We start from the raw sequence: 489,925 nt of genomic DNA, 5'->3' as shown, positions 1-489,925 counted from the left end.
GAGAAATTGGCGCCCAACGTGGGGCTCAGACTAAATTAGAAATATATCTTGAGGAGAAACATACTATTGACCTTGAATCATGATCTCAACCCTGAAATAAATGGAAGTAAACAATAAACATCAAATTTAAATTGAATAACATGAATTCAGGAAAGTTGACTGGCTGAAATTCTTCAAATTATCTACTTTGAAATGAATAAATCTAAACGATTTTTACAACTATCATTCAATTTGGAGGAAGGTGTTTCAGACTGATTTGATAACTTTGAACCATATTTGACCAGAATACTGAAAAAATACATCATAAGAAAGCAATTCTTTTTCATTTAATACTTCATTAAATTTTAAATAGAAGGTCATGTTATTTCAATTTGGTACAACTTTCAATATCAAACAACTTTGCTGAAATACATTTTGATAAAATGATAAAATTATCCAATATGCACTATATGTTGACGGTATTCAAATTGCAATTATTGTGCAACAAAAAATAATTACACTTGTTGTACACTTGTTATTATATACTTGTTGTTATAGAATCGTTAGTAACTAATTGCGTGACAGCTAGTTCCTCTTTGTATGTGAAATATTTGATAGCAGACCTTCTTGGAGTTTCCAAAATCCAGTATCATGGAGAATGAGAAATGAAACTATCTGTGTTTTTCTACCACTCTTGTTTGTAACTAACACTGCAGTGACTTTACTGCAATAACGTTAGTTATGATCTCCTACCACGTGGTAACGGCTGAATCCATCAAATCATTGAAATTCAGTATAATTTTTGTTACGTTAATACATATTCATAGTATTATTGGTATACGTAGTAACCTTCCAAATTGTTAGTATTTCTGTAAACAGTCGACGTTGTGAAACCTGAGGAAAGTAACATTATCAATCACGAGCGAATTATAAAATATTCAGGTGATTTGGTGGCGCTGACTGAGAATCAAATTGTCAATCGATACGGCTCATTTGTCCTACCGTTGTTGTGACCCTTATTCGGGTTTTGAGTTTACAGGAATTATTCATTTTTCACGATTCCATGTGCCATTTTGCAGTAGGTTTTCAATGAACCAGCACATCCAGACTTTTTGATTTCATTCATGACATCACAAGCAAAAAGGATTTAACTTCTATTCAAAGTAATCGCAATATCATAGAGAATGAGATGCTCCATAGGTGAAACTGCAGTTATTTACAAATCGGAAACATGCTGAAAAGTTGAAAAAAATTTCAAAGCTATAATTCAATGGTTGAAAGTAAACTACTGAGTATTGATATGAACAAAACATTTTATACAACTTTCACATCATATGCTAGCCATTTAACAAGTTTCAAATCATCATTTATAAAATATGATAATTGAATCTCATTATTTCTCCAGTAAATATGCATATGAGTTGCTCATAAGCAAATCCTGTCAATGGAAATGCCTAGATATTCTATTACATTGGAGGACTTCAACTGTATCTTCCTTTGGAATGATAATCACAGAGTAGTTAGAAAGACTATTATCACAGTTGAATAATGGCACAAAATGATGCACATTTTCAAGGTTAATGTGATTACTACTGAATTATTTCAAGATATTAGATAACGCATCTACAATTTTTTTGTTTCAGGATATCCCAGTTATTGTCTTTGAAGGAAATAGTAAGTTGAATAGCGACTTGATATACAGAATAAACAAAATTGGTCCTAGACCCGTTCTTTGTGGAAGATCATAGCTAATTGTCTTCTCATTATTGTATTCCCCTAGATCAGAGGTTCTCAAACTTATTTTGTCTACCGCTCACTTCGAGAATTAATTATTTTCTAGCGCCCCCCAATTTTTTTTACTTTACTACATCTTAAGAATAACAATCGCAGTCATTATTTCAATAATTAAATTATATGTGTAAAACGCCATTTTGAGACCAAAATACCAAAACTTTTATTCATGTTATTGAAACAAACATTTCAATTTGAATTTTAAAACTAATTTAAAGTGAAGGATGAATTTGATGATTTTTAACAAGTTTGTTTATATCAAGCTCGAATTGACTCAAAAACAGTCGTAAGTCACCGCGTTCGGTAATGTGCAACTAGCAATTAGCAACGTTGCTACAACACTAAATTCACGTTCATACAAATACGATGACGGGAATGCTATCGAAAATCGTTGAACGATGAACCACAATCCAGGGTACAATTGCGGGATTGGCTGTTGTAGCCAAAATTCTTGGTATCCGTTTTTGGATTTTATTTTTATTTCCTTGTTCGTTATTAGTTCTATGAGTTCTTCTTCCAGCTGGGGTGATCCTGCTGTGCTGACATTTGAAAAGGGATTCACTACCCTGTCCGGTATTTCAAACTTTGAAATGTCACTGTAGAGGTTCTCCAAATGTTGGCAGTAAACAAGCAAGTCGTCGTTGTTGAAGGATACTGCTGACAAATTAAGGAAATGGCAAAACTCACGTCTGCCGATATTGCCGTGCAATTCTTCGTCTTTGTTTTCCAAGAACTCTATTGCTCTATTGAACTCTATTGAAAAATTTAATATTTTCCATTTATTATTTAATGTATGAGCAAAAGTCATGATTATGACAAGTTACTGGTTGATTGGACTCTACATTGACTTTTATTACGCAGTAACTTTTTGGGGTGAACTTATCAGTTTGCCCTTTATTGCACTTCAGCAGACTCTCTAATGATTTGACTCTGTTATTTTTCCGATTAGTAGAGGCTATGGAATTGAAGAGCAATAAAAATAATAGTATTCCGTAGGAATTTTGATATTATACTGTTCTAGTATTTGTAGGAAACGTAGGTTGTTTGGTTGAAATTTGCTTTGGAATATTATGTACTCACTGAAATATTCTATTGTACAAGTATATCTCGTATTGGCCCACCTTCGTGCATCAAAAACAATCCCTACAGTTCAGCGGGAGGCCATTAGAGTATCAAACATTCATGCCGAACGCAATATCCAACCGTTCCCCTCGTAGCCAATAAATATTCAGCGAGCGTATACACGAAAAGTAAAATAAAACAAACACTTGCCACACACATAACTTTTCTTTTATTGTATGATTTCAGTTGGGAAATTTGGCGAGAAGTATTACTCACGTAATACAAAATCAATATAGGAAGGCCTCAGTGGCACAAAACTCTTTCGAGAAAATTCAATGAGGCCCCGAAATTGGCTGCCACATCCAATTCCTATTTGCAAAATGAGCTCTAAAAGCGTCGACAAAGTTAATGGGATAGATAAAAGTGTCGAAGTGCCTCGATCTTCCACGTCTCGTATCATTTCCAGTGTCCCGTCCATCACACAAGAGAGCTTTGAACAAATCAGATTTTTTCGAAGCGATGTATGATGGTGGGCTGAAAAACCACCAAAAGGGATCAGTTGCATTTCCTGGGTAACTTACTGTAGTTTCGGAAGTGAGCTACATTCAGAATTGACTAAATTTATTTATTTGTCGGTCAAGTGCACTACAGAATGGTTATAAAATTCTAAATGGTACATTAAGAAAATTTCAATAGTAGAAACCAGTCAAGCATTAGAGTTCATTTATAAACCCAATAAGTAGGATCTTCAAGATGAACTATTGTAAAAATCTATTTATTTTTATTAGTCCAGTACACCACAAACTATTGATAAAATACCAAATGGAACATAAAGAAAAAAAATATTAAGAAGACAAGAATAAGGATATAGACATTCAACACTAATGATCAATTGAATTATAAAACAAAACGTAACTATGTCAAGTACATTACAGAATTGTGACAAAGTCCTAAATGTTACATCAATGTGCAAACAAACCCTAGAGTCAAGTTATTACTCCATAATAAATGAAGGTATGCATTTTCATTTGTCAAGTAGTGCATTATATAATTGTAAAAATATCCAAATGGCAAGCCAGGGAAGTTCAAATTCAGAATGAAAAAAAAAGACATGTACAAACACTAGAATAAGTTATGATAATCAAAAAGAATAATAAACGACTATTCAGAAGTTTAATGAAAAATCTCTGGATGAACTCGTCTGATTACCATTTTTTTTTTTAATTTCAAATGTGACAAATGAAAAAGATCGAGTTCTGAAAAGTATGTATTGAAATTTTTCTGAAGTCTACAACTTATTGCCATCGAGCCATAGTTGTTCTTGTAGAATCGCAACCCAAATGAAAAAATGTGATAACTTCTTAAGGATCTTGAGTTAACAGAAAGGCAAAAATCATCTAAAATAGCTGAAAAATTGTAGTGGAAGTTTATTATTCAATGAAGGAATAGAACCATTGCAAGTTTAAGTCTGTCTCCAAGTGATGATAAATCTAATATAGACAGCCTCATTAGTGAGTTGAATCCAAAGTAGGGTAGGCCAAGTTTCCAAATCATAATATATTTACTGAAGCGATTTTGCACTTTTGCAAGTCTCTCTTCATGACAAGCATAAAGAGGATACCAAATAAAACTGTTATATTCCAAAATACTTCGAACCAGTGAAAAGTATAATGATTTTATAGCATCATATTCTGTAATATGGCGGGTACTCCTTTTGATGAATCCGAACATTCTGAATACTTTATTACAGATATCATTGACATGATCAATAAAGCTCAGATCTTTATCGAAAGTAATTCCCAAATCGCATAAGCTTTTGACAATTTGAAGAGTTACATCATTTATAATAATAATTTTTATTTACATTACATTAAAAGAAAAGTTACAATAAAAGAAGACATTCAATGCTAAATAAATACATACTACCCAACAAGGCAAGCCTTGGTAGTTTGAGTAAAACTTTACAAAAGTAATATCTATACATTCAATTAGCCTGATAGGGGATCTAGTCAAAGTAGACAAAATACCAAAAGGCGGACCTTGACTACAGTTAAATTGTCTACGTAGATCCAAAATCTCGAAATCATATCAGGAAAATTAAAAAAAAAAGTTGAAATATGAATTATAAAGTGTCTAAAATATAAAATTTCGTTGTAAAAATAAAATTCAAAATAGTGTTGTGAATATAAAATTTTAAAAATAGTGCTGTAAATATAAAATTAAGGATAATGTTGTATATATAAAATATCATGGAAAGAGTATCGGAAGAGTAGTAAATAGTGCTGTTGATATGAAATTCAAATATAAAGTCTAATGTATATAAAATATGGAAAAAATAGTGTTTTATATATAAAATGTAAAAATGGTGTTGCAAATATAAAATTAAAAGTAATGTATATATAAAATATCATGGAAGAAGTTTTGAATGAAGAGAGAATAATGTTTTATTTATTATGTATGAATACCAAAGAAATAGTAACGAAAGAATACTTATAATGAAAAAATACTTATATTATAGAGTAATAATTTTTATGTGATTTTTTTTATAACAAATTGTAATATATGTTTTTTATATCAATATATGGATGAATGGAAAGGCGTGACTGGGTGCTTATCTATTCCTTAATTTTTGCTTTAAATAAATGATGGGAATTATATTCTTTCATTTCATGAGGGATCAAGCTATATAATTTGGGTCCCAAGTAGACATAACTGCTTTGTAGAGTGTTTTTTTCTGGTCTTGGTATAACAGAAGAATTGATTTTGTGACGTGTACTGTAGTTATGGTTTATAGCTATCAGTGTATTTCTGTGAGTATGCTGTCGCATTACTGCTGATAGAAAATATAGTTGTCGAAGACCAAATAACTTCGTTTCGCGGTATAAATCATTAGCGGGGTAAGTGTGTGGTTTCTTAAATATTATTTTGATGATCCACATTTGTATTTTTTCCAGTTGTTTGGTATAATTATTTGTTGCCGCTCTCCAGGCTAATATTCCATAATTCAAGTGTGGTTCAACTAGGCCATAATATAATATCCGAAGCTGAACAATTTTCAAAATATTCGATAGATATCTGAACTTTGACAATGTACTTCGTAGTTTTTTCAAGACGAAGGCGATATGGATGTCCCATTTCAAATTACAGTCTATGAATACTCCCAAATATTTAATATGTTGGACCATCGATATTGTTTGGTTGCCATCTATTTGAAGGGTGTCATATTCTGGTGAGTTCTTCACGTATGAGGTGAAAGGTATGAAATGTGTTTTCTCGATGTTCATTGTTAAAAGCCGATTTTTAAACCACTCTTGGATTATTTTTAAGTCTCTTTCAGCTTTTTTTTTAAAGATTGCCAATGGAACAATTTACAAGGACAGGCTGCCTTATTCTATAAAATCTCATTTCATTTCTCAACGTTACCTTTCAAACAATTAGTATCACAGTAGGTACAAAAGCTATCCAGGTCATTTTGAATACATTCATTGGTAAATTGCACTGTTTTGAAAAACTTACGGTCGTCTGCATACAGATATATATCACAGTATTTAAACATTGATTTATCGTCATTAATAAAGAGTAGGGATAATATAGGCCCAATGTGCGAACCTTGCGGAACCTCTGAAGTCACACAATTGTTTCTGACACACTGTCAGCTATCCTCACATCTACTGGAAAGGTAGGATTCGATAAATTTCAATTGCCTGCCCGTTATTCCAAGATTATTAACTTTTGAAATATCAGTTCATGACAAACTGAATTGAAAGCTTTAGCAAGGTCCGTGTAGATAACATCAGCTTGGAGCCTTTGCTCAAGCTTATTTGTGATGAAGTTTTGGTGGAAGTACCTATACCTTCCTTCGTAGAATCCATGTCGTTCGTCTATTATGACGTGTTTGAAATTATTAAATATTTCATCCGTAATTAAAGATTCAAATACTTTGGGAATTCAAGAAATTTTTGATATACCCCTGTAATTCTGAATATCATTTCCCACTTTTGAATTCTGGAGAAAGGAAAGATTTTTTCCAAACACCTGGAAAAATCCCTGTATCAAATGACATTTGAAACAGTACTTTAAGGGGATGTGATAAATTGTGACAGCAATTTCTTAACAATACTCCATAATGAATATTTTTTTGAAAAGTAGGACTACAAAACAATTACTGCCACAAACAGAACTGCAGTACTTTTCTCAATGAGTATTTCACTCAACAAGTTAGAGGTATCAGGTGTAAAGTTCAACTCCTGGTAACACCAAGTTTGAGCGTGGTAAAAATACAACATTTGTGCTGTGTCATCTATCTGGAGCCATCTACCGAAATTTTTTTCACGGTCTTCTCAGAAAACTGTATTTTTATGTTGCGAGATGAATACCTTTCATTGATCTAATCATTCTCAGTCAACATAACCTTCCATAGTTGTGGAATTGGTCGCGGTGGTAGTGGGCCCGACTCACGATCGGAAGACCGTGGGTTCGATTCCTGCCTCGACCAGATATTTTTCTCGAGAGAATTTATCTGGTTGAAGCTGGGATGATTCTGCAACCGTGTTAGGAATCAAACGTTAAAAGGTAAAACCTCGTTAGTCTTTAGCTCGCACAAGTTTCTCAACTTCTGAGAGTTGTCGTTCGTATGGGGGCGACAGCTGATTAACGGAAAAACAGATTTTAAACAGATTTGTATGATCAAGAAGATTTCTACTTTGTCCCACCATTTCATAGCAAAACTATTGTTGTAATTCATGCCCTGAAGGTAATAACGCCGGCCACCATGGACTTATTGTGACGTGGCCAAGAGCGCGCTATTCCGGCCGACGTTTCGCGGTTGTTCGATGTTCGCGGCCGTTCTAGAGGTGGCGAGAATAATGCTACCGGCTTCGATGGAATTCCAGCGAATATTCTACCATCATCGATGCTCTTCGATTGTCGTATATAAACGCTACCTATGAACCTATCGAGATAAGTTAAGTTCCGCGGACAGTGCGGTGCAGAGCGATCTAATAAGGCTATAGACATTTGAATAATAGTTGAAGTGTTTTGTTGTACTAATAGTGGAATAAAACTAGGTTTGATTATTATTTAGTTCAGTCAATTATTGGTAAACCCACGGAGAAAAGCCTAACACTATTTTATCTATTTGAAAGTGATCAATCAGTGTCAAATAATGGTGAACTCATTACAGAACCAAAAAAAATCTCTATGATTATCGAAAAATCAATGGGAAAATTAAATGAAGGAATATATTACCGTTCTGATAGAAAATGTCAATGGAGAGCAGCACACAAATCTACAGAGAAAACTAGCCACTTGCAACTCCACAAACCTGTTCCTTAGTGGAATGAAAGCTGTGTTATGGCCGCAGGAGCCAGTAAAATGCCTTCAATCGCCATGAGAGATATAGTTTCTGAAAAGACATATAACAAAACTTGATAAAAAATCATGGAATCTTCACGTTGAAATCGTCAAAAGTTTCGGGTGATGGATCTCACCACTGAATTGATACATTCGACGATAACAGCGATATCACCATGTCAATCGAAATAATAACAACACACTCACAAATGACAACAAATGCAGAGCATTTCTATCATACTAAGAAATTGGAAATTTATTGTTTATGATGAAGGAGAATTACTTATTCTACGCTCCAATCATAATTGCCGATTCAGAGAAACACCTTTGATCACTCAAATACCCTGGTCCCAATGGCAATCCAGCAGTATTTTTGGATATCTCTCTTATGGAAGAGAGATATCTTTTCCCTCAGATATTCGAAATGATTTGGGTCAAGAAGGGATATTCAGATATTTTGAAAGAAGCCATGATGATTCTTCTCATCGAACAAAGTGAAAACAAGTTCGATGCAGGTTCATATAAATAAGAGTGTGTAAAGGACCTTGAATATATTCTGTCTTTTATTTCATTACCCTTGTTATAGTATGACGAATAACGTCAAATCTGTTTTTCGGGTTCGTCAGTTGAGGGTTTGACATTTCGTGTATCCCCTAGTTTATAAAAACGCAAGGTAACCAGGTAAGGTAAGGTAAGAAAGTTGAAGCATTGAGAAAACACACTTGCGTTCTAGATAAAAAGTAAGGTCAGGTAACGTCGGTAAGGCAAAGTAACGCAAGGTAACAAGTCGGCTATTTTCAACTTTCTGCGTTGCGTTCTTACCTCCAACCAATCAGAAAGCGCCATACTACGAACTTAGACGGATATATCCGAATGGTGTAAAGGTAATGTCACTAGATAAACTTAAACGTCACATTGTGAAATTTGATTTTTCTTTTGATGGATATAAATACAAAAATTGCCGCGATCGTGTCGATGGTGTGTATCTTTTACTCAAGAGAAAGAAACGAAAAAGGAGGAGGTTAATTGTTGGCTCCATTCTGAGAAGCAGAAAGACTCAGGTGTACACAAGAATGAACAAAACATTTTTTGAACATTTAGTGAAATTGTTACCACCTACATTGTTGAAAAAATATATGGACCGATATCTCCAGAAAAGAAATTGGCTATAAAACTCCAGTAAAGTGAATTGTTGAAATTGTAAATGTGTATATAACAAAATTGATCAATTATTTATCGCAAGAAACTTCGCAACAGTCGGAGGCGTGGGCATACCATTTGGGAAAGACCACAATCCATAAAATCATCAAGGAAATTTACGGTGTTCTGTGGAAAATTTTAGCCTCGATATATCTTTGACATTGCTCCTCTGGTAGCCCTATTATTTTTGCAATCACCTGCCATGCCTTCTTCTTCATTAATTTGTTTTAATTTACTACTTCTTGTGATTTCAATGTAGACTAATCCACAGGTCCTCTGGAGTCCTTAGCTGATCTAAGACTCCCTTTGATGGTTGTAGGTTACCTGAATATAGATTTCTCGTTGTGTTTCTCCAGAATATTTTCAATTCAGTCCTGCACTAGCCTACCCTTTCCTTAGTCGTATTGCCAGCTCAAATTTAGCCACAATATACCCATTCCCTGTGAAGAGTTTACATATGCAATGACTCTCTAATAAACATATGCATATGATTCTCCCAATTGCAGTTTTGATAACACCTTTCTCAACTGAACTCAACCTAGGCAATCTCTTTTCTGGGTCGTACTGACCACTCGAAGTTGGCCTCGTCAGACTCATTTCCTGTACATAGTTCACATGAGCATGTGTCTCTCATATACATATGGCCTCTCAATTACATATGCATATGAATCTCTCAATTAAAGTTTTGATAACCCCTCTCTCAACTGAAGTTTCAACGACTTGTTTTCGAAGCTACCTAGGTAATTTCTTTCCTGGGTCGTATTGACTACTCGAAGTTGGCTCATTTCCTGCATAAAGTTTATATATGCATATGACTCTGTCATATACATATGACCTCTCAATTACATATGAATATGATTCTCTCAATTGAAGTTTCATTAATTCCTCTCTTAACTAAAGTTTCAATGACTCGTTTTCGGAACTACCTTGGCATTTTCTTTCCTGGGTCATATTGACCACTCGAATTGGGCTCCATCAGACCCATTCCCTGTATATAGTTTACATATGCATATGCCTATCTCATATATATATATATATATATATATATATATATATATATATATATATATATATATATATATATATATATGGGTCGTATTGACCACTCGAATTTGGCTTCGTCAAATTTATTCCCTGTATAGAGTTTACATATGCATATGACTCTCTCACAAACATAAGAACTCTCAATTACATATGCATAGGGTTCTCCTGATTGAAGTTAAAATGGTACTCCTATCAATTGAAGTTCCAATAACTCGAATTTGAAGCTACCCTGGCATTCTCTTTCCTGTATCGTATGGCCCGCTCGAATTTGCCTTCGTTACAATCATTTTCTTTGAAGGATTCACATATGTATATGCCTCTCTCGATTACATATGTAAATGATTCTCTCAATCAAAGTTTCAATGACACCTCTCTCTATCGAAGTTTCGACGACCTGTATTTTGAGTTACTCTGGCATTCTCGTTCCTAGGACACACTACCCTCTCGAATTCAGCTTCATCTTATCCATTCCATTTGGAGGGTTCACATATTTATATGGCACATTAGAATCAATTTTTAATGACTTCTCCATTCTGTTGTGACTCGTGGTTGGATACGTATCTACGTGCGTTGGTTTACTTTACACTCTATTGCCTAATATATCATCTTCACGACTATTCACTATTACATCCAAGAAGACGTTTATTCCTTGTGTTTCCCGTTCCATCGTGAATTGGATTTTTGAATCGAGGGAGACTTCAGACATGAAAGAAAATCATTTAGTTGCTCTTGACAGACCACGAACGTATCATCAACATAACGGAGCCAACACTATGGGTTCAGAAACGCTCGCTCTAAAGCACGTTTTTCAAATTTTTCCACCACAGGACTTAATGGGCCGCTCTTTTTGTCACCCGTTCGTTCAGAGAAAATAGCGTCCCACTGGAAATTCGTCGATAAAAAACAATGAGCCAACATATCGGTTATGTCTGCCGGAAATACTCTGATTAGCTGTATAGTTTCTGACCGGAACCATCGTGTACGAGGAGATCACGTTGAAGCTTACTCTCCAGGACCTAATCTGATATCCTGAGCTTTTTATGAATCGATTGAAATAAATCGAAAACTAAATGTTAGGTGAAGCTTACTAAAATACATAAGTGAAAACCGCACCCCAAATGGTTGAGCCATTTTTGCACAAATGCACATACATCATCAGGTACACTGCAACTATAGAGGACGTAGGAGAGCATTGTGCAGTTTTTTACATAGATGATAATAAAACACTTTATCATAATCAAAATGATATTCCAAATATATCTAACATGCAGTCGAGCTGCTGGAAAATAATTCCATAAAAATCAGAAGATGAATAGATAAGTACTCTTTGATCACTCCCATATTGATTTCAATTTAAGAGTCATCGGTAGACAGCTGTTTCAGCCTATTGGGCATCGTCAGTATCGGGCAGGCAGACCTCGATTGAAGACAAAATGAGAAAAACCAACAAAGTACTTGATAAAAATAGCTGCGTAAACGCAAGCGAAACATAAGTGGAACCAGCTATTGGTGTGACACCCAAGTCAACTTCCAAGTTTTTATGTCAGTGTTGGTGGTTTGACCAATCAACCGACAAATGCCGTAGCAGAAATTTGGGAAGCTAACGAAAAACGAATCCACATGTTTCTAGAAATGATATGAAATCTAGAAAGGTTAATGCAGTCAAGCTGCTGGAAAATAATTCCATAAAAATCAAAAGATGAATAGTGTTGGTGATTTGACCAATCAACCCAAATTTCTGCTACCGTTAATAGCCTGGAATCTCGAAGAAATGTTGGAGATTTGTCTCTCTTCTATAGATACTCTCACGGGAGGTTCAGCCTGTACATGCATGTTAATTCATATACTCGCATTTCTCAATATTCGTCGTCTTGTATCGATTATATTTTGAGTAATTTTCACTTGGGAAATATCAAGTGCACAGTTAGTTCCTCAGGACTTTCAGATCATGAAGCTATCAAAAGTACCATAGATCTCGATGTTATGAAAAGTAAGAGATATAAATATGGAAGACTATACAGCAGTGCGAATTATAATAGGTTCTACCGAAACTGTCTTGAACTTGACTGGAAAAACACATTATCCCAAAATGATCCTCTCCTTGTTTTCCATAAGTAACTCACCGAAGTATTCAACTTTTAGTTTCCTATTCAAAATATCAAAACAAAGAATAAAAAGCCTTGGATGACGCAAGGAATTGAAATTCCGTCAAGAAATCTTCGCTCTTTACATCATCTGCGGAAATTCACTGATAATCCTTACTTTCATTTATATTTCAATAATTTTCGGATAATTTATAGGAATACCATTAGACTCGCTAAAGAAATTTACTTCAAAAATAGAATTGATAACTCACACAATAATATGAAAGAGCAGAGATATTGAAATACCAATCAGTGTGGACGATATAAATGATTCTACTGTTCGATTGGACATAAGCTCAGTCAGAATATTGTACCATATGACCCACTGATTAGTTTAGAAAATGTTGCAATCCATGAATCTCTTCCTTTGGATGATACGAATATTGATGAACTGTTTGAAGTTTTTGGTATTATACGGAGTCAACATCTGGTTATGATGTTTCAATCAAAATTATTGAAACTCTTCCGATAAAAGCGCTCAGAACTCTTGTATCACTAATCAATCTTTCATTCAGAAATGGCAGGTTTCCATCCTTTCTGAAATTATCGATGGTGATTCTTTTATATAAAGGTAATTCTGTAGATGATCCTTTAAATTATCGACCAATATCTCTTATTCCTACTATTGCAAAAATAATTGAAAAACTAGTTAAGAAAAGACTCAATGAATTTCTCCTTCGCCATAACATTATAAGGAAAAATCAATTAGGATTCCAGAGCAACAAGAGCACACATGATGCAATATTATCTATCCTGTTTGAGGTGTATTCCAATATGGATGATGGAGATGCTGCTGCAGCAGTAATTTGTGACCTTACAAAAGCGTTTGACTGCGTTTATCATAAAATACTGCTACGAAAGCTGAATATCTATTGATGTAGAGGGATAACACTACGGTGGTTTGAGTCGTATCTCAATGGTCGCAGTTAGATAGTGAAAACAATTGAATGTTCAAACAGTATTGAAATAAATACTGGTGTACAACAGGGATCGGTTCTCGGTCCCATATTGTTCCTGTTGTATATCAATGATTTGATGAACATAAGTATATCTGGAACTTTCACTCTTTTCGCTGACGACACCACTATATTGTGGCATAGTAAAAGTATAGATATACTCAATGAAACAATAGCTCATGATATATGAAAAATCAAGTCTTGGTGTGATTCCAATCTACTTTCCCTTGATATTTCAAAAACAAATATTCTGACTTTCAAATGTTCACTTCAGAATTTATCTGTAGCGTGCGGTATCATTGAGAAAAGAGAGTGTACTAAATTTCTGGGACTGTATATAGACGATGGACTGACATCAGAAAGATGAAAAGTAAAATTTCCACCGGATGTTATGCAGTGAGAGTTATTGCTAGAGAACTGGGAGTTTATATTGCGAAAACAGCATATCATGCTTTGGTAGAGTCTCACTTAAGGTACCGTATACCTTTTCGGGGTGTGTGTAGCCTAAATTTGCTGGAGTCTGTATTTTTATTACAGAAGGGGGTTATACGATACTTGTGCAAAGCTAAACCTCGTGACTCATGCAGGCAACTGTTTATACTTAGATAAAAAAATGTTGACGGTTGTAGCTTTTTTTATTCTGGATACAGTGTGTTTAATTAAGAAACATCTTGTGAAACTTGAGGTTACCACCCATCACTATACAACTCGTCAGAGCGTGCAAAAAATTTAAAATTACCTATCCCTTGCAACTCTCTGGTCAAGGACTCCTTATTTTACAATGGTGCGAAGATGTATAATCATCTGCCGAGTTACACTAAAGAGATAAATATTGATATTGAGAAATTTTGAGTAGTAGACCCTATTACAGTTTGACTGAGTTCTATACCGATAATTTTTAACTTAGTATGTATGTATGCACTTATGTGTATGTATGTTTCAACCATTGTTTGTGGTTTTTTATTCAGTGTTTTTATACTTAACTTTACATTATATTTTATCTATACTTTTATATTCATCTGAAGAACTGCGTTCATGTTTTTCCTTAAGGATGTTCCTGTAGTGATTGTGTTTTGCCCTAAAATAATTATATAAACGATATGCTAAATTTACCCCCATTCGCATTTTTTTTATCGCACCATTAAGAATCGAAAAATAGCGAATATATTTCCTTTGGTGAATTCCAGTATTGAAACTGCAAAAAAAATGTGTATAGTGGTAGATAGTTGTTCATAAATTTTACAGGGGCACATTTCTATGTGAAAAATTACTCATTGCAAGCCACCCCTGTAGTATCTTTGACATTTCAACGATAAGTACAGTCAGAAAATATAAAATACTTTTTTAGTTTGCATTTGATGTCGAACTAGAATTCGAAATTGATAAGAAAAACTGACATCATCTAATATTTGAACTGAGCACCATTCACTTGCACACAATGATGTAAACGAACTTCTGTTTCCTTCCTTACATTATGAAGAATATCAGGTGTGAGGAGCCTACAACAACTAGAAAATTCTTCCCGTAAATCAACCATTCCTATATAAGGAATTCCAGATGAGTCAGATCGGGAAATCTGGGTGGACGTTTTGTAGAACCTCTTCTTCCAATCCATCAAGACGGAAAGTCATTATCGAGAAACTGAGGCCCTGGTACGCCATGAGTAGGGGCCTCATATTGTTGAAAACCTACCCCATTTCGCAATAGATTTACTTGAATTTTCAGAAGATTGCAATATCCTATCAAGCTGGTTACCCAAATTTCTTGCATAAACATTGAGTTTTTGGGAATGTTATGAATTTGGCGTACCATATTGGGACTTGAATTACCTCAAAATCGAAAATAATGACGATTCACTTGTCCATTCATGAATCATTTCGATTCTGAAAGGGTGGATTCTATGCCGATGAAGAATTCTGTGAACATTTCTGCGACATTTCAACCGGCTGAACTTGGTAGAACAGGAATATTAAATCACGATAATTATTTGTTGGAACTGTATTTGCATAAAAGTTTGGCGATGTGCACGGAAACAGAAAACCGAAATTATCGGAATACTCGTTGGGCATCTACAGTGGAAAAGTAGTCATATCAGTTGATTCTATTGTCCCTGAAATTGGAACGTGGTTAGCATACTCGGAATATTCCGGATAGATGAACCGAATCCTGGGAGTTTGGTTTAATGTTATCGTTCTAGGATATAATCCACATATAACTGAAAATGAAAATCCCATTGTAACGTTTTGTGAATGGAGACAATTTGGAACAGACGGTAAGATTTCTGTTTGAATTTTGTTATTTCACTCAGATCAGGACCAGAAGTTGATTGTGATCACTATCTAGTTGTGACCAAACGATACACAAAAAATAGAACACAAAGAACATGGACATGAAGAGAAACTAACAAAAAGAATAGAGTATAACACTAATATCAAATACATTACTGAATGAAGAGCTATCAAAGAAATATGAAGCACTAACGAAGACATTTAATTGTAAAATAGACACAATAGAAACCAGTAAAACATTTGAGTAATGGAAATAGCACAATTGAAATTTTCTAGATGTGAGTTGAAGAATTGTAATGCTGACTCTAGAACACACTTCATATAGGAGTAATATACCTTCGAACAGAAGTTTCTGTGAATTCTGTGCACAAATCAGGAATAGCAGAGCATCTTTGGACTCATCAACATAACATCAAATGGTCTCAAGCTGAAATTATTCACAAGGAAAAACATTGGCTTAGGAGAAAATTCAAAAAAGCCGCATACGTGTTGTCCAATGATGCATTTAGTCAAGCTAGCGTAGAGATACGTAATATATGGAAACACATAACCAAGCGGAACAGGAACAACTCCCGCCAAACAGTCAGCTTCCGCTAAAACCGATGTAGCGGAAGCGGAAAGAGGATATAGGTGAAAGCACTCGAATGACCTATAAATAGTCAGATCTCGGAGGAATAAGTCTTTCTGACAAAAGCCAGCCGCAAGGGTAAGGAAGCTAGGCTCTAACTATATGAACTTAAGAAGAATATCAGAATAAGTCTAGTTATAACCCGAAGACGATTGTAGATACTAACAATCGAAACGTCGTTAAGTAACTTGACTTGGAATCTTATGTTTTAGTTTTCATTTTTTGTTGATAATTTTTAATTTTCGTCTTGTGATAATAGTTCAATTTTTGATTTTTTGATTGTTGCTTGTATTTTATTTTATTGTAATTTCAGTTTTTTTGTGTAATATAATTGTTGTTTTTCAGATAATATTTTCAATACTTTTGTAGATTTATTCAGGGATTTCAAATCGGAAGTCTGAAATAATGAAATCCACCACGAAACATTGTCAACCACCTTCAAACAAACATAGATGAATTATTTCAGTCGCTTACTATACCTATGTAGTGGAATTATTATTGACGTTTTCAAACAAGAAGCAAACCGTCATCCCTTTTTAACTTGCCTCTGTAAGGAATCACACGTTAAAAGGTAAGACCTCGTTAGTCCTCAGCTGACACAAGTTTTGACTTCTGAAGTCATGAATATACAAATTTTTCGGAAGTGCAATGTAGTTTTAGACTGTAGATTGGATGTACGGTTTGGTCCTACAGAATAGTAATAAATATAGTTTAAAAAACTAAAAAACACGTTTCAAAGAACGTCGAACTAAAAAGTTAAAAATTGTAAAAAAGCGACGGGCGCTTGATATACAAAAAAATATGTCACAAAGCGCCCACGCTTTTTTAACAATAATACTAGTATTTTCGTTCGTTATTGTTTTAAGCTTATTTAAAAAAAAACACTTTTTAGTTCGACGTTCTCTGAAAGCGTGCTTTTTAGTTTTTTAAACTAAATTTATTTTTCATTTTCCAGTTTCGTATGCCATAAAACCGTGTTTTTTAGTCTTTTTTTTTGTTTGTCCCTCTAACAAACATCAATTGAAAGGGTAAGGGAGCCAGGCTCCAACCTGAACGAAATGAGGATGACTTTCCACTTTAGTTTTTCTAAACTATATTTATTTTATCTCAACTTTGGGATCAATCAGCCGTATATTGTTTAGAACAATGACCTCTGATAATTTCGTACAGCGCCATCTGCCCGCGAATAGATCAAGCAATAATGTCGATATATCAAGGAGGTTCCGTAGAGCGCCATCTGCTCGCGAATAGATTAAGCAATAATGTCCATAATTCAGTCAAATACAGATCCCGAATTTGAGAGTTGCAAACATACATACATACAGGTGAAGCTAATATAAAGCGTGAAAATATCATTGAATTTCTGTCTGAACTGGAAGGGCACAAGTTTTCAAGTATCGTCAGCTTTGTTTTTTGAACAATTGATTTTGTGATTAAAAAATTACTCTAGCTTTTTTATTACTTTCTGGTATACTCTATTGTAATTTCCAAAGTACTTAGGAAAGTATTGGGAATCACTGTATTTCATTCGGATCCTAAAATTTTCGCAGAAATTTTGATAGAAGCTTTTGTTTTTTCATTTTCTGTAAGAAAGACACATTGAATTTTTCATTTGGAATCTTGCGAGAGAGCCTAATGGTTCAGGTGTAAATAATACTGTTGACCAATCTGTAGAATCACAATGTTCATGGAATAGAATATGTGTCGTACTGAGCTCAGAAAAATTAAACCTGTCAGTAGCAACTGAAGGTTTCTTTTAACATTATCACGTCGAGGACAAATCCGTCATAAATCGCCTGAGAATTGGAAACACACTGTGATATCAATGTTCATCCTAAGAGGAGACAAATAGTCAATTTTGAATATAGCCAGGATTCTAAGATCATTCAGTATCCGTAATTCAATCAACTCTGTATATCTCTACAAATTTTCATAAGATCAAAATATGCCTTGGCATATTATTTAAATTCCGGAACTAAGTGAACTAATTGAGAAATCATTAAAGATAATACAGGACGATGCTGTCAAAAAATCACTCGATATTTACTCATTTCTATCCAGTATCAAAACATTATCAGCAATGAAATATTCAACCCGGTAGTTACATTGCTAACTAGTGGTTCCAACTGAAATGTTGTTTAGTTAGTGAATAAATTATTGGAATTTCCACAAATCAGCAAACTTTGAGCTTCTTTCACTTCGTCTTTGATTATCGAGGTTGTTTGGCTGATGATATTTTGAAGGTGAGATGATGGAAATAAGTGTATTTCCGAATAGCTATGGACGAAAAACAAACAGAAATCAAATCAATATAAATAAGTTACAGGGCAACTTCTCACATATGTAAATATACGATCGAGGACGACCAGATACGGTGATGCGACACAAGTATTTTACCAACGATGTTGCATTTTCCAGTTTTATTTCGTAGCATTCTTCAACTTTGAGTTTTAATGAGAGGTCAAGTTTGAGCTTAAAAATCGCGTCCCAAGAAGTTTCCTTATCATAATGACTCATGATATCGAATACCTTCACTATTCTAATAATAATTATAATACGTCTTCATTCACCATAAAAGTACAATAGAAACAGACAAAAAAAGGAAAAAGAAAACAACTTTCAGTATAGACGGAGTATCAGCCAAGGCTATTTTTCAACTCATCCTGGAAATAACGATAATTGAACACTAAAAAAATTGAGTTAACAGTGATATCTGTCATGATAAGATCAGAAAATTTGTGCAACCGCTGTAAAAAATTCCTTTTCGTAATGCCAGGGTCGGGAACGGACAAGAGACTAAATAGTTGATTCAAACTTCAGTTTTTCTAAAAGTATTTTATTGTATAAGATCTAAAGTCACGAGGTAGTTAATTGTAATATTTAGGTGTATTATACGAGAAGCAGCGGGTGAAGATGGAAGATTTGTGATTGGGGTTGACTTAAACTGAACTGTTCCGTGAGGTAAAACTATTTATTGAGAATGTTCTTAGCCTCTCCAGTAAACAATCAGGTTGACAAGATATCAAAAATTTACGTGTGTTTGTGAGTGGAAGTTTCCCAATTTTTATTCATTCTGATTCTAGCATGGCTGAAGACGTGCTCATATTTCCGGATACTAAACGAAAAACACTACCAATTTAACAGGCAAACCACGAGAGAACAAAATCGTTTCTTTGAAAAATTCGCTTTGAATTCAGAGACAAATTTTTACCAAGAAATCTGAACAAAACGAGGAAGCCGTAGAAGCCAGTTTCAAAATCAGCTCCAGCTATGTTCTGGCTGGAGCTGGTAAACCTTTTACCGACGACCAATTGATGAAAAATCGTATCTTGGTGAGTGTGGAAAAATCTGCCCTGATAAACTAGCACTTTTCAATGCTAATGCGTCGTACGGAAGATCTTGGAAATAACGTTGTTAGTCAGCTGAAAGACGCATGCAAGGACTTTGAATGGTTCTCAATTGCTTTTGATGAGTCAACTGATGTCGCCGACTCAGCCCAAGTCCTTTTATTTGTTCGTGGTGTAAACAGTGATTTTACAATCACAAAAGAGTTGGCTGATGTTCACTCTATAAATAGTAATGTAACTGAAGACAAAATTTTCGCGAACATAAGTGAAACCATTTGTAATCTTGGGCTCGACTTCAAACCCATGAGAGGAGTTACCACTGATGGTGGGAAAAATATGTCTGGCACAAAAACTGGAGTAGTTGGAAACATTTGCAATTCTGTAAAGAGAACTAGTGGCGTTCAACCCGTGATTTTTCACTGCTTTATCCATCAACAAGCGTTGTGTGGCAAACACATAGATGTTGCTGAAGTGATGAATGTAGTTGTGCAAACATTCAACTTCATTAGATCAAGTGCCCTTGAACACCGCCAGTTCAAAGCGTTTCTTGCTGAAATTGTATGTTACCTACCAGATGTTACCTACCACTATGAAGTTCGATGGTTGAGCAGAGGTTGAGAGTATTACGGTGGTTTTTTCGTGAAATTTTTGACATTTTCATGACTGAACAGCGTCGTCCTGTATCGTTCAAGGTGAAAACTCTTCTGTTTGTGACTTATCCTGGAATGTGAAAGCTTTTAGAACTAAATGCATACGTTTTGAGAAGCATCTAGGATACATGAACTTTGACCACTTTGCCAGAATTTATGTTCATTAGCAATTGCTCCCTTCCCTAGAGATTAATAATAATAATAATAATAATAAATCGGCTTTATTGATAATACAAAAAAAACAATACAAAGATATATTTGAAGATGAAAATAGTTTACAGGAGATTCTGGTACTCCTTGGCGAAGTCTAGCTCAAAGCTACTCTAACTCAACCAACAAGCACCACTCCATAATGCACGCAAACATACAAAAATGAAAGCAATTAACAGTGATGGTACCACGAAATGAGAACCGTAAATAAAATAATAATTTGTGATTACCTTCTAAAGATAGTTGATAAATAATTTAATTGAATTGATCTGTTGTCTAAAAAGTAAAAGTTGACATTACTGACTATCATAGATATAATTTTTATATTTGTATTTGAATTTCCTGATATTGAATCTCTTCAATTGCTCAGGCAATGAATTATAGAGTTTTACAGCACCAAAAAGAAATGATCTCTGAAACTGTGCAGTGCGATGTTGTGGCATAGTTAATTTGTTTTTATGTCTGATGTTTCTTGAGTGAATATTTTCACGTAGAATTAGTTTTTGTATTAAAAGAGGAGAATGGCGAAGGGTGATCAATTTATGGACAAAACAACCCAAATGATGAATCATACGGTTTTTCATATTGAGCCAGCGGGAGTTTTTAAAGGCTTCAGAAATTGAATCATACTTACGAAGTCCATGAATTAGGCGGCAACAAGAATTTTTCACTTTTTGTATTCTTTTTTTATCTGAATCATATAAGTATGGCCCATATATGAAGTCACAGTAGTTGAAATGGCTTAGCACCAAACTATCACAGAGCATTCTTTTTAGAGGTTGGCTCAAAATAAAACGATTACAGTATAACAGTTTCAATGACATATAAGCTTTTTTCATTAAATTTTTAACATGACTAGTAAATCTAAGATCAGTGTCAAGCATGACCCCTAAGTTTTTAGCTGTATTGACAGGAGTCAACATAGTATAACCTAGTTCTAAACGGAAATTGTTTTCTGCAAATTTACGATTCTTCTGCGATCCAAAGTGCATCATCATTGTTTTATTAGGATTAATTTTCAAATCATGTTCACTTGATAGCCCATTGATCAAATCAAGATCAGTGTTGAAGAGATTTTGTGCCTCAGCACACTCATCTATTTTAAAGTGCATGTATAATTGTATGTCATCAGCATACGCCTGTATTTTACATTTCTTGATGGACGAGATAATGTCAGTAGTATAAATGATGAACAATAAAGGTCCCAAAATGGAACCTTGTGGTACTCCTGATAGAATATCAAGAGGTAAGGAGTGATGACCATCAACAACAACTTTTTGAGATCGACCAAGTAAATAAGACCAGATGAGAAATAAGGCAGCACTATCAAAACCATAATATTTGAGTTTCATGCTTAGTTACTGCTTAGGAATCGTGCGTAAGCTACGACAACAGTTTGATGACCATTTTGAAGATTTTGACCGTGCGTCAGAAGACATTCAGTTGTTTCAAAACCTTTTTAAGTGTGACATAGACAAAGTGCCTGCAGAAGTTCAATTCGAAGTCATCGAGTTAACGTCTAATGACTCTCTCAAGACCAATTTCCAGGAGTGCTACAAAGAAGGTAACCTACTTTCATTTTACAGTTCTCTTCCAGAAAAAATGCTCGTGCTATGTTTTCTCATTTGAATCTACCTACAAGTGTGAGCAGGCTTTTTCAAAAATGAACTTTGTTAAATCTAAATACAGATTGTCCTTGTCAGATGAACACTTGAAATCAATCCTAATGATCGGAAGTACAAAGTTTGACCTTGAATGGGCTGAAATATTAAGTGGCAAACAAATGCAATCCTCTCACTAAAAAGTATATTTTTTGCTTCACACACTTCCTTATTGTGAACACATGTATTGTAAAGTTGTCTTTAAAATTCAATAAAGTAGATTTTATAGTAAACTAGTACTATGTTGCTGTATCGCTGCTGTTCCAATGTTTCGACAGAATCAGAATCAACTAACTTAGGCGTATGCAGCGTTATAGAACAGTGCTTTCAAAAAAGTTTTCTACAGCACCATCTAGTGGCGAGTTACAGAAAAATCGATAGTCTGAAAACCTTCTCTATGAAAAATTACTTATACATGTCAAGTTTCATCACAATCGGTTAAGCGATGTAGAAGTTTATCACTTACCAACCAACCAACAAACATCCATTTTTTGGCGAGTTACAGAAAAATGTATAGCCTAAAAACCTGCTCTATGAAAAATTACTTATACATGTCAAGTTTCATCACACTCGGTTAGGCGATGTAGAAGTTTATCACTTACCAACCAACCAACCAACAAACATCAATTTTTTGGCGAGTTACAGAAAAATTGATAGCCTAAAAACCTGCTCTATAAAAAATTACTCATACATGTCAACTTTCATCACACTCGGTTAGGCGATGTAGAAGTTTATCACTTACCAAACAACCAACCAACCAACATCCATTTTTTGGCGAGTTAAAGAAAAATGTATAGCCTAAAAACCTGCTCTATGAAAAATTACTTATACATGTCAAGTTTCATCACGAACGGTTGAGCGATGTAGAAGTTTATCACTTACCAACCAACCAACAAACATCCATTTTTTGGCGAGTTACAGAAAAATGTATAGCCTAAAAACCTGCTCTATGAAAAATTACTTATACATGTCAAGTTTCATCACGAACGGTTGAGCGATGTAGAAGTTTATTACTTACCAACCAACTAACCAACCAACAAACATCCATTTTTATATATTAGATTGGAAAGATTTGGTTTTTTATCATCCTGTGTTTTTATTAGGTCTACTTGAAATAACCCTCCTTTTACAGAACAAATATTATTTTATAGCAAATATAATTGTTTGTTCAGTAACAGATTTTTTATCGCAGTGAATTTTTTTAGACAACAACAAATTTATATAAGGAAACAAAGAAACTTAAAAAACTAACGCAAGAAACTCTCGAAAACCACCACTGAGCTCTCGATTATAAAAAATTTTGGGGCGGGCGGCTCGACTTTCAGCCCTGAAATATTGCTGGCCCGCCTATTCCCAAAAAGATTCAATGTGGCCCTTGAGTAAAAAAGGTTGGAGCACCTGCTGCAGACGAACAGCATCCGTTTGTCTTTAAGCAGGTCCATAAATACTGTCGCAATAAGAAACTTTTCACAAGATCAGTGACTTGCATAGTCTCAGTTTCAAGTTTTTGTTGAGCAAATCACGATTTGGAAACAGCTCCCCGAGGACGTTATAAGAAGTTTGGTTCAGATAGCTGACTTTTCTTCTGTAGTGCCAGGTGAAATGCAAGTTCATTACCTTGAAATGATATTAAAACAGAAAATATTCGAAAAACTTACATTTGGAACAAATGCACCAGGTAAAACAATTTCACTCATACTGTCATTTTTTCGTTGTCCATCACACATTGCATAAGCGCACAACTTTCCTTTCCTGGGCAAAGCTGGATCATCAAGTCCGTCCCTGTACGACTCCTGCTGCTGAAATATCCTTGTAGGTTGCGCGGTTGCCTACAAAAGCTCGAGCTCTGAAAAGCAGCCGTGTCGTCGGGAATCGTAGAGTGGGAGAATCGGTCCCGTTTAATATTGCTAGTCAGTACCGAGCTGGGGCGATTACGCTAGACTTGTGAAAACGCAGCGGGAAATTCACTGCAGACTGAAACGAAAGAAGTGATCAATATGTGCGATTAACCGAGAAACCTACTCGGATTCGAACATGGACCTCTCGCTGTCTTTTGTTTTGACCCCGCCGCCTGCGACTCATGCTGGAAAGGAGGTGTGCCCAGAGCTCTTCTCCAGACTTTTTATTTGATTCTCGTAGATTCGAGAGTGTTTTTTTTCGGGTGACATGGACGCATACTTTCGGGCGAAGACAATTTTTCAGTTAGATCTCACCTGTTCGTCGAAGGAAAAGTGGCGAAATATGACATAATGGTGAGTTTTGAATAATTAATGAACTTTCGTCTGTGTCGAGAAACTTGTCAGAAATATGTCGCACCGGAAGGTGAAGGTGACAGGCAACTTCAGAATGCTCAAAACTTTTAACACATTGGGAAAATACGGTTGACGTGCCTACTGGGAATTGTTTCGAAATATTAGAAGACTGAAATTCTCAAGTAATGCTCTAACTTTCACGAAACTTTTTGAAGCCTCATTATTGACAAGAGACTGAAACAACTCTTGTTCCAGAATATGTGTTGACATGCTTAATTCTCAGTAAGATTTTTTGAACAAATTAGAAATGCAGATACTTTTTTTATTAAAAACTCATTATTCAGAATTTGACACATTCCACTTATTGAAAACTCCTTGAATATCTTATTCAGTATTTTTGCCTATAAACTCTTGAAACCTACCTAGAAGACCGAGATCAGTGTGAAGAAATAGAAAATATGTCAGGTGACACAATTAATACGGATTGTGGATTCAGAAACTTTCTTTTCTAACAACTGACTGAGGCCAGTTCCCTTACAGCCCCCTACGAGTTTGAGGAATAATTCACCACAGCTCCCTTCGACTGTCTCTCTGTTTTAAAATCTGTTTTTCCTTTACCCAGCTGTCGCAGCCCTACGAACGACAACTCAAAAGTCGGAACTTGTGCAAGCTGAGGACTAACGAGGTCTTACCTTTTGACGTGTGATTCCAAGCACGGATTGGACGATAGGAAGTGAAAATCAATCGTTTGGTCTTGCGGTTTGAAACACCGGTTCACATAGCGGTCGATTGAGTAAATGGATCAAACCATACACTTCAAACCATCCGGCTACCGTTCCACCGTTCCACTCTGAGGAATGATTCTCCGCAGCTCTCTACGACTATGAGGAATATATCTGATGGAACGGAGCTTCGGAAAGGAAACACCAAAATATGTTCAGTGGGGTTCAAAAACCAATAACTAATACGGAGTTTTACAAGTTTGTAATTTCTATCATCCCATTGTTCAACTTTTCTGTATATTCAAATAAATAAGCAGTTTTTTGAATGATCATCATCGGAAATAAAAAGTGTACAATTCTGCCACGAGAAGTCAAACCTAGAAATCCAGTGAGGGGACCAAGACTTATGGGTAGGATTGAAAAATAGGTCAGGTGGGACAATTAATATGGATTCTTTGAAAAAAAGGCAAAACTTTCACTTATATATTATATATATTATATATATATACATACATATATATATATATATATATATATATATATATATATATACGTATATATATATACATATATATATATATATACATATATATACAAAAAAATTGTCAAAAACTCCGAAAGAAAGAAAGGAAGCATTCAATTTCGAAATGAACTCTTCACTAAGATGTTTAGAGCATGCGTAGAAGAAACTTTCAGATACAAGCTGGAAGAAGAAACAACTACTTTCACATGAATATTGAATCAAACGAATGAAAAAACCTTCAAAACAATTACTTTCATATGAACATCAAAAATCACTTTTTCTTATTCAGTTTTTACTCCACACACCAGCTATTTGAATTGAATCAGATATCATCTATAGAAACGTTACACAATATAATATTGGAAAACTTTTTTTTCGAAAAGTTTTAATGAAGTTTAACTTCGGCACTTGTTTGTGCTTTATATTTAACTTAAAATGATGCGGCCAACTGCGACCCACTGACGTTCAGTGTTTGTCAAATTCAACTTTTTTTTTGGAAAAAAATTGAAAAAGTGAATTTCTAGATCGAATTTAACAAAAAATTACCTGAAAAAGTTGTGTTTACGGCAATTTCATATCCATATGCCAAATTCTATGCAACTAGGATAAAATTAACGTTTTGCTTATTTTTGACATATATCCCCTTTATTTTAAAAAACAAGTTCAGTTAATTGTCATCAATTCATGTATACATAACAAACCCATCATGGAGTTTAACTTTTCTGATAAATTTTTACTCATACGGACATTTTTAAAGAGAAATTAAAAATTTGCTATAAAAATTTTAACATGACTGGTGCAAAGTTTCAATCACTTGGCTATTTTCTTAAACAAACGTCAGTACCTTCAATTTTGAAAAAGCAGACACAACTCAAAAACTGCAATAAGTATTAATAAAATTACTAGAGTTGAAATTCCATGAAATTTCAATATTCAGTATTTACAGATTATTTATAAACACTAACTAGGGCGGTAAGGATGCTTAATCACGTTGAATAACATTTTTAAGTAGGTCTTGACAAACAAAATGCATGCTATGGTAGTGTCAAGTTGTTGATTTACTTGTCAAGTTTTTAACAGTTATTGTTGCAATAATGTTGTTTCTTCAGGAAAGAATAGAAATAGTTTCAATATGTGGTGAGAATACACCATACCGGCAAGTAGGTTCAACATACTACTGTGTCAATGATAATGTCGAAATTCAGAGAAATAGGATCCGTAGCAAATCAATGAAACAAAAAGTGTACCGAAGTAGACCATTTACTGACATACAACATCTGGAAAATACCATTCGCGAGTGCTGTGCAAATGAAAATTCCCGATTTATTAAAAATGCAGTTACAGATGTCAGTAGAAGGACCATAATTTGTATTGAACGACATACTGAAATGTAGGCTATAATTGTTTGACAACCTCATTTAGATCAATAAGTAATTTTTTGTACACATTGGTATTTTATATGATTTTATTGTTGTTCAAAATTTATAATAATAATAACAGTTCTATCGAAATTATTTGCATTTTTTTTAGTTGCCTCTGCTTTTTCGAAATCAAAGGTTTGTTTAAGAAAATAGCCAAGTGATTGAAACTTTGCACCAGTCATGTTAAAATTTTTATAGCAAATTTTCAATTTCTCTCTAAAAATGTCCGTATACGTAAAAATGTATCAGAAAAGTTAAACTCCATGATGAGTTTGTTATGTATACATGAATTGATGACAATTAACCGAACTTGTTTTTTAAAATAAAGGGAATATCTGTCAAAAATAAGCAAAACGTTAACTTTATCCTAGTTACATGAAATTTGGCATATGGATATAAAATTGCCGTAGACACAACTTTTTCAAGTAACTTTTTGTTAAATTCGATCTAGAAATGCACTTTTTCAATTTTTTTCAAAAATAAAGTTGATTTTGACAAACACTGAACGTCAGTGGGTCGCAGTTGGCCGCATCATTTAAAGTTGAATTCAAAGCACAAACAAGTGCCGAAGTTGAACTTAATTGAAACTTTTCGAAAAAAAAGTTTCTCATATGGTTCGCACTTTAATGGTGACACTGTATATGATATATTGTTGTCCGGGTTTTGAACCGCGTCTGTAATTTTCATCGTTTGGATGTTTCGGCTCCTGCTTTGAAGCTATTTCAAGAATCACCTAGATTTGTACTTACATGACTCGTGGACGAGGTCGTAATCCTCCTTGTCCCCAAGTCTCGTTACTAGCTCTATGTTTGCTGTGTTCGTTCGTTAATATATGTGAGTGGGAAAGTATGTATATACAATCAATTGCCTCAAAAACACTTCACTAACTTTCTTCGAAAGCTTCTGATATCCTCTTCCATATTCTCTGTTTCACTATCACTGTCATCATTTGAATCAATAATGAATTTATTTCCACCATTAATATGGAAGTGTCCAATCTTCATATAGTCTTTTTCAACTAAAATTATTTTCTAATTCTTTTCTGTCAGTCTTCTTCGGTAATATTAAAAACTTTTTCTTTGATTACCTCTATTACCTTCTTATCAAATTTTGGAAAATAATGTTTACACCTGATGCTTTGTTTCAATTTTCTCCAAATCAACTCGATGCGACTGAAAATACGAAAATATGGGGGAAATCTCAATATGTTGTATCCATACTTTTTAGCAATACTCTCAAGGGCATACACTTTTTCAAGTGTTTTTGTCTGTAAAACTTCAAGTAGTGGGTTTTTGGTATAGTTATCTTCAAAATACAAATTGTTATCCATTAAAAAACTTTGTATTTCATCTTTCCTCGAATTTTTATTCGATACTTTGATGAGCTGTCGCGAATGTTGGGAAGCGTTGTCAAGAACTATTACACTATTCTCATCCAAATTTAGGATCAATGTGTTTTCAAACCATTCCTCGAAAATATTATCTTTTATGTTTTTATGATAGTCAACATTGCAGTATTCAAGATTTTTCCACATAATTTCAAAGAATTCGGAACCCACGATGATTAGTCGCAATCCTGTGTTTGCAGGCATGTTAGGCGTACACATTCTCGAACCATCAGTCCACCTTTTCGTAGTAACTGTGTCGTGAGTGTCATACCATATACATGTCCCCTTGTTGCATTACCTGAAGCTATCTTCTCCATTGTACAGCACCATTTTGTTCAGGTGTACTCTAAATGGATAATGTCCAATGAAAAGCCTACCAGTGGTTCTGAACCGTTTCTTGCTCTTTGCAAGCAGTTCTTCAGTTGACTTCGCAGGTGGTCCTTTTGAAAGGTTTTTGAGTGTATCTTCGAAAATGTTCACCAACGTGGAGTCTAGGCCCCATATATGAAGGCGATGGTTCGTGTCATCAGCTTATCAATCACTTGTGATCTATGAGTGTCCACATAATCAGTATAGTAAACACAATTTGAAGTCATGACAATGCATGAGTGAAATTTTACTCTTGAAGACGGCTTTAAAACACGCATAGTTGAAAAAAATTTAAATATTATGTTCTGTACCATTCAAATGATTCCATAAAGAGGCAGGCTACTATAAAAAGCGAAAATATCAATTTTGAAACGTCAAAATTTGAGGTTGTCGTATTGTCAAAATATCTATATAATATTTTCTAAAAACTCCAGCATACTGTAATTCAAATAACAAAACCTTTAGAGGAGTTTCAGCACAAAAGGGAACTGGAACTAACATCTTCAATACTATTGAGGCCAACTGTACATTATCTCCTGTATTTTCTACCATTCTATTATCTGTAGTACCATTGTTATTTTCTTCATTGGACGTACTGAAACATAAATATATTTCGAAAATAATAGGATTCGCGAACTAACAAATGGAAGAGTCTTTTCCTTTTTGTTGTTCACCTGGAAACAGGGTACTCGAACTGTCCTAGTGCTTACGTGAGACAAGAAAATCGTACAGACGGGATGTCAAGATCATTGAAATAATGAGATTCTTAAATGAGGCAGGGTTTGCAGCCCCGTACTTTATGTAGTATGCTCTACTTTCGGCATGCATGCTTTATTAAAGTTGACTCACAACGGAAAAGATTTATATAACAGCGGAGACGAACAGAACTTCATTCTATAACAAATTCACTGACTCAACAACACTTTGTTACAAAACAAAGTATGACTGTGATTTTAATGGTTTCAAGCGAAATATCGTGAATTTGTTAAAAATAAAGAGAAAATATTTGAAAGAAAACTTTTATTTCCAATTAAATTTCCATTCATCAGGCCTGTGCTTTTACTTTGAAAGAAAATCTTGATTCACAATATACAAGCTCATGCTGATTTTTCGGTGGATCATATCCAACCGTTCAAAAATGTATAATTTTTTGTAGTTTCGACGTAAAAAGTGGGTTCCAGTTTGATGCCGTGGTAAGTGAAACAAAGAGATTTCTTGGAAAATGAAAACAATAACCCAAGTCAGTGAAGTTCTTTGGATCATTGACCTTTGTCAGAGGAATTATTACATTTCCATATAGATAGAAATATATTTTGTTCAATCTATCCACCTCTGCATGAAAATGAAATGTTTTAATTCCACTAACAAAGGTCATTGATCTAAATAACTCCACTGATCTTCAATCAGTACTTTTAGGGAAATGATTTACTAACTGTGTCTTGATTTAGATTCAGCTATTCAACAGCATTGTTGAAAGTAGTCGACGATATACACACAACTATTGACAGTTATGAATCGAGTATCTTATTTCTTATCGATTACTATATGGTGTTTGACAGAATTACCTTTTGATGCTGATAGCCCACTTGAATTACATTGTATTCTTCTCAGATTCGGCGGAACTTCTTCAAAAGTTATTTATCAGGTAGTATTCAAAGTGTGATAATGAGTCAAAAATTTTCAGATTGTGTTGGAATCTTTGCCGGGATTCACCTCAGGAATCTGTTTGTTATTCACAGTTTCCATACAAACCAATATCTACAGCTATGATGATGATACCCAAATCTTCAAATAATTTTCACTTGCAGTGTCGTGTCAACAAATTGATCAATATTAGAGCTTCCTCCTCACGAACTCAAAGAAATATTGTCTTATGATGAAATCATGGATAGGCTCACCTATTACTTGTTAAAAATTAATAACACCGTCAATGATAATAATCTAATAATTTGCACAAACATTTTTTCAATTCTAGACGCGTTTCGCTAACACCATAACCAACATGACATGTATAGTTATAATGGCATAATAAAAATAATAAATATGCTTTATTATCACAAGAAAAACTTGTTGGCGAAGTGAATTACAAAATTTAAAAAAATATAAATCAGTAATGAAATGAAAAACTATAAATTATCAAATCTTACACTAACTCAACTTAGTAGATCAAATGTACAATATTCAATATAGGTGAATGAACCCTTCACTTTGAAAATAACACAAAAAATCCACTAAGTAGAACCATTGAAGTATTCTTGTAGACTATGATGACCCTTCCAACTTCCGGCCTATAGCACTTACTCCCATCCTTGCTAAACTCATAGAAAAACTAGTGAAAAGCAGAATTTTATGTTTTTGTAATGATAATAACATCCTTACTTCTCGTCAATTTGGATTCCAAGCAAATAAGGATACTAATGATGCTATGTTCTCTCTGTTAGAAACGATATACTCCGAATATAACGCTAAAGAAGCAGTCGCTGCTATTTTCTGTGATCTATCGAAAGCTTTCGGCTGCGTCAACTTTGAGATCCTTCTTAATAAGTTGCAACAGTATGGCTTCAGAGGCAACACTCTCCACTGGTTTCATTCGTACTTATCAGGTCGCAAACAGGTGGTTAAAACAACTCAAACTATCAAATGTGGTGTACCACAAGGATCGATCCTTGGCCCAATTTTGTTTCTTATCTACATAAATGACTTAGCTTTTATAGATATAACGGCCACAATTACTCTCTTTGCTGATGACACCACTTTATTATGGCACAACAAGGACATTCCTACCCTTCAAGATGCCATCTCAGCTGACATCAACAAAATCAAAGAATGGTGCGACTGCTATAAGTTATCATTTATTATCAATAAAACTAGCATACTTACTTTCCACTGCAACTTACCTGAGATCTGCCTTGGTGACAAAATCTTAGACAGAATACATAATTATAAATTTCTAGGGTTGAACATTAATGATAAACTGAAATTTAAAAATCACACAATAAACTTAAGCAAGAAGCCTATGCACTAAGAGTAATTTCTAGAGAACTAGGCTACTCCCATTCAAGAACAGCTTATTTCGCTCTAATAGATCCCCATATTAAATATGGAATTGCCTTCTGGGGAGTCTGTTCTAGAAATTTATTTCAAATGATTTTTGTGCTCCAAAAAGGGGCTGTCCGATATATGTGCAAAGCAGCTCCCAGGGATCCATGCAAGCCTCTTTTCATAGCTCACGGTATTCTAACAGTAGCTGCCCTGTTTATCTTGGAATCAATTTGCTTGATAAAAAAAATATTCTTGTGCATCTCCCCCTTCCTCATATAATACTCGTAGCCACAATAGTAACATAGATCTGCCTATTCCTGCGAGCTCCCTTGTTAGGGATTCAATTATATTCAACGGAATCAAACTGTTTAACCACTTACCAGCCCGAATTAAAGAAATTATAGTGCTTAACAAATTCAAAAAGCAGTTAAAATGCTACTTGTTGATAGGGCCTATCATTCAGTTCAGGAGTATCTTGACGATTCACTTGAATCTCAACTTTTATTTCTATGTCTTGTTATTTCCAGCTGAATATCTCAGTGTATTTCACATTTTTAGCTTATGTTTATTGTATTTTGTTTGAATTGTGTATGTTTTTTTATGTAGATTTTTGTATCTTACATATCATTTATGACTTTGTCTACAAGATGTAGTTCTTTAGACAATAAAGTATATTTGATTGATTGATTGATTGATATAATAGGGAATATTCAAAAGATTTTTACGGTCCTTCTAGAATACTTGTGAAAAAAGTTATTCGATTTTATGCTTACTGGCAGATGATTATGATTTGGCTTGATTATGAAAAAATGAATCCTCAACTAGACTTGAGGTGAGGAGTCTTAGACTAAAGTCACTACTTCGAGTCGAATATGGAGTGGTAATTTAGTCAATTTCTGTTCTATTTACGTTGAGTAAGCGAATCGTCTGTAAGATGAACAGTGCTATGAATATTCCTCTGCATGAATCCCTGGGTTTGATATAGTTCTTTTTCGTATTACAAGTACGGAAGATAAAAAAGTTGGAATACATACTCTTCAAAACGGTATTTCATATCGAAGTTGGAAATCAATTGAAGCGTGGTAGCCAATTTTTGCATTTTTAAAATCCAGCTCCTTAGAGACCACTATCAGTGCAAAACATCTGGAGGATAACTGATTCCTGAGCTGTCTAACGTGTTCATCAAAGATTAGCCTATTATTATCAATGAATACACCCAAGAATTTTGTGTTAAACTTATTTTGCAAGATACCATTGTCCCTGGGAAGTTTCTCAAGCAAACATTTGAATAAAATTACACATTTCTTGGCATTCGGGGACAGCAGATTAGCACCACACAACTTTTTTGTTTTATCCTAGTCGGATAACATAATTCAACCCAATTGTGTTTTTCTCTTTCCATAAAATGCTGGTTCCTTCCGCAAAAAGCGCGAAGCTGCCAGATGTATCAATCGTTGTTCAATCATCAACATATAAATTATAAAATGGGACCCAACACAGAACCCTGTGGTACACCTGTTTTGATTGGCTTCATTCCTGAGACTTCCGTTGTTTAAACCATTTATTCATGCCCTGCGATATCATATTGGTGGAGTTTTCTCAGCAGTATATCATAATTGACGCAATGAAAGGTCTTGGAAAGACGAAAAAATGTGTCTGCAGCATTTATTTCCAAATGAAGTTCACATAAAAATGGAAAAATTGCATGATAGTGGCTTTTTCAGCCTGGAATCCGAGATGGTTGCTTCCTATTGAATTTTTGTCTCCTTAAAAATTTTCTCAATGTTTTTCGCTATGGTTGGGATTGGATAAATAGGGCGCAGATTGGTGGAATCGTCCAAATCCCTTAATCTTCGTACGGGGATCACTATAGAAGTTTTTGGGGAAGGCCGAGATAGAGCATAATTTCCGTTCTGTTTTGGAGACTAACCAGTGTTTATATGAAGTGTGCAATATTTTGAAAACAAATCATGAGTCGTTCTAATACACTGAGTGAAATTATTAGTCAACAGGGTAAAATATCACTAGTATTGAACCAGTTTGAATTCAAAGAGCACAACTGGAACGAGTGTTAACATGAACCAGAGCTAGAAAACATTATAAAGAGGCATATATTAACTACATAGACCAAAAAAGAGCAGAGAGCCATCTAATAGAGAAACCAAGCAAAAAATTAGGTCAGTATAAGCGAAAAACATTATGGCGTTGATGATCTCACTGTAGAAGTCCTGGGCTGTGCGAGAAAAAATATTTATTATGCCCGGCAAAAGACACATTGCCTTAAATACAATGGTATAAAAAAAGTAAATGTTAATGACAAAATAATTAACACACTCATATTCTCCTGCAACGGTTATTCAGATTACTTGGGTAAATCAGAAATTGCTGAGGTTTTTAGCGTCACTATTTTCCAGGTTTGAAGGCCATGTATTCTTAGAGTTTCTTCCCAACGTTTCTTGGGCACAAGTGGCTAGCTTCCTCAGAGTTAATATATCCGATATATCTGTGTCTGGCTCAGGTAAATTAGGTAAAGCGTGTTTATATCGATTCAGGTAGTCTGGTGTGATAATACCTGTACCTGCATTTGGTAAATTGCCAATAATGTTCGTTGACCCTTTTCTACCTGCCGTGATGATGTTTGCTATTCTTGAACTTCTAAGAATGGGACACCATATTCGATTGAAGTTCACAGCTTTTTTTTCTGTTAAAATTACCTGTTTGTGGATTTCTATTGCCTCCCGTTGCCGATCCTGTGGTTTTCATCACCAAGTGCGTGTTCGGTTACAGCTGACTCGTCTATTTGGTTTAGTGTGCAGTTTCTTTCATGTTCCTTCAGTCTTGTTTCCATGGATCTTTTGGTGGTTTCGATGTATACCTTTCCACAAATGGTATGCGATAAATCCCTGCTGCTGATAGTGGATCCCTTTTTTCTTTAGCCGACCTGAGGCTTTGTTGAATCTTCTTGGTTGGGTTTGAAAACTGTTTGTTTTGATGTTGTTTCCCCAATATAATTCTTCAGTTATGTTTCCTGTTCACCATGGAGACTGAACAAGAGCTAGATGTACTAATGGAAGGATATGGTTTTTCACTAGTTCGGACTTCCATTGTCTACTATATAAAATGATTTGAAATCCCTGAAACAAGTAAAAGAGAATAATTAAAAAAGAATAGTTGAAAATAACAATTATATTAAGCAACAATAAACCTGAAATGAAATGGTAGTGAAATAACCTACAAGTAAAAATATAATAATTGAATAAATAAATATTAAAGGAATGAAAAAAGAAAATAATAAAAAAATAAAAAGTGTAGAGATTCCAAGTCACGTTAGTGACTTGGAATCCACTTTTTATTTTTATTTTCTTTTTTGCATTCCTTTAATATTTATTTATTCAATTATTATATTTTTACTTGTAGGTTATTTCACTACCATTTCATTTCAGGTTTATTGTTGCTTAATATAATTGTTATTTTCAACTATTCTTTTTTAATTATTCTCTTTTACTTGTTTCAGGGATTTCAAATCATTTTATATAGTAGACAATGGAAGTCCGAACTAGTGAAATTCATCACGAAACATTGTCAATCACCTTCAAACAAAGGAAGGATATGGTGCTAGACCGAAAATTCACGCACAAGGATAGTTATCAACATCCTAGTCAAAAAAGAAGAGTATTTTTTTAATTCTTTCTTTCTTTATTTGAATAGAACTGGCCGATACTTGATGAAAATCCATATTAAAAAACTAATCGATACAGTTTATTGTATGACTTTCACTATAAATTCACTATAAATATATTTATAGTGAAAATCTTACAATGAACCGTATTGATTAGTTCTTTCTTTCTTCATTCAGCTTCAGAAAAACTACATTGGAATCGTACGATGTGTACAAAACGGAATTGAAATAAGTTTAATTAAAGGTACATTCCTATCATTTCTCCTGATACAGTCTAAAATAATGTATTCATATACAATACGATACAATATATACATCTTTATACAATAATACTCTGGTTTTTCCCAGAGTGGGGTAGAATACACCTGGGCGTATGTCCCCTGTTTTGTTGTGCTTTTTCCACCACACTTGAAGAAGTATTCAACTTCTGTAATAACATTATTATATGCTTATAACAGCAGTCGTAGAGAGTAAAAAATGTAAGCGTAAATAAAAAGTACAAGGAAATAATATAAATTTAGAAAATATAAATTATAATAAAAAATTGCTAATCATAATGATGATGATAATGCAGCGAAAGGGGTCATCAGGTACTCTTGAATGTATTGCTTGAGGGTCAGTTCAAATTTACTTAATTTTTTCATTTCTTTCAGGTGTGTTGGAAGGAGGCTGTATGGTTTGGGTTCGAAAAAGAAAAAAATCCTTTGTATATGACTTTTTTAAACAGTGGAATTTTGATACACAAGTTTTCGACTAATCTTCTCGTTTTGTGAGCGATAAAACTAAATTTCTGAATATTAAAGAATATCCATATGAAACAGTGGTAGCTGCATAAGTATCTAATATTGAATATTTTAGTTTTCTCGTATAGCTGTTCCGTCTAGCTCTTTTAAATGTGATTTTCATCAACAAGTTTTGGGTTGTTTGTAGGCAATTGATGTCATTATTGAATGCTCTTCCCCACACAACAATACAATACTTGAGAATAGATTCTGCCAAGGAATTATATAAAATTAATACATTCCTTTGAGAGGGTATTCCCCTAAAGGTATAGAATTTGAACATAAGAAGTCACATCCTTTTTATAACTTGGGAAATGTGTTCTTCCCAGCTCAGATGTTGGTCAATAACTACGCCCAGATATTTTATGGACGTTGCTTTTTCTATTTCTGGGCAGTTGCATGACATATTCTTAGTGCAGGAGGGCATGTGTATTCTGAGTTTGTTGATAGGGGGTTAGTCGTCAGAGTTTAATGAAAAGCATATACATTTTGTATTTTTTATATTAATATTCAGTAGGTTATTGTTGAACCAGATTGATTTCTAATTTCTGTAGGTCTTTCTCAGCTCGATTGAAGATATTGTGCCGACTGTAATCTCTGAATATTAGTGCTGTGCCATCAGCTCAACAAATGATATGGCTATTGAAATTTTGTATTTGGGATTAGCGTTACTGTATACAAGGAACAGAATTGGGCCCAAAACTGGTTCCTGGGGAACACCAATACATATAATTAATGGCCCACTGAGTTGGTCCCCGATTTCCACTTTTTGTGCAAGTTGTGACAAATAGTCCTGCAACAAGTCTAATGCATGGCCTCGAATTCCGTATGTTGAGAGTTTGTTCAATAGAATCTCATGTGAGACTGTATCAAAAGCCTTAGCTAAATCAATCAATACCGCTAGGCACTTTGATGATTTATTCAAGGCTTCAACTGTCTGACCTATACAATCTATTATGGCATTTTTTGTGTTGGAATTGTTGATGAAACCGAATTGTCGTTCAGTGAGTGCATGATATCTATTAAAAAATTCAATACTTAAGTCGTTTTGTGAGGGATTTTTCAAAAACCTTTGATAAAGTATTGATGACAGAGATGGAACGATAATTATTCATTTTATTTCGGTTTCCAAATTTCAAGACTTGGGTGACTCTAGATTCTTTCCATTGGTGCGGTAGTTAATTATGTGTACTGATGGTTTCAATATGTAGGAGTGAATATTTTTAATGAGGGTTGTTATTCCGTCTGGACCTGAAGAACAATTATTTTTGAGTCCTGAAATTTATATTATTATCTCTATTCTAACGGAAAGGGCTCGAAAAATATATGGACCAGAGTATCTAGAAGAAGAACTGGAATATCTTGAAGTGACCTTGAGATCGAATGTATACAGTGCATCCGAGGTCAACAAAGCCATGAAACTGAAGAGTCGAATGGCTCTAAATAGAGAGAAGGCTCAGATATTTGCACGCGCGTATCTACCTTATATCCCTAGGGTCACAGACAGAATTGGAGAACTCTTGGGGAAGCACAACATTAAAACGGTTTTTGAACCCACCAAGAAGATTCAAGAAACCCCCAGGTCAGGTAAAGACAAAAGGGATATACTATCAGCAGCAGGGGTTTATCATATACCGTGCATTTGTGGAAAATTATACATCGGAACTATCAAAATTCCATAGGAACAAGACTGTGCAAAGTTTTACAAATATTGTTTTACCAAGCATGACTGGTTTATTGGATATCATATTATTTCAGTTTTCTGTTCGTCGGAACAGAAATGTAATAATTATGCAAAATAATTTTCTCAATGGAACACATATAACCAAATCATCATCCATAATACTATAGGATTATGTAGTGATTTCCTATAGGATCATGGAACTCTCAAATTGCCCGCCCTCAGTTTACGGTCTCTTTAATTTTGTAAGCTCATTTCATCCTCGTCCTTTACAGATTACGGTTGAGTTGGTATCAATTATGTTATTTGCGATCGCTCCCAGGTTTCTGTTTCATGAATGTGAAATGAATACAAAATGAACTATTCTGAACTGTATTCATTAGGAATATTTTCAAATTGACAAATATTAAATTTTTTGAGTTTCTACTTCCTCAGTGTATATTCGTAGTTTGGTTAACAAATTGACCAATACAAGTTCCACGACAATCACTGAATATTCAACAAAAATTGATATAATTGTGGTAAGCTTCATTCAAGATTAAGGAGTATTTCATGCATTATAATCGGTTCATGCATAAAAAAGTTGAGTTTGAAAAATTTGGTCAAATATTTCTTGGAGTAAATAATATAAAATTACTGTTCAGTTGATTTTACTGAAACTTTATAGCGATGATTATAGTTTCTCAAACGATTCTTTGCTCAAATAGAGACAATCCCGCGGATATAACACTCGCAAACAGCGGCACGTGTTTCTGATTATTGGCCTCATCAGCGCGGTGCAGCCAAGTGCGAAGATGGGATATATCTGGTTCTCAGAAATGAAATGAATACATATGCATAGAGTCGCCGACAGAAACCAACGGCACATTCGTGGTTTCAATTAGAAACCTAGCACTCCTAGGTAACATCTAAAATGACCATAACTGATGACCAGGTGTTGCTCATCTTTGCATTGGTTGCAACTGATGGTCACTGAGCAAATTGAATTTGCTTCATCAGTTACTGGGGAGTTATTGATCGTAAATTCATCTCTGACTACTTGGGGATCGTCTGACTTGTCTGTTTCTCCAAAGTCTCCGGAAAACAATGAAGTCTGATGACTTCGTCTCCCATTTGCCTCACATTTGCATAAGACTTAGCGAGCTGTCTCCGCCCTTTGTTGCATATTCTGCATATAACGTCTTCGTTATACAGATTTATTTTCTCCAGGTATTCTTTTAATGAACAGTTTCTATTGAGAAGCCTTGTAATTGCTCTGATCCCATCCCTACTTCGTTGGAGCAGTTCTTCAGTTCTCTTCTCGGATGGTCCCTGGCATGTTTTCCCAGTACTCTCTATATTTCTTATAGACCAACTTTGCACTCTGGTTCCGTAACAAAGACTTCGGTACCCCCCACAGCTGGTTCGGGACCTATATATGATGATTCGTGTCTGGTATACTCATCGGCTCATTCGTTGCCTGGGATGCCTGAGTTTCCTGGCATCCAGTATATAGTCAATTTATTCCTGCTCACCAGTTTCCTTAGTTCTTCACGGCATTCCCAGACTAGTATTGATATCACTGATGTTACTGGTTGGATGGAAGAGCAATTTCTGCCTTGATTCGTCATGCGCAGACGTTGAATTCTGCCATTTGTTAGGTTAGATTAGTATCCCTTGTACTGAGTAACCTTTCAATAAAAGCATTTATTATTATTATTATTATGTATTCATTAGTGACTCCAAGTGCGGTCTGGCTGTCTGTGATAATATTGATCTGCTCATTTCGTTCAGACCTGAAATTGATGTTCCTTGCGCATTGCAAAATTGCATACATTTCAGCCTGAAAGACTGATGTGACACTAGTACGTGATCAATGTTATTGCTGCTATATTCCCATTGTGGAACGATCGAAAGTATTTCTGAATTCTTTATTTATCATCATCAAATGATAGTTTCAGTTAAGCCCGTGCTGTATGACTTTAGAGATCAAGACTTTTCTTGCTCACGCAGAAAAAATCAAAATAATCAACTCGATATTTTTCAAACTTTCAATTAATGCATAAAATTGCCAATGTATTTCTGATTTTTAATTATTACTGAATGGTTTTATTGAACTTGCCCTGTTTGTTTGGGCCAAATTTTTTTATTGAAGTTTGACTCTCTTCCTGTTGACAGATTGATCTGGAATTTGGTACACACATTCAGTTTTGATGACAATACAATTTAATGAATTCTGTATCATTGCGAATCCAAGATCGCCGCAGCTACAGATTGCCGGATTACATATTGTTTCACAACTACCTCAATATGGGTATCAAATGACAGGGTTTGACTAGAAGAATAGTAGTACACTTTGGAAAAGATGGATATTCAAGATGGCCGCATCTACAAAATGGTGGATTTCATATCACCCTGTGATATGAAATCACTGAATAAACTGAACGAAATGACAATAATAGAGTAACATAATTAAAAACTAAAAATTTGAAAATAAAATGAGTAAAGAAATGTTAAACGATTTTATAAAAAAAATAATAATGATGAAGATAATGTACTAAGAACTAAAAAATAATTTGAAAGGTCCTAGGTGGCAGTCGTCACACTACTCTCCTCAGCAATCTACGATATTGATCAGATAAACAAATAATAAAATCGTTGATCGTAGTACTTACATATTTACTCAGGTTACGCTATGCTCAACGATTTCATTATTTTTGTATCTGAACAATACCGTAGATTGCTGAGAACAGTGGTGTGATGAGTGCTACCTAGGACCTTTCGGATTAGTCCTGATGAAATCCATTTTGTAGTTGACTTTTAGTAACTATTCAGTGTCAGGGCCAGTTCATACTTATGAATGTTATGGATACTTGAAGTAACAGTATTAACATTAAGTTATTGTATAGCTAAATACGTGTTGTAGCTATTAGTCTAGTAACTTTATACATCACAGCATGCAACAAATCTGGTAGTTCTGATTTTTTGCAGACTTGTTTATGATGTGACAAAAATTGGGGGTTTTCGAATGTTGGCGATTAAAATCCTGAAGGACTAGTTTCTAAAAAAACTTGCTGTGTGAGTTTTCACAGTAGACTAAATTTGCTACAATATGATACCAGAACTGTCTCTGTAGACCCAATGGTTTCCGAGATTAAGCCTTTCAAAGTTTACCATTTTTTTCGAACTTTCTGATTAATTCAATTTTGACCTTGATTACACCATCGAAGCTTTTTATGATGGGATGTTGAAAAAGAAAATGATAAGTATGAAAGTTGTTGTTTAAGGAAGAATGAACTAGGAAGACATTGAAATAAACAACTCAAAGAGGAAGGAGAGAAATGTAGAGGAATTGATACATTCTTATTTATGTAATGAAACACATGTTTCAAAAATAAAAGTCAGTTTTGAAACAAAACAATCTTATCTTTGATTTCATCTGTTATTTATTAAGCTACGAATAATTAAGTGAAAAAGATCAGTACCACAAAAGTTAATGAGTTTATTTGTAGGAAATTGCGACCGTATATCCTCTCGTATGACTTCAGCAGCTGCTTTCACCACGCGTAGTCTTTTTGCTCGAGGATCTGAGCTTCTACTGTCATACCATGTACTAGTGGGAATTTTGTAATCCTGTTTTTAAAAAAATAGTACTGTATTTGAAGGGTCTCTCAACGATCAAAATGTCCTCCCCATACTTTGCAAACAAGCGAGTTTTGACTGTTCGTAGTTAAGATCGTTCTCCTTCTATCTGGTCTATGAATTCATCTACAGGGAATTGACACTCCTCAACGATCTCTTTCAGAAATGAATAAATCTTTTTCATGGCCTTATATCAACTGTGGGATGCTGACGATTTACCCTGGACTTTTCTGTTGGTGGTTCCTGGTAGAGCTTTGTTTGACAAAACCGATGATATCTGGCATCAAGGGCTACCAAATCTGTATTCTCAGATATACGCTCTTTTATTTCAAGGGCACATTTATTACTACGTTTCTCAGCTGCTTTTGAGATTGTTGCATTGAGAAACAACTTTTCCGTAGTAATGACATCGTACCGTTTTTCTGGCTTCTACTTCCTTTCTGCCACAAGGAACTTCTTCAGTTATTTTGTCTCCACATAGACAACAGTGTTCTCTAAAATTGAACTGCTCAGAGACTGATCTCGTGGCCCTTGATGGCGTAATATTTTAATTTTTCACTACTAACAGCTGCTTTGATCAACTTCGGATTGTTGTATTTTATCTGACAAGCACTGTGCCCTCTCATTTACGCCTTTCAATTTCATCATTTATTTATTTGAATGAAATAAAAACAATAAACGCTGATTTTCTATGTTTTCAAGGGAAATACTCGACGCAGAAAGGATTTTTACACCTCTTCCCTTCACTAGGCGCACTTGACCTTCACTTAAAGTCGCCTTACATATAAAACACAAACCTAGGCTGGGACTGGGATCAGACATTCTGTAGATTTTGAGTTCAAACGGCACTTACGTTATGGGCAGCCGGCCAGTAACAACTGAAACAAAAAAAATGGATTAATCATTAGGCAACATCAGAACTACCGGGTTTCAAAAACTAGTCCTTCAGGGTTATTATCGCCAAAATTGGAGAAAAACCACGATTTTTCGCGGTGTTTTGGATTTTTGACATAGTTGCGTTCGGCGCCCGAGGTCACAAACTTCGATCATTCATTAGGCCAACATCACAAATAAGTCTTCAAAAAATCAGAACTACCGGATTTGACACATACTCCCCCATACTTTCAGGCGCAAAATTACTGGATTACATGTGAATTCAATGTTATTCTCTAGAGAAATTATCATGATATAACAAAATTGGTAGATTTCCAATATATAAAGATGAATTCAAACAATAATCAGGTCTTGTTGAAGTGAACCAAGTGGTGGATATTATTCTCGAATTAATAGAAATTTCAGTTGAGAATGAAACTCTTTGAGAGACTGTTTCCCACGTAATGATTCGCCATTGAAAGTCGTGTTTGCACAATTTAGAGCAAAATTGAATTATAATTACTTTGAGTTGCCTTTCCTGTTCGAAAATAATTACACCTAAATACGGTTTAAACGCGATAGGAATGGGAAAATACATTAAAACATGATTATGAAACAAAATTCACTCAATAGCCCTTGGTTGTTTGTATCTGATAAGATTGAAAAGGTGTATAAAAGAAACAAACATGTGGACATTGGAATAGGTTAGCGTAGGTGTTTTGGAAGGTGCGGACGAAACATTGGAACATAAAACTTCCAGAAGTCAAATAATAAAAATCAAGTAAGTGACCAGAGAGGTAGAAATGAGGTAAACGTATATTCGTTCGAACATACAAATTATCGAATAGTCAATTGTTCAAACATACATTTGATTTTTATCTATATAGATCTTTGACTGCTGTCTCATCGCTTTCGATAATGTTCACCGTAGTAGTAGACGAAACGTCAGGCATAATGTTTTAACTACTAGAGATATATTCTAATTGTGGAGTCAATCTCAATATTTCATATGAATATTGACTTCACTCGAGAAGTTTTTCACGATCAGTTCTCCGTGAATAGCACGCTGTTCATAAAATCGAATTGATTACGTCATTTCACGAACAAAGGCTTCATCTCTCAGTCATTGATTTTTATGCTTTAATTGATAACCTGGAACATCATTTGGATAAATATGAAAATTTTACTTATTAGGGAATAGAAACTTGCTCTTTCCCGCATCTTACGTGTCTTAGCCTTGCTATCGCTTCGCATTCACAGAGCACATGCAGTGCGGTTTCTTCCTCTTCTTGACAGAATCTTCATTGGGTTTCTTCCGTCAGACCCATGCTGCTCATATGTTCACTCAGTCGGCTATGCTCCGTTAGTAGACCCACCACTACCCTTACAACCTTACGGTTGTGATTTAGCAGGTCTTCCATGAATCTGGGCGATAATTTCTTTGTGAATTTCGTCTGCCTCATTCCTGGGAGCTTATTCCACCAATATATCGATTTGGCTTGCATCCATGAGTTTACGGATGTCTTTATACATGCTTTCGCTACCCCGCTGAAGGGTTCTGGTCCGATCATAGCCGTGGATGCGCCTTCACGGACTAGAACATCGGCCTCTTCATTGCCCTTGTGACCGTCATGTCCGGGTACTCAAGCTAGAGTGACCTTATTTTGGGTACTTAGTTCCTTGACTGCGCTCAGACAGCTTCCTACCAGTATTGAGAATACTTGAAATGAGCTGAGCGCCTTAATTGCCGCCTGGCTGTCGGTAAACTGGAAGTGTGCGCTCTCCGATAGTCTAGAAAAGTGCTGCGGTACAATTGTTTACTTGTCATTGTTTTATATATCCTCTTTCAATCTAGTGATATAGTGCAATGTCGTCTGTCTGAAAATGTGTGGTTTCGAAAGATTTATGCAAAAAAACACTATACAGCTCTCAATATTTTTTTGCACACTTGTAATCAATATTGGTAAGTCGTAATAAGTTCTGAAAATTATGAAATTTCATCGATATTCGTTATTAGTTCTCATGTTATTATTTATCGTCTATAATACCAAAACTATATTTATTTTGGACCAAAAACTGACATGATCAGTTACTCACAACTTAGACAACTTACTCACAAAGTCTTGTAATCATCAGTGGTCAGTCATTATTACTTTTCATTTTTTCATTTATTGTTTGGGATGCCATTTGGATAAATATCCCCGTGCCGAAATTTCCATATCCGGTGACTTCAATGTCCACAATATCGAACGGCTGAAATTTTCAAATATCGACGATGAAAAAGGTCGCGAAGCTGAGGTTTGTGCAATAAGCAGCGGACTTACTCAGATTATAAATGAGCCAACCAGGATTCCTGACCGTGATGGAGAGTATGCTAGTCTTGTGTATCTATATCTAACAACCAATCCAGAAATTTACACATGTACCGTAGGGTATCCATTGGGATCTTCTGAACACAAACTCATTTCAGTATTGAGTAAATTACCGATGAATGTTGGAGAACGATCTAAGCCGCGCAAAGTTTGGCGTTACAGATCAGCTGAATGGGAGGATCTTCGAAACCAATTCCGAAACTTCCCCTGACTGGATGTTTGTGCTCCTGGAGTCACGGAAGTTATTTTATAATTCATTGATGCATATATTCCCTTTTTAATGAAACGACCTTCTAACGATAAACCTTGGTTCAACAACCGGCAGTAACGCAGAGCTAAACTGCTTGCCAATCCCAATGGATCTAGATCCTTCTAGTCGGTAGCTGAAGCTGTTGATCAGAACTTCACAGAATCAACAATTCCACCACTAACACAAGCGGATGGTTCAATTGCAACAACAGCCATGGAAAAAGCAAAGCTAATAGCTGAACAATTTGCGTCCCACTACACAGTCGATATTCTGGGAGGAAGATCAGAACTCATTTTTGATCTTCCTCTTGAAGATGATCACTTGGTAATCGAAACACGTGTCAAGGTGATGAAATAACGATTTGATGTTGGGAAAAAACTCCAGTAATATTCATTACTACACCAAAGGTTAAAAACAATGCATTATAAGTAGTCAATGGAGAACATCGAGATTTCGAAATAAGACACTTGCCTCCTCAGCACCAATTTGGATTACATTACAAAATGAGTTGGATATACTCATGTCATCGATGGAAGTATATAATGACGTTCATTCGCTAATTTGATTCATTCCTAGTCATAGGAATCTCGTTCACAAACATTTCTTATAATATCTTCACCTGAATAGTGCTTCACATAACATTCAGCATTTATAGTTTGCATTTATATATACAAATATTTCTATTGAAAACACTTTCTCAACACCAGAACAAAATACTGTCTCTCGACGCACGTTTCGCTTACCAAGTTAGCATCCTCAGGAGTGTTTCTATATGCTAGTGGCCTAACTACTACCTGTTAGTAGTACCTAACTAGTGTCTGTTATTGTTCCTATCTGTTTTTAATACCTTTGATTTGTTATGCATTTTTTCTATGTTAGTGAAAATCCCCTACATTTTTTCTCCAATACTTGTTAGATTTTTTATTTAGAATTCTGACTTAAAAGACAAAACAAAGGTGGGTTCGAAATAGGACCTTTGTCGCTATTCATAGAACTCATCCCACACTTTTTGATTTCCAAGCTTTCAAAGACATCCAGAAACTTGTTTTCATGTATCGGCGTCAACAATTTTATTCATTTATCACCTATTCTGTGGTTGTTCTCTATGACATGCTGAGTGACATTAGACTCATCCGGTCTATGAAACCGAACATGCGAAATATGTTCCTTGTAGCAAGCTAATATAGTCCGTTTGGTTTGACCAACATACTTCTTATCACAATCCTCGCAGCTTATTACGTAATTCCCAGACTCCATTTGCTCGCTACAAGGAACATTTTTCGCATATTCGCAGAATAAGAATAAGTAATGAATTGTTGAGACCAGTACATCACAACAGGTTTCTGGATGCCTTCGAATGCTGGGAAATCGAAAAGTGCGGAACGAGTTCTTTGAATAGCGATAAAGGTCCTATTTCGAACATCCTGTAATGAATCTGAAGCCATCCCTGACCGATATCTCAGTCAGCAAACGCATGACTCATCGCGAAACACCGCGAAAGATGTAGATGAGTCCCGAAATCCCCAGAGAGATCCGGAGCGATCGTTGCCGATATAAAAAGGCGCCGCTTCTAGTCAGTCAGTCAGTCGGAGTCTGTACGTTTACAGAAAGAATTCGAACACTGTGAAGATAAATTAAGCGTTAGTGTTGTATATAAATTAGTTGTGATAGTGAAATATTGTTAAAAATAAATTTGTTTAAGACAGTTAATTCTTTAATTCGTTACAATCCCTTTGTTTGGTCTTATACATAATAATTCTAAATAAAAACAGAAAAATATTGGAGAAAAAAAAGTAGGGGATAGTCACTAACATAGACTTTATCCATTCTATAGATGGCTGCTGCTGTTGCAATTATGAATAAATAAATTTGAATTTGAATTAGAGGAAATACATAACAATTTAGAGATATTGAAAACAGGTAGTTTAACATAGGATCAATAACAGGTAGTAGTTAGGTACTACTAACCGGTAGAAGTCAGGCCACTGGCATATAAAAACACTAACATTATAGTAAAATTTTGTCAAACTGATCTCCTGAGGATACCAACTAGCTAAGCGAAACGCGCGTCGAGATTTTTTCGGAGACAGATTTCAGCATGCGAAAAGTTTAGATAGTTATTTTGTTGTTAGGAAAATTAGTGAATACGACAAGTTACTGATGATTAGATATTTTTTTTGTGGAAGATACTTGGAGTTTACGCAGTTACTTATGAATATTTACCCCATTCACACACCATACAATATACAACAGAATATTATCATTTGTAACTTCATTTGAGTGTAGAGAGGGTACACTAACAGTATTTTTTACAAAAAAAGTTTTATTTATCAACAACATTGACATATTTCACACATTTCGAAAGTAAAACAAACGAACTGAAAAGTTCGCTCTCTCTACATCTGCATAAAGTTCCCAATTACAATTCTGATTTTTTTCAGATTGTCAAAGATGATGAAACCCAAAAAATTCGATGGAAACAATGGATAAATAACTTATTATCACATGAACATCCACGCACAATTTTGAAAAATCTGTTGAGTCCAAGACTGTATACTCATTTGAAAATTTTATACTTTCATTGAATTATATACTGAAATAATAAACATCATCATTGTTATTTTGCCAGTGAAAATTAACTAGACGTAATTTTTTCATATAATTCATCATGTACGCAAAACTGATTTCTTGACGTCAAGGACTTCTGAATCATTCCATATATTCTAGAAACTCTTACAAGAATCCCGGAGCACTCATCTGTAGTTTATTCGGATTGACTCAATCCTTCCAGTCGATAAACCATCCCCCATGTCTCTAGTCAACCTTTATCTCCTGGAAGAGTAAAGCCATATCCTTTACGTACAAGGTGGTGAATATTCATCTGATATTGTATTTAGTGAGTGCCTTGATTATGTGTTCTTCCTTGATACTTTTTTCTAAATATTCCACTCGAAAAAATCTGTGAAGAAGTGTAATTACCTTGAAAGTATAACCAGAAGAATAAATTATTATATTATTATAACTTAAAGAATATACAGAGCAAGTCACATATTCGGTTGTATCAGCAGATCTTTCTGATCATGAGAAATTTAGATATGGTAGGCTATATACTTCATCCAAGTATAATATGTTCTATTTAAATGTCAGCAAACAAATTGGGATTCAACTACAACAGTAAAAGAAGGATTTCAAGTCTTCCACAATAAACTCCTTGAAATTTTCAAAGTAATTTTTCCCATTCGAAAGATCAAAAACAAACAAAAGAAGCAATGGCTTACAAAAGAATTGAAAAAGTCTGAAATATTAGATCAGAGATATACGAATGCAAACTTTTTCATAATTACTACAATAAGTACAGATCAGTATATCGACAGATTATAAAGTTAGCGAAGGAAAATTATTATAAAAATCGCATAGATGGTGCTACCAACTAATCAAAGGAGAGTTGGATGATAGTAAATGTTCTTTCAGGAAAGAATTCCAAAAAAAAAGTAGATTTGGAGTTGAATTCAGACACATTAAATGAGTGCTATTCTTCAGTCGCAGATTAATTGATAAAAAATATTACCGTAGCCTATGATCGACTAATAAATCTAGCAAACGTGAGTGTTAATGAAAACTCAATCTTGTATTTCACTAATATTGATGAATTGGAAGAAACGTTACATCATATTGAAAATAAAACCGCAACTGAATTTTATGACATTTGTGTTAGTATTTTTGAAAATCTTTCAGATAGTGCCCTGAACCAACTAGTATCTCTGACAAATGAATCCTTCAAAGAAGGCATATTTCCACATTTTCTTAAAACATCAATTGTTATACCGATCTATAAAGATGGTTACCGTTTGGCGGGAGTTGGCCGTTTTCCGCTTGATTATGGTTTCCATATGTTGCGTATCTTTACGCTAGCTTGGCTAAATGCGTTGTTGGACAACATATATGCGGCTTCTTTGGATTTTCTCCTCAACCAGAGTTCCTGGATTAGATGACTATTTATGGGTCATTCGAGTGCTTTCATCTATCCTCTCTTCCCTCTCTCCTCTTCACCGGTTTAGCAGAAGCTGACCGTTTGGCGGCCGCCAAACGCCAATTGTTACTGGTATTTTATTTTATTTATTTTATTGTTGAAACATTTAAGGGTTTTTTGCTTAATATAATTGTTATTTGTGGCTATTCTTTCAATTTTTTGATTGTTTCAGGGATTTCAAATCATTGTATATCATTATCATTAGACAATGAAAGTCCGAACTGATGAAATTGACCATGAAACATTATCAACCACCTTTAAACAAACAGGATCACTTTTAGTGAGTCAGCGTTAATAAGCAATAATAAACAAGCGATAAAAGTGGGTGAAGTGATATTAACTTATGGTGTTTCTAGTTTCATTTTGAGTACCTGAACAAAGTTACTAGTTTAATAACCTGAGTGTAGAAACGTCGAAGAGTTAACACTATTTTGATTTCACCGAATTTTGAACCATTTTCAGGAATTTTTATTCAGTTCTATTTAATTTTCTTCAATTTTCTAGATATCAAAATACTGGCATAACTTTTCAATTCAACTTACGTTATGACATCGTCAATTCCTGATTATTTATCTCATCTTGATAAATATTTCTTCCACTGAATTAGTTGTGGTATATCTCTATTCAAGCGACGATATCTGAAACGCAATATGGTGTTGAAATTTCAATTCGAACTGAGTAAACCTTCTTGAAACAATGATGCGATTATATGGAATTATTCAAGCTGAAACACAGGTATCTCGTAGCGTGAAGTTATTTTAGTGCATCAGCATAAATTCGAATACACCGCTGGCAAGCAACACACGTGTTATTTCAACTTTGTATGAAAGTTCGTCTGGAAAAGTTTCTACAGAAGTTGGACTAGTGCAGTAAAACTCTTTCAAATTCGAACGAATACATATATCCATACAAAATACGGCAATACGTGAAGTACATTAACCGCAGTTGGAATAATCATAAGTGAATGACGGAATTTTGCTGCAGTAAACCTCTGCTTTGTTCGAGATCGCACCTTGAAGGTTAAAGTCTTCCCTATGCTTTCACCACTGTCCTAAAGACTACCAAAGTGGCTTGTGAGGAGCTAGTTCGGTAAGAAGATTTCAATATAGGTCTGCTATGGAACATCCGTTTACGACGATGAGAAGAAATGTTGACACAGTAAAAAAATAATGAACCTCTAACAAGGCAGGCGACCAAACGACCTGCCTCGTTTGCAATAACTCAGCTTGACGCGCTGGGAATTCTAAGGAGCTAACATGAAAATACTAGAATGAGACGGCGAACATGTGGAATATGGTATATACCGAAGACTTCTAGCAGAATCTTCCAGGACTTCACTACAAGGCGTTTATTCTCCCTTCGAAGCTTGATACCAAACAGCTACAGGGATGAACTCTTCAAAATAAAATCTGTTTTTCTGTTGACCAGCTGTCGCACCCCTACAAATGACAACCCTCACAAGTCGAAACTTGTGCGAGCTAAGGACTAACGAGGTTTAACCTTTCAACGTGTGATTCCTAACACTGGTTGGACGATAGCAAGTGAAAATCGATCGTTCAGCCTGGGGCTTGAATCACCGACCAACACGGCGGTCGATTTGGGTGAGTGAACAAAGCACCCACGTCGAACCGACCGGTTACCGACCAACATACGATGTCTAACTACGATGTCTAACAGGCCTTCTCACAGGTCACTGTCATTTGAATCATCATATGCAGAGACTTGGACTGTCGGAAGACAGTGTGTGTCGCCTCTGTTTGGGAAATGAAGAAACAGCAGAGCACATACTTTGTGCCTGCCCCACTGAGGACCTAATCAGGTTTCCAGAGTTTGGCAGTGCCGTACTGTTACCATCTGACACTTGTGGGTTGCAGTGGAGGTTTGAATAAACCCACTCATTTTTGACCTAACCTAACCTAACCATTCACCTCTGTCAAGTATGCCATGGTGCATAATATTTTAGACTTATTTCCATCACATCTTCTTTGAAGAACAAAACACTAACTTGGGTTATGGCAGTTGCATAAGCGTCATGAGCAGAAGGTCAAAGTTTTCCAATTTTTGTTTAATTTTCTGTGAAAATAAAGTATATTCTAAGTGAAAAAGTGAATATGGAGTTTTTGTTTGAAGGATGCCACAGAAATTCAAGGAATGCTGCTGAGTTGTATGCTCAGAGATATTCTAATCGGTAACATCCATCCTATCAGTATTTCCGTATGTCGAGAATCGTTTTAGGCAAGAGAAAAATCGAGAGGCAGAACATAGGTTTATCATAAATGAGACCAAGATTAATTTTTTTGCTATTGTTGAGGTTGACAAAACGGTTTCTTTCAGAGAAATCAGTTGAGTAATGCAGATAAGTCACGAAGCAGCAAGAAAAATACTAAAAAAGCACGAATATCGAGCATTTAAATATCAGATATACCAACATTTGTATGCTCACGATGGCGATAGACGAGTAGTGTTTCGTGATTGGTTACTTCAAAATCATAGAGTTAACTCAAATTTTATCAACTTCATTCTATTTTTCGATGAATCACGGTTTACAAATAATGGCTTGTTGAATAAGCAAAATTTCCGGTACTAGGCCCATTAAAATCAACATGCAATGAGAGAGGATAATTTTCAAGAAAGGTTTGGCGTCAATGATTGGGCTGTTATCGTTGAAAATAGAATAATTGGGACAATATTGTTTCAAGCTCAGTTAACAGGGGCTAGATACTTGCGTTTTCTTCAAAATGAAATCGAGGATCATCTTAATAATCTACTTTCAGCAGTTTTACGGCAAATCCTTCATTTGCCGTAAAACTTCTGAACACGTAACAGCACACCTAGATAATGACAAATGAGATTTTGTCGAAACGTCGGTGAAATTAGAGATAATATCACATACACGGATCAAATACCCGGAAAAACCAGTTTAGCATATTCCTATCCGTGAAAACTTCAGATTTAATATATATATATATACAGGGTCCTGCAACAGTGGCGCGGTGTTCCATATCTCTATATAGGTAGCAGACAGGAATCTAATTTTCTATAATATTACCTTATTGATCGAGCTCGACAAAATAAAAACATTGGCGGTCACACAGGGTGTTCGATTTTTTCTGGGCGGATCCCAACTGTGTCTTTTTAAATGGCAACCTATATTTTTTATCGCTTTTTCGGTTTCTTCATAGAAAATAAAATAAACTTTATGTATATCTGCACTTCGAAAATATTGATGGTTTTCGAGATATCTAGCATGACAGGTTTTTTTTTCCAATATTCGTCACTCAGAATATTTGAAATTATAAAGTGGTGCCAAGTCCAGTTGAAATTTTTTTTTGGTCGAATATTCTACATTGGTAACTCTCTCAAACGATATATCTGAAATCGACCTGTGATATACAGGGTATGAAAAACCGCTTGCCAAATATTGTAAATGAAAATTTGCAAAATCTTCCTTATATTAAATGGAACACCCTGTATATTATTGATCCATAAGAAGCGCCAACGAAACCTCTACAAATTTCATTAAGTATTCCCTATGGCTAAGTTCAATAGTTTTTCTTAAATGAGCATTTCTTTCGAAAAATGGTCATTTTTTCAAAGCGAAATCCATTTGACGACTGATAAAAATATACGAAAGATATCTTGTTTCAATTTTGTACATTAGAAGGTGTCCAAACAAATATTTTTCAACGAAATAAATGTATGTACCTATCACTTTTTGCTAAATGGAAAATTATTTTTTCATTGGATGCAGAATTTCACTCATAAATCGTGCAATATCATACCAAACAAGTTAAAAGAAAGAAACATTATAAATAACTATTTTTTTCATGTTATTATATTCATTCAGAGCTTGAGTTCTAGATATTCAAATTTGTCAACTGGCAAATTACAAAACTACAAAAGGGAGAGTTTAATTAAGGTTGATAATGAAACTTTTATAAAATATGTTCAACATGTCTTCCATTTTCTTGAATGCAGAGCTGAAGTCTATGTTTGAAAGACTGTTCTACCCTGCGCAAGACAGCTGGTGTAATGCTGCGAAAAGCATTCGTTATTCTAAGTCGCATATTTTCGGGAGAAGTTGGTGGCTCAACGTAAACCATATTTTTTATGTATCCCCGTAAGAAAAAATCTAGTTTCGTCAAATCTGGTGATCTAGCGGGCCACCGTACAGGCCCATTCCGTCCTATCCATTTATTGGGAAATACTTCATTTAGATGATCTCTCACTTCTGCCGAATAGTGAGCAGGTGCACCATCATGTTGTAACCACATTCTATTGCGGAGGTCAAGAGGAATATCATCTAACAAACCTGGTAAATCATTTCGTAAGAAATTGAGATACATTGCACCATTCATATGTCCCTCAAAAAAGTATGGACCAATTACATATTCTCCAATGATGCCTCCCCAGACATTTATCGACCACCTATGTTGATAATCCACCTGTCTCAATAAGTGAGGATTTTCTGTCGCATAATAATGGTAATTATGTCGATTTACAAATCCATTTTTATGGAATGTCGATTCATCCGACCATAAAATATTATTGAAAAAATATTCGTTTCGACGAATTTTGTTCATGGCCCAATTGCAAAATCTCACTCTTTTCTCGAAATCAGCATACAGTAGTTCTTGATGTAACTGAACGTGGTATGGATGCAAGCGATGTTTCTTCAATACTCGTTGCACTGATCTCTCACTTATATCCACTATTTCCCCAATTTGTCGGTGACTCCTACTAGGATCTTCTTCAACAGCAAGAAGAACTTGCAATTCATTATCTTCATTAGTAGCTGGCTTGATGCGCTCATGTTTGGAATAATTAATAGATCCAGTTTCAACGAATCGTCCCAAGACCTTTCGGAAAGATCTTTCATCTGGATGCCTTCTATCTGGATACCGTTGAGAATAAATTCTACTTGCCAATAAACAATTCCTGTCTGATTCACCTAATATGAAAATCATATCAATCAAATCACTTTTTGATAACAACATTCTGATGAAATTATACCGACAGTTCAACTTCACGATTGACTAAAAATTTCAATATTCATTTGCAGCCAAATATTTTGTTCTGTCATTTGCCAGACTACTTGATTTCCAATAAATATTTCATTCGCTGAAAGGTTGTTTTAGACCGAAAGAATATGGCACAAATTCCGAGATTTTTGAAATTATTGTAACTATTCAAGAACGTCCATTTTGTGGTGTAATTCGCAACTTGTTTATCTAGCAAGAGGTAATTTTAGGAATAGGCGATATTTTAAGGAAAGGGTATTTTTTGTATATTCTTATCAGTCGTCAAATGGATTTCGCTTTGAAAAAATGACCATTTTTCGAAAGAAACGCTCATTTAAGAAAAACTATTGAACTTAGCCATAGGGAGTACTCAATGAAATTTGTAGAGGTTTCGTTGGCGCTTCTTATGGATCAATAATATACAGGGTGTTCCATTTAATATAAGGAAGATTTTGCAAATTTTCATTTACAATATTTGGCAAGCGGTTTTTCATACCCTGTATATCACAGGTCGATTTCAGATATATCGTTTGAGAGAGTTACTAATGTAGAATATTCGACCAAAAAAAAATTTCAACTGGACTTGGCACCACTTTATAATTTCAAATATTCTGAGTGACGAATATTGGAAAAAAAACCTGTCATGCTAGATATCTCGAAAACCATCAATATTTTCGAAGTGCAGATATACATAAAGTTTATTTTATTTTCTATGAAGAAACCGAAAAAGCGATAAAAAATATAGGTTGCCATTTAAAAAGACACAGTTGGGATCCGCCCAGAAAAAATCGAACACCCTGTGTGACCGCCAATATTTTTATTTTGTCGAGCTCGAGCAATAAGGTAATATTATAGAAAATTAGATTCCTATCTGCTTCCTATATAGAGATATGGAACACCGCGCCACTGTTGCAGGACCCTGTATATATATATATATATATATATATATATATATATATATATATATATATATATCATGGCCACGTAGATGCAATTTCAAAAGAGACTTTGAAAAAATTAAATAGGCGCGAAAACTTCCGAAGCTATTATGCTTATGAATTTCCAAATAATTGAGTTTGCAACCCTTCCTTGAATAGTGTAATATTTCTGTATCGTTTAGATTCGTGAACTTGTGGTTGCATCCCAAGGAATGGTTTGAAAATGTCAAATAATTTCTACCTAGTCTGAAAGACCTTTCATGTTCATCATACCGTTTTGAGAAATTTTGACCACATTGTACCACATAAACACTATTACACTCCGGACACTTAGCTTATAAACTCCAGATTACTCCAAGTTTTCCACTTTATCTCTGGCATTGAAAAGGAAATCAGATAACCTGGCATGTGGTCTGATTGCCACTTTTGCATTGTTTTTTCTGAAGAAACCCGCAATTATCTCTATTATTTTACCAAAATATGTTAGAGTTACCCATTTCCTGATTGTTTGATCTGTGGGTATATCATTCTATAAGTGAATTTACGTCTTCGTTTTCTAACTAACTTCTGATGGTGTGTAATGGTGTCTAAGAAGTTTATCTGTTTCTCCATCTCTGATTCGAGTGTGAACTGAATGTTGCTGATGAGATTATTCATGAATGTCATAAATTGGATCAGCTATCGTGACTCTTAGCTCCAAGATTGACCCCTCATTCGACAGGGTGATTCTATCTAACCTCTACTGCTGCAGAAGGAAACTTAGATGCATTTTATTTGCATTTATTGTATTATAGATATTCAATTCTTATTGCAGGTATTACACTAATAACTTCCATTCTTACTACTTGAAAAAATTTCGAACTACCCCTTTTTCATAGGTACAATCCAAGATTTTGACGATTTGTCTATTGAAAGACCTTTTCCTTCACCAGAAAAAAAAATACTTCTTTTATACTTTCGTTTCAGTGTGTGTGGACTGTTTTCAGTTGAAATTCAAGTTAACGTTTTGTACTGAATCTGTCAGTTTCACCCAGAGATAATCATATGGAAGACAAAAGGTGAAAAACATCAATAAAAAAACTGACCAGTTTTACCAAGATGATTTTTGGTAATATTGGTGCAATATTTTTTCTACAGCTATTCGCCATCCCCATGGAAAGATATAAAGTTCGCATTATGTCACTCTTATTGAGAATGATGGTGAGATCACTGAGAGAACGTCAAGTTTTTATCCGCACGAGCTCAGGAAAATATGTAATCTCCTTGACAAAGCATTCAATAATTCAGGAACCACCTTAGATATAACGTCCAATTTTGAAGAGCTTTCAGACGATTATTATTGTTCGTTTTGTTCGCTCTCTGCTTTATTATAAATACACCACTTATATCATGATATGTTATATTCGTTCATCCTTGCTCTCATATTTACAGAGCTTTCATATTGTGACCCTGTGTTCATTCAATCGAGAAGTTTGAAAAGAAGCTGGGCACCGGAAAAGCTTATACTGATTCAATGCGTAGACGGAATATATTTTTGGATGGGGGCAGATTTTGGAGTATTTCATCAATATACTGAGTGAAAAACACCAGTTGTCAGAATCACAATACGGTTCCAGAAAGAATATACCCAATAAAAAAACTAAACCAGCAAATTTATTCATGTTTGAGTGAATCGAAATCCTCTATTGTTGTTTTCATAGACCTTAGCAAAGCTTTTCAGAGCTATTAGAGAATTAGAGGTATAGTGAATAATTTTTTCAAAAGTTATTTTTCCCACAGAGAGCGAAGGGTAGAAGTGGGAAATCATATAAGTGGAGAGGAAATTATTACATGTGGTGTGCCCAAGGGGACGGTGTTAGAACCAATCCTATTCAATATTAACTTGAACAACCTTTTTCTCCAGGACATCAACTCCAACATTTTGAGTTTTGCTGATGATACTGTGTTGTTTTGCGAAGACAAAAACTGGTTCAACTCGAAACAGAAATTAGAGCATGACCTTCATCAAATCAAATTGTGGTTCGACCACTGGCTCTTATCTGTTAACTTTGAGAAAACCTATCACTCATCATTCCAGAGTACGACATCAAAATCTCCAATACAAAACTCATCAAAACCACGAAGAAAATAAAATATTTTGGAATAATTTCAGACAGCAACCTCAGATGGGACGAGCACATAGACCACATAGTTGAAAAATTACGTTGCATACTTCACAAACTCAAATGGATAGCAAACATACTCAATCAAAAACAGAAAATTATGTTATATGAGAGTTTAGTAGACCCCCCTCTGAGATATGGTATAATTGGCTGGGGTGGAGTGTCGAAAACCCATCTACATTTTCTTGAGGTTGTGCAGAAGAGATTTATTAGATGTATCCTACAGAAAGTTTACAACTACCCTAGCGATCTACTTTATTCAGACAGCTGTCTCTTATAAATAATACTGTTGTACAGCATAAAAACAAAAAAGAATCAACTTCTTTTTTCCCATAAATATTCTACATATATATATATATGATTGTGATTTAAATCACCTTTATTTTATACTTCAACTTCATTTCACAACGGTTAACTTCTGTCATGGATCCCTATATCCATTGATTGTTTTCATTTATTTTTATATTCTGTTCAAAAGTGTCCAGTTCAAACTTATGTTTTTATCCATACTTAGTATCCATTAAATACATTGGATTATTTTTAGTTATTCATATTGTGTTCAAATATGTTCAGTTTAAACTTATATTTTATCTATATCTAGTACTTATTCCAATATATTGATTGGTTTAATTTATTTATAATCTGTTCAAATGTAGCTATTTCGAATTTATATCTTAGTACTTAATTTAAGGCATGAATCTCATCTAATGTCAGATTCAGTATTCCTATTTCTTGAATGAATACATATTTTTATTATCATTATAGTAATATGCTTTACCAAATCTACTCATTCGGTGCAATCGAGTTGAAATAAGCCATCCTGAATAATTCAACTCAGTTCTCAAGGAAACGCATTTTGACCTAAAAATCAACCACTTTTCAGCCATCCCCCCTCCCACAACAAATCACATGTGAAAAATTTCCAATAAAAATTATAGTCCAGTGATAGCTCACTTGAAGGGTCTTTCAATTCTATATTCAACTCTGTAACATTTCCGACTCAAATTTTTTGAAATATTCGAACTGAGCACTATTCAAATGAATTTAATAGAAATAACAACTTCTTGAAGTGAAGAATATGGTCCTGAATTCCATCACGTGAAGTTTTTTATGTTTGACCTGTTTCAACTCGATTTTTTATTTTGTTGATTCATACACTTCAAGAATAGATTGAAGTAGAGGGTGTATAGTACATACATAAAAAATCTACAAGAACTACCGCTCGTGTTTGCAACGGGAACCATTCGAGCATACAATGTGATGTTTGAGTTTGAGGAAAACCCACATACATGGAGTAGACAGGCAACCATTAGATTCAATGTTAGATATACATCGATAGTAAACATATTAAAAGAAAATAAAATGCATCCCCAAAAATAATACCCCCTCAGGAGCTCATGGATAACAATATCATCCATTTAGAAGACGTTATGTTTTTTGATGAGTGTACTTTTTCTCTTAACGGTCATGCTAATCGGCAAAATTGCCGCTATTGGTCAACGGAAAATTCTCACTGAGTGAGGGAAAAACACACGCAATACCCTCAAGAGGTTAATGTTGGCAGGTATTGTAGGAAACCATATCATTGGTCCGTTTTTCATTGAGGGCAACTTGAATGGCGATCATTATTTGACACTACTTCAAAATGATGTTATTCCAAATTTGGCAAATTTATATCCTGATCCAGGAACTCCTCAAGTTCCAGTGAATATGATATGGTTTCATCAGGATGGAGCACCACCATGTTACCAAGTTGATATACGTCAACACATCCATACAACAATTTCCAATTGGTGGATAGGGAGGCGAGGATCGATTGAATGGCCAGCACGATCACCTGATCTTTCATCATCAGTTTCACAAAAAATGCAACACGTGTTGCGCTATACAATAGCTTATTCAGGCGTTTCTATACCAATGCTAGTATAGGGTCTTTCATTAAGCACTTCGTATATTTTAATTTGAATGAAACAAAGTGTGTATGAGATATCATCATAACTTTTTATTCGTTTGAAAGACCTATTGATGTTGTTATGTGTGGAATATGACATCGTTCAAATGTCTGAGAACCGCTGGGTTTGTGGTTCATTAGCATACACCTGCAACTCAAGAAAACCCCTCAAGAAAAAGTCTAACGGGATTAAATCGCATGATCTCGGTGGCCAAATCACCTTCACGGGAGATGATCTTGCCCTCAAAACAGTGATTTTTTCAGGATGCATTGGATGCTCTTGGATCACATATGGATTGAAGTCGTTCCAAATGTGACAATTTTGTTTGTTCACGTATTCAGAGCCCATTCAGCGAACACACGTCGTTGTCTATGGTTGTTTACCTTCAGTTCCTGGCTCAGTTGAATTTTGTATGGGTGCAGGCAAGTCACGATGCAAAATCCACTAAGGCGAAAGGCCAAGTCCTTGGGTGCGACGTGAAATCGACTGCCTCGGTTACTACTGCACACTTTCACAGACAGTGGCGATATATTCTCCAGATCTTGCGTCACGCCAACGTACGGGTATTGGTCGATCGTTCACTGAATCAGTGGACTCAATCATCAAATTGCAAATAGTCTTCTTGGTGGAACGATTATGGAGAACGTAAAATGGGCGGAGTAAGGTAGATCTAGAAGTATCTTCATGGCCGCTAACGATGTGGTACTGATGGCACCACTGATGGCCAGACAAGCCTCTCTCTGAAAGCCAGAGAGCTTTGCCTGTGCCGTTTTCTGTAAAGCCTTCGGCCACCAGGCAATTGCATCGTAAGTGATCATTGGTCTGACCTAAACTCCAAGTTTTACCCCAAATCCTTCGACATGTCCATAGGGACAGTCTGGTTTTGTGTAAAACTTTTTCAAAAACACAGGGATGATTTCAATAAAATCTTGCCACCTTTTCTTAAACGTACACATACAAAGTCACGTAATCCAATGAAGTGTAACCAAGCCACGCCCACTATTGATAATATAAATCAAATAGAATAATGGAAACAACAACTCGAGCACTAACTCGGACACTGCAACCATTACCACATCACCTTCGATACTGTCTAAACCCCAAATTTTACCTCGACATGTCCCTATGGACAGTCTGGCTTCATGTAAAACTTTTTCCAAGTGAGTGTTTTAGGTGAATTTTTTATCAAGGACAATGCCAAGATATTTTACGTTCGTTCCGAATGCAATGACCTCACAATTGCCGGAAAGTGGCGTCGTCCCATTTATCACAGTTTTGCTAGGGTCGACAGACATCTGCTCCCTCAGATATCAACTGTGAACAACGTCCATCGTGCTTTGGAGGATATTACAAGCTTCCCTTCACAACGTGGTTCTTACCAAGATGACAAGGTCATCTGCTAAAGCTTGCAGATCTAATTTTCTTCTGTCGAGGGCATCAAGCAGACTATCCATTAGGAGCGACCACAGAAGGGTAGATAGTATACCACCTTGAGGTCAGCCTCTGATGACCCTGAACCTAATGGCCTCGCCTTGAAGAGTCGAAGTTGCAGTTCTATTTACCAGCATGGCATGGATCTAGTAAGTTATGGTCGATTTTATACCTTTTCCAGCCAGAAATTATTCTATAGATTCACATAGTGCATTGTCAAATCCTCCTTCAATTTCGAGAAATACAGCAACGGGGTGCGCGGTACGTTGCCCGAACAGAACACCCATTCTGATAAAACAATGTTATTATCTGCACGTGTTGCTGAATGTTATATCCGTTCATAGGAATTTGGCAAAACAGAATGAATAAATGATAACTAATTTGACGGATGTACCTTCGAAAAGATGGCCGTTATCAACTGTCAAAGGTTAGAAGTCCCTTTTGGAAGACTCTATACTAACCTCAGTATAGCTATTGTATAGCGAAACCTTGTTGCATTTTTGAAAAAATGTTTAGTGGAATAAGAAAATGAAGTGGTTCTTGAATATACGAATTTTCATCAGGTATCGGCCGATTTCAACACATAACATACAAATCTGTAACTTGCTGGTGTCAATATATGTTGATTCTGCAAACCTGCCTTTAGTTAGCATTCCTTTTGAATTGTATACCTGAGATTAGTTTCAGTTGTCAGTGGGCGACACTTGATATCTGACAGATTATAAATGGGTGGTGTTTCCGTTTTCCCTTTTTAAAAATGTATGTAAAAATTGTATTTTAGTTCCTGACCTTTTTCAGCATGTATGTCTTAATAAAATAATTAAGTAGTAAAATCATTTTACTTCCTAACAGCTGGACTGTTTGTGTTAATCGTATTATATCTCAGGTAGACTGATGAATTCTATTTCATGGATTTTCACTCCTTATGAAACGAGTGAAAATCAAATTGATGTGTTCTTGCTAGACAAGTAGCTTTTAAATATCTTAAACTATTTCTGAATGAATTATTTTTTATACATTTTTAATTTTTTTTTTCCTTTTTAGTTGTAATCACATTTATAACAGTTCAATTTCACGAAAGTTCTCAAATTTGCAAGTTACGTTCTGAGTATATACAAATCTGTTAGATATATTCAGGATGAATTCAAGAAAAACGAATAGAAACCAACTGTGCCCCGGTTCTGGCAAATGTCTACCAATAATCATAAATCTAAACAACAAATCTGTCGTCGGGATCGTAAACTAGCCATCTCGACTGGAACAGATCGGAAAAACAATCTTCAAAGTAATGGGAAATTCTTTACGGTTTGGCAACTCGGGCCCTTCGGTCGAAAAAGTGAGATGACCTAATGAAAAGTCGTCTGTTATAATGGGAGTCTTTGATGTTGGTCGGAGTTCAAAGTGAAATCGTTCGCTTTCAAAAATAATTCGGGGATTTGTCTTATGTAGGATTTTTACAATTCTTACATTCGCTTTGTTGTTCTCAGTTCAGGACGGAGCAAGAGGATTAGGAATAAATTACCGGTGAAACAAAGAGGAAAAGGTTTTCATGGCTTCGTAAACGAATGTTGAAATTGATTGAATCTGGAGAAAAACTCACATTTTATCGTTTACAAAAATATAGTGTGAAAACCTGAGTGAAAGGAAAAACAAAGTCATAACGAAGTGAACAAAGTGATAATGCCTGAAGGTGATGAAGTTGATTGATTATTGTTTTGTTCGTGATTGTAAATCACTACATGATATATAGTCTGATAATTTTCAATTGAAGGTAACTCATATACAAATTGAACTAAGAGCTAATGGCAACAATGTTAAATGTTAGAACTAAATTCTTATCGCGGTCATTTTTATTGTCTATGCATCGCCATTGTAAATAATTGAAAAGTAAGATGATTCCATAAAATTTTCCCCCGTAACAAGATAGCTTCTGCATATTGATACGATGTACGAGCGAATAGGTGAACCAATGAGTTATATACTTTGAAACATCGGTAAACTGATCAACACTTTGCAGGTCTATTATATTTGCATCTTCAAAATGCCATTACTAGTCATTCGGTTTCTTTATTATCAAGCGTCCTTATCTGCATAGGCGTAGTGTGTTCTGTTTCTTGTGAAGGTAACTTTGTTTTGTATTTATCAAATATATTTTATTATATTTATTAAACAGAGTGTTATATGATTAACTTTAAAATATAAGATACAGTTGGCCAATACTTGTTTTTCAAAATACATTATCACAGATTTTCATCACATTCACACTTTATTGTGAGATAATTAGTTGACCTAGTCATCAAACTGATGTATGAATGTTCGTTAAACTCAGGTATAACTGTCATTTATCACTTCCCAGAATATTATTTATTTCTAGTTGGATAGTAAAGTTTCAAAAAATATATATAAATCACAATGTATGTAGAATTCAACTTCAAAATAGTTTTTGAGGTAAGTGAACAACTGACAAATAGCTGAATAATATCATTGAATTTTATCATTTTCAAAGTATTAAGATTGATGTCGTAGCAGGTCCAAGTAATGTACAAAGAAAGCGAAAGTTTATGTCGTTAGAAGAAAAACAGATTGTCTGTAGAGTGTACGAATATTTAAAAAATACACTCCGTACAGTGAAAGCTGTTGCCCAGTGTTCATTTTTAACGGGAATATCCGTGTCGACAATTGAACGCATTGTACGTGAAAAAAAGGTGACTGGGATTGTGCAAGCTCCAAAAGTACATTATCGTGATAGAAAAAAAATTGAATTGGACGAGTACCAGAAATATTTTGTACGCTATACCATTCATTCTTTCTATTTTGAGAATAAAGCGCCAACCCTCGAATCCATTAGGACAAAGGTAATGGATAATGTTCTCATTCCGAAAATGAGCAAAGAGAAGTTAAGCAAAATAATAAAAGAGATTGAAAATTTATATAAGCCAAACGATCCCGTAAATCTGTCTTGATAGAAAGAGAAGATATAGTCTCATGGCGACGGAGATATCTTCGCTCTATTAGAGAAATGCGTTCTGCTCACAAAAAGATTTATTATCTGGACGAAAAGTGGGTGAATGCTGGTCACACAGTATCTAATATCTGGCAAGATACTACTGTAACTAGTTATCGTCAAGTATTTGTGGACGGTTTATCAACAGGGTTACGCGGACCAACGGGTAAAGGGCAACGCCTAGAAAAGCTACAAGAACTAGGTACTCAAAACAAACTGTCATTAGCCTGGGTACCAGGCCACACAGGATACAAGGGCAACGAAGAGGCTGATTCATTAGCACGAGAAGGAGCACGACGCTTCCCCATTGGCCCAGAACCCTTTTGTGGTACAGCAAAAGCGCTGCGAAAAACAGCAACTGGAAGGAACAACAATCTCAAAATGGTGAAATAAGGCGCCGGATATGAGACAGGCCAAAGACTTCATTACAGAGCCATCGCCAAAATTCACGGAGTACCTACTAAGTCTGAATAGGCGATCAACTAGAGTTCTGGTCGAGCTATTGACGGGACATTGTAGACTCAACAGACACATGAACAACATCGGACTGGCAGACACAGTCCTATGCAGGCTTTGCCAAGAGGATGAGGAAACCTCCGTACACATACTATGCTATTGCGAAAGTCTGTCAAGGATAAGATTTGCAACATTAGGGTAGGAAAAAACACAACCCTCTCAATATATGGGGAACTTGAGGTCTGGCCTATGGAGTCTAGTTACAAGGAAGAGCCTAGACAAGGAACTCCAGCATATATGAGCATACAATAGATCTGCAAAGGTCGCAGTGTAGTAGCTGTTCAGCACAGAAGCCCCATATTGATCTAATCTAATTAATCTAAAGGGCAACGACTAATTGTCGTTGCCCTTTAGATTATCACGAAGACATGGACGCCCAACGCTTTGAAGGATGGTTTGAATCCCTTCTTTCACGAGTCAAGCCAAATTCGGTAATGGATAACGCTTCTTATCACAGCCAACTATGACCACCAGAAAAGCAGACATGCAGAGTTGGTTAGGACAAAAAGTGATTCCATTTTCCGAGGACATGGTTAAGGCCGAGCTTATGAGTGTCATTAAACATCAGTGTGGCAGATATCGCCAGCATGTGGTGGATACAATAGCTCGTGCTGAAGGCATCACCATTTTGAGACTTCCTCCTCACCATTGCGAGTTGAACCCGATAGAATTAATCTGAGCTCAAATTAATGGTTACGTAGCTCGTGAGAACGTAAAATTTCTGATGTCCAACGTTGATTAGAATTCGCAATGGAACGGATACGGAAAGAAGATTGGGCTGATGTTGTAGCCTATGTGATCGAGGAAGAAGAGAAAATGTGGAAATTGGACAGGATGGTAGACACTGTTTCCGAACAAATAATAATAGATTTAAGTATGACTCGGGATTCTTGTTCGGACGAGTCAATGGATTCTGAAACTTCATAAGCATAACACAGGTGATTATTTTTTTGCTTTGTAGTTCTCTTTCTATATAAAAGGAACATAATAATCATTTTGTAAATTTTTCTGTTTTTTTGAAGTACTATATTAGGCATAATAAGAAAATGTAAACAGTTTTACCATTAACACCAGGTAGCGCCACCTACTATTACAATTTTTACGTAATTATCTATGTGTTTAAATGAATGAAAATATTATTTTGGTACATCTCTGCACAGTTGGTAGGATGATTATCCGTTGGTCACTTCAAGTGCGACGTTGCTGATGAATCGCCTTCAATTGAAAATTGTTATAGAATAGAATATTCATTCATATGCTAAGAAACTAGGGTAGGAAGGGGTGATGGGGATTAGTCAAGCAATAATTGAAATAAGTAAATGAAATTAAACTAAATTTTTATTGCAACCGCCTCATTTATCTAATTCACCTTATTGGCTATCATTTGAGATCAGCAATCATCACTTTAATAATCAACTTTGAGAAATATACTGTTGTCCGGGTTGAACCGCACTTAGAGCTGAGACGTTTGTTTATTATTTTAAATCTAAATCCTAGTTTCTCAATCCGTTTCTTAAGAGTTTTGTCACAGCAGCTCACGTTATGACTGGAAGTATTCAATTTCTTCCTTATGATTTCAGTTGTAGGAATGTCATTGCTTTGGTAATTGTCGTATATTGCTTTTTTCAAAGATTTTATCAGATGAACATCTAAATGTTTTGGTAATCCCGTATCACATCGTGTCTAGCGTTCAAAAGTTTTGTTTTTGACTATTTTACATACAGTAGTGAAATGAATTTCAGTCAAATCTGATGTTGCTTGTAATAGTTTGTTTCCCTCGAAATCGAAGTCGAGATGTAGATTCTTATATACATTGAAACATACTCTCAGTGTTTCAATATTCAAATGCATCCGAATCTTAAACACTGGTATCTCTTTTTCGTATTGTTCACCAGCGCTATTGGAATCACTACACAGGAAAAAGTCTGCGTTGTTATCATACTCGTTATTACTTTTAGTACCTGTCCAAGGACGCCACATTTTGAACAGATAACAAAAATTTCAAGTAATTATAACTGCACCAATATCGAATTTCAACACTCAAATCGCGATCAGTTCCTGAACTGAACATTGACAACACGACACCTCTCATTCTATTTGTCACCGTAATATGACTTCAAATTTAATTTTATGACTCTTCAGCCAATCATAAAACTCGTTTAGTAAAAATTATCCAATACAAACCGCCAATTCTTCAGTCCCCGGTTTTATTTCTCTGTATTGGTTTTTTTGGCCTTTGAGGGAGCCGGCACCTTTAACTATGCACAATACAGGTTACATCGACTATACACCTGTACCAAACCTCATTATTTCGGCCGAATTCGTTGCAGATTACCCACGTATCCCCTGCATCGTCAGCATCATCTAGCTCACCGTCTTGGTATACATCATTAGTAGCCACGTCTGAAACAGGAGTATCATTTGATTCTTGGAGAAAATTCCGCTTTACTCTTTCGGTTGCCTTCTTCGGCACTTCAGTCTTCTTTCTTTGACCCTTGCCCTTATTTATATTTTTTCCTTTTCCCTTATCCTTGGCTGGGCAGATGGTTTTACTTTTCTTTTTCTATCAAGTTTTCTTATTGATGTGGACGTTAAAATGTTGGCATACTGCGTTTGGCGACTGTGTAGTATTGTGGGTATTACTTTTCTCTGGCAACTTATTTAATTTCGACACAACATCAAGACTAGTGACTGCTGGAGAAACTTGTTCTGATGTGCAAGGGACTGGTGAATATACTGGACCAGGTGCTAGTGGAACACATTCCACTGATGGGCCGGGGGCGTCGGTGGTAGCGTCGAATTAACTTGCATTGATGTGCCAGGTACTGAAGAGCTTTGTTGGCCTGGCCTGCAATTGATTCATCAAAGTTTTGAATGGCAGCAGCTTCTGATCGGAGCAATTCGGATGGTAGAAAATCTTCATCACAAAATACGTTTGTAGGCTTCAAAGATATAAAGACTGTTAAAATTCAATGAGTGTTTCATTATTTAACAAATAACCAGACTATGTAAGAAAGAGTTGAATCTGAACATGTTTTGAAAATGTCTTGAACAATTTTTAATTGAAATATGCTATTATAAAGTCAATCAGACACTATAATAATTATTCATAAATCCCTTTTGATTCGTCTGTTACGAATGCCTACTCCTATACAAAACTTGTTCTTCCGAAAAATAGATTATTATTATTATTATTACTAGATGATAACGTCTGGACCAATCGGATGCACCGATGCTCAAGCGGCGTAAAAGGCAAAAAGTTTCTACTGCCGTATGAAGTATCGGTGGTTGTTGAGGTCGATACTGACAGTCGAGTTCGTCTGATTCTTTTCACAAAGTTTTGTTGATGGTGTTTTCGTGTTTCTGCATAGAGTAAAATGCATGAGTAACCAACTGTACGTAACCTGAAACAGCGGAATGCCAATTTGCTTCACAACTATAATCGTAACAACAGCTCTGAATGGGGGAATATTTGAAAGTGAATGGAAACGGCACCAGCAAAATAGGAAAACAGGGAAGAAAAACTACTATTACCCTAACTTTAACTTTTATTATATAGCTTTGGTAGTTGCACACATACTTGGGCATGCATATAAGGGACACACATTTTTCCAAAAACAAAATTCAGCAAATTTTGAATTCAAAGGCGGTATTTGATGAAAATTTCGAGTGTTAAGTCGCAATTGGTTTTAATTCTGAATGCAAAGTATAAATTCACCAGTCTTCCGTACGGAGGCGTCGAGCGACCATATATACGAGGGTGGTATAAAAAGTTTCCGACCTCAACATGATGATAGCAGCACTCGTAAATAAAAGCTGGTGAATTTCGTTGTTCATCTGTTGACAGTTACTCACCAAAGTTTCAGCCATTTAGGATACGCAGTTGTTATGTAACAGTCGTTTGAGTGAGTTGATATTAGTGTTTTTATGAAAATGGACGAAATCGAGCTGTCATTAAATATTGGTTTTTGAAAAGCAATACGCCTACTCAAATCAAAGATGAGCTCAATTTGAACGTGGCCGTAAGAGCTTGGGAGACGATAAACGTTCGAGATGTTCAAAAACTGCAACTACCGACGAAAACATCGCCAAAGATCACCAAATATCGCTAGGCGACCGCCAAATTGAGGTGAGAGAGATAACAGAGGTTTTCAACATGTCGGAGGAACGTGTCACATATTAAATCAACATTAAGGCATGAGAATGCAGTCCACGCGTTGGGTTCCGCGTTTGCTCACGTTGGACCTGAAACGTGTTCTAATAAACATTCCCAACGTTTGTTGGCGCAGTTTAGGCGCAATAAATCCGAGTTCTGGCGCCGAATAATTACTGAAGATGAAAGTTGAATACACCATCATACGCTCGAAACAAAAATATATAGTGCAAATTTTGGACTGCGAAGGAGGAAACGGCTACAAAAAAGCGAAAACTGTTTTTTTTGCTGAAAATTTGATGACGACTATTTTTTGGGATAGTCATGGGGTTATTTCAAACGATGATTCAAAAAGAAAAACTATTACTGGAGTATACTACCCATCATCATTTGACAGGCTGAAGGCAGAACTCCCAGAAAAATGGCCACATTCGCAGAAAAAAATATCCTGTTTCACCAAGAGAACGCAGCATCTCACACTTCAGCTGTTGCCATGACGAAAATCCAAGAAGTACGGTTCGAAATGCTTGGTCATCCTCCCTACTTACCAGATTTTTTCCCAAGCGACTCCTTTCTGTTTTTATCAAATGAAAAGGCCGAGTACTATTTGGACGGGTTATAGAGATGGGAGCATCACTGGAAGAAGTGTGTAGAGTTAGAAGGAAACTATATTGAAAAATAACTTTTCAGTCCACCCTCGTATGAAAAAAATAAATTCTCAGTTTGGAATCAAAATTCAATAAAATTCCAAGTTTTGAGTGATGATTCAACAATAATCCAAAATTGAAATCAAAATTTGATGATGACAATGTTGTTAATATCCAACTTCATCTCGGAATTCTTCCATTTTGATTTTTTTTATTTTGACTTCGAACTCAAAATATAGTAGTTTTTTCCAAATAATCAATGGCTCATTATACGGTGGTTTTCAGAAATGGAGGAAACATTGATAGAATCGACATTCGTAAGATAAACTTCAGTACCGAAAAAATATTCCTTTCAATTTCAAGGAACTCAAGAACGAAAATTCACATACTCCTATCTATTGAAACGATGAATATTTGGTTTCTACAAATTACTTTCGGATATTTTTGGCGAATATTTTTTTGTTGAGGTTTTTTATTTGGAAATAAGACCAGAAGTGAAAACAACTATTTCTTTCGTTCTTTATTATTCAGAGATTTCAAGTGTCAAGAGAGAACAGCTCATGATTACAGCTATGAAATACTCAGAAAATAATTCGTTGCATACAGGGCTACTCCAGTGAGTAACGGCTTGTTAAAACATTTCTTTAGTTTTCTTCTCAGATTGTTCCTTTCTTCATCTTTGCGGTTCAACATTTTAACAGCGAAGTTTTTATGTTATGTGAATGTACTTTGTAGTCATGTGGACCTCGTTTCTCCTTATTCTCTGAAATTTATATTTCCATTGGGTCCGGGTATTCATGATTTTTGTTTTGCTTGTCGCTTTCCTACTAGATGAATTCAAAAGTTTGAATTGGGCCATTTGTGCTTCCCTATTATTACCCGATGTGAATGGTGTAGATCTAAGAGTGATGTTCTTGCACCCGTAGGTGTGGTTTTCAGTGCACTCGATTTTCTCAAACGAGCATAGCTTGGTACTCGACACGGTTTCAGCTTTTATGTCATGCCTCAGGCACGTTAGGCTAGCATATAGCATTTGAGAAAGTTCCGGGGTAAGCTGGAATGACCTCTATGGGACCTCAACCATTTGGTATACCTCAAAATGATCAATCCATCGATGAACTGAAGATAACTTCACTGTAGGGAAGTTTGTTGAGAAAAAAGCCATCACTTCGTCAGTGAAGATAAAAATGTCAAGGAACTTCTAATCAGAGATAGAATGACTTGGAGAAGAAGAAAGAATTAGGAAGTTTAACACTTGTGTTCCGTGTGAGGTTATGGATCATAATTATAGCTGACAGTAGATATATCTCTGAACTTCTTCAACTCTTCACACCTATAGATTTTTAGAAACTTTTTAAATACTAATAAGTACCAAATCAGTTCATACATGGGGTTTCTAGAAGAGGTTTTGACATACTTTCCATGTTGAATAATTGATGCCAATAACAAAAGTTTCATTATTTCTCCAAATTTCATTCAACTCGATCTGTTAGTGTGTCAGTTACATAGTGTGGGACATTTCTTGAAACTGCATTTTGAACCAGTCAACTTCGAAGATTGCACTGAAATCATTCACTCGCGTTCGGTTGTCGCAATGAGAAATTACCAACTGAATGAATGCCTCCATTTTTTATCCAATATGGCGGTCGCCACAAATTGGTAATTTATTATTTTCATAGTAACTCATATTATATGGGCATCAAATGGGAGGAATTGAGGAGTGGGGTACTTTGGGTAAAGTGACATCATTCTGAATCCAATATGGTGGTCAGCCCCACGAAATTTATGAGAAAAAACTTCGTAATAATGATGCATCAGTAAAACGTTGTTGTACCATCTGACGCAAAAAATGTTTTTAAAGCTTTCATTGAAGCATACTGAGTTCATGTACTGAAAATGATAAAAAAAAGTTTACTCATAGTGAATAATTGATTCCAGTGGAAATAAATTATTCCAATTAACCTACTGAATACCTTCATCATTGATTGAATTGATATTGTATTGAAAGTTTGTCGCGCAAATTACTTACAAAGAAATTACTAACAACATAAAGTTTGGAAAGTTCGTTGAAATTAACCAGTGTCTAAATCTATAAAAAACGTTACATTATACTCAACTAGCAACTCACTTCGACTTAGTATGGGTGGCAGAGCATTAGTCGCAAGTAATAACGTCCTATGATGAAGTTGGTTTCTCTTTTGTGAATCTCTAAAAAAATATTTTCAAAATTTCAAATTTTTCTTTGACCCCCGGAACTTGTCAATTGGCATCTTAGTTCTCAAGGGTGCCAACACTTATACAACGTCAACAAACACAAACCCCACCCCACGAATTATCTGAGGAACAGACCAAACAGACAAAAGCTTTTCTCCCCTACATCCATGGAGTTACTGACAAAGTGAGCCGAATTCTGAAGAAACATAACGTGAAGACAGTATTCACAGCCAACAACCTAATCTACTGTCTAAAGAACACGATACGCAATGAAGCACAGGGTATATACGAAATACTATACCCATACCCAAAACTTACATCGGCCAGACCAATAGAAAAATTTCCAATAGAGTTTATGAACATGAACTAGCTGTTTGCAAATCAGATCCAGCATCATCTCTCTTCAAACATCACCAGGAAACAGGCCACACAATAAAGTTCGAAAACACCAAGAGCATTGCTACGGAGAAAAATCTGCAGGCCAGGATAATTCGGGAAGCAATCGAAATTGAAAAACGCCCCAACTGCCTTAACAAGCGAGATGATTCGCAGAGACTACCACAAACATAGAGGACACTGTTGTCGCGCAAGATACCTGAAAATAACTCAGGTACCTGGTCAGGTACACAGGTACAACAGAGCAACCATTGCGGACATAGAGTTGAACACAGCAAGCATAGAGCTAGTAACGAGACTTGGGGACAAGGGAGATTACGACCTCGTCTTCGAGTCATGTAAGTACAAATCGAAGTGATTCTTGAAAATGGCTCCAAAGCAGGAGCCGAAACGATGAAAATTACAGATGTGGTGAAATGTCACCCATCCAACCCATGCTGGGAATCGCACTTTGAATGGTGAAACCTCGTTGATTCTTAGCTCGCACAAGTTTAGACTTTTGAGAGTTATCCTTCGTGGAGAGGCGATAGCTGGATAACGGAAACATATGTTTTATAAAGAAAAAGATGATGATGATGTAGATAATGCACTGAAAACTAAACAATTATTCGGAATGTCCTAGGTAGCAGTCATCACACTAATCGCCTCAGCAATCTACCGTATTGGGCAGATGAAAAAATAATAAAATCGTTGGGTGTAGCGTAACCTGAGTGGGTATGTAAATACTATTAGTCAAGCCCTGTCATTCGATACCAATATTGAGGTTGTTGTGAAAAAATATGTAATCCGCTATTTTGTAGCTGCGGCCATCTTTAATCTGCATTTTTCCAAAGTGTACTACTATTCTACTAGGCACGCCCTGTCATTGGATACCCATATTGAGGAAGTTGTGGATCAATATGTAACCGCCATTCTGTAGCTGCGGTCATATTGGATTTACAATGATACAGAATTCATTAAATTGTATTGTCATCAAAACTAAATGTGTGAACCAAATTCCAGATCAATCTTCCAACAGGAAAGAGATTAAATTACTAAATTTGACGCTAACAAACATACAAACAGGGCAAGCTGAATAAAACCGTTTAATGAAAACAGATGTTAATCGACAAAAGTGAGGTATTCATTTTCAATCTCAGAAACATAACAATGAAGAGAGATCAATAAAGATATATCGTCTATTATAAGTGTGATCATGATTATGTTTCTATATCATCTATTGTCCGCGAACAGGAAATCTGTTTATCGAAATCACCTTCTTTCGCGTTCTAGTCTGCTTTTGGCAAGTCCTCTCCGAATTCTCAGATATAAGTGATTAATCAAGCTGCTATGACGCCAAAGAGTTCGGACGGCAATGGCAAACTTACTAATCGTTATAACTTCTTCATTCCGTGTCAGATTCAAATGATGTTTTTATTAGATAATTCAGAAGTTTTGTCAGTTAATGAATTCATTCGGGAAAGAATTCAAGGATATTAATGAACCAGCGCACTTCTGTTAGGATGAATTAGGGATGTTTTTCAGAAAGGATTTTCATCACTGGCGAGGTCTAGATTTACTTCATTTAAATAGCAGAAGTTTGCTTTTGAAGAATGTCCAAGTTAATTTTTCGGTGTCGGCAGGGGCGGATTAAGATTCTGATTTGGGGGGGGGGCGGAAATAATTTCTGAACTTTGAGGGGATAATATATACAGTGTGTGAAAGCCAAATACCAAAAGCCTTTTCTAAGTCATTCAAATTTGGAGGTTTACTTTTGTACACATTGCTCTGTACATATCCCCATAAAAAAATCTAATGATGAAAGATCAGGTCATCACGCTGGCCATTCAATCGCTCCTCGCCACCTATCCACCGATTGAGAAATGGATATTGCCGGACGTTAACTTGGTAATGTGGTGGTGCTCCTGCTGAAACCATATCGTATTTACTGGAACCTGACGGTTTCATGGATCAGGATATAAATTCGCTAAACCTGAAATGTCATAATTTTGAAATAGTGCCAAATAATTATCGCCATTCAAGTTGCCCTCAATTGAAAAGAAACCCATAATATTGTTTCCTACAATCCCTGCCCAAACAATAACCTTTTGAGGGTATTGCGTGTGTTCATCTATCATCCAGTGAGGATTTTCCATTGACCAGTAGTGTCAATTTTGCCGATTAGCATGACCGTTAAGATACACATAAAAAACATGACGTCTTCTAATTGGATGATACTGTTATCCAAGATGTCCATCATTTGCTCACAAAAATAAGTTCTTCTATCAAAATCGTCTTCCATAAGATCCTGAATAGTATCATTTTATAGGGATGCATTTTATTATCTTTAAATATGTTTACTATCGATGTATGGCTAATACTGAATGTAGTGAATGCCTGTCCACTCGATGTATGTGGGTTTTTCTCAAAACTTAAGCGTTACATATAATTTGAGTTCATCACTCATTGCAGTGGCAGCTGCATTTTCTATCTGCCCCGCATGACCAAATTCGTAAAACTGCTTCTCTACTTTACTTATTGACCTTGAGATATGGGCGGTAAATTAGTAAATTTCTCATGAAATAGGCGAGCTACTTTCTGTTGTGATCGGGTTTTATCTCCGTAACTAATCACTCGTAAAACTGTTATTTCATGCATTACCGTTAATCTAACCATTTGTCAGACTTGATGTTAACGAACTATAAATTCGAATTGAAATCTGACAACTGATGTTGTAACATACAAAACAAGTTGACAAGGCGTTTTAAACTAACGTTGCCACGGAAATTATTTACAGTTTTTTAAAGGATACCATCCAAAAAACATTGCTATGGTTTATGCTTCTTACTTCTTACAGTGTGTGTGCGGCACTGTATTGAGTACATTTATATTTCGGGTGTTTATCTAGTTGTGTGAATTTCGTGGGAATTATCATTGGATACTTCTATCTATAAGCATTTGATTACTTACTGAGCGTATTTGCATTAGCAAATATTGAATATTTAGTGGAATATCGACCACATAAACGTACCTCGTCTCTAATACATTCCTCTTATCATCCACCAAATAAATTAACATAGGCGGAACATCAAGGGAATATTTAAAAATCTCGAAGTCATAATGCCTGTAAATAAAGCAACTTGCAAATGCTGTAATCCCACTTTCGAGGCACATTTAATGCTTACTTGTAATATTTGTCGGGGAAAATTCAAAAATACATGCATTGATATTACCTCACATGAAGTTAGAACTCTTAATAGCAATAAGGGTTACTACTGGACATGCGTTAATTGCAGAGAGATTGGCAACGATATCAAGAGTCTTCAGCAACTCATAGTCAATCTGCAAAATGATATTAAAGAGTTAAAGGCAAACAAACTGAACTCAGTAAACGAACCGGCCTTCGATTTTGAAGAAGTGGTTTCTGAGATAGCTGACCGACAGAAACGGGTAAACAATGTTATAATTTTCAATATAGGAGAACCCAATCAGGAAAAAACTCTTACTGAACGAGTTGAAGATGATAAAAAGGCAGTGTTAGATATTCTAACTATAACTTCTCCCGAGATAACTCGAGCCTTGAATAATCTTAAACCTATCAGATTGGGTGTATTTTCTACTACTAAAACTCGACCTGTTAAGATTACATTAGAAAATGAATTTGCTGTTCGAAAAGTCTTAACTAATGCAAAAAAATTGAAAGAACACCAAAACTTCAGGAATATTGATTTGTCTGTAGACAGAACTGAAAGACAATTAGAGTAATTCAGAAAAATTAAACAGAAATTGACAGAAAGGACTAATGCCGGAGAACGCGATCTAAAAATAAAGTATATCAACCAGATTCCAAGAATTATCTCGGTAAACTAGAAAAGCCCAATAGCAATAACAGAATGTTAGATAACTGAATTCGAAAATTGATACCTTTTTTTCCAATGTTAGTGACAACGAATACAATATTATAGCAGTCACAGAGACTTGGTTGAAATCGGAGGTAGATTCTAGTGAACTGTTTCCCGAATATTACGATGTGTTTCGTAATGATCGCCAATTTGATAATATCGGACTTACTTGTGGTGGTGGTGTTCTACTGGCTGTTGATGTTGCACTGAAATCTGAAATGGTTGATGTTTCTTATTTTCATGAATATTTTCCGGACATAGATATAGTGGTTTGTAGATGTAAATTAGATTTGGTTTTATATGTAGCAGTTATTTATCTACCAGCCTTGACATATATGATGCGTTCTTTGAAGCCCTGGAAAGTTGGGACGTATTCAATTTTAACAATAAAATAGTAATTTCGGGGGACTTCAATTGTCCTCAGTTTTGTGAAATAAATGCAGATGATAGACTATCTTATATAATTCGTAATTTCCTAGCATTCCTGGGTTTCAAGCAATATAACAATATATTAAATGGTCAGAATAAATTATTAGGTTCAGTGATAGGAAACATTGATTCTATTGTGAGAGGAATATATTCCATTAGTTAAGGAGGATACCTATCACCCAGCTCTCATATTTGATATTAATAATGTGCATAAGCAAAAAAACAAAATGGACATAAATCACAACCAAAGAGCTTATAGCTTCAGAAAGGCAGATTTTCCATCACTGTATAACGCCATCTTGTTAACTGATTGGAGTTTCTTAGATGATATTCCTGAAATCAATTTTGCTGTCGAAAGTTTCTATGATAAACTTCATACACTGGTTGATGACCATGTTCCTACACTTAAACACTTCAGACACACATACCCTGTATGGTATACGAGTGATATCATACAAATTGTCAAAGAAAAGGCCAAAGTACACAATAAGTACAAAAAAACTAGAAGTAATATATTTTTTGAGGAATTTAAACGTTTGAGACTTAATTTTAAACAAAAAAGTAGAGAAACATATCAAAATTATTTAGAAAATGCTCAAAATCAGTTGAGAGTTGACCCAAACTTTTTTTGGACATTTGTTCAACGGAAAAATAATACATCTAGAATTCCAAGTATCATGAAATATGGGGAAGAAGTTTATGATAATCCTGAAACTATAGTAAATGCGTTCAGTAACTTTTTCAAAACTGCATACCAATCTAATAAAATCAACGAAGAGATTGTGGATCTTAGTCCCAGTCACAATATATCTGTAGATATAACTTCTGAACCTATAAGTGAACGTGAAATCTTTGAGGCAGCAAAAAAATTAAAAAATAAATTTAGAACTGAACCAGATAACATTCCATCATTTCTATTCAAAGACTGTATAGGGGTCTTGGTGCGTCCCCTGAAAACTTTAATCAACTCTATACTAAGATCTTCCATATTTCCCGATATTTGGAAAGTGGCTAAGGTGTGTCCTGTACACAAATCAGATGCCAAGAATCTGATTGATAATTGTAGGCCAATATCTCTCCTGAATATTGGAGCCAAATTATTCGAGACAATTTTGTACAACCGCATCTACTTGTCAACGAGACATAATTTCTGTTTATCAACATGGATTTATGAATTCTCGTTCGACAATTAGTAATCTATCGATATTCAGTCAATTTCTGTGCGGAACACTAGATAATATGGGTCAGGTGGATGTGGTGTAGGTATACAGATTTCTCGAAAGCTTTCGACAGAATAAATCACACACTTCTATTACACAAGCTCTCGAACGTAGGTTTTTCCAAAATGTATATAGCACTTTTGGAATCATATTTAGTCAACCCTAAACAGTTTGTTCAATACAATGGTTACAATTCGGAAGTGTATACGGCAATCAGCGGTGTACCACAGGGATCTAATTTAGGCCCACTGTTGTTATTGCTGTACATAAATGACCTGTGAACATCTCTCGAATGCAAGAGGCTTATGTTCGCCGAAAATTTAAAATTATATACGTCCGTTACTTCTTTGAATGATTGCAGTTATTTGCAGATCCAGTTGAATATTTTTCATAGGTGGTGTATCAAAAATAAACTCCCAGTGAATATATCCAAATATAAAGCAATGACATTTACTAGGAAAAGTAATAGTCTTCACTATGCATACTCGATAGATAATGTAGAACTGCCGCGTACTGACGAGATAAAAGATTTGGGAATTCATTTTGATGCGCAGCTCACCTTTAACATACACGTTAGTCGTACAGTAAATGCAGCATATCGTGCATACGGGCTTTATTGTAAGTAATTGTAGAAATTTCACAAATTTGTCTGCTCCAACAAAAATGTTTTTCTGTTTTCTCCGATCAAAACCAGAATATGGATCTCTAATATGGAACCCCATATATGGACAATATATTTCTGTCGTGGAGAAGGCACAAAAAAAAATTTTGAAATTTTTGAGTTTTAAAATTGATGGAGTATACCCACCTAGAGGCCAAAACTATATTTCTTTATTACAAAGATTTGACTTTATATCCTCAGAAAAACGCAGGGCGCAGACTTCCTTAATATTTCTGTACAATCTTTTGAACAATAAAATTGATTCCTGTGAATTATTTTCTTACATCAACATATTTGTACCCCGGAAAACATCTCGAAAAAGCTGCAATTTTATGTGTAAACGGGCGCAAACTAACCTTATGCTTAAGGCACCAATCTATGTAATGTGCACGAACTATTACAAAATTTGTGAATATTGTGATATTTTTTCCTGTTCTTTAATCGAATTAAAAAATAAGTCTAGAGCGTATATCTTATGATAACGCTGAGATCTCTATGTATTAGTGCTAGGAGTATACTTAATATATATTGTCATCTTAAATTGCTCTGTAAATGGTTGTACCTGTTGGGCAATAAATGCTTTATTATTATTACTTATGGAATTGGCCGCGGTGGTAGTGCGCCCGACTCACGAAATAGCAAATTTATTCCATTTCGCTTTAACACACTCTATATGAAAGTGTCTGTGTTTATATATCAAAATTCTCATTTGAAATTTAATGGATGTTGATATCGGCAGGGGAGTAATTATTATACCTATTATCCCCCATAAATCTGCCCTTGAGGGGAAGAAAACTGTCAAATCTTGCATTGCTGTGGCTTTGTGAACTGTGACATCTTTTTCATTTTTCCACTTTTTATTTTATACTGTTTGTGAGACAATCTGAACAAAAGAAACCTTTTTTGTCAATTTCAACTTGTAGATTATAACACACCAATAATTTAAATTTCTATTTCATATTTTCGCAGATCTAAAATTCCTCTAAACAGTCTGTACGTAGATGTTTGAAGGGATTGATGAAACAGGTGGTAAAATTGCCTGGGTTTTGAACTGAAATCAATTCTACGTGTGACTAATTTGGACATAAAGAGGACATAGTTCTGATCCAATAAAAAACTTTGATAATCACCAAGCAAGAAATATTCCAACTTAGAAGGTACAATATAGATGTTAATATAAAAGTAAAGTACATAGAGCCATTTTCTGTATTAGTTAATTTTTAATATCAATTGAGTCGTCAGGATTTTACAATAGTTTTTTTTCTATGCTATAGTTCTACCAGACAAAAAGACATCACTGGAACTACACCAGAAAACATAATAATAATGAAATTTGTATCAATCAACCCTCTCTTTAGAGTCAAAGATTATTTATCAAATCATCATGTCCATTGAAAAATGACATTGATGTAAAGGTATGACATTTGTCAAAACCAAAAAAATCCTATACATTTTCAACTTTCTTTCGCAGATTTATATAATCAGTTAATTGTTTTTCCACTTATTTTTACTGTAAGTATAATTTATTATGTTATTCAATGGCGAAAAAATCCACAACTCAATGGAGTACAGGCCCTGAAGAAGCTTCCCATCGTTAGCGAAAGCGTGGCAAAGTAGAGCATAGTTTTGATTTTTTGACTGAAAAACCCAAAAAATTTCATATAAATATATATAGCAGGGTGGCTCTCAATATATATATATATATATATATATATATATATATATATATATATATATATATATATATATATATATATGTATATATATATATATATATATATATATATTTATATATATATATATATATATATATATATATTTATACATATGTATATATATATTTATACATATGTATATATATATATATATATATATATATATATATATATATATATATATATATATATATATATATAAATATATATAAATATAAATACGAAGGTTATTGAGTGTCTTGATATAGATGAAGGAGTTTTTTAATCGGACATAGCACTCAAGGAAGTGGCAAACCATAGACACGTGTTTCGGGCATATATATATAGGCTTATATATATATTGACTTGGGTGTCACACCAATAGGTGGTTCAACTTATGTCTCGCTTGCGTTTACGCAGTTATTTCCATTAAGTACTTTTCTTGGCCTTTCACATTTTGTCTTCAATCCAGGACCGCCTGCCCGGTACTGACGATGCCCAATAGGCTAAACAGCTGTCTATCGGTGGCTTTTAAATTAAAATCAATATGGGAATGATCAGAATGGTACACTTATTCATTTATCTTTTGATTCTCATGGAATTATTTTCCAGCAGCTTGACTGCATAAACCTTTCTCGATATATATATATATATATATATATATATATATATATATATATATATATATATATATATATATATATATATATATATATATATATGTTTATTCATTTTTTTTTTGATTGATGCAACTAGTTTTCCTTGAATTGAAGGGGTTATATTTTTAGGAGTGATTAATTTTTGGGAAAGAAAGTTTTTGGCTTTCTACTACTCCATCTGATACAAAAAAAAAGAGATGTCAGATGAAAATGTAAGATGAAATAGTTCCTGTTTATTACGAACATTTTCTCTCTAAAATTATTTTCGAAAAAGAAACAAATATGTCAGGCAGATACGTAGGAATGCGACTCGAACTTTATTATCTATAACATTCTTGCAAGAATTCGAAAAATTCAGCTATAAAGGTATTAAATAACTCGAAAATATTGTTCCGTCGACATTAGGACTTGCAAGACGTCGTGAGCTGCAGAATAAAATCAATCGAAACGTATATCATTCCTTCTCCTCTCCAGTGGATGATGTATTGAATTTCATATGTAATATGTATCAATGACGAAAAGCGACGACGAGGTGTTGCATACTCAGAAGTCGGGAATGTGTATTTTACTTCAGCATGCACGTATTGTGGAAATTGGTATTTCTATTGAATTCTGTACTATTACGGAATGGCATAGCAAATAATCCTAACTGTTCTCCTTGAATGCACAAGGCTTTGTTTGAACTATGAATGAGTATTAGTCAATATCAAACTTAATCACTTTCAGGCGTAGAGGAGTTCTAATAACTTATATAACATGACACAAACAATTGAAAAACGATTATTTGTTGACAGGAAAATATTGAGGGTAAACAGTTTCCATTGTCATTTTATATAGTTGTGAATCTTCAGATACGAGACAATCGCATGTTTCACTTTATTTTCACCGATGTTGAATTTTCACTTGAACCAGGTATAATATACGTTTCTCAGTAAAATAAAATCAGAGTATTGTAAACTTCAGAAATGCATTTCGAGGTTGTGGTTTGTTTCAAATGCGACCCATCATCATTATGGTGCAGCCAAGTGCAAGGACATGTTGGGCATAGCACTCAAAAAAGTGGAAAACCATAGACATGTGTTTCGGGCTTTTGGCCTATCATCAGTATCGTGCAGCCAAGTGCAAGAATAGGTAACACTGGATTGTCATCAGCACGGAGTCATCAGCAAAAGCCAGCCGCACATTTGTGATTTCAGTTAATATATCTTGTGTTTACAAGTTGACTTGGTGTCACACCAATAGGTGGTTCCATTCATGTTTTGCTTGCGTTTACGCAGTTATTTTTATCAAGTACTTTTCTTGCTCATTCACATTTTGTCTTCAATAGAGGACCGCCTGCCCTTTACTGACGATGCCGAACATGCTGAAACAGAAAAAAATATTATTTCTATTTGACTATTATAATGATTATTGTTTTTATATCTGTTTTTTATTCAATGAAATAATAATTTGGATTCCGTTAGACTCAATATATAGATGTTTTTCTCAACATCCCAGGTGGTTTCAGGCTCTAACACAACTATTACATACTCAAAACGATCTGGACAGCAGGTGTTCCTGTAAATAAATTTGGAAAAGACACAACTGAATATAAGTAAATGTAGAACAGTTTAATAAAATGTAAAAATTTATATTCTAAATAAAAGTTATCTAAAGAGAACATCAACTAATTCTAAGAATGTTCTATGGCTACAACGAACTGATTTTCGTGAATAACGGAACTCATTAATAGTCTGTGGAATGTCAGTTACTAATATTTCAGGGACGCTGTGATTTTCTGCTTGTAATCAATGGAAATTCTTGTATTTATTCATGTTATTCAATTGTCCAGTTTTTGTTCTTAGACCATTTATTTTGTTATATATGCATATATTTTATATTTGATGTGGAATAGGTAAATACCTGGTTTTCCTCCAATGTATTGTGTAGTGTAAATTTTCTAACCTCTGGATTCCTCTTCACTATAGCTGGGAATGCTTCAAGCACTGAACTTGGATTGGATTCAACTTCTACAGATTGATTTTTATTATTCTTGTATTTAATTACTATTATTCAATATACTTGTGTATTATTTTCTAACTTTTCTATTAAATTTTATTTGATTTCCGGAGACAAAATTTTTGCGTGGCGTTCACCTTCGTCGCCTTGACAAGAATCCTTTTGTTGATAAAAAAATTGAAAATATTCCACCTTCCTTAGTTACTAACTATAAATTTTCATAACTTCAAATTTTCAACTTTGATATCATAAAAACTATCTGTTCTACTATTTTGCTGCTTGTTCATGAATTTGAATACATCTTTACTCAACAATTATGTGAATATCTGGTTAACCCCACTTATGTCTAAATATAAAAATTTTTCATAAGCATCATCTGATGTCCGTAACTAGGGAAATGGTTTACAACAATAATATTCAAACTTTTCATCATTTCTAAAGAATGTTAAGGATACCACTCAGCAATGAAGCCCGAAACAAAGAACGGAAAGTCATATACCAAATAGCGAACGAAAACGGATACACCCAAAAGACAATAGATAAACTAGAAAACAGGATCAAATAAAAAATACAGAGCAAGGATCAAGTCAACCCAACAGACAAAACAACACAACGATGGACATCATTTACGTATGTAGGACACCAAACCAAAAAACTAACAAACGTCTTCAAACCACTGAACATCAACATCACATACAAGCCAAGCAAAACAAATCCAACAGTATATAAATCAAACCTTGCAACACACGCCATACAAAACAAACATAATTTCCCCCCACTAGAGAACATAAAACTCATAAAACAAGTCAACAAGTGAAACCGCATGGACGTTTGGGAAAACTCAAACATCCATAAATTTAACAGTCATAAATCACTCATCAAGGAACAAGTACAAATCACAACACAACAAGACCTCACATTCAATATATTAAACAAAACCATACACATTCCTAGAGAAGATCTAACACTTGATGCAGTTCAAATAGAGGCAAATTCACCTAAAGTACCTGAAATACCTGAGTTGAGACGTTCGGACCGTATAAAGAGGCCGACGACAGGATGACAAGTTCAGTTTGAGGAGTGCCTAGAAGATGACGACAGTACGACCAGCTGTCGAAAGCGCTCGCAGATAATTAATAGAAGATATAAAGCTTCAAATCCTTTTTGTAGAATTCAATATTGAAATACTCAAAATAAAGGAAAATTGGTTGCATCATTCAAATATTTATATAAAAATAAATAGATAAGTACTTTTTTGATCATTCCCATATTTATTTCAGTTTAAGAGCCACCGGTAGACAGCTGTTTCAGTCTATTGGGCATCGTCAGTACCGGGCAGGCGGTCCTCGATTGAAGACAAAATGAGAAAAACCAAGAAAGTACTTGATAAAAATAGCTGCGTAAACGCAAGCGAAACATAAGTGGAACCACCATATATATATGGAAGAAAAGAATTCCATGAAAATCAAAGATAAAGAGATAAGTACTTTTCTGATCATTCCCATATATAATTCAATTTAAGAGCCACCGGTAGATAGCTGTTTCTATATATATATATATATATATATATATATATATATATATATATATATATAAATAATAAAATAATATATATATATATATATATATATATATATACATATATATATATATATATATATATATATATATATATATATATATATATATATATATAATAAAATCCCGTTCCAAAATGCCGTTCTGATTGTAATTGAAAATCTCTGCTTGAAAGTCTGTATCGGATAATAATAAAAGAACGAGCAATCAAATAGATTGGCAATAAAAAAAATCATCGCCCGTCGATGAACCGTAATATTTTCCAATCGTCGTGCAATGATTTGAATTCATAAATTTTGACGATGAACGCTTCTATTCATTACGATCAATCTTCATGAAAAACGTTCCACGATCTCACCGTTTCGTTGGGCTTTTATAGAAACGTCTCGGGAAAAGAAGTGTCGCTGTTAATTTAAATTTTCATTGTTTGTGAAGAATTCTGTCATACACCGGAATGAAAAATGGAGCTGACTGAATATTCGCACGAAAGTTTTTGCTATTCATGCATATTTCTTTTTCTGAAAATCCGCTGACAGAGAATGGAGGAACTGCGAGAAAAAAAAAACACCACGGTCTGATAAAACCAACACACATGTACACCCTGAATATAGATAAGTTATTGAATATGTCACAGCCTGCCATGAATCTGCTGCATGAGAAAACACAAAGAGAAATCTTGGTTACTTCGTGACAACGTCTGGATATTTTTTGTGACAGTATAAGTATATCGGAATAAGGATTTTTGGTTTTTATAATAATAATATGGATTTCATGATATCGATTTATAGAAACGATGGAATTCTGTTCAGAAAAAATTTGGTTTTCGTTAACCAGGTGCCGCTTCTCTACAAACGACACCCTCAGAAGTCGAGCGAGCTGAGGATTAACGGGGTTCTACCTTTCAACCTGCCAGTTTCAGCACGGTTTGAACGATGCGCAGTAAAAATATATCCATAAACGTACAGACAAACGACATACAAACGACACCCTCAGAAGTCGAGCGAGCTGAGGATTAACGGGGTTCTACCTTTCAACCTGCCAGTTTCAGGACGGGTTGAACAATGCGCAGTAAAAATATATCCATAAACATACAGAAAACTACAACAAAAAAGAGGAGGCGATAACGCTTAACCGAATTTGGAATATCATACTAAAAGATGCTAAGGTGGCAGCAGTGCAACGCAATGTACGGGCTACCTATGTCAATATAAATACGGCTTACGAACTAGAAATCACTAGTCGAGTACTGTTTTTACCCGCGATAGGTATCATCAGTAATGATAAGATGAATCACAAAATTGCTGGACGCAAGTATCTCCAAAGGATGAGCCTGAGTGACAAACGCGGTAGCATCCCTCCCCTACTTGGAATCGACAGAAGACTCAGTCCTAGAATAGAATATTACTTTTCCAGATTTGTGGATAGGATGAAGAGGCAAATCGAAATGGCCCACTAGATCTTCTGATCTTAGCTCATTAGAATCATTCAAAAACCTAGGTGTATACTTACAGACCTGACCTAATAGACAAAAATAAGGCAATAATTGAGAATAGATTGTCCGCTGTACTAGAAAATGTCTGATACTAATGAGTTAATAGAGAACATTCAAAGTTTCAATGTCAATTTTTGGTAGTGTATCCAGTAACTGCGAAACGCCATTAATTCACTGTTATTACGTTCGTTCTTCATATAGAGTCAAACTTTCTATCAAGCCAATATTGAAACTGTTAAAAAAATATGTTGGAATCTGTTTTTCTGTGTGCGAGTTTAGGACTAATGAGGTCTTACTTTTTAACGTGTGATTCCCAGAACGGATTGGATGATAGAACGTGAAATTGATCGGCTCACACATCGGTCGATTGACTAAGCGAAGCAAACCACTTACTTCATGTATCAACTATACAGGGTGTTTCAAATTCGATTTTCACCATTGGTATCTCGGAAACTATGAGAGATAGGAAGATGGTTAAATTGGGCAAAGTTGCGCATTTACCTGACTGATAATATGCCGTTGAGAAAGTTCCAGAGATATCCGGAAAAAACAGAAATTTCGGAAAATGGTTTTTATTTTTTCTGGCTGTATTTTTCGAAGGATTCGAAAATAAATTGCACTTCAACGTTTACACTTTTTTCCTGCTACATAATGGTGTTTTCAGATTTGCTATCTGACGTTTCGTCTTCCAGCCACCATCATCAACTTTATTTTTTCCGTCTTTCTGTTTTGAATAGAACCAGATTTTACCTTTTCAATAATGTATCATAAGTTATAATTTTTTATTTGAGAAATTGAAGATATTGAAAAAAATTGATTCTTATTATAATAGGCTTTGACTTTGATGTTTCTAAATTTGAATTTCAATTTGTTACACTCAATGACATTTTGTTATTGTACAGGTCATTGAATTATTGGTGAAAAATGGCTTTCACAAATGAAAAAAAAAATATGATACAAGTTTATCACGAATACGATAGAAACTGTGTAATGACATCGGAAATGTATTTAAACTTGTATCCCGAATGACGACAACCACATCGAACTATGTTCAAGTTATTGGATTGAAATCTCACCGACTTTGGTTCGTTTGAAAAGCCCATAAGGAAAAATAAAGTTGATGATGGTGGTCGGAAGACGAAACGTCGGATAGCAAATTTGAAAACACCATTATGTAGCAGGAAAAAAGTGGCAATGTGGAAGTGCAATTTATTTTCGAATCCTTCGAAAAATAAAGCCAGAAAAAAATTAAAACCATTTTCCGAAATTTCTGTTTTTTCCGGATATCTCCGGATATACTCAGAATTTCAGAACTTTCTCAACGGTATATTGCTAGTCAAGTTAAAGCACAACTTTGCCCCAATTTAACAATTTTCGTATCTCTCATAGTTTCCGAGATCCGAATGGTAAGGATCGAATTTGAAACACCCTGTATATATGTTTTGAAATTCCAAAAGTTTCATAGTTTCATATCAACGTATCGAAAAAAGAAACAGCGTAGTTTCATATTAACGTATTGAAAATGGAAACGGCAGGATTCTAGGTAATCAGTGTTGTATAGTTGCTCAGAGATTTTTCAAGAAAACACACGAGCGTGACCGGAATGTGATATAAGGACTATAAAATTCAGGTTACGACGTTCGTATAGCTGCACAGTTTCAGAATATTAACGAAGTTGGAGAATCTAGGTGTTACATTAGGGAACGTTATACAGGGGGGTCAAGTGATTAGAGTGAAAACTGAATTACAAACTGGTTGAGTAGTATTCAAGAATTTTTTTTCAAATAAGACGTTAGATCTGGAGTCCGATCCGAAGACAGGGGTGACAAAATACCTCTAATGTATGAGGTGCCGAAAGGATGTATAACTCTAAGCCCACTTAGACCAAATGTGGCATATAAGTACTGTATGAATTGCATTCACGATTTCTTCTCTCAATTTTTTTACTTGAATCAGATCTTCATATATCTAAGTAATTCTTGATGATATGGTATCAAACAGGATGCTGCCAACATCGATATTCAATTAGGAATGACTTTTGTTGACTAATTAACAATATAACAAGCTTATACCAGATTTTTGTTGAAATTTTCTGAGCTTTGTTTCAAGAGTTCCCATAAAAGTGTCTATCGCGAACTCGAACCGACAATAAACTCCACGATAGAGATTGAAGGAGGTGGTCAACTCCCTTTCCATGATGTGATATTGTAGAAGTTGTCAGATCAATTGATTCAAATGCTCATCGGAAGAAAACACATACTAATAGATATCTCCACTAGACATCAAATCATCATGCGGGTGTTGAAAAAGGTATAATGAATTGTTCTCATAACAGAGCAAATATGATATGCAATTCAATTGATAATTTCACTAGAGGAGTATCACTAATAAAATATGTTCTGAAAGAGAAAGCTTATCTAGATACGTTTATGAATTCAACGATAAATGTAATAGAAAATCGATAGTCAATCAACATCCATATTACCATACGAACAGCATCACAAAAAATGAAATAACTGCATCTCAACAATTACCGACTCGATACATCCCCAACCCCACTCCATGGATTACCCCAAAAATTCCCAATAAAACTCCAGCATAGTTCATGCTTGAGAAAGCTATTATATAACGAAACACATGTCGCGGTTTTTGTAAAATCCTTAATAGTGAAAATCGTACAATAAATTGTATTAATTAGTTTCAACTAAAATTACTTGTTTAATCTTTTTCTGCCAATCTTCTTCGGTAATATTAAATACTCCTTCTATAATTAGCTCTATTACCTACTTATCGAATTTTGGAAAATTATTTTCACGCCTGATGCTTTGTTTCAATTCTCTCCAAATCAACTCGATGGAATTAAAAACACAAAAATAAACGGTAAGTCTCATTATGACGTGTTCATACTTTTCAGCAATACTCTCAAAGACATACACTTTTTCAAATGTTTTTGTCTGTAAAACTCCAAGTAGCTGATTTTTAGTTTAGTAATCTTCAAAATACAAATTGTTATCTATTGAAAAACTTTGTACATTATCTTTCTTCGAATTTCTATTCGGTACTTTGATGAGCAGTCGCAAATGATAGCAATCGTTGTCAAGAACTATCACACTATTCACTATTGCAGTCCTCAAGTTTTTTCCACATAATTTCAAAGAATTCGAAAACCATTCTTTATTTTAACCGGAATGCAAAATGATTAGTTGCGATCCTTTGTTTGCAGGCATGTTCGGCGTACATATTCTCGAACCATCAGTCCACCATTTCCAAACTATTTCTTGAGTGTCATACATTTCGTCCGAATAGAAAAGTTACCGTTGTTCTGGTTTATATTTAGTTATTTATTCTTGGTATTTGTTAGGCAATTCCACTATTCTTCTGCTTTCCATAACTGATTGACGTTTGTTCATTATTTTAAATCTAAATACTAGCTCCTCTATCCAATTCTGGAGAGTTTTGTCACAGCAGCTCACGTTATGGCAGGAAGTATTCAATTTCTCCCCTATGATTTCACTTGTAGAAATTTCATTGCTTTTGTGACAGTCGTATATTGTTTTTTCAATGATTTTATTGGATAAACATCTGAAGGTTTTGGTAATTCTGTATCACATCGCGTCTTAAGTTCATATGGTTTGTTTTTGACTATTTTACGTACAATAAAATCTGATTGCTTGCTTGTAATAATTTGTTTTCCTAGGAACCAAACTTGAGATGTAGATTCTTATATACATTGAAACATACTCTTTATGTTTCAATATCTAATTGCATCCGAATCTCATTCACTGGTATTATTTATTCGCATTGTTCATCATCGCTATTGGAATCACTCCACTGGAAAAAGTCTGCTGTTTTGTCACACTCTTTATTACTTTAAGTAATTGCTCAAGAACGCCATATTTTAATCAGACAACATAAATTTTAAGTAATTATAACTGCATTAATATCGAATGTACACACTCAAATCGTAATCATGTCCTGAACTGAACACGGCGGCGATAACCATCCCCGCATTTCCGATTTCTATTCGTCACCGTGACATGACTGTCAACGTGGACTAGTTCGCTGCCGGTTCATTTCTATGTATTGGTTTTTTGGCCTTCGAGAGTGCCGCCAACTTTAAGAGTGCGTAATATCGTTTACTTCGACTTCACTTTGATAAATTGCAACTTTTATGGTGACGGCCATTCAAAATGGTGGCATTCATTTGATTGTTCATTGTGATAGGAATCCAATGTGTGCGTTCAATTTCAGCCGAATCGGTGAAAGCTGAGTGCGGCTCAAAATTCAGGTACGTGATTTATCCTACACTAATTACAATTCGAATAAAAGCTTGTAATGATAAAAATTGCAATAAATTTCGTCCACAAAACAGATGTAATCATGCATTCGAAATAATTGTTTACAAAATATCAAATTTAAAAAAGTTGCTTCTACTCCATGAAAAAGTTTCAGTCGTAATATCCCAGATTTATGAGTACGTTACAGGAGATTTTTGGATTCCGACAGCAGGCATAGTTTGCCGATATTTTCAGTTGGTTATGAGATTGTTTTTGTTGGAATGTTTTCGTCGAACCGACTGATTAGAAATTGTTGGGAACTTTTGTGGTTTATGATGAAACTTCCTGGGTAGATTCGTTTCCATATTTTTGAAAGGAAGTTCACAAAGTTTGAACGTTTTTAGGAGTGTTTACATCGGATTAGGAAGTTTGTCATTATATAAAGTTGCGAAATAACTCAAGCTTGTATTGAATATATAAAGTATGTCAAATTTAGAAGTCCAAATGAATCAAATTTTGACATAATATTATTGACAATTTTACTGTCGATATGAATTCTGTATTCATCGTCGAGAGCTTTATATTAAAATTGAAGAATTTTTCCATTTGATATGAGATCGCTAATAATCCCAATAAGACATTTCATGATTGTATAATAAAATGAATGAACTGCAGTCATCGTTGACCCTTCATTTACGGAACAATTCTGATTTTTTCGCCTTAAGTACCGTATAAAATAAGAATATATCTGATTGTTTAAGCGATTCAAATCCAATGTGAATCACTACTTTAACACAGACAGATCGCCTTAAGGATTTTCGTGTAGTGCTTGTGTTCTGTCATTAAAAAAAATATTGGTGAAGTTCAACATTTTCAGTTTACTTAGCCTGGTTTCAGAATCGTTAATTAGGAAAACTTCTTGAAATTGCTCCCGAGATAATCGGCTCGTGAAAGGACGTCGAGACTTTTTATTTGAAGGGGCGTTGAATGAAGTGGCACTTAATGAAAAATAAGTGGTTACCTTTCCAACGATCGCTTCTTCTCGGGATAATATTTATCCAATATTCAAGCCCTTTTCAAAATTTTAATTCGTGGTTGATAAACTTTGAATTGAATCCATCCTAACAGTTTGTTACATTACACAATTTACAGTGTCGTCATTGAAGTCGGTAACATATGGAGGTCTATTTAATTGATAAACCAACATGGAAACAGACCGTTGTCGTTGATTTATGCTTCAAATTTGAACCTTGCATAACACTTGAAAACACAAGTACTGCAGGAAAATCCTTAAGGCGCTCTTAGAGCGGTACCTATGCGAAAGAAGTGATTCACATTGAATCTGAATCGCTGAATATCAAATCCATTTGGAAACATTTTTTCAGGAAGTTCGAGGTGTACTGAGATGATCCTCAAAACGATGAGCAGCCACAGTCCGTCGAGTATTTCTGATATGTACCGCTCTTGGCGGAATCGGATGTGACAAAGCTCCAACCTTTCTTTCATGTTATTATTAGCTGCCAGTCTAGATTTGTCAAAATTGACATTATTCTTGAGAAACATTCATAAACTTCATTTTTCTACACCAGTACTCTAACAATACACTTATATGACCATAATCCGTTTCATAATGATATCCATTATGATACAGATTTTTCATAACGATACAGATTATCAACCAATAGAAACCCATAATTTTTCAATCAAGAATCCTGTTCCTTTGTTTGTCCTAGATTCTAATCTAAGTAACTAATTGCTTCATTTGTCAAAATTAGTTTTCATTACCTACCTATATTATCAAAATGTCTGAAAACAGCGATATAGAAGGAATACCATCGACTCCAATATTTTTAAAAGATCAGATTAATTACAGTTGTTATATTCAATATAAATATAATTAGAATCTTTATAGTTTTCATATATCCATGATAATACCATTAAGTTTGTGTTTTTTTAAAAAAATATGAGTTAATTACTGTAAATATGTTCAATACAAATATAATATTTATAGTTTTTCATTATTTATCGGGTTTAGAAAAAATAGCGTATGCAACTCTCATGTAATGGTTATTAATACACTCGCATATACCATACAAAACTCGCCTTCGGCTCGTTTCGTATCCCGGTTAATGCTCGTGTCTTACTAACCATCATTACATGATCGTTGCATAATATACTATTTTACACTGAATTTCGAGAAAACTCATCCATAAAGTTTATTACTTTTACTATTTTATTATCGTATTCTGAATTTAATCGATCTGAGACAATAATTCTGCCATTTTTTTCATAAATAATGCCTTCATTCATGAACGGAATCAAAATATTCAGTGCAATTTTCGTGAGCAACATGTTTTTATGCTGATGGGTTACTATGTCAATATTCAATATTTGGAAGTTTATTCAAGAGAATTTGAATGGAAATATTGAAACTTACACAAAATTGTTGCAAAGTAGATTTTTGGAAAATTAGTGAGAACTTGATTTTTCATATCGTCAGTGGAAAGCGTCAATCTGTAAACTCCATTTAACACGTTTGTTTGAAGGTGGTTGACAATGTTTCGTGGTGCATTTCATTAGTTCGGACTTCCACTGTCTTATATGATATGAATTGATTTGAAATCCCAGAAAAAAATCTGTGAAAAATAAAAAAAGATTAGCTGACAAATAACAATTATATTAAACAAGAAAAAACTGAAATTACAATGAAAAAGCAATAACCAAAAAATATTCCAAACCAAGTTACTACACGACGTTCCAATTGTCAGTATCCACAATCGATTTTAGGTGATAACTGGAAGTAATCCTCCGAGATCTGACTATTTATAGGTTGTTTCGATTATTGGTATCAACAGACGTCTTCGGGTGCATGATGACTGGACTCAATACTCCAGAAGATGACTATTTTAGGTCATTCCAGTGCTTTCACCTATCCCCTCTTCCCCCTCTCCGCTTCATCGGTTTTAGCAGAAGCTGACCGTTTGGTGGGAGTTGGTCGTGTTCCGCTTGATAATAGATTTCCATATGATGCGTATCTCTACACTAGCTTGGCTAAATGCTTTCTTGAACAGCATATGTGCGGCTTATTTGAATTTTCTCGCAAACAAATGTTCCTCTTTGCTTGAGCCCACTTGATGTTATGCTGATAAATACAAACATGCTCTGCTATTGCTGTATTGCTGATTTCTCTTCGCTGTGTGTGTTTTTTGTGCTCGGCAATGCGGACTTTCAATGGCCTCTCAGTTTCACCGATGTATGATTGTCCGCCCTCGCAGGGTATCCGGTTAATGCAATTCTTGGAATCGCAGTCCGCGTTTGGTGGCCTGATTTTCGTGAGGCTGCTACGGATAGTGTTCCCAGATCTGAAGCAGGTTCTGATGTTATACTTGGACCTAATCCTTTTCTTAATTTCCGACAATCCTCTGATGTAACGAAGTACAAGAACTGGTTGTGTCGGCTTCTCTTCCTTGTGGAACTCATATTTTCTTCTAGCTGAAGCCTGTTTCACCATCACTTTGAGGTAGCCATTTCGTTGAAGGGCATTTTTGATGATTCCTACTTCCTTTTTGAGACCTTCGTTTGTATTACAGAGCCTGAAAGCACGGTTTTTGATATACAGATTTTTCCCATTTAGTGTTGGTCCTCTTCACCAATACATCTAAGAATGGCAATTCGTTGTGGACTTCCTTCTCCATTATGGAAGTGATGGAAGGATTACGTTGTTGATGTGCTTCAGGAAGGTTTCTAGTTCTGCATTCCCATGGTTCCATATTATGAAGGTGTCGTCCACGAATCTCAGCCATACTCGGGGCTTCTTGTGAGCTTCTTCAATGCCAAGAGTTTCAAACCACTCCATGTTGTTCAATTTTGCAGGTTCCCCATCTTCGGATAGCTTCCTCTGTATGATTTGAAGTGCTTCACCGACAGGGATGTTGGTGTAGAGACTTTTCACGTCGGAACTGATCAGTTGATCTTCTTCTTTGACTAGATTCCATTTCACACAATTTCAGAGTAGGGCATTTCAACATCGTAGAAATTCAAATCACTAAGTGTTTACAAAAAAAATGGTATGGAAATGACAAGAAGGTATTTTTTTATTTTGTTTTTACTGTAAATGAATACAACATAACTTGTATTAGCATTTTAACACCGAAAATCATGAGTTATCAGGTTTTTGCTTAAAAAAAAGTGTCAGAGCCCTCCGAATTTAAGGTGTTAGCAGCTTTTCATCAAAACCAAATTTCCAGCTGTATCATTTAATGAAAATAAATGTTTACAAAATTACCTTGCTCACGTAGAAATATCAGAGCTGAAAAATAGGAAGCCTATTTCGTTCGTTTTCCTCTGAGGCTGTGTATTTCGAAGCGCAAAAATCTGTTTAAACTTTCTTTTTCAAAGTGCATACTCCATTTGGGTGTCCCCTTCATCTGAATATGATTGCTCAATTGTGATTCACTCTAGAACGGCCACATATGATAATGCGTTTGCCATTGAAACATTATGGTTTTGGTAGAAGCAAACGTCAGTGTAAATAATTTTCGTTGTGTTTTGATTAAATAAATGAGTAGATCACGATGAACAAAATATTGCAAATTTTTTTTATTAAGGAGTGAATATTTTAAGTAGAGATTAGTTTCTTAGGGTGAAAGTTTTTAGATTCCTACTCCTCTATCATCAAACAATAAATTGTTGGAAACTTCCAGAGAAAGAAAGAAATTAAATAACTACAAAAAACTCAGATATGTGGAGTAAACAAAAACGTTTTTTTTTGGATACAAACTAGAAAAAACCCCTTTCAAACCACTACTCTCATAATAACATTGAATTACACAAGAGTCTCTTTTTTTCTATTCAATTATTTTAAGAAACACTTTATTGTTAGATTTTCACTAAACAGTTTCGCTCTACAATAGTTTTTTCAGGCAGGTCCATACTCCAGATGTAAAAAGAAATGACGAAATTTATTATTACCCCAAAGGAAAATACAATAATTAGAAATAGTACTGAAGAAATCAATGACAATCTTGATCTTGGGGAGATCGACCTAGTTTATTGGCTTCCAAAATTATTGATTGAATATCGATCAAATTATGAAGCAAGACGATGAAGTAGGTTCTGATGTTCTGAGTGACTTGATTTTGAGAAATCATATGACTGGATTCGGAATGAGATGTTATTATTTGACACAATAAAGATATTCCACTTCGATTTATGAGCTTGTCGTAACACGAATATCGTAAGAATAGGGAAGCAAAATGAACGAAATGGTTAAACTTAGGTTAGGTTATGTTAGGTCAAAAGTGAGTGGGTCTATTTGACCTTCCACCACAACCCGCAAGGGTTTATTCTGGCTCATACCTATTCACACTCGACCTACTAAATCTAGCTCCTTAACGAAACCTGATTTGGTCCCCATCGGAGCAGGCACAAAGTACATGCTCTGCTGTTTCATCATTTTCCATACTGTCTTTCGAAAGTCCGAGTCTCTGCATATGATGATTCAAATAGCAGTGACCTATGAGAAGGCCCGTTAGACATCGTAGTTCATCTCTACTATCGTCCAACAACTGTTTGGTATCAAGCTACGAAGGGTGAATAAACGACTCGAAGTGAGTCAAACCTGGAAGACTCTGACAGAAGTCCATAAATATTCTTGCCATCCAGGTGTTCAATGTTTGCGATGCCAATAACAGGTTCTGGTCTGATGCAGCTGCTTGCAGCACTCTCCTTTGCAAGGGAGTCAGCAGCCTTATTGCTTTCCAGCCAGAAATGGCCAGAAATCCAGACCAGAGACAATCTGTGAGTCTTCCTACCGAGGAGAGTCGTTGTTGGCAATTTGCTACCAATTTAGACGTTGCTCAGTAGGAGCCAAGAGCTTTCAACGCCGCTTGACTGTCCGAGAATATTTTTATTGACTTGTGTATGAGGTTGCATTCTTCCAATCTCTCCGCACACAATTCAATTACGTAAATTTATGCTTGAAATATAGTCGCATTGGTCCCTAGGCAAGTTGATATCTCTGTCCTGGGTCTACGACTGAAAACACCTGCACCTGTTTTTGATTCATCTGTGAACCAACAACTATCTGCTCTAAATATTTCCTTCTTTCGGAGGATCCAGTGCTCTCTACGCGGGAACGGTACTTTATAAGGCAGTTCGTAATTGACAGTTGGAGACATGAAGTAAAAGGTCATTTCCAGAATGCCGTGACTTCCAGTGTCAACCAACATTTTGTGGCATTCTGTATTAAATTGATTTGTGAAATTGGCAGTGTGCACAAGTCTATATACAGTACATCTATCCTCTCTTTTCAGAAAAATGTGGAGAGGCTGAACTTACTCCATGAACGCTACTCATATAATTGATTTGGGCATGGCATGACATATATCTATGTTAAACGGTTGTCATAGTGATCATTTACTTCTTGTGTGTGAGGGATAGTCTTTAGAATAATAACACTTACTATATGTGTATATAAATCCTTTATTGATGAAAAAATTCTGACGTAATTAATTTTACATTTGTGATTGATGTTATTTTCATTTTCAGGTAAGCTCAACCTTCAAAAGTAGTTTCAATCCTGGTTTTTGGTGAGTAGAGAGTTTTTCAATGTTTTCACAATAGTGGTTACAGATTCAATTATAGAAAACACTCGCCTTTCAGCTACATTGATATCAGGTTATATCAACCAGTGTTCTTGAAAATGCTACCTATTGCAAATTTACTTTTGATCAATGATGATTCTCAAATCATCTAAAAGAACAATTCGTTCAGGTCAGTCTCAACACGCTACACAGTAGGTTAATGGACTGACACCTATCAGTAATCAACTACTCCCCTGGCTAATACCACGAAGGGCTTTGGATTATATCCGACAGGTGTCAGTGCAGGATTCTTCACTGAAGTTATTCCTGCATATGCTGTTGGCGATACAACTGCCGCAATATATTTTCAATTATTGGAACACACTTGCAGACCGGTTTCGGGCTGTTTGGCCACTCGTCAGTGCAAGGTAGTGTATATCATCAACATGAAGTCGATGATTTTCGATAATTGAAAATCGAATTCCGTCAGAGTATCATTCTTCGAACTAAGCTAAAGACTACAACATGATTCTATTGCACGATAATGAATGGTAGTCATAATATCACGTCAAGGTTATGATTCTATACATTTCTCCATAATTTTGCTTGGCATAATTTTCGTACGCCACTGCAAGAGACGAATTGGGGCAAACACCTCTTCACCTTCTAATATAATCGGATATTCTGTCTGCCATTCTTTGACATTTATAAAAATACATTTACAATCAGCTTCAGTGAAAATTGTCATCGACTGACATATACCACAGTTGCGGATATGGGAACAGAATCAATCGATTATGGCTCTGCTGCCGTGAACTCGATTATAGTATCAGCTTTCGATGTCGGTTTGTTTACTCACAGTTGCATAATGCCCACATTACTACCCTACGGCTACAATCGATTCGTTCGCGTGTCTACAAAATTGCGAATTGATTTTTCAGAAGAATGATCAATGAACAGAGTCTATTCGGAATCAACAGTAATATATTTTATGTTGAAAAATCTCATTGTTTCATCCCATTTGGATTCCAGGACATTTGCTACGGAGGCATATCTTCACGGGTAGCAGGAAGTTGCATATCTTAATGAGGATCTAGAAGTGATTTCGAATTGGGTTGAAAGCAACCAGGTTCGATGCAAAGCCACAAAAATCCAGGCAACGGTTTTCTCCAAGAAGATAAATGGTTCCGAACCGGATATAGTAATGTCAGGTCAGACAATTCCGCTTTCTGCGGAGGTTAAAATGACCATCAATATGTTTCGGCACAATTATGTCGCTGGAATTGCACAGGCTGCCTCTCAAAAGCTTGGAACATTGTTCCGAACCAGAAAACTGTACACAACTCAGCAACTTTTGATGCTTCATAAAGCTCAGATCAGACATTCTTTGGAATATTGTTCTCATGTATGGAGCTCTGCCCCCTAACATACCCTGAAGCTGCTGGATTCCATCCAGAAAGGAGCTATCCACTTCATTGGAGATGCGAACATCATGTGCAACCTTGATACCCTGGAACATCGAAGAAATGTTGGAGATTTGTCTCTCTTCTATAGATACTTTCACGGAAAATGTTCAAGTGAGTTGGCACATTTGATTCCACCATGAGCGGTACACACCGGAAAAACGCGACGGACTGTGGCTGCTCATCATTTTGAGGTTCAACCCACTACACCTTGAAATTCACTGTTTGAGAGCTCTTTCACCTAAAGAACTGCGCTTATGTGAAATAAACTTCCTAAGAACGTTTTTCCAAATGGATTTAATCTCCAGCGATACAAATCAAATGTGAATCACTACTTTCAAACAGGATTTTCCTGCAGTGCTTGTGTTTTGTTTTTGAAAGTAGGTCGGTTAGTTATAATTCAAAGAATAATTGGTGACCCTGCTTGGATTACTTCAAGGCGGTTTTTTGAGATGCCTTGATTATGTTTGGTAAAAAGTAGTTGACTTTGTGTGCCACTTCTAGTCGGAATTTGTCTTTCAACAATTAGAAATTGGTTTTTTGTAGTTAAAGTGCAAGGAACTGGACAAAACAATTCTCACTTGTGATACCACTAGCGCTTGAATTATTTCAGGAAATTCGTTAAAGGTCACGATCAACAAATTTCAAGAATGATTCAAGCACACGCAGTATTCGTAAAGACAAATTCGCACTATTTTGAATTACAAGGCTACTATCCAAGATTGTGTAGAGAAGGGATGAAAATTTAGGACACAGTGACAATTTTAATAAAAAAGGATGAGGAAATTAGCATACAGCGGAGATTCAAACATCGAAAATGTAGTATATGTGCGATCTTTGACACATCCCCTCTGATAATATCTGCCGCAATTGTGAATGTTATAAAAACCTAGACATCACGGTCAACAATCCGGAACACTTTATTTGTGAAGATCAACTCGTGAGTTGAAGTTTATGAAATACTCTGGATCTTCATGAAGTAACGGCCGAATCAATCAGAATTTGTTGTATGATTTTCACGGTTTTACAAAAACTGCAACATGTGTTTTGCTATACAATAGCTTTCTCAAGCAATAATAATCAACGCTGATTAAGCGTTATTATCAAGCGTTAATTATTAACGCTAATTGAAGATTTTGTAAAGCGGAACATGTGTAGCGGTTTTAGTGAAACTCTTTTTAGTAAAAATCATACAATGAACTGTATTAACGAGTTTCGGTGAAAATAAGTTCAGTTATCGAACAATTTAGAAATTTGTGTCTTCCATGAAAATCTCTGCCAGAATAGGACTAAGTGGGTTTCCCATTATGAGATCTTTGCAGGATTTGGAGACAAAAATACACAGTAACCCACTGGTAAGAAGTTTTGTGTATTGATATAGATATGTGGACAGTTGACAAACTTTTTGAATTTCATCAATTCTCTCCACCCTTTTATCACATTAACAATGGAGATGGAAAAGGACGACTCTATAAATTTTTTGGACTCGACAATAACAAAAGTTAAAAATAAAAATGATTTTTGCAATTTATCGTAAACTGGCACATACAGATATTATCATTCATAATTCGTCCATCCACCCATATTAGCACAAGGTAGCAGGTTTCAACAGTATGATCCACAGACTATCAAGTGTGCCCTTGTCAGAGGCGAATTTCAATGAAGAACTGAATATAATAAAGCAAATAACCGACAACAATGATAACAATAGCAGTCTAATACCTTTTTCACTATCAAAAAAGACATACAGTCAAGCTTTGAAAAAAGTTTAGCCAATTCGAAAAGAAGAGAATAAAAGTTATAGATCCTTAACCTACTTAAGCTTCCCACTACAAATATTTCAGATTTTCTGCACAGCAAAGGTGTAGGTGAATATTGCTTCCAAAACCAACAACAACTCAGGCATGCATATTAAAAATAACAAAGATAAAAGTTCAGTTTCAGAAAAATTAGGAGTGTATAACTTATCGTATGGATCATGTCCAATGTTTTATTTAGGTCAAACTGGAAGAACGTTCAAAGCCCGCATAAAGGAACACAAATAAAGTTTCCAGAATGGAAAAATACATTCCACATATGCCCCTCATTCAATCACAGAGGGACATGAGTTCAACCATGAATACAAGCCCCTCCATTTCCAGAAGAAAGGTTTGAAACTCAACCTATTGAGAGTATGGAGACAAACAAATTCAAAAACTCTCAATATCTTGAGAACGATCAAACAGAATTGAATAATTCGCCATTATTGAATCTGTTCATTTCGAGAAAAAAATAGTTAGGTATATTTACGGTACTTTCGAAAATTCATTGATATACTTAATGAATGCATACCTGATCTTTTCAGGTAGATTCATTCATTTGGCAGACGAGTAGGTAATAGGTTAGAGTATGAAATAGTTGTAATTTAGAAGTAACTTTTAGTTTATGCTTGAGCTATTGTATAGCTTTTGTATACTGAAACACGTGTCTCAGATTTTGTAAAACCTCTTATAGTGAAAATCATACAATAAACTGTATTTATTAATTTTTAATATATATAGATTTTCGTCAAGTATCGGTTACTTCTATTCAATTAACCTTTAAAATATTATCCTTATCTCTTGGATTCAACAAACATGTTCCCAATCCTTGGCGTATTTCTACAGTTTTATCTACATTGGTTTGAATTTCTCGAACGAATGCCCAACATTTTTTAGTCTGTGAAAGTTTTCCACATTACCCTTGACATTATTGGTTGAATTTCAAGGATTTCGAAGCTGTTGCAGAAACCTCATTACAGCAGAAAACCAATACACTAATGAAGTTCGCCCCTACGTATTTATTGAGTTATCATTCTCATTCCTCTTTTACTTCTACCTTATACCAAATTGCAAATGGAACTCGTTCAGAAACCTTACAATTCTTCGCATTCTCTAATCAGTGTCAACTTTTGCAATATAACTCTTTTTATCTTCGGCTGACTAGTGATTTATCGTTACGGTAGTTCGGAATTGATTTTCAGGAACGACCAAATACTAACAAAGTTAGTTGCTCCGTGCATTATAGATCCTGTGTCTTCACAGTATCTGATCGTGTTAACTCCTGGAATTGGGACTCTAATCAAAGTATGGAGTAGAACATCCTCTGGGGGATTTACCCAATTTATGCTCTTCTGACTTCAGCGTTTCTGTTCAAGATACCTAAGATTTTTTAGGAAAATACCAAGTCTAATTCAATTGACTAATGTCAATAAACTTTCGCAAAAGTAAATTGCAAACAGTATATAAATATATTCCATTATTTTTGTATCCCAGAAATACGAGTGAATCATTATGAATTGTTTCCAATATGCTTTCCTACCTATTGAGGGCACCAAATCATAGTTACAGAATTCAGGTTAGTATAATCGATTATACCCGATTACAATTTATCAGTTGAAACCGCCAAGAACATACTTCATCTTATACCTTGTCGGAATTGAAAGCGATTCAACTGTTTGTGCAACTGAATTACTGCAACTCCGACACATTCATCTCCAACTGTCCAGCAAATAAATTGAACTATTGATTTACTGGTGTAATAGAAATACATTATATAATAGATCGAAGTTTTCACGGCTCGAAGTAATTACGGAAAAGCTTTCTGAGAGCCACATGGTGGGACTGAACTGAAGTAATTTCATTAATATTTCGTTCGAATGGAAGAGTAAATTTCTTTGTGGAAATGGATTCGCAGGTATGGTGTTTCCAAATCCTGGTAGAACAATAAAAACTTCACCAGACACAGGATGAGCCGAGAGGTTTCTATTGATAATAGCGATGACATCGTCTATAGTATTACCAAAAAATTGAAACTATACTCTATCAAAGATAAGTAAGGATCTCAAGAAGTTCGTTGTAAAGTCTCGAATAGACCGCTGAAGAAAATCGCCCTTACCTTCCATGTTACTTAATCCAGCACCAATCGGAAAAATCTTTAGAAAAGGAACAACTTAATTTTTTAAAACGATACTATGTATGAAAGATGGATATATAGATACATAAATATACAAAGTGTGATGAAAAATGTAATATATCTATATATCTATATATATATATATATATATATATATATATATATATATATATATATATATATATATATATATATATAAATATATATATATATATATATATATATATATATATATATATATATGATATTGTTATGATAGGTTTTTGTTAAAAGTTTTGATTTTTCTTAGTTCAATGTGGGGAGTTTTGGGAAGTCAAAGTTTCATTCTTCGATGTTCATTATTATTAAAAGGGGTAAATTTTCGTTATGTGGACACCCGGCAATTTTGAAAAAATTTTTGACTGTAATTACGTATTTTGATGCATAGATTACGAATCCGAAAGAAAAAAGCGGCGCTCTCCCTTATTTAAAAAGTTACGGCCATTCAAAGTTCAGAAAAGGGCAACTTTTCAGCCTTCTTTTTCACTAAATAAACTATTTAAAAAAACACATGCATTTATTCACTAGGTCACCTTTACACCTTATTCCTCCTTCTTTAACACTTTTCACTTCAATAATCAACAACAAGGATTTTTTTTTAAAAATCACAAAATATATATATATATATATATATATATATATATATATATATATATATATATATATATATATATATATATGAAACAATTAGTGGATACAACACTCCAAAAGTGGGGCAAACCGCGGACACGTATTTCTGGCTATTGGCCTCATCAGCGCGGTGCAGCCAAGTGTAAAGATGGGCAACACTTGTTTGCCGAAAGCAGGAAACAACACATATGCACGGAGTCAACAACAGAAGCCAACCGCACATTTTAGGTTCCAATTAGAAGACCTAGAATTCCTAGGCTACATCTAACATGACCACGTAGGCAGATATAGCTACCTGCGTGACATCCGGGTCCAGAATATAAATACAAAGAGAGATTTTATCGAGTGGGTATGATATAAAAATAAAAAATGAAACAATTAGTGGATACAACACTCCAAAAGTGGGGCAAACCGCGGACACGTGTTTCTGGCTATTGGCCTCATCAGCGCGGTGCAGCCAAGTGTAAAGATGGGCAACACGTGTTTGCCAAAAGCAGGAAACAACACATATGCACGGAGTCAACAACAGAAGCCAACCGCACATTTGAGGCACATTTGATTTGTACAAATCAAAACACAACAAGATCTCTCATTCAATATATTAAACAAAACCATACACATTCCTAGAGAAGATCTAACACGAAGAAGAGTACCTAATGCAGAACAAATACAGGCAAATTTACCTAAAGTACCTGTAATACCTGAGTTAAGACGCTCTGCCGGTGAAAAGAGACAGACAACAGGATGACCAGTTCAGTTTGAGGAGTGCCAGATGATGACAGTACTACCAACTGTCGAGAGCGCTCGCAGATAATTAATAGAAGATATAAAGCTTCAAATCCTTTTTGTAGAATAAAAAGGATTTGAAGCTTTATATCTTCTATTAATTATCTGCGAGCGCTTTCGAAAGTTGGTAGTACTGTCTTCTTCTGGCACTCCTCAAACTGATCAGTTTGAGGAGTCTCAAAACGTTGTCTGACGTTTTGGAGCATGTCTGGGGTTATTTGACGGCATTCGGTAATAATACGTTGACGTAACTCGAACCTGGCTGAGTGGCTTATATTTTACTCTTCAAATGGCCCCACAAAAAGTAATCTGGGGGGGATAACTCTGGAGATCGGGTAGGCCATTGAATGCATCCTCTTTTTCCAATCCAGTGTCTGTGAAATCTTTCATCCAGGTACTGACGAACCGCTACAGCAAAATGTGGAGGAGCTCCGTTCTGTTGGAATATTAGGCGATCCTCAAGGTATCGGTTATCGTTTTCTATTATGTCCGTTAACGTTGGATCAACGGTATCTTCGAGTAATTCCAAATACATATCCCCAGTCAAATTACTTGGTAGAAAAAAATGGACCAATAATACGATCGCCAAATATTCCAGCCCAAACATTAAATTTTTGTGGGGATTGCGTATGTACTTGGTGAAACACTCTTGGATTGAAATCTGACCAGTACCGACAATTATGTCGATTGACAATCCCGTTGGGATAAAAACTGCATTCATCCTAAAAACAAATATTGAAAACGAAATTTGGATCTTGTATAGCACGTTCACTTATGATTTCACAAAATTTTATTCAACGATCAAAGTCGTCTTCGTTGAGTTCTTGAACCAGTTTAATTTTGTATGGATGTAATTTGTAAGCTTTCAAAATTCGCCCGACGGTACGTCGACTTACTCCAGATAATTCGGCAAGCTTTCGTGTACCAAGAGTTGGATCCGCAGCAACCTGTCCTAAAACTGCTACCGCCTTCTGCTAGCTTTCTGTGAAAGGGGTTATAGTGTCGTATCCATGTAAATGCTCACTCCCGATTGGTTCACCCTTTCGCTGAGTTGTTCTGATTGTTTCTTATGGTCACCAGGTTGTTCTGATTGATCAGAACAGGTGTGTTGTTGGTGGTATGACAATCAGAGTTGTATTCCTGGCCTCTTTGAATACGGGATACCACGTTTTGGTAACTCCTACATTTCTGTTGAAATTGTTGGAATATTCACTGATCTCAATAGCCACCCTTTGAAGTCGATCCTGCTATACATTGAATCAGACAGGACAGAAGTTTCTTCATATTTTATTACCTTATCTGTTTCTACTAGGTCATGTTCTGCTATTGCGGATTTTCCCAAATACATGAGGCGACAGCTACGCTTGTGTTCTTGAATCCTGATGTTGATGCTACGTGTCACAGTTCCGATGTTAACTGGGCCATAGGAACAGAGAATCCTTCAAACACCGTTGGATGTCCTTGGTCGATTTGATAGTGTTTCGTAGTTAATTAGTTGGTTTTTGAATGTTCTAATATTGTGACGTCAAAAAAATTTCCAACGCGGTTCATAAATTTATTATGTGAGGCAAATCATAGCACGTTTTTTTGCCTCCGATGATGGTTTGAGTTCTTGTTGTTAACTGTATCAGTAGGTTTGCGATGAATTCTGTGACCTAGTTTCTCTTCGGTTTTTCCGTTGACCAGTACATTCAAAAATGAAATTTTTCCTTCGTTTCATTTCTACATGGTAAACTGAATAACTGGTAAACTGGTAAACTTTCACGGGAAGTGTTCAAGTGACTTGGCACATTTGATTCCACCAAGAGCGATACATATCAGAAATACGCGACGGACTGCGGCTGCTCATCGTTTTGAAGTTCAACTCAGTACATCTCAAACTTCACTGTTTGAGAACTCCTTCATTTGGAGAACTACGTTTGTGTGGAATAAACTTCTTGAGAACGTTGTTCCAAATGGATTTAACCCTGCGTCACATACGTGGATATTTTTTTCATTGGTACATACGTTTTTTTTTTGAAAATTGTAAATTTTTTCTAATGAAATTTTTTCATTTTTTTTATTTCTTATTCTCAAGTGATCATTTAGAAAAGTAGGTATTTCTCTACGAACGAAAAAACATATTTCATCTGAAAAATCCTTCCAAAAAAATTAAAGATATTATAAATCTAAAATAGAGTCACAAACGAAAGTTTAATAATTAGATAAAGGAAAAATTTACAGGTTGTACACTGAAGGCAAAAAAATTAGTCGCAGTCTGAATTTAAGCAATTTTGACAACTTATAACTGCATGTTCCAGGCATACTAATGATTTACAATTTACACAAGAATATTTAGTCTTTCGTTTTCGGCTCCTTGGACAAACCGAACACCTTCCAATAAGTTTTGAAACCTTGGCAGGTGGCACTGCAGAAGTATTTGGTCTAAGATGTTCAAGATTTTGGCGAATACTTCTTGGTATTCTTGGATTGTTCTTTCTTTTAGAAATATGGTCCTGGATAAGTTCCATGCCTAGCATTTTGAAAATCTTCTGGCACGGCACCAAGGCATTTATGGCTGCAGTATTCAATAGGGAAAAGAAGATCACTCACTGCCTACGAAATACTGTAATAACATTTGAAATCAATGGTGGGGATATAGATCAGCTACTAGCTACTAGGATGGGCGTGCGCATAAATCTGACATTTATTTCATTTTGAAAGTAATATTTTCCATCTGGGGTTTATGAAACCCCACATATGTACTGCCGGGTTAATCTCCAGCGATTTCTATTGACTCGAAATAACAAAAATGTCATCAACATAGCGAAAGCAACAGGTATATTTCTATGGAGTGATGCTAACCGATTTCTTCTCGTCCACAGAGCTAAGGAAACACGTATTTGTATAAATTACGCATCTCTCGAAGCGAAATATCATATCACGGCAATTCATTTTAGTCATGTTACTGAAAATAAGAATGACCCGTGTATGCAGAAGATTGAATTATTTCACACTTACTTGTGAACTAAGTGCCCCACTTTGATTTTTTCAATACCGAATCAGGAAACGAGATTCAGTCCGAAGCTACCAGTTGTAGGTGGGATACTAGAAAATTTTGGAAAAATGAAAATAATAAACCAAATGCTTTTCTCCAGAGCGGAACAAAAATGGGCCTCAAGAATCAATTGAAGCTGTTGAAATGTGAAATAACAATGTTACTTTCAAATTATTTGTTATAAGTTCAAGTTCATATATAACCACCTCAGTAACTCAGCCAGATGTCAGATTGGTAACCATATCACATAGAATTCTATCGGACACTGTCTTTCGCTTGATGTTGAAAATGTATAAATGAGGTGCTATCCGGCCTTCAAAGCTTTAGTAGGATTTTTTTGAGGACAAAACATAAGCACTACAAAAATCCCTGATGATTTTTGTAGTGCGTATGTAGCGATACTAATTTTGATTTGAATCGCTAGAATTAATTTGGGAAAACGAAAGTTTATTCCACATCAACGCAGTTCTCTAAATGTATATGTACCGCTGATATGTACCGCTCTTGGTGGATTCAAATGTGCTAAGTCACTTGAAGACCTCCCGTGGAAGTATCTATAAAAGAGAGACAAATATCCAAACTTTGTTCGATGTTCCGTGTTAGGAATCACACGTAAAGAGATAAGACCTCGTTAGTCCTTAGCTCGCACAAGTTTCGACTTCTGAGGGTTGTCGTTCGTAGGAGTGCGATAGCTGGTTAATGGAAAAAACAACAACATATAACATATATCAAGTGATGTTGCAAGTGATGTTCGTGTCTTCAATCAGGCTAATGACTCTTTTCTGGATGGAAATCTGAAAGCTTCAGGGTATGCTTAGGGGCGGAGCTCCGTACATGTGAAAAATATTCCAAAGAAGGTCTGATCTAAGCTTTATGAAGAATCAAAAGTTGCTGAGGTGTGTACAGTTTTCTAATTCGGAAAGAAGGTCTCGTCTGAACTTTATGAAGCATCAAAATTTCCTGAGGTGTGTACAGTTTTGTGATTCTGAATGGTGTTTCCGTACTTTTGAGAAGTAGCTTTTGCAATTCCAGCGACATGATTGTGTCAAGACATATTGTTGTCCATTTCAACCCCCAACAAACTTGTCGAAGTAGAAAGAGGAATTGTTTGCCCTCATATTATTATATCCGGTTCGGAGACATTTCACTTTCCGGAGAAAAGCGTGTCTGGGGTTTTGTATTATTGAATTGAACCTGGTTACTCTCACCCCAATTCGAAATCACTTCTAGATACTCATTGAGATATGCAACCTCCTGCTGCTGGTGAAGATGTGCAGCCGATGTCCTGGAATCCAAATGAAATGATGAGACAATTGTGCTGTCGTCAGTAAAGCAATATATTGGATTCTTGGTTTTTCCCAATGAGTAGTCGTTAGTATACAATGAAAAGTGGATTGGAGATAATATGGATTCCTGGGGAAAACCAGCATTGATGGTAGTATTCGAAAGATATCTATCGACGACCAGTTGCAGGGAAGCTGGAAGCTGGAGGGCCATACCTCATACTGGAGGGTCATACCGCTAGCAAACCCTCATGCCACACACGGTAAAAGGTTTTTGAAATATCAGGCGCAATAGCTTTTGACTCTCCATGTTTCTCGTTTGCGTTATTCCAAATATGGGTGACGTACGACAGAAGATCGTCTGTTGGTTTTTGTTTCCGAAAGTCATATTGATGATCGCTCAAAATGTTGAAGCCTTCCAAATATTCAACAATGTGGTGGTTTACGGCTTTCTCTATGATTTTTGATATCACTGATGGCAAAGCGACTGGTCTATAGTCGCCATTTCTGGAAATACGCTGAACGATTCGTGTTCATCTATGTTGGGCATCTTCAGCAACAAAGTAGTCTTGGCAACCGGTGTGAGTCAGGTGGAGGCTGAGAGCTGAAAACAAAATTTCCAGAAGAAATCCAACATCAGGAAATTTACAAAAATGTATTCACTACTGATGTGAAAAAATCAAACTCCAGAAGAAGGAAGAAAGAAAGTATGGCATGACATACCCATGGCAATACCATTGGACGCATAGGATTCAGAACCTCTGGTGTGAAATAAATCTATTGAGAACACTTTCTTCTCATCAGAAGAAAAATGTTGTCCCACGACGCATAATTCGCTAACCAAGTTAGTATCATCTGGAGATGACTAAGACAGAATGTTAGTCTAGGAATTGGTTTTAGCCTAGGACTCAATATTAGAGTCATCTCCAAACAAACATCGAAAGACAGTATTTTTGTTCTGGTGAAAATAAGTGTTTTCGATAGGTCCATTTCATACCAGAGGTTTCGAATTCTGCTCATCAAGGTCCGATGATATTGCCAGGATTAAGAAATATTTTTTTCAAAAGGATGTCATTCCATGCTTTTCTCCTTCCTCCTTCTGAAGATTGTTTTTACTACATTAGTGGTGAATAATTTTTGTAATTACCCTGGCGTTAGATTACCACTGGAAAATGTGTTTCGAAATTGCAACCTAGTTGATTGATGAGTTAATAACGAAAATTGAATCATAAACCTACATCCTTTCAGAAAGTATCATCCAAAATATTTTATCAAATTTATGAGCACCTTCCGATAATTGAGGCAATGTACGTCGAAAATTCAGTTTCTGTTGTTCTGGTGTGGAAATAGGCCTAGTTTTGCTACACCAGGATTTTCAGTTCTGCAATTTTCACAAATGTTCGAACTGAATGGAAATAAGTCAGATCTACTGAATATGGTATTATCTCGACCACTCACTACAACAATAGCAAGCGATTAAAACAGAATAACGAATATTTATTGCCGATTCGGGTCCTAAGAGATTTAAACTGTAAATCCAGGGAATAATCGACTGAACTCGCATTTACGAAGATTGTGCTGTATAGGTTATAGAATTCAAAAAGTATGTTGATTTGAGTTCTCAGTGAAAAAACCAAATATTTCCTCTCCATTGAATTGTAGACCGAGTATGGCACGAAGGCCTTCTACACAAACTAGACGCGTTCGACCTGCTTCGGAGACTGATCCGGTAAATCGGGTCATTCCTGAAAGACAGAACATTTCAGGTTAAAGTAGAGGGCTCCCTATCTGACAACAGAGAGATTCTCCCTGGGGTGCCACAGGGAGCTGTGCTCTCCCACGTTTTACTCGCTCCACACCAGTGACCTACGCCGATGACACGGCTCTCATCTTCCATGTGTCGGGAGCTCGGGATAGTCTACATGCAACTTGCATTGGACGACCTCGAGCGCTGGTACTCGAGTGGAAGATCCGAGTGAACCCATAAAAAACTTAGACGATAAACATGGAAAGAACGATATCTTCTTCGACCAGGAAAGTGGGGGTCTCTGGAAGGGAGATCAACTGGCAAGCGCGGGTAAAGTACATTGGCCTTCTAATAGACCGCAAGCTCACCTGGAACCCGCACATTATCTCAGTTAAAACAAGGATCGACGGCCGGATAGCTAGTCTGTACTCTCTGATCAACAGAAAATCTAAGATGAGTCTTAAAAATGAAATTACCATCTTCAAGCCTGTCATCATGAATGCTTCAGGCGTCGGGTGACAAGCGGCTCCGTTCAATAACTTCATTCTCGAGAGATTGCAAAACAAACTATTACGGATGATTGTGGTTCGTGCGGAATGAAGCCATCAGCAGAGATTTGCAGCTGCCTTCCATTCAGTAGTCCATTCAGTCGAGGAATCAGCGAGTTAGTTAGGGAAGCTATAGATAATGCTGTAGACAACCCCTCCGGATGTAGAAGGCCCCTACTGAGGCCCTCATGCCCCCCCTTAACAGATGAACAATTTTGTCAGCCTACCTGGCTAGGGTGAGAGGGACATTCATTTCGCCATCCCACTATCCTTGTCCTTCTGACAAACGCCGACATGAAGATGGTTGGTTTTTGAATAAGTCTAGTTATCACCCGAAGACGGTTGTGGATACTATCAATCGAAACGTCGTGAAGTAACTTGGCTTGGAATCTTTATTTTTTAATTTTCATTTTTTGTTGATACTTTTTAATTTTCTTCTTGTATTGATAATTCAATTTTTTGATTTTTTGATTGTTGCTTGTATTTTCTTTCATTGTAATTTCAGTTGTTTTTTTTGTTTATTACAATTGTTTTTTTCAACTAATCTTTATAATTTTTTATAGATTTTTCCGAACTAATGAAATACACCAAAACATTGTCAAACACCTTCAAGCAAATTAATTGTTTGATTGAAGATTTTTCTAACTTTTCATGTTAACGAGAGATTTGGCTAAATTCAAACTCTCATGATTGTGCTAATCTGCTAATAGATCCTTGAAGTGAATGCAAAAGTGATAGTTCACGTGGGGTATATTTACAGTCTTGGCATAGTTCATTTTTTATGGGGAAAATGAAGATTCCTCATTTTCGATTTTCAGATAATATCAATTAATATTCCTAGATGGAGTGTTGCTGTGTGTATTTCCCTTCTTATATATCTTTGACAGAATATTCAGAGTTTCGTTTGTTATCAAGTTATACTTCTGCAATCGTTTTGACAATCCACTTATCGAGATTTTCCTCTCTCGAAGTCTTCCAAATTTCCCCTAGCAAAAGTTATGTTCAATTTATGTAAAGAGTAACAAAGAACAAGAGAGGTTTCGAGTTTGTTACACTTCGTGAAGGAAATCCGATATAAGATGTTTTCCTCTGTTTCAGACTTAATGCCGACGAGGTAAATTGAGATACTTGCTTGAACGAATTTTCGTGAAAGCCCCGGTTTCTTGGGACTCAACTTGCGTCTGCCTGGACGTAATCAAATTTTCTCGCTTTTGCGGCTCGAATTTCTAACTCCGTTTGTTTGAACAATTCAAATGAAGAGTCATTTTTGGCTTTCGAATTAACGGAGTGATATGGTTGTATGGGTCTGGGACCAAAGCTGAATGTTGTCGAAATCTTTTCGGACATTTGTGATGATCGAGTATTCAAAAGTTCGAAGTATTACGAAAATATTAGTTTTACGTCGATGAGAATGCTTCAAGAACAATTTGGTTTCAGAGAAAAATCATTCAATCACATCGGTTATTGGTAGACTGACACAAATAGTGAACAAATGTTTCAAAAACAATGATGATGAAAAACAATGATGAAAATTACCTGGACCTGACAAAGGCGTTTGGCTGCGTTTCACGTGATATTATACTCAAAAAACTTCAATATTACAATATTCACGAAGGAAGTATCTACTTGATAAAATCTTACCTAGGGAACCGAGTCCAGTACGTTCTTTTGCAAAATAATAAATCTTCTCTATACTCAGTATATAATATGGTGTCCGCCGAGGGTCCGTTTCAAGACTACTGCCTTTTATTGTGTTCATAAATGACCTGCCCTATTTATCTCCACTACTTGCTGATGAAAGCACGTTCATACATTCAGGAAAAAAATTAAGTAAACTGATTTCCACAATAGTAACTGAAAAAGAACAAATAGAACGATAGATCCTATCAAATAAACTGAAAGTTAATAGATGTTCATATGAACATATGCTTTTCGGTATGAGAAATACTGGCGAAATTGGACTCACATCCAAGTGCATCAAATTTTTAGAAGTTCACATTGACGAAAAACTGACCTGGCAAAAACACTACTACATAGTCTTTCGAAAATCATGAACTTGAGTACCTTACTCACATGCTATATATATATATATATATATATATATATATATATATATATATATATATATATATATATATATATATATATATATATATATATATATATAGGGTGGGGCACCGAAAACGAAACAGATCGAATATCTTCACACACATGAACACATGTGTTCTGAAAAAAATGCAAAAACACGTCAATTTTCAATCCAATGGGGACATCTTCCTATCATAACCTCAACAGTCATACCTCTTTGAAACAATTTGAACAAACAATTTGAATAGGGAAAGTAGTAAGTGTGGCACATCGTTAAAAAGGTAATTTCATAAGGAATTCAGCCATGTCAAGTTTAGCTACCTAACTTTCGATTTTGGCGCCTTCTTGCGGGAAAAAAACTGTTCCGTATTCCAAATTATGATACTTCATTTGCAAGCTAATTCGACATGAATTCGGTGACAATGCATTATGGAGTTTTTCTTAGGGAGAAAACAAGATGGCGGCTTCACAATGGTGGACAATATTTGCAATTATGGTCCGAATTGATTCAAAATTGATAAGTGGTGGTTTTTTGAGGGTCGGAAATTATGAATTGTTTTTTAATGCAAAAAATCAAGATGGTGGCTCCAAAATGGCGGACGAAATTTGTAATTATGGTTCAATTTAACACCGAAAACCAATTCTTCAAAACACATGTGTTGTAAACATAATGCAAAAACACGTCAATTTCAAATCCAAATAGGAAAAATCCTATCCTTACCTTAACTGTCATACTTCTCTCCCCACCCCTTGGTCACTCATACAATTTATTAGGGAGAGTACTAAGGGTGACACAGCATTGAAACGGTAATTCCATAAGGAATTCAGATATGTGAGTGTTCGCTACTTAACTTTTCATTTTGGCGCTCTATTGCAGAAAAAACAAGTGTTTCGTTTTTCAATTTACATTTTATTTGAAAGATAATGTGAACAATTCACGAAAAAAAAACTACAATTGAAAAAATTACGTAATCCAATCATCGCAAACTACTTTAATTCACAGTAGATGCTCAAAGTGTTCGCCATGAACTGCCATAAATGTGTATAAGTTATTTTCGAAACGCCGTCATTTCTGAAGTTGGTTGATGACATTCGTACCTTTGGAATAACAATTGACTTACTACGCCTATGTATTGGTATAATATTAAACCTTTTGTTTCAGTGCTTATTTGTGTCAGTTTCTTGTCAGTAGTACGTCAGGTACATTAACGAGTGAAATGAAAAATGGTTCATTTTATTCAGGATAGGGTAGAAATAATTCAATATAATTTCAAAAATAATGAATGTGCCAACAAAGCCAGGAGAATTTTCAATGAGCAACACCCAAACAAAAACGTGCATCGTAAATACGTTTTGGAATTAATTTCAAAATTTCGATAAACGGGATCTGTGGCAAATAGAACACGTCGAATTGAAAACCCAGTAAGAAACGAATCAGTGGCGAGCTACGTATTCACTCGAATACGTAGTCAGCTGTTGTATCACCTCCACTTCGGTTCTCGTGGTATTATCCAAATTTCAGACGTTAAGATTTCACCTCATCTGAAATTTATAAAAGTTTTCGATATAAATAACAGTCTAAAATTTTTCTGGAATACGTAATCTCTTCGAATTGTGACAATGTATTCCTCTAAAATACTAAGGTAAACCGTTGATTATCCTCGAATAGAGAAATAGTTTGGTGTTGCTGTTCGGAAGACAAATAAATATTTTTGCGTAAAGTTGGTCAGCTTTCGAATTGTCTTTTTGTAGTCAACTTGAAGACATCTAAAATTGAAAAATCATTATTTGTCGATAACATGAAATTAGAAATCCTGATATATTTTTATACTACAGGGTGTTTCAGAATTCGACGGACAAACTTATACCACGTCATTCCTCTTGCAAAATGATGAAAAATGAGGTAGGACATGTGTGTCCGGAAATGACCGTTTCAGAAATACAGGGCGTTGAAGTTGCAAAATAAAAAGACCCTTTTCGTCGTAGCTCCCGGACTAAAAGGAATAAATTAATGAAACTCAGCAAATCGATTACGAGCTAGAATGTGCTTCCTCCAGTAGTATGTTTGCTTCAGTATCAGTAGCCAGTGGCGTTCCAGCGGGGTAATAGCTTATATTTCCCCCCTTATTTTTTACGCCACTGACTTTATATCCACAACCGTCTTTTTTTTGAATTCCTTGATCAATTTTACGTAAAAACCAAATGAACATTCACTATGAAAAAACCAGTAGTTTTCGAGAAAAATTGAGTTAAACTAATAGGTGCATTCTCATATGGGAATATTAATAATCGAGTAAAATAATCGAAATTCCAAAACCGAAATTATTTGAACTCTTTCATCATTCTACCATTCATTGTGTGCTTGAAAAATTATTCACTTCGGCAACATATTGCGGATTTTCTACCATTTTACCAACTTTTTTTGCAGATATGTTGTGAGCCCGCAGACCTATTGAATGGCTTTACCTCGAGATTTATTTTTTAATAAAATGTTCCATCCAAACGATTTTCAAAGACAATTACAAATAGTTGGCAAAACTGAACTTAGAATGTTTTATCGAATTATCTTCTCTCACTGGGTAAAAATCCAAGTTTTATCGATTAACCAAAATACCATTACTTGTTTCAACCTTAGCCATCTACAATGTTTTCTGGGCATATCTATTATAGTTTTGTTAGATAACTGTACCGATATTCTCGAGTTCTTCAGCCACTGGTTGAATAGTTTCAGAATACATTCACGTGACTTATAACAATCTTTGATCCACCTAAGCAATGAGGATTACTTTATTCATTGACAACAATAAATTTGTTAGGGGGCTGTGGAAATGAAATGAGATTCGTATGACACTTCCAAGTTAACGTAGCTGTCAGAAAGTGTTTGATTGTGTATTTCGTATAATAAAAATGAATTAGCGGACATGCACCTTATTTATGGAAAATCGGGACGAAATGGAAGGTTGGCACAAAGAATGTATCGTGAAAATTTTCCTGGAAGAAATAGAATTCCTAATTTGAAAACGTTCGAAAACATGGACAGAAGACTCAGGGAAACAGGAAGTTTTTTAATTACCAGAAGGAATGCAGGTATACAGAGAACTGTAAGAAATTATATCACAGAAGAGGAGATATTGAACTATGCTGCTGAACATCCGTCTGAAAGTAGTAGATCTATAGCTAGAGTGCTGCATGTGTCTTTATCATCTGTTTGGAGGACTTTGTATGAACAGCAGTTATACCCATATCGACTGAGAAAAGTTCAGGCACTGAAACCAGAGGACTATCCAGATCGAATTGAATTTTCTCGATGGTTTTTAAGTATGTGGAGAAATAATCCGGAATTTATCAAGCAAGTGTTATACACTGATGAGGCAAAATTCACAAGGGAAGGTATTTTCAATTCTCGCAATAGCCATATTTGGGCCGAGGAAAATCCTTTTGCTATTCATCCTCATGACCATCAAACAAAATTTTCATTGAATGTTTGGGCAGGAATAGTAGAAAACCGTTTAGTTGGTCCTTATCTTTTATCAGATAATTTGAATTGGGACAATTATAGCACTTTCTTGGGAGAAGTATTGCCTGAATTGTTAGAAGATGTTCCTCTGAATATCCGGAATGGAATGTGGTTTCACCACGACGGTGCTTCTGTTCATTTTTCGTTAGCTGCTAGAGAGTACCTAAATCGGAAATTCGGTGACAATTGGATTGGTCGAGGTGGACCCCACAAATGGCCTGCCAGATCACCAGATTTGAATCCTGTTGACTATTTTCTTTGGGGTCATATGAAGTCACTGGTTTATGAAACAGAACCAAAAAGCCAAGAAGAATTAGTCGCCCGCATTCAAGCTGCATCGATAACGATTGCCGAAAATTTAGAATCATTTGAAAAAGTGCGATTTTCTATGTTGCGCCGTTGCAGATCGTGTATAAGTGTAGACGGAAAAAATTTCGAACAATTACCCTATTGATTATTCATCAGATGTTCTCATTATTATTCAAAAGCACATTTGAATTTTCAATGTAAATTTCAAAAAGAAATTCGTGTTTATGACGCACTGTTCTAGAATTTCAACAGTATTGTTTCTTATCACATTATCTAAAATATGTGTAGAGAAGGTATATTTTGAACATGATATTTCTACTCAAAGATGAATTATGAGTACCGACATCCAACTAAGAGTTATGTAATTAGCTGTAAATAGACAACTTCCATTTCTTCATTTATTTAAAAAACTTCATTTACTGACTAGAGTTAGCGAAGATCTTATCAGATGGTTATTCAAATAAATTGACTTCTTCCAAATACATTTCTTTTTTTCAGGCGTATAATTAGAGTCTACTGGTAAAATTTTGTTTTTCGGCTTCATCTGTGAAAATTTGAAAACACTGTATACTTTGAGAATGTTTTTCATTTTCTTATTAATGAATATTCTTCAACATATTTACGATTCTACAAAGAGAAGTGTGATTTCACGAATGGGAAAGACAGGATAATTGTGAACAAAAAATAATTTTCCCAAAATCCAGAATAATGGTGTTATTTTAGGATTATTGGAGCCTAACTCAGTCGAGATTCCGAATGATCGCAAATTTTATTTGGGGTCACTTTTTTTCAGATCACAAAGTCACTCGAAGATCTGAGAACAATGAAATCTATTGACAAGCACGAAAATAAGCCTCAAGAGTTATGATTTGTCATTACAATATGCTAAACATAACAAAAATTGGTACGATGATAGAAAACCCACAATAATTACCATCACTTGCAAGCGCTAAATTAATGGTAAAATCATAAAAGAGTTCAAATAATTTTGGTTTTGGAATTTCGATTATTTTAATCGATTATTCCCATATAAGAATGCACGTATCAGTTCAACTCAATTTTTCTCGAAAACTACTGGTTTTTTCATAGTGAATGTATTTGGTTTGTGTATATAAAGTCAGTGGCGTAAAAAATAAGGGGAGAAATATAAGCTATTACCCCGCTGGAACGCCACTGGCTACTGATACTGAAGCAAACATACCACTGGAGGAAGCACATTCTAGCTCGTAATCGATTTGCTGAGTTTCATTAATTTATTCCTTTTAGTCCGGGAGCTACGACGAAAAGGGTCTTTTTATTTTGCAACTTTAACGCCCTGTATTTCTGAAACGGCTCATTTCCGGACACACATGTCCTACCTCATTTTTCATCATTTTGCAAGAGGAATGACGTGGTATAAGTTTGTCCGTCGAATTCTGAAACACCTTGTATACCAACATATATTCCATTGGCAGTATATAGTTTATGGTATAAGAGATCCTGAGCTTTCTTTATTCGTTCATATACGACCGGTAGGGGAAACAATATGTATCTTCAAAGGGCAGCAAATCGGAAATACAGAAAAGGCCACATGGTGCCCCACATAAGCGTAATGGTCTAATAAACTCTATGGACGCTGCCTATTCTCAGACAGTTCCGTTGTTTTGTGTAGAATATCACCAATTTCAAATAATAAAAGGCATCTAGTTACAACTGGGTCATTGTGAAACAAAGTGAAGTAGCAAGAAACAAAAATATTTAATAGAAATATGACTTTTCACCCTGTATTTCAGCACATCCGTTATAACTAGCAAATGCGCCCGGTGGGAGCGAATTTACTCCTCTAATTATACCTCCTTGGGGATGAGTGAGAGGGTAACCTCAAACTACTAATGTGCGTTTTCATTCGGTATTTACATTATTCATGACTATACCTCTAATAGGGTGGAATACTTGGAGCAGAAACGTATTTATTACTCCAAACTGACATTATGAACGGCAAACAATGAAATATCTAAGAGAAAACTTATTTATGATAATCTGAAACTATTGAGAATCACATGCATTTGATTGTTTCAAATTGATACAGGAAACTTATGAATTCAGGCATGAGGTAAGTAGAAAGCGGAACCCAAAAACAAAATATTTATCATACTACATCAGATAGCATTGTTTCGACTTGTCAAAGGTCTCATCAGTGCTACCATGAACAACAAATGCATTTTTAGACTATCTTTGATAGCCTGAATCTGTGTAGGCATGAACAAGTAACTCTTTTTTTTATCATCACAAAAATCTATATGAAATGAATTAACTTCAGTGTAAAACCTATCTAAAGAAAAAAACGCCTTGTAGGTACAGCTCTCAAAGGTAGTCTGCTGCAAAGTTGAGCTTCGACATCGACCTCAAACGAGATTTATCTTCTGTATTACTATGCAGATTCCATCTGTTTATTTACAATATATAGCAAAAAGTTAGTCATTGTTCCATACAATCATACTCGTTGAAGCCCTATCGATGCGATTTTGGCGAAATGAAAACTGAAAATTTTCACCATTTTGAATTTCCAGTTGCTCAGATTCAGTTTTATCACACTGCAAAATGACTGTTACTGTTCTGAAAATTCTGAAGTTGAGGCTATTTACAAAGGGACCGAAACAGCATTGAACAAGCGAAAATGGTTTCATGAGTTTCTTATCGAGTTTTCTTGTATTTTTCCACCACAACTTGACGTTTTCCTTTTCTTCACTTGTATAAAGTTATCCACTACGATTTTTATATTTTTCAGAACGTGAAAATGAACAACCCTGGAAAAAGGCGACAAATAAGTTCGATTTCACACACAAAAACACGAACCCCATATGCTTTTATTAATTATGCTTGAAATCGGACCTAATTTGGTCAAGTCGTCTGGATTATGTCTACTTCTCATATTCATACTTCCAGATACCTTCGAGTTGAGCTATTGAGCCACTAGCCGTTTACTCAACTTATCTCAATTGAAAGATCATAAAGAGATACAGATCTCTGAGAAAAACCAGCATTAATGGTGGAGATTGAAAGAGAACCATTGAAAAAAGGTAGTGTCAAGCAAGTTACTAGAATTCTACAACGCTATGTCGGTCCATCTATAGAATATCAACATTTGCAAATCGTAATTTTTCAAAGTATGAGCTCGCACGACTCCACAAAAGTAAAACGCTGTAATCCCTTTAATATTGCTCCTTTGACACATAATACTGACACTTTATACGTATTAATGCACATAATATCCTCACTGGGATTACAACGTCGTCGCGGCCGTTTATTGGGATATATAATTGCGTTGGGCTTTGCCCTGGAACAATTTCGAATGCGATGCGTCTGTCTGCTTTGAAATATCTGCTTTTTGCCGTCATCGTTGTGGATTTAATCGCTTAGTTTCCATGACATTAATTCTGGAGGAAAGGGTTCAAGTTTTGAATATAAATCTGTATAGTTCTTCCGTAACTGCGTTAAACCATCAAGGAATATTAGGTTTGAACGATGCCGTTAACTTTTCCGCACAATGGAATTTCCAAGCGAAGTAAAAGTAATGTTACTTACTTTTGCTAACTATCTTCATTTATAGTTGCGGAGCTGTTTACTCGAGGTAAAGATACCATTTCTCAATTAATAACAGAAGAAGATGTTACAATTCACTTATCAAGAGTTCGAGTTTGTAGTGTTGATGAGGAAAGGTTCTGACCAACAGCAAACACTTTTTTTGGTACTTGGAAGATGTTTTTTCCAGTTCTCCAAGAAACACTACAGTCTCATTCCATTCCAACACAGGTTCTTTTTTGGACTTTTGTCATGTTCTTTTATATAAAATTGTTTGCCTGCTATGATCCAATGTCTCTGGTTAACAACCCTATTTTGTTGTCCATTATTCTGTGATGATCCCTGCTCAATAGAAGTAGTTTCTGCCGAAAGGATGTATGACTTTAAATCCAATGGATTGATTGATATAGCCGTTATTACGTGGTAGGAGATGGTTTCAGTTCTCATTTTTCACTCTAAATCCACTTGACAGTACCTACCAACAGAATCTTCGAAAATTGGGTACCCTCTCTGGATACTCGTAGGAATCCTTATGAACTGTGGAGTAACCAAAGAACCTGACCCTGAGTTGATAGAGGAGAAGGACGTCAACTGAACGTCTCCAACGTCCTTACTGTAATATCTCCGGCATGGTGTGTTCCGTTTTTACTCTGCAGCCATGGGAGATTACGTTATCCGATACCTAACTCCTAAGTTACATATTTGTGTTCACCTATTTGACGAGAGTAGTCGCAGGCTGACCATCAATCGGGTTCTTAGTAGAGTAGGGAAACTGCATCATGGTCTGTCAACCTCGTAGTAAATCATTTTTTCCGAAATATCCCAAGCCCTGTGCCTGCCTGCTTCGCCAAGAACCGAATGAACTCTCTTTGAAAAGTTAAATTGGGTTCATTTGGTGAAATTTCAACTTTTACTCGCTCTGAACCTATCGTATCTACCATCAGATGTATTTTCCCAGTAATCTTCATATTTGTTTTTGATTCATTTGCTGAACTGGTTCCACATCTAGATTCTAGTACCTTCACATCTGGTTCAGGGCCAATATATGGAGCTGATGATCCTTCTCTAGCACAATCATCAGCTTCTTCATTGCCTGTGACTCCTGGGTATTTGGTCGCAAAGTCAGTTCCGGTTCAGCAGTTTCTTCAGTTAATCACGACATATTCGGAACAGTTTCGAAATGACTTTTAGGTTCATCAATACCTCTGGAGCAGTATGGCTATTTGCAAAAATATTAATTATTTTATTAGGTTGAGACCTTCAATTATTGTTCCTTGTACAGCGTGAATAACATCGAGAGGACTAATGACAGCAACGACAGTTTGTCGTTGCTGAGACTTCTCAGTTAACACACATACCACTGATGATATCTGGCAGTAGTAGACAAATTGTTTGGAACTACAAGTTCCATTCGAAGTCCAACCAGTCTGGATGTTCTTCTCTTAATTTGGGACACCTACCATGATTTTATATGAAAGAGTATTGATATTATGTTAAATATTATAATTAATATTATAATTTTCATTGGTGTGCTTCAAATGTTCTGGAAAAATCACTCATTTCTTTCATAACATTACACCTTAATGTTACCGAAGGAGACAAGTCTATTTTGAAAATGATGAGAGTGAGTTTACACATTCATATAGCAAATTAATTCAACTACAGCTACAATAGTTCCATTCGCATCGAAAAGTGAACATTTTAGGGAGATATTTGTTACTAAGGATGAAATCATAATATCAAATTGAATAAGTGCATTTCTGTAGAAGCATTTATCCAAAGTTTCAATATTCAGTCACAGTCGTATTTGATTCCATTGGTTCAATTCGATTAAGACAGTGATAGTGATTGAAATTGGGATGTTCATGGATAACTAGACCCTTTATGTCATGTGTGATTCGAGAATAATGGCACCTATATGTTAATTTGATGATTTTCAGTATCATTGTGTTCAGAGAAAGCGTTTTATTGCTGTTGAACTTTGTTTTAGTGGCTCAACCTTCAATTTTTTCATTATTTTATCGGTTAAAGGAAAATCATCCTAATCGTCAGTTGAGTTATCACCTGAACTGAATTCTTTCGATAATTCTCAATGAAAATGATACAAGTAAGTACTAGCACCATGTTTCAATAATTAAAAAATGGTGTATCAAATATAAATGCCATTTGAATTTTCACAATAGAAATTCGAGGAGCTCATTTGGATTTCATTATATATGATGGAATAGGCTGATACTTGATGAAAATCCATAACTGACGTATAAACAAACCCTTTTTTTCAAGAAAAAACACAAGCTTTACAGAAAAATCCTTGAAGCGCTCTTAGAGCAGTGCCTGTGCGAAGAGTAGCAGTTCAGATTGGATTTGAATTGGTGGATATTGGATCCTTTCGGGAAAACGTTCTCAGGAAGTTCATTCCACATATACGCAGTTCTCCAGATGAAAGAGTTCTCGAACAGTGAAGTTTGAGGTATACCGAGTTGAACCTCAAAACTATGCGTATTTTTTATGTGCATCGCTCTTGGTGGAATCGAATGTGCCAAGTCACTTGAACACCTCCAGTGAAAATATCTATAGAAGAGAGATAAATCTCCAACCTTTCTTTCTTCGATTTTCCAGGCTATCAAGGTTGCACGTGATGTTCGCGTTTCCAATCAGGCGAATGGCTCTTTTCTGGATGGAATCTAGCAGTTTCAGGGTGTGTTTGTGGGCGGAGCTCCATACATGAGAACAATACTCCAAAGAAGGTGTGATCTGAGTTTTATGAAGAATCAAAAGTTGCTGAGGCGTGTACAGTTTTCTTGTTCGGAACAGTTTTTCAAATTTTGAGAAGCAGCCTTTGCAATTGCAGCGACATGATTGTGCCAAGACATATTGGTGTCCATTTCAACCCCCAACAAACTTAACGAAGCAGAAAGCGAAATTGTCGTACCTGATATTATAATATTCGGTTCGGAGACATTTATCTTCTTAGAGAAAACCGATGCCTGGGTTTTTGTGGATTTGAATTGAACCTGGCAGAGTTGGGTCGGATACAGAAAAAAAGGATCCGAATACCGGATACGGATACTTCCAATGTATCCGGATACTTTTTAAAAAATTACGGATACTTTCACCTAAAAATGTACTCGGATACAAGTATTCGGATACTTTTTTCGGATACTTTTACGGATACTTTCAGAGTTAGTTAAAATAGTGGTTTAATATTTACAAGTAAAAATACTAGGGATGAATATCAAATACATGAAGTGATGAAAAACGATAGGAAAAAAAAGAAACTCAAATAACTGTTTATACTCATTTTATAAACAAAGAACATTTCAGTGAAAAAAATATATTTTTAGCTTTTACCACATTGTTCGCTAGATGTGACATTTATATCTATAATAGTACCTTTGAGTTTGAATTTGCCTTCGTCAGTACCAATATTTCAAAGTGTTCATCACTTAATTTTTTTCTCTTTGGCGTATCAATCATAGTTGCATTAGAGAAAATTTTTTCTACTGGTGCTGACGAAGGTAAGCATGTATTATACTTGAGTGACACTTTTTTCAATATTGGGTATTCATGTAATACTTGTAAATTCGTTCTTTTGTTTTCCAGGTATCTTAATAATTCCAGCTTAATTTTTGTAGTTTTATTGCTACTTTCACTGGTACCCTCAGTACCCTGTTCGTTCATAGTACTACTACTGCCTTCATTGCCTACTTCTTGGTTATCTTGGGAATCTGTGAAATCAAAAAAGTCGTCCACATTTTGGTTCCCACTTTCATCTGATTCGTTGTAAAATTCATATTCCATCTGTTTTTTTGCAAAATTCATTATACATTTTTCAATATCCTCCAAAGATTTTTTTGGATTTTTCACAATGTTATAGGTACCACTTTAGTTCAAATATGGGAAGCAGAACTGCTGCTATAATTGGATCTTCCCATTCCAAATTTGAAATTTTATCACACGTTTTTACTGAATGTTCTCCTCCATATTTCAATTCATTTTGGGTTTGGGCAGTGAGTTTTTCATACTTGTTAATTGAAGAAATTAGACTGGGCAACAAGTATCCAAAATATGCATTGTCTTCACCTGGTAACAAATCTAACGTTAAAGCCAAAGGTTTCATAACTAAGCAGTATTCTTCCAGATACAATAGTTCAGTTCCCTCAATAGGTTCTGAAGATAAACTTTGTAGCAGAATTGGAAGTTTCTCTTTTACTTGCAAAATCTGCGCAACTGTATCATAAACAGAGTTCCATCTGGTTGCCCCTGGAGAACTCAGTGTATGCCCTGAATTTTCAATTAATATTTCATTGCTTTTTGGTATTGGATTTTTTCCATAACTGAGCACATTTACTAAATGCATTCTCTTCTCTTGTACGTATGGCTGGAATTGATCTGACAGTATTTTTATAATCAGTAGTGGCTATTAAATTCAAAGTACGTGTGGCACATCGGAAGTGTTTCGGTAGTTCTATATCGTCTTCCGACTCTTCGTTGTATTTTTCTTCATTAATGTCTAAATGTGAAATTTGAAATTCATCTTCTTCTTCGTCAATTTCTTCATCGTCTTACTCCTAATTTATTTCACCGAAAGCTTCAACGAAGTTACTACCGTTTTATGTTATTGTTGGATGAGTCATCGCATTCATCGTTCGATATGTAGTTCAAGTTCACACATAGCAATATTGAATTTCTTCAAGGAAATTATTGAATAAATTACCTATTGCAATTGACTCATGAATACAGTAATATTGGAAAACTGAAAAACAACTGAAGTTAAAACGAATATTTTATTTTCAATTATACAAAGTTATTAAAAAATGGATACAAAAAATTTTCACAAATGAAATGAATTTTATCAGGGATGGAATGGATGATTGACATGGGAATTATGAAATGGCCACGCACATACGACATATATTCTGATTCAACGAGATTGATTGGTACTTGGTATCTTTTAGTAGGGTAAGGCGGTAAAAGATTTTACCGCATTACCTCACCCCGTTTTCGAGGATGTTGAACTTCGAGTTTGGGTGTCCCAACCCCGTGAACGGAAGAAAACAAGCCCCAAGTGGGGTCTACTGCACATTTTTGATATATAAGGCACTCTAATAAATCATTTTTTCGAGTGCTAAAATTGTATTTCACCGTTTTCGAAGATGCCCGACAAAATGCGACAAGATACGCCTGCATAAAATGGGGCTGTTTGGTCTGGTTTCCATTCATCGAATAATTTAAAAGTATCCGAAGATCGAAAAAAGTATTCGGTATTCGGATACTTACAAATTTGGCCACGGATACGGATACTGAATACAAAATTTGAAAAATATCCTAATAAAGCTTTCGAATACAGAAGTATTCGGATACTACCCAACTCTGGAACCTGGTTACCTTCACATTATTAAGAGATTGTCAACAAACAGTTTTACAAGAACGCAACACGTGTTTCGCTATACATATGTTTACATATGTAAACACGTGTACTGAAAATCTTGCTCGACTCCAAGTTGCTCTTCAAAATGAAAATTATGAAAGTGTTTATGAGAGTTTCAACGATATAAATTCGGCCTATGACTCATTCGTAAATATAATATTATTTTATATTGACTCAACGTGTCCAACTGTGAGAAAATCAGAAATTTCCGAGTTATGGCGACGAAAACAATGGGTGACCGCCGATATCATTCACATGGGAAATAGTCTCAAAACTTTATTTTGGCTTGTTAGCAGTAGTGATGATATGAATATTCGGACATATTACAATTATTTGAAGGGTATATACAAGCGTAAATTACATGATGCAAAGTATTCATTCTACCAACTGAATCTTGATAACAAGAATCAGCGACAAAAGCAAAAAGAAATATGGAATTTAGTTAGAAACAAAACAGGCAGGTCAAAAAAAAGTTGAACTGGGAGATTGAATTGAACGGTGAATATATAAATGACAAAAATAAAATTGTGAATGTATTTGGAAAATACTTCTCAACAGTAGCAAAATGTGAGATTGAAAAACATTTCGGTCTATCTTCGTTCACAGATTTTACAACCATGTCCGTGCATCATACATTTTTCTTTTCACCCGTTCAACCAAGTGACATTTGTGAAATTATTCTGTCACTCAAAAATACGAACTCGGTAGGTATTGACTGTATATCAACAAAACTTGTGAAAAATATGAGAATTTCTGTGAGTCAACCTCTTTCTTTTATAATAAACCGATCAATTGAAGTTGGAGAATTTCCTGATAAGATGAAAATTGGTTTAGTTACTCCTCTACACAAAAATAATGAAATGTATATAATTGAAAACTACAGACCAATAACAGTACAAACAGCACTGTGTAAAGTTTTTGAGAAATGTGTTCATTCTAAAATGCTGTCATTTATAGAAAAAATTTATATTATTTCCAAACATCAGCATGGGTTTTGCCCAGGTAGGTCAACTGAAAGTGCTGCATATATTTTTTTCAAGTACGTTTATGATGCACTAGACCAGAGAAAATATGTTGGGGCACTTTTTTTTTGATCTATCGAAAGCATTTGATGTCATTGATTTGAATATAATTCTAAGCAAGTTGCATTCACTTGGCTTCAGGGGTAATTTTCTCCTGTGGTTAAAATCGTATTTAACATTCAGAAGAATACATGTGAAAGTAGAAGAAAAGCAGTCTTTGTCATATAATATCGATTTAGGTGTTCCGCAAGGATCCATTTTGGGCCCACTAATTTTTTTATTGTATGTAAATGATATGCCAAACCATATTAGTACAGATTCTGTAGTCTTATTTGCTGACGACTCGACACTTGCCACTGATGCAAATAGTCCTGAGGAACTCCAGGACAAACTCAACAAATTATCTGTAGAATTCACAAGCTGGTGTCGCAGGAATTCTTTAATTGTAAATTCGAAGAAAACTGTTTTGTTGCAGTTCCATTACAGAAACCAGAGAAAAATAAAAAATTTACAGGTCAAAGTCAATAATGATCTCATCAACTCATCAGAAAAAACTAAATTTCTTGGCATGTGCATAGATAGTGATATGTCATTTCAATCTAGCATTAATCAAGTGAATAATAAACTTAACAGCGCATACTATGGCCCTAAGACAGTTAACTTCAATTTTTAATAAATCTCAGCTGTTAAATGTTCATTATGCCATATTCTATCCTCATATTTCCAACAATATAGCAGTGTGGGGCTGTTCTTCTGATATAAACAGAATTTTTGTCTCCCAAAAAAAAGTTATTCGTTTGATATTCAATCTTGCCTATAGAGATTCGTGCAAACAAATTTTTATTGAAAATAGAATCATGTGTTTACCTTGTATATATATTCATAAATGCGTTTGTTTGTTTATGAAGAAGTATGACACGCACCTTCAAAACTCAGATTTTCATACCTATCCTACTAGACAAAAGAATAAAATCAGATTAAAAAAGCACTCGACTGCATTTTTCGAAAATTGCCCTTCCTATGCAGGGACAAAATTTTATAACAAACTTCCGGTTGAGGTACGGACGGAAGAAACCCCAGGTATTTTCAATGCAAAACTGAAAGAGTTTTTGATTTCCAGATGTTTCTACAGTGTCGTCGAATATGTGAACAGAAGTGATTGAAATGCTCATATGTGTATTGCTTATGTGTATTGTTTAAGCATTTTAAAAGTTTTAAAAGTTTGTTCAAAATTTTAAATCAAAAATTTCTATGTTCATTGTTTCGTCATATCTGTATTTTGAAGTTTATTTATCTATATTTTTCACTGACTTGTCCTATATCACATTGTGATCCTAAAGGAATTAATAAAGTTATTATTATTATTATTATTATTAATTACTTTTTCGGGCATGTCTTTACTAACAGTTAGTGAAAAGAAGCCGAAGAAGCCATTGTATGGCGAAACACGTGTTGCGTTTTCTGTAAAACTGCGCCCGAAGTAGGCATTGTATGGCGAAACACGTGTTGCGATTTTGGAAACTGTTCCGTGAAAGTCACACAATAAAGTGTTTTTTGAACGTTTGGATTTTATTATTTCAATTCCAAGATATTTTTATTGTCAATTTTTTACTTTCACACAGTGTATACCACGAATGTTCATCTCCTGCTACAGTTAATCGCTATACATGCTGTATTTCAGTGTCATGGGCATATAACAAACTTTTTTTTATACGAAATCGCGAATCAATGACTTTGATATTCCGTGCAGACCCTTCAACGCCCTGAGGGACTCTCACTACCCACACCGTACAGGAGGGTTGGCTCAATAATTAATTATTCTGGGCTCCTAATCATCGTTATATTTGTTACGTTCACTGTTCTGAAGTGAGTTGGCTTTCAAGGAGCCAAAACAGAACATTACCGTATATAATAGAGAATTGTTAGTAACCAAATCCCGGACAAGTTTGAGACTGTAACATGACTAATGATTTGTTCCTCGAAAATTATTTCCGAAAGTTGAGCTCTAGGGACGGTTCGAGCTCAAAAAGACCTGAGAAATGTTCGAGTATTTCAGACAAACTTTAGGTAATTTACAGTAGAATTTCATGCGCCACTTCTCTTGCAGGTGTACGCCCTAGGCAGTGCTAATTCAGATTTCGGTATAATGATTCGTTCCGTGAAGTTGTTTCCCTCTCATTAGGTTAATTTGAGAGGTGTGCAGGCTTATAATCTTTTTCCATAATTAGGGATTACATTAATAGAGCTCTTTCTCTACTGGTGGGTGCCTCTAGAAGAAGTGAAAAGCAAGAGCTTCTGTTACTAAAAAATAATGAATTCGGATATTGTGGATGACAATATAATCCGAGACATTTCTGTGGCGAGAAATTGATATACAATAAATTTTGCAACAGGTTGTTCTACAGTATCAGAAATTTCGATGAATTTTCATTCAATCTGAAAACAAACAACTGTTTTTTAAGGGCAAAACACAAGCACTATAGGAAAATCCTCAAGGCACTCTTAGAGCGGTGCTTGTGCGAAAGTAGTCATTCACATTAGATTTGAATCGTTGGAGATTAAATCCATTTTCCGTTCCCAAGAAGTTTATTCCACACAACGCCGTTCTCCAAATGAAAGAGTTTTCAAATAGTGAAGTTGGAGGTGTACTGAGTTGAACCTCAAAACGATGAGCAGCCACAGTCCGTCGCGTATTTCTGATATGTACCGCTCTTGGTGGGATCAAATGTGCCAAGTCACTTGAACATCCCCCGTGGAAGTATTTATAGAAGAGAGACAAATCTCCAACCTTTTTTCGATGTTCCAGGCTATCAAGGTTGTACGTGATGCTCGCGTCTTCAATCAGGCGGATGGCTCTTTTCTGGATGAAATCCAGCAACTTCAGGGTATGTTTGGTGGCAGAGCTCCATACATGAGAACAATACTCTGGCCCTCCTGGAGGAGGGCCAGAAGATGACAGTACTACCAACTGTCGAAAGCGCTCGCAGATAATTAATAGAAGATATAAAGCTTCAAATCCTTTTTGTAGAATTTGATATTGAAATACTCAAACAATCAATATATATATATATATATATATATATATATATATATATATATATGTATATATATATATATATATATATATATATATATATATATATATATATATATATATATATATATATATATATATATTTCAAATACTCGGAATATTTGAATTTATTTGATTACTCAACATCATCTACATATATTTCAAGTATTTCAGTACTCAAAGCTCAAATTTCATGAGTATATACTCAAAACTGAATATTCATGATTGATTATTCAAATTAAAAATACCAGCAACTTTTTTTTTCAAATTTCCATTACCAGTATTTCATACAAGAAGAATTGGAGTAACTGAAGTACTACGATATTTATTTTGTTTCCGGAGATACACAGAATACTGTATTTGGGGTATCCAAAAAACTTTGTATTTTTATTGAACTTTCATGGGATTATTTACCTCTCACAATCTGAAAAAGATATTAATTTGTAATAGAGAACTTTGTACAGGTTTGAAAGTAATACACTCGATAAGTTATTGGGTAAACTCGATATATTTTATCAAGAAATGTTATTTTGGCTATTAAGGTTATTAACGATCATTTTAGTTTTGTTCTATTCTAGTTGATGGTCACCACTGGATTTTGAAACGTATTTGGAACATTGAACTAAGGTTTCAATGGAGAAACAAATGAATACATAAATAAGAAATATATGAATGAATAAATGAATAAATGATTTCGAATCTGAATGCTTTTTAAGTTGTGTAAACAGACAGGAACTGAGAATAAGATTCACGATGGCGATTTGAACAAGCTGGTCAACTTCTTTGACGTTGAGGTAATGATGAAGAAGACGTCAAATCATTCTAATACAGTCACATTATTATTATAACAGAGCAGAAACGATACAGTTGAAAATTTCAATAAGGAAGTATTTTAATCTGTTCTGAAAGAGAACGCCTATCCAGATTCGTTCGTAGATTCAACAATAGATGTGATAGAAAATAAATATTCAAATAAAAATAAAACGACCCGAAAAAAACATCACAAATCAACCAACATCCAACTCAAAAATTATTAGCTCAAGAACCAAGACTACCTGAGGAGTGGAGAAGATTTGGAAATACATATGATGACAGTACTTCCAACAACAACAAATACACTGAGATCTATAGGTACATACTCAAACAAAACCCAACAATAATAAAAATAAGTGGAAACAATTTTTTATACCAAAGATGTAGATAATGTAATAGAAACTATAATAACTCAGCAATCTACGGTAATGATTAGATGAAAAAATAATAAAATATTTGGGCGTGGTATTTAAATATTTATTCAGGTTACACTACGCCCAACGATTTTATTATTTTTTCATCTGTTCAATACCGTATATTGCTGAGGAGGATGGTGTAATAACTGCTACCTAGAAACTTCCGAATTATTTTTCAGTTTTCTGTGCATTATCTACATATTTTTTCAAACGTTTAATATATTTTTTTAATTATTCAATTTTCAAGTTTCTAATTTTTATTCGCCCTAATGCTACACAGTTCTCGGCACGTTTCAAACTTTCACCTTAACTTGGATGGTGTATCGCCATCATTTTTAGCAACCCTAACGCCACACAGCCTTGACACGACTCAACATATTGACTTGGTGTGAGATCCATGCTTGTATCTCGATCGTGAGTTGACAAAGTTCTTTGTATAGATTACCTTTATTGAATATTTTTCATAGTTTCATATGTTTGAAATATATATTTTTTCCGTTAACAACTATCGCATCCTTCGAACGACAGCCCTCAGAAGTCGAAACTCATGCGAGCTAAGGACTTACTTTTCAACGGGTTGACGATAGCAAGTGAAAATCGAGCGTTCGGCCTGGGGTTTGAACTATCAACTCACACATCGGCTGACTGACTGAGAGAACAAAGCACCCACGTAGAACCGTCCGGCTACCGATCGGCTACTATAATACTAGTCCAGCCCTGTCATTTGATACCCATATGGAGGTAGTTGTGAAATAATATGTAATCCGCCATTTTGTATCTGCGGCCATCTTGAATTTGCATTGTTTTCATGAAGTATTACTATTCTACCAGTCAAACCTTGAGAATCCAGTCAGCTGAACAATTTTTGTTATATCTTCTAATAATTATTTGCGAGCGCTTTCGACAGTTGGTAGTACTGTCATCTTCTAGGCACTCCTCAAACTGAACTTGTCATCCTGTCGTCTGCCTCTTCATACGGTCAGAGCATCTCAACCCAGGTATTTCAGGTACTTTAGCTAAATTTGTCTGTATTTGTACTGCATCAGGTACTCTTCTTTGTGTTAGATCTTCTCTCGGAATGTGTATGGTTTTGTTTAATATATTGAATGTGAGGTCTTGTTGTGTTTTGATTTGTACTTGTTCGTCGATAAGTGATTTATGACCGTTAAATTTATGGATGTTCAAGTTTTCCCAAATGTCCATGCGGTTTTCCTTGTTGACTGGTTTTATTAGTTTTATGTTCTCTGGTGGGGGGAAATTATGTTTGTTTTGTATGGCGTGTGTTGCGAGGTTTGATTTATATACTATTGGATTTATGTGTGTAGCTTCAAATCCTTTTTGTAAAATTCAAAATTGAAATACTGAAAATAAAGGAAAATTAGTTGCAACATTCAAATATATATATATATATATATATATATATATATATATATATATTCGAGGTGCCAGGTAATTGTCATTTCACTGTCTGATCGTTTTGTATTTTCATCAGTCTTATACCGATGTTATTTAAACAAAAATATGTATAAGCCAATTGTATAAGATTTTCAATAATAAGAAACGCTTTGGAAAGTAGACTGTATGAAACTAGATGGAGGTCATTTTGAACACATTACTCGTTGATTGTGTTGTCATTGATATCACTTTTGTTAATTTCCTTTGGTTTTTTCTCAAATGAAACGTTTAACATTTAATTTACAGAAGTAATTTACATAGTAATGATGTATCACTCGACCTCTCATGCCATTGAACAAAATAGGGGAGTTAGTTGCTGACCGCAGTGGGGTGAAGTTCCCGGTATGATTTCCATATCGAAATTAGTTTCCCTAGAAATAAAAATTGACTCGTCCTTTGAAACTTTCGATTACACGTCCGTTTCTGACTTACAGGGGGGGGGGCGGGCAAGTCTTCATTGGAACGCCCTGTATACTGAAATTGTATCCTGAATATCAGTATACACTTTTATAACGACAAAATAACAAAGTTCGAACCTACTTCAGGTTTAGTCGGAAGTGTTTGTTGTAGCGAACGTCATCCCCCATACTATTAAATTTTTCTACCTATACGTTCCGGAATATCTATCGACGCAATTCCCCTATATAAACAATTGAAACACTCAACCATCAATTCTATTTGAAAAATTTTGAGTATCAAGGAGTGTCATTTCATCAATGAGATTTGTAAGTGGAAAAAATTTCATCTCCACCTTTGGACAGTACTCCTTATAATTATCAAACCTTTCAAAGAATTGAGATGAACATGTTATGACTTAAAGTCTTTCAAGTGTTTCATCTTCCGTGAAGATATCTGTTTTTTTTGAAGAGTTCACTTTGAACATTTGCAATTATTATTGATCCATTACTCTCACCACTTTGGTCCTGATATTCCAACTATATCGATATCTCTTGATTACTATAGTCGTTAGGCTACTCCGGAATTTAATTAAGTTGCGGATATTTCAATGGATCATTGCGATAGATATGGAAGTTTGAAGTTTTAATGGAGGCAAACTAACGGAACGACCATTCAAACCCATCTGATGACATTTTGAATTTAATTGGAAATCATATTTTCATCACTTTCCTTTGAAAGTTCACGACATCAAAATATAATTCGTTTGGGCAGGAGATTTCTCTCATCAATGCCATAATCTGAAACTGACACGATTTTTACTTTTTGAATTTTAAAATTCCATAAAACTTCTCGATTCTGTTTGGGTTTAGAAAATAACTGAAGCCTGTTGCGTGATTGAATGGATGATGAATCGGTTCACAATATTGCTATTGTCTTGGTTATGTATCGGATATCGAAAGTACAGTAAGAAAAGGTATAGTCGAAGTAAACGATATTGTGCATATTTAAAGGCACTCTCCAAGGCCAAAAAAACCAATACATAGAAATGAACTGGCAGGGAACTGTAGACTTGGCGGTTCGTATTGGATAATTTTTACTGACCGAGTTTTATGTTTGACTGAATAGTCATAAAATTACATTTGAAGTCATGTTACCAGGACCTGATAGCGATTTGAGTGTTGAAATTCGATATTGGTGCAGTTATGATTACCTGAAATTTTCGTTATCTGTTTAAAATGTAGCGTCTTTGGACAAGTATCTACTGATAGTAATAACGAGTGTGACAATAACGCAGACTTTTTTCAGTGTAGTGATTCCAATAGCGATGGTGAACAATGCGAAAAAGGGATACCAGTGAATAAGATTCGGATGCATTTGAATTGTGAAACACAGAGAGTATGTTTCAATGTCTTCTTTGATTGCCGACTTGTTTATTTTGTTCAAATTTATTTTCACTGAGGATGCACTATAAAAACACATTTTTGTCTATTAACCACAATAGTTCTATATTTGTTGACTAGTTTCGGTCATTACACCATTTTCAAAACACAACAAAATGGTGTAATAACCGAAACAAATATAGAACTATCGTGGAAAATAGAATTTAAGTGTGTTTTTATAGTGTATCCTCAGTGATGTTTCAATGTCTATAAGAATCTACATCTCAAGTTTGGTTTCGAGGGAAACAAACTATTACAGGCAACATCAGATTTGACCGAAATTTATTTCTCAACTGTACGTAAAATAGTCAAAAACAAACCTTATGAAAACAAGACGCGATGTGATACACGATTACCAAAACCTTCAGATGTTCAGCTGATAAAATCATTGAAAAAAACAATATACGACTGTTACAAAAGCAATGAGATTCCCACAACTGAAATCATAAGAAAGAAATTGAATACTTTCGGCCATAATGTGAGATGCTGTGACAAAACTCTTCAGAATTGGATAGAAAAATTAGGATTTGGATTTTGAATAATGTACAAACGTCAAGCAGTTATTGAGAGCAGAAGAAAAGTGGAATTACGTAACAAATACTTAGAATAAATAACCAAATACCGAATAACAATTCGGTACTCTGATGAAATACAAAGTTTTTTAATGGACACCAATTTGTAATTTAAAAATTACTATACCAAAAACCAACTACTTGAAATTTTACAGACAAGAACATTTGAAAAAGTGTATGTCATTGAGAGTATTGCTGATAAGTATAGATACACTTCCCCCCTATTTTTCTGTTTTCAATCCCTTTGAGTTGATTTGGAGAAAATTGAAACAAAGCAATATATATATATATATATATATATATATATATATATATATATATATATATATATATATATATATGCCTGTTACCTCATTCAAATACTTTCGAAACTATGGGTACTGTTGGAATATGAATTGAATTGTAACTTGTATTCATCCTGTATAGATTTATTTGATTGCAAAATGTTGTTTTCAGAAAATTCAGTTAGTCAATTCTTTCATTTTCTAAGTCGGACTCTAACGTATAATTTTCTATTTCTCAAGTTCATTAAAGTTCCACTTCAACTTCGCTATTTCACTACGATGCACAATTTCATGTATAATCTACAACAGCTTATGGGCCCTTAAACACATTAGTGAAATATCAGTAAATTGAGTTGAGATGAAAAATAAACTTGTTAAAGATGGAGATTCCGAAAGAGTTGATCCAGAAAATTGGAACGGCAATTCAATTGGCTTGATTGGAAATTTCAAATCAAAATCCGGCAGGACGCACACAATACATGGGATGCTGTTTTGGGCCCAGTTGAATCTTCAGTTAAACCAGTAGAGACAGGCGATGATGATGTGGAAGGAACATACAAGTGTTTGCTGCAGTTTGAAAAGAATTTATTACACCGACCAGAATCTTTGAGCAAAGATCCGATCAAGGACAAGATAAACTATTCAACAAAGTCTTTGGAATCACAGCCAATGTTCTCCTAGAAAGCATAGCTGAACACATGGATAGAACTTCGAAAAGAAACCTGGAAAGAGGACAAAGTGAAGTGGTCAGAGTCGGTATTCATCAACAGGGCACTCAATACTTTGATTCAAGATTTTTTTGAATTCCTAAATGCATAGGGGTATGTCTCTAAGGAGCAAATAACCATTCAGTTACTTCGTGAAAGATTATGGACCGTTGAAATTCGACTCCAAGAACGAGAAGAAACAAACGATAGTTCCACTGAAACAGCATTAGTAGCATCGGAGAGTCAAGATCGATTCCCACCAATAACATCAACCCTACCCAAGAAAGATAAGTTGAAGAAAAAGTTTACTCCGAAATGTTATCGATGTGGTTATCAAGGAAGTTCAGACGAACGTCTCTGTCATCAAAATAAGAGATATGTTCAGGATTTTCCGAAAAGAAGGAAAGTTGATGGAGAATTCTGTGATGTCTGTATGTAATGTCAACATTATCGACTACCTTTTGGTCAGAGGATTAATTAGAGCCAGTAAACCTAGAGAACTCATTCATGCTGATTTTTTTAGACCAATGATTATGAAATCAATTGATAGTGCAGGATCATTCATCGTTTTCGAATATGAATGAATTGAATTTTGCTATGTTCATTTCCTCAAAGAGAAGTCTCAGGTGGAAAACAAACTGGAAGAATTTCTGTCAAAAATATCTGGACATACAGTATAGTGATAAAGAATTCGATAAAAAAGATATGAAGAGGATAAATAAAAAAGTATGGTTTACATCATCGAATCACTATGTCTTACACACTTGAACAGAATAAGGCTGCAGAACGAAAAACCGAACTCTTATTGAAACTGCACGGACCATGTTAAATGCAAAAAATCTTCCAGAATACCTTTTGGATACAAACACCTTGTGTTCAGACTTTCCGATTTATGTTTCAAATTGCAGAATTCAGAATTTCCAGGCGTCACTTGCAAATAGTTGTGTCACAGTGACGTGGTTGAAGTATTATTCATCACAACAATCGGTTACTTCATCATTATACAAAATACCCCCAGCATTTGAATTTTTGGAAACGTGACCCTGACTATTTGATTTATGTGTCGCGTATTCTTCCAGACCTCCCATCTGCCAGCTTGACGCTGGCAGCGTACCATCCGACGCGATTTCCATACTTTTTATAGTCGGCCTCAAAAAGTTTGCCCCAATGTGAACAGTAGTTGGCCTGACCCAGAACTTCGTCATAAACAATATTGATTTGTTTTCTCCTTCATGCATGTCTACCCGAAAGGGTTTTATTTTCGCAGTGAGATTGGATTTTATTCGGAACTAGTTTTACGCTGATGGATTGGATGGTCGTACAATGTAAAATCCGCATTTTGTGAATACTTGCAGAAAATTCTGATTCGACGGTGAGAAAATTGATACTTTGTATTCACCACAATTTATGTGTTGCCAAAACTATCACATATACTCAAACTCACATAGAAAATATGTACATTTTTCGAATAATATCGAAATTTTCAAAGACGATTCGGAAAAGAATCATAAATATCTATATTCCACTCTATTTCATAAAATGCAATTGTAACGTTAAGTTATTCAAAAGTGTGTTTCCTATAGCAGGTGAACACACAAACTAGCAGCAGAGACTCTCTTCAGGTGGGTTAGACTGGAATCTATTCACTATTGGTGGACATTGCATTGCCGTTGTTGAGACCTCACAATGTTTACTTTTAAGGGTGCCACCACCAGTAATGAATAGTTATGAGAAAATAACACGTACTATAAAACAAAATATAACATTTATTTCATATCATAAGAAAAATATGAATGAATGATATAATGAATATGATGAACACTGAGAGTACACAGTTTAGTGTACTTATCTTATTAGTCATTGGTGATTGCTTGATGTCCAAAAGGTCTGTATCTGTAGAGTAGGGAGGGTGAGTGTAAGCCCACGCACTTAGGCCACATGTGACCCATTGTACATCCTCCTGAGGAGTTGTCCTCCTAGGTCATTGTCCATCCTGTCCTTTCCAGGAAGGTGGACAGGTCGCTGGGAGACATCTCCTTCATATCGGCAGGTGTAGGCCAAGACTCGCCGAACACACACTCTCTTATTGACGATAACTCCGGGCACTCGCACAGAACATGCCTGACAGTCTCATCTTTCTGTTCACACATCCTACATAGAGGTGTGTCCACTAGCCCCATATTATGTAGGTGTTTCCTTAGCTGACAGTGGCCAGTCAGAAATCCTACTGTGAGGAGTAGATTTTTCCTGGTCATCGCCAGATATTTCTTCGGCGCCAGCTTCCCAGGGTCGCCCAAGGTGATCCTGGCAAGATTATATCCTTTGATTCCATTCCATCTCTTTAGGGATTAAGCATGGGTGTAACATTTGACTAGTTCCGCAATTGTCGAAGTCATCAGGCCGTGGGTGCCACTGGGTCCTGAAATTATTAGTCCAGCCGCTTCCTTGGCTAAAGAGTCGGCGAAGCGATTACCTTTACTCCTGTCGTGCCCTTTAACCCACCTCAGGATAATGTTATTATCTACCGAGGCTTTGGCTAAATCTTGGTGGCACTCTAGTACTAGCCCTGAGGTAACATGCTGTCTGTTCAAGGCTAATAGTGCTTGTCTGCTATCAGTGCAGATTATTATGTTTTTGCCAGAAATTCTTTTCTTGGTTATTTCTTTTGTGGCGATTGAGATACCAGCCAGTTCTGTTTGGACCACGCTGGTATTTCTTCCCATTCCCCACTTAATCCTTAGGCTTAGTGATCTGGAGTACACTCCACATTCTGAACCTTCTTTGGTTTTTGAGCCGTCTGTATGAATCCGTATTGCATTTGTAGCATCTGACTCTGTGTTCTGCTTGATTTGTATTTTGTAGGGTTTATTAAACACAAACCTGGGTTCAATTGCATCACTTGTTGCCTGCAGCAGAGGTTGCGCAGTAAGCGCTTTCCGCCATAGGCCCAGCCTCAATTTACCCATCCCTACTCAAGGTTTACACCAGTCGTGTGCAATCGTACCATGGTCATTAACACAACCTCCTTAACGTACAGAGGGGTCACACCCGAGATTAATTCCATTGCCGCGGTTGGTGTTGTTCTCATGGCTCCTGTGATGTTTAAACAAGCCAGTCGCTGTATTTGATATAATTTTTGGATGGCCGTTGCTTGTAGAACTTTCGGTCCCCATGCAATGGCTCCATACGTTAACATAGGTCTTATTATTGCAGTGTAGATCCAGGTGACCACATGGGGTGAAAGACCTCATGTGCGTCCCACTGTCCTCCGACATTGCTCATAAGCCACGTATGCTCTTTTTGCTTTACTCTGTAGATGAGAGTTCCTTGTTAGCTTCTTGTCGAGGATAGTACCAAAGTATCTCACCTCTCCAGAGAAGTTTAGTTTGCTTTTGAGGATTTCGGGAGGTTTTAAGCCCGTTAAACTTCTTTTCCTGGTGAAAAGGACCATCTCAGTCTTCTTGGAATTGATCGACATGTCACCTCACAAACCACAAGAGGAGACTAAATCATCTGTCGGTAACAAATAAGACAGATGGGTATCCGCGGCTAAGCTAAACAGTGGAGACGGGAGTGGTAAACAACTTAGCAAATTTCAAATAGATCTTAATGGGCGCCAGGTAAATTTAATCCTCCAGATACCCTAAGTAACTCACAATATCAATAACTTACCAATTAATATTGGAAATAAGAGATAAAGGTCCCCAATATGATTTATTCAGTAATCCTAACTTACATGGATTAACCAACAACGCTTCTAAGACAACAATGCAATATTCACACTACTACGCGATGTTCAAATGTCCATACAAGAGCGCGGTGTATATACCACGAATTCAATCAGCCATAAATTACGGTAGTAACGACGCTCAAAAAAACTACAATACGTCGAGTAAAACTACCACGAAAATTGAGTAGGTGAAATCGTAAATACTAGTATCGGATGGTAAGACAAACTCGTTTGCGTCGCGTGAGCTCAGGCGTAGGCGCATCGGTGTCAATCAGCAATCGTGAAAGGAAGAATATACCTCAATTTCCGTTTCACAAATATCTATGTCAATCAGGTATCAATAACAAACTCTTAATCAATAAACGATAAACAAACACTATATCAACAGGTATCAATAAACATAAGGGCAACAATTATTCAAATATCTCAGTATATCACAAATATTCAATTAAATCAATTATAACTTGCGTGCTCCTTTTGGGCCACCCGGTATATGGTGTTAGGCTACCCCGTAGTTCGACGGAAGTGGATCACCCTGTAGTACTGCTGAGATGGATCACCCTGTAGTACGGCGGAGATGGATCACCCTGTAGCACCACCAAGATAGATCACCCTGTAGGGCACGACAAGCTGGACCAGTAATGGATCATCAAATAAGACCCAAGAAGAAAAAAAAGGAAAACAGGAACCCTTAACGAAGACAAAAAAAAAGCAGGAAGAAAAACCCTACGGAAGAAAATTCTCAATCAGAATCAGATAAAAACAAGGTGAGATTCAACCCCCATTCAATAGGACTATTTGACTAATCAATACCCCTGGTATATTTTCATTTAAGCAAAGTAGCAAGATAACAAGAGTATATTTTTGGGTGCCCTGTATAACCATATGACCCGTAAAAATCAAGAAAATTGAATGAGTGTTGAAACCTCTCTTCAATACTAATATTCAGTTGAGATATAACGATGGAACCAGAAATTACTAAAATCATTTAAAACACATTTAATGGTAAAATTCTTACCCTGGCCAAGGGGTTTTCTATACGATTCTTCGTGTGCGGTGTTCTGCACGGAAGTCCTGCTGGGACTTGATGAGTGACTGAGGGCCTTCTGTTTCTTATGAATCTAGAGACGAGAAACGAAGGTTGTAGAATTGAAGAAGTGATATCATAGCTAAGATCACATGAGAGATGCGACAGTGATTCAGACATACCTAATTTCGGAAATCCTTCCACCTGGCACGAGTTCGGTAACCACCACAAATCCTCAAAAGAGCTTAAGTTTCAGACTGCAAATATCCACACCAAAATGACCAATCAGTCTTCCACTATACAATCCTGACTTGTAGAAATAATCCCCGTGAAGGATGGCACAAATACAACCAAATATATCCTACAATCAGTCTGATGGTACCCTTTTGAACTCCGAACCAAGCTCACCGAAGGCTAACTTCCAAATACTAAGAGACTGCCCCGTCTGACAGCTAACCAGTTGTTGCCACAGTGCATCCAATCTACACTACAAGCACCAAGGGGGCGCTGTGCACAACATCATAAATCTAACAATTCCTCCACAGCCACTTGATACATCATCAACAAGTCCATGACCCATCAAAACTCCTTCTCAAAGCAATGCAACCCTAAAACAACCCTTGACAACTTGAGTAACCGATAAATCCTCCACCCGTGAACAACTGTAGAACTAGTTCGGTGTAAGTCGACGGGACGACACTACGAAAGTTCGGCAGATGTCAACCAACAGCTGTCTCTTAACCTTGTTTACGAATGTATACAAAAATATTGTTCCAACCTATTTTCAACTATTTACCAATCCTTATTCATGCGATGGAATAGAAACATATAAGGTAAGTCACCATAACCTTCCCTTTCAGTACAAATATTAGAGCATTCGTATTATTCAGATTATTTACCGAAAATATCAAACAGTATTCAGAAACCAGAGCTAACTAATATTGTTTTTCAGGCGATATGGCTCTAATATGTAGTAATCCTTCTGGAAGTGATGAATAACAATCTATGCAAGAAATATTCTCGGAAAGGTATAGAGAATAAGGCAGGCAGCGGCTGAAAAATGATAGGCGAAGTAAACTGAGAAACAAACAATAACAACTATTTCAACCTAGCGAGGAATTTCGGATCTCCAACGTCGATTGGCAAAAGGAGAATGCGTAAGTACTGGTCAAAGCAGTTAGTCAGGGAGCATACATTTATTCTTGTACATTTCAGGTATGGTTTTCTATGGAACGGAAGATTCCCATTACTATGATGTTAAATGAATAAAATGAACTTGTAACTGAATTACATTGTTAATATCCTCTGAATAAAGATCTTAAAAGGTAAGGTAGTGTTTTTGAAAGGTCACATAAGAGCAGTTTGATCTAGTGCTAAATTGAAACGTAACAACTTCTTTGAAAATGTAGGTTGGGTACACTGACAAACCAGATGTGTCCCTAGCTGTGACGAAAAGTTCGTCATCAATAAATGACAATTCTGTCGATTCCATAGTAAATAAACGAACAATATCTACAATATTTACAAGTAAATTTAGACCGTTACAGACAGTGAGAGTTCCTTACACCATATTTCTATCAATTTGAGCCCATCCTGCGCTCTATCGCACAGTGTGTTTACAAATTCGCCGGTCTGCTTCGATAAGTATGTCATCTGCATATGCAATTGTGTAGAATCCATTTTTGTTAAGGTGATTAATTAGGGTATCCAGAACTATGTTCCAGAGAAGGGGTGACAAGACCCCTGCTAGAGAGCATCTGGAGTATCCATTCTCCTACTACCAGGGGTACATTTCTGGAGTGTAGTTGCTGGGTAATTGTTGGAAAGGTTATCAAACGCTCCAAAAGGTACTTTGGGGTGTGGTGCTTCGCATGGTCAGGATAAATGCCCCAGTTTTGAAAGGTGTTTCCACAATCAGAAAATTCTCCAGCTTGAAGTATGATTCCGGGATCATGAAATGCTCCCAGCTTGAATGTAATTCCAGAATTAGGATATGCTTGAAAGGGTGTTTCAAGAAATGCCCCAGTTAATAAAAAGGGGCCCGTGAATTCCCTAAGCTTATAAAAACTGTACCACTTCTGCACACCTCCATTCGACTCGAGCTTTGTGCCCCATTATTATAAATTTAATAGTTATATTTGAATAGGATGGCGACCGTTGAATATGATTTTGATTGTCAAGTTGGCGGGAATTCGGTTAAAATGTTGAAGAAAACCAATTTCTAAATTGTCGACATTTCGAAACTTTATTGTTTCATCTTCAGTACTCTGACGTATAAGGACAAGACATATATATTAAAATGGAAATTCACAAAGCAGTTCTGTTAGAAACAGGCCGGTATCTCAAACAAAAAATTACTGAACATAGCAGGGATTGTAAAAATATACACAACCCACTAAAAACAATGAAGAATCCTACTAGCCTTGCAGAACATTTCAGATCGTGCCTTCATACTTTTGATTTTGAGTCAGTCAGTATTATAGGACAATAGACGATACTAAAAAAAATCCTGAGCGAAATGATTGAAATAACAAAACATGGAACAAAATGCGTTAACAAAAGGTCGGATATTGAAAACTTACACACCTCATATTTCAATCTAATAGAAAAAATCAAACGATAACTAACTTTGGAATCATTAACCGACAGATTTTTCCAAATACAATTCTCATTTCTTTCATGGGTTTTTTTGAATTATAAGGAACGATTTACAGACAGTTCAGATTGTTAATCCCTTCGTGTCTGTGTCAACGTCTTTCAGGAACCTGTGTACGTATTTATATTTTATGTCGAAATTATCCACTTCACCCTTCAACTCGGAAAGCCGCCCTAAATGTAAGTACTCATCAACGTTGTTTTTTGTTAAGTGTTCGAAACGTTTATAATTTTTTAACGATTGTTATATTACATAATTCATTTTGTTTCTAACAGAGCTGCTTTGTGAATTTCCATTTGAATATGTATGTCTTGTTCTTATACTTCAGAGTCCTGAAGATGAAACAATAAAGTTTTGAAACGTCGACAATTTAGAAATTGGTTTTCTTCAACATTTTGACCGAATTCCCGCCAACTTGACAATCAAAATTGATAGTTATACTTATTACAACATGATCATAGATGTACATAAGAAAGCTTACAAAATCTGAATATTATATCTACGGAATGTAAAAATAGAAGCTCTGGGATAGACTGAAAGCATGTTTTGATTTTGAAAGCATGTGAAAATAACCACAAATATGCATGAAGCGTTAAAATTCATCTTAAATAATCTCAATGAAATCAAACCACATCAAATAAGCAAGGGATTTGGTAAGGTAAAATTAAAGAAAGTTGTAGGATGCTATCTCAAATACACAATTTGTTCAACAATAAAACTAACCTTATTTAGTTTCTGGAAGGAATTCTAAATACCGGCGATTAAAATAAAATATGGATTATTATTCAAACTAACCTTTATTAGTCCCTTTAGGAATGTGAAGAATCAAATAGAGAAAATCTTCAGATATTTATTCATCAAAATGGCGTTTCAGTACACAGCAATTATACCTCTAATCGGGAAGCAAACTGTCAATTTGTTGTATATAGAGGGCGCTAAGTGTTTGTCATCAAAAGATACATTGGTTATATGAGAACATTGGTGATTTTTCGTGTTTATTCAGAGAAATGGGTCATTGTGCTTCTTTCGGGTGCAAGAAATGGGAGTTTATAAGTTTCCTTGGGATACTGTTATGATAAGAAAATGGGAAAAATCTTTGAGGATAGTAAAGTTCAAATGTACTGATCATTCTAGGTTATGTAGTGAACATTTGAAAGATTTTGATTTTGAGACTACTTCAAAGACAACTGGTAAGTAGCATTCGTTCTACTTACTTATATGTGATATAATTTTATAAAATTTCATAGGATTTTCACTCCAAAGAATTTTTTTTGAAAAATCAGCTGTACCTTTCATATTTCGCTGTACTTCGAATTCTATCAGTCTACGGATGTTGAGATCAGAAAAAAGGAATGCTAACCGTGATTTGAAACCAGCTAGTAGTGAATCATCTGAAATTTTCGAAGATGAAGATAACCAGCTTACTCTCAATGGTAAGTATCCAATAAATACATTTATGATATTGACTGCCCAACCACCACTATATTCCATTTGATTTTCAGATATAAATTATCTAGACCTCCAACAAGAAATTGCCTCAGAAGTTACTTTCCACCCCGAGAAAAATAATCCTGATAAGGAAAGCCACCTAATCAGCTAGTTCACACAAACACCAACTTTATTCAGATTATTTTCCAATGATGAATTTCTAATGAACAAAAAATCTGTTCTTTACTATACAGGTCTCTCTTGAGGGATATTCTCGAAATTAAAATGTCTATGAGCCTCTAATCTGAAAACAAAATTGAACCTTAAAACTTGCATGTTTCTGAGGTTAGAATAATGTTCATTGATTATTAGTGAAAAAAATACAAAATATGTATTTTTTTCCATTAATATATTTCTTGGGAGCAAAGTAGATGCAGAAAACTGTCTTTATAATGAGAGAGTTGTTCAAATATGCAAAATTATGAACCTTTCCACTAGATCAGCTTTCTTCCCTCCTAGGGTTGCACCTCTTCTTTGCAACTCCTCCTTCAACTGAGCGATATGCCATGTAGAATACATCTTGAATTGCAAGCAATTTAAATGAGAACTTTCAAATAAATCAATAAATAACGGTGGAAACTTTGACAGCTAATGACCAATGTGACAAACACTCAGCGCACTCTGCCGGATGAGTTTCCCGTAATCATCCCCATTCTTTGCACTTGGAGTTCTCCAGCAAAAAAAAAGGCTGAAGCAAGGTGCTCACCAGTTTTATTAATTCACTCTGCCCCAAAAAAAATTTCCAGTCGAAAACATAATATATCGACTTCCATTTTTAACGCAGAAATTCTGACAGAAGTCACAGAACTCCGATCAATAGCCGTTTATTGACGAGTATCGAAATAGTTGTTTATTTGCGTTGAGGTAGGCTGAATATTTCACATGTTTCAAAATATGTGAAACATTTTTTACGTAATTGCGATTGAAATAGTATTATTTTCTGCCTGCAGGATTTGATATTGGTGTATAAATCAGGGAGAAGCTGATTTTCTCCTTGCAATCTCTGCTTCTCATTTAAAAAAATTCTGACCTCTGCTCGAAGTTCAAAAAAGCGCTCAATGACTTTTCCGCAACTAAGCCAGCGTACGGCAGTATGATATGGTAGATCATTTTCTTCAATCTGTTGAATAAACTCGCGGAATTGTCGGTGATTCGGACCAGTGGATCTGATGAAGTTAACAACTGATATGACTGGTTTTAGAACTTCAGACATATCCAAACATTTTCAGCACAAGGACTGTTGATGAATGATAAAATGTAAGACTAATGGTTTTGAACCACCATCATTTTCTACAGCCTTTGACACAAGTGCAACCACTCCTTTATTTCTACCATACATATTTTTGCCTCCATCAGTTGTTATAGATTTCAAATTTCTCCATCGAAGGTTCTTTTTATTAATGGTATTTTCAACTCCCTTAAAAATATCTGCCCCAGTTGTCGTGCCATGAATACTATCAATATCAAGAAGTTCTTCATACACTTCATAGCTTTTATCTACTCCGTGAATAAAAATCAACACCTGAGCAATATCTGACACATCCGTTTGATTCATCCAATGCTAGAGAAAACCACTTATGATGTCCATTTTTGTCAGACATATGAGATGATATACTTTCTGCGATGTCTTGCACCCTCCGAGCCACGGTGTTTGCTGACAAACTGACACTTTTAAATAAATTTACCTTTTCGGGGCATATTTCTTCGGCTACTGCAATCAAGCATTCTTTTATCATTTCTCCATCGGTGAATGGTTTGCCACGTTTTCAGATTTCAAGAGCCACACGAAAGCTGGCGCGAGTTGCAGACTCTTGTTCAGTATTCGCTTTGGTAAACAAAGATTGCTGCGATTTGAGTCCGCGTTTCAAAGCTTCAAATTTTTCCTTCCGCAAACTTCCTGTATACTTGGAGTAACTTTGAAGATGTTTCGATTCATAGTGTCGTTTAATGTTATAGTCTTTGAGAACAGCTGTGGTTTCATTACAAATCAAACATAGCGCCTTATTACTGGACTCAATCACAAAGTACTGAAAATTCCATTTTTTATTGGAACGTTCTGCATTCACTGTCGATTTTTCGCTTCTTTTCCATACTAACAAATCACACATAAAAACAATAAGTCAAATCAAAATACTTTTATTGACGGGTGTTACTTTATTTCACAATAGACAGTTTCGCTTCTTTCGCCTTTCCTACGCAGACTAACTCGCAGTTGCGCCGCTAGCCTTTTTATATGCAATCATTACTGCCATCTCGAGGTGATCGGAATACACTAGCTAGAACCAGAACTTTTTAGAACCAACGCGGTAATTCCAAATATTTAATTACGCCTAATGCCACTTAGCGGTTAGCTGAAGAAGATAGTACATAGTACCACTACTCGCCACTAGATGTCGTTAAGTGTCACAATACACAATAATAGTTGAAATGCAAAAAAGCGTAGGTTTGCTTAGGTCTTGCACTTTGCGACTATCCTAGTCTAGAAATATAGTTGAGGACAGAAATTGGCCCTTGGAACAAACTGAAAAAATCAGTATGGCCCGAAGGCTTCAAAGTTTGGAGACCCCTGCTCTAACCTATTACCTACTCGTCTGCCTAATGAATGAATCTACTTGTAAAGGTCAGGTATGATTTCATTAACTATATCAATTCTATTCAATTCTTCTATTCAATTATTGAAGAAAGCCAATATCGGCTTTTGGGCCTTGTGGTCTTTCAAGTTACTTCTGGAGTGTTCCACAAAACGTTTGGTTTTTCAACCAATGTTTGAAAGAAGAAGTGTCCCCGAGATGCATCCAATTGAAAACCAATAATATGAGCTGCGCTGCATCTGAATGAAGTAGACATGGAAAAATAAAATGGATAAAAATAGAAATAAACATACAGTACAGCAAAAGAGACGTTGCCAACATCTATCTCAAAGTAATACATACACAACTGTTGTGTAAACTCCACTAAATTGAATTTCAAGTCCTGGACTCGGATATTCGTGATAAAATTAATGGTATTGTATATAAAAAGTTTTTATCACAAAGAAAGAAATTAGATGTTTTGATTCGGAGCAAGCCACCGAAGACAAAGACCAAAGACAATGAACTATTTCCACAACATAAGTTCCTTGACAAATTGGTCAATCTCACGAACACCAGTTTCACAGAACATGAAACTCGTCTATTAGAAAGAGGTCTCAGTTACGATATTAAATCCAACATAAATTCAACAAATTTACAAGTTTTGGGAATTGATACAGATATTGCGTTGATGGGGACATGTTACGCCAATAAACATATTGCTGCAGAAAATTTAAAATCTGAAAAGATGCATGAAGGTAGGTTCAATCTGAAATTGAAACTAGTGAAATCCATAAAAAAAAAATCAGAAGATAACATTGTTTTTACGTCATTGTTATGGATGAAACGGAAAAATTCCGATCGTTAGTCATGAACCCACAACCACCTAAATTGTATTCGTTGATTAAATTACAGAAAGATAACTACCCGATAAAATCGGTAGTTTTTTTTATTTCAGTTAAAACATCCGACAAACTCATTGCAATTATTCAAAACCACACCAATGAAACGATTTCTCTGGTAAAGAGTCTATTGGACGAAAACTCTATCAATCCGGTAGTGAAAAATGACAAACGGCGTGTTTGTCACAGAATTACTTCCAATTCAACAAAACTTCTTACTCATCCTGCAAAGGTCTCATAATGGGAAACCCACTTAGTCCTATTCTGGCAGAGATTTCCATGGACGATTTGGAGAGAAGAATACACAGTAACCCACTCGTAAGATGTTTCGTGTATTGTTATAGATATGTGGATGATAACCTGGTATGTTTCACAGGAACGAAGAGACAGTTCATCAATTCTCTCCACCCTTCTGTCACTTTCACAATGAAGATGGTACAGGACGACGACTCTATACATGTTTTGGACTTGACAATAACAAAAGTTAACATCAAACATGATTTATCAATTTATCGTAAACTGACACATACAGATAGAATCATTCATAATTCGTCCACTCACCCATATCAGCATAAGATAGCAGCTTTCAACAGTATGACCCACAGACTAATAAATGTGCCCTTGTCAGATGCGAATTTCAATAAAGAACTGAATACAATAAAGCAAATAGCCGTCAACAATGATTACGATAGCGGTCTAATACATTATTTATAATCAAAAATGTTATACAGTCAATCTTTAGAAGAAATTTACTCAATTCGAAGAGAGGTTATAGAACCTTAACCTACTTAGGCCAACCCACTACAAATATTTCAGATTTTCTGCACAGCAAAGGTGTAAATATGCTTTCAAAACCAACAACAACTTAGGCATGCATATTAAGAATAACAAAGATAAAAGTTCAGTTACAGAAAAATCAGGAATGTATAAATTATAGTGTTGATCATGTCCGATGTTTATATAGGTCAAACTGGAAGAACGATCAGAGCCCTCAAAAAGGAACACAAATTTAGTTTCCAGAATGAAAAAATAAATTCCACATATGCCACTCATTTATTCTCAGAGGGACATGAGTTCAACCATGAATACAAGTTTCTAGTTATGATCAATTATGTTTCATCTAACGAAATAACTGATTTTCTCATCTAATATCTACAAGGAAATTATTAGTAACCAACGAACAGAAAATAATATATTTTTTACTATGAATTTTCTTTAAATTTTTGAAATCGTAGTTTTCAACAGTTTTTCACAAATTTGTCACTTCAAGATTCAATATCGATAATATACGGTATTCAACTTTTTCACTTCTGAATCGTTCAAATGTACGCTGATAACGTTTGTTGATGAATTACAACACACATACAGATGTAATTAATCATACTGAATACTCATTACTCATGAAATTAGGTACAGTTATCTGTCAAATCTATCATCTGTCGAATGTTGCAAACGTGGCAATCCTGATAGACACCTCTCAGTGTTGGAACTCACAGGTGTCATTTCATCAAATAACACGTGTCATAACACCATTCACACCACAGCGCCATTACATCAGGTAATAAAAGAAACCATCGTGAATCATTGCTGAAATGTTATTTTCATGGTTGGGCGATATAGCACGATGTGCATTTAATTAAAAGTTTAATTAAAAGAGAGCGGTTCACATGAAAGATAAATTGAATTCACAGCACTCCCAGAAATTGGGATTTCAAAAGAGTAAAACCCGCTGCTACTAACGGGTGAAACGCTTATATTGTCAGTCTTACTTTCAGTGGTGCGAAAAAGTTTCGTTTTCGATTCGACGATCCTTTGAGCGGAGTTTCCATTGTTTAGTGTCTTCGAAGTCACTTTTTATCAAGAGAATTTGTTAATGAATCTTCGAGCGGAGAGGTAAAACGATTTTTTGCTTTTTCATTAGCATCTTTGCGATTCCTATGAAATTTTTTGTGTTTGTATAAAAACCGTCACCTTCAGCGTTAACGAGCTCGTCTTATTTCAACGCGAACCCAATTATTATTGATTTTCTCTCATTATTGTTTAGGAGAAAAAATGACAATGACATATGTGAACGTTGATAACAATTTTCAAAACAGTTTATCGATATTCTGGATTCTGAAATATTCAGATCAATAAAGTGGATGTTGAAACTTTGGACTTCCATTGTCCAAATATGTTTCAACAGATTTGTAATCAATGAAAGAATAAAGAGAGTGAAAAATGAAACCTTAAATTTATTGGAAGTAAAAACAACCAGAACGAAATATTGGAATGAGTTAGTTCAAACAGTAATAATAAACAAAAAATGGGATCTGAAATCAAAATAAATTATTGAACGGATTGAATAATGAATTGAATGTCAATTATATACAAATAATTGAAATACAATCACTTAAACATTAGAAATGAATGGTGGAAAATGTAAAAAATATCGAAAAAAAAATATAGAAACAGATTTCAAATCAAGTTACTTCACGAAGTTACGACTGTTAGTATTTACAATCGCCATCGGTTCGTAAGGGAGCTTCTCCAAATACTTGAGACTAATTAAAAGTCACTAGGACGACTTCATCTCTCCTTTTTCTCCTCTCTGTTTCTGGTTCAGCACATTATAAACCGTTTTCTCATTTCAATTAGAGGTTTACAAATATTTTCCACACTAGTCACAACGACAGTCAAAATATTGAAATTTCTGTATTCGAAACTGAAATTGCAAAATGTAAGAAACATAGAAAGTTTTAATTGTCTTTTCTTCATATACAGTGTCACCATTAAAGTGCGCACCATATGGGAAACTTTTTTTCGAAAAGTTTCAATGAAGTTTAACTTCGGCACTTGTTTGTGCTTTAAATTTAACTCAAAATGATGCGGCCAACTGCGACCCACTGACGTTCAGTGTATGTCAAATTCAACTTTTTTTTGAAAAAAATTGAAAAAGTGCCTTTCTAGATCGAATTTAACAAAAAGTTACTTGAAGAAGTTTGTGTCTACAGCAATTTTATATTCATATGCCAAATTTTATGCAACTAGGATAAAGTAAACGTTTTGCTTATTTTTGACAGATATTGTTTGACAGTTAATTGTCATCCATTCATGTATACATAACAAACTCATCATGGAGTTTAACTTTTCTGATACATTTTTACTTACCTATACGGACATTTTTAGAGAGAAATTAAAAATGTGCTACAAAAATTTTAACATGACTGGTGCAAAGTTTCGATCACTTGGCTATTTTCTTAAACAAACGTCAGTACCTTCAATTTTGAAAAAGCAGACACAACTCAAAAACTGCAATAAGTATTAATAAAATTACTAGAGTTGAAATTACATTAAAATTTCAATATTCAGTATTTACAGATTATTTATAAACACTAACTAGGGCGGTAAGAATGCTCAATCACGTTCAATAAAATTTTTAAGTAGGTCTTGACAAACAAAATGCATGCTATGGTAGTGTCAAGTTGTTGATTTACTTGTCAAATTTTTAAAAGTTATTGTTGCAATAATGTTGTCTCTTTTTAATATGTGGTGAGAATACACCATACCGGCAAGTAGCTAACATTTTTAATGAACGGCATCCAGGAAAAAATGTTCAACATACTACTGTGTCAAGGATAATGTCGAAATTCAGACGAAATTCAGAAAAACAGGATCCGTGGCAAATCAATTTAAGAAAAAGCACACTCCAAGTAAATATGATGAGGAGGCCCAACTCAACATTTGTTTAAAAGTTATTGAAAAACGAGTATAACCGATATTATAAAAAATACCGATTACAAGAGAGAAAATGTTAGAAAAATTTCATTTAAGAATAAATTTTGGCCTTAAATGCCAAAGTTTATTAACATATTGAAAGAACGAGATTTTGATGTCCGTTTGGGGTTTTCATTCTGGTCTCAAGGAAAGAGAGAAGGAAATGTAAAGTTTCCGTATAAAATTTTATGGACAGATGAGACAACGTTCTCAAAATTGCCGATGGTGGGCCCAAGAAAATCCCAATTTCACTGTTGAATGTGGTGATCAGTATTCCTTTAAAACTAATGTATGGTGTGGGATACTTAACGATACTTAAAGGGCCATTTTTCTTTACGGAAAATTTATCATCCGTCGGTTATCTCAACCTTTTAAATAATGAGGTTAGTGACGTTTTAGATAATATGCCTTCAAATATTAAATATGACCTATGGTATGAGCTTGATGGCGCACCAATACATCACACGGTGGCTGTAAAACAGTTCCTCCAACAAATGTTCAGAGGCAAAGTTATTGGACGTAACTGGGAACATTATTGGCCACCTAGATCACCCGACTTGACGCCTTTAGACTTTTTCTTGTGGGGTTACCTGAAACAAAAAGTGTACCGAAGTAGACCATTTACTGACATACAACATCTGGAAAATACCATTCGCGAGTGCAATGCAAATATAAATCCTCGATTTATTGAAAATGCAGTTACAGATGTCAGTAGGAGGACCATAATTTGTATTGAAGGTGGAGGACGACATACTGAAATGTAGGCTATAAGTGTTTGACAACCTCATTTAGATCAATGAGTATTTTTTTGTACCCATTTGTATTTTTTATAATATTATTGTTGTTTGAAATTTATAATAATAATAATAGTTCTATCGAAATTATTTGCAATTTTTTTCAGTTGCCTCTGCTTTTTGGGAATCAAAGGTTGATGATATATATATATATATATATATATATATATATATATATATATATATATATATATATATATATATATATATATACATATATATATATATATATAAACTGTTGGATAGTGGGGTATTGCAACAAGTGAATGAGTACTCTTTTAAGTTAGTCCAAGATTTCGGAAAATTTTATTTCCATCATCAGGGAGTGACGAGACAATTGTGCTGTCGTTAGCAAAGCAATATATTGGATACTTCGTTTTTTCCAAAAAGTCGTTTATATACCTAGATTAAAAAGAGGATCTCTGGGAAACACCATCATTGATGGTTCGTATTCTTCACAGCAAACTAGTTCGCCATCTTGGATGGTCCGTTATTGTGGCTTTGGAGTGATGTCATGGTAATTTCGAATATTTGTCATCTCATCTTTTCATTTTATATCCATATAATGGGGGTGCATAAATAACTAGTCGGCTATTTTTGACGGCCGGCCATGTTGGGTGTGAAATGAATTCTCTAAGCTATCCATGCATTGTCATCCAAATTAATTGTGTATGTGAAATTTCAGACCAATCGGTTGAGGACAAATGCTTCAAAATTCAGTTGCAAGATTTGAATGAGAGCTTTCAAAAATAGTACATGTATGATTGTTTCCTTTATTTCATGCATATGTATTGGAGTTCTGAATTTTATTTTGTGATTATTTGGACCATTCATAAACAAATCATTGAGGAGGTGTGTAATAACATCCGGATTCTCTTGTTTATCGTCTTCATGAATAATGTAAATAGTTTCACGTATCACTTTTCAGGCATCTGCAAAGAGGAGGGATCCAATTACTGTAGTCGAATATTTTTCAGTGTTAATTTTTTGCAATATATCTGCATTCCCAATTGCAGATAGATCTACATGAGATATATCTATAATGTTCTGGAGATTTCTAAATTGGAGATAGATGTAGGTAGGTACATGAGATATGTTTATAATGTTCTGGAGAACCTAAAACTCGAATGGTATTCAAAATTGAAAATTTGTTATTGGTCACTATCAATTCCACACCCTACATGAAAACTTCTCATTGAAAAATATACGCAACCAAAAGTACCAATCAACTTGTGTGAATACACGTATGTTCATTCATTATCGAGTTATTTGCATTTGGCTGATTCAAACCGTATAAATATCTGATACGGTTCAGAAAATTCTTTCAAATTGAAGTCAGCACTCGAGTATATGCACGTGTGTATTCAATACTCTATATATATGAGGCATCCATGACACCCATGAGACGTCTCCACTATGCAATTTCATCTTATGATGATAATGTGGAAATTAATATTAAACTTCAATCCCAACTCCCCCTCATTTCTCAAGCAACAATTTGGAATTAATTGAAACGTCTACCAATCAGCGATAATTGAATGGGGTTTTGGGAAAATAGCAAAGGGGTCCTGTAAAGGTTATTTACACTAACATCGAACCAAACCAAATTTATAACAAACATTAACACAAATTAAATGTTTCCCACAGGTGAGATACTTGCTTCAAAATAATTATATATAGTTATGGAATAATTATATGACGAACTTCCACTTAGAGATAAATAGAGAATTCATTTTGATAATTTATTGTGTCACTTTTTATAGGGATCCTGGAGGATTATTGTAAGTTTTTCATTCGTAACATTTTTATGAATTATCAACTTGATACAAAACATTGAAATGTTGTTACCTCTTCAGCTCTCTGTAGGCAAGTTTTTCATATGCATATATGAAAAGCATATACATAATTTTTATATTGTCTCCAAGCCTCCATTTATTATACAACAACTTATGGAAAAGAAGAAGAATCCAATATATTGCTTTGCTGACGATAGCATACTTGTATCGTCATTCCATTTAGATTCCAGTACAAAAACGAAGGCAACGGTTTTTTTTCCAAAAAAAATAGATATCCCAGAACCAGATATAATAATTTTAGGACAGACAATTCCGTTTTCTGCTTCGAAAAGTTTGTTGGGGGTTAAAATGGACACCAATATGTCTTGGCACAATCATGTCGCTGGAATTGCAAAGGCTGCTTCTCAAAAGGTTGGAATAATGTTCCAAACCAAAAAACTGTACACCTCAGAAACGTTTGATAGTTTATAAAGCTTAGATCATACCTTCTTTGGATTATTGCACTCATGTATGAAGCTCCGCCCCTAAACATACCCTGAAGCTACTGGATTCCATCGAGAAAAGGGCCATCCACCTGATTAAAGAAAAGAACATCACTTGCAACCTTGATAGTCTCTCTTCTATATATACTTCCAGGGGAAATTTTCAGGTGACTTGGCACATTTAATTCCACCAAGAGCGGTTCATATCAGAAACACGCGACGGACTGTGGCTACTCATCATTCAATTCAGTACAAACTTCGCTGTTTAAGAACTTTTTTATTTGGAGAACTGCGTTCATGTGGAATGAACTTCCAGAGAAAGTTTTCCCAAATCGCTCTTGAAGCGCCTCAAAGATTTTCCTGTAGTGCTTGTGTTTTGTCTTTAAAGGAATCTTTCGAACGGATAAAGATATACACAGATTTATCCAAAATTTGGCTCTGCTGAACTCTTTATCAGTGCCAAACTCAAATGTCAGTGACTTGTAAGAAGGCCTGTTAGACATCGTAGTTGATCCCTACTGTAGTCCAACAACTGTTTGGTATCAAGCTTCGATGGGTGAATAAGCGCCTTGGAGTGAGCCAATCCTGGAAGATTCTGCCAGAAGTCCATACATCTTCTTGCCATCCAGGCGTTCAATCTTTATTTGACAAAGCCTAAGGCAATGCCAATGACAGGTTCCGGTCCGATGAAACCTATCGAGGAGAGTCGTTTTTGTCAATTTGCTACCAATTTATAATAGGGGAGCCCAAGACGGGATTTCGGGATTCACTAATGCGCGAAAGATTAATATACAGGGGGGTACCTTGTACCCGGTTAAGTACCTCCACCAAATATGAGCCCCATATATAAGGCCGTAAAAAAATGATCATCAGAAATTCTCGAGGGCGTCAGATTAAGGTAGGGTGAGTTAATTACCTGCTAAAAAGTGTAAATTTCAGTAATCAGTAAATTATATACGCTCGAGCGTAGCTAATTTTTTTCTTTCGAAGGGAATAATTCGAAGATGATGAAAAATATATAATCTGACGATTTCCGCAAGTCGAAATAACAAAAATTCGTCGATAAAGTTTAATGCGTGCAGCTGAGTGATACCTATATTTCCTTCTCCGAGTTTTATTCCTCTATTCTCTATTCACTTTTTCTCTATCTATTACTCTCTCACTCCGTCTCCACTCTGAATTCTGTTGCCATGACGCAATGAGATGAAGATTATAATTAATTAATCAATTAATTGATGGCTGTAGCCGTTACTACGTGGTAGGAAATCATAATGGAGAAAAGGGAAATTGAACTTTCTATGTTTTTACCACTCATCCTTATAGGACGAAACTGCAGTAACGTTAGTTACAAATGAAAGTGGTAAAAAATATAGAAAGTTCCATTTCTCTTTTCTTCATTAATTAATCAATTGATTATACATTTTTTGAGAATTTTTAAAAATTATTTTCTTATAAATACAATTATTCTACTTAAAAAACATATACTTATTCATTTGCATGCTATTTCCTGAGCTTTTCAATCAATTGAGTTCATTGGATTAATTTTTTTTTTAAATATTGTTTTTGTCTGATTAAGCAAATCCCTCTAGATAATCGTCAGATTATGAGAAGCACATCTAAAACATGAAGATGAACCATATATATCTTAATCTGACGCGCTTGAGAATTTCAAAATGGCGAATTTTTTTTGCACATTATAATAATGGCCGCGAGTTTGCGTCAGATCGAAATCGTCAGATTATTGAATGAGAGTTTTTTTTTGTTGCACTTAACACCCCCTTAAAAAATCTGACGCGCTCGATTAGATTTCATTTCTTTTCACTTTCAACCCTTACGTACAACCACCCACATCATGCAAACGATCAGATTAACATACCAACATTATTGACACACGTAGAACACTGATGCTATCAACATCTGACGCCCTTGAGTATGTCCATGCAACAGTATATTTTACATATTTAAAAATCTATAGCCGCTTCCCCTACCGATGAAAAGGTAAAGCTTTGTAACCTAATAAGTCTCAATGACGCTCGAGTAAATCCCCATTTTGCATCGTGGGCTCACCTGATATTAGACGTAGCTCGGTAGGAGCCAAGAGCTTCCAACGCCCCTTGGCGTATGAGGTTGGATTCTTTCAATCTCTCCGCACACAATTCAATAGCGTAAATTTTCGCTTGAAATACAGTTGCATGAATTCCTAGGTAGGTTGATCTCTATCCTGGCTCTGCGACTGAAAACACCTGCACCTGCTCTTTATATTTCCTTCTCCCTATGAAAACTGAATCAGTTGCCAGAATATGTGCATATAATTTTCATTCAGGGTACCGTACGAGTTGATTCACCTTCACTTTCGTAATTTTCAATAATATAAAAGCCGTATTGATCAATATCCAAATTGAGTTGAATGCTTGAAGCTAGTAGGATTCTTGTTACATTTCTATTATTGTTCGGTTTCTAAAACCCAGCATCTATACTCCAATGTTGTATGACTTTCCAGAAGGTCAACCACATTCCATGTACTATTTCCTCCGGAAGTGAGCAATTTAGTTTACCACCGCTTTTTGTTAGTATCAACGGTTGGGACTTGAAAATAGCCCCTTTCACAGAAGCTGTATCTTTCACTGCAACTAATATCTCTAGCAATTCAGAAAAGAATATCGGAACAAAGTCATCAAATGTTTTCGTTTTCTCTCCGCTAAAACTTCTGAGGGTTTTCTGGGATATTGACATCAAAGTTGACGTTATTATCGTCCGTTTTATCATTCTGAAGATCACTTGAATGAAGAGTAAAATCAGGCTCATCTTTATTGTGTTCAGTCATTAAGAATCACACATCAAAAGGTAAGACCTCGTTAGTACTTAGCATGCACAAGTTTCGCCTTCTGAGGGTTTTCGTTCGTAGGGGTGCGATAATTGATTGAGGGAAGAAACATATTTTAAACATAATCATAAAGCTATTTTTCGTTTCTTAATTACTTAATAAATGCCCCAATCTCCTTTGTTAGACCTCTCCTGCATATTTTCGTTCGATAAACATATCATCTTTCAAAGTGTCCAATTTGTACATACCGTTGATCAAGAGAGCTACTTACACTTCATGGAAGTGTCATACCAAGAATTATTCAAAAACTTGATATGAAACTTTTTATTTCTTGCTTTGCAGATTATTTCCATTCCACCAAAACTGTGCACAGGAAACTTCGTTTTATTTGCCACTAACCACCTCTTCCAAATCGTGTATTCTAGAAAACTTTTTCAGTTTCTAGCTTATTATGGGCATTTTGACATGAAATGACCAGTAAATTATTTCACTTATATCTCTATTTGCGACTGAATAATCGTTTCATTGACTAGATAACTTTTTAATGTTATTGATGTTTTTGATTTCCTGTTTTATCGACGAAAGCATCAACTGTCGAATTTTGCTAAGTGCAAAAGTGATGAAAAATCCAGTGCCATAACCATCGAAGAAAATCGTCATATAAATACTCGTATTTTGTTTCGTTTCGATTACTTGATTGACATGGTCTGCCATTGATGAACAGTTTTCCTGCTCGATACTTTTGTTTTCTCTGGTTTGAAGTTAGTTGCTAACTATCAAGGCAGAGTTGACGAAGCTTTCGTGTCAGATAACACGACATTTGTACCAACTGTTGTGTACTTATTCAACTCCGTAGTTGTGTACTATTATATGAAGTTGTTATGTTACTGTTAAAATTAACATTACGTTGATAATAGGTCATTGAACGAAAATTAGTTATTTGTGAGTGTATTCATTCAAATCCTAACTCTTACATCAAATTTTAATCCTTGAAATACACTTCTTTCATTATCCCTTACTGTAATTAAGGCACAACTCATGCGCTCACAATAAATTTTTAGATCGAGGGTAGATTAAGTACCACAATCAATTTTAATGGCGATGATTTATGAATTATTCAAGTGGTTTCAAATGCAAAAAATGTGGTTGCTTTCATGTTGAAAAAACACATTTGTTTCCATGAACAGTATGAAAAGAAAGTATTTCTACTTTATGATAAGACTACTTACGTCAGAATTGTTTCATTTCTTGAAAGAAATGTGAACATATAAAGTAATTATGGAATGAATAATATCTGAATGAATGAGGTATGGAATATACTAGACTTAATTGCTGACCTAATTATACTTCCAAGTATTGTGGAAACGGTGCAACCTGCTAAACACCTTTTTCCGTTTGAATTGAAACTGGGATATTTTTAGTGGAGAATAATTTTTGCTAAAGAGAGGTTCTGGTTTCTTATTCCTACAGCTTGATAAAAAAATGTGAGAAATTTCCGAATAAAGGAAGATATCAATTAATTTCGAACACAAAAGTGTGTAGATTATGCACAAACGGGAAAAAAAGTGCTCTCGAAACAACTATTTTCATATAAACGTTGAATTTTACCAAAGACAGAACACTTTAAAAATATCTACTCTATGAACAGTGAAATATACAAAAGCACTTTTTTCTATTTAGTTTGTTCTCCAAATAATCGTTATGAAATTGAGTCAGATAGCATTCACAGGATTACTACACAATATCGTAAATGAAAGGTAATCTTTCACTCATATGGAAAACTGTCATTTTCAATGGCGGACATGCGATGTTTCGGAATAAGACACTTGCCTTAGTGCCTCTTCAGCACCAATCTAAATGATCAAATTGATCTGATTTACTCACCGGTTTTCAAATCAGCGAAACTACAGTGACCTTAATAACAAATAGACCAAAAGAAACAGTATAAAAAGTTTTATTTCTCATTTGTCAAGAAGTAAAAAGCTTTTTACGATAACCCGATCTTTTCAACATCGACCTTCATAATGAACGCCTGCACTTCAATTGAAAAAAAAATTGCAGTGAACATGACCTCAACGTCGATCGATATAAAAAATTCATTATTTATCTCAAATAGGAATTTGAAAACAAATTCACTGATTTTAAAGAAATTGAGAGTATCGTCTATATACTCCGTAACATTTACTCCTGGTGATGAATGGAGCAACGAAGCTGAATATGTTTTTGGAATTGATGAAGCTGCTCTTTAGATGGAAACGATCGATTTACAAGAAAATACACTTTCAAAACACCTAAACCAGAACATTTTTTTGTCAAGAGTTTTGATTATTACTGGAGTTTTTTCCCAATACCAAACCGTTATTTGAACACCTCGACAGTTGTTTCGATCACCAATTGATCATCTTCAAGAGGAAGACCAAACAGATCTTCCTCTTGAAGATGATCTTCCTTCTGAAGATGTTCACTTGATGATCGAAACACCTATCGAGGTGTTAAAATAACGGTTTGGTGTTGGGAACAAAACTCCAGTGATATTCATTACTGCAACATAGGTTCCAAACAGTGCATCACAAGAGCTTTGAATTGGATTTGTTTGTGCTAATAAATTTCCAGTATTGAAACAATTTCTTTGGGTCACTTTATTTCGGTCAACATATGTTTCGTGGCAGAGTCACCGATGAACATCTCCGATATTTAATGAAAATAGCCTGTACAAACCTTGGACCATATTTCGAACGAATTGTTCAAGGCAAAATATATCATTTTCGTCATTAATATTGAATAAAATAAAATGAATAAAAAAAGAACCATTGGTTCTTTTTTTATTCATTTCAGTAAATCGTTATTTGATAAAATTTTGTTCCAGAACTTGTTCGTTTCATTTATTTATTACCCGATTGCGGACAAAAATAGCGTAAGTTTTTTGATATTATATCCACACATATTTGAAGCTCAGCTGGAGTCCGGTGCTTGTTGACTTTTTCTTTGTGGACCGTGACCGTCACGTTGTTTAAAAAAATTACCCCTAGGTATTTGAAATAATTGGTGACCCCTGGTATAAAACTATTCCGTAGTAATAAAACTGTTCTGAGGTCAAAATTTGTTCGGACATATATGAAAATATGGTTTCCAAAAAGCAATTCATATAGTTATCAAGTCTGAAGCGATCAGTTGTACAAACCTTAATATTATTATCATAATCAGAGATCTTCAGAATATAAGATTTGGATCATATCTTAGCTCTTCATTTTATCAATTCAAGACACGAAACTCAGTTTGAGAATTATTTGGTGGAAGACGATTGGGAAATATCATGAACGTCTGTATATTTCATTTGCAAGCGATTCTCATGTTCTGATAATCCAATAGTACTCGTATAGTGTGAGTTATGCAGTATTATTTTTGATAATATTTATTGATATCAACAATATCTAGAGAAATAACTTGCGAAACGTAATCCAGTAGAACGTGCATCCCGCTTTGTAGATCTCTTTATGGACGACTACATGGCACCCATTCGTGCATATATTTACATATGTTACATGTAAATATATTCATTACTTCTGATCTGGAACCAATTTGTTTTCATTGATGTCAGTTTCATTTTGATACTGGAAAGACAATAGTAAATGGAAGATCAGCGTACAGCCAAAATTTATTGAATGTCTAGCCGTTTTTGTGTTGAAATCGATAGAATATTTTATACCCTTGGAGTACAGTGAAGAACAAAAACGTTGCAATTTGAGGAATAGGTTGACTTTTGTGACACAGTTTTCTTCAAGTTTTATCTACCGGAACTGCTGGAAAACTCTGATAACGTAAATTGCAATGAAAACTTGATGAACATTCTAAGCCGGAAGAATGTTCACTGAAGTCTAAGAGAAATATAAATAACTGACAATTGATTTTCATCATTCCAATGATGATTGCCTATTCTTTTTAATTGAAATCATCCCTGTGTTTTTGAAAGTTTCACACAAAGCCAAACTGTCCCATTGGACATGTCGAAGGATTTGTGAAGTTTAGGTGCCAAACAAATCCATTGTATTTATGAGATGATTGTCAGACCAATGATCACTTATGATGCAATCGCCTGGTGGCCGAAGGCTTTACAGAAAACGGCATAGGCAAAGCTCTCTGGCTTACAGAGACAGGCTTGTCAGGCCAACAGTGGTGCCATCAGTACCACATCGTCAGCGGCCATCGAGATCCTTCTAGATCTACCTCTTCTCCAACATTTTTCTGAAGAGAGAGGCTAGATGAACTGCATACAGACTTGTGCACATTGCCAATTGCACAAATCAATTCAATACAGAGTGTGTTGGTTAATCCTCGAAGTCACAGCATTCTGGAAATGCCTTCAACTGTCAACTACGAACTGTACTGTTCCCGAGTAGAGAGGACTGGATTCTTCGGAAGAAGGAAATATAAAGAGCAGACAGTTTTTGATTCACAGCTAGATCAAAAACACCTACCGGTTCTCATGCAGGTGTTTTCAGTCGCCAGACCCAGGATAGAGATATCCAACTGCCTAGAAACCTATGCGACTCTATTTCAAGAGGAAATTTACGCTTTTGTATTGTGTGCGGAGAGAGTGGAAGAATCCAACCTCATACAAAAGTCAATATCGGACAGTCAAGCGGCGTTGGAAGCTCGTGACTCCTACCGAGCAACGTCTGAATTGGTAGCAAACTGACAAAAACGACTCTCCTCGAAAGGAAGACATGACAGATTGTCTCTGGTTTGGATTCCTGGCCATACTGGCTCGAAAGGAAATGAGGCTGCTGACTCCCTTGCAAAGGAAAATGCTGCAAGCAGCTTCATTGGACCAGAACCTGTCATTGGCATCACTTCAGGCTTTGCCAAACACTGGTAGTCAGATTTCATCAATGTTTATTGCCTTTTCTTTTCTATTGAAATTTGAATTTCTTTGATCTCTTTATATACACTTGGATGGTAATTTTGAGTTTTATTGATAATGTTGATGCCTTTTTTGTTGAGAGCATGTTTGTCTACAGTTGATTTGGTGGTTTTTCCGGGTCGACAATTTCTCTTGTGTTCAGTGAGACGAGTACCTACACTCCTCTTCGTTGTTCCAATGTAGACATACTCACAGTTATAAAGAATCCAGCATACCACGGGTGTTACTTATGGTTCTCTGGGGTCCTTAGCTGACCTTAGACTTTGGCTGATAGTTATCTTGGCCTAAATATTGGTTTCACGTCGTGTTTCTCCACGATTTTCCCAATCTGATCTGTAACATTTTCAACATAGTAAAGGAAAGCTTTTTCTCTAACCAGCTCAACTGAGGTAACTTTGGGGTTCAATGTCCTGGGTTCTACAAATATTACTGTAGTTTTTTCCCAATACCAAATCGTTATTTTTAACACCTCAACACGTGTTTCGATCACCAAGTGATCATCTTCAAAGAGGAAGATTAAAACTGGGTTGTACGGCCGGATCAATTTCTTCTTTGCTGTACATATTTCATTTGAAGGCATTTTTTAGGTGTTTAAGTTCCTCAGGAAGACCTTCAAGTTCACAGATACGTCGTGCTCTCTCAACTAACGTTAGTCAAATTAGTATCGTAGTTGCAGGGTTCGGAACGGAAACAACAACTCGAGCATCAACTTGGGCACTGCAACCGTTACCAACTCACCTTTGATAATTTTTACCGCAGTAGTAGATGAAACGTCAGACATAATAGCCTGCAGATTGCTGCCAAACAACCCTGAAAATAGCTCGCACATAGAAAATATTCAAAAAATACAGGCAAAACAACAGCAATGATAATTTCTCAAACATCAGTTTCATCAATTTTCCAAGACCTGAGTTTTTTTACTACAAATAGTTTCTATAAATATTTGATTCATGCTCCAAAAACTTTCCTCAATAAAGATCAAGAAAAATATGTGATATTCAAAGAATGATATCAAACGAACTGGATCGTGGAATTCTCCATATCCTAGATATGCAGTCTGATCACTTTTTACGTTCACCTGGTAAATGAAATGAGCATATCGCTCCTTTCATCTGAAGACGATATTTGATGAAAAGCAAGTTTGGTTTTTCGATATTTACTTTAGATCATATCGAAATGAATGTACGATGTTATTTCAAAGTTCTTTCCACCAAACGAAGTTTTCGTTTATTGAATTAAGTTTGAGATGGAGAAACGAAATTAAAAAGAGCCTAAAAACTTTCTGAAATATTGACTCGAATGTACGGCAATTCTATTAGAGTCGCTGCCAACCGAAGCATGGTGTATATCATGCTGATATCATTTTGTATACCTACGTTTCCTTCATAGCAGATCTGGCGTATATAAAATGTTCATGGAAAGTTGTCCAATGTATCGTGTTTGTAAGATATATGAGACTTCACAAACATTGTGAAAAAGTGTGAAGAGAATAACATAGAAATAAAACCAGAGACCGTAATAGTATTTAGTGTGGTAAGATAAATATATTTCATTCTTGAAATACTTTCTGAACATTGTAGGTAAATACAATAAAAAAATAATTCATTCGTTTGTTTCGGGTACATCTATCTTTCGATTATTCAATCGGTATTGGAACATGAAAATTAGGAAAAAAATTAGTTTGGTGTTGTTTTTTCACTTGAGTTCTGAAAATACCCTAACGAACATTTGTTTATTTATATATTCGGGATACAAACAGAAAAATCCACTTCAGTATCCACATAATTGAATTAATATCAAATTAAAAATAACCTATCATAGTGTCTGAAATAAAGAATAAATTAGAATTAAATACTATAACAAAAAAATAACTGATCAACAGTTATTCACTGTTGGTTTAAGTTTCACGATAGTCGTGTCATGAAGTGTTCTGACGATGTATTGAATCTATTGGAGCCTCTGGAGACACCCTACATTTTGTTTCATGAGAGAGAGGACATTGGCAGATCAAAATCTTCAGAAGATGTGGTGCTGCAGGTTTTTCCGGGTTTTCCTGTAGCTGAAATAGCAAATGCGCCACTGGAATCAATGAAGTCGCCCGGAGCGTCAATGAATGTTTATTGTTGTTTGGATATTGTTTGATGAATAAATATATTATATTGTGGACTCCGAATGGATGATGCAAACATTAACTTACTCAAAACAAATGCATTATAAAGAGATCACGGAAAAGAAAATTTGTTACTTCAAAGAAATTTATTTAGTCTAATTTATTTCATCGCTTCGATTAAATATCATTCATTCCAAACGACGTGTGTATTGTATCGATCAGATGATAATTTTGCGGAGACAAAATGAAATTCTCATTTTAATTTCTCTAATATTTGACAAAATATTACTTGAATTCAATTCTTCTTTGAATTGAAATAACTAATGGATGTGATTGTTTCAATCGAATATTTGTTTGATACAATGAACATATGCTTGAAGAAATAGTTGGGAATCAAGAATTTTTTTTACTTACATCAACAAAATATTTTGTCGTGCAGATATGACACTTTAATTTCTTTGATTTAATTGAATTTTCTTTCATTCAAGAAATCTTTTTTTTCCGTGATGTTATTGATTTTATTTGATTGAAGAATTAACATTTTCTCGTGACATACCTCAGAGCACTACTACTCTTATTAATTACATAATCTATATGTTCATTGAAAATAAGTTTGGAGTCGAAAATAACTTCTGAATATTTTAATGAATCAACTCGTGAAAGCAAGATATGATATTTATGTGATATGGAAATGTGTGGATATTTTTGTTACGGGTGAATGTAATGCAAGTAAATTTGAAAAAATTGAGATATACATCGTTTTTTTCACAAAATTAAAGTAAATTTTGTATGTCTCTCTGAATTTCAAGCAATCTGACAAGGACTTTATTCGAAGAAGAATTTTAATCAGCGTACATTAAAGACTTGGCATCCTCAAAACATTGTTTATTGTTACTGATATGAATGATAAAAAATAAGGACCTAGATGGGACCCTTGTAGTACTCCAGAAGGTGTTGGATGAGGTTCAGATGAATAATCGTCTGTAAAGATATATTAGGTTCTGTTTTTTGAATATGATCCAATCCACACCGACTTCAGCAAGAGAAGTTTAGGTATTGTTGATATTTTGCTTATAGGACGACAATTTTCTACCTTATTTTTCCGTCCGTTTTTTAAAATGGGTATCACTCCATAACAATATACATAACAAAGAGACATATCAAAAAGAATTGTTATAAGTGTACATATAAGCACAGTTTTTGCATAAAATTGCAGGTATTTGATCGGGTGCTGAGCCTTTATTAATATCTAATTCTAATATATCTCGACTTCCTTTTTGCCTAAAATAATTTGTGATTAATCAGATATATTATCAGTTTCAGTAAATTGCTCCCGAGAAAACGTATTTTGTTCGTCAACAGAAACACTTTTGAAAAATATTGAAAATAAATTTGCTGTCTCATGACCATTTTTTGCTTCATGATTATTCAACTGCATTCTGTGGAGAATCTTGCAGACCGAGTGCTTTTTAATTGATGAAAAGTTCCAAAAACATTTGAGATTATTTTCTACGTCTGCATTGACATTAAAAATGTACTTGCTGAAATTTTTCTTTATCATTGCTTTTGATCAAGTGCGGAGGAGCTTGAATGAATTCAAATCCTTCAAGTTTTTATACATTTTCCATTTTTTGTGAAACTTACTGTTTTCTTTCATTACTTTAATAGTTGAGGTAGAATTGAAGGAAACTGTCTACTTTTAAAACATGATGGGAAACGGAACTGAGAAATAACTATTTACATATCTATGAGTAGTTTCTATAACCACGAAGAGTTTTTTATGATATCCATTAGACAGAAATCTATTAATGATATGTTGAATAATATGCAATAACTAATTTATTCAACATGAAACACAAATAAAAATAAGAAGGCAATATGAAAGCAGAAGTAGATAAGAATGGACAGTTGATTTATAAAAGTAACTGAAAGCTTGTGCGTGACTATTGAATATATAAGACGATTTTTAGATATTATTATTTAATTACAACATTTCATATTAGGGCAATGGAAAAAAAACTTTGGGCACATTTGTTGATTGAACGAATCAGAGAATCTCGAAAATACGGTGTTACATTTTTGAAAAGTTCTGATATTATCAAAACAATGAGTTTATTGCATAAGTTTGAAAATGTCCGTTTAGGACGAAACTGCAGAAACGTTAGTTACAAATAAAAGTGGTAAAAAACATAGGAAGTTTCATTTCTCTTTCCTTCAATACTTTCATTTTTTCCCGAAAACTGCGAACAATAAGAAAACCCAAAGAATAAAAAAGTTGCTACATTTAGTTGTTAACTCTGATGATAATATCAATGTAGCCAAGTACAAAAATTTTCCTCAAGATTATCAACCAGGTTGGTCTCTTCAAAGTTATTGTGAATTCCATTCAAAATATGTATGAACTAGAACCACCTTCAATTAAAGCAGTTTCATCATGATTGGTGGAAATACTTTTCAAAAAGTAATGTAGAATTGATTTCTTATAGAAATTTCGAAACTTTGTAACAGACAGTGTTTACATAAATATTTTTCAAAAACTATTCAGTAACAACCCCCTGATATTGAACTGACAACTCAGATGATGGCAAATATGGCTTGCGAATTCCGGCAATCCAACTTTTGATGAGCTGAGACTCAAAAAGTTCTCCAAATTCTCTGAAAATGAAAGATCTCCATTCCACACAGAATGATATAATTCAAACCTCTCCCTTGGAAATGAAATTCTTCGAAGTGAACACCTCGAATAAGCTTCTCATTTATTTTTCACAATCGGCTGGAATCGTGAAATGAACATGATGAATTATCTCTGCCGAGGATTCAATCATGGAAGGTAAACATTTCCAAAGCACATTTGAATAATTTCCATCTTATATTTATCTTCAACTTCACTGCCCTCTGTTCATTTCTGTTCTATTCACTGTTCAATGATGATGTTTGTTTCCATTATTTTTCTAACTCAAATTTGCTCACTAACAAATTTCTGATTTCCGTTGCCTCGTGATTCTTGTTATGGAAATGAGGAGACATTACTAGGATAGGAATTTACTAGAATATGGTAGGAGATATTATATTGTTCCGTAATACCATGCTCCATTGTCAGATTATTATTGAACAGTTTACAAAATCGCAAAACGTGTTTCACTATAGAATAGCTGAGGAGCTACTGTATAGCAAACACGTGTTGCGGTTTTGTAAACTGTTCAGTGAAAATACCACAATTCAGTGTTATTTGAATACATTATGGATTTTCATCAAGCACTCATCGTTTAATTCCATTATATATTACTTTTCTTTTAGATTCCCCTGACAGTTCTCAATACTCATCGAAAATGAGTCAAAAATACTCCAAAATTTGTAGGACAATAATTGTGTTTTGTGTTCTTACGAATGTTGGAACTAGAAATAACATTCTGTTCAATATCTTTATACGTGCTTGAGATTACATGCAAAAGTTAGCAAAAACCTTCCGAAGACTTCAGAAAAATGATTTGAAATCAATGATGGAATATCGATCGAAGTTGTAATCTAGTCAATTTCTGGTCTTTTTAAGTACTGGATACCATATTCTGTTGACCAGAATACCTTCTTTTTTCTGTTGGTATAGCTATGTGTCTATAGAAAAAACTTATTTCCAACAGTATTTCACTAATCACAAACTGATTCAGTTACAACACTTAGCAATTAACACTTATTTTATTTTCACTATTTGAATTTCTTGCCGCTCGATTCACTTTCTGAACTGCCCTCTTGGGTCGGGAAGCCGTGCTTATATAATGTAACGGTTCTTTGTAGAAATCTGTGGTTGGTTCGGTACTCGACTAGAGTTTTACCGGCGGTTGCCGACTGCATTCTTTCGCGGTCATGTGTTTTTTACATGATTTGGCCAGCGTACTGGCCAGGGGCGGCTTCAGATTAGTTACAATATTCACAGTAGGGTGGTTTCGTTGTTATCCCGGCGGGACCCCCTAATATTTGTTATTCTTCTAGATTTGGAAAGTTTGAGCTCATTTGGATCCGTACCTCATCGAGATTAAATTTGAAAAAAAAACAATTCTTGTGCTAAAAATAGCCGTTTTTTTCATAAAAACAAAAACTATTTGCCCTAGAAATTTGATTTTTGTTTCATTTTATAGAAAATGTTGCTATCTTCAAGTTTCAATTTGACACATTAGTGGTACACATTTCTATCCCTTGAAAGGTTGGATTTGTTACAGAAGAGCAATTGTCAAGGACCTTTTCTTCAAAGTATCCTTACCTGTAATATCATAAACCACATTTTTCCTTTTTTTATTTTTCTGTTTCTTCCTCTTTCGAAAGTATTAGGAAGGAAGTCAGAGGGCTTTAGTTAGTTTTTTTTTTCAAACAGAGAACATTAACTATGAAAAACGTTCTTCTGGTGAGTTTTTTCTTGTGAGTTTCGAGGAACTATGTCTTCTTCTCGTTCGGGTTCGATTTTAAGGCAGAATGAAATGGTGTATAGAAATGGCCACATGTCTAAACAAATCACTGGCAGTAAATCACCATCTAATTGTCAAGTTTTACGGCAAGTGGATTTGAACACAAGAAAAGCTGCAAGACTAATTATACAAGAAATTATAATTTTTTGGAAAAAAGCTGAAACATCAACCATACACTTTGAAAATTGTGTTGTAAATCTTGAAAAACTGTACGAAAAGTGGAAAATACTACAAATAAACGCTAACAGATCTAAAGGCGCAGCTTAAAATAAAAATGTAGAAGCTTTCAAGTCAGACCTTCATGAATTAAAAAAAAAATGACGCCCTGGCTGTATAGGAGGCATTGACTGGAATTTTGTGAATGCAGAACAACGAAGAGAAGAGAGACAAGCAGCTGAGATGGCAAGATTGAAAAAATCACGAAGCAAAGTGGGTTGGTAGAGTTTTTCTCTCTTTTCTTGACGTTAACCCTATTATTTTTTCCTTTCGAGATTGTCTTGAAGCCTTTTCCGTGAGTGCTTTGCTTATTATTTGTTAGCACTTGATGAGTTTTTCTTTTCTTTCCTTTTGGAATATGTAAACTTAATTGTACAACTGGAATCTTCAACAAGCAGCACATCAGAAGGAGAGGAACAAGAAGAGATGGTGGTGAATTTTCTTGCCACAGAGGATGGAGGACCAGAAATAATGAGAGAAGAGTACGCTAGAGAAAGTGAAGAGATTATAACCAAAAAATTGTCTTTATTGTTGGAAAGATGTAGTATTTCAGATAGAGATGCAGTTCGAATAATATCAGCTACTGCAGAAGCGTTAGAATTTGACTTGCATAATTTAATTGTGAGTGTAATACGACTTCGCAGACAGCTATTTCGAAAACAAAGGACTGAGCTTGTCAAACAGAATCAAAAATTCCGATTTAGAATGGAATGGAATGGAATATTACTTTGAGATATTCTGAGTGAAGGAAATGTAGAAATGGTAGCGGTTATAGGGATGAAGAATATTTGATAGGAGTTCCTCTACTTGGAAATGGTACGGTAATTACTCAGGCAAAAGCTGTATTTTCAGCAGTTGAACAGTGAGGGGCAGTTCTGCAGTAAATACTAGTTGTTTCAAAGGAACCTGCATTTTATTGGAGCTAATTATTAGAGAAATATCTTCATTATTTAGCATGTCGCTACCATATTCCAGGAGTAATTCCTAAATCAGTTTTTGATTTAAAAATAGGCTCAACTACTAGCAACCACACGAATATTTTCGAAAAGTTTTATACTGGATGGTCAAAGCTAGACAAGACAAAAACAAAACTGTTATTGAAGATGAGAATATTAGACGTAAAATTGAGAATTCAGATGAAATATCAATTTTTCTTATAAAACAAATGAAAATGCACTGATGAAAGACGAAGAACAGTTTCTTTTTTTTCCTATCTCTTCAAAAGCCACATTATCTAAGTCGTTACTACCTCAATCTGACAATACATTGTAAATGTGAATGATAATAATAAGTTTACCGTTTTATAATGATTTTTTTTATAATAATAACTTTTCCTTTTTATAATGCCGTTTTTATCCGATGAAAAATATGTTTTTCCTTTAACCAGCTGTCACCCCCCTGCGAATGACAACTCTCAAAAATCGAAACTTGTGCGAGCTGAGGACTAACGAAGCCTTACCTTCCAATGTGTGATTTCCAATAATAAAATTCTGATCATCATTTCTTCTTGTTTTTTATACTTTTTTGCTATTATTTCCTCTTGAATCCATGATTTTCAATTTGGGTTGTGCTATATTCACATTGAAAACAGTTTTAACTACAGTCTTTCTCATGGATCAATTGAGAAAATAAATAAAGCAAAATCTGGAGAGCGGATGTAATTTGAGCTTGTAATATCGTAAGTTATTTTATGAAACACCTCATTTTAATAAAAAGATAAATCGTCAACCTTGATGGGACACGGATTAACCGTATTCATTTGAGCTAAAACTTAACAAACCTCATTTATTGGCCAATTGGCAGCTTTCAGGTTTTGATGACTACCCTAATAAACAGGCTCCACATCCTAGAAGAAGAAATACTACAACTTTCGGCACGATATAGCCGCCAGAGGTTAGCAAAGTCTTATTGCTTTGAATAAACGAAGTCAAGGACCGCATCGTTATGACATGAGGATCATCTACAAGCCAATTTATTAACTACGCTTCAGATCAGCCGAGGATGAAAGAGGGCCTTTAATATTCGCCGGTGTTTACAGAATTCCATTTTTCTGTGGCTTAGTTTACATCGGGACTACCAAACTCAACATCAACAGCATACAATATAACAAGCTACCTTGCCGCCTTATGCGACTAGAGAAATCAGAACATGTGCTAGTAGAAATAGACCACGTAACAAAATACAAAGAATATATCTAGTTCATAGTGTTACCACGCACGACTTCATAGGAAGGCCATTGGGATCTATAAGCATTACACAATTTCAACAAAAGAAGAAATTATATGGGGCAACAGAACCTGGTATCCAGTACTGGAGAAGATCAAAAATAGGCTAGAATACAACTCCGGTGGACATCTCACCATCAGCATACCTATCAACAACGTGGATAAACCAAAACAACTAAGTAACCGTGGGGGCCAACCAGCGTTTGCATAAACACACCCCCGCAATAGAATTCATCACCATCACCCCCACCATCATCCCAACCATTATCGCCATCACCCCAACCATCATCTCCATCACCCTATGAATATATACGAGTGAACACGTAGCTTGCCAGTCAGTTGTTGCTGAGACTACGAAATAGAAACTTCTTCTTCGGAGTCAACACACATTCCTCTGATGGAATGTGATTAACTTTTGATATAGACTCGAAGTAAGCGGTATTGTGCATACTTAAAGATGTCGGCGCTCTCAAAGACCAGAAAACCAATACAGAGAAATGAAGCCGCTGCCAACTAGTCCAGTGGCGATTCGTATTGGATAATTTTTACTAACCGAGTTTTATGATTGGTTGGAGTCAAGTTACGGTGACGAATAAATATCCGTCGTGTTCAGTTCAGGAACTGATCGTGATTTGAGTGTTGAAATTCGATATTGGTAAGGTTATAATTACTTAAATTTTTGTTTCCTGTTCAAAATGTGGCGTCCTTGGATAAGTATCAATAGTAATAACGAGTGTGATAACACCGCAGAATTTTTTCTGTGTAGTGATTCCAATAGCGATGGTAAACAATGCGAAAAAGAGGTGCCAGTGAATAAAATCCGGATGCATTTGAATATTGAAACACAGAGAGTATGTTTGAATGTAAATGAGAATCTACATCCCAAGTTTGGTTTCGAGGGAAACAAACTATTACAAGCAACAACAAATTTGACCCAAATTCCATTCTCAACTGTACGTAAAATAGTCAAAAACAAATCTTATAAACGATGTGATACGGGATTACCAAAACCTTTAGATGTTCATCTAATAACATCATTGAAAAAAACATAACACGACTGTTACGAAAGCAATGAAATTCCTGCAACTGAAATCATAAGGAAGAAATTGAATACTTCCGGTCATAAGGTGACCTGCTGTGACAAAAATCTTCAGAATTGGATAAAGAAATTAGGATTTAGGTTTAAAATAATAAACAAACGTCAAGCAGTTATGGAAAGCAGAATAGTGGAATTGCGTAACAAATACTTAAAACAAATAACTTAATATAGAAAAGAACAACGGCAAATTTTCTATTTGGACGAAAATTGGTATGACACTTACGACACAGTTACGAAAGGATGGATTGATGTTCGAGAATGTGTACGCCTAACATGCATGCAAACAAAGGATCGCGAATGATCACTATGCATTGTGGAGACAGTAGAGGATGGGTTTCGAATTCTTTGAAGTTATGTGGAAAAAAACAACATGGAAGCTAATATTTTTGAAAACACATTGACCCCAAATTTGGATGCGAATAGTGTAATAGTTCTTGGAAACGCTTCCTATCATTCGCGACAACTCAAAGTACCGAATAGAAATTCGAAGAAAGATGAAGTTTTTTAATGGGTAACAATTTGTATTCTGAATATAGCAATACCAAAAACCAACTACTTGAAGTTTTACAGACAAAAACATTTGAAGAAGTGTATGCCCTCAAGAGTATTGCTGAAATGTGTGGACACACCATACTGAGACTTTCCCCCTATTTTTGTGTTTTCAATTCCATCGAGTTGATTTGGGGAAAATTGAAACAAAGCATCAGGCGTTAAAATAATTTTCCAAAATTTGATAAAAAGGTAATAGAGCTAGTTAAATAAGAAGTATGTAATATTACTGAAAAGACTGGCAGAAAAGGATTAGAGAAGTAATTTTAATTGAAAAAGATCATCATTTAAATGATGATATATATAAACGAAATGTTCATTATATATACTATTATATATTTTTATTATGTATATGTGTCTGTAATTTTTATCTTTCAGACGTTTCGTTTCTTACTTAATCAGAAATGATTATTGAATAACGAAATTAGTTAGCTTCCTAACTATATTATTAAAGGGGAGCCGTTGGAAGGTAGGTTGCACTATATCGTTTACTTGAACTATACTTCAGGTAATTCACCGAGATATTCAGAGATGTGTGCTTGTTTTTAAAATGTTTTATAAGTTGGATGAAAAAAAAAGATTCCCGCGTGAATGTTTTTTTCTTTGTCAGGTGATCTTGCAGGTCACCTGACATCATCCGAACTGTTATTCAAATATAAACTATAAGGTATCATTGTAATGAGGAAACTATATGAATTTCAACGATGCAATAACATACAAGGTGTTTTATTTGGAAATCAAACGTTGATGTCATTTCCGAAAAAAAAAAAACGATAGTGGAAAAAATCTCCCATTACGTCAACTGTCTCTTTGTGAGCATATTTGAAATTTCTCATTACTCAAGAATAGCTGAAAGAAATAATGAAGAAAGAAGAGGGTGGAATAGAAAGCTACAAAGCTTTTCTTTGATAGTTACTTCATAATAGTGAGAATGGTGACAGTGAACAAAATATGGAGAAAAAAAAACACCTATATTTCCCATTTTTGCTCTACACGAACAATTTTTTTCCATCTAACACTTCCTATTGAGTGAGTTTTCTAAGTATATAAATTGAAATTTCGATTTAACGCTCACCGTCGACTCATAACTCAATCCAAATGAGTTATTGTTACGCTAGAAAGCTTTTTCAATTAAAGTCACTTCCAGATCGTTGTACCGACAAACTAATTACATGTCTACCACCTGTTATTCCAAATGTAACTTTTCGATGTACGAAGCTGGTTGGTTTCGAAGGGAGTGGCCATGACAAATGATATCATTTTGGTTCACTTCATCGTTACACGCTTCAGTTTGAATTCATGTTTACCTAAAGTAATATAATTCGGAAATAGTGGGGACTTTGTTTGAACACCCTTAATATATTCTGAATAGCGGTGATGTTGATATAATACTTGTTGATCGACTTTCCTGGAACTACTTCTGTCATGTCAGAGATCATTCAAGTTCTTTTTTCTTTATGGCAAAATGAAACACTTGAGCAATTGTTCTGCTGTTTCAACGGTATTACCATATAAAAGACATATTCCACCAGCAACAGTTTTGGATAAATATTTTTGACTCTTCACCAGCAGCTAGTTGCTGTGTTGGCACTACTGAAAACTACTATTTCTGACAGTCACCAGAGTTTGTTTTCCAACATTTTTCAAAAAAATAACATGAGAACTGAAGATGATAATGAAACCAATGACGGTTTCCAAATCGATTTCTGCGACATTAGAGAACCTATGGGTTCTCTAGTAGTTTTATTTTTCGTATCCAAGGCTACTTCTTTTATTGGAGACCTAAAATACTGGAATCTAAATACTTCACATCACATAAAATCTCTAAATTTTTCTGATTCTGATTTCATTCATCGACCTAAAAGTACACATTATTTTCATCACATACAAACACAATCGTTTTTGTTTGTAAATTGAAGTTTTCTTCCCTATTTGGCAAAAGTAATTGTTTCTCAAGTATTTTTTCATGTAACGGGGAATGTTCCTCAATTTGAGTTATTACAGCAAATGCAAGTATGAACAAAATTAAGTTGAGTTTAATTTATGAGTTTTTCAAATTCACTTCGAAAATTATTCAAATTGATGTTTCAGATGTTGGGTTTTAATTTGTGAAGGGATTTGTTTCTGATTCACATATTTGCAACAGTGCCTATATCGAGTTGAAGTAATTTATAGGTACCTGGATATTCTACTTTAAAAAAGGAAAATTATCTTTATGAATCAACAATTTAGGCAGAATATAAATTATAGTTCAATACCGCCTCCACAAGCCACATAAACAACAGTTGTTTTGTTATTCATTTATATAGAGGAAGATAGGTTAGGTTTAAAATGCGTTGTTTTAGATATGAAAACTACTTGATTTTCGTCAGAGGGAACATTCCCTATTCAATATTTATATCGAAGTATTTGTTTCGAGAGGGACCTTCAACCGCTCTTAGGATGAGATTCTCATCCAACGCGTTCAGTGCTGTAGTATCGAAGGATTTGACGGTACCACGGACATCGAATTAGTTATAGTAAACGGTCGGAAATTGATGTTGTATTTAGTTCATTCGCTTTTGTTATTATTGTTTTCAGTTTTTGTAGTTTTAAGTAATTTACCAACAAATATCCTATAATAACCTTGAATTTCGTTTCATACGAGCGCACGCTTCTGGTAAAAGAACGAAACTGGTTCCACACTTCGTTTCGAGGTCACCGAAAACTCGCCAGATTAGACACCTTTGGACTTTTTTTCATGAGGACATTTGAAGCAAAAGGTAAACGAACCTGAACCTGTTTCAATATGGGATATACGGCAGATAATAATTAATATTTATAGAAACATTGACGTTACTGTATTCGGAAATGAAATATCGGCTAGGCTGTTGATATGTCAAGTTCAAGGCAACCATTTCGAGCATCTTCTGAACTAACCTCAAGCTTATTACCTCATATTATGTAGTTAAATGTCAATATATTCAGGCAATTATTAAATGTTCCTCCATTTTCTAGTAGGTGAAGATATTGACTTCATATTCCAGGGTTGTATAGTATTCGTCAGAAGCTTCAAAATGATGTATTACAAGACCCCCCTTCCATTTAATTTTTTCCCAGATAGCGCCCAGTTGCCATCTTAGAAGCTTCATCTGTCAATTTCACTTCAAAATTAATTATTCATGCATTATTTTCACTATCCCAAATTCCAATTTTTTTAGTTGACCCGTTCAAAAAATGAAAGGGGGTGAACAATAAAGAAATTCCAATAAATTCCATAATGAATGTTTGGAGAACAAACACGATAAGAATTAGTGAGTTTTTCATAACTCATTATTCATATGAAAGTATTATTCAATGTCCATATGGAAGTAGTTGTTTCGAGGGGCTTCCTCTTACAGTTTGTATCTGAAAGTAACTTTTATGAATGACTTAGACATCTTTGTGAAGAGTTCATTTGAACTTGATTGCTCTTTCTTTTTCGTAGGTTTTCCATATTTTTTGTATGTAGATGAAGAAATAGGAAGTCAAAAAGGTTTTCTCACTAAAATTATTGTCCATAAACCATATAAAACCATATCTTTTTCAATTTGAATATACTATTTGTTCCTGAAATTTCGTTTTGGGCTCACTGTCATCGAAGTCTCGAATACATTTCTTGATCTTTGGAAAACATTATAGTCATTATATAACATTCTAAAGGCACCTGAACAAGGTCAAAATGAAGTGAACATCTGGTAGTGTCAAACAATCCTATTATTATGTGCACATAACTAAAATTTCCAGACCGACAAAAACATGCCACTATTGTATAGCACATTAATTTCCCGTTAGAATTGAAAGAGACCTGAACGTCAGAATATGTAATAGAACTGATTTATCATCATAATTTCTATCTGAATTTATTTGCCAGAATATCAATTTAAGTTAAAGCTTATGAGATATGTGGGAGTTTAGCCGAACGCGGAGAGTCGGAAATTTATGTGAACGAGTTCTTGTGAAAAATAAGGATGCTCTAGAGAAATCCTGTGGGAAATTGTTTTGATATATTTCGGGTGATGAGGACTGACTCAGGTGGAAAATTATCACTCCAGGAAGTTTCGCAGTAATGTTCTTTTGCATCTTTTAGAACGTTGAGAGTTGACAAATTGTAACCCATATAGAATAAAATATTATTGTTGTGATATATTTTTGAAAAATATTGACAGTTGTAGTGTAGTGTCATTCGAATGGTAAACCCTGGTGTGACGAATTGAAATCATGATTCAGCACAGTTATAACTCAGTTTGTTTAATCTCCAGCGATTCAAATCCAACGTGAATCGCTACTTTTGCACAGTCACCGATCTCAGAGCGCCTTAAGGATTTTCCTGTAGTGCTTGTGTTTGGTCTTGAAAAAAATTAACGAACATGTAAAAAACTGAAGTGGATTTCACCCAGTCGCGTTATCTATAGGGTAAAACCGGGATGGATGCCCAACCTTATTTGAAGAATACTAATTTTATATGAATAATTTCAATAATGTATCCAGCTCAATCCTTCATGTTGAATTATCATTATCATTTTTCAACCCATCAGATTTTGAGGATATATGCCTGCCTGTATGGATAGTTGCCCCACCATGAAAATAGTCAGAAGGATAGATGCCTGCAGTGCAGAATAGATGTCATTAATACCGTGTAAGTAAACAAAAACCCAAACCAAATGTTAGGTATTTTCACTCCTGAAACAGCTGTCTCCAAAAACATGAGTCATAATTATAAAAAACATTTTGTATTTTTTCAAATCTTTCAATTGTTATGATCACAATCAAATATTCCAAGAGTTTGCTCAACTAAAATATAAATTCTTAAGTTTCAACTTGCATATACCGGGTGTCCCAGAGCTTTTAGGCCAGCAGATATCTCAGTCACCTGCAGAAAAAAATTGAAAAAAAATATGTATATCATAGAAGACCACCAGCACTTTCATGTGGCAGAGCAAAATCCACCCCCTCGCGAGCAACCCCTGCGAAACCACCCCTAACTTTTGTTTTTCAAATGGCAACCCCATGTTGTTTGTCGTTCAACTGACAGCTCTTGTTATTTCTCAACCAACGATATATCATATTCGTTCGAGAAAATTGAATACGTTAGTGGGTACTATTAACTGGACTGATCGAATTGTTCTGCATTGTAGACACCAGAAAAAGTGGACGCTACGCAGAAAAAGAGGCGATAAAATGTTAGAACTTTTTGTGTTTCCTTTCATTCCTCTGATATCTGGATGACACATTGCCATCAGTCGTGATATTGTTGTTGTATATCAAAATGCCTTTTACCTTCACTCCCAACGAATACGTTGATATGCTTTTAATTTTTGGTGAATGCCGAAAGAATAAACGTGCTGCGGAGAGGCTGTATGGGCAGCGCTTTCCTGATCGTCGACAACCAGGTCGTAATACGTTTTCGTATGTAGAAAATACCATGCGAACGGGATCATTTCCAGGAAAAACAGATCAAGTACATCCTACTCCCGTGCGAACTGAGGAAAATTGCATAAATGTGTTGGCCTACGCCGAAGCACATCCTCATATTTCGGTTCGTGCATTGGCGGTAGAGATTGGGATCAGTAAGTCATCTGTGCAAAGAATTTTCAAACAGTACAAGTATTATCCCTTCAAAATTCATTTACACCAAGGACTCAGACCTACCGATTTCAAAAGACGAACGGCATTCATTGCTCACATTCAAGTTTTAGTCCATGACAATCCAAACATCCTCAATCAAATCTTGTGGAGTGACGAATCCCGCTTCCATAATAATGGTACTGTTAATCGACATAACATGCACTATTGGTCACAGGACAACCCTCACTGGATTAGAGAAACCAATTTCCAAACAATGTGGGGTGTAAACGTGTGGTGTGGTTTACATAATGGACGACTCATCGGGCCCCATTTTTTCCAAGACACTTTGACGGGCCACCGATATTTACATTTCTTGGAAAATTGTTTACCTGCCCTCCTGGAAGATATTCCACTTGAAGAACGACAACAAATGTGGTGGCAACAAGATGGTGCTCCTGCACATAACCATAATGTAGTCACTACATTCCTCAATGATACTTTTCGAGACCGTTGGATTGGAAATAGTGGACCTGTGCGATGGCCTGCACATTCTCCAGATCTCACGCCACTGGACTTTTTCCTGTGGGGATATCTGAAACGAGTTGCCTTCGAAACACAACCAATGAATATTGACGATTTAACCCAAAAAATTTTAGAGGCTTGTCATACCGTTACTCCGGAAATGATTAGGGCTTCCTGTACTCGCGCGCTGATTCGGCGACTTGAAGCATGTGTGGCAAGTGCTGGCCAACATTTTGAACATTTTCTGTAGTATCATGTATCAAAATACAGATGACCTTAAACATTAATATTTCATTTGTGTTTTTATTTTCTATGATTCTGCATGTCATTTTACCTACCATGATACATCATTGACCGAGAAATGAAAAAGACTGTAAGTTGAACCAAAACAAACATGGGCGTGCCATTTGAAAAACAAAAGTTAGGGGTGGTTTCTTGGGGGTTGTTTACCAGGGGGTGGATTTTGCTATGCTGCATGAAAGTGCTTGTGTTCTCCTATGATACATATTTTTGTTTTAATTTTTGTTCTGCAGGTAACTGAGATATCTGCTGGCCTAAAAGCTCTGGGACACCCGGTATAGGTAATCATATTTTTTAAAATTTAATTTTACAAGATTTTATTCAACAAAAATATAAATTCCTAATTGTTGTTATGGAACATTCACATTGAGTTTCAACATATCACACAATCATTCTTTTTTATATTGAAATATCACATTAAAGATATCTTCATTATTTTATCCATTTGCATTTTGGGTCAGAACTTTGATCAAAAGAAGTTATTGACTTTTTCTCTACTAAGACCTTTAACTCTAGCCAAGGATTAACCTTCAGCTTGTCTGATAGACAGCTCCGGATTTCGTTCAATACAGCTTCTGAACCATGCACCTTCAGCATATGGCTTGTCTATTTGGGAGAAATCAAGCATCACCAAGCTTGAGAATGTGCTTCACTAGCGTTTTCTCGTTGTCAGAATCCAAAATAGGATATTTCCCTAAAAAAATGCTCACGTTAATGGATATATTGGAAACTAGAGACAGCAATTAGTTACTTGTGATACACTGTTTGGGACGTTTGCTCTAGTAATGAATATTACTGGAGTTTTGTACCAACACCTTGGTACAACCTCAATACTTCTTGAAGATAATCACTTGGTAATCGAAACACGTGTCGAGGTGATAAAATAACGATTTGGTTTTGTGATAAAACTCCAGTAATGAAGCGAAAGCTTCTCAACTCCCTAACTCCTGATAAAACAAGTGAACCTTAAAAAAAGATTTGGTGGTGCAGCCAGGAAACGACAGAGTCGTCTCCTCGAAAGCGGGGTAACCTATGAAACCGCCTTGCATAAAATTCTTGAGCAGCGTACGCAGAATCTGTCTCAGGTGGGGGAACAAACCCCCCATGAGAAGGTTAGCAAACGTTTGCGCTCAAGTGACGATTCACCAAAACCAGTGGCGAAAAAGCCCTGCACGGCTGAATCTAAGGCAAGGTCAGGTATAGCTGACGTGCAAAAACCCTCATATGGGTATCAATGTTGCAACTTGACTACCTCATCAACAGAGCATATACTTTGTGCCTGCCCCGCTGGGGACAGAATTAGGTCTTTAGAGTTCGGCAGAGCCGTACTCTTACCATCTGACATGAAAGACCACTTACCAGACAAATTAATCAGCTTCGTTGAGAAGTTGGGTTTATTTGGCCGAGTGTGAATAGGTGTGAGCCACAATAAACCATTGCGGGGTGAGGTAGAGAGTCGAATAGACCCACTCACTTTGGACCCAACCTAACCCAACCCAATAGTCAACAATTAGTTAATTGAAAGTTTGTAATGACCTGTAGTACATGATCTTTGATACATACCCAGGGTCAACTTTGTTGTATTTCTAGCAGCATATCGTCTTCGCAATGTCGTCGATGGAATCCCATGGTTTTCTTGTCCATTTCATCGAAAGCTGACTGAAGTAGGTTTTCTGTGGTCCACGAACATACTCTAGCTCGAACTCCTTCTTTTCGTTTATAATTTCGCTGTAATCATAAATGACAGTGTATGGAGGGATAGATGCCCCTAAGGGCACCTATACCTTAAAAAATCAGGGTAAATATCCTTTCTGATAGGTGAAGATTCCCAAGTATTTTTATAAATAAATTTAAAAAAAAAAAGAATCTATTCGCACCTAGATGTAGACTCAATGAACCAGTATATTGACGTAATAAAAAATATACCGGAATTTATTACTAATTATAAAGTTATACAACGCAAAATACTAACCTTTGAATCTTTGACGTGTTCCTGAATGTCGTCGCGGATATATATACTTTGCACGAGCCAAACGTTTCTCCATCGCACGACTGTCCTTGGGAAACTGAGGTACGGGGTGACTGCGGCTCCTACTTATAGAGTTAATTCTTAGTCGCGAGTTCGGGAAGTTAGCTTTTTAGGATATGAGGCATCTATTCCGCTGGGGCATCTATCCCTGTTCTACCCTATTTACTCACCCATATATACAGGACTTTGTTCTTACTGATACCACTTCCGATATCTGGGAAACGGTAGGTCCTACAAGGACAAAAGTTTACCTATTTATAGGAATGCAGCATAATGGTATTCCCAGATCAATAAAATCACCAACCGTTTCTGAGATATCTGCAAAAATCCGACTTCATTTTTCAATGCGACGTTTCGTTCATTGAAATCCATCCTCAATTATTTTTTTAATACGGACCTGTATTTTTATAACTTTTGGTAGCCATTTTAATTGAAAGTTCATGGCATATGACAACATATGTATTTCTTGACATTTTTCCCGAAAACACATCATCAATAATCTATACATTTTTTCATTTAGAGCTCGAATTTCCGAATGTTACTGAAATCCAGAGTTCTCCCGTCAGTGATGTTGTTCATTGAGATCCTGAATATTTATACGTATATTCACTGAAATCTAAATAGATTTCTGTCAGGGTTGTCTTGAATAAGAAAGACCAATAATCTTCGTATCAATACCAACCCATTCATAATTTCCAAATGTCTCTTGAAAACTTGTAGCTGCTCAAATGTTTCGGTTCAGGAAATGAGTGTATCAACAAGATTTCAATAATGAAAATACTGTATTAAAAAAGTCATAGATGATATTCAGGAGAAACTTGATAAGCGATCATTTTTTTAAGTAAACCATGAAATACATGAATGTAAATGTCAAGTTAATTGTCAAACACAAAATGAAACAGTTATTCAATTTGGTGAGCAATTTTAAGGGAGAAACATGAATTTTCCTAATAACGAAAAAATGAATATGCTTTTTGTTTATTCAAGATGTTTGAGAAATGCTATCAAATCTCTGGCAATGTATCAGGAATCGTATCCTGAACGATGATAATCTAATCACAGATATTTTCAACGTATCGAAAATAATTTACGAAATTATAGATCCTTTGAAAAACCCCTCCAAAGAAAATGTACTGTTGCTGAATGTGGTGGCGCTAATGAAATTGGTGTTTTGGGTGAGTTAAAAAAAAATTCACAATGAAGATAAAATGACATTCATTTGATTTACAATTTGTGGAAAATAAAAAAATTGAGGACATCAAAGAAAAATGAATTCAAGCCTTATCGAGTCAGGAAAGTCCGTCATTTGCATTTGACGGACTTCAACATGGGAAAAGTTTTTTGTGGATGGCTCATTAGAAAATTTCGCCAAAATAATGAAATTTGCTAAACAAAATGTGCTGGGATGAATGTAGATTCACCAATAATGGATGGTTCAACAGAAATATACATTTCCACTGGCGACAAGAAAATTAATATTTACATAGACTTGCCAATTTTCAAGAGAGATATGGTGTTAACGTATGGCTTGGTGTTCTTGATAATGGAATTATTATCCTTCAATTTTTTTTTATACATCTCTGACCCAAGAATTATACTTGGACTTCTTATCAGGGACTGAGTTTCTAAAACATTCGCCACTTAGCCTAATAAGAAAATATGGGTATTTCCAAGACGACTCATCCACCACAATATAACTATGTCAGGAAGGTGGATAGAAAATAATGGTTCGATTGAATTTTCACTACATTCACCGAACCTTTTCCTCCTAGATTTTTTGTTGTGGACCTCCATGACAAAGAGAATATTCAGAAAAAATTTTGAAAATATTGAGGAATTGAAAGATTATATATCCAGGTTCAGCCTGGATATATAACCTAACCTCTTACCTCTCATGTAGACCTACGATTTTGTAGGTACGTGTGGCAGATACTCAACGGAAAAAACAACTAACCCAGCTAATGCTGCGCAGAGAGTTGAAGTAAAACCATCAGGTACCTGTCCAACGTCTCGCAAGTTATTTCCCACAATGAAAAGCAGAAATTAAGTTCATTTGGTCGATACAACCAAACGATAGTCCGGTTTCGGTGTACATGCCCCATCATCAGTAAAGGGCATGGTGTGAACCGGGACGGTGTGAACCGTCTGAGTATCACGACCAAACTAACTAATCAAGCGTCTTTAGTTCAGTCAGGTTGGATCCTAGCTTCCTCACCCTTGTAGCTGATTTTTGTGAGACGGGCAAATGGGTTCATGTCTAAACGGATGAACAATTTTCTCATCCATCCCACCCCAGCCAGGTAGGGGTACACCGTAAAGGGCGATACTGATGTCTGAGGACTTTCACGACCAAACAAATATAATTCCAGCAAGTCATCACGTCTTTCTGCAGTTGATTCAATTAGATGTCCACTGCGCCACCTGCAGGTAACGAGTTCAAGTTTGAGCACCAGAGGCTGACTTCAATCTCGCAAAGTGCCAAGCAGCAAGTTGATGATTTGTCGAAGGCAAGCGAGGGTAGATGTATGGAGTTTGTACATACATCAACCTTGTGGAACAAATTCTTTCTCGAGCATTCAATCCCGCTGGAGGCATAGTGTGGTTGCCTCATGGGTGAGAGGAAGGTAATTGTACGCATCTAGACAATATTTGTCATAAATCAAATGTTTTTATTGGTAAAAACTACAGATTTGCTATAGTCGTTCATTCATATGTTTTCATCAACAGAGTCATCTTGAATTTTCTACAAAATGAAGGTGGTTGGTATAAAACAGATGGTTTGCGTACCATTACCCTTCACGGCGGTTAATGATACGCAATTCGTCAGGCAATGATTCGCAAGTAAAAACTTTCTGAAAAAATCGTTGTTTATTGAAAATTTTCAGAAAATATCATTAATTTAGAAAAAGTAAACTTATTCGTGATTAAAACGTAATAAAAACAAACATTTAAAACATATTTTAGATATTTAACGAAAACATTATACTCATTTCAGATACTAAATTAAAATTTGCCAATAAGGTCTATTTTTGCAAAGGAATTTTCACGCCAAAAGTTGCATTCATAGTCAGTGGCAGAGCATGTAGGTACCCACTTCCCGCAGGTAACACAACTATACAAAATTTCCATAATCTTCACATAACAAGCATTGATCCTTCTCGTTTGAATCCACATACATGTCATTCAGTTCATCATCATCAACAAGATTTTTCTCGTCAATTTCGTTGTCCTCGGAAATATCAGAATCTAGTTCCATATTTCTTTTATTCATTGTTTTTTTTGCGTAATGGCACTTTTTTTTTGATATTTTCACCCTTTCCTTATCGAGCAAAATTTATTTTATTACTTCTTTGTTGCTTCTCCTCGAGAATTAATTTAACTGGTGTAGCTGTTAATATTTCTGACTTTCCTTTGGTACAATTTCTAGTTTTTTCTTCTCCAGAATATGACGGCAATGGTGAGAGTTTTGCAATGTTGACTTCGTCTTTTGCTGAAGCATTTATCATTTTTGAATTTCGTTTAGAACAGGATTGGGGTATAATTGGAATTTGTGTAGTCCAAATCATTAGATACAGTAGGCAAGTATTGACAAGCAGCTTCAAAATCCACTTTGGTAAATTTATATGGATTGAATGGGTGGATTCCAGATGGGTGGAAACCTGATATAGCTTTTTCTATTGTCGCAATTTCAACGTAGGCATTTTAAAATATTTCTGCCAAATCTGGGAAAGTTCTTTTCTCTTGCTGACCAAAAAATATCGCACTCCTCATTGAAAGCGCATTTGAATGGGCTGAAAAAAGATGTATCGAGTGTTTGTAGACGGTGGGAGGTATGTGGTGGTATTGACAAAATGTCAGTTCCATTATATTTGCAATATTTATAAATCGAAATGGATATATAGCTATAATGATTGTCGAGCACCAGGAGAACACGGTTTGCTTTACTTGAATTTACATGCGATTCAAAATGCTGAAACCACTGAAGAAAACATTTTTTGTCGCTCCAGCCATTATCGGTAACTGCTTAAATTCCCTCTAGTGGTCCATTTTTCGTCAATATAGGAGACATTCGTTTCCGAGGAAATATTAGGAGGGGTGGAATAATGGTCCCAGAAGCACTCATTGCGCATATGGCTGTTACATTATTTCCACGTTCCCAAGATATTTTAGATTCAAATTGTTTTACGCTTTTTGTTCCCAGTTGCTTAGTTAGCTTTTGAACAGTTGAAATCCCAGTCTCGTCAATATTGAAGATTCTGCTTGGGCCAAATTTAAATTTTTCTAATATATGATGGAATCGGCCGATAATTGATGAAAATCCATAATTAACGTATTCCAAAAACACTTTATTGTGAGATTTTCACTAAATTGTTTTACAAAAACGCAACACGTGTTTCGCCATACAATGGCTTAATCTGGCGTGTCTTTCAACTAATTCTACACATTCAATACTGAATATATATATAGTTTATGGAGTACCTGAAATCAAAGTACCTGTAAACGAAGTACCCGAATTTTAAGTAGCTGATATTTTACCTGAGTTTCTAACGAATTAAATTACCTGCACTTATGTTCCATTTTCACATTTGAAAAAATATATTCAGTAACGGAGAGTTATTGAGTTCTAATTGATCATTCAGTAAATTACCCGAATTCCTGAATCTATTGATTTCTAAACATTCTAGAAGATTAAGTTTCAAACTCTTCTCATCTAAATGTAACACCTCGTACTCATGATTGAACTCATGTCCTTCTGCTAAAAGAAGGACATCAGCCTAAGTTTTCTTAGGCTGATTTGGGAGCTTCTCTCAAGGAATAATCGCAGCCAATCCTTGGCTGCTTCTTGGCGAGTTTTATTAAAATCGTGTCGTATGCCACTGGCTTCTGCATATTGAAACGCGAGTTTTCGTAAGTCTACCGGAGTCTATCCATGAAACAATTTAGCTAGTTCAAGAATGTGATCTGCCATTTGAGTTTCAACTTCAGCTGAGAAGATAGAGGGTCTTCAGCAGCCAGAATACAGATTAATTTCACACATATGGCATAAGTAAAATCCTCACGGAATGCATATACCTACTTCTGATTGAACTTTAATCTTCGCTTCCAGTGCTATGCATTATCGGAACATTCGAAACCGCTCCTTACAGTCAGAGAATAAAAACCGGAAATTGTTTGGGATAAGTCCCTCCAGAGTAGAAGCCCCCGAGAAGGCGATCTATTGATCCAGAATTTATATGATAATATATACTATGGAATACTTCACAGAAGAATTCGAAAAACGGGCATTCTTATAAAATCCTATTTCACCATATTATGTTCTTTCCACATCCGTTCTGAATATTGAATTTCTAACCATTTCTCCCTCGCGCGACAAAGAGACATTTCGCTGAGAATTTGTCCCATGTGAATTCGGTTGTACAATTTGTTTGAGAAATACTTTTCCTCATGAAGAATTATTCACACGCCAAGGTTTGTTATTCAAAATTTAGTGAGGATCTTAGGTCCTCACTGCATATTGCTGATGGACGAACAAGAGGCATTTACAAGAACTTTCTTTATGAGGAAATTTGTAAAATCTGTCGGACAAAAATCAGTGTCCATTGTGGCAAGAGCTTGGAAAGTACCTATCTTTAACAGGCTTCAAGTACATTCTACGCAGAAAATATTTCGAATTTATTTAAAAGTTATTAGTTTTTTAGTACATTTTTATTTCTTCTCTCTACCTTCTTCACACTTATTTTATTTCTGTTGAAGTGTTATAGAGGATGCTTTGTTTCCGTTTGGAGATTTTTTCACGACATAGAGCCATCACCAGTTAACAGTGTTTGTCTTGGACAAAGGTTTTGTGTATACGGTGGGTATACGATAGGAGCATTCGAATTCCGGATACTCTGCTATCCTGGTTACATTTATCTTGCACTAACGACAAGTGATACTTCAAAATTAGCCTGCTCATGATCACGCCGATGTTCTGCTGTAGGACTAACGAAACACATCTGTGAGGAAACTTTTTACAAATATAGAGTGATTTTCTTTAATTTCCCCCCCCCCTTTTATTTTTTGAACGGGTCAACTCAAAAAATTGAAATTTGGGATGATGAAATCAATGCATGAAGTAAAATTGACAGATGGAACTTTCAAGATGGCGACTGGGCGTAATCTGGGGAAAAAAAATAAAAGGAGAGGGGGATCTTGTGACACATTTTTTACGACGCTCCTGACAAATGTTTCACAACCCTAGAATATAATGTCAATATCTTCAACTACTACAAAATGGAGGAACTTTTAATAATTGCCCGAATACATTGACATTTGTATAACTACATAATAATATGAGGTAATAAACTTGAGGTTAGTTCAGAAGATGCTCGAAATGGTTGCCTTGAACTCGATATATGAACAGCCTATTCGATATTTGACGCCGAACATTTTCGAACACAGTAACGTCAATACCTCTACAAATATTTATTATTCTCTGCCGTATATCCAATATTGAAGCAGGTTCAGTTTCGTACACTTTTTGCTTCAAAAAGCCCAATAAAAAAAGGTCATAGGTGTCAAATCTGGCGAGCGGGCTGGCCATTCTGTAATGGGAGGGTCAACGGTAGTTTTCAGTATATCCAAGTACAGTTCCACTGTTGAATTTTCATCAATAAATAAAGGTCCTACAATATGGTTTCCCAGTATTCCTGCCCAAACGTTATTTTTTTTCTGGGTATTGGGTAAGTGTTTCCCAGAAAACGTTAGGATTGGTGTCACTCCAATAACGGCAATTTTGTCCGTGAACATTGTCGTTTGAAAAAATGTACATTCGTCACTAAAACAAATATTGTAGAGGTAGATAAGATATCTTGCAATGGTTTCCGTCATGGTTTCGCAGAATTCTGTTCTTCGATCAGGGTCATCTTCAGTTGATTGGTGTACCATACCATTTTGTATGGTTAATACCTATTCCTTTTCGAAAGTCTTCATACAGTAGAAGGAGACACCTTACAAAAATTCGCGACTGGATAAGTAGACTGTTCAGGATTTACTACCATCTCACCAATTATTTGCACTTGCTGTTTTTCCGGAATGGACGGATGACCTAGTGGCTTTTTGTTATGTACACTACCAGTAGTTGTTAATTTGGATACAAGTTCCCTCAAATATTTTCTACAGATAGGACGATTCGGAAAACATTCATTAAAAATCCTTTCGGTCTCGTGAAAGTTACGCGTCGCACCGTACATAAGAATTGCTTAAATTTTTTCTTCTAATGGACGAGAATTGACCATTTTAGAGATCGTTGACGTGGTACCTTTCTACTAGTAAAACTGAAAACTAAATACAAAAAAAAGTGATTTATATCTAACAGAAGTACCCGGTTACAGGAAATGCTATTATTACAGAGTATATATGGAATAAATATTGAAAATAATGGAATATAGGAATGTATAAAAGTAAATGCCGAAACAAAGTATATATAAAATATTCGTATGAGTAAAATTTCCAAGAGAAATGAAAAATTGAGTATATAACACAAAAAGTTACAAATCATGCAATGTAGCAGTACTGACACAAAAGTTATTTATAGTATTATTAAACGTGATTGTGGATACATGATACCAAGTCATTCAGAGAGTCGAAATGAATATCGCAATGTTCACAGATTTTATTGAAGCTACTACACATATTCTGACTGAACAATGATGATCATTGTCGTACTGAAATTTTTGTCTTTTTTATAAACAAAAAGTAACTTAATAAACCTTATTGGGATGTTGAAATTGCCATATGGCAGATAAAAAATAATATTTCTAGAAATATCGATATTAATGTGTTTGTCTTCAGGAAACTATTAAATATTCCGCCATTTTGTACTAGGTGAAAATATCAACTTCATATTCTAGGGTTGTAAAGTATTTGTCAGAAGCTTCAAGATGATGTGTCATGAGACCCCACTTTCCATTTAATTTTTTTTCCCAGATGGTGTCCAGTCGCCATCATCTGTCAATTCCTCTTCAGAATGAAGTATTCAGGCATTCATTTCATTATTCCAAATTTAAATTTTTTGAGTTGACTCGTTCAAAAAATAAAAGGGGGGGACATTAGAGAAATGCACTTTATGTCAGATATAATTCAATGTTCATCATATTATTATATGGAGAAGTACCTAGTATTTTTCGACAGGTAATTACCAGACCCTACTGAGTAGGGAGTTAGGAGACGTAAATATTTCGAATTTATTTCGAATTATTCATGTTTTTAGTACCTACAATTAGCACAATCAACTGCATTTCTTACACGAACATTTTTGAGAGCTGTAATAAGTAACCCTATTTGTATTTTGTCCTGATTAGAAATGAATTAATGAAGAAGTAATACAGCACTTGACATAAAAAAATCATTTGATGTGATTGAAAAATGTATATTTTCTGCAAATGAATAAGTTATCCACAGTACACGCCACGGCTGATGGCGAGCGATCGCACAGATATAGACTCTCACAACTAACTTACTATTGGATTACGATAAGCCCTTTGGCGGCCAGTGTCGTACCTATAATTAGTTTTGATCAGGGTTGTAAATGGAACATGACTTCTTTGTGATTTCTTTTTATATTTCATTTAGTGTTATACGTAGTGATACAGTTCACTAAAATGTTATTTATTTATTCACTCATCCAAAAATGAACTTCAATCAGTCACTACCTGAATACAAATTTTCTTCTCCATCACTTCTGCTTGTGCTGCTTTCGTCATTTGATTTATAATTACTGGATTCACCTCTGATTGAACGTCAGTGAATGTTTAATTTTCTCAATATTTCCGCCCCATCTCTACTACATGTCGGCTACGCTTTTGCCATTCCTCGAAAGTGATTTGATCAAACTAGTGCTCCGCCAGTTTCCTCACATTTTCCAACTTGAAAGTTACATTCTTTTGGGACACGTTGTTTTTGACAGTAGCCCATATAAGTTCAATGGAATTCAAATCCGGATGGTAGGGTGGAAGTCGCAAAACGTTATATCCGTGTTCAAGCAAAACCTCATCAAATCTGTATCCAATATGATGCTTTTCATTTACCTTAATCAACTCTTATAATGCGGGTTTGAGCATGGTGGGAGTAAACATAATGTTTTTATCGTGCAGCCACTTCACCATGTCAGCCTTCCTAGAATATGTGTTGGGGGCTGGATTAATTTGAATATTATGGTACGGAGCATTATCGGTCACGACTACCGAATTCACAGGTAGATTTAAAATTAACTTTTCATGAAACCATTTACCATAATTTTCAGAGTTGAGCCAGATTAAAATATAAGCCAACAATTAGGTATAAAGCCCATGTGACCTCCTGCATGGACAGTAATGAGTCTTGGTCCTTTCGTAATATTTTCAAATAAACTTTTGGTTGATTCATACATCCAGTTCTTGGAAGATGTCCACTATGAAGGTGTGTTCCATCAAGAAACACAATTCAATCAATATAAATCAATATAATTGATTTTTTGTAAATAATTGATCCTCAATGCTCTAATGTCCAATTCCACTATCGAAATGTGTCTTTTATTTTTAAGTCCTTCTTCATTTGAAACCCATTTCCTTTACAATACTAAGAAGAGATGTCTCGGAAGCCACAATTCCCGAAACGTCATTAATTTTATGTTGGAACTTTTTAAAGTAATACGACACGCTTCTTTCTTGGGAAGGAAAATTTTGCTTCTTCGTTATTTGCAGAAATCAATTGCTAGCCTTCTCTAACCACTTTTTTAATGGTTCGTATTGAAATACCTGATACAAAATAAAGATTTCTGTTGAAATAGTTATTTTTTGAATTTATTTGATATTATCTGCAAGAGATGTTTTATTTATCACATTTGATAACGTATCCAACTCGCACGTGCCTGACTCCTGATGACTGGTTTTTTGTTAGGCCATGACATTTTTTCAGGAACAAATTATTCAGACAATGTGAAACGCCAACAACGTTGGAGGGCAAGTGTTGATACGTCTCTGTACAGAGCATTCGTATGTCTTAGTGGGGGTTATATTGAAAATGAGTTTGTGCACATTGGTCCAGGCTCGCCATCTGGTTTGGCGTTTGCTGTACCTTCTTCTATACTGTGTTTATTCGCTACAAATAGTGTGCGTCAAGAAATTCGCATTGAAGGAAATATAAGCCCATCCTCTATTCCAGCATACTTTTCATGTAAAGAACATAATAAGTTATCTGCGAGCAATGATTGTTTATTTCTGTAAACTATCATTTTCTTGTTAGTGACAAATCAGCGCTGACTGAGAACAAGTGATTTTTACGACCAAAAATTTTTACGATGAAGGTTTTTCTTAGTGCGTTATGAAATGCATGATCGTGATCCACTCTGGAACCCCCACTGGAAAAATGAATCACTCAATAAAAACCCTTTTTATCATTTCGGATTCTGGAATATTAACTGTCGCGCCATTGGAAGTCAGCTATTCCTGACTTCAAAAGTATCGTGTCTGTCCGTTTTGTCGATGGAGCGACGTCATTCCAGTTCGACGCGTCGAAATGCGATCTATTTCCGTTCCAAACGTGACAAAGGCTTCAAACCCATGACGGTATACAGCATGTAAATTTGTTTGATGACCAGGAAAGTGAATTAATCGAACATTATTCGCCACTTCCTGTTACTACCGTCGACTCTGTGAAATGTGTATTTATATAGGTAATGGAAACTCGACACAGAAATTTGCATTACAAAGTAGCAGAAAACTTGCACTGAAAATAAACGTGGCCTTCAATAGAACGGTATATCGTTTTTCTGCCGACTCACTGAAATTGCGATTTCAGGGAAAATACAGGGTTAGGACATCGTTTATAAAGCTATTGACAAATTTTGAATTAATCAAAAATTACAAAGTTGAATGTAAAAAAAAGTAATGGGTAATCCGCAGGTAGACGTTCATAAACTGTTGGATCTGGAGTCTATATTTCTGCATACTGACCCCAAGCAGTGGAGGCATACAGAATTATGGGAAGTAGAGTTGTCTTGATCAGCAGGAGTCTCACGTAAACATCCAAGTTGTTTCTGCTTTTTTGTGTCAAGTTTGTGTCAAGCGGCTTTCGCCAGCCCCAACTTTCGTGTGATATGGAACGTGGATGTCAGTTGTTTCTCAAAGGTCGAATCAAACCAAATTCTTTATTTTCCTGCTTGACAATTTTATCAGTAATTGTATTGAGACTAGTCAATGGAACTTAAAAACTGAATTACAAAATGCATTACGAATTGTTTGTTTCTATCTAGGGATCTAGGGTGACCCCTAGATAGAAAATTTGGATCACTTGGATCTCCACCATTTCTCCTCTATTGTTTTGATTCGTGGTGGTGTAGTGTAAGGTAATTAAATGAATAAATAAATGAATAAAATATTTATTAATCCTTTCAACTGTTGTTAACAATAGATAGGATAAGACAAAAACAGTGTCATTAAGTTTTAATTGACAAACAGGACGAAACAAGCACAATGATGACTAACATAGACTATGTAAAATACACTTCGATATCATCTCAAAATTGAAAAGTATAATTCAAATTCCTCAACAGTTTAGAAACATTCTCTGATAAGGAGTTCCCTAAGTCTATACTTAAAAACCGCCGGGGATCCCGCGTATTTTATTTCGTTCGGAAGACAGTTAAAAAAACGGCAGCCTGCATTGATGGGAGATTTTTTGTAATAGGAGTGTTTGGGCTTGTTCAATTTGATATCATTTTTATTTCTGGTGTTGTAAGAATGTGAATCACTATTAATGAGAAATGAATATTTGTTATTGAAAATATATGTTAATAGTTTCATTAAATAAATTGTTGTAACCGTGAGGATCCGTTTAGTTTTGAAAACCTGTCTTCATGATTGGCGACTACTAATGTTAAAGATAAGCCCTATGATTCTTTTCTGAGCAACAAAAATTCTTGTTATGTCTGATGCCTGACCCCATACTATAATAATGTAGGAAATTGTGGAATACACAAATGCATAGTAAACCTGTAATAATGAATCTGTGTTCAGAATATTTCTTAGTGTTGCCAAAATATAAAAGCTTTTGTTGATTTTTTTACATACTATTTGTATTTGATCCTCCCATGTTAGGTTACAATCTATGAGCGTTCCTAGGAATTTAGATGAAGTGGAGGTTTCAACAATATTATTATTGACTTCGAAGGTGAAATTAGAAGGTATTCCATGTTTTGTGTGAAACTCAATTATTACTGTCTTACTTTGATTCATTATTAGTGTATTCTGCATACAGTAATCCGCAAAATCTTTCAAAACTGAGTCAGTTTTTTGCTGTAGTCTTTGGCGATCAGTGTCAGATGCCACAATAAAGGTGTCATCAGCATACATAAAAACTCTACCGTCCTTTATGTTATGAGGCATGTCATTGACATAGGTAAGGAAGATCAAGGGACCCATGACACTTCCTTGCGGTGTTCCAAGATCTAAATCGTATTCCTTCGATTTGGTTTCACCGATTCTCACGATGATCTTCCGATCTTCAAGAAAGGACGTTATCCAGTCGTTCACTGAGCCACGTAGACCTAGGTTGTTGATTTTTTCGGAGACGAAATTACGATTAACCGTGTCGAATGCCCGCGTTAGGTCAAACGATATGACAACTACATACTCGTTTTTGTCCATCAGATCATTAATGTGTTGGACAAGTTCTGTTATGGCTGTTTCGGTAGATAGGCCAGGGCGGAAACCATGCTGGCAATCAGTAAGTATTTTATGCTTTGTGAAGAAATCTGTAATTCTTTTGCAAATGATTTTTTCAATGATTTTGGAAAATATGCTCAGGAGAGCAATTGGGCGGTAGTTCTCTATGTTGCTCGTATCACATTTTTTGAATATGGGAATGATGGCAGCCGATTTCAGAACACTAGGAAAAGTGCCTGAATTCACTGATAGGTTTATAATGTCAATGATTGAAAATCTACTCAGCTTTTTAAAACTTTCTCTCAAACCAGAGTACTTTACTGTGGATAATTTTAGTTTCGGATCAGCTGATGTCATGTTGGACTTACGTGCGTCAATGTTATATGTAGGACTTTTCGCTGTCCATGTTTGGTAACTACCAAGACCCATCACTCTTAATCTATTTCGATAGTCCTCTGCCGCAAGGAAGGAACACTGATAGTAGGGTTTTTTCTCGACTGCGGACTGGTCTTTCCTACCAATATCCTGAAGTAATCAATATTTCCAAGATCTTTTCTGATGTGCTATAGTTCCTTACTTCGAAAATACATATCTGTATTCGAAACAACAGAACAAAGATAGTGCCTCTTGATATGCGTTTGGCTGATCAAACCATCATTAGAAGAGGACTGAGGTAGTCCTGAAATTAAAATAGTCAGATAGTTCATTCGAATTTTCTATGGCGAAGTAAAGATGGATTTTCGAAATCTCTGCGGACAAAAAGTCAGCTTGAGATAAATTTTCATAATTATTATTGTTTTTCGTTTTTCTCTGGAACCAAAAAGGCTTATGTCGATTTTTCATTCCATTCATGATATAAATTGATTTGAAATCCCTGAAAGAATCTGTAAAAACTTAAAAAGGATCAGCTGGAAAATAACCTTTATATTAAGCAAAAAAAACTGAAATTACAATGAAATGAAATTCAAGCAACAACCAAAAAATAAAAATATTGAACTATTAACACCAGATGAAAAATAAAAATCATCAACAAGGAATGAAAATTAAAAATTAAAGGATTCCAAACCAAGTTATTTCCCGACGATTTGATTGTTAGTATTCACAATCGTCTTCGGGTGATAAATGGACTTATTTTTTCGATATTCATACGCCATTCGAATGCTTCCACCTATCCCCTGTTCCCTCCCGCTTCATCGGTTTTAGCGGAAGTTGGTCGTGTTCCGCTTGATTAGAGGTTACCATATGTTGCGTATCTCAATGCTAGCTTGGTTAAATGCGTTGTTGGACAACATATATGCGGCTTCTTTGAATTTTCTGCCAAACCAATGTTCCTCCTTGTGGATGATTTCAGCTTGAACCCATTTGATGTTATGTGGATGAGTCCAAATATGCCCTGCTATTCCTGAGTTGCTGGTTTCTCCTCTCTGTGTGTGTTTCTTGTGCTCGGCAATGCGAACTTTCAATGGCCTCTCAGTTTCACCGATGTGTGATTCTTCGCACTCGCAGGATATCCGGTAAATGGAATTCTTGGAATTGCAGTCCGCGTTTAGTGGCCTGTTTTTCGTGAGGCTGCTAAGTGTTCCCAGATCTGAAGCAGGTTCTGATGTTATACTTGGACCCAATCCTTCTTATCCTTTTCGACAATCCTCTGGTGTAGAAAAGTATATTACCTCCACAAATGCCCCACCAGCTTTTCAACAATGGAGACGGGAGTGGGTATAAAGAAAGATGAAAGGAGTAAATTAATTTGCGAATATTTTATTGATGAACGTTCAAAAATAAAGAAAGACAATATTTTTTTTTCAACAATAATAAAAGGTAAAGGAAAATTGTAACGAAGATTGTCAGTTCTAACTTCCGTGACCAATTTACAAAATTTGATTCATTCACACGGAAAAATAAATGATTTCGAAATGAAGGATTTTGTCACAATGATTTCTTCGTTGTCTAATTCAACTGATGAATTATCTACCCTCTAGTATCCATACCGTCGGTTCACAGTTGCTCAAAGGTAGCCAAGTTTTTAAAATTTCAACACAATACACTGAACTAATATAATTGATAATAAGTAAAAGTAAATACTTTTCAGTGAAGTGAAGTGGGTTACGCAGTAATGCTGACAGTTTTGGTAGTGTGACTTCTGTGATGCCAATACGTCCCGTTCAGACCAAAGTGAACGATATAAAGGAACAATATTACCTTCTTTGCGAGTGAGTCATCTGGGAGTCCAAGAAGTGGAAATTCGTCAACCGTTATTCTCAAAGTTGGGGAGATTTTGAGGGCGTTATCAGTTAGCAACCAATGAACAAGCAAATGGAAAATGAAGGCCTAAAAATTCATACATGTCTGAACATAATTTTTTTGCAAGCAAGAAGGTCGTATAAATAAAAAAAACAAAATGTTTGCTCATACCTGAGATGGAGTGTGGCCTTTTGAGATGTCCGAGTTCTTCGACAAGGTAAACTTCAATTTGAAAGTTTTGAGTAATTCCTACATAAATCCTACGACAGTAGATAATTGATTATCTCCCTTGAGATAAATCAATTGTCGATTCAGGAATACTTTGAAACCTTCTTTCAAATCCTCAAAATTGCGATGTTCTTCCCATGTCTGGTCCAAAACAGAGAATAGAAGGATGAGACGTTTTCTTTCTGAAGTTTCCAAATGTCGAAATGACATGAACTGTCATAAAAGACAGATGAATTATTTGTAGAAAAAAAAGATATCTTATAAATAAACTTTGTGAATCTGCCGATTCCAGCAAAGATACGAAGACTCGTTTCATATTCCTGGCATATACAGGGTCATAATAAATCGTAATACGAAATGAAATATTTTTGTTATATTTTAAGAAAACTATGAACTATGTGGAAATTTATAGACTTTCCCTTTCTAGATCTACTAGGGGTTTATTAAACATTGAGGTAGTGATTTTGAAACCGTAACAAGTACAAGTACTGGTTGTGGCGGCTTCTCTTCCTTGTGGAGCTGTTGCTGTCTTCTAGCTAAAGCCTGTACCACCATCACTTTGGAGTAACCATTCCGCTGAAGGTAATTTTTCATGATGCCTAGTTTCTTTTCTGGACTTTCCATTGTGAAAGTGATATGAATCAGGAAGGTGTCTAGTTCTGCATTCCAATAGTTAATATTATGAAGGTGTCGTCCACCAGACTCGGGGCTACTTCAATGGCCAGAGTTTCATACCACTTCATATACATATTGGTTATAACCGGTGGAAGTGACAATCCCATTGGCAGTCTCCCATCTTGCGTAAAGAATTCGTCCTTCAGTTGGAAGTAGCAGATTCGTACACATCGTCCTAGTAATTCCATGATTACTTGTATCGGTGAACTTGTTCTATCTTTCAGGTCCCCATCTTCGGATAGCTTCCTCTATATGATTTGAAGTGCTTCTTCGACAGAGACATTGTAGAGACTTTCCACGTAGGAACTGATCAGTTGATTCTGCTCTTTGACTTTGATTGCCCCTAGTAGTTCAACAAAATGCCGTGATGTTTTTCTTGCAGTGGTTTAATTATTGGTAGTAAAAATCTAGACAAGTTCTGAGTGGCTGAATCTCTGGAGCTAATGATCGATCTGAGCGGAACATCTTTCTTGTGGATTTTGGGTAGTCCATACAAGTGAAGGGGCTCACTGTGGTGCGATGATCTCTCTTTTTTCGAAAAATAGACTTGGTGTTTTTTCAACGTATGGTACAACTTCTTTTCAATTGATGCAGTAGGGTCCCTTACGATCTTCGTGTATTTTCTTTTCTGGAGCACCTCTACGATCTTCTGTTCGTAGAGATCAGTATCCATCACAACAGGAGCGTTTCCCTTATCTGCAGGTAAGGTACTACAGATACATTTTTAGGTACTTTTTCAGACAAAGAAAGTCCGAATTAATGAAATGCACCACAAAATATTGTCAACCACCTTCAAACAATCGTTGTGACGATCTGTTATTATTTACGATATTTTCACGCACAAATTTCGAATAGCCGGTATAATTATTATTTGCCTCTAAGAAAATGGTTGAATACAAAGAATTATTTCTATAAATTCCCATTACATACAATTTGGAACTGTAAATCTACCTGTGATGTGCTTTGACGATACATTTGTTGAATGAGCCAATCTTTATTTCTATTTCTCTTTTCTCAAGAGTTCCGACTTGAGAATGTCACGAAAATTTTATATTGCATTCGTAAAAGATGTGTTTGCTTTCTTCAACGTTTTGTAATTTCACGAAATGAGAGGAATTGCGTATTCAACGTACCGAAAAATGCCATCCCGTCCTTGATGGTGGTGTCGTTTTACTTTTCTTTTCTTGTCAGTAGAAGATGAGTTCTTGATGTCGAGTTTCTCGTGTAATAATGAGTTCCAAATTATATTTTAATAACGTTTCAGATCTCGATGAATGTTACCCAAAGAGATAAGTAAGCATTTAGTTATATCATTCTTAAATGATTTAAAATTGTATTTTTGTGATAGACATCTACAGTATTGAGAACTGATTAGAATCCTTCGATTGAGTGTACAATTCTAAGAAAAAATGGCCGCAAACAAGTTATCTCAGGTTGAGAGAGATGAGATTTCAGAGTAAGAATCTCATTATTAGGAATCCCTTCAACAGCCAACCCTAATTATGATAAAATGGACAATAATAACGAAGTAAAATTACACGTTGGTTTGCTGACTTCAAACGTGGTCGTAGAGACATCGATGATGCAGAACGCAGTGGACGTACAAATGAAGTAGTAACACCTAGTGTTTGAAATTTCCGGAAATATATTTTATGGAAATATTTCCTGAAATATTGGAAATATTGAAAACATTGGAAAAAATATAAGGAAATAGAATATTTATTCATAAAAAAACAAAACACAGAATGCTCATACTTAAACCCAAACAAACCAAAATAATGTCAAACTTCCTCAAACAAAAAGGAAAAAACAAAACGAAACACAAACAAAAAACAAATATTGAACTCATTTATATATATTTCCAAAAATAAGATTTTTTAATGAAGAAGTTGAGCCAGATGCATATATCTTTATCGCTATCATCACATTCAACATCTTCATCGTGTACGTCTACTACCTCAAAATCTTCAATAGATTCCAAAATAAAAATTGACTTATCGCCTTTTTCCATTTTCTTTAGCAAATTTTGATTATAGTATATATATATATATATATATATATATATATATATATATATATATATATATATATACTCGTTTGGCAGCTATGTCATTAGTGAGTCTGTTTCTCTTTTTCGAATGAAAGTGACTGTAAACGCTAGAACTACGTTCCGTTGCTGACAAAGATGCTGACATCGTGTCAGACAAATTCGTGTCGCTATTTGTGATAGTAAAGATGAAGAACAAAGTCCTTTCCACCAGGAGAGTGGGTTATCAAAGGTATTTTGTATATGAAGTTATTTCCAAATAATTTGCCACTCTTACAACGGTAATTTGCTATGTCATCTATTATGTCTAGCTCGTTTATACTGAGCTCAGTTTTTGTTATATTAATTATGCACTCTATGGCTAAAATAATTTGTGTTTCATTGAGTTCAGAACCTTGTGATTTTGGATTAGGTAATTCTGCAGCATAATGTATAGGCTTAATAACGAACTGAATACTAATAATTAAATAATTTTAAGCAAATCATTACATAACCAATTAGGACCATGGGAAAGACAACCATATGGAATAATACCATATTTTTCCTTTAGTTTAATTCCAGCAAGTTGCGTATTTTTTTCCTCATCTGATATGTATCCTAAGAATTAGTTTGATCCGTATTTTTCAATTATCTCACCCATTTCTTCAGCTATATACTGTGCAGTATGTCTTTGCAACTTAGTTGCAAACTAATGAATCTTTCATATTTGAAACTTCTTCTATTATAAGTTTATGGCCTAATAAACATTTAATTACTACCTACCTTCCTCTCTTCGAGTTATAGTGTGATCAATATGATAGATTCAATTTTACCACCCTCCTTTCCATCGGATAACAATTTGAGCGAGGCCGAACAACTATGGATCTCACGAACTAATCTAGAAGTACCAAGAACCAGAAAAAATCTTCAACAAACCTGGGATAGTCCTCTTATAAGAAATGCCTTGAATAATTTGTTAGATTTGGCTAAATCTCCTATAGATAAGGCACGTATAAAAGCAGTGTCGTCAAAACATGCAGGTGTTTGGTTGGATGCCTTACCAGTTTCATCTCTTGGTACATTATTAGACAATGAATCTTTTAGAGTTGCTGTAGGCCTTCGACTAGGTTCCAATATTTCTGTTCAACACAAATGCAAGTGTGGAGTGGAAGTAGACACCCGAGGATATCATGGATTGAGTTGTAGATATAGCGCCGGGCGCTTTTCCCGTCATCAAGCTGTAAATGATATCATCAAACGTGCCTTAGGTTCGGCAAATATACCTTCCATCTTAGAACCCCTAGGCACTTGCTGCGATGATGGGAAACGACCAGATGGCATGACTCTCATTCCTTGGCGGAAAGGAAAACCGGTTGTCTGGGATTTCACATGCGTCGATACTTTGGCTCCTTGTCACGTTCTTTCGACTTCTGTATCCAGCGGTGCAGCAGCTTCATCAGCGGAATTGTCAAAAACACGAAAATACAATTATTTGAGAGATAATTTCATTTGTTATGCAACAGGAATCGAAACATTTGGTACCTTAGGCCCCCAAGCATTGGAGTTCATTCGAGTAATCGGCATTAGGATATCCAAAGAAACGAATGACCCAAGAGCTACCTCTTTCTTGATTCAAAAAATTAGCATTCTGATTCAAAGAGGAAATGCAGCTTCATGTTTAGGTACAATACCTCAATCAAAAACCCTAAGTGAATTATCAATGTTTCCCATGAACAAAATGTATCGGCATGTACAGACAGTGCAAGAACTGGAGTTGTGCAGTTTGGTGGAAGACTCGCAGCAAAACCGTCAAGCTTTGACAGAAAAGGAAGTGGGAACTCTAAAAGAGGCTGAGTTTGGTCCTCTGGCTGAGCCCTCAAACGAACTAATATCTAATTCAGCAGTTTTGCTTCGAATTCTTTATCCTACCAATCCAATGAAGGGGTGAATCATCCTATCCGTGTTTACTCAGAAGAAGATAGTAGTGGCAAACGTAGTTGCAACAATAGATCGGTGATACATTCTTCAATCAAAACTCTTGGGTTCAATGGTTTAAAAAATCTTGGAAACACCTGTTTTATGAACAGTATAATTCAATGTTTATCAAACACGGGATGGTTGCTGGAATACCTAAAAAAGGATGCATACATGGAAGATATCAATACTAGTATTTCTTGTATGAAAGGTGTTTCATTCAAATCGTTCGCAGAAGTTATCAAGGAATTATGGACAGAAGATTCATCTGATAGAGTAATTAACACAGTCTACTTCAAAAATCAGATTCAAAGATTTGCCCCTCGATACATGGGTTCTGCCCACAAGACGTCCACGAATTCCTTCGATATCTCTTAGAATGTTTACATGAGGACCTCAACAAAATTACTGAGAAACCTGAACCAATCTTAACTGAGATTGACGAAAAATTGAGCGATAACGGAAAAGCACAAGAGTCCTTGCAGAGATATTTGAATATGAACAACTCCAAGATTGTAGACTATTTCGTCGGTCAATTAAAATCCACTATAAAGTGCACACACTGTGGACACTCATCAGTAATCTTTGATCCTTTCTGGGATTTGTCCCTTCCCATACCACAAAGATCTGGCCAAGTGAGTTTGTCACATTGCTTGGATTCTTTCACAAGAGAGGAAACTCTGGATGGAGATGAAAAACCAATATGTTCGAGGTGCAAGCAAAGGAGAAAATGTCCTTATCAATCTATGAGTTTCCCCGTATTTTAGTAATTCATTTGAAAAGATTCTCTCCGACGGAAAGGTTCAGAGGCAAATTGAATGTTTCCATTGACTTTTCTTCAGATGGATTAGATATGAGCAGTTATGCAGCAGACAATGTGGCTCCTTGTCATTATGATCTATATGCACTTTCAAATCACAGTGGGACTACTTACAACGGACATTACACAGCATATTGCAGACACCCATATAGTGAACATGGCATGAATACAACGATTCAAATGTGTTCCCAATTTCGCAAAAAACAATTGTGAGCAATGAGGTATATGTCCTCTTTTATGAACAGGAGGGAACGAAGCAGCACTTTTGATGTGTTTTTTTTATAATCTCAGTTCTTTGAATTGATTTGTATTTCTAGTTGTGTCACAATTAAACAAATTTTGAGTAAAAAAAAATAAATAAACATCAAATTTGAATTGTTTATGACAAAAATTTAATATTTTATTGAAATTTTTCATTGTTTCCAATATTTCCAAAGTACGTTCATAAATTTCCAACATTTCTGTTTCCATGGAAATATTTCCATTTACAACACTAGTAACACCAGAAAATATAAAAAGAAATCCACAAGATTGTTTTGAATGATCGAAAAGTGAGGCCACGTGAAGTAAATCGGTCGACTGTGTTGATCATTCCATTTTACTTCAGAAGCTTTTCAATTATGGAATCAGAGGAAATGCCTTTAATCTCTTGAGTAACATAAAATATAGTAACAGTCGTAAGTCACAGCCAAAAAAAAATTAAATTTTGTTTGTTCCTGGAAATTACTCTTTTGTATGATCTACACATAAGAGATTTTGATAGAGAACCACTTTCCTGTAAATCTGACTCATGATAACAACAGACGCTGAACAGGGCGCTAAACGCCCAAAAAATAACGATTGAGAGGTCAGGTCGTCAAGAAGGTTAAAAAAACACCAGCAGTTCAATGAGCTATCGTTTCCACCCTTCAAATCTCTTGGAGAGGGTGGTATATTTCCAGCTCTTCTTCAAAACGGACTGAAAATAATTTTACCTATTCTCATAAAATTGTATAGAGCTAGTCTGACGTGGAACTATATACCACCCCGATGGTTAGTAGCAAGGGTACGACCAATCAGCCTTACTTGAGATAATACTGGATGGACACATCAGGAGGGTGGCATTACATCCCCTCTGAATACCCACCAGTATGCTTATCAAATCGGCAAATCGACAGATTTAGCATTAAACAACCTTGTAGGAAAAAATACCCAATTCCTTGACAACAAGAAGAATGCGGTTGCTGTATTTCTCGATATTGAAGGAGCATCGCAGAACTGCAACTACGACTCTTCAAGTCGAGGCCAACAGGTTCAAGGTCACCAGAGACTGCCCTGATAGTGAGGTAATATCTCCCCTTCTGTGGTCGCTCCTGATGGATAGTTTGCTTGATGTCTTTGACAGAAGGCAAGACAAGGTCCGCGTCGGAAAGGATAGCTTGTAATATCCTCCAAAGCACGATGAACGTTGTTCACAGTTGTTACCTGAGGGAGCAGATGTCTGTCAACCCCAGCAAAACTGTGATATTCCCCTTCGCCAGAAGAAGAAAATTAGACGATCTAATGCCACTTTCCCTCAGAGGTGAGGTCATTCCATTTGGAACGGAGGTAGAATATCTTCGCATTGTCTTTGATAAAAAACTCACCAGGAACGCTCAGTTGGAACAAGTTTCACACAAAGCCAGACTGTCCCTATGAACATGTCGAAGGATCTGTGGTAAAATTTGGGGTTTAGGTCCCAAACAAATCCATTGGATTTATTTGATGATTGTCAGACCAATGATCACTTATGGTGATTTCCTGGTGGAAATGACCTCTGACTTTATACCTCCACTTGTCAATTACGAAATGCTTTATAAAGTTTTGTTCCCGAGTAGAGAGGACTGGATCCTCCGGGAGAAGGGAATATTGAAAGCAGATTGTTGTTGGTTGATTCACAGATGGATCAGAAACACCTTCCGGTTCTGGTGCAGATATTTTCAGTCGCAGACCCAGGACAGAGATATCAACCTGCCTAGGAACCTATGCGACTGTATTACAAGTGAAAATGTACCCTATTGAATTATGTACGGAGAGATTGGAAGAATCCAACCTCATACATGAATCAATAAAAATATTCTCGGACAGTCATAGGGCGTTGGAAGCTTTTGGCTCCTACCAAGCAACGTCTAAATCAGTAGCAAATTGCCAAAAACGAGTCTCCTAGATAAGAAGAATCAACCAAAAACTTTCTTTACAAAAGTTTTTGGCTTTTTACTATTCCATCTTGATACAAAAAATGTGAGAATCTTCCAGAGAAAGGAGGGAAGCAATCAATTTTGAAAAAAGTAACCCTATACATAAACGTGTAGGTCATGCAAAGAAGTAACTTTCAGATTCAAACTGGAAGAAAAAGCCGTCTTGAAACAGCTACTTTCATATAAACATTGAATTACACGAAAAAATACTTTCATATAAACACTGGATTATACAAAAACACTTTTCTCTATTCAGTTTGTATCCCAAACATTCGTCATGAATTTCAATCAGATATCATTCACAGTATTTCTTCACAATATACTGAATGAAAAGAAAAAGTTTCACTTACATGGAACACTGGTAGACATCGATGTTTCGCCGTAAGACACTTGTCTTAGGACTCTTCACTACCAGATTGAAAGTTACTTCTTTGTATGATCTACACATCTATATATGGATTTATTTCTTTTCTCATTGATTGCTTCCTTCCTTCATTTGGAAGAGTAGGGAGTAGTAGAGAGGAAAAACTTTTTGTCCCAAAAATTTGTCACTCTTAAAAATGTAACCTTTTCAATATAATTATTTGTTCAGTATTGTAAACTGTTCTTCTGGAAGTATCACCTTTCACAGTGTGTAAAAAATTGAATTAAAACAATAGAGAATCTGCTAAAAAGTTCACCCCATAAAATTACTGTTGTTACAGTTACAGGTGAGAGAAGCATTCATAATTTATCAGCAAAATGACGACGAAAACAATAAATCCTCATTATATCTGTATTCAAAAATCCAAATGATCAAATTACTCGTCATGTGATGGAATGAACTGAAAAAAATTCATTTTGGTCATTTCTCAAATAAATTGTAACAAGTTCAATATAAAGGTTGTATTAAAAATTTCAATACTATCCCAAAAACAACAAGATTGTTGGTTAGACCAGTTCAACTGAAGATACTACAATGTCGTGAAACGCGTAGGTATTGAAAATGGAGTTCATATTGTAAAAATTTGTATTCAATATGATTGAAAGTAACCAAGTAACGTATCCATGTAATTATAATTATTATTTTATTTCAAGGAACACATCATTGCGATAATACTGATTACCCTATAGATATCTTCACGGCATCATGCAAACTCTGTTAGTTTTCCCAGATCGATATTTGCATTATTTATAGAGAGATGACGTGTACTATTCGAAGATAGACAAATAGCATCGAAGTAGTAGGTTACCCATATCTAAAATAGTTCGTCCTTGTATTCACGTGTAAGGCTGAAGCACGAATGATGGTAGAGCCCTGCAACACTATTTGAATTTTTAATTGAGCAACAAATAACTATTCGCTCAAGGAGAAGCAGTTTTCAGTACAGCAATAAGACATGTGACGAATGACGTCTTTTCTAATTAGGAAAATCAGGGAGGCCTTTGAAACTGAACTTCAATGATACCAGAATTACAAATTTGGTATGCATTTTATCTTGACAATTCATTAACAAATATTACAGGAGATTTTTCCCAACATCAAACCGTTATTTTAACACCTCGACACCCGTTTCGATCACCAAGTGATCATCTTCAAGAAGAAGAGTTTATTCTTCCTATTGAAGATGATCACTTGATGATCGAAACACGTGTCGAGTTGTAAAAATAACGGTTTGGTGTTGGGAAAAAACTTCAGTAATATTCATTACTACACCAAAGGTTCCAAACAGTGCATCACTAGAACTCATCAACAGTTTATTGTATAATTTTCACTATGATTATATAACCTATGTATGATTTTTTAAATTAAAAATCATACAATGAACTGTATTAATGAGTTTCAATATAGATTTTCATCAAGTATCAGCCAGTTCTATTCAATTATCTTGACAAGTCACACGAATTGTTTTTGGAACGACAAAGATAATATTTTACGTTATATTTCATCAACACCCGGGCCTCAGTTTCAGCAATAACCTCTTTATTCAAGTGGAACTTTTCACCGGTGAGTACTTTTTTGAAGTCTGCGAACGGCCAGAAGTCGCTGGGAGCCAAATCTGGCAAATATGGTATACGGGAGCAATTCGAAGTCCATTTCATGCAATTTTGCCATAGTTTGTGACACGGAGAAGAGACTATTAGAGAACTTTTACGGGTCAGAAATTACAAATCTAACCCAGGTGTCCTGGGCAAATTCAGAACTGGAGACCCCGAGAAGGGCATCCAGGAAGGACAAGCAAATGACAAAGAAGGTGATAGATCTGGAGAAGATTAAATGGGCCTCATTTCAACCCCATAAGTCGCCGGGACCTGATGGCATATACCCAGTAATGCTTCAAAAGGGACCGGAAGTACTTTTTAAAAATTGTTTATAATTATCCGGGCAAGTTTAGCACTGGGACACATACCAAAAATTTGGAGACTGATCAGGGCCACCTTCATTCCGAAACCTGGAAAAATCGGACAGGACTCGGCAAAGGCCTTGAGACCAATTAGTCTCATGTCATTTGCGTTTGAAACGCTAGAAGAACTACTTGACAGGCATATCAGGGACGTATCACTGGCTATCAGATCATTACATCGAGACCAATATGCATACAGGCATACAATATGTCAACAGAAACGGCTTCATGTCGGGTAACAGAAGAAGTAGAATGTACTTACAAAAACAAGGAAGTATGGGGGAAACAGTCGTGGTACGGGTAGCAAGGGGCTGTCCTCAGGAGGGGGTTCTATTTCCTCTGTTATGGAACCTTGTAATGGACGAGCTATTATGTCTCTTGGACCACAATGGGTATAAAGCACTGTGTTATGCAGACGACTTAGTCATCTTAGTCCAGGGTAAACATAATAATGTAGTGAAGGGATGCATGCAGCAGGCTCTGGATATTTTAACAAGATGGACCGAAGAAGAAGAGCTTAACATAAGTCCATCCAAATCGACCATAGTAGCATTCACCAAGAGGACTAAAACGGAGGGTCTCGGACCTCTAAAACTTCGAGGTGAAGAAATACAAGAGTAATGTTCATCACAGAGGGTGAACTGACCAACTATCTTATGAAATATAGTAACCGTTGTCTTCGAAAATCGTATGATGTCCTTTTTTATACTCACTTGAATAGAAAGAATTTTAAAGAATGCGAAGGAAGATTGTATACTCAGGCAACAACATTTCGAGCTAAATAGGATGCTGAATATGTTGTCAAAAATTGTCAATATTGTTTCGTGGTATTCCAACAGTGCTCTCCCTCAATCTACGGAGACAAATTCTGAAAGAATTTTTGTTCAATCTGAAAATTGGAGAATTTTTCATTTTTGATCAATTTTGATATGATTGTAGCATAGGTGAATGTGATTTGGAAGTGATGTTCAGATCAACTATGATATTCAGATACTACCAAGAGATGACCCATTTATACACTTCATGAAAAAGTCATCATAGAGGTGTCAGTTTCCATTCCATGTGGAGACTTTTCTCACTATTTGTACTTTACATGTTTTTGTAGATGCTGAAAAAAATTATCATTATATCTTAAAAAAAATGAAAATCATTCAATTCGATATGAGTATATGTCTATTATAATATTTTCACTCAAGTTTATTAGCATTTTATCAAATCTCTCACTTTCGTTTTATCATTCACCATTCATTTCGAAAATTTTGGTCCCACATTTCATTTTCACTTTTTGATTTTCAATCTGCCCATTCAGTCAGACAATATAATTCCAAACCATTACCATAGAACAGGAAATACTGTCAACCGTATTCAAACAAGTCGACAATGTTCGTGCTCCGCAAAACATCGATCTGAAATTATTGCGTGCATTCAACATATGAAATGTTATACATTAATTAATGAACCATAGAGGGTTCACTAGATGATCCACTCATAATATAAAGTAGGACATGAAACTAATGTCGCGATGGGTTTGATTTTGGTGATAAAAGTTTCATGTTCTGGATTGAATATATTTGGTTCGACTTATAACTGTTGAATTAAAATCCATAACTGTTAACTATATTTTTATGATGTACTGTTTGGAACCTTTGGTGTAGTAATGAATATTACTGGAGTTTTTTTCCCAACTCCAAATTGTTATTTTTACACCTCGACACGTGTTTCGATCACCAAGTGATCATCTTCAAGAGGAAGATAAAACTCTTTTATCTTCCTCTTGATCATTAGGTGATCGAAACACGTGTCGAGATGTAAAAATAACGATTTGGTGTTGGGAAAAAACTCCAGTAATATTCTTTAACTATATTTTTGATTTTCCATGGATTTTTGGAGTCATACTTTTTTGACGCGTTAGGAAGAAAATATGAGAGTGAATTTTAACGATGCGCGCGCATACCGTCATGAAAACCCTGAAGTAAGCTTCGTCCCCTTCTTTGATTTATATGGCTTCTGCTTCTCAGGCGAGAGCATTTGGCCATACTTCTCCTGTTTATAGCGAACAGAAGCTTCGTCTGGGGGCACAGCTGTCTTTTTAGGTAATTACCTAACGAAATAATTTCACTAGGCAAAACTTCAGTTAGGAACTAACTATTGAATTGGTTTCCGTCAAAACTTTCGTTTGGTTTTTATATCGCAATTATCATAGGCAGGTTAGAAATTGGAAAAGGATTACCAAAGTTATATGAAAATGGTCACATAATTGGAAAAATATATTGATTGATCTAATTGTATATCGGAAATATAAAAACAAAATTTTGAAACGATTGAAAAAGTTGAACAGTAGATGAATATCTTAACGTACTTTCATCGTGACATGAGATAAAGTGAGATAAAGTCTAAAGGGTGAATGAGTGTCATGTTATTGAAAAAGAGGCTCATGACACAATGGGACAGGTGTGTCATTCCCAAACTTCGAAGTACGCCATTGAGGACGATAGTGTTTTATGTAAGTGAAATTTTATATCGTGACTCTTTCATATAATTATAATGAATAACATTGCTATGAATGATTTCTGCCTGAATTCCATAACGAATGTTTAGAGTTCAAACTGGAAAGAAAAAAATTATTTTTACATAATTCAATGTTCATATGACAGTTATTGTTTTGAAAGTACTGTTTTCTCAGTGTTTATATGTTTCGCTAGAGATTTTTCCAGCAATTTATATCAGAAAGTAACTTCTATGCATCTTTGTAAAGATGTGTCAATAAAATTCTTGAACCTCAAAACTTTGATGTGATGTGGTTGAATACTGATATCACAGATCACTAAATTCATTTGCTGCATTTATCGACCACCAAGCGACACATTATTCTCTTCACTTGCAAACACCATTGACTTTCTGCCAATCGATCATTCCAGTTCCGAAATTTCCATTTTTGGTGACTTCTTTGTCCACAATATCGAATAGCTCAAATTTTCAAATATCAACGACGAACAAGGTCACGAAGCTGAGGCTTTTGCAATAAGCAGCGGACTTACTCAGATGAGCCAACCACGATTCCTGACCGTGATGGAGAATATGCAAGTCTTCTGGATCTTCTTGACACAACAACCAGAAATTTACACAATCACCGTTACGTATTCATTGGGATATTCTGATCATAAACTCATTTCAGTGTTGAGTGGATTACCGATGAATGTTGGGGAATGATCTAACCCGCTCAAAGTTTGGCATTACAGATCTAATGCAGTGGGGGATCTTCAAGACTGTTTCCGGAATTTCACCTGGCTTGATGTTTGTTTCAGCTATAATGATCCATCAAGTTGTTCTTCTGAAGTCACGACAGTTATTCCATCATTCATGGATGCATACATTTCTTTTTCAATGAAACGGACTTCAAACAGCAGAACTTGGTTCAACAAATATTGCTGTCGCCTTCAAAAATCTCGCCTACCATCAGTGGTGCAAAAAACTCAGTGCCGGAAACCGAACTAGGTTTGTTAATGCTCGCAACAGCTGCAAACTAAAAATAAATGGAAGCAATAGGAGAATTATGGTTGAACTGCTTGCCAATCCCAACGGGTCTGGATCCTTCTAGTCGGTAGCGAACGCTATTAATCAAAACTTCACAGAATTCACAATTCCACCATTAACACAAGCGGATAGTTCAATTGCAACAAAAGCCATAGAAAAAGCAAATCTACTAGCTAAACGATTTGTGTTACACTCCACAATCGATTTTCTGGGAAAAGCACCACCCACTATTTACATACTAGAATCCACAATGCAGGAAATTACTTTTCGACGACTAGTCAGACCAATTTTGAAATAGCTCAATATCAACAAGGCGTCTGGTCCTGATGAAGTGCCCCTCATCGTACTTAAAAAGTTCGCAAATGAACTCACACCAGTATTTTGCACACTTTTTTCTCTTCTTCTCGTTGGAAGATTGCTTACGTTCAGCCCATTCCCTAAAAAGGCAAAAAAAATCTTCCTAATAACTATGGACCAGTCGCTTTGCTATCAGTGATATCAAAAATCATTGAGTAAGCCGTTAACCACCATATACTTGAATATTTGAAAGGTTTTAATATCTTGAGGGGTCAATATTACTGGAGTTTTTTCCCTACACCAAATCGTTATTTTTAACACCTCGACACGTGTTTCGATCACCAAGTGAAGATTAAAACTGTTTTAATCTTCCTCTTTGAAGATGATCACTTGGTGATCGAAACACTTGTCGAGGTGTCAAAAATAACAATTTAGTGTTGGGAAAAAACTTCAGTAATATTCATTACTACACCAAAGGTTCCAAACAGTGCATCATAAGTATCTTGAGGGGTCATCAATATGGCTTTCGTGTCCGATAGAAGTTCAAAAGGCGACCTTCTATCGGATGTCACTCATGTATGGAATAACGCAATTGGAAAATATGGAGAGTCAAGTGCTGTTGCGCTCGATATTTTTAAAACCTTCGACCGTATTTGGCATGAGGGTTTGCTGACCGAACTTCAATGCTATGGCTTGCCGGATCATTTTTGTGTATGGCTCTCCAGCTTCCTGAAAAAACATTTCCTGCAAGTGGCTGTCGATGGATATATCTCGAATACTTTTACCATCAATGCTGGTGTTTTCCAAGGATCCATATTGTCTCCAACCCCTTTTTTTATTATATATCAACGACTTTGGGAAAAAACCAAGAATTCATAATATTACTTTGCTAACGACAGCACACGTGTCTCGTCATTCCATTTGGATTCTAGGACATCAGCTGCGAATGCACATCTTCACCGTCAGTAGGAGGTTTGGATATCTCAATGAGGATCTAGAAGTGGTTAAGAATTGGAGTGAAAGTAAACAGGTTCAATTCAATGCCATGAATACCCAGGTACCGGTTTTCTCCAAAAAGACTAATATCTACAAACAGGATATAATAATGTCAGGTCAGACAATTCCGCTTACTGCTTCGATGAATTTGTTGTAGGTTGATATGGACACCAATACTAGGCACAATCATGTCGCTGGAATCAAGAGTTTCTCACATTTTTTATACAAAGATGGAGGGAAAGACAGTCGAAAGGCCCTTTCCCCAAAAAGCTAATATCTTCTAAAAAATATAACCCTTTCAATTCAAACGACTGTGAAGTTTCAAATTTGCTCATCATGCAGTTGTAGTGAATCTGTTCAACAGGAGCACTCAAAAAAATTAAGTGTGCCAAAACGTAAAACGGGCTTGTGAGTATATACGTCATTTTTTCGTTATATAGTACCTCTAACCCAAACCGTATAAGTATATCCTTTTTCGAGAACACAATCCACGTCACACTGCATTCTGAATGTCAGCGAAAATATGAATATATTCCTGGAATATATGATTTCGAGGGAGCCTGCTCCTCGGAAATTGGACAGTCTGCATACCATTCGTGGGCGCTCATAGGTCGAAAGTTCCATTTAAAGGATTGCTTCCAGTCGGGTCATCTCGATGAATCTTTGTAGCAATCGCAGTTCCCTCTGCGCGGCGATTTTTTTTCTCTTTCCAGAATATGCAGGCGATATTTTATACGAGAATCTCGTAAATATCGGGGTGTCAGTTGAGAAATACGGTATTTCAATGCTTGAATAAATGGGAGGCTGCGACAAACAGTCTGATATTTATCAACGTGGTGGGATGTTTTAGGATGAGGCAAATTTTGTGTTCGCTAGTGAAATTTTGAATATTTCTATCCAAATTCACGATAACTAAAGGACAATCATGAAAAAACATATGAAGGCAATGCTGGTGTGAATTACTATGAATATAGCTTTCTGTGGATAATAATAATGATGATGATGAAGAGGAGAAAAACCGGATAAAATATCAAGATTTTCTCTTCGAACTCTGCAGACTCTATCCAGGCCACTCTGTCAAGATGGTTGTTCTGATTATTGGAGTCCTTGGTGGAATGATGCCCTCTTTTCTTTCGAATCTTAAAATCATAGCGACTTGTCGCGCTAAGGCAGAAATTTTAGCCGGACAGATGCAGAAGGCTGCCACTCTTGGCTCAGTGCGCTTCTTCAGGGCACATGATTCTCGGACCAATGATCACTTATTCTATGGTGTGGAGAGTGGTCGTTGGTTGATAATGCTGGCGCGCCCTCCAGAATGTATTGGGGCTTTGGAGGATAGGGCCTGACCAGCGCGTACTTCGGTAACAAAATGATAATATAAACACGATAGTCCTTCTATCTTATTTCAAGAGCCTTCACGTGTTGTGGATAATCTGCCGACCGCTGATCAAGTGGGGTCCTTCAGGAAGGACATCTTTGAATACCTGCAGACACTCAACCCAGACACTGCAGCCCTAGAGCAGTTCGAAGCTTTCAGCAGAGAGTTTTGACAGCCTGAGCTCGATGAATTGCCCAACCCAATAACCCAGTATGACGACCGAAGAACCCTTGTAGGTTTCAAGAACTTTGCTGCTCCAGGCCCAGATGGAGTGAACATGGTAGACTGGTGGTAAAAACTACCAAGCACTTATCGCCATCTGGTCAGAGTTTTCAACCCATGACTGGATGAAGAGCAGCCGATTCCGGATTTGTCAAGGGGCGATTCTGTGCATGATATGATATTTTTTTTATCTCTCAGGAAGTTTCACAATATCTATATGATTAAAGAAGTAGATAGTGAAGAAGTTCTACAATTAGATAGTGTCTATACTTATGAATGCGAAAGTCACTCACTAACACCCATTGATCTCTGTTTCTTCGTACTGGTGAGTCCTAGGAAGTTGAAATTTGGTATATAGGTGCTTCTCAGGTCCAAGATGCGCAATAAAGTAAGCTTTTCAAATATTCCAACTGGAGCGCCCCCGTGGGGGTAATAGGGACACGTTTACATATGGAAATCACATAATTTTTTCTCCGTACTACTGTATTTTCGGAGGCTGAAATTTTGTATGTAGGTTTGTTTTATGTTGTAGATGTGCAATAGGGGAGGATTTCTGAATATTCTAACAGGGGCGCCAGTCGCGGAAAAAAAGCCCACCTTAGAGGTGCAAAATGGAGGGGGTCACATATGAAAATTACCTTTTCATCACTGTTTCATCATGCTTTTGAATTTCCAGCGGGTGAATTTGTATTTAGTATCAACATTGCACATTGCCAGGGCCAGTCACTAGAATCAACCATATAGATCACGGAAAATCTCAAAACTTTTATTTTTGTTGGAGTGTGTGAATTATATTGAGGAAAGTATCACCACAACATACATGTGACTGTCGTGTTAACATGACGACTCGTATATGTTGAAACTCCAGACGTTCCCGAGAGATTGCGGGCGTCGACTCGTTTTCACTCCATTTTGAAATGTTTCCAACGCGCCCTGAAGGCCTGGCTCACACTTTAGAGAACAGCTATATGCTAACTAATGTGTCAGCATTTTCCACAACGGTTTTATTAAATTGAGAATGTGTATGTAGCCTTGGAAAAGCCGGTCTGCCGGAAAAAATTGGGAAATAGTTTTCTAGTTGGATACACAACGAGTATGAAATGAAAATTCCTCACGCGAGAGAACTGGCATCGTCAACTAAAACTTCGGCTTTTGGAAAATGTTTGTTGAAATTCCACATGAATTGGTCAAATACGCGTTAAAAATTCAAAACGTCATTGAGCTCAATTAGTCGTAGCAGTCTATTTGAGCTCATTTTGTGTGAACATACGTACTTTTTTTTTAATGAATGAGTATTTTTTCTTTATTTTATTATCGTGTCATGACAGCAAAAATTAATGACGCATGAACAATAAGTTCATTCACACATCATACATCATTCCGAACAGATTCTGCTGTGAAGAGTGACTTTTTCCTCAAAAATATCTGATATTCATGAGTTACCAGAGTATGTCCAATGGAAAGTATTTCCTGTGATTTTGAGAATTGAAGTATTGATATTTCATACAATAATAATTGTACTATTCACATTCATTGAAAAATAAGATTTATTTTCAGTATTTTACTGTTAATGTGAATTACAAAAAGGATTTGAAGCTTATCTGCGAGCGCTTTCGACAGCTGGTCGTGCTGTCATCTTCTAGGCACTCTTCTATCTGAACGTGTTGTTCTGTTGTGTTTCTTTTTATACGGTCCGAACGCCTCAATACAGGTACTTCTGTTGCTTCAGGTGAATTTGGCTGTATTTGGATTACATCAGGTACTATTCTTTGTGTTAAATTTTCTCCAGGTTCATTGCCTAACACTAAACTATTCTCATTCGACATAAAAAAACGTGTACTCTAACATACCAGTCTACGAAAATATAAACATCTTATCTGATAAACTAAAACACCAAAACATAGGTAAAACCTACATTAACCAAATGGAACACAGTCTAAATACAATACTCAATCAAAATTATTTCGAATCTGAAGGAAAAATTTATAAACAAACAGATGGACTAGCGATGGGATCCCAACTATCTAGCATTATATCCGAAATATACCTGCAAACCATAGACGAGAAAATCTCAACAATAATAAAAACACATGATGAAAGAGGAGAATGGTTCAGATACGTTGACGATGGACTGTACATATCACAAAACAATGGAATGAGAATAGATCAAATAACAAAAGAAATTAACGAAATAAATCAAAAACAATTTTTCAGCATTGAGGAAGAAAACAACTCGAAGCTCAACTACCTGGACATAACCATCGGATATAATCACAACAAAACACAATTTCAAATGGCAATATACAGGAAACCTACACAAACAAGCTCCACCATACCCGCAAGTTCAAACCATCCACCATCACAAAAAATGGCTGCATATAACGCATTCATATATAGAATGTTGAGGATACCACTCAGCAAGGAAGCCCGAAACAAAGAACGGAAAATCATATATCAAATAACGAACGAAAACGGATACACCCAAAAGTCAATAGATGGATTAGAAAACGGAATCAAACAAAAAATACAGAACAAGGACCAAGCCAACCCAACAGACAAAACAACACAACGATGGACAGCATTTACGTACGGACACCAAACCAAAAAACTAACAAACATCTTCAAGCCATTGAACATCAACATCACATACAAGCCAAACTCGAAAATAACGCAAAAAAACAGCTATGAAAAAAAAGAAGACAAAAACCAAAACGGGATATACAGTATACAATGCTCGGACTGCAACAAATTCTATATCGGCAAAACCAAGAGGAAACTGATGCAAAGGTACGATGAACACAAAAAGGCATACATAATGTCGATTGCGATTCTCTCGAAAGGGCACCCACTGAGGTACTGCTTCAACTTTCCTCTTTGCATTGTCTTCGGACCCTTTCCCGAAGAGCACAGGTCACATCGCTCACACTACTCTTACACGTCTCGACGGCAATTGACCCAATAGTACTTTTCGTGCACTTTCGCTAGAGTTCTATTTACTCCAAAATGCTCTCCAGTGCGATCATCGTGAAGCTGTTCGAGGATACTCCGGACACACGTCTTCGGAAGGATCATCTGAAATCTGTGGGTTCTTCAATCCGGGCTTTTCCATTTCCGAGTGAGTAGGTCATCTCGAATGCTCATGTAGTCCCATTGGAGCCAGTAAACCTTTTCCTGCCGGCCGAGCATGGAAATCTCTTGCCACTCCGGTCTCGCTTCTTTGGCAATCCATTCTAATATAGTTTTCAAGAAGGGATTCTCCTTCTGCGCTGGGATAATGTCTTGCCTCGTCAGGAAGGCAGTGTCACCCTCAGAGGCTGTTAACGACCATACCACACCATGGTCAGGTGATTCCTCACATTGGCTGTCCGTATCCCTGAACAAGGGACCCATACAGGTTGCTACCCTCCGGGTCTGTGGAAACCCGAAGCGACAGGAGGTAAGGGAGTTTACAGCTCAGAGCTGTCCATAAAGGAGTATCTGCCTGCTACCTTATCACGTCTGATGGGAAGTTCTTCTGGTATCTGGGTATCCTTGTCCTCCTGGCGCCGGCAAAATTTGCATATGGATGTCAGGCATGATCTTCTTGAGAGGCTATCTGCGTTTCCGTGACTTTTTCCATTACGAAGTTTCGCGGAAAACCCCTTCAATTTTTTTTTCGACTCCTTCAAGCTCCTTTTCAAACTTCCCTCCAACTCCTTCAAGGTCCTTTTCAAATTTCCTTTTAAACCCATGAAACTTCTCATCGTCTATTTGTTCCAATCCCTCTTTTGTTTCTTGAAATACTTCCTCAAATTCTTTCTGAATCAATTCCTTTACCTCCCCTTCACTCACTTGGAAAGATTTCAAATCTTCAAATGAATGACGATACATCTTATTTTCTATTTCTTGTTTATCCTGAAGATTCACCAATAATTTACGATATACCTCTCTGTTTCTTTCCTGTTTTTCCAAAATATTTAGTAGTAACTCGCGGTCTTCATTTCGGCGTTATCGTTATTTCTCTCTCCTTCGTTCTTTTTCTTCTCTTCTGCGTTTATCTTCCTCTCTTCTGCGTCCATCTTCCTCTCTTCTGCGTTCATCTTCCTCTCTTCTGCGTTTCTGTTTTTTCGCCAGGTTCGCTTGCAAAGCCTCGAAGATTTTCTCAAGCTTTTCCATTTCGTCGTTATCGACACTTCTTGTTTTCACTATAAAACAGAAAAATTTCAGTCAATTATTCCACTTCCGACACCCAAGGGTTCAGCAATAATTGACTACACTGAATAATCAAACTCAACTTCATTTCACTTCAAATACAACAAACACCTCAACTAAACTTCAACTATCATGTGAGTGTGTATCTTCCTAGATCGCTTCGCGTAGCCCACTGTTGCTTCCACTTGACTGTTTTGATATCCTCGTGGCTGGCCTTTAAATATCGTGATCGAATGTTATCGAAATTTCTCCGAAGTTCTGTCGAAGTCGGTAGCATTATTCTCGCTGCTTCTCGATTGGCGGAGAATTATCGTACACTCGCGCGCTCTTAGCCACGTCACGTCTGGTTTATTTACTTTCGTGCATGATTTATCGTGCAGTATTTATAAAAGAAAGGCAAATCTTCAACCTCTCTACGCTATCAAGTTTGCACGTAATATTCGCTTCTCCATTCAGGCGAATGGCTCTTTTCTAGATGGAATCCAGCAACTTCAGGGTATGTTTGGAGGCAGAGATTCATACATACATAAGAACAATACTCCAAAGAACGTCTGATCTGAGCTTTACAAAGCATTAAAAATTGTTGAGGTGTGTGAGATTGTGCCACGTGAAATGTACCCGAGAAATAATACAAGGATAATGAAAAATATTGAATATTCCGAAATTGAACGTACCGTTAGCCATATCAATATTTTTGGAGTGACAGTCTCATTGATGTTCACGCAAGCTAAATGTGAAAAATTCACTGAAAATTAAATTGCATTGTGTTTAATTTCGAAATTATTCCATGTCAAAACTCTTCACAAACATTCGCTCGCAATCACTGTGTTTCAATTCATCATCATACGGAGCATTCTCACAGTTTCATTTATTTGTTTCGGTTGAATTTCTCCTCTTTGTCGATATAAATTCACTCGGAAATTCGAATGTTCCCATTGTACTCCCGAGTGCTCTATGAATGTTTATGGATAAGAGTTTTTTCGTGTAAAAGCGTAGCATCAACTCAATTAGGGACATTTACCCTTTTCAGAGGTATTGTCGTGCTACTCTCAACGAGAAAGTGGAATGAATTCTCTTTGGACTCAGTCATGTGAATCAAAAGCCTTTAGGGTTTTCCTGTATTCGATGCATGTTTGAATTAGCTCCATTGAATATGACGGTTTGTGATGTGATGGATATTCTCGAAGGTTCACTGCAAATGGAACTGATCTGAAAAATGATTTTTATGAACAGAAGGAACTTCAACCGAGAGAATTTGATAAGTGTACTGTATTTGAAAATCTGTCATTGCTGAAACAAAAGTAAAAATAAGAGACTTTCCATTCAGAGAAGAAAAAGATAAAATGAATCATGAAAAATGAGAAATAAAACTTTTATTTGTAGCTATCTTTACTTCCACCACATTCTAACGGCTATATCAAATAATGAAATTGATGATTGGTTTGTAACATTTTTGTAAACAAGCGTTCATTAACATGTTCTTGAAAAAATAAAAAAGTTTTGAATAAATTAAACCATAATTGCTCTTTTTTAAGGAACTCAGACGAAGGTTTCTTTGAAATGTTTTATAATAATTCCTCTATGGGAAAAACCATATTAAATATTTACCATATAAAAGTTTTTTATTATCATTTGGAATTTTTTGTTTGTATAAGGTGAAAATGATTAAAGAAAAGAATAAAATGTATATAAGTTTTTCTAGGACATGCAAAAAATATTCTTGCATATCGATTAGCAAGATGTCAATTCCACACCTCTGACGGGAACTTTTTTTTCCGGAGTTTATTAAGATAGAAATCGTGTGGAGTACGACAACATTCCGGGGTATCGATCACATTCAAAAGCTTTTCAATCGTCTGCACAATTCAATTCAAGATGGGGCGTATCTTTTTATCGGCAAACATTTGCTCATGAAAGTGTTCCAGTTCTTTCTGTTTGTTCACTGTTGAATGAAATAAACGAAAGTAAGATCTCTTCTCGTTCGTAAAAAAGGAGTAACAATGTAAATGTTGATGGAACCGTTTCGCGAAATGGTCCCAATTCTTTTGATTCAATGAACGTTATGTGAATCAATATAGTCGTAGAAATCGTTTTGATTGCTTGTATGATCAGAACAAACGGCTTAGCTAACTAAATAGTTACCGAACGTCGGCAGTTCTTTGTATGGCATGGGAGGTGCGGTATAATTTACGAGGTCTAAAAAGCATACAGGGTGTTTTTCAACCACGGTACGAAACTTCAGAGGGTGATTCGTTAGGTTGTTTTGATAGAGAAAGCTCTTAGGAACATATGTCAGGAGTGTTCCTTGAACCACGTTTCTATTAATTTGAGCACATCCTGCGCTCTATCGCACATTGCTTATGAGTAATGTCGGAGGACAGTGGGACGCACATGGGGTATTTCACCCCGTGTGGTCACCTGGATCTACACTGCAATAATAAGACCTATGTTAACGTACGGAGTCATTGTATGGGGACCGAAAGTTCTACAAGCAACAGCCATCCAAAAATTATATAAAATACAGCGACTGGCTTGTTTGAGCATCACAGGATCCATGAGAACAACACCAAGCGCGGCAAAGGAATTAATTACGGGTCTGACCCCTCTGGACCTGTACGTTAGGGAGGTTGCGTTAATGGCCATGTTACGATTGCGCCCGGCTGGTGTAAACCTCGAAGTAGAAATGGGTCAATTGAGGCTGAGCTTATGTCGAAAAGCGCTTACTGCGCAAACTCTGCTGCGGGCAACCAGTGATGCAATTGAACCCAGGTTTGTGTTTAATAAACCCTACAAAATACAAATGAAACAGAATACAGAGTCAGATGTTACAAATGCAATACGCATATATACAGTCGGCTCAAAAACCAAAGAAGGCTCAGGATGTGGAGTGTACTTCAGATCACTAAGCCTAAGGATTGAGTGGGGAATGGGAAAAAATACCAGCGTGGTCCAAACAGAAAATACCCCAAAAGAAATAACCAGGAAAGGAATTTCTGTCAAATTTCTGTCCAAACAGAAAATACCCCAAAAGAAATAACCAGGAAAGGAATTTCTGGCAAAAACATAACAATCTGCACTGACAGCAGACAAGCCCTAGGAGCCTTGAACAGACGACGTGTTACCTCAGGGCTAGTACTAGAGTGCCACCAAGATTTAGCCAAAGCCTTGATAGATAATTATATTATCCTGAGGTGGGTTAGAGGGCATGGATGGAGGTAATCGCATTGCCGACTCTTTAGCCAAGGAAGCGGCTGGACTAAGAATTTTAGGACCCAGTGACACCTACGGCCTGATGACTTCGACAATTGCGAAACTAGCCACATGTTACACCCATGCTCAATTCCTAAAGAGATGGGATGGAATCAAACGATGCAATCTTGCCAGGATCATCTTGACGACCCTGAGAAGCTGGCGCCGAGGAAATATCTGGCGATGACCAGGAAAAATCCATTATTAACAGTAGGATTTATGACTGGTCACTGTCAACTAAGAAAATACCTCCATAATATGGGGCTAGTGGACGCACCTCTACGCAGGATGTGTGAACAGAAAGATGAGAGTGTCAGGCATGTCCTATGCTTGTGCCCGGAGTTATCGTCAATAAGAGAGTGTTCGGCGAGTCTTGACCTACACCTGCCGATATGAAGGAGATGTCTCCTAATGACTTGTCCATCTTCCTGGGAAGGACAGGATGTACGATGACCTAGGAGGACAACTCCTCGGGAGGATGTACATTGGGTCACATGTGGCCCAAGTGCTGTGAGCTTACACTCACCCTCTTCACTCTAAAGATACAGAGATATGTCAGGAGTTGCTTCGTTTTTAAGAAACAGGGTGTTGAAATTTAGAATAAAAACGGTATTTATGAAATATCATAAATATCTTCACACCAATTTGGTTGATTTGGTTTTCTACAGTTATTTAGCCCTAACTAGATTGGGATTATCAGGTCCAGTTTCATCTCAATGGTCACCACAGGCAACAATATTGGAAAAAAAAGTACGCTACTGACTTGTTTCTGTTTTTTTAGATTAATCAGCTAATTATCCAACTTTTTCGTCGCTTGTGTTTTCTTCATATTCGAGGAAACAAAATTGAAATTACTTTGCTTTGGAGACCAGCTGACAGTGATAGTGTTGTCATATCAGTGAAAGTCAGAATTGTCAATTATCAGTGATTCTATCATGAATATTTCAACTAACGCTAAAATGGCTGGAATGCACTTTATTTATGGATTAGTAAATGAAAATGCGGTAGGAGTACGGATAATTTACCAGGACAGATATTGTTAACAGAGTAATTGCATATGCTAAAACATTCAGAACGCCACATACAAAATTATGTGGAACTGAAAGTTTTAATGAAAATGCAGGTGGTGGAAGACCAGAAACTGTAACAACGTTTGAACTAGAAGAAGCTATACTTGATGCGAAATGAAAAACATTTGAAATTTCCGCTATTTTGGCAAAGTCTGGTTGGACCTAAAATGTTGTCAGCTACAAAGGGCCTGACAAAGCATTGAGAAATAGTTTAAATAATAATAATAATGATAATATCGTTTATTATGCATGAAAATACATTTATACATAAAAGGAAAAGGGTTAGCCAAAGGCTATCTTCCACCCTTCCCAAAAATTATACAGAAAGTATAAGAAAATAATTATACACATACTTATTTAGTATCATAACAATGATACAGAAGAGAAAAAATAATACATCATCAAGTTGCTAATAACTCTTAATTTTCTTAACATTATTTTGGTCAATTTAACAATTTCATCGTACTACCGTACATTGAATTTTAAATCTTTTGAATCAGCACTGAGCATCTGTTATTTTATTTCTTTCTTAAATTGATGAATATTATGATTTGAAAGGGGTAAAATTTCATTCAGATAGGAAGAGGCTATATAAGAAAAAAATCCTTGAAATTTGGAAGTACGGTGTCTAGGTATGTTGAATGAGTTAATTCTCAAATTGATCATATGTATGTCAGAATGCCTGCTTAGTGAACTATATAAATAACTAGGTGTTTTAGTTTGAAGCAACTTAAACAAAAACATTTTTATTAAATATTGGACTCTGTACCTTATAGTCAGCTCCTTCATTTTTAACAAAAATGGGGTGACATGTTCACCATATGGTATACAGCATACAAATCGCATGCAGGTATTTTGTATACGTTGTAACTTCTGTTTGTTATATTGCGGCAAAAAATTGTAATACACCGAACAACAATACTCGATATGGGGGTAAATAAGAGTTTTAATTAACCTGAGTTTCATTTCTTCTGATAACTGATACTTGAATATATATAGCGATTTGAGTTTGAAGAATGATACTTTGAAAATGTTTGTCACATGTTCGTGGAAAGACAAAGAGCTATCTATGTTTACGCCAAGATTTTTAGCACTGTCTACCCAGTCAATTTCTGCGTTATCGAGAGTGAGCCTAAAGTTACACTTAGTTTTCACTATTTGTCTTTGAGACCCTATGCATAAGGCCAAAGTTTTATTTGGATTGATTTTAAGTCCATGATTCTCCGAGTATAGGAATGTTTTGTGCAAAACTGTGTTTATATTGGCCACGCAACTTTCTGTATCGGTGTTATGAGAAGACAAATATAGCTGTATATCATCTGCGTATAGATGTACTTGACAATGTGATAAGAAAATGGAGTTATCAAAAATAAACACTGAAAACATCAAGGGTCCTAAAATACTTCCCTGCGGTACACCTGATATTGTTTCTTTTAGGGATGACCATGAGTAATCATCCAGTTTGACCCTCTGTGATCGGCCTGTGCATAGCTGGTCATCCATTTAAGAGAAATGTCATCGAATCCTATAAACTTGAGCTTGCTGATGAGTGAATCGAAATTAATTAAATCGAAAGCTTTACTTTGATCAAGCAGTACTAAAATGGTGACTTTTGATTGATCTCTGAATCTCGCAAGATCGTCGATTACTTTCAAGAGGGCAGTCTGTGTTCCATGTTTCTTCAAGAAAAGCTCTTATTTGACGGGAAACATTTTTCTCGAATATTTTAGAGAATGAGGGCAGAATGTTGATAGGGCGTAGACCACTGAACGTGGTAGGTGCATTCTTTTTCGGAATTGGAATTATATTAGCAACCTTCCAAACATCTGGAAAAATACCCTGTCTGAAGGACTCGTTGAAAATATGTTTAACTTAATCAATACAGTGTGGTATCACTAAAGAAATCATCTTGATATTTATATTGTCAATACCTAAAGCATTAGATTTTATTTCTTTGATAGCAGTCAAAATATCATCATCATATATATCGCGGTGAGGGAAAAGTTCATAGGAGCGTTCAATTTATTATTATTGTAGAATGAAACAGTGTCATCATTTACTATTGAATGTCCAGCCATTGGTTTGCGAGCATGATTTTGTAGTAACACCCCAATCTGCAAGATTTCTCCATATCATTTTTGAATTGTTTTTATTTTTGTTCAAAACAAATTGTACATATGCTAATTTTTCACGTTTTATTGCGTTATTGACGTAGTTGCGTAAAGTTACATAGTACTGACTAGCGGCTGCTGTCTTTTCTTCAAGATATTTGGCATGAGCTCTATGACGGTTTTCATCATCATTTTGATATTATAAGTTATATACGGGGATGCTTTATGTTTTCTGTTTACAGTGCGAATTGGATCATGTTTGTCAAAAAGCATAATGATGCAATCGTTGAGAAAATTTACTTTGTATAGTCTTCTATAGTCTTACTTGTATAGTCACAATATCACCCCATGGTAAGTTAGCAGCATTTCGAGAAAAAAATTCATGATTGAAATTCTTGAAAATTCTTAAAAAAATTAAGTTATAAGTATCTTCGCCTTCGAAATCAATATAGCAAAATATCATCAGGTGATCAGTTATACCATTCATATCAAGGGTATTACAATTTCTTACCATTACTTCCTTACTAATGCAAATGATCCGAGTAGAATTTTCTACAATTTGATTCATATCGAAACAAGAAACTAGGGCAGTGAATCGTTGAGTGTCGCGAGAGTCACGGTTTAACAAATTAATATTACTATCACCAACTAACACCACAGTAGATGTTTCCAAATACACTCGTTTCAGTACGTCAGCTAACTCCTGCATACAGTCCTCTACATTTGTTCCTGATGGGCGATAAACAACTCCACAGGCTACTTTATGTTTGTTTATATTGACTATAATCCATAGCTGCTCTAGACCATTTGCCAAAATGAAAGAGTAATATAATTTGTAACAACTAATCAAGCGTAACTCTTGAGAGTTACGCTTGAAGAAGCTATTGTATAGCGAAACACGTGTTGCGGTTTTTGTAAAACCCTTATAGTGAAAATCATACAAATAAACTATATCGATTAGTTGTTTAATATGGATTTTCATCAAGTATCGGCCAGTTCAATTCAATATAATTTATATTCATACAGCGGTTTGATAAAAAAACATACTCCACCATCTCTACCATCACGGACCATACGTATCAAGTTGAAGTTAGGTATAGTAACAAATTTATCTGGATATTCTGGAGCGAGCCATGTTTCCATGATACTAATTATTGAGATTTTGTTATTATTGATAGAGTCTTTGAAATTACCAAAACAATTATTCAAAGAACGAATATTCACGTGACCGAATCTTATATTGAGTTCTTTGATTTACTGATAGAAGGAACGCCATTAACATATTTAATGTATATGTTCAAATATTCAAATATTCACGTTGAAGAATTGTCTTATCGGTACTGATCTGAACGTTGAAATTGAAATTTTTTATTTTATGTTTATTTTTCAATACCATATAGACGTCTTCTCGTCTATTCAGAATTACTTTCAGTGGTGATGGTTGAACACCTCTTCTTCCAATCCTGAAGCCTGTTGTATCCGAACATATTTCTAATTTTTTACCAATGTTTCCAGTATCTAAAACTATTTTAACAAGTTACTTCATAATTTCATTTACCAAACCTTTTAGATTGAATGTCGTTTTTGATTATGGTGAAAATTGGTCTTTTCTAATAATCAGAAGTTACATTATCAACGTTGATAAGAACTATTATCACGGGCTTATTGCGGTTCCAAGTCCCCTTTCCAACAATCTTGTAGCCCCTACTAATTCGTACAGATGATTTGTTGAATATTTGTCAGACAATACAAAAAAAACAAATCATTTTTATATCTATTTACGAAATTTTTTTCGTATGTCGAAAGGATAAATCCCTTCACAAAGCCTCTAACAAGCAGAAACAGCGTTACCCTTTCTTCTCCAAATTTAGCCTTATTCCGATAACAATAAATCTATACACTCGAACTGAATGTAGGTGAAAATAGATATAAAGGCAAAGCTGTGAAAATCAGTTCTTTGTTTCTTTTATGTGTTCATATTCAATAGGAACCCGACAAAAGAATCCGGATCAACAATAGCCGGGGTGGAAAATAGATATAAATGTAATTTCTCCGCATGATAAAGTTTGTTCTCCAATGTTGAAACTCGTAGAGGCATTTTGCTATTATGGTCATAAATGAGGAGTTCTGAATTGTGGAACTATTGCTTGTATTTTGCATATGAAGCGGTCTCATGAAAGTTTCAATAGATTATTTGAGGCTGGAAATACTGAAGTAGTTTTCCATTCATGACTAACGCCATTCGGTCACTTGATGTATGTAGTTAATGATCTCGTTTGTGAACTTATCAATATCTCTTACAGTTCGGAGATAATTTGATTTTTGATTTTTGGCTACAAGGCTAGAACGCTCAACGTCACAGGTATTATACGAAACATATTGAAACTTTTTCAATAAAAACTTTGACATATCATTCGATTATCCCAGGATGGATACACTTTCGTCACGCGAAGAATTCCGAGCAGAAAAAAACATTTTGAAATTAAAATTGCTTCACTTCCTGATGGCTTATAAAAAACCTCAGATTTTCTCTCAACTTCGGAAATTAGAAATCGAAAACTTAGCTCACAAAAAGGGAGATGGAGTTTTTTATGATAACAAAGAGCATCAAGAGCAAGACAAGATGCAACCAACAGTTGCGATAGCTATGGATTTCTCAACAAATCTTTCTATACCGAACATAACTACAAACGATGTATATTATAAAAGATACATGTGCTTGCTGGTTGTTCATCATATTTTTTTTCGCATAAGATGAGAATATTGGACAAAAAGGATCAGATGATCCATTTCATATTTAATGAAATGGAAACAAATGAGACAACTATCATCATTGACTGTGAACACAGTTTGACCATTATCCTTAATTTTTACGGTAGATATACCTCAGATTATTCAATTTTCAATAAATATTACTGCAGTTCAGTTCCAACACCAAATCGTTATTTTCAATACCTCAACACGTGTTTCAATCACCAAGTGATCATCTTCAAGAAAAAGATTGAACTCAATTATATACAATAGGACTCGCATTATCCTAAATATGTCATAGATACCTCTGCTAGATACCTGCGCCTTAATTGTCTAAAATTAATTTTACATGTTGCCTTATCTACTAGTCTTGAATTGATTTTACAATATTGCCTTATCTAAAAGACAGGTAAATATGATAATGGAATATTATTTCTACGAGCTATATATTACATTATTGGTCCACCATTGTTATTCATAATAATATTATATGTTTACTTATTTCTACACTCTCATAGGTATCTAGATGCTAGTTGTTGTTAACTTGTCTAACTAGTCTCACTGAAATAAAGTCTATGGAATGGTTTTGTTGCAAAATTTGATGGGCGACTGCAAATTTTTCATATTATAGGTTTGCTTAGTGTTCCTTATATCTTATTTTAATAGATATTTTAGTCTGCCCATAATATTTTGCATCGAAGTCCTAACATTTGTCCTGTGTGAGGTTAACTGCATAAATATATGATTCAATGTTCATATTATCCATCTTGGTTTTAGCTAGAAAAGTAGTTGTTTTCCAGTAGCCATTTATCATATATTCCTGCGTAGATATGTTGAGGAAGATGAATGTTTGTCGGGATTTCATTTCGGAATACATATTTATTTATATACAGGGCTATTCAAATTAGTTTCTTTACATGGGGATCTCCTAAACGATAAGAGATAGAGTATCGGTTGAATTATGGCAAAGTTGCGTATTTCAGAGACTTAGTCAATGATGAAGAGGAATCGAATATAGCTCTTTTGGTTCTGGAGATGTAAAGGAAAAATAAAAAAATCCCATATATATCTTCTTTATTCACAGACATATTGAAAATCTGTCCATATTTCGCTATTGACACTAGATGTGGGCTCTCAGAATATATCCATGAATCTTTTATACAGGGTGTCATCTGACTTGGGTCACCTCCATCTTTGGATTTTTAAATACGGACCTATATTTTTTGTTGTAGTTTTTGGATCGTAGACGTACACTTCATACTGAGAAATCAATTTAATTTTATATTTCGGGATGTTTCTGTAATATACGATTATAATTGTGTGAATTATTCCCATTTAAATTACGGCCCTGTGAATTGGTTGACTGAGTTGAATAAACACATAATAGCAACTTTCACGGCTCCCTATGTATCGTAGAGTTTTTCGAGAGTTTTTTTTTTCATTTTCACGTACCTATTCATATTTTTTCAATTGCTCTGAGCGTTTTCTACAATGAACTTCGAATAAGAAAACCTTTTATGATTATCTGAAACATATCTACAACATAAATATATCATATGTGTTTTGATGGGCAGCAAAAAAAATGCTAGCAATAATAACATTCGAAACGAACACTATAATTATAATGAGAATTGAAATGAAGTCAGTAATTTATATACACAAAAAAATTAATTGTGCAATATATGTTCGAATTGGAGTCCTTCCATTTCGAAACAAATAATGGGACAATAAGATGGTCTGCAAGATCACCAGATCTCACTATTCTGGACTATTTTATATGGAGAGGACATTGAAAAATAGGATTTACGCTGTCAGAGAGATAGAAAATGTGGAAGACTCGAGAATGAGGATTTTGAATGATTTCGCAACAATGCAGCAAATAAGTGTATTATGGGCAATAAATAATATGAAAAACCAAGTTTAAAAATGCCTCGAAATGGAAGGACTCCAATTCGAACGTTTATTGCGCCAATAATTTCTTTGGGTACCTATATAAATTACTTCATTTCAATTTTCATTAGAATTATAGTGTTCGTTTCGGATGTTATTATTGCTATCATTTCTTTTTCTGCTTATTGAAACACATATAATATATTTTTGATGAAGATATGTTTCAAATAATCATAAAAGGTTTTCTTACTCGAAGTTCATTGTAGAAAACGCTCGGAGCAATAGAAAAAATATGAATAGGTACCTAAAAATGAAAAAAAACTCTCAAAAAACTCTACGATAGATACGGTGACATGGAAGTTGCTATTATGTTTTCATTCATTTCAGTCAATCAATTTCCAGGGCCGTAATTTAAAAGGGAATAATTCACACAATTATAATCGAATATTACCGAAACATCCCGAAATATAAAATTGAATTCAATTTTCGCAATATGAAGTGAACGTTCACGATCCAAAAACTACAACAAAAAATACAGGTCCGTATTTAAAAATTCAAAGATGGGGGTAGCCCAAGTCAGATGACACCCTGTATAAAAGATTCATGGATATATTCTGAGAGCCCACATCAAGTGCCGACAGCAAAATGTGGACAGATTTTCAATATGTCTGCGAATAAAGAAGATATAGGCAAAAAAATTATTTGGGATTTTTTTGTTTTTCCTGTATATCTCCAGAACCAAAAGAGCTATATTCGATTTCTTCACATCATTGAATAGATATCTAAAATATACAACTTTGCCATAATTTAACCAACACTCTATCTATTATCGTTTACGAGATCCCCGTGTACAGAAACGAATTTGAATAGCCCTGTATATACTCGTATATCCCTCCTGGAACATGAGACATATAAATAGAAACCACCTTCATTTCTCCATCGTCCTATCTAACACATCCGTGTTAGGAATCACACGTGGAAAAGTAAGTCCTCGTTAGTACTCAGCTCGCACAAGTTTCTCAACTTCTGAGCGTTGTCGTTCGTATGGGGGCAACAGCTGATTAACGGAAAAACAGATTTTAAAACTTTTTTTTAACAGATTTTCAATAGATTTCATTGTTTCCACACACTTCTACGGTTATCCTTATTCTCTACCTTTCTTTTGAATCTTTCTTATGATTTGATGGTCACGAGTGATTAATATTTTGAAAAAAAAAATTAATAATGAAATTTCTAATTCCTCATTCATCCTTGTGGAAGTCTGAGAACACGTACATCAGAATATAGATATCTTCGACAAAACATAATACAACTTCTCATACGAAATTGTTTTCAAACAGAAAACGTCAAATTCCGGCATCAGTAACCCGACAGGTGATTTTCAGAAGGGGATGTGTCTATAGAGAGGCGGATGACTCTTCACTTGTTACCAAAAATGGTTTCGAGAGAAGTCGATACGTACCGCGCCTATGATAAGGGTTCAACTCCGTCAAAACCATATATTTTCAATTTTTTAACAGTTGAGTGAGGTTTCTTTCAAGTCTGGCGATCCGAAGCAACTTTCGGAGTGTATCTCAGCTTTTCGAATGGAAAAATATTGGTCTTTGACGTGAGTTCAAAGGAAAGAGGTTGCGTCCGTTTGATATCGGAGAGAGAGATTTTAGATGTTATACTTTCTGAAGTGAAGTTTCCATTTTTGCTTTCCCCATAGTGACTTGATTTGATGATTGAAAGCGACAGGAAAGTATTCAGTAATACTGGCATTAAAATGTTCAAAAAAGTATTGGAAGAAGGGATAGCGATTCACTTATGATGCGAGAAAAATGTTATGATATGTTCCATTCTTTCAGAATACGAATTCAAACTGGCATATTTCAAGATTACTTGTCATTAATATATCGCACGAAATCCTTTTCTTGCATGTACAGGAGATTTTTGAGCAGTTAGTTGGAAAGAAGCTGATTTATGGTTTCATTTGTTTTCGAGAAACACTACAGATTTTTGGGTCCATCGAGTTTTATCTTCTGCATTTCCACTCATTTAAACAATATTGATCCCTGAACTAGTTGAAACATGTCCTTTGTTGGATGTTTGTCGTATTTTTCAGGAAATAATTTGGGTTGGCCGTAAATTGCTTCCTTAATCCACTTATAAAACATGACAAGAGAGAAAAACACAGCTCCCTTCATTATTAATGTGGATAAAATTCATTGTTTCCAAATTCTATCACATTTCCTGTAGCCGAGATATCAGTAATTAAGTCCCATACTGGGTATTCAACGTTTTTTTGAAGGTGATTGACAATGTTTCATGACGAATTTCACTAGTTCGGACATTGTCTAACATATAAAATGTGAAACAACTAAAAAAAGAAGATATAAAAATGAAGAGCTGAAGATAACAATTATATTATGCAAAAATAATCTGAAATAAAATAATAGTGAAATAACATACAAGTAAAAATAGAAAGATTGAACAAAAAATAAAGAAATATAAATGAAAATAAAAATAAAAAGTTAAGAGATTTCAAGCCACGTTAGTTCACGACGTTTCGATTGTTATTATCTACAATCGTCTTCAGGTGATGACTGGGGTTATTTTTGCTCAATATAATTGTTATTTTCAGCTATTCATTTTTATTCCTTCTTTTTTTAGTTGTTTCAGGGATTTCAAATCATTTTATATATGAGACAATGAAAGTCCGAACTAGTGAAAGTCCCATACTGTTTATGTTACTTCAAAATAAACAATGTACAGTGGTCCTGTTATCATTCTGAGTCAATTTCTGCTGTGTAAAAGCAGTTTTTCAGCTCTGTATCTCAGAGGTCTATTCTTACTTTTTTCCGGTTATGCGCCCTAGTTCGGTTTCCAATACTCTCCATGTTTCTCATCGAATAATTTCCTGATCTTGTCCTGACCATACATAGACTCTACTACCCCAATATCTGTAGCGGATGCTTCATGTCCAGCACACTCATCGTATAGTTTGTTATTCCTTGAGTCTTGGTACAGAGTATAGAGACGTTTATTTTGGTTTGTCGAATTATACAGTCTCTTATAGTGTTCTGAGACCAGTATTGATGTAATTATTTATGTATCCCAGCTATGTATGAGAATACTGATCCGCTCATTTCGGTGAGGCTTCAAACGTACTTGCGTTCTGCAAGATTGTATATACTTTCCCAAAAACAACGTATGTGATAAATTGATGGATGTAGTCGTGACCACGTGGCAGGAAATCATAATGAAGAGAAGACAAATGGAAGTTTCTATGTTTTTTACCACTTTTATTTGTAACTGACGTTACTGCAGTTTCGTCCTATACGGACATTTTCAAACTTATACAATGAACTTATTGTGGAGAAATTGAACTTTCTATGTTTTTTACCATTATTATTTGTACCTAATGTTACACCCCAATTCGAAATCACTTCTAGATCCTCATTGAAATATGCAACCTCCTGCTGCCGGTGAAGATATGCATCTGCCGAACTCAAACTCAAATTGAAATAAGCATACACTGAAGTAGCTATATTATATCTAGAATTCAGCTAACTATTTTGAGATGCAACTTCACAAGCAACTTCAATGTTCTGCAACATCAGAGGAAGACTAAGAATAAAAAAATTATGAAGGATCCAAAGATCGACGATATTATCTGAGTTTTCAACTTTCCAAACTGAAAAAATCATAAATTCTGAAATGTTTCTTTCAAATGATACAATCTATAGTGATTTGACAAATCACTACCTTGTATCGCTATCAGAGCATTTTAAACTCAATAGTACAGGTATTCCAGAACTGTAAATGAATAATTGTCAAACTCATGACATTTCGTAAAAACCTTGGCTTGTTGAACAAATTTTTTGAAACTGGAAGTGATAATGTACCTAGGCCATTCATTGGTTTATTGTTCTCAATATTCATCCATTATTTTTATATCATCCATGTGATCAGGAATGAGTTGAGTTGACTGTATTTTTGTATCAGCAAATTACTTTATTATGAAGCTAATCTACTCGGTTTGTTTTCCGCACACAGATAAGAATGAATGATTGAATTTGGATTTCTGTTTAATCATGATCAGATATGGTACCAATAGGTACCACTACAGTTACCCAAAATGATCAGATGAAAAAAACTAGTTTCTGTTATAATCAATTTAAGTTGAGTTATTGGAGTTAGTTGACATTTTTGACAGCAGTACTCTTCAAAACTGATGTGTGTTGCTTGTAGTGATTCATCTTAAGTTCCATTCATTATTTTTTTTGTAGAAACACAATTTTCAATGAAATTTGAGTGTATTATTATTTTACTTGAATATGAGTTCTGGAATGAGAATCTGAAATCAGACTGAAAAACATAATTCTCCATTCGGCCGTTACTTGATGAAGATCCATAGTAATTTGAAAAACTACTCCTCACGATTCAATCTCCACAAACTTTATTTTAAAAAATATATCAAAAGAGTTTTTGAAAATGGTGTAATAGCCGAAACTAGTCAACAATAAAGAAATATCGTGGAAAATAGACAAAAGTGTGTTTTTGTAGTGTATCCTCAGTTCTCTAGATTCCCCATGAATCAATTTATGACAAACCGTCCTATACATTACGATTCCACGATTATCAACACAAAGTAGCAGCTTATAATAGCATGATTCACAGATTAGTCAATGTTCCTCTTTCAATAGATAATTTCAATAAAGAACTCAATATCATCAAGCAAATTGTGGTTACCAATGGGTTTGAAGCCGAATCAATAAAGAAAATACTTACCAAGAAAGTCTACGCAAAAGCGATTCGAGACGTTTTTCCTATTGATAAGGTAGATAATCAAAATTATAGAGCTTTAACGTATTTTGGACAACCAAAGGAAAAATAGTGGAGATCAAATCGTGAGGAGTAGTTTTTGAAAACACAAAACAGATATCAGAAAGATTATACAGGGTGTAATGAATAAGTGCATCGAAAAAAAGATAGGATCTTTCATATAAAGAAACTTCATCCCTTCTTAAGATACAGCCCCTTAAAGGGGGTACATAAAAATTTTTATAACAATTTTTTTCACAACCACTGAAAAAGTTATAATATTGAAATCAACCTGGCGTTTTGTACTACCAAAAAGACACCCCCATGGTTGAAAGGGGTGGAAAACGCAACCCCTGAAATTTATTTCCAATGTTACTTTTTGTCTTATTATTTGTTTACCATTTGAAAATTTATTTCCGATAGCCTGTTTCATTCTAAACAAAAAATGTCTCTAGGGTTTTTTGCCCAAAATAAATCAGTTCGCAGCAAAAATTATTTTACGAAAAACTACAGAGATACATCGTCATAAATGCGAACTGAATTTATTGTTATTTTGTAGTTAGTACCTGCATCAAACGATTAAAGCGTAATAAACAAAACTAATTTATTAATAACAAAACACACAACATGTTGAAATCATAGTAAATGTTTAATATGTCTACCTTCAGACATTACGCATGCGTCTAGACGTCGGCGCATTGAGCCACGTATTCGCTCAAATATTCCTGGAGTCTCTCTGATTACCCTGCAGGAATCGATGATGCGGTTTCTTGAGTCCTCTACATCGCTAACAGGAGTACGATAAACCAAATGCTGTAAATGGCCCCAAATAGAGAAATCGAGAGGATTGAGATCCAGTGATCGAGCGGGCCAGTTCTGTCCTCTGTCCTCGACCTATCCACTGATTTGCATATGTTTCAGTTAAATGCTGACGTGCTACTTGACTAAAATGGGCGGTAACACCATCATGCATAAAAAACATATCCCTTCTAACGACCAAAGAAACTTCCTCCAGCAGTACTAGATGCACTTCTCTTGAAAATTGAACGTATGTCTCACCATTCAATAACTCCGAGCCACACGTTGAGAGAAAACTGTTCTTGATGGTTAGTTTCGACAATACCGTGAGGGTTTTCATCAGCCCATATGTGGTAATTACGAAAATTAATAATCTTGTCCCAAGAAAAACTACATTCGTCTGTGAATTCTATCGTCTTCAGAAAGTCACAATTTCTTCTAATCATTTCCAGCATCCAATTGCAAAATTCAAGACGGTTCGGAAAGTCTCAAGGTAACAGTGCCTGTACTCGTTGCAGATGGTAAGGGTATAAGAGTTGTTCCTTCAAAATTCGAAATACCGTCATATGATCAACATTTAGCTGGGAAGCAATCTTTCCAGTACTGGTAGTAGGTTGTTCTTCAATCGAATTAAGCACTGCTTTCTCGAGCTGTGGTGTTCGTACTTCTCGATGGCGACCACAATCCTGCGTTCTTTTGTCGAATGAACCATAAACTTGTAATCGTTGATGAAGTCGAGCAAATATTCTAAGTGAAGGATGCTGCAGTTGAGGATACATTTCACCATATCTTCTAGAATCTAGAATCTTCTAATCCATTCCACTGCGACAGACCGTAAACGTAATGCATATCAGCCATTTCCTCATTCGTGCATGCCATTTTAATAACAAGTGAATTATTAAAGTAACAAATTACGAACAGATCAACAACACACAATTAGTAATAATTCAATTTCGAAAATTCACAAACTGACAGCGTCATACCAATTTAATTTTCACTATCGCTAATAGCAACCTACTAGATAGATTAGTTTCGTATTTTCGCATTCATGACGATGTATCTCTGTAGTTGTTCGTAAAATAGTTTTTTGCTGCGAACTGGTTTATTTTGGGCAAAAAACCCAAGAGACATTTTTTATTTAGAATGAAATAGGCTATCGGAAATAAATGTTTAAATGGTAAACAAATAATAAGACAAAAAGTCACATAGGAAATAAATTTTAGGGGTTGCGTTTTCCACTCCTTACAACCATAAGATGAACCAAATAAATTTTTAGCTAAGTGTCTTTTTAGTAGTACAAAACGTCAGGGTAATTTCAATATTGTAACTTTTTTAGTGCTTATGAAAAAATTTGTTATACAAATTTTATGTACCCCTTTCAAGGGGCTGTATCTTAACAAGGGATGCTCCAATGAAATTTCTTTATATGAAAGATCCTATCTTTTTTTCGATGAGGAATCACCTCCTTAGATGTTTTACACTTATATAGCTACACCCTGTATTTCAACAGAGCACGGCCTGTGTATGGATTTGACTGAATTTCTATTTCAGCAAAATTATATTTAAATAGAGTTTCACAGCCATCTATCTATCCGACAATCGGCAAAACCTATTGTCCTATAGTTTTTTCCTTTCCCGATTCTCATTATTTCATTTGTTCGACCTAATTATTCTGTTTGTGTTTCAGTCGTTGTGTTGTTGTTTACAAATCCAGAATCTATGCAGAAATCTATTCGATGTTGATCAATTAATTACAAAGATTAAATATTTGACATTGAAACGTATATCAAAATTATCCATTGATAGAGGTCGGTGAATAATAAATCCATTTCACTTCCATGATATGGAATTAAAATAGCGAGCATCAGTGTACTGCTGCTCGTCTAATATTTCACCAAGTAGTAATTGATTGTTGCGTGTTTGTTTCTTTGGAAATCGTGATTAATTGTAGCTACATCAATTCTTTGGAATAATCTTTAGCTTCAACAAATCTTTCGTGACTAGCGAACACTTCGCTTTTCATTATGATTCACTTTGTCAGCGTCGGGCAATCAGATCAATTTCTAATCAGTGGCGAATCGTGTAATAGGAAAAACGATGAAGGAAAGGCGTCATTTTAGGTGGTAGTTGAATGCTCATTTTCTCAGTCGATTTACTTTGACTGAGGCCTCAACATATTTGAATTCTAATCTCCTTTTCATGACCGATCATCTCGGGTTTGCCAAGTGGAAATGAAAGCACTCTCTCTTGAAAGTTATGAAAGTCCTTCAAAAAAGAATAAACCAGATAGCTATTCCGTAATATAATTTTGAAACATCAATTAACGAGCTAATGAAAAAACATTTGCAAACAAAAATCTTGAGGAACTTACTCGGAATCGAAGTCATTGTTACAGCTAACACAGGTCTTTAGAACTGCCAAGTTTTTTTATTATCCCCATGACTTTCATCATTAGTTAAAGTGAAATATTGAATATTAACCTCAAGAAGACACAGATCTTCCCAACTTGACACATCAGTAGTTCTGAATCTGATACAAGTATCCTATCAGTGTGAGAGACCATACTTTTTCTCCAATGAAGCGACCTTCAGAACATTTAACAGTGAGGTTCGCATCAGGTTCATTACAGCTAACACTGGTCTTTCGAGCTGCCAGGTTTTTATATTATTCCCATGACTTTCGTCATCAGTTAAAGTAAAATTTTGGATATTAACCTCAAGAAAACACAGATCTTCTCAACTTGACACATCAGTAGTTCTGAATCTGATAAAACTATTCTACCAGTATAAGATACCATACTTTTTCTCCAATGAAGCGACCTTCAGAACATTCAACAGTGAGGTTCGCATCAGGTTCATTGAACCTATTCATTGATAACCTATTTATTTTGTAGAGATTAATATTGAATACCTTCAATATCTTCTATAGTATATCAAGATTACCAACTATTGATCTCAAATACTTACTTGTGTATTTCTTCAGCTACCAATGAATCCCAAACTAGTTGTCAAAATTCACGAAATCACAAAGAGAAAAATCTAAAGAAATGAATTTTGTATGTTCAAGTCAGTTTCGGATATACCTACACAGTAGGTTGAATGGACTGACGCCTATCAGAAAACAACTGCTCCCCTGGCTAATACCACGAACGGCATTGGATTATATCCAACAGGCGTCAGTGCAGGAATCTTCACAGAAAATTTCCTGTATATGCAATTGGCAATACAACTGAACGAGTCGACCTTCAATTTTGGAACGGGTACACTTGCAGACTGGTTTCGGGCTCCTTAGCCACTCGTCAGTGCAAGATAGTGGCCATCGTCAACTTGAAGTAAATGATATTCCATCGAAATTCATTCAGAGTATTTCATTCCTTGTCTTGAGTTGGAGCGAACAACAAAAATGTCACTCCATCTAGTGGACGAGGTACTAACCAACTACATATTCGAAAGTTGCCCGATTCCTCTGAATAAGGAAGAAAAACTTTCTTATAAGTCAGTGGGCTATGCTTGAAGACAGGCAGTAAACAAATCTGAACAAATTACCTTCAAATGTTCAAAGAGAGATCTGCATAGTTCTAGTTGATCATCGAGGGTTTTGAAATTGTTGTTTCTATACAATTTATTCATTTTCAAAGCTTCCAACAAATTCATCTACCTTTCTTCATTGCACGTATGGAGAATTTTCATTTTTCTTTATTTATTGTGTGGTTTGTTTCTTGTATATGTCCATATATATCCTCAATATTGATTATTGTTAATTTTGAATAAAAGATACTGATAATATTGTTAAGTTGCATTATAATTTCTCTCTCTCTCTCTGGTAAGAAAAGTCTCGTTTGGAATATAGGTTCAATTAAACTCCAGGTGTCGAAACTAATGGAGAATTTTCATTTTTCTTTATTTATTGTGTGGTTTGTTTCTTGTAGATGTCCATATATATGCTCAATATTGATTATTGTTAATTTTGAATAAAAAATACTCATAATATTGTTGAGTTGCATTATATTTGCTCTCTCTCTCTCTGGTAAGAAAAGTCTCGTTTAGAATATAGATTCAATTAAACTCCAGGTTTCGAGACTAATGGTGAATTTTCATTTTTCTTTATTTATTGTGTGGTTTGTTTCTTGTAGATGTCCATATATATGCTCAATATTGTTTATTGTTAATTTTGAATAAAAGATACTCATAATATTGTTAAGTTGCATTATAATTGCTCTCTCTTTCTCTGGTAAAAAAAGTCTCGTTTAGAATATAGGTTCAATTAAACTCCAGGCGTCGAGACTAAAATGTTATTGGGGTGAAAAAAAAATAGGGGGCGCTACAAAATAACTACTTTTCAAAGTGAGCGTTATACGAAATAAGTTCTGTTATAACCTCTGTTATAGAAGATAAATATTTAATGTTCCAATATTGGTATTGATAATTCTGGTAACATTTGTTATTAAAGGTACCCATTGTATCCATTGTACATTTTAAGGACCTGTTTTGTCAAAATTATCAGTTCACTTGAAAATGGTTTAACAAATCAAAACCGGTGGAAAGAAATGAATATTTAGTAGAAATCAGGCAAAAGTTATTTTCTTCATCCTATATTCAGGTTTATTGAAGATGAAAATGAGGATTCAGACAGTCAGAGAATAAGGAATTACCCGCTTGTTAGGTTCTTGTAGTCCAGTAAGTAGTATTTTTCCCAATTATGAAACATGAAACTTGATTCATTACAATCAACTGAACCTCAAGCATCATTGAATATCACCGAATTGAATTTCATTACTGCGGCTGATTAACGGAAAAACAGATTTTGAACAGATATTTTTTTGAACTTTTATTGTCTACTATGATATGAAGTGATTTGAAATCACTAAGAAAATCTGTGAAAAATTAAAAAGATCACCTAAAAAATAACAATTATATTGAACAAAAAAGCTGTAATTACAATGAAATGAAATACAAACAATAACCAAAAAATGAAAATGAAAATTGAACTATCGACACGAGATGAAAATTAAAAACAAATATCAACAAGAAATAATCAAAACCAAGTTACTACACGCCATTTCCATTGTAATCGGTGACTTTGTTCTAACTTTCTGTTTGTAACTCTGGCCATTGAAGAAGCCCACAAGGAGCCCCGAGTCTTGTTGAGATACATGGACGACACCTTCATAATATGGAACCATGGGAATGAAAAACTAGACACCTTTCTGAAGCACATCAACAACGTAAGTCCTCCCATCACTTTCACAATGGAGAAGGAAGTCCACAACGAATTGCCATTCTTAGACGTATTGGTGAAGAGGACCGACACTAAATGGGAAACATCTGTATATCGAAAACCCACTCACACAGGACAGTATCTGAACCAGGAATCCAACCACCATCAATCGACTGAGAGAGGAACCATCAAAACTCCACTGGACCTTGCTTTTGGGCTCTGTAATACAAAGGAAGGTCTCGAAAAGGAACTAAGCATCATCAAAAATGACCTTCAACGGAATGGCTACTCCAAAGTGATGCTGGAACAAGCTTTAGCTAGAAGACAGCAAGAGCTGTCGGAAAGGATAAGAAGGATCGGGTCCAAGTATAACATCAGAACCTGCTTCAGATCTGGGAACACTATCCGTACCAGCCTCACGAAAACCAGGCCACCAAACGTGGACTGCGATTCCAAAAGTTGCATTTACGGGATACCCTGTGAGTGCGGAGAATCATACATCGGTGAAACTAAGAGATCATTGAAAGTATGCATTGCCGAGCACAAAAAACACACACATCGAGGAGGAACCAGCAAATCAGGAATAGCAGAGTATGTTTGAACTCATCAACATAACATCAAGTGGACTCAGTCTGAAATGATCCACAAGAAGGAACTCTGGTAAAGGAGAAAATTCAAAGAAGCCGCATATATGTTGTCCAACTACGCATTTAGCCAAGCTAGTGGCAAGTTTCGCATGAAAAACACGACCAAGCTAGTGGCTAGTTTCACCTGAAAAACATGACCAACTCACGCCAAACGGTCAGCTTCCGCTACAACCCATGAAGCGGAGAGAGGGAAGAGGGGATAGATGAAAGCACTCGAATGACCTATAAATAGTAAGATCTTTCCAATCAGTTATCACCCGAAGACGATTGTGTATACTAACAATCGAAACGTCGTGTAATAACTTGGTTTGAAATCTTTCAATTTTTATTTTTCATTTCTTGTTTATATTTTTTTTTCAATTTTCATCTTGTGTTAATAACTCAATTTTTATTTTCTGGTTATTGTTTGTATCTTTCCATTGTAAGTTCATTTTTTTTTGCTCGATATAATTGTTATTTTTCAGCTAATCTTTTTAATTTTTCACAGATTCTTTCAGCGATTTCAAATCAATTAATATCATATTAGACAATGGAAGTCGGAACTGATGAAATGCACCTCGAAACATTGTTAACCACCTTCAAACAAACTGAATTGAAGGCGTCAAGATTCAAGTACCTATACAGCTAAATATATGATAAGAAAATAATGAAATCAAAGACGCATTCTTTCCAAAGTAAAATATATCGATTTTCTTTCAATGGTGACATGTTATCTCAGTGTCTTACGAATCCAAACTCAATGGACAATGAATACTGCAAGAAACAGACATAATTTTTTGATGAAGACTCGTTAATACATGAGTTTATTCATGAAAAACTTATAATTGGCTATGTATACATTTCTCCTAATGTAGATGCAGATATTAACTGAGTTGACTGTTCATCTGTGGATGATCTGTGTTGTGAATATTGTGGAATTCATAATATTTTGGACACCTATTGGAAAAACGACGAGCATGAACTCACGGTGATGTGCCCCACAAATTCGTATTGTACTATTCTGATGAATAGTTTGAGAATTATTCAACTCAATCAAGTGACTTGATGAATTGAAAACCTCTGGAACCTGGAACCCTGGGACCTATTGAAAATACCTTTTCCCTAATAGAACAAAAATGCTGTCTCTCGACTAGCATTACGCAAATCAATTCTAATTGTAATTTTTTTGTTAGATAGTGTAAACATCAATACTTTCCTTCAGGATTTTAAATCCAAATGTGCACTGATCGTGGACACTATTGCGCCAAATGAATCACTAACTATTAGATCAAATAGTGTACCTTTTGGTTCGATACAGAAAGCCATTTCTTCTTCTATTCGATGTTTCAAGGACCTGGTCCAATTTTGCATCCCATTGACAAATTTGTATCTATTCATTAGCGTATAATGTTATAATTCTCAACAAATTCTTTCATTTTCATTATTATTTTGTTATTTGTTTCAGTACTGGTCTTCACCACTATGCAACGACAACGCTGCTATGAAAATCTTCTTGATTCTCTTATTTACCGGCTTCAGATTGGGCGGCGGCAAACGTTCTTTTTCCGATGATGGCAACGTGTTACATATCGGCGGCATTTTCCCCATTGCCGGCGAGGGCGGCTGGCAGGGTGGCCAGGCATGTATGCCGGCTGCCCATCTCGCTCTTGAAGATGTCAACGCCAGAAAAGATCTGCTTCCGGGATACGTCCTCAAATTGCACAGCAACGATAGCGAGGTAAGTTTTGGTTCTAAAGTTCAACTTTGATTGTGAAAGATCTACTCACGAGTCCCTTTCATATAGATAATAATAATAATAATAATGAGTTTATTCACCATAATGATCACAACAAAATATTATAAAATAGGGGTGAACAAACAAAGGCATCACAAAAGAAACATTTTCGAAAAAGATGTTTCTTGTGCGTGATATCGCCTAGTATAACATGAATTAATGAATGAATAATATACAATACATAGATAAATACACGAATATCGTAAAAACATGAATAAATACACAATACATAAATAAATATCATAAATATCATAAAAACATGAATAAATACACAATACATGAATAAATACACAATACATAAATAAATACACAATACATAAATAAATCCACAATATATAGATAAATAAACGAATAAAATGAATAAATAACTTGACAATATATATACATATATACACATACATATATACATATATAGATAGGCATGAATCATATGTTGTTATCGTTGTGAAAAGCTTACGATGTGAGGGTATTAATAACAATCGATTCAAGAGAAATGATTCGTTGATCTTCTGATAAAAAATAACTCCACCTAAAATGGCACGAATGCAATATTCTATAGCTTCGAAGTCAACATGTACATGAAGCGAAAAACTATTTCTTTGTGCTGCTTTTGTGTCATCTGGCTTGTCCATTTATGTCAAATCTTCGAGAAATACTGTTTGTTACATTTTTTGCAATTCTTTTCATGATATTCATTTAAAAAATCTTGTATCTTTCACTGATGTGGACAGGTTTTTTTTGGAATGATAAAGTTCCAAAGATTTTGATACACCCTTCGCTGGTTCAACGTACAAAGTTTTATTTTTATTGTACACACACAGAAATATTGGATTGTATAACTGTGGCACCCCCGGAAACTGGAGGCAAAGGCAAACTTAAAACTCTGTAGGAACGGATCTGCATCCATCCTTGAGAGTGGTACACACATGTTATCGGTGTCAAATTTGGGATAGACAAATATACAACGGTCCATCTCAAAACAGGGCGATAAGGGAATAACGGGGAAGATGTATAGCTCATAGTTGAAAGAATTTGGCACGTTCTTAATGCCATTCAGATGTATACTTACCGCGGGGTGGAACAACGCTTCTCACGAAAGGTGACAGCACTGAAGAACTCTCTCCGCGGTAAATGTCAGCACAAACTTCGATAGATCTGGTTACCAGGAATATCGGGGAAGCTACTAATACGCTTGCCGTTCTCATCTCACTCTACTCATTTGGATTAATGAAGTGGATCTGTGAGAAGCTGTATCAACTCAAAGTTAGGAAGTGAAAATTGATGCATCTACATCAAGGTGGTCATGGACTTTTCAGTTTGTAGTATCTACATGACGAAATGGTACTGGAGGGGGCCCTTCTCTGCATGATTCGCAACTATGAGAGAGCAGAAATAGAAGCAAATTTCTGTAGGGTATTTGCCTGAGCTGTTGATGAACTCAGTTTAGTTTTCGATACTAACTTGGTGATCTCAACTCTGTCACCAAGTTAGACCTGTTCAGCAAAAGGCCCACTTGAAAGCCATTGAGATCACTTCACTCCTGCAGCAATACAAGGATAAGCCCATGTACTGGGCCTCCTTCAAAAATATTTTAGACCTCGACTCATCAAAGCGCCTGACTTTTGCTTTTCTCAGATTGAGTGGGCTAAAGTACTACAGTCTCGTGATACGTATAGAGGTTCCTGAAAAATTACATCCCTCATGCGCTTGCTTCATTACTACCTACGGCACTTCAACGGTGTTGACCGGAATCGATATTGAATGAGAAACGCCGAATTTATTGGAACTATGCATTTCTCACCTCCAGGCTCATACCAGCTGATGAACCTGATTAAGTACATCTTGACCTTCAGAGCAAGACGATATTCGTCGAGTAGTTTTCTATTGGTTGTGAGAGAATATCGTCCAAAAATAGAACAAAAAAGGGATGAAATATACTTAAATTATCTTCGAATTCTACAGACTCTATCCATACCACTCTCTCGAAATGATTGTTTTGATTTTTGAAGTCCTTGGTGGAATTATACCCTCTTTACCTTTGAAACTTGAGCTCATGTCGATTGCCGCACTAAGGCAGAAATCTCAGCCGGACAAATGCGGAAAGCTGTTATTCTTGGCTCACTGCGACTGCTTAGGGCATATGATTCTTGAACCCAATGATGAGTTCCCTAAGGTATGGGTAGTGATTATTGGTTGATAATGCTGGTACGCCCTCTCGAATGTATCGGAGCTTTAAGGATGAGACTTGATCAACGGAACCTTGGGAAAAAAACAATAATGATGATAACAATTCATTTCCAAGAAGAATATAGATAATGTTTATACTACGGAAAAAAGAACAGAATGAAAAAGTACAGATGGAGTTCAACTTGAATGAAATGTATTACTTATATAAAAATTGATAATAATGAAAAATGAGAAATGAAACTCCCTTACACTTTTATGTGTAAGCAACGTTAATGCAGTTTCGTCCTACAAGGATATTTTCAAACGAACACAATGAACTCTTTTCATTGTATTCGTTTGAAAATGTGATATAAACACATAGTTAGTTTTATTTATCATTTTTCCTACCATTTCTTACCATTCTCCCACCACGTAGTAACCGCCACATCTATCAATATATTGATAATAATATAATAGTTTGCAACAGAAGATATTTCTTTCATTTTGCTGACGTTCTTCAATGATGGTTTAATCATCATTCAAACCACTATAGTGAATAGATTGTTTCCAATATCTGATCTAAATGGAAAACCCTACGATTTTTTGAATTCTTTGTTCAATATTTATGTTGACCACTACTTTTTTCTAAAATCAAATTTGAGAGTTTCAACTTGTTATTTGCCAGATCAATATAGGTGCAAAGTTTGAGTTTGTATATCTGTATTGATATGTCTTGAATATTTCTTGGTTTATATAAATCATTAGTCGGTTCCTTATATTCTAATTTGTAATAAAATTTCATAACTTCATTGAACAATATTTTCAGTAGTTTAGGCAGAGCATTTGATGATATCAAATATTGATATCAAATACTGCGGTTTCGAATGAAATAAGGAGAAATAAATACATTTTAAATATTTTACTGACAAAGAATTTCCAATATCGAAATATATTTCAAATATTTTGATTGAATTACAGGAGTTATTAGGATTGGTATCGGAATGAATATCTCGAAACATATACTGGTGAATAATTGAAAAGCGACAATCCAATTACATAAAACAAACGAACAGTATGGATTGTTGTTGAAACCTATATTTACAACTGTGTTTCAGCAGGAGAATGAAACATGTGAAAATTCAATAATGAAAATCAAACGGAATATTTTTTCTCAAAATTCATTAGAAACGAAAACAACGGTTTTATTCGGATACAATCAATGAACAGAATATGACACATTCCATTACAGTCGACCATCTTGAAAGTAGTACACTAAGAAATGTTGGGAAATATGAATACATTATCTGGAAAATCAATAAACGACTGCTGGTGAATTCTCATTGGGAGCGAGTTGGTTGAAAATTAAATCATTATCAATGAAACTTTCATTATATATCATCCATGCGTTATACATTATAATTCAGACTTGCATTGAAATGGTTGTTTACATAGTTTGAATAACCACAATGAGATAAACAGTGTAATTGTTAGTCTCTAATCTAAACATTTGTCTGATTGTGTTGTGTTAACAACACAAAAATGAAATGTTTACCCTGAATTCGTGAATCGAGACTTCTGCTACATTATGGTTGTAACTATAGAACTTCTCTTGCTTTGAAGAGGATTTTATTCTACCTACTAGATACGACTGAAAAAAACCTGAAAATTTCCACCGCTGCAGGCTTATTAAAATTCTGCAATCACAATTTTATTTTCAAAAAACAATTGTTATGTAAATAACTACATATTGAAAGAACATTTTTCCGCCGCAACTATCAAAACGTGATAAACTCCAAAATTAACGAACAGATTTTCTTACAGTTTTCACCAATGAACGGAACCATTCAAAAGGAGGGCCTGCGTGTCCAATTCATTTTTGAAGTTATTTTATCTTTGAGGCATTAGGAAAAAATGATGAGAGTGAATTCATACGATGCCCGCGAATGTCGTCGATAAAACCGAAACCCTGAAGTTAGCTTCTTCTTCAGTTTATTTGGCCGTTGCTTCTCAGTCGAGCGCATTTAGCCAGACTCCTTCTGTTATTAGTGAACAAAAGCTTCGTCCGGGGGCGTAGCTGTCTGGCTTGAGGCAATGTTGCCACCCTACGTTTCCTCATTTACTTTTTCATATATGAAAACACTTCCATTTTTCACAAAGGGTCTGCCAGTCCTCACAATATGACTTCCACAAATAATATATTTATTATCCCACCACTTTGTCAAATCAGTCGACATCTAATCTGATTCGAAATTGACTTCATTTTAAAGACGCCTCACTTTCGGAATCCACTCCGACAACGACATTCACGTGCCATCTTTGAGGACGGTCGTTATCGGCACAACCGTTCTTTGTCGCGATCGGAGAGAAACATTTCAGTTTTTCAAAATAACATCTACATCTACATACTCACGATATTTATTCAAGTATTTTTGAGCCTATGACACGTGTTTTGTGATTTATTGATTTGAAAATAATTTATTGTGATTATGAGTGATGAAAGTGGTTTTTACATATTACTTTGAGTACGTTCGTAGAATTTGAGGTTAACTGAAGGTATGTTTCATTTATTTACGTCATAAAATGAAATAAATGTTTACATTTATTAGGAATCACACATTAAGAGGTAAGACCTCGTTAGTCCTTAGCTCGCACAAGTTTCTCAACTTCTGAGAGTTGTCGTTCGTATGGGGGCGACAGCTGATTAACGGAAGACAGATTTTTTTTTAAACATTAGTATTTATTATGTTACAAGTGTACAAATGAATTGATAAAAGATACAAGTAATAATTATTGAAGTCAGGAAAAATTAATTCCAAATATCGATTCATTCAAATATGTTTTTCTTGAAGTAATCTTGAAATTTAGAATAATAAAATCTATCGTCAGGTTGTCTGATACAATATGACGATATTATGAAAAAGAATTTAGATTTGGAATATATGAATGAACTTAAATGAACGAAGTATCACTTCTTACGTGCATACATAAGCATACAAATACTATTTTTTCCATAAGTAGATTGTCATATGACGAAGTTATATGTTCAACCCTGAAAAGTTTTTATTGAAAGTGCTTTTTCAGCCTTTTGAGATCTAACGAAACAATTCTATACATATTGTTCCAATTCTTTAAGTCTTCAGAAAAGGCCGCAATAGCTTTCAAGGATAGCCTACTGCGTGACATCTGACTATGTGGCGACTATCAGGATATTCAAAATCTGTTTTTTCGTTAACCAGCTGTCGACTTCCTGGAAACGACAACTCTCAAAATTCGAATCTTGTGCGAGCTAAGGATAAACCAGGTCAACGTGTGATTTCTAACACGGGTTGGACGATAAGAAGTGAAAATTGATTGTCCAGCCTCGCGGCTTGAACCACCAGTTCACGCAGAGGTCGATTGAGTGAATGGAGAAAACCACCCATGTTAACCCACCAGGCTAACGTCATACCTAATCCCAATCGAATTGAATACTGCCAGTTACCTCAAGCATTTTATCCACAATTGCACTCCATCAGTATCTTAGGAGTCATTGCGAATTCGAAACTACCGCGCAACAAAATATATTCAAGCGGCCTGATGAACCAATGTGACACGCGTGATAAAAAAGTTTGCAACTGCCTTGATATTGTTTTGTAGATAGGTACCTACATTCTTTCAAAATTGAAATTGATAGTTGTGAACATACTTTTGTTTGAGTTGAGTTTGCAAGCTAATGCGGCACTATGATAAAATATGAAATGTAGGCATTTATACTCCGATGGGGCGAGTCGCTAGACTGAAATGCATATGTTCCCTCAAAGGAGTTTCGAGGAATATGGAGATCACTCTCTTTTCGATCTCCTTCCATTATTTCGTCCATGGGTTCCTTGATTCCAGGAAATTCGTGAATATGGAACGTGGTCCGTGAAACGTCTAAAATTAAGAACAATTCAAGGTGTTTTCAAATTCCATGACCCTCAAAAGGGTAAAATGAATTCGTTGAACCTCCTTGTGTCAAAATTTCTAGCACACCAGGAGGCGTTTCGACACCAATTCGTTATGTCTATCCGAACTTGGATAGACATTTTGGATAGACATTTTGGAATTCAAAATGCACCAAACATTCAATACCCTCAGCAGCCTCCGAACTAAAAATTCATACTTTTACATAAATCAAACAATGATAATTAGGAACATTCTCCAGGCAGATATCTTCATATTTCTCCCTCAAAACTACTTTATAATTTTGTCGTTTCCATTTTCTATCGAGACCCAGAGTTTCTCGTACGTTTATACTATTTTAATGAAGAAAAGAGTTTCGTCCTATAAGGACATTTTCAACCACTTTATATGAATATGAAAATGACCTTATAGGACGAAACTCCAGTAAGGTTAGTTACAAATAAAAGTGGTGAAAAACATAGTTTCAATTTTTTTTCTTCATTATGATTTCCTACCACGTAGTAACGGCTTCATCCATCAATTTATATTCTATTCGTGTTACTCATTTTGCGAACATCATTTTCAATATATTCGTTTGAATGAATCCAGTTTTATGTAAACGTAAAAAGCGGAGATCAGTTCCGGTTGAGGCGAATACTTTCCAAAAAGTTGAGTGGAAACTGATGAAATATGGAGATTTTCTCTTTGAACTCGGCAGAGTCAATCCAAACTACTTTGTTGAAACGGTTGTTCTGATTATTGGAGTTCTTGTTATGGAATGATACCCTCTCTGCTCTCGGAACATAAGATCAAGTCGTGTTGCTTTGTCCGGACAAACGTCGAGGGCTGCCATTCCTAGCTCATTGTATCTGCTTAGCGCACATGATTTTTGGACCTAGTGATCACCTCCATACGGTGTGGAGAGTGGTTATTAGCTGATGATGCCGACCCGCCTTCCCGAAGGCTGAAATATATTCGTATATTTCGTACAGATCTTTATATGGTGTCATGAAATATTTGCAAAAACGTTTCGTTCATCAACGGTAATTTTCAATTTTTTTTTAATACACACCTGTATTCCTCTGTGTGATTTCCAACCATTGTTGCGGTGCATTCAGTCATGTATCACACCCAATATGTATTATCAACCGTTCACGTTCAATATAATATGGACCAGATTTTTACTTTCATGTTCCGAAAGCACGTATCTTTCATTTTGGAACAGAGCTCATGACAAAACCATTGTAATTTTGCATTCTCTACTGAACAATAGAATAAGTAGTTTCAATTGAATGATTAAGTTACATTGGGACCATGATGCAGAAAAGGATGGAAACATGTAACTTTTCATTAATGAGTCCTGTTCATTCATATTTACCACGATATCGATTTTTGGAATAATTTTTAATGAAATATGCCTGAAAAAACATTCCTTATACCTGTCGATGTCAGGCGAAGCAAACTCACTGTGTGACCGAATCTATTTCTGAAGTTGTAGTAGTATCTCATACCGATGTTTTCAATTTCATGTAAGCACTGCTGCTTATGAAGTAAGGGCTTACAACCCTAAAAACAAACTAGTTCTGCCGTTATGACAGTAGATGGTTGAAATATTTTTTTGTGGAACTGTCATTAAAAGTAACATTTTTAATGGTTGTCAAGGATTTGAAAGATGATGTTTACAAAGTAGCGTGTTGATAATATTTTTAACACCAGTGTAAAAATATTTTTAACACCAGTGTTAAAAATATTTTTAACACAATTTTTTCAACCAAATGGCAATAAACAAAACATAACTATTCAATTTTCAAGAAAGTTTCATTATGAACAATAGATATACATACAATTGAATTCTGTTACATATATATTATATACATTAATTACATTATTATTATTATTATTTGTGAACAATAACATGGAAAATATAATTAGAACAACTGCTAATATTTAAACCTTGTGATCTTGAAGATGCTTGTAATATATTTGAACTATCTGAGGTGACAATTTCATGGGCATCAACATCTAATTCTTGAAGAACAGGACGATGCTGTTACGCTGAAGTTAGCTGTTGGGATTATTCTTCCAGCCATAGCCTTTTTATAAGAGATGGATTGATCGATCTAACCCTCAGCTACTGTTGTAGACTTTCATCCTCCGTGCTTCTTAATATCCTTTATATTTGCTCCTGATTCTGCTAGCAAAGAAGCAGAAGATCTTCTGAAACAGTGACCTGCATATTTCATTAGTTCCGAGAGGTAGCAATGGTAGAAGGCATTTTCCCAAACGTGTTTATACCAAATGGGTTGGCACTGCATTTATAATTTGAGTATTTCAGAAAAAAAACATAGGTGATTGATAACAGAAGGGCGTAATGCAACGTATTTATGAAAATAGTCAATGTTTCTGCCAATAAGGAATTTTCGTTTTTGTATTTGGAGTTTCAACAATCAATGATTCATCCATTAATTTGATGCCTTCTATTCTAAATGGCACAGCTCTTCAGGCTGGCAGGCTCCATATATTAGAAAAACAGTAGCAACTTTTATCATCAAATATTTTTCATCTAGCGCCTCATTTATAAACCTCTGGACTAGTTCAAACGTAAGATTTTTTTATCATTCTGGGCCTATAACTTTAATTTTTTTGCTTTGAGAATGCTATTACTTCGAAATATTTACTTGTATCAACACCATTTTTAACGAGCGAACTCGACTTTATCATTGAAAACCTGCTCCACAAAGTTGACGAGTTCCATATTTTTGATTTCTCGTCTAGATAGACTAACAAAAAAATTAGAATATGCGATGTCGTACTGCTGAGCCGATATTTTTGGTAATAATTCAGTTGAAGCTCCTTTTGCAGCCTCTTCAATATCGTCAGGAACACACAATTCCATTTTATCCATTTTATTATGAAAACAGGACAGTTGTACAAAAAACTTTGTATGATATTTGTGTTAAAAGTAAGTTTTATTTTGTTCGTTAAATTTCTCAACTCGCTACGCTCGTTTCGCAAACTTTTTCACTCACAAAATGAAACCTTACTTTTAACACTCATATCACAAATAACTGTTATTCTGAGTAGTCTAGAGAAATGTATATTTGCTGAAGGCAAAGCTCTTGACTGTCATCAATAAAAATATAAACTTTCAAATTTTCAATGCACTGGCCTGTTACTTGGTAGAAATCAATATTAAACATTTTTGCAATAAAGACTTGATTTACAATACGTTCTTCACTATTTTACAATGTAAACTGCACAAATCATCGATCTCAACTACTAATATACCTAACCCTAATATCCACATCAACTAGCAACTTACCACAGCATGATCCGAATACTCATTAGTATCGCTATAAGTCAACAAAAAACTTCAATGAAGAAATAAAATAGATGACAGTAAATAACAACTACAATCAGGACATGATTCATCACATCGCATCGTCGATGCAAACTATTCAAACAAGCCATTAAATAAGTATGTATTCATACCAAAAATAATACTGGCAGTTTCAGCACACTGACATATATAGGGAAAACATCGGAAAAGATTAGTAGACTAATAAAATAATGGAACATCAAGAACATCAATACAAGACTGATAACACCTTAGGTAGACATATAAAAAGACAAATTCAAAATAGACAAGGACAACAAATTGGGTCTCTACAAACTATAATGGAGCTCGTGTCCAGAAGTTCATATTGGAAAAACATCCAGAAGTTTCAAAACCAGAATCTCAGAACACAAAACTGGTTCTGAATTAGAGAAAACCAATCTGTTGGAAAATAAACACGACGTCGACATAAACCATGATGCACTACAAACAGAAAATCAAAGACAAAAATGAAACCTGGGAATTGATGAACGTTAAACCTCAACAACGAGTCAATCTATCACCACTGTTAAATCAATTTTTATGAAAAATTCTCTAGAAATAGTGGAATCATCAGTAACGATAATATACTTGCTTTGTACCTGCTGCATACCTGCTTTTGAAACTACCTGTTCACCAATTAGTAATCTCTAATTATTGTGGTCGATGATTTGTAAAAATAGCATTGTGAAGTAGTGTAGAGTACCAGTTCGACTGAGGACACTACTAGGTAGTGAAACGTGTATTGGAATTATCATGAATAGAAACATTCAGAATAGTTCATATTATTAGTAATCATGTTTTTCTATTATGAATGACTTTCTGTACGAAAAGAAATACTGGATTGATAAAGTTATTTGTTGTTGATTCATGTTGATGAGCGTCATTTATTTCACCGACATAGAAGGATCAAAAATATCAAATCATCAATGATCAGAAAATAAAGGTTTCAAATGAATAGACACGTCGCTCAGAAACAGGACTTTGATATTGATGGTTCTCCTCAAGATAAACGCAACGAAGCAGGGGAAATGTGTCCGTAAGTATATCAATTCTCTCATAAAACGCGACCCGGGATGCAAAGCGGTTTCGCTATTTGGTGGAGTAGTGAATCAACCTTAGCTCAGTAATATTTGTAGGTAAATATATGTCCATGAATATATCCTAGAGTAGATAAATTCTGTTTTGTTTACAGAAGGGAAATTGAAATTTGGTTAGTGTATTAGTAATTTGGGTTCGAACCCAACAACTATTCATAGAAAGGGTCAGTTGGAAGGAAACATATTGTTAACACATTGAAACACATTGTTAACGACAACATAGCTAGTTTGGTAACCTGCATAGAAGTTTTTCATATCGTGAAACAAGGTGATTTCTGTTTCACAAAATGAAATTTCATAAAAGAATTCTACCATTTTTCATGAAAAATGTTCTATGATTTTTTTTGTTTTCAAGTATGTTTGAAGTTATGAGTAGAGTCCTTGGTGTGATTGATTGAACTCTTTTCCAATATGGAATATTTTGTCGAAAATATTGGATGGTCTGCACCCTTGATGGAAAGATCCAGTAAATGTCAGCATTCCATTTACATATGCACTGTTGAGCATACATCAAGTGACAGTGCTGAAATGTAAATTTTGTTTGGTAACAGGATTAGTTATTTTTGGAGAAATAAAACGAAACCAAACCAACCAAGATAAACATAGTTTATTAATTGATCTGTGAAAACTTTCTCAAATGCTATGTTGGTCGAACTGAACATTATCTTCAAATACGAGTTTCAGAATATATGACAGATTCTTATCAAGAATTACGCATCCCTTGTTGAATACATTCTTTCATTTTGAATATCCGACTTTATATGTCCTGTCGAATATTGGCAACACCGAAGAACCGGGCGCTAAACACCCAGCGTCTACCCCTCCATGCACAGCTACCTGCTGAAGGGTTTTTTCCATCCTAACATCCCAAGACAAAGACACTTGCAATAGACACTCTTTACAGTGAACACATTTCATATTTAACATTTTGTTAGTTTTCGCAATAAAGCGTTAGTAGTGAATGTGGTGCCATTTTATTCAAATACAGTCCACAAAAATTCAAAACCACATATAACATTTTGGTCCATTCGAGACGGATTGGATATACTATTTTTGATCTTAGTGCAACGAACGATATTCATCTTCACAGACGAGGAGAAGAAAAAGAAAGTGAGTCCGTTCCATATTATTTCTTTCCTTGACACATTCCTTTGCTTTGACTCGCAAGCAGATTACTTCATTTCATTAGACTGCTTGTCAATTCATTATAGATTCAGCTCGCATTCTGTTGTTATTCTCAAGGTGTTTTGTCGATTTCATATAGTCCAGAATGGCCGAGTCTGAAATTCAACTCGTAGAAAAATTGCGTAAGAAACGTAGTGTTTGTAAATCAAAACTGACAATTTTCAATAAATTCATTATTCACTTAGAAAACAAATATCCAGATAAATGTATTACGGACTCGGATGTTCTCTTTGATCTCCAGGCGAGACTAGAGAGAATTAGTAGATTAATTGAGGACTACGACAAGGTTCAAAGCGAAATCGACTCATTAAATTCGGTCGATACAATAGTCGAAGAAAACGAGCGGGAATCGTTCGAGACAAATTTCTTTGCATGCGTCGGTAAAGCTAAACGATATTTGGCGTCTGTAAGTGCGGGCGGTGAGGAACAAGACGAAACGCACAGTAGGAAATCTTATGCATCGGGTCATGCACCGTTGCCAGATGGCATAAATAAACTAGAGATCAGGGAAACGCGTTTACCTGAAATTACACTTAAGATTTTCGACGGCTCTTTAGATTCGTGGCCCGAATTCAGAGACACTTTCGAATCTATTATTCATTCGCGAACAAACATATCGGATATTGAGAAATTTCATCACCTTAGACGACACCTGACCGAAGAAGTGTACGAGCATATCGGTAGCTTAGACTATAGTAGTGAAAATTATAAATACGCGTGGCAAGCGATATGTAAAAGGTATAACGAATCTACCGATTTGACGCAACATCATTTAGAACGACTTTTTGAGTTAGAAAAAATTGAGATCGCTACCTCAACGGGAATCCGCAAGGTTGTGGATGCCACTAACAACAGATTGAAGGCTTTGAGTACGTTAGGGGAACATACTGAACACTGGGGTACGTTTATCATTTTCATGACTCTATCGAAATTAGACGACGACACGTCCGCGAGATGGCAAGAAGTAAAACAAAAGTATGAGCGCCCAAGTTGGCAAAACTTCTCGGACTTCCTGGAAAAACGTGCAATTTTACTTTCTAATATCGAGAAAGGTAAATCCGCTAAGTCCGTATCAAACTCGACAACCAAAGATTTTCCTTCAGCACATAAAAATGTGAATACAAGACGCGACGACAAACATGGTAGAATTAAATCATTCATTTGTTCAAACGAATCGAATGAAGCTCCTATCATTAGATGCCCTAATTGCAAAAATCCACATTTCATCAGTGAATGTTCAGATTTTAAAAAATTGACGATTAAAGACAGACTAGAACGCGCGAAACAAAGGGGACTTTGTATTAACTGCTTGAAACCTGGTCACTTGGTACGTCAATGCAGGTCTAGTTCTTGTAAAATTTGTAAGTCTAGACACCATACAATGCTCCACATAGACAAGGCTACAAATCTGAATTGCGAAGCCGAACCCTTTCGACAAACTAACGAAACTATCACAGCATTCTCAGCTTATAGCGCCTGTAATAGCCAAGTCATTCTCTCGACAGTCACGGTTCGAGTTCGCGACAGTTCGAACAAGGTGCGCTTTGCCCGTGCACTACTAGATCCAGGGTCTCAAAGTAGCTTCATCACTTCTGAACTCTGTGAACATCTCAAATTGGAAACCGTTCATACTCAGCTCGTGGTAGGTGGTCTCAATGAGACGTATTCTCAAGTGAAACATCGTTGCAACTTGAACATTCAATCAAACACGAATGATTTCTCACTAAACGTTTCGTGTCTAGTAGTTCCACAAATAACGGGGGATTTGCCTAACTTCAAAATTGATTTGGGAAAACTTGATATACCCCAAAACATCCAGTTAGCCGATCCCAATTTCCACATTCCGAACAGAATTGACATCTTAATAGGAGCAGATCATTTTTGGGAAATTATTTGTGTAGGAAAAATCAATTTAGGTTTTCACGGACCTATTTTGCAGAAGAGCAGATTTGGTTGGATAGTCGCGGGTCCTATCCAAGCTAGTAGCTTTCCCGTAGTACAGTGTAATTTCTCGAAAAACATACAGATAGACAAACAATTAGAGCGCTTCTGGTCGATAGAGGAATTTCCGTACACGAAGGCACTATCTCATGAAGAGATTTTAGCTGAAACGCATTTTGTTGAAAACACCAAGCGAGACGAAAAAGGGCGTTTTGTTGTTAGCATTCCACTCAAACTCGACCCCGAACTGCTCGGAGATTATCAGGAAGTCGCGAAAAAACGATTTCTGGGGCTAGAGCGGAAATTGCAAAATTTTCAAACCTTTGGCGATCGGTATAGGAAATTTATTGATGAATATCGTGCACTTGGACATATGGTGAAGGTCACTGAACCTGATAACGCAAAAAATGTCTACTATATGCCACATCACGGAGTCATCAAAGAAGCTAGCCTTTCAACTAAGCTCAGGGTGGTTTTCGATTCATCTTGTTCAACCACAAGCGGGTATTCATTAAATGACCTGCAACTAGTCGGGCCGACTATTCAGTCGGATTTGTTCTCGATTCTACTTCTCTATAGAAAACACAATTTCGTGATTGCGGGTGACATTGAGAAAATGTATCGCATGTGCCCAGTCGACCCTACTCAGAGATCTCTGCAAAGGATTCTTTGGCGTGATAATCCCGAGAATCCAGTAGATACCTACGAATTAACGACAGTCACTTACGGCACTTCCTCTGCTGCCTTCTTAGCCATACGCTGTCTCTATCAGTTAGGGGTTGAATGTGAGGATGCCGCGGCGGCTGAGGTGATTAAGCACCATTTTTATGTTGATGATATGCTAACGGGGGGTGCTACAGTAACAGAAACTGTTGAAACTGTCAACAAAGTTATCAAGGTTCTTGAATCGGGAGGTTTTCATTTACGTAAATTCATTTCAAACAGTTCGGAAATTTTACAACGCTTGGTATCGAAAAATGACACTCAATTAGTAGATCTCGGCGTAAATGAAAACGCGAAAACCCTTGGTATGATATGGAATGCCTTAACAGATCGTTTTTTATACAAAATATCAGTAGGAACTTCCACCAGGGTTACAAAACGTACGGTTCTCTCCGAAACTTCTCAAATCTTTGATCCTTTGGGACTACTGAGCCCGTCGATTCTACTAGCCAAACTCATCATGCGTGACATATGGATGGAAAAAATTGATTGGGATGAATCCTTGCCATCAAACTTACACACTCGTTGGTTGCGGTTTCGGGATGAACTGAAGGATTTCAATGAACTTTCTATACCTAGAAGAGTTATTTGTCCCGAATTCGTATCGCTAGAAATCCACGGATTCTCGGACTCGTCTGCGCATGCGTATGGAGCGTGCGTCTACATAAAATCATGCAACTCTCGCGGTGAGGCTTTCGTGAATTTAGCTTGCGCGAAATCTAAAGTAGCGCCTCTGAAGATTCAAACTATACCACGTCTAGAGCTCATCGCTTCCTTGCTAATGTGTCGAATGGTTGATAAGATTAAAAACTCGCTAAAGTTGAAGGTAGATCTTATCACGTACTGGACAGATTCAACTGTAGTGTTAGGTTGGATAGCAACGCCGGTCAACTTATTGCAAGTTTTCGTAGCCAATCGTGTTGCCGCCATCCAAGAGCTAAGTGACTCAGCGAATTGGCGTCACGTGCCCACTGAGGACAACCCTGCTGACCACGTGTCGCGAGGCATCGTACCCGGTATGCTCGGTTCATTGAAAATTTATTGGTGTGGATCGAGTTGGCTGCAAGAGAGCGAAGGAGCTTGGCCCTTCATGCCAACAAAAACTTCGACACTACCCGAACTCAAGAAAGTTGTGTTTGCTCACAAGGCTACCATTGAGACTCTCGATATATTCGAAAGATATTCAAACTTAGCAAAAATTCGTAGAATAGTAGCCTATTGCTTGAGATTTCGAAAAAACTCTTCGTGTCATAAAGATGATCGAAATTTAGGGCCGCTCACATGTGATGATATCGATAGCGCAAATTCACGTTTAGTTCGTTTAACGCAAAATACGTCCTTTCGTAATGAAATTCGCTCCATTCGCGAAGGGAAAGGTTTAGATCGATCCAGTAAAATACTGAAACTAAATCCTTTTCTTGACGAGCAAGAAATTTTGAGGGTTGGAGGAAGGCTGGCCAATTCGAACTTTCCTTTCAGTCAGAGACACCCGATTTTATTGAATAATAAATGTCAGTTCACTGAGTTGCTGTTCTCATTGGAGCATACACGATTGATGCATGCTGGACCTCAGTTATTATTAGCACATATTCGACAAACATACTGGCCAATTGCTGGTCGCAGCCTAGCTCGACGGATAGTGCATGAATGTGTAACGTGCTTCAGAACGAAACCCACCATAACCAACCCTCTCATGGGAAATCTTCCGGCCACTAGGGTGAATCCTTCTCCTCCGTTTTTCATCTCATCGGTAGATTACGCTGGACCTTTCAAGGTCAAGGATCGACAAGGTCGTGGTTGTAAGATAAGCAAGGCCTACGCTAGCGTTTTCGTCTGTTTCACCACTCGCGCAGTTCATATAGAGTTAGTGCCTGACCTAACTAAAGATTCATTTATCGCAGCCTTTAGGCGTTTCATAGCAAGGCGAGGAAAACCGTCTCGAATATATTCTGATAACGGAACCAACTTTGTTGGAGCTTTTAATGAGCTTCATGATCTCGGCGTTTTCCTCAAAACAAATTCGAAAAACATAGCCGAAACAGTAGAAAATGAAGGCATTTCATGGTCCTTTATTCCAGCGGCTTCTCCGCACTTTGGTGGTCTCTGGGAGGCTAGCGTGAAATCGATGAAACACCATTTGATACGCGTAGCGGGAAATGCATTACTCACCTTCGAGCAGTTCTACACACTGCTAGTGCAAATCGAAGCAATCCTCAACTCGAGACCCATGCACCCACTATCTTCTGACCCATCAGACCTCAATCCCCTCACGCCCTCTCACTTTATCATCGGCCGTCCCATGATCTCCATCGCAGACACTAATCTGCTAGCAGTTCCTGACAACCGGTTGAAACACTACGAGCGAGTTCAGCAGATCCAACAGCATTTCTGGAAACGCTGGTCCTCAGAGTATGTATGCGAGCTCCAAGTGCGTACCAAGTGGAGAACCAACCAAGAGGCACTAAGGAAGGACGACCTAGTCATAATCAAGGATGACGACCTCCCCCCATTCAAATGGGCCCTCGGACGAATCGTATCAGTACATCCTGGAAAAGATGGTATTTCTAGAGTGGCCACGATCCAGACCAAGGCAGGCCTCTTGCGACGAGCCTTCTCCAAAATCTGTGTTCTACCCAAAGCAGATAGTTTTTCATTGAAAGAAGGTGGTTCTTTCAAGGCGGGGGCTATGTCGAATATTGGCAACACCGAAGAACCGGGCGCTAAACACCCAGCGTCTACCCCTCCATGCACAGCTACCTGCTGAAGGGTTTTTTCCATCCTAACATCCCAAGACAAAGACACTTGCAATAGACACTCTTTACAGTGAACACATTTCATATTTAACATTTTGTTAGTTTTCGCAATAAAGCGTTAGTAGTGAATGTGGTGCCATTTTATTCAAATACAGTCCACAAAAATTCAAAACCACATATAACATGTCCAGTCATATCATAATTCTTTCGAAACAAATACTTCTATATGAACACTGAATTATACAGAAGATAATAAACTATTATTATTATCATTATCATTATTTTTTTTCACTGTAGTGTGCGCTGGTCAGGCCCTATCCCCCGAAGCCCCGATACATTCGGGAGGGCGCGCCAGCATTATCAACCAATGACCACTCCCCATACCGTGAGGTAAGTGATCATTGGGTCCGAGAATCATGTGCCCTGAGCAAGCGCAGTGAGCCAAGAATGACAGCCTTCAGCATCTGTGCGGTTAAGATTTCTGCCTTAGTACGACAAGCCGACTGTCATCTTCTAGGCACTTGAGGAGTGCCTAGAAGATGACAGTACTACCAACTGTCGAAAGCGAAAGCGTATCTATATCTATCGTTCATAATAAAACTGCCTCCAATTGTTTTGTTTATTGCTATTTGCTCGAGAAAAATCGTGTTGAAAACACTTTCAACACAAGTTTTGAAAATATTTTTATCACACCACTTCGTTAACTTGACAATCATTAAAACTGTCACTTTCAATGACAATCGTACAAAAAAGTGTTATTTGAATATGTTGATCAACGATTATCATCAAAAGTAACGGCCAATTCCGTCATATATCATAAGAGAAAACCTGATAGATGGTTTGACGAAAGGGATGTTTGTGTGCTTTCCGAAATCAGCTGTCTTCTATGGATCTTCAATCTTGGGGATATTTTGAATCCGTTGTTCATGAAACCTAATCTGCTGATATAATGATGCCTTAAAAGAATCATCGATCAATTTCCCTCACAGAAATGTGATAGAAATTGATCTGTATGCACACTGATCAAAATTTTGAACAGTAACTTGACGCATAAAACTGGAATTTCTCAGATGAAATGAATCTAAGAAGATACTTCTTTCACACACCAGGACAAGGATACTTCAAGAAAAAGTGTTTTAAAAAATCAACAAAAACGAACTACTCTAACACTTTCAAAATTATTTTACGTACATTTGCGACTATACTTCAGTTTCAACTTCAAAGGACAATAATTATCTCTTCAATTTCCATACAAGACGAAAAGACCTTCGCAATTTCTGAATTTCCTGTTCACAAAATAATATTCATGAATTATTGTTGAATTATGTCATATACATTCATGTTGTGTGTGTTCTCACCAGCACTTCGTCTGCCACTGAATTGTCAGGATCAGAACAATCAAAAGTTGTATTCGATTCGTCTGGAACAAAGTTCCACAGAAGTAATGATTTTGGTGTTCCCTTCACCGACGAAAATGAGGACAACTGAGCCATTAAACTGTAGGCAACTCAAGTAAAGAAAACTCATTTTCTCCGGAAAACTTTTCCATCAATAAACGGTTTCCAGTGTTTCTGTAGATTGTGAAACATAATATTCGTTCGCTAGTGGGAAGAAAAATTCTTTCTTGTTTTCTGGATTCGTATTCAGAATTTGTACTTAGGATCAAATAAATTTTCATAGTTCAGTTCATTAGAATTTTTCCACTGTGTCTTCTAGTTCAGAAAGGATCTAGGACATATTTTCTGAAAGTTCGATTGATAATATATTTTCAACATCAGATATACTGGCAGGGCGGACAGAAAAGTTACTGTCTCCAAAAATCTCGTTACCGGCATAGGCGCAAAAATCCTAGTGCCAAAAACCGAACTAGGTTTGTTAATTCTCGTAACAGCTGCAAACTTAGAATGAATGAAAGCGAAGAACTTCAGAAAATTAGAGAATTAAGGATGAATTGCTTGTCGGTAGCTGAAGCTGTTAATCAGAACTTTACAAAATTCACAATTCCACCACTAACACAAGCGGATGATTCAATTGCAATAACAGCAATAGAAAAAGCAAATCTACTAGCTGAACAATTTGCGTTCCACTCCACTTTAGATTTTCTGGGAATGGCACTACTCACTATTTCCACACTAGAATCCACAATGCCGAAAATTACATTTTGACAGCGTCTAGTAAAGCAAATTTTGAAACAGCATAATATCAACAAGGCGTCTGGTCCTGGTGGAGTGTCCGTTATCGTACTCAAAAAGTGCACAAATGAACTCGCACCAGTATTTTGCAGACTTGTCAACCTGTCATAAAGAAAATGGGTTTTTCCTTCTTGTTGGAAGATTGCTCGCGTTAAGCCTATTCCCAAAAAGGGCCAGTCGCTTTGCTATCAGTGATATCAAAAATCATGGAGAAAATCGTAAACCACCATATCCTGAAACATTTGAACGGCTTCAACATCTTGAGCGATAATTCATATGGCTTTCGGAAACAAAGATCAACAAGAAGATAAATGTCTCCGACAATTCCGCTTTCTGCTTAAATAAGTTTATTGAGGTTTGAAATTAACACCAATATGTTTTCGGCACAATCATGTCGCTTGAACTCTGTACTCTGTACCAAACCAGAAAACTGTACACGCCTCAGAAATGTTTGTTATAAAGCTCAAATCAGACCTTCTTTGAAGTATTGTTCTCATGTATTGAGCTCTTCTCTCAAACATATCCTGAAGTTTCTGGATTCCATCCAGGAAAGAGTCACCCGCCTGATTGGAGACGCGAACATCACGTGCAACGTCGAAGAACGGTTGGAGATTTTCCTCTATTCTATAGATACTTTCACTTCACTGTTTGAGAACTCTTTCATCTAGAGAACTGCATTTATGTGGAATGAACTTCCTGCGAACGTTTTTCCAAATGGATTCAATTCATAGCGATGCAAATCCAATATAAAACGCTACTTTCGCACAGGCGCCGCTTTAAGAGCGCCTAAAGGATTTTTCTGTAGTGCTTGTGTTTTGTCCTTGAGAAAAACATGCATCTCGACAGAAGTAGGGAGTCAATTCGAAAATTTTTGGCCCTCAATGACTCTCTTTCAAGAAATAATGTCAGAAATTGTGAAGACATTCAATTTCAGATGGATGGCCATGAAAACAAATAAATTACGAGAGATAAATCCCGACATGCGCTCCCAGAACCACCAATCGGTCCAAAGAAGCCGTCAAATCATTCTTACTCATTTAAAAATCGGACACCATCAACACAACACCTTATGGAGAAAGAATATGCTGCAGAATATGATGCCTGTGGTGTGATCAACAGTATTGGATCAAATGTAATTATATCAAATTGTTTCTCCACTAATAACTCCTCGCGGTTGATGCAGTTATTTTGAAATAAAATTGAAATTCACAAGGGGATGCGTTTTGACAAATATTTCAGCCCCCTTGGTTATCAAAATAAACTTTAATAGGAAAGAAAGGAAGGCAAGTTGCAAATTATTGATTTCTTTCCATGTCACATTTCTTTCCTAATAGTTTCCAAAAAAATATTGTTTTGAAAAGTAGACTTTTTTTTTTGTAGACATTAATGAGTGGTTAAAATTCTATACTGAATCAGTAATTATGTTTGATAATGAACAAATAAATTGCGAAAATGAATAATTTTCAGGAGCAGTCACAGGTATGCTCATATCTAATTTGGTAGTGTTCCAAAACTTGGATATATTTACTGCAGGGCCCACAGAAACTTACCTTTTTTGATCTGGTCGAAGTCTTTGATACTGTCAGCCATCAAGTCATATTGAATGCCTTAAAAACAGTGGATTTAGAAACGATGCTTCTGGAGAGGAAGGGAACAATATGTTAACATCGAGAACAATTTTAGCTCTGGAAGAGAGGTTCAATTTGACGCCCCAAAGAACAGTTTTCGGGACAATCTAATTCCTGTTCATCTAAACACGCATTTTCATTCACCAACTGATGAAGAAATAGGTAGCTTTGTAGACGACATTGCTCAAAGATACTCCAAGGTTGAACCTGAAACGTAAAAATATTGAAATCATTTTCATTAGTATCGACACCAGTAAACCCCTGACAATCAAGCTAGAAGAACTGCATTTTCCCAACTCACAATTCACTCGTCAAACTCACAGGAGTATTTGAAAATCAGCTTTCAACATAATGGTGCAAAAATGTGGAAATTTGAAGAAATTATCGTGACATTAACATGGAATGAGATATGCAATGCAATCATTTCATAAAGAAGTTGAGGTTGGTACTATCTATCAGAATTTAAATATATGAACAGATTCTTGAAATAAAAGCTTTGATTTATTGAATGATTGTGTGAATGATTCTAAAAACACAAAAATGGATTATGAGTAATATTAAGATATATCCCAGTGACACACTTTCTAAACAAATCTCAAATTTTGGGTATCAGACAAATTTCCGTCTCAATTCTCGTAATATTCTAACATGAAAATACATCTGTTATATTGAGAAACCATCAGCAACCGTACAATGTTTCGCATATGTTGAATACGGTATGACAAAAAAGTCTTGAATATTTTGTACCAAAAGTTTGTGATTTCATACCGTCTGAATTGAGTCTTCTATACTCACTTAAAAAAGTGAAGATTCTTGAAAATATCAGGAAATGAAAAACAATATTTATTTGAATTTTTTCATGTACGAATGTTCTTGTTCTTCCACAGTACCCCATCTTATAGATTTTTCTTTTGATCATCCATTCATTCTTAAAATTATTACTGACTTTGATGTAATGTTAACTCGAAATTTTTCAAATATGTCTATACGGAATTGTTGGATCAATACAAAATACCCACACGAAGATTCACTTCTGTGTGTCCCTTGAAAGAATTTTCAATACCTATAGCTTCATTATATTTAATGTTTTCAACCAAATTCACAGCTTTGGCTTTATTCATCAACGTAGTCTTCATCAAGAGGCACACATTCATTCCAGGGCCATTTCAATACCAACTATGTAGAACGATTTATCTTTTGCCTCAAAAATAGGCCTAAGTTTCAGCAATAACCTCTTCATTCGAGCAAAATTTTGCTACCGGTGAGTATTTTTTTTGACGTCTGGAACAGTCTAAGCGCACGGGAGTACGTAAGTTGAAAATAATTTTTTCAAGGTATTTCAAATGAATAGAAAAATTTTAAAAATTTATGATATAATCTAAATACAATAGAGAACTGATTCCCGTTGAAATTTTTTATTAGAGTTATTTTTTCAATGATCTAGACAACTGTTAACAACATTTTCTAAAACTTCCTTTATCGTTCAAAGTAAAATGAATATTTAAATAGTTACCATAAAATTTTTTCGCTTCGTGGAGCCTTTCTTAGATGCATACAAAAGAAGATTGCATGATAAAAGTTCTGAAAATTCCAATAATCTGTTTATAAAATTTTTTTAAAACAAACAAAAAAAGAAAAAACACAATAATATTGTAAAAAGTTTTTGTCTTTATCATTATTTTATCGTTTCAATGTCAATAAAAGACATTTATAAACTAAAAGAAATAATTTATGAAGAACTTTATGAAGAACAACCTGTTGCAACCTGTGTAACCGCAATTGCAGGTTGCAACAGGTGCAACAGGTTGCATATCCGCAATTGCGGGTGCAACCTGTTAAATGACCAAATTGATTTAATTTACTCTCCGGTTTTTAAACTGGCACATGCGCATTGTGAACTGTAAATTCAGGTACTCAATCAAGTACCTAAATGGTATATATTAGCGAATGTAATTAATCATTCTTAGTTTATTGTTTAAGTTTGAAAATGTCCATATAGGACGAAACTGCAGTAACGTTGGTTACAAATAAAAGTGGTAAAAAACATAGAAATTTTCATTTCTCTTTTCATCATGATCTCCTACCACGTAGTAACGGCTACATCCATCAATTTATTAAAAAAAAATTGATAAATGAGTTATGTATGAGAAAAAATAAATAAAGTTGATGATGGTGGCTTGAAGACAAAACTTCTGATATCAAATCTGAAAACACCATTATGTAGCAAGGAGAAAGTTGCAATGTGGAAATGCAATTTGTTTTAGAATCTTTCGAAAAATAAAGCCAGAAAAAGGTAAAAACCATTTTCCGAAATTTTTGTTTTTTCCGGATATAATCGGAATTTCAGAACTTTCTCAACGGCTTATTGTTAGTCAGGTAAATGCGCAACTTTGCCCCAATTTAACCATCTTCGTATCTCTCATAGTTTCCGAGGTCCCAATGGTGAGGATTGAATATGAAAGACCCTGTATGAAATCTGTGACTGAAATATTTTCATGAACTAGTAAAAACGTAAAGTGAAAGCCTGAACCTTTTACAAGCATTGTCAACATTGGAATGAATATTACCCCGTAGCGGAAAAATTTTGACAACTCAATCTCATTCGGTCATTTTGAATTTCTCTCAGTGTACTGACATTTCTCTATAACAATGAGTATCGTGATGTCAAAAACGTTGTCATAATTGACATTTTTATTCAGTTAGAGGATAAGCTTCAAAAAAAAAATGAATTGAAGCCTTACTGCTTGCTCAATATTGTTATAAAAACATGAGATAGGTACCCGACTTCGTTCAAAAGGATATCAACAAATTGTGAAAGCCACCTCTCAATATCCGCTGTATCCTACATTCTGGCATTTCAATTATTGGAAATCTTCTAGTGTGAGCCGCAAGATGGCATATACGACCCTATGAACCTATTCCACCGTTGAATGTGTGTGTTACGGTAGAATAAAATTGAAATTCTGCCGCCTATACACGAGGAGGCGTCTTTCAAGGACGATTGATCCCCATCCTCGCGTTGAAAAGATGATTGATCGATGGCGAAGTTGATGTTCCTTTCAAACAGGAAAGGTCTCAGGAAGGGTCTGAACGGGAATTTATCAGTATTAGTGACTCTCGAAGAATTTCAGTTACTTGGACAGTGAATCGGAAGTGTTCGATGGACGACTGACGAGGAAGCGGAGGAACGAAGTTTGGAACAGAAGAGGAGAGACCTGTGTTAATCTTTGGGTGAATTTGTATAGAAAAACATTTGAACATACTCCTGTGGACTATCTACACTATATGAATTAATGACAACGACAGAGAAGTTTGGTTGGAGTAAATTCGGAGGAGAACATTGGGAAAATTGAGATAGTTATCGATAGAAACCTAAACTGAACAATTGAACAATTTAGATTTACAACAATTCGTAACTCGTGTCAGATGAAATAATTTTGTAGTTCCATATTGACTGTTTCGAAAAAATTACTTCAATATTCTGAGAGTATTTGAAAACTGCTTAATATAATAATTCACATCAGAGAAATCACATATACGACTCAAAAACTTCTCGGTAAAGCATAATTATTCACATGTTGTAGTCATCTATATCTTCAGAGCCTTACTTCAAGCTCGGTAAACAATTTTTAAAAATCGATCACAAATGTTTCCTTACATTGAGGAAGAAATTGTCAAAAATACCTAATGACAATACAATTCGAAATCGAAACTTCCTAATCTTTCTTTATCCCATTATAAAGTGCATCTATTTTTCGGACATGAGAGGTCGCTGCGGAGTGACACTCCGCAATACAATATAAGAGAAATTTTAGCCACAGTATGAAATAAAATTGCAAAAGAATAATGGTTTACTCTTATTTCAATGTTCAATTCAATTTATTCATTAGGAATCACATAAACAAAACACATAACATAAAAATATTTGATGGTGTATACACTGAACATAAAAATATTTGACACAGTAATAATATTCAATTTCCCCAATGAAAAGTTGTATGTAGGAATTCTTCGCTTGTCTCTTGGCTATTTGGATCATCATCCGAGATTTCTTGCTCTGTGTCAATTTCTTAAATTTCAGTATTTTCGACGTCATCTTCGTTTTCATCTCCGTAATTTTCAAATCCATCTGGATTTGATTCTGAATTTGAACATTCTTCCATCAGACGCTGAAGACGTTGCTGTTCTTTTTCGTAATCCATAATACCTAAAACCGTAGACTGCGTTTAATTTTGTAGAGTTGCAGCTGTAACAATTTACACGGATTTCTTAGAAATGCTCATTCGGCAAAATAACCTGAATACCACATGTGGCAAAAAAAAACAAAAATAGTACACATGCCTCTACTCAAGTTTGGATTATATACTTATACACACATCGGAAAAGTCTAGGGATGTTTTTAAAAATGTCAATAATTTTTTTTTAGATCGCTTTAGGGAAAAAAAAGATGACAGGTGATTATTAAACGAATGTAACTTACAACAAAATTTATTAAATGGTTAAAAATACTGAGTGCGCATATAAGCAAAACTGAAAAAATATAGCTCTTCTTTGGCACCCCGAAAAAAAATCATAATACAAAAAAAATTGGAATCAGTACAAAGTATGGCCTCCAGGCTGGTTCATTACGGCCCTACATCTATCGTGCATCGACAAAATGAGATTGTCAATGTCTTGTTGAGGTACATTTGCCCATTCAGCGATTAAAAGCTCTCTCAATTGAAACGTTGTGTGAATGTTCCCCATATGCGGAGTAATTCTTCGTTGAAGCATGTCCCACACATGCTCGATGGGATTCAGGTACGGTGATTGTGCTGGCCATGGCAATACATCAACTCCTTCGTTGGTGAGCCAGTCAGTCACTAGACGCGCGACATGTGGACGAGCATTATCGTGCAATAGGTGGAAGTTTTCACCAACAGCACCAGCAAACGGACGGACGATAGGTAGAAGAATGTTGTCGAGGTACTGTCGAGCTGTGAGGGAGCGATTTGGAAAAACGAGATCGGTTCTGCCGCCGATCATGATTCCGCCCCATAGCATTACTGTACCACCTCTGTATGTGTGGACTTCCTGGACGTGTCTCAAACGTTCATTATTTCCAGGTCGTCTCCACAGTCTTACTCGACGATAATCTGGATGAAATCCAAATCTGGATTCGTCTGTAAACAAAACTGTGGCCCAATCATTTGCATCCCAGTTTTGATGTTCTTGACACCACTCTAATCTTCTAACGCGATTGCCTCTCGACAAAGGTGGACATCTAAGTGGCCTTCTGTTGTGGAGATTTGCTTCATGCAGTCGATTTCTGACAGTATCACGACCAATGGTTACCTGGTGCGTCTGCTGCAACACGTTAACCAACTCAGGTGCTGTAATTGTCGGTTGTCTTCTTGCGGTTAGGACCAAAAATCGGTCTTGAACTGCAGTTGTAGCGCGTCCTCGCCCTGGATGTTGTTCGGCTGGACTGCCAGTTTCACGGAAACGCCGCCACAATCGACTGATAACACTTTGGGAGACCCCCAAACGAAGAGCTACATCATTTTGTCGCATGCCACCTTGAAGAAGCCCTACAGCTCTATTCATCTCAGCCAATGGTAAGTGATGGCGTTCCATGTTAAAGCACAATATTTCCAGTTTAATTGCTGAGCAAGAACTGCATAGAATGTACAAACTCGACACTTTCAGATTATTCATTTTAGCCGAAAACCTACAGTTTGTAAAAAACTTGATACAATATTAGTTACCGTTTTTGCAGGCTTTGTTCAACCCATAGAAATCTACAGGGTGGTCGAGTGTACCAGTTTAATCGAAATTAAACGACCTCATGCATTTATTTTTATGATATTTAGTATGTTATAAAAATATCCCTAGACTTTTCCGATGTGTGTATATAGTATTGATATAATCATTAGATAAACAAATGATGTACTTACAATATAATCTAATGAGTTATTCCACAAAAAAGAAACACGTAAACGCTCGCTGCGGATTGTCACTCCGCATTTCCTAATATCTTGGACTGACCTTAACTCACCAAAAAAATGGTAATTTACTAGTTAATTTACATGCTATTGGCGGAAGGTACTGAAGCGCGGACGGCCGAAGGAATCGTAATGACCGAGTTATCACGATTACCAGTCACCTGCGGAGTGAGACTCCGCGCGCGACCTCTGTAAGGTCAACAATATCTAAAATGTTCAATTCTCGTCCATTGGAAAAAAAATTTAGGCGATTTTCATTTACGGTGCGACGCGTAACTTTCACAAGACCGAGAAGATTTTCAATGAACGTTTTCCGAATCGTCCTATCTGTAAAAAATATTTGAGGGAACTTGTATCCTAATTCACAACTACCGGTAGTGTATATACCTAACAAGAAGCCGCCAGGTCATCTGTCCATTCCAGAAGAACAGCAAGTGCAAATAATTGGTGAGATGGTAGTCAATCTTGAACAGTCTACTTATTACGTCGCGAATGTTTGTGAGGTGTCTCCTTCTACTGTGTGGAGATTTTTGTAGAGGAATATGTATCATCTATGAGATTAAAATGGTACACCAATTAACTGAAGATGACGCTGAATCGAAGAACAGAATTCTGCGAAATCATGACGGAAACAGACAAAATTGCCGTTATTGGAGTGACAGCAACCCTCACGTTTGCCGGAAAACACATATCCCAATATCCAGAAAAAATTAACGATTGGGCAGGAATATTGGGAAACTATATTGTAGGACCTCTAATTATTCATCAAAATTTAACAAGTGAACTGTATTTGAATATGCTGGAAACCTCTGTTGACCCTCTCATCACTGAAATGGTCGAAGCGAATTCTATTGAATTCGATGTGAATATTGTATTCTAATAAGATGGAGCACCACCATATTACTCCAGAGAAGTAAGATACTATTTGGATATTAATTTTATCGGTCGTTGGATTGCCCGTCAAGGTCCTACAGAATGGCTCACCAGATTTGACACCTTTGGACTTTTTTTTATAGGGCTATTTGAAGCCCCAAGCTTATTACCTGATATTATGTAGTTGAATGTCAATGTATTCAGGCAATTAATAAAAGTTCCTCCATTTTGTAGTAGTTGAAGATATTGACATTATATACCAGGGTTGTGAAGCATTTGTCACAATACCCCCCTTTTCATTTCATTTTTCCCCAGATGGCGCCCAGTCGCCATCTTGAAAGTTTCATCTGTCAATTTCGCTTAAGAATGAGGTATTCATGCATTAATTTTATACTCCCAAATTTCAATTTCTTGAGTTGACCCGTTCAATAAATAAAAGGGGGGGGCATTGACGAAATTCACTGTATATGGTAAGATTTCTCTGAAACTTAATATCTACGCAAAGACTGACTTATCATTATCTTTTTCGATAATGTGAAAACATTTCTGATTAGCGGTTAGAAGCAAGATTTGATGATGATGATGTATCACGTGATATCCCCTTTTGAGTAGTCCTTGCTAATGCGTCTCACAAGAAAATGAGAGGATCGAATTCTCTGGCATAAAAGGAATACAACACAAATTTTCACACTTCAGGACTTCGAAAACACACGAAAAACGTTTCATTAACCAAGTTTTGCGTCATCAGAAGATGAGCTTTCTCTGGTGTGTTTAGTTACCCAACGTAGTAATATTTGGTGATCAATACGGTGATGAAATGTGGTTATTCAGATGATTCAGTAATTGAGAAAGTCTGCTATTGCTTCGCGGTAGGTTCAAGCACATTGAAATAACTAAACATATTCGTTTTCTGATCAGGTGGGATCATGCACTGGATTCAAACGAAACTTCGTCTTCCGTATTCGGTCATGAATATGACATTTTCTACAAAACATCAGTGACAAGCTGTGGAATATTTGGACATGACATTTGGAATGTTAAATGGTAATATCAAACGATTATTAAACTTCCGACTATTTCTGCTTCGTAGCTGTAATATACTGAACTCAATAATTTGATGGAACTCAGAATATTCACAACTAATATTAATATAAATATTCGTTCTGGAATAATAAAACAAGATGTTTCACTTTTCATATTCTATTTCCCACTGACTGGAATGTCAATATAAAAAATATATACAAAAAAAGTAGTTTAACATTCCCGTAAAAACAATATACCACCGCTCGATGTACATACAGAGTGTATCTATAATGAATATCTTACATCTCCTCCCTTAAAAAAAATAAAAAGTTGTATTTCATTATTATTAAAAAAAATTTATTGATAAGTTAATCTATCTGGAGGTTTAATTAATCGTCTTGGTCTACTGCTAACTAAATTGTCACTATTTAAAGAAACAGTTGCTTGTCCGTCATTTGAACTATGTTCCTCATTTTTAATATTTTCTGTTATTGAAGACGAACGAAAATGAAATTTTTTTATTTGGTTTAAATGACGTCTCCACTGTACATTACCTAAATCTGGCACTCGTACTACATATATTGTTTTGCCAATTTTCTTTACAATTTCCGCTTTTATCCACTCTTTCGAGTTTTGTTTTCGGTAATCCCGCACTGTCACTTCTTCCCCGGGTTCGAACACCAAAAATCTCTTACCATTATGATACATTTTTTGATTATATTGTGCCACTGACACTCGATTTCTTATCTCTGTTTGATCTTTCGGTAACAAGATATCAAAACGAGTTCGCAAATCACGACCTAATAACATTTTCGCCGGACTCTCTTGGGTAGTGCAATGCGAAGTTGTTCGATAATCGAATAAAAAATTGTTCAATGCCAAGTTGATGCAAATATTCCTATTTTTGCCGAAAGCATTTCTCAGTGCATTTTTCACTGTTTTGACGGCATTTTCCGCCGCTCCGTTAGAGGAAGGGTGAAAAGGAGGACTCGTGGTATGCGTAATTTGATTTTTCGGTAACAAGATATCAAAACGAGTTCGCAAATCACGACCTAATAACATTTTCGCCGGACTCTCTTGGGTAGTGCAATGCGAAGTTGTTCGATAATCGAATAAAAAATTGTTCAATGCCAAGTTGATGCAAATATTCCTATTTTTGCCGAAAGCATTTCTCAGTGCATTTTTCACTGTTTTGACGGCATTTTCCGCCGCTCCGTTAGAGGAAGGGTGAAAAGGAGGACTCGTGGTATGCGTAATTTGATTTTTCGACAGAAAATTTTTAAATTCTACCGAACAAAAAGTAGTACCATTATCAGTTACTATTTGGTTAAGAAGTCCAAAACGGGCAAAAGAAGATCTTAATATTTCAATTGTCAATTTCGAAGTAATCGAAGTCATAGGAAAAACTTCGATCCATTTACTAAAAGCATCTAAAATGATTAAGAATTGTTTACCAAGAAAAGGTCCCATAAAATCTAGATGGATCCTAGACCAAGGTTTGTTAGGAAATGGCCAATGGTGTAATTTTGCTTTATCGGGAGATTTTTTATTTATTAAGCAACTTTCACAAGATTTACAAATTTCTTCAATTTTGTGATCCAGGCCAGGCCACCAAAAATATGAACGAGCGAGGCTCTTCATTTTAATGATGCCCATATGGGATAAATGAAGACTTCTTAAAACATCTGCCTGTAAACTTGCTGGAATGATTACACGATTATTCCACAACAAACAATTTGATTCAATGCTTAAGTCGTTTCGAATTTTGTAATAACTTCGCAAACGTTCATCTGAATTTTGCCAAGGGGTACTTACTGCACCAACCATCCATGAGACACTCTGTCGATTATCTAAACTGTAGCCATCAAGAGCGAAATGTGTGGCCTCTACCTAAGGACCAGGAGTATCATATAAGACAGTCATGATGACAAAATTCCAGTTGATTGGCTGATATTGAGTTTGTCGGTGCAAAATTCTCACATGAATGACCGCGGCAACCTTTTCCTATGAATGGATCTGTTTGTTGATCATACCTGATGATATATCAGATTGGGCCTTGCCTGCATGGTTTGTGTAGATCATAGTCTGAGCATAGGTGTTTGCAAAATCTGCTCGGATGTGGATTGTTTCCTCTCCTGATGGAGATTCTGCTTCTGCTACTCAAACATCCAGCGCCTCCTCCTGTTCAAGTGAAGGCGATGAATCGCTTCCAGGCTGTATCGTAACAGAATCAAAAAATGGAGAACTAAAGAGCTCTTGCTATTGACTCGACGTTAGAGAGAGGGTTCAATTTGCCGACGTTTATCACCTCTGATACTTTAGTTTATAAAAGGACCCACGGGTTGCTAGTTGAAGGAACCGAATATTACTTCGGAAAAGCTTTCGACGGCGAGAGTTCGCCCACTGGTGCTTTATTTATGAGAACTATCATCTCTACTTCACCCGAAAGAGGTATTCTAACTCCTTCGCTGAAGGGCGAACTGAAAAATCTAATAGAGCAAGGGAAAAGGTTGGTTAGAATATCATCAAAAAAAACTGAATAGCTTTTAAGGTTTCACAAAGCATCATAAGATTGATGATGGGATACTGGTCAGTGCAATATAGTGAGAGTTACCGCTACTGCTGAATCTGGAGAATAATTGCTCTGCGAATAATTAGATATCGGCTGCTAAAGGCTCAAGTCCCTTCAAGGAATATTGAGAAATTACCCCCGGAAAAATTGGATGGTCTTGACAAAAATCTCCACCCAGGGTTAGAATAGATTGGGTTTATGTAAAAACATGTCAGAGGACGCAGAACTTGGAAGCTGAAAGACATTGTGACCTAATATAGTCCACAACTGATGGAGTGATTAATTTATTTAGGAAAAGTACATTTTCTGAACGCTAGTATGATGGTTTTCGGCGCAATGTTGGAGCTTGAAGAATGTGCAGGTCAAATGTGAATCAAAGTTTTGCAAAGTTACATGAAGTAGCGATATCACATTAATAATAACATTTACTTTTGATTAGAAACTCAGCTTTTGTTGAACCCCTTGTCTTCAAAACGTCGTACTATAAGACTTCTCTATGCATTTCAAACACGTAATACACTCATGTCAAAATCGATTTCTTAATAGTAGTGTATCGATTCCAATAATTCAATTACGGTGTGGTAAACCAGCTCGGTTGATGTGGTTGTATGGGATTCGTTTCAGGAAACTCGTTAAACATCGATCTGTTATTAGTGTTACGAAAGGCTCGGGTAAGATCGATCGATATTATGGAAACCGAAGAAGGTAATGAATTTTTTAAAATATTCCTACTTGAATAACTCATAGTTAGGTTTATCAATATGAAAAAATACTAATTTCATTACGGAACTAATTACTTTTTTGGTAAAAATTGACAATGTTTGTGTTAAGAAGTTCATTTCACTCAAAAAACTTGTAATGGTGGTACAAAGTCAGATTGACTGGAAAACATTTCCAGAAGAAATGAAAATGTATGGACGGGAGATTTATTTTCGTGGATATGAAGTGTAACTTCTCCATTCCCTGTATAAGTTTCATGAGAGACAAATGAAAATCTGCTGGTATATTGGTGTAACAAAAGTGTGAGATTTTCTCACAGTAAAGTGTTTTTTGAATGCGCTATCGATTTTTATCAAGTAACGGCCAGTTCTATATCGTATATCAATAATTACTGTTGCAGTCAAGATGGACAACAGGGTAGTTCAAAAGTGGATATCATTGACTGTGATACATTGAAAGTAAGTGATTCCGTTTCAACTGTGGGGTGGAGTGTTTTTGGGATATTGCGATCATTTGTAGGTTCGAAAACATCAAGCTACTCAGCAGTATCTGCATATTGTGAAGATGTATTTATGTATTGAGGTATCGTTTATCGACACAAGAACAACGATTTCAGTTCGGAGATGTATACAGACAATTTCTGATGGAGAAGTTTCATTCCTTCGAGCAGCAATACTGAATAATTGAATAAGTGATGAATGTGTCGAAGACAGATACAAATGTGTTATTTGCGGATTTGTCAAAATTGAGTTTGAGCTTATGGGCAGTAGAAATGTCAAAGATGGCTTGGAGATCGTTATTGATATACGACAAAGCAGATGTAGACTCGCCAGGCGAAAAAGAGAAATATAACTGCTTGTCGTCTGCATAGTGATGTATATTGCATTTTTTACGGACAGATATATACAAGTTTAAAAGCAAGGGCCCAAAGATAAATCCTTGTAGCACTCCCTTCAATACCGGTAAAGCATCTGAAATAACTTCATCCACAACAACTCTTTGAGTACGATTCTTCAGATAGTTTTCTAAGAGAGACACTGCTTTCCGACAAAAACCGAAGAATACAAGTTTTTCACACAATATCTCATGATCGAGAGTGTCAAATGCCTTGCTGTAATTTAGAAGTATTGAACAGGTCAAATTTTGTTCATCTGCAGCTTGAAAAATATCGTCTGTAATTGACAGAAGAACCGTGGTAGTACTATACCGAGTTCTGAATCCTGATTGTACAGATGTTATAATATGATTTTCATTGACGTACTCATTAATCTGATTTTTCAGAAGCGATTCCACTACTTTAGAGAGATACGGTAGAATTGTAATTGGTCTCAGGTCAGAAAGGACAGTAGGTGGTTACAATCAGCCAGAGGGATAACCAATCCATCCTTTCAACATTTTGGAAATTGGCAACTGGTAATGATATAGTTCATGAGAAAGGTGAAGTGATTTATCAAAAAAGAGTCAATGATATTGATCATTTTGAGGGATATCCCGTCAGAACCCAAAGCGTTGCTCTTGATGCGTCTTAGGGAACTTCGCACAATCTCACAGGTGATTGAGGTGAAGTGAAAGGAGTTTTCAGTTTCTTCTGAATTGAAATATCGATCTAATAAGGACAATTGGTGAGCAGATCTGAAAGATTGAGGTATGGAATTGAAGTGCTGGTTAATGAGATTGACGTCTTTCAAATCATCAGAAATATCTGATTTTTCGTTGTTCCTCAGGATATCAAGCGTTCTTAAGGTATTTCAAGTTGCTTTGGAATTTTTATTTCTCAAAACAAAGTCCAGATATACTTTTTTCTCATGTCGTATCGCACTACATGTTTAATTTCTGAGGTATAATTGAAAATCGAAATTCTTTCAGAGTATTTCATTCCTCTTCCTAAGTTGGAGCGAACAAAAAAATGTCACTCCATCTAGGGGACGAGGTACTGACCAACTGCATGTCCCGATTCCTCTGAATAAGGAAGAAAAACTTTCTTATTAGTCAGTGGGCTATGCTTGAAGACTGGCGGTAAACAAATCTAAAGAAATAAACCTTAAACGTTCAAGCCAATCTCAAATATATCTACACAGTAGGTTGAATGGACTGACGCCTATCAGAAAACAACTACTTCCCTGGCTAATACCACGAAGGATGTTGGATTATATCGGACAGGCGTCAGTGCAGGAATCTTCACAGAAAATTTCCTGCAAATTATTCAATATTTTTGTCTGTGAGTGTATTATTATGTTCTTCTGAAGAAGTGTTGAAAATCACTCGATTTTCTTTCAACATTTATCACTTTGTTTTTCAAGTTAATTGAAATTGTGTGGAAGCGTTCAATTTATTTCATTTTAATAATGAAAGGGCCTTAAAGGAATTTGGAACAAACAAGATTCTCAATGTTAACCCTTTCTAACGAAGTTTGTGATAATCAAAATATAGCTTCAGGAGTGATGATTTATGCAAAGCAACTGATGGTGTGACTAACTTAATGAAAAGGTATAATGAATTTATTTTAGGGCTTGTTGATTTATCCGTTTTCATAGATCTTCGAAGAGGAAGAAAATAAATTCCTTTGAATTTGTCAGAGTGTTGGAAGTGACTAATTTATTTTTCAAGTCCAAGGACAAAACACAAACACTACAGGAAAACCCTTAAGTCGCTCTATCAGCGCTGCCTGTGCGAAAGTAGCGATTCAAGTTGGATTTCAATCGCTGGATATGAAAGAGTTCTTACGCAATGAAATTAGAGGTGTACTGAGTTGAACCTGAAAACGATGTGCAGCCGCAGTTCCTCGCGTAGTTATGATATGTACCTCTCTTGGTTGAATTAAATGTGCCATGTCACTTGATCACCTCCCGGGAAAATATCTATGAGAGAGAGAAAAATCTCCAACCTTATTTAGATGTTCCAGACCATCAAGGTTGCCAGTGATAATCGTGTCTTCAATCAGGCGAATGGCTCTTTTCTGTATGAAATACAGCAGCTTCAGGGTATGCTTAGAGGTGAAGCTCCAAAGAAGGTCTGATTCGAGCTTTATTGAAGCTTCAAAACTCGCTGAGGTGTGTACAGTATTCTAGTTTGGAGTAGTGTTCCAAGCTTTTGAGGAGCAGCCTTTGCAATTCAAGCAATTTCAACCCCCAAAAACTTATCGAAGCAGAAAGCGCAACATCTTTGAAGATCATGGTTTACCTTACGACGACTTCAAGAAGAGTCACACAGTATCTTGAAGTTGTTGGACTTGGGGCAGTGCAGTGGCCACCAAACAGTCCTGACGCAAATCCCATAGAACATATTTGGGACATCCTGAAAAGATATATACGAGCACGAAATCCGGCTACTAACTCAACTGCAGAATCAAGAACTGCTGCACAGGAAGAATGGAATCGAATTCCACAAGAAACCAGAGTATGCCCAGGAGGATACAGGCTATCGTGCCATAACACTTGATCACTTCCCGGGAAAATATATATGGAAGAGAGACAAATCTCCAACCTTATTTCGATGTTCCAGACCATCAAGATTGCCAGTGATAATCGTGTCTTCAATCAGGCGAATGGCTCTTTTCTGTATGAAATACAGCAGCTTCAGGTTATGCTTAAGGGTGAAGCTCCAAAGAAGGTCTGATTTGAGCTTTATAAAGCATCAGAACTTGCTGAGGTATGTACAGTATTCTAGTTTGGAACAGTGTTCCAAGCTTTTGAGGAGCAGCCTTTGCAATTCAAGCAATTGCAACCCCCAAAAACTTATCGAAGCAGAGAGCGGAGAAAAATGATACCTACGTTTTCGTGGCACCAAATTGAACTTGGTTACTTTCACCCCAATTCGAAATGACCTCTAGATCCTCATTAAGATATGCACCCTCCTGCTGCTGGTGAAGATGTGCCTCCGTAGCCGATGTCCTGGAATCCAAATGGAATGACGAGACAAGTGTTCTATCGTCAGGAAAGCAATATATTGGATTCCAAGTGACTTAAATTCCAGCTTCTTTCTATCATCACTTCGGAAACATCCAAGGGTTTTTGACAAACTCTGCTCCCAAACAACAGAACTGCAACCCTCTTCTTGGCGCGTGTTTAACAACTAAATTGGTCGTCATGAGATGAAGTGGACATCTGTCTATACACGACTCTGTCCACTGATACACTGATACTGTTAGGAACCTGAGCGTTTCGCTCAATATTCTGGTAAAAAAAGATTGAGATTATATAAAAGTTATAAGTCGCATTTCTAATGAATGAAAAGAATATGAATGGCACACTACAATATGTGATGAAGATATATGTAAACGATTCGCCAGTTACTTACCTATCATGTTTTCGTATTTTCCAGAATTTTATCTAATCTATTAGATGGCGAAAACACTGTGTGCATAATCGCTTCTCTTTATTTTATTTTTCTCGTTGATCTCTCCAATCTGTTTTCAATATGCGAATATCATTAAAATCACCTCTTCGCGAATAATCATAACTTTTTTAATTAACTCCATATTCCGAGTACGGCACTCTGAAAATTAGTTGGAACGCCAAACCAAACATTTTCTTTCATTTCGTAATGTGTTTATAAAATTTGATGGATACCGCTTCGGGGATTATAATTTCAATCAGCAGATGGAATGCTTTACATAACGTCCTCATGGTTTTTGCGAGAGAAACGTATATTCGGAGGTTATTAATTTTTATTCCATTTTCTCATTTCGCAAGTTGATCACTCGAGAAAGAAACGGAACCTGAATTCGTGTGCTTGGTAAGAACTGGGCAAGATCTCAAGTAATTAAATTTTAATTTCAGTTACTGCTGGAATGATAGAAAGGCAATTGGGCATAATGACATGTTCATAGTATTTTGGAAGTTAGGAGTAAAACTTCCTTACGCGCGCTTGACTTGGGAGTCAGTTGGTGAATGTGTGACGGGAGCGTTACGAAAAGTGTGATCGGAGGAGGCTAACGGAACTTGAGAGGAAGGTATGAGTTAGTAAAGATGGGAACAGAGAGAGAAAGATAGTAACGTTTTGCATATTACTGTAGAGACAAGAGAGACACATGCGAGCACACATTTACGATCGAGTAGCCTCTGAAGAGTTAGAAAAAAACTATCATACGTTTCCACTAATTTAAGCAATAGATTTCACTGTCAATTTCGCGTCCGAAGATGGAGAACTCTTGATGAACTTTCTACGAGATAAATTACAACTCCAAATGAATGATAACCGAAATGAACCTACCACAAGTAATGGAAAAACAGTTATAATCTGTAAACGCCTCTAAATAATAGGAGCAACGTCTGGAGGCTATAAAGGGGGTTTTACTAGTAAAAAATAATGTGGCTAGCTACTTTCGGTGAGTGAGTCACGGAAAAATTCTCTAATGTGATAAAAAGTAGATGTATTCGTTGTGCAAGCTGCAAGTTGATGAGCTAATTACATTAATCCATTAAAATTTGCATGAAGAGATGGAAATGATCATTTGATACCCTTATGTATATATGCACCAGAGTTTACATACATAGATTAGCAAGTGGTAAGTAAATATAATTTCAATGAATTGTCACGTTGAGTTAATTGTATTCTTCCTTCTAAAATCACTGGTAGATAAGGCTGTTAAGGGAAGTGAATATTTATTAGTTGTATAGCTAATTAAAAGAATGCAATTGAAGTTATAAGTTTTCCTCTACCTTTATAGCCAAAAAACAACATTCAAATATAGCAAATGAGCAGGGCAATCTACAAGCAACAATGGATATTCTCTCCTACGGGACTTCGTTCAAACCTATGTAGAAGTCTGGTGTGTTCATAAATGATCTTTGAGATTCTGTGGTGAATGGTGCAGTTGTAATTATTGATCTTCTAGTTACCAGAGGCTTCTTGTAGAATCGTAACAAGGTAACAATAAAAGCGAATCGTCAAGATGTAACTACAGAAGCCTACAAAGAAGGGGAAGGAACATAAAGAGAAAGCCTGAAACAAAGTAGGGTTATACGAACAATTCCGTGCCGAGTTCTAGCTTTATTGAAAAGAGGCATCTATAATATACCTCTCAATCAATAGATGACAAGCTAGCGAAAGACGTACCTGTAGATGGTGGATGGTCTGAAATCTTTCAATGAACCAAACAGAAGTGACAGATTGCCAATATAACTCAGCAGTGATGTGAAGTTATACCTAGAAGAACTAAATATTAGAATGTTAGGTTATTCATTTCTCGTATTTGTGTTTCACAGGAAACTCAGAGACCACTTGAAGCATCAATAGAATTACAAACAATAACTTATTGATGGTGAGTGATTGAATAATATCTCAATGAAATTGAATATACAGAGATCATTATTTTCAGGGTACACAAAACTGGAATTTAATGGGTCTCATGGAAGCACTATTTCCAATACGGACCTTTTTTTACTTTTTCCCATATTTTGTTATAACGATAAGTAAGCAATAAATCAATAAACAAAGTTGTTTATGAGTTTTCTAGGTACTATAACGAATATCATAAAGAGTAAATTAACACGTAACACAGTCGATCATTCTTTCTAATTTTCATTCGAAAACATATGTATCTTGATTTGAAAGGGTTATATTTTTAGGAGTGATTAATTTTTTGGGAAAGAAAGTTTTTGGTTTTCTACTACTCCATCTGATACAAAAAAAATGGATGAGAGAATCTTCCAAAGAAAGGAAGGATTAATCAATTTGAAAATAAGTAACTCTATACATGGATGTGTAGATCATGCAAAGAACTTTCAGACACAAACTGAAAGAAAGTCCTCCTGAAACACATCCATGTATAGAGTTACTTATTTTCAAATTGATTAATCCTTCCTTTCTTTGGAAGATTCTCTCATCCATTTTTTTTTGTATCAGATGGAGTAGTAGAAAGCCAAAAACTTTCTTTCCCAAAAAAAAAAATATGTATCTTATTTCTCATGCCATAAGCCTATTGTTTTGGTCTTGAAATCAACTACAGTAATTACTGATGTATCCGGTAATAAAAATAATAAAAATAAATGAAAATAAAAAAAATCTATTCAAAAATGTTGACCATTAGTCAATTTCATTTATATGATCGGTTTTGGGTTTAACCCCATTATCAAGTATACTGCCTCATCAACACCCTAGGGGTTATAGCTACCCCTATGCAAATTTCAACTGGATAGTGGTAGTGCATGATACCTCGTTTGAAAGGGTTTTCAACACTCTTTTCAGCAATATGATACCATGGAACGAAATAAACTTCAAGGCTTTCAACAATATTGGAAATGATAATGGTCTAAAGCATATGCTCAAAATGGGAACCTTCTTCTGACGGTGTTGAAATTCTTTGACAACATATCCGTGGTGATTTGATAGATCCCTTGCCGGATGCGATGTTTTAAGTCATCAATATCAGTTGGTTTCCTTTTGTAAATTCTTGATTTTGAATAGCCTCACAGAAAAAAATCAAGTGGAGTCAGATCGCAAAAACGGATTGGCCATTAAATTTCGCCACGACTTCCGATCCATCGACGGGAAAAAACTTGATTCAGATAATCTCGTACTGTTGCTGCATAATGTGGTGTAGCTCCATCGTGTTGAAAACATATGTTTCTATCAATATCTGCGGCGTGAACACACGCCAGCACGAGTGGCTGGCTTCTTCAGAGGTTTATTCATCATGATGATTCATCGAAAACTGGTGATTTCTAGTTCGTAGAGTGTATTTATGTTGACTCAGGTAGTCCGCCTCTCTTGTGGATGTGTTGCTATTGACTGAAGTGTTATCACCTGTGAATGAAGTATCTATTCTTGTCAGCGGGTTGTTATTGGTTACGGTATTAATACTAGAATTATTAATGAGAGATATGTCGTCTCTAAGAGCCGTAACATTGCATTGCGCTGTTGCCACTTCAGCATCTTTCAGTATGGGATTTCAAATCCGGTTAAGCGTTATAGCCTCTTCTTTTCTATTGTAGTTCTCCGTATGTTTGTGAATTTATATGGCTTCTTGTACAAGCCGATTGTGATATCCATGATCGAGGGCAAGTAGTTTCAAATCTTCAAACAGTATCGTGTGATCTCCTTCTCTAAGCGCGTGTTCCGCGGCTGCCAATTTGTCTATTCGACATAACCTACAGTTTCTCTGATGTTCATTCAGCCTTGTTTGTATCCACGGATCTTTTGGTGGCACCGTAGGTGCACGGTATACGATATACCTCCGCAGCTGATAGCGGATCTCTTTTGTCTCTCGCAGATCTGAGGCTTTGTTGTATTTTCCTAGTGGGCTTGAAAATTGCTTTCATTTTATACTTCCCTAGGATTTTTCCTATTCTGTCTGTAACCATAGGGATGTACGGTATAAATGCACATGCAACCGTTTGAGTTTCCTTCCTATTTTGACTTGTGGAAGTCTTCAGTTTCATGGCCTAGTTGATCTTGGTTACATTGTATCCATTCGATCTTGAAGCAACCTGAAGATGATCCAATTCTTCTTGTAGTTTGTTGTGGAGTTGGCCGCGGTGGTAGTGCGCCCGACTCACGATCGGAAGACCGTGGGTTCGATTCCCGCCTCGACCAGACATTTTTTTCAAGAGAATTTATCTGGTTGAAGCTGTAAGGATTCTGCAACCGTATTAGGAATCGCACGTTGAAAGGTAAGACCTCGTTAGTCCTTAGCTCGTACAAGTTTCTCAACTTCTGAGAGTTGTCGTTCGTATGGGGGCGTAAATTATCGCACAGGCACGTTCCGTCATGGTGTTGACACAATTTGGATGGTGGTTCAAAAATGCATGCAGATATCTGTCCATATGTATCGGTTTTCGGTACATTTTATGTGTACCGATAATACCCTAAAACATATGTTCCAATTATTGTGTTGTTAAGTATACCAGCCCAAAGGTTCGTTTGACCTGAGTGTGACCTTCCCTCATCCTGTGTCGCATCAACCTCGAGGGTTATTAGCGATAATTCAAATTTCATAAAAGTATTGATTTCTAACAATAAATTTAATATACGGTACAGTAGCTTTATACGTCTTAGAAAGGCAATTAGTTTTTCATAGTTACAATTTTGTCCTAACGCTGCTTCAATTGAAGAGGGGATGTCGTACTCGCACAGTCATAAACTTTACATGTTGGAGGGTTATTACCGTTGAGGATGTATTCATGAGTGAGGCGAGTATGCCCTAGTCGAAGACGTGACAGGATAACATATTTTCTCGTTTTTGGAAGTGATTTCCAGGGTAAGATCAATAGTTTGATTGCTGATAACTTAGAGTTGGAGCCATTTCATTGTTGTTTCTATCCATCACCGTTTCACAAAATTTTAATCTACGATTAGGATCATCCTCATTCACTTCTTGATTTAGTTGAATTTTATATGGAAGGTATTTATTTGTTTCAAAAATTCTCAGTAGATGTCTGTAAGTTTTCTTCAAAAAACATTCAGTTTCTTGTCATCTCCCAACTTTGGGAAGATCTTTGACTCACCGCAGATTGGGAAATGTTATGATCAGGATACTTCTCATTGAATATTCTGCATACCTCAGATTATGTTCTTGTTTCATCACCCACCCCAAGCAATATCAATATCTCAATAATTGTTTGGGTCTCATATAGGCTCATTTCGAAACAATTCACATGAAAGTTGAGAAATGCCTGATAAATGGATTCATAACAAAATTTAATACAAATAATTGGAGAGGTCTGGCGAACTAATTGAATTTCAAATACGTCTTTCTTTTTGTGACATTCAACACAGACTAGTCGATGGTGACAGGTATTTGTCCCGGAGAAGATATGTTTGTTCTGAATAAAATTAATCTTTTCTTGAGTATCTCATTTGAAAAATCTAAAAATACCATATGGCTGAATAGAGAATTGGAAACCATTCCAAACGAGGTATCACACGCTTCCCCTTTTTATTAAAATGTTTTATAAGAGCTACAGCTTCTAGGGGGTCAATAGGGTAGTTGAATGATTTCAATGAAGAAGTTCATTCTCAAATATAAAAATCAATCCGATTCAGGATTTTTCATTTGCGTTCATAAACACGTAGAAAATGAATTTGTCCGTTACTTTAGGACCGCACTGTATATATACTTATAAATGAAGCTAAATGAGTTTCACTTCAGTTGAGTGGCCTAAATCACACTCGCTTTTTTTATAGTTCTCAAACTTTGGAAGATGGAAAAACCAGGAAAAACGATAAACCTCTGATTTCCTCTACTGAAAATGACTCTCGTTTAATAACTGTTCAAGTGATAGTACAAAATTCAGTGTCAGAAACCAAGGATCGAAAATAATCGAACACAATGAAGTTAGTCCCCGGTCAATATAATTTCGTCACTTTTTGCCACCCCTTAATCAATCACTTCTCGGTTCGATAGACTTGCAAGCGCTCGTAATCAGAGAAATCTATCTTGGAGCAGAAAATACGGAAGAAGAGACTTCCAACAAGAATTATTTCCCGTTTTATTACCAGACAACTTCTGGGTAACAATATCTCCGGTATACCATTTATCAAGGGGATGAATGTTACGACTTCTGCGACGCCTGTTCGATGCAATGTGGCTATTTTTGTCACTGGAAAAACAGACTGGAAATCGTAAAGGGTTTTTCTGCGTTTTTTTGACGCGACGGACCATTCTGTTAATTTCGCGTTTCCACTGTTTCTGCTGTTCATTGTGCTGGAAATGAGCCTACGAGTATTTTCAAATGCGACCTGTACTGAACTCAGTTTGTTAAAGTGTGTACTGTCAGGATGTCAGGGTTGAAAATGATAAAAATGGAAAATTTATGAAAATTCAAACGAGGCCAATATTTTGAAAATACGAAAACTCGAATATTTGTGAAGATATTCTCTGAATTTACGTTTTCTAAAGAAGTAGATATGAAAAATATCCGTTGTTTATTTCATGGCTATGTCCTTGATAACATTCGTCTCATACCGTATTTTTCTCTATCCAAGACGTAAGTAACAAATCTGAGGAAAAGAAGTTAAGACCTGCCACTTTTCTGTTCATAGGTTTGTCATGTTTCCCTTGAATTACTCAGATTATAAATGAGCCAATCAGGATTCCTGACCGTGATGAAGAATATGCTAGTCTTCTCGATCAATACCTAACAACCAATCTAGAAATTCACACAGTCACCGTAAGGTCTCCATTGGGATCTTCTGACCACAAACTCATTTCAGTGTTGAGTGAATCACCGATAAATGTTGAAGAATCTAAGCCTAGCAAAATTTAGCATTACAAATCAGCTGGATGGAAGGGTCTTCAATACCATTTCCGAAATTTCCCCTGGCTAGATGTTCGTTTCAGCACTAAAGAACCATCAACTTGTGTTTTTGAAGTCATGGAAGTTATTCTATCTTCCATGGATGCATATATTCTTTTCTCAATAAATATAACTTCTAACGGCAAACCTTGGTTCAATAAAAATTGCGAACAAACTGTCGCCTCCAAAAATTTCGCCTATCGGCAGTGACGCAATAGTTCCAGTGCCGAAAACCAAACTAGGTTTGTTAATGCTCGCAACAGTTGCGAACTCAGGATAAATGAAGGCAAAAAACTTCACAATCAGAGAATTGGTGATACACTGCTTGCCAATCCCAAGTCAATTAAAATATTCTCGGACAGTCAAGCGTCGTTGAAAGCTCTTGGCTCCTATCGAGCAACGTCTAAATTGGTAGCAAATTGCCAAAAACGACTCTCCTCGATAGGAAGACTTAACAGATTATCTCTGGTCTGGATTCCTGGCCATACTGGCCTAGAAGACAATGAGGCTGCTGACTTCCTTGCAAAGGAGGGTGCTGCAAGCAGCTTTATCGAACCAGAACCTGTTATTGGCATCGCTTTAGGCTTTGCCAAACAAAGATTGAACCCCTGGATGGCAAGAAGATTTATGGACTTCTGGCAGAATCTTTCAAGATTAGCTCACTTCAAGTCGTTTATTCACCCTCCGAAGCTTGTTACCAAACAGTTGTTGGACTACAGTAGGGATGAACTACGATGTCTAACAGGCAGTTTTACAGGTCATTGTCATTTGAATCATCATATGCAGAGAATCGGACTGTCGGAAGACAGTAAGTGTCGCCTCTGTTTGAAAAATGATGAAACAGCAGAGCACATACTTTGTGCCTGTCCCGCTGGGGGCCGAATCAGGTTTTCACAGTTTGGCAGGGTCATATTTTTACCATCTGACCTGAAAGACCACTCACCATACAAACTCATCGGTTTCGTTGAGAAGCTGGGTGTATTTTGTCGAGTGTGAATAGGTGTGAGCCACAATAAACCCTTACGGGTTGCGGGGGAGGGTCAAAGAGACTCACTTAATTTGAACCTAACCTAACCTAACTTTCGAACTAGAAGTATAGATAATTGTTACCTTCCACAATCTGAAAAAATATAAAAATTATAATGGAGAACTTTATACAAGTGTAGAAGGGCAAACTTTTTAGTTTACCCCGATAAGTTACTGCGTAAAAATCAAAGTATTTTTCACAAAGAAAAATCTTCTATTTATCAGTAACTTGTCGTATTTCACAATTTTGCCTATTAAAAAAATTATTAAGAAATTATACTTATCTTTTACGTTTCGGTGGCCAAAATCTGCCTCCGTCTTCAGAAATAGATAAAAATTCGAATATATACGCAGTTATTCCTTTTTTTGAGAGCTTATTTCTTTACTTCTTCGACAGATGTCAAAGAAGTTTTGAAATATGAAATTATGTCAATGTTGTTGATTGACAACTGAAATATTCGATGTAATACAAGGTACTCTCCGATATTAGTTTGTTGCCATTTCGCCACTATCCAAAGTTTTCTTCAAGAGGGGTAGCCAAGTACGTCTATTTCTAAGGAGCTATTCGAGATACAATTCTCTCCAGACATGAGAATATACGCTGATTCTTTTAGCTTACGTTTCTTAGAATGAGGATCATTGGTAATCTTTCTTGTCCTATTCCATTCCACCCGATGTTCACCGTCTGATTTTAAAATGTGTTCTGATAATTTTGATCCTGTCAATTGTCTATTTTTTATATAATCTCGATGTTCATTCTCACGCACTTTCAATGGTCTTGAGGTTTCACCAATGTAACTTTTACCACAAGAACAAGGTATTTTATAAATACAATTTTTTGTTTTTTCTTCAGTGTTGTTGGGTTTTGTATGTGTGAGTATAGATCTCAGTGTATTTTTTGTTCTGAAAGTAGTTCTATCATCATATCTATTTCCAATTCATCATATTTTTTCAGATAGTCTTGGAATGTAAGGTATAACGTTAGTTGTAAAAGGTGTCGTTGGATGTTGAGTCGGTAATTGTTGAGTTGGATGTTGTTGAATTTGTGAAGCTGTTTGTATGTTCGTTTGGTTTTTAATTGACTCTTTATTTTCTATTGAATTTATCGTTGAATTTATGAAAGAATCTGGATAAGCGTTATCTTTCAAAACAGATTTAATTAATGATATTTCTTTATTGAGATTTTCAGTTGAATTGCATATCATTTTAGCTCTTTTGTAAAGGCAATTTATTATACCTTTTTTAACACTCGCATGATGATTTGATGTATAGTGGAGATATCTATTTGTATGTGTTTTCTTCCGATAAACATTTGTATCAAGTTGATCTGATGACTTCTCCAACATTACATCAAGGAAAGGGAGTCGACCATCTTGTTCAATCTCTATTGTGAATTTTATTGTCGGCTCCCGCTCGTTGATATAATTCAAAAAAGTATTCAGGTCATCGTTGTTTCTATTCCAAATAGCAAAAATATCGTCAACGTATCTCCACCAAACTTTGGGACCATTCTTCAAAATACTCCATATATATGTTACTTAAGATGGGAGATAAAGGGGAACCCATAGCCATGCCAAATTCTTATTGATAGAAATCATCTCTATATTGAAAATAGGTTTTGCCTACACATAATTTTAAAAATACTAATATAGAATTAACATCCAACTTCGTTCGATGTTTTGAAGTTGAGTCATTTTCCAACATGGATTTAACAATTTGAAGAGTTTTATCAACAGGAACATTCGTGAAAAGACTTTCAACATCAAAGCTCATCAGAACATCACCATCACTGAGTGTTATGTCTTTAAGTTTATCTATGAAATGGGTTGTATTTTTTAGGAAACTATTAGTGTTTCCTGAAATTGGTTTCAAAATTTTCAAAAGGTATCTTGCTAATTTCTGACAGGGAGATGCAATGGAACTTACAATCGGTCTTAAAGGAACATTAGGTTTATGTATTTTTGGTAAACCATAGAAATGAGGAGGTTTACTAAAATGAGAAATTAGTTGAGTCCGTTCTGTTTTGGTTAGCATGTCTTTATATTTAGCCAATGTTCTATAAATTTTTTGTTCAATTTATTTTGTTGGATCATCCTTTAGTTTTTTGTAAACGTTTTTTGTTATATAATCTCATAATATAACAACTGAAATCAACTGAAATAATTTAATCGAGGGTATCCATTATCACTGTGGCATTACCTTTATCAGCTGGAAGTATTTTGATATTAGTATTATATTTACTTTCGTTGAATAAGTATAGATACTCCTCGTATTCTTTACTGCTTTCATGAAAGTTGATATAATTCGAAGTCATTTCGCGGTTATCGGGAAGTTCACTTTACTCAATTTGATGAATCTTTTCCTGTATTATCCTGCAGGGATTTTCATTATAAATTATTGCTATTCCATTAGACATTTTGTGTCCAAATGATTCAACTATTTCATGCGACATTTCAGCTCAACCCAGCCATGAACAATTACGTTCGAGCATATATCAATAAGTCCTGTTCTATTTTAGAAATCCCTCATGGCACTTAGAGCTTTGATAATGAATCTTTATATCCGGATAGCGTGTTAATTTAGGTCATTATTTTCATTACCACATAGTCTATTTGTATCTAACCGAACTGAAACCTGGCTCAAGTTCAACATTGGAATAGCCAAAAGCTCGATTTAGTCAATGAGGTCATTAAATTAACTTCAATTACCAGTTGGATGTTGGGTTTTCCAAGAATTTATGCCAGACATAAAACATGTTGTTTGCGTAGTATTGGATTGTTGTATACTCATATCATGTGCGTCTGGAATTGTTCCAAAACATAATGAGCAGATAGCAGAACACTTATTGCGAACAAACTTTGTCCACTGTCATAAAAAACAACGTTGAATATCAGAAAATAGTTCCTATTCCTTATATAATTTCAACATTCAACTCATAAACATTTTCAAAAACATTTGATGGAAATATATGTCATTCGTTTCAGCATCATATTTGAGCACATCTAATATATATATATATATATATGAATATATAAAAATGAATGTTTGTTGGTTGGTTGGTTTGTTGGTCGGTTGGTAAGTAACTTCTACATCGCTCAACCGATCGTGATGAAACTTGACAAGTAAAGGTAATTTTTCATAGAGAAGGTTTTTAGCCTATCAATTTTTCTGTAACTTGCCACTAGATGGCGCTGTAAAACAATTTTTTTAAAAGCACTGTTCTATAACGCAGCGCACGCCTAAGTTCGTTGATTCTGATTCTGTCAAAACATTGGAACAGCAACGATGCAGGAACATAGTACTAGTATTATATAGATATAACATGCAGTCAGTTTTGGATACGCATTCTCATAACAAATGAAATTGATTCCTCATTTTTACACTCGGAAAATCACAAAAAATATAAAGCATGGAAACATTTATGGAACTATTCGTTCCTGGTTTGAATTCAATTGAAACAATAAAGACAAAACTTCGGTGTCGGATAAATCAGATGACTTGTGACTTGCCTAAAACTGTATATTGGCCAAACAGGGAGAACTTTTTCCGAAAGAAACAAAGAGCATAGTAGTAGTTTATCGAATAGAAAAACCAATTCCACATTCGGAAACCACCTTTCAGCAGAAGGACATGAGTTCAACCGTATACAATGTGTTACGTTTAGAAGAGAAAAGTTTGAAACTCAATCTTCTAGAATCTCTAGAAATGAATAGATTTGCGAATTCGGGTGATTTCCTGAATTAACAAATAGAATTGAATAACTTCCCCTTACTAATACGGAAACTGGTACATAAGCTCAGGTCTTTTAATTCATCAAAAACTCAGGTATACATAAAATATTGAATATGTTATGGATTTTCATCAACTATCCGGTAATTCCATCACATATTATTCATTATTCATTTATTGTTATTGATCAACAACTTCAGGCAACAACCTAAAAACAACTCATAATCAATTCTGACAATCCGTCTCATCCAGTGTTCTGAATGAGTCTTTCACATATGGACGTATCATCGGTTGACCTTTTGAATATGCGCTTATTTGACTGATGGTCGTTAGTATTGATCAACAGTACTGCTCATCATTTTTTTGTGGGAGGAGTTTCAGAAGAAGCCCCTGTAGAAAATATCTCTTGGCTAACCAACATTGTTCATCTATCGTTATATGCACAACCTATGTTGGAACCATGAAAAGAAGTATAGGTACCCGTTTTTCTGAACACAAGAGAAACTGTTGCTTCGGGCATTGAATGACTAAAAACAGTTGGCTAAGCTGGGAACATATATTTCTGATGGAGAACTTAGCACGGTCAACTGAGCTGGAAACATATTTGTAAAGATAACATTTTCAGACAATTGAGAATATTGAAAAATTATGTGTTTTATTATAAATTCAAATCAGTATACTGAGCTAGAAACACACTTTTGTGATGATTAACTGAAAACAATCGACTGAGCTGAGAACATTTTGTTAATTGAAAATTTGAGACAGTTGGCAGAGCTGGAATTATATTTTCGTGATACGAAATTTGAAATGTTCTTAACTAAAAAAGCAAGTTACATTTTCGAAATTGAAAATTTCAAAACAGTGGGCTAAACAGGAACATGTTATTGTTGTGAAAACCTAGAACAGTTGACTGAGCTGAGAACATTTTTGTTATTGAAAATCAAAGGCACTCGGCCTTGTTTTTGTAATGAAGAACTCAAACAGTCACTTGAGCTGGGAACAATTTCAGATAATTTGGGATGCTGAACAAGTTTTTTTTAACAATTCAAAGCAGAGGACTGAGGTCACGTCTTGTGATGGAAAACCCAGAATAGTCGACTGAGCTTTTTATGATTCTATTATTGAAATTTGGATCAGTTGGCTGAACTAGGAGCATGTATTTGCGATGAAAGGCATAGAATAACTGACTGTGCCGAAAATAGTTTTGTATCTCAAAATTCGAAACAGTTGGCTGAGCTAGAAACATGTTTTGGTGATAAAGAACTTAGAACACTCGAGTGAGCAGGAAATATATTTTTGTAGATGAAACTTTTAGATACTTGAGAATGCTGAAAGAGTATTTTGTATATTTACTATCCAAAACAACATACTGAGTTAGGAACATACGTTTATGATGAACAACTAAAAAACAGTTGACTGAGTTAACATTTTTGTTATTGAAAATTTCAGATAGTTGGGTGAGCTAGGAACATATTTTAATGATGGATAACTTTGAACAGTCTATTCAGCTGAAAATATTTTGGTAATTTATAATTTGAAGAAGTGGGCTGAGCTAGGAACATGTTTTTGTGATTGAAAAATTCATTACAGTCGACTAAGCTGAGAACATATTTCTGTTATTGAAAATTCAAGACAGTTGGCTGAGCTATAGACAGTTTTCTGTTGTACACAAGATGAAACAAACGGCTAAGCTCAGAACTCATTTTCAGGGATTAATATTTACATTTCATGAATAATAGTTCCAGATAATTGAAAAAGCTGAACATGTATTCTTGTGATTGACAAGTCATGACAATCGCTTGAGTTACGAATATGTTTGTTGTTACGAATTCTGAAGTGTCGACTGAACTAATAAATTCAGCACACTGTATTTAGTTGTCTTTCACTATACGAACAACTTAATCATTTAATTTTTCATGCCTAAAAATCTCAATTTATCTCATCACTTGTAGCCGCAACAATCGAAACCATCATATTTTCCCTCGACCTGACGCACGACATTTTCTTTTCGTGAATCCGGATCATTTTCATAACGATGGAACTAATGGAGCTTGTCTACTTCTGATCGATGAATTTCGCATCCTCATATCGAATAAATCAGGAAAGCAAACTCGGAGAAGAAGCGAGGCTCCACTTGGTTGAGAGTATATTTAGTGAGACATGAAAGGTTAATATTTGAAGAGATGAAATCGTATAGTTATGATGCCAATCATGGATAATGCCTCGAAAATTTCTCTGGTGAGCTTCGGTTTCAGATTATTATTTGTTATGCAAATACTGGATGAAGCTCAATTCTCTTCGATACACGATATTATGAATTTGAATACATTCATGTGAATTGCCTAAACTGGCGAGATAAATACTCAGCTGATGTGGCAGGTCTCTTAATGAGTGGAATATCGAAATCAAGCGAGCAGAAAATATTTTGATGACTTTCATGGTGTTACTGAATCTCGTTCTGTCGATAGCTATAGTAGAGATATTTAAAAGGTAATGAATACAGTGACCATGAGAACAAATTGGTTGTAATGACTGGCAATAATGCATACATTTGTATAGCCTCTATTGAAGAATCCATCACAATTCATTTCCAGTCGATCGGTGAAGATAGACGAGTCTGAAATGAATGAATCTATTAGGAGCTCAAGCAGCGAGGGTGGATTAATCAAATTCTCCAACGATTGGCGAATACTCCATTTGGTGAGTGATCTTTCACATCAGCAGAAAATGAAGTGTTGCCTGCTTTGAAACAGATAAAATAAAAAATGACAACAGGTCTCGACAGCATCCCTGCACTGATTTTCAGATATAGTGCCTATGTTTTGGCTCGTCCTTTGACAATATCGATAAATATCTGCATCAAAACTAGTATCATCTCAGATCTATGGAAATTATCTAAAGATCGGCCAATTCATAAAAAGGATACATGTTACATGCCGGTAATTATAGACCCATATCAATAATATGCAACTTTGCCAAAGTGTTCGAAATCCTCATCTATAGAAGGTTACATTCTCATTTGAGCAATCAAATAACACTACTTCAACATGGTTTTATGAAAGGTCTCTCGAAAATCACCAACATTTTCAATGTTACCCAATATATATTTGAAACCATTGATAAGAGATCCCAAACTGATGTCATATATATGGACTTCACTAAGGCGTTTGGCAGACTTGATCACGGATTACTGCTATCGAAATTGTACAGATACGGCTTTTCTCTGACCCTGATCCAACTTTTGATATCATACTTCACTGACAGACGTCAGTATGTTATATTCAGTAGCTTCAAGTCCGTGGAATATGCAGCTACCTCGGATGTTCCACAAGGAAGCAACCTAGGTCCACTCATCTTAAACTCCTTCATAAACGACATAGTTGAGGTCACTGACATCAACTGTTTGATATACGCAGATGTCCTGAAATTATATTGTGAGATCAATGGCATCGAGGACTGTCTTCAGCTCTCCTTCAATCTGAAACGTGTTGAGCAATGGTTTTTTCGCAACAATCTCCCTTTAAACGCGAGTAAATGTAATGTAATGACGTACACACTAAAAAATCATCCATTTTCATATCAATATTTGATAAAAGATATTCCACTTCAACGGCCTCACACATTCACCGATCTAGGTGTTACCTCCGACACCAAACTTTCCGTCGCACCACACATTGAAGCCTTTATGTCTGCTGCAGAATGTATGCTGCAGAATGTATGGATTTATTGCACGAATCTCCAGAGATTTCGCGGATCTATCTACATCGAAAACCTTATACTATGCTTTCGTCAGATCAAAATTAGAATATGCATCCATAATCTGGAATCCACCTCATCAGTTGTATACAGAGAAAGTTGAATCAGTACAACGTCGATTTCTAAAACTTCTCTCCTATAGATCAGACAATATCTATCCCCCAATTGGATTTTCTCATGATGCACTGTTAGCAAGACATGTCATGAATAGCTTGAGTTGCCGTCGTGATTGTCACTCCACAATTTTTCGTTTTGAACTGATTAATAATTTACTCATCGACCCACATATTCTGCAAAAACTGAATTTCAATGTTCCTAGACCAACCTCTAGAGTTGTTAATCCTTTTTATCTGCCAACACCACGTATATACTGAAACGTTCAAATGCAAATCATATGTGTCAAATGCAGTTCCACAAGTTGTCAGCTGACATTTTTTTACTGTTCCATCTCTGATATTGGGTATTTTTACTTCAGCTAATTCTAAATGTATTGTATTATGATTTGACTCATATCCTTGTTCTGTAGTTGGGTGTAACCTGCAGAACAGTGTAGAAAGAAATAAATAAATCAGCAGGCAAGAATGGGTTTCCGCCAAAAACTGAAAACCTCATTCGCTCCACAACTATGGTGGCGCAGATTATATCTCTTCTACCAGTTATTGAACTAGTTGCAGAGATATATAGAGTAGAGGAAAGAATAATCGAATCCTAAGTAGACAGACAAAGGTACATTTTCCTCAATATAGTGAGGACCTGATCGGAGCAACACACATGTACGTTTTGGAAAATACATTTTCTGTGATGAATTTCAGGAACATTCAATGGCTGAAGAGTATTAACTGCACACCAGTCAGAAGATACCCTCTTGATTCTCTCTGATTGCTACTTCGATACCTACCCGTATGAGGGTATATATCGATCATTGGTACGTTGACTATGCCTGACAATATCAGAATCAGCCAAGCAATGCCTTTTCCCATCTAGTTTGGGCGACTCATCTTTTGAGCGTTTGCTGACCTGTTGAGACAGACAATGTTTCCTTTTTTGGTGCAGATTCTGCTACTGCTGCTCAAACATTTGACACAAAGTAATTTCATGAGATGTCATGATCTTGGAGAGGCCACTCAACCGCCTAAGTTTGCATATACTTTTGAAATACCCAGTATCAAAGCAGAATGTGAATGAATACATTTCTTTCTTACATGAAAATTAGCGATCGTATCATATACGATCGGTAAATGAGCAAAATGATTTTACTTCACGAATAAGCATGACGTATCGTTGTTTAATATCTTTGATAAAAACAAATCTACGTTTTACAAAAAAATCCATATGGAGAAACAAGGATTCTTTCCAGGTTTGTTTGAAGGTAATTGACAATGTTTCTTGGTGCATTTCATTAGTTCGCACTTCCATCGTCTAATATTATATAAATTGATTTGAAATACCTGAAAGAATCTGTAAAAAAAATAAAAAAGAGATATGCTGAAAAATAACAATTATATTAAGCATAAACAACTGAAATTACAATAAAATAAACTACAAGCAACAAACAAAAAATAAAAAAAAAATTAAACTACTCGCACGAGATGAACATTAAAAAACTATTAACAAGAAATGAAAATTGAAAATGAAAAGACTCCAAACTAAGTTAATTCACGACGTTTCGATTGTTAATATCCACAATCGTCTTCAAGTGATAAGTGGGTTTATTTCTCCGAGATATGACTATTTATAGGTCATTCGAGTGCTTTCACCTATCCCCTCTTCCCTGTCGCCTTTTCACTGGTTTTAGCGGAAGTCGACCGTTTGGCGGGAGTTGGTCATGTTCCGCTTGATTAGAGGTTTCCATATGTTGGGTATCTCTACACTAGCTTGTCTAGATGTGTTGTTGGACAACATAAAGGCGACTTCTTTGAATTTTCTCCTGAACCAGTGTTCTTCCTTGTGGATGATTTCAGCTTGAGCCCACTTAATGTTATGTTGATGAGTCAAACGTGCTTTGCTATTCCTGATTTGCTGGTTTCTCCTTGCTGTGTGTGTTGTACATGTATTTCAGGTATTTCAAATCAATTTGTATCACATTACACAATGGAAGTCTGAACTGATGAAATTCTTTCTAGGTTGTGTAATTCAAAAATCGAAATTTTCAGGGCTTAAATTATCGAAATGAACCTGAAAATGGATCACCTGAATTTTAGCTAATAAAGCGACAACCTGTATATGAAAAAAGGAAAGAAGAGGAGAAAGCTTTTTCGATCTAACATCTAATCTCTTTTGAAAATAATTTCTTTTCATTAAGAGAATACTAAATCTTTTCTGGGTATCTAAACTCCGAATGACTTTCTGAGTTTATGTTAATGTTAATTTCCTCATCATCTCCCATAAAGCATCATGAATGAGCTAAAGCACTTATCGACGTCTTCTGAATTTCATAGAGAATCACAGAGAAGGCCCAAACTCTCACCTTCATCAACAATTCATGTATTCGTTGAATTCTTGATTGCATTACTCATTCAATCTCCGCTTGGAATAATTATTTCGAAAATTAGGTCTCAGCTGAAATTTGTTCGTGTTGGAGCGTTAATGTTATTAGTTCTTACTCATTCATTGAAACATGATAAATTGATAAAGATGGAATCGAGCTGAGTTTCACTCCGTTTTGGAGCTGAATACGATGATGTCTGAAGAGGAAATTGTTTCGAGTATCACAATGAAATATGAAGACGACAAGAAACAATATACTTCACATACTTTGAAGATTTCCTGAGCTGAAAACTTGATGAAAAATAAACTGAAATAATAATAATTATAATAATAATAATGATGTTCATTTAATAAGATTGAATACATATACATATGAACAAGAAAAAAATGCAGAAATAAACATGACAAGCCACTGAAGCTCGTAGAACTTGTGTATGGCAAAAAAAACCTGAAACAATAAACTAAGTAGAGACGTTTTGTGTGTGATGTCAGTTGAGTTGGAAAAATAAATAAAAATATCATGAACATGAATCAGTGAACAAACAACATTACAAACTAAACTATCGGTCATAACATTCATCATTTATACAGCATGAACGTAGAGTAATTGAGAGTCAAATTTTTTATATTTCATTCAATGTTCTGTTCTTAATATGGTCCTTGATGACTGCACTTTTGAGTGGATGTCTATTCTATAAGGTAAGTCCTTGTTCAGAAAGATTGCAACAGTACAGAATATGGTGAACAATATGACAGGAGCGAATTAAAACATATGTATAAATAAAAGTTCAAATATACGCATAAAGCTGGTGAAGATCATGAATTGTGAAATTATTTCCATTCATACTTATGAATATTCACATTTTTTTTGTGAGAACCTGTGCTTTTTCTTTCTGTATCACTGCTTCTTTCTGTATCACTGCTTCATTTTGTTTCGTTCCAATATTTCAATTATCTCACCTATTGTTATATTACTTAGCCATAATTTCAGTTCTTTTTTGAATCTGTTATCACTTGTAATAAACTTTATTTCAAATGGAACTTACGCATAGGCAATAGGGCACAAGTATGTGAGAAATCTTTGACTTCGAAATATGCTTACTTTAGGAATCCTTGAGGTTTTTTGCTTGAATCTGGTATTGTGCAAGTGATCCAATAATGTTGTTTCATATCTTCTATGATACATTGCAAGACTTAGAAAATATAGATGCCAACGTGTTGAAAATTTATATTCTGTGAAAAGTGTTTCAGACGGATAGGTATAATCTCTATTGAAAATAATGTTAATGAGAAATTTTTGAGTGCCATTGATAACCCTGAGATGATTATCAGTAATACCCCCACACAATTATTCCATAGTTGATACTGAACTGTACAAGACTGAAATATAATGTTCGTAGCTGTGCTATGTCAAAAATCTTTTTGAAAAACTCAAATTTGTTCAGTAGAAACCTCATTTTATTCGAAACATATTCAGCGTGCTTATTATAACAATCAATTAGTCCATCAACATATTATTCGCGATTTCTCTGGAGTACTCACTTCATTGAAACATAACTTCATCAGTACGATTTTAAAGGAGATATTGTCGAAGATAAAATATTATTGTCAAAGTGTTATTATTTCCAAGAATATAAGTTATTCAAATTGAAAGTAATATTTGAACATTTGGTGATTTCAGCATTTTGGGGTGGAAAAGTAGTCAGAAAATGATAATAAATTTGTTACATATTGAAATAAATAATAATAATAATAATAATAATAATGAATATTCTCATGCAACACATAAATGTAAGTATGAGAATATAAAAACTATAAAGCATGAAAATATAAAAGCGAATGGATAGAAAATGACAGTAAGAATCAACTTCGCTTGAGCTATTCGCTGGTAGATGGCGCTATACGTAACCTCCTTGATAGGTTGTTCAAAAGAAAATCAAAATAAAAAACATATTTTAAGAATTATAAGTGTTAGAGAAATTTTGTATTACAGATGAAATATTTGACGATTTTCAATTATCCTTGATTTAGTACGGAAACAAGCTTTAAACGAAACGGAAGATACACTTTAAAATATATGAATATATATGGATTTCAACAATGAAAACTTCATCGTAAATTGTACACCTGAAAAATTCAGTGACTTAAATATTTCAAAAAATCGAAAAATAGAATTAAGGTGCTTGACATACATATCAAATCAAAAGATTGATTTGAAATATAAAATTATTCACTGAAAAAATATTTTTAGTCCATTAATATTTTGAATGAAATTTCAAATCAAAACATCAAGACTGAATTGTTTTTTGAAATTATTACTGTAAATTTTCTCTTTACTTCGAAACAAATTTTACAACTGTCCGCTCTCTGTTGGAGACTCACTGCATCTCATTATTACTATAGAATTTAAGACCTCAAACCAATGCTCAAACTTCATTATGTTGTTTGGGAGGAATTTTACGCCGTGTTCGTGCGCCGTCTGTTGAAGATTTATAATATTAGTGACTAGAACTTAAAAAAAAGTATTTTTGACAATAAATCGGACTAAAAAGTGAAAAATAAATATAGTTTAAAAAAAACTAAAAAACACGCTTTTGAAGAACATCGAACTGAAAAGTTAAAATTTTTAGTTTATTCAAACTATATTTATTGAAATTGAAATTTTACTCTTTGAATTGAATGAAGTCAACGCTTTGTCCTCCTATCAAGTGCAACCCACTGTATAAAACATTCCGCTATCTTCATCATTATATGTCATGCGAGGGATGCTGGAGAAAAAACCTCTCCCTTTGTGTAAACCTGTTAAACTCAAGTGTTATCATTAGAACTATTATTAGACAATAAACCCTAGTTTCATAACAATGTCGTGAGGTATAACCCTCCTGAAAAGGAAGCGGATAAGGCCGAGGAGAACGGACCTTTATATCAACAAGAACGTCGACAGATACCGTGTATGTTGGAAGGAGATTGTTTTAGCGGAATCCTTTTCTGCTCGCGTATCCTTTCTCAAACAAGAGCCTGGCTGGCGGCAGATTTCGTTTGTTTTTGATGTTGAACGGGTATAGTTAGAAGGGTTACTATACTAATTTATGCAAATTTTTGCAGTGCGAGCCGGGACTGGGAGCCAGCGTCATGTATAATCTGCTCTACAACCAACCAACGAAGCTCATGTTGTTAGCGGGTTGCAGCACTGTTTGTACGACGGTAGCTGAGGCAGCGAAGATGTGGAACCTCGTCGTGGTAAGATATTTCTTGTTGAAATAATGCATGCAGTGACGTCAATTTTCTAACACAGTTTTGTAAAGATACTAATTAAATAATCAAAAGACAATTTCATAAGAGTTTCTTAGTAGTTCCAAGTAACCGTCATAAAATATAATGTAGTCTAAAACGATAAGTGACAAAATGTTTTCTTAATTTTGTATCGGATACTAGGAAAATATAATAGATATGTCAACAACTAAAAACTAACAAATAATTTTAAAATGGTATCAATAGCAAACATTTTAACGTATTTTAGCTACTATGTTACCCTTAATAAACTGTTGAGGAATATTTAGTTCTAGGGGTATTGCGGCAGAGTCGAAGTATTTTTATAGCTATAGATTCCTTCAAAAATGCTTGTATGAAGATAAGATTTCATGTATAAATTGGATGAATATTATCTATCGGGATGTTGTCGCTAAGGAGCGTCTTTCATCGATTGTAAATGCAAAATTTCGAAGAAGTTTCGAGCTAATGATTTGAGGGTATATATACATGGCGCTCCACTTAAATCGACGGATTTCAATAATTGATAATCTGTTCGTGTTTTTGGCAAGAAAAGAATTGAAGCACTAGGTTACGTGGGTCTTCGTCTGAACGAATACCAATATTACACGACATTGTTAGATATATAGTTATCGGGACGCTAGTCACATAAAACTGACAAATTATACTTCATTACATGACCTCTGAATTGAATGTCAGCTGGTTCTTCTCAAATGCTGCATTTCATTATTGACAACAGCAAATATATATTCGCGGAATCACTTTGATTTTTCAACAGTTACTTTATTGTTTTGGAATTGTAGTAGATATATCATATCATAAAATAGTTGGGGAATTATCATTGGAGTGACATGATGATAAAAACAAAATTTTGTAAAGTTACAGAAAGCCGTTATAAAATAAGCTAGAAGTAATTTTATAAAGATCATACAAATCTCGCAGAAAATTGCTAGAAAACTGCTACAATACAATTTACTTTTATAGAAAAATATGTTTTATAAGTTAGTTGTAAAAACTTTTCTGTGCTAATTTCGTGACTATTTTATAACGGTCTTAATATAATTTAATTTCTAAGACAAATTTATAAAACACTTTTATTGCCTACAACTGTAGTGTGTTCACGGCTCGACTTATGAAATAATTAAATGACAATTAGCATTTTGGAAGTTATTATAAAATACCAACAGAATAAAACTGTTGTGGCACCATGAAATTATAAAACAAATATGCTGGTTGTTTTATGATTAGATCGGTTACGATTGGGAGGTTACCAAGGCATTTGTAGCAAGCATTCAAATATCTGAAAAAGTGATATTAATGTTCTGTTTGTTTTTTTCACACATGAAGTAAACGGTATTAATCATTAGTTTTTGAGTGTGTTGTAGTGATTTTTGAAAATCAAGATTTTTGGCGATGAATCTGAAAACACCTGAGATTTTAGAAAAATTTTAATATGAGTATATTATACATACAATATGTCTATAATATTTAGAAAAATTAAAAAATTTAAAGTTATGGAGGGATCTGCATTTAAAATAAAAAAGTTTTCGTTGAAAACATTTACCAAATAGTATTGTGACGCCCGAAGATGCTCTTGTATAGTGAAACACGTGTCGCGGTTTTGTTAGCTTCCAAGTATAAATCTTACATTGAAGTGTGTTTTTTGAGAACGTAAAAAAATACAAATGGAAGTGGGCCAGCATTTTGTAACCATGCTTCATTTGTATGTTATCTAATTTGGTTAATTGACACTGATTGTATGAAGGTGATTTAATAGGATATGAAAAATTCTATGAATGTCATTTCGATCAACAACTGGAGGAAAAAAATGAAAACAGGTAACAACCACAATAATGTCTTCATCGAATATAAACCTCGAAAAAATCCATTCATAAGAAATAACTTTCCCCAAGTATATATAAAATATTGTCCAAGGGAAATCTTTGAAATCTTTTACATCCAATCAGCTTTTTTCACTAGCGATTCGTATTATCTTTCACTCAGAGTTTCAACTAACCTATAAAAAATGTTGTATTTTGCAATCGGCTGTTTTTCAATGGAAAATCTCAGAAGTCTTCTAGATATCTGTGCAAGTTAAGAAAAGGTGAGGTTTCAACTTTTATTGTACAATTCCTGAATATACAATTTGATTTTCGTATCCGACAGAATCTTTTTCATGATATATATCTCTATTTCAATCGATGTAATTGGGGTGAAAAATGAAGCAGAATCCCAAATTAGATTAACAGGGGTTATTGCTTATTATTATCTCTACCATTCAGAGTCAAATATATGTGAACATCGTTCATTCATACAATAGAGTATTGGATTCAACGGAATCTCAAGAATTCAATATGTACCTAAATTTGGACTACAATTTCGATCCACAGTAATTGTCTTATCCTCTACTACCGATAATTGAATATGTGTATTCTCCGAGGGTAATCCAGGATTTGTTTCAATCATATCATCTGGAAAATCTGTTCAATCTAAACAACATACTTTTATGATGACTCTTCTTGATATGGAGAATGATCTAAATGTTCAAGGCTAATTCAGAAAAATACACTAAAAATATATTTTCCGGAAATTAATTCACTTCTTTGTTCTTTCGCCAATCCATGAAAATTGGATAGACCGATTATATTCTAGATTTGTTTGGTTAGGCTCGCTTATGGAAGAAAATACTTCAAATACAATTTGAAGTTATGAATTTACTCATATTAGTGGTTGGTCTTCAAATTTGATGATTACCTAGTTGAAGGACAAATTTAGAAAGGAATGTCATGAAACTGATGTTATAGAAAAAATCCTTTCAGAATGGAATGCAGTTGGTCAAAAAAATCAAAATAACATCAGATTGAAAAACAACTTAACAGTATTTTCGTATGTTGAATGTGGAAATGGCTTCGTTCTAGAGAACTTCATTCAACTAAGAACAAATGCCAGTGTGAATATTCTTCGGGTTTTGAGGCCGTGAACCTTGGGAATTTCTTCCTGACGTTTCGCTGCCTCCCCAGTTAGTTTGGTGTGATAATACCTGTATGTGGATTTGATGAATTTCAAATTATATCTGATTATCTTTTTCTACCTATCGACAAGCTGTTTGCTATTATTGAACTCTGTGGAATGGGATTCCATATTCGATTGAGGTTGACAGCTTCTTCTTTTCTTTTAAAATTATCCGTATATTTGTGGATTTCTATTGCATCCCGTACCAATGAGCTATGGTATCCCTGGTCGGGGGTAATGAGTTCCGTGTTTTCAAACAGAATTCTGTGGTTTCCTTCACTGAATTCGTGTTCTGCCACAGCCGACTTCTCCGTTTGGGCTAGTCTGCAGTTTCTCTCATGCTCCTTCAACCTTGTTTCCATAGATCTTTTGGTATCAAAGTGTACATCGAAACCACCATACATCGGATCCCTGGAAACACGGTTGAAGAAACATGAGCGAAATTGCAGACTAGGTCAAACCGACAAGTCGACTGTGGCAGAACACGCACTCATTGAAGGAAACCACAGGATTCCCTTAGAAAACACGGAACCCATAGCCGACTGTTCTTGGAGGCAAGTATGAAAAATGTGATCTGAAGGTTATGGTTTGGTAGTTACAAACTATTTGAGTCGAGAACGAGCCACCCTGAATAACTTTTGGAACAATTATTTTCTGGAAAAATATTAAAACACCTCAACAATAGTATACAGGGGGATACATTGTGACATATTCACATTTGATTTAACTGTCCCTATCGCACCCCCAAAGCATGTCACCATTTTTTTTAAATGAATCAGATGTTCCATGTTCAAGAGAGTAGAATACATTATGGTCTGAAGTTCATAGTTTGGAAGCTGAAATTATTTGAGTTGAAAACGAGCCACCCTGGATGAACTTCTGTACAATCTGTTACCTAGGTTTCATAGATGTATACTCTAAAAAACTCTTATTTTGTCTAGTTAGGTAAGTTCAAATTCGATAGTATCTACATTTTGTATTTGTCTCATTCTACAATAACGATTACTTACCTGGTGAAGTTACAATTGGTGTTTCTGTTTTTGTGTTGAGGAGCAATGGTTATACCCTTCGAGAACGGATTCAAAGAATGAGTTTGTACTACCAGAATGGAAATAGTTCCAGAGCTGATGCCCGTACGTTCAATGATATAATCATCCAAGAAGAAGTGTATGACACAAATAAATTTCGGAATTATTGAACAAATTTATGGAAACTGGATCTGTTAACAATAAAAATCATAACCGTTCAGGATTTGTGAACGATTTGTCAAGGATTTGTACTGCAATTTTAGGGCACGTTGGACCAATGAAAAATTTGCAGTCTCTTACTGAGTTATGTCGAGAATCAGGAATCAGTCACAAATGTTTTCAGGATCCTTCATGAGTACAAATTTCATCCATATAAGATTAGACTAGTAGATGAATTGAACAAAGATGATTTCGATAGACGTATCGAGTTTTGTAAAAGTCTCACTGCATCAGAGTTTCTTGTATAAAATTTGTTTTTCGGGTGAATGGACGTTCAGTTTGAATGGAGAGGTGATTCGGCAATATTGTCGATATTGGAGTGATACGAATCATCATTTATACCGTCAAGTTCATACCCAACGAACTTAAAAATTTAATGTTTAGGCAGGAATTTTGGGTGACCACGTCATAGGACCTTTTTTATCAATGATAATTTGACTAGTGATGAATATTTGGATACATTGGGGAATCGAATAATATCATCAATAGGACAATTGAGGAGAATATAAATTCATTCAAGAAGGTAATAGTTTTTCAGCAGGAAGGTGCACCTTCTCATTATGCAGCTCCAGTGCGACAATTTTTGGATGATCATTTTCTGGTCGCTGGATTGGCAGAAGAGGTCCTACAGAATGGCCACCAAGGTTTCCGGATATCATTCCTGTAGATTTCTTTCTATGGGATTATTCGAAGTCTTGAGTGTACGAGATAAAATCAACCACATTAGAAGATTTGAGAAAGAATATCATGAGGCATTGCCGAGAAATAACTCCCAAAATTCTTAACCATGTGAGGGCGGCAATGGAAGAGGGCGGCAATGGTAGAGACGTTTTTAACATATACTATCGAAACTTTTTCTCTTCTCATTGTACAGTAATCAGATTTTGATTCAAGAATCAATAACTTTTTTTTTTAATTTATTGCTTCCATATTTGTTTCTAGAACGAATATTTCAAAATATGACCTCCTGTATGATTGATGACCTGTTTTTCTATGAATAGTTTTTTGAGAATTGTGGGGTGCATTTGGGATTTTTTGTGGCTGTTCGAAGTAATGAAGGGGGATAATCGATTTCAGAAAAATGAGCGGTTTTGAGTATGGTCAAATTGAGGTTGAAGAAAATTTGATTCAGACGTTCGTAAAACGAAAAATCAGTTTTTCTTCGATGGTTGTAGGTTTCTTGAAATCTTCTGGCAGGAACATTTCTGTGGACTGGATTTTTGGGATAGGCTGAGCTATGAGAATAGCACTGGGAGCATACTGTACAAGCCCAATCGAGAGCATTCTTTGCGAAGTAGGAGAACCACCATTAGCAGAGCGTCGAAAATAATTAGTGATGATGTATGCTTCTAAAATCTCAGCCTGCAAATCATTGTTTCAAAAGTTATTCAGGGTGACTCGTTTTCAACTCAAATAATTTGTATCTCCCAAACTATAAGCTTCAGACCATATGTTTTATATTTTATTGAAATTTGCCCATCATGGAGCGAAACAATATAGGGTAATCCATTTTGAAAAAATTGGTAACAATTTGGTAGCAATTTTTTATTTTATAATAATTGTCAGAACGTGTCAGAGGAACAAATTATAAAACTGTATTTCTCCCAGAAATTTTTTCAATGTGTTTATAAAACAGCTATAAAAAGGAAATTGGCACCGTTTCATAAAATATTATAGTCTTCAATAATATTTTGTAACGCCTTTTTCAAACACTACAAAACAGTTTTATTCGGCAGTAACAATAACATTTTTCTAACACTCTTGAAAAATAGTTTCGTGAAGAATCTTATAAAATATTTGATATACAATTTTACAAAAGATTTTTTTAGTAATTCCAAGTAAGTGTTATAAAATATAATGCAAGCGCAAGAAGTGATTTTGTATTGGACACAAGGAAAATATAATAGATATGTCACCAACTGAAAACTAACAAATAGAAAGAATGAGGCCATTTTAATTACTTCACTTTTGTACGTATAAAACCGGTAAGGACATTGTGCTTCAAAGATTGATATTTTAACTGCGAATGAAATTTTATCGACAATTATATAGCCTATTATCAGTAAAATTCAAGCGTAAAATTTTTGGAAAAAATTATTAATTATACAAAAATTCACTCTATTGACGTATCAATTTTCTAGTTGCAAATTAACTCAGTTTGTTCTGAATAATATAATCCTATAATATATATGTACATTTCATCTGCAAATATTACTATAAGTGCAGTATTTCACAATTTCAACTCATCTAATGTCAGTATTCCGAATCGCTATTATTTTAAAATGGCGTCGTTCTATAAAATAATTTGGTATCAATATAGCAAGAGTTTTAATCGATTTTAGCTTCTATGTTACCCCTATAAAACTATCAACAAACACTTAGTTCTAGAAGTGATGGTATTGCGGTAAAGTCGGACTACTTTTAAAGCTATAGATTTCTATAAAAATGAAGACTCGATTTCTCACGTATTGTTTGGATAAATATATTTGGCTAAGAGGCTCCTTTCATCGATTTTAATGGCTGAATTTTGATAGTGTTGAGCTAGTGATTTGAGTGTATATAAACATGGTCCTTCACTTGAAAAGACGGATTTTCAATCATTAATTTAATAATCCTGTTTTTAGCATGAACAATTTTGAAACACTAAGTTACGTCTTCTTCTGAAATGAACCACTTTTATTAATTCGTTTCCAGTGACCAATATTACACGACGTTATTAAGCATATAGTTATTGGGACGCTAGCCAAATTGAACTTGACAAATTATACTTCATTACACGACCTTTGAAATCAATGTCAGCTGGTTTTTCTAAAGTGATTCATTTTATTCTTGGCGACAGCAAATATATATTAGAGGAAGCAATTTGATTTTATTACAGTTATTTTATTGTTTTGAAATTGTAGTAAATATACCATACTATAAAATACTTGGGAAATTATCATCAAAATGATAATATGATAATGAAAACAAAATTGTGAAGTTACTAGTGAAAAAATTTCTGTGATGATTTCGTGACTATTTTATAACGGATTTATAATTTTATTTTATGAACGTTTCTATGTCAAATTTATAAAACACTTTTATTGCCTACAACTGTATTCTATTCGAGGCTCGTCTAATATAATCAATTAGTATTTTGTAAGTAATTATAGTAGTATTTTGTAAGTAATTATAAAATACCAACAAAATAAAACTGTTGCAGCACCATGAAATTATGAAACAATTCTGCTGGTTGAGATCAATGTGAATACGTCCCCCTGCATACTTTGGTTTACGTATTTTTTTTATTTTTCCTGAAAATAGTTGTACCAAAAGTTATTCAGAGTGGCTCGTTTTAAATGGAATGCACCAAAAATCCACGAAGAATAGTCACACTGAATATTCCTTGGGTTTGAATATTCTCATTTACCTATACTTCCAAGTCGTATAACAAATTCAATGAAGTCATTCAAGTGAATTTCCCAGAAGTTTACAGAGGTTTGGATAATACTATTAGTCGATTCAATATTGACGTTCAACAATCGATGGCTCATATTTGCTTTCTGCACCGTCATTTCATGTAATGATGAAATATGTCGCTTGCCAGTAGAGCTACGAGTATAAATTTGAGACGGCAATTGAGATATCTGAGTGTGCCGGCACATTTGGCTTATGATAGATATTTCAGTTACATCGGACAGTTTTGGAACTTGCCGTAACGTTGATTTTTATAACCGAATATCAAAAAAACTTACATGCATATCCTAAAAACTCTTGAAACAATATAATTCATCTGACAATTGAGAAAAATTTATTAGTTCCATACAGAAACAAGGAAAATCTTGAACACAAACTTATACATTATACGAGGTAACAATACTATTTACAATGAAGGTAATTAGTATCATAAAGATGGGGAAATAATTTATATAAAAAACAGTTATGTGTTCGATTTTTGATATCATTGAAATAGATCACATACCATTTTTCAAAAACAATTATTAAATTTGGAAAATATCTATATTCGTGACAGCATGCTATAGATCAGTGTTTGTCAATCTGTGGGTCGTGACCCCTAGGGGGGTCGCGGAGCCTTACTCGGGGGATCGCCGGCAAAAGAAAAAAAGGGAAGGTTCTACATGATTCAGTACAGTAAAACAAAATTATAGTGTGAAGGATGAGCGTGTTTATTTTTCAAAAAAAATTAAATCGTGGTGCTATTTTTGAAATATTTACAATCGAATCGTTTTCTAATTGAAGCCTATTTCTTTTTTTAGATTTAATTTCTACCATTGAAGAGAACGTCAGTTCACATAAGTATGAAGCGGCGAATGGCACTAATAATTTAAGAGCTTCCTTCGCCAGCTCAGGATATTCTTGTTTCCTTTTCATCCAAAACACGTCAACAGTTTGTGAACAAAATTCCATTTTTAGCATCCCGTCAGCAGCTAAATCTATAAGATTTTCTTTCACATTTGTAGTCAGATCAGCCAGTTCTATTGACTCATCCAAGAAAGGGTTTAGAATCCATCTGAGCCCGTTGTCAGCTTCAGAGTGCAAGTCTGGAAAGTATGTTAATAGTTTCTCTTGCAGATTATGTAAGCTCTGTATCATACAGGGAATGTGAGTCCCGACTACAAGCGATTGATCTGTTGCATTATCTTTGATAGTTTTCTGAAGGCATGGAAATGACTCAAATATACTGTTTTGCAGAGAGGTTAACCATAAATGAAGTTTTACATGAAATGCTTTCACTTTATCTTTAGCTGTTAAAATATTTTCATGTCTACCTTGGAGATTCTTATTCAAATTATTGAGATGATTAAAAAATCTACCAGAAATGATAATTTTGAAAGCCAAACAGGGTCAGAAAAGTAATAAGCATATTCAGATTTGGCATCTTGTGAGAACATTAGCAATTCAGCTGGGAGTTCTAGAACTCTTGTCAACACCTTTCCTTTGGATATCCACCTGACCTCTGTGTGATAAAGAAGATTGTGATGAAGCGCACCCATATCTTCACAAAGGATTCGAAATAGTCGTGTTTGTAAGGCCTTACCCTTGATAGAATTCACAATTCTGATGACCTCTTCAAGCAAGTCATTCAAATCAGAAGTTAAAACCCTAGCAGCTAGAGCTTGTCGATGAAAAAAACAGTGTGTCCATGATACTTTTGGCATTATTGATTTTAATTTTGCAACAAGTCCGCTATTTTTTCCAGACATACTTTTAGCACCATCGCTGCAAATAGCGATATATTTTTTCCAATCAATGTCATAGTCGCAAGTACTTTTTAAAAACATATCGTACAAACACTGTCCAGAAGTGTTTGCTGGAAGCGGTTTGCAAAATAATATTTCTTCCTCGATACTGTCATCTGCTTCATATCTCACAAACATTACAAACTGAGCAGAATCTGAAACATCTGTAGATTCGTCAAACTGTAAAGCAAAATGTGGGCTCGTATTTAATTTTTCAACTACTTGGTCTCGAATGTCATTGGCCATATCTTCAATTCTGTGTGAAATTATATTATTGTCTCCTGCTTGCTGACCATATCTAGAGCTGCTGGCAAAATAAGATTTTCGGCAATTGTATGTGGCTTCCCTGCTTTAGCGATGCGATAGGCAACTTTATAGCTAGCCAATAATGATGATTCGTTGACACTAGATTTCTAAAAACAAACAAATAAAATAAATAAATTTTTGACAAATTGAAAAATTGCATTCCAAAATTAATACAAAAACACTAAAAACTATAAAAATTTAAATAAACTCGGCTTTAGTTCGAACGCTTAAGCGCTGACTTCAATATTACTACAACATTATGTGAAAGCTTTATTATTGCTGAGGTTTGGTAAGTCGAGAATGGTCGAGTCGAGACAAAAGAACGTAATTGCGCAGGCGGTGGCGGCTGGTGCGGGGCGCTCCACCCCCTTCACCCGCAAAAACAACGCGTTGGGCCTTACCTCGCAAGTTACTGTACATTTATTTTTTATTTTAATAAATAAAAAAATAAATTTAGTCTATAATTATTTGACATTTTATTCTATTGCCCAAGGGGGTCGCCGGGATTTTTCAGCCTGGAGAGGGGTCGTATATTTAAAAAGTTTAAAAAACACTGCTATAGATCACCATCTTGCGACATGAGTGATTTCATTCGTATTCTTCGTGTATACTTTGAAAATAATCAAACCGAAACAGAAAGTTACTATATATCCACTTCTTTGATTGACGACTTGTTCATTTTGTGGAAATTCATGTTCACTGAGGACTACAAAAACACACTTTTGTCTATTTTCCACGATATATATTCATCGGCGATATGAATATAAATCTTTTCAAAGATGATGAAAATGAATTTGAATATTTGAATACTGTAAATGAATATGGATATATTTCCACTATCAATGAGCCAACAAGAGTAAACTCATATCTCAGCCATATTTTCATTAAATCAAAATTAAATAAAGCTAACAGATACGATCATACCACTCATAGTGAAAACAAATATAACAGACCACTCAACGACAATACTACAAATAGTTACAAGAAGCACACATCACAATGAATCTTACAGCAAATATATTCCATATATAAATTATAAGAAGAAGTAGAAGACACAAATTGGGAAAACGGATACCTGATCCAAGATCCAAATATAGCAATGAATAACTTCATCACTACAGTCTTCAGCATTTTAAATAATAATTGTACCAATCGTTGTGGAATTGGCCGTGATGTTGTGGAATTGGCCGCGGTGCTAGTGCGCCCGACTCACGATCGGAATACCGTGGGTTCGATTCCTGCCTCTACCAGATATTTTTCTCGTGAGAATTCATCTGATTGAGGCTGGGATGATTCTGCAACCGTATTAGGAATCACAAGTTAAAAGGTAAGACCTCGTTAGTCCTTAGCTCGCACAAGTTTCTCAACTTCTGAGAGTTGTCGTTCGCATGGGGGCGATAGCTCATTAACGGAAAAACATATTTTTAACAGAACAGATCTGAAAAAGGAATTAAGGAAATATACAAAAGTTGCACCATGATTCACAAAGAAAAAAATTGTTAATTCAGAACTAGTCTCAAATACCCTGACAGCATTCTATTGAGAAACCGTTACGAAGGTTTCAAAAACAAAGTCACCAACTTTATGAAAACCACCAAGCGAAACTACTACTATAAGAACAGAATAGAATACAATATGGTGAGTGATCTTTCAGGTCAGATGGTAGAAGTGTGGTTCTACCACACTCTGAAAACCTGATTCATTCCGCAGCGGGGCAGGCACAAAGTATATGCTCTGCTGTTTCATTATTTTCCAAACAGAAGCGACACACACTTCCGACAGTCCGAGTCTCTGCATAATATGATGACCGCAGACCGCAGTGACCTATAAGGAGGCCTGTTAGACATTGTAGTTCATCCCTATTGTAGTCCAAAAATGGTTTGGTTTCAAGCTTCGGAGGGTGAATGAACGCCTTGGAGTGAGCCAATCCTGAAAGATTTTTCAGAAGTCCATAAATCTTCTTGCCATCCAGGTGTTTATTTAGCAAAACCTAAAGCAATGCCAATGCCAATGCCAATTGATTTCTGTAAACTTTTCAAGTTCCAATGGAACAATTTCATTATTTCAAACTTCGATTGTCTGATATTATATAAATTGATTTGAAATCCCCGAAAGAACGAATACGTTGACGACACTATGGAACCATGGGAATACTGAACTAGACGCCTTTCTACCTTCATAATATGGAACCATGGGAATACTGAACTAGACTCCTTCCTGCAACACATCAACAGCTTAAGGCCTTCCATCACTTCCACAATGACGAAGGAAGTCCACAACGAATTGCCATTCTTATACGTATTGGTGAAGAGGACCGACACTGAATGGAAAATATCTGTATACCGAAAACCCACTCACACGAGACAGTATCTGAACCACGAATCTAACCACAATCAATTGACTAAAAGAGAAATCATCAAGACTATTAGACCATAGTTTCGGTCTATGTAATACGAAGGAAGGTTTCGAGAAGAAACTAGACTTCATCAAAAATGATCTTCAACGGAATGGCTACTCCAATTCGATGGCGATGGTGGAACAGACTTTGGCTAAAAGACAGCAGGAGTCTCGCAAGGAAGAAAAGCCGTCACAACAAGTGCTTGCACTTTCCTACATTGTCGGAAAGGATAAGAAGAATTGGGCCAAGTATAACATCAGAACCTGCTTCAAATCTGGTATCACTATCCGTAGCAGCCTCACGAAAACCAGGCCAACAAACGCGGACTGCAATTCCAAGAATTGCATTTACAGGATACCCTGCGGGTGCGGAGAATCATACATCGGTGAAACTAAAAGGCCATTGAAGGTTCGCATTGCCGAGCACAAGAAACACACACAGCGAGGAGAAACCAGAAAATCACGAGTAGCAGAGCATGTTTGGACCCATCAACATAACGTCAAATGATCTCAAGCAGAGATCATACACAAGGAGGAACATTGGTTCTGGGGGAAATTCAAAGAAGCCGCATACATGTTGTCCAACAATGTATCCAGCCAAGCTAGCGTAGAGATACGGTGAAGCGGAAAAAGGAATAAATAGTAATATTTCGAAGGAATTAGTCCAGTCATCACCCAAAGACGATTGTACAATCGAAACATCGTGAAGTGACTTGGCTTGGAATCTCTTAACTTTTTATTTTTTATTTTTATTTGTTGTTCAATTATTCTATTTTTACTCGTATTTTATTTCTCTATTATTCCATTTCAGGTTGTTTTGCCTAATATAATCGTTATTTTCACCTATCCATTTTTAATTTTTTTTTTGTTATTAGTTCTTTCAGGGATTTCAAATCAATTTATATAATATCAGGCAATGGAAATCCGAACTAATGAAATTCATCGTGAAACATTGTCAATCACCTTCAAAGAAACTTGCAATGGAACAGTTTTCACGGCATGGGACTTTTGAATGTTTGACAATTTGTCTCTGCTTTCAAATCGGAATAATCAATTCTTCAAAAAAATGTTTGATGGACAAGATGTTTTTTTTCACTGCTTTTCCTGAATTGAAATTTTACATAATTTGATACACTGATTGCTTCGACACGGGTCACCATTGTCCACCATTGCTCATACTGCTCTTACTTATCCCGAGAAAACAGGCTGGAAAAAGTGAGCATCAAAATACTCATCTGAATATCATTCCACCCCACCGTTTGACATAATATTTGTACGCCCTAAAATGATGTTAAAAGCCAGAAGGAATATTTTGGTTGTGACTGAACGTAGTTCGTGGTACCGTGGTATTTCCCTCAGATTCTCATGAAAATGTAAATATATGTAAAAAGCCGTAATGGGGGTTGACGTAGCTATCAAGGGAACACTATTATTAGGCACACAACCGACTGCATTCTCGATACGCCTGTATGCGATGATCAAACAAGCAGTGCCATGGAAGAGAAAATGTTGATCGAACATCAAATATGATCGGTAGCTGATAAAACAAAATTTCCATAAGTAAACTACTCAAAATGAACATAGAGATACATCAATAAGTAAAAAAATATGTATTATTTCATATTAAAAACTGCTGGTGTGTACTCTATACTAATTCTTATCATGTTCTATTCAGTTGTTGTTTACTTTTTTTACTTCCTTTTGTACTTTTAGCTACAAAATCATCAATATGAAAAATTCTGTATTTAGTTTCACTTTACTTTAGTTCGTGATAGGTATTGAATTTTAAAATTTAAACAATGAATGTTGATGTATTGGGTAGGAGGAGGATACATAGGGTATACCTCAATGAATTTCAAGTTGCTAGAACAGTGGCATTGATCGAAGTAAGATATTCAAGGCGTCGTGTAGTCCAAATGCTTAATGTGAGTTATTTTGCGGTTTCCAGAGCTTGGAATTGCTACCAAATTTACGGCATAGTAAAAAGATCCCCTTATCCCAATCGACAAAGGGCAACAACCCGCAGAGAAGATCGTTTGTTACGACTTCGAGCAATTAGGGATCGATTCTGCTATAACACTGCAAAATCGCCTTGTAGAAGCTACGGGAACGCGAATTTCGAACCAAACGATACGAAACCGACTTCACGAAGTACAACTCCATGCAAGACGACCTGCTAGAGCCCCTAGGAAATCTTAGGAACTTTTGTCAAGAGCAAATGAAATAAAATTCAAATGACGGACGTGTTCGGGTCGACCCATTTGCCCAAAATATGGGGGCTGGGTTCATTTTACAAGAAGATAATGCCAGGCCACACGTAGTCAGGGTCGTGAGAAATTTCCTACAGGAACACAATATTGATGTCATGAGATGGCCAGCTAATAGTCCGGATTTGAATCCTATTGAGCAGCTCTGGGATGAACTGAAAAGACGTTTGAAGGATCATCAACCCTTCCAAAATCTGAACCAAGTTGCAGATGCTCTTTTGACGATTTACGAGCAGTTACCACAACAAATAATTAGAAATTTGGTGGAAAGCATGCCTCGTCGTTGTATCGAACTTCTTAGAGCCAGGGTGGACGTACTCACTTTCAATGTACATTTTTCTTAATTATTTTCTGAAATAAATTTCATTTGTTTTTGACACTCATTTGTATTTCTTTTTAATCGTATTACCAAACAGCATTTTGAAAACAATTAAACTCAATAAATGCACCTATAAACTATTTTATAAATATAAATGTTTGACAAAATAATATATATTTTTAAGGACGTCTCTATATTCATTTTGAGTAGTTTATATCATCGAAAACAAAACTGAATAAATATAGTTTGAAAAACTATAAAACACACTTTTAAAGAACATCGAACTGATAAGTTAAAAATATTTTTTTTAAAATTACCTTAAAACAAAAACGAACGAAAAATAGTACTATTGTGAAAAAAGGGACAGGCTCTTGCCCGCGGATAGATCAGGCAATAATATCGATGTATCAAGAAGGTTATGTACAGCGCCATCTGCCCGAGAATAGATCAATCATTCAAACGGAAAAGAAGAGTTACAAATAAAAAAACATATATACATACAGGTGAAACTAATATAAAAGTGTAATAAAAAATATGACCTTATCAAAGAAGGATGATATAAATTCAAAAAGTAAGGTATCCATGATATTTATTACGATATGCAATGGTATGTACATATTCGTGTCCAAATTATGAATGGACAGACCCGATACTTGTGGCGAAACGCGTCTAAAAATTGAAATGTTCGTGAAAATTGTGTAATTATCATCATAGGTGATATTTGTGTTCATAACCAAAAAACAGAAAATAGAAATCGAGAAGCTCACAGGCCATTGACGATTTTTTCTATCAATTGAATTTCTCTAGGAGTACAGTATACCTTATATAAAATATCTTCGAAATGTCATTCAAAATAATATAAAATCAAGTTTTGATGCAAACAAATTATATATTTCATTATTATTATTATATTTGAATAGGATGGCGACCGTTGAATATGATTTTGATTGTCAATTCGGTCAAAATGCTGAAGAAAACAAATTTCTCAATTTGTCGACGTTTCGAAACTTTAGTTTCATCTTGAGGACTCTGAAGTATAAGAAGTAAGTAATCAGTAAGTAAGTACTCATTAACGTTGTTTTTTTTTTTGTAAAGTGTTCGAAACGTTTACTATTTTTGAACGATTGTTATATTAAATCATTTATTTTGTTTCAAGCAGAACTGCTTTGTAAATTTCCATTTTAATATGTATGTCTTGTTCTTATACTTCAGAGTCCTGATGATGAAACAATAAAGTTTCGAAACGTCGACAATTGAGGATTTTGTTTTTTCAACATTTTGACCGAATTTCCGCCAACTTGACAATCAAAATTATTATTATATTTTGTTCATGAATCAAAATCTATCATTTGCCAAATTTTTGCAAACTATGAAATACAAATCAATTCACAGAATTTAGTCTATGAAGAAGAAAGAAAACAAAATCACCTCAAACATGCGCCTTCATTTCCTCTTGTTCAAGAAAGAGGACATATGCCTCTTTACTCATGAGCAATTTTGTTGAAATTGGGGACACGTGTGGATCGTTATATTCATGCCACGTGCCACTTTATGAGTGTCTGATATATGCTGTGTAATGCCCGTTGTAAGTAGTCCCACTGTGATACGAAAATGCATATAGATTAAAACGACACGGATCCACATTGTCTGCTGCATAATTTCCCATATCTAATCTTTCTATAGAAAAGTCAATGGCAATATTCAATTTGCCTCTAAATGGATTACTAAACTACGGGAAAACTTATGGATTGATAGGGATTTGTGCATTGTCTTCTTTCCTTGGGACCTCGATCAAGTTGGTTTTTCATCTGTATCCAGAATTATCTTTCTTGTGAAGGAATGCAAGCATTGAGACATAATCATTTGGCCAGTTCTTTGAAGATGATCACTTGGTAATTGAAATACGTAGCGAGGTGTTGAAAATAACGGTTTGGTGTAGGGGAAAAACTCCAGTAATATTCATTACTACACCAAAGCTTCCAAACAGTGTATTAGATGACACTGTTCATGAAATAGTTGTTGCCAATATTTTTCAACCCATTAAACCCAAGAGTTTTGACTGAAGAATGAGTAATCACGGGTATGATGATTCACCCCTTCATTGCATCGGTGGGATGAGGAATTCGAAGCTCAACTGCTTGAAACCGAATCGAACATGGCAGACGTTTTTGAATTTGGGAGGAGAAAATAATTCCAGAACTTGTTCATATTTCTCTGTATATTCTGGTGGCAACTTATGGAAGGTCAATTGAGGAATCCATCTCTCATGACTGAGGTATGAATATGATTTGGAAATAACGGGTTGAAGAAAAATTTCATTCAGTGAATGCGAATAGGTACATGTAATTTATTTTGAATAGTTATTATTTAAAGCGCAGTAATATGATTCTAAAATGTGAAATAATGATTGAAACGGCATCACTATATGCCATCATAAATATAATTGACAATTTTTTGAAAACTACTGAATTGTCTATATAAAAATCATTTCCAAGATAGTTCATGAATAACATTGACTGATGGTTTGAGGTGAGATAAAAATATTTCAGATAGAATCTTGTCTCGGATATTTCCATTCTGAATTGCTGTACTCTTCAATGAGACAGTATTTTTCAAGAATCATTTCGTATTTCAATAAAAATCATTAATTCATTTTGTTCACATTTCATTACTTAACATTTCAGTTTCTACTCCTGTGGTTCCGAAAATGATAATAATTTCAAGGATATTTACCAAGCCAACTACACACATAGGCTTCTGGCGATCGCTAACTTGTTGAAAAACAATTAGGTACACTGCCTTGGAGCGATTCATCAAAGGTTCAATTTAAATCAGCAGAGTATCGCCTTTGATACATGCTTGTTTACCAACATCCGTGAGCCCAAACTGACATTCTATCTCACAAACTATCATCAGGAAATCAAACCACATTGGCGATCGGTGACCCGAATTGATTATTTGCTAACAGTCACCTCTTTGAATGTGATTGTCAATAGTTACTCTACGAGCAATCAGAAAAAACTGGGTTTGAATGCTACTATCAGAGCAATTTCAATTATTTTTTCACTGATGCAGGAATGAACTGTAGATACATGTAAAGACTATGTCCTCGCGAATAGAATGTCTTTTCGTTTAATAGTATTTGAACGAATACACTATTAGTTAAATTATTCCTATTACAGGAATCATAGAACTCAAAACAAAGGAAAATAATTCATAATAGCACTAAATTGATGTTTGTAACATGAATTTCCCACCCTAGGAATATGAAATTTCAATAATTATTATAGGTTATCTCGGTTATTCAAACTGATGATTCTGAAATAACAGCAACGAAAAAATTGATACTGATAGTGTATTATTACCAAAGAATAATATACAGTGCTTTTCAGATAAAAGTATCCACCTTTAATAACTTTTGTAATACTGGTATTTAGGAAAAATCCAAAAACACGTCAATTTATGTTGGAAGGGGCAAGCATTATGGCTTATTTGAACTTACTGGAAAAGCCACCCCCTCACCTCAAGCATCATCCCTTTTTTTTATTGCTTCTCATATTTTTTATGTAAAATTTGGATACTCCTCTTTGAGCTGATTTCAAAAATGTATAATACTTGTAGGTTAAAATGGTTAGTTTATGAGATAAACAATTTTTCTTTTATTAGCACAAATTTTACTTATTTTTTACTTTCATCTTATTTGCCTGTACTAAAATGGGTTGTACAACAGTTCAAACTCTTTAATCTGTTTAACTGTGCTATTTATTCTACTTCAAAACTCCAAACAACAAAAAACTCTACTTTTTATTAAAGTTTGACATTGTCAACTAGAATTTGTAGTCACTATTGATAGTGTACTTTGATACATTATTTATTTTGTTTCGCTGAAATGGTTTACTATTTGCAAGAAAGAATTGAAATTGTAGGTTTATACTATCAAAATAATAATTGTGCAAGAGCTGCTGCTAGAATATTTAACGAATTACATGACGGAAGACATGCAACTCATAAGTATGTAATTCAACTGATGGAGAAATTTACCACAACAGGGTTTGTTTGCAATAAAGTGCATAAGCGAGAGGGACTCGTAAATAACGAAGCAATCCAAGTGGCAATTTTAGGGCAAGTCAGCTTAGAGGCTCGACAACCCCAATCGTTGTCAACAATAAGTAGAGCGATAGGTGTTTCATCTTCTACAGTTTTCCGAGTTCTACATAAATTCAAGTACCACCCATGTTAAGTTGGTGCATGAGTTGAATGAAGATGATTTTGATCGTCGTCTAGAGTTTTGCGAATCAATGACGCAATTTATCAATAACAATCCACAATTGTTAAACAATATTTGCTTTTCTGATGAATGCTCATTTTCATTAAATGGCTTAGTAAATAGGCATAATTGTATATATTGGGCTGAAAGTTATCCACATATTATGCGTGAATTCCATACACAACATCCCCAAAAGTTGAACGTTTGGTGTGGTATCCTAGGTGACCACATTGTCGGACCTTTCTTCATCAACGGAAATTTAAATGGTGAATCATATCTTGAGTTACTCAGGGAAGGGGTTGACCCACGTATTACAACAATAATAGAAAATAATGATAACCTTTCCGAAGATTTACTGGTATTTCAACAAGACGGAGCTCCCCCACACTATGCTATGCCTGTCCGACAATTTTTAAACGAAACATTCCCCGAAGAAGAAGTAGAAGAGGGCAGATGATGGAGTGGCCACCTAGGTCACCGGATTTAACACCCCTAGACTTCTTTTTATGGGGGTATTTAAAAACAAAAGTTTATGCTACCCAACCAGAATCTCTGGATGATTTACGAGAGAGGATAGAAAATGAATGTCGACAATTAAATCCAGCCGTATTAAGCAATGTCAGAGAGGCATTTCAGAATAGATTATACCATTGTATGGAAGTGAATGGTACTCATTTTGAACACTCATTGTAACTTCATAATAAATAGCACAGTTAAAAAGATTAAAGAGTTTGAACTGTTGTACAACCCATTTTATTACAGGTAAATAAGGTGAAATTAAAAAATAAGTAAAATTTGTGATATTAAAAGAAACATTGTTTATCTCATAAACTAACCACTTTAACCCACAAGTATTATACATTTTTGAAATCAGCTCAAAGAGGAGTATCCAAATTTTACATAAAAAATATGAGAAGTAATTAAAAAAAAAGGGTGAGGGGGTGGCTTTTCCAGTAAGTTTAAATAAGCCATAATGCTTGCCCCTTCCAACATAAATTGACGTGTTTTTGGATTTTTCCTAAATACCAGTATTACAAAAGTTATTAAAGGTATACAGTACTGAAAAGTACTGTATACTATCAGCATACGATTCTACGTTAACGGATTTCACTTATCCGTGCTTGATATATGTTTTATACAATTGTATCAATATGATCTTCATTCTTCAAAGAATATAAACTTCTAACATCAATTTATCAATATATTTCCATGATCATAACGTTACTATTTCACACTTCCCAACTAACTTTTAATATCTTGGTATAAATGTTAATATTTTTTCCTTTCTTGTATCCTTTCTACGTTTTGTCTACTTTATAAACAATGTATGTCAATGAATAAAGCCCATTTATTATTATTATTATTTTCATATTCCTCGTAAGTATGAGAGAGTTCTTGGAACTGCTATTTCCATTCACCTATATTATGTTTTCATTATTTATCAATTCATAACAGGACTTTCTTCTGACTCCTTGAAAGCCTGAAACTATCGAAAGATTACCTGTAACGTATAATGGATCCCTAACAAGCACTTTTCCCCAACACCAGAAATGCAACACTCTTCTCGACGCATATTTCACCGACCAATTTGGACTCTTTAGCAGATGAAGTGAGCTGATGAAGGATGGTGCTTCTGCTGGTTTTTGCCTCCTGCATCCCATACATTCCAAATGGGGTTGAGATCCGTACTTCAGGTCGCCAGTATCTCTTCGATATTCTGAATGCAGTTCCTTGGAAACAGAACACAGCTGTCTTGACTCTGATAGCATTGCTCTAATAGCATGATCTGTTACGTTACATTACATTTTGTATTAGATGTTATAATTGACCTGAATCATATACAGAAATTACCCCATTTCAGACCGAAATACGTTTCCTACACACCACAATCAGATCACGTTTTGTTGAGCTTTTTGTTAACCAACTTCGCATCAGCAGGCGATGACTAAAACTGATTGTTCAGATGCTCCTGGTAGGGTGACACATTAACAAAAGAAAGAACTGTTTGGGAGTGGATATTTGTTGCTATCCATAGATGTTCTTATAGTACGAAACTGCAGTAAGTTAGTTACAAATACATGTGTTAAAGAGACATAAGAAGTTCAATTCCTCATTATCCAATGGGTAATTCACCTGCACTTTGAGTCAGTAAACTCAAAACTTTTCTTTGTGTAGGTGTAGACTTTAGAGAACCTTATGTAATTATGAGTAAACATAGATGCTGAAGCTTCTGCAGTTCATCTGTGTCTCTATATATTCTTTGCTTTGGAACTTGCAGACCTATGGTCTGATGCTTTTTCTCATTTTTCAATGGGTAGTTCACCTGTTCTTTGAGTCAGTAAATGAAGGTTTTGCTAGTGTCCAGAGAACTCTCAATAAGCTGTGCCCTCTCACCAACATTGAGTTTGAATAAAATACTTGTCAAAAGTCCAATTTTGTGCAGTAGTATTCGGGATTTTTTGTCATGATAAAATATTTAGAAAAATCTACAGAATCATTTAAAAAAATCTGTTTCTGTTTTAAAATCTGTTTTTCCGTTGATCAGCTTTCGCCCCCATAAGAACGACAACTCACAGAAACTTGTGCGAGCTAAGGACTAACGAGGTCTTACCTTTTAACATGTGATTTCTAACACGGTTGCAGAATCATCCCAGCTTCAACCAGATAAATTCTCTCGAGAAAAATATCTGGTCGAGGCATTAATACAGTTTTCTAGATTTGGTAGGTAAGAAATTATAATCTACGTATTTTGCCAAATCTCCGATTTCGGAAGAAGTTATCATTTCTTCTTCACTTGCCACCAGAAAATTGAAATATGTTGTAAGGAGCTCTATACACTAATTGATCTCTTCCCCCAACAATTTACTCTCATGATAAACGAATGAAAAATGACGATTCTCAGGTAAACAAATCGGAAAATGTACATAACTACCCAGACTTTTCTTAGCAAAAAACTGGTAATGTGATTTGAACTCGGTTATGTAATTGAACAACCATGTCAACGTCATACATACCTATCTATAACTTTCACTGGGTACACATTTATCCACCAATAATAATAATTATCACATAGTACGATTTAAGTGTTTGAAATTAGTGATTATTCGATTAGAATGAATATTATGTATAATGAGTTGTATCCGTTATATGAAAAATTCCATTTGGAGTTTTCCAACACACTGTACAAAAAATCGAAGAAAAAATGTTTTGTTCATTGCAGCAGAGAAACAGATCTAATGCTTCGGCTAGTTTTATTGTCATTCAATGCTAGCATCGGAAGAGAGCTAGTTGTGCCTCATTTGGCTGTTTGAACAAATAACTATTTCATTTTATCTCGTTTTATCCAATCTCCGCCTAACGCCTTTTATTTCCGTTCAAATCGATCGCCGTAATGTTCTTGGCTTTTCATCCCTTTTCAAAGTACGGCATCCTTCATGATATACTTTGTCTTCAAGAGAACAAAAGCAGTTTTCACATATCGGGACTTGAGTTGTTCACTATAGTGTTTTCGAGAGGTCAACTTGAATGCAGCTCAGGGAGTATTGAAAGAAATCGGTCCTATTTATCGAATCAATGTTTGAAGAGGATGAAAACTTTATAAGTTCATTTTATATGCGGGTCTCTAAGGAGAGGTTTGAACTTCGAATCAATATTCGTGAACTGACGACACTGTGTCATACGTCTAGTCGATTTAGGTATACTTTATGAATACATTCAACACTTGGAGGCATTTTTTCCATTCTATAAAAAAAACATGATAGTTATTTTCCACTGGATGAGGAAAATGTGAAAATGTGATTGTAATAAAACACAGTTGGTTGAGCTATGGTGTGAAAATTTCTACTAAGAATCGAATACATATTATTTTTGAGTGCCATAATGAAAATTAAATGGAATTAACTTTTTGGTGATCATCAAGGTATCCGAAAAACGCTGATATTCATCAATTTTCGCACCGTCTCACACCTCAGCTATTGTCATGGCGGAAATCCACGAATTATCATCCGCCTTACTCACCAGACCTAGCCCCAAGCGATTTTTATTCGTTCCCTTACCTGAAAATTGCATCAGGAGGGCAAATATTTTTGTCGTTGTTGTACCTGTAGTTAACATCCGAAATAGAAGTGGTCCTAGAGTTGATCCCTGAGGGACTCCAAATGAGTGGTTTTGATGAAAAGAATCAAAACCAATGTACAAAACATTTTGTTTGATTTTTTGCAAGAAAATCATGTTATAAAGGCAATGGAAAATGTGCATTTTCAAAAAATTGCTGACTAATTTTTTCAAATGAGATATCAATAATCATTGGTGGAAGACCAAGACTCTGTATATTCCTGCACATTTTGACAGAATTTGAAATTACAATTTCAAAAATTTAGCACACTTGCTGCTCTGCTAGAGTGATCTTTGAAATACAGAGCTTTTAGGTTTTTTCATATAGACTTTGAAACGCACACTTTAATCAAGTGGGCTTTGGACGATATGATTTTTGTTCAATTATCGAAGACATTCGAAATTGAAGTATGAGAATTATGTGGGCAGGTATTCTCAGAGGTATAATTATCGACCTGTTCATTTATAATGGCACTCTCACATCTCATAGGTATTTAAAAATTTTAAGGCAAAATATTGAACTCTTTGTTGATGAATTGCCACTAATGAAGCTCTGAAAAATATATTTCCAACAAGACGAGGCTTCACCTGAAAATACTGCAATTGTCACCAATTTTTTGGCTGCAAATTTTGATAAAAATTGGATAGCCAACCAAGGACCCAACCGTTGGCCGGCCAAGTAACCGGACCTAACGCCTATGAACCTTGGGCTCTGGGAAAGGTTGATAGATCCCATTTTCAAATTGCCAACCAATTGTAGATAGGAATTGGAAGTGGCAGTGTCGCAAAGTTTTGCCTCTCTCCCTACTATTGAACTAATTAACGTTCAGAAAAGGTGTCTTTTGTGTGTAGGAGAGGCTGGTAGACATTTCGAACACCTTCTCTGGGAAAATATATTTCATTGTTTATTCTTTATCACTATTATTATTGTGATTTATTTGATTTATCAGTAGTAAATATAGTATAAATTGTTATCGATTTTTTCTAAATTATGCGTTTCAATTAGTGCAATGAAAAGTTTTCTCAACATTTGAGCTACTACTAAACAATTTCTTTCTGTTTCATCGCCGCGTCGTCCAAAGACTGCTTGATCAAAGTGTGCGTTTCAAAATCTACATGAAAAAATCTAAAAGCTTTGATATTCAAGGATAACTCTAGCAAAATATCAAGCGTGCTACTTTTGTTGAAAAGGCAATTTTGAGCTTTATTAAAATACGCAGGACTATACAGGGTGTCTCATTCAAAAATGCTTTTCCATTAATAACAATTGATATCGCATTTGGTAGTTTGAGTTTTCCACAACATTATTGTTGAATTGTTTCACGGCAATGTTTTAATCGAAACAAAAAATTTTAACGGAAAAAAGTTACAGCAACTTTTTGGAAATTTTCGAAAAACATGCTGTAACTCAGAAACGATGATGGATATCGATATGCAATTTTCGCCATTGAGTTTGTCATAAAATTTGATTTCGAGACACAACCATCAGTTTTCCTTTATTTAGTTTGAAAACAGGAGTTTTCTTTTAGTGTCCAATTTGGCCCACTTTGTACCTGTATATCACATCACATGAATATAAATCTCTGTTATCAATTGTCAAAATCATTCCTTGCCATTCCCTGTTGCCAGACAATGTTGAAATCATTTTGGGAAAAAATGGTTCGGCTTTCTGCTTCTCCATGTATTCAAATTTTAAAAGAAAATATACAATAATTAGCTTCGAGATAAACTCTTCATAAGAATGTTGTATATTTTCCAGAATCTTGAGTTTTGTTGATTTCCAACTCGATATTTGAAGATAAATTTTTTGAAGGGGTTATATTTTCAGGAGTGATTAATTTTTGGGAAAGGAAGTTTTTGGCTTTTTACTACTCCATCTTGATAAAAAAAATGTGAGAACCTTCCAAAGAAAGGAAGGAAGTAATTAATTTGAAAATAAGTTACTATATATGGATGTGTAGATCATGCAAAGAAGCAATTTTCAGACACAAACTAAAAGAAAGCCCTCCTGAAACAGCTACTTTTATATAAACATTAAATTACACGAAAGAAAAAATCTTTGGGAACAAATACTTTTATATGAACACTGAATTAAACAGAAGATACTTTTCTCTACTCAGTTTGTATTCCAAACATTTGTTATGAGATGAAAATCATTCACAGGAGTTCTACTTTAAATGAATGGTAACAAATTGCACTTACATGGAACACTGTCATCCTCACTGGTAGAGACCGATGTTTCGCCGTAAGGCACTATTTGATTACATCCCAGCCAAGAGGAATCTTATTTGAATTGAAGGGGTTATATTTTTAGGAGGGATTAATTTTTGTAAAAAAGTTTTTGACTTTTTACCACTCCATCTCAATAAAAAAAATGTGGAAATCTTCCAAAAAAAGATGAAAGTAATTATTTGAAAATAAGTAACTATATATGGATGTGTAGATCATGCAAAGAAGCAACTTTCAGACACAAAATGAAAGAAAGCCCTTCTGTAATCCAATGTTTATATGAAAGTAGCTGTTTCAGGAGGGCTTTCTTTTAGTTTGTGTCTGAAAGTTGCTTCTTTGCATGATCTAAACATCCATGTTTAGTTACTTATTTTCAAATTAATTACTTCCTTCCTTTCTTTGGAATATTCCCACATTTTTTTGTATCAAGATGGAGTAGTAGAAGGCCAAAAACTTCCTTTCCCAAAAATCAATCACTCCTAAAAATATAACCCCTTCAATTGAAATGAGATTTCTCTTGGCTGGGATTTAATCAAATAGGTGGATGAATATCATTACGATGTCATCGATGTCATGAGTAGATCAAACTCATTCCGTAACATAAAAAAATCGTAACTCTTAAATGAATTGTGTGTATTTTCTATAATGTTATCAATATTGGTACTGAAGAGCCCTAAGGCAAGTGTCTTCCATGTAAGTGCAATTTGTTACCATTCGTTTGAAGTAGAACTCCTGTGAATGAATGTTTGGAATACTAACTGAGTAGAGAAAAGTATCTTCTGTATAATTCAGTGTTCATATAAAAGTATTTGTTCAGAAAGATTTTTTTTCTTTCGTATAATTCAATGTTTTTTTTTATGCAACTAATTTTCCTTTCTTTGTTTTTTTGAGTATTTCAATATTAAATTCTACAAAAAGGATTTGAAGCTTTATATCTTCTATTAATTATCTGCGAGCGCTTTCGACAGTTGGTAGTACTGTCATCTTCTAGTTCAGTTTGAGGAGTGCCTAGAAGATGACAGTACTACCAACTGTCGAAAGCGCTCGCAGATAATTAATAGAAGATATAAAGCTTCAAATCCTTTTTGTAGAATTTTATATTGAAATACTCAAAAAATTCAATGTTTATATGAAAGTAGCTGTTTCAGGAGGGCTATTTTTCAGTTTGTGTCTGAAAGTTGCTTCTTTGCATGATCTACACATCCATGTATAGTTACTTATTTTCAAATTAATGTCTTCCTTCCTTCCTTTGGAAGATTCCCATTTTTTTTTCAAGATGGAGTAGTAGAAAGCCAAAAACTTTTTTTCTCAAAAATTAATTTTTTGTAGGATGTTTTTTCTTTTAGGTCATTGATGTAGCTCCGGTACAATACACTCGTATCATGAATGAATTTTCTTCAATGACTTCACAAACATTTCAGAATCAAAATGAATCAAGATGAAGTACGAAAAGCGTCAAATAATTCATTTTTCAACTCTTACTTACAAGTAAGACGTTACTTATATAAAGCGTGAAAACTAGGTGAATGAGCAACTCATCATTTATATAATTTCCCACAAATTGTAATTATGAGCTTTAATATCATCAAAGAGGTTATTCCAGGAAATGAAATTTGTATTCCAGGTATATTGACTTCCCGGAATTAAATCTTACACGTGTATTCATTACTTGCAATTTAATACTGCGAAATATACTCATAAGCAGGAGTCAAGCTTCGCGCTAATTAATATATGACTACCTCGTCGGTACTTACTGTTGCTTATGAGTAACGAAGTGGTGATAATTTTTAATTAATATTGAACGTTCATTTCAGAAATTCAAGTTGGTTAAACTATTTCCTATTATGTTTCAGTAACGTCACCCTTAACAACTGTTGGGCGAACGATATTCATATGTGTGAAATACAGTTGTAAAATTTGTTTCCTCTTCAACTCAAAGTTATATATTACTCAAAGGTCTTCTTTTTCTATCTGTGAAGGATAATAATCCGGTCTTCGAAGGTGAAAGTGAGCTCTATCTTCGAATTCTGCTTCTCCACCAAGTTTCAATGAAATTTGATACAGAGTTCATCTTACCCTCAACGCCAAAATCATATTCAGTTTTTGGTATATCCTTGAACTCTCTCAGCGATTCGATTTTTACCTCCCTAATCGTCGCAAAAGGCCATCCTTTTATGGGTCCCTTGGAACTTGGGAACAGAAAAAGTAGCAAGGGGTTAATTTTGGTGATCACGGTGGCTGAGGCATGATCACGGTGTTGTTTTTAGCTAGAAAATTACGAATGAGAAATCATAAGTGACCAGGTACAATATCGTAATGCAAAAGTCAAGATTTGTTTCTCTACAATGCCGGACGGTATCTTGCATCTCACAAGCGGCGCAAAACTTCAAGATAATGCTCCTCATTGATCGTACGACTATGTGGCAAGAACTCCTGATGCACTACGCCATGTTATCCAAAAAAACACTAAGCAAAATTTCATTAGTTCGGACTTCCATTGTCTGATAATATATAAAATGATTTAAAATCCCTGAAAGAACTAAAAAAGAATAATTACAAATGAATAGCTGAAAATAACAACTATACCTGAAATGAAAAAATAGAACAATCGATCAAGAGATTCCAAGCCAAGTTACTCCACGACGTTTCGATTGTTAGTATTCACAATCGTCTTCTGGTGATGACTGGACTGATTGCTCCGTATCTCTACGCTAGCTTGGCTGAATACATTGTTGGACAACATGTTTGCGGCTTCTTTGAAATTCCTCCTAAACCAATGTTCCTCCCTGTGTATGATCTCAGCTTGGCACCACCCGATGATATGTTGATGGGTCCAAACATGCTATGCTATTCCTGATTTGCTGGTTTTCCCTCGCTGGGTGTGTTTCTTGCATTCGGCAATGCAAACATTCAATGGCCTCTGAGTTTCATTGATATAGGATTTTCCGCACTCACAGGGTATCCAGTAAATGCAATTCTTGGAATCTCAGTCCGCGTTTGGTGGCCTGGTTTTCGTGAGGCTGCTACGGATAGTGTTTCCGGATCTGAAGCAGGTTATTAATGCTGTACTTGGAACCAATTCTTGTCATCCTTTCCGATAGTCCTCTGATGTAGGCTCCTGCTGTCTTTCAGCCAAAGTATATTCTACCATCGCTTTGGAGTAGCCATTCCGTTGAAGATCATTTTTGATGATGTCTAGTTCCTTTTCGAGACCTTCCTTCGTAATACAGAGCCCGAAAGCACGGTCTAATAGAGTCTTAATGATTTCTCGTTCAGTCGACTGATGGTGGTTGGATTCGTGGTTCAGATACTGTTATGTGTGAGTGGGTTTTCGGTATACAGATGTTTCCACTTAGTGTCGGTCCTCTTCACCAATGCGTCTAAGAATAGCAATTCGTTGTGGCCTTCCTTCTTCATATTCCGCTGTTGATGTGTTTCAAGAAGGCTCTGGTTCAGTATTCCCATGTTTCCATATTATGAAGGTGTCGTCAATGTATCTCAATCAGACACGAGGTTTCTTGTGAGCTTCTTCAATGGCCAGAGTTTCAAACCACTCCATATATATGACTGGTGAAAGTGGCGATCCCATTGGCAGTCCCAATCGAAACGTCGTGAAGTAACTTGTCTTGCAATCTCTTAATTTTTAATTTTTGTTCTATTTTTACTTGTATTTTATTTCACTATTATTTCATTTTGGTTTTTTTTTTGCTTGCTTAATATAGTTGTAATTTTCACCTATTCATTTCTAATTCTTCTTTTTTAGTTCTTTCAGGGATTTCAAATCATTTTATATAATATCAGACAATGGAAGTTCGAATGGCAGTTGACGTCATTTAATAATTCCTGAGCAATGCTCATGCGACCGTTTCATTCGTCAAAATTCAGCAATTTTGGAAAGAACTTCGCTGTCACACCCTTCGTCCCAAAAATGTACGAAAAAATTGCATAGCATGACCTAACCGATACGTCAATATACTCAGCAACTTCTCTAATAGTGACTTGACGATTCTCTATAACAATGTTCTTCAATTTATCAATATTTCCATCGGTTGTTGATGTGCTAGGGCGTCCAGGGCGGACATCGTTATTCACTTCTTCTTCTGTGACAAGAAAGGAAAATAAAAACAAAATTCATTGCCCAACAGATGAAACCATTTACAGGACAATTATATAATATAATCATGAAGTACAAATAAAGCCTAGTTAAGCTAAATATATAACAAAAGTTGACATATTAAGGATTTGATAAACTAAGAAAGAAATTCACATAATATATGATCGAATTAAGGAAAGAGATGACATGTTAATCATTTATTATTTGTAACTAATACGGAATGAAGACAGTAATCTAGATGCTGGTTTGTTCAATTCGGAATAATATGGTCTTCAGTGGATCGAAATTGATATCGCATTGACTGCAGTGGGTATTATAATTTTCTCACATCATACTTATAGGAGACACTTTTCCAATGTTGGATCTAGTGAAAAGGGTATAGAAAATGATCTGTCGACGTGTAGTAGCTTGTGGTATGTTGAAGTTATCTCGTTCTGGTAACAAGGGTGTATCAATGAAACAAACCAAAATTTTGTATAACCGAATCTTTGAAGTAGTGTGGAGTGGTCAGTTCCTTAGCAGGGTACACGCCATCACTTCTAAATGCAGAAAACTTTACAAAATGTTTCTGCACATTTTCCAAGATTTCCTTATGTACATTATTGAGAAGATATAGCATACTCTAACTTAGATCGAATGAGAAATGTATAAAGTATGGTTAAGGCGGTAATATTGGTGAATGATTTACAGTTGCACAGAACAAAGCCAAGCATTTTTCTAGCTTATGCCGCGACAGTATTGGTGTGGTCAACAGATGTCAACCTGCTGTCGAACGTCACCCCTAGATCTTTGACAGCTTCTTCGCGATGGAGTATTTTATCCTCGAAAGTATAAAAATACTCAATAATATTGGCATTACGTGTAAAAGAGCTAACTTTCCCCCTTTCAACATTCATTGCCAATTTATTTATTTGACATCAGATATCTATTAGGTCTAATTGAGACTGGAGGTAGGAGCAGCTCTCTCAACTTGTGATAGATGAAAAGATCTCTGCAAAAAGTAAGTTACTACATGAAAGCTCGGAAATGAGATCATTTATGAACATGAGGGAAAGCAGGGGTCACAGGTTGGAGCCTTGTGGCACACCGCATGATGATAACGTAGAACCCATTATGAAAAATCGAAATACAAGAGTAAAAGTTGAGTAAGTGAGTGATTTTAACCCATTTGAGCTATTTTATCTAGTAAGATGAAGTGACCAATTCTGTCGAAAGCCTTTGCAAAATTCGTGTATATAACGTCAACTTGCCCTTTTTTGTCCATTACATCTATCAAAAACTGCTTGATACTGCAGAGATTCGATACAGTGGATTGTTTTGCCAGAACGTTACACAGAATAGATTTTGGTCTATAGTTCTCAACATTCTCTGGGTTTCCAGATTTAACAATTGGTCAGATTTTTTATTATTACCATCGTTCAGAAAAATGAGATTTGCTCAGAACTGTGTTGAATATTTTTGACAATGGACAAGCAAAAACCTGAGCACAGTCCCTCACTAGGAAGCTGGGAATAATATCATATGCAGGAGTCAATTTTTTGGGTAACTTCCTGAGTGAAAGTATCATTTGTTCCTCTGTGAAAGGTGTTATGAAAATATTTTCTCCTGTCATAAAATCATTGTTGGACTCAAGATCTGTATGGTGGAAAAAAACGCTGCTAAAGACCGCAGAAAAATCGTTTACTATGTCTTGAGGGGCATCTAGGATGGTGTCTATTGTGTGTATGTCATCAGTTCGGACTTCCATTGTCTAATATAATATAAATTGATCTTAAACTTCTGAAAAAAAATTGAAAAAATTAACCGAAAATAAAAATTTTATAATAAAATAATAAAAAACTGAAATTACAAAGAAATAACATACAAGCAACAACTAAAAAATAAAAAATTAAAATAATAATAAAAACTGAAAATAAAAAAAAATTAAAAAGAATATTAACGAATAAATAAAAAATAAAAATTAAAAAATTCCAAACCAAGTTATGTCACGACGTTTTGATTGTTAGTATCCACAATCGTCTTCGAGTGATAAGTTTTAATTTTGATTTTTCATTTTTTTGTTAATAATATTTAATTTTTTTTTTCATTTTCAGCTTTGTAATTTTCTTTGTAATTTCAGTTTTTTGTTTATTGAAATTGTTATTTTCGGTTAATCTTCTAATTGTTTTTAGGGATTTTAAATCAATTTATATTATACTAGACAATGGAAGCCCGAACTGATGAAATACACCACGAAACATTGGCAACCACCTTCAAACAATCTATTGTGTATTCAGGAAGATCCTTTTTTGCATTTAACGAAATTCCAGAAGCTTTTGGGATTATTTCGAACGTTCGATTCAACAGAATATTGGTAGTATTCATAAGCTACTTTCATTTGAGAGAAATCTTGAAAAAATCTGCCATTGCCAGTTTTTTATAGGGTGATATAATAATAATAATAATAATAATAATAATAAGTTTATTCTCAATAAATTCTCAAAATAATAATAAGTTTCTTAAAATAAAATACAATAATATAATAATAGTGCACTTTCATTCAGAGATATTTCGAATAAACAAGTATCCACTAAGGCAGTGCCTGTGCGTGGGTGATTTACTTATTCCAAATATTGACAATAATTAGTACACTTCAAAATAGGGCTCAGTTGCATTTCTATATGAGAGTTATATGTATAAAATCATGTATAATTCACTAAAATGTTTGTGACATAATAAAATTGTAGTCAATTTAATAAAATTAGGCTAATGAGCCTTACACACAATTATTGAAACATAAATATCATAACATAGGTAACGAACATCAATAATCAACAAAATAAAATATATGGAATATTCTAATATTCAAACAATGAATGGATAGCCTTACGTTCTAAAGAAAGAATATAATGTTTAGTCTTTTTTTTGAAGGAGTATATGTTTGAGACTTCTTTGTTTTCCGTCGGCAAAAAGTTATAAAATTCACTAGATAAAAAAGAATGATTTCTCTGTCCTATTTTCTTTCTGACTGGTTTCGTTTTCAGAGAATTATTCGCTTTCAGACGAGTTTGGTAGTTATGGCTGATGAGTGGGAGATTAAATCTGTTTTTGAATTGTCTTATCACAATTTTATAGTAATAAAGCTGACGCAAATCAAAGACTTCCGTTTCTGCAAATAGTAGGTCGGAGGAATACCTCATTGGTTTGGATGATATAATTTTCAAAAATCTTTTTTGTATTACTTCAAGATTCTGCAAGTGAGCATTCGTTGCTGCCCCCCAAGCTAGAATACCGTAAGTAAGTCGTGTTTCCACTAATGATTGATAAAGAATTTTGAGATATTTGAAATCCAGTATTTGCTGAAAGAATTTGAACCTGTATAGGAGAGAACGTAGAGTTTTACAGACTTGCACCAGGTGTTTATCCCATCTAAGATGACAATCCACTATTATGCCCAGATATTTCGCATTATTGGCTCTTTTAATCGTAATAGTTTCATCCGAGCTTATATCAATTTGTAACTTATCGTAGTCCGGGAGGCCACTGACGTAACAAGAAAATGGAACGAAACAGGTTTTTTCATAGTTTATTGAAAGTACTTTTTGTCCAAAACATTTAATTAAATTTGCCATATCTTTTTCTGCTTTTTCTTTCAACCCGTCCCAAGTATCATCCTCATACATAACGACAGTGTCGTCTGCGAAACTGGAAACCGTACCTAAGCTATTGAAGGTGAGTATAGAGTTTATGTAAATTATAAAAAGTATTGGACCGAGTACGGTTCCTTGTGGTACTCCACATCTTATTTTTAATTTTTTACTCAATGTTTCGTTTATTCTAACACATTGTTTTCTATTTAGAAGGTAAGTTTTCAGTAATTCAAAAGATTTTCCTCTAAATCCTAGATCTTGCAATACTTCTAACAACTGCGTATGATTGACCGTGTCGAAAGCTTTTGCAAGATCTAAAAAAACACATAGGGATGGATGGCCTTTATCCAACTCTTCATAGATTTTGGTTGTAACTAAGTGGATTGCATCTTCCGTAGATTTGCCATCTCGGAACCCAAATTGTCTATTTGAAATAAAATCATATTTTTCTATATACTTCATCATTCTTATTTTTATGACTTTTTCTAGTATTTTTGCTAAATTACTAATAAGAGAAATTGGGCGATAGTTACCTGGGTTCTTTTTACAGCCTTTCTTAAAGAGAGGCTGGACAATGCTGTCTTTGAAAATTGATGGAAAATGACCCTCTATTAATACTTTATTTATAAGTTGTGTCAGCGGACTTGCGATTTCATTTTTGATTTCCTTCAGTGTTTCTGATTTGATTCCATCAATTCCTGGTGCTTTGTTGGATTTGAGGGAATCGATGAGATTTATTACTTCATTTTCATCTGTTGGATGAAAAAACATAGAATGACGGGAAGAATATCTACTCAGAGGAGGATTTTCTGGAAATATTACCTGCCTAGCCAGATTTTCACCGACATTGATGTAATAATTGTTGAAAATGTCAGAAATTTCTTCCTTATCAACAGTGAGATGTCCGTTTTCATCAATGATTTGATCTATTCCTTTATTATTTTGATTTTTATTCAATGTTTTTATTGTGTTCCATAATGCTTGACTACTATTTTTATTATTTTCAATTTTTTGTCTGTAATAACTCTTTTTCCTGCTTTTAATCAAACTATTCAGTGTATTCCTGTAATTCAAATATTCTTCTTTGGAAACTGTGTCAGACATGTTATTTCGGTACTTTCTAAATAGTCTATCCCTTTCGATAATGGACCGTATTATGCCGTCGGTTATCCAAACTTTTCTTTTAATGAATTTGTGTTTGATTTTTTTATGTTTTGTATTATCCTCAATTTTGTCCTTCAACACATCGAGAAAGAATACTGTTGCATCGTCTATGTTATCAATCGACACCAACTGGTTCCAATCGAAGTCATGTAAGTCTCTTCTCAAACCTGGATAGTTGATACATTTTATCATTAGTTTAGAGTGGTTTTGCTGAAAATCTTTATTCATTTGTATTTTTGCCATGATAGTGTAATGATCTGTTATGTTTGTTTTCATCACGTATGAATTAATATTAGTGTTTTCTGATTTTGATTTGATAAAGAAATGATCTAAGCATGTTCCGCTTTTTGGTCTTGTCACGTTATTAATGTACGACATGAAATCAAACTCATAAAGTGTATTCAAATATTCCGCTGCCACTTGATCTTCTTCTAAAATATTTATATTTATATCGCCCGTGATAAATAATACCATTTCAATTTCAAACAGAAAATAATGTCCTGCGTGTACCAGCTGGGAAATATTTTTCTTGTGTTTTTATACCGACGGACATAGATACCAAAAATATCATATAACATCGCATAAGCTTGTACCACATGTTAAACATTTTTATGACTCAGAGTAAAATCACCGTATGCCACTGTTAACATTTCAAGTACTCCATTACATTTTTCTCACAAAATTTGATTCAAATTATTTGATCCCCTTTTTTCGATTGCAGATAATTTTCATGCCTCTCACCAACAAATTTAAAACGTTGATAGCTGAAACTTTGAACATATGTTCAAAACGATTGTACCAACATAAAAAAATTCCAAAAATTCCCGCAAAAATATTCACAATATTTTTTGAACAGTCCACCTATTTTAGCAAATAATATGATATTATTCTAGAATCGCGCTAACGAACATCATATCCCCGTTATCATTATATAATTCTTGACGCTGAAGTTTCCATGGATCCGGTGAATGTGTAGCCAAGTTACATCATCACCGCAATCCGTATAAAGTGAACTTATCTTCACTCTAATTTTCATTTTCAGCTCTGTTACGGAGCGAGTTCGCCCGCCCTTTCCGACCGAAACCGCTTTCCGACCCTCTTCCGTACCCACCCCTCGGCCACGGTGCACAACCCGACAAGAATAAAATTAATGAAAAAGTTCGGCTGGTCCAGGGTGGCAATTCTTCAACAGGCGGAGGAAGTTTTCATATCTACGGTCGAAGATCTAGAGCGGCGGTGCACAGAGGCGGGTGAGTAGACATTCTTTTTACATAGGTCAAACTGGAAGAACATTTGGGGCACGTATGAAAGAACATAGATAATTTTATAGAATGAATAAATCTGATATTATGACGATCACTTCTCAACAACCATGTACCTGAAACTCCCCATTTTCAGGAGATATGTAAGTCGTCCAATAACTGATCAAAATTGAAATGTGTCTTTGAAAGCAGAAATGTACTTTGACTATTGTGAAAAATCTAATGAATTCGGATATTTTACTGTTGAATAATCCAGGGCATCACTGATGATTTTTTGTTCATTTAATGTATTGATTCGTTAACATGTTAATTTGGTTTGGTTGGTTTATTTTGTTGCAGTCGTTAATCCAATCGCAAATGAATTATTATAATTAGCTTTTGCGAATAAAGGTGATGACATCTCTCCTTAAGAAGAAGTCACCTATGGAATCGACAAATAATAATAATAATAATACCAGTTTATTTCAATCAATAAGGTTGTACACAATGATACAAATGGGTTTAATGTACACTATGACAAAATTATTGTGAAAGACGTCAATGGGCGTCAATAGCTGTATATACACAATAAGTAATAAATAAATGATTGATAAACAGTCGCACAGATTAAAAAAAAAACTTCAAGATCTAGTTGAGGAATTCTTCAAAAGTGTAACAATTTTTCTTGTAATATGAGTTGTTTTGTCATTTTTTTCAAACACATATATGTGTTTTACAATTTTTCACAGTCTCGGGTGAAATATCAAAAAAATTGCATCCATTCACTTCATAACGTTTGTGAAAGAGGGCAGTACGATGGCGTACTGGTAGTAACAACTGTTTTCCTCTAGTGTTATAGTTATCCTATATCCTAGTGCTAGACGATCGTCGTATCAAAGTGGGAGAGATAGCAGAACTTATGAACATATCAAAAAAACGTGTGTGTTACATATTAGATCAACATTTAGGCACGAAAAAGCTGTCCACGCGTTGGGTGCCGCGTTTGCTCACATTAGACCAAAAACGTGTCGAATGAACATTTCCAACGCTCTGTTAGTGCAGTTTAGGCGCAGTAAATCTAATTTTCAGCGCCAATTCATTACTATAGAAGAAACTTGGATACACCATTATACGCCCGAAACAAAAAATATAGTCCAAACAGAAAACGGCCACAGAAACAAAATTCTGGTTTCACACCTCAGCGGTGATCATCCGCCTTACTCACCAAATCTAGCCCCAATCGACTTGTTTTTGTTCCCTCATTTGAAAATTGCTTGAAATTTGTGCTCGAATAACAGAGATTTTCATGAAATGAAGAGGCAATCACCTTCGTGAACAATTATTTTGAAAAGAAAAACGCCGAGTACTATTTGGACAGGTTACAGAGTTGGGAGCATCGCTTGGAGAAGTGTATAGATAGATAGATAGATAGATATTTATTGGCTACGTTATATACATGAAATATTTGTAGCAAGTCAAATAGGAACATATTCACACTCGTGTTCTTGAAAAATTCATATAAATATACCCACACACACATATATACACATATACATACACATTTCAAAAGTTCAGTAGTTGGCGTACTCATATATTCGTCAATCGAATAAAAACAGTTTTGTATTAATAAATTTTTTATTGTCGCTTTAAAGTTTGCTGGTCCTAGTTTCTTTTCCAAATCGAGCGAATTTTTTTTTGATATTCCTAGTCTAAACCTCCTATTCAATAGAGGGTCGCCATGCCTAGTGTTATAATTATGGTTTGAACTATTTGTGGAAAAAGTGTGGCAATTTTTATGGATCTCTAATAAACATTGAAATATAAATATAGAGGAAACTGTCATAATTCCTAATCTTATAAAATGAGATTTGCATGAATCTCTAGGACCCAATCCTACAATGATTCTGACCGCACGTTTCTGCATCACAAAAATCCTGGAAGTATGGATAGAGTTACCCCAAAGTAAAATTCCATAAGTCAGGTGGCTATGGACAAGAGAAAAGTAGGAAATCATGAGTATATCTGTGCTGACAGATCTTTTCAGTCTTCTCATGAGAAAGAGTTGACAAGCCAGCTTCTTCGAAAGAATATCAATATGATGGGACCATTTAAGTGACTGGTCTAAAGTAATACCTAGTAGCTTCACAGACTGATTACTGTTAGATGAAAAATTGGAATAAAAAATCAATTTCTGTGTTTTTGATTGGTTTTGTGTCAGACCATTCGGTATTAACCATTCATCGATCTTTTCAATCAAGGTTTCTTCCTTCTGTTTCAAATTGACAAGATTCGAGTCCGAGAAATAAAATGCAGCATCATCTGCATATAAAAGTCCCTTCACAAACTTAAGGTGATCAAATATATCATTGATATAAATAATGAACAGAAGTGGTCCTAGAACCGATCCTTGAGGTACACCACAAGTGATATCCCGAAATGAAGAGGGTACAGAGTTCAGATGAACTGTTTGACTACGCCCTGTGAGGTAAGATTTGAAAAATGTGTTTGTGACTCCTCTTACACCATAGTATTCAAGTTTGTCAAGTAAAACTTGATGTGATATGCAATCAAATGCCTTGCTCAAGTCACAAAAGGTAGATGCCGTGAATTTCCTTTTTTCAAAAGCATCCACAACATCATTCACCAATCTCGACACAGCATGTATAGTTGAGCGGTTTTTCCTGAATCTATATTGATGTTCATTCAAGTATTTGAATTTTTCATAGTAGTCAATTAATCTTTTCTTATCTATGATTTCAATCACATTGCCAATAATGGGAATAATCGATATTGGACGATAATTTTCCAACATATCAATGTCACCTTTTTTAAAAATTGGAATAAGTTTCTTTTTTTTGAAAATATCAGGAAAAAATCCTTGACTGAAACACAAATTGCACAGTATAGCAATGGGTTCAGAGATAATATACACTATTTCTTTCAACATCACACTATTCAGCTCATAAATATCGAAACAATTCGATTTTTTCATGTCATTTATTACCTCTATGACCTCGTTGCGTGTGGTTAGAGCTAAGAAGAATGAATTTGTATTAGCAGGTATTGATTTTAGATAGTTTCTTGCTGAGTGAGTTGTTTGTGGCAGTTGATAAACTAGTATTTTGGCAATAGTAGAGAAGTATCTAACAAACTCTTCTGCGTTTAAATTAGGTGATGGGTGGGTATTTGAACTTTTTTTTCCTCTTTCTTGGTTAATAATTTTCCATGTATCCCTGGCCCTATTATTCGAATTAAGAATGTAGGTGTCATATTTCAGACGTTTTGCTTCTTCAAGCGAGCAATTATAGTATTTCTTGAATTCTTTGAAGATCTCTTTATCCTGTGTCGAATTACTAGAATCACTTATTACTTTCAATGCATTCAATGTGTTTCGGATTTCTTTCAGTTCCTGATTGAAAAAATTCAATGGTGATTTGCAGTTATTGTTGGCTGTTTTCCTTATTGGAAAATTTTTTGTAACTTGATATTATAAGGAACTATTTAAATATTGCGATAAGATGTCGACGTCAGTACGTGTATGAAATATATTCATATCCAAGTTTTCGATTGATTCTTTGAATTTGGATAAGTTACGAGTTGTAACTTGACGAAATAAAATTTTTTCAGGACTAACATTGGAAGGTGCAATAATTTTAATATATTGACCTCGGTGATCAGATAAACATATCTCTAATATCCCAACATCGTACAATGAAGAGTCGAGATTTGTAAGAATGTTGTCAATGCAAGAAGTGGTATCGGTTTTCGGATCAATTCTGGTGTACTCTTTTATAGTTATTTCCAGCCCAAAAGAAGTTGCAAGGTTTCTAATTTCTCTCGAAATACTGTTATCGATTTCGAAGTGTATATTGAAATCGCCCGAAACGATTACTTGATTATATATGTCTGATAGATCCGATAATAACTCTTCAAGTTTACTCATGAACAAATGAACATCTCCACGGGCACATGATCTGTATAGAGTTATTAAAACGATGTTAAGTTCAGTTAATAATATTCCGCAAAACTAAGCATGATATGCTACATTATATTTATTTAAATTCAGGCGTTTGAATTTAATGTGTGTTCTCACAAAAATTGCCACACCTTCGTGTAAATTGTATTCTCTACAATATTCCGTTGCTAGATTAAATTGGTCAAATCTTATAGTGGAAAGGGTATTTTCCTGGAGCCAGTGTTCACTCAGGCAGACAATAGAAAACTCATTTTCGCTCAAAAAATGTGAAACCGCATCCATCTCATTAGACAAACATTGAATATTCAGATGTAGTATACCCATTTCGGTATTTATGCAATTTTCACGTGACAGAGGAGACATCACTACTTCACTGCCTGCATCCCGTGCTTTGGGTAAAAAAACTTGCTGATGCATGCTCCTGCTGGCCATATATTAGGATTCATTGCAAGATCATAGTTGGTATGGTGAATATTCACCTTGAAGGAAGAGTTTCGGTACAATTGACTCGCATTCTACCTCTGGAAAGTGATTTTTCAACAGAGTAGTCAGTTAGACCAATGTGGTCTCCTTATCCACTCCACTGACGTGCAGTGCTGTAAACTTTGGATCACCTTTTACCGTGAGCTCCGTGTTTTTCCCGTATATAATTTGTTTTTTTTCTGCGTTTGTTTCTATTCTCCACCATTTTCCATCCTCGTTCATCACTCACATTTTTCGTATCAGTGTCTTTGGATAAATTCACGATTTCATTAATTTTCCGCTCACTTTCAATCCTCAGTAACTCGGCTGATAATTGCGGCTTTGTTATTAATTGTTTTTCCTTTGAGGATTCACCTCGGGAATTCTCAGTTTTTGTTGGAATTTCTTTACTAGACTCTGGCTGTGGCCCACCAGACAACTCAAGTTTTTTTCTTGTGGGCATTCCATTATCGTTTTTACTCAATAAAGAAACCTTATCAACTGGATGTATGTCTAGATTAGTGAGTTTTTTTAATAGTTCGATATGGTTGTTTAAAACTGAAATTTTGTTTCTCAGTTCATTTATCATATCATCCTTTTGTTTTATGATATATTTGAATATCCTTGGGTCCAGCTTACCTGCTGCGTCATCCATGGCATCATGGAAATCAGAGTCTGGTGTATCGCACTGTTCGCACTTAAACTCCGAAGGAGGTGAATTTTCGTCAATGTTAGCACATTTGAGGTGTAATGTGATGGAACAAATTACACAATTGACCCCTTTGGCCACTTTTCTATTGCACTTTACACATTTGTTATTTGAATTCAAATGGAGCTCTCTAGACACGTCCGTTCCACTCGCCATATCGATCGCGATAGAGCTAAAAGGAGACTATGTTGCAAAATAAAAAAAAATCTGACAAAATGTCTTGTATTTGTGTTACGTCGGAAACTTTACAGATCAGCCTCGTATGTCTGATTCAAAATTGTCTCAGAAATCCAAAAGTGTGGAAAGTGTGAATATACAGAGTGTTCGTTTCATTTCAGTCTACAAGACCCAATTCCATTGAAACCGCAAGTGACCGGAAATTGAATAATACTCGGAAACTCTTTCAATAACCTACCATCTACCTGTATCAAATATAATTTTCATTCATTTATTCATTCATTTATTTATTTATTTATCCATCTATCTATCTATTTATTAATTCATTCAGTTATTCATTCATTTATTTATTTATTTATATACACGGGTGAGCCTAATTCAGATATAAGTAGCACAGTGCTATGTAGTACTTGATGCAATACAGGCGAGTAAAAGTAAATTATAAGAATAAACAATATCAAAGTACGGTAGCAAGTAGATTAATTGGGAAAAATTAAAATGTATAACAATATGAACTAATATAATTCCCACAGGCGAGTAACACTAGACACAATACAACAACACAAGCAGACAGTATTAGATGGACAAGTGAAGAATATGTTTTTTAAAGCGGAAAACTGATATATTGAAGATTCGAAGAGTTTTGGAAATAAAACTAATATGAATAATTGAATCTGTGAAAAGAAATGTAACAAGTTTGTATATGTCTAGTTGAACGACTGGGGAAATGTTGAGCTATTTTGGAGGGAAGCTTGGTGATAATGTTCAGTCCATTAATAATTTTGAATAGAAGTATTAAATCTCTATGTTTCCTGCGAGCCTCAAGAGAAGGTATGTTCAAAATGCTTTCCAATGCAGTATAGTGATAGTTTACACGCATCTTGAAGGCAATATATCGTAGGAAATTGTGCTGTACGACCTCTAGTTTCACTTTTTGTGTAACGTAATGAGGGGACCAAACCAGACCAAATGAAGTAGTGGTGTTGGTGAAATCACGGGTGGTTCTCTTCATAAAGCCAAGCATCTTCATAGAGTTTCAAATTACAGCGGAAATTTGTGATTTATAGCTAAGTGTGGAGTCTAGTATCACTCTAGACTCAATAGCAGAATGTGGAGTCCTATTATTTATACTATATTCGAAAGTGATTGGGTAATGTGTTTGGTGAAAGCGATTAATTCGGTATTCGGATGCATTCAAACACATACCATTTTGCGAATACCAGTTGGATAGGCAATCTATATCGTTTTGTAGACACAATGTATCAGCTTCACTTTTAATTATTTTGAAACATTTTAAATCGTCGGCAAATAGCAAAGCTTCGCTTTCATAGATTAGCTGATTAGATCGTTGATAAAGAGGTTAAACAACAGTGGTTCGAAATGTGAACCTTGTGGAACACCCGATGTAACTGCGATGGTATAAGTAATGATTAACTTTAACAATTTGCGTTCTTTTCGAAAGATAGCTCTTGAGCCACTGTAATATTTGCCCATCAACACCATATGAACAGAATTTATGGATCTATAGGTCATGATTAACTTCGTCAAAATCTTTGGATAAATCAGTGTACACAGAGTCAACTTGCAAACCCTTGGACACAGCTTCAGACAAAAAGCAACGTTGGTAATCAGACCCAGTTCAGCTGACTTTTTGCATATAAATCCAAATTGTTGGGTCTGTATGATTGTGGGGTAGTCATAAGTAAGGTCATCGAAAATGATGCTCTCAAAAATATTAGGGATTGCGCTAAGAATAAAAATGGGACGATAATTACACACGTCGGAATTTCGGCCTGCTTTATACAGAGTGTAACATAAGTAAGTTAAAATAGTCAAACTGACGTATTTCTGAGACAATTTTGAGAAAAAAAAGTCTATCTGAACTTGTGTCCGAAAATGCTTTTTTTCGGAGATACAGAGTGTTGAATTTGAAACTTTTTGTTCGCTTTTTGAAAATAACTCTTGCAAAAAATAAGTTATTTGCACGAAATTCGGTACCCGGGGTTTTTTTGTCGTGAGAATTCATAATTTTGTATTAATTTTCATGTAACATCTAGAGGGCACTGCGTACGCCGTCATTATTTATTTCAAATTGCCCTAACTTTTTTGACAGTGAACTTTTGGTACTTTTCATGACAAAACATAATTCCCACATCTTTTCCAAGTGAAAAAGGTACACTTCCTCAACAACGCTGGAGGTGATCGTTTTCGAAATATTTATTATTTTCTATATCGATGCATATTACTTTATAGCCAAATTTTATTTCAATAATTTTTGTCACTCTCCGCTTGCAAATTAAGTTAATTAAATTGAGTAGGCTATGAAAGTTTGTTTATAAAAATAGAAGTTCGCTGTCACATTTTTTACTATTAATTGACGAATTCACAGTTCGGAGTTTATAAAGTGATTTTTTGGTACCATGCCCGACTTTACGAATGCTGAAACGGCCGATATGGTTTTTGCATACCGCTTGGCTAACGGAAATTCTAACGAGGCTAGACGCATCTATCAGGAAAGGTATCCCCAACGCGTGACTCCTTGTGAAGCGACATTTGCGAATCTTTTCTGGCGACTTTCCGAATCTGGAAGCTTTGAAATAAATTCTGCAGTAGGACGGTCACGGACTACAAGAATTGTAGAATTGGAGGAGGTGGTTCTCGAAGAAATTAGTGAACATCCAGAGACAAATACAAGAAAAATTAGTCAAACTTCAAATGTGAGTCACATGACAGTTTACAGAATCTTAAAGGAACAGCAATTATATCCTTATCATATTCAGCGTGTCCAGGCACGCTGCGCTACGTGATTTCCAACCACGTATCGAATTTGCTCAATGGCTTCAAAGAAAAGTCGAACAACATCTGGAAATTTTATCGAAAATCCTCTTTACAGATGAGGCTAATTTTTCGAGAAGTGGTATCATGAACTTCCATAACAACCACATCTGGGCGGAAGATGACCACATGCGATAACGCAAACTCATTCTCAAGACAGATTTTTTTTTAATGTATGGGTAGGCATTATTGGGGATTATTTAATTGAGCCCTATATTCTCCCCTTACGTTTGAATGGAGATGCTTACCAAATTTTTTTTAAATACGAGATTCCCTAACTTATGGAAGATGTTCACATTGGTCTACGAAATCACTCTTGGTTTATGCACGATGGAGCTCCTGCTCATTTTAGTGTGATAGCAAGAAATTTCTCAGACGTAGCATATCCCCAACGATGAATAGGGAGAGGAGGCACAGAGCATTGGCCCCGAGGTCACCGGACCCCAATCCCGTCGATTTTTTCATTTGGGGACACCTGAAATTACTAGTTCATGCTAGCCCCATTGAAAACGAGAAAATGTTGAGGGATCGCATCATAGCTTGCTGCGAAACGATAAAAAAAACTCCGGGCGGAATCCTTTGATGAGGAGAGCAGAAACTTCTATTACTGTCGGGAGTCGTCACTTTGAACAGTTGTTATAATAGTTGTTTCGTTCAATTTTTATATGTTTATTTTCCTAATAAATAACACAGTACTTCTACATATTGTTTTTTTTACAAACTCCGAATTGTAGCACTTTCTAATTGAATAGTTAAACCTGACAATTTTTTTTAATTTGGATTGAATAAGCAGTTCGATAATGCTCAGTTTAGAAGAAGTCTGTACGGGTATACTGCGTATAAAGTTTGATCAAAAAACTTATGACAAAAACCTACCATGTCTTGAAAAATTTCAACAATCTGTATTTCGAAAACGAATCATTCGTCGTTAAATATTTTAAAGGAAAAAGTTGTTTATTTTGACGAGATTCACCACATACTTAGTTCTTGTAATGTTCTCAGCAACTTCACTTAGCGCTCGCTCTAGGAGCTAAGTAATATGCATCGATATAGAAAATTGTAAATATCTCGAAAACGATCCCCTACAGAGTTGTTGAGGAAGTGTACCTTTTTTACTTGGAAAAGGTGTGGAAATTAGGTTATTTTATGTAATGTACCAAAAGTTTACTGTCAAAAAAGTTAGGGCAATTTGAAATAAATAATGAGAGCGTACGCAGCGCTAGATGTTACATGAAAATTAATACGAAATTATGATTTTTTACGTCAAAAAAACCACGAGTACCGAATTTCGTGCAAATAACAAATCAAATATTTGAAAGTTGCTGAAGAACTAATTTCCATCACGATATCGATGGTGTCCCACTTGAATGAACAAACAAAAATATTCTTATTAAACATAACTAAAATTTTGAAGAATATTTCAAAGCTCTGATTAGGAATCGATGTCAGCTGGTTGTTCTTGAATGCTGCATTTTATTCTTGGTGGCAGCAAATATATATATATATATATATTAGCAAAAGCAATTTGATTTTATAAGTTATATTAGTGTTTTTGAATTGTAGTAAATATACCATATTATAAAATAGTTGGGAAATTATCATTGAATTGACAATATGGTAATGAAAATAAAATAGTAGCTGAAAGCATTCTAATAAAGCTACAGGAAACAGTTATAAAATAAGCTTGAAATAGTTTTATAACTATCATAAAAATCTCGCAGAAAAGTGTTATAAAACTGCTACATAACAATTTACTTTTATAGGAAAATAAGTTTTATAAGTTAGTTCCGAAAACGTTTCTGTGATAAGTTCCTGACTATTTTATAATGGTTTTTCAATTTTATTTCATAATCGTTTCTATGACAAATTTATAAAACACTTTTATTGCCTACAACTGTATTGTGTTCACCGATCATCTAATATAATCAATTAGCATTTTGGAAGTAATTATGAAATAATAATAAAATAAAACTGTTGCAACACCATGGAATTATAAAACAACTTTGCTGGTTGGGCCGTATCTCCGAAACGAAGCATTTTCGCACACAAGTTCATCAATACTTTTTTTCTTAAAATTGTCTCAGGAATACGTCACTTGAATATTTAGACGTACTCATGTTACACCCTGTATATTGTGGTGACATATGAGGTTTTCAATAGTCCGGGAATTTGCCAGATGATAGGGAATTATTAAATATATAGAAAAGTGGTTTAGCTAAAATGAAGCTGAATGATTTAAGACAGGTTGGAGGAATTCCATCAGGACCGGGGGCCTCTGTTGATATTAAGTTCGAACAGTTTTTCGTAAATTTTAGAGATTTCAATATGATAATTGGACACATTAACAATGAATTTTTTTACACACAATAGATTTGTTGACATCCAGTATATTCACAACTGAAAAAGCAAAGTTCAGAATATCCCGCAACAACAAACTATAAATCTCCTCAAACGGTACATATTCGAAAAATATTCAAATCCAAGCGGGACATTCACATACATTTGCATCCATATACATTGGGAAAGTTGGAAAAGTATTCAATCCATTATATACATATTTTATGTCTCCGTTTCAGGCATCGAAATAGTAACCAGACAGTCTTTTCTTTCGGATCCGACGGACGCCGTGAGAAATCTCAGGAGGCAGGACTCGAGGGTCATCGTTGGACTTTTTTACGTTGTGGCAGCAAGGCGGGTGTTATGTGAACTGTATAAGCAAAACCTTTACGGGAAGCAGTATACTTGGTTTTTTATAGGTGAGTGCGGAAACATATTTATTTGAGTCAGAAATTAGTCAGGTCTGTGAAATTTGGAAATGAATAGGATGAAAATTTTTATGTAGGTACCCCAAGAATTTTTCATGATATTGAAGGTGGTTTATTATATAGTGTATTATATATTTCATGGCGTCAATGTTTTGATTGGCTTTCAGGTTTTTCCGTGGTTCTCTTTGGTTATAATCTCCAAACGTTTCAATTGCAACTGCGGCAGTCATCTTCAGTGGCGTGATTGTCAACTGAAACTGAAGCTCTCATTTGCGCTGTTCGAGCCTGACTCCCTTACCCTTGCGACTGACGTTTGTTAGAGGAACAAATGGTACACCACTGAGATTGGGATGGCGACATGAATGTCCTCAGACATCAGTGTTGCCCTTCACGGTGAGCCCCTGCCTGGCTGGGGTGAGTGGATGAGAAAATTGTTCATCCGTTAACGGGGGACATGAGGGTTTCATTCGACAGAGTGTCGGGGCCTTTACATCGGGAGAGGTCGTCTACAGCATAATCTATGTCTCCAAAATGGAGATATTGGTTATTGGATAAGCGTACATGATGACAGGCATGAACATCATATTATTTAGCGTAATTTCATTTTTCAGGCTCATTTTTTATTTACTATTGATCAGAAGGTACAGACTTTTGATCCGACCCTCGATCTTCGCCTTTACAAATTCAAGGTGCGGGTTCCAGGTGAGCTTACCGTCTATTAAAAGACCGAGTTACTTTACCCGCACTTGCCAGTCGATCTCCCTTCCAGAGATCCTTACTTTCCTAGCCGGAGAAGATATCGTTCTTCCCATGGTTATCACTTGAGTCTGGTCTGGGTTCACACGGATAGCGATATAGTCTTGACAAGTAAAGGGAGGATATAGTAAACCTACCTTCCAACAGTTCAACTTTAATAATATAGTTATGGAGCTAACTAATTTTGTTATTCAATATATATACCGGGTGTCCCACATTTTATGTGACAGGCAATATCTGGTTTGTTGAAGGAGATACACAAAAATGTTTCATACAAAAGTTTTAGGAGTTCATGAGAGCTATATTTTGATATAATTTTCAAATATACAGGGTGTTTGGTGTAGGTGCTACAGACCAAAATTCCATTTTTTAAAATAGAACGCCCTATATGTCATTACATATTCAGATGCTACGTTAAATTCTGATATCATTTCATGTTTGGTTTTTGAAATTCGGTTACGGCGTTGTTGAGTTATTGCACTTTTCCTTAAATATAAAGTTTCAAAAAAACTTATTTACTCGTACACGAATCCAGTCTATATCTTTTATTGAATTGAACTAGACTACTACTGAATACAAACCATTATTCTCACCTCTACGATACGATATCGATATCAGTTGAATATAATATTGAAATTCTTGAGAATGTGACTAACTTGAGGGTGAATTGCTTTATATTGCACAATTTCATCAAGTAGCTTATGCTTGTTGATGCCATAGTAACAAATGTTGTTGAATTGTATCTACTTGTCAGTTCGATTCAGTGATTCTTTTCAAAACAGTAACTGTGTTCTTTGTGCGAAAACTCCAGTATGCCTTTCGCGTTTAGTCCAAGTGATTGCATTGATATGTTATTAATTTTTGGGGAATGTCAGAAAAACTGCCGTCAAGCACAACGTCTATACCAAGAACGTTTTCCAGACAGACCCATTCCGTCACGAATGACTTTTTCAAGAGTTGTAGAAAAATTGCGAACTGGGTCATTTCCTTCTACTATAAAGCATCGTCATCATACGAGATCTGTTAGAACTGAAGATTTAGAGATCAATGTGTTGGCTTATATTATTATTCATCCACATGTTTCTATCCGTACTCTTGCAGAAGAAGTCGGTGTGAGTAAATCTAATGTACAGAGAATTCTGAAAGAAAATAAATACCACCCATTCAAAATTCAGTTGGTACAAGGTTTGAAACCCACGGACTTTGAACGACGACTTGAATTCATTGCTTGTATTCAGGTAATATTACATGAAAGCCCTAACATATTCAGTCAAATTTTGTGGAGCGATGAATCGCGATTCCACAATAATGGAGTTGTGAATCGACATAACAGTCACTATTGGTCTCAAGAAAATCCCCACTGGGTCCGCGAAAGTAATTTCCAAACTACTTGGGGTATTAATGTATGGTGTGGATTGTTCAATGGCCGCATCATAGGACCTTACTTTTTCAATGAAAATCTCAATGGATTGCGATATTTACATTTTCTAGAAAATGATTTGATCCAGTTGATGGAAGATATTCCCATAGCAGAACGACAAGGAATTTGGTGGCAACAAGATGGTGCTCCTCCTCACAATTCACAGGTTGTTACTGAATATCTGGATAGAACGTACCCAAATAGATGGATTGGTAATAAGGGTCCAATTCGGTGGCCGGCTCGTTCTCCAGATTTATCACCGCTTGATTTTTTCCTATGGGGTTATTTAAAAGATATTGTTTTCACTACTCCCCCTTTGAATGTGGATGATCTGAAAATGAAAATTCGACTAGCGTGCAGTGATACTACGCCTGATATTATAAGAGCGACTTGTACGAGAGAAGTGATTCGACGTTTCGAAGCCTGTATAATATCTAATGGGCATCACTTTGAACAATTTTTATGACTTATTTCTAGGTACCTACCATTCTTATGAAATGATTTATCAAGTTATATTATTTACATTGTTATTAATTAAAGATTTGTTTTCGAATACACCTCTTTCAATTTCGCAATTGTTTCATATTCAAAATGATTCCTGACTGAATTCCACAACTCAAAATTGAAACCATTACTTCGAACACCCAAAATTTTGACTAATTTTCATGTGATCTGATGCAGAGAGAATAATTGTAGGTATGAGATATTTTTAAAAATAATAGTCGTTCTCAAGACGCAATAACTCAACAACGCCGTAACCGAATTCCAAAAACCAAACATGAAATTATATCAGAATTTAACGTAGCATCTGAATATGTAATGATATACAGGGCGTTCTATTTTAAAAAATGGAATTTTGGTCTGTAGCACCTACACCAAACACCCTGTATATTTGAAAATTATATCAAAATATAGCTTTCATCATGAACTCCTGAAACATTTTTGTGTATCTCCTTCAACAAACCAGATATTGCCTGTCACATAAAATGTGGGACACCCGGTATATATATATATATATATATATATATATATATATATATATATATATATATACCGTAATGAGTATATATATATATATATATATATATATATATATATATATATATATATATATACTAATTTCATTTTATTTTCAGTATTTTAATATTAAATTTCACGAAAAGGATTTGAAGCTTTATATCTTCTATTAATTATCTGCGAGCGCTTTCGGCAGCTGGTCGTACTGTCATATTCTAGGCAGTTTGAGAGTGTCTAGAAGATGACAGTCGGCTTACTTTTTCCATTATGAAATTTGGTTTGATATGACTTTGGTTGAGTTGGAGAACTAGTACTGCTTTTTTGCTGATTAACGTCGTTAGCAAGAAACAATTGAATATTTCGTTTTCGATTCATTAAAAAAAAATTCAATAACACACCGGATATATCTGCATCTTAATCTATTGCCAACTTCTTTCTGAACCTAAACGCTTTCCAAAATATTCCATCCCGAACGCAGTTATGTTTTTTATCCATTTTTCGTCAAGTTTACCAGAAATTTTTTAATCAAAACAAAATAATGCATATCTGTTGCAATATTCATCTTAAAATAGAATTGAATGTTGGAATACATCTATTTTCTTAATACGTTTTTGATCACTTTTTTTGTTGTCTTCAAACCATTGATGATATGGTATTCGTTATCGTTATTTGGAGAACGTCGATACTATGAACTTGGTTTTTCAAAAATCTCCAAAAATTAAATTCTATGAGTGTAATATCTGGACAAGAGAAAGGCCAACCAGCTGATTCTCCGGTAGCATTGAAACGATCAATAAAAAGGACAACTGAAAAATTATAAACGTTACGAGTATTGTATGATGGCACACTGTTTTGTTGAAAAAACACTCATTGACGATCAACAAACTCTTTCAATATGGTTTTTGAAACTTCATCTAACGCTTATCTGTTGAAGTAGCATCGTAAAAATATGTTTTATGTCTGTGACGTTTGCTCTTCTCATGAAGATTTTAGATTAAAACTAATCTTTCATACAAAGTCCAAATGATACATTAATAAACTAGAGATTACTCTGTTCAGAGAAAGGAGATCTGTAAAACTCTGATGGAAAACAGTACAAGCCTCCCATCTATCACAAAAATATTTGTTTCAGTGATGAATGTACACTGTTTCTCATTAGTAAGGTTCATAGATAAAATTATCGTTATTGGAGAGAAACAATCATACGTCTTTCGGGAAAGCCATGTTCAATGTCCAGAAAAACTGGAAATTCATATTCCATCGAACAAAACTCAACAACAAAATTTTATTTGAATGTGCCGACCCTATAATCATCGTAATCGTCGAAGGAAATCTCGATGAAATCATTATCGGTATTATATTACAATATGGTGAAGCTCACCATATTACTGCAGATAAATCTACCAGAGTCTATTCGAAGCAAAAAGGTCTACGAAACTGAACCTCCTTCAATATCGTATCAACAGCAGACAATAAAAAATATTTGTAGAAATATCGGTGTTGCTGTATTTGATAATGTTTCATATGAAATTTCGAACATAGAAAAGTTCAAGTCAACCATTTTGAGCATCTTTTGAATTGAATTCAATGCACTCATTGAAATTCATGAGAAAAACATAGTCGGCATTAGCTTTAGGGGGTGATGAAGTATTCGTCAGTGGCTTCAAAATGGTGTGTGTCAAGAATTTCTTTCCATTCGATCTTTTCCGAGATGGCACACCCAGCCGCCATATTTGAGTTTTCATCTTTCAATTCAACTCTAAATTCAACTATAAAATTCAGTATTGTATGCATGTTTATGCATCAAGTCCTCTACCTCAAGTTTTGATTTTGTGAATTGTCATTTTCAAAAAAGGTAAAGATTGGACAACAAAGAAATTCACTATATGCATAACTTCTTTAAATTACCAGGCCATCTTCAATTAAGAGTGTTGATCATGACCCAGTTGCCAACTTGACCTCTTTTATTAGTGGTCTTTTATTAGCAGTCGTGAAATATCCAGGTTCTAAAAGTTTATTGCGATCGTAAAGGTCTTAATTCCCTCTATTGTGTTGACGGATGTGGAACAAACTGGCTTTGGGAAAATAATCCCTTTTGCTCTTGTTTGCTCGACAGTTCAACTGTTTACAAAAGAAACCATAACGCTATTCAATCTACAGCGGCAAACTTCATGCTTCACAGAATTTTATTTCAATCCACAGCCATGAGTTGGGGAGTCAGCTTCTGGCAATCTAGAGGATTGCAATATAATTTAATCAAATAAAAAATGTGGAATAAAAAGTGGAAATATTTTATTTGTTTGCATCACGTTTGTTGGTTGAACAGATAGACAGATTGAAGTCACAACAGCAAATATTGGGTGAGACAACGATTTTCAAAAGAAGTCTATACAGTAATTTGATAAAATAGTCACAGAGCCGGTTGTGTGAACAAAAAGTTGCCGATACCATGACCAATTGAACAATTCAAATTAACTCAAAATATTTCATAGAAGTTTCAAGATATCAAATTTGACGAGTAGTCTAATCAACAAGTTCAAAAACATGAAGAATAGAGATAAACTTCCTAAGAATATGAGCGATAGCTCATTCGATTCGAAATCACCTCTAGAAAAACTATTTTGAAAGATTTTGGTGCAGGTGACAAATTGCAATTGTTATTGACAAAATAAGATCGAAAAAAATGGTAAAAATCAAAATCAGAATAACATTTTTATTTCAAATCATAATTATCTCTAGACAATAAAACAGGCAAAAAAAATTTTCGAAAATATTGAATTTCTCTATTTGTTTAAAACAATTTGATAAACAAATTACGACAAAAATGCATATCCTATGTTAATAACTGCCATTGTTTGATGTAAAAACAGACATAGCTGAATATCAATTGAAAAAAAATGTTATCAACAATTTTTAGATATTTCATTTTGCAATAGTTATAAAAAATCATAATCAACAAATTAATAGATTTTTTTGAACTTTTATCACAAGATCGTATAAAGTATATATATCAAAAGGCTCCACGAAGTTTAACATTCATAGGCCAATTATTTATACCCTTTATCCCATTACTTATGCTAACGGAGATTGGGAAAAATTTGTCAGTTTACAATTGAATAACTTTTTACAAAATGGTAATAAAACTTTTTTTTCTACGGAACTCGATTGATTCAAGATAGAAGATACTAGATTTTTTCAAATTTTTATAATGACATGTTATGTTATAAAATAATTATTTCTTTTGATAAACTCTCTTTAGCGGCAGCGTGTGAGGAACCCTATTTTCAACGTCAAATTAAAATTATAAATAATGGAGATAGAGTTTCGGGAGTCGAGACTTTTTCATCGAAAATTTCCTCTTTTTCAACGAGCTTTTTTCAAAATTGCCTAAATATTGATATTTTTTAGTTATTAACGAATAACTTATCTTATTCTGCTAATAACAATTGCAATTTTTTACCTACACCAAAATCCTTCGAAAACATTTTTCCGAATCGAATGAGCTATGGCTAATATTTTCAGGACCTTTATCTCTATTCTTCATGTTTTTGAACTTGTTGATTAGACTAGAGAGATGTATTATTACTTCTGAGAATTTGTCGGTTAACGGTTGGGTTCATATTTGTTGAATATTACCATATTACCCTAGAGGCAATTAAATTGCCATTACCACTCATGCATATCGAATAAATTGAGTAAAAGGCTCCGAAACACCATTTTGTATCAGTCAGCTCCCACATATTAACATCATTTTCTTTACTGCCAAAGGATTGTCTTTAATGTAGCAGCTGGTATCTCAGTAACTATAATACCAGAACTACCTCTGATAGCTTTCTTTCCATAACGAGACAGATCTTTAGCAATTTCCAACTTGAACGGTTTGGAAAGCATCGTCACACGTGACGATGCTTTCCAAACCGGGACAGTGGTTGGACACAGAAGAGCCACCCAGTCACTTTCCTAATGCGAAAACTCATCAAAAAAAGGCCATGGTTACTGTATGGTGGTCAGCGGCTGGTGTGATTTACCATAAATTTCTGCAACTGGGCCAAACAGCAGAGTGCTATTGTGAGGAAATCGAATAAATATACCGGAAATTGCGTCAGCAGCGGCCGGCACTGTTTAACAAAAGAGGTCCGATCCTGCTCCACAAATTAGTCTCACCGTCCCAAAATTAGACAAATTGAGCGTCGAAGTTCTGCTTCACCCACCATACACCCCAGACCTCTCGCCAACTGAATACCATCTTTTCAAGCACTTCAATAACGTTCCCACCAGTAGAATCTCCTCCAATCAGGACCAGGCAAAAATAACCTCCATCGTCTTCGTCGAATCTCCAGCACTCAATTTTTATGCTGACGAAATCAAGCGGATTGTGTTGCGTTGGCAAAGGTGCTTTGATTAGAAATGCGCTTATTTCGATTAAATTGAGTATTCAATTAGATATTTCCGTTCAAAATATAGGCATTAAAAAGGACAAAACTTTTGAAAAGACATGATATAAAGGGTGTTTCAAATTCGAACCTCACCATTGGATTCTCGGAAACTATACGAAGATACGAAGATGGTTGAATCAGGGAAAAGTTGTGTATTCACCTGACTTACAATATGCCGTTGAGAAAGTTCTGAAATTCCGAGTATATCCGGAGATATCCGGAAAAAACAGAAATTTCGGAAAATGGTTTTTATTTTTTTCTGACTTTATTTTTTGAAGGATTCGAAAATGAATTCCACTTCCACATTGCCACTTTTTCTCTGCTACATAATGATGTTTTCATATTTGCTATCCGGCGTTTCGTCTTCCGGCCACCATCATCAACTTTATTTTTTCTTATGGGCGCTACATTGGATTCTTTCTGTTTTGAATAGAATCAGATTTTACCTTTTCAATGATGTATCATAAGTTATCATTCTTTCTCAAAAAATTGGAGATATTGAAAAAAAATAATTCTTATCATAATAGGCTTTGACTTTGATGTTTCAAAATTTGACTTTTAATTTGTTACACTCAATGACTTTTTGTTATTGTACAAGTCATTGAATTTTTGGCAAAAATGGGTTTCACGAATGAAGGAAAAAGAGATATGATACAAATTTATAACAAATACGATAGAAACAGTATCAGGACATCGGAAATGTATTTCAACTTGTATCCCGAAAGACGACAACCACATCGAACTTGTTCAAGTTATTGGATCAAAATATCATCGAGTTTGATTCATTCGAAGAGCCGAGGTATGTATGTGTTACACATTGTGTCCTTTTTAATAAAGATTAATAATTTGCAGATAAACATGAACCTGGGGAGATCTACACGTCAAATTTCCTCCGAAATGAATAATTGTCGTAAAATTGCTTGGTCACATCTCAAAAAAAGCAGTTTAAAATGTTACAAAATACAAATATTTCAAAAATTGCATTCAGGTGATACCGAAAGGCGATCAAAATTTTTTAGTTGGTTAATAAGAAGACCTGATTTTTGTGTTTTCCTGGAAAATTCAATTTGGACAAATGAAAGCACTTTTATAAATTGTGGGATATTCAGCCGAAATAACGAACACATTTGGAGCATAAACAACCACAGGCAGTTCCGAGAAATTCGACAGTTTTTAATGTCGATTTTCGAAGACTATTTGGATGATCTACCTTTGGCTAACTAAAACATCCAGACGAGTATCTAATTACCTGTCTGAAAGTTTTGGTAATAAATAAATAAGGAATAATTGTCCGGTGAGGTGGCCAGCAAGGTCTCCAGACTTAAGAGTTATAGATACATTCTTATGGAGTACACTGAAAAATAGAGTTTATAGTCAGAGGGAATACCAAAATATTGGGGACCTTCAACACAGCATTGTTGGAGAGTTTGGAAGATTGGGGAGGAGGGTTATTAATCGTGAAGTGAAAAATATTCGAAGAAGGGTACAGTTGTGTTATCATGAACAAGGCCAACATTTTGAGCATTTCCTGTGATTCACTTTTGTCTTTACATTTCAGTTAATTATTGTTATTTGTTCAAAGTTCTATTTTCATTAAAAAGGACACAAATTCTAATTTACCTCATACACACCTCATTCCTCAAATTTTGATTATTGATTCGGTTTCCTTATTTTTTCATTGGCTTTTCAAACGAATCAAATTCGGTGATATTTTGATCCAATAACTTGAACATAGTTCGATGTGGTTGTCGCCTTTCGAACGACTTCCTAACACTGTTTCTATCGTATTTGTAATACATTTGTATCATATATCTTTTTTCTTCATTCGTGGAAGCCATTTTTTGCCATATATTCAATGACTTGTACAAGAACAAAATGTCATTGGGTGTAACAAATTGAAAGTAAAATTTCGAAACATCAACGTCAAAGACTATTATGATAAGAATTAATTTTTTTCAATATCTCCAATTTTTCGAAAAAGAATGATAATTTATAATACACCATTGACAAGGTAAAATCTGGTTCTGTTCAAAACAGAAAGAATCCAATATAGCGCCAATGAGAAAAAATAAAGTTGATGATAGTGGCCGAAATACGAGGCCATTATGTAGCAGGAAGGAAGTTGCAATGCGGAATTGCAATTTATTTTCGAATCCTTCGAAAAATAAAAACCATTTTTCGAAATTTCTGTTTTCTTCGGATATCTCTGGATATACTCGGAATTTCGAAACTTTCTCAACGGCTTATTGTTAGTCAGGTAAATAGGCAACTTTGCCCCAATTTAACCATCTTCGTATCTCTCATAGTTTCCGAAATTCCAATGGTGAGAATCGAATTTGAAACACCCGGTATGATTATGAATCATACAGAATTCGATTGAATAATATTATAAAGCTGACAAAAATCAATATTATAAAAACAGATTAAGTACAATAAATGGAAATTGTAAAAAAACGTGGTAACTTGTAAATGAAATAACTGGAAAAAACTCATTAATAAAAACAAAAATCGGTAATAAAACGTTCAAAAATCAAAACGGAAAACCAATCTCTGATGAAGAAGATAATCCTAATAATTTTAACGATTACTTCACTAATATTGGAACTGAAATGGCAAAAAACATTAAAAAAATTAAAAAATTACCTGATCATTTCCTCAAAAACACCATGCAACAAGAGTTCATGTTTCTGAAACCAATAACACGAAATGAGCTGATTGAAATTATATTCAAGCTAAAAATCAACTGTTCATCTGGTCCTGATGGCATTTCTTCGATACTCATAAAGAATATTCATTCATTCGTTATATCTCCAATAACTCACATGATGAATTTGATTTATAAAAATGGTAAACTATCACACCAATGTGAAGAGTCAATCGTTACCCCCATATATAAGACAGGTGAGCGTGATGACATTGGAAACTATAGACCAATATCGGTTATCAATAATTTCACTAAAATATTTGAACCTCAATGCAAAAAAAATACTAACAGACAGACAGTTGGGTTTCATTAGCAACTCCAGTACCGAAAAAGCAGTACTAGATTTTGTACAAAAAATAATTGGAGCATCAGAAAAATGTTTAGCTATATTTCTAGACCTAGCTAAGGCATCCGACACCGTTGATCATGACATGCTATTAAAAAAAATTACATGGGTATGGTATACGTGGCCCAACATACAATAAAGGTCAAAGCTGATAATAGCCTGAGTGAAGCAATGAAAGTTAAAACAGGAGTACCACAGGAAACAGTTTTAGGTCCGATACTATTTCTTGTTTACATTAATAGTATCTGTTCCATCAACAATTTTGGGGGTCATGTCATATCATATGCGCACGATACAGCACTCATATTCACAGGTAGTAATTGGAAGGAGGCATTTGAAAAATCAGAAAAGGGACTGAAAAATATCCAGATATGACTTGATCACAACCTTCTGAGTCTGAATTTGAAAAAATTCGAATTCATTACATTCACCTTATTACAGAACGATCAACTTGGAAACAACATAAAAAAAATCTGATAAAATCTGTTATTATCCATATACATGACAGAGACTGTACTAATACAACAAATTGCAACTGTGCTGTTATAGAAAGAATGAAAATGATTAAGTATCTGGGAGTTATAGTGGATCGGCATATGAGGTGGAATGACCACATAAACTATGTTGTAAAACGGCTCAGATTTTTAACAAAAAAATTCTATGAATTGAGAAATATTCTGGAATACAAAAATTTGATCACCATTTACCAGTCTTTAGCAGAATGAGATACTGTATTGCTGCCTGGGGTGGTACATTTAACAATTCTCTCAATTCCCTCCAAATATCTCAAAATACAATCTTGAAAATATTATTCAAAAAACCTAAACTATAGGTACTCTACCGAATGTCTATAAAAGGAAACGCAGTTACTGAAAACAAAAAAATTTACACTTCAATCAACAAACAAAAAAAACAAACAAGATTCGTTACTGGCTCTTCCATATTCCATAAACATACAAACATTTAATAAAAGTCACACACAGAGATGTATTTTCTATCACGGTCCAATATTATTCAATCTTCTGCCAGTTAACATAAGAAACAATCCCAAATCTCAATAAATTCAAAAAATCAATCAAAACACAACATGTTCAATACCGAACTTCTCGATTTATTCGGCTAAACATAAACGATGTTCAGCAAGCTCTTCATCATTCCCAATGGTCATCAATTCTGTAAATTAATTAATCGAAATGTGTGTATATAGATATAGATATGAGATAGTTAATGGCATATAATTGAATACCCTGAGTGGTAGATGGAAAGCGCAACACAAGAACTTTAGTTACATCCATCCTCACACTGAGGGTAATAAAACTCTACATATAAACTGTAAAAACTTTAAAAATGATGACCCATAAATAAATCTTGAAATCTTGAAATTCTTGAAAATCTGGTTTTAACTGGAATGCTCTGTATATCTATGTCTTTCATGTATTTGTCTTTACAGGTTGGTATGAAGACAATTGGTTCGAAGTAGTCATTGAGAAGGAGGGAATCGAGTGCACGGTGGAGCAAATGAGGCAAGCAGCTGAAGGGCATATCACCACAGAAGCCCTCATGTGGAACCAGAACTTAAACGAACGGACGATATCTGGAATGACGTCTGAGGATTTTAGAATGAAACTGAATGACGTGTTGAGAAGTGAGGGCTACGATATCGCAAATCAGAGGTATCCAGAAGGTTATCAGGAAGCGCCGTTGGCTTATGATGCAGTTTGGAGCGTGGCACTAGGTAATGATAATAATGAAGTGATATATTCATTAGGAAGTACAGACTCAGCTCTCAGAACATGAGAAAAGCACCAAAAGGGAGAATTTGGCAGCAGCCGTTCTTTCATGCCTCTCATTGAATCAATGTATTCTCATGTTCACTATTTCAACATTATTGAGTACAATAAAAGAGGTAACAAAACATCAACTGAATCAATGTCTTTCCTGAAGACCGTATTTTATTTCATTTTTATTTGAAGACAGTGAAATAAAGTCTTATTTCATCCGGAAGAGATTCAGTAATCGAATTCTAATTTATATGCAGATGTCAACTTGATTGATAAATTAATGAATGGCCAAAGACTGTAGCATATGAGATAGATAAAAAGTGAATTTTAAAAACAAGATTAGAGTTGAGCAAACTCATCATACAATGACATCGATGACATTTCTGATATCAAAATAAACATTATATGAGGGTAAATGAACCCTTTCAATGCTGAAAACCGACGAGTTAGTAATTTTATCATACAGTAGATTTTGTCAAACCCTTTCTAAAAAAAGTATGGAACTCAAATGAAGTTGGATCATTCCATTCCGTTGAAGTTCACCATTACTGAAGGCCATTAGATGCGAAGTTTATTAGAGAATGATTCTTCAGTGAGTTTGTTAACTAGTTGGCACAACTCCAGCATTGTTTCGTATCGGACTAATTGAACAAACCGACGGAACATTTTCCACGTAAACTTCAAACGAAACAGATAATTCACTTTATAACAGTAATTTTCCTCTGTTCTTGGATGAAAAAAGTTTTTTCGAGGAATTTCATTAAGTTTTGATTTTCGTAATTTACTCGGAGAACGAAGTTTGTTTGTTATTCAGCTGCAACAATATGAATTTAATTGGAGTTCACCCATCTCTTATTGCTCTTTGCTTTTGAACGAATTTCATACTTCCCGAAAGAATAAGCATAATGTTTGGATAATCGTTTCAGGGTTTGGTAATATAGAATATAATTTCATAATAATGATAATTTTTTATCAACAATGATATATTTCTGCTGAAAAAACGATCTTATAAAATACTAGGCAGGTTAATATCAATAGATTAGCTCTGCAACTGTATACACCTGCATCAGAAGCTGAAGGTGTTTAAATCTATCAGATAACTCCAAAAGCCATGCGACTGACATCTCAGTCATTTTGAAACTTCGAAATATTACCTTCGTCTCATCAGTCAAGTCCCTTCAGGCAAAAGTTGTATTGTCACATAAATTATTTATATCAGAACAAATAACATTAATCTCTCAACGTTATAGTGTGTTAGTCCATGTTCAGGTAAGACAAACAAACTGGATGTTTTGTCCACTCGAGCGCATACCACTTATAATAATTGCCTCTGTGAAAAACATGATGTGCTCAAATCCAAGCCACAAATGGACATTGTTTGGACTTGGGACTCATTGATAGTTGTCGCAAATGCCAATCTAATTGGAAATTGCACACGTTTGAAATGAATTGGCACATCTGTATGTATAATAGGGTTTCATGATATGAACGACAACGTGTTTCAATGACTAATCGCGTACTGTTGCACAGCCGACGGAGCTTTATCTGAGAGATATACGAAAACTTGTAAAGTTCAAACGTTTGATTAACACCAATACGTAGTGAAAACGGTGGATAATTCGAATCATTGGGAAAAAACATGTCCAAGTCAACTATTGTCGAAATTTCAAACGTTAAAAATTATGTTGAAGGCGTATAAGTCAAAGTGTATTGGCGCGTGATACCAATGAAAAATTGGCATTACATAATCAAATTTAGGTATGCAGTTGTTTTTCAATTTCAATAGCTCCGCGGATTATCCTGACCTCTACAGTTTTTTCGATGGCAATGATTTTGCTATTTTCGAAAATTATTGTGTGGCCCATTTCACGATGCTGGTTGAACAGTGATCAAGCAAGCAAGTACAGCAAGCTCATGTTCAAAGGCACTGTTGGCGACTCTTCTATTGGTGTCGCCGATGTAAGTCCTAAAACAGGTGGAAGATGGTATTTTATGTATGTTCTGTGATTCATTCGCTATCGTGTCCTTAAGTGTTCGTAGGAAAGTGGAAATTTGATTGTCGGCTGTGAATACAGTTCTCTCTCCAGAATTCGGCTCCCTTTATTAGTGACTCCATGAATGAAAGAAGAAAAGCTTTCAAATGATCCGTCTGTTCATAGGGCTGAATGGGATATGAGGTATGAATTCGTCAAATTTGTATGAACTTTTGAAGCTGGGATTCGGGATAGTCGTTTTGGCGAAGGGCGGATTAGAGTTGGTCTAGTTCTTTGGATCTAGTGTGGCTAATAGACCTGTGTATGAAATGATTCAGAACCGAATTTGATGATGATGATGAGCCTTATCATTGACGTAATAACCGCTACGTTAATGGTGAGTCCCATCGTCATCCATCGTTGTGAATATTGAAGAACAACATGTTAGAAATAATGTTGCGAAACATAGTTCAAATTTGATGAGTGACATCTACCGTAGACGTATACTTACAACTAAAAAAATACCAACATCAACTACAGAGGTTGCAAAAATTACTTGCCATTACTTGGAAAAAGTTGTTTGCTATAACATAAATTTATATTTTATATATAATAACAATGAACAATTGTTATAGAACAAATATTTTTCGAATCAGATGACAATTAATCATTATGTATTACCTGCAAAGGTAATATTTGAGATTGAATTCCGATTTCGTATACAATGTTTTGTTCTCAACGAATTTCATCTAATTTGTCATGTTTCATATATATAACCCAAATATCGGAAAGTTGTGCCCTTGTTTTTCAATTCGTGACTAGTATTTCAACTTGAAATGTATGTATCTTTCTCCTGAAGATGGCATTGAACATTAATTTTTTTATTATCTTGTGTTATGGTGTATACTTCCATTCTGCTCTCTATCCAAATAATTTCCCAATTTTGGCCTCAACTGATTAGCAAAGAGTACCTTCCTGAATAAGGAAAGTGACTATACCAAAACTGACCCTCCGACTTGAATTTGAAGAGCCCTGTATAATTCATGTTACGCTTCGAGAATGAAAACTTTGGTAGGTTGCCAAAGCTAAAAAAATAAAGTGACAACAGAAATGAATTTCTCGAGACATTTCCTAAATCAAGACTCATAAAAGTAAAACTAAACAAATTTGATATGAACTAACATACACAAAACACGAACAAAAACAATTAACTCAGTCTGGGCCAGTAAAGAGGATGCCAGAAAACTATATCTATGAAATATATAAGATTAGGTTGACGCCTCCGGCTGTCAAGACGATATAGACGAGGCCGGGTCGACAAGAAAATAATATGCGACAGAAAAAACTCGTACTTGGAACTGAGTAAAGTCAACAGCTATGATATATCTCATATACAGAGTATCTCAAATGATAATCCGATAAGTCGTTCTGTTGTACACCGGAATATCGATTTATATAATATCATTTGAATAGTGGCAGTTTTGGAGATACTGATTCCAAAAACTTTTTATTGAAATCTTCCTATCAATCATTAAATTGCATTTGCTGAACTCTCTTCGATTGAAATTACATTATTTCTCAGGTGTAAATGAGCCATTTCAACACCTTTGTACCACCACCATTGTACACGCTGCATAATATCACCGTGATCCGTGGTTAACATAAAGATAGCCTGCTGTTTCCACCTGTGGAACAGTGGAACTGTACCATTGAAGGATACAATGAAAAATAAAAAAATGCTAAAAAATAAAAAAGTCCAGCAGGTAAATGCAAGACCAATCTGGCAAGAACCGTAACTCGCGTTTCATCAAAAGCATTTGAAAAATTGGAAGGCTATTGAGGCGGCAAAATATCCGGACTATCTTATAAGATACAATCACTACCAGTACCAATCAATATCAATGCTATTACTTAGATCAAGAGACAAAAATCTATCGAAAATAAAAAAAAATAAGCATTGAATGCTAAAATTGTGATCAACAATATATGACTATAAGCCACCACAATAAAAAATATTTGCCAGGGCCCAGGAATACAAATATTTCATGGAAACAAAATGTTCAACTACTGTACTCTTCTAACATCACCTTCCAACATTGATACATCATCTATCAAATAAGAGAAGCCATTATAATAAAAGAAACAAGCGTTGATTAACAAAACAGATGACTCAGCAAATATTCCTCAAAGTTGGAAAATAAACAAGAGTGATAAAAGACATCACTCAGTAATGAACAAAATCTCATCAGAATATATCTAAGAAGTATCCCAACCACCTAAAGAATTAAAAAATCCCACTGTCATTTATGCAAGACACAACAAGTTCTTCAAGAAATAGGAGCAGTGATATATATTGATAATGTCATCTGAAAAGGTAGCGAAACGTCGATCTTGAAAAAACTCTCAGCGGACCATCCTTGAAAACCTACATTTATGTACCACATTGATTAAGGCACACACTAACTAACTTCATTGTTAACGATAATGAATGAAATTCATGATCATTTCATGGAAGAAAACATGAATTCGTATGAAAGTTTAACGTATTATTCATTCTATAGTGGCTTCCTAGTGGAGAGTCTAGAGCTGTTGCGCTTGATATTTCTAACGCTTTTGACCGAGTGTGGCCAAACTTCCATGCTATGCTAAGCTTGGAACACTGTTTCGAACCAGAGAACTGTACATACCTCAGCAAATTTTGATGCTTTTTAAAGCTCAGCTGAGACCTTCTTTGGAGTAATGTTTTCATGCATGGAGCTCCGCAGCCGAAGGTACCCTGATGCTGCTGGATTTCATCCAGAAAAGAGGCATCCGCCTGATTGGAGACGAGAACATCACTTACAACCTTGATAGTCAGGAACATCGAAGAAAGGTTGGAGATTTATCTGTCTTCTATATATATTTTCACAGAAAGTGTTCAAGTGATTTGGCACATTTGATTCCACCAAGAGCGGTGCATATCAGAAATACGCGACGGACTGTGGCTGCTCGTCGTTATGAGGTTCAACTCGACCCTGAACTTCGGTGTTTAAGAACTCTTTAATTTGGAGAACGGCGTTTATGTGGAATGAACTTTCTGAAAACGTTTTTCCAAAATGGATTTCATCTCCAGCGATTCAAGTCCAATATGAATCATTACTTTGGCACAGGCACCGCTTTAAGAGCGCCTTAAGGATTTTCCTGTAGTGCTTGTGTTTTGTCCTCAAAAAGTAGTAGTTTCTGAGATCACATACATACATACATACACACAGGCATACATAAAAACGTTTTGTTTCAATCATAATTGCTTGGTATTGATCGTCCATATGAACATTACCTTAACATATACTTTCAAATCGTTCTCTACAAATAGAAACTTCTTTCTTTTTGGTTCGACACGAAATTACACTTTATATGAAAACCTCATCAAGACAACGCACATCAAATCTGAAAAAATGATGGAGAGAGAATAAAAAATTATGAATTGATTTAGGAGTGGGTTATTCTTAATTTTTCAGAAAAATATGAAAAATCGTATTCAAGAGTTTTTTGAGATTTTTTTTTCAAGGTTCAAGGTGCAAAGAACGGTGCCTGTGCGAAAGTAGCGATTCACATTGAATTTAAATCGCTGGATAATAAATCCATTTGGAAAAACGTTCTTAGAAAGCTTATTTTACATAAACGCATTTCTCCAAAGGAAAGAGTTTCTAAACAGTGAAGTTCGAGGTGTACTGAGTTGAACCTCAAAACGATGAGCAGCCACAGTCCGTCGCGTATTTCTGATATGTACCGCTCACTTGAACACTCCCCGTGAAAGTATCTACAGAAGAAAGACAAATCTCCAGCTTTCATTTGATGTTCCACATTATCAAGGTTGCAAGTGATTTTCGCGTCTCCAATCAGATGGATGGGTCTTTTCTGGATGGAATCCACCAGCTTCGGTGTATGTTTGGGGGCGGGGCTCCATACATGAGAATAACACTCTCAAGAAAGTCTAATCTAAGCTTTATGAGGCATCAAAAGTTGCTGAGGTGTGTACAGTTTTCTGGTTCAGAACAGCGTCTCAAGCTTTTGAGAAGCAGCCTTCGCAATTGTTACGGTTCCCAAAATGCATGAGCGGATTTATAAGATAACAGAAAAGTAATGTATTGAAATCATATATTTATGCACAGCATCCACCCTGTATAACATTCAAAACAATTCAGTTCAGTTTTTTGTGCCTAAAGACAATCAGAATAATTCGACCTTGAATAACGTTGATAGGGAAAAAAAGGAAAGGAAAAAGAAAAGGGTTTTTTCTCTGGTAATGAGAGTTGAGTTTGGTTATCTTCTCTGGAGCAAGAATTTTGAGCTCATCACTTTGTGGATTTGAAGAAACCAAAATATTCAATACGGGAATAACTATATTTGGGTTATCTAAAGGAATAACTCGCCCACAGTATTGGGGATTTTTATTAAGTACCCGTTCTCTTGTCAAATTCCAATCTTCAGGCCACACAACAACTACGGTAAGAACCCACTTCCCGAAAATACCCTAAAGGGTATATCCTTCTAAACATTAATCTCATTTTAGGCCTTTTTATTACCACCTCAAGTCGATATTGTGAACTATATCCTGGTATATCTCTCGCAAGGCTAGACCACCACACCCCTTATATCTCTGATTACGGTCTTCTGAGAAGCAAGTTATCTGCATGGAAAAGATCATTGCCTGAGTGGACTGCGTACAGGGGTTGGATCGTGCTGCTGGAGACTATTCTCCCATATCCCATGCATGTAAGGTCTTCCTGTTATGTATTACACCCTCCCGCACGACCTCGAATCAACATTGCGGCACAAATTGCAAATTCTAGAAGGAACCAAGTATTTACCACACCTTAAGTTTAATCATAAGTTGCTTACTTTTATATCTGTGAACCCAAAAGTATACTTCTGGGCCATAAGCCTGTAATCACCACAAGCTTGGCGTGTTTGAAGAAACAATACACTTATCCTCCAAGTGGACTTATATTTACCCACCATCCCTCTCCGCTGAGTTCCGGCAGCCCATAATTTAGTTCCTAAGTAACAAAGTAACCCGTTTCAATCTACGACAACGAAGGTTACACAATTCCAGCGACATGATTGTGCCAAGACATATTGATGTCCATTCTAAACCCCAACAAACTTATCGAAGTAAAAAGCGAAATTGTCTGACCTGACATTATTATATCCAGTTCGAAAACATTTATCTGTTTGGAGAATTACTAAGCCTTCTAGATGTGAAAATTTATTTGAATTGAATTTTCTATTTGAATCTAAAATGAAACAGGAAATATTACCCTTGTCTGGGCATGTTCTTTATTGCTTTCGTTGATATTGAAATAGAACGTGTACCCATAACTATTGTTATTCAAGCCTTGGCAACATCTTCATGAGTTTAGTTCAAGCTGATGAACAAAATCCAGATGATACCTAAAAATGAACTTTTATGAAAACAGTTTTCATTATTTTTCACTACCATTGATTGTACAACGGCACCAATGGTATTTTCAATTTTTTTTTATTTTCATACGTTTTCATTGGTGATATACATTGTTCAATCAGATTTATTGGAGTGGTAAAGTGAAAAATATATTCAAAAATAGGATTGTTCAAGCATAACGATTAAATGTAATAAAACGAATCAACTAGCTGTCGCCCTTCCATAAACGGCAACCCTCAGGAGTAGAAAATTGTGCGAGCTGAGGATTACCGAGGTCTTACATTGAAACGTGCGGTTTCTAGCACTGACCTACCTACTTATTTACTAATTGTGCGAGCTGAGGATTACCGAGGTCTTACATTGAAACGTGCGGTTTCTAGCACTGACCTACCTACTTACTAAATTCCAATATCATCAATTATGTTTCAATATTGTATATGTATTCACTTCATGGTACTGCTGAAAGCTTATTGCACTATGGTTTCTTAGAAGTAGGTGCTGATTATTGTCACAAAACTTCATAGAATATATAAATATTCAATTCGTTCACAATACACATCAATAGGAACGAGGAGCACATCTGTTGTTTCAGTCAGAATTCTAGTGTTCCTAGAAAATAATTGACATCCACATGAAGCAGCTACAATTACTTGGCACATCGTTTCGGAAGGGCTTTCTCTTTCATTTTTGATATTAAAGTAACTTCTATGCATGAACCATATATCTTTGTAAAGGGTTAATTCAAAACTCAATTGCTTTCGTGTCTTATTTCCGAACGTGTTCCACATTTTTCCTATGAAGATGAAGAACTAGAATGCCAATAAGCTTTTCTTACAAATATCATTTCAAATTCTGGATTCGAATATCTCTTTCTTCAACACGCATACCTTCAGGTAGAAGTATGAACAATTTTAGTGCACTGAGTAACTGCTTCATCATTGTGAACGGCAATGTCATCTCTCCCTACGCCATCTATGAAATCGACAGGAAACTCAATACAAGAATATTGATGGTAGCTTTCCTATATACCTAACTTGTTCGTGAAATGAGGTTTTTCACGGTTTGATTGATTTATCAAATCTATTTTTGAATAATATTCAGTTACAAGCTCACAATTTTTCACATTTTCCCATTTGAAACATCTGGAAACATCTGACATGTTCAACCTCTAAAGAGTATTTCAGATAAACAAATCGTAAACCACCAATTCAACTACTATACCGTGTTATTTAATTTATTCTGCTCCAAGGTTTTTTTAATCGAGTTTCATGTTCAGAGGTCCCCTATCAGGTAACCCTTCTGCACAACTTTCAAATGGTTTGTTGGTTACTTCGCAATTAGTGTAAACTCATTTAGGCCAAACCACCTGTCAACAGGTTCATCCATTTGCTTCAAACCGTCACATGAATTGTGTGTGTTCAAAATTGCTGTGGCTATTAACATAAATTGTGAACAGCTGGGACCCTACTCCACTTATTTGTGGAACACCACAAATCACAGTAAAATGAACCACTGACAGTAATTTTTGTTCAAAACCTGAAACTTTTCAGTGTCTCGGTAATTTTTCACCTGAGTCTATCTCGTTTTATTTATTTATTTTTTTCCTAGAATGTGGTATACTATCTAGTCATACGCTCAGTTTCTCTGTGTATACCGTGTACAAACAATTTAGTTCACAAGTTGAATGCGTTCAAACGATATCATTTCCTCATAATGCAGGATATTGTTTTATCATAGTACTTGCGGTATCCAGAAGCTGGTGTAATACTCCCATTCACCATGTTATAATGAATGTTTACACGGGATTAATTTCATCGCTGTTTGAACTCTAGGAAATTAAAACCTCAAATATTCACGACGTAACAGTTCAGTTCATGATATATTATGTTTTAGCACAGGGGGTAATTCACTGTTATGAAAAATAATTTGTTTTTCAGAATAAATATACTAGCTTATTCACATTACATTACAAATGAGCGGGAACGCACGAAATGTGAAAAACATAGAAACTTCGAGTGTGAACTGGTCGAGCCCTGTGTCAACCAACAGTACCATTCGATTTTACATCCTACGATCTTTTGTCATTTCCCTCTATTTACATTCATTCTCCATCATCAGTACTTCCAGATGATCATTTTTCGAAATTGAAAGTGTCGTTGACATTCTTCTTCATATCCTCCTGAAACTGCAATGTTGTTGTAATTTTCTCCAGAAGCCAACGATGACTTTTTTAGTTTCTGTGAAATGATAAAACTTCATTCGGAAACATTTTCAGTATTTTTTCATCAAGTGTTTCAGTATCTTTTTCTATTACTGTTTCTGAGATGAACTCATTAAATTCAAACGTTATTCTTTTGTCTTCTGTATACAGTAATGATTTTTTCCACTCAGGTAATATTTGCAAATATCTGAGTTGCATCACCATAAATGTCGTTATTACCAAATTTTTTTGTTTTTGGTAGTACGGAGTTTTTAGGATATCTTGAGGCGAAAGTTTTTATTCTGAAATTTTTCAATATGACCATCATTACATCATCAACAATAGTATTGATTCGAATGTCAACTGTCGTCCTGCAACAGTTGACTAAATTTACAGGGAAGTTGAAATGCGGCCTGTTTCACTGCGACCTTTGAACATCTCTGGTTATCAAAGCTTTTTATCTAGCTGTAATACGACAGTAATACGACTCTGAAGCCTTGATATTGGCTCCTTCATTCTGGTTTCTGAGTATCACTTCTTCCAAGCCTTAGCCTTGCTATTGTTTCACATTCACATAGCACCTATAGTGCGGTTTCTTCTTTCTCCTGTCAGAACCTGCATGAAGTTTTTCCGCCAAGCCCATTATGCTCATATGTTTCATGAGCCGACAATGCCCCGTTAGCAGATATTTCGTGAATTTAGGCGAGGGTTTCCAAATGAACTTTTTCGCCTGCCTCATTCCTAGAAGCTTGCTTCACCAATTTAGCAACATTCAAAAATTGAAAGATGCCTTTGTGCTTGTCTTCGCCAGCACACATGGTTTTAGATGCACCATCACGGGCTGGAACATCGGCCTCCTGATTGCCCTTGTGTCCTTGGTGGCCAAGTATCCAGGCTAGAGTAACCCAATTCTAGGAACCTACCTGAACGAGTACGCCCTTCAAGCGGTGTAATACCTAGCGAAAGCTATGTATGGTAATATAAATTCTAAATTCGGAAAGAGACAGATTTCTTCAATTCAGATTATTTTTAAACGCCGTAACTGTCTCTCATAAAACGTTAAATTATGGCCAAGGGACCGAGAGTGTTAAGATAAACACTATTCATCGGCTTGAGAAGATGCCCAGTCAGAGATAATTATCACGTAACTCGATAAGGCATATACATTTCCCATGAATTGAACGTTTTGAGAACTCATCGAAAGATGTTTTTAAGGATTTACGTCGTACGGGGGCAACGATGAAGAAATAACGGTTTGAGAAACGCTAGGGGCGAGAGACTCGTGATTTGATTTTGCTGGCTTTTTGAAAGGAAGAAAGAGAGACGGTTCTGGGAGCTCTTCGCTTAAGGTAGCGGTCTGGGAGTGGTGCGAAAGTCTTTGTTTTATGAAGTAGGTCTGCGTTAATTTTGAGGAGGTTCGAAAACTTGGGAGTTTGAAGGGTTCTCTTGACGGTCTATCAAGGGCGGTATATTTTGTTTTGGGAGATAGTTTTCCTAGGTGGAATCTAATTTTTTATTCTTGACAACAGGCAGTAAGCGTGATTTTGCGTAGTCTTTTATTCTGAAGCGAAAATCGAGCAGTGTAGTGCAAAAGTTTTAAAATAGGGGACGAGCTGGAAAAAGGCAGCGGTGAGTTAATTATACATGTTGTGTACTTACCATTCTATGATTTTGGGAAGGAGTTAGCTATAATAAATTTGTATACAGAGTGGACCTAATAATTGCATTATAGATATTTAGCGGTCAGAAATCATCGGCCAAGTTAGAGTATTTCGTCACTCTCGTATATTATAGTAATAATTTCCGGCGAAGGCACGAATATTGAGTTTGATTTTTTTTTTGAGATTTATTTATGGTTATTATTTTTAATTTTTTTTTAATATTTTTATTTATTATTGAATATAGTTTCTTCTGAAGGTTTTAAGCAGGCTTTTATTTCAAAATCTACCATAGTAACCTCGTGGAAGGAAGTGTCTGCGAATTTTTTTTTTCAAGATCTTTTCTCTCTGCAACTGAAGACCTCCTCCTAGTGCAGGAGGCGGAATTCAAGCCTCTTTCGGACTTGTCTGACATCCAAAATTTGATGTGGAGAAATTCGCATCTGGTGACAGTAGCTGCCAAATTTTATTTGAATAAACCAAACACGGAAATAGCGAAAGGGTTACCAAGGCTTGATAGACAGTAAATGACGTATTATTTATGTGTGACCCAGCTATAAAAAAATCGTAGATGTTTCAGTGGGATACGTATATATAATAATAATAGTAAAACCGTGCCGGATTTGCTACAGCGGTGAAAAAATTTGGTAATGGCGATGGTTTTGTTTTGAACTTTCTTCCTGAACAATTTCCCTACACAGAGTGCGATAGTGGCAACTTCTGCCTGAAACACTGTTGCGTTCCGTCCAAAGCTGAGTGTGAATCTTGACCTCGCTCTGACTCCTACTTTTTCTTGGATTTTGAACCGTCCGTAAAACAAGTTTTCTCTGCTCCAACCGGCCGGCCGTTTTTCTATTCCTCTTTGCTTGTTGTGCTGATTTTGAAACTTTTATAGGAATTGGGCAATACAGGACATTTCAAGTATTGGAACTGCCTTCAATTCGTTTGACAGGTTCAGTTTTTTTCCTGTGTGGATACCTGCATCAGCCTGTGTGTCACTATTCGAGCTCCTCTTCAATTATAGATATGTAGTGGTGGAAGGCCAATTTGAACACCAAGAGCTGCAGTTGAAGTCATTCTCATGGCTTACGTGATACTCAGACCTGCCAATCTTTGAATGCTACTCACTAGCCTAATCTCATCACCCCATTACCTTCACATATAGCCATAGTGTCACTTTTGGGTTCAACCCCCAGTTTTTCCCATATATCCTTCCGCAGATTCCCAGGATCATCCCAGCCTCATAGACTGTTTTTGGAATGTAGATTCCTCGCAGGCCTATGATCGAACACAACCCCCAGGTATTTGACATCTTTGGCAAATGGAATCTTTACTTCGTTGAGCATCTGTGGTTTGAATCTTCTGATTTTTTTCTTGTTTACATAAGGACGGTGGTTTTTCAATCATAAACTAAGAGAATTTTATACTTACTGGGTTGTTCTATCTGGAAGTAATAATGTTGAGGTGTCTCCAGCCAACCTGTCAGCTGTCCCATCAACTTTTGGGAACTCATTGTGGACTGGAAGAAACTGCAATTAGTTCACAGTGTGGAAGATTTCCCAAAAGATAGGTGTTGAAGTGTTTGTGAGATTTTACCCTAGCTCAAAGCTTCACCTATTGATGAAATAACTGCTTTCGCTTTGTTTATAGTTTCTATAAAGTAGCCTGTAACCTTCTCTTCAATATTTTATTTTAATCTTGAATATGATGAACCCAATTCCAAATTGGAATGTATTGATGTCGAAAAATAAGTCGTTCCTCTCTTGCTTAGAATAGTTAATTCAATTTTCATTCTAGGGAATGGTTGGTCTTGTATATTCTCACCAAACTGGATAAACTTTACTTACTCAAGCTAGTACTTTGATGACGGTTGAGTGCAGCAATGCATTCGTAGTTCATCCTAGCACCATTGTCGAGACCCATAGACCCATTGCGGATAGGAATAGCGCTCTCTAGTGATGTAACACGAAAGTTTTTCTGGACTGTTTTTTCAATTGTTTGTTGCAGTGTAAGTTGTAGCGGAAGGCATAGAATAAGTCTCGTTCATCAATTGATGTCAAAGCTTGGTATTGCAACACGCTGCCTAGAAACACCTTTTTTGGTTTTATTATAAGTGATTTTACTTCTATGTTGATTTGATAGATAGTGTCTTCATGAAGAGAGATGTCATCGCCTTCACTTACGCTTCTATTCCACAGACAACTAAGTTCGGATATGTATTCGTAGTTCAACCCAACACCACTAATGAGACCCCACGAATTCCTAATCTCTCGGCTCTGGTTTCATCTAGTAGCTTTGCAGTGGAAGTTTTGGTGAAAGACAGGAAACGAATCTCGGTTCTTCAACGAATTGTATTGAAGTGACTCGTTTATTGTAATATTCGTGGATTGAGTCTACTGTTGATTCCACTGACGACCTTTTCTTGAGGACAGATTTCATTGCTTCTACTTATTCCGGTAGGTCTTTTAAGAACAGTTGGATTCAGCAATACATTCGTGGTTCAATCCAACACTACTGATGAGACCCCACGAATTCCTAATCTTTGGGCTCTGGTTGCATCTAGTAGCTTTGGAGTGGAAGTTTTAGTGAAAGACAGAAAACGAATCTCGGTTCTGCAACGAATTGTATTGAAGTGACTCGTTTATTGTAATATTCGTGGATTGAGTCTACTGTTGATTCCACTGACGACCTTTTCTTGAGGACAGATTTCATTGCTTTTACTTATTTCGGTAGGTCTTTCAAGAACAGTTGGATTCAGCAATACATTCGTGGTTCAACCCAACACTACTGATGAGAACCCACGAATTCCTGATCTTTGGGCTCTGGTTGCATCTAGTAGCTTTGCAGTGGAAGTTTTAGTGAAAGACAGAAAACGAATCTCGGTTCTGCAACGAATTGTATTGAAGTGACTCGTTTATTGTAATATTCGTGGATTGAGTCTACTGTTGATTCCACTGACGACCTTTTCTTGAGGACAGATTTCATTGCTTTTACTTATTTCGGTAGGTCTTTCAAGAACAGTTGGATTCAGCAATACATTCGTGGTTCAACCCAACACTACTGATGAGAACCCACGAATTCCTGATCTTTGGGCTCTGGTTGCATCTAGTAGCTTTGCAGTGGAAGTTTTAGTGAAAGACAGAAAACGAATCTCGGTTCTGCAACGAATTGTATTGAAGTGACTCGTTTATTGTAATATTCGTGGATTGAGTCTACTGTTGATTCCACTGACGACCTTTTCTTGAGGACAGATTTCATTGCTTTTACTTATTTCGGTAGGTCTTTCAAGAACAGTTGGATTCAGCAATACATTCGTGGTTCAACCCAACACTACTGATGAGAACCCACGAATTCCTGATCTTTGGGCTCTGGTTGCATCTAGTAGCTTTGCAGTGGAAGTTTTAGTGAAAGACAGAAAACAAATCTCGGTTCTGCAACGAATTTTATTGAAGTGACTCGTTTATTGTAATATTCGTGGATTGACTCTACTGTTGATTCCACTGACGACCTTTTCTTGAGGACAGATTTCATTGCTTCTACTTATTCCGGTAGGTCTTTCAAGAACAGTTGGATTCAGCAATACATTCGTGGTTCAACCCGTCACTACTGATGAGACCCCACGAATTCCTAATCTTTGGGCTCTGGTTGCATCTAGTAGCTTTGCAGTGGAAGTTTTAGTGAAAGACAGAAAACGAATCTCGGTTTTGCAACGAATTGTATTGAAGTGACTCGTTTATTGTAATATTCGTGGATTGAGTCTACTGTTGATTCCACTGACGACCTTTTCTTGAGGACAGATTTCATTGCTTCTACTTATTTCGGTAGGTCTTTCAAGAACAGTTGGATTCAGCAATACATTCGTGGTTCAACCCAACACTACTGATGAGACTCCACGAATTCCTAATCTTTGGGCTCTGGTTGCATCTAGTAGCTTTGTAGTGGAAGTTTCAATGGAAGACAAAACCCATCTCATTTTTGCAATGAATTACCTTGAAGTGACTCGTTTATTGTAATATTCGTGGATGTAGTCTTCTGTTGATTCCATAGACGTTAGATATCATTGCTTCTACTTGCAATACACTGCATTACATTCGTAATTCAACCCAACACTGATGGTGTTGTACCATGAATGTCTGAAAAATAGACAACAAATCTTGTTGGGAAGTCAATATTGAAGCCTACTTTTGCGAAATATCACCTCAGGGTCCTATAGATGGCGTCTTTGTGATGTAATATCTCATTGCCCTCACTTTTCTGGCTCTGAGAATAGTTGAGTCTATCAATGTATTCATGGTCTAGAACCACTGATTAGACTTATATCGGGTCGATACAGGGCTGTCTGTCCGTCATTTTTGGGCTCTAGTTTTGCACCTATATATGAAGTCGATTATCTGTGCCTGGTACACTTATCAACCTTTTCGTTATCTCTGTTTTCAAGGGCCCTGACATCAGAACAGCTTCAGTATCGTTTCCATTGGTTCACACTGTATGTAAAATGAGAGAATGAATTGAAAAAAGACTCCAGCCAAGTTTCAATTCAGGAATCCGAATCCCGGAAAGTTTTCTGATTATATATCGCAGAGAAAATTGATTGAGTGACTGTTTTCATCGAATTTCAATTTCATAAAATCAAAACTGGTATATTCGTTAAGATTGTGAATCAAAAACAAATAACGCCTCAGTAAAAACCTGACAGAGTAAATCGTTGAAATCGTCGTCTACAGTGTAACTCGAGTCACTGCCCAAAAATGATTAGACAAACTGGGACGAGAGTCTGTATCCATCACTGCGACATGATTGCCACTAGTTATACTTTCTAAAACACTTTTAATTGAATTTTTAATTGGATATTTTTAACCAGTGCTGTTTACACTTCTTGCTTTCACTTTGACAGTGAGAGAGAACACAAAAACCCAGTTTACATTATTTCCCATTGTTTCAGCTTTCAACAAAACAATGGACAGACTTCATAAGTTTGGAAAGAGTTTGAAAGACTTTAATTACAACAACAAAGAGATTGCAGACGACATCTATTCAGCAATAAACTCTACGCAGTTCTTAGGAGTATCGGTAAGTTAATGAGATGTATATTTTTGAAATATAAGATTTTTTCTGGAGGGGGAACCGAACCGTTTCTTAGTTTTCATTCTGGTGTCAGTTTATTCTTCACTTATATTCAAGATATTCAACGGTATGTTTACAAAACTTCGATACAAATTAAACTATTTGTGTCCATCTCCTGAATATTTCAATAATTTTTCGTAAAGTTACATACAGTCGAAGAACATTTATATTTGTGACCATAATAAAGATCTTTTGTTGAGAAAGAAAGGAAACAATGCGTTTGAATAAAATCAGCACTCAAAAAATTACCAACATCAAAAGGGCTGTTTCAACCAACCATATATTTCGTCAGTGGTGTTAGGAAGAATCACGATTGCATCATTGGACTCGAACATACTCAAAGGACATGCCTAAGAAAGTCAAGGTGATGACATCTTTTCCTCTTCCTTTACAAGGACTTCATCAATGGGATGGTTCAACTGAAGTACAATTCCACGAAATTTGTTTTATATCTTTCACTGCACTATACTGAATTTCCAAAATAGTAAGGATTGAATTCTCGGAAATATTATTGCAATAAAATGAAAACATTGTTGTCAAGGTTGTGATTCTATATATTTCATCATCATTCTTCCCCATCTGTTTTGTAAAATTTCCGTACCCCTCTGCAGATTGAGGCAAAAACGTCAGTCATTTCTGAGAATTTAGTGCCCACTATTTTGGATTTGTTGTATAGTGCAGTAAAAGACATAAACAAATTTCGTTCGACTATCGATGCCAAAATTTGTATTTGCAATGCAATGAATGTTCTGTCGACTTCAAGTCTTCGTGAAGAGAGGTATCATCGCCTTCACTTCATCCATATGATGCAAATTCAAAACAATTGGGAAACATTGACCATAAACAGCTTTCGAAGGATTCGCAAGACCTAGGATTCAGAGGAAATGTACAGAAGTTATTTGGAAGCTATCTGGACAACAGAAAGCAGCAGGTGATAATCGACAATACACTAAGTGAAGAAAGAATAGTACAATATGGGGTGCCGCAAGGCACAGTATTGGGACCGGTACTCTTTATTATCTACATGAATAATATACTCACCTCACAGATCAACGGAGATATCATTAGTTTTGCAGATGACACGGCAATATTCTATGAAGATGCATCCTGGGAAAATCTGAAAAAGAAAGTCGAAATTGATATGAGTAAAATTATAGATTGTTTCAATCAAAAAAATTAACACTGAACTTTGAAAAAACTTCGTTCCTACCTTTCGCTTGTTACTCATACCACATCCCAAATTTCAATTATCTTGAAAGAAAAAATGCTGATGATATTATTCAATTAAAGTCCTAAGAATTTGTTAAATATTTAGGTGTTTACATTGATAGACACATCAGATGGGATGTTCACATAAAAAAAACTGTAGGTACACTGAGGAGTATCATTTCTAAATTTATATACTTTAAAGATATATTGAATACCCACCAAATGAAAATCCTGTACCATGCATTAATAGAGTCTAGATTGTCGTATGGAATCCTGGTTTGAGGTGGTGTCGCCAGCAGTTATTTGAATCATCTAGATATTTTACAGAAAAAGTTCCTAAAGATTTGTTTTAATAAATGTCAAACGTATTCATCGACCCTACTATATTCGGAAAGTAGAATACTGGACCTCAGACAAATCTACTTTCTACGTGTAGCGGTAGATCAATATAAAAATAAAAGTCGTTTGAGAAATATTGACCACAATTATGATACAAGGGCAAAAAAAGAAAACATGATGCGCACTGAGTACTCATCCAAAACTATTGGTCAGAGAGGATATACTCATCTGAGCACCAGAATATTTAACAATATCCCTAAGAACATCAAAGACTTAACATCAATTGTTTTATTCAAAAAAAAAAAACAAAGCAGTACCTTAACGAAATAGAGAGAAAAAAATACATAATGTGGTAGACCCGAATTCCCTGCGGTAATATTCATTGAAAGATAGAAAAACTATACAAAAATGACATTGTCACAATAAATGGTTCTCATACACATTGGCGCGCAACTTTTAAAAAATTATTCATGTTATGATCATTTAATTATTTTGTTTATGTAGTATAGAATATCATTATTACAATAGTTTTTTCAAATATAGAAATTATTTTCAAACAATTACACTAAATTGTGTTACAAAATATAACGTACCATAACCACGCGCTGGCTTCTTAGCCTTAGTGGTTCGTTTGTTTATTTCAAAATGCAATTTTTGTAGAGTATTGAATGATGTTATTTAACTTAGTACATTTGAATTTAATTAAGCAATTTGTTATTGATATAATTGTAACTTTTTTCTTTGGAAATAAACATTATCATTATTATTATTATTAGTTTTCCAAGTTCGCAGAAGTTTGAGAATTTTCAAGTTGTGACATGAACATTTTTGTTTTTGCTAAACGAATGTTCACATGGTAGATAATTTATTATCAAATCAATTACTATAATTGAACTGTGAATTGCAAAGTTTTTCCATTCCATTCCTACAACCTACAAGGGATCTACTATATCACCTGTAATGCTTTATACTCTCCAGGGTCCTGAGCTGAACTTGGACTCTCTCATCGTGATTGGAAGTAACCAGTACTTGAAAATATATTCCTGATAGCTCACAATATTATCACCAATTATTTGTTTCCAATTCATTGTATGTCACAGCTTCAGTTTCACCTTTTATTCAAAAACAGAAATGCTTCTTCAACGATGGCCATGAACTACAGATCTAAAATTTCAATTTGACACGCTCCTATTGTGAATGATGTGCCGAAAGCTCTTCAATATTCATTATCTCTTCACCTTTTGGAAACAATTGCAAAATTGTAAAATTTTCATCAGGAAATGAAAAGATCCCGTTTTAATTGCAGATAATTGCAGAATCACTCAAAGCATGTTCAGGAACATACCAAATTCGTTGGAAAATGAAAAAATAGTTATTTATTATACATATATTATACCTCGGTTTGACTGAACGTTCGCGCAAATATTTAACTAAACGCTTTACCTACACGTTGAAAGTTATCAGGACGGATGCTTTGATATGCCAAATGCCGTTTCACTCTCCATTGGAGCAGATGAATCTCATGAATGAATAGTTGACGACTAGTTCATTGGCATCAATAGGATCCGAATGTCACCGACTAACTTCAAAGAGAGGAAAACGTATTACCTTGTTACTGAAATCACAACTCCATGAATTGAAGCATGCTTTCATAGGTGACTCTCGTTGAGGACACTATAATTTTCAAATATGAAATATATTGATAGAGAAGAAAACCAAATAAGCAAAAAACCAAGCAGATGGAAAACCACCGAGTTTTCCACGTGATGAATAATGTGTTATTGATAATCCTTTGTTTCGATAAAAGCTTTGTTGATAAAAGAATGCCATAAGTTGAATCAAATATTGATCATAAGATGTTATATTCCTGAATAATTGAATTGGTGAAAAAAAAATAATCATTACAGTTTATTGAATGATTTTCACTATAAAAGGGTTTTACAAAAACCACGACACGTGTTCCGCTATACAATAGTTACTTCTAAATTACAACCATTTTATACTCTAACCTAGTACCTACTCATCTACCTGAATAATGAATCTACCTGAAAAGGTCAGGTATGAATTCATTTAAAATATCAATAAATTTTTCAAAAGTATATCTGGAAATATACCTAACTATTTTTACCTTCAAATGAACAGATTCAATAATGACGAATTATTCAATTCAGTTTGATCGTTCATGAGATGTAGAGAGTTTTTGAATTTGTTCATCTCCATACTCTCGAACAGGTTAAGTTTCAAACATATCTTCTGGAAATGGAGGGGTTTGTATTCATAGTTGAACTCATATCCCTCTGAGATCAAATGACTGGCATATGTGGAATTTATTTTTCCATTTTGAAAACAATATTTGTGTTCCTATGGCTATATCTCAAACGAAGACTTGTTCAGGTATTTCGGTAATTTTATCACATTGAGATTATAAATGAAACTATTCTCATAATGAACTCAAAATCATCTAGATTTGAAGATAAAACTCCAATTATATGTTGATCTGAAGACGTACATTCGAATTCTTGTACACATTGTGTACATTGAGATGAAACGTACATTGTTCAAACATCAAGACTATTGAAAAACCGGATTAGAGCACATAAGAGTGATTCTAGGTTAGCTTCGAGTGTGCACCTAAACAAAACAGGTGTCATTCTATGAATTTGAATATCATTACAATCCCAAAATACTGCGTAGCTATCTCTTTTCGATGTACTGAGAGCATGTTATCATTCAATATAGAGCTCTCGCTAATTGAAAGTGAACCTCAATCAGGCTGTCGTTTATCACTTATGAAAAAAGGATGACATATAAAGTACTAACCGTTGTCCGCAGCTTCGCCCACGTAGAATTTGTTTCGTCACTTTGAGTTTTGTGATAGTTTTGTTTCAAACAATTAGTTACAATATTTTTTTATGAACCCAGAACTTCAAATTTCCATCTCCAAAACTTACTAATTCAATACAATCCTTGAACCCCTATTTTTTCCCTTTGGGGTTGGAAATTCCTGATTCCCTTTCTTGGTGCCTACTTACGCTATGCTACCTGCAACAGCGTGCAAGAGCGTGGAACAGCTAGTAATTTACATTTTTACTTTAAAAATACAGTAACTGAAAAAATATGCCAACTGCACTAGGAAATGAATAGCTTCGAGAATCGAATTATATTACCTATAAAGAAAATCGCAAAATTAACACAACCGTCAACGAGGCCTGCCCTCACGCGTCTGCCCGCTTTCTGGTCGCGTTCTCGGCGATGACGCTTCATTGCTTAGACCGCCAAAATACTGAAGTACTGTGAAACGTGCAACTTAACAATTCGATCGACCTTCTCATCTCTCACCATTTACGAGATCCCCACACCGAGACTCAAATTTGAAAAGACTGAATGTGGAAAATCGTAAAGATTATGAATTGGCGGAAAAATCGTATATGTGTATCTTGGCGAATGAACGAAAATTTAAAATATATAATTTGGCGAAGGTAGCGAAGTGAACTGTTTGTAATTCATTTGAATTGTGACAGTATGGATAAATTGTAAGTGATGATAAAAATGCCTTACTTCCACCTTGGAAGTCATGTGAATTCAATGAAAGTAGTTTCACTTAATGACGAAATGCGACCAAAAGTGTTTTACGATTGACAAAAATTATAGGCCAAAAATAATGAAAGTTGGAAGAACACCTATCACTTGTCAAATTTTGTTCAATAAACCTATTTTGTATTTCGAGAACTGAATATGTTCATGTGGTTCGAAAATACTGAAAAAATTTGAAGTACCAATTTGTGAAATCACAGTAAAAAAATAAACCTCTCCAGTGAGAGTTAGAATCGGTAATTTTTGACATATAAATACCAAGATCAAACAAGGATAGATATTTTTCGAAACTAGGGTTGATTTTACTGCTTTTGGGTATATAACCTTTCAGAATCTGAAAAATTAAACTAAATCAGTATAGTCTGCTGAAGTGTAAGGAAAGGCAAACTGAAAAGTTCAGTCCGAAAAATAACTGCGTAATATAAACCACTGAGAAGTCCAATTGGTCAGTAAATTGTCAGTAAATTGTTGTATTTATGAATTCTGTCTACAAATTGAAAAAATCAAATATTTCAATTTAGCATTCATTAGTGGCCGATGATTCGGTAAAAGTGTTTCTTCGTTTCCACACGACAAGTTAGTGACTAATTGGACTGGCTCTACAGTGGTTTTTATTACGCAGTAACTTTTTGGAGTGAACTATTCAGTTTGCCCTCTATTACACTCCAGCAGATTCTCTATTGATAAAGTTTTGTTTATTTTCTAGATTGTGGAAGGGACCTTTACTTTTGGTAGCATTTGTCAATGATCAAATTTAAATCGTACATTTACAGAACTAATCTAACTGATCACTATACTATTATGATTTCAATAAAAATGAGGTCTGTTTCCCTGACACTACAAACAACTACAACACCAACGCTGAATATACGAACACTTATATAAATCACAATAAACTGAAATCATGCCTTGAAAAAGAAAATTGGAATGATATTCTCAACCTAAATCAACCAGAACTTGCTTACACATTGTTCAGTGATAAGATCACTGAATATATTAACATAGGTATCTAAAAATGTCATAGCTAATAAAAGAAACTCCAAAAAAATGAAACCCTGGATGACTGTGGGGTTTTTGAACTCCATTAGATACAGGGATCACCTTAAAAAAAGATTGAATAAAAAATACTCAGAAGAATTACAAATGGAATATAAGGCATACAGAAACTACCTCAACAATCTCATCAAAACTCAAAAATATTATTATTATATGAATAAAATTCACGATTCTCAAAAAAATTATAGGAAAATTTGGCAAAATATAATTGAAATGACCAACAGCAATTCGATATGTCAAGACTAATATAACATTATAGATGATAATGGTCAAAAAATCTTCGATAATAAAAACAAATCAAATCACTTCAACAATTTTTTTGCAAATATTGGGCAACAAATGGCAGAACAAATTGATAAACACGACACTTTACCAGAAAGAGATTCTAATATTTCAGACTCTATTTTCCTGAATCCAGTTACAGAAAACGAGGTTGTGAAAAGTATATCCACTCTGAAAAACAGCAGCTCAGTGGACCCTGATGGTATATCAGTTCAATTTATTAAATAATATAATCGCTTTTTTCTGACTCCATTGTGCCATATTATTAACCAATGCTTCATACAAGGATATGTACCTATTGCTTTTAAACACTCTTTTGCCATCCCAATATTCAAATCTGGCATCAAGAAATTTGCCACAAATTATAGGCCAATAACTATGACAAATAATTTTGCTTAAGTTTTCGAAAAATACTTGAAAAATAGACTTGTTCATTACCTAGACAAGAATAATCTCTTAAATGAATGCCAGTTTGGATTCAGAGAACATATGTCAACAGAAAAAGCTGTCTTTCAATTGGTTCATAGTATATGGAACAATTTCAATATTGGCAAAAATTGCAGTCTTTTTGGATTTGGTGAAAGTCTTCGACACTGTCAATCATCATATTTTACTAAGCCGTTTAGAATTCATTAGAGTAAGAGTAAGCTTTTTGAAAATTACTCATCTGGCAAATTTTCAAAATCAACAATATTTATAGTGATCCACTACCTATAACCATGGGCGTCTCACAGGGGACAGTACAACACCCAATTTTGTTCTTAATATACATCAATGACATTTACAAACTTGAAAACATCCAAGGCATCATTGAATCTCATGCAGACGATACAGCTCTGTCATTTCTAGGCGATACGTGGGACGACGTCTTTGAAAGAGCTGAAAGGGGACTCACATCTGTTTTCTCTTGGTTAAACACAAGTCTTTCGAGCGTAAACATCGCTAAAACTGAGTAACATTTACCCCCACAAATGAAGATAAACCTTCCAAAAATAAGCTCACTATACACAAACCTATTTGCCAAACCCCAATGATATGCACATGTTCTACAATTGATAAGGTAAGCAACATGAAATATCTTGGTGTATATGTAGACTAATATCTACAATGGGACGAACATGTAGACCAGACCGTTAAAAGACTCAGTAAATTATCTTATAAATTCTATCAACTCAGAAATCTCAATAATAAAAAGCTACTAACAATGTTATATCTCACTCACAGAATCAGTTCTGAGATATTGCATTATAATATGGAGTGGCGTCAGCAAAAGCCTGTTACATAATCTAGAGGTGATGCAAAATACTATCCTGAAAATCATTTTCAATCGTAATAAAAGATACTCCACTGTAGCACTATATAAAGAATCAGACTTATTTGATGCGATAAAATTATACACTTATCACTGCATATTATGGATACATAATAACCCCACCCCCAATATAAATCAGAATTATGAAACCCGAGCTAAACTTCATAAAAAAACGAATGTCCCTCGTTGTAGATTAATTTGCACTAATAAACCTAGTTCCTTCAGGCATTAGAGCATTCTCCAATAAATACAAATTCGAGTTAAAGCTGAAAGAACATGTGAATCAAAACTATGATACACTGAAATCTGTCTATGAACTGGATTCATAATTGAAGTTCTCTCTAGGCTATGAATATAAACTACATCTTATTGTGGGTAATATCTTGAATTAGTAGAACAATCCAACGTCACCTCCTCTTCGAATATTACTCTCTCTTTCCACCAGTTTTCCTTCCTTCCAACTATTTGTATCAGTGTGAGTGTTTGCTTCATCATGCAACAATGATAACTCATTTATATGTATGTGTTTATGTATGTATATGTGTATATATGTGTGTATGTAAGCATTTGTATACTTGTGTATATGCATTTATATGTGTGTATATATATATATAATCAACGTTTAAGTTGTTTATAGGTTGATACTACAATTGAAGCTCTGCTTAGGTAGGTCAGCCGTCAAAATTGTTTATTTTTCATTCATTCTTATACCATCATCAAAATATGTAATTACCTGAATACATTCATCTTTTTTTGAATTGAAGGGGTTATATTTTTAGGAGTGATTATTTTTTTTTTTTTTTGGGAAAGAAAGCTTTTGGCTTTCTACTACTCCATCTGATAAAAAAAAGAGATGTGAGAATCTTCCAAAGAAAGGAAGGAAATAATCATGTTGAAACTCTATACATGATCTACACATTCATGTATAGAGTTTCAAATTGATTACTTCCTTCCTTTCTTTGGAAGATTCTCTCATCCCTTTGTTTTTGTATCAGATGGAGTAGTAGAAAGCCAAAAACTTTCTTTCCCAAAAAAAAAAATTAATCACTCCTAAAAATATAACCCCTTCAATTCAAAAAAAGATGAATGTATTCAGGTAATTACATATTTTGATGATGGTATAAGATCATCAAAATATGTAATGTATGTAATAAAAAAAAAATCATCTTATCTTATCTTATGTTGACAACATGTTGAAAATAACATTCAGTTCTTTGTATAATGCTCACCAGTAGCAGGTAGTATTCGAATTCACCACAATTACTATTATATACCCAGAAAAACATTAAGGAATATTTTTCTATATTCCGCAATAATCTTGAGATATTTAAAAACATTTCGTTTTCCTACCTTGCTCCTGAAGTATTGAGCTAACGAAAAAAATATCACGAACTCTTTATACCACGTGGGAGTCGAACAAATTTTGTCGCAAGGTATTTTTTTGAACTGGAATCGTTCTGGAGATCATGACTTGATTTATATTCCGAAAGTTTTTGTCACTAGTACTGACCTATACAAATTATGAAAAAATCGTTGGTTTTTTCAATATAATTTTCTTTGGTTTCAGGGTTTTGTGGCTTTCAGCTCTCAAGGTGATCGAATAGCATTAACCCAGATTGAACAAGTCATTAACGGAAGTTACGCCGTGCTGGGATATTACGACACACAGGCTGATAACCTCACATGGTTCGATAGGGAAGTGTGGAGCGGTGAGTTTTAAAGTCATTACATTTTTATTCTCAAGGGTGATTCTGATAATTGCATCATCAGTCCAATCATTAAAGGTGAAATATAGAGATACTGTACAGGGTGAGTCAGCGGGATTGCCTCAGTCCATTGCTATCAGTCATATCGATGAATACTATCCTCTTAATTTTTTTTCTCGCTTAATGGGTGACTCGCGTTGCCAACCAAAGTTTTATTTTTTCAAATGGAACACCCAATATATGAATACGTCATTCGATTCCCTTATTTTTTATGTCTCTGAAAAATTTTTGTTTTCGAATTTCCATTGCGGTATTGCCAAGTTTTTCCAGAAACAATAATATTTTAATTCACCACCCGCATGTCTACAGCAATTATATGGAATAGTTAGTCAACATCACTATATCAATTTCTGTAATCTCAACTCTCGGAAACAATATATATAGGGTACTCGGTAAAACCGGTCAAGTTGCATTAATTTTCAAACAGACATAAATCAACTTTTTCAAATAGAAAACCCTGTATTTTCATTCGTATAAAATTGTTACGAAATTTCACTACATTCATTATCGGAGGTATACTATACGTTTACTTACGTTCACTTTCACAAATTTTTTTCAATGAGAGCAATAACACCTCTAGTGATTATTTTGGCTGATCTTTATCTAATACCTGAAACAAACCTTTTCAATGAAATTTTCGACTCCGAAGTGTTTGATGTGTCTCAGTACAACCTCTTTCGTCGTGATCGGAAAAGTGTCTCTTGTTCTGATGAAAAAAAATCAGGAGGGGGTTTCCTTATAGGTGTTCGAAAACAAATCAAAGTTTTGCTTCGAGAGCAATTTCAAAGTGAAGCAGAAGATTTATATGGATCACTATCTACAACGACAACAGTTTCAAGGTACATATTTGCTTTGTTCATTTACCACCCAGGAATGACTACGCAAGAACGTGTTCCACTTCAAAACTTCAACAAAATCTTGATGAACTCACAGGTGATCCGATACTTATATTTGGATACTAACTTTCCATATATTAAATGGGTTCCCACTGAATGTAACACTGTTTTTGTTCCAACGAACACCGATAACACCAATTCTCCTCTGATTGACCTCTTATCATTTGGTGAATTTCCCCAATATAATATTATGAAAAATGTAGATGATAGAATATTAGATTTACTCTTTGTTTCCAAATTCAAGTGACAAACTTAGAAAAAAGTGATATGGCATTAGTACATCCTGATTCCTATCTTCCACCAATTGAATTTTATTTTAGTTGTCCAAGAATTATAGTAGGTAGGTCTGAAGTGAGTGGGTGTATTCGACCCTCCACCGCAACCCATAAGGGTTTATTGTGGCTCACACCTATTCACACTCGGCCAAATAAACCCAGCTTCTCAACGGAGCCGATTAGTTTGTATGGTGAGTGGTTTTTCAGATCAGATGATGAGAGTTACTGTACGGATCTGCCGAACTCAAGGAACCTGATCCGATCCCCAGCGGGGCAGGCACAAAGTATATGCTCTGCAGTTTCATCATTTTTCAGACAGAGACAACACACACTGTCTTCCGACACTCCAAGTCTCTGCATGTTATGATTCAAATGACAGTGACCTGTAAGAAGGCCTGTTAGACATCGTAGTTCATCCCTACTGTAGTCCAACAACTGTTTGGAACTGGTAATGTCACTCTCGTGATTGACATTACCAGTTCTTCCAAATAATAAATAGATTTGGAAAGCTGAATACATTTATTGAATGAATGAATAGAAGAGGTGTTTGTATGAAATTGTATAATAATTGATGGTTCGGAATGACATCTTCACTCAAACAATTATTTAGAAACCGTATGTCAATTTGTAACAGACTTCTTCGAATTGATAACTTCCTATAAATATCAGCTGGGGCTACCATACTGTAGATCAATAAATAGATTTGGAAAGCTGAATACAATTATTGAATGCAAAGCATAGACCATTTACACCATATATCTCTGTTATATCGTGAGTAGGACGATCTCACCGGTATCAGATTACCAAGATAACGACTTCCAAGACTTTGAGTCAGCAGAGTCAGCAGAACGTGATACTTTTGTTATTCCCCATCGTCTCCTGCTGACACCGCTGTCTACACATTATAAATGGACCCTGCGAGGTCAAATCATGGTCAGAACTAATTTAGAATTCGTTTAGTATCAACTTAGATTCTGTTCCATTTTTCATTGTAGTTTTTGTAACGATATTTTTTGTTGTTATCCAAAGAAAGTCTGTAATTGAAAATAAAGTGTTTTTAAAAAGTCATATTCAAAAGAGTGAATATAACATCTCTCAATACATAATTCATAATGAAAATGATTCACTCTACACGAGAAAAAAGCGTCATTCATTTTTTGATGTCAGTCTTGGATAACTGGGTTTTTAATGAAAAAAGCAATATAAATATCCTTCAGGTTTTTTTACGCATTTCATACCGTCGGACCGCTGATAACTATCACCAGATGGTATGAAAACTGCTAATCTACAAGCGATTAGTTTGAATATTCGAAAAACAAATTTGAGTAGGTAAACGTAAGAAAGTACATTTTTTGTGGTCACAACAATTACTAAAAAATGAAATACAGGGTGTTCCATTTGAAAAAGTTGAATAATGTCTGTTTGAAAATGAATGAAACTTGACCGGTTTTACCAAGCACTCTATATATTGTTTCCAAAAGTTGAGATTCCAGAAATTATCATTGTGATGTTGAACAACTATCCCTAAAAAAATACACTCAATTGCTTTAGACATGCGGGTGATGAGTTAAAAAATATTGTCCGCAATATAGGTTTTTCTGGAAAAAATTGTCAATCCCACAATGGAAATTTTAAAAATTCCTTAGAGAGCAAGAAATATGTGGAATCGGATAACGTATTCATATACTGGGTGTTCTGTTTAAAAAATATACCTTTGGTTGGCCACGCTCGGCTGAATTACCTAGTATGCGAGAAAATAATTTTGAAAGATGGTATTTATCAATGTGACTGCAAAAAAAATTGGGCAGCTCGAAAAATTAATTCCTTTGATAACAATGGACCGAGGGAGTCTTGTTGACTGACCCTGTATAATTTTGGGTGACAGCACTGATTTGCAGAAAATTTTAATTTACATGTCACATACATTCTACTTCGAAGTTGATCCTGTAACAGGGAAAAATCAGAAAATGAAACCAAATGGGAATACACAAATAATAAACACGCATCTTCTTGAAACATATCCACTGTAGTTTCCAGAAAACTACGAAAACGTGTATTGAGTGGAAATTTTCGGATTACACTCGAATCTGGGAATGTTATTACGAACCTCCACACTCTCACCTCAGACTTTGTATTGACACCGAAAATATATATTTATTCTTGTTGAATATTGAAAAAAAATGTTGCAGTGAGGATTAACAAAATTTGTACAGCGGGACACAGTAAAGTGTTCATAAATCCCTGTAACCAACCGATTGTAGGCCTTTCAAAAATCAGATATGGTTCCGAGTTCGATATTTTCATCAAAATTTTTCAATCATGTTGGAAACCGGAACCATAAACACTCTTTTAGTATCCCACTCTATACCAGTGTTTCTTGATCAGTCGGAATCCTGAGGGTCTGCGAGTATGTGTATAGGGGTCCGCCGTCTTATCTATAGACATTCAAATGAATGAATAAATGTCATCATGTCCTATAATCCCTGGCCGATATCTTCAGTGCCTTCAACGAGCTGAAATCATGTCTACAAAGGTAACAACATCTTCCAAGATAAAATTGGAACTATTTTAAAAAACCTTGACTTCTGGACTTATCGTTCAATGGAAAATAAACTGTAATCACTTTTCTACACTGATCCCACACTGATTTCTCTAGTGGAGAGAAATGTTACAAACGAAAAAAAACGATGATATGATTGAACATCTTCACGATTTGATGACTTCTTTTCGGAATTAATATCTTGAACTCGACAGAAACCCTCTCAACATCGATATCAGATATCATCGATTTAACAAAGGTGCAGGAAAATATATTGATAGAATTTTGTCATGTGATTCCGCTTTGAAAAGTAATTTCAGATAATCTCCTCATCAAGTTCTGGGTAAATTCAAAAAAGTTCATTGAGAAATATCAGAGAAAGTTACTACTTTTCTCATCCACATATATCTGTGGGTGGAACTAAGTTATAACATCAAACACAATATTATTTAGTTTCGAAAAGCAGCGCCAACCTTCACATTAGTACAATATCTTTGATTTCCATGAATGGGTTATCTTTTCCAGTACCAAAATAAATTGTCCGTAATTCATTTCCATTTTTTTAATGAGGAGGTCCTTGAAAATGTGCTCGATTTTCTAGGTGTTTGTGGACTAAAAGAAGTCAATAAATGCCCCATACAACAGTAATCTGCAAGTGGATGACTCATTCGTTACTAGGTCTGTGACACCTGGACTGAACAGTTTAAAAGTTGTTCAAAATCGGCCTTATTCGTCAAAACGATCTCCATCAAGAGCCACACAATCATTCCAGTTCCACTTCAACAATTCAATACCACTGTTGTAGAACGATTTACCCTTTACCTCAAAATAGATCTCAGTTTCAGCAATAACCTCTTCATAAAAAAAGTGCAATATACATCACTATGCAAACGACACGCAGTTATATTTCTCTTCTTCGTCTGGCGAGTCTGCATCTGCTCTGTCGTATATTAATAACGATCTCCAAGCCATCTTTGACATTTCTACTGTAAGCCCAAGCTCAATTCTGATAAATCCGCAATAATGATATTCGGAGCTAAGAAGAATAGAGAGCTCACCAACTCTACCTTTCAAGTTCGCATCGAAAACGATATACTTCCCTCCGTGAACGAGATACAAAAATTTAAGATTGTGGTTTGATATGGATCTTCGCTTTACTAAACATGTCGGCTATCTGAACCAATCTTCTTATAACGTTCTCAGACAGCGTTTTCTTAATCGTGATTTGCTCAACACAACCTTAAAACTTAGACTGTGAGTCTCTGATTATGTCAAAAATTTCCTATTGCGAAAGTATTTATGAACCTGCTTTAAAACAATCGGATGCTCTCTGACTACAGCGTATTCAGAATAGCTGTCTTCGTTTCTCGGAAGAATATATCTCCAGCAATACATGAATCAGGATGGTTAAATGTTGAGAAACTTAGAACTCTCCAACTCCTTACCAAGACACATAAAGTTTTGATATCTCGACAACCTGATAACCTACTGAAGAAACTTAAAACATTCTCTTCGATTAACAGCTTTACTACAAGGAACAGTTCAGTTCTAGTCATCCCCAAACACAAATCTACCATCTTCACCCGCTGCTTCTCGTATAATGCACCCAAATATTATATTCAACTACCTGGTTCCTTATGTTTTCTACTGGATTCAGTAAATTTTCAATGCTGTGAGATGGGACGAAATTGGTAAAACTTTTGAACATAAGTCCTAACAAGTTTATAACATATTGACTTCTTTATGGTATACAACTATTTACATTTATACTTCTGTTACTTTTATGACTTATGAATGTTTTTCAATACTTTTAGACTGTTTGTGTTATTGTGTTGTTTATATAATTTTGACTGACTTTCATTATATGGTTACATGTAGTTATTTATATTTATATGATTTTTATATTTACTTTTGGACTAAACATTTTCTTTGATTATTGTTTTCATTGATTTCATAACTATACTTTTCAACCAAAGAAATGAATATTATTATTATTATCATTATTATTATTAATAATTGCTGTTTATGATGAACAGGACTATTTATAACACTTTTTGAGACGTTGCTTCGTTTGAACGCTATATTTTCCCATCCCACAAGCAGTGAAAAATTAACATACGAAATTGTTTTGTAGTCAGTGTTTTGAAAATAACAAAAATTGTGTCACTCTTAGCACAATTACTCACAAACTCATGAGTAGAATTCCAAAAGCTTCTTTTTGAAGGTACGAACTAACTGAAAAATCGGTGAATGCAATAAGACAAGCACAATCTATATGTTAGTCCCAAGGCTTTTCAGCTCTTATAGTAAATTAGCAGTTTTGTGAATTTCACTTACGAAATATCAATATTTTCACTTCATGAATGTTCTACATAATCTGAAAATTGGTTCCAGAGAAATCTTTTACATTTCTTTTCATGTTACATTCGATTTTTTTTTTTGTCGTGAGAAGAAAGTTCAAAATCCTTATTTATTTTTTCATGATTGCCTTTTCATTGAAATGAAAAGTTTTTATTATTGCTTCTATAAAATATTTACTGCGAATATCAAATAGCTTGAGACCCTGAGATACTATGACTGAAAAAGCAATCAATAATCCAAACAAGGTGTTTTTTTCTTCAGAGATCGACTCCCGTTATTTTCGTGAGCTACCCAAGAGGGTTCATTTTTCTCTTTAACAAATACTGCTGGAAACCATAATACATTTTCATTCTAAAATGAGAGGAGAGTTTCTGCTCCGGTTATGAATATTAATAACGAGTTCGTGTTAATGACGGGCTTAACTTGTGCCAAGTTGGAAGCCATCATCTTTTAATGTCCTATCAGCTTGATGCAGCATGGAAGTTTCTGAAGACAACGGCACATGGACGGCCGCGTTAATCACTCCAAATGAAATGTGGAATTGTTCGGTGTACCAGAAGCATACAAAGATTTGAGCAGGAATTTCAGTTTGAACGAATGGAAATCACTTAGAAATTAAAATAAATCCGATGAATGTGTCGAGGAGAGATACACACGTGAACGGAAATAAATATTTCGAAACATTCATCCTTTTAAATATCATATTCCAACCGGACAATTTTGATAGATCATACAGTTATACAAATAACATAAATAAATATTCAATAAAAAAACATATATAAAAAAGGGACATATTCTTCACAAATTGCAAATTAACAAAAAAATTAAAAAAATCACTATTGTCGATCAAGTTCTGCATTCTGCTTTGGTTTATCCACAATTGCCGAAACATCACTTGGATTCTGAAACGAAATAAGAAATCAGCACATCATCCTTAGCCACTATTTCAAATATATAGAAAGGTAAAAATATGAAAACAGCAGCCACTTAATAAAAAAAAATATTTTTTTTCAATAAAGCACTGTTTAAGTAGGTTTATTCCGTTAACCAACCCAATTATTGTTCGCATGCGAATGACAACCCTCAAAATTTTAAACTTGTCTGAGGTCTTATTATTTAACATACGATTCCTAGCAAGTTAAAAGGTGCCTAAACATTATTTGATCAGACAAATAATTATTTCAAAAGACGTACCTCAAATCCCTTTGAAGTGGCCAGAAGTCTATACAGAAAAATTGCCTTTCAAAATAATAATTTTGAAACCGTTATAGGAATTCAAAGTGTCGTGTGAGTATTATTAGAAGATCAATTAAAAATATACAATGTTTCATTAAAAAACTATAACTCATGATCATACAAACATACTTAAAAGAGTATGATTTGCTATTTAAATAACAGCATTCACTGTTTTCACGTTTTTGGAAATTCATATTTCATCTCTAGTGAGTTTGGTAATATTTCTACCTATTTCTTACATTCCTGAAGGAAATCTATAGTTTCAAGCTGAGTAGGGTATATTCAATTTGTTCCTGATGAATAACATAAAAACATTTCTGAAGTGATTACAGAAAGCAAAGACGTTTCGGAATACAACAAATATCTACATGTTGAAATCAGAAAGTGACTGTCACATATAGAAGCTTTTTATATCTACTGGTGCCCATTTTGGTATTTTTTGTATTATAATTTATTGTCGAAACTATAAGTACTTCTACCTTTCAATGAAAAATGAATTCGCTCTAAGAGAAAATCAAATTTCATTTAGAGAAAATGAAACAAGATAAAATTTATGTTCAAAACAAGAGATTGGCAAATTCAAATCAACGAGTAGGATTTTTCAGTTTAAATTAATATACACTTGCTGATCTCGGCAAATGTAATAATGCATGTGTGAAAAATTACGGAGCATTGGTATAATTTTCGCAAAATGAGGGCAAAATTAAGAGTTACCGTCAAAGTTTACCACTTCTCTTCGGTACTATGTATACAACAGGGTACTTACTGATATAGCGGAGTTTTATCCAATTATAATACTTACCCATGAAAATATCTTTCAACTGTGCAAGACCCCAGTCTTGTAAAATCTGTTCCATTATGGTAGATACAAAATAATTGGAAAAAAATTGCACTGCCTACAGACACATAAAACACTTCTCCCTTAAAATCACAACACACCAACATCACTTTCCAACACATACTGGCGCATACGCGATGCTTACAACGGAATTCCCTGCTCCCCTCTCACTTATGGGGGTCATAGAAAGACCAGAGCACCACAGTTTATTTCAGACTGAAATGAATGAAATACTTCTTTTAAAGAAACCCTGTTCATTCTATACAAAATTCCTGTTATTTTCAGTCGATCATAATGTAGTTTTGTATGTAGATTCACAAAACTCTTGTTATAAACGAATTGAGTTATTTGAAGGAATGCAGTATTAAATTCAAACAAACACTGTGTGTTCAGATCAAGTTGATATTTCTCTCCATTTGAAAGTTTATTTTTCCCTTCAAATAGGTGGTGAATTTTGAGATGGTATTATATTTTCTTGATTCAAAATAGTTCATCTTCGCAATGATAAAATCAAACGAATGATGTCGTTGAAAGGCCAAGAAATTTGATTTATTTGTTGACAAAAGTGTGATTTTCTGGTGGAACATGGCGATGTTGGCATAAAGTAATAATTTTTTCAATAGAGATAAAAATTTCAAAGCAACCTATGATCTTCTTTTAAAGAAATACTTTTTACTGTGTGGTTTCTCCTCTATGTGTGTTTCTCTTGTGCTCGGCATTGCGAACTTCCAATGGCCTCTTAGTTTCACCGATGTAGAATTTGCCTCACTGGCAGGGTATCCAGTGAATACAGTTTTTGGAATCGCATCCGCGTTTGGTGGCCTGGTTTTCGAGAGGCTGCTGCCGATGGTGTTTCCAGATCTGAAGTAGGTTCCGATGTTCCACTTGGACCTCATTTTTCTTATCTTTTCGACAATTCTCTGACGTAGGTAAGCACTGATGTGACGGCTTCTCTTCTTTGCGAAGCTCTCTCTTCATGTCTTCTAGTCAAATATGTTCCACCATCTCTTGAGGGTTACCACTATTGAAGATCGTTTCTTCTGATAACGCTCATTTCCTTTTTGAGACCTTTCTTCGTATTACGAAGTTAGGAAGCACGATTCTTAAGAGTCTTAATGATTTCTCTTTTGGTAAATAGATGTTTTCCATTTATTGTCGGTCTTCTTCACCAATACGTCTAAGAATGGCAATTCGTTGTGGACTTTCTTCTCCATTATGCAGGTGATGGAGGATTTTACACTGTTGATGTGCTTCAGAAAGAGGTCTAGTTCTGTATTTATATGGTTCCATACTATGAAGGTGTCTTCAACGTGTCACCAACCAAACTCGGGTCTCCTTCAATGGCTTATTTATTGCTCATTCAATTGCTTATTTTCAATTCTCTTTCTATTCCTTTCTGTCTCTTTGGTCATTTTCACCTTTTATCCAAATCATTTTATTCTTCTCATTGTATTTTCATTTTACGTTTTATTTTAGCTTTGCATTCTAATTTTATTCGTTCTTTCATATATTTCTAATCATAGATAATGAAAGTTTGAACTAGCACACTTGTCTCGTCATTTCATTTGTTTTCCAGGACATCAGCTACGGAGGCACATATTCACCGGCAGCAGGAGGTTGCATATCTTAATTGGGGATCTAAAAGTGATTTCGAATTGGGGTGAAAGTAACCAGGTTCAATTCAATGCCACAAAAATCCAGATATCGGTTGTCTCCAAGAAAATAAATGTCTCCGAATCGGATATAATAATGTCAGATTAGACAATTTCCTTTCCTACTTCGACAAATTTTTGGGGGGTTGAAATTGACACCATAATGTCTTGGCACAATCATGTCGCTGGAATCACAAAGGCTGCTTCTCAAAAGCTTGAAAAACTGTTCCATATCAGAAAACTGTACACACCTTAGCAACTTTTGATGCTTTATAGAGCTCAGATCAGACCTCATTTGAAGTATTGTTCTCATTTACGGAATCTTTAAAAGCAAACTTCTCTGAAGAGGTAAAATACCTTGGTACTATCCTCGACAGGAAGCATCTACAGAGTAGAGCAAAAAGAGCATACGTGGCTTATGAGCAATGTCGGAGGACAGTGAGACGCGCATGGGGTCTTTCACACCGTGTGGTCACCTGGATCTACACTGCAATAATAAGTCCTATGTTAAAGTATGGAGCCATTGCAAGAGGACCGAAAGTTCTACAAGCAACAGCCATCCAAAAATTATATAAAATACAGCGACTGGCTTGTTTAAACATCACAGGAGCCATAAGAACAACACCAACCGCGGCAATTGAATTAATCACGGGTCTGACATCTCTGGATCTGTACGTTAAGGAGGTTGCGTTAATGGCTATGGTACGATTGCGCATGGCTGGTGTAAACATCGAAGTAGGAATGGATCAAATGAGGCTGGGCCTATGGCGGGAAGCGCTTACTGCGCAACCTCTGCTGCAGGCAACAAGCGATGCAATTGAACCCAGGTTTGTGTTTAATAAACCCTACAAAATACAAATTAAGCTCAAAAACTAAAGAAGGCTCAGGGTTTGGAGTGTACTCCAGATCACGAAGCCTAAGAATTAAGTGGGGAATGGGAAGGAATATCAGCATGATCCGAACAGAACTGGCTGGTTTCTCAATCGCCTCAAAAGAAATGACCAAGAAAGGAATTTCTGGCAAAAACATAACAATCTGCACTGACAGCAGACAAATCCTATTAGCCTTGAACAGACAACGTATAACCTCAGGGCTAGTACTAGAGTGTTACTAAGATTTAGCCAAAGCCTCGGTGGATAATAACATTATCCTGAGGTGGGTTAAAGGGCACGACAGGAGTAAAGGTAATCGCATTGCCGACTCTTTAACCAAGGAAGCGGCTGGACTAAGAATTTCAGGACTCAGTGGCACCTACGGCCTGATAACCTCGACAATTGCAGAACTAATAAAATGTTACACTCATGAAGCTGGTGCTGAAGAAATATCTGGCGATGACCAGAAAAAATCCACGCCCAATAGTAGAATTTTTGACTGGCCACTATCAACTAAGAAAACACCTTCATGTTATGGGCCTAGTGTACACACTTCTAGGCAGGATGTGTGAACAGGAAGATGAGACTGTCAGGCATGTCCTGTGCGAGTGCCCGGAGTTATCGTTAATAAGAGGGTGTGTGTTCGGCGAGTCTTGGCCTACACCTGCCGATATAAAGGAGATGTCTCCCAGTGACCTGTCCATCTTCCTGGAAGGGACAGGATGGACGATGACCTAGGAGGACAACTCCTCCTGAGGATGTACAATGGGACACATGTGGCTTAAGTGCTGTGGACTTACACACACCCTCCCTACTTTAAAGAGACAGAGAGAGCTCAGATCAGACCTCATTTGGAGTATTGTTCTCATTTACGGAGCTTTACCTCCAAACATACCCTGAAGTTGCTGGATTCCATCCAGAAAAGAGCCATCCACCTGATTGGAGACGCGAACATCACGTGCAACCTTGATACCCTGGAATATCGAAGAGAAGTTGGAGATTTGTCCCTCTTCTATAGATAGTTTTACGGGAAGTGTTCAAGTGACTTGGCACATTTGATTCCACCAAGAGCGGTACATATCAGAAATACGCGACGGTCTGTGTCTGCTCATCGTTTTGAAGTCGAACTCACTACACCTCGAACTTCACTGTTTAATAACTTTTTCATCTGGAGAAAAGCGTTTATGTGAAATTAAGTCTCTGTGAACGTTTTCCCAAATGGATTCAGTCTCCAGCGATTGAAATCCAATGTGAATCGCTACTTTCGCACAGGCAACGCTCTGAGAGTACCTTAAGGATTTTCCTGTAGTGCATGTGTTTTGTCCTTGAAAAAAAAAAGAAAAATTCCCCATGAAATATCGTCATCCACTTCCCAACAAAGGTTTATCCTCGATATAGTTTGGCACGTTTCTTTTATCTCAGGTCACACCTATGGTAATTTATTTACGCTCTTTGTCTTGAAAGTAACCATAAATATAGAATCGAGAAGGTTCTGAATGTTTGCGTGAGTTTCATTCACGGAATACGTCGGTCTGACTACGAATGCAAAAATTGAAGTGTCCCAACATGGAAAATCGTTGAAGACTTCATCTATCAACATCTATTTATATAATGAGGACGAAGGTAATCGTAGAAGGCTAGTCCCACACACTTTCCATCAATATAAGGGACAAGGGCTTAATCACGATGCCACGTCATTTGACAGCTAGTTTCCTGTTCAGAACAGGAACCTAAAGTTTCCGAGCCTATAAAATGTTCATTGAAAAATTCTTACTATCCGCAGTAATAATAGCAGTTGGTAAATATTGGTCGAACACATTTCTTTTTTTAATCGAAAAATTGTACTTACTGAAATATTGATGCTTGAGCAAGAAAAAGATAATTCAATACTATATGAATATTACTGAAGTTCTATCCCAACAACCAACCGTTATTTTTAACACCTCGACACGTGTTTTAATCACCAAGTGATCATCTCCAAGAGGATGATCACTTGGTGATTGGAACACGTGCCGAGGTGTTGGAAATAACGTTATTTTTAACACCTCGACGCGTGTTTTGATCACCGACTGATCATTTTCTTGAAGATCACCAAGTGAGCATCTTCAAGAGGATGATCACTCGGTGAACACGTATCTAGGTGTTGGAAATGACGTTATTTTTAACACCCCGACACGTGTTTCAATCACCAAGTGATCATCTTCAAGAGGATGATTGCTTGGTGATTCGAACACGTGTTGAGGTGTTAGAAATAATGTTATTTTTCAATCACCAAGTGATCATCTTCAAGAGGATGAGAACTAGGTAGACACGTGTGGAGTTGTTGGAAATAACTTCATTTTTAACACCTCGACACGTGTTTCAATCACCAAGTGAACATTTCAAAGAGAATGATCACTTACGATAGAACTCCAATAATATTCATTACTACACCCAAGTTTCCGAACAGTGCATCAAAAGTCAATACTATTTGTAAAAACTATTATACAGTTTGTTATCTCCGTACAATAAACACCATATCGTTATTATTATTACCATTTCTTTTTCAGGTGGAAAAGTGCCTCAAGATCGGACCATCATCAGACGTGTATTGAGAACTCTATCTTTGCCTTTGTTTATTTGTATGTGTATCATTTCGAGCGTTGGAATCATAGTAGCGGGTGTTTTGATAGGTTTCAATATTTGGAACAAACACAGACGGTAAGTAAACAGAAGAATAATTTCGAAAAATTATATCGTAATAGAGAATGAGGCATTGCGAGAATCGTATCAAGTACTGCAAAATGTAATATTTTTCTAATAAAATTAATTTGCGAAGAGATCATTTGGAAGGTTTTATGCATAATGAAAAAAATTGTATGTGTATGGAAATGGTGGAAGGTAATGCTATTGCTGGATTGCTAAGAATTACAGGGTTGGTCAAATAATAGAAAAGTTTCTTCTGTGACGTGAAAAAAATTTGACATTTTATCTCTGATGAGAGGTAACAAAATATCACTTTTTATAAAAAGTGAGTACTTTTTTCCCGGGGAAAATTTTCCCGGAAATTTTAATATATTCTTCAGTAACTACAAATCTCCTGTTTACATCATTCTTTGTTTGCTTGAGTTTCACATTTAATAACGTTCCCGAATCTTCAATATCATCTAATGTTACCTGGCTGATTTCACAAATTTGACAAGCTCCTGCAATCCCAAATACAACAACCTTGGCCATTAAATAAACTTCATCGGGAGCATCATTTAAAAAGTCACTAATATGTGTACTCGTGAATATCGCAGCTTTCTTGGGCGTGTAACCTTTTCCATTTTGTTTCAGAAATGTAATTAGTTTGAAATATTTTCAAATGTCTACATTATTATTGGATTGTAACATACTTTTAATCATTGAATAATTCGACCATACTGTTGATGGTTTTTGTTGTCTTGTATCTTGTAGGCTTCACCATTTCATATATAGCATCAGTGGGAACTGTTAAAAACGGACTATATAAAAGTCACATAGAAAATTTAGGAAATCAAATAGCAAGGTAAACCAGCAGCTAACTATTGAAGGGTCTGTTTTATTTTTGAGCAGCATCAACGACAGTAAATTGATTTATTGGTACAGATATATAGACGACGTTTCAGCCTGTTCCACAGGTCACATCAACCATTACAGTTTTTCTTCAAACAAATCTAATTCATATACCAAAACATAAAATAGCTTTTCAATATAACTCAAAACCAATATTTCCGGATCTGATTATCACAACAAACATGATTCCGCAAAGGACAACAAATCGGAGGTCTACAAGCTAAAATGTTGCTCATTTGAAAAAGTTTATATTGGGAGAACATCTAGAAATTGCAAAACCAGAATATCCGAACACAAAAAAGTTTTGAATTGAAAAAATCCTTAGAAATTATTGAACGTTGAACAAATTTCCTATTGAACAAACAACATGGAAGTAATCTCTCACCACTCCCGAATTCATTTTCATTAAACATTTAGAATCATTCGAATCATTAGTAACAATAGAAATCACACGTTAAAAGGTAAGAGCTCGTTAGTCCTTAGCTCGCACAAGTTTCTCAACTTCTGAGAGTTGTCGTTCGTATGGGGGCGACAGCTGATTAACGGAAAAACAGATTTAATAATTTATACCGCTTTCGTACCTACTGGCTATCTTGTCTCATAATTACCTGTTCACCAATTAGTGATCTTTAATAATATAATCAGTGTCGATTTTTGAATATTGTAAATTGAGTGAAGAACCAATTCAACTGAGGAAACCACTATTGTGGGGAAACGCGTATTGCAAATACAGTATATACTGTGAAAATTTGTGATTATCATCATGAATATGTTTATATTATGTCGAAATATTTCAATTTAACCTCCTTGCAATGAAAAAGGATGTTCTGAAAATCAGCCCTAAACTAATAAATACCCATTTTAATAACACAAATAAACTGAAAAACAATGGATGATTTCACTATAATTTTTTATGGAAAAACTTTCTCGAAACTGTATAGATTGATCTGTCTTCTCTAAATCAACTCGAAAATTCAAAGGAAGTCATCAATTTGACTACTGTCAGTATATTATATTCTCAGAAAATGTTCCCAAAATAATACTGAAGAGTTTGAGGATACATGAATATTATAAATTAGCCGAATGTTATAAATCTCAGAAGTATTACATATTTTTTATTTCTTGTTCTCAAAGCTGATGCTCTATTCAACGTTTGCTCCTGAACAATGATACTTTCTTACAAATTTGAAACGATTGAGTTTATAGACTTTTTCAATGTCATGTCATATTCAAAATTCTCAATTCCTTTCAGGGTTATTCAGTCATCTCATCCAGTGTGCAATACGATCATGCTTTTTGGTATCATCGTCTGTTTAACGGCTGTGTTTATCCTCGGATTGGACGGTAGGTTCGTACACCCTGCTGCTTATCCTGCGTTATGTCAAACTAGAGCCTGGCTCTTATCGACTGGATTCACGTTATCATTTGGAGCGATGTTCAGCAAAGTTTGGAGGGTACACAGGCTCACAACCAAAGCGAAAAGTGATCCAAAAGTGCGGATGGTGAGTATTACAAAATAACTCGGCTTGTAGCAAACCTAAACTAAGGACGGTTCTCTAAAAAAATTCCTCAAACACATACCTTGCTGTCACAAATTGGAGCTTCAACATCCACCGCCAAATGACAAATCGTTTTCTTTTTCTCTCTGTAACTTTGACTGAAGGAACTGAGGTTATAGTTAAAGTGTTAATGATTCAACGCGGGTGCAATGTTTGACTCAACTGATCTTAGAGAACAAACCCAAGTAAAAGTAAGCATCACTTCTTCCAAAGACTTCATCTATGGGATGGGGCCTTGCTAATCCAAAATGGCAGTCTCTCACAAAGCCAAACTTTGACATCGAAAAGATTAGTTACAAACAACTAGAGTAAAACCAGAGCTCAGAAATGAAGCACCCATGATTCAACTCTAGATAGTGGTGTTAGGTCCACTGTTAGGAAAAATCCATTCAAAGTTGCTGCCCTGATCCGAATGTACTGCTTGGGGTACTCCGTGTCTGGCAATTATAACAGGGCTTTCGCCACCGTTTTAGCCTCTTGGTTAGGTAAGGCTACTACTTCAGGCCATTCAGAGAAATAATCGATCACACCCATGAGGTACCGTTATGTTACCGTTTCATCGTATGATGTCAATGGAAGTGCTCCAAGAATGGCAACTTATTTTCACTGAGGTATTGCTTCAACCCCCATCTTTGCCTTATCTTCGAACCCTTACTCGAAGAGCACAGGTCACAGTGCTTACACCACTCCTCTCGGCGGCAATTAACCCAATAGTACCTCTGTCGCACTCTCTCTAGAGTTCTATTTACTTCAAAATGCTCTCCAGTTCTACCATCGTGGAGCTGTTCAAGTATATTTGGGATACACAACTTAGGAAGGATTATTTGGAATTTGTGGATTCTCCCATCCGGACTTTCTCATTTCCGAGTGAGAAAGTTATTTCTAATGCACATGGAGTTCAATTAGAGCCAGTAACCCTTTTCCTGATGGCCGTGCTTGAAGATCTCTTGCCATTCCTGCCTCACTCCTTTGTCAATCCATTCCGGTACAATTTTCAAGACCGGATTCTCCTCCCCTACCCGCTGGAGGTAGGGGAGATAAGCTCCCCTACCTCCAGCGGGAGGTAGGGGAGCTTATCTCCCTATCAAAGCTGGCAATGAAGGAGACTCTGCCTGCTACCTTATCACGTCTGGTCGAAACTTTTTCTTCTTCTCCTTCTAGCTTCTTCTCAAACTTCCTTTCAACTCCTTCAGGCTCCTCTTTCAGTTCCCCCTCAAACCCATCGAACTTTTCATTGACTACTTTTCGAATCCTCCTTTCTTTCCTGAAATACTTTTTTAAATTTTTCCTGAATCAATTCCTGTAAAGGTACATCGCATTGTCTTATTCTTGTTTCTCCTGAATATTTACCAATAATTTACTATATTTTTCTCTCTTTTTTTGTTGTTTCTCCAGAATATTTAGTAGTAATTCAAGGTCTTTATTTTGGCATGATCGTTCTTCCTCTCTCCTTCGTTCATCTTCTTCATTTCGACGAAATCGTTCTTCCTCTCTCCTGTGTTCATCTTCCTCTCTTCTGTTTCATTCTCCGCCAGGCTTGCTTGCAAAGCCTCGAACATTTTCTTAAGTTAGTCGTAGTTGACACCCATTGTTTTCACCATATAACAAAAAATATTCAGTCAATTATTCCACTTTCGACACCAAATGTTACGTTTTTCCCCGTGGGTTTATCACACTGAACAATAATCAAACTCAACTTTATTTCTCTATAATTACAAAAAAACACTTCAACTAAAACTACAACTATTATTCAAATATCTATCGCCTTATAAAAACGCTCCGTACGACACTGTCCGCGAAACTTGACTGTCTCGATAGGCGAGTGGATGGCGCTTATATTCAGCAATCGGAGGCGCTGGAAAATTCTTCGGATTTCTATCGAAGCGGCGCGAACATCGAATAGCCGCGAAACATCGGGAGCAATATTCTTGAGGCAACGCCTCGCCTGGAACGGCCGCTAGCGTGATCTTGATCATGTCACAATTGAATTATGGCTACCAGCGACGGGCGACGTTCCTTTCTTTGGGGCATGATTTACAACAATATCAATAAGTACCTTGCTCACCTCAAGAGTGAGGTGCTTATTCTCTCGGGTGAGGGTTTCCCATAGATGCAGTTTTCTTAGGCAAAAATGCCTGTTCTTTGAGAAAAGTTGAATCCAACATAGTATGCAAATAGAGCTAACTGTTGTGGGATCACGAATGTTATATTTTGAAGATTAAGTTTCATATACTTCGAGACTGATAGATCATACAAAATTATAGACTGTAAAAATTACTTGCTGTATGAGATTCATTATACATATAAATTGTAAAACTATCAAGTGTTTTGTTCAAATCATAATTTGAATTGACTACAGTTCTGACAAATAACAATGGCTAACACGTTTTCTCAAATTTATGTAACCAGACGTATCAGAATCGAAAAATCAGTCTTTATTCATAGACATTTCTTCTGAATAATTACAGAAACAATATTCCTAACTCAGCGGCTTTTTATCCTCAAATTGGTCAGTAGATTCGTCACCCTGCTGCCTATCCTGATGCGTTATGCCAAATAAGAGCCTGGCTCTTATCGACTGGATTCACGTTATCATTCGGAGCGATGTTCAACAAAGTCTGGAAGTTATATATGCTTTGTTGATTCATCATTTGCTTCCATACTATTTTTTTGTCATTCCTTCAAGAAACAACAATCTTTCTTCAAGTGTCCTTGGAGTCTTGATTCATTTTCTCAAAATTTTTATTGTGAGTTTTCAATGTTGTACCTGATTGTTCAGAGTCATTTACATTTTTTCTATTCAACTGATCCAATAACTTCACTTTGACAAACAACTCAAATGTCAATTTATCAATGAACTGAGAGGCAATACCTTGAAACCGGTCTATAAATGATGCACTTGAATAAATTCAGCATGGTTTTGCTACTGTATGAACAAGAAACATCTTCGAGATTTACCTCTATGGAATATCTTGCATAAATATCTGTCGGATATGATTCAATATCCAGTGTAGTATTAGCCGGGGAAGTAGTTGTTTTCCAGCAGGCTTCACCAGAACCTACTGTGAAAGTAATTGGGAGAGATTTTATGTCGAAATAATCATTTTTTCATTCGTTCGAATCAGTTTTCCCAGAAGATATAGTTTATTTAGTTTATTGCTGAGATTAGCTCATTCGTGTACTTTCTGTAGGTTCTTCACCAATGAAGAAATGGTGCTTCAAGCTTTGTCATCTGAACCATTTCACATTTACTCGTCATCAATTTCCTTTTTAACACCTTTGATCACCTCTGTTGGGCAGCATCTTCATTTAGAACTTCCGAAGCTGACAATTGTTATTGTTGAGTTGAGCCACCCCAAACCTGAAGATGATCCATTCTTTAATTTTCCTCCATTTTCAACAATATATACAAAGTGATAATATGGCGCAAATTCTCATTTTCCAACAGTGGCTGTTTGAGTATTCACTATTTCACAACATTTTTATTTGTTTGTCCAGTATCAGTACTACCAAGTCCAGCTACCACACAGCTGTGTCCTGTATTATTATCTGGAGTTAGTGTGTCAGTTGTAATCACCACCGAGACCTACTTCTACAATATTTTTTATTGTCAACGAATATAGTTTCAACTGTAAATAATTTTGATGCTTTCTATGTTTTCATTTCTCTTCTCGTTCTTTGAAGAATCAGCATTTTGTATCGCCCTCTTTGGCACCTCTCCAGAATATTTAAGATCTGAATTATATATTCAGGATCCCAAACTCTCAGCATCAGTTTGCTTAGTACCAGAATTATTCGGTAACGTCCTTATATTTTTTATTGAAAACGGTGTCTGCTACGATTCCAATATCGAAATTATCGTTTTCGTCGTTTTTATACTCTTTGCTTCCCATTCCAGTTGTTACTCTTCAGCCCGTCCCAATTGAAGAAATCTCTGGAATGGACTAGTGGGATGAATCAAAGTCAAAGATTATTTGTGAAAAATCTTGCTAAAATTATTAATGTGTTATTCTTGTGTTATTAATGTGTTATTCTTGGCGTTACTTTGGTATATATAATTCTGTAATATCATTACAGGCTCCTATCGTCATGTTTTCTTTCGACATGATGATAGGACCAATGATTTCGAGTTGAAATTATCGGTTAATTTTCTTGTGAAAACTCCCGCTCATTTCAGGAGAGCAAATACAGCATCTATATATCGGATCAAATTTCGTGGAAAGGAATCTAAGTCATCTCCTGCTTCCTTGTTTAATGAATGCAACGATCATATTCATAGCATCTCCTGAAGATGCCAACTTGGTTGGTGGAGCGCCCATCGAGAAAAGGGTTTCAGTTCTGCAATTTGAAAACAGTGGAACCGAAACAAAGTCTTCAAAAAATATATTTTGTTGAAAATTTCAACGAAAATAATGAGAAAATTAGGATATTATTGTTTATTGTGTACTAGTATGTTATGCTAAATGTCTCTCTAGGCTTAGCGAAAGAAAGTGCCTGACAGATGCGATAAATTGAGCCAAACCGAAGTTCCGTTAGACGGAAATTGGAAAGTGGATTTTATGTACTGTGTATCCTGTCAGCAAACGAAAATTAAATGTACTTTCCAGGATATACAACCAACAGGATTATCTTGTGGTGGGATCTCGGCTTTGAACTTTCACATTATCTATCCTATTAAATTGAAGCCTGAAGTGGATAGCTAAGTGCAAGTTAATATTTGATTTCGGAACTTTTTGAAATTCGAAAAAGTTTCGTATCGAATTGTCTTCGTGTGAGTTGAATGGGAATGAAGATAATAATAGTAATAATACTGTTTTTCTATGGACAATATATATTTTATACCAATAGTCAGTCGGTGAAATAAACTGATTACATATATCGAAAACACATATATAAATAGAAAAGAAACATATTTACAGTTCGTGGAAGTTATATACCACTGTAGTGCATGATCTACTACATAGTAGTTTATTGAAGACATAAACACATGCCTCACATATGAAGAGTGATGACACCGTCAAAATGTTTTGAACACATTAGTGGAAAACCCTCTAGGTTTAAAACCTTACATAAGGTGAAATATCCTTTTTTGTGCAACATTAGTAGACCCAGAATATTGTCCCCATAGAAAGTACCTGAATTCAATTTGTTGAACAGGATTCAGTAGTCTACTGAAAGCACTTTCCCAATACCAGAACAAAAATTAAGGTCTCTCGATGCGCGTTTCGCAACCAAGTTAGCGTCCTCAGGAGATCATCGTGATCTCATAATGATCCTGATCGACCACCGAATTTCGTTCGTCGAAGACTTTGGCTTTGTATCTGATCGCCTCGCGAAGCCTTGTTCATCTTTGATATTCACGAAACGAGTTTCTCTTGATCTCATAGATGACGGGGTTTCTCAGTTATTTGAAAAATGGTAGGTATAGGTCTCTGAATCTAGCCTCAGCTTCTTATTTAATTGCGCGTTTCTGAAGCCTGAATATCTTTATAGAAACAACAGAATTACTTCTCAAAACCGTACCATAGCGGATAAAAAGTGCCTTAGTTGTCTGAATAGAAATTAAAGACTGAAAATCCTGTTATTCGGTAGATCAATATGAAAAGCCCTAATGTAAATATAACCTTAAACAACCCCAAGCAGTTTATTGTGATTACCTAGCGTGATTTCAAATCTAGAAGATTCTATGATTCATTGAAAGATTATCGACTGAAAACTAAGCTTCTGCTTCAGGCATCAGCATCATTAAGATGCCAAAAAATGTTGCTGCTGAAACTAATGAAAACAGTATCATCCGCGAATGGAACCACTCGACATCAAATTTTCATATGAAAACATTGGCTATTAACGTATATGATAAATGGTAGTGGTCTCAGAACTAAACCTTGAAGTACTCCACGATTTATGATTTTCAGATCTGATACAGATCTGTTTTTTTGATAGACGAACTATTGTCTACCTTCTAGACATAACACGAAAAATTTCAACGGCGTCCCACTAATGAGCATTTTTCTAATAAAACTTAATTAGAAATACAATTGAAAACTTCAGAGGTGCCACACATTGTTGGTAATGAATAGCCAAGCCCCTCCACACACTTAACTTTTATGTAAGATTTCGAGATGAGCATTTGTTGTAGATTATGTCCCACGGAAGCCGAATCGGTCGGAGTGTGATAGTTTGAATCTTCCAAAATATCGTAAGTCTGCCTTTTAGAAAAAAAATCAATTAACTTGGAAATACATAACAATAGTTCATATAGGCCCATAGTTGGGAAGCTCTTCAAGATAGTAGAGGATATCGTGGGAGATCGACGTTCAACCATTAGACAACTTGATGAGACATTTTTATTATCAGATATTGACAAACATGCCTACGATACCTTGCCTATTGAAAAATATTCATATCTATTTTTGACTGAGTTAGTTTGAATCGATTTTTTTTATTAAATCAAATCAAATCAGGTCAGGTCAGGTCAGGTCAGGTCAGGTCAGGTCAGGTCAGGTCAGGTCAGGTCAGGTCAGGTCAGGTCAGTTCAGGTCAGGTCAGGTCAGGTCAGGTCAGGTCAGGTCAGGTCAGGTCAGGTCAGTTCAGGTCAGGTCAGGTCAGGTCAGGTCAGGTCAGGTCAGGTCAGGTCAGGTCAGGTCAGGTCAGGCCAGGCCAGGTCAGGTCAGGTCAGGTCAGGTCAGGTCAGGTCGAGTTGAGTCGAGTCGATTCAAATCGAATCAAATCAAATCAAATCCAACCAAATCAACTCAAATGTATTTCAATTTTCCAGTACAATAAGTGAACGAAATCATAAACATATGTCAAAACCATTGCATCAGCAGCAGTCGGCACTGGCTAACAGAGGGGGTCAATTTCTGCTCCTGCTACATTACCAAAATCGTCCAAAAATTGAACGAAAAATAAAAAAACACGTCAACAATTATATAGGATGACACATTTCAAAATATTCGTTCCAGAAACGAAAATGGAAGCAATAAATCAGAATAAGAATTTTTTTATGAATTCTTAAATTAAAATACAATGGGGCAAACTTTCATACAATGCTACAAACGATCTTCCATTGCAGCCCTCACATGATTGAAAATCTTGGGAGTTATTTCTCTTCAATGCCTCATAATATTCTCTCTCAGATCTTTCAATCAAGTGTTATTGATTCTATCTGATACACTTCAGACTTCAAATGACTCCATAAAAGGAAATATTGAGAAGTGGAATCTGGAGACCTTGGTGGCCTTCCTGTAGGATCTCTTTTGCTAATTTAGCCACCAGGAAAATGATCATCCAGAAATTGTCGCAATGGAGCTGCATAATGAGGAAGTACACCACCCTGCTGGAAAACTATTTCGTTTTCGAATAATTTCATATTCTCCACAATTACCCTATTGATGCACGGTATTATTAGTCTCCAATGTATCCAAATATTTATCACTAGTCAAATTATCATCGATAAAAATGGTCATATGATGTGTTCACCTGAAATTCCTGCCTAAGCATTCAGTTTAGGTCGTTAGGTGTTAACTTGAATGTATGAATGAGGATTCGTATTACTCTAATATCAACAATTTTGCCGATTCACCTCTCCATTCAAACTAAACATACGTTCATCTAAAAAACAAATTTTATACATGAAATTCTGATGCAAGTTGATCCGCTCAAGGAGACTTTCACAAAACTCGATACGTCTATCGAAATCATCTTCGTTCAATTCATGAACTAGTATAATTTTATATGGATGAAATGTGTACATATGAAAGATCCCAAAAAGATTTGTACGACTATATCTTAGAAAAACATTACAAACATTCATATGGGCCCATAGTTGTGAAGCTCTTCAAGATAGTAGAGAAGACCGTTGGAGACCGACCTTCACCCATGAGATAACTTGATAAGACATATTTTTTATCAAATATTAACAAACATGCCTATGATAACATGCCTGTCGGAAAGTGTTCATAGCTATTTTTGATTGAATAGAGTCGAGTCAAATCAAATCGAATCAAATCAAACCAAACCAAACCAAACCAAACCAAACCAAACCAAATCAAATCAAATCAAATCAAATCAAATCAAATCAAATCAAATCAAATCAAATCAAATCAAATCAAATCAAATCAAATCAAATCAAATCAAATCAAATCAAATCAAATCAAATCAAATCAAATCAAATCAAATCAAATCAAATCAAATCAAATCAAATCAAATCAAATCAAATCAAATCAAATCAAATCAAACCAAATCAAATCAAATCAAATCAAATCAAATCAAATCAAATCAAATCAAATCAAATCAAATCAAATCAAATCAAATCAAATCAAATCAAATCAAATCAAATCAAATCAAATCAAATCAAATCAAATCAAATCAAATCAAATCAAATCAAATCAAATCAAATCAAATCAAATCAAATCAAATCAAATCAAATCAAATCAAATCAAATCAAATCAAATCAAATCAAATCAAATCAAATCAAATCAAATCAAATCAAATCAAATCAAATCAAATCAAATCAAATCAAATCAAATCAAATCAAATCAAATCAAATCAAAATAATTTAAATTTTTCAGTACAATAAGTGAACTAAGTCATAAACATATGTCAAAACCATTGCATCAGCAGCAGTCGGCACTGGAGTGGTCCATTCTTGCACCTGCTCCATTTCCAAAATCATCCGAAAATTGAACGAATGAGCGTTAAAGTCCTGCCTCACTCATTATACATCCCTGACCTCTCGCCATCTACCAGCTTTTCAAAAACGTCGATAACTACCAGCCATCTACCAGCTTTTCAGAAACGTCGATAACTTTTTCACCGGTAGAACCTTCGTTAATCAGGACCAAGCTAAAATGGCCTTTGTCGACTTTATCGAATTCCGAGCACCCAATTTTTATGCTGACGGAATCAATCGACTCGTGTTACGTTGAGAAATGTGCAGTAATTCAAGTGGCGTTTATTCCGAATGAATTGAATGAGCACACACGAATTGATGTTCTATTCTATTTTTCAACAAGATTATTTCCAACTGTCTTGACAATCACCTATATAAGCATCTATTTATTTTTCAGAAAAAGGTACAACCCTGGAAACTATACTCGATGGTATCGGGGCTGCTGGCTGTAGACTTCATTATCATGTTAGCCTGGCAGCTGCTGGATCCTCTTCAGCGACGCATAGAGTTGTTTCCTTTGGAGGCTCCCCTTTCGTCATTGGACGATGCCATGATAAGGCCGGAACTGGAACACTGCGAGAGCCGCAACAATAACGTGTGGCTGTCTCTGATGTACGCTTACAAAGGCCTAGTTTTGGTAAGTGAATGAATGGGAGATGGAACTATTCATGTGTAGTCCAGTCAAAACATGTGAAAAAACAAAAGAAATATTTCGCGGAGAGCTGGAAATCAATGCAGGTCTTGAATTCACAGTTATGAAGAAAATACCAAAAGTCTCTTTCAATTCCATGGGTGCTGAAAATATTATCGAAAGTCAAAGGTCCGGCTATTTTTCATTCACATTCCCTTCAAGATTGTCTGTTGAAGTAAAAATAGGTAGAATTGAAGTTGTAGATAACGAGATTGTCTACAACTTATATAAAGTGTTTTCATACTTCTTTCCTACGATACACGATTTCTGATATGTCATCATTTCAATGCAAAAATAGTAATACGCAGAACGTACATCATATACTGATGTCATTGGTCGCCGTAACTTTGAATAACATCCATCGATTCTTCTGTATATTGTGTTTTGTGGAATCGAGAAGAACCATTTGACGTTATTTCCAATAATAATAATGTTATCATCAGTTATAATTTTGAATATAATTATTTTATTTACATTATCAATAATATTATCATTATAATATCATCATTATTGTAGTTCTTCTCGAAAAACAGAGCAAGACGATATTTGTCGTTGAGTTTTCAGCTCCTAGTGAGACGAATATCGCACGAAAAGAGAAGGAAAATAGAGAAAGTATCAATATTTTTCCTTCGAACTCTGAAAACCGTATCCAGACCACTCTGTTAAGATGGTTGTTCTGATTATTGGAGTCCTTGGTAGAATAACGCCCTCACTCTCTAAGAAGGCAGAAATCTTGGCCAAGCAAACACAGAGTGCTGTCATTCTTGGTTCATTGCGCCTGTTCATGGCAGATGATTCTTAGGCCCAATGATCACTTACATCACAATGTAAGGACTGGTCATTAGTTAATGTTGCTAGCGTACCTTCCCGAATGTGTTGGAGCTTCGGGAACAGAGACCGACCAGTTCACCCTTCGGAAGAAATAATAATATTTATGATAATGATTTTGATGATGAGATTAACTTTCAAGACGAGTAGCTAGGGAAAAAAGGTCAATCATGGCAGAACCCCGCATTACCGTGACAAGGCGATGCTACGACGACAGGGCGCCCGATATCTCGACAGCTGATAGGCTCAGTGTCATTCATCCTCCCGGCACGGATACACACACCTTAGGATCAAGCCATCGTTGGAATGCCATTCAGCTGAGGGATAACAGAACCACCAGTGATTCTGTCATTCCCGTATCCAGCGGGGCTACATGGAAGTAGGCATCCGATGGCCGATTTGCTCAACCCCCACATCCCAGAGTGAACTTATTTCTGACGCTAGTCTACAGAGGACAAGGATATGGAGCTTCGACTTCAACTGACCTTCCTGTGTATTTAAATCAGGAACGAGTCTACAGAGGAAATGGATGTCGAGCTTGCGACTCCAACTGACCTCTCTGTAAATTTAGATCAGGAGCGAGAGCTTCTCAACTCTCCAACTCCTGATCTGAAAACTGAACCTAAATAAAAAGGTTTGGTGGTGCAGCCAAGAAACGACTGAGTCGACTCCTCCTTATGACACCGCCTTGCACCAAATTCTTGAGCGGCTTACGCAGAATCTGTCTCAAGTGGAGGAACAAACATTCCATGAGCCGGTTGGCAAACGCTTGTGCTCAAGTGATGATTCAACAAAACCAGAGGCGAAAAAGCCCTGCACGGTTGAATCTAAGGCATCGTCAGGTGTAGCTGACGTGCAAAAACCCTCATACGTGAAGGTTGTCGCGGGTATCAAGGCGAAAATTTTGCACCTTGACTATCCGACTACCTCATTATTAATGAAACTGCAGAGCATATACTTTGTGCCTGCCCCGCTGGAAACCGAATCAGGTTTTTAGAGTTCGGCAGAGCAGTACTCTTGCCATCTGACCTGAAAGAGCACTCACCATACAAACTAATCGGCTTTGTTAAGAAGCTGGGTTTATTTAGTGGAGTTTGAATATTCGTGAGCCACAATGAATCCTTGTTGGTTGAGGTGGAGGGTGGAATAGACACAGTCATTTTGGACCTAAGCTAACTTACAAGACAACATTGAAGGCCTCGTCAAAAAACCTTACGTTTGCTTTTATTAGGTCGAGTGGGCTGGAGTCAGAAACTGAGGGATTCATCATGTCCTATTAGGATGGTATCCTCAACGCTTCAGTATACGGTAGTCGTGTGATGTATAGAGATTCCAGAAGCCATATGCCAGGCCTGCCGCGAAGCGCCTGATACCCTAATGCACTTGCTGTCGGCATGTTCAGCTTATGTGGTCTCAAAATATATCCATCGGCATTACGTGGTCCTGAGGGTGCTTAATCACCATCTAAGTCACGTTTACGGTATTGACGAGACATCGAACGTTGAACTATGCTCCTTAGGATATTGAATTCATCATGAGAAATGATAAGTATCAAATTTATTAGAACTATTCATTTCCCATTCTCATACAAGCAAATGAGTGTGATGTAGTTATTTGCGACCACCAGTGCAAGACTTTTTGTCAGGGTATTTGCGTAACAGAATCTAACTCTCAGAGATGAAACGATTTGGTTACATTTCAATCACAAAAGTGAAGTACAACTGAAGATTAACCTGGGAACATCTCAAATGTCCATCGGTTAGGCTGATAAAAAATGGATAAATTACCGACTTTTAACTTTGCACCATGTGACTTTGCTCACTTCGATAAAGAGCACTAGTGCTGTTGGTATTATAAATTCATTGATAGAATTTCTTGATGGATCATCGCGACCAATGTAGAGACTGAGGACAGTGGTGAAATTTTAGATTTGAATTATTGACTAGTTTTCCATTTACTTCGAATATAATTACTGATGAATTTCATCGGACTTCCATTGTTTGATATTATATAAAATGATTTGAAATATCTGAAAGAACTAAAAAAGAAGAATTGAAAATTAAAGTTGAATATCAGAACCTGCTTCAGATCTGGAAACACTATTGGTAGCAGCCTCACGAAAACGAGGCCACAAAACGCGGACTACGATTCCAAGAATTGCATTTGCCGGATACCCTCTGAATGCGAAAAATCCTATATCGGTGAAACTGAGAGGCCATTGAATGTTCACATTGCCGAGCACAAGAAACACACACAGCGAGGGGAATTCAGCAAATCAGGAATAGCAGAGCATGTTTGGACCCATCAACATAATATCGAATGATCCCAAGCTGAGACCATTCACAAACAGGAACATTGGTTTTTAATTTTATTTTTTGTTCAATTTTTACTTGTATTTCATTTCACTATTATTTCATTTCAGGTTTTTTTGCTTAATATAATTGTTTTTTCAGCTATTCATTTTTATTCTTCTTCTTTAATTTTCAATTCTTCTTTTTTAGTTTTTTCAGGGATTTCAAATCATTTTATATATCAGGAAGTCCGAACTAATGAAATTCATCATGAAACATTATCAATCACCTTCAAACAAACATTCCATTACCTAATAGGAAAGTAGCTGCAAAATCAATTGATTGGATAGATATATACTGATATGAACATCAGATGTTTTATGGTTAAAAAATTTTTTTCAAATAATTTTTTTTGAGGTTAAATTAATCACACGACAAATTGGTTCCTATTCTCTTTAACGACCTTGCTATTGAAGTCATCAAATGAAATCAAACGTGAACATCCCCATAAACCCAAAGGTATTTACTATCAGTAACGTACACTGCATGTATTCTGTCGGGTTGCGTCTAAGATACCCATTAATTTTAAGTGGGCCCACTATTAGTTCTCTTAGTGAGTGCTTTGCTACGATTAGGACGAGATAAGGTCACGAGTGGCTATAACTCGAAGGAAGATCTGAGAAGAGAGTATAGAAGGCAATTCCAAAATTAGTTTGGAGAGACCATTCCGAGGAATCTTGGGAATAACAAGACTTTCAATTTATTAGGTGGGCCTCACACTATAGATGTTGTTTGTAAAACGGTTTCCACTTGGTTTTTTGTTATTTGTGAGGATTCACATCACTTAACTCTCACGATAACTTTCAAAATCACCGGGTAAATCAGTCAAATTTCAAGTTCACTCCAGAGGAACAAACTTACATGCTTTGCATAAAGCAAATTGACATAATTCTTATAAAATTAATTCTGCTGATTTGACTGATGAATTATTGTTTGAGGAAATATTCAGCATTTTTGAAAAACATATACCATGTTCATGGTATCAACTCCCTGTTCTGGACGAGTTGTTTTTTCAAAGGATTTGATTTATAGCCAGTCTTCAAGTATACCCACTGACTATATGTCAGTTCTTTCCTTATACGAGGAATTGGGCAAATTTCGGATTTGCGGTTGGTTACCTCCTACACATGGGACGATGATAAACCTGTCGTTTGTTGTCCGCTTCAGCCTAGTTCAAGAAATGATACTCTGAAGGAATTCGATTTTCAATTATCAGAAATCATCGATTTTATGGTGATGATAGACAGTACTTTGCACTGAAGAGTGGCCAAACAGCTCGAAATTGCTCTGCAAGTGTGTTTCAATAATTGACGCCTGTCGAACATATCCCAAATGCCTTCGTGGTATTAGCCAGGGGAGTAGTTGTTTTCTGATAGTTGTCAGTACATTAACCTACAGTGTAGGAAGTTGATACTGGCCTGAACGAATTGTTCCTTCAAATGATTTAAAAAAAATATTTTTGTTGCTGTTAGAATCGGAAAACTCGAATTCCTGAAACCAGACTATTTTCCTAAAAGTGTTACTGGAAAACTAAGAAAAATTGGAAAAAAATAAATTTAGTATTGGGAAACTTACAACTTCTCGTTTATTATTCAGAATGAATTTTTCTTTTGAATTTCTCTGGAAGAGAGAAATATCCTTTCTTCAGTTGTATTGATTAATTTTTTTTGAGATCTAGAAATTAGTTCAGATTTTTGTTAATATACGCACACAAAAAAGTAGAGTAAAATCGACTCTATTGAAGCGTTGAATTCAAACACACATATATTCGTTGTAATATCTATGGTATTATTCCATCTGTCGACAGTGTAATAACGTACAAAAATTTAAAAGTCTGCATTGTGGAATCTGATTTCTTAACCAAGAACTGAATTTTAATCTCAGCTAAAATCTTTTTCACTTACTATTCTATTCTCGATAGATTGACAAAAAGTCTCTAATTTGTCTTAACTTCATCCTACTCTACTAGAATGGTATTTTTCTCAATCTGAGAGAAAATGAAAGTCCAAAGTTTCAAATATAAAATAAAATGAGTGAAACAACTACTCCATGGACAGAATTATGACAGAATTATGAACTCTAGCTGAACATTCAGCACTAGGAACCCAACAATATATAACTTCTTTGCAAATAGGAAGTGGACTCAGACAAAATGATATGTGAACTCTCTTTCTCGATATCAACTGGTTAGTAAAAAACAAAAAAAACACTCACATAACGCCTCTTGGGTGGTTCATGGTCAACCATAAGTCCCGTTGACCTGGGGTGTCTTCAACACCAACACTTTCATTTCAAACTCCCTTATATCCATTACCGGATTTCACTACGGAATTTCTTTAAAATGCGCACCACGCGCTTAAACAAAATAACTCCCCTATTTAGGCCACCTTCCTCAGCCTCGAAGGCTGAGGGATGGGACCCCCGATCTAGTCTCGACGGACTCCGGTGACCGACTTTCCGCAACTCTCCCCCAATTAACTTTCGCGACTCTCTTTCGCCAAGGACTCTTTTCGCAACTCTTCTATCGCTTTTCGCGACCCTCTTCCACAACTGATATTCGCGAACGTTTCGCGACCGTCTTCCGCAACTGTCCGATCGCTACTCTCACAATTAACCGAATCCTTAGTATTCCCAAAACCGTAAAACTGTCCCTAACACTCCTCCCTTATACCGTCCCCTAATTGGTCTGATATCTGGTTAATATTCCCGAATTTTTCCATAACTCTTCCTACTCAAGACCTATATCGTCTTTTCATCGGAGTCATTGGTCAGTTTTTATTTTAAATAAATTTTCGGGCCTACCTTTTCAGATATGGCCGAACTTTCTCTCCACGGACCTGACATGCAAACTTGTAACTTACATTTTCACGTTCCCAGTATTATAATTTATCAACGTATACGTTTGTTTAGTCTAGCCGAACGCAACATAATCTTCATGATGCCGATAAGGTTTAACAATCATAAATTGAATTCAACGCTTACTCTGTTGGAAAAGTACTGATACCGAAAAACCAAGTGATCGACCCCGATCTTTATGAATAAAATGATATTTTTCGTTAACTATCGCAGTGGCAGTTATTACATCGTTAATCGGTATAAACAAGTACCATGATGTAAGTATCAATCATCATCTCCCAAGTAATAATAATAGGGTATTCAAAACACACACTCCAATGTGTGTGAAAAACCACGTCACAATATTGTGACGAACCGTATTGTGACGCCCGAAGATGCTGTCGTATAGCGAAACACGTGTCGCGGTTTTCTAAACTTCCAAGTCAAAATCTCACTTTGATGTGTGTTTTTTGAATACGTTTTAACAGATTGTCATCAAAACTCGGTCAGTTCTATAATATTAATAATAATAAGCGTAATTCCTAATATCGGCTGCAGCAAAACGCGAGTCTAGTAAGACATAACTCCATTGACAACATCAGGAGTAGTACTACTTTACTAAATGTACATGGATATGAACGAGTTATATTTTAAAAACTTGTAAATCGTTTCAATTTTATAAAATAGTCCTCCCGCCTCACTATTCATTCAGGATGTCAAACTGAAACGATTTTTCATTGTGTAGTTTCAGATATATAATCTGGTAAACATCGATGAGATCACTTTTTGAGTAAGTTTGAGTCGACTCATTTTGTTAAAGAATAATGTGGAATAATTTTTAACAATATGATTATTCATTTGCCTCCATAACGACGATAATAATTGATAAGCATGAAGATAAAAAACCTCCGTCGTCGATTCTGATTATTTTATTTTATTGAAAATAATGAAAATGAAATAAATATCATTATTATCATAACAATGATCTGTTTAAAATCTGTTTTTCCGTTAACCAGCTGTCGCACCCCTACGAACGACAACCCTCAGAAGTCGAAACTTGTGCGAGCTAAGGATTAACGAGTTCTTACCTTTTAACGTGTGATTCCTAACACACACTGTAGATAGACACATGGATATTGATATTTTCGTTTCAGATATTTGGCCTGTTTCTTGCCTACGAAACAAGATCTCTGAAAGTGAAACAAATAAATGATTCAAGGTACGTGGGAATGAGTATTTACAACGTTGTGATACTGTGCCTCATTACTGCCCCGGTGACTATGGTGATTGCCAGCCAACAAGATGCGAGTTACGCCTTCGTCGCACTTGCGATCGTTTTTTGCTGTTTTCTCAGTATGGCTCTCATTTTCGTGCCTAAAGTAAGTATGACGCGTCTCTAACAAAACATTTTGAAAGAAGTTACAAATGTGACACAATTTTAAGAAGGAAACATGTCTTGATTTCAATTTGCAGAATTTTTTACATATTAGCTGAATAATAAATAAGCAAAACAAATCAATTGTTCATCGATGTATGGAATACCTACATATGATTTACACAAAAAACTGCACCATATGGCTAATTATTGACTTTTCAAAAATGTGTAACTCGTATAAGTTGGTGCATTGAGTAGGTACAACTCAAAATGCAACAGTAAAATTTCATATTTTACTTTTTTTCATAGGGTACCTTTGAAAGTACCGAAAATTTCCTCTAAGAATATCAAAAATGTACCACAAATTTGCATCTGAAACCATTTCCACAAATTTAAGATAAAATTGGATTCTGTGGCGTAGAATCCAAAACAAGTACTTCCCGCAATCACCAAACATTCAATACTCTTGCATATCTGATAATTTGGAAAAGTTCTTTTCTTGCATCTACACTGAGAAAAATATTTTTCTTATTTCTCTTCTCTGAAGAGACTGCTTGTCAAATCTAGGAAACGACTTCAAAGTCTCGACTTAGGACCTTCCCTAAGAAGCGCGTGGTAGAAAACCCTTAAAGACGACCGGAGCTCAGTCTCAACGACAATCCTGTAGTGTCCACTTCGCTGAAGTATAGAACTCGACAAATGTCTGTGCTCTAAGAAAATGACATTCGAATCTAAATAGCTAGTGAAATAGAAAAAATTGAAAATGGTGAGTCATCCCCTTTTTTTCAACGCCTAATAAAAAAAAGCAAAGAAAACGCATCAAAATCGGATTTTGATAAGTTTAACAACGGTCTTCTTCATCGATATATAATCAATTCTTACATTATTCAGAAAAAAATTCCACTTCACGCCGCATACATCAAGGGTTCAGATGGGGGGAAAACGAAAAAAATTTAAAATTACTCATAGAAAACCAGCGATTCGGCAGCTGCGAAAAAATTTTCTCAAAGACACGAAGAAATACCGTGAGGAAGGTCGAACAATAATTTATATGCATGATACATATATCCATGCTTCACATACACATGAGACGAGTTGGAATGACGATTCGAATGAAGGATTGCTTGCAACAATTTCAAAAGGGCGGAGATTCATAATTGTGAATGTGACTTGTGAAAAATTGATATCAAAATTTAAATCCAACACAAAATCGAGCGACTATCATAGCAAAATGAATTACGACAATTACAAAAAGTGGTTGCAAGAAATGTTAATTCCCAGAAAAGAGCATTTTGTCTATCAACCACAATTCAAGTTGTATGAAATTGATAGGATTATGGAAAATCATGGACTTACTGTACTCAGGTTGCCTCCTTATCATCCAGATTTGAATTCAATAGAATCAGTATGTGCATCACTGAAACAATAAGCTTACTCTTGATTTCGCAATAAACAAAATTATTAGAAATGTTCCAGGCGATATTGACAACGATAGTACCAGTGATGATAGTGATAACTCTACAAGCGATTACGGTCTGTCTGGAGTTGGTCCTTTGTAATTTTCTTATTATAACTTGAATTATATTTTTGTTTGGATTCATTCATATTAGTAAATATAATGTTTCCGATTTCTTTTTCATACTAGGTCATTCTACCTTTCCTTAATAAACCCAAAATTGAATGCAATACAGACTGCTGAAAAACAAACTCATTAAAATTCAGTTACGTAAATACCACATTATCATACTCAACTAATAATTGACCGTTAATTGAAAAACCATCAACTCTTATTGCTACTTGAGGCGAGGACTGTACTCTCAGGCCATTCTAAAACCCGAATAGGCGCACCAAGTCGCACGGTAGATTCCATCTTATTCTAACCTAATGCGTTTTCTGTCAGTAACGTACAAAGGTGGTGATATGTTACATGTCGCTTCCGAAATTTGACAAGCTGTCTGTCTGGTACATATACAAAAATGAAACAAATGACACTTAAAATAATTTCCTGACTATTCCTGGAAAATCCATTTCAGCAGAACTGATACGAGTATGTACAGTAAAACTTATCTCTTTGCCAATCTTTCACATAATCAATAGGGCGATTTCCAATGAATGACTTGTCATGTATTATTGTCTCGTGAAAATAACTGGAAAAATCGATTTATAGTACATATACATATCAGTAGGTATTTCCTGAATATGTTTTCTTTTAGGTAATCGAAGTCATGAAACACCCTAGGGATAAGGCTGAGAGTAAATATAATCCAGATGTTGGTGTTTCTAAAGAAGACGAAGAGAGATATCAGAAACTGCTGAGTGAAAATGAAGATCTGCTTCGGCTGATAGCGCAGGTAATATTAAGTAATTTTTATTCAATTAAATTGGTACCTACAACATTTTCTGTGCATACACCGATAGGTAGGGAAGATATTCACGTAATATCATCAACCATAGTTTTTATCGAGCTTCTCTAGGTATTCCTACCATACACAAAGAAAGTGGATAATAACTTAGATTTCCTTCACAAAAAACTAATTTCGTTTCAATATCATCAGTATCATCTGAATTCTTTGATACTTTTCCGACAGATTCAGATAGATCTATCTCATCTGAGTTATGGAAAATTGTAAAATTTCAAATTTTCTCATTATCACTATTGTAAGAACATTTGTCTACGACGGAAAACTAGACATATCAAAAAGTATTTGTAAACATACGTTTTTGAACTGAACATTTTCTACATTATCAATAATTTTTTGGTGGCAAAATCTAACTCAATGAAGTCGACATGACAAAATCATCAAATAATATTCTTTTTACTGATACCATAGAGAAAATTCAAAACGATATGTCTGTATACTATAGCAAAAAAGAAAACTATTTCAGCACACTCAACTCACATGCAAATCCAACATGGTGAAATAAGGCGAAAAACAAATGGTTTTTGTTGAAAATGAATGAAAAACTTTCTGTCAACCGTGTAATAATAGTAATGTTGTAAATCATGCCCTAACGAAAATAACGCCGGCCGCCACTGGTAGCCATAAACCAATTGTGACGTAGCTAAGAGCACGCGAATGTCAGATGTCCGCATCGCTCTAGATGTAGCGAGAATAATGCTACCGATTTCAATGGAATTCCGACGAAATTTTCAACGCATTCCATTACGCTAGCCACGAGCATATCGACACAGTCAAGTGGAAGTTACAGTGCGATACGCGAAGCGATCTAGTGAGGCGATGGACATTCGAATAATAGTTGAAGTTTCAGTTGTGTTTTAGAAGTGTTTGTTGTATTTAAAGTGAAATAAAGTCAAGTTGGATTATCGTTCAGTGTGAATCCATGTGGTGAATCCACCGGGAAAATGTAACATTTGGTGTCAGAAGTGAAATAATTGACTGAAATTTTTCTGTTTTATGGTGAAAACAAGGAGTGTCAATTACAACAGAATGGAAAAGCTTAAGAAAATGTCTGAGGCTTTGCCAGCTAGCCTGGCGGAGAATGAAAAACGCAGATGAGATGAGAGATGAAGATGAACGAAGAATAGAGGAAGAACAATTACGCCGAAATGAAGATCGTGAATTACTAGTAGGTATTCAAGAAAAGCAGGAAAAAGACAATCAGATGTACCGTCATTTATTGGAAGATTTAAAATCTTCCCAAGTGAGCAGTACAAGTACAGGAATATATTCAGGAAAAATTTGGAACACTATTTTAGGAAACAAAGGAGGGATTGGAGAAACTAGTCGGTGAGAAACTTGAAGGAGTCGACAAAAAGTTTATTGGAATGAACAAAAGGTTCGAAGGAGTTGATAAAAAGATTGGAGAGATTTTCCGGGAACTTCGGATATAATTACCGGAACCGAAAAAGACTACTGTGGAAAAATGGAAATCGAAAACAACATCTTCTTCTTCAATCAGTAGATTTATTAAAACTCCAAATTTCCATGGCGAATCTTCATAGTCAATTTATCGCAGACAATTTGAGGCCGATGCGGAAAATAATGGGTGGAGAAATGAGGAGAAAGCAACAGCTCTACGAGGAACGACCTTTGCAAAATATTTCAGTGAATAGGCAGAAGGATTTTGAAGCAGTCGTATCAGCTTTGTAATTCAGATATGGTAGCAAGCACCTTCAACAAGTTTACTAAGCTCAACTGAAAGTGAGAACTCAAGGTCCATCAGAAAGTTTGGAGCTGAAGTCGGAATGTTAGTAAGATTCGCCTACGCAGAAGCACCGGATAACTTCACCCACTGGATTAGTATCCATTAGTTTCATCGACGGGGTTCGTGATACGGAGCTGCATCAGTCATTGAGGATGGCACGTCATAAAAAATTAAATGAAGCCATCATTTATGCCTTAGAATTTCAAGCTGCCAAAAATGATTCGCGACAACAACGAAAAGTTCTGGTGAGGGCCATCAATGAAAAGGAAGACGAAGGAACAGATCTAGAAGAACTCTTTAAGAAATAGTCTCATTGAGGAATGAGAAAATGTCAGTCAAATATGTAACTTTCTGAAGCCAGATTTCAACTTCAAACCTGGACTTGAGATCAAAATTACTATCCTTCAATAAAAAATATATTCCATGACGAAGTTTAACAAATCGAGCTAATATCCTGCCTCTTGATAACCAGCGCATTTTCCAGTGTAGTAACGAAACATATTCAAATATCATCTAGTTGGGTGAACGTGCTTTGATGTGATTCATTATATTAACGATTTCAGACAAAGTTGTTTTCAAATTATCAGGCATTTCCTTGCAAGCCAGTGTTTCTCTGTGCAATACGCAATGGGTACTTTTGGCTTCAGCAGCAACATGTTCAACCCTAGCAATCAGTCCACATAGTCTTCCTGTTATGGCCTTGGCACCATCAGTCAGAATACCAACACAAGTTTTCCAACCAATGCCATATTCTTCAAAATAATCATTGATGAGGTTGAAAATATATTCTTTCTTTGTTGTAGACTACAAAGTCTTGCAAAATGAAATATCTTTCCTAAAAATATTTTTATACACATATCTTACAAATACAAGCTGCCCAGTGTTACGCGTAACTCACTTTGGAAACCCTGGTCTAGATTATTCAGGTCACTTATTTTCATTTTGATTTCGGGGATTCCCAATATTACTTTTTCGCTGTATGAATAATGAACGTCTTTATCAGGATATTAGAAAATAAACATTGACAATCAAATTTTTCGTAGTTGTATATACTTTTATTCCATATTTAGAGGTAATAACAAACCACTTTGTGGAATTGAAACAAAAGCAAATGGAAAGAATGCTTCATCTCAGCAAAATTTCGAAATGATTTTCGAAGATATTTCGAATCGTCCAGTAATGAATTCTTTAGTCAAAATCCTTGGGCTGAATGGTTTGAAAAATATTGGCAACACCTGTTTCATGAACAGCGTAATCCAATGTTTATCAAACACCAGATGGTTATTGGAATGAAAAAGGATGAATTTATGAAAGATCAATACTAGTATTTCTAGTATGGAGGGGGATTTAATCAAAGCGTTTGCAGAAGTCACCAAGGAATTGTGGTCAGGAAATTCATTTGATATAGTAGTTCATGGGTGATGCCCATAAAGACGCCCAGGAGTTCCTTCGTTATCTTTTAGAAGATCAACATGAAGACGTTAATAGAAATCATGGGAAAGCTAGACGGATCCTAATGGAAATTTACGAAAAATTCATGGCTTACATATTTGTGGATGCATAACTCTGAAATTGTAGATAATTTCGTTGGTCAATTGAAATCCACAATGAAGTGCACACAATGTGGACACTCATCAGTAACCTTCGATCCTTTCTGTCTCTCTCCATACTACAGATAACTGATTCATGGAGTTTGTGGCCATGCTTGGATTCGTTCCCACGAGAAGAAACTTTGGATGGGAATGAAAAACCGACGTATTTGAAAGGCAAGGGAAGGAGAAAATGCACAAAGTCCCTAACAATCAACAAATGTGGCTAGTTGTTATAATTGATATTCACTTTTAAATCACAGTGGGACTACTTACAGCGAGCATCACACAGCATACTGCCCACAACCGTATACGTCCTCTTTTATGAAAATGATGGAACGAAGTCGCACCTTTGAGATAACTGAGTAAAAGTTTTTTCATGCTCCTGTACCAATATATTTGATATTTATATTCAAATATTTGTTTTTTTATTTGACTACCTGATGAGATTTGAATTTATAGCTTTTAGCTTTATCAGAAATACTTATGTTTGGAATAGTCTTATGTAAACTGAATCGAGTTTCCAAATTAGTACTGAGTTTCTAATAATTTCATCGGAATTTCTGAAATTTCGTAAGAGAATTAAACTTTGAGGACTCATGAATTTCATCTTCTAACCCAAAATTTAGATAAATTCACTTTTTTCCACATATTCTTTCTTGTCTATAGCAGATCCTATTCAGGATTTGTTTTTTGTTATTCACTTTCATCATTATTACCAAATTATTGTTACCGAAGTCACTATGAAAAGTTTTATTTTTATAGTTATAAGTCAATAACAAAAAATATTGAAAGATGTCTGAATCATTACTGGGGTCAACAAATTTGTGGCAAATGTTTGTCATTTTATGTATTTGCGATATCAAAACAGCGAACTGAAAATAGAAATTGAATTTCTAGGTATAATATGTCAATTATCGCTACCTCGACTATAAAGTCATGTTTAAGTCGGTAAGAATAACTTTGCTCCAACTAAATAACATAAACTTCTTCTGACTTGAACGTTGATTTTTCCAGAAAGAAGAAAAAATAAATATACTCAAAAATAGGCTGGCAGAAAAAGAAGTCGGAAAGGGCGGACTAACGCCATCTAGCATCACTCAAGGTAAGGACACGCTTATAGTGGCAGATTTCATTACTGACGCAGGCACTTCTGATTCTGCTTTCGGGGGTGGCATCTCTGTTTACACTCGATCGTCGAGGTGCAGTCAGTCAGATGTAGAATTCAGCGAGAGCTATCTATGATCAAATGATTCAATTGATATGTAACAACGAAAGTGGTGAAAAACCCATATGTCTATTGAAATCAATATTGTAACTGAGAAAAATTAATAACGCCGGCCTCAAAAAACAATGTGGATGCGTCAAAAAGTACGTGTTATTCCTAGTACAGGCTCATTAATTTCTTGTTTTTTTCACCACAACTAACAAAACAGAAAGTCAAGGAACGTTTCACAGTGAAAATTTCCACTGAACAACATTTATTTACTTATTATTCAAACAATCTATCACAGCCTAATTACATGGATGGAAAACATTAAAAATTCATAAAATACTTGAAATACTCATGAATGTATAAAAATAGTAAAATATTTACCAGAACTGTAGATGTGAATACTGCTTAAATAGGTAAATTTAACATATGCTCTAACAGTTTTCGCGGAATACTGATTGGAAAAGTGTCCAGTCAAGATCTATTGATATCCTATTCAAATGATTAACTAACTTGAGTAAAGATATTAGTGGTGTTTTGTTTGCGGTACTTATGGTTGGAATATTGAACAAGAGCGAAAATCGGTTGCGACTAGGAGGAACGTGAAATGGTGACAATCAATGATGTTATTCAAAAGTTTGTGCATGATTAACATTGCAGAATGAACTTCGTGAGAACGTTTTTGCAATTGGATTTAATCTCCAGCTATTCTAATCCAGTGTGAATCGCTACTTTCGCACAGGCACCGCTCTCAGAGCACCCTAAGGATTTTCCTGTAGTGCTTATGTTTTGTCTTCAAGAAAGGTTAATTGGCGTTGCTGTTCTGAAGATAATATTTTAAATCCATGTCGAATATCCGAAGACTTTGTTGCGATATAGTTTGGCGACTTGAGATATCGTTATAAAATAAATACATCAAGAATTTATTCTGAATGTTTTCTACTTCTTTCATATAGGTTTGGTACTCCGCAAAGCAAATAATGAAAGCAAACCAAATGAAGAAATTTGTCTTGTTACAAAACCCAACATCCGACTACCAGATTTCATAATATATCGTATATGATTAACAAATGAAAATTGTTCATGACACCTCAATCCAAGATCTTTGTTTTCAGTTCCACTTGTGTTTCACTGAACGATAACTTCATCAGGCGTGTTCATACTGAATTAATTCTTTCCATTATATAATGATATTTTAAATCATATGATTTCCTTCTTATTAATGTTCAGGAAAAAACTAGTTACAATTTTGAAAGAAATCCAAACTCATTGAACGGACATGTAATACCAATTTTCACAACAGAAAAAAAAATTCATAGAAAAAATAAGCGAGTATGCTTTAGACCAGGGGTCTCCAAACTACGGCCCGCGGGCCAAACCCGGCCCGCCAGTGTCATCAATGCGGCCCGCGACAGCCAATGATTTACTGTCATCAATCTGGCTCGCGACATCCAATGATTACCTAATTGTTGTTACTATTGCTGTGATAAGTTGAAGAAGAAAACACAGAATGATAATTACTCGGTTTTATTTACTTGCAAGGTAAAACCTAACGACAGAAATTATGACAAAGAAAACTTAACTCAAGTATCTAAGTTTAAGCATATTAATAACCAACAAATAATTGAAATGAATCACAGTTAAACAAAAACACTAATGAGATTTATATAATTGTGATTTTCCACCGACAATACTTTGTAGTTGTGGATCAATTTCACTTGTACTAATTATCAAAAGAGATTTAAGATGCTCATCGGTTAATTGAGATCTGTAAACATTATTTGTGTACTTCATCTTGGTACTACCAACATACAACTTGGTAGTACCAAAAACAGAAAACAACCCACGAGCAAATTTATGCAAATTATCAAATTGTTTCAGTGGAAGACTCTTATAAAATTCCAACAAAGATAAATTTTGATATTTGTTTTCAAGCATATCACTGCACCGTTAATCAATAATTTCCATTTGGACTTCCGGAGCCAGGGTTTCAATGTCAGAATCAAAAGGATTTTGAAAAAGCTTAATTTAATCTGAAAAACGAATATCAAAATTTATCTTCAAAGCACTCAAAGTTTCAATTGCAAAATTGACGGAAAATTCAGTCTCTGTAGCGTGGCTGAATATTTCACATGTTTCAAAATGTGTGAAACATTTTTAAAGTAATTGCGATTGAAATAGTATTATTTTCTGCCTGAAGGAATGCTAACTTCCACATCTATTCACTATCGGCAAAAGGGCCTTACTTCTCATTTTAAAAAAATTCGATCTCTGATCTAAGTTCAAAAAAGCGCTTAAGGACTTTTCCGCAACTAAGCCAGCGTACGGCAGTATGATATGATAAATCATTTTCTCCAATATGTTGAATAAACTCGCGAAATTGTTGGTGATTCAGCCCAGTGGATCTGATGAAGTTAACAACTGATATGACTGGTTTTAGAACTTCAGACATATCCAAACATTTTCCGCACAAGGACTGTTGATGAATGATACAATGTAAGACTAATGGTTTTGAACCACCATCGTTTTCTACAGCCTTTGACACAAGTGTAACCACTTCTTCATATTTACCATACATATTTTTGCCTCCATCAGTTGTTATAGATTTCAAATTTCTCCATCGAAGGTTCTTTTTATCAATGGCATTTTCAACTCCCTTAAAAATATCTGCCCCAGTTGTCGTGCCGTGAATACTATCAATATCAAGAAGTTCTTCATACACTTCATAGCTTTTATCTACTCCGCGAATAAAAATCAACACCTGAGCAGTATCTGACACATCTGTTGACTCATCCAATGCTAGAGAAAACCACTCATGATGTCCATTTTTGTCAGACAGTTAAGATGATATATTTTCTGCGATTTTCAAATTTTTCCTTCCGCAAACTTCCTGTATATTTGGAGTAACTTTGAAGATGTTTCGATTCATAGTGTCGTTTAATGTTATAGTCTTTGAAAACAGCTATGGTTTAATTACAAATTGAACATGGCGCCTTATTACTGGACTCAATCACAAAATACTGAAAGTTCCATTTTTCTTGGAACGTTCTGCATTCACTGTCAATTTTTCGCTTCTTTTCCATACTAACAAATCACACATTAAAACAATAAGTCAAATCAAAATACTTTTATTGACAGGTGTTACTTTATTTCACAATAGACAGTTTCGCTTCCTTTGCCTTTCCTACGCAGACTAACTCGCAGTTGCACCGCTAGCCTTTTTATATACAATTATTACTGGCATCTCGAGGTGATCGGAATACACTAGAACCAGAACTTTCTCGAACCAAAGCGGTGATTCCAAATACGCCTTATGCCACCTAGCGAGTAGCTGAAAAAAAAAGTACATAGTACCACTACTCGCCACTAGATGTCGTTAAGTGTCACAATATACAATAATAATTGAAATGCAAAAAAAGCGTAAGTTTGCTTAGGTCACGCACTTTGCGACTATCCTAGTCTAGAAATATAGTTAAGGGCGGAAATTGGCCCTTGGAACAAACTGAAAAAATCATTATGCCTCGAAGGCTTCAAAGTTTGGAAACCACAAGACTGAAGTAAATGTATAAGTATAGGGTATAGTCGTGAGAACTTTCCACCTGTGGATATAAGTTTCACAGCAAGGTTGGGATAATAACAATTAAATTCATTAAGTACATTATTATATTAATTCCAGATTTGGTATATTCATTGAAACATTGTTATATGGATTTTTATAAACCGTCAACAGATAGGAATATATCTCACTGAGATGATTAATATCTGTTTTTTCATCAATGCAAATTTTATTTTCAGCGATGAAGGCCATTTCAAAGAAGGACCTATTTGTTGAATGTGGTTCACTAACTAAGACTTCAGGAATCAAAATTCATATGGTGGTCAAAACTTGTTGACAATGTCGGTTAGCGCGCATCTTTCGGGACACTGTCTACAATCAGTTTTGTGAGAGGATATTCTGGAGCTCAAAGTTCTTGAAGTTTGACCAACATAGTTTTTGTTACACACTTGACATGGGATACTATATGCCACATTCGTTCGAGAAGTGAGGGGGGTTTATCTTTGACTCTGGTGTGTATCGTCTAAGTGTAAGAACTGCTTTATTGGCTATCTTAATATTCAGTAGTTCGTTGAATATTCTAGAGAATTTGGAAGTGATTTCCTTAATAAAGGGTAGAGTACTATAGAAGACCTGAGGAGGAGCGATATTGTTTTCATTGTTGTCAATTATATTTGGGTTTGTTGGAAGAGTTGTGATGATGTCTGTTATGGATGAGAAATTAAACAAAATATTTTTCATCATACTCAAAGGGTATGAGTTACCTAGAAATAATTTGAGTAGAATATCAAATTTTTTTTATGACATTGGATGTCAGGTGTTAAAAATCTCGAAATTTTGATTTCACTAAGGTCTTAGCTAGTGAACCACATCCAACAAAATGGTCCTTCCCTGAAATTACCTTCATTGCTAAAAATAAAAATTGCAATAATGAAAAAACAGATATTAATCATCTCAGTGACATATATTCCTACCTTTTCAACAATATTTGAATTTACCAAATCTGGATTTAATATAATAATGTACTCAATAAATTTAATTTGAATGTTATTATACCAACCTTGCTGTGAAAATTCTACCTATAGGTAAAAATTTCTTGAGGAATTCTTTACAATTTTAACTTGGTAACAATTTTTATCATTATTACCACTGACATAATGTCATGTCAACTGTTTGTCAGTCCTAACCATTAGATACGAATTGTGAAATTTCCACATGTGGATAAGATCCTCTTCTAATAATTTCAAACTGTAACGTATTTTTTCAAATATTAGACATCCTTTTCCAATTTTGTAAATGTATTTTACCAATGTACAATACATTGTGCTCAATATTTTACGTAACCATCGTATGAAACATCCTCAACAAAGTTGTAAGTCTAACCATCCATTTATATCTTAATATTACTTACACAAACAATTTTGTAGCATCCCTGATCATGAAAACAATTCATTGAATTTTCGAAAGCTTGGACACACTTTTATTTGCTGCAAAGCCCCGCTTTTTACTAGTTTTATATGTTTATATGTGTATAATATACACATGTATATACATATATCAATTTTCTACAAATATTTAAATTTATTTTGGGTTTTTATCTATAAATCAATATTTTTCAATAGATTTTTTATTCAGTGTCACTGTTTTTCGAATTTGAAAGCCGTGGATTTTTGGAATTTCTTCCTGACGTTTCGCTGGCGCGAGTGGCTAGCTTCTTCAGAGGTTTAACCAACATGGCTTGCTGTCCGACAGCTGTCGGAAGAAATTCAAAAAATCCACGGCTTTCAAACTTTGAAAACAGTGACACTGAAAACCTCAGCCGCGAAAGTCTGAACCATTTTGTCAGATATTTTATTTTTATTGATTATTTTCATTATCAGATACATATTAGTAATTACTGTAGTTGATTCTGAGACCAAGACAATAGGCATATATCATGAGAAATAAAATACATGTTTTCTAATGAAATATAGAAAGACAACTAGAGAAAACTGTATCGATTGTTATTCCATGTCTCGTGGTAGGCTCATTTCGGATATTACTCATTTGTAGTTCTAATTCATCTCGTGGAAAGTTTACCAAGAACACTTTTCGTAACTCTATCGTCACGCATTCACCAGCTCACTCCCCAAGTCAAGCGCGCGTAAAAAAGTTTCACTTCAACAGTATTCAATTCTATTCGGTCATTAAGTGAATTTCCAAAATTTACAGTTTGAAAATGAATGAGTTTGTATAATTTCTTCATTATGTTCAAATTTTCAAGTGGATAGAATATTATTAAGTAGGTAGAAGGTTATAAGATTCGGATTGATATATAATATAAACTACTTATTAGGTAGAATGAACTCGCCTGAGGAAGTTATTGTATAGTGAAACACATGTTGCCTTATTGTGAACTTTCCAGCGGTTTTCTCTGAACTGTTCAGTGAATATTCTCACAATAAGGTGTTAATTGAGTACATGGATTTATATACATCAAATCAAAACAAAAACACCCCAGGATAGAACACGAATACAAAACACTCGAACAAAACAACTTAACTTCAAAATGCCGTTTATGAACAAAGTTGTACGACAAAAAAGCTACAGCTACCTCAGCCTCAAATTTTTTAATTCGCTACCCAATCAAATAAAAAGTTCAAAAAACCAAAATGAATTTAAAAAACGATTAAATGACTACATTACCAGTTTGCCACGTACAGAGATACATAAAATAGTGTATTGATAATATTTCTGTGTCCATACATATATAGTTATTAACCTCAAATAGTGTTCCGTTATTATATAAATATATCTTTAAATCGAAAAACAAACTGACCATATGTATGTGTATATGTGTATGTATGTATATATGTGTATATGTGTGTATGTGTATATATATATATATATATATATATATATGTGTGTATATATGTATTTTAGCTAATGTAAGTGTATATAAGGATATATCTAGGGTTGAATATGAATGTTGTATTTTTATTATTTTATTAGTTTTCTTTAAGTGATTTTAACTTTGATTGTAATTTTCACAGTCACACACAAACTGGAAACAGTTTATGTGACTTCTTAGTTTATTAACTTAACTTGTTTTTACTCTGTCTGTATTCTATATTTTATATTGTACCTGAAGTTAATAAATAATAATAATAATATACAAAAAGTGAGTTCCAAAACTCATACCCCTATATTTTGATATTTGTATTTTCACATACCTATATACTTTTTTTTAATCATGTGTCTGGTCATGAAGTCAATTAAAGGGTACACTTTAAAAAAAATAAAAATCATTTTGCTGAAAAATACACATCGCAACACGGTCTTTCACAATGAAAAGCTTAATCGAATATTCACTTATTAGACGAAATGTATACGGATTTTGATTCACAAGCAAAATAAATATCCTACACGTTTTCTCGTCAGACAAAAATGATTTAATTACAAAAATGATATCACAAGTCTGCAACAAAAAAAGCTTTCGAGATGTACTAAAAATACTCAAAAAATTCCAGAATGTCAGGTTATTTTGCCAAACACAAAATTGAATCATAAGAAAGGGTTTTTTGGGCTAACTTGAAGTCATACATGAAGTCATACGTTGCACATGCGCTTTGAATTTTTTGAGGCCGGTTTGTACGACTGCGACAAATATATATCTGTCTTCACTTTTGTTAACAGATATTGATTTCAGTATATACAGTGCAGATGCAAAAAGTAACCCTTTCTCAAGTTCTGAACGAAACCAGAGATCAAGGTCGGAAAAGATGAAATTCACATTAATTTTTTTTTGTGAAAACACAATTATGTGACGTAGTCTGATGCTGAATGGGTGCTAGAATTGGAGTTTTGTGGTCAATCTCTCGATAGGTCTTTCAATTCTCTATCCAATAGTGATTGTTTTTATTTCAAATCAGACCAGCCGTTCCTGAATAATTGACAGTTTCATGTTTTTCTTGTAATCTGTAAAAGAACGATGAATATTGAAAATTCAATGAAATTTCATTTAAAACTCATTCCACTTCATCCCAGTTCACCAATCACTTCCTGCGAATAATGAAATCTGTTTATAAATGTTATGGATTGATTCTGGAAAAGTTTCATTTTACTATCAGACAGTTTGTTCATTGATAAATAGGAAAATACCCGAGAATAAAATTATTATATTATTCGATCGTTCATTGACGTATCTGGATATGCTGCATGAATGATGAAATAGTCCCAGCAAATCCAAATGAGTTTTCAAGTGATGTTACCTTTCGGCAAGATGGAATAACTTCTCAGTTTAATCTTCCTCTTGAAGATGATCACTTGGTGATCGAAACACGTTTCAAGGTGTTAGAAATAACGATTTGGTGTTGGGAAAAAACTCCAGTAATATTTCTCATTATGAGTTTATAGAACAATTTGATGACAATCATCCAAACCAGTAGAAAGACGGACCTGGTCCTTCTAGATCACCCAATATGAATCCTTTAGATTTTTTTGTGCGGACTCATGAAATATAAAGTATACGCTGCACAAACTCAGTCCAGAATTCATGGATAGAATAAAAGATGGTTGCAATAAAATTAATCTAGAAATATATTAGAAATGAATTTGTTAATGAACTTCATCATTTGAACTTTTTTATAATTACGAGTGTAGTTATATATTCAACTTCAGAGGCGATAACTCAAACCTCTGAAGATGTCAGAAACTCACGCCGATGAAGCGTCAGAAAGGAATTCCGAACGGCTGAATGGCCTCAAACTTGAAAATACAAAATTTTTCAGAAAATGGTCGTAATGGCCAAAATTTTTGACTTCATTATTACCAGAAAGAAAATGGTGAATATTTCAGGAGTGCATTTGAAATAAAATAAAGTTTTTATCACAATCACAATATGTTTCGTTTATTTATAGATCATAAAAAATATGAAATCGCTCATATCGAAAAATAAACCCATATTGATATAGACTTCCTTTCAACATTGACTTTGACTCTCGTCCAGTTCAGAATGTAGGAGGGAGGGAATTTCTCATATCCGCAACTATATATGGAAAAACACCCTGAGTCTCAGGAGAATTTTCATCATGCATTTCCTGTGATAATTGTTGAGAAAAGTATATTTCAAATTTTGTTAATTTCACTCGAAATTATTTCCTATTGTACTTTGATGTGTTTTGGATGGTTTCCGGAGTTTGCCGTGGTCTTCTTCGGTTATAATCTCCAAAAGTTTCGACTGCAACTGCGGCAATTATCTTTAGTGGCGTGGTCGAAGTATTCTTCTTGACATGTCAATTGTCAGTCAACTGACAGTTGAGACTGCAACTGCGGCAGTCATCTTCAGTGGCGTGGTTGAAGCACTCTTCGTCTCAACTGTCAGTTGACTGACAATTGACACGTCAAGAAGAGTACTTCGACCACGCCACTGAAGATGACTGCCGCAGTTGCAGTCGAAACGTTTGGAGATTATAACCAAAAAAGACCACGGTGAAACTCGGAAACTTTGATGTATTTTATTGACTCATGTAAGAAATCGCTGATAATCAAGGCGAAAAATAAAACCATTCGACCTCAGTCACTCCAGAAAAGTCAAAATAGTGTTAATAGTTGGAAAAATACTGAGGTAATGTTAAAAAGTATATTCAACAGAATGAGGCTGAAAAATATTGCACAATATATTTCATTTTATATCACAAGTGAATTTATAATATTTTATATTTCAAGTAAATATATCAGGTGTGTTTCTTGAATGGCCACTTCACATCTGAACTGATAATAATAATAAATGCAAATCATTTTTACGTGAAAACAATCAGGAATTGATAATAAATTGTTACCAGAGCATCGCGCATGGGCATTGCGAAGGACAACGATTCAAACATACAAAAAATTGAAAATAGCAACAGAAATAGTTGAGACCCTCAGTTTCAACTGAGGATCCTGAGTTTCAAAAAATTCCTTTATCGACTTTCACGCTGTTACGTGGAATTGACTTTTGTTCCAAACATTTTTTGGAAGTGTTATCTTAATGTTATTCATGATTCTTGATTCGTATTAATATGTCTCACTTTCATGAATCACCTGCAAATTGGATGGACATTCGAATATTTGCTACCATGAATGAAATAGTAGATGAAATAGTATATGCAGATGCCACACCAAAAATTAAACTATACATTATTGGATCCATTAGCAACTATACTTATCATATATTTTCTCGTGGTCTGATGGTCTTCATTCGCATTTATGAATGGAAGAAAAATCTGCATTTCCTAAAAAATAGTCAGTTCACAAAATACTTTTTCAGTTTATGAATATTATCCATACCACCACCGAAAATAAATCAGATATCAGATGTGAAAGTGAGTTAACTTTTCATGAATGTCAATAAGTTCTCAGAGATCAAAACAAATTAATGTTTCCTAATTTGCCGCAATTTCAACATGGAAGTGATATACACTGTGTAAAAGATAAGAATGAACACTATGGGTATATTGGAAACGGTAAGTGATACGAAGTCGATTGAATTAGAGAAAAGTAGCGCCCCATAATAAGCCATTCAGAAAGTTTTAATATTCCGAGTCGTTTCGAAGATATCAGAGAAAAACCGAAATTAGAGAATTTCGTTTTTCTTTTCTCCTAGCTTTATTTTCGAATGAAATGTAAAACAAATAACACTTTGCCGTAGCCACTTTGTAAGGACTATACGTTAACATAAGCAGAATTATCCTGCGACGTTTCGTCTTTTAGAAAACATCATCAACTTTGTATTTTTATATGGTCCGAAACAAAAGTATACTCTGTATACGACTCCATTCGTCATTGTGAATACAGCAACGTATCTCACAATATGATTCCATAACCATTTCTCTCGCAAAATTAAAAGTGATTACTCGACCTGCTTTTCTTCAATTTTAGATAGTACACGCTGGAAAAAAGAAACAATGTTCTGTTGTCTTAATAAAACTGTTGTTTGGTAGAATTTGTTACACATTACCGTTCCTACTTTTACATGTCATTACTTACCTAATTTATGTTAAAAATGAAAAACGGCAGCTTCTCGAATACTGAAAAATTTTATATATTGTCATGTTACATTTTGTGCCAAAGAAATTGTGATGATGCTGAACGTGCGTACTCTAATGAGTATCCAGAGAGGCGACAACCTGGTAATTATTATTTATACGTTCAGTTCTCAATTTAAAAGAATACAGATCATTTGAAAAACCTGTGGTTTAACGACAAAAGCAATCTTATTAGGAAATCCAGCGTGATGTGTTACAGGCAGTTGTTGAAAATCCTGAGATATCCACTCGCACTATTGAACATAATATCGGAGTAGCCAAATCCACCGCTCACTTCGTTTTAAGAAAAAATAAATATCATCCATATAAATTTAAGATTCGTCATGGACTCAGATCAGGTGACGATGTAAGGCCAACAACCTTTTGTGAATGGTACACTAGAAAATGCCAAGACGATGAAAATTTCCCTTTCAAAATAATTTGGTCTGATGAAACTAAGATCACCAACAATGGCATTTTTAATAGGCAGAATGTTCATTATTGGTCATAACAAAATCCGCGTGTAGGTACACAAAGTGTCCTGACATCAACATCGTTTCGATTTCAACATGTGGGTTGGGATTTTTGGTACGAATGTAACTGGGCCTTTTATCTACCAAAACAAAACACTTACATAAATTTGTTAGTAAATGATTTGGAAGCCGCTCTAGATAATTTGCCTTCAACGGTTACTGACAGCTACTGGTTTCAACAAGATGGTGCTCCAGCACATAACGCTAGAATTGTTTGTGATTAATTGAACCGTCGCTTTCCGGGACAGTGGATTGATACTCATAGTGATACATCCTGGACTACAAGGTTCTCCGACCTAACTCCACTAGACTTTTTCTTTTGGGGATATATCAAGAATCAAGTGTACTCTCATAATTTACAAAATGAAGATTTGCTAGGATTGGTTACTGCATCCTTTGACAATTTTGTTCCGAATACGTTAACTCAAGTTTTAAATTCGTCTGTGAGATGAGCGTATTTATGCTTAGAAAATAACGACGAGTTATTTGAACACTTGTTATACATTTCCGTTTATTTCCTATAATACATTTCAATTACATTTTATAAGATGAACTTTTGATATTGCGACTCGCCTTTGTATTCAACAACGCAAAAATTCCAGCAAGTGGTAAGTATCAAAATATGAAATTTTTTCCAGCGCGTACTATCTGAAATTGAAGAAAAGAAGGTTGAGTAATCACTTTTCATTTTGTACGCTGCTGTATTCACAATGAAGAATGGAGTCGTAAACAGTGTATACTTTAGTTTCGGCTCATATAAAAATACAAAGTTGATGATGTTTTCTAAAAGACGAAACGTCGCAGAAGAATTATGCATACGTAATCGTGTAGTCCTCACAAAGTGGCTTTGGCAAAGTGCTATTTGTTTTACATTTTCTTTGAAAATAAAGCTAGGAAAAAATATAAACGTAATTCTCGGATGTCTCCGAAACTACTCGGAATATTAAAACTTTCTAAATGGCATATTATTAGGCACATAAATGCGCTAGTTTTATCTAATTCAGATGATCCCGTATCACTTACTGTTTCCGATATCCTCATGCTGTTCATTCTTATTTTGGACACATTGCATACTACTGCTATCAATATTAGTTTTCTCTTTGTCAAACATTGACGACTCGATGAAACATCGAAAATATTCTAGAATTTTGTCCTGCCTCTTCATTCTATAGCTTGGCCAGTATTGCTACTGCGGTGAGACCTACCTAGACAATCGATACCTACTAGATGTAATTATTGAAATTTAGCACAATTTTTATCCCTTTCTACATTTCCATGTCAATTATTATTAGTGCATGATTTTTAAATACTTTATACACCACAACATACTTGATGGTAGTTTTCATAACAAGTGTACATACAGTGTGATCCAGAATGAGCGGTGTTTTCATCATAATTGTTTAAAATTTATCGTGCATGAAGTTGAATATCCGAAAGAATAAAGAAGAAAAAAAAAGGTTCAAAGTCATGAAATATCTTTCTTTGAATTCTACATCTGAAGAGCTTCTGTAGATTGAATTTTCAATATGCCACTTCATATAGGTAGTCTATCCTTAGATAAATCTCGTTATAACATAAACATAAAAAGGAAAATGTCTTTTCCTCCCAAAATTTTTCGTTGTATTCATAATCCAAATTTAATATCAGTTCCAAACATATGAATTTTGAATATATTAGTGTTGTGCAGACTTTTGCGATCTGATGGTTAACCAATCAACATATCATTTTCCTATTAAAAGGTTATATTTCTCAAATGAATTAACCTGTTAGACGGTTTGAAATGTTTCCATAATTTCACATTGCTTTTATGGACACATTTTCGTTTCTTTCACTCAATCTGACCACCATGTTAGCTGCGTATATAAACTCTCCTTTGCCGATGATCGGATTTTACATATAAACAACAGTTGACGAATGTTACTGGGCATTTTTATAACAACAATAATGACTTCATTTGAGAGCAGAGTGAAGAGAATTTGCTTTGAGTGAGTTTAGAATTTTGTGGAATACAAGCTTCATAATAGGTACTAAAGAATTTTCCAAATACAGTGACTTCTCAATCAATATATCCGATTAGAAAAATGGACAGTTGATATAAATGTATTAAAATATCAGAAATTACATTATGTGAATGTACAAATTATATCGCCTTATTACATAATCTATGAAGTTTTTACATTTTTATGGCGAATAATAATTTTACTATCAATGGAACTCATTGTGTTTAACTCTTTACATCATACATTTTAAGGAATCAGTGGAAGTCACACTCCTTTCTACTTATAGGGTTTTATGATGGGGTATTATTGGAATTTTTCACCTGCGCTATTAGGATCACTTGATAAATTGGACCGTAATAAAAACCAATAATTTTTTAATGACATCAAAATACTTTTGGGAACACTTGAATTTCAATTTTGCAATAATACACACATTGCCAAAATTCTTGAACCCCCTTATGTTTGTACAAATGAGACAATCATAAGTAAAGAAATGTATTACAAAGTACATTCAATTTGGTTATGTAACCAACGCAAATTGGCTGAATTTAATTTTAACTGAACAAGAAAAAATACAAACGAAAAATAGTGCATAATAAAATGATTACCAGAATCTGAAATGTAGAAGAAAACTATTTTAGAGCTAAATCAAAAATGCAATAATATTCAGTGTGTCCTCCCCTGTTCTGTAGTAAGGTGTCAACTCGCCTGTGCATGGAAACAATAAGGGCGTTAATGGTATCCATTGGGATGTTGTTCTAATCTCCTTGGGCCCCGAGTGTGACTTCCGGAAGGGTGCTAGGAGGTTTAGTTCTGTTTGAGATTGCTCGTTTGCGAGATCCCTCATGTGCTCAATGGGATTCATGTTTGGTGAATTTGCTGGCCACGGTAATCTTTGAATATTCTCAATCTCTAGTGCATGTTGTACTCTTCTCGTGCAATGTGGCCTAGCATTGTCATCAATGAAAATAAAATTGGCTCCAATTTCATTTCGGAGAGGATAAATAATGGGTTCAATAATGTTTCGAACATATATATCCCCTGTCATAGTATCTGGAATGAGAATAAGCTGCGTACGACGACCATGCATTATGCCTCCCCAAAACATTACTGATCCGTTTTGGTACGGAACGACTTCTCTGGCATTATGCATTATGCCTCCCCAAAACATTACTGATCCGTCTTGGTACGGAACGACTTCTCTAGCAAAAGATAGTCTTTCTTGTCGCCCTGGCCCTCTCCAAACTCTGTGTCGCCGACCTAACCAAATCTGGTTTCGTCCGAAAAAAGTACATTTCGCCACTGAGCTGAAAGCCCACTTTCTGTGCCGACTGTAGACGAGCGGCTATGTGTCTGGGAAGTAGCCTTGGTACTCTCAATGGCCTCCTGGATTACAAATTGGCACTAGCAAGTCTCCGTCGTATTGTGGTACTGGAAATTAATCGACCAAACGTTCTTCTTAAATGACTTTGGACTGCTGAGACTGTTCGGGCGGTTCGACGTGTCTGCTTTGTTCACTCAGTCAGTCGGCTGATGTGTGGGTCCATGGTTCAAGCCGCAGACAGAACGCTTGATTTTCACTCGATATCCCCCAACCCGTGTTGGGAATCACACGTTAAAAGGTAAGACCTCGTTAGTCCTTAGCTCGCACAAGTTTCGACTTCTGAGAGTTGTCGTTCGTAGGGGTGCAATAGCTGGTTGACAAAAAAAATATTTTGAAAACATATTAGTTACAAATGCACTATTCGGATAACTGGGAATCCTTAATCTATCCGCTAAATCGATATGAACCACTTTTTAAAATTAGAGAAAATTGAAAAACATAAAGATGAAATATACAAAAAACCAGCTATGATAAATATTTTGTTTTAGAATTTATGAGGGGGGGGCAAGAATTTTGGTGTGGGTGTACATGAACCTTGTAGATCAAAAAATTCCTTAAAAATGCAGGTTCGTCTTCAAAATTGTACGGTTGATGGTCCCCAAATCAGACCAGACCTTGTATAGATATTTCATGACCTTATTCTGATGAAATATTGGAATTTTCTGTGAAAACTTTAAACAAATTTTCAATTCATTCGCATATAAAGAGGATGGGCCAAAAATAATCGAAATTTTCTGTTCGTCCTGTATATTTTCATCAAATAATACCTGGAAATAGTCAACTTTACTGCAATTCAACCTACTCGCTTTCTCTTGTCGTTCACGCGGTCTCCATGAATAGACATCCTTGTTTATCGTTAAATTATATGCAAGTCAAAAAGTCGGAAAATGTGTGAATCATTAACTGTCATTTATACTTCACGATGAATTTTCATTAAAGTGAAATTTTACTCCACTTTTCAGATCCATCATGAACAAAAAATCGTGAACTTCCTTGAAAAATGAAGATGTCGGCATGTAATTTACTGTATTCATTTTATCTTTGAGAAAGAACTTTATGTTTTGTTGTAACGAGATCGTAGTTTTCAATAGAATAGATTTTGGGAGTGAGATGTTTTTCTTTTTGACAGATACTAAAGACGAAAGAATATAGTCCACCAGTATCAAATAACGGATTGATTCGTTGGTAGGTATAGGTAGATGTCAAGAAGACAGAGTTTCATGATATCTAGCTGATTTTATATTTATACATGAAACATCGATGATTTCGCTCGTTAATGCTGATTTCATGAATCTCTGTAGTCCACAGTTGAAAATGAATTTTTTTTTAATCTATAATATAAGAGACAATATGAAAATGATGAATCGATGAATAGTTACTGCTGTGACATTTTCCAAAGGAAAAGTAAACTGCTTCACGGCAGAATTTTAAGTCAATTCTATTAAATATGTAGCCAGAAAATGTGTTGACGTTGTTATATTTATAATATAAGACGAATTTATTTTTTTGGAATATAATTATAGATGTACTCAAATAGAATGTGAATAAGTATCTAGTTAAGTCAACGGCTTCCTAGATTCCTTTCTTAATTCATCACTTCACTCATTTGTTCAATGGACGGTGTCGCGCCCTCTTGATTCAGTAATCAGAATTTCAAATCTCATGAAATGATTGATGTGTGAGTACCGGGATAATGAGGTGTTTTGGAACAGGAATTTGTTTTAAAATATTGTTAAATTTCGAATTGTACTAGAAATAATAGTATGATGCCGTTTTGTTCCTTCTGGGCCTTCAGAGAATAGAATAGATCATAATTTAAATTGAGTTTCATAGGTACTACATGGTGCTAATTTCAGTTTCTCATGCATACAACCTTCAAACTTATCTGCCAACGGAAACAAGCTTGACAAAAAAAGAAAAATGAATTTTTTCAATAAGACGCTGTCTACATTTCATATTGAGATAATACAGAGATGATTGGAAAACAAAAAAATTGTTTCATCTCATTGAAAATTAAATAGTTCAGCGATAAAACTATTGAAATTTTTTGAAAAAGCAACAAACATACATAATTATAAACGCTGAAGCATCCCTCAGTAAATGAGAAAACATATATCATCACGAAATTGAAGATGAAGATGAGTTACTTCGAAAGAAATGAAGTGGAAAAATATATTCATGAACTCAAAATGAAAAATATTGAACATCACATCATTTACTGATCGGTGAAACTAAAAAAAAAGAAACTCCTGAAAGTATTACATAATAATAATAATGTTCTTGGAGATCAAAAAATATCATTCCATGTAAATATTTTGAAATAAGTTTCAGAAAACAAGAAAGAAGGCATGGTAATTCTGGGATTGTTCACTTTTCAGTAAGTATGACATTGGATTATTTCCATTTGACAGTCACATCCCATTATTGATAATTTTTTTTCAAATTTTCTCATATCATTTAATAGCCAAATAATCTTTTCTACAGGGCGTTCCAAGGAAAACTCGACCTTCCCTGTAAGTCAGAAACGGACATGTAGTCATACCTGAAATTCCACCCCCCTGCGGTCAACAACTACACCCCTGTTTCTCAATGACATGGGGGATCGAGTGATACATCATTTGAAAGGTCTTTTGTTTCTCTATTACCTCGACCTTCCCTGTAAGTCAGAAACGGGCATGTAGTCATACCCGAAATTCCATCCCCCTGCGGTCAACAACACTACACCCCTGTTTTTCAATGACATGGGGGATCGAGTGATACATCATTTGAAAGGTCTTTTGTTCCTCTATAACCTTTGTGATACTTCTCTAAATTGGTTCATTCGTTATTGAGAAATTAAATGTTGCACGTTTTATTTCAGAAAAAAACAGAAAATTCGCTGTCATTCATTTCAATGACGAAACCAACAACAAATAATATCAGTGGAAACAAAATCAACGGATGAATTTTTCAAAATGACCTCCACCTAGTTCCATACAATAATACAGTGTACTCTCGAAAGCGTTCCGTACATTATTCAAGATGTCCGGAGTCAGCCATCAGCATTCCCAAACAATTCTCTGTCGCAGGTCTTCTATATTTGTAGGCTCAGTAGAGTACACTTTCGATTTCAGGTGTCCTCACCTGTGAGATCAGGTGATATAGCTTGTCACTCCACTGGACCACTTCTGAGATCCATCGCATTGAAAAACGTTCGTCCAAAAACTGTCTCACCCGAACATCAAAATGTGGGGGTGCACTATCCTGCTAGAATATTATTTAATTTTCTACTAAATTGTCATCATTTTCTAAAATTTGTGTAATCATATTCTTGTAATAGATTAAAGTATTTGTTTCCATTGAGATTTCCTTCAATTTAGAATGGTCCAACAATATCATTACCAAGAATGCCGGCCCAGACATTAAATTTTTGTGGAGTTTGTGAATGTGTTTCCATCACCAAATGAGGATTCACAGCGCACCGGTAACGACAATTATGTCTATTCACTTCATCATTCTACGTGAAAGAACTTTCGTCTTTAAAACATGTATTGTATAATAGGTTTGGGTTATTGGTCAATTTCACATCACAAAACTAAAGTCTACGATCAGGAACATTTTCGTTTAATTCCTGAACTAGCCTTATTTTGAAAGGACGGAATTTGTAGACTTTCAAAATCCGAAAAACACTTGTAGCTGATGACTCACGTTGTGATCTAGATGATTCGTATTATAAATTCTTGCAGCAGCTTTAGCATATTCATTATTTCGATAATAGGTTGCAACAATGTCTATTTTTTCTTCAGTAGAATAAACCATGTTGGATCACAGTGAACAAGGATGACTCAATAATAATTAGTGAAGTGACAGTGGCCAACTATTTACTGTTTATTCTGCGACAACTAGATTCAACAAAAACTACCAGTGCAGAAAAAACTAACAGTGTCGTCAATTTCAAAACGTTAGCTACTGATTGAATGAATTCTACAAATCTAAAAGACCTGCGACAGAAAATTGTTCGGAAATGTTGGTTTCTGACTCCGGACATCTTCAATAATGTAAGGAACGCTTTTGAAAGATGGAGGTCATTTTGAACACTTTATCCGTTGATTGTGTTTCCATTGATAATATTTTTTTTGATTTCCTCAATAAAATGAGCGACAGCAAATTTTCTGTTTTTTCTTAAATGATGCGTTCAACTTTCAATTTCTCAATAACGAATGAACCAATCTCAAAAAAAATTACAGAAATAATAGAGAACAGAAGACCTTTCAAGTGATGTATCACTCGACCCTCATGCCAAGTTTTCGTTGGAAGGCCCTGTATATCAAATACGGCAAAAACATCCCACCATTACAATCAGAATGAGATAGAACTTTGAGTTACCCCTATTGGAATTGTTTATTCTAATATATCGATGTTAATATTTTATGTCCCTATATGCATAATTTTGTTTTATGTTTTTGGTAACTATTGTATAGAGTAGAGTTCAGTTGTTAAAAGTATTAATAAAAGTCATTTCGAGAAAAGTCAAAACCTAATTTTGAAACGATTAAATAATAAGAATCCATCCCATTTACAATATTTGGCAATCGTGACAGGACATAAAAGATGGATAGTTTGAAGAAAAACAGGTTTTGACTTTTCTCGAAATGACTTTTATTAATACTTTTAACAACTGAACTCTACTCTATACAATAGTTACCAAAAACATAAAACAAAATTATTCATATAGGGAGATAAAATATTAACATCGATATATTAGAATAAACAATTCCAACATTCTCCCCCCATTTTGCAATATAATTGCAAAACCAAAGATGAACATGAAGAAGAAGTTTTAAAGAAGTTTAATCAAACGATAGCTTGGAAGGAGAACAGATATGAAGTTCATCTACCTTGGATTGAAGGTCATCCAGAAATAATGAGAAATGATGAAATGGCCAATTCTCGGTTGATGTCTACTACAAAAAAGTTAAGAAATACAGGTAAATTACAAGAATACGAAAAAATTCTTCATGACTGGAAAACACTGGCAATTATTGAGGAAGCAAAACAAGCTGAGGACAAAAGCTGACAAAAGTCAGTATAACCACAAAGGTGAGGCCGGTTTTTGATGCTTCGGCAACTGATAAGAGAGGTGTATCTTTGAATGGGTGTCTAGAAAAAGGTCCAAATATGATTGATTTAATCCCATCACTTTCAGTTAAATTCAGATTAGGAAAGATAGGAGTAACAGCTGACATTGAGAAAGCATTTTTACAGATCAGTGTTACTGAAAAAGATCGGGATTTTCTAAGATTTCTTTGGTGACAAGATGATTCATATGAAAAAATAAAATTTTTTAGGCATCGTCGAGTAGTTTTTAGTTTGAAATGTTGTCGATTTAGGAAGGAATATCTGGCAGAATTAGTCCATACTGGTCAAAAAAGGGTAACTTCACTCAAAATTGGAGATATTGTACTCATTGGAAGTGACAACAAAAAATGAGTAAACTGGCCATTGGGGAAAATTTCACAACTGTTTCCAGGAAGAGATGGAATAGAAAGAGTAGCACGTGTTAAAACAGAACGAGAGGAATTAATTCGTCCTCTGCAGCGATTGTTTCCATTAGAAATTGAGGCAAACACGGCGAACCAATTAAAAAAGACTAGAGAAGGGGATACTAACGAGATACCAGAAAATCGAAACAATGGAAAGGTAACACAGCAAGGAGAAGATGAAGAGGGAGAAAATAGATACGAAAGAAAACACCAAGATGCGACGGCTTCATCACAAGTAATAACAAGATCTGGAAGAAGAGTGAAGATACCGAAGCGTTTTGGGTTGGAATGATTTTGCAATTAGATTGCAAAATGGGGGAAGAGTGTTGGAATTGTTTATTCTAATATATCGATGTTAATATGTTATCTCCCTATATGAATAATTTTGTTTTATGTTTTTGGTAACTATTGTATAGAGTAGAGTTCAGTTGTTAAAAGTATTAATAAAATTCATTTCGAGAAAAGTCAAAACCTATTTTTGAAACGATTAAATAATAAGAATCCATCCCATTTACAATAACCCCCAGAAAAAACACTAAAAATGTCATTTATTATATCTCTTGAGAAAACAGTTGAAACATTCTTACATTCTTTCCACAAAATATTTACTGCAGATTTTTGACTTTTTTAACAAGGAAATATTTTCAATAAGATTCCGCTATTCCATAACAAATATTATAACTTAAGTACTTTCACAACCCACCGAGATCACAAATTGTTGCAAGATGATTTTTATTACTGAAAATTAGGAAACGGATGAAAAAAACATGAGATATATAAAAGTAAAGAAGATTAGATTGAAAACGGCTATAAATAGCTTCTGTTGTTATATTATTCACTTGTGATTTTGTAACGCAGGTTCCATAAATAGTTTTTTAAATAAATTCTTCGATAGTACCTATAGTTTCGTTGGTATTTAGCTGAAAAGAAGCATTGTCAAAAAACTGAGTATCATTCATCACATGAAAATGTCATGGTGACAGTGTGATAATTTAATTACTGATAATGATAAATTATCACACTAACACACACACTATCACACTAAATTCATTACTGATAATATTAGTTTTTCACAACTTTTTCACGATAAACAAACACATAATGTTTTCGAACATTTTTTAGTGAAAAAATTGAGAATCAAGCTATAACGGCTGTCAAATAGCTGTCAAATAGTTCTCAATAGATAGATGAATATATAAAGTATGTCCTCTATTGACAAACCATTTGGAAATTGATAAGATATTGGAATGATGGATGATACTATGAAATACGTCATAAAAAATTTGCAAATTTATATTCTGTTTTTTCGGAAATCAAGTGTAAGTTCTAAGTATAAAATGCCTGTTGTGTTGTAGAAACTTTTTTTATACCAGTTGAAAAGCATATCTGTTCTGGAGCATGAACTATGTACAATTCTCACCTTAATTACTCCGACGAATTCAGTGACCATATTATAATACCATTGACCGATATTATAATGTCTGCAACAAATTCAGGATTGAGCTCAAATGTTAAAATGATTTTTTGACTTCACATAGTCTGAATACCAAAAATTTTGAGAGACGTAGGTATATTGACAACAACAGTTTAGTCATTCTTTTTATGTAAAAAGTAGTGTTTCAAATATAACGGTTGAAGATTCAATTAAGTATTCTTTTGTCAAGCTTCGTTAATTGTCTACCACGAAAACCATAAATTGATTAATGGAGCCTTTACTACGTGGTAGGAAATCATCATGCAAATTGAGAAATGGAACTTTCTATGTTTTTTACCACTTTCATTTGTAACTATCGTTACTGACCTTTCGACCTAAATAGACAGTTTCAACTACAAATTGAGTTTTATTGTATTAGTTTGAATATAATAATAATTATTCCTCATTACAAATAATGAGGCTAGAAACAACATGTACCGGAAAGGTACTGTTGATCTTAGTTTTAGCCTTGTAGTGGAGTGCCTGGAACATTCAAAACCGTAAAACCTCGTATTAGAGTTATAATGAATGAATTAATATGATCGATATCGGATATTGTTTTTTAAACTATAAATTGCAATGTTTGCCCAAAATTTTTTTGTGCACTCCATTTTTTCATTGTTTGGACAAATTATTATAAAAAATTAATGTTTGACCATATATTTTCACTTTAAACAGTATTTTTTTTATTTATATGTTAAATCTCACCTGATTAGATAGATAGGAACATTTTTCAAAGATACCTGTGATAAAAATAGCAATAGGGATCTCGAACAGGTATAAAAACGTGGAGGGGAGAGCGGAGCGACAGCTGCTATGTATAATGGAATTTCTCGGCCAGATTAATTATAAATGGAACGTACTCTATTGTGTACATTTGAAAAAATAAGGTAATTTATTACGACTAATGAAAAGAAAAAAAATTATTAGTATAAAATCTGTTTATTTAAATATATTACATTGTTGTCTACATCAAATATTTTCTTCTACTTTATCTATCTGTATAATAGGATATGCTCTGTAGTGATGACGTTTTTCAACTCTTGTATTGTAAATTGGCAATCATCATTCTCTTTTATGTACTTGTTGCATCTACCATCAAAATTCTCGGATTAATTTTCTTTTCAACATTACTAAGGTGAATTGAATTTTTCAGCAAATTATAAAAATCCGAACGATATTTTGCTGCAAGTGTCTGTAAGTCGGTTATACCAGAAATCCTTTTATAGATATCTCGATAATAATCAGTTTTCTGGACGGCTATAAAATTCGTGATGGATTCATTTAAAGTGTTGATGTATGAAATCTGCCTACGCCGAGCTTTATTTAATTTTGCTTCTTTTGTTTTATCAGCTTCTTGTCCGCAAAGAAAACAGTTTTTTTCCCAATTGCAGTTATTGAAATTCACGCTACTTCGAAGTTTTTTTTTTCGGAGGCGATAATGAGAGATTTTCACGGACCTTATTCTTAGACATTCCAATATACTTTTTATTAATATTTTTGTCGACAACTTGAATGAGCATAAACAAATTCAGTTTGTAGGTGAGGTAACAATCCATCTTATCGTTCGGTTGAAGCAGCTTGTAAAGAGGTTACTCCTCTACTAATTTTTATCATTTCACCTAAATTTGAATTTGTTTCGGAAGATGAACCCAGGTGTATACATATTATGCAGCTATTTTCATCAGCCATGCTGCTAGCCGTTGGTTTATCCATTGTTCGAAATCTAATAAAAAACAATTAATAATTAATTAATTGCATTTCATTCATTATTATCATATATTTTTTAAATTGAAACTGATCTTTAATTTTCGATTTATTTATTATTCAATTGATTCAATAATGAACTGTAGTTTTCAATCTAATCACTTACCAAATTAAGGAATACAAAATAATTTGTAATAGTTCAATATAAAAACGTCGTCTTCAATACACCTTCCAGTACAAAAATATACAAGAATTTTTCACTAAAATATCACAATATTCACAGAACACGTGTTACTTGCAACTAAACTAGCCGAGAAATTCTATTGTACATAGCAGCTGTCGCTCCGCTCTCCCCTCCACGTTTTTCTACCTGTTCGAGATCCCTACTGCTATTTTTATACACAGGTATCTTAAAAATGTTCCTATATGTCTACTCAGGTAAGATTTAACATATAAATAAAAAAAACACTGTTTAAAGTGAAAATATATGGTCAAACATTAATTGTTTATAATAATTTGTTTAAACAATGAAAAAATGGAGTGCACAAAAAAATTTTGGGTAAACATTGCAATTTATAGTTTAAAAAACAATACCCCACATCGACCATATTAATTCATTCACTATAACTCTAATCCGAGGTGAAAACCCCCAGGCGCTCCACTATTGAACAAAAGAAAATACAAAGAAAAAAGAAGTGAAAAAAAAAAGAGGAAGGAGAGAGACGGAAGGATATTTGCAAATAAAAAGGGTTAAAGACATAGAAAGTTTCATTTTTCATTTCTCATCAAAAATCATTATTTTTTATTTTTTGTTTGTAGTCCAAGGTAGAGTAATATATCTTTAGACTATGGTAATACACAGAGTTCTTTTTATTTTGACTTCCTTCCAAGTGAATGCTTGTGACAATGGTCTTGATACCTAGAAAGCATAATTTATGATCTAAACCTTGATTATTTCATGGATATTTCCATAAATCGTTATATAATCTCCACCATCATTCATGAGTATACGTATCTCTTTCATTATCTAAAGCCGTTTTTATTGCATAGATGTAATTGAGCAAGGAAATTCTAAATGTTGTGATAGAATGATCCCTTAGTGATGAATTGAAAATTTCGAAACAGAAGAATGGTCTGTTTTCTGCTAGGTACTTAATTGTTATAATAAGAATATATTGTTGACTTTGTTTTGCTCGACTATTTCGATTTGAATTGTGTACATATTATATTCTAGCATCAATGTTACTGCAAATATTGTTTATATAAAGAGGATTACGAACTAGTTTTAAATAACCTACTTTATGATGTACTAATAAATGTTATAACGAGAAAAAACCGATAGACTTATCATAGACTCAAGTTGTTGAAATTCAATAAAATGATGCCTCTGGCTCAAATTTTGAGGTGATTTCAAATTGTGGAGATTTATCCTGAATATTTCGAGTGTCCAATTCATCAGTTTTCTTCAAAAATACAGCAAGTTAGCAAAGACTGTTTGACATATCACGATCATTAAAAAAATGGAAAAGATACCTGTAACTTGTTGTACTTTGACACTGATTTATATGTTCCTTTTTGAAGAAAAAGGTAAAGCTGTTTGTTGTCAAAAATGGCAAACGATAATTAAAATGTTCGTCCACTGAATTTGCTCGCCCTTTCCTATGTGATCTAATCAACCATCAGTATGTTTGCCACACGGTGATATGAAAATTATGGAACCCGATAGTTGTGACCCTATTAATGTTTAGCAATATATATGTTAGTCGTTAAAGATGCTCTTTATATGTTACCTTTTCTTCAATTTTAATGAATTGTTAGTTACTTTCTTCTGCGGTAACCTCTAAAATACACAAAACACTGTTACTAGGTTATTAGAAGATAAATATACACGTTCACATTCAATGAATCCTCACATATTTTAGAGGTTACTTTTGCCACAATGAATGAATGAATGCTTGCTCATTGTGAGTGAAAAAAACTGTGAAAACTACCGAGTGATACTCCATTACTGCTCAAAATGGAGTATGACTGACTAGATTAGATATCCTTTTGTTATAAAAATATATTTATTACTATATGCATGAATGCGGAAAAATAAGTATTGACTAGTACCTATACATTGCAGTTTTACTGTCGAATATGTGTTCAAAACCCAATCACCTACCTAAATCTTATGTCAAATTAAACGTTAAGGAAATATAAGTGTATCATTCATCCAATATGTTTGTTCTATATCAACATTCTGTTTCTTATCAAACTTTATTGATGCAGGAAAAATGTTTGTAGACAAACTAATTTTTCAAAGAAAAAAATCAATATTTTCACCTGAGAAGACAGTCAGTGTCAAGAATTCAACATAGCGCATTTAAACAAACAGCATAAAAGTTCAACCCTCTCATGGGAACTAGAGAATACAATCATCCTTCATATAGTGTATCTAACGAAACAAAGAGGAATTCTCATATGATCTCTTTGGAAGATGGTGGCGCCATCTTCCAAAGGTGATCATAACTCCTTCAGAATATCAAAAAGGAGGCTAATAAAAATGAAATGACACCGCAAGCACAATCTACCCTGATGGGGGAAGGGGTACCAAATAGACAGCAAACTAGGATAAGATTTTCACATTTTTCAATTATTATTATATAGTTGTGCAGCTATTTTCCGGGTTTTCAGGCCACGATTTGCAGGTGTCGTTTACAATATTTGCCTATTTCGTCTACAACTGCGTTAGATATTATGGAAAGTGATGAGGTAACAGTTCTCTAGTTGTTCTCATAGTATTAACTTATTTCTTTTTCTTTGGTTTCATTTCATCGGCGATGTACGTGGCTTCGTTTCTATTGGTTGAATTGAATGAACTCATTTGTGTCTAATTTGGTGCAGGTAGCTAGATTTGATTAATGTCAAATCGTTTATTTTTGTCGATTGAAATTGTCCTCATAATTATGAATTTTCATCGCCTCAGAGAACTAGTATCTTCAGTGTTACGACCTTCTTTCGGGATTGAAGGCCGTCGATTGAAGGTTTGGAACTATATCCTAACGTTTCGCCAGCACGAGTGGCTGGCTTCTTCAGAGGTCTATTTATCCTGATGGTTCACCGATGACTCGTGATTTCTAGTTCGTGAGCTGTATTTATGTTGACACAGGTAGCTCGCCTTTTTAGTTGGTGCGTTGTTATTGGTCGAAGTGTTATTACCTGTTACAATGCGTTGCACTGCTGCCACCTTAGCATCTTTGACCAAAGTGTTATTATCTCTTACATTGCGTTGCACTGCTGCCACGTTAGCATCTTTTAGTATAGGATTCCGAATCCGAATCCTCTTTTCTGTTGTAGTTTTTCGTTTGTTTATGGATTTCTATGGCTTTCCGTACAAGTCGACTGTGGTATCCATGATCGGGTGCAAGTAGTTTCACATCTTCAAACAGTATCGTATGATCTCCTTCACTAAACGCGTGTTCTTTTACTGCCGATTTCTCTATTTGACCTAGTCTACAGTTTCTCCGAGGTTCATTTAGCCTTGTACCCATATGTCTTTTGGTGGTACCGAACTTTTCCGCAGTTGCATGGTATAAGGTATACCCCCGCAGCTGATAGTGGATCTCTTTTGTCTTCGACAGATCTCAGGCTTTGCTGTATTTTCCTGGTTATGATTTTTCCGATTCTATCTGTAACCCTAGAGATGTACGGTAGAAACGCATATGCAACCGTTTGAGTTTCCTTTCTATTTTGGCTTGTAGACGTCTTCAGTTTCATGGCCTTGTTGATATCGGTTACACTGTATCCATTCGATCCTAAAGCCATTTGAAGATGTTCCAATTCTTCTTGTAGGTGTTCCGGTTCACATATTCTACGGGCACGTTCCGTCAGGGTGTTGATGATTCCCCGCTTTTGACTTGGTAAATGGTTCGAAAGTGCATAGGTAGTTGGAAGAGAAGAATATTCCAAAATTTCATTTCGAAATATTTATTTTCCCTCTATTGATTTATATTAAGTAGTGTTACTCATCTGGGTAAATTTTCAGTTCGCCCTTCATTACAGTTTATTGTTCACTTTTCAGATTATGTAACGTTATAATTAAAAACAGTTAAGAACTTGACGAAAATGTTGAAAGAAAAGTTTCAATTGATTTTCAGTGAATTAAATTCCAGAAGATACAGATTTCATAAAGGCTGTCTCAAGAAGATTCTGGAAATGATATGGGAAATATTTGAGAAAAATGTAGTTACTGTTTTGTAAAAGGCTGAATTTTTACGTTTTATGGCAGATCTATTAGGTGTAGCTGGTAGAGTAGAATCCAGCTATAATTTGAATGTTTGTTTATTCATCATTCGTAACTGGGTTGTATTTAAAAACAACAACTTCCAATTGGGTGAAATATTTTGGGCTTTCTACTTCTCCATCTTTATATGTAACAGTAAGTATGTATGATCTAGGTACACATGTTTTTTTCATATCTTCCATAAAAAGATGGAGAGTATAAAGACGACATTTGTCTTTTTTGCTCTATATTTTTGTTAAATCTCTATTCGCTTTATATCGTTTGAAAAATACCCAATATTATTCATTTCAATATTTTTTCTCATGTTTGATCCTTTGACTATTCTCTTCTCATTTTTACTAGAGAAGTATTAACCTTCAATCCTTCTCGATGTCATAATGTTTTAAATAATCGCCAATTAAGAGTCATTCTGTTTTCATCATAGCTTTGTCTTTTAAAGCCAACTAAGCCAAAGCTAAACAAAAATTGTTTCTTCCATTGAAAAAGTGGAGGTAGTAGTAGTAGATTTGTTAGAAGTTTATTAAGAGGAAACCTGTTTTCTATCCATCAATCAAAGAATGAAAGAATTTTTAACACAGGTCGTGGGATTACCTCTAAATCCAGATACATCCGCCATCTGTCATATTCAATAGAAAACAATGAATAAGGAATCCACCACAAAACGTGACTGGCAAAAATCGTGGTAAAATATGGGCTAATTTATCTATAACTATAGTAATTTTAAGTCTCATTTCTCTTCAAACAGGGGCAGATACCATATAATCGTTGTTTGAATAAGACAATTATGCAAAACTTGTTAGAATTTTTACTTCTGCCACCTCTTAGGGATAATTAGAACCATGCGATACCAGATGCCATATAGTTTTCTATTGAGACTGGTTTCGCAATACTGCCGATAGATGTCACGAATGTACTCATTGGAACAAGAGAAATGCTTTATTATTTTTTTTATTTGAGAGACTTTTTGTTCAATACCGACGGTAGATGTCAGTAACATGTTCACAGAAACAGAATTTACCTTCCATCAATCATTTTTGCGATTCTTATCTTGTGCCCTTGGGCCTTGTGGGCTTGGGATTGGTTATTTCCCGAAAAATTCTGCAAAAAAATGAAGTTGAAATCAAACACGTCAAAAATGAAATGATGAATTATTACTATCATTGAAGATTTCATCTCATTCTCAGGAACATTCTTCATTTTTAGTTTTTTATCGATCTTTTTGTGTTATAAGCACTCTGCCCCATCAGAAACAAAAATCAAACGTTGGTTAGCTGATTTCAAACGTGGTCGTAGAAACACCGGCAGAACGCAGTAGACGTCCAAATGAGGCAGTAACCAGAAAACATTAAAATCAATTTGAATGATCTAAAGGTGAAGTTGCGTGAGTTAGCTGACATTGTAAAGATATCAAAAGAACCTGTTGGCTGTATATTGCATAAGCGTTTGACTTTGAGCCTTGTTCGAAGTGGGTGCAGCGCGAGCTCACTGTTGACCAAAAACAAGAACATCTTGATGATTCTGAGCCGTGTTTGGCCATGTTAAAACATAACACACCGAAAATTTTGTGTCGATATGTAACAATGGATGAAACATGGATTCATCACTTCACTCTGGAATCAAAACAATCGTCATCTGAGTGGAGAACAACTGGTGAACTTCATTCAAAGCGCCGAAAGCACAGCAATCGGCTGGAAAGGTTATGGCCTTAGTATTTTGGGATGTATGTGGTGTAATATCCATCGACTATCCTGAGAAGGGAAATACCATAAACATTGAATATTATATAGCGTTATTGGAGCGATTGAAGGTCGAAATTGCAAAGAAACGACCGCATATCGCGAAAAAAAAATTGTTTCATCAAGATAACGCACCAAGTCACGAATCAATCAAAACAATGGCAAAATTACATGAATGGAACTTCGAATTGCTCCCACATCCACCGCATTCGCCAGATTTGGCACCTAGCGATTATTCGCTGTTCGCAGACTTCAAAGAAATGCTCATCGATAAGCAATTCCGCTCGAATAAAGAGGTTATTGTTGAAACTGAAGCCTACTTCGAGGCAAAAAATTAAATCGTTTTACAAAAGTGGTAGTGAAATGTTATAGCAGCGCTGAAATAATCGTGTGGCTCTTGATAGAGATTACGTTGATGAATAAAGGCAATGCCCCAGACTTTTCAGCCCAGGTATCGAAAAAGTCAAAATTATTCATGTACAATTATTTCTGGGTGTGTCCAAAATATTCGAAATGATTTTTTTAAGGATAAAACACAAGCACTACTGGAAAATCCTTACAGCGCTCTTAGAGTTGAGACCTGTGTGAAGTGTTGCCTTTCCGTGAAAGTATATATAGAAGAGAGACAAATCTCCAACCTTTCTTCGATGTTCCAGACTATCAAGGTTGCAACTGATGTTCGCGTCTCCAATCAGGCGGATGGCTCTTTTCTGGATGGAATCCAGCGGCTTCAGGGTATGTTTGGGGGCGGAGCTCCATGCATGAGAACAATACTCCAAAGAAAGTATGAACTAAACTTTATAAAGCTTCGAAAGTTGCTGAGGTGTGTACAGTTTTCTTGTTCGGAACAGTGTTCCAAGCTTTCAGCGACATGATTGTGCCAAAACGTGTTGGTGTCCATTTTAACCCCCAAAAAACTTATCGAAGAACAAAGCGGAATTGTCTGACCTGACATTATTATGCAACCTCCTGCTGTCGGTGAAAATGTGCAGAGACACTGGGTGAATCTATTCTTTATTTGGATGAAACATGGGTCAATAAAAGCCATACCCTCTCGGAGGTTTGTGGCAAGATTAGAACATCATAACCCTAAAATGGGTCTCTCAGTACAGCCACACTTTTCTACTTCTTCTTTCTATTTGTATACTTACCTGGTGACATTTTGAAGACATTATCCATTTTTCAAACCTACGATCAATTTCATAATAGATCATAATAGCAAATTGATATACATCAAAATACGAATCATAACTACAAATTATATTGTTTTGATTTAAATAGGTTGGATAAAAAATGGATAGTCTCTAACTCTAAAACATCACCAGATGATACATATTCATTTTTATATGCAAAATTTTATGATTTCTAGTAACTGTCAAATAAGATTTTTTTTCAAAAAGGTAATTTATCAAATGCAGTAATTTTTTGCCCTTTCTACATTTTTCTTATTTTTAAATTTGATATTCTGATTATTTCATAGATCTGTAGAAGGTAACAATCCTAAATAAAAAACTATTTCAAATATAAATTGTCCTTTTCAAAATAAAATGTTCAAATGAAATTAGTTGTCACGATATTCAGTTATCTTCGCATCATACGGAATATATCATTGGCAAATGTATATCAATAACCCCAGACCGACGCCTATCAATACTATATTCAACGCATTAAGATGAACAGCGTCGGCCGCCTCTTTTGAAGTTATTTGTCGAAAGTCACTATTTCTATGGCTTGTTAGCGGCGTCCTCAAGAGGCATAGCGGGTAGAAATATTTAGGTTACTTTGTGGATGAATTGCAGTGCCTCTCACTTGAGACGATAATGTTGCATTGGCATGTTTGCATTCTTGGAATGCTTTCATTCTTACACAATACCGAATGTACTATAGTAGAAGGTCGTTGCAACAAAGATAGTGCAGGAGCATTATAATCCAGATAGTTTGTGTAATTCCTGTTGAAGTTAACATATATAATTCTCTATCATAAACATGTGATATTTCTGAGGATAATCCATCACTATATTGACTAGAACATTTTCTTTTGTGAAAAATATTTTACATTCACCTAGTAATTGAACTGAAAACTTTATCCTTTCTACACCTGTACCAAATTTTCTATTAGGTACATTACTTTAAATATGTTACAAATTGTGTGAGGTGAAAAAGAGTTCGATAAAGAAATATATAGTGTTCGTAAGTCCAGATTAGGAAGTATATTTCCATTACCACCCAACCACAAGACTATAATTCCAGCCTATAAAACAACTGAAACACAGTTAATGTATTGTAAAGTGTGGCGAATAAAGAGAATAAAGGCCCCGTTTGATAAACGAGCCCGCAAAGAATTCATTTACGGCTAATTTTGACGGCGACAAATCCTATTGTGGCCGCACTCTCTCACTCTGTACGAAGTCGTTAGCTAAGTAACGCTTTGAATTAAGAGGGTTTCTTTTGGAGAAACCGGAAACAATACATATACGCATTCATCTTCCGGTTCCGTGAAGTCGACCGCCTACTAACCAGAGTGCTAGGGCTTTTTACAATCATACATCACCACATGCTGCTTACCTACTTTCATTTCTTTTCTTTCCTCGCTGATTTTCGAGTTAGAGCTATTTATTTATAAACAAACAAAGGGAGTTCCATTACTTTCGGCCATTTGTACATGTAACGATTCTTTTGATACAACGGACTGGTTCGAATAACCATTTGAAACTGACTCTTAAAAACACTTAATTAGAAAATTTTCACCAGTCGTCCTTGAAGAACTTGGGAGTGAAATGAATAATTACCTACAGCTCTGCAGATGCGGTTTTCGATTAATAATAAAATAATAATACACTTTTATTAGAAATGAAATGAAAGGTACATAAACATAAGCAGTCAGCATATAATATATATATATATATATATATATATATATATATATATATATATATATATATATATATATATATATATATATATATATATATACAGGCTGATTCACGGTGGATGGCACATTAGACGTTTCTGGTGAACCAGACAACGGATCACTTTGAAAATTTAATGGAGGGCATATTCGGATATTCTCTAGCCAACTAAAATATTTTCGACAATGCGGTGTTGCCGCTTCTATTAGAAAGCAGTAGCAACTTTGATTTTTCGAATGGAATACTCTGTATATCATATTATTTTTGAAATCTCCAACAATTGCCCGACAACTTTTCTTGATATTTCCCTATACCTATCTGTTACCGTTTTCGAAATAAAAATTAATTTCAATTTTTTTCTTCGAAAATCATGACTTCTAAAAATGCCGATATCTTTTAGTTAAGAAGTACTATGATATCGAAATTTGATTTGGAGTTAGGTGATACTTGGACACTTCCCACACGTCAGCCTAATCTCCGTTACTTCAATACAGAGTGGTAAAAAAATACAGTTTTTCGTTTGCTTGAAAAAGTTGCTGAAATTTGATTATTTTAAATGGAACACCCTGTATATTATTGAAAATTCGGAAAGCTGCTGAAATTTGCTTTCTTTCTATGTATATCATACCTATACCTAACTAGTCAAGTTTCGGACTTATGAACATTTATTTGTGAAAATGTCCCTTCAGAATGGTATTTCCATTCGGTATTTGGTAAGCAGGCCATGATTACTATTTGACAGTAGCGTTGTGACATTCTCCTAATAATATCGACATTTTCGTCACTTCAGAAGTTGCAAATACCTTCAAAACGATGGAACAAAACTATTCAAACGAAGTTCTTATGAATTTGTTTATTATTTTTGGACAGTGTGACAAAATTATCAGCAGAACATGTAGAAAGTTCAATGAAATGTATCCGAATCTACCGCCAATGAACCTCAAGAAATTTATACGAATTCAGAACAATTTCAATATGTTTGGATAAACTTTAAAAAAACACCAAGAAACTTGAAATTGGAAATATTGATATGAATAATTATAAAAAAGTAAAACAATCATGTGGAATATTTCAAAATATGTTCGAATCGCTGGCCGTTCACTTCCAAGCACTTTAAAATGCGGGTGTTGACTGCTTTCGGGGTTAGACCTAGCTCGCACAAGTTTAGACTTTTGAGAGTTGTCGTTCGTAGGGGGGCGACAGCTGATTAACAGAAAAACCGACATTTTTTAAGATTCACAGACCTATGAAAGAAGAACAATATGTAGTGTTGGTGTTGAATATAAAATTATCTTGAGATAAGACTTTTGTTCCAAATTCCAGAAACTAATATTTCACGTCCGATTCGGTATGTATTGAATGGAGTTTTTCAAAAAATATGAAGATTTTCGAAAAACATGACTTCACGAAAAAAATGCAAAATCTTGGAATCGACTGCATGCAGATATGGATAACTTCGAAGTCCTCTTGGAATACATCATAGAATTGGTAAATGGAGTGGAAAAGTAGGAGTTTCATCAATAAACGTAACTCTGATATAGACACTACCTAGACATGTTTCATCCAGCTTCCAAGGAGAAAAACTTGATGTTTCAGATACTCGATTATTATTCTAAAACGAAGAGACGAACAATAATTATGCCCCTGAGCATACTTGATTCCATATCTATAGGAAGACTTTGTTGCTGGGTATCACTGTGTCAATTGTGCTCATCAGTATTCCACTGTTTGGTGAGGTTTGAAGTATTTAGAGTGTGAAAGCAAACGTTGAACGCTAAAAGTAAAACATTATATACTATATCCCTTGGTGCACTTGATGCACTATGGTAACATTTTAAATTCAAGGAAGCGCAACAAATACTTGAGGATTTAAGAGCCTAACTGAGAGCCAAATAGACAGAACAGATACTTTATGAAGATTAGATTGATAGAGAACCTTTGCAGATCTATTGCGGTGCTTTTTGGTTATCAGCATCTAACTCAATCACTCTAAGAAGACTCCAAAGCCTTGATATTGGCTCTTTCATATAGCCTTTCATAGCCTTTCATATATATAAGTTAAACAATCTCTGTAGAAGAGTGTCCGTTAGTAATTTCCAACCACGTAAACGTCCGAAAAAATTTATCTCGTGTGAAGTTTGCTTTCTCCTTTCTGGAATCGCTACAAAACGCTTCCACATTACTATTCATTACCCTTTCCAGTCGTATGGCGACACAAATTCTTGGTTCCGGTATCAGCGCGGAATCGCCTTGCCTGTCAAATATATCACTCACACTCCGGTGAGCACATACTGCGGAGGGACGGTCCTTTATTGGCAATTTGTCTGCTTTTATTATGATGATTTCGGAAAAAAGTTATTTCCTATCGCTCGTATAATTCCGATAGCGGGTAGCACTGAATAGATGAGGTTTTTTCGTTAGTTTTGCATCGCTACAAATCTTGATTGTTGAATAAACCCATCGTTGGAGTTCAGAATGTATAATGACGGTTAAGGAATTGAAATGGGTAAGATAATTTTTTTTTCACAGAGAAAAACTGATATGGGCACGGTCAGGAATGATGAGGTATGAAATGTTCGCCACATCCCCGAACAGATAAGAAATGTGTTCTCGTTTCCTCGTACCCGTAATGAGCCTAATGCATGCATTCTAGAGCTTTTGGATTCTAGAACTGTCACTCTTCAAAATTCCCGGACCATACACCACGTCTGGCATGTGAAAGAACTAAAGCATCGTAGAGTATAATTTCACTTTTTTATTAAGAAATGCTCTGTTGGAATATATCATTTTCAAATTTGCATAACCACGTTTTGGAATTTGCAAAATGTGTGTTTCAAAACGAAGACTGTTATCAAAATAAAGGCCCAAGTTTTTTGTAACTCCTTTCAAGGGAAGTTCTGTTCCATCTATTAGAATATTTATGAGGCCAGAACAACTATTTCTCGCCGCTGTTCTACCAAAGAGCATGACATTAGATTTAGATTTAGATGCATTAACAGATATGCAATATTTAGTTGACAAGGATAATAAAATATCTAGATCGGTAATAATTTGCCATAAGGCCTCGCTAATTGAATTCTCGTCGAATTCCATGTCCAGCTGAGTATCGTCGGCATAACAATGAATGGTTGCAAATTACAGTGACCTATGAAATCGAGATATGTATAAAATATTGAACATTGAGGAACACCGTTTTTAATTTGCATTAAATCAGATTTTTCGTTATTATACACAACTCTTTGAAAACGTTGCTAAGGTAACTTTTGAGTAGTGCTACAGCATGTATTGAAAACCGTTGGTAGCCCAAAATAGCAAATAGGAGTTCATGGTATATGCGATCGAACGCCTTAGAATAGCCCAATAATATAAGAAGACAGAGTTTGATATTATCAATAGATCTGTGCTTATCATACACAACTTTCAGGAGGGCAGTCGTACAACTGTGGTCAGGTCTGAACCCTGATTAACACTCAGGTAATATATCGAAGTCATTCACGTAATCACGCATCTGCAAGTTCAATACTTTTTCAAAGACTTTTAATAGCGCACTTTCGGGGTTAGAATAATAAATAATATTGTTCTAGATCTTGCTTCAATTTTTTACGGAATCGCATAAAAATTTGTCAAAATATTCAAAGCATTATTGTGTTAAAAACTCATATAACTATTATCACTAATTTTTTAAAATTGTATCAATTAACACCAAACCATCAGTCAAAAATTCATACAGAACATAATAATAATTTACTGGAATTGTGCTAATAATTGCAATATATTGTAGCGAAAACTCAAACAAATCATATGAGTAATTACTATGCAATGATTAATGAATGAAAACCTATCTATCACTTTTCGAAACAGGATGTTTTAATTATTATTAAGCATTGTTTGATACCTACTTCGTGTTCAATTTTCATTTAAAAAATATAACAAAAATTGAATTCAAAAAGTTGAATGTAACATCAACATATCTTGATAAAGTTATTTGTCAAAAAAGTTGAGGAATGACAGGCATAGTTAGAAAGTAAAATGGTAAAGGATTTCAAAATTCAAAATACAAATCATTGATCTATTTTTTTATTTTGAATAAAAAATTTTAAAGATGACAAACGACGTAAAATCAAACAAAAATAATTACATTGAAAATGTCTATCTAGTATAAGTAAGTAGTAAAATGTTTAAGGATCAAAGTATCGATTTTTCTCATTTCAAGATTTTTCTATTAAGTGGAAGTTAAGTTAAGTGGAAGGTAAAAACTTCAAAAATAATTATTTCTAGTACTGCCAGTCCTTAACAAAATGGGAATTTCACCAAAACAAAACATTTATATTCTAGTAATAAATTATTTGAATCTTTGAATAAATATAATTAGAGCAAAGTTCACCCCTAGCGGCTTTGGACTTTTAAAATAGCAAATTCCAAAACTAATGATTCCATAATTTGTTCATATTTTTGTTACAAATTAGTTGTAGCAGAAAACAATTTCCTTTGGTAAATAATTTTTTTGCAATGAAATTGTGGCTTATCTTTTATTTTTGTCATCTTTCAATTCATTCTTAGTTATTTAAGATGCTATCTCATTTCTTAAAAACACACGTCCTAGTTCATAAGTAGCCATTATCAATTTACCATCCTAGTGGTATCCAAAAGCCTTTTTACAGTCTGAAATTTGAGAATGAGATATAGATAGATAGATAGATAGATATATTCATTCGTGTATACAATAAAAACATGTCTACATTTGTCATTGAACACAAAACAAAACAAATGCTATAAAAAAACAAAAAAATATATATAAAAAAATAAATAAAAAATCAATACTCACACACACATGCACTTCCATGAAGCAAAAATTCTTCCACAGAATAGAAACAATGATAAACTAAATATTTGCGCATTTGATTTTTAAATGTTTTTAAAGTAATGAAATATTTATGTTTTTGTGGAAGGGCGTTAAACATTTTAAAACCTAAATACAAATAAGAATTACGAGATTTGGTTAGTCTGAAGAGTGGAAGACGCAGATCACTACCACCTCTGGTACTGTACCTATGTACATGGCAGTTTGAGGTTACCTCATTCGCCAAAATTTTGCTCCCAACATAAAGGAGGCACTCCAATATATAACAACAAGGCAGCGGCATGATGTTAAATTTTTTAAAAAGGGGCTTACAATGAGCGTCATACTCACTAGAAGAAATTATTCTAATGACTTTTTTTTGTGCTATGAATATTTGATTGGCATGAGTCGCACTTCCCCAAATAATCAAACCATAAGTCATTATACCGTAGAACATAGCAAAGTACGCTATTTTTAAATAATCAAAGAACAGCTGATATTTCAATTGACGCAACCCATAAGAAGCTTTGGCCAGACGTTTTGCTAGATCCTGAATGTGAAATGAAAAATTTAGTTGAGAGTCTATATGAAGGCCCAAGAGTTTAACTCTATCCTCAGATTTTTCCGCATGGTTCAAACTGAGATGCTGCGTTTTACTTTCATTTAAGAAAAGGAAATTACATCGAAACCAAACTTTAGCATTCTGTTCTGAACAATAGCACTAGTTCTCATAGAAATGAAACAAAATATAAAAGATCTACCACTACTTCCGTACTCACCTACGAAAACTTCGGTAAGGTTTCCAAAACCCTATTTCTTCAGCAAATTCGCCATATCAGTTTCTGGACTCATTCTTACTTTTGGTAATATTCGCATTGACTGCAATATGAATCGAGGAACATGAATGGATATCCACAAATATATTTCTACTTTTTAGTACAGACATAACACCACTACATTATATTAAGATAATCTCTTCTCACATCAATATCCAAAACAACACTAAATGCCTATCGCGTAAAATATCTTCTAACGCCGCTTCCGACATAAGGTGCAAGCATTGCAATATTAACATATTGAACTTTCCCAAACGAGAGTTTCAAGTCATCTGCGTATGAAAGAGAATTGATATCAATCTCAGCTCCAATATTGAACAGTACGAGTCCTAGGTTTGCCCTTGTGGTACATATTCGACAAACTTGAGGCCATTGAGTTGGACATACTACTTACGATTGTAAAAATATGATTTGTAGAGAATAATTAAGTCATTGGATAACCCAAAAGTCGAAAGCTTGTTAAGCAGGATACTATGGTCAAGTCTGTCGAACGCTTTAGAAAAATCAGAGTAGATAACATAAGTTTGAGACTGACAATCAATACCCTCCACAATACATTGAGTGATTCTTGATGGTGATGGTTAAACGTCCTTTCATGAAACCGTGTTGATTGGGACTAATAATGTTGCTGACATGACAGTTGATTGACTTCTCAAGAAATTGGTCTGAAATTTTTCATCTCACTCTTAACTCCTTTTTGAAAATTGGGCAGACTTTCGACATTTTCCATATTGATGGTACAGTTGATGTTCTCAGACATATATTAATTAGAGTTGTTAGTGGTTCAACCAAAGCTGAAGTTTTGTTATTACCAGGAACATCAAAAGTTGATTAATTGATTAATTTTCTAATGATGATGGAATTTATATTGAAACATTTATTATTGATATTTATAATTCAAGATATTTAGTCATATATTGCAATAACTAACTAAGGCTTTGGAGTTTACTAATATATTGAAGCCACATTAATAATTATTTCATGTATATTTCAATTCTATATTTTTTATAACACACAAAAATTTGTTATTTATGTTTCACATTTGCCAGGCGTCCCGTGGCAGCTCAATTTTTTTTTAATTATAGGGCGGTGGAGCAATACAATCACATATAATTTTTCAACCACGGATTTCGAATTGCTGAAGAACAAACTCATCCAAACCGATATGAATCAAATTCATCCCTTCCGTTATTATTTCACATGGCACACACAAAGTTATCTTTCGATCTAAATCACCAACTCTGTGACAAATTTCTTGTAATGGTAGATGATGAAGTATTAATAGATGTCCATTTCGTTGAAGGCCATTATCTCACCCTTCTAATAGTGTTTGTCGTCTCTCGGGGTGCTTTATACAGAGCTAATAATGCAGAGTTAACACTTCCGGTCCAGTGAGTTCTCCCACTTTATTACATCGTTCATATCACCAATTTATGGATCCCACATTACGAGGGTCACACCATAGGTCAAAATGCGGATTTGATGATAACTAGTTGGGATTTTTCATGCCTCAGTTTTTGGGTATATATAAACGGTGGTTTTTGCACAAAAGTTTCATTTTTTCTTCATCTTCCACTTCAAAAAAAGTCGTCACAATGTAAATAAATGGGAGTATTCATAAACCATCCTTTGAAGTTGAAGTGTATCGTATGAAGGCTTTTATTGATTCACATTGTAACGAGTTTGAAGAGTGAAAGTGAAAGTTTGGTATATAAAACAGAGTTATGAGACTAGTGTAAAGTAGCTACTCAAAAAAGTTCCAAAGAAAAATTTACGAAAGAAAATTCAATTACACAAAATATTCGAAAGGGTAATATTCTAAGAAGAAGTAATTTTTTGGGAAAAGCAGGTATTGACTCTCTACTTCTTCATTTTCATACAAAAAAAGTGGGAATCTTCTAAATAAAGGAATGAAGCAATCAATTTCAAAACAAACTTTCTATCAAGATGTGTAGATCAAGCAGAGATATTACTTGAAGGTGAAATTTCACTTACATGAAACACTGTCATCCTCAATGACGACACCCGATATTTCGGAATGAGACACTTGGCTTATTGCCTTTTTCATATACCATCTGTGAATGATATCTGGTTCAATTCCATAATGTATAATTGGAGTACGAACTGGATGGAAAAAAAGTGCTTTTTGTATAACTCGCTGTTCATATAAAACTAGATGTTTCGAAAGTATTTCTTTTTTTGTTTAATTTAATGTTTATTTGAAAGAAGTTATTTCGAAAAGGCTATTTTCTTCTAGTCCTTGTTAGAATCTACTTTGAAATGAGTTCATTTTTCACATTTTCTTGTATGAATAAGGAGAAGTAGAAAGCCAAAACCTTACATTCACAAAATATACATATTTTGTATCAAATTTCCATCAAGAACCACCAACGAATTTGATTTCATATTGAATGAAAATTTTATAATTGTTGATTCCTCCAACTCTTGCAAAGTGGCCACTTTGTCCAATATTACGAGGTACAGTGGTCAGAAATGACCACTTTGCCAACATAAAATCACAAACTACCTTGAATGTTAACATGCTACTATCATGAGCTGAATAATTTTCAGATTCATTAGGTCAAACTTTCAAGAACAACAGGCAACTAGATGCCTATGAGAGTGTAGAAATAAGTAAACACAATAATATTATGAATAACGATGACGGACCTATACCAAAGAGCATACTATATAGCTTGTTGAAATAAAATAAAATAATGTTGTTGGGTTTACTGATTTCTACAGAAAGACACATTGTAAATATATTTAGATAGGCAATATTGTGAAACTAATTTTATATAGCTGAAAATTGTTCTATATATAGCTGTAACATTTAAACATACATAAGGACATATTGTAAATGATAGAAAGGCCAATTGTAAAATTAATTTAGGGTGGTACACTTGTATGGGTGGTATTACTGATTACCTACCTGTATGATGTACCTGATTAGTATAAGTAGCTTTAGTTTTGAGTAGTTATTAGTTTTATCTTCCTCTTGAAGATGATCACTTGGTGATCAAAACACGTGTCGAGGTGTAAAAATAACTATTTGGTGTTGGGAGAAAACTCCAGTAATATTTATTACTACACCAAAGGTTCCAAACAGTATACCACAAGTATTTAATGAGAATGATAATAATAATGATGTGTCTTTATTTTTTTAAAATACATGTTAGAAACAAGAAGGTGGTATTCAACTTTGTTTCTTTTCCATATAACCTTTCCCCTTACCAACAATGAAGATATACATTTGAAAATTAACAACCACAATATACATATATATCCGTATATATACATATACACATATATGTACTTAGCATATGGACGAAAATATCCAAACTAAAATATTACTGAAATAATAAAATAAAAATAAACAAACCTGATGAAAAGGAATATTATGAAGAAGTAATAAAATCATATATTGATAATATTGCTTTGATCATTTGAAAAATCGAAATTATATAGAAGTGTATATAAATTACCACATATACCCACCAAAGTACATAGGCAGAAGGCTATTCAAAATTATTGAAACATAAAATCTCCTACCGTTAACGTATTTTTGAGCTAATTGAAATATATGAGTTGTTATTGAGTTGAATTCTTTTCGAAGCCGATACACTTTTTTGTTACTTTTTGAGTCAAAATTTCAACATGGTTTGGCATGCTTATGAAAGTTCTCGTAATGGATTTGTATCGTGAGGCCAGTTTGAATTTGATAATTTCAATTCTTTTCTCTTAGATTAAATATATACTATAGCTGCAAACAATTATGAGGGTATATTGGGTGTTTGAAGGTGGTTGACAATGTTTCGTGGAGTATTTCTTCAGTTCGGACTTCCATTGTCTAACAGAATACAAATTGATTTGAAATCCCTGAAAGAATCTGTAAAAAATTAAAAAGATTAACCAAAAAATAACAATTTTATCAAACAAAAAAAACTGAAATTACAAAGAAATAACATACAAGCAACAACCAGAAAAATAAAAATCGAAATATTAATACAAGCTGAAAATTAAAAAATTAAAAAAATATAAGAAAAATTTATTAAAACAATGATATAAATGAAAACAACAATAAAAATTAATTGGCGCTCCGGGGCGACTTCATTGATTCCAGTGGCGCATTTGCTCTTTCAGCTGCAGGAAAACTCGGAAAAACCTGCAGCACCACATCATCTGAAGATCTTGATCTACCAATGTTCTCTCTCTTATAAAACAAAATGTAGGGTGTCTCCAGAGGCTCCAATAGATTCAATGCTTCGCCAGAACACTTCGTGACACGACTATCGTCAAACTTAAATCAGTCCGTTTTGTCTTTGTTTATTAACAAAAAATTAAAAATGAAAATTAAAAGATTCCAAAGCAAGTTACTTCACGACGTTTCGATTGTTAGTATCCACAATCGTCTTCGGGTGATAACTGGACTTATTTCTCCGCGATCTGACTATTTATAGGTCAATCGAGTGCTTTCACCTATCCCCTTTTCCCTCTCTCCGCTTCATTGGTTTTAGCGGGAGATGACCGTTTGGCGAGAGTAGGTCGTTTTCCGCTTGATTAGAGGTTTCCATATGTTACGTATCTCTACGCTAGCTTGGCTTAATGCGTTTTCTCCTAAACCAGTGTTCCTCTTTGTAGATGATTTCAGCTTGAGCCCACTTGATGTTATATTGATGAGTCCAAACATGCTCTGCTATTCCGGTTTCTCTTCGCTGTGTGTATTTCTCGTGCTGGTTTTCCTAGATCTGAAGCAGGTTCTGATGTTATACTTGGACCCAATCCTTCTTATCCCTTCCGATAATCCTCTGATTTAGGGGAGTACAAGTACTGGTTGTGGCGGCTTCTCTTCCTTGTGGAGCTCTTGCTGTCTTCTAGCTAAAGCCTGTTCTATCATCACTCCGAAGTAACCAATCCATGTCGAACGTATATTTCTATGTATTTCGATTTGACGATGTGATCATTATTATTTTTCAGTATCTCTCATACATGAGAGATACTGAAAAAGTATAATTGGAATTTTTTTTTAAGAATATCAAGTTTTTGTCGATTATTTTTTTGCCCCTACAGACGTTCAACAGTAGAATAATTGAAAAGATGCCATTCACCTCTCCACTACCCATCGCTGAATATATCAAAGCGAGAGATAAATTTGAATTTTGATCTGTGCATAGGCCTGGGCAGAGTTATTGGATACGCGAGAAGCGAATTGAGATTCCGTCCACATGTTCGCGATATGTTTGACGATAAGGTGATTGAGGTTGAAGCGAAGCTTCGCTTTTACATTGTTATTCATGGATTGGGACTGAGGATCGGGGTTCCCGGTAAACATATCCGGTTACAGAGGGTTTGTCTAACCCTTATTCCGCGACGCGCGGAGGGTTGGGGGAATTCGCAGCTTTCCACTATTGGTCTGGTGGTATTTGAATTACATGGGTGTTTTTTGATTTTCTGATCAGATATTGGTGTTTGAATTGGAGACAAGGGAAAATGATAATTCGTAACTTTGCGACCAAAAGAGTATTGAAACATCTCCGGAGTAATCACATGTTACACAAAGTTTGTAATGTGTAAGGGAAAGAAATTGTTTACGGAAATGGATCGTATTTAGGATAAAATTGAACAACAGTATTTGACAAAACTCTTTTCTATTTTTAATCCATTTCAGAATTTTTTGTGAACGAGTATCTAGATATGATTTCACAACAGTTGCCCGTGAGAATTATGTGTCAAGAAATACCTTAGAAAGATATAAGTTTCACCCTAATAAACTGAAGATATTACATGAATTAAATGACGATGACCCCGACAGAAAAATGCAGTTCCGTGAGGTAATGTTCGAACGTTTGATTGCAAATCGAAAGTACATAATATGAATTATTTGTTTCAGCGGCGAATGCACGTTTTTCATAAAGAAAAATGGAAATAGTCAAAATGTATGATATAAGGTCAAGGGGTCACACCCAAACTCCTGAGGAAATGCAGGTCTGGGCAGGAATATTGCAAAATCTTATTGAAACCTACCCCATTTGAAAAAAAATTTGCTGATTCATCAAAGCAATGCACAGTGTTGAAAATCAATGAAAACGATGGCAAAATTGCTCCCAGATAGCGACTACTGGCTGTTCGCAGACCTCAAAAAATATGGGCACCGGTAGAAAAAATTCGCTCGTGTAAAGAGGTAATTGGTGAAACTGCGGTTTTTCAGCCCTTGTGATATTGTGTTAATTTTTCTATATAGTGGTGAATTCAATGATACACCAGGACTGAAAAGCCGCCGCTTCAGCAATTACTTGTTCACTTGAGCGAATTTTTTCAATAGTGGCCATTTTTGGAGGTCTGCGAAAAGTCAGTAGTCGCTAGGACCCAAATCTGGTGAATATGGTATATCTGGGAGCAATTCTAAGCCAATTTCATGTAATTTTGCCATCGATTTCATTGATTTGTGACAGCATTTTCTTTTTTTTCAAATGTGGTCAATTTTCCGCAATTTCTGTCTTCAAACGCTCCAATAATGCTGAATAATATTCACTGTTGATGATATTTCCCTTCTCAAGATAGTCGATAAGTACTACACCACGCATATCCCAAAATATTGGGGCCATAACCTTTCCAGCCGATTGTTGTGGCTTTCAGGCGCTTCAGATGAGGTTTACCAGTTGCTCCCCACTTAGATGACGATTGTTTTGATTCCGGAGTGAAGTGATGGATCCATTGTCACAAAAGTTTCGATTCGTTATGTTGAAACATGCTGGCTAAACACTGCTCAGAATCATCAAGACGATCTTGTTTTTGGTCAACAGGGAGCTCGCCCGGCACCCACTTTGAACAGAGCTTTTCCATAGTCAAATGCTCATGCAGTATGAAGCCAACACGTTCCTTTGATATCTTCACAATGCCAGCTAAATCACGAAAATTCACTTTTCAATCATTCAAAACGATTTTGTGGATTTTTTTATGGGTTCTGGTGTTACTGTCTCATCACTGTATTATCAAGGAGTCGTCCAAAATATCCATCTGCTTGGGTTTTTTATGTTAATTCTTTAATTTTTATTTTTTCGTATTTTTTCATCATTGAAATGCTCTCTTTTCTCGAAACGGAAACATTATAAACATCCACTGCGTTCTGCAACATCAGCGTCACACTACGACCACGTTTGAAGTTAGCAAACCACCGTTTAATTGTTGTTTCTGATGGAGCGGAGTCCTTATAACACTTTTCAAGCCATTACTTCGCTTGAACGTTATTTTTTTCCATCAAGAAGCAGTATAAAATTGAAACAAGAAATTCGATCAATTGTATCAAACAAATGTAGTGCCATTTTCCGCACAACAACTCACAAACTTGTGGGAAGAACGTCAGTACCAACTGAAAAATTTGTAAATGCAATAAGACTAGGGCCATCTATGTGTTAGGCCCGAGATTTTTCAGCCCAGGTAGTATTTCTCAGTACATTCGTTGATGAATTTTCACAACACTTTCACCGAATTCACTTTTGTGTGGTATATTTTGCAGAGTTTTTCCTACAACTACTTAGTTTAAAAACATTTTATTTCTTTATTGATTTTTATTTTGTATTATGTTACCTATTATTACCTTTTCATAACTGCATTATCAAGCAGTCGTCCAAAATATGCATCTGCTTGGGTTTTTTATGTTAATTCTTTAATTTTAATTTTTTCGTATTTTTTCATCATTGAAATGCTCTCTTCTTTCGAAACGAAAGTTTATAGCCGAAAAACAGTTGAACATTAGAACGACACCACTTGGGATGTTTCGAGTAGGTACTGATTGTTAACACTCTTATGGATTAAGACGAGAAATTCGGGCACAAATGGTTGACCCTTCTCGACTATATTTATGTCTCCGACCATTTGTTAGTGATGATTTTTCGAGTTACTTCGAACACATTTCTTAGCCGATGCATTCATTTTGTTCTTGGATTTCGGCCAATAACTGTTTCTTATTCAGGAGTTTCCGCCGAGAACTAAACCCGCTCTAGAGTCTTCTCGCTGATTGGACGAACTGACGCCACTTTCCCCTCAATGGTGAGGTCATTTCATTTGGAACGGAGGTGAAATATCTTGGAATTGTCCTTGATAAAAGACTCACCTGGAACGCTCACTTGGAAAGAGTTTTACACAAAGCCAGACTGTCTCTATGGACATGTCGAAGGATTTGTGGCAAAACTTGGGGTTTAGGTCCCAAAACAAATCCATTTGATTTATGTGATGATTGTGAGACCAATGATCACTTATGGTGCAATTGCCTGGTGGCCGAAGGCTTTACAGAAAACGCCCCAGGCGAAGTTCTCTCACTTACAGAGACAGGCTTGTCTGGCTATCGATGGTGTCATCAGTACCACACCGACAGTGGACATGAAGATCCTCCTAGATCTACCTATCCTCCACATTTTTCTGGAGAGAGAGGCTAGATGGACTGCATACAGACTTGTGCACATTGCCAATCGCACAAATCAATTTAATGCAGAGTTCAACAGACTATTGGTTGACACTGGAAGTCACAGCATTCTGGAAATGACCTCTGACTTCATGCCTCCAACTGTCAACTAGGAACTGCCTTATAAAGTACTGTTTCCGAGTAGAGAGGACTGGATCCTCCGGGAGAAGGCAGATAGTTGTTGGTTGAAATGGATCAAAAACACCTTCTGGTTCTGGTGCAGGTGTTTTTAGTCGCAGACCCAGGACAGATATATCTACCTGCCTAGGAACCTATGCGACTGTATTTCAATCGGAAATTTACGCTACTAAATTGTGTGCAAAGATATTGGAAGAATCCAACTTCATACACAAGTCAATAAAAATATTTTTGGATAGTCATGCGGCATTGGAAGCTCTTGGCTCCTACCGAGCAAAGTCTAAATTGTTAGCAAATTGCCAAAAACGACTCTCCTCGATAGTAAGACTTGACAGATTGTCTCTGGTCCTGGCCATATTGGCCTGGAAGGCAATGAGGCTGCTGACTCCTTTGCAAAGGAGGGTGCTGCAAGCAGCTTTATCGGACCAGAAACTCCAAGGCGTTTATTCACCCTTCGAAGCCTGATACCAAACAGTTGTTGGACTACAGTAGGGATGAACTACGGTGTCTAACGGGCCTTCTTACAGGTCACTGTCATTTGAATCATCATATGCAGAGACTCGGCAGAGCCGTACTCTTACCATCTGACCTGATAGATCACTCACCATACAGACTAATCGGCTTCGTTAAGAAGCTGGATTTATTTGGTCGAGTTTGAATAAGTGTGAGGGTTGCGGTAGAGGGTCGAATAGACCCACTCACTTTAGACCTAACCTAACCTCCTCGCTTTTCGAGAAAAGCCCCGCTCTCCCGACGAACTCGACGCGGCAATTGAGCGTTTCGAGCTTTCTGTGAATGATGCGATTTGAGCGGCCACCTCCAGGGAGGAGTGTCCGCTGAAGAGCTATAATGAGTTTCCCTCTCGTATCAAAGTTTTGATACGAGGGAGAAATCGCTTGAGAAGGCTCTATCAACGAACCCTTTTCCCAGGAGACAAAATTGCGGCAAACAGGATGGCCAACCAAGTCGAGCAGGCCATCATTGATCATAGAAACGAAAGGTGGGAAGAGCTTTTGGAATCCTTCGAACCTGGGGATGACGAGCTTTGACGAGTCACCCGCAGGCTCAAGGGGAAGAAAACTGCTCTCTCACGCGTAGTGTGCTACTCCCCCGCCGACAAAGCGTTAGCCTTTGCCGACACGATGGAACGTCAGTTCCAGCTCAACGTTGATGACGATAATAATAATAATAATGTTTATTTAAAAAAAATGTCTAAAAAGATGAAAGATGAACATATAACAAGCACAGAAATAAACATGAGAAGTCACTGAAGCTCATAGACCTTGTGCGTGACATTTATTGAGTTTACAAATCCATACAAATATACAATTTAAAATGATAGAAAAATACAATTTAAAATCATGACGACATCGATCGCGATATGCTGTTGGAAGACCAGGTTTACCGTTTCCTCAGGGAGGAAGACGATGATAACATCCGTCCAGCTTCTGAGGAAGAGCTGAGGGGATACATCAGGGCCGCAAAGGCCAAGAAAGCTCCGTTGTTGTTGAAGTTGTCGAAGAGGCTACCGGGAAATTGTGTCGAGAACTTACTGTACATTATAAACAGTTAGTTGGCCCTCAGATACTTCCCCAGAAGGTGGAAGCATGCGATCGTCGTCATGATCCCAAAACAGGGTCAGAACCCGCTGTTCCCACAGAACTATCGCCCGATCAGTCTACTCTCGTCGGCGGCTCAGTTGACTGAAAGAGTTGTTCTCCAAAGGCTCAACGAAGAAGTTGAGGACCGAAATGTTCTGCCCGATGAACAATTTGGCTTCAGGAGAGAACACTCCACTGAGTTACACGCTCAAGGCTTCGACCGTATATAGCACGAAGGCCATCTGCACAAATTATTCGCGTTCGATCTGCCTCGGGGCCTGATCCGGTGGTTTGGGTCTTGCCTGAAAGACAGAACATTTCAGGTTAGAGAAGAAGACTCTCTGTCTGACAACAGAGAGATCCAGAGTGCCACAGGGGGCTGTGCTCTCTCCGATGTAGTATTCACTTTACACCAGTGACCTTCCGAGGTCCGAGCGTGTGAAGATATCCCTGTACGCCGATGACACGGCTCTTCTCTCATCTTCCATGGTTCGGGAGCTCGGCGTCGTCTACATGCAACGTGCATTGGACGACCTCGAGCGCTGGTACCTGGATTGGAAGATCCGAGTAAACCCGAACAAGACTCGGGCGATAACCATGGAAAGATTGAAATCTTCTCCGGCCAGAAAAGTGAGAATCTCTGGAAGGAAGATTGACTGGCAAGCGCGGGTAAAGTACCTCGGCCTTCTAATAGACCGTAGGCTAGAAGCCCCCGACACTCTGTCGAATGAGGCCCTCATATCCCCCGTTAACGGAAGAATAGCTTTTTCATCCATCCCACCCCAGCCACGTAGGGGTACCCCGTGAAGGGCGGTACCGATATCTGAGGACTTCATACCTCCAACATCCCCTCAGTCATGAACCCATTTGCCCTTTTTTGACAAAGATCAGACAAAAGCGTAAGGGAGCTGGGATCTAACCCATGAACTCAAGACGACGTACAAGCGATCGAGAAAAGACTCAGCGTTAGTTCTTCGAGGTTACCCTTAATTTTTTGTTTGGTGTTTTGTTTGTCGTTGTTACTTGTTGTTAATGAATTTCATTATTGATAAACGCCGTGTTCGTCTAAATAATAATTCACCTATCACCAGTCCCGACAATTTCAAGTTCGAATCAGTTAATCTAGCTTCAACAACGTCGTGAAACTTCTCCATATGAAAACCTCGAACTCCCCCTTACCTGAAACCGAAACGCTGAAGAGGTCGGTCGATGCTCACTTCACTCGGGATGAAAATCCGCACAAAAGACCGCCGTAAGAGCAATAATCATTAAGCGGCTCAGTCACGCAACTGAAAAACTAAACAGTATCGAATCGAGCCAGTTCACAGTCACTTTGCAACACACTTTATAATACACTTATCGGTCGAACAATCGCATGCACGCGGCCCGAAAGTTTTATAAAGTACGCGCACCCGGCACTTCGAATCTGCACGTGAACACTTGATTTATGGGCATTACACCCCGAAATGTCCTTTATTGGGACTAATAGTTTGTTCTCAGAGAAACGCTCGAGTTGTTAATGTTCGAGAGTCAAGTGGCCGGAGGGCCAGCAAAACTTCATCAGTAAACAGAATGTATGGAATTCCATACTTGTTTTTTATTGACTTTTTTGGAGGTTTTTCACCTTTCACAATCTGAGAAATGGAGAACTTTATATAGGTGTAGATAGTTGTGATGCACTCTTTGGAACTTTTGGGGTAGTAATGCATATTACTGGAGTTTTATACCAACACCAAATCGTAATTTCAACACCTCGACACGTGTTCCGATCACCAAGTGATCACCTTTCACAATCTGAGAAATGGAGAACTTTATATGGTGTAGATACTTGTGATGCACTCTTTGGATCTTTTGGTGTGGTAATGCATATTACTGGAGTTTTATACCAACACCAAACCGTTATTTTAACACCTCGATACGTGTTCCGATCACCAAGTGATCATTCTGAAGAGGAAGATTGAACTGAATATACTTATGATATTGTTCTTATTTATACCATCGATACTTCTGCTAGGTACCTATGTGTTGATTTTCTTCAATTTATTTTACAATTTTGTCTTATCTACTAGTCTGGAATTAATTTTACAATGTTGCCTCAGCTAATAGTCAGGTAAATCTGATGCGAAATTGTCCAGGAACCCGTTACTGAAGATGATTGCCGAAGTAAAAGACGTCCTCAAGAAATGCTACAACATACTTAACCCTCAACTGAAACGGAACTTACAAGTTTCCAACCCAACGGTGTCAAAACTATATTGCCTCCCAAAAATTCACAAACCGGGAAAATCAATGAGCCTCATATTGTCAGCTATTGGATCTCCTACCTACCAAATAGCGAAGTGACTCACTAAAGAAGTTGGAGGCTTTTGCGGAAGCATGTTTAAGTATAAAAAATTCTTTAGAGCTCATACAACCTACAAAAAACATCGTTCTGCAAGAAGGTGAGATTTTAGTTTTCTTTGATATTACTCCTTTATTTCCTAGCGTCCCTATTCCATAGACCTAACAATACCTCAGGTAATTACTAGAAGAAAATAATTTCAATAATTTGAGTAAATGGAAGAATTCGTTTCGAGGGAACGGCTATGGGTAACCCCTTGTCCTCCTACCTGGCAAATCTGTTCATGGGCAAATTCAAAATGGATACAAAAGAAAATCGAAGTATTTTCCTAGGATATGGATTTCCATCATTGAAAGTCACGTATTGATTAGAAAGTAAGGGACAACTTCCATTTCTTGAAGTTTTGGTAATGAGGAGACAATGGAGAAAGTTAGAATACGATGTATTCAGAAAGGAAATGAGCACTTACAGGTTTGTTCCGGACAGTTCACATTACTGTGGACAGCACAAACGTGCTGGGCTGAATTTTCTAGTGCATCGTCTTTTGACATTTCCTCTCATAAAATAAAAACGGACAATACGGGAAATAGCAGTCAGTAACAGATTTTCAAGGGGTATTGTAGATGATATTATAAGGAAGAAAAAGTTTAGGTTGAGAATGAAAAAAACTTTGACTTTTAGAAAAGACGAAAACCAAGATAAATATATCTCGGTACCATACAACCAAAATACACTAAGAAATTTGGAAAGATTTTCAGCTAGGTATGAAGGTGGTATTTTAAACAAGTCATATACTACATAGCATTTTAGGAAATCCGAAGGAGAAATTCGATAATCCGGAAAAGTCTGGAATTTACGAAAGCAAATGTAAGGACTGTGATGCAAAATATCAAAGACAAACTAAAAGATCTATTGAAGTAGCATACAAGGAACAGTTAGCGTACCTTAAATATGGAAGACTAGAAAAATCAGCAGTCGCCCATCCTATTTTGCAACAAAACCATTCCATAGACTTCAGTTCATTAAGATTAGTTAGACAAGTCAACAACAACAGGTATGTAGATGCCTATAAGAGTGTAGAAATAGGTAAACATGATAATATACCGACAATATTGTGTGTATATTCAGTTTGATTTTCCTCTTGAAGACGATCACTTGGTGATCAAAATACGTGTCTAGGTGTTTGTGTTGGGACCAAACTGGAGTAATATTCAGATGTAAACAGAGCAAACTTTTCAGTTCATCCCGATAAGTTACTACGAAATTCAAAGTACTTGTCACGAAGTACTTCGCACAATAAGTATCCTGTTTTATCGAAGGTACTAGAGAAAGTTATTCAAAAGCAGGTACGTAATCACCTAGATAAATATTCGGTTCTGCCCAAAACTCAATCTGGTGTCAGAAAAAATCGTGGCTGCATTACAGCTTCACCCAAAGTTACAGAAGATATATTCACTTTGCAGGATACTGGAGAACTGATCGCTCTTGTAATTCTGGATTACTCAAAAGCATTGTCTGTACCACATTGGATTGAAAGATTGTGCAAGGCTTTTACCAAGCAATTATCTCTGTAAGAGAATTCAGGCAGTAAAAATTGGACAATCAATTTCGCAGCCACTATATCTATCCTGAGGAGTTTTACAAGGAACGATCTTAGGCCCTCTGTTGTTTTTGGCGAATACCCCATTTCTGAAAAACATCCTTTCATGGTGCCAACCACACTTTTTCGCTGACGACACTCATCTGAACATATCCTTCATGCCAGAAAATAGTAACTTTTTTCGAGATCAATTGCCCTAACACCAAACTGATATTTTTGCACTCGACGCGCGTTTCGCCAACAAAGTTAGCATCCTCAGGAGAAGAAACTCAATTTCCTTCTCCTGAGGATGCTAACTTTGTTGGCGAAACGCGCGTCGAGTGCGTTCGGTGTTAGGGCAATTGATCTCAAAAAGAGTTATTCAACTTCCACACCAAAGGTTTCAATCTCATCGTTATTCAGAAAATAGTATGTTAGCAATATACCATCTGAATACTGATCCACTGTCTTCAAATAAATCCTTCAAAATCTGTAGCGTTATTGTTTGGATTTGAGGCCAAGCGTTTGAAATATCTGAAAGATTTCTTCATTAAAATTAACTTGTTTGACTGTGAAAGATGGGTCACGATTACAAATAATTTAGAACTCATGTATTAGATTCATATACGGTTTGAGAAGATATATCCATGTATCGGATAAATTCAAGCAACTCAGCTGGCTGAATATGAAGAAAAGAATATTTCTCCATAGTGCATGTACCTTTCACAAAATTTTGATGAAATAGACACCTGAATATCTATATAACAAAATATCATTTCGGTCGCAAATTCATTCTGTAAACATTCGACATAAAAATCAAATCCACATCCCACGACACAATTCAAGCTTATTTGAACGTTTAAAAGGTTATGGCCTCGGTATTTTGGAATGTTCGTGGTGTAGTATTCGTCGACTATCTTGAGAAGGGAAATACTATGAAAAGTGAATATTATATAGCATTATTGAACCGTTTGAAGGCCGAAATGATAAAGAAACTACCGCATGTGGCAAAGAAAAAAATGTTTCATCGAGATAACTTACCATGTCACAAGTCAATCAAAACAATCGAAAAATTGCATGAATTGGGCTTCGAAATACTTCCGCCGTATTTCGTATTCTCTAGGTCTGGCCTCCAGCGACTTTTTTATTCGCAGACTTCAAAAAAATGCTCACCAATAAAAATGTTTTACAAAAGTGGTATTGAAGTGGCACTGGAATGATTGTGTGGCTTTTGATGGAGGTTTTGTTGATTTTTAATGCTAAAAAAGCGTTTCCTTTCTCAGACTTGTAACTATTCAGCCCATGTATTATATCAAGATGACAGAGTAGTGTATTCTAAAAAAAATCTGTTTTTCCGTTAATCAGAAGTTGAGAAACTTGTGCGAGCTAAGGACTAACGAGGTCTTACCTTTCAACGTGGGATTCCTAACACGGTTGCAGAATCATTCCAGCTTCAACCAGATAAATTCTCTCGAGAAAAATACCTTGTCGAGGCGGGAATCGAACACACAACCTTCCGATCGTGAGTCGGATGCACTACCACCGCGGCCAATTCCACATATTCAATTCATAAGAGTTGATATATTTGACTCCAATCGTCATTTCGTAATCTAGAATGAAGTTTTACAATTTTTGAATAATGTAATTGGCATCTCAATATCCAAGAATTATTGCAAGTGAAGTTAGTGCTATTATTCCTACACCAATATGTGGGCTATATGGTCAGCTATGTTGAGCCGAATTACCTCGCAATCATAACTAGATTGGGGGAGGTTGGTAACGATTTAATCCAGATATACTAATCTAGATAACTCTGGTTGTTTCCAGGAAATTGTTACTCCACTTATCAGTAAATATGAAAATAAACAAACTTGAACTTTGAATTATTTTTCAGACAATCTATATTGAAATCTCCATAAACAACTGAGAAATGACATTTGCTGAATATTTTCAAACACATACTTGTGATACTGATTTGTTTCCTGAAAGCTGAGTTGCAGAATAACGCTAAGAGATATCAAATCCTTTGTTATTATTATCAAAAACGTATGGATCTGAAATGACATAATTCACAAACTACGGTCAACAGTTTTTTAGTCATTCATTTAATGACATCAACCAATTTGGTTACCACCGAACAATGAACGTGAGTACTTCGTTGATATAACCTAAAAACAAATGATTAGTAATCCAACATTAGAAAACGCTGCTTCGATCGACCATATGCTCCCTCAGTGCTCCACACAAGCCTAAAAGATAAGAAAAGATGACACAAGATAACACCTCCACTTACGTTTCGAATGATGGCGTCCTTGTGAGGAAAGATGTCATTGCCTCTACTTGGTTCAGCCTAGCACCGATCTCTGGTGTTGGACAAATCTGTTTCAGTTGTCAATGTGGGAGCTCAGTTTAGCAATGAACCTGCTTGTGGAGCCTTGATCATCTTTGATATTCCAAAAAATGTAGCAGTAGGTATGAACATGTAAAGGTGAAACCAAGTTGGAAATGCACTTACATGAATCATGGAATACCTGCAGCAATTCCAACTGCCAAAGCGAATGGGTTGGAAATGAAAATTATATATTTCAAAAACTGCGTCCGTAGTGATAGCGTACTACTTTCGTCCTCGTGAGTTCACAATTGACTTTTAACCACGAAATTCACCACGTTTTAGAATGAAAATTAGTGATCACTGTAAGGACTATTACCAGCGACTTGATTTGGGATGGGAAGGAGAACATATATGCCTATATCTTCTATCACAGTGCCTGAATGTCAACGTGAAGAAATTCAAGCGGCCTAGTTGTGAAGATCGTCCGAGGAGAATTAAAATTTTAGAGTTACTATTCACTTTTAATTCATCCGGTCTGCACCAGTGTAGTGTTAACAGTACCATCAGTGAGCTGCATTGAAGGTAAGCTTCAATTTGAGCCTTTAGTGCAGTTCAACGAAGATTTCCAGCAGATTGTTCCGAAGGAATTTATTTTCAACTAGATCAATACAAAATTTATTATTTTCAATAATGAGTCAATTGAAGATAAAAATGAGTAGGTGATACAATCAGGTATTTTTTTGTGAAATCTTCAGTACAAGCCGGAGTGTAACAACTGAATCTCCGGAATTTTTGCACACTTAACGGAAATTCTACTTGCTAGCTGCTTAGGTTCATGACTGGGGATATACTCCTAAGCATATACACATCCCCTAAACTCAGGTGAGTTTTACTAGGCAGCGCAGGGAATACCAGGTCGCCTCGAGGCTTCCAATTATGAAAACTGCGTTATGAAGAAGACAGAAAAAATAAACAGGCAGCTCCGGAGCCTTCAAAACAGCAGAAAACGAAGCCTTCCACGAAGGAAGCCAGGAAGCGAACAAACAAACATGAAAACTGTGGCCGTGACTCAATCCGGCTCATAGAGTCCACCTCATACAACGCTCGATCCACACCAGTGTAACAAGTGAGGACAGGCTAGTGGATCCCAGAGTGCGTTGTTGCGTCATAAGCAAACTTGTGGAATCCGAGATAGGCAGCAATGCAACCACTGCGGAAAATTTTACAAGACTCACGGGGGAGTCAGACTCCACGAAAGAAGAGCTCATCCCGAAAAGTACCATGATGAGTTACAGGTGCGCATCTCTGAGGAGGAATTGGTAGTATCAAAACGCCTGGCGGCCACCGAGGCCTCCACTGCGTCAGGCAGACCATTTATATCGTACATGGAAAATGCTACCAAGCTGACCAAAGATAAGATATGCCATAAGCGTGGCACTATACACCACGCTCTTGGCCAAAGTCAGGGATGCGGCTAGGAGAAATTCATTAAATGATCTCCTGGCCGGAAATAGAAACTCAGCCACTACCAGCAAGGCCACTACATCTACGGTTAAGTCGGATGCAATGCTGTCCTTGACAGCATCAACCATGGAAGCCACTCCAACTATGACTGAAATAGACGCAGAACTGGAGAGAGAGAGAGAGAGAGAGAGAGAGAGAGAAAGAACAGTGTAACCGCTCTCAACCGGAAAAACCATCAAGTCCGGATACAATTGACAGAAATGTCACACTGGGTGCGGAGGAAAAAAAGTTGGAAATAACTACCTACCCCACTCCAACAACTTCAGCTACGCTGGATGATACTGCGGTCAATGATGGCCTGCCGTATGAGTCGCCTGCTGCGGTCAGCCCTTTACTGGCGCCTTCGCCAATATCATCGAGATCAAAGAGGTCGGTAATACACGTATCCCAAGTTGCCCACGTTCACCTGAAAAACTACAACACCATTCCAGAACCCCCCGGAACATTCTGCATTGTTGTAGATGGTTTGGAAAGAGTTTGGAACATTGAGGATGATTCCAGTGTGTCTCGATGGAGGGAGTTATATGGTGTAGCAGTTCTCTATCCCTCAAACGTGTAGAAGATTTCGATCCTCACCTGAAGTGCATAATTTTGCATATATACGAGCTAGAAGTTTCTGCCTCTAGAAGATTCTATAACATTTCAGAACATTGGAAAGTATTCGGAAGTATTCCACAATATTCCAGAACGGTGAATATTCAGGAATGTGTTGGAATGTTCAGGAATGATCTGTAATGTTCAAGAATATCTCGAGACATCCTAGACCATTATGGAACTATCAAGAGCGTGATGTGTTGTGGTAACCCTCTATCCCAGGAGAAAACGGAACGAGGTTCCGTTTTCTCCTGAAAGGCATGCTTCTGAAGATACAAGCGGCTGAATTTTTTCTTTCTAGAAATTTTCAGAACGCTGCAGAACATTCAAGAGTATTTACTAGTTATCCACAATATGCCAAATCACATGGAAACATTCTGGAATGTTCAGGAATACTCTAGAACTTTGGAAACATTCCAGATTATTGTGACATGTTGAAGGATTCCGTCCGTTAATCACAATGCACAATGATATTCTTATTCACAAGAACTATTTTTCAAACGATGCACATTTAGTCTGTACGAATATTAATGTTTGGGATGCCGCTGGTATTTTTTGTAAGACGTACACCCGAAATAATGTTGAAAGTGTTATTCATTAGGGTAGTTTCTTCGTAATAAATAAGAACTCGTTTCTTACTTTTACATTAAAATACATATTATACACAGCCATTACAACGAAGAAGTAAGAAAAAAAGAGTGTTTTATCATACAATCATTTTTCCCTAACCTATTGCTCTTCTTCTTCCTTTTTCTTCATTGCTAACACTACATTTATACCATTTATACAAAATATTCGACAGCTACCAATCATACGTATATAATAGAATACGAGAAAATCTTTGCAACCAAGCAAAGAAAATTATTTTTTTCATATTCTTCAGGTAATATGGTCCATGTCCAGTATTTATGTCTGAAAATCTTTTGAAAATTCTATTCAAACATTTTCACAACACACTATATGGTGTTATGAATGCGCCCCCGCACAAAACCTCATCACAAACTCTTTTTATTCACTCCATTCGAAATGATCGAGGCTCATAAACAAGCCATAAATGCAATTTGTACTCTTTAGGTGGTGTTTTGACTGTGCGCGCATCGCATTTCTCAATCTGATATGATTCACAGCGACAGCGCTCGATGGTCGGCAATTTCCAGCGAATTAGAACCCCGACGCGACCAATGAAGCGTCAAGACGAGCATCTCTCCTGGCTTCCCTGCGTTTTATCACAAATTGGGAAGTTTCGAATCCAATAAAAGTGGCATGACGGAGATGTAACTTTTATACATTGTTTTTATTGAAAGCGGAATTATCAAAGAAAATGAGGCGTATTTTCCATTTCCCTTGTTGAAATCAGGACTAGTTTCATTTTGTACTTATTGAAAAAGAACGAAAGTTCGCTCTTAGACTTCATACCTCATTGTACCACCTACTTCTTTTTATCTTCAATTGACTTATTATTGAAAATAATACCTCTTGTATTAATCTAGTTGGAAATAAATTCCTTCGGAACAATCTGCTGTTTCTGTCGTTCAGATGATGTTATTATTGACTCACTATCTGATTTGGTTCCTTTCCAAAGATTTTGGTACACCCACAGCGGTTTCATGGCCTATACCAGGTGTCAAATTTTCTTACACCATAAGAAAGACGAATGCAATTGTTATGTACTTTTTCTAAGCGATTTACATCAGTTTATATCAAAATAGGCCCGAGGATTATATCGTATTATGCTAATGTAGACAATATGAGGGTTTCGCAAAGTATCAACTTCAATTTGGAAGTCATAATATCTCTACTTTAATAGAGTTGACGTAAGATACTGTACGAGCTACGACAAAGTGAATTTATATGTGAAATCTCAGATCATCATCGAGCCACAAACCCAAGTTCTTGCTTTGTGTAATTATTTGTAGTAAGTCTTGTCCAAGTTGAATTTCAATTCTTTCTTCAATTTCCCATCTTTTGGCTTTCGAGCTAAAAAGTATCAGCTGAGAATTTCTTAGAATTCAATTTCAGGTTGTAGGCTATAGATAGATCCAGTAACTTTTGTAAATCGCTGTTAATTTTTTCCATTGCCACATGCCAGTTACTTGGAGGAAGTCGATAATATAACTGAGTGTCATCTGCATAATGATGAACTGTGTAATGGTCAATTATTTTATGGAAGTCAGATATATAGGATTCATTTTCGAAAAAGAAAGCTGATTTCAATGTTGGGTGAAAGATAATGAAAGGAAACCAATTTTTGCGGTTTTTTATGAAGATTGTCCTGTAAATCTTCTCTTTTGGACCAATTCATCTATAGACTGTAAGGCACTGCAAATGAAGATCTGTCTAATTTTGTAAGCATATAATTTGATTGTTGTTGTTCTTCGGTAGAATAGATCTGTATCCGAATTAAATTAGCTATCAATATATTCATTCATTTTCAATCGTATAAAAACGACGTACCTACGTTTTGGTATTTTTGCCATTTTCAAGTTCTAAAGTATCATAAAATCAGAAACATAGAAATATAAACTCAGTAAATCAACTTATAACACGTAATATTCAAAATTTTCAGTAACATCACGCTATCACAACAAAGGTAGAAAAAGAAAGGCACCACAGAAGAAACTTCAAAAGAGTTTGTTGTGTTTGGTATATTCAACCTATTGAAAATGGAACTGGAAAGAAAAAAGAAAATAGACGAATAACATTGTACGGAAAAGTTCAAGCTGTCAATTTTGAAAATAATTGGCAAGTTAACAGGCAAGTGTAGTGTTGTTTCAATTTTACTGGTTGAATTTATTTTAACTTATTTCGACCGACTAATTTTTTACGTCTTGGTAACAAGGTACATCGATTATTAACAGAAATATGATCTTTTTTGTAATAATCTAAGCATTTTGGAAATTATTATTCTGTACTAATGTATGGTATATACTTTCTGAATCTGGTTTTCAGAAAATCGATGACATTCAAATCTCTTTATATATTTTTTCTAGTTTTTTTCATATTTGGTTTGATAATTAATTATTTTTGAATGCTATTTACATTATTTGTGTTTGATTAAAATCAAAACATATGATATTTCATTTTATTTCGATTCAGATCGGATCTGTTAATGCACATCTGTCAAATAAAAAGACGGCCAGAAAAATCAAATATTGGAGTATATAACTGTTGTACTCGTGCATGGAGACATTTCGAAATTGAGTATTTCACTGAAAAAAACAATGACCTTACAATATTCTAGTTATTATCATTCAACTATAAATTCGGGAAATGTGAATGCAATGATGAAAAAATAGAAAATATAAAAATCCACAAGAGAAAACCACACAATAATTTGTCACCACATGAACAATTGAATTCCAGGACAATCAGAGATCCGATATCATTCGACAATGACCAACTGGATGGATGTTTCATGCATTTTCGGACCATAGTTTATGTAGCAACCTATCATTACTATCCCATGTAGATTCACACCCTTGAATATTCGCATATCATTAAGGAACACCCAGAATGGAATGTCTTATCTAAGAATACCTTTAGGTGGGTCAAGTGAAATCTTTAACCCATGACACAGATATCAACGAGTGTGGATTTTCTAGCGAAAAAAGATTTCTCATCTAATCAAGAATCGAAATTAACTACAGGTTCATTATATGAAAATACTGTTAGAAGATATTATATTCAGTTGTGATAGAATAAGTACTTTGGTATGACCGGGTTGGAGGGTCGATATCAGTTTGGATATTCTATTGACCTGAAAAGATTTGTTAATGTGCAGGAAGTTCAACAGTTTAAGATATACATTATTGTGAATATAATAATAATAATAAGTGTTTGTCGAGGGGCGAACCGTTCTTATCCCCAAAAGCGGATATTTGTCGAATCTTAAGAATTACAGATCGATAACATGTTTGAATTCGTGTTATAAGTTGTTTACAAGCATCTTATACACACGAATTCTCACCTCAGTTGACCGAGTGTTCGAACGGATATATGAGCAGAGAGGGTCGAAAAGAGGAGTCGCTGGATGTAAAGAGAACCTGCTCATCGATAGATGTGTAACGCAGGACTCGATACAATATAAGCGTAACCTCTCTATGGCCTGGGTGGGTCACTTTCAGAAGGGGTGTATTTCAGGGTGATTTTCTCAGTCCCCTTCTCTTCGGCATCTCACTATTTCCATTATCCGTTGCGCTCAGAAACACTCGAGGGTATAACTGTGGCACCTCCGGAAACCGGAGGCACAAGGTCACCCATTTGTTTTATATGGATGATCTTAAACTTTATGCCTCTGGAGAGAAGGATCTCTTTCAGTCCTTGAGGGTGGTGGACGATGGGGGGGCTACGGAGAGGATGTGCAGCTCGTAGATGGAAGCATCTTACACCATCTGGATGCCGGAGAGACGTATACTTACCTCGGGGTGGCACAACGCCACTCACAAGAGGTAACAGGAGGAGGAGGAAAAACGGATAAAATATCGAGATTTTCTCTTCGAACTCCGCAGACTCAATCCAGATCACTCTGTCAAAATGGTTGTTCTGATTATTGGAGTCCTTGGTGGAATGATGTCTTCTCTACTCTCGAATCTTAAAATCATACCGGCTTGCCGCACTAAGGCATAACTCTTAGCCGCACAGATGCAGAAGGCTGTCATTCTTGGCTCACTGCGCTTGCTCAGGGCACATGATTCTCGGACCCAATGATCACTTACCCCACGGTGTGGGGAGTGGTCATTGATTGATAATGCTGGCGCGCCCTCTCGAATGTATCGGGGCTTCGGGGGATAGGGTCTGACCAGCGCACACTACGGGAAAAATAATAATAATGATAATAATATCTTTTATTCACCAAGATAAAAGGAAGAGCACAAAGAAAAATACAATGGGTTTGGTAAAGCCCCGGAGCGGAATTCAGGAGACAAGCGTGTGCAACATGCCGAATCCTGCTCTTCCATTCAACTCCTTTACAATAAAAAATCAAACATATAATGTTTAAAAAATTATAGTGCCTGTGTAGTAAGAGAGAGAAAAAAAAAGAAATAGAATAAAGGAGGGGTAATTCATAATGCTAACAGAATGACTTGAGCTTTTACATATCATGCGAGACTCTACTTGCACACGATTCATTGACAGCCATTACGACTGCTATGAGAAAGCTTATGAGAAATATACTGGAACTTACGGATGCCATAGATGTAGCGTAATCAGGAATTTTGGACTTTTTGTATCCTGCGCAAATCCTTACTATCTAAACAGGGAAAATATACACGTGGACAGTAGGTGAGTATTTAGATATGCTCGGTGAGGGTAAATTAATCTTAAGTTCGCGTGAGTCCTCTGAATATATAATGAATTTTGCTTTTTGAACCTGAAATTTCTAATATTTAGCCAAAATTTGTTGCCTCCGGTACTATATATATATAGAAACTGTTCTGAAACCATTCTGGAATCATTGAAAAATGCGTTTTTTTCTTCTATCATATCATCATTTTTGTTATTTATATGTTATTCATTTATATATTTTAAGAATATTGTATGTATGTTAGGATGTTCTGAAGAAATCAATAAATATTATTATTATCAATTATGGTTTAAACGATACATGAAGTGGAGTATTATCAGCTTAAGCATGATACTTGCAGAGATTAATTTTAGTCAGTATATTTGAGGTTTATAAACTGAAAAGCAAAGGTCTAAGTATAGATCCTTGCGGAACATGCACCACGCATTAATCTCAACGATTCAGACAGTTCGCTTTCGAGTTTCACCATTTGATGTCTGTTTGTGAAGTATTCTTGTATCATCTAAATGGCTCTTTTTGAGAAGCCAATATAATTTCTCCTATTTAGGATTGGTATCCTGCCACTTCTGAGGAAATGAGATGGAAATAATATGAGTGAAATAGTTTTGGAAAAACATATTTATCATATTGTATATAGAAACCGGTGTGAACTTGGCAGCTAAAAGGTAGCAGCCAAAATCCCAAAAACACCCGAGCGCACATAGACGTACGTCGAAAAATTATTACGGAGAAATAAACATTAAAAAGGTGAAAAATGATTGGAAGCTTTATTATTATCGCTGAACGAACACCTCGGGCAACTCTTTCGAATGTGCCTACTAAAAAAGCAGAATAAAAAAAATTATAAATAGGGGATGAGTACATTTGTAAGAAATTATCTATCATTGAAAACATGTTTTGTTATCAGACGTAGTAGATGAGACCAGCAGTTAGAAGGGCTCAAATATTGAAATAATTGAAGGGGGTCACATGGAGACATACCTATAAAAAGTAATCGAAACTCCTAGAAGAAAAAAGCCTGTCAAATGGAGATATAATTCAAAACTGAATCGAAAGTCATAAAAGGAAAAATCCTCTCACCATAATTTTATGTTAGAAAAATCGATTTTGAAAATGATATTATACTGTCAGAAGCAAAAGATAAAACCGCCCAGGGATACAAATACAAAAATAATTTGAAACTCATGGAAGGAAATATCCTGTCAAAATAATTTCATATTGAAAGAATCGAATTCAATCATAATAACAATCTGTGAAAAGCTCAACATGAGACCGCCCGTCGAAGGGGTCAAATGGGGTTATGAATACAAAAATAAATCGAAACTCATAGAAGGAAAAATCCTGTCACAATAATTTCATGCTGGAAAAATCCAATTCGATCATAATAACAATCTGTGAAAATCACAACATGAGACCGCCCGTCGAAGGGGGTCAAATGGGGTTATGAATACAAAAAGAAATCGAAACTCATAGAAGGAAAAATCCTGTCACAACAATTTCATACTGGAAAAATCGAATTCGATCATAATAACAATATGTGAGGATCATAACATGAGTCCGCCTGTCGAAGGGGGTCAAATGGGGTTATGAATGAAAAATAAATCGAAACTCATAGAAGGAAAAATCCTGTCACAACAATTTCATGCTGGAAAATCGATTTCTATCATAATAACAATCTGTGGAAATCACAACATGAGACCGCCCGTCGTAGGGGGTCAAATGAGGTTATGAATGAAAAATAAATCGAAACTCATAGAAGGAAAAATCCTGTCACAACAATTTCATGCAGGAAAATCGACTTCTATCATAATAACAATCTGTGGAAATCACAACATGAGACCGCCCGTCGAAGGGGGTCAAATGGGGTTATGAATGAAAAATAAATCGAAACTCATAGAAGGAAAAATCCTGTCACAACAATTTCATGCTGGAAAAATCGAATTCGATCATAATAACAATCAGTGAGAATCATAACATCAGACCGCCCGTCGAAGGGGGTCAAATGGGGTTATGAATACAAAAATTAATCGAAACTCATAGAAGGAAAAATCCTGTCACAACAATTTCATGCTGGAAAAATCGAATTCGATCATAATAACAATCAGTGAGAATCATAACATCAGACCGCCCGTCGAAGGAGGTCAAATGAGGTTATGAATACAAAAATAAATCGAAACTCATAGAAGGAAAAAACCTGTCACAACAATTTCATACTGTAAAAATCGAATTCGATCATAATAACAATCAGTGAGAATCATAACATCAGACCGTCGAAGGGGGTCAAATGGGGTTATGAATACAAAAATTAATCGAAACTCATAGAAGGAAAAATCCTGTCACAACAATTTCATGCTGGAAAAATCCAATTCGATCATAATAACAATCTGTGAATATCACAACATGAGACCGCCCGTCGAAGGGGGTCAAATGGGGTTATGAATACAAAAATTAATCGAAACTCATAGAAGGAAAAATCCTGTCACATCAATTTCATGCTGGAAAAATCCAATTCGATCATAATAACAATCTGTGAATATCACAACATGAGACCGCCCGTCGAAGGGGGTCAAATGGGGTTATGAATACAAAAATAAATCGAAACTCATAGAAGGAAAAATCCTGTCACAACAATTTCATACTGGAAAAATCGAATTTGATCATAATAACAATCTGTGGAAATCACAATATGAGCCCCTATTTATAATTTTTTTTTATTCAGAAGAAGTTAATTTACTAAACAAAAATTTTAATTTTTTTTTGCATGATAGTCAACTATCCCTGTGTACCTACTTCACGCTTCAACTTCGAACTTTCCCCACGGGAGTTCAATCAACTACATCAAGATATCTGAAAATCTTTACAATCTCGATATTCGCGGGTTAATTCGTCATCGAACACGCTGAACGTTTAGAAAATACCAACCGTTATCTGCCCTTTGATCTCTACTTGATCATTCCAAATGCTAGAGTGGCTTATTTGTTGAAGTATAAATAATTCTGGGCGATTTGCTCGGCCACTAAAAGGGCCCTATCAGTGTTCAGCGATCGGTACCGGAACTTGTATTCTCATGTGGCATTTGGCCTTTCAGCACGTATCAGCTCACTTTGGTGCATTTACTGCTTTTGTCCAGGACCGTTTCTGGATGGATAAAAATTGACTTACATATATTATATCGTGGTTTTTGCTTGGATCACGTGCAATACAGAGATGATACAAAAAATAATTCAGTATTAGGTTTCAAATAATGGAGCTATTTAACTATCTGTAATCAAGCACCAATAGCAGATAAAATTGACAATTAAAAATCCGATAAAAACATAATGCTGCTAGTTTTAAAATTAATATATATTGCAGAGGGAGTTTGTGCAAAAAAATAGCTTTAATTGTCTTTCGCATGGTGAAGAAATTATTTGGAATCTCTTGATATCTAATGTATAGAATTCTCGTGTCACACTGTTAGTTCTCATATACCTCGGAAAGCTCAACCCTCAATGTTAATCCTTCTTCACCAACCTATATTTTTAATAGCCATTTCGATCAGTTATTCCTGCCAGGCGTCTACTGGTGTCACTTCTCACTCAGTACAGAGTGTGGATGAGAACGGAGCCGATCTTCTGCTTTCTCTCACTCCCTATACAGTTATCGGACACTATTATTGTTTACCCATCAAGCGTAGATACAGATTGCGATGCCAATGAAGCTGTAAATTAGCCAACAGAGTGTTTGAACTCGTTAAATTTGCCACGCATACCACTAAATAATTCACAACTGAAGGCTGGATCGCTGCATAATTTGAATCCACCACGTCTGTGTAACAACACGCGATTTGTCATTGGAAAGTCAATGAAAAACAATATCCGTCTGTGGCTTGTGGTGTGCTCGTTTTGATAGAAATAACTCATTTGGCAAAAATACGTTTGCAAATAGGTCAGCTATTGTTATTATATAATTCTCCAACTGTTGATGAAGAGATACGTAACATCTATATAGCTATGTAGAGGTTTGAATTATCACCAGTCAAATAATTGTGACTTTCTGCACTGATTTTCAATTTGTTTTTGTTGATATGAATGTATAGTATTTTCAATATCAATTGGAACAGCACAGAGAACGAATTCCCGCCTCGACATAGGCGTCGGCATATTATTTTTCAGTGGTAGCTTTTCAGTTACTTATTTTTACAATCATAGCAATTGATCACTCCATGAAAAAGTTATCTCAACTGAATTTTTCCACCATGGGTAATTATGAAAAACTTCGAAATTTAAGGTAGTTGATTTTCGAGTCGAAAACTCGAAAACATAAAAGCACTGGTAGTATATACATTTTCTATTTGCCGGGCAGTGATTATGAACACCTCTCGTAGTGCTCTTATTTTTATTGCCGTTCCAATTGGGAATGGATAGACTATAACTCAATTGTTCGTAGAGTTTCTGTAGGCTTCAGTCTGGAAATTGTTTCTGAAATACGTTGTTTTATAACAATCACTACGTTTACTTCCAACTTTGCTCCCAAATAATTATATTGTAGGCAGTCTCTGAAAGAAATATTACACAGTACACATTTATCAGATAGATCTATCCTAAATTATATTAGCATAGCAAAATGAGTTAAGTTGAGAAAACAATTCATGTTCACTCTCATCCAAAATGACTTTGAAATTGTTGTTGATTGCTGAATATTAGCTGAATTAACTGAATTATTAGGTGAATTTTGATAAGTATTGTATCTGTTGAGTACGTTTTGGATATGAAAAACATGCATACTGGGGAATGTGATGTGTTAATTGCATCATCAAGTGTTTTTCTCAGCATATAATGGATATATCAGCATATATAAAACTTTCATTTCAAGATATAAAATTTGGTAAATCGTTCATATAAAGAAAAAAATCAACGGACTTAGGTCACTACCTAATGATGATTCTAGAAAAGTAGTCATTATTTAGTCTCACTAGAAATTTTCCCTCAGTAACATATAAAACTAAACAGTTAACCAAAATATCCCAACTTCCCATTAACAAATGTGATTTTCAAATTAGCACGTAAGATATAGGATTTCTGACTGGCCACTTTCAACTAAGGAAACACCTCCACAATATGGGGCTAGTGGACACACCTCCATGCAGGATGTGTGAACAAGAACATGAAACT

General features: G+C 35.3%; 1 protein-coding gene and 2 long non-coding RNA genes across 7 annotated transcripts; all 3 read left to right on the top strand.

The window, feature by feature from the left end:
- The first annotated feature begins 24,210 nt into the window (after positions 1-24,210).
- GABA-B-R1 (gamma-aminobutyric acid type B receptor subunit 1) lies at positions 24,211-443,007 on the top strand. Of its 5 annotated transcripts, none has more exons than XM_023161124.2 (16): positions 181,681-181,728; positions 181,802-181,989; positions 240,666-240,938; positions 298,493-298,627; positions 334,004-334,211; positions 344,938-345,117; positions 357,256-357,540; positions 373,803-373,930; positions 383,344-383,485; positions 396,761-396,911; positions 399,040-399,289; positions 408,418-408,657; positions 415,880-416,104; positions 418,314-418,451; positions 422,874-422,961; positions 438,718-443,007. In XM_023161124.2, the coding sequence occupies exons 2-16, from the start codon at positions 181,813-181,815 to the stop codon at positions 438,738-438,740; spliced, it is 2,643 nt and encodes an 880-aa protein (XP_023016892.2). In that variant the 5' UTR covers positions 181,681-181,728; positions 181,802-181,812; the 3' UTR covers positions 438,741-443,007. The 5 variants fall into 5 exon arrangements, with proteins under 5 accessions (XP_074038912.1, XP_023016892.2, XP_074038911.1 ...); XM_074182810.1 differs by having other exon boundaries at positions 438,551-443,007; XM_074182808.1 differs by lacking the exon at positions 438,718-443,007 and having other exon boundaries at positions 422,874-423,295.
- On the top strand, positions 140,387-140,861 carry LOC141485461 (uncharacterized). The gene is made up of 2 exons (XR_012467224.1): positions 140,387-140,689; positions 140,748-140,861. It is a non-coding gene; the product is annotated as an uncharacterized lncRNA (long non-coding RNA).
- LOC141485659 (uncharacterized) lies at positions 363,633-364,537 on the top strand. The gene is made up of 2 exons (XR_012467336.1): positions 363,633-364,046; positions 364,112-364,537. It is a non-coding gene; the product is annotated as an uncharacterized lncRNA (long non-coding RNA).
- Positions 443,008-489,925: the final 46,918 nt, after the last annotated feature.

This window comes from Leptinotarsa decemlineata, unplaced genomic scaffold (genome assembly GCF_025532065.1).
Source record: "Leptinotarsa decemlineata unplaced genomic scaffold, Ldec_3_MD MMD2_tig00026328_RagTag_RagTag, whole genome shotgun sequence".
Lineage (NCBI taxonomy): Eukaryota > Metazoa > Arthropoda > Insecta > Coleoptera > Chrysomelidae > Leptinotarsa > Leptinotarsa decemlineata.
The sequence above is the reverse complement of the archived record's forward strand: the minus strand, read 5'-3'. Positions and strand labels throughout refer to the sequence as shown.

What these genes read in the sequence shown, in the direction of transcription:
- GABA-B-R1 (XM_074182808.1), top strand. Translation starts at nt 181,813, where the DNA reads ATGCTATCAAATCTCTGGCAATGTATCAGGAATCGTATCCTGAACGAT. An exon ending in TAATGAAATTGGTGTTTTGG is followed by an intron (nt 181,990 to 240,665) that starts GTGAGTTAAAAA and finishes TATTTGTTTCAG; the next exon opens with TACTGGTCTTCACCACTATG. An exon ending in GCGGCGGTGCACAGAGGCGG is followed by an intron (nt 334,212 to 344,937) that starts GTGAGTAGACAT and finishes TCTCCGTTTCAG; the next exon opens with GCATCGAAATAGTAACCAGA.